At 47.1% G+C, this 576,716-nt stretch overlaps 4 protein-coding genes and 1 non-coding gene across 23 annotated transcripts; 2 read left to right on the top strand and 3 right to left on the bottom strand.

Annotated features, from left to right (window-relative positions):
- Positions 1–60,668: 60,668 nt before the first annotated feature.
- On the top strand, positions 60,669–141,515 carry A1CF (APOBEC1 complementation factor). Of its 5 annotated transcripts, none has more exons than XM_055322988.1 (12): positions 60,669–60,755; positions 86,419–86,562; positions 101,282–101,416; positions 104,085–104,215; positions 109,410–109,648; positions 114,968–115,132; positions 122,351–122,448; positions 126,624–126,897; positions 128,837–129,018; positions 131,705–131,841; positions 132,525–132,664; positions 135,922–141,515. In XM_055322988.1, the coding sequence occupies exons 2-12, from the start codon at positions 86,464–86,466 to the stop codon at positions 136,068–136,070; spliced, it is 1,749 nt and encodes a 582-aa protein (XP_055178963.1). In that variant the 5' UTR covers positions 60,669–60,755; positions 86,419–86,463; the 3' UTR covers positions 136,071–141,515. The 5 variants fall into 5 exon arrangements, with proteins under 5 accessions (XP_055178963.1, XP_055178960.1, XP_055178959.1 ...); XM_055322985.1 differs by having other exon boundaries at positions 128,813–129,018; XM_055322984.1 differs by lacking the exon at positions 135,922–141,515 and adding an exon at positions 133,526–134,668 and having other exon boundaries at positions 128,813–129,018.
- A 27,053-nt stretch (positions 141,516–168,568) lies between these two features.
- ASAH2 (N-acylsphingosine amidohydrolase 2) lies at positions 168,569–240,165 on the bottom strand. The gene is made up of 21 exons (XM_055322983.1): positions 240,054–240,165; positions 236,586–236,717; positions 233,495–233,700; positions 231,969–232,118; positions 221,546–221,722; positions 219,975–220,102; positions 218,744–218,821; positions 208,028–208,148; positions 205,528–205,653; positions 201,859–201,945; positions 200,103–200,207; positions 199,880–199,961; positions 191,119–191,234; positions 189,617–189,711; positions 187,956–187,995; positions 187,078–187,173; positions 184,220–184,315; positions 182,071–182,217; positions 176,802–176,861; positions 173,383–173,471; positions 168,569–171,174 (listed from the first exon to the last, which is right to left on the bottom strand). Exons 2-21 carry the CDS (start codon positions 236,710–236,712, stop codon positions 170,985–170,987), a joined length of 2,316 nt encoding a protein of 771 aa, XP_055178958.1. The 5' UTR covers positions 236,713–236,717; positions 240,054–240,165; the 3' UTR covers positions 168,569–170,984.
- A 31,989-nt stretch (positions 240,166–272,154) lies between these two features.
- On the bottom strand, positions 272,155–272,262 carry LOC129508453 (U6 spliceosomal RNA). The gene has a single exon (XR_008664189.1). It is a non-coding gene; the product is annotated as a U6 spliceosomal RNA (small nuclear RNA).
- A 7,524-nt stretch (positions 272,263–279,786) lies between these two features.
- On the bottom strand, positions 279,787–529,327 carry SGMS1 (sphingomyelin synthase 1). Of its 15 annotated transcripts, XM_055322696.1 has the most exons (13): positions 529,100–529,327; positions 506,785–506,876; positions 462,740–463,061; positions 462,043–462,137; positions 422,861–422,903; positions 415,802–415,949; positions 387,061–387,268; positions 385,532–385,612; positions 314,010–314,767; positions 298,873–298,990; positions 285,274–285,427; positions 282,186–282,352; positions 279,787–281,517 (listed from the first exon to the last, which is right to left on the bottom strand). In XM_055322696.1, the coding sequence occupies exons 9-13, from the start codon at positions 314,630–314,632 to the stop codon at positions 281,338–281,340; spliced, it is 1,242 nt and encodes a 413-aa protein (XP_055178671.1). In that variant the 5' UTR covers positions 314,633–314,767; positions 385,532–385,612; positions 387,061–387,268; positions 415,802–415,949; positions 422,861–422,903; positions 462,043–462,137; positions 462,740–463,061; positions 506,785–506,876; positions 529,100–529,327; the 3' UTR covers positions 279,787–281,337. The 15 variants fall into 15 exon arrangements, with proteins under 15 accessions (XP_055178671.1, XP_055178673.1, XP_055178670.1 ...); XM_055322698.1 differs by lacking the exon at positions 462,740–463,061 and having other exon boundaries at positions 415,802–415,980; XM_055322695.1 differs by lacking the exon at positions 462,740–463,061.
- LOC129508233 (proline-rich protein 2-like) lies at positions 442,846–449,543 on the top strand. The gene is made up of 4 exons (XM_055323248.1): positions 442,846–442,894; positions 443,564–443,702; positions 447,441–447,561; positions 448,722–449,543. The coding sequence occupies exons 1-4, from the start codon at positions 442,846–442,848 to the stop codon at positions 449,541–449,543; spliced, it is 1,131 nt and encodes a 376-aa protein (XP_055179223.1).
- Positions 529,328–576,716: the final 47,389 nt, after the last annotated feature.

Raw genomic sequence — 576,716 nt, 5'->3', positions numbered from 1 at the left:
TTATAATATCCAAGATATGGAAACAACCTAAATGTCCACTGATAAATGAACAGATAAAGAAGATGTTATACACACACACTGGAATATTATCCATCCATAAATAAGAATGAAATCTTGTTGCTTGCAATGACATGGATGGACCTTGAGGGCATTATGCTAAGTGAAATTTGGCTGACAGAAATAATACATGAGCTTACTTATATGTAGAATCTAAAAAAACAAATTAAAAAACAAGCTCACAGACACAGAGATGGTGGCCAGAGGTGGGGTTGAAGGTGGACAACATGAATGAAGCAGATCAAAAGGTACAAATCTGCAGTTACAAATAAGTCATAGGGATACAATGTTTGGCATGGAGACTATGGTCAATAATATTATATTGCATATTTGAAAGTTGCTAAGAGTAAATCTTAAAAGGGAAAAAATACTGTATGTATGGTGACAGATGTTAACTTACTTGATGTGGTTTTTGAACTTTTATAGGCAAGCTTCTTTCTGAAAGCCCCAATCTTCATTGTACCGAACATATTGAGACATACAACTCTTAATAAAACTAAATTTTGCATTTTGAAAGGAATTTTATCATTTTTATTAACATTTTTTGTTGGGCAGGTCCACGAAAAGGTCGTAAGCTGTGAGCATGAATAAAAAGCTGCTAAATGAATAAAATGCCCTGTCTACGTCGGGTGATTTGCCAATGTTGATCCTTAAAGTAGGGATTATTTTCTTCGAGGTACAGATAAAGAAACTACTGGAAGAGCCTAAGGAACATTCTCTGAATTATCAGAGCAATAAAAAACAGAGTTAGGGCCCAGTGTGGTCTGACCTCAAAGTCCCTGATCTTTATTCCCACCTTCTGCCTTTCAAGAAAATTTGGGTCTTCACAAGCCTGCTTGGAATCTGAACAGCTAACCAATATTTATTGCCCATAATTCAGTAGCAAATTAGTCACCTGCCTCGGAGCTGCCCTACATGCATATCTGACTTTGGGCCCAAGTGTCATATCTTCTCCTAACTACACTGCAAACAAGCTTTGGGAATGTGGAGCTAATTCAATCATCCCTATCCTCCCCTCTTCGACATCTGACCTGCACGCCTCGAAAAGAGAAGGCATGATAACACTGCCAAGGAACACACAATTTTCACTAACAAGGACAAAGTTTCTATGTGAGAGTCAAGGGGAGCCCGTTTTCTGTAAATATCATTCTATTGAGTTAAAAGTACAATTATTACATGACAGATCATTGGATAGACCATAAGGTAAACTGTACAAATATAAACACAGCTCTAGAAAAGCTACCAAGACAGATGACCCTTCATCCCCTTGAGGTTTAGGTTTAGGAAAAACAAAACCTCGGTAGCCTCCAAAAAGAGACGCATGTGAACAGAGGAATGAGACAAAGATGATCGTTTCTATGATGAAGAGGATCGTTCTCAGGCAGCTGGGAAAATATTAAAGAGATTATGTCTCTAAACACCTCTAAGATAATAAAATAGATCATGTCTATTTTTCCTTTAAAATGTTTATTCTGACATAGTTTCAGATTTAAAGTAAAATATTGCAAAAACCATACAAATTCCATAAATCCTTTTGCCCTTCACCCAGATTAGCCAAGTGTAAATGTTTGCCATATATACTTTTCCTCTCTCCCTATCCCTGACCCTAGATGTCCATAGAGGCACATACTTTCTTTCCCCCTCTAAGCTTGAGATTAAGTGTGGGCATGAGACCTCTTTGCCTTAAATACATTAGTATTTCCTAGAAGCAAGAACATCTCTTAGTTAAACACAATACAATTATCACAATTAATCTTCTAAGACTTTAAGTGATCTCTACACGCAACATGGGGCTGGAACTTATAACCCCGAGACCAAGAATTACATGCTCTACACACTGAGCCAGCCAAGCACCCGATGACAATTGATTTTTAAGAAAGTAGGTCCTTTATAGGAAAAGAAGATCCTAGATCACAAGTTGCCTTCAGTTACATCTTCTTAAAGGGCAATAATTTCTCAGTATTTATGTCTTAGGATACTGATGTTTTTTGAAGAGTGCACATCAGACCAGTTAGCCTTTGTCTGATTTCATGAGTTGGTTCGGGTTCGCACTTTTGGCAGAAATTGGTGATGCTGTGTTTGTCTCAAAGCACTGCATCAGGAGGCTCCTGATGCCAATTAGTGCCATTGATAATGAACGTTTAACTGTAGTCATGGGTTGAAGTGGCTATTGCCAGGTTTCTCCACTGTAGAGTTACCGTTTTACTCTTCGTAATTAATAAACATTATGGAGGAGGTATAAACACGTTTCTAAAATATTACTTTAAATCCTGGAAATTATAAATTAAATGTCTTCCTCCCTTTTTTGTTCTCATTAGTATAATGTAAGCTATCCACAATCCTGAATTATCAAGAGGTTTAAAAAAATCCATTATATCTGAAACACTCATGTGTTTTAAGTGATATTGGATGTATCTGTTCTACCTAAAATATAAACTTTCCTCATACATTTTAAAGGGAAAAAATACTCTCATGGTTGTAGGATAATAGCCACTTGATGAAGGATAAAACATTTCTGTTTTATATTCACTCTTATTATTCTTGAAACTAGAATCCTATTCACCCAAAAAATTTAGGTGGCAACGGATTGTAGTTCAAAGTAAGGCAAGGTCTGGTAATATTTCCTAATAAATGTTTATTTTGGGGAAGTGCCCTTTGCCACATCTTACCCTGCAGCATTACATAAAATCCAATTGCAAAAAAACCTCAGCATTGCGGATAGTCAGAATAATTGTGACTTTCTTCCAGATAAAGTAGCAAACCACTTGTTTATAGACATGTCTCATTATTTAATAAAGAATTCTATGAGTTTTGCAACAACACCTCTGACTGCTCCGTGCAGAACGGTTTGGAGTCAGGGAAGGAGTAAAAACAGATACCATATGGGAAGCTGCTGCAGTAATCCAGCAAAGAGACACTGATAAACCAATTCAAGATATAATTCAGACTGGGGGACCTGGGTGGCCCAGGGGGTGAAGCGTCTGCCTTCAGCTCGGGTCATATCTCAGGGTCCTGGCTCCCTGCTCAGTGGGGAGTCGGCTTCTCCCTCTCCCCCTGGTGCTCACCGGTGCTCACTCTCCCTCTCTCTCAAATAAATAAATAAAATCTTTTAAAAAGATAATTCTGAAGACAAATCAACAGGAGTTGATGATTATTTGGATAATAAAGTGTAAAAGAGACGTCAGGACAAAAACCCCTGGATTCGGTCTGAACGACTGTGTAGACAGGTTGTGACTTCCCAAGAGGGGGAGACTGGGGAGGTAGAAGGAGTTTTGCACCTGTTGCTTTGGAGACGCCACTGAGGCCTCCCAGTGGATATGTTGGGGAGGCAGTGAAATGTGTAAATGTGGAACACAGAAAAATAAAAAATAAAAAGGTCAGGGTGGGACCACTGTGCTAAGTGCTCTCATGTGTTGACATTAATCTGGCACTTTCTATTTTTTCAATTAGTTTCTACCAAACAGATGCCTTTTTAATACCCACAGCCTCCATATTGAACAGAGGAAGGGAGCAGGAACCAGTTTTAGAGCGCAATAAAATACGACTTAGCCATAAAAAGGAATTGCTACACTCCGGTGTGAGTCTCGTATCCATTATAATGAGTGAAAGAAGGGAAACTCCAAAGGTTATATCCTGTGTGGTCCCACTCATGGGATTCCCTGGAGAGGCCGACCCACGGAGGTGAAGACCGGATGAGTGGCTGTCAAGGGTTAAGGACTGGGACTGACCTCACAGAAGCAGCAGGGGAGAAGGTTCATCGACTTGCATCCTGATCATTGCGGGGGGGGGGGGGGCACTACAGAACTCCATGGGTTTATCAAAACTCACAGAGCCACACAAGTAAAAAAGTGATTTTAGTGTATGTATAATTGTTTTAAGATCTTATTTATTGATTCATGAGAGACACAGAAAGAGAGGCAGAGACACAGGCAGAGGGAGAAGCAGGCTCCCCGAAGGGAGCCTGATGAGGGAATCGATCCCAGGACCCTAGGGTCACGACCTGGGCCAGAGGCAGATGCTCAACCATTGACCTACCCAGGTGCCCCAATGTATGCACGATTTTTGAGTGTCCATTTAAAGTATTTTGAGCAAAGGAGGGTGTCTAGAAAGAGCCACCTGGCTCCCGTGTGAAGAGTGGGTCAGACACATCAAACACGAGAGACACGAGACGTGGCTGGAGGCTGCATTAATTCCGATAAGATCCGGCTCTGACACAAAGAAGGGTGGTAACAGTGAGGGTGGAAATGAGCAGATGGGTTCCAGAGGGAATATGTGGTAAAACAGGCAGGAAGGGAAGAGGAAGACATAGGCTCATGTTTTTCATGCAAGCAAGTGGATGGATCATGAGGTCATTCACTAGGAGGAAGCTGGATGCAGGAGGGATTTTAGGGGGAGGGCAGTAGCTGGGTTTAGGGTATGTTGAACCTGGTGGTGCAATCGTTCAGTTCTTAGGCTGATGTTTAAGTGGTGCCGTGGCTAAAGTAAAATACTTGTATTCTATCCAAGTAATGGTGAAGAATGATGTAATACACTCTATTTATACAGCTGACATTTCCAGGAATCCAAAGTAGTTCATAAAAAATGCAAAATGTGTGTGTGTGTGTGTGTTTTAATTCATTGAGTTCTTCTACCTGGAGACATTTCCAGTTTGAGACCCAGAGCCTTTTTGCATTAATTGTTGTCCACACGAAGGTACAAAACTGATGATGAGAGTTTGAACATCAAGGGCCAATGCTTGGTTCCCTGCGGCAGCCTCGGCCTCTCTCCAGCTCATGCTGGTCATCAACTCTGCTGAGAACAGGCTCTTAAAATTAAAAAGGTGAGTAGAACAGATGTTTTCAGAAGTCCCTGAAAGTCTTCCTTCAACTACGGAGGCTAAGCTAACCTTTAATTGTACGACTCAAGGGCAGTCAGGAGAAACATCTGCCCACATCACATACTATTTTTCAGTAGGTTTAATTATATTTATGGTGCTTAATACTTTTAAAAAAATTCTGTTTGGATTTTTGTTCTCGTGAGGGCTGGAAGAGTTGATACAAAGCCTGCCCGGCAGAGCCAGAAATAGTCATTTTCCTCACCATCCCCTCCAACAAAGCAACTATCAGCCAATAAAGCACAGGGGGCTCAAAGCCAAGCGTGACGATACCTCTCCCCTGTTTTGAGCGCTGTTTCAGTGCTACCCATGATCATATTACTTAATAGGCATCTATCTATTATTTCTGGTTCGTTCCTCCCCATCCTTGACACCATGCTGGACACGCATTCACAATTCAGAAGGTGTTGGGGTGGTTGGGACGCACAGCAACGCACCTTGAAAGGTGTTGGGGTCTGCTTTCCTTTGACTCAATATTTCAACACCTTTGTTTTCTCCATCTCCCAGTCTGCCCCATTCACCCTCAACCCACACACCAACTATTTTCTTGACTCCGTGTCTCTCTCCCTCTGTCCCCCTCAGGTTCCTAAAGGTGGGGAGGAAGCTGCTGTGCATGTGAGGGGATGAATCACACGCCTTCTGACGAATCGTTGCAGTACATCTGGGGGATCCCGCTGAGTCCCAGTGGGATTCGGAGTCGGCCTCAGAGTGAGGTAGTGCTGTTGCTGACCTCTCTGGAGAGTTGTCCTTTGTGGCGAAGCTGGGGCAGGGGAACGAGGCCCAGAGGAGAAGCCTGTGGGCAGAGAGGCTGAGGGCAGAGGGTCGAAGTGCCCCTGATGGAGAGAACCGGATGACATTAGTTGCCTAACCCAGACCCCAGGACGAGGCTTGATTCTCAAGAAGAAAGAAATACATAGTATATAGTCTATACTTGAGGACACAATGATCAAGTTTATTCTCTATTGATTAGTAATTAAGTAAATATTAATTAAATTAATAGTAATTAAATACTGATTTTATTATGTTCATGGGTTTTTAAAAAACATCACCAGAGTCTTTCAGAATATGACTCTGGGCCACTCCATCTTCATGAAGAAGAGACTATGGTTAACCAGGTGAAGAGCGGGTGGGAGGGGAGGACATGTCAGGCAAAGCAGATGGATTAAGCAAAAGCACAAGAAACAAGAATCTCATGTGTTGGTGGAGCTTGAAGCTACAAGGCAGGGAGTAGTAGCAAGGCATAAAAATGAAGAACAGGCACCTTATAAAGCAAGGATTGCCAACTCCAACCCAGTGCTGGTGGCTTCCTGACGAGCTGTGCACAGGTGGGGTCCGGGGTGCACTTAGAGTTATCAGCAACGTGAGGACCCAAGGGAAGGAGAGTGATGGCACCTATGCCAGGCTCTGAAGTTTCTGCTTTGGCAATGAGGAGCCATTGATGGTTCTTTGTCCCTGCAGACGTGGCCTTACACCGATGAATTTTATACCCCCAGCATATATTCATTAAATTTGGCCCATTTTCCTAGATCCTGAAAGATCACTGATCTATATTCAATGACTACATTCACAGCATTTGTTGTATCCTCGTTCTGTCGAGGCGTTCTAGAAAGGCTGAAACAAATGCTGACTTAGCCAATTACATAGGTCCCGCCTGACTCCTGAAGAGTTGGCTGGTATGGGGCTCAGCCAAGGTTTGAGTCTATACCTCTCATCTCAGCGCCACCTCTGGCTTAATGAGTCTCAGAAAGGCTGCCGTGACACTGACCGACCAAGCAGCAAGTCACATCATCCCCTTAGTAGCTGACTCTACATTGTTTTTCGAGCCTTTTTGATTTGACTTCTAATTTTTACAACTTTCTTTGGATTTTCCTGAGGTTTTTTTTTTTTAAGATTTTATTTATTCAGTCATGAGAGACAGAGAGAGAGAAAGGGGCAGAGACACAGGCAGAGGGAGAAGCAGGGAACCCAACGCAGGACTCGATCCCAGGACTCCAGGATCAGGCCCTGGACCGAAGGCAGGCACTAAACCACTGAGCCACCCAGGGATCCCTCCTGAGATTTTTAAGCCAAGGAAAGATCTCCATTTGAAGATAGTCTATTACCAACCAGCAAAATTTTAAAAAGAGAGAACTTTGTCTTCTAGAAAGAATTACCTTTAATACTATTATACAAGGTAGATGTTGGGGTAGGGAGAGAGCATGGCTTTGAGTTTTACAGTCTGGGTAGTGAGTTGAGCAACGGCATGGTGAATCTTAACAAAATCTAAGAAAGTAGGTAAGAGGAAACAGACAACTGATTTAAAGCAGACACATCTAGCTGTGAAATGTGAAGCCTTAGTTTGTATCGTGGCATTGATCAATAGCCTATATTCATAATCAACGTCTTTGTAACTATAATATAATTAAGTTACAATAAATGATTTGAGAGGGAGAGAGAGAGGGCACAGAAGCAGGAGGGACAAGCTGATTCCCCACTGAGCAAGGATCCTTATACAGGACTTGATCCCAGGACGCTGAAATCATGACCTGAGCTGAAGAATTGGACACTTAATCAACTGAGCCATCCAGGTGCCCTGTTAAGGTTTTAGGATTGTTTTATTTATGTATTTATTTAAAGACTGTATTATTTAATAAATAATTGCACATCTCTCAATGTTTTAGCAAGCATTCCTTTTCAGCCATTTTATATATATATATATATATATATATATATATATATATATATATCCACCAAGTTTTTGTTTCCCTTATACTTTGAAGAACAGATTGAAGGTCATATATCTATATATCTGCCAAGGCTAGAAAATGTTGGTATTTTAACTTTTTAATCTTTGTCGTTTATTTGGATACACTTATGCTTCCAGTAGCTTTCTAGGGTCCTCTGCTTGGACACTGTACAACCCACAAACACTGCGTCCTTCCTGTGTGCCACCATCCTTACCGTGCTTGCTTTCATCCTAGGGCTTTTCTCCAGCAGTAGTAAGATGGCTGCCAAGCCAGTCCAAGCATCACCTTCTCATCTCACAATATCTCAAGAAGGAAAAAGGGGACAAGGACATAGTGTACATTTCTCCAGTTTTATCAAGGAAAAAAATTTATTGAGACAACACCAAGATCATTTCCCATTATTTCTCATTGGCCAAAAGTGAATCACATGGCCACTCCTAGGTTCAGGAGAGGATGTGGAAATGAGAAGCTGGCAAAAATAAATGGGATTGCCAAGACTAAAGTAACTCATAACTTATCCCTTTGATCTAGACACATCTTCACCACCACCAAAAACATAAATGAATAATTTAATTTTTTTTAAAAGCCAGGGCTCTCTTACCAAAAAAGATAACAGTCAGGAATAACTTTTAAATAGGTAACCAACATTTTCTGACACATTTCCTCCTGAAGAATGAAGACTAGGGTTTTCTTGATGTAGAAATTTGGTGGGTCGTAGAGAATACTGGAAAATGAGAAAGTTGACGGAGTGGTGGGGAAGAGGTAATTTCCATTTGGGGCATATAAACTTTGAAATGCCTGTGGTGCGTTGAGATGGATATGTCCAGGCAGATGGGGCAAAATGTGAAGCTAGACCTTCGCAGGATGCTGTGTGCTGGAGATAGATGTGAGAGCCATCTAGAGAAAGCAGAGAGAGAGAGAGAGAGAGAGAAGAGGAGCCGGTGTGCAATGCCAATATTTAAAGAACGAGAGAGAACTTTAGACCTGAAAGGCAGCTCAGAAAGATGAGTCTCTCAGAGAAAAGAGAAAAACCTGGTCAAGGTTAATACTAGAAAAATCCAGAAAAGTTTTCAAGAAAGGACAGATAAAGGGAAGTCAAATAGAGTGAAAAAGGCCAATAAAATGAAGGTAGGACACGTCAATGATGCAACTTGGACAGTTAGAACGTTACTGCTTGGGAGCAGTATTCTTGATAAAATGACCCTCATTATCACATTATCATGGGTCAAAGAGTAAATGAGAAGGAAAAAGAAGAAAGTGTTCAAGTCACAACACAGAGACACAGAGAGATGCACACACGCAATGTGGTTATCCCTAAGGTTTCTAATGTCTTCATTTTAAAAAATGAAAGGGATAGACGCTTTGGGCACCGTGATTGTTTCTGAGTGTCTTTTCAGACACCCTTTAAATGATCTGTGGTGTCTACTGGTGGACCTTTGTGTGTGTTTGCTATGATTTCTTCAGTCTCATAAATGCCGTAATTCAACCTGGGATTTAATCTTAATTGCAATCCTAACTAGCTTTGTGACCCTGAGCTATGCGGTCTGTCCAAGGTAACACACCCTGTTTGTAAAGTAATTGGGTTTCTAATTCAGACCTGACTCCAAAGGCCACATTATTTGCCCTGAGTGCTCCGGTGAGCATCCTGATGTATGAGTCAGCTGCCACTTTTATCAACACCAGCATGACTTTAGTCTTTCCAAGGGAACCTGTTTGTCCCCCCTTTCACCACGCACAGACAAGATGAAGGCTATGAGAAGAGATGAGGGAGACGTCCTTGAGTCAGGAATCCTGTCAAGAGACAGGAGTAAAAGGGTTAGTCTCCATACTCCAAAGGATGAGAGGGAGGTCCACGCCTTGCTCTTTCCTGGAACTCGAAGCCAACTACAGCTGAGAAGCAGACAACCTGTTACACAGAGAAGATCTCCAGCAAAGGACTGTGTGCAAGAGGAGTGTCAGTAAGTGGCGCCTGTTGTATAAACCAATCATATGCCGTATGCACAGGCCATGCTATACTCATCGTGGAAGTCTTCCAAACAGCATCATCTATGATAATAACCAGTACGTTAATCGTGCCATCACCACGGTGAAAAAAAAATATGAGGACAAAAAAGCTCTATTCATTTGAAGTCAACCACTCATATTTTAAATGGCTTAGACAAAAAAAAATTAAAAATAAAAATAAATAAATAAATAAATAAATAAATAAACAAAAATTAAAAAAACAATAAATGGCTTAGACAATGATGTAGGGGGAGCTGCTTTTAATTAGAATAGAGCAAACAAATTATTACAAAGAGTTTCAAAGGAAAAATGATTGTTATCTTAAACTTCAGCTATTTTTTATGGGTTTTCCATGGTCATAGGCTTGTCTTTTTTGCACTCTACTTTCTCTCTTCCACTCGTGAAGAAAAAAAAAAATGATAGCAGCTGATGCCAGGTCCTCTGAGCAATTGGTCTATAACAAAGCAATTTAGGGAGGCAGATAGAGGATGGAGTCAACTTTTATGAGAGAATTGCTCATGTTTTCCTCTGATACAACTTTTCCATTCAGATGTTTTATGACAACTACAGTCTCTAAGGACCAACTATGCAAAGTTAAGACTGATATTTTGTAATAAGACTTCCCTGATTCCCTTAATCATTGCAGTGTGACAATAAAACTATCTGCCTGTAAGGGGCCAACTCCATAAACTGTTCAAGTCCAGAAAACCAACTGTCTACAAGGATTCATTGTTTTATCCTGGGATGCCAAGTTTTACTTTGAGGCAGACTTTGACTCTGAATTTTTTTATGCCATCAATGGGATGAGACATTTTGCTATTTTTCTCTCTACGATGGGAATATAAAATGTTAACAGTTGGAGTGTTTTCCATTAAATGCCGAAAGAATCACCATCAGAAGTACTTAGAATGATATAGGTTGTCACATTTGGTAACCTCTTTCTGCTCCACAAACACAAAAACAAGAATTCCTAAAATATATTCAATTGTTAGGTTGGGCAGTAGGTTCCACAGGCAATTTGTCATTCAATGCCCACAGAACCTCATGGGCTAAGAACTATTCTCTCCATTTTCCAGGGGAAAAGGCTAAGGTTTATAGCCTTCTAATAAGCTTCTGAAGTGACACAGTTATCATGACAGTGGGAAGACTCAAATTCCTGAGTCTGATTCTGGAGGTGTGGGGTGAGGGTCCAATTCTCCCAACCCATGTTACAAAGAAAACAGAAGGTATCCATTACTATAGTGAACACGAACCCTTACCCAGAAGACCATGTCAAATTAGCTAATTGGTTAATAAATTAATACAACAGCAAAAAGGGGGAACAATTAATATTTATTTAAACTATGTAACATTTAAGAGACCTATAAATATGAGTCATTTATTTTTGTTTCTAATTTTTGTTATACGAGAACATTTTGAAAAATAAACAGAACTAAATGGATGACTTTTGGTCAGAACTACTTTAAGAAGACTAAAGTCTGGTGGGGCTCCTGGGTGGCTCAGTTGGTTAAGCAACTGCCTTCAGCTCAGTTCATGATCCTGGAGTCCCGGGATCCAGCCCCACGTGAGGCTCCCTGCTCAGTGGGGAGCCTGCTTCTCCCTCTGCCCCTCACCTTGTTTGCGTGCTCTCTCTGTCTCAAAAATAAACAAATGAATAAATAAAGTTTTTTTAAGAAAAGACTAAAATTTGGGAACTACAGTATGGTACGACACTAAGCACTCAGGACCTTTTCTAATACTTTACAAAGGGAGAAGTTTTTGTGTCAGTTCGTTTGGCTTTTAAAGACTTTCCTTTTTAAAGGAAAGAAAGAAAAATACACATTTTGTTACTAGTGACCTACTTTCTAATTATAACATCTTTTCCTGAATCGATACCTCATAACCAGGTTAACAGGCTCCTCGTGTCCCATACTGTTATGAACTGATGAACTGAAGGCCCATCACTGACCCACTGACCCAGTCATTCCAGAATGGGACAACTGAATGAGATGAAAGTCATGGTCTTTGAGATGTCCGTGCTTATCAGCCCGATTCTGTGTAGTAGGAGGCACTTTTGAGAGTAGGAAGGGGCACTACTGATTATGAGGAGTCAACAGAAAGCTCTGGACCCTGCATCACTCTAGCTAATGCCCACTCTCTGGTAATCTCTTGGTGCTGCCACCATCTGCAGAGGCAAACTCCTTTCTGGAGTTTGAGGGTGCTAGAAAAAAAACAACAACAGGTTTTGATGAGAATGAGCGTGGACAAAGTGCTTGGGTGCCATTAAAGAGAGAAGATCAAAATCCCTGTTTGGGGCCATGTTTCTTTAAATGCACAACCACCCCAGAGGCTGGACTAATGGTCATGGTTTGTGAGTTTTACTAGAGTTCATACATTAAAGAATTAACAGAATACATGTGGACCTAATCAGAGCAAGCCAGGTAGAGACTGGAGGTATGAAATTCATGTGAAAAACAAGAATGAGAAAATGAAAGGATAGGAAAGGTCCTGGTGGGAAGGGAGAGAATAGGCAATTACATTTGTAGGAACAGACTAAGGTTTTCCCTGTAGTGAAGGGGCTTTTTTTGTTTGTTTGTTCCTTTATAGGATACATGTGGAAGTAAGAATGATGAGACCTATCACCAAGTGACCTGGGCTAACATAAACTCATAAATAGCCACACAGATTGGCTTCTCATAGAAGGAAATATAATTCAGAAATTAGAAACCTGTTTAGAATCCAACATAAAACTACAGACCAGGTTGCCTCCTCTCCCTGGGCAACAGAAGCTCCTTGTTTCCTGCTCTGCCATGATGGAAACTCCACAACCCTCGCTGCCTCTGCTTTTTTTCTGTAAGTCATTGGCCCTTCCTTCCTAGTCCTCCCTCCTTCTGTGGGTCTGGCATTCAGCATCTCCAAGGCAGAGGATCCAATTTGTTCATCAGCCCAGAGCTCCTCCTGGGAAGAGTATTTGTGTCAGAAAACCTAATATGCTTCTAGTTGGCTTGGAATCAGCTGTCTCTAGGTCAAATGCCTGCCTCTCATCCAACAGCTATGACAAGAGTAATGTGATTATTCATGACCCTGGGTACCACACTCTCCTAGATGTCCTACCACCACTCTGGCTATTCCTTGGGTTCTTCTTCAAGCTTATGCTCCTCTGTCTCAGCATTAAAGGTTGGATTTCCTTGAGGTTGAGCCTTAGGTCTCTTTCCCTTTCCCCACTATCATTCTCTCTATACAATCTCTACCATTCTCATGGCTTCAGTACCCATACACGTGCCTATGATTTCTAAATATTTATCTCTTGCCTAGATCTTTCCTTTCAGCTTCAGATTTGAGACCTAATTGCCAACTTGATATTTCCACTTTAACGTCTCAGAGGCATCTCAGTAAGTCCAGTGTTTTAGATTTATGTTTTTCTGTCTCAAACCTGTGTTTTCCAGTATACACCACTATCCATTCATTTGCGAAAGCCATAGACTTGAGTCATCCTTGACACATCCTTCTGCCTCAAATCTATTTTCAACCTATCCCCCTGTTCTATCAATCTCACTTCCTCAGCATCTCTTAAATCCATCCACTTTTCATGCTATTCACAGCCACCACCCTAGTTCATGCCACCAGCCCTGCCCTGCTAGGCCACTGCAGTTGTTCTCACATTGGTCCTTCTCATCATTTCAGCTATTTCTCAATCTATCCTTGATACCACAGTGAGCTTTTCAGAAGTCAGTTCTCACCACGTTACCTTCCTACTTTAAACCCGTCAGTGACTTGCTATTGCCCTTGGAATTGAGAGCAGCCTGTTTGATGTGGCCCTGCATATTTAGTCTATGCCCTGTATATCTCACCAAGTCCACTTAGCAATCTGTTACTTTGTTCTAGCCACAATCACCTCATTTCAGATCTGCTAATATGTGGAGATTCCTCCCTGTAATAAATCCTTTCAATGAGCTGATTCCTTACATGGAAAACACTGCCTGTTCATTTATGTAACTCCTACCCCATCTTCAGAACTTAACTTTTCCTGATCCCCATCGACATCAGGATTCTTTGCTATACATTCTCATAGGCCCATAACTCCGTCCTTACAAAGGATACACTAATGATGTATTTTTTAATGTTTGCTCCCCCCAGATTCTAATATTTATATTAGCTAACATCATGTTTATGTTTATTTGCCCTTAAATCCTTGGGGCACATGGTAAGTGCTGAAGAATATATTTTGAATGTATAGATGAATACACAAATGCTTGAGAAACAACCAACAGCCATTTCATTCAATAGGAGACTACAGGAATGATACAGTTACCCTTTGAAGAATTTCTCAGCATGTTAGTCACTCAAAGCATCACAGGTTTCTCTCAAGGTAAGTTAATAGACAAAAAGAAGAAAATATGTAAGAGCTACCCACTGGTACATTTACTGTAGGAGTGACAAAATTAAATTCCTACATTCGAAAATGTTATTAACCCAAGGAAGGAAAAGGGGGGCAGCCTAAACTTCAAATTTAACATGAATTGAGAAGCATGATATAAGAAATGCAGTTAAGATGATGTTAAAGCCTTTGTCTAGAGGAGGAATCTTAAGTTGTGCTTTTGTATAAGGAAGACAGTGGCAGAGAAAAGATTTTTAAAATTCTCAATCTTGGGACATCTGGTTGGCTCAGTTGGTTAAACATCCAACTCTGGACTACAGCTCAGGTCATGATCTCAGGGTTCTAAGACTGAGCCCTGTACTGGGTTTTGCATGGACAGAGTCTGCTTGAGATTCTCTCTCTACCTCTCCTTCTGCCCCACTTGCACTCTCTCTAAAATAAATAAATAAAATATTTTAAAAAATAAAAAATAAACTTCTCAATCTTAACTTGAGGTTGGAAGTACAGTATATATGTTGTGAATAACCCATTCTAATACCAAAGAATAAATAAAGTAGGCAGGTTCTATAGTGAAAAATATAAATGAATTTAGGAAGGGCCAAATATATTAATATAGCAAAAATCTATAATTGGCTGATAAAAATGAACATGGGGTATTTGTTATAGTTGTTTATTCTATGAAGAACACATATGTCTCTTACTCAGATACCAAATTCTTTTAGAATCTGTGATAAAGTAATCATGACACCAAAACAAAAAGCATAAGAGATTAATAGACTTTACAGTGTAAAAATGTCAAACATCTTTGTGCCACAAACACACCAGCAAAATAACAACAAATACTATTAGCAATTAAAAGAAAACAACAAACTGAACAAAAATTTGAAACACACAAAACATGAAGGATTAAAGTCTTAAATATAAAAGGATATAAATCTTAAAAATACATTGGATGGGATGCAGCAAAAACAGTACTTAGAGGGAAGTTTATAGCATTGAATGCACCTATTGGAACACATAAAAGTCCTAAAATCAATAATCAGAGTTACTCGAGAAACTAGAAATAAAAGAGCAAATTAATTCTAAAATAAGCAAAAGGAAAAAACAATAAGAATTAGAACAGTAGGGATCCCTGGGTGGCGCAGCGGTTTGGCGCCTGCCTTTGGCCCAGGGCGCGATCCTGGAGACCTGGGATCGAATCCCACATCAGGCTCCCGGTGCATGGAGCCTGCTTCTCCCTCTGCCTGTGTCTCTCTCTCTCTCATGCTCTGTGTCTTTCATAAATAAATAAATAATTTTTTTAAAAAAAGAATTAGAACAGTAATCAATGTAACTGAAAATAGGAAATCAATAGAGAAAAACCAAAGCAACCAAAAGCTGGTTATTTGAAAAGAATAAAATCGATAAGCTTCCTTCAGTCAAAGTTAGGGAAAGACACAGGATACAAATTACTAATACCAAAAATGAGAAAAAGACATCATTAGAGATCCCATAAACATTAAATGGATAATCTTAAAATACTATGAACAATTCTCTGCCCAAAAGTTGATAACCTACATGGAATTAACCAATTCCTTGAAAGCTATAACTGCCAAAATTAACACAAGAAGAAATAGATGTCTGAACAAGTCTACATCTATTAAAGGAATTGAAGCAATAATTAATCACCTTCCAAAACAGAAAGTACCAGGTCCAGACTGGCTCACTGGTAAATTCTATCAAACATTTAAGGAAGAAATACCAACTTTCTTCTGTCCATTTCAGAGGACAGAAGCAGATGGAATACTGCTTAACTCATTCTATAATGTCAGCTTATCTTAATACCAAAACCAAATGAAGACATTATAAGGAAATTACAGATCAATATCTTTCATAAACATAGATGCAAAAACCCTTAACAAAATATCAGGAAATCTAATCCAACAATGTAGAAAAATAATTACATACAATGACCTAGTAGAATTTACCCTAGGTGTACAAGACTGATTTGACATTTGAAAATCAATTAATATAACCCATAATAATATAACCAATTAATATAACCCATCACACCAATAGGGTAAAGAAGAAAATTCATATGATCACATCAATAGATACAGAAAAGCATTTAATAAAATCCAACACCAACTCATGATAAAAACTGTCAGTAAACTAAAAATAGAGGAAACTTCTACAACTTGATAAAGAATATCTACCAAAAAAAAACCTACAGCTAACATCATATTAATAATGAGAAGCTCAAATCTTTCCTAATGAGATTAGGAATGGGGCAAAAACATCCCCTCTTGCTACTGCTTTGCAACATTGTACTGAAAATCCTAGCCAGTGCAATAAGACAAGAAAAGGAAATCAAAGTTAGATAGGTTGAGAAAGGAGAAATAAAACTGTCTTTGTTTCTGACACGATTACCTATGTATAAAATCCAAAAGAAACAGCACAAAAACTCCTGGAACTAATAAGTGATTACAGCAAGGTTGCAGGATACAAAGTTAATATATAAAAGTCTATCACTTTCCTAAATACCAGCAGTAAATAAGTAGAATTTGAAATAAAAAACACGTAGCCATTTACATTAGCACCCCCAAAAATAAAATCCTTTGGCATAAATCAAACAAAACATGTACGAAATCTATATGACGAAAGCTATAAAACTCTAATGAATGAAATCAAAGAACTAAGTAATGGAGAGATATTCTGTGTTGATAGATGACTCAATATTGTCAAGACATCAGATCTTCCCAACTTGATCTATAGATTCAATGCAATTCCCATATCTTTTTTAAAAGATTTTATTTATTGATTTGAGAGAGACAGAGAGAGAGCATGAGCAGGGGGAGGGGCAGAGAGGTTGACTCCCCACTGAGCAGGGAGCCAGACATGGGGCTGGATCCAGGACCCCGGGATCTTGACCTGAGCCTAAGGCAGATGCTTAACTGCCTGAGCCACCCTGGCATGCAGATTCAATGCAATTCCTATCAAAATTCTAGCAAGTTATTCTGTGGATATTGGCAAGCTGATTCTAAAGTTTATATGGAGGCAAAAAAACTAGGTTAGCCAACCCAACACCACAGAAGAAAAACAAAGTCAAAGGACTGACACTGCTCAACTTCAAGACTTTCTCTGAAGCTATAGTAATCAAGACAGTATGGGATTGTTCAAAGAATAGACAGATTAAGGGAACAGAATAAAAATCCAAGAAATAGACCCACATAAATATAGTCAACTGGGGGCGCCTGGGTAGCTCAGCCAGTTGGGCTTCTGCCTTTGTCTCAGGTCATGGTCCAGGGTCCTGGGATCAAGTCCCACATTGGGCTTCCTGCTTGGTGGGAAGCCTGCTTCTCCCTCTCCCTCTACTCCTCCTCAACTCCACCTCTATGTGCTCTTTTTCTCTCTCAAATAAATAATTAAAATCTTTAAAATATATATATATGTGTGTGTATATATATATATATATATATATATATATATATATATATATAGTCAACTGATCTTTGACAAAAGAGCAAAGGCAATATTAATGGGGCAAAGATAATCTTTTTAACAAATGGTGCTGGAGCAACTGGACAGCCACATGAAAAAAAAAAGTGAATCTGGATAATTTACACCATTCACAAGAATTAACTTCCAACTGATTACGAACCCCAACATAAAATGTAAAACTTTAAAGCTGCTACAAGATAACTTAGAAAAAAATCTAGGTGAACTTGGGTATGGTGATGACTTCTTAGATACAACACCAAAAGCATGATTCATGAAAGAAATAATTGATAAGCTAGAAATGAGCTATCAGGGCATTAAAAGCCATGGGGGAAGCCTTAATGCATATTACTAAGTAAAAGAAGCCAATCTGAAAAGCCTATATTCCGTATGATTCCAAATGTGACATTCTGGAGCAAAATGTCTATGGCAAATTATGTATGCAGTAAGCAGACCAGTGATGGCCAGGAGTTAGGATGATGGGCAGTGATGATGAGGCAAAGCACAGATAATTTGAGGGGCAGAGAAAATACTCTATATGATGCTACAACAATTTAATGATGATACTACATATACATTTGTCCAAACCCAAAGAATGTACAGTACTAAGAGTAAACCCTAGCATAAACTATGGACGTTGGGTAATTATAAGGCATCAATATTGGGTAATTATAATGTGTCAATGTCAGTTCATCAACTGTAACAAATGTCCCAGCTCGCAGGAGGATACTGATAATGGAGGAGACTATGCATTGGAGGTAGGAGATCTCTACACCTTCCTCGCAGTTTTGCTGTGAACCTAAAACTGATCTAAAACAAAAACAGTCATTTTTTTAAAAAAATCTACTGAAAAAAGACAAATATCCCAAAGGAATAATCGACTAATCATACTAACATGACTCACAAAGGAAGAAATATAAATATAAAAAAATATATAATTTCAATGGTACTTTTTAAAAATCAAAATAAATAAATAAATAAATAAATAAATAAATAAATAGATAGATAGATAAATAAATAAAAATAAATAAAAATAAAAATAAAAATCTATAAGATTGGGCAGCCCCAATGGCTCAGTGGTTTAGCCCCGCCATCAGCCCAGGGTGGGATTCTGGAGTCCCGAGATCGAGTCCCACATCAGGCTTCCTGCATGGAGCCTGCTTTTCCCTCTGCCTGTGTCTCTGCCTCTCTCTCTCTCTAGGTCTCTCATGAATAAATAAATAAAATCTTTTAAAAATAATAATAAATAAATAAAAATCTATAAGACAATTAGATATAATTTTTCACCTCTTCTACAAAAACACTTAAAATAGAAAAATCCCCTCCCCCCAAAAATAAATAAGATATAAAAATACCCAGTTTGGGCATAAGTGTTGGGGAAATGAGCCTCTCAAGCACTCTTGGCAATAATGGTAATAAACTGGCCCAACAATTTTGGTGGACAATCTGACAAAAGATGTATCAAGTTTTTAAAGATGTATGCCATTTGACCTAGAAATTTAACCTGAGAAAACAATCAGAAAAGTACTTTTTAAATATTGAGAATAAGGATGCTAAGTTCAGCATGGTTTATAACAGTCAAAATTCAAAAAATAACCTGAAGTTATAATAAGATATTGGTTAAATGAATAATCATGATAAATCCACTCAATGGAAAACTCTGTAAGCATAACTTTTTTTTATGTTGATATATACTTAGTGACATAAAATGTCTGTGGTTTATTCAGTAACATTCATATTACAAAATAACATTTCCCATATACCTATATCCATCTCTAAATATTTATAGGTGCATTAAAAAAAGTCCCCAAATCTCAAAAATATTTACCAAAAGGTTAACAGAAGGTATTTAGGGATAATGAGGTTATAAGACTTTCTTACTTACCATACTATTTAAATCTTTAAGTAAGCATTATTACTTTTACAATAAAGCTGAAAAGGGGCATAGTATACACTCAGTTAACAGTTTTTAAAAGCATGGAGATAGGTCACACTTGCATCTATATCAAAGCTTTATCTTGCTACCTCAGATATCTACTTTTCTCAAGGCAGAAAATTTCTGTGCTTTGGAGTGTACTTCCCTAAGAATAGTATGATAACTCTATCGTGCCATCTAGTGTTAAGAACTTGTGATGTCTTGAGAAAGATTCACTACCCAAAAACTTTTTTAAGTATTCCAATTCACAATCCTATAAGCAATTTAGGCAAAACAAGTATATCTTTTAAAAGGACACTGAGATTTGTTGTATGTGTATAGTTAGGTCAAAGTCCAACTTGCATGTTTGCAGCCATGTCCTTTTAATTCAGTTGTAATTGAAGAAATGACCAAGGAATATCCAAAATCCGAGGTGTTTAATATTTACAGTGGAAAAGGAGAAGAGTGAACCTCCGCCCTCACTCTCACCCCCACCCCTGCTCCTCCGATACACCTGCCACTATATGTTACACCATCACCTAGAAAAATTGGGAATCAATCCATTTCTTTAAAAGGTCACGAAAACAGGGGCACCTGGATGGCTTAGTGGTTGGGCATCTACCTTTGGCTCAGGTCGTGATCCTGGGACCCTGGGGTCCTGGGATCCAGTCCCTCATGGGGCTCCCCACATGGAGCCTGCTTCTCCCTCTGCCTGTGTCTCTGCCTTTCTCTCTCTTTCTCTCTCATGAATAAATAAATAAAATCTTTTTAAAAAAAGGTACAAAAACAAAGATTTGGTTTGGAGATATATATATATATATCCTGAGTCGACTTACTTTTGCTCTACGGATAGAAAAACAAAAAAGGGGAATAACAGATTTATTTTCTTCTGTGCTAACCAATACAAATCAGTACTCAAAGGAAGTTGACGTTCTGTTGATAGCTTGGACCCAGGCTCATCTGGAAATAACCAATACAACTCTAAGTAGAACCATATGTCAGTCAGACAAAAATATTTATCGAGTACCTATATGCTGGGCGGTTTTAACTGTTAGAAGACAATAATACTAGGTATTAGGAAACCATTGTCTAAAAAAATATAACTGAGTCTCTACTATCAAGGAACTTACAGACCAGTGTGGTTTTCTTAATTCCACAAGACTTTTCTAATTTGAGATCATGAATCAAGCACCTTAAAAATTTTCCCATCCTATACCTGATCGTTGGACTCCTGAGAGTATATCCTAGAGAAAAGATATGAGAAGCTCATCTCAAAGTCTGTAATAGTGACAAGTTGGAGACCATCTAAATGACCAAAAATAGAGGGTTAGTTAAGAGCCCTTCGTGCAATAGAGTATTATTCAGCCATTTAAAACAGTATCCAGGGGATCCCTGGGTGGCGCAGCGGTTTAGCGCCTGCCTTTGGCCCAGGGCGCAATCCTGGAGACCCGGGATCGAATCCCACGTCGGGCACCCGGTGCATGGAGCCTGCTTCTCCCTCTGCCTATGTCTCTGCCTCTCTCTCTCTCTCTCTCTCTCTCTCTCTCTCTGTGTGTGTGTGTGTGTGTGACTATCATAAATAAATAAAAAAATTAAAAAAAACTAAAAAAAATAAAATAAAATAAAATAAATAAAACAGTATCCCAAAGGGTTTTTAACAGCTTTCGCAAATATACATAATATCAAACGGAAGAGGGAAGAAACAATAAAACTTGAAAGATCAGAAGCTCTTCTGCAAGTTGGGGGGGAGGGGTCAGTCCTGGGTAATTTGACCTGTCGGAGTTTCAGTGACCCTTAGGAGTAAGGGGCATGGCAAAGTCCTAGGGCAAGCTTAAATGGTGGAGCTGTCCACAGGAGCCCCTAAGAAAACCTCGAATACTGAGAGATACGCAGACAATCAGGTTCCTTCACAGTCACTGGGGTGATTGCAATGACTGGCTGTGGCTGTACCTCTTCAAACCCGCATCCCTGATTGAGGCAGAACTATTCCGAAGAATATGAGAGCACCCCCACGTTAACAGCTTTCTGAAAACCAAGTATTGGGGTCACCGTAGACTTTCTTTCCCACTCCAGTTTTCTGAATTTTTAATGTATTGAGTTGAAGGAAAGCAGAATATACCACGCTGAATTATGCCTCTTTGGGATAAGAATTACTTTGAGCTGGTTATTTTTAAGAAACAAGCAGACATAGCAGAAGCTCCGAGAACAGAGTAAAAACTACCCCTTTGTAACAATCAGATTTGTAAGGGAAATCTCCATTTGCAGGAGTGTCTCCCTCTCTGTGGAAGGAAAAAGTGAGTAAATCTCTAGAAACTCTTACCAGGCCAGAAGACAGCAACTTCAATCTGCATAACAACTACCCCTGTGCCTTTCCCGAAAACCTCCCACAGCTGGCTTTCCCTTTGCCCCAAACATTTTTGTCTTAAGCTTAACATGGTATTTAAGGTGGTAACTTGGGGCATTTAGAGGAGTTAGTTTTCTTGGGCATCTCCCAAGTATACAGAAGACATACATGTTATTAAACTTCTGTTTGTTTTTCTCCCGTCAATCTGGCTTTTATTACAGGGAAGTCTCAGCCAAGAACCTAGAAGGGTAAAGGGAAAATTATTTTCATCCTCCACAGAGTACGCAAACCAGGTTGGCTGGTGCACCTGGGCTTTGTAATGCCTTTCCCAGCTTCAATAGTCTATTGTATTGGCCCTCCTATGCCTACACTGGTTAGTGGCAAGTGTCCTTGCCAAAGCACTGGAAAGGGATCCCATGGGTGATGGAACCAGCTATCGCCAAGTCCAGCCTAGCAGTCGGCAGGGACCTTGAGTTAAAATAAGAAAGAGACAAAGCTGGTCTCCTAAGCAAACTCAGTAGAGAGTTCTCTGTCTGTTCTTCCTACATCTTCTTTGTAACTACAGCTTGATCCAGACTTCAACCACAGCAAACCTGCCTCAGTGAAAACTATACCTGTCCACACCAGTCAGTTATGCAACCACCCATGTTGGGAATGGTCTGTGCACCAAGCACTATGTTAGGAGTAGAATGGAGATGAAAAGTGTTCACAGGTCATGCCCTTCCTGAGCTACAGTCCTCACAGTAGAGGGGAAGGTCAGGGAGGATGATGGGCATGAATTGAATAAACAAATAAGAATGAGTAGCCTGAGAGCCAGAGTGCAGGGAAGGGAGCCTCCGGTTATGAGAAGCAGGGACATGAGGCCATGAGGCCAGATTTAAGGTTATAGTCTTTATTCTGTTACAGAGAAAACAACCGAATCAAAATGGAGTCACTTGTGCTGAGTCATGTCACCAAACGGGGGATTAATATATGACCTAATTGCAGGTTCAACCTTCCTGAAAAAGGTAATCTTAAAGGGTCACTCTGGAATTTCCTGGTCAGTCCCAGTGGGGTAATCTGCCTAAGACCCTTTGTATTCTAAAACTTTGCCCCAAATAATTCTTTTTGTTTGTTTGTTTAAGACTTCCTTGTTCTGCCTTTAAAAACGTGTCCCTTTTGGGGTGCTTGGATAGCCCAGTTAGTTAAGTGACCAACTCTTGGCTTTGACTCAGGCTATGATCTCAGGGTTGTGAGATTGAGCCCCTGTTGGGCTCCACTCTCCCTGCAGAGTCTGCTTGGGATTCTCTCTCCCCCTCTGCCTCTCCTGCTTGTGTGCTCACTCTTTGTGTGCTTGCTCTCGCTCTCTCTCTAAAATAAGATAAATAAAATAAAATAAAATAAAATAAAATAAAATAAAATAAAATAAAATAAAATAAATCTTTGAAATCCTGTCCCTTTCCATAGCCCTTTGGAGCTCCTTTCTATTGCGAGATGGAATGCTGCCCGATTCATCAATCACCAAACAAAGCCAAGTCAATCTTCAAATTTATTAGGCTAATTTTTGATATTTAACAATTCCAGGAGTCAGAGTCTATGGGGTCCACATAGAGATTGACTTCTGCCTTCTGCCTCACTTTACAACAAACATATTGTCTTGGCAGTCATAGTCGCAATTATCTTTTTCTCCTCTACAAATGCAGATTTTATTAAATGGGCACTAGGTTTACTCCAGCCATAAACATGTTCCTTTTACAAGCTCTGCAGTTAAGTTCTGTTTAAATCACTAGAATATTATGAACATTCCCAAGGACTTGTTGTGATCATGGAGCCATTAGCCTTTGTATATCCTTTCTTTTCAGGAGCTTGACATACTCCCCCCTTGTGGGAGTTTGTACTGAAAAGTAAGTATTCATGAGCATCCCACAAAGCCATCTCATCAAGGATAGTGAGAATAAATCATTGCATTACTGTTGGTTTCTTTGGTATGAAACACAATACAGTCAACTGCAAGAAAGGTTTCTGCAGCACAACCAATGCACTCTAATGCTTTGTATGCTAAAACAGATTTGGATTGATGCTGTCACTACTACACTCATCCATTCTCATCTAACCTTAATGCTCTACTTAGCAAAATGAGCTCAAATGAACGAAGAACATTCTTGAGAATTCTATGCCCCATGGTGTTATATTTCTGCAGTTTAGATGTTTAGTCTTGCTTTGGGTCTAACTCTTCTCTAATAACACTCTTTTTGCATATTTTTGAAGAGGTCTCAGTTTTGTTTCCCCTTCACAGTGTATTTCTAAATTCACATTCTAGTGTTACATTAGCTATGAAAGTCAAGAGCAGGGAGCTCAAAAGGAAGTAATTAAGCATTTTTACAAAAGCCAAGTGAGCATCGATACCCATAATTATTACCTGCCTTGTTTTAAGACATTCTTGCCACCAAATTCAACTGAATCCTCTCAGGATGTTGCAAGTAATGGAAATATATTATGTATGGATGGTGGATTGAATTCAGTAAGTTATACTAAATTTCTTTCTTCCTACACAGTGAGCTTATTTATCTCAAACAACAATTTGTGACTTGAGACTTGACTTTGAAGCAAAACAATTTCCCTGGATTTTTCGAGTTTGTCTGAGTGGTTGGTACAACTCTTACTACCTTTGTTGGATGGGAGAGAAGGGCAGTCTGGTCTGAGTAAAGAATCTGAAAGTTAAAGTTCAGAAAGCAGCGACTTTTTCAGATGTCATGAAAAGTAGATATATACTAAATGGAATGAATATATCATAAAAAGAAGCCAAAGTAATATTACAAATATGAGAAACAGATTTTAAACATGAGAGGAGACAGTAGAGCATTTTGGCTACTTAAGTCTAACTTTTATAGATTACTCCCCCTTAGATTAGTTGCATTTTGGGGGGTTTGATTTTTAGTTTTTTAATTTATAAAGGTACGCATTTGTGACCTTTCAGGGGAGGATTGGGGGAAGGCAGCAGGTGGCATGGTGATAAACCAATCGGTGGTGAAAACAAGCAGGCTGGAAGAAGGAGGTATGGTGTGGTGTAGGGTGTGAATTCTCAAGTGCATGAGCCAGCTCCACCCTCACCTTGTGTGCGATATTTAGTCCGTGGTAGCCCTCTGTAAGTCCCTCCGTACTTCAGATTCTTCTATGAAACAGGTCTAACAGTACCTATGCCATAGGATTTTGTGAGAGGGGAGAGTGAACCATGTAGCAATCTGGGAGACTTCTTGAAAATATGACAGGATGACCAAACAAAGTGAATGTGGACAAAGAGGAGCCTTTTTGGTCAAATAAAAAGAATATTCAAATAATATATTGCTAGGGAGATTTTTTTTTTCTGGATAGATACTCAAGAAGCTGTTTATAATTCTTAGCTCTGGAGATGGAAAAAGGAGGCCAGGAAAGGGGGTACAGAAATTTACTTACCATTCTGTACTTTTTATACTTGCTAAATTGTTTTTATCACGTGCATTTTTTAAAGAAACGGGGATTACCTAAGTATTGAGATAATTGGTCATTCTCATTTTCTTATTTACACTTGTCTGTGTTTAAAAAAGAAAAGCACTGGGCAGCCTGGGTGGCTCAGTGGTTTAGCGCCGCCTTCAGTCCACGGCCTGATCCTGGAGTGCCGGAATCGAGTCTCATGTCAGGCTTCCTGCATGGAGCCTGCTTCTCCCTCTACCTGTGTCTCTGCCTCTATCTCTCTCTATCTCTGTGTCTCTCATGAATAAACAAATAAAATCTTAAAAAAATAAAATAAAATAAAAAAATAAAAAATAAAAGCACAGTTGCTGAAGCTATTATTTTTAGAAAGTAATAAAGAAAAAATACCTAATGACAAATTATTTTTTTAATCTTCTGCAGAGTGAAGGAAATCATCAGCAAAACAGAAAGGCAACCTACCGAATGGGAAAAGATATTTGCAAATGCTATATCCAATAATGGATTAATATCCAAAATATATAAAGAATTTCCACAACTCGACACCAGAAAAAACTAAATAAATACTTTGATTAAAAATGGGCAGAGAGCCTGAACAGACATTTCTTCAAAGAAGGCATACAGATGGCCAACAGACACATGAAAAGATGCTCCACATCACTCTTGCAATTGACTGTATTGGATTTCATACTAAAGAAATAAACAGTAACGCAGGGATTGAGTCTCACTATCCTTGATCACTCAGCTTTGAGAGATGCTCATGTACGTTGCGGTACAAACTTCCATATGGGGAATACGTCAAGCTCCTAAAAAGAAAGGATATTCAAAGGCTAACGGCTCCATGATCAGAAAGAGAAGGCCACAGTTCTGTGTTGTGCGGAGAGTGGAAGCCAACAAGCATCATTAGATTGACTTCCTAGGCCCTGCTAGACACCCTGCCACCAGCTAAGGAGGAAGTCTAACGTAAACTTGTATAATTCTATGATTACTTGTCTTGTTATAATATGTTCCAGAAGCAAGAAGAGCAAACAATGCTGTCTTTAAGAGTCAAGGAAAGCTACTCAAGTTCAGTGATATTTGAGACGTGTATTGAAAAATGAGGTTTCTCAAGGAAAATGGACATGAAAGGCATTCCACACAGTGACGGAACATAACCAAAGGGATGGGATTAGGGCAAGCACATGATGTTATTCTGGAAAGAATATGCTGCCAGACAATGCCAATGAAGCCTGGACTCGAGATTTTAAAACCTTATAAATGAGAAATCAAATTAACTGTGGTACTAGATGGGAAACTGCATAACACTGTGCCCTAAAGTACATGCTCAACAAATGTTGGTTTATGTCACTTCATCTTGTAGACCAGGAGTGGGCAAGCTTTTCCTACAAAGGGACAGATAAAAATAATAGGTTTTGCAGGCCGTAAAGCTTCTGTTGCAACTAGTCGATGCTGCTACTATAGCATTAAAGCAGACATACGCAATAAACAGATGACTATGTTCTAATAAAATTTTATTTACAGACAGTATGGGGGCTGGATTTGGCCTGCACACTGCTATTTGCTGAGCTTTGCTATTGACCAGTGTTTCCCAATCTTTGTATCAAAAAACCAACCAAACAAGAAAACATAGTACATGACATCACGATGATGCCCAGAAAGGAGTTGCTTAATTTTTAATACTTATTGATAGAGAAAATAATACGTGACTCATAACGTTCACTCTCACTGTTCAATAACCTCCATGCATAGGAAAAATAGTAGTACTTTACATCTGTGTTTGAGCTGTAGCATTTACTCAGCCTAGAGATCATTGGAGTATGAATTTTAGGGCTTTTGCAATGATGTGCAGCTTGCCATGGCTGTGATCAAATGGAAGACGACACGGATTGCTTGATTTGTGCATTTAGAAGGGTAGGATAGAGGAGAGATTGAAGGAAGGGCATGATTGATATAAGGTTTTGCTGTCAGAAGATTTCCTGATGTAAAAGTGAATGCAGGAAATGAGCAAGAGAGTTAATACGTCAACAGTCCTAATGGCTGTGGGGTCATATAAAAGTAAATGATTTCTGGGTCTATGAGCTGAAAAAGCCCACAGAATTTGAATTTATAACACAAGGATTAAAAAGAGGAAGAGCCTGGGACGCCTGGGTGGCTCAGTGGTGGAGTGTGTGCCTTTGGTTCGCATAGTGACCCCGGGATCCTGGGATTGAGGTCCGCATCGGGCTCCCCCGGAGGGAGCCTGTGTCTCTGCCTCTATCTCTATGTCTCTCATGAATAAAATCTTAAAAAAAAAAAATGGAAGAGCCTGAGGTTGCCTAGGTGGTGGCTCAGTTGGTTAAGCACCTGACTCTTGATTTCAGTTCAGGTCATGACCTCAAGGTCATGAGATGGAGCCCTGCATGGGGCTCCATGCTCAGCCCAGAGTCTGTTTGAGATGCTCTCTCCTTCCTTCTGCCCTCCTCCTGCTTGCACGCTCTACATACATACATACCTAATCTTTTTTTTTTAATTTTTATTTATTTATGATAGTCACAGAGAGAGAGAGAGAGAGAGAGAGAGAGAGAGAGAGGCAGAGACACAAGCAGAGGGAGAAACAGGCTCCATGCACCGGGAGCCCAACGTGGGATTCGATCCCGGGTCTCCAGGATCGTGCCCTGGGCCAAAGGCAGGCGCCAAACCGCTGTGCCACCCAGGGATCCCCCTAATCTTTTTTTAAAAAGAGGAGGAGCCTTAAGATAGTAAGCGGGGGTTTCTGTGGCTTTAGGAAATCATACATCTAGGGAAGCAGAAACCAAGAGCCACCTATTTCCATCTTTCACATCCAAAGAAAGTAATAATCATCTTCCCCATTTGATAATCAAGTACCTGAGGCTACTAGCAGTTAGGTTAACTGGTCTGAGGTCAAGAAGGTGGAAAAAGGATAAGGAATCACTCAACACCACACAGGGTTTACTCTTTCTATTACATCTGAATAGAGAGAGAAACTGAGGCAAAATCAAGTAGTGTGATAGGGGTGGATATGCCATTGCTAACGTGAAAACAAAAAGCCGTAACTATTTAATTGCTTAAAATAAACGCTCTTCCCTTGTTGTTGTTTTTTGACACCATTAGCCTTGAGTTCGTTGAGGACACTGACACACGTGGAGGATAAGCAACTTACAAGATCACGTAGTCAATGTGTGGTGGCGCTAATCTGCCTCCGAAGCAGTCAGTACTGTTACCTAACAATCTCTGGAGGTGTCTGGGCTCCAAATGACTTTTGCTACTTTTTGTGTGTGCATGGGTGTGTTAGTTTAGTACTCGCAGGTGTCAGATTCTCATCCATGCGGCTCATGTGCTTTAAACATGCATCTGCATCTGCAAATATATTACTGAACCAACATGAGAAGAGAGGCGTCTGAATGTCAGAAGGCACCATAAGCACCATTCTTGCAAATCCAAGGACTGAAGGACCGTAGAGCTCTACACAGTTGGAAACAGTCTCAGCTCCCAACTGCCCCACTTCACCCAGGTTCCACTTCACGTCCAGACTCCACTTAAAAATGAACTCTTTCTTGTTTTGTGGGTTGCTATGTCTGTGACAGTGGAGAGGGCACAGTAATGGTGAAAATATACCCAAGATGTCGGTTGAGTCTACATGTTTCCAACACAACTGGCTAAATTACCTCTGAAAATCTAAGAGCTGGTTTAATTCAAACAAGAAAAGACTAAGAGACTAATTGTGATGTTTCTATTTAGACTCAATTTGGGTCTTTCCTGGTCCCAATGCCTTTGTACTTGAACCTGCACTCTCAACATCCCCTCTGTCCTGTGCCCATGTGCCATATGGTACCATGTGGGGTGACTAACCCTCCCAGTGACCCGGGACACAGCACTTTGAATATTAAAACCTGGATAATCCCAGGCAAATCAGGAGTGTTCATTACACTGTCTATTGTTTACAGAAGAAATGGCTGGTAGTAATATGGCCAGGAATGTGCCTTCCCAGGGAGCCCGATCCCCTCAATTTGGTCCCGCTGCTGAGAAGTGGGCAGAGTTAGAGTGAAATGATGGAATGAGAAAAGGAAAAAAGTACCTGGATTCCTGATGGTTTCCTAACTTCTGACTGCACTACAGGAGGACCAGCCCCATCTCTACCTTTTAGTTACATAAAACATGCTTGTTGGAGCAGATTGGCTGGATTTTATTTATTTATTATTTTGGTTTAAATTAGTGGAGGTAGGTTTCTCTTTTTTTTTTTAACATTTTATTTATTTATTTATGAGAGACACAGAGAGAGAGGCAGAGACACAGGCAGAGGGAGAAGCAGGCTCCCTTCGGGGAGCCTGATGAGGGACTTGATCCTGGAACCCCCGGATCATGCCCTGAGCCAAAGGCAGATGCTCATCCACTGAGCCACCCAGATACCCCTGGAGGTAGATTTCTGTTGTTCAGAACTAGAACAACTTTGGTTATTATAACATCCATCACCAACACTGTCCAAATGATTAAAAACATTTTTTTAAATCCCACTGATGGTGGGAGAGTAGTACCGTATTTGTGAACCAAAGGGAGAATTATTAATAGCTTCTGGAGCAGGAGCAAGGTCTCTCCATTAATGCTTCAGAAAGAAAAGCACTAATGGAAAAGTGCCACCTCGTTTCCAATTTTCTTTGTTAATGAGCACATTTCATTCTCAGGCCAGCAGTGACTAGTTCAGAGTCCCTGGTGCCAGGAAAGCTCTAATCTAAGGGCTATCTCGCTCTGTCATGAAATCACAGTGCAGATAAATACTTCGATGTCCAGGCTTCAAAACAGATCTGGAAATTACAACCATACAAAACGTGTTAAACAGTGTTATCTGCTAAAATCTCAAGTCAAGTGCAATGATATTTGATGTCGCGTAAGACGACAATCCTTTATGAAAACCTCAGGGTGTGTCTGAGCCCCGAGTCATCTCATACTCACAAGGGCTAAGGCCAGTTCTCCTCCTGGTGCTCGTTGCCTGCCTCAGTCTCCCCCATCCTTGACGATAGAGGAGCATGAGTCACAAAGAGATAAAGAGAAGGCCCGGAGTGGCTGAGCGAGCTCTCCCCTTCCTAGGATGAGGCGCTAGGGAAGGCTGCCCATTTTGAAATAAGAATCAATCATGAACCTCACCACTCTCCTGATACCAACCCAGTGCACACCGGGATCATCCTTCAGTTTTATAGCAATGACCTCCTGACTCATTCTCCTGCTCCCTGCATTTCCCCTGGCACCAAATCCTCACACAACAGGCAGACTGTGATCTTTTGAAACCCGACATCGACTATCCCTCTTGGCCTCAAACACTCTTGATTCCCCATCACTCTCAGAATAGAATTTGAACTCCTGACAATCGCTTCTAAAGCCCTGCCTACTATGGAGCCTCCTTCTTTCCCCAGCTGTGACTCCCACCACTTTGCCCCTCGCTAATACCACTTTATCACTCGGGCTTTGGATGTACTTGAACGTGCTGAGCTCGTTATTCTTTTAGGGTCTCTGCACGGACTGTGCCTTCTGCATGGAATGCCCTTACCTCAAATCTCTGCAGTGATCTTCAGTGAGGTCTCAAGTCAGTGGGCCCTTCCTCAGAGAGAACTTTGCTCCCACCCTACCTAAAATAACATCTCTGTCCCCAACCCACTCTCCTTCCCCTTATCCTGCTTATATTTTACAGACAACATGCATTGTCTGGCTTTTTATACATATATGTGTGTATATCATCCATGACACACATACACACCTGACAAAACAAGCCACTATTCTAGGTGGTGTGGAAAAAGCAGAGCATGAGAAGGATTTCCATTTGAATCTAAGCTGCCATTGATATTATCTGTCCCTCTGACTAGAACATAAAATCCTTGAGGGCCAAACCTTGCCTCCTCAAACGCTGCCATATCCCCAGTTGGTGGCACACGGTAGGTCTGTGGTGGAGGGAGGGAATGAATGAACAGATGGGTGAACAAAGAAACAAAACACATCTAAGTCCAATTTCCAGCTCTTCGATTTCCAAGCTATATCACCTTTAGCAAGTTACCCAACTTACCTGGGCCCTAATTTTCTTTACCTCTAAAGTGAGCATAATTACCGCCTCCGTCAAGAATTGTCATGAGGAGTAATTGAGATAATTCATATAAAACCACTAGACAGTGGGATAGAACTTAGTAGGTGCTCAACAAATGTTCCAGCCCCCTCACTCACTCCTCCACCTTTCCAGAGATATCAAATCAGGATAAGGCAATGCCTCACAAGTCGTCAGAGTAGCTACTGAGTGATGTGTCATGAATTACTGAATCCACACAAGTGCTGAAGTCCTTCCTTCCATTCAATTAGATTTTCCTGCCCCTGCATATTCCTATAAAAATACAGATATTCCTGGAAGAAAATATTCAAAAAGTTATCCTCATCTTGATAAACCCATTTTTTTCAAATGGTTTTTCTTTTTGACTAAAAGTCCTGCAGAAGAAATAGAAATCAGAAACCAAGATGCCAAAGAGCAGCTTCCCAGACGCCTACAGAGTGTAACATCTACCATCACGGCCTGAAGTCAGAGTCACAGCTAAGTCATCAGAGATGAAATAACTGGTTCTTGGACGGGAAGGGTGAAAGAGATTTGTCTTCAGCACAGACATCCCTCGACGTTGGCAGGTTTGTTGCTCCCTTGCCAGTGAGTACTCCCGGTGGAAATTCCTGAGTGGCTAAGCTAGAAACAAACTGAATTGTTTTATTGGCTAAAGAAGTGATCATATTAAATTAAACTAGTGATGGTATCATCCCAAAAGACTTTAAGATTTCTTTATAATTTAGCCAAGATAGCCTCAGTCCTGCTGTGATTCAGCTTTACGCTGATGTCTCCTGTTCTGCTTTTACTCCTAGAGGTAGAAGGGGGAAGAAGAGGCCACAGTCAGCTACTTTCTCTTTATTTCCACCATCCCTTCCACCAGGACACACTGAAACAAGCTCACCTAAGCCACTCATGACACCACCAGAGCTCTGAAGTAGTCCGAACCTCTGATGTTCTGAACCTCTCCCCTCACCTCCCTTCGGTGGCCCTGAAGTGCCTCACCACCCCTCTCTCTTCTGGCCTTCTAGAGTCAGTAGCCCAAAAATGGATTGCAGAGAATTCAGAATCCAGGAAAGTCCCCAGAAGCCTATCACCTTGGGGCTGGGTCTATAACACTGGGGGATATCAAAGACTTCCCTTTGACTCTTTTAATCTCCTTCAGTGATGTGCTTCCCCTCCCCAACTCTACCTGCCAAACCCCCATCCAGATAAGCTTTTGAGGTTGAAAGCTCTTTAAAACTAAATGAAAATTTAAATTTATTTAAAATCTATTGTTTGGATTATCAAGATATATTTTCAAGTCTATCACATCCAAGTATGTGTAGTCACAGGTAGATTGTTACTCACCAACCTGGTTTGGTGGAGATGTCATAGCTTTCTTTTGTTTCCCTACATATCCCCTTGCATAGTTTTAAGCTCACCTTCCTAAGATAAATGGCTCTTGATTTAGGAAATAGACATGAATAAGACCGATCTTTGGATACACACGAACTTTATTTTTATGGAAAGTGGTGTTCACTTTTTACACACCCATACCTGAAATCCAGCCAGAACGGTCTCCTCTCTTACAGAAATCTGTGCCGCCGATATTTCTTAGAGAAAGCACTCTAAATCAGGAAGCTCAGAGGAATGACCTAAAATCTCATCAGTGTCCTAAATTCTGTGCTAGTAAATTTGGAACCATAATTTTAGAACATGAGATTGCACAGAGAGCTAATAATATTACAAAAACTTGTTGCTATCTTTTCTAAGCCTAGATCAAAGGTATTATAAGCAAAGAACATTAAAGCTCTAAAAAAATTAATCATTACTATGTCATTTGCAGGATGACCCACATTAATCTTTTGTTTTGAGGGGCCACCTTGTCCTCTCTGTGTACCAAAGGTAGAAGCGTGGGTGAACAGCAAAGTCTTGTTTAATATCAGCTTACTTCAATGGTTAAAGAAAGATTTTTCAAGTAAAAATTTCCTGACCTGCGGCTTAAATATTTTAGAACCATCTGCCTTGCCGCTTAAACTTTGTTGATGAAGAGGAGAAGAAAGCATGAGACAGCTCCTGGGGTCATCGTTTACTTAAAGGTCTTCCCAGGAACAGTGACAACTATGCCCCATTGGTTGTTTTCTCTATTTTCAACTAATTTTGTAAGCTATTGAGGTTGGTTTGAGGCCAAGCAGTTTGTTGGGATCTGAGGGGAAAGTTGACCCCATTCCTATTCCCCAGACAAGAGCCCAGTCTTAGAGCATGCTTGTTGTGACCAGTGCCCCTATTTAGGATGACTAATCCATCATTATCTGCTTCTAGAGTCCTTCCACCCTCCTCTCAGTGCTCTACTATCTCCAAAGGCTCAGTTCTAAAACATTACTTGGAAAATAGCTCATATTTGGGGCACCTGGTTGGCTCAGTTAGTTAAGTGTCTGCCTTCGGCTCAGGTCATGATCTCAGGATCCTGGGGTCAAGCCCTGTGGTGCGCTTGTTGCTCAGTAGGTAGCCTGCTTCTCCCTCTGCCTCTCCCCTTAGCTCGTGTTCTCTATCTCTCAAGTAAGTAAATAAAATCTTGAAAGGGAAAACAGTTCATATTTATATGAGTAAATCCCTCACTAACTTCTCCCTTCTCTTTACCTGCAATCCATCTTCCCCAATAGACTAAGCATTTACCATTATGGAAGAAATATAGTAATATATGAGTATTGCATTTCAAGGATGACACTTTTTAAAGAAGATCCCCAGAGAGGATAGTTTAGCTCAAGATAGAAGCGTCCAGCAAAGAACACTCAGGCTGTGGGGCACCTAGCTACCTGGTGTCTTTCACCTTTTCCAGTTACAAGAAATATACTAATGTCAACACAAAGTACAGTTCATAAGTACAGGTATTCCATGAACCAAGAGCAGAAATTATAGAATAGATGGCTATTTGATGGCATTGTAACTGAAAACTGGAAGGATCAAAGGCAATTATCATTCTCCACCCCTCTTTTTCTCCCTCAGGGATGATAGGATTTCGAACTCCTGTTCCCCTGAGTTTGGTCCATCTTCTGTTCTCAACCAGCCTCTTCTTCCAATGCACCTTGCATGTGGCTCCATGCAGCTGGCAGGCCCAGCTCCGTACAGTTTCAGCTCCTCTACCCATCACCAACTATTGTCAGTCTTAGTTACTCAATCTAAATATGAAGGAGGAAAACAGGGAGGAAATATATGAGTCAGAATCTGACTGGGCCAAGCAGATCTGACTGGGCCAAGCAGATCTGATGCATCTCGTCAAGCCAAGCTATGGAGTTGCTGACTAATCAACATGCCCACAGACATCGGGTAAGGTATTCACTTCTAACCCAATTATCTGGACCCAGAAAGTATCAAGATCACGGAGTATGTAGGGCTGTCTACATGGGATCTGGATGGGGCACAATGTTCAAGAAGTCTGGATGGGAGCAGGGAATGAGACATCATTCAGAGGACCCAGCCTCTGTGCTCCTACCATGAAAAATCTGCAGGTTGTTACAAACTAGGCTCAGCCCCTCCTCTCTTTCCCCTTTCCAATTATTACAGACTTTCTGTTGTTATTCAACTCCATCTCATTTGCTTGCATCCCACATCTCTTTTGTTCTCCTTTACTAGAGGCCCTCAACCTTCAGAACGTACTTAGTATTGAAATGGAACAAAATCCACACGGATCACCCAGCGACTGTGATTGCCCACTTCTATAGCAATCATGATAGAGGGTGCTCAGACCATCCCCATCTGCCCTGGCACACTGCGGCCCTAACACTGAGTACCATCAAGACAAGTGGGCAAAGAGAACTGGATGTCCCTTCACAATGGATCCAGAGAGGAGCCCAGAGGTCTCTGCATTGCCCTCTTTTCAGCTCACAAGATTAGACTGACCCTGCCTCTCAAGAGGATAATTTGGTTTCTTTTTTATGCCTACAGGACCTCTTTAAGTCCCTCTCTCCCTTTGTCTTTCTCTCCCTCCTCCCAGTTTGTTAGCCCTAATCTCAGCTATTGAGGGGGGGAGAAAGAATTTGCAGCTGATGGTAAATTCTCCACTTGCACACAATACAGTGGCCAGAAAAACTATACCATGGAAGACAGAAAATAAAATCTTCCCCAAAATAAAATCTTCCCTGACATAAAACTCCATTCTAAAATGCTCCATTATTCTACAGATTCAACTATCCTTTGGTGACATCACAAACATCAGGTAATAGTGATGTATTTGATGGCGTGGAAAACTTACAATGTAAACATCATTTTTCTTTCCTTCAGACATGACTTTTTGATAAACGGGAGTACCCTGGATATTAGAAGAATACAAAACAGCAGATCATCGGGGAAGAGAGGAGAAAATAAAATAAGATGAAATCAGAGAAGAGACAAACCATAAGAGATTCTTAATCAACAAACTGAGGGTCACTAGAGGGGAGGGGAGTTGGGGTACGGGGTAACTGGGTGATGGACATTAAGGAGGGCACTTGATATAATGAACACTGGGTGTTACATAAGACTGATGAATCACTGACCTCTACCTCTGAAACCAATCATACGTTATATGTTAATTAATTGAATTTAAATTTAAAAAAGAAAGATAAAACCTTTTAACTTCTAGTAAGATTAATTTTGATGATGATTTCTAACAATGATGGAGATCTTTTTCTCCCCTATCGTAAAATACACAAAAATTAGTTTTGTTATTATGGGGTCATTTGATAGAAAATATGTATGTAAATATTAATAGTTGTTTAAATTATATCAAATGTAACTTGATGGGATGTGCACTGGGTGTTATACTATATGTTGGCAAATCGAACTTCAATTAAAACAAATTTTAAAAATTATATCAAAAAAATAAAAATAAATAAAAAATAATTATAGCAATCATATACCATATGGAGAAACCTAACACAGAATTTTTGCATAAAAATAATCTAAAAAAGGGATCCCTGGGTGATGCAGCGGTTTAGTGCCTGCCTTTGGCCCAGGGCGCGATCCTGGAGACCCGGGATCGAATCCCAGGTCGGGCTCCCGGTGCATGGAGCCTGCTTCTCCATCTGCCTGTGTCTCTGCCTCTCTCTCTGTCTCTCTGTGACTATCGTAAATAAATAAAAAAATAAAATAAAATAAATAAAAAAATAATCTAAAAAAAAAGAAAAAAGAAGAATGCTAAACAGAGTAGAAGGTACTCAACCAAGTTCCCTGGTTCTATTATTGGACCTATTTTTGGCTAATCTTGTGACTTTGGGCAAATTATCCAACTCCTGCTGTTGGTCAGTTTCCTTGAAAATCATGTGCTGAGTTGGATGCTAAGTCAAACACTGCTGGTTACCAGGAGTCATTCCCCCCCACACCCCATTCTTGCTGGTGGAGCTCATCTCCCACAATAGAGGCTAAAAATGACCATCTCACTTCTCCAGCTGACTCTGTAGCTGGGGCGTGTAGCAGTCCTGGCTAAAGGAAACTGATCCTTCTGCCTGGGGGTCTCTGGGAAAGAAGCTCCTTATTACTGAAAATATATTTCCCTTCTATATGCCTGTGAAAGCTCTCCTGCCCAGAGCCATGGTAGCCATCATGATGCGATAACAAGGCACATAAAAGGATTATATAGAAGCTGATCCAGAGCCCTGCCACTTATGAGCTACAGAATTACCAACCCTCGAAGTCATTAAATAATTTCTTCTCATTCTATTCTCAGCCATTTTCACTTGGGCATTCCATTACTTGCAGCTAAAAAAAATCCTTACTGAATAGATGGCCTTTGTCTCAAGAACCCTTCCAACTTTAACGACGTATGATCAGATAAGGGACAAGGAAAGTTGTGCTCCTAATAGATAAACTCCAAGTCTTGATTTTAAGGATCCATAGTGAAGAGACTTCAGAAAGCAATACCAGACTTACAGACGTTGAGAGCAAAGAGTTTCTGATACGCTGTGCCTGGAAAAACACAGACACAAGCTCACCCCAAACATCTCCCACCGCCTTCATACCTTGGTTGGGGGAAGGAGCATCTGTAAGTGAGTATCTGTAATATTTTGACTGCCCATCATTTGAACACCCCTCCTACTTCAGGAATATGCCTCCCACGATGGAAGTTCAAGGGAAATTCACTCTCTTCCTATCCCTGGCTGCCAGAGTAAGAGGAGATGGCCAAGGCCTACCCAGCTGAATGCTCCTACACAAAATTCTGAATCTCAGGAAGTGGGGATGACGGGTGCAAAAGGCAGTACTAAAGCTACTGACATCTGCATCCTTGGCCTTGACAGGGCAGTGAACCTATCACCAGTGGTGACTCCCCAACTGAACTACATCTGTGGTGTGAACTTGCATATGAATTCCCAACGTCCTTGGTTCTGCCTGCATTTTGAGCCCGGTCCTTCCAAAAGCTTCTAGGAGCTATCCCCAATATATCTCAAAAATATTGTTTTCTGGTTTTGGCAGCCATACCCTGCTTTGTTTTATCATAACCAAGACACCCAACTGACATAGAATCAAAATCTTGAATGTGAAGAAATGGGATTTCAAAAGTCTAGACTTCATACAAACTTGTGAAAATAGAATTTGAAAGAACAGCTGAAGCATTTAAAGGACATCTGGAACTTTACAATTCCTCTGGCCCTACCAAGAGAAGAATATCAGCCTTTGAGGACACTGAGGAAAGGAAGTCAGTCCTCCCAGAAGTAACCTGAGACCAGCCCCCCCATAGACTTTAGGATACCATTAGAAGTCATTTATGATTTCAGCAAACACTCGTTTCTCATTGCCTTCCTTCAGGGAGAATTGTGATTGTCCTCCAACAGTGTTTTTGGACATACGCCTAGTGAGGTGTGTGTGTGTGTGTGTGTGTGTGTGTGTGTGTGTGTGTGTGTGTTTGGGAACCAACAGTGAGTAGAATATGACTTATTAAGAGTGACACCTGCAGAATTGGCTGCAAACAAAGAGGCCTACACATTCTCCATTGACGGTGGAGTGGTTTCCCCAGTCCCCAAAGACCAGACTTCCAGCTGCAGTTATAAAAACAGGTTCCAAAATTAAATAAAACTAAAGGGAAACACAAATGGGAGCTATAGCAAAACAGAGATAGTAAGTTCAGTGTAGGCTAACATTGTTGATCAAAAAAAACAGTGAACAAAATAAGAGGGGAAAATATTATCATTACAGAGAAAACAGGGATCAGTACAGTTATCATCTAGTGAAAGAAAAATAAAAGATTCAAATTGATAAAAGAAATCAAGAGATTGGATTAAAATGAACAGCGGAAAGGAACGTAAGCTCCCAAATAGAGATCAAAGTGGTAACCTGAACCCAAAAGGAAGCACCATCTTTAAAAACTCTAATTCGAAATAGGAAAGTATAGGAATGGATGTGAAGCTCTACAAAGTGTCTGTGTGTGTGTGTGTATGTGTGTACGTGTGGGTGTGTTTTAAATAAAAGCAACTCCATTCTCAGTGGAGACAAGGAAACCACAAAAACCAGAGCAGTGCCTACAGAGGAAGGTGTAGTGTCTTGAGTGGTCTTCATGAACGGAGGCCACGGGGACAAAGAGCAAAGCAAGGTGACCCCACCTTGACCCCACCTTCCCGCCCCCGGGACAATCATCTGTTTCCTTCTTACCCAATGAAGCTAATGTTCTGTCCCAAACAGCCCGGCAGTCAGGCAAGCCTACATCCTAATGTTTGCTTTTACGGGCCACCCGTCAGCGAGCCCCTACTGTATACGCGTGAATATAAAGCCAGTCGCTTTCGCCTAAGCTCTCTTTAATTCCCTCAACCACCCCGATGGGGTTCAGTGCCACACACCCTGCGTTAGTTTCCTATCGCTGCTCTAATAAATTCCCACAAATTTAGTGGCATTAAACAATACAAGGGTTTTTTCCTTACGGTTCTGGAGGCCAGAAATCCAGAATGAGTCATAATAGGGCCAAAATCCAGGTGTTGAGGTCAGCTGGTTCTCTCCTCTTGCCTTTTCCAGCCTCGAAAGCCTGTCCTGATTCCTCGGTTCACGATCCTGCATCAACACACCAATTTTCCCTCTGCTCCCACCAGTGCGATATCTTCCCCAACGCTGAATTTTCTTTTGTCCCTTAGGATACTGTGATCGCATCGGGTCCACCCAGATAATCCAGGACACTCTCCATCCCACAGTCCCTAACTTAGTAGCTTTGCTTGGTCCACTTTTCCATATAAGGTGGCGTCCACGGGGTCTGGGGCTTACGTGTGGGCATCTTTGGGGCCGTTACTCCTACACAGATTGGTTGTGCCAGACTTGTTCAAGGAGTGGGTAGTTTAGGTAACAGTAGTGTAGCCACATTGATTTCCCCATTTTGGTGATTATTTTAAGATTAGGTGAACCGTCAGCCTCAGGAGAGGTTGGCTGAGGGGCATACAGGAGGTCCAGTTTGGGTGACATTTCTGTAAGTCCAAAATTAGTGAAAAACCGAACAGCATCATGGAGGCTAGAGACAATAACAGCAACAACAGGGATTTTCCTGGGAGTTTTATGAACAATAGAGATGCTCGGGGGCCTCCCAGGGTGATAGCATCCCATCTCTGAAGGCAGAGCCTGAGGATCCGTGCTTGAGACGAGCACACGATCCTGCTTCACAAGGAAGCCTGAGAACTGCTCACGTGTGACTTTGCCAGGAGGCCTCCACAGGTGGTTCGCTGTCAGCAATGCCACGTCTCACCTGTCAGACGTGTCCATTCTCAGGCCTGCCCGCCTGCCGGGTCAGAACCATGCCAGGGCATGCGGTCTGGGAATCTCATGTTTTAACACATTGTCCAGGCGATTGTCTCGTACAGCGAACTTCAATTAGCAGCTGATCACACACCTTTATTTTATTTTATTTTTTAAAATATTTTATTTATTCATGAGAGACACAGGCAGAGGGAGAAGCAGGCTCCATGCAGGGAGCCCGATGTGGGACTCGATCCCAGGACCCCGGGGTCATGCCCTGGGCTGAAGGCAGATGCTAAACCACTGAGCCACCCGGGCTGCCCTGATCACACACCTTTAAACAGTGGGACGTAACTACTATTATTAGCAGCCACCCCTAGCCTGGGATAGCTGAGCATCAGTAAATAAAATACTGAAAGTAAGGCGGCTACTAAATGCCAAAATTGGAACAAAATACCAGGTTCAGCTGAAATCCTCAACCAATTGTCATAAAATCCAATTTAACTCTGAGGGGCCCAGTGGTTGAGCATCTGCTTTCAGCTCAGGGTGTGACCCCGGGGTCCTGGGATCGAGTCCAGCACTGGGCTCCCTGCATGGAGCCTGCTTCTCCCTCTGCCTGTGTCTCTGCCTCTCTCTGTGTCTCTCATGAATAAATAAATAAAAATCTTTAAAAAAATAAAAGGGTATTTGGTAATGCAGCTCATAGCAAGGAAAGAACAGGCCACAAAAAGTTGCTCTGAGAGATGGAGCCATGTGGCAGGGTGCCAGGTCTGGGTGCCAGGCCCGCAGGCCCCGAGCACCACCGGAGCACTACCTGCCTCCTCTGTGCTCCCCGGGCAGGGCAGACGGGTCCACAGACTGGTGGCCACGGCCAGAAGGGACGCAGGGCCCCAGAAGAGCAGACGCAGACACTCAAAGCACCGATGGAAGGAAGGAGTTGCCTCCAGGACGGGCGGAGCCGCCAGCTGGGGCCTGAGAGGCAGGCAGGAAGCCGCTGCCACCCACCGCCCACAGACCCCTCGCGGGTCGGCTCGTGCAGGGAGGCCTCGCGGTGGCAGGGCCTGGGTGTCCCGCTGTCTGCAGGCCCGAGGCCCGGGGAGCCCACCCCGTCCTGCCCAGAGTGAGCCGGAACTCCGAGGGGCAGGAGGGGCAGGAGGGCAGCAGGGGCAGGAGGGGCAGGAGGGACAGTGGGGCAGGAGGGCAGGAGGGACAGGAGGGCAGGAGGGACAGTGGGGCAGGAGGGGCAACAGGGCAGGAGGGCAGGAGGGGAGGAGGGACAGTGGGGCAGGAGGGGCAGGAGGGGCAGGAGGGCAGGAGGGACAGTGGGACAGGAGGGCAGGAGGGGCAGGAGGGACAGTGGGGCAGGAGGGGCAGTGGGGCAGGAGGGGCAGTGGGGCAGGAGGGACAGGAGGGCAGGAGGGACAGGAGGGGCAGGAGGGGCAGGAGGGGCATGGGGCTGGGCCCGAGCGAGCCTCGGTGGGAGGACAAAGTCCACTTCCTGGAGCCCACGCAGGCCTCAGCACCGGGCCACCCTCTTCCTGCAAGTGCCAGGTGCCCCGCAGGGAAGCCGGCCCCCCTCCGAGCACCTGCCACGGCTAGGGCGCCCTCAAAACCCCGCCGACCTCAGACCCTCGTCTCCCAGCCCGTGGCACCTCGGCTTGTAGAGAGAATCGATCACTTTTTTGTTTTTTTTTGTTATTTTTTGTTTTTGCAGGAACAAAGGAGAGGGACATGAATTTGAGGAATCAGTCGGGGCCTGTGTCCCCGGTTTGAGGAGCAGCGGTGGCCGGGTGTGGAGTCCCCCCGGGTGCTTTGTCCCCGCTCCGGGCGCCAGCAGCTGGGGGGGGGGGGCTCCCAGGCTCCTGATTAAATCAAGACCCTATATTTGCCGCCGAACCGTCTTCCCATCCTGGGTGCAGGGGTCGTGGGAGCCCAGGGCGTTACTTTTGCGTGAAACTGGGGCTTCACGTCTTCTGTGTCCCGGCCCTGACCATGCAGAGAACCTTGCAGACCGCAGCCTATGCCCCGTTGTCATCAGGAGTGGGCAATGACCGGGTCCAGGAGGCCAAGCGCAGGACCCAGGACCCAGGACCCAGGACGCCCCTGAGGAGCAGCTGGTGCACCTGCCCAGGTTCCTGCTGAGGACACAAGAGGCAGAGGGGGGGCCAGAGCCCCACGAGCAGACCTGATTGCATTGGGCAGTTTTGAAAGCCGGGGCTCTGCGCTGGAGGACGCCCATGCCCTCGGTGAGGTGGCCGGTACCTCGAGTGCAGAGGGGCCTGGACGACAGCAAGCAGCACCCCCTGGCCCCTGAGCGTGCATGGCCCGCAGAGGAGGCGCAGGGAGCGCTTGCCAGGCTGCGGGCGGGAGATGGGGCCACGCGATGGGGGCCAGGCCCGGTCGGCTCGGGGACAGAAGGGTCCTCAGAGGAGCCGACAGCAGCACCCCGAGAGCCACCAGGGGCCTTTTGTCAAAATGCCGATTCCTAGGCCCTTCCTGACTTTGCAGCTGGCTGGTGCCGGGGGCTCCCGGGTGGGCCCTGCCTCGCCGTGCGGGTACAGAGCCGGCCCGGCCACCAGCACCTCGGGGCGGCCACCGGCCCACCAGGCCACAAAAGTCGTCATTTCCCACTGGGCCTGTTGTTTCCTGCTCTTTAACAGAATGTGAAAGGCGCGCAGGGAGGTGGGGAGGCCTGCAGGCATGGGGACCCGGTTCCCGGGGCGCACAGAGGCCCGCCTGGGGCTCAGCCCACGGGCCGGCCCGGGACCCCCGCCCTGCTCCCCCGGAGTGCCCAGTGAGCAAGGCCTCAGTCCTCCGTGCTCCCGCGACTTCATGCCCTCCTCCCCATCTGCACGAGGTGCCACGGCCTCCGGGAAGGCCCCCAGGATTCTCACCCCAGCCTCGAGGCCTGTACTTCCCCGAGGCATCGGGCAGAGAAGCTGCGAAGGGCTGATGGGGACAGGAGCCCCCCACCCGTGTGTCCCACCTTGCACGACAGCTGACACACACCCCAACCTTCTATGGAAAAGCCACTCAGGACACACCGCTGGGCGCCTGGGTTCCTAACCAGCTTGGCCTTATTGCTTCTGTGTCCTGGGGCCCTGTTCTGTATCACGTCCCTCCATACGGGGTGCAGGGGTGCACTCCCTGACTCGATGTGTCCACCTGCCCAGTGTCGCGCACACCCATCCTCTTGCACGACACCACTCGGCGCCTCCTTAAATGCCTCCCGGGGACCCCAGGAGCCACGGGCTCCCTGGAATATCCACACCCAAGGCCCCCAACACCTTGGGGAGGGAGATCCTCCCGCCTGGGCCCCACCTTCACCCTGTGCAACAGCCGGTTCCTCCAAGGCCTTGTTTGGGTTGTTGTGGCGTCTTTTAAACTGTATTTTCAGAAATGTTATCAGTGCACATGGGTGGTAAACATCCGAACAACGGCAAAGGGCAGGAGGCGGAAAGCATGTGTCCCCACGCCGAGGGCTCCCCTCTCCGCGCCCCTGCCGAGAGGCAACAGTGCCACCGGTTTCCAGGCTCGGAGCTATTCACCACATCTCTATCTCTGTGTAGACACGTCCCCACTTTTCAAATAAGTAATAGCTCACTACGGACACTGCTCTGCACTTGGCTTTTGTCACCTGAGAGTGTCTTAGAGATTGTTCTATGTCGACACATATGATCAGATCACCCTCATCCTATGCAGCCGCTGTGTAATGCTGTGCTCCAACGCCGAACGTAGCTCACACAACCAGTACTCGAGTAAAAAATGTGATGCGTTGGGATCCCTGGGTGGCCCAGCGGTTTGGCGCCTGCCTTTGGCCCAGGGCGCGATCCTGGAGACCCAGGATCGAATCCCACATCGGGCTCCCGGTGCATGGAGCCTGCTTCTCCCTCTGCCTGTGTCTCTGCCTCTCTCTCTCTGTGACTATCATAAATAAACAAAAATTAAAAAAAAAATGTGATGCGTTCAGCCTGTGGCACTAAAAATTCTGCTAACTCGGACGTCTAGCTCTAATCAGAGGCAGGTTAACAATGAAGCTAATGAAGCCCAAGCTTCAGGGTCCTTCTCTTGCAGGGCCCTGTTAGTATATTTTTTTCCCATAAAGAGGGAACCTCAAAATTATATATATTTATATATATTAAAAATCATATATAATTTTATAATTATATTATTTTATATTTATATAATATAATATAATATATAATATAATTATATTAAATATAAATAATATATAAATAAATAATATGATAAATATTATAAAATACAATAAATTATATAATATGATATATAATACTATATATTTTATAATTTATATTATATTTTATATATAATTTTATAATTATAATGAAATTATATATAATGAAATTATATATATAATGCATTATATATAATTTTATAATTATAATGAAACATACATATATATTTCAAGATCCACAAAATCTGGAGCAGCAACTGGATGTGGTGCAGATTATGACAGCAGAGCCCAAGTGCGTATTTTACATTTTGAGGCATGTTGCTTAGTTCCAAAATCACATCTGTATTCCCTGCTCTCACCACCTCCCACAATGCCCCTGGGCTGCTCTTGACACATGTGGTAGGATGCAAGCCTCCTACCTTGCTTCCCTTACCTGAGCCCTCACCCTTTCTTCTTCCTGGGGCGGCCAATAGCTTGAAGTTCATGCTCAGGCCCTTCTGTGCTCGCCCCACACCCAGCATAGGGCCTTCGCCCACCAGACACTGAAAAACCTGTTCCATCTGCTCAAAGTCCTTTTCAGATTTGACAGATATACAAACAGGCAGCGCAACACTTATTAGGTGAATATTAATATTCTGCATCACCTTAAACACAATTTAATTTTAGATTCTGCCCATGAGATACCAGCTCTGTCAAGGCTTTTTTAATGACTGTGCTCTCTTTCTCATCATTAAAGCCATGTAAAAAAAAAAATATATATAGCAATGGCCTGAGGCCAAACACCTGCAAAATATTACCTAGTATGTTCCCTTCCCCTCTTCATTATTAATATTAAGCCACTGATAGTGCAGCCTACATAGAACCTTGCAAAGAAATTTAATTTACAAATATGACAAAGAAAAGCTTATTGAAGCCAACATACGCTGGCTACTTCATTCTCATTATCTCCTATTACTTTGCCACGGAGGCAAATTTCATTTATTAGACAGAATTGGTTCTTTATAAACGGCACCAGGTATTAGAAAGCTCTTCAACTTGTTTGCAGCGTTTGCCAGTAAGTTTGGAGGCGTTCGAGTTAAGGAAACTAGAATTGAACTAGGCATTCAATTGAGAGGGCTATGTAAGTTCTCATTTTAAGTAATATAAAGCTTAGCAAGGTTGGAATCCGTGCTGAAGGCCTCATTTTTCTCAATCTAATGAAAACTTATATGAGAGGATTCCCCAAATCCCATTTAAGTAATTCTGTATGTTAATCTTAGTTTCTTTGACTGTCATTAGAGATTTACTTGATTCCAACCCAGCCAGTCCCTCCGTGCTTCCTAATGTCTCTTTCCTCCTTCACTAACCCCACCGTTCTCTAACTTTGATATGGCTCATAACCATCTGGGAAGTTTATTAAAAACACAGTCACCTAATCCCATCCCTTACAGTGTCTGACTCAATAATTTCTCTAGTGAAAGTCTAGTCCCTACAACATCGGCTTGACATCACCTGGGAGTTGTCAGAAATTCAGACCCTCAGGCATCACCTCAACCCCACTGAGTCAGAACCTGTCCTGTTAACTAGATCCCTATGAGACTCATGGGTGCACTGAATTTGGAGAAGTACTGAGCTATGCCCCTCTTCCTTCCACCCTTTCCAGTTTGTCTCCTTGATTCCGTTCCCTCTTGTCCAGTCAAGGATGTTATTCCTTAAGTCACATATTTATTTTCATCCGTCTTCACCATGTGAAGTACTGGAAGCACGGCAGTGAATGAGTCAAACAGAGGTTGAGCCCCAAACCATGGGGTTTATGTTATCTTCAGGGGGACAGGTAATAAGTAAAACCAACAGATGAGGGATGCCTGGGTGGCTCAGTGGTTGAGCACCTGTCTTCAGCTCAGGCTGTGATCCCGGGGTCCTGGGATTGAGTCCTGCATCAGGCTCCCCATGGGGAGCCTGCTTCTCCCTCTGCCTGTGTCTCTGCCTCTCTCTGTGTGTCTCTCATGAATAAATAAATAAAACCTTTTTTTTAAAAAAAAGGTAAAACCAACAAATGCAATAAAATAGGGAATGACTGGGATATGTTAAGAAAGAAACATGTCAAACGAGAATGAGAGAGGAACTATCGTTCCTACTTTACAGATGAGGAAACGAAGGTCAGAGGTGACAAAATCAGGAGAGAGTCACACAGCTAGTAAATGGCAGGTGTCTCTAAAACCAGAGTCTACTGTCGAGACAGCTCTTACCTAATATGGCTTCATGGAAAGCCGAGTGGAATTCATCCACTCCCCCTTTTTGGGCACCAATGAGATCTTTGACCTTATTTCCCTAGGATTTCTGACCCCCTTCTCCCAATTCGACGGTGCGGAGAAAAAAAAAACCTAACTTTTCACCCCAACACCAGAAGGTCCAACTGTCCTTCTCATGAATAAAGAAATTGACCATTTTGTCCATAATTTAAAAATCCCATCATCTTATCTCTAGGGGAAAAAGAAACAAACCTGCTTATCTGTATATACAAATCACCAAGAGCATCTCCTCGAACCTTTTCCCAGAAGCAAAGCAGGTTATAAGTTAAAACACACACCTAGCTTACAGAAGAGATCCCAACTCTTCTCTCTCCCAAGTTAGAAAGACGCTCAGCCGATACCAGTCCACTTTCGGCAAATACCTTACAAAGAGCAGTGTTTAGTTTTCACAGGTACTACACTCAAATATCCTCACCCAGTTACGATTCTCTGAAATGTTGACATCATTTGTGATGACAATAGAAATACTCGGGCTCTAGACTACTTTAACAAACAAACCGCATACACCATACGTGTTTGTTCCAAGACAGTGTTTTACAACTTTGCCCGTATTTATATGTGATGACTACAAATAGATTTCATTTTGCACAAATAAGAAAATTTGCTCCTTGGGGAATCTGGGTCGCTCAGTTGGTTGAGCATCTGCCTGGAATCCTGGGATTAAGCCCCATGTCCAGGCTCCCCGCTCAGCGAAGAGTCTGCTTCTCCCTCTCCCTCTGCTCCTCCCTGCCTCATCTGCAGCTTCAGAACCCGGCCATTCTCTCCCTCCATCTCTGTTTCTTTCAAATAAATAAATAAAATCTTAAATAGAAAATTCAATGCTTGTCGAATCAGGTAATGGGAAGAGATTTTGGTTTCAACAATAGTATTAAACTTTAAAGGTATGCCTTGCAAAAAAAAAAAAAAGTGCCTTGGCACTATTACTTTGACGCAAAGTAAAAGAAAAGCATTGTAGAGTTGCCTTTTGACTATTTTCCATTTTTTCCCCTTTGAGTATGATCACATGTGGTTTTCAAATTTGACCCTGATTACTCTTAATCATAGGTATTGCCAATAGTTGGCTTATAAAACCAGACGTAAGTAAGCCATGCAGTGGACAGCTTTTCCCTACAAACAAAGGCTAACTGAAGAGCAGGCCCATTAAGATCTCACTCTTCCTCTGGATTTCACTGTGTGGGGATGTGAGGCCCTGAGCCAACCTAATGATAATGAGGCTGACACAGTAAACCAAGGGTGTTGGCTGAAAAATGGAGCCAGAAGTTCTAAAACAAACCAAAAGCCTACACGAACTGAAGACATCCAGCTACCATATTTTGTCAAAACTAATATGCCATCCATTGGCATATTTTGGATACACCATTATTTCATGCACCACTAAGAAAAACCTCTATCCCCGTGACATAATGCTGTCTTACATTTAGATTTTTCTCAAAACTCTGTTACTAAAAAAGCTCTTTTAGACTTATTTGGGCATAGGTTTTTATTCTATCTCTTTCTCATACATAATAAGAGGGCATATGGAAAACAAGTTTAAGATCATCTCAAAACTTCACACTTAGTCTGACTCTCCTTAGATCTAGGTTTTTCCATATATCACCTTTTTCTGTGCCATTACGGCCACTGGCAATGGCTTTTTGTAAAGGAATAGTCCACTACTCTCTCCAGGACGTTCCTCCAACCCAGAGACACCCATTCTTCAAACGTTGATATGCATGTAGAGCAATGACAACATCCCATGGACTACCTGGCCAACGGTGATCGTAGGACACATTAAAATATTAAAATACAGAAAACGTGTGTCTTAAAGTCACTGAAATAGAGTATATGTGCCAATGCATGACCTAACTGTTGCAATGGACCCTAGCCATTGGGTGAACATGACCACAAGAGGCCACCCCATTTCCTGCTGTCATGGACTGCCAACTGCAGTTTCAGAACCAGGCCAAACAACTAGAGAGGTGGGGCCAAGAAGAGGGTGGGAGTTGTGGGGTTCTGTAAGGCAACAGTGATTTATTGCTTGAATGATGATTTGTTGGTGAAGCTTTACACTGTATCAGAAAGCAATTCTTTAAGGTCACGGTAACTGGCAGGCAGCAGAGATTATACCGAACTCATAACTCATTGTCCAACGCACTTAACCTGACTGAATAGTGTCTGCCATTATTTGCCGTAATACAAAGAGGAATTTGGCATATCCCTGGCTTAGAAGACAATATTCTTAAGTCAGTGTAGTGAGTGATGGGCTGTGTTCATAGTCACCAAAAAAAGATGTGTTTATCAGAGTATGAAGGGTGCCAGTTGAACAGAGCCTGGAAGTGATATTTATAAATTAGACTACAGGGACACCTGGGGGGACTCAGTAGTTGAGCACCTGCTTCTGGCTCAGGTTGTGACCCCGGGGTCCTGGGATCATGTCCCGCATCAGGCTCCCCACACACTCGGCCTGTGTCTCTGCCTCTCTCTGTGTGTCTCTCATGAATAAACAAAACTTTTAAAAACTTAGACTCCAATAAGAATAAATATATTTATATATTTGTAATATATTAAATATTTAAGAATAAATATATTCAAGTTAATAATATATTTGCAAGAAAAATAGAGACTCCTCTTGAAATCAAACGTCCTCTAAAATCAGTCACGTGCAGTGAATGAGTGCTCAGTCAGTCTCCTTACATTCCATATCAGGCCTCCATTAAAATAAAATAAAACACTCAAATATACTTTGATTTCCAGAGAAGAAAGGAAATAGTCATAATGACAATAAGAACAGAAACTGTTGGGTCCTGAGTTCTGTGTGACAAGCATTGTATTATGCCCTCAACGCACAATGCCCCCACTTAACCCTCACTTATGAGGGGGGTGCTTTGAGTATCATCATTTTATAAAGAACATTGAGGCTTGGAAGTGTTGGGGAACCTGCCTGAGGTCTCTAGCTGGGAAATGGCAGAGCCGTGATGAGTCAAACCCAGTCTTTCCATCCCCAAGCCTATTTGCTTACCTGTACACCCCACTGCCCATTGTCGCCAACTTATAAGGTGATAAAATAAAACCAAGGGTCCCAACTGGGCCTTTAATGAAGATCAGAAGGGTCCTTTATTCAACTCTCCCCAGTATAGTAGAGTCCCCTGCATCAATTGAAATCTTACTCAAATTTTGGAATTCCTCACGCAAACTGGGATATGTGCGAAATGATTGGAGGGTGCACAATTTACACCTTGAGGAAAGGATTGACAAAATTTAAATATTTTCTTGAGACTTCCACTGACTCTTTTGTTTCCATTGACAACAGTAGACAGCACCTGGTTGTATGGAAGTATAAAAGAAAAAGAAACAAGGAGAGAATGCATGATGGCAGTGATGACTGACACATGGGCATAACCTATAATTAGACTTTTTGGAGAGTCTTACCATCTTTCTCAGGAGCAGTGGTCAGGCAGCCTGTGTGTGTGAAGTGAGGAATGTTGGGTCCAAGCTCTTGCTTGCTGGCTGTGTGACCTTGGGCGTTTCTATAAAAGAGGGGATAAGGTCTTCCTTTCGGAAGTTTAGGACTAGCGCGTGTGGTGTGCCTTACGCAGTGCCTGACCCATCCTTTCACTCAGTCATTGATGCCTCTTCCCGCTGTATTCGCTGAGCACACCCTGTGTTTCAGGAATGTCTCGGGGTACTAAGGACACAGCGGTAAACAATAAGACGAAATAAGACACATACCCTGCCCTGATGGAGTTCACAGTTCTGTGAAGGAAACAATCTTAAATAAGGAACTAACTGTGACAACTACGCTCCAACAGAGCAACCAATCGAAGAGCTCCCAACAGCCGAAGCTGGAATGATAGGAGCGAGAAAACAGTACCTGATTATAACCCAAAGTATAAAGTGGATATTCATGAGTCCACACAGATATAAACGAATGAACGAGTGAATAAGGGAGAAGAGACAAATCTTCCATGCAGAAGATTTCCAAATCTGGGCACCTGGGTGGCTTAGCTGGTTAAGCGACCGACTCTTGATTTTGGCTCAGGTCGTGACCTCGGGGTTTTGGGATCGAGCCCCACATTGGGCTCAGCACAGAGTCTGCTTGTTCCTCTCCCTCTGCTCTCCTCCCCACCTTCCCCCTTACCGCCCTGTAACTCTCTCTCTCTCTCTCTCTCTCTCTCTCTCCCTCTAAAATAAATAAATAAAATGTTTTTTTGTAAATCCTTTCTTATAAAAAAAGATATCCAAATAAATTAAGTAGATACCCCACCCTGCAGGAGTTAGCCCCAGATCCTGGAGTACGGACTGCGCAAAGGCTTCCTTCCAAAGAGTGCAGCGTGCATGCAAAGGGGAAAATAAAGAGTGGCTTCACAGTAGACAAACCCGATCAACACATTTCAGCCGGGGGATCAGATTAACATCCACAGTCCCGAAGTGTGCTGACAGTATGCATCCCTGACATGACGTGCTTAAAACAGCACTTTACCTCCGTGACCTTCCTAAAAACCCATCACCCCAGTCAAATCATGAGAAACACTTCAGGTGAATTCTCACTGAGGGACATTCTACAAAATTCTGTATCAACCCCTCAAGATTGCCAGGGTCATCAAAAATGAGGAAAATTAGAGAAACCACCTCAGCCAAGAACCTGAGACATGATGAATAAACGCATTTGGTATCTGTGGGGGGAGACCCTGTGACAGAGAGACTATTAGGGAAAATTGAAGGAGGTAGGTCAGAATGAAGTATTGATTTTAATTAGAAATAATGTATCAATATTGGCTCATTAACTGTAACACACGTGCTATAGGAGATGTTAAGAATAATAAAACTGAAAAAGAATAATAAAAAAAAAAGAAGAAGAAAACTGGGGTCCAGATGTATGGGAAGGCACTGTCTTCACAACGTTTCTGTAAATGTAAAACTGTTCTAAAAATGACGTTTATTTTAAGGAAGTATTCATAAAAATTCTGGAATGCACTTGTTCCAAACTCCAATAATCATTCCTTTAAAAGCTTTTTAAAAAGCACTCCTAAAGAGAGGCACATGGAGCTAGCTAGCAGGGCAGGCAATCACTAGATTGGACTTCTGACTTCTGTTTTTGCACATTTATAAACGGTTTTCCCAAAGCAATATTGGAAAAGCTGAAGGTGGGCTCATTAAAGAGTAGCTAATGTTTTATTTTTTTATTATTATTATTTTAATGTTTTAATTCTAAGCTTTGCTTCTGGGTTGTTTTTTGGGTTTTGGGGTTTGGTTTGTTTTTGTTTTTGTTTTGTTTTTAAAGGCTCTCCTTCCTTAAATCTATACTGCTCACTACAGGAGTAGACTTCAGTGAGTCAGGCTTGCCACGCGCCACTGCCTGGGGGAGAGGACGGCCTCCCACCCATAGCATGACTGTTTTGCCCAAAATCCTTCATCAGCCTATGAAGGAAACTAAAGTGTATTAGATGCCGGTGCGCTCAGCGTGGTGGTAAGGTCCCCAAACAAAAAAAATCCTTACTCTTTTATAGCGCATCTGAAGATAAGCAATGAAGACCCCCATTTTACAGACAGGGAGACTAAGGTTCCAAAATTATGTGGCGGACCTGCCAGGGTTGGCTCCCTGCTTTTTCTATCTGACCTGGGATGATTGTTTATTTTACACGACACAGGATAGTCCTAATGAGATGAAATCATTTTTCAAGGCCTGTCCTAAGTTACAGTCATATGAGAATGTACAAGGTTCACAGGACGGTAAAAATGTCAATCTACTTTCCTGCTAAAAATGAAGAAGAAGAAGAAAGAAGAAGAAGAAGAAGAAGAAGAAGAAGAAGAAGAAGAAGAAGAAGAAGAAGAAGAAGGAAGAAGAAGAAGAAAGAAGAAGAAGAAGAAAGGAAGAAGAAGAAGAAGAAGAAGAAGAAGAAGAAGAAGAAGAAGAAGAAGAAGAAGAAAAAACAACTTCTCTGGCATCGTCAGCCAGTCAGATGTTTGAACTCGAAAGAACTCAGCAAAGTAGGTCTTGCTGAATTAAATGGGCCTTTAATTGGTGTTTTGGTTGAATGTCCCTTTTGCTGCAAACGACTCCAAAGTAACTGCCGTTTACATGGAGCTCGTTTTCCAACTGAGTGAACAGAATTGGGGGAGGTTGGAAGGTTTGGTTGTTCTGTGCTCAGTGGTGCTCTGTTGTGTGAAATTAATGGGTTAGAAGTAATTTGTGTGGACAGGCCAAAATATTTCCAGCAAAAAAATCCAAAAATATTCTAGTTGGCCAAAGCAAACACAACCTGTTCTGCATTTTACACCATGAGCTGCCTCCTCTCACCCCAGGCCTCGGGCACGATGACTGCCACCCTGAACACCAGGCTCACTCTGTGTGTTCCCACACAAGCTGCACAGGCTGTGAGCCCTGACACTGTCTCCTTTATATTTCTGTCAAATAACAGTATAAAGGAACTCTTCCCTTCCTGCTGCATTAGTAAATCTTTCTGGACAGTGAACTAAATCATTGGATCTCTTGTTTTGCTTCAATAATCTATAGCTAACACGCACTGAATACTTAAGAGTCTGCCAGACAATGGTTAAGCACTTTATATTGTTATTCGCAAAATACCCTATTTTAGAGAGAAGGAAATTGAGCATCAAGGACATATGGGCACCTGGGTGGCTCAGTGGTTGAGCATCTGCCTTTGGCTCAGGGTGTGATCTCAGGGTCCTGGGATCAAGTCCCGCATTGGGTTCCTTGCTCAGCAGGGAGTCTGCTTCTTCCTCTACCCCCTGAGTGTGTGCTTGCTCTCACTCTCTCTCTCAATTTAAAAAAAAAAAAAAAGGCAGCCTGGGTGGCTCAGCAGTTTAGTGCCACCTCCAGCCCAGGGCGTGATCCTAGAGACCCGGGATCGAGTCCCACCTCTGGCTCCCTGCATGGAGCCTGCTCCTCCCTCTGCCTGTGTCTCTGCCTCCCTCTCTCTCTCTCTCTCTCTCTCTCTCTGTGTGTGTCTCTCTGTGTTTCTAATGAATAAATAAAATTTTTAAGAAATACAAAAAAAAAAAAAAGAAATGAAGATCAAGAATGTTACAGAAATGAGGGAAGACTTGCATCCCCAGATTCAGGACACAGAAGGTTCTTGAGCAGTCCGTGTGCAAATCTGGCAGTGGAGGCCACGCAGCAAGCCAGGTCTGCCCAGGGTGGATGGACCACAGTGCGGAGACCTGGAGAAGAAAAGGACCTTACCAAGTGCCGGGCATGACACAAACACAAGGCTCAGTTAGTCCAGATAAAGTAGGGTAAGCTAGAGATCATCCGTCCCATCCCACAGAGAGAAAACTGATGCTTAAAGGCATGAAGGAAACTTCTTCCAAGGCTGCTCGAGTAAACAATAAAAACCCACTCCTTTTGCTCACCTCTGTGCTATTTCCCGGTGTGAGACCCCTTTGCACAAAACATTAAACCCTTTGTCACCTCATTGTCTCTCCCTCAGAACAAGAGGAAAGTGCCCTTCTCCCTAATTGCTTCCCAGAGTTGCTAGAAGGATTAAAAAAAAAACACAAATACATACAGACATCCTAATCTCTAGAGATCTGATTCTCAAAGCGCATTCGCATTGCTGACCCTCCAGTGTCAACCCCACTGGTGCCTGGTGTCGTTAACCACCCGAGTCAATGGTCTTGGAGCTCCTCACGGGAGGCACTAGTTTTCAGAGCAGTGCATTTTGAGGTCTCCTAAGAGCTCAGTTTTCTGTTTGCTGGGATAATGGAAGAAGGACTAACCTTCAAGACTCCTTATAAAACTGAGCAATATCAAAATAATACAGATGAAAACTTTCTATGAATCTGGCTCTGGGCGAAGCGCTTTTTACACCTTTTCTCCTGGGAGCCTCACCTGGAGAGGCTGTTCCTATTGTCCCCATTTCCAGACCTGAACACAGAGGCTCAGGGACGTTAGAAGACACACGCGAGGTTAGCTACTAGTGACCGGTTAGTTGGTATTTCTACCCAAGCGACTGGACGGCAAAGTCTGTGTCATTAAACATCACACTCTGCCCACTCCCGATACGGCCTGGTTCTTGTGAAGACCTGACAAAGTGCTTTGCAAATGGCAAAAGTACACTTGAGAGGTAAGGCCCCCTTTTGAATAAATCGCAATGAACAGAAGTTAGGAATTAGGCCCATTATAGCCCCAACCTCATTTTTGTTTGAAAAGTTAATGCTCCCTTTGCAATGATCTTGCCATTGAGTTCAGCCTTCTCATTTGAAAAGGTATTAATGCATACAATTAGCATTTTATTATTCTACTTCTGTTATCGACCCCCAAGTCCTTCCAGCATTTATCAAGAAAATTTTAAAGATCGTCCCTTTTTTAGTTCGTTGATAAATGATTTCTCACTTGGATGTGAAAAGCCTGGGGTTTCTGAGTTGACCGGATGTAGTTTTATTGCAAAAAAATTCAAGATGCCCTATAGATGGCCACACAGAACTTCCCAGGTTCTTTGTTAGTCTGAAGAATTCAAAATATCAGATGAGCATGAGGAGTAGTATATTTGTGTGACGGGGGGAAGATTACGGTTAGGCCCTGTCTCGCCTAGGGTATGTGTGTGTGTGGTGCACGCATGCACAGATATATATTTTTTAACATAAAATTAAAAAATAAACTCAAGGAAACCAATAATAAGAGGATCATTAAAGAAGAGATGTTGTGGGCGCGTGGGTGGCTCAATCAAGTGTCCAACTCTTGATCTCAGCTCAGGTCTTCATCTCAGGGTCATGAGTTTAAGCCCCACACTGGGCTCCATGGAAACTACTTAAAAAGAGAGAAGGCAAAAGAGAGAGAGAGGATGACGATGATGATGATGATGATGATGTGTTAACCCCTCTGAAAGCTAGCAGAGATTTTTCTGTGGGAAATTTTATTTTACTGTAAAGAAAATAGAGCACAGCAAATTATGCAGATTAAAGACCCAAAAATTAGTGTTTTCTAATGTTAATAAAGGAAGATAACGGATCGGTACTGATACAATTTTTTTCCTAAAATTGCTCTTTGACAAAAATCAGCATTTGCTTTTGTTTTGGGGTTGAACTAATAATATTCCTTTAAAAAAAATGCAACATTTGGAAACTCTAATTTCAAGATCATTCATTAAACCCAAGAATGACTATGAGAAGGAACAGGGACCAAGAAGAGGGAGATAGTCCATTCATGTTTAAAGGATAGAGTGTGGAGTGTCCCACTTGCTGCCATGGTTTTTAGGGGGAACCTGGACTGGATAAATCTTCAAGTCTTTTTATCCTACAATAGGGCATATTGAAAACAGTATTCAAAGGTGTCAGGAGAACCAAATACTATTTTCTAGAGCACAAAGCAAAGGGGGGGTGTGCGTGTATATGTGTGTGTGCAGACATGCGTGTGTGTATGTGCATACATGCACGCACGCGTGCCCATGTGCATGTTTTAATCAATTCAACACTAGATGGCTCTAGTTACAAAACCAATATGTCTCACAGGTCTAAAACCCTAAGATGTGACGACAGAGACCAGATGGATTCCAACCTTGTGAATCAGATTCTGCTCTCTTCCCCAGTCTCGTAGGCATTGAGAACAGCACCAAGCTTTCAAGTTCAAAATGCCGTGCACCCCTGAAAGAGCAGGCCTCAACCCTCCAAGTCCGTATTTCACAGATTAAAACGTTGCACCGACATAGCCTTGAGGATGTAGGTCTAATTTGCTCTGCAATTATTCCACTCGGTGCTCTGACAGTACTCTATTATTTTCAAATCACTCTCACATATGCCAATTCATTTGACCCTCTCCGTAATCACCAGGGTGACGTTGTCCTTGTCAAAGGCGAGACACTGAGACGCGCACAAGGGTCAGGAGCTTGCTCAAGGTTACATACTCACAAGTGATCATGTTGGCACTGGATTCTCCAAGTACCAGCTCCTGGCTCAGAGCTCTTTCTAGATCGCAGGCGAGGAGAGAGAATTAGACGTTTGCCCTATTGTAGTGTGTCTGGCGTGGCCCTTTCATTTTCTATAACACTACATTTCGGTTCATTAAATACCCCCCATCAAATACCCAAAATGTATTTTTGAATTCATAAGACATTGAAAACGGTGAAGAAACCTTTTGTTGAGGTAGGAGAGGAAGGACTTCGGCTGGAAGGAAAACCTCTTGCTCTTGGCAATCTTTGGCTTTGAATTAAAGTTCAAGTTTCTTAGAGCTTTAGGTTTTACCTAAACCATCAATAATCAATTTTTTTAAAAAAAAACTGTTTTTTGAAGATTTATTTATTTATTTATTTATTTATTGATGAGAGAGAGAGAGAGAGAGAGGCAGAGACACAGGAGGAGGAAGAAGCAGGCTCCATGCCAGGAGCCCGACGTGTGACTTGATCTGGGGACTCCAGGATCGCACCCTGGGCCAAAGGCAGGCACTAAACTGCTGAGCCACCCAGGGATCCCCAATAATCAATTATTTTTACCCAAATATGCCAGCTCTGATGGGTGGCAAAGTCAGTTTGATATTTAAGGCCAGATTAGTTAAAATCCATAAGTTAAATAATTCACATGCAAACTGGTGATAACTGGCATTTAGTGAGCACTTACGATGGACCACTCTGCATATTTTTCCCCCATCCATTCTTCCTTGCTCCAATGCCCCCATCCTAATCTTGACCACCATCACCTGCTACCTCTTCTCTAACTGGTCTGTCAAAGGCTTCGCCCGCCTCAAATCCAAATCACTAACTCTTATTTGAATGTCTATGTGAGTAAATAACTCTTAAGCATATATGATTTTTTTTTAAAAAAGGAGAGAGGCAGGTAATATCATTCCATGACAATTTATTCTTCAACTTGCACTCAAAATATATACACAGACCATGTGGCTCACTTTCTTAAAATCCTTCCAGTGACTTCCGATTGCTTGGCGATAGCACTGGAAATCTGTGGCGCCATGGCACAGAGCCCTCACCAGCTGGGGCCAGCCTCTTTCCCCCACTCGCCCCCCACACCTGGCCTTCTCCCAGTTGATTGAATGTGCCAAACTCTTCAGATTCAGGACACCCACTGTGCTATTTCCACCTGCTGTAATGCCCACCTTGACGCCCTCCCCCCTTCGGGTGTCAGATGTTCTGGGAGACTTTCTTCAACTCCCTCCCAGCTCCACACTAGCTTAGGTCCCTACATTGAATGCTTTGCTTAGCATCCTGTACTCCTCCTTCGTGATACTTACTCCAACCATACTTGAGTATTGTGAGGAGTATTTGCTTCACGTGTCTACTCTGTGTCTCTGTTGTCAACTGCTGAATCCCTAAAGACTAGCATATTATTCTGACGCTTTTCAAATTGTGCTTCACAATAAACTTTAGATCATAACCAGTTTGCCCGCACACGCACACACAAAGCTGAAAAGTTTTGGAGAACATGCCCCTTTTCCAAGCAATTCACTTCATAATTTCTACTCTGTTCTAAAGATGTTGGCCACAACCTACTTAATTCGTGTTATGCTAAGAGAGGCAACCTGCATTTGAAATAACTACCCGTCTGACACAGCGTCCAGCAGATAGTAGGTCGTTGGTAATTGTTTGTAGAATAGATGAGTGAAAAAATATTTACCGGCCACTATTTAAAATGATTTGTTTTTGTTTAAATAACAGTTGGCTGTTTATGGCTTTGTCCTTCCCAGGAGAATGGGGCCCTGGAAGGCAACCCCTGCCATTCTGGGTACGGTTACTTCCCTTGACTGGACTCATGGGATCAGGGCCATGGGGTGATTTTCCCCTTGTCCCAGTGCCACAGTATGTCCCCTTATGTATTCGCAAGAGAGAGTGTTCATTGTTTCCCTGTTTACTGTGAACTGTTATAACCCTATTATTGCAAAAATAAAGGATTTAGAAAATAAAGAAAAAAACTTCCAGCAATATCATTACACCAAATTCATTATTGCCTTTGCTCTTATGATTTATATGTCAATTGTCCCACTTAATGAGCAGACTTTAGGGCTATTTTAACTTATTTTCAAACACTTTGGTTTAAGTTGAGTAGAGCCCTATCCTGTTGAATGCCAGGACCCCTCATATAATAAACCAATTTTTTTTAATAACTAGTCAATAAATGCCTTCTTTTACCTGTTGCATTTTTTCTGTTTCTACCAGACACCTAAAATCCCAGCTTTTCTTTTCTCATCTCTACTTCTCCCCATCCAAGCACTTACCACACAAAACAACAAGGAAAACTCTCCCAGGACTGACAATCTTAAAATATCAACCATTCTCAGGGATGCCAGGAGGGCCCAGTGTTTGGGGGTCTGCCTTTGGCTCAGGGCATGACTCCGGGGTCCCGGGATCGAGTCCCACATTGGGATCCCTGCAGGGAGCCTCCTTCTCCCTCTGCCTGTGTCTCTGTCTCTTCTCTGTCTCTCAGGAATAAATAAATAAAATCTTTTATTTATATATATATATAGTATTCTTTTATATATATATATAATAAATATATTAAAGGAGACAATGAATCCATGCATTTCTATGTAATAATCTTCTTCATTTTTAACCTGTTTTCATTGTAATGATGCTACATAATTTTGTGGCTCCCTAATGCAATACTGTACAGAAGATAAAAAAGAATTTATAATTGAACAGTTTGTCTTTCTGTTCACCAGGTATGTTGCAGGTCACGCTCCCATGCCCCCCTTTCTAAACTGATATCAACAAGACTGGAATGTTTGTGGTATCAGGGGCAAGAGGTATCATAAAACAACAAAATAGAGTGAACTCTTTTAGAGCATCTATATCTGCAATCTGTAAATGGTAAAATCTGTATTTTTTAAATATATTTTTCAATAAAAATACAAAAAGTAAAAAAATATATATTTTTACAAAAATATTTTTATAAAAAGTAAAATATATTTATACATATAAATATTTTATACTTTTTTATACTTTATTTTATATACTTTTTTACAAAAAGTAAAATATATATATATATGTATATATATTTACCGTTCTCTGCAGGACCAGGCAAAGTCAAGGTCAGGATCACATGTGTGGAAACTATTTGAGCCCAGACTGAACTTTCTCCAGGGAAACCTCTCCATGGGAGTCCGGTTGTCCAGGATGTGGCCCTCACGCAACTGTGTAGTGAGTGCTCCCCCAGGGCTCACTCCCAGAGCACGTCTCAGGGCAAAATGAGTGCTGTGTCTCACCTGGCCGTGCATCACTTTGGGAGAAGCAGAGGCAAACAAGGCATCTGAGAACTAAAAAAACATAAGCAGAACTAACATCCCAGCAATATGCTTTGTGTCCTGCGCTTTAGATACCCAAGCACTTGGGTGACCCCCCTTCCCCTACGACCATATCATGGAAGGATTGCTCACTCCACGCTCTTCCACGGCCAACGTGCTTCTGCCAAGAGCTGGCTCCTAGAGAATTAGAGTCCTCTTACTTGAACTGAAGCCAAGCAAGGTAGCTTCTAATTCGAGTTTGGGGGGCTATGGCTTATAAATCCATAAGCCAAATTTACTCAAAATTGGGAGGGCTTTGGGTTGTTTTCAAGTGGGCTTACTACCTTGAAGAATTTCCTCTATGGACTAGAGCTCGTACCAAGGAACTTAGAATCTGGAGGTTATAGCTTTGAAGATGTCACTTTATTCTTCAAGAAACACAGTTACCACCAAGATTTCAAGCCTTGAACACTAGCTGCGGATCTCATATTAGCCAGTCCACAGCTGACGGTGATGCCCTCGCAGGAAGGACACGCTCTTGAAATCCAAATGAGTAGCTTGCATAAAAAGAAGACTGATTCCCCACCCTGATCTGACCCTATTTACTCGGTTATATAAATGCTTTGTGTATTTTATTTTTGTAAGTCAGCATCTATCTGAATACCTGACCTGAAACTCCACACTTCGCTCCCTGCAATACAATAATATAAAAAGGGAGCATTAAAAAGGGAGGAAAGAGAGACTCTCCCAAATTTACCTTAGACTCAATATCCTTTTGACGGCACAGAAAACAAGGGAGCTAACATAAATAAAACCGTAGTTACCCAGGCTGCAGTAAGTTCTACTTTTTGAATATGGAATTCACAAAAAGAGCTTCAAAATAATATTCGCATCCACAGGTTTTAATGCAAAACATATTTTAATGTTGTAAACAGACGCCCCTGGCAGTTATGTAGATTCTGCGGAGCTGTAGTGACCCAATTATCTGGTCAAAGGGCTGTATGGACGCAAGGGACAGGGTGAGTTAAAGTTTAACTCCCAGGAATTGTAAACCAAACCTAAAGCCACTGAACCTTTGGAGTTTGATATGTTGATTAGAGCATAACCGGAGTGACACGTTGAACTCGCCATAATCAAGGAACCCTTTTCCGGGTGGGGATCTCTGAAATCACTCAGGTACGGTCCATGTGTTTTGCTTTTTCTTGCTTCAACTCTGAAACTGTGCAGTGCGGCTCAGTGGGAATGCGGTGAGAACAGCTCTGTACACCATAGAACCTGACACAGGGCGCTTTCTGGCTGTTTTTATACTAAGGGAGCAATCTGAAAACAAAAGAATCTATTGGAATAATCATACACCCTCAGAATGCAAAGGCAGCCGTCTTCTGCTACTTGATTCAATCCATGTCTGGGGCTGACAAGTAGATTTGCCGCCTTGGGTTCAAGAGCAGGGCCAATGCTGCTGAGAAGTTTATTTAGCCGTGGCCAGCCAGCTGGGGGAGTGGTGGTTGACTGTGTCCTAGTCCTAAGACCTCTGGGAACATAAAAAAATGTACTTACAAGAGGAATAGCATGAACATCACTGGCATATTCTGATTTCTCCGTATAGGTCATAACTGCTAGCATTACTTGGGATTTCGTAGATTCAACTTTCTCCTTCCAGCTCCTTTGTCCTTCACAATCACCCAAAACCAAAATCTGAAACACAAAACCCCACAGAAAAGGCCCCATGCAAAATCACCCTGGCAAATTCTTGCTATTTCTTTTGCCAAGATCCTACTCACCAGAGAAATGCCTTAAGCTGTTCGCTTTACGAAAGAGAGAGAGAGAAAGAGAAAGAAAGAAAAGAAAGAAAGAAAGAAAGAAAGAAAGAAAGAAAGAAAGAAAGAAAGAAAGAAAGAAAGAAAAGGGAGGTGGGCGGGGGGTGGGGTGACTGGGTGACAGGCATTGAGGGGGGCACTTGATGAGATGAGCACTGGGTGTTATGCTATATGTTGGCAAATTGAACTCCAATAAAAAATTAAGAAAGAAAGAAAGAAAGAAAGAAAGAAAGAAAGAAAGAAAGAAAGAAAGAAAGAAAGGAGGGAGGGAGGGAGGGAGGGAGGGAGGGAGGGAGGGAGGAAGGAAGGAAGGAAGGAAGGAAGGAAGGAAGGAAGGGACAAAAACAGATGTGGAAAATGACTGGCTTTGAATGTGTTAAATCTCAACCTTGGGGCTAGCTAATAATTACATCTTTTTCTTGGGATGGTTTGGGCAACGGTGCCACAGTGGGTATATTGTCACATGGTCATTTTGTTCACTCCAGAAAGACAATTCATAACCAAAATATGATACGATTGTGTCTTAAGAAAGGTGTCAGAGCGCTTACCAGGAATATCCTTTCCTACCAGAAATCTCATAAACTCTGGTTGAAATACTTTCGTTCTATGAGCATTAAAATGAATTCCAAGGAGACCGGGCTCTGAGATAAGTGTCTTTACGGTAGGACTTCTCGGAGGTGTATAGCATGACTTCAAGAAGGTGAGGAACACAGCATTATTTGTGCCCTGTGCAGGATGAGGGTTTTGTCATAATTTAGAAGCTTCAAAGGTGTATTGGTCTGGTCCGAAGCATCCATCATTATCTTTGCCGAGGGATTACAGTAGGAGCATCGGTCTGGAGCTACCAGGGCTTACTGGAATAAGAGCACTCGCCTGTTGAAGTGCTAAGGCCTTCCTCTGCTAAATACAGAATAATAGACAAATGACTTACTGGTTCATATTTCCAGACCATATTTTCCAGGATTATATTGATACTGTCCACTTGAGAAGATTCTCACACTTTGCTGTTCCAGTTTATTGTTTATCCAGCATAAGGGAAGGGGAAAGAGAATTGGCAAAAAGAAAGGAAAAGAAAAAAAAAAAAAACTTGTGGGCAAATACGAAGCGACATGATGGATAGGAAAACACTGAATATAGAGTTATTATTATTATTTTTTTTAGAGTTATTATTTTTAACTGGGTTAAGACCAAGTTGTTTTGTGTCGTTTCAAATACAACATTCCCCACACTGTATTCAGTGGACGTTAATACGTGTGGCCCCCCAAAAGTGACCCTATTGGCAGGTTGAGGGAAGGAAGTCAGACGCTCTAGAGCAGGACCTATTACTACGTGGATGTTTGGAGTCATCCTTTAAAATGACAAACGTTTATTGTGCATTAAATGGCCAAGTCCACTCCGGAGCACCTTCCATGCGTTCATCTGTATTCTTCTTAGACCCGCCGCATAGGGTAGATACTAGTGTAACGTTTTACTAATGAGAAAATAGAGCAGGGATTAGTTGCCTAAGAGGCTCCCCATCACCCAGTTGGGAAACGAAGAGCCAGGTTCCTCAGCCAAGTGGTCCGACTCCAGAGCCCAAGCGTGAAACCATTGTAGTCGTGCTTGCAGGGCCTGGGATGTCCTGTGTGCGGCCGTGTATGTACTTCTTGTGAGCATCTCTGAGTGTGAGACGTGTTGTTCCCTAAGCTTCCTTTACAACCGAACATCCCTCAGGGACATCTATTAACATGTCTCAGAAATAGCATCCCTCAGAGCACAGATTAGGAAAGAACAAATCACTGTTAGGGTTCTCATCCAGGCTCCATAAAACCAGAACCTCCTGAAATCAGCCCAGTTGAAGATGTCGGAGGTACCCGATGGCCTAGCCCCCTTCTACCAAACCGGACCACGCCTGTCGTGGCAACTTCCAAAGCACTTAGAGAAAGAACACCAGACTCTCTGACCGAGCCCGGCTGCAAGGCCCCCTCCCGGACTCCGCGCTGTGTAGCCCGGGTGCTCTACTTAACTTCCCTGACTCTCAGTTCCTCAAGGGTGGCAGGGTGGCCTGCAGGATTTCGTGACGACCCAGTGAGATGACCTAGCAAAACGGCTCAAACACCATCCCTGGCACCTGCTAGGAGTCCAGCAGAGCTCGCTCCCCCTTCCCACTTCTCCACCTGTAACAATCTCCAGAAAAGTTTCCTGAGACCTTTTCCCAAACTTACCCACTAGCTGCTCTTTGCCAAAACCACGCTGAGACGGTTTAAATCAAAAACCACACACAAATTATAAAGTCCTGATTGGTCACCAAGAATAACCATTTATCCAGAAAAGACAAAAAAAAAAAAAAAACTCTCACTTTTCTTTTATTCTAACGACACAGAAGCGGCCCCAACAAAACACAGTATACTTTGATTTTAGAGAACGGTGCTCTAGGAAACTCTTGGTGAAAAACCCAACGCCCGGTCCTTCAAACCCGCGGGGTGGCCTGCGGTGGGGTGCGTTCATTTCATCACAGAGCCAGGCGACATTACTAATCTGTTTCAATAACTGTCTTTTAAAACACTGTCATCCCCGAGCAAGCGGGGAGGCACGCTGGGTACTGTTGCACAACTGTTGTCATTACCTTATGTGTCTCTAAATGACTCAATCAGTTCAAACAAGACGGTATTGATCGATGGAGGATAAACACCATTTGATCTTATTCATGGAAACAGTAACCAGGATCCTCTAAAGTGCAGTTTGAGCGGTCCCAACACCTCCCCCCACCCCCAGGGGAGCATCTGGAAGAGAGGAAACATCACTGCCGTGACATTACCTATGAGAAATTTAAATCCCATCTGCTCCTTGGCCTGATACTGTAGGATCCAGGCAGCTGCTAGCAAGTGTTTCCTGCCGATCAGATCAGGAGAGCTAATCTATCATTTTAGTCCGTGGAACTTCATCCAGTGAAAATCTCAGTCTTAGGAACTACTTAGAGTTTTTAATTTAATAAATTCGGATTTTGTGTTGAGTCTTTTTGATTCATCCAGACCAAAATTTTAAATATTTCCTTTTATAAGAATGGCTGCCCTTACCTAAATGTGCTGGTGCCTTGAGCTCCTTATTTTGATTTTTTTAAAGATATGCAAACTCAGCTTTTTTTTTTTTTTGTCCTTCTGTGGATACATATGTGGAATTTTGCATATGCAGGTATTAACGATCATGTGGAAGATAGTTCCAGGTTTGTTTATTCCACGAGGGCTCCATCCCTGGTAATAATAGTAAGAGGAAGGCCATGATGTGGACTAGGATAACCCACTCCCTCTGCAAGATTATGCACAGCATCCTGCCCCCTAGCAACAGTATGGCTATGAGAATTAGCACATGACAGCATGGCCAGAAGGAAGAACTAAGTGAGAGAACTGGTTTGCAATTCTACAAGGTTCTACCTTCAGTGATGTAGTAATGTCTCCTCTTCTTCTAGCAGCTAAAATGATCATCGTTTTGGGATGCCCAACTGATGCAAAGAGCACAACGCTCAACACAGCAGAATTGACTACTGCTAATACCTTATTGCTATAGAATATTCTCGTTTACAAAGCATTTTATACAAAAATATTTTTACTTTTTTTCTAAAGATTTTATTTACTTGAGAAAGACAGAGATAGTGAGAGACAGCACAAGTGGGGAGAAGAGGGAAAAGCAGGTTCCACGCTGAGCAGGGAGCCAGCCCTATGTGCGGCTCCATCCCAGGAGTCTGGGATCATGACCTGAGCCGAAGACAGATGCTTCACCAACTGAGCCACCCAGGTGACCCACATTTATACTTTTTTTAAAGAGATTTATTTATTTATGAGAGAGAGCGAGAGAGAGAGAGCATGAGTAGAAGGGGGCAGAGGAAGACCCTGAAGCAGACTCCAAGCTGAGCATGGGGCCCATGCAGGGCTCGGTCTCACCACCTTGACATCATGACCTGAGCCAAAATCAAAGTCAGAAGCTTAACGGACAGGGACCCCAGGTGCCCCCAGACCTCTTCAATGCCAAAGTTCTTCATAGTCAACTCAGCATGTATATTCTCTTCAAGGTAGTTCAGTCACGACACCTCATTCCAGTTGTGCCAAGCTGGTTAGCTGCAAGATGCTCACCCAGAGTTTAGAAGCCTAGTTGGGCTCACGTAGCAGAGGGCGGATTATGTAGGGAGGCTTCCCCTACTGTGCTGGACATAATGAACCCGGTGATGAGTTATCTAAGAGGTTCGATGAAACTGGGAAGAGAGGCTGAGAATCCCCAGGGAAGGTGGGAGGAACACTTGTCCCCTACGTGTCCCCGAAGGAAACAACCCTAGAGATTTCAAGCATTGCATGCAAAGAAGTGAGGGGAGGGGCACTGCCCCGCGTCCTAGAACACCGGCCGGGCACCTGCAGGGTTCTGTGTATCAAGGCCACTGCTTCTCCTTCCTCTCAGCTCACCTTCAGTGTTCTTCTCTCCAGGATTGTACTGAGTGCTTTCCCACTGGGGCCTCTTGCATGACGTAAATTGGCTTCTCAGATTTGTTTAAACCCTAACACCTCTGGTTACTTTGCATGGAAGTCAGAGATCAGACACTGATGTGTGCAGCAGGAGTCTGTGTTGGCCTGTGGACAGGACCGTGTCAGGAATCCTGTCTCCTAAAGATCCCCAGCAGTGCCCCATGATGCAGGCACTTACTGCCAACCGACCAGAACCGGCACCTAGGATGATGATGATGATGACAGTGGTACGTGTGATAGCTCCTCCGTCCTGATGGAGCTCCTGCCATGTGCTGGGCACGTAGATTCATTCAACCCTGTGGAATTCTCTGGAACAGGTGCTATTACTATGCCATTTTTCCAATAAAGGGGCCAAGTCTTAAGAACGTGCAGACACCTGCCCAGGATCACACGGCTAAAGAGTGGTGGAGAGGTGCTGAGGTCCAACAGTCTGAGCTCTGAGTCTTAGACCTGGAAACTCAATTTTGAGGTCCTTTATTGGACAGACAAAAGCTAAATGAGTTTCCCAAGGACCAAAGACATTTTGTTGTTGTTGTTGTTGTTAGGGTAAGAACCTCAGTGCAGACCCCCAGCCCTCGGGCAGGCCCTTTCCCTGGTACCACCCCCAGGGCACAGCACGTCTAATTCAGCCTGAGTCCCCGCACAGATACTGGTGCCAGGCCAGCAGGGCCCCTGTGGTTAGGGGCCACGGTCCCTTCTGTCCCAGAAGGAGGAGTCCCACCCACCGCGCTCTGCCCGGATGCATGCCTCCTGGCACAGCCAGAAACACAGTTGAAGGAGACCCGTTTCATGACTTTGAGAGAGTGCCAGGTGCAGATCACAGAAGAAATGTCCAGGCCCGGGGACCACAGCCACAGGGGCGTCTCCAAAATCACAAAGCAATGGTCCTGAGTGACTTCGCTTCCTTGCGCCCAAACCTGACTAGTGTCTGCAGGCACAGCCCCTCCCACTCGGAGGACACACCCCTCTCCCCCGGGAAAGAGTAATTGGGCTGCCAGGTCTATGAATGCTAAGGGAGCCCCATATTTAAACTGCCCTCGTTTGGAGCTTTAAATTGAGACCCAGGTGTTCCCAAATAGCAGCTCCACCAGCCTCAGTGGGATTATTCATTTAGGATAATAAGAGGATGTTTCCAGAAGTTCCTCGTTAAAATATGAGCTAGTTGGGATACAGGGTGTGAGTGATAGGGACACTCGGAGGTGTTAACATTCAAGAACACACTAGCCTAGAATCCCTTAGCACGTTAACTAGCCTGGCAAAGCCTTCCAAGAATGGCATGTAGGACAAGGGAATTGCGATGGTAGGGAAGAGAAGATGGAGAAGAGGCACAGCCAACAACGGGGGTGTCATAGGGAAGCAGGGGAAGGGTTAGGTATTTGAATGACAGCTATTTGTTTTTTTTTAATAATAAATTTAATTTTTATGGGTGTTCAATTTGCCAACACACAGAATAACACCCAGTGCTCATCCCGTCAAGTGCCCCCCTCAGTGCCCGTCACCCAGTCACCCCCACCCCCTGCCCTCCTCCCCTTCCACCACCACCCCTAGTTCGTTTCCCAGAGTTAGGAGTCTTCATGTTCAAATGACAGCTATTTGTTTGATCTTTGAGGAAGAATTCACTTATTGATTTTGAACAATTATTAAGGACATTAGGGCAACACGCTTCCCAGATCCCTCCAAGTCTCTCCCTCACTACAGAACAGACACCTAATCCAGGTGCCTGAACCAGAACTGGAACCGCCCAAGATGCTATCACATGGCCCCTTAGGGTATTTTAAGACAGGAGAAAAACCCATAATGTCTAGAGACCCTTGTTTTCACTTGCCTTTCAAAGCAAGCCATAAAGTCAAGTGCTTCCTATAATAAGAACTTAGTCTCTCACGAGTCCCAAGGATCCCCTAAAGCACGGCGGCCTAAAGGATGGATTCACAGCATGGCATGTGGCAGGGAGGCCCCAGACCCCGCATGGCTGGGCTTGAATCCCGGCCCCAGCACTTCCTAGCTGTGTGATCCTCAGCAGATTATCTAACTTCTCTGTGCCTGTTTCCTCTTCTGTAAAGTCAAAGTTATTTTGTGGATCAGAAATTACACACGAAGTGCTTAGAACAGCAGCAAGAGTGCGCGAACCTTAGCTGATACCTTCTCGTCATCTCGTTCCTTTGTTGCTTTCCTGTTAGGATATGGCTGGAGACAGAGAGCCTATGAGGTCAAGGCGTAGAAAATGAGAGGTCAGGTGGCTGAGAACCATCTCCAAGGCTGGCCTGTGGAGCAAATTAGGAACAGTTTCTCCCTGACACCGTTGCAGTTTTTCCGAGACAGAGACAGGCAGGGCAGGGGCTCCTAATTAAGTCAGTGTAAAATGATTTGAAGGAACCTGGGTCATCACAGCAAGGAAGCAGAATGGAAATCCGGGTCTTCACACAGGAGTGCCAGCCTCTCAGGCCCCTGTTATTTTCCCGGGTACAAAGAAGACCCCTCAGGACTCACAGCCACTTGCAAAGGTGCAGATAGAAGATAGCAGGGTTATTGGCAGGACAAAAGTGCAGCCAGGAGGTAATACAACCTGTCTCCAAATCAATCCCCTGCACAGGGCAGGCAACAGACCCCTGAAGAGAAAATTATGGGGGAGGAGCTAAGCAGAGGATCAGGACTGAGGAGGAAGGAGTTCGGGATCACCATTTCCTTTTTTGGGGGGTGAGGGGGCCGGACAGAAGGGCAGGAAGGGGATCTCTTGGGATTACTGTGTTGATCTGTCCAGGGGAACCGCTTGATGGATCCTGTGCTTGAGTTCAGCGTTATTCTAGACGTTGTGTTGGATACAAAGATGTATTGCACTTTTGTCCTCAACTTTAAGGGACCCGTTCCCCAGGGTTCCCATTGCGGTCTTAGGATATTCGATCTCTCTCTCCTCTGAAGTCTCTCACTTTGCTGGAAAATGAGTATTTTACTCTGCTACATTGGGGTTCCTGAAAGGCAAGACAGTTACCCCATTTCCTTTTCAATGCACAGACCTAACACCTTGCTATGCACAGAACAGATGCCCACTATTGCTTGTTGAATAACAGAGCCTCCCAACTGGGGAGAGCAGGACAGGAGGTGGAAGAGGCCTAGAAGAACATCATCGGGGGCCATGTACTCCACCCCATGCCATGCACTTGTCCTATCTTTTTGCATCACTCTGGCAATACTGTGAGGCAGGCATCACGCTCCCCAAATTCAAGATGAAGACACTGGGATCTGGCTAAACAGCTTGGCGCAAGTTTACAAGGTTCTTAAGGGCAGACCTCTAACACTGGATCCTGTGTGCCTGTCCGGCCACCCTCCCCAGCTGGGAATCCAGAATGGACACCAAAGGGCAAAAGTCTGTGTATTTTGTTATTATGTGATGGAACTACAAAATTAGGATGGAGAGAACAGAACTCTGGAGTAGACAGAGAGGCTGTATGAAATCTCCATTCAGCCCAGCAAATACGCATGACAAAGTGTCTACTAAGTGGCAGTGGAGGGGCTAGAGCTGAAAACAGGAGTGCCTGTCCTTGGGGAGGTGATGGCCCTGCCTCTCTACATGTCCCCATCTGTCCCTAAGCTAGTCCTTCTGCCTCTAATACATTCTTAGCCACACTCCTGGAGTTGCCTTCCTGAAGGGCACAGGGACCTGTTAGAGCTCTTCCATGCTGACTTCACAATAAAGCAGGAACACCCTATCATGCCAGGATTAATGTCATTCACCTGCCTCACTAGCCTTACCTGTTGTCGCTCTCGCTCCTGATCCCCTCAGCTCTGCTTGCATTCGGCCTTCCAACTTTACTCCACCTCCCCATCCACGCTGTTTGCACTTGTACCTCTGTACCCCCAGACTCCCTGCCTCCCTTCTTCTCCTGACTCCTAGGCCTCTGGACAGGTCTGGGTAGAGACAAGCTATCTGCTGGAAATTAATATAAAGTTGGGTGTGTTTGATAGGGGATGACATTGGTTGACAGAGTCATACAATATGGGGCCACGGAAAGTCTTTTAATAGAAAAGTAGCATAAGGAAATGGTTGAGAAAATTAACGAGCCTCACACAGAGGACGTTAGAGTTTGAAAAAAGGCTAAAGGTCTACGTAAGACAAAAATCCAGGTGTGAAATGATGGTTGCATACATAATAATTAATGGCCGTGGGAAGTCAGTGGCTGACTAAAAATGAGGAGGAATGACTTACAGAGGACAATTTATGCCAAGGCACGTAAATTAGCATAAAATTAGAACTTCCATCATCTGCTTTATTGAAAGGGAACACAGTGCTGTCTCTCATTCCAAGTGTTGAATGCCTCAGGGCTACTACGATATAGAGCTTCAGATAGTTGGATTTTTGTTAAGCTCCACTCAAGGATCAAACATATTTTATTAATCAGTGGTTGGCAGTCTTGGTGAGAACTGAGTGTTCAACCTAATTTTTCCAAGTTGGTCTGAGGAAACCAGATGCAGCAATAGGTTCAAAAGGATAGTCTCTATAGAAAAAAAAGAGAGACATCACAACATGAATCCAAGAATGAATGAAATACAGCACTCACAGCTCATCAGGTCCCTGTAACCTGCCACACAGATAATTGGTCCCAGAGCTATTGAATAAACATCTGCTTTTAGGCTGAAAACCATCTACGTCGCATGCTGTGACTAACACGCTCCCAATTTGTAAGTCAACTTAGAAATTAAACATACATGCAAAGGCATTCCGTTCTTCTCAAGCTATGCCATTCTAGAATTTCCAACCTCGGCCAATTCTCTTACCCGGATATCTTTAAGAGAGTGGGGCCTGGTGGGAAGAGTTGGGTAGCATTACTAAGTGAAGAGAACACAACAGCCATCTGTAGCCTGACCCTTCCAGTTACCGGGAACGTGACAGCACCGAAACCATGTACATATACGTACTCAACAGGGTTGTCCGGAAAAATGGTACTGGGATTCCCATCAGTACATATACAGAAATGGTTTTGCTGTTGTCCCTGTTCTAGTGTCTGCAAGGCACCAGTGCTAGCCACCAGCACCTCTCAAATATATCTGCTAAAGGGATGTATTGTAAGGGGTTGCCTCGCGTGATTACGGAGGCCAAGAAGCCCCAAAGCCTGAAGCTAGTGAGCAGGAGACCCAGGCCAGATGACATATGCTTCCAGTCTGAGGGGCAGCAGGTATGAGATGCAAGAGTCAATGTTTCAGTTCAAGTCCAGAAAAGATTGACGTTCCCGGGAAGACAGAGTTCTCCCTCACTTGACCTTTTTGTTCTACTCCAGTCTTCAACTGATTGGATGAGACCCACCAACGTTTGGGGACAACGATCTGCCCTACTCGGTCTATATTTAGAGTTAACCTCATCCAGAAAGACCTTTACAACCACACCCAGATTAATATTTGGCCAAAATTCCAGGCATCCTGTGGCCCTGTCCAGTTGACACATAAAATTAGCCATCATCGCAGAACCTTAATGGAATGTAGAGTCCCTATGAGGTCCGATCGTAAAGCTCTGCATTTCTCCCCCACCACCTATCCCCTCACCCAACACATGCAGTTTCCACCTGCTATTAAAGTTTCCCCATATCATTTTTGGATTAAAACACTTGTTCATCTCTCAATCTTCTGCGTTACCAACAATAGGTCACGTAAAAGGGCTTTCAGGGTTTCCGATAGTCGTATCTGAGCTGACCTGAGGCTGAAGGATTTGTAAAGGACTTGGTGGGGTCAGAGCCAGTTACAGAGGGAAAGGGGCGTGTGGAGCAGTCTCCCATGTGATCTCATGCCACCAACACTGGCCACCTGGAGTTGATTCACACCTGCGTGTAGCTACATATTCATGTCCACATGTGCTTGCATGGGCTTTCAGAGACCCATAAATCTCCACACACCCGGAGGGAGCAGCTTCAGTTTATCTCACCCAGGGAGCCTGGAAGGAAGTATGGGAACTGGGCACATGACAAATAGGAAAAAAGATCAAAGAGTCTCCAAAGTAACTGGTGTGTCTGGGAGAAACCTGGAATAAATACTTTACACTTGCAGGGACCGTGACCAGGCGAGTAGAGGCTGGGCCAGCTCACAGCAGGCACGGAATATCAGCCTAAGGAAATGGACTGTTCCTTGTAGTGACTGATGAGGCCAATGAAGGTGTTGGGGCAGGAGGATAGTGGAAGGGACATATGAGGGAGACTGAGCCAGCGGGTGTGTGCGGAGCCTCTTGCATTCTACGCTGTGAGCTCAGGTTAAGTTGAGTAACGGAACAAGGGGTGGGAGGTGAGGGTAGGATCTCAAGAGGAGCAACAAGTGAGAGTAGACGTGTACACAACGCAGGATAAAGGTCAAGATCAGACTTCATGAGGAAGCTATTCCCATACAGAGGCTTTAAGGGCTTCCGCAGTCCTAATTCCCGGACCCGGGGAGGTGCTTCATCGGCAACGTGAGCCGACCGCTCCCCACACCTGGGCCTGTCTCTCCTCCACGCTGGCCTTCCTCACTGCCCACCGTCCATCCTTCCTCTCACACCTGCTCCCTCTCGACGGGGCCGCAGCAAGTCACAGCAGGAATATAAACTGCTTATCGGTCGGTCCTCATGGAAACAGAGTTGAAAACAACTCACTTGAGCCAGACTCTAGTCAGAATGCGATTATTTTTTTATGGTATTTCTAGCCCCTAGCAATTAAGAAAAGATTTGCTCAATAGGAATGCTGAAAATGTAAATAATTATTAGAGAAAAAATGGAATCATCCTCCCTTTTGTCCTATCATCTCGTGTCTACCTTTTACAGGCCTTTTCTTCTCTTTAATACAACCTCCTTTACATGGTGTCTAGACCATCTATGTGACAGGTGGGGCAAATTCAGTCACTGTCCACTGTTTCAACACTCAACATGTAGAGACTAGAGCTTCGGTCAGCAGCTCTCAGCTCAGCGGCCAGCCAGGATCACTTTGGAGGCTGACACCGTAACCATCTCCCGGGGCCCCAGCCCAGACTAGGTCACTCTGAATCCGTCTGGGGGATGGGGGGGGGGAGTCGAGGATGCTGCCCCAGGACAGGTGACTCTAATGTAAAGCCAGGCAGGGAGTCTGCTCTTTCTCCTAGCTCCTGCAGGTCTTACCTGTCGTCAGCTCATGTCAACCAAAGCTATTCTTTTTTTTTTTTTTTTAAGATTTTATTTATTTATTCATGAGAGACACAGAGAGAGAGAGAGGCAGAGACACAGGCAGAGGGAGAAGCAGGCTCCATGCAGGGAGCCCGATGCGGGACTGAATCCCAGGTCTCCAGGATCAGGCCCTGGGCTGAGGGTGGCGCTAAACTGCTGAGCCACCCGGGCTGCCCTTAAATTATTTTTCCTTTTTTTTTTTTTTTTTTTTTTTGCTAGTTTGGAATATGCCATAGAGTGATACAATGTTTAGGATAGGGTCCTGCTTAGGAAGTCATGGTAAGTGACAATTAAGGAATTCGTTCAAACCGGACACATTCTCTGAGCAGAATATTACAGTGAAGTTGACTTCCAGAGCATACAAGGGGTGCCCAGGGGCTCAGTGGGTGAAGCATCTGCCTTTGACTCAGGTCGTAACCTTGGGTCCTGGGATCCAGGGGCTTCGGGTTCTGGCCTCAGGGAGGAGTCTGCTTCTTCCTTGGCCTCTCCCACCCAGCCCCACTTCCCGCTCATGCTCATTCTCTTTCAAATAAATAAATCCTTTAAAAAAAAATTGAGGAGGGGGAGATTTAACAGAGGGACTATGACTTGCTAAAATCCAAGAATGCGTGCAGTTAAATCTCAAAGTTCTCTTTTGACAAAGCACGTGTAGGTTAATACTTTCTCGCCTGCATTTCCTTGTGTAATTTACAGTTTCAAGCTAAATCCCAGGGATTTGATGGCTTCTCGTTGATATTTAAAGGGCATTTTAAGCAAATAAATGTGAAATGTCTTTTGAAGCAGATCAAATGTTCCTACCCTACTCTACCCACTTAAGAATATGCTAAAAAGCAGGAGGCATTCCCATTGGGCCACAGATTATGCGGTTTTGGATACACTTTTTAAATGAAAATATATGGTTCTACTTGAAATTAACTTTTCCCTCAAACAAAACAAAATGAATGTCTCCGTGTCAGGACTGTCTTGCAAGAATGATGACATGCTTAACTTGCCCAAGAGTTCAGATAGCTTTTTCTTTTCAGATGAGATTGTATCTGATTCCTGACTTTGAATCAGTACTTAAAAGAAAATAAAAAGGACAAAAATATCAGAAAGACACACCTTCTCACTTCTTGCATGTTTACAATGCTGAGATTTAGTCCAGGGGTGTGTGTGCATATCGATACGTATACATATACATGTCTGCACAGATAAGGACACACCCAAAAATCATAATACAGTCATTTGTCTATTATACATCTGCTTGTTCTTCTCTGATAATTTTAAGTCCATAGTTCCAATGGAATTTTTTTCTGGTATAGCTTTATTTTCTCCATAGATATTTTGATAACAGTGCAATCAATTTCCATCATGTCTTAGGTTTTGCTATCTTAAGTTATTCTATCTAGGACTTCAAACTACTCCCAATAAGACAGTGTATAGATTTAAACATCAGCACACAGTCATCAAACTATCAGCTGGCCCAAAGCATCTTTGCAAAATAACAGTTTCTTGACAAAATTTCATCCGTCAGCATTGCTTCTCTACAGCTGTTAACATCTTGCCTTAAGAGGAGGATATACCTTCCAGGTGGAATAGGCAACTTCGCTAGTCAGGGCTGTCACCAAGGGAGGAGAGAGAGCAAAGTAAAGGATTAGAGAGAGCAAGAAATAGAACACAGAAAAGAGGAACTCTGTGGACATTGGAAGGTAGAGACAGAGGGACAGAGAGGAGATCCCACTCCCAAAATAGTTGCATTTGGTGCCTATGGGGAGGACTTGTGTCCACTAGCCAGCAACGCACCACATCAGGTGTTTGACCCATAGCTGGCTCCCTCCTCTCTGGCTATCTCCAATCCAGAAGAGCTAACAGTCAATGGGAAGAAGGAACCAACACTTTAGATGTAAGAATAGAAATTTACGTGGAATCCAAGCCACATCCTGTCAAGTGATACATCCCCTGGTCATCTCTGAAGGCTCCACATTCTGCCATAAATGTATAGGGCATGAGGCTTCGGGGGTATAACCGGGTGCATAGCAGAGAGCTGGCAATGACCGTGTATCCATCCTGGACCGTGTCCAAAGGGGGCCAGATCTTGAATGTGTCCAGGTGAACCCATCAGAGTAGGGCCTGCCCACAGGCCTACTCAGATGATAATAGCTTGTTTTCTTTCCAGCAAAGAGTCTAAGTCATTGTAGTGCTTCCGATGACCCAAGCCACCTGGCACTATGGAAGAGGACATAGGCTCATAGTGTCAGCTTCTTCAGTTTCATTGTGGCATCACAGGGTTCCTCACAAAAATGCTTTAGGGAAAGCTGGATAGATATTACAACCTCTCTACTCCTTCGGCACCATTCAACTACATTTTTAAGGTGAATATAGTAATGAGGAACACAGACTCTGGCGCCACGGTACCTGCATTCAAATTATGGGTCTGCCACTTGTTACCTGGGTGACTTTGGACACGTTAACCAACCTCCCTAACTTGATTTATGACCTGCATCATAGGAATGATAATGCCAACCCCACTGAGTTTTTATGGAATTAAATGAATTGGGTTTACAGTTTCCAGCATATAGCATATAATAAGTGCTCAGGAATCGTTAGCTCTGTTTATTTTTTGAAATCTTTTCAAATTTTGCTACATAATAGGCAAAGCCAAGGCATCCTGGGTTTTGTTTTAATTTACCTTTTGTCATCTGATGACTGTATTTAAGTAAGTTTACAAACTCTTTTTTATATCCTTTTTCTGTGAATTGACTGCTCATGCCCTTTGCTCATTTGTCCACATCAGCAGATAAATCAATCTTATTATTCAATCAGTCTTCATTATTGATCAAAGTATTCTTTGTGTATTACAGATACTGATTCTTGGTCTAGCCTATAAAAGTAGCAATCATTTTCTTCCTGTCTGTGGCTTCTTTTTAACTTTATTGTACCATTACTGATATGTGTAATTCTTTTAAGATTTACTTATTTGAGAGAGAGAGAGAGAGAGCGCACACATGTCCATGTGATGGGCAGAGCGGCAGAGGGCCATGGAGAGAGGGAGAACCCTAAGCAAACTCCCTGCTGAGCACAGAGCTCCACATAGGGCTGGATCCCAGCACTCTGAGATTACAACCTGAGCTGAAACCAAGAGTCAGATGCTTAACTGACTGTGGCACCCTGGCACCCCAAATCTGTTAGCCTTTTTATTTTTAGTGGTTGATATGCCTGGTTAGGAAGCCCTTCTGCTTCACAAGATAACAAAAATGTTCCTCCATATTTTCTTTCAGTAGTTACACAGTGTTTTTAAAGGTTTTTTTTCATTAATCCACTTAAAATTTTGGTATATGCCATGAGAGGGTAAGCCAACTTCCTTCTCAAAGTGTCTATGATCTATCTTTTGAAATAACACCGATCAGCAAATTCCAGCATAAACAAAACTATAGTCTAGACCTCTTTTTTTCTTTCCATTAAAATCTGTTTGTCTATTCCTATGGCTGTATTAATTTGAACTTTTAATCAGGCTGGTCCCCGGGGAATGCTATACGTTCAGTACATGTTGTGGTATTTCCCGACTGTTTTTCCTACCAGATGAACTTTAGACCTAATTTGTCAAATTTAAAAATAATTTTATCGGGGTTTAAATTGGCATTTCGTTAGATTGATAATATGGGAAGAATGGATACTTTTCAATAAGAACATTTCCATGTATCCAGGCCTTCCTTAGATCCTTCAGCATAATTTTACCATTTTCTTCATAAAGAGTTTGGATACTTCACATTACATTTATTCTTACAAGTTTTGTTTATATTGTTTAGATCTCATTTCATTTGCCATTTCTTCTTCAAGGATGAACTTGTTTTTACTTTTCTTGTAGTATTCCTTTATTCAAATTGTTGCGCACAGTTGATTTACTTGTCTTGAATGAGAATGGATGATTGCAATGTTTCACTATTAAGTATGTTTGCTGTGTGTTTCTGATGACCTTCATCAATTTAAGGATGCTTTTTTCTATTACTAACAATCTATCTTTTTTCTAAACCAATAGTGGCTGCTGCATTAAGTGCTAATTTTAATTTATGGGGGTGATCATGTTTTTTCTTCTTCATCACTGAAATGAATTAAATGAATAGAATCCCTAAGGTGGCATAGTCTTTGTATTTTGGTGATAAATGCATTGTATGTTAGTATTTTGATAATTTGCTGTATGTAGCTCATAACTAGACTTATATGTGATATTGAGGTCTATAGTTTTCTATTTTGTGGTGTATTTGTCTGGCTTTGTATCAGAGATATGAAATTATTGGTGGATTTAGTATCAGTTTTCCATTATTCTGTACACTTCAAAAGGCTCTCTATAATGAAAGAATTGTTTTTTAAATGATTTGTAAGACTTGCCCAATAAAACCACCTGGACCTTGTGGTATTTAGGAGTAAAACAGTGAGTTTTTTCATTACAGTGTGTGGTTATTAGCTTATTCAAATTTTTACTTTACCCTTGAGTTTTCTAGATAACTTGTCACTGCATCTGTATTTGTCAACATATTGATAAAAAGATCAAGAGTCTCTCATCTGTGGCTACATCCATTTTCCCCACCTGTTTTTGGAATAGGTTTCTCCTTTTTACTTTGTCAAAGTGGCCAGAGGTGCTAGTTTGCCAAATTTTCAATTGGCTTCTGCCTTTGTCAAGTCTACAGATTTTTCTGTCTTACTAATTTATGTTTGATTCCTTCTGATTTCATTACGTCTACTTTGTTCTGTTCCTGGCCTGTTTAGCTGGACCCTTGTAGTGATTTTCAGTATTTTTTTCTAATTAATGATCCACAGTTTCCCCGGAATAGGATCTTGACCCCCATCTTAGTCTTTGATGACTTGTTCTCATTGGCATTCATTTGTCAGCATCATTTAACTTTTTAAAGTTTTAGAGTAAGGGCTATGTATTATAGAAAACTAAAAATAACCGAAGGAGAATGACAAACTGATTTGTTTACCTAGTTAGCCTTTTATAACGCCTTACGAAGATGAAAGTTAACATGAAGGAAATCAGACTACACCTGCTATTTTTAGCCTGCTTTCTTTTGACTTGATTCTATTCACAAATAGCTGTCTGAATTATATATCCTACTAGAACAGCAGTTTTATTAGCTGCACTGTACTGCAACTTATTCAAATATTCATTAATCACTGATATTTAGGTCGTGTCTAATTCTCATCACAACATTAACGTGCTCTTTGACACACACACATGTACACACACACACACACATACACTGAAGACCTTCTGGATTTTTCCTACTGAGAAGTGACAACAAACACATGAACAATCAGGTCAATTATTAAAGCAACATGAAAGAAGTCAACATAACACATTCAAAACTGTTTCTCTTTCCCTCGAAACAATTTCTAGAAAGAATAGCCTAGCAGATGACCATAGATGATGTTAAGAAGAGTCAGCCAAGGCAGCAGATAAAGAACAAGAAAGAAATATTTATTGAGCATCTTCTGTATGCCCAGCACTTTATTAGGTGCTTTCCTATCCATTATCTGATTTATTTGGTCCTTTGCTAAAAGACAAAAACAGAAAAAACAAACAAAACCTCCTTCGAGTTAGGTGTCAGTGCTCCTGTTTATTTTTTTTTAATACTTTATTTTTTATTTACTCATGAGAGACACAGAGAGAGAGAGAGGCAGAGACACAGGCAGAGGGAGAAGCAGGTTCCACGCAGGGAGCCCAATATGGGACTCGATCCCAAGACCCCGGGGTCACGCCCTGGGCCCAAGGCAGATGCTCAACCACTGAGCCACCCAGGGATCCCATCAGTGCTCCTGTTCTTAGAACCAGGGTCTTAGAAAAGTTAAAATCATGGTGGCAGGATGTAAATTTCAATGCAAGCTTGTCTTTCTCAGAGAAGTGCAACCTACTATAGAAGGATTTTTTTTCAATAATTATAAGTTAATGTATCTACTATGAACAACTTTAATTTTTCTTTATTTTAAGCCTTGTCTAGGTTCAAATTGACCAGGCCCAAATTAACATAGGATTCATTTCTAATGCCTTATGAATATAGAAGGGATTCTGACTAACTTAATTTTTTTGGCTAATAATATATTGGTTTTTAAAAATAAGACACTGCATATTGGGACTTGGTGGGATGTTTTTATGGCTACGTTTTGGAATTTTATTTTTTTAAGATTTTATTTATTTATTCATGAGAGACGCAGAGAGAGATGCAGAGACACAGGCAGAGGGAGAAGCAGGCTCCCTGCAGGGAGCCCTATGTGGGATTTGATCCCAGGACCCCAGGATCACACCTGGGCCAAAGGCAGACACTTAACCACTGAGCCACCCAGGTGCACCCGTGGAATTTTATGTGTGCATATCCTCTGTTAATTTTGCCATGGTTCATGACACACAGCCAACTATAGAGCTATCATATGGATTCACTTCCAAAATAAACTTAAGACCAATTGTAAACATTTCTAAGGAGACTGCTGGAGCTAGTTTATACTTCTTTATCAAGTAACGCATAGTTATATTGACTTAGCATCATTAGGCAAATGCATAAACTTTGGTAATCAATCCTTCACAGACCATGTCAATTCAACTGGAAGTCCTTCTGTGTAAAATTCCCAGGAGATACTAAATGCTTGGAACTAACAATAAAACCACTTGTACAACTTGCATGCTGTGTTAGAGTTACATCCAGCCTACGTCATGCAACATGGGCTCATGAATGCTGGAGAAGCCTGGGTTGGATCTGGAGGGATCCTGGTGGCACTGGATGCTACCACCAACCTTGCTCACATAGGCCCCAGTGTCCCCTGCTTGGTTACAAAGGAACACCTCCCCTCTGCTTAGCAAGTCAGAACCAATGTTTCCCTCCACTCAGTGCCCTTATTCCTCCTCTTTGGAAAAAGTCCATAAAATACATACAGAAACCCTAACATTAACAAAACTACTCTATCTCCTGGCTAAATCATCTAGCACTTTGCTGAGCATGTAGCAGATATTCCTTTAATACCTGTGGATCTTCTGTTAAAGTTGAGAATAATAGTTTTGTGTTTAAACCAAGGAGGCTGATCACTTGAATCTCTGTCTTCATCCTTCCTCTCCGTCTTGTTCTCCTCAGCCTCACACACACCACTGCGCCTGCTTTAACTTTTCCAAGCTACTTTTCCTGCACACATTTTGTGTGCCTTCCATCGTGCACCTCTTACTTTTGTCTGTCTTGCCTGGTTTACTATTTAAAAAACAAAAAAAACCAAAAACTTGTTTTCCCTCTTTCTCTGTTGCCATAGCTGCCAACTTATGCTCCACTAGGGTGCTAATCTGCCAACACTGCCTAACTTTAGGCAAATCCAAATAAATATCACTGAAAATCCTCTCTTTGTTTTCCTTCCACATCTGGTGAGCTCAATTTACATGTACAATTTTTCCATATGCTTTTCTTCTTTATGGACTTGGGCTATGAAGAAAGGACAGCATACAGTACCCCCCTCACGGCTGTAGAGGCAGGAAAGTCAGCAGGTGCTCCCCCACTTGCTTCTCTCTTGCCTCCTTCCTGTCTTTGTATCCCTGGCATCTTCCCTGAGCCAGGACCCACTGGTACCCGAGGCAATCAGGGTCAAGGGTCAGGAACAGCAGCTCTAACCTTACCCAACAGAGAACTCTGGAAATTTTTACTGAAAGGTCTCAACCAAGTGAGGAGGTGAGATGTTCACTCCAATCCACTGTGACTTTCAGAAAGGCAGAAATCTTGAACCCTCAATAACTTCTGGGTCCTTCTTTTTCCAAAGAAATAGGCACGATGTTGCAAATATAAAACCAGAAAGGCATTGAAAAGAAGAAAAGTGAATTCAAATGTCAATCCTATTTGTCGATCGCTTTGCATTCAAAATTTGACTCCTCTTGTCTCTCCCCGAAATACAAGAACATATTTGTAAATGCAGGGAAACCACTGACATCCATTTCTCACAAAATGTAAATTCACTCCAGGATTGAACTTTCTAGAAGTGGTTGGAGCAAAAAGAATAGTAAATAGTAGGAGATTAGATGCAGATTCCGTTTACTTCAGATCGGGCGTAAGTTACCATCATTTATAAAATGCTAGTCCAAGGTCTTTCATTTTTTTCTCCAAGTTATTTATCGAACACTTAGCATAATGTCAGGCTAAGCCTTCTGGGCAAAGAAAGAAGAGTCCAGCACAGTCCCCACACTCAAGGAGTTCACGGTGTAGTGAGAAAGACAGCCGTGTAAGCAGATAATTCCAATATTATATGCAATAGTACATGGGCTCTCAGGCTCTCTTGAGAGTGTTAAGGACGTGGCAACTAATATCACCCAGGGAGGGTATCAAAGGAAGGCTCATAGAGCAGACATTTTGATCCAATTTGGAAAGATAACAGGGCCAAGGTGGTGAAGGTTAGATGTGGGAAGGGAAGGGAGCAGCAGTCCAAGTAGAGCGTGGACAAGTGTAAGAAAACCTGGTGGCCCAAGGGGGCAGGGAAAGGAGTGAGAACACCGGAAGGGAATCTAGTCCTGGAGGGACAATGGATCATGCTAAGCGCGTGAGACTTCATCTTCCCAGAAAGTGATTTTGAAATGTTACCCCTCGGAATTAGAGATTACTTATAATAATAATTAATAATAATTAAAATAATAGGTAACCCTCAATGGGCAGTTATTAAATGCCAGAAACCACTTTAAATATTTTAAATCTCTTCATATTTAATCCTTGAAACAACTCTATGAAGTAGGAACTCTTACTGTCCTAACACTTTCTAAGTAAGGAAATGGAGACTCAGGGTCTCTGCTAGAGCAAAGGGAGGCAGAGCAGCAGGAGCGGGGAACATCTTCACCTAGCAGGTTTGCTGATGAGCGTCCATTTGAACAAAGCATCCCTTCCCTAAGAAAACGCACACTTTCTTCACTCAGCCATTCTCATCCAGGTAACAGTCCTTTTCCCGAAACCATGGAATGTCTTCCTGCAGAACCTGAGAAGGTGGGGTGCTCGGTGATTATGCTGTGTCTCCCTTTCTCCTTTTGTTTTAGTCATAGATACCTGGGTCTACCATCCACCTAGCACTCACTCTGTGCCAGGAATGCTCTCAAAGCTCTCTCAACATATTTACTCATATAATACAACGGCTCTAGGAGAAATACTCCTGCTTCCAGAGTTGAGGATGTACGGACATCAAAAGGTTCAGGAACTTTCCAGGGAGACAGTAAGAACCAGAAGGATTGGAATCCAGGTGTCTAGCTCCAAGGTCTGCATCCCTATTCAGGCTTCATCTTACTTAACATGATAGAACATGCTCATCTCATCACTCATTTGTTCTCAAAATCCCTTCTCCACTTGGCTTTTCATTCACCTCCTTCACCCGGCTCTCCTCCTGCCTTTCTGACTATTCCAGCTCATTCTCCATCGTCTCCCTGACTTCCGAGAGTTGGAGTGCGCCCCGCACCCCAAGCTCAGTCCTTGGACCTACTTTCTACACACAGCTCATAGATGATCTCACCCAATTTCATAGCTTAAATATCATCTCTCAGCAGATAGCTTCCCAACTAGTACCTCCGGCCTGGAACACTCCCAGGAAATCCCAGCTCGTGGACCTAACTGCGCACTCAGGCTCTCCATGTGGCTATTAATAGGCATCTCAAAACCAGCATGCCGACCGTGGAGCTCCGGCTCTTCCCCATCTGAGCTAACAGCAGTTCCACTCTTCTAGTTGCCTGGGCCAGAAAACTGATGTCATCCTTAACTCCTCACTTTTTATCTCATGATGCGTCCAATTCATCTGTAGAGTTTATCCACAATACCTGCTTTTCACCACCCCCAGTTCATCACTACTACTTCTTGTCCAGAAGGTGCAATGGTTTCTGACTGGTCTCCCTACTTCACCTCATGAGCTGTCTGCTGACTAGAGTGAGGTCAGAGGTGAGCGAGGCCCTGCCTCCAATGCAGCATGTAGAAGCATCAAGAAACTCAGGAATCAAGACAAGTGGTGTTTTCATGCAACATTTAAAAAAATCAGAATCCATGCCAAAAAAAAAAAAAAACAAAACATAAAAATGCACAAAACAGCAAAGTCGATAGTGAACACATGACTAGGGCATTTGCATGACTCACCTCAGTCCCAGCCCTGCCTGACTTCCTTCAGTGTCAGAGTGATCTTGTTAAACATCTTGTTGATCCTCTGGCTTGACATCTCAGAGCAAAAGCCAAAAGCCAAAGTCCTCACCATGACCTGCAAGATCCTTTATGGCCGGGGCCACCACTATCTCTCTGATAACTCCTACTTCTGACCTCACTAGCCCAGCTCGGGACCCTCCCCACAGGCCTGCTCCCTGTTCCATCACCAAGCTCCCACCTCAGGGCCCTTACGGCTACAGGCCCTCTGCCTAGAATGGTTTCCCCCAGACACATCCCTCGCGTCACCAGGCTTCCCAAACTTACCCCATCAGGATCACACCTGTCTAACATTTCACTCCCTCCTCCCCACACACACTTCACGTTCCTCTTTATTTTTTTTTCTCCTCAGAAATTATCATTAGCACCTATGTATTTTACTTGCTTATGGTCTCTCTCTCATCCTCTAGAAAACTCCATGGTTTTTACAGGGAGAGGGGTTTGTTTTGTTCTCTGCTACTCCCCCAATGTCTCAAAGAATTCTAGAATGGTAGTAGGTACTCAGTATATGTTCTTAAAGAATAACTGATACTCACTGAGAAGTATGTTCATATGCTTAACCACTCACGGGTGTTCTCCTGGGGCACCAATGTTCCTAATGGCTGCTTTGTATAGGTTTTAAATCCTGTTGCCTACATAAGTTACACTGGGAACCAGTCTTTCAAAATGCAGTGGTCTCAGATCTGAACAATTATGGGATGTTAAATTAGAAAATGTATTGCACAATCTCTCTCCCAAATTGACCAAATTTAACAGAAGTTTAACTTGCTTAAAAAAATATTTATCTGGGATCCAAGTTCATCCTTCAGGTTAGGTCAATGTTGGGAGAGGGGATTGTTCTTGAGAAACAAGCATCAAAGCTCAGGTATCTCTTGTAGCAAATTCTGAATCTTCCTGCTATACCTCCATTTCTAATGACCTGACATTACGTTGAGAGGTTCCAGAGATTTCCTCAACAATGGCAGGGTGAGTTTCTGCGATCAAAAGACCTTTCCTACGTAAAAGTGTTTTCAATTATCTTTACTAATCATTAACTAAAACCAAAGGTAGGTCTTGCAAATAAAACTTGTCGTTTCACCATGAACTGTTATTTTTTGCTGGAAAAGGTGAAGCTCAGCAAAGAATAAACCCACAACTCGGCCAAAAGACAATAGACTTTGCCTTCAAACATCTGTAAGACACATGATGACTGACAGAACTAACCACCAGACCCCAGTCCACCCTTGGCCTCCCTGTTTTGGCAGGTTAAATCCAGCCCCAGCCCTGGTGCGGGGAGGGGGTAATGGGCTAGACCGGGGGAGAGGGGGTATTTGAGAGGGTCCTGATGAAAAGACAATTTTAGCAACATTTGGGGAAAGTGCAAGAGTTACATTTTGTGCAAAAAGGCTAGTTTTCTTTGGAAATCTTCCAAATGCCTTTTCGTAGTTTTACTTTTTAAGAGGACTTCTATTGTTTCATAGAGATTTCTATAAGTCAGAAATTAGTTATAATTTCTATAAACACCAGTTAGCATTACAAGCTGAGTACAGGTCTCCTTTTACCCCCTACCCTGTAGCATCCCTAGAAAGATTGTTTACATTATAAAGGTATCAGTAAAGCCACATGTCCCAACCTGGATGCTACAGGTCTATCAAAACAGCACCATCAGGAAAATTTGTCTTAGGCAAGATACAAAGTTAGAAAATAAAAAATCACTGCCTTTTGCAAAGGGCAGCAACTGAACCTGGTACATTAACTTAATGGACTTAGCTGACTGTCTCCACCACACAATGCTTAGGGCGGGACAAGGAGAAGCTGGCATGAAGACAGCACTGACTAATACTACTTGAGAGAATGAATGCGTAAAAATGGAATTGTCCAGGCTTAGCAGCAGGCAAGAATTATTAGAACAGTCAAGGGCAGGAGTGGCCATGCTTGTATGTGAAGCATGAAATTGTTCTGTCCCTATAATAGCTGATGAATAGTCTCTCCGAAATCTTTGCTTGTTTCCTGTATTCTATTGAAAGTATTACTTTCTAGACAATGCTAGATGATGGTTTGTCATTATTTATTAGTTTGTCTATTATTTATTACCTTAATAGAACGCTTTGAATCTTCTATTGACATGATCACCTCAGCTTTACTGTTCACCCAATTTTTTACCCGTTTTCTATATTATTAATGCCCCATTCATTCAGAATCTTTAAATGGCCCCCAAAAGTTGTATAGGAAATCTCAGTGCATGGCATAGAAAGTTTTCAAAGGGCCTATGTTGAAAGGCACTCAATCTGCATGTGATTCAAATCACTGTAAAACACACTTCTGGCTTGGTTGACAGAGCACAGTAGGCAGAGTGAAAGCTCAGCGCGGAACCTTCCTGAGTCCTCACACTCAGGGAGCAGGTCAGCATACGCCCCTCTGCACTAGAAGCAATTATCCTATTTGCAGTAGGGTTCAAATTATGTTCCCAAATAAGAAGTACAGCCGATAAAATGCTGAAACTGCATCTTCTTATCTACACAAGCATGGAGATGTGCAAATCTAGAGTTCCTTAGATTTATTATTTTTTCTTTTTTGCAAAGGTCTTCCTGTCCTCTCCTGGGTGTTCTAAGTGATAGATGATCCTGGTATTAGTAGGCCCTTCTAGCACCACTTAAAAAAAAATCTATCGTTCTTGTTTTATTAAAGCCTATGTGACCTCTTTATTATACAGACTAGTTTGCATGAGGGCGCCTGTATCTCTCACGCCAGCACAGTCCGTTCTAGAAATTTTATCTTTGGAGAGTAAGTAGATAAATGTTTTAGGTGACACATTAAGTAGATAAATAAAGCTCAGTCTCTCGGGATTTTAATGCTTTATCCTAGTTGGTTTGATTTAGTAACCATGCTCTCTTCCCACATCTGCAAGGACCGTTCTGCATATTTTTAATTGACATGAGCTAATTTGTTTTTGAGCATTTGGTGACATTCTAAAATAATTGGATTGAGACTTACTGATCTGCATTCTAATTGGAGAAGGAGTATTGCTCGTTTTTTAGTTCTAAATTTCAACTAAAATTGAACATTTTTTTAAAAAAAACTCTTTTTTAATGAGGACATTTCACCAGCCGTGTTTGTGTGTGGCTGTTTGTTGCTCTAACCTTAACAATTTATTTATAGAGAATGTTTCCTGAAGGTGTCCTTCATGAGAAGGACAAGTTTGGATGTGGCAACAGTAATTTACTTAATTTATCTTAAATTTGGTTTCAGTGAGCAACCCTAATTAACCTGATTTTTTGCTGATAATCACTCTCAATGGAATCAAATCACAAATCCGGGGATGGATTGAGCGGCACGCAGAAGGAAGCAGCCCTCCGCGCACTGGTCCAGCGCACAGGATATAGCTTGGTCCAGGTAGGAACTTCTTGTGACATCTGCTGAGATCCACCACTGAATTCGCTGAATGGTGGGAATATTCATGGTCCCAAGATGCAAAATATGAATGGTCCGCTGTGTAACTCTCAATGGATGTTCTTTCCTGGGGGGGGGGGGGCGGTGGCGGGGAGGGAGGAAAAAGTCACATCATTTCTGTCTTGTAGGTGACCCTACAGGTGATGTTCTTTCTACTCTGGGTTATCAGCTTAACCTTAACTGGTCATTTGAAAACAGAATCCATGTTCACAGTCATAGAGACTATCTTAGCTTTAAAAGACTGCTTTGGTATATGAGAAGGCAATTGGAATTCACTACCCAAAGTGGTTCTATGGTGTAGAACCATGCTACTGTTTCAAGAATCAGCAGAGAACAAACTATCCTGGAACTAGCCTTAGTTTCCAGAGAGATTCCCTACTGCAGAAGCAGGAAGACTTCCAGATGTGGGATCCCAGGAATGACCATTTGGTCACCCTACCTATTCCCTGATGTTTTCTTGTAATACCTACCCAGCTAAGTTTAGTATCCATAAGAATTTTTCTCCATGTTCAGTATTTTTTAAAAGGAAAAAAGTCCTAAAACTGACTATTCATAGACATTGGTTGTTAAGAATTATACATATATTTTTGCTGTTTCTATGGAAGTCTCCTTTGGAGAGGTTATAACACATTAAAAATAAAGCTAGTATTAGGCATATTAATGATCTTACTTGAAGAAATATTGTTCCCCTTTTTACAGTTAAGACAAAGTATTTTCATTCCCAGCTGTAGTCTTTCACATATACTTTTTGAACTTAACCAAACCCATATGCTATTACAAATACAAATTTCATTTGGATAACTATAAAACATACAGCATCCTTTGTCAGATTGTTACAAAGTGTAACATTATGTTAGAAATTTTACCAAAAATAATTGAATTTTTCTTTTTACCTTCTTTTTATCTGAAACACTCAAGCAGAAACAGTGGTAGTAGAAAGCATTTAAACCCTTTGAAAAGCAATTTATTAATATTTATATACAAAGATGTTTGCCTTCTGGAAATAAATCTGGAATGGTCTGAAATATAATGATAGGGATACATATAAACCTATCTAGTGTGGCATTATTTATAGTAACTCAAGATCACCAACCTAAGTGTATAAAAGAACATTATTAAGTAAGCTATGAATATATAATCATTACATTCAACAAGCAGAACTTGATGAGAATTAACCACAAAACAATGTAAATTGTCTATTTAATTTTATTCTAAGCATGCTCTTCCTTTTCCCCCAAATGAAATTCAGGGGAAGTCTCATGACTTTTCTAGTAACATTCAGGTAAAAAAATAAATAAAAATTAAAAAAAATCTTCCACTAAATAATAATATGTCTAGTGCAGGATAATAGAAACTTCAAAGTTATAGCTATTTACTTTTCCAAATATGTGAGAGTAGAGGGGGATTTCTATTTTCGTCCTTTATGCTTTCAGAAGCACAATTTCCATGCCAGTCTGCTAACTATACTTTCTGACTCAGAGCTCAAGTAGAAGGAAGGGATCAAAGCGAAGGAGAGGAGGCAGGGTGTGCTTGACCTATACTCAGTACTGGACTCCCTGGGCCCAGCAGGTAGGCTCATCAGAGACATCCTTAATTCCATTGTTGGGCATCTCCCACCTGGTTCCGCTCTCCTCTGCCCGGCCACTTCCCTGGGCCTTCGACTCCTTCTACACAGCTCTTTTTGACACACCAAGCAGCCCTCTTGGGGAAGACAGAAGATACTCAGTGGCTCCTACATGTGGCCAAACTCTAGTTCCCTAGAAGTACTCATACATTCTCTGACCGGTAAAATCGGAAGTACAGTTGCCAAAAAGCAACCGCCTCTCCTTCTCACCAACATCAAAGCAGCAGAACCCATTGCTCTCACCATTGGGAATTTCAAGACTGAAACACCACACCAGCCTAATGTGTTCCCAAACACAAGGAATGCCTATCAAGCTCTCTGAGTGATTTCCTTATTTCTGCTGCCTCAGGTAAACCTAGATGCACCTCACAATTCCTCTCACTTGGTGGAAATTAGGATCCACAATTCACCACCATTCATCATTTAGATGAACTCCAAAAACTCCTCTCAAATTCCTCCATTGCTTTCCTAAACTCAAGGATAGGGAGCGGGGAGGAGGTGTTCAGTCAAGAATGTTAAGCAATTATAGCAGCTTCTTGCTACCTTCTCATCCTGCTTGGTGGTCCAGGGGTTTGGTTTCATATCCAAACCAGAAGCCAAAAAGAGTCCCATCCATCTTAAAGTCCCATTGCAAACAAAATAGTATTCGGCCATTAAGTGATCATTAAAAAAAAAAAAAACTCTGCAGGACAGAGAACTGTAATATATTATTATAGCTATGTACAAAGTTTACAAATAGTATATTTTTTAAAGACTCACGTAGCAGTGGAGATAATTTTACAAACCAAACACTAGGAGTTAAGAACATTTGCACTATAGAGGAAGAGAAACCAATAGGACTATTTTACTTTCATAATTAAAAATGTTTCCCAATAAAATAGCCCCAAAAATATATGATCAATCTGCATATTACTTTGAACTTATATATTCAATTACATTCAGAAAATGTTAATGATGAAACCACAAGTTAATAGCAACTAAGTAATAGTAAACATTTAGTGGGCACCTCTATTCTAACTAGTTTGTATAAATTCATTCATTTAATCCTTACAATACCACCAATCATCTCCAGTTTCCAGATAAGAAAAACAAGGCACAAGGAGGTTAGGTACCTTGCCCAGGATTTACAGGCTATAATTACACTGCTACTGGCCAGAACTTCCAGCAAGATTTACAAAACTAAGAGCTATTACAATACGATCTTTATGATTGAAATTTTAGAGATTAGCGTGACAGGACATGCAAAAAATATTTTGTGAGCCTAAACTTTTAACAGGATTCACTTTGAGTAGCACTATTTCTTTGCTACCAGAATGACTAATTGGGTCAGAAATTCTTCCATAATGTAAAACCTAGAATTCTAAAACCTAGCTATCCAGATCTAATGCCTCTAATCAAGATCTAAACACATAAACAACTCAATCATTTTGAATGAATTGAAAAAATCCTTCCTGATTTGGCTGCAGAGTACAGGAAATCACCCAAGACTTCAAATTGGAGACCTGTGGGTTAGCCTGCTTTTTGCCACAGGCAAATTGTGTGATCTTCAACATGTACCTTAACCCCTCTCACCCTTAATTTCCAGAATACTGGCAAGGTCCTACCCCCACTCTACTAGTCATGGTGTTGCAATCCTGGTATCTGCTCAATCTAGTCTCTGGTCAGCAGCCTGGATTAACTGGCTCCAAGAGAAGAGCATGTGGGAGGTACAGCCCCCAGTGTTTGGGGATTTAGGGGAGACTCTTCAGCCTTTTCCATACATACATCAGCCTTCAAAAGGAGGGCAGCATCAGGTTTCCTTTTTAAAAAATCTCTGCATAGTCCTCGCTTCGGCAGCACATATACTAAAAAATCTCTGCACAAAAAGTTAAAGAAACATCTTAAGACAATTCAGGGAGCATACCCATAAAAAGACCATTTAAAATCTTATGGTATTTGCTAAATTAGTTTTTGAATTATCTATTTTTGTTGGATCTTCACAGCCTCTGAGATTGAACATGAATACTTGCAAAACAAGAATTCGAAAACCAGAGAGTAACTCATTTGTGCTCTCTTATCACTAGCAGGACAAATACAGCCATCAAAAATAGAATTTTGCAGGTTACTTAATAACGTGAGCCAGTTTTATATGCCAACTGATGCAACACTTGGTGCCTGTGAGGGTTTGAATTATTTTAAATATATATATATATCACCAAGTACATCTTTGGATATTGATAGCTGGAAATTTTACCGAAGTACCTTGGAGAATAAAAGCAAGTTAATGCCATACCCTGTGTTTAGTCGACACTCAACAAATAATGATAAAAAGTGTGTAATGTTGACAAGTTAAACCTTCAGTTTCATACTTGCATCAGTGCCACATAGCCATATTTTAGAAGGAAGTATGCTGCGCTATTACTTTATCAACAGTCTTTGTCTCCAGACAATGGAGTGTGGTGCTTTTTTCCCCCTACTTTTTCATTCTTAACTGAACTTGCCAGGTTTCCTAAAACAAATATAGTTTTGAGAGTCAAAGAGAAAAAAATCAGATTATGCTAATCCTTTCTCCAAGAATGCGTTAATGATGTGGGTCATAGGCTCTGACCTATGATGATCATTCCATCTGGAATTTTCTCCTTAATGCCAGAAAAACACATTTTCATAGATGAGCATTTTCAAAAAACTTCCCACCCAAAGTGTGATGAGTTTACATCAATTTTAATTCTAGTAAAACTAAAACTAGAAATATATTTAATAAAGATCATCCTCAAGTAGTCCAAATATTTTTAAAAGTAGGATACTTTGTCACGTTATTTTAAAATATTTATCATATGTATCATGTATTTACCATACTTACATATTATTTCTAAATAATTTAAAATATGGTGTGTATTAGCACTGTTGTCCCAGTACCCTGATAATTTTCTAAAAATCACTATGACACAAAGTTTTATGAAGTATGACAGTCCCGTTGTCTTTAGTATGCATAAAGGATTTTTTATTTTTCTGTTTGTTTCTTTAGTCCCTCTTATTGAACACAATGTGTTAGTGGAAAGCCTTGGGATTATAGAAGTATAAGATGTAGCATCTGCCCTAAAATGCATACAAAGTAGTTGGGATGAAAGTGAGTTTATCCAAAATTAAAAATGGTGACATAAGACCCATTAAGTGAGCAATACAGCTGTGAGTGCCCCTTTTCTGTATGGAGCCATAAAACTGACCATGCCCTGACCAGTATTTGTGGAGACAAATATTTAGACATAAGGATGTCTATCAGAATGGAATTTTTAATGCCAAAAATTAGATATATCCTAAAGGTCCAATAAAATATTACTCGTCACATAAAATATGGTCACCTTTCTATTTCCCAATTATATAGACACGTAGAACTAGAATTTCAAAGAAAGACATAGAGAGACATCCAAACAAGAATGTTCACCTAAAAATGGGAATGTAAAACTGTATATAGCTTCTAGATAATATTCTGAGAAATTCTTTACACACAGTAAAACTACTGGAAAATAATAAAACATAATTACTGATTAGAGTGGTTTTACTTGCTTGATGCTCTTTTTCCCCAAACTTTCTGTAATGAGTATGGACTATTTTTATTATAAGGGAAAAAAACATCTCATGAAGTGGAAAGTGTTCTTAAGTGGCATTCAGTCGGCAGTCAAAAAATTGGGAAACTTTGATGGAGAAAACCTCATTGCTGAAGGTACAAGACAGGTCCCTGGTCTTTGAAAGGCTGGTCTTTCAAATCTTTGTAATGATTTGACATTTGCTTAATATTGATATCGTCCAAACTTTTCATTCTGCAGTCAGAAAACTAGTCCCAGGGTTATACAATTCTGTAGAGACACGAGCCGGAGGCCAACCAAGGGAGCCAGGACTCCAATTTGACCACTGCAGGTTTTTGTTGACTGCAGGCTACAAGTAATTTTTCACATTTTTAAAGAGTTGTCTTTTAACAAGCCAAAAATATCAACTACCTGGCCCTTTACAGAAAAAAGTTTGCTGACCTCAACTCTAGTGCTTACGCTAGTACTTTGAGAAGCTAATCCACAGTTTCTAATGCAAAGTCCCCACAGCATGAATGAGGGTTTAAACTCCCTTCTAGAAGCAGATAAGCCCTCTTGGTTCCAAGCCCTCCTTCATTCAGTCCTCCGCTGACTCCACAAAGAGGGACAACGGGTTCCTGCCTTCATGAAGATTATCCTCAAGGGGAGGCAGAAAATAATCTAGTAAAGGAACCCCAAAAATCCCAGCTCATGGTCAGTGCAATGAGTATCATAAATCGGGTGGTGTGACAGAGAAAGCAGGTGACCCTTTTCAAGCAAGAGGACACTGATGCTGGCACTTGGAGGATGAGCGCAAAAAATGAACCCTGTAAGGAGTCAGAGACAAAACAGTGTCCGTAGCAGAGGTGGCCACCTGGGCGGTACGCATAACAGAATTATTTCTAAGATGCACAGCATTTTTGAGTAGTAAAGACATTAGTATGTCTTAATTTTGAAGACCCAGTAAGATTCCACCAGATAAATAAGAGAATCCATCCTCCCCCTTCTTCTATTAATCAGCCTTGAGGCTGGGATCCCGGGAACGGTTCCCTCCAGCGAGAAACAAAATACAGCTTAATTCCCACCCCTCACACTCTGCTTGCTGTGCATGTGGAATTTCAATAGGACCACAGATTTTAATTAGAGTTTGCTTATCTCCTCAACAAATATGTGCAAGTCATAAGACAGAAAGGATGGTGCTAGATCCATATGCATGGAATTAGGATACCACCCTTCTCCTAGGGGTGCCCCAGATTAACTCCCTTCATCTCTCTGGTTTTGTACAAAGGACTTCAATCATTTTACTTGGGTAGTTCTCAAGCTGCAATTCGTTTCTTATGAATAATGCAATGAAAATACACCACTTAGCGTCCCGGTGTTTACAACCGGTTTCATCTAGATGAGCACAGTGAGAAGCAGATGAAAGAAGACTGTGGCATCGACATTCTTTTCCAACCACCGCACAAAAATCCTAGGAGCAGAAATAGGAGTTTGACTTCATGGTAAAATATAGCTTCCCAAGTCCTACTTTTACTTCCATTGCCTGATAGCACCTGCTCACGTCCCTGCTAGCCAAGGACTTCAGTCATTCACCAAGTGTGTTGACATTAATTCTTTAAATAAGTAGACTAAGCATGAGAACAGGATGGGGCCCTTAGGTCATCACAGACACGTGTTTCCCTCAGCTTATCAGCCCAGCCACCCACAGACCAGCTTTAAAACTCCTAAGAAGCCTTTGCTTCTACTAGCCAGGAATGCCAAAGCATGGCGTGGAAGACTCCAAATGAAGTAACAGCTCTGTGACCCTTTTTGTGGAAAATGTAGGCCTGTGGGCCTGACAGGTGATGGGAAATTCAAGATCCAAAGAAATAGAAATGTACTCCCGAAGCTATTTCTCCTCAAACAGCCTAGTAGAGAATTGGTTATAGATGAGCTCTTCCATGGAAGGTTCAAAATCTTTGCACACTCTGAGAGCATTTTCCCTTCAACGAGAAGCACGCAGGGTTTTCCATTTAAAAATAGGTGGGAGCTTCATGACTCAGGCATATAGAAGCAAGGACAGCTCTGGGGGCCTGTGGAGTTTGCTTGCAGGCAAAGTCAGCATTTCTGAAATTGCTATTTAATACTGATCAAAATAAGTATTAAGCATTATCCAAATAAGTCTTTTTAGTAATGAACCAAATATAAGTGACTCTTCCTCTTCAGAACCTAAAACCCTCCCATGGGATTCAAAGCTAGCTAGCTAACATAGGCGAGGACAAAAGCAGTCGGATCGCAATGCTATCCAATCATGAGATTTGCACAGGATTTCAGCAGTTGTGCTTCTTTTTAACATCGTGTCAGAGGTGCGAGAGAGAGAGAGAGAGAGAGAGAGAAGAGAGGATGCTGAACAGGACAATGGCATCGCATTAAATCACTTTGAATCTCAGAGTAAGAATTATTCTATGGCTGACCCTTGAACAGTGGGGATTGGGGTGCTGACCCAGCCCCCACAGTTCAAAACTCTGCCTATTAACTTTTGACCCCCCCCAAACCAGAATCACTATTAGCCCACTGCCGACCAGAAGCCTCACTGATAACAAGCACAGCTGATTAGCACACAGTTAGTATGTTGTATTATATATCCTGCCTTCCTACAATAAAGCCAGAGAGACGCTAAGAAAATCCTAAGAGAAAATATTTTTACAGCTCTGTTAAAAAAACAAAAACAAAAAAATGCACGTAAATGGGCCTATAGAGTTCAAATATGTGTTGTTCAAGGATCAACAGCATTTTGGATTCTCTTTCAAATTTTCTGATGAGAAAAGTTAGTTGTGGGAGGAAGGTCTTGAACACCTCCCCAGCCCCTGCCCAAATTCTTAAACACAGAGAACAGGACTCGGGCTTAAAGGTTTTAGAAGGCAACAAGCCTAGCTGGAATGCGGTCACGATTTCCCGCTTTGCAATTGTTTTTATAGTCACCTTCCAGGCGTGGGAAAGGATCCTGATATTGTGCTTATAAGAATGATTTATATTTTATATAGATATAGATGTCTTTAAGAAAGGAAATCAGTGCAAAGAAAGTCAATTAGTAATAGAACAGGTGTCAAACAGACATGCAACCGGAGACACACTGATTTTTAAAATCCCTACAACTTTCCCTTTTTAAGGGTCCTTTTTGACTAACTCATGAAACGGTCTCTGAACATCTTCCCTCCATCAACTGTGGGGGGAAGGGCAGCCTCCCTTTCACAAGCATCCGACCCCCTTACATTGAGACCTTTGCTATTATAACCCGGTCAGCCCCGTCCCTCTATAAACCAAGACTTTAAAGTCAGGAAAGGCTAAGCACCTTGCCAAATCCCTCAGCTTGTCAGAAGTTAAAACTCATGGGGGATTTCGTTAGGAGAATAATCACTGCATAAAATCCTCTCATGCTAAAAAAAAAAAAAAAGTGCATTAGGTAGAATTCTTTTGGGCCTATGTTGAGAACATAGGACAGTAGGACAGGACAGGAGGGCAATCACCCAAACCAACGTTCTTCTTCTGCACGGGGACAAATGTCTTCATTTGTATGTGGACAGCTTTATATAATTTAACCAGATTTCCATCTACTATTACATTACTCAACTCAAAAAGGCAAATTTTATCTATAATAAAAAGTTGGATGGGCCTCTTGAATAAATTACACGTGCTGAAAGGTAAAAGTCCCAAATGGATAAAGGAGTCACCAAAGCTTTCACCCAGTTATTTCTGGGATGGAATGGAGAGGCCCTGAACACTGCAGGAGTGTGTCAACACACACACGCAGAGCCAAAAGGGAGCGTGAACACGGCAAATCTGGTCTCATGCAAATAGGTGCTGTGCAGTTCCTCGTAAGGTGGACTTCATTGCAAAATGGGAATGCAGGGTCTTAGAAGTGAGTTGGCATTTCACTCTTCCTCTTTTGTAAAAACAAGCACACTCCAAAAAGTGTTTCTGATTTTGAATTTCGTGTCAGGATACCCTTGAATCTAATATTCCCATGCATTGGTCAAAAACGAGTATTATGAAAAGCTTTACAAAAGATAAGCTACACTTAAGGCTGTTTGCTTTTGAATACTTCAAATAGTGAGATACTGAATTCCGAAAGAGTAGTTTGCAGCACATAATGCTTTAAGGGAAAGGGCAGATTATTAAATGCATCATCTGATATCATAAATTAGTTCTGCCTCTGTAAGACAGTGAACAACCTGAGATGCTATTAGGAATATTTTGCTAGGGAATAGGGTTTCAGTTGTCAGCTTTCCAAAGTGAAATGAGAACATGATTCCTAATTTGCTGAAAGTCATTTTCATGGAAGAACCACACTGAACATTTTTTTCCTTAAGATCAAATGTAAGGGCTCTGTGTGGAGAGTGAAACAAATAATTGTCAAGAGCCAAATCTACATGCATTTTTTTTGTGATTTTTGCTATAAACACATGCCACCAATAATACTATTCAGAATCCATTAAATCAGCTATTTCTATTCAAGTTAATTCTAAAGGTAAACTTTTTCTCGCTTACAGAAGTGGAAAAGCCACAGGTTTTATATGGTAGTTACATGTTTTCTAATGTATAATAAAATGCATACCTATTAAGATAAACCAATGGCCTATAAACCACCTAATATCTCACACACTGTACTTTCAGAAACACTAAACTATATAAGGATAAACCTAAACTTATATTTACCTATTATGTTCATGCTTTAGCTTTTCCTTCCTAGTTTCCAGATGTAGTCTCACATCTCTATAAGTTTTAACATCTTATTTACTCAGCCTTTATATCACGATTATCATTGTTCCTCCTATTTTTAGAAAAATAATACCTAACATGCCTATCGGCTATGTTTTGTAAGTGCTGTAAAAAATAGAGCTAGTAAGGGTAAGGTCAAATTCCACAGCATATAAGTTAGAGAAACTCTATTTTTTAAAATTTCCCAGCCTAAAATAGAGGTGGCCAACCTGAAGTCACTGATCTTATGATAGTGAAGGTGAATAAATAATATGCAAGATAGATCATTATCTTCAGAATTAACAAAATGAGTGTTCCCCAGAGCACTGTCTGTTGGCCTCATGGGACAAAACGTTTCTTAGCAGACCAACGGTAAAATCACATCTAAGAGGACCCTTTTGGTTCATCTAAGTACTCTTAGATTTGCCCTGAAGTCTATGACACATGAGATCTATAGGTGGTATATAGGGGGAATATAAATAATGTCTAATAAAGAACTTTATCCAATCTCACAAATCAATAACTGGGAAAACATGGTATTAAGTCACAAACTTCAAAAGACACAGTCCTGACACACATTCTCAATACACAGACATTGGCTGTTGAAAACAGTCTCCAAGAGTCTGGCCACAGAACCAATGTCCTGGGCATGGCCCTGGTGCTCGCCATGCTTGCAAAGGCGACAGATGCCACCGAGCACAAGTGGATTGTCCAGCACCCGAGCTAAGAGGAACAGAAATAAATAGAAACATAGCTGGTTGGAAAATAGCAAGAGAGCATCTGAAAGCAGTTTAAGAAGGGAATGTACACAACTTCTTCCCCTTGGCAAGAAAAAACAAAGGACCAAAGAGAACCACAAAGTGGATTACAGATAATTTCCAAAGAGTCATTCAAGGAATAGAAATTACTGCTCAGGAATCTTAAGAGAAACAGACTGTATAGGGGTTTATTAATTAATCTCCTTCCAGGTTATAGATGGGCTCACTTAGAGGAGACAACAAACCATGTGGTCTCCATATTTGGCGAAAGTAAAAAGTAGGCATAGCACAACACAACACAAAGAATTATGAGACTCATAAGCCTGAGAAAAATGCCATCATGACTTTGGATGGCACGTGCACCAGAAAATTCACTGCACTGGGAATCAGAGGACCTTCAGTCTAGTTTCATGCAACAAATTAAACCAGTGTGACTGCAGGCAAGTCACATGATATCTCTGGTTTCAGTTTCCTTATCTGCAAAATGAGCATACTGGGTTAATATATGAACCAAAGAAAAGTATTAATACAAGTGTAGGCTTGGGATTCAGATTTTGTCTTTGTTACTTACAGTTTGAGTGACTTTGGACTAAGTCTATGCCTTGGATTCCTCATCTATAAAATGAATAGTATCATCCCCACAGCTTTGTTGAGGAAATTGAATGAGTTAATACATCAAAAGGCCCTGACTCAATTAGAATTAACTGTTGTGGATTTTGGGGGGTTGTTTTTTGTTTTTTGGTTTTTTGCTGCTGTTACGTGTAAGTAACAGAAGTCCACTCTGCCCGATTATGCAGAAAAGGAGTTCATTGAATGTTTGTGGAAACTTTGATTTGGAGAACTAGATTTAAGAGTAAGTGTTCAGGAAGGTTTTCAAGGTTTTTAGGAAACCACATTGCAAATCAGGAATGATAAGAAAATGTATCATGGGGTGCTCAACACTGAAGTTTGCACCGTTATGATTTCTGCACCAGAACTCAATTTTACTTTATTGCAACCATCACTATCCGAGCTGAAAAAGAAGCTGGAATAGCAAGTATTTGGCCTTTTTTAACTCTTGTAGAAAAATGCAATTTGGCTCAGATTCCCTGGATGTATAAAAAGGTCAGATGCCAGGTGGCCAAAATGAACTCAGTGCATTTGATCTCATGCTAAGATTTATTGCTTACAATCATTTATGGAAGTTTGGGTGGTTTTATTCATCATCAAGAAGATGGTGTACATCATTTCTTAAAGACTCTATGATCCCATAGTGAATGGCTTAAAATATCTGTGCCAGAGGGACTTTCAAATACTCTTGATATATAAACTGAGTTACTAGGTAGGCGTAGGATCCAGTATGTGAATTACACCCACTGGATTTATAGTTAGAATTACGTCCCCAATGTTTAATTTACATAGTTGAAAGTTTCTATCTATTTATGTGCTAGGAGAGGGAGTAAATGGTTTCCAAGTCTTTGATTAGAAAAATAAAAGTTCCCAAAGTTTAACGAACATTCTCTCAGGAGAAACAAAAACCTATATTCTTTCTCTCTGAGCTATTAATACATTTGTGCTACTAGGGGAATGCATCCCAGGAGAAGGACATCAGCCAGGAGGGGAAAGAGCCATTATAACTGGGCTTTATCTATTTAAAACTCCTCAACTATAAAAACAGGGCCAAAAATACTAGCACTCCAGCTCCCAACTGTCCTTTCTGAGTAATGGACAGCTATTCTAATTCCATGACTAACGCCCAGCACTGTCTTAAATTGGCCTGGGCTGCCACCACTGGTGCATTCCAAGCCCAGTGGGCGGTTCGTAGAGCAGATTTCCCCTGTGAGTGGACTTCAGGGTGTCTCTGAACCATCCAGACTCTGTAATCCCAAAAAAAATACCCTTGGGGAATTTTTGTCAAGTGTTTATAGAAACCACAGAAAGACAATTAATAAGCTTTCCTGCCCAATCTTCTTGGCTTCTATAGCAGATAATCCTCCTATTAACGGGATGTGCACAAAAGAGTTCGGTGATATTTTTAGCAATTTTAGCAAGAAAGAAAATTGAAGGGAAAATTCAAAAGGTCAGTCTGTTGGTTGCCTATTTACTTTGAAACTATCAGACAAAGCCTGTCAAATCAGAAATTCTGGAATAGCTGCTTTAGTATTATGGGATGAAAATTTGTTTTTTTTCAAACTGAAGAATAAAAATACTACCAAATTTATACACATTTATTCCAGTGATCCATTGAGTAGACTTCTAGACCTCTAGACATTTAGCATACAGAAATGGCCTCAAAGGGGTCGTCATCAACAAAATGGTCAGGGTCAGACAAAGCAGGTGGATTTTTAGTTCGGCAATAGAAATATCCCCCCTGATAAGCAACAGACATCAACTATGTCCTTCCAAAATGTGTGTAATAGAATGATTGGAAATTGGAAAGGATTTTAAATGCAGCAGAGAGTTTGCAATTTAATGGCATGATCTTTTTTTTTTCCTGAATGAGTATGTAAAGGTATGGATCTGTTATAAACAATTAGGCTTCCATATAACAAGGCAGATGTGGGGATTAAACTGATGGTCTCTGAAACCAGACTGCCTGGGTTCAAATCATGGCTTTACCTCTTCCCAACTACGTGACCTCAGCAAATTACTTAATCCCTTTGGGCTTCAGGATTTTCTGTGAAATGAGAACAGCAGTAGTCTTTAATCCATTGAACAGTGACAACAGTGTCTGGTGAGTGGTAAATGTCATACAGGTTTTGGTGAGAAAATAAGTAACTAGAACTTTTAATATATCTTTGAAAATATCAACTTCATGTTTTTCAGAAAACTCTTGGTTGAGATAGATCTCATTGAATCCTTAAGACATTTTTTCCCCTGGAAGAATAAAACATTTCATTTCTCAGTGGTACAAAAGTTATCGTTGCTGCTAGATGATTCCACAAGAATATAGGAGGAAGGAAAAACGCAAGAGCTCTTGAGGCAAATATTAAAATATTTAGTGAAATAAGTAAACACCCAGTTGTTTGGAGGCAAAAAAATAATTGAGGTAGAATACCTTTCTGACACCTTTTTTTAGTTTAAAGCAATATGATATAAATTAAGAATAAAAAAATGATCACAACTCTCCAGTTGTGACATAATTTACACTGTGAACCAAAAGCCTTTGTGCTAATACTTCTAAAATAATTGAAAAAGTCCCAAGTTGCTGTATATAAAGATTTAACAGTGAAACTGGAAGCTGCTCTACCTTTGATTTTAAACAAACTATCATATAAAACAATGTCTTTAAACAACTAACATATGACTTTTAAGAATACACATAGAAAAGCAAACAAATTTAATTTCGAGTACCTCACTGGCTACCCACAACAGGAGCCAGTCCACTTCTTCAGATGTTCATCTTCACAATGTTTCTATTTAGGGGCTCACATGGCCTTGCTTGGCACATGAGACAGCCCAAATCGAGGGGGCCAAGAAGAGAACTAGTAACTATTGACTGCATATCACATGTCTAGAACAGTGCCATGCATATTTGATGTATTATCTCCTTTAGTCAAAAAGCCAATACTATCCCCTCTTTGATTATGATAATACTGAGGGTCTAAGAAATTAAGTCATTTGCCCAAAGCCCCAAAGCTAGTGAGTCATGGAACCAGGCAGCCCAGCTCCAGAGCCCTTACTGACGCCCCGCAGAGACTCCATATTACAGCAGGGCCCTGGATTCACAGCACAGTCAGAGCCTCTGATAATCAGGCTTTGGTGAGTTTGAATGACAATAATTAATCTGTCCAGCACTTTATGTGTTTTCACAACACTTCTCACAAGCAAGTTGCTGAAGCACAGAGCATGGTATTAAAATCCCCATAAAGGAGAACTTGATTTTATCCTCTGACCAGTTCACTATTACCTGTCAATGATAAATAGGTTCCTTATCATGATCCTGAAAATAATTGAGGAACTTGAACTAAAGGTTTTATTGTTTTCTTCTCTGCCTCATACAATCCACCTGGAATTTGCAGGAAAATGGACAAAGAAAATATGGCGGCCCTCCACCGGGCTGGGATGCTGCACCCCCAGAAAGAGGCTGTGAAATTTTTATTGGAAAACTTCCCCGAGACCTTTTTGAGGATGAACTTATACCACTATGTGAAAAAGTGAGTCCAAAATTTAATATCTTTTCTTATCTTTCAAGGGAAAAATATTGCACACTTTGTTTAGCACTCATTCGTCTTGGTCGGTGGTGGCTTCTCTTCCAATTGCCATTCCTCAACATGGACAGAGTCAAAACCTTCCTGTTAGTGGCTGTCCCCTTATTGTCACTGTAACAGGAAGACGTAGCTCTTCCTGTTATTTGATTGCTTGAACTACTGCTGCTGCTAACTTTCAAATTCTGATCCTTGATCTGTAGAGATGCACTGAGTTTGAGGCAAGATCCCATTCTATAATAATACAACAACCTCTCCAGAATAAGACATTGCTCCAACTTGACCTCTTAATATGGCTTCCTAAAGCGTACCATGTTCCCATTCAAAGAGTGTGTGTGTGTGTTTGTCATGGCTCAAAGGTGTACCTAGACACTGACTCAGAATGAAATTTCCTTCCACAGGTTTGAATTTGTCTGCCCTAGTGCATCAATAAGATTAATAATGTGCTTTCTCAAAGTCATTATATAATTAAGGAACATGTCCTTAGTTGTAATTCCAAGTCACATATGGTTACTAAACCCAAAGTTACAGGGAGAACAGAAAATTAAAATTTATTTTCAATATTTTACCAAGCTGTGTTTCAACAACCACATTCCTGGAAAATTTAGAAAAAATCTAGTCTGGTTATTTCTTTCCCTAAATGCCAAAATCAGTTGTGCGTATGTGTATAACTCAGCCTCAGATTCAGAACTGCTCCTAATTTTATATGAATGACATCACTTGGCACATGCACAAATTATAAGGATTTAATCCTTTAAGAATTTTATGTACTGAACTTGAAAATGAGCACCACGAAACATCTGAAACAGATGAAGCATGCTTGAACTCTTTCTGAATGAGCCCGGGATAGATAAACGTCCACCACTGAGTACCCTGGGGTGGGGGAGGCTGGGTCAGGAGGTAACCAATCACTGAGGTAATAGCACACATTTAATAACACCTCTTCTGGGGATCCCTGGGTGGTGCAGCGGTTTAGCGCCTGCCTTTGGCTCAGGGCGCGATCCTGGAGACCTGGGATCGAATCCCACATCGGGCTCCCGGTGCATGAAGCTTGCTTCTCCCTCTGCCTATGTCTCTGCCTCTCTCTCTCTCTCTCTCTCTCTCTCTCTCTCTCTCTCTCTGTGTGTGTGTGTGACTATCATAAATTTAAAAAAAATTTAATAACACCTCTTCTTCCTGCATATGCCTCTCCTATCTATTAGGGCCACTCATCCTACGGTGGCCAGCAAGAATAAATTATTGAGTCTGGTTTATCACTCTGAGAATGATAACAGATCTCTATATTTATTTTTATTTAATTGGAGATAGATATCTGCGATTTTTAGATATTAGTGATGTGCGAGGAGCAGGAAAGGGCGGTAAAACGAAGAAGAGCTTTGGTGACCCAGGAGTGTTGTGAGGTAGGGAGAGGTGGAGTTGTACGGGCTCAGGTGCGGGTCACTGCGGTGGGAGGTCAGGGTAAGTGGGATGGTGTTGTTTTTTAATGATGTACTGATGATAAAGTTATAATAAATAGATTAAAGATTATTAAATGATAATTTTGTTTTAGTTGTTGTATTTTAATGTTATAACTTGATGAAAATCTTATTAAGTATTATATATGATAAATTGATGATGTGTGTAATGGTGGGTGTTAGGAATTGTTTTGATGAATTGAATTGGTTATTGAATGGGGGGATTGGGTGGTTGTTTATGGATGGAGTAATTTGAGTGTTTTAGTATGTTTAGGTGTGATTTGTATTTATTTGATGATTTTTGAGAGGAGGGGATGAAAAGTGAGAATAGTGGAGATAATAACGGTTTGAATGGAGGTGAAGGTGTAGAAGGGGGGTGAAATGGGAATAGAAATATGGTAAGGGGGGAGAGAGGAGAGAGAGAGAGATAGAAAGAGAGATGAGAGAGAGAGAGAGAAAATGTTGTTTGGGGAGAAGTTTTTTATTTTTTTTTTTTTTTTTTGGGATGATTGTGTTTATGGGTGAAACTTTAATATGTTTAATATTGTTGGGGGGGTTTTTAAGGGATAGGTATGTATAGGGGGGGGTGGGGGGGGGGGGGGGTTGGGGGGTTGGTTGGGTTTTTGATATTTTTTTTTTTTTTGGTATATATTTTTATAGGATGATAATTAAAAGGTGGAGTGAATGGAGAATTGAAAAAGAATTTATGAATTTAAGCTGCGCCACCCAGGGATCCCTTTTTTTTTTAGTTTTTTAAAATTTTTATTTACTTTGAGCACTGGGTGTTATTCTGTATGTTGGCAAATTGAACACCAATAAAAAATAAATTTATTATTTAAAAAAAAGGAAAGGCCATTTGCTCTGTTGAAAACATATTCTGCGAAGTCAAGCTGAAATGCATTTGTACGCGCTTTCTTTAACTTGACTTTGAAAAAAAAAAGAAAAAATAATAATAACTTGACTTTGCCCATGAGTCAGATAACAGATCTGAACCCAGCATGAAAATATGCAAACCATTCCCCACAGGATGCAAATGCCAAATATGGCAGAGATAAGACTTCAGAAAACAGTGTGTATGTGTGTGTGTGTGTGTGTGTGTGTGTGTGTTTTCATTTGGAAGTACAAATGGACAAACGTGGATTCTCTCTTTCTTTTACTTGTAGATTGGTAAAATTTATGAAATGAGAATGATGATGGATTTTAATGGCAACAATAGAGGGTATGCATTTGTAACTTTCTCAAATAGACAGGAAGCCAAGGATGCAATCAAGCAACTTAACAACTACGAAATTAGGTAAGATCTACCTCTTGTGGTTAAAAAGTGAAGCAGACAATGCACCTGTATCTGTTCTTCCATCAAACTTATCTAATACAGTCTATGCAAAAGACAGCCAGACTGGACATTTAAAAAAAAAAAGGCATCTTTTCCTTGGTGAAAATCAATTTGATAAAATGTTTATTTAATGTCAACATTACCTAAGGTACCAAGCTAAGTTTTGTGAAATGCTCAAAGAAACAAAAATCATTAATTCATCTGTTGCACAAATGTGGTTGTGATGGGCACTGTTCAAAATACTGGAAATTTCAAGATGCCTTTTCCTATCCTCGTCGTAAGCAAATGGAGATAGAAGATTTTTTAGGACTATGAAAATCATGAGGACTCTAAAAGAAGCAAATGAGACCAACAAAAAGCAGAACCAGACCTGTAAATACAGGGAATAACCTGATGGTTGCCAGAGGGGGAGGAGGGAGGCTGGACAAAATGGGTGAAGGGGAGAGGGGAGACACAGCCTCCAGTTATGGGGTAAGTCACCAGGACGAATGGCACAGCACATGGCATGGAATCAAGGGTATTGTAATAGTGCTGTATGGTGCTGAGCAGAGGAAAATAGAGAAGCGGAATCACTGTGAAATGAATGTCACGTTGTGTGTCAGCTACACTTAAAAAAAAATTAAGAAAAAAAAAAAACACCTGTGAGGAGGTGGCCACTCTAACTTGGTGCATTTAAGAAAACACTCTCCAGGGGCGCCTGGGTGGCTCGGGGTGGAGAATCTGCCTTCGGCCCAGGCCATGACCCCGAGGTCCTGGGATCGAGTCCCGCATCCAGCTCCCCGTAGGGAGCCTGCTTCTCCCTCGGCCTGTGTCTCTGCCTCTCTCGTGAATAAATAAATAAAATCTTTTTTGAAAAGAAAAAAAAAAATACTCTCCAGGAAAGTACAATTTTACCTGAGACTTGAAAGCAAAGAGCCAGCCAGGACGGCCAGGTCTGGAGGAGGATTATTCCGGAGAGTAAGAACAGCAAGTGCCAAGGCCCCCAAACGAGAACAAGTTCAATGTGTTGGAGAACAAAGCCGAGGAGGTAGAAACAGAGAGGAGACCTGAGGGCAGCGTCGTCTGAGAGCCTTATGCTCCATGATTCAAGATCTGCCTTCTGTTCTGATAAAAAGGGAAAACATTCCATTAGATTCATGTGTTTTTTGTTTTTGTTTTTTTTTTAGATTCATGCTTTTTAAAACAGAACTCTGGCTGTTGGATGCAGCATGGACTGTAGCAGGGAAGCCAGAGGGAAAGCGGGGAGTAGTCTAGGTCTAGACAAGGGATTGCAGCAGGTGCACAGGGGCTGGTGGTGCAGGTGCCGCAGGGGTCGGGCATGGGGTCCGGCCTGGAGGTTGAACAGACAAGACTGGCTAAACATTGGATTTAGAGAGTGTAAGCAGTGTTAGAACTCGGGGAGGAAGGCGAGGATGTTGGTCCCAGCATCTGTGGATGAGGTGGTGCCCTTGAGGTGGGAAGACCGGAGGAATAGCCGGGACGTGGGGAGCTCAGTTTGGGGGAAGTCACAGTTGAGATTCGCATGAGACTTCCCCGGGGGAGCTGTTGAAGAGGGGACGGCGTGTACGATATCGGAGCCAGGAGAGAGGTCGCAGGGCCAGCCAGACTTGGATGATATTGCAAATCATGGGACCAGTGGAAGCTTCCAGGGCATAATTGACCCTGTGCAGTCAATTAACTGGATTTTATCAACTGGAAATGGGACTAACGTATGAAATTGCCTGAGTCCTACAAGCTTCACCTACGGACAGAATTGTCCTAAATCATCTCTCAAAGGAAGCCCTGAGCCCCCTGGAAGAGAGACCTGTACTGCGGTTGAAAAGCAACAGCTTTGGGGTCGGACAGGCTTTACCCGAGTGCCAGCGAGTGGCTTTATCTCCCCGAGCCTCAGTGTCCTCATCCCGAAAGTGGGGCTACTACGTGAACGCACGTCAGAGCGGTGATGGCGGGGATACTATAGACTTTTAGACATTTACCCTGGCGTCTGGAACACAGTAATGGGTCGATGAATGATGGACCTCTTACATATTAGCACATTCAGCAATTCTAAGAAATAATTTTCATATGTTTCTGCGTCTCAAAACTGATGTCATCCTCAGCATGAATACAGAGGGCTTTCCTGCCATTTATTTCCTCTCACTCCCTCTAGGCCCTAAATAAGTCCTGCATTATTGTCCTTAGAATTCTGTAAACCAGTTACTGGGTCATGTTTCTTCAGTCCCTTAGTCACAAAAAGACAGAATGGACGGGCAACCAGCGTGGCCTGGCCACTCAGGCCGCGGGTCAGATCGTGGAGCAGAGTTTTGGAGGGAAGTCCTGGGAGTTCCCCTCCCACGCAGGCCTCCAGGGAGCCAGGAGAGCTGCATCTGGTATGCGGGGGGTTGTCTGGCGTGGGAACCAGGCGACCAGAGCAGATTAAATCCTGGGACCTCTTCCAGCAATGGTTTTACCGTCAGCACCTAACTACTCACACGCTCTGGGCGTCTGGCATGGAGACGACCTAGACACAAGCGTTTGGGGAAAGGGCCATGGAAAGCCCTAGGTCAACGTAGCCTTTTGGTATGACAGGTGCAGGGCGGCGGGGATCGGAAGAGGCCCCGCTCCTTGGTCCTGCGTGGAGCCCCAGCAGCCTAAGCCTGAGGGTCATTCTCAAAACGGATGTGGACCTGGCCACTCAGGTAGGCCGCGCAGATGGCCGCGTGTGCTGACGCCCCGTTCCTCGTGGGCCTGCCCCTGCTTCTGCAGGACGGACAGGGTGTGAGACGGGGACACCAGGGACGTGTGGCAGAGATGTGCGACGGCACACTGTGAATTAACTCCGGCGGCGGCGTCTACGAGACATGAATATGGGCCGCCCTCCTGGCCATTCCCAAAATATAGGTGATGCAGGCAAAGCTCACATGCGCCGTGGACGTTCGCTGAGGATTATGGTGGAGGGACCGGGGTTGGGGGGACACATCACAAAGCATCTGGGGAGCAAGCTGGGGGCCACATTCCAGTCAAAGTCCAGCTGGACGCCAGAAGCGAGGGGAGGCTGAGAGGCGCCCTACACATCGAGGTGCGGGGTACACAGGACCCGCCGGGGGAGCGGAGACCCCGCACACCAATCCCAGCCACGTCCACTCTGCCCCCACCAGTCCCGCCAGGGAGCATCTTCCCTGCAGAGACGGGGGGCGGACCTGGATTTGCTCTCAGCCGCTACGTCTCGGGGTAGATAAGGCCCGCACCCCGGAGAAGCCCCGGAGCCGTCCTATCATCGTCTTCATCATCATCAACTATGCACGGAGCTCTGTCTAAATGCCGGGCTTCTGGAGACGTCCACGCGTGCCCTCGGCCAGCGAGCGATGGCTGTTGGTCGCCAAGCTGTCCTGGGAATGCGCCCAACCGACCACACAAATTTAAAACCAGGACACGGAGATTCCAGGTTCCACCTGCTGGTCGCTGACACCTGGCGGGCCCTCCATCAAAAATAACAGGATTGCTAAAGAAATAATATTTTGGAATAGAGGGAGGTTTTTTTTTTTTTAAGTTAAAAAAAAACCTGAAATATTCCTTCAGCTCCCCCTTCCCTTCCTGCAAGGAAAAGCACATTCCTTGGACAATGTTCAGCGGACGGCAAGAGATGCGTCGCAGCTCTGACACGTGGTCCCCAGGTCCTCGGCGAGGCAGGGAGGGCGAGCAGGGCGGAGGCCCAACCCCACTGAGGCCGCCAGTGCCGGGAAAGCGGATTGCTTCTATTCATGACGTGCAAGTCCTTTCTGTGAAAGGAGCTCTCCCCATTTTAATGACTGTACTAACTTCCTGTTATTACAAAAGCCACACAACAGCCCAAAAAAAGGCAATAAAAGTTCACACCTTCCGTCCACAATCCCACTGCCCCCAAGATAATCACTACGTCAGCTTTCTACTTTGCACGGTCTTCCTAAGTTTTCGGTACAGTGTTCATCAACATGGTCTCATATGCATATCTTGATGTCTTTTTTTTTTTTAAGCCAGTAGCATCTCATGAGCTGATTTTTTGTGTGTGTGTGAGCTGCTGTTTTAACCAATAAATATTCTCCTACGCTACTGCGCTATCGAGCAGTCTACGGTGTAAACGCTCATCTTTACTTTAGCAGTGAGTCTCAGCCGGAGCAGTAGCATCCACCCCAGGGGACACGTACAAAGGGGAAGAGGCATTCTTAGATGACCCAATAGATGGCTGTTAGCTTGTGGTATATCGGGAACTGAGGCTACAGCCAGACTATGGGCATGAGGGGGCAAGGCCCCTCCGCAGGGTCAACGTAATCTCAGCCACCAGGCATCAGACCGGTTCCGGAGGGGGGCATATTTTGATTTCCAATCTGGGGACTATCTTAAATCATAGCAGCGAATGTCCTGATACAAGATTGTTGGTGTTCATCTCTTGGCTAGACACACTTTCCCAGAAGGGGCACTATATGCCCCAAAATCATACACAAAAGGTTTCTGATGCATTTTCCCTGAGCAACCCCGCTTCCCAAGAGCTTCCTCTGCACCTGCCGGTGGAGGAACGCATGCACGTGCCCTCGGCGGGCCCGCGTGGAAAGGATGGGAGGGACCCGAGAGTCTGCAGGTAAACCCCAGCCCTCCCGGTCTACAAAACCTTAAGCAGGTCGTTGAGTTCTCGGGGCCTCCAGCCTTCCTCCAGCACCTTCCCTGCCCACCTTCCTCGGCTAGGTCAAATGAGATAATACAGGGAAACCTGCCCAGCATAAGGGATCATTTCTTTTTTTAAAAAAAGATTTTACTTATTTATTTATCTGAAAGAGAGCGCACACCAGCCAGGAGGGAGGGGGAAAGGAAGAGGGAGACACAGCCGCCCCGCTGAGCCGGGAGCCTGACGTGGGGCCCCATCCCAGGACCCCGGGGTCATGGCCTGAGCTGAAGGCAGACCTTGGCCCACGGAGCCCCCCGGGTGCCCCATGAGGGACAATTCGTAGGGGCAGTCGTGTCGGAAGTCTTCCCTTCCCTACTTGGCTGGGAAAGAAGGGAGCCCTGGGCCAGGAAACGTGAGCACACCCCACGTCGGGTCCACGGTCACAGGCTTTGCCACCTCCGGCCGGAGCCCCACTCACGTGGGGGTCCCTGCCGAGCAGAAAGAGTGCCTGCCTCCGGTTTTGTTTTATTTTTGCAGAAACGGGCGCCTCCTCGGGGTGTGTGCCAGCGTGGACAACTGTCGACTGTTTGTGGGGGGCATCCCGAAGACCAAGAAGAGAGAAGAGATCTTAGCAGAGATGAAGAAGGTCACCGAAGGCGTCGTCGACGTCATCGTCTACCCGAGCGCCGCAGATAAGACCCGAAACCGGGGCTTCGCCTTCGTGGAGTATGAGAGTCATCGCACGGCTGCCATGGCCCGAAGGAAGCTGCTGCCAGGTAGGCACCCCGTCCCCAGGGAGCCCCACCTGCCGCCTGCGCCGGGCACCGGGCGGGGACACGGGCGCTGGCTGCCGCGTGGTCTCCCAAGGGGCTTCCGTGGGCTTCCAAGCCCTCCTGTCACCTAGGTCACGGTACACTCAGGCCCCCGTAGCTTTCACCCATGAGGTTTTGAAAACCATGTGTGGAGTGTAGCACATGTGTCCTGGGGTGATCCCGAGCCACGAGCCTGACCCTGTCGCGAAGCGTCACAGTGGAGGATGGCCTCAAAAGTGAGCATGTGCCTGGGTGGTCCGTGTGGCTGCTAGCAGGCCTGCTAGAACTGGAGCCCGGTGTCCCTCACCGTGGAGGATGAGCCTGACGGTGACACTGCCCCGGTGACTCCGCCGTGGCTAACAGTTAGGCCTGTGGCCCTCCAACGGCAGGCACCTGCTGGGTGCTACCACCACCGGGTGGGCCCTATCTGGGCAATGACTGTCAACCCTTGTGTGTAAAGGCCCCCACCCCAGGGCCCTGCCTCGGTCAGGCTGGCCTCGGGAAATTGTTGAAAATCCTCTGCTCGTTCTCAAACAGTCACTAAAACTCACCAAAGTAAGGTATTAAGTCGAATCAATATTAAAACAAGGGGATTTCGAGAATGATGGAATGGGAGACAGTGGAATCAACTCCTCTCCCGAGCACCATGGAAGAGCCGCCAGAATTAGAGACAAAACCAACACCACCTATAGTGTCCCCGTACATGTTCTTGTTTTTCTTTGAGGTTTTATGCATTTATTCATGAGAGAGGCAGAGGCACAGGCAGAGGGAGCAGCAGGCCCAATGCGCGACTCGATCCCGGGACCCGGGGGTCACGCCCTGAGCCAAGGCAGATGCTCAACAGCAGCCATCCAGGTGCCCCCCCCCCGCCCCATACACATTCTTAAAAACGAACCAGACTGAGCAAGTCACAGGGATGGAAGGCACAGCGTAGGGAACACGGTGGGATCGCAATAGTGCCCTATGGTCACAGGCGGTAGTGACTCTCGTGGGGAGCACAGCGTAACGCATACAGTTGTCCAGTCGCCACGTCGTGCGCCTGACACGAAGGTAACGTGTGCGTTGACTCTACTTTAAACCATAAAAAAAAATTTTATTTTAACTCATTCAGAGGCTAGAAGTTTTCAAAATTGGAAGATGGGAATGACTTTTTTTTTTAAGAGATTTATCTATTGATGGGGGGGAGGGGCAGAGGGGAAGGAAGAGGGAGAGAGTGTGGAGCAGACTCAGCCCTGAGCAGGGAGCCAGACCCGGGTCTTGAGCTCCCGCCCCTGAGATCATGACCTGAGCAGAAACCAACAGTCAGGGGTCACCTGACCGAGCCACCCAGGTGCCTCGGGAGAGATCTTATTAATATTTTAATGAAGGCAGCTAAAGTGAGAGGGCAGGAGACTGCCCCCCCCCCAGATTGCTGGATCCATTACCGAGATGGGTATTTTTAAGGACGATGCTTCCGCGGGCAGACCCTGAGCCGCACGGGTGCAGAGCACCCCTGATGCTTCTCAGCAGGCGTCCTGAGCCCCTCGGCGAGCCCCCCTTTGGTGCCCTCTTTTCTGCCATGAAGAAGTCCCCTGTGTCCATCCTGATGTCAGACTATGGTTGGAGTCTAAAAACATGTTTTGCTGAACGTAGACTCTTTTCAAAAATTCCAGGTTATTCTCCGAGCCCTGCTCTCTTTTGGAGGTACCCCACTGTTCACCTGCTCCGTCCCGACCGTCACCACCAGATTACTCATGTTCCCCCAAATCTCACGTCATCCTTTCCAGGGCAAGCAGTAGGAACCCGATCACTGTGTGCCGAGGGGCTGAATGGTGCTGCTCGCCCACTGCTCGCTGCGGAGGAGACTGGACTCTGCGGCCATTCCTCAAGGCTCCAGTCCCTCCCAGCCGTACCTGCCACCCACCACTTCCCAGCAAGCCCCTTCTTTGCAGCGGGACAGACCCCCCTGTGGTTTAGGCCACGCTGATTCTCATCTCGTTTGCTCCGAAAGCTGCGTCCCCGCTGGAGCGACCTGTGCCCTGCCCCCTGCACCGCCCCGGCCTTCAGGGCCCAGCCCGGGCCCGTGGCAGCCCACGCCAGCTGCCTCTCTCCGTCACCTGCGCCATCAGACATGTGCAAGCTTCTCGGAGGCCAGGAAGGGTCTCAGTGAGAGAGGCTCAGGAAGGGGAGAAAAAGAGTTTCCAGGGGCCAGACCCGAGTTCCCAGAGCACCTGCCCTCCGCCAAGGAAAGTGCACGTGGCCCGGCAGAGCCTGTGTCTCGGGGTGCGGCGGGCCTGGGCGGGCAGCGGCCCTCGCCTCCCCGGGCAGCCCTCCACGGAGCACGTGGCCGGGCCCCCAGCAGCCGCACCACAGACAGGCCCGAGCCAACTACTCCTTCTTGGCACCTGGGGCCAGGCCTCCACGTGCTTGGACGCGCCACCAGCTGCCTCACCGTAGGCCCCCCCAGGGCAGAGGCTTAGGGCCCCATCCCCGGAAAGCCTCGCGTGAGAGAAGGCGGTCTTCAGCACGCAAAACAGGCGAGGGCCACAAGCTCTCCCTTCCTAACTGACCCAGAGTTGGAGGCAGAGAGAAAATCGCGGCCTCTCGTGACCCTCCGCCCAGCCACCTCCCTCCCCATGGACGGCGGCTGCTCCCTCCCCAGGTGTGCATGGACACGGGCCGGCGCCCAGCTCCGAGGACGCTCTGGGGAGGCTCTCATGTGGCCCCAGCATCAGCCCATGCGGGGTCACCTGGAGGGCGTGGGAAAGTGGCACCGCGGGGGGGCCCCCAGAGTCCCTGAGTCCGTACACCTGCCGAGGCACCTGCTCCTTTGCATCTATAGCCAGTTCCTGGGCTGCTCCGCTACCCCAGACCCCAGTTTGAGAACCTGCGGCGTAAGTCAGCCGCCGCCCCTCAGGGGCCCCAGATCCGAATAACCCGAGGAGGTTTCTAACCAACGACACAGACCTAACCGACCCCCGATCAGCTGAGTCTGCTGCTCTGGGGCGCAGAGCTGGGCCCCGGTGTTTTAAGCTTCCCTGGTGATTTTGCTGTGCGGCCAATTCTGTGATCCACGGCATCGCCACCGGCTGAGGCTGGAGGCCGGCCCTGCCCCGTGGGAGAGGTCAGCAGGAACACCTGCCCGCCACGCAGTGTGGAAACATTTCCTCAGCACCTACGACGGGCTTAGGTCTCTTCCCAAGGAAATTCTTTTAAAAAACAGAACAAAAACAACAAATGTCTCTATTGCACCCAAAGAGTGCTCCGAAGAAACCACACACGCAGGAAAAGAGACCCCCCCCAAAACCCCAAAACACTCAAGGGGAGACTGCCTCAGTGGAACGTGATCATGTCCCTCACGTGTATCATCTTTCATTTCCACAGCAGCACCAGCTCGCAACTTTTATGATTCCAATTTTATAGATGAGGAGATTGAGGTTTAGGGGGGTCACTTCCCAGCCAGGCCTGTGATCTGACATGTGGACGTGTCTGGTTTCAAAGCCCATGTTCCCAAATCCACCTACCACCCTGACTGCCACGAGGATGCTTGGGGAGACCACTGCCCACCCTACCTCCTCCAATGCTGTCCCCTTCAGCCTTCCGCAGGCCTTCAGGCGGCCGGCGGCTTCCTGTGGTCCCAGGCCAGGAGGGCAAAGGCCAATGGATGGCATGTGTTCTCCATTTGGGCTGAATTAGCTGAAGTGCTTTTAAGAAGCCTCGGGAGGCCTGGACCACTCGTATCAAAATTGGGAAGGAGAGTCCTGGGGTCAGTGATGAGCTGGCCAATATTTCCTAGACAACTCCCAGGGGTAATCCAAGCCCCATGTAACACGGGCAGGTCCCCATGGTATTGATGCTACCATGGTGGTGGCCAATTTCAAGCTACCAAGATGACACCAACTGGCTCACATAATTCTGAAAATTTAACAGTCTGGTGTTGCGAGTGGAAAGGAATTGGGTGCAGCATACCAGTGAGGGGGGCTCAGGTTGGGTGCTTTTTTTTTTAATTTTATTTATTTATTTATTTGTTTATTTATTTATTTATTTATTTATTTATGAGAGATAGAAAGCAAGAGAGCATGAGCAGTGGAGGGGCAGAGGCAGAGGGAGAAGCAGACTCCCCACTGAGCAGGGAGCCCGACATGGGGCTCAATCCCAGGATCCTGGGATCATGCCCTGAGCCAAAAGCAGATGCTTGGCCGACCAGATGCCCCCTCAGGTTGGGTATTTCTTTAGGCTCTTCCAAAACAACTAATAAAAAGCACACAAGATTCCCAATCAAATGTAGGAATTGAGTTGATTCCCCCCCCCCCCCGCCACTATCCCTTCAGCTCAGCTCCGCACCAGGTAGAGGTACAGGACTGTGTAAGCAGAGAAGAAAACGGAGCCACGGAGAAGTGAGGTGGGTCTGGGCAAGTCACTCGTGCCTCTGAAGCTCATTTCCTCTTCCATGAAATCGAGAAAGTCCGTCTCCTCCCCATGGAGTGACTATGAGCAGAAACTGAGGTAGCGAATGGAAAACACGTTATGCCCTCAATAAATTGCCACTATAGAAATACACAAATACATGTCGTCATGGTCATGGGTGACAACTACCCCCTCCCCAAAGAGCTCAGTTTCTCATCACAGACCTTTCCATTGCTCTTTGTCTTCCTAATCGGGATACAAATTTTTTTTTCTGCAGATTCCCAAGTTGAGAAGAGAAGTAGGAAGGGACGTGGCTAATCGGAGGGGTCAGCTGATCAGGGGACATAGCTGACCAGGTGTAAGGGACGGAGAACAAACGAGGGGTGCCTGAGGCCTGCTCACTCTTGCCCGCATACCAGTTGTCAGACAGTTCGGTGGTGGCACCTGGTGACGCAGATCCCAGCAGCAGCAGATCTACCTCCCAATGATCTTTATGAGGCTTCATGAGGTCACTCTCTGTCCGAGCCTTCAATCCATATGTTCCTTTCTCCTCTTCTGCTGTTTCCCTTGTAATGACTACCTCCCCCTGTGACAGCTGCTCGAAGACCCAAACCTGCCCATTGCTGCCTCATTTCTGATCCATTTCCAACAACATCCTCGTTCCCTTTGTGCTCAGTCATTACAACAAGCCGTCTGTCATGAGAACGCCCTTCTAGCCAGCTCTTCCATTTATCTGGAAGGCTTCTTAAGATCAATAATCGCCTCCTGTAACAGCCGTCTTCTTGCTCGATCAAGACCTCAAAGCATCGGTTGAATTTAAGAGGCCATCTCAGCGAACTGAGATGATGTTGTCCTGATTTCTGCGTAACTAATCATACTTGTGATCCCTTTGGACAGGAAGGATTCAGTTATGGGGACATCCTATCGCCGTAGACTGGGCGGAACCGGAAGTAGAGGTTGATGAGGACACGATGTCGTCGGTGAAAATCTTGTACGTGAGAAATCTGATGCTGTCTACCTCGGAAGAGATGATTGAAAAAGAATTCAACAATATTAAACCAGGTAGGACATGCCAGGTAGATTCCGTTTTCCAGCTGTGCTTTAAAAACCCTTACGCCTGAGATGACTTACCATGGCTACAAACAGAATAGCTTTCATTCTGCGTTCTTAGAATTGCACGCGGACTACAACAACCATATTCCGAAATATGTTTTTTTATAATTTTTTTTATATTTTTATATATATTTTTTATAATTTTTTTATAAATAAAGCAAAGAAGGGACACATGGTCCTACAACATTTATCGGCAGTATGACTCTACCATTACCCATGTGGTTACTTCACTAATGCAGATTTTCTTCACTAAACTATAAATTTCATCAGGGGTTTTTGGTTTCGATCATCTCCTCAGCCCCTGTCTCTGTACCTGGCTCATGGTAGGTGCTCAATAAATATTTACTGTGTTGATGAATGCACGCCCAGAGCTATAATCTCAGGTAGGGCTTCTCAGCCTCAGGGATCTTAATATTTTCGGTCAGATAATTCTTGGTTGTGGCAGGGGGGTCTCTCCTGAGCAATATAGGAATTTTAACAGCATCCCACACCCCTACCGACTGGATGCCAGTAGCAACCCCCAAGACATAATACCCCAAAATATCCCCAGACATTTGCCCTGGAGGGCAAAATTGCCCTCCATTGAGAACCACTGATCAAATGGAATATGATTACAATATCAGGTACATACATAGGAAGGTGGGAATTAATCCTAGGAAACTCATTTGGGTAAAGTGGAAGGGAAAGGAACAGAGGGAGGTGGGGGGATAATTATTATTGCTCATCTTGTCAATATTTTGCAGTATCAGTTTTATACCATGAGATTCAGGCCTCACTGCTCTTTTCTCCTATAGGAACTACAACAGTGAGACAGGTAAAATATATCAGGGAAGAATGTCCAAACAAACATTTCCCGAAGCCAGTTATGCAGAACATTAATTCTGTGGATGGTTAGTAGAAGCTACTGATAGAAGGGGTCCTTGATCAAGTAAATCTATAAACACCAGATTCAGGAAAATTAAACAGATTTTTTTTATTGCAGGACTTCTCAGAGTCCTTAACCTTCTAATATGCTTTGAAAGTCTCCAAAAGGAGATGTAGGATGGCTTCCCAAATTTCTGGACCAGGGATCTCATTTTTTGGCCAGCCATCTTGTGGAATTAGCAGGTTTTGGAACACACTCTGGCCTAAATTTATCACTGTGGTAACATCTTTCCATAAACCAGGGTTTTTCTGACTCCAGGGAGTATCCCTCTACCTTGCTGATAAGCACGAGCCATGGTGCCATCATGTCAACTCGGCCTGAGAATAGTCCCCTCCATTGGTCACGTGGCCAGCTCCGGGTGCTGGGTCAGGTGTAACAGAATAAGCTGATGATTTGTTGCACCCGTGACTAGTAAGGATGCCACTTCCCCGTTTTTGGAGATGCACCAGCTTTGTCCTTCTCCAGGCTTTAGGAACCCCGCCTTCCTGACATTGTAGTGCAATGTGTGACCCCACAGCACCAGCTGTGAGCCCATCACTAACACAGAGGCTGCAAGTGACTGTGCCAGGCTTCCCTTCGGCACTTTCTCAGCAGGTGTCACCTCCTCAGCACCACAACCCTGGGATGCAGGTCACTGTATCACTTCCGTGATTGTAAAGGTGAGAACACCAGGACCTGGAGCAGATAAGTTGCTAGCTCAGGGTCATACAACTAACCAGTGGTAAATCACAGATTCAAATCCAGGTCTGGGCAAAACCACATGCTTAACAGTAATAATTATCCCCTTCCACCTCCAGCTCCCATCCTTATTCCACTCACTCACTCACTCACTCACTCACTCATTCAGCTGTCATTACTTCAGTAGCTCCCATGTGCTAGGCACTGTGGGAGGAGCAAACAGGTGTGATGTGTGTGTGGAAGGAGTTTAAGATGCTCCAGAAGAGGGACAGCTGGTGACTCAGCTGCTTAAGTGTCTGACTCTTGATTTCAACTCAGGACATGATCTCAGGGGCATGAGATGGAGCCCAGAATCCAGCTTCTTGCTTGGTGGGGAGCCTGCTTGAGATTCTCTCTCTCCCTCTCCCTCCACCCCTCCCCACCAAAAAAAGATGCTCCAGAAGAATCACAGCCATGACAGCCTACCCTTGGGGTGCAGACAAGACTCACGTTTAGGAGAAGTGACATGTGAGCTGAGATCTGAATGTCGATGCATCTGTGGGCAGAGGAATAACATGTGTGCATGTAGATGTTGCTCCACCACATTCCGCTTTGTGTTGACTTCCCACCTTATTTTTGATACTTCCTTTTTTTCAACCTTTTTGATAAACTATATTGAGAATGACATGCCCACATGCAAATAATAAAGTGGGGCTGGATTTATACAATTGGTAAAGTTAACTGAAAATGGATCAGGGACTAATAAAAAGAAAGCTAATATTTTTAAAAATCACTAGAGGAATATATAGGTAAAGCTTCATGACTTCGGATTTGGCAATAAACTCTTGGATGGTATTAAAAGTACAGGCGACGAATTAAAAATAGAGTAATTGAACTACATCCAAATTAAAAACTGCATCAGAGGACATTTGCGACACTGAAACAGCAACCCACAGAACAAGAGAAAATGTCTGCAAACAATACATCAACCAAAGATTAAGTAAAAACGGAAATGTGTATTTGTTCAACGATCGATATTGTCCACTTGCCACACACATGGTCAACACGCACATTAAGAGATGTTCAGCATCACTCGCTATTCACCAGGGAAATACAACCCCAAACCATTTCCACTTGCCAAGATATCAATAGTAGTAGTAGTAGTAGTAGTAGTAGTAGTAATCAAAGAAGACGACAGAGATGTTGGGGGAAGCTGTGGAGCAATTAGAACCATGTGCCATATAAACAGAAACACAAAATAATGTAGTCGCTGTGGGAAACTGTACACTGGGTCCCAAAAAACATATAATCACCATGTAATCCAACAATTCCACTTCAGGGCGTACACGCAAAATAAGGAAAAGCAGGGACCTGCACAGATACTTGCCTACCAGGCTCACAGCACACGGCATGGATGCACCTCGGAGACACGAGCGTGATGACACAAGACAGTCAGCAGGACGTAACAGGTGCCAGGTATCCGAGGTTCCTTAGGTAGGCTCAGTCATCGAGACAGAGCAGAGCGGTGGCTACCCAGGGCGGGGGAAAGGACTCAGAAATGCTTACTAGTTACAGGCCTTCAGTCTGAGTTCATGAAGAGGTTCTAGAAATGCACGGTGGTGCCAGATACACGATATAGTTCTTCCTTTTATCTAAGTAAGACCTTAACCTTCTTGTTTTGTTTTTGCTCTTTTGTTTTTTTTTTTAAGATTTTATTTATTTATTCATAGACACAGAGAGAGAGAGGCAGAGGCACAGGCAGAGGGAGAAGCAGGCTCCATGCAGGGAGCCCGATGTGGGACTCGATCCCGGGTCTCCAGGATCACACCCCAGGCTGCAGGCAGCGCCAAACCGCTGCGCCACCGGGGCTGCCCTGTTTTTGCTCTTTTGAAAGGGCTGGAATGGGAAACACCTAAAAGGCTGCTTCCTTTCCTGGTCACCGGTTATCAGCTTGTCGCATTAAAGAGAGACATGAGCTCGTGTCCTCCTGGTTATAATGAAAATAATAAATGCTGGCTTGCTCTCTCCGTCTCTCCTCTCTCCTTCTGGTGGCACAACTTGGAGGTCTACAGTGATGTGTGGCTGCCTCTTGGCACTCCACAAAAGAGGGTGGAGGACCAGCAGACATTTGCTGTATTAGGAAGAAAAAATCAGGGCTAACGAGTTTATTTTCCAGTGGAAAGGGTGTGTTTATACTTCTCTAGGAAAATTTACAGAGAGAAACAGGAAAATAACTCTTTAAAAATCCTACTGGAAGTTTAGATCCCTCAGAGGAGCCCGAATATTCCCAGCAAATCTTTCACCCTATAGTTTTAACACTGATTAACCTGAAAATATCCTACTGCCACTCAGAGAAATAAATGATAATCAGAATAGAAATGGGCTGAAAAATGTAGGTTCTTCCCCAGTATAGCTTCAGGCTATCTGCTGAAATTGCAATTACAATCGTGCTACAAAATCTAATCTCCCTAAAACAGTTTCCTGTCCATCTGAATCCCCGGGAAGGCTTAAAACAGCCTGTGGGCCGCACCCCAGGAGTTGGTGATTCAGTGCGTCGAGTGTGGGTCCCAGCACTGGCATTTCTCTGAAGTTCCTGGGGAAGCTGCTGCCGGCCTGAGGACCCCACTTGGAGAACCATGGCCCCCAGATGAGCTTCCTTGCGGCTTGCAGATGTGTTTCTCTTCGGGTCATGGATGCACTGCTAACAAGTTGATCATGAATAGAGCAGTATTTTCCCAATTCCCTGTATTATGACTTCGGAGTCCTTTGCATCAGCACGATGATCACCACTGACATCGCCTCCGCCCTCTGCCAAACAATGATCAATCAGTGAACAAACTCCTGGAAATTAAAGCAGCCACATAGGACAATAACCCACGTGGTGAATCCTATTGTACAGAAGACCAAACTCTCATTTTCTAACTTGTTTTATGAGGCTACATCTTCGTTCCTTAAGATTTCCAAAACCAGGTGCAGCTGAACAATGTTGCTTAAAAATGCAAGCCGGTGTATTTATCTGCGAGCGGCATTAAAGGACATTTAGACCCATCACCATCTGAAATGCCGCCTAATGAATGTGAGTGAGAGAAGCTGGAGTGTGAATTGACTGGTGGTGTTTGCTCGCTCCGTGTATATTTATAGAGCAGCCTAGATCTATGCACAACCTACTAGGCGGCCCTGGATGAAGACAATACCATGATGCCCCTGAAACAGGTCCTATTCATCTAGTCAAGTGGAGCCCAGAAGAAGGACGGGGCTGAAGAACAAATGGAGCCAAGACTGGAACAACAGAGACCCTCAATGGCACCCCTTTCACCTCTAAATCACCCGAACAAGCCGTGGGGCTATGTCACCGTAGGTGATCCACCTACACTGAAGGCACACGGAGACCATGCTGGAAGTTCAGTTAATTACTCGTTAACTCAATGAATTGGTTCCGTTAATGTCCATGCATCACAGTCTCAAACACCTCAGCCTCACCAGACGATTTTGCTCTGGACAACCGTTGCCATGAGAAGCCAAGGGTGGGAAGCTGAGAGAAGAGAGAGAAGTATGACAATGTCTTCAAACGATCCTCACATTTCAGCCCTGCCGTTATTCCAAAAGAAGACAACTTACAGCGCGTGGAACCACGTGGTAGAGTGAAAAGTCTAATTGCTTTTGTGACCTTGAATCTAAGAGGATCGATAACTGAATCTCGATAGGGAGAGGACAGAGAAGAACCCTCATCTTCCCTTCCGGTCCTCCCTGGGAAAGGGTCCCATCATAGGTTAGGTCGGGCAACTAGGATGGAAGAAACCCAGTCTCTCCAGGACACCCTAGTGAGTGTCACCGAAAGAGGACAGCTGGCAACGCTAACCTGTTAGCAAACTGCAAACAAGTTACACAGGTGTCCGTTTTACCTTCACTCCAGGAAAAGCTTCTCTTTCATGTTGAGTCATCAGCAATATTCTCTAGCAACATTTTAGTAATAAAACATAAAATACAAAGTTCAACTATTTTGCTAAACCTTTTTTTATTATTTTTCTATATTACCATCAACATACGCAGTTCCTCGATATAAAATTAGGTTCGGTTGATTTGTTATTTTTTAATTACACAATTGATATCAATGAGCATTGCAAATATTTGCAAAATACCAAAGAATGAAAATTAAAATATGAAATCTCCCTTTATTCTCTCCGAATTTTCTCCCCACTCCTAAAGTAACCTCTATTAACAGTTTGGTTGGTATCTTTCCATTTCTCTTTCTCTGTCTATATTCATATTTATGCATGCACAGATGTGGGTGGGATTTTGAAAACCTAAATGTGTAGGGATGCCTGGGTGGCTCAGCGGTTAAGCATCTACCTTCAGCCCAGGGCATGATCCTAGAGTCCCAGGATCAGGTCCCACATCGAGCTCCCCACAGGGAGCCTACTTCTCTCTCTTCCTGTGTCTCTGCCTCTCCCTCCCCTCTCTCTCTCTCTCTCTCTCTCTCTGTGTGTGTGTGTGTGTCTCTCATGAATAAATAAATAAAAATCTTAAAAAAAAACCTAAATGTGACAGTATTATCCTCATGATTTCACAGCTTTTTAAATTTGATAATAGGGTCTTAAATCTTTCCATGTAAGTCTATGTAGGTCTACTTGTTCTCTTTAAAGACATTTTATTGGGTATAAATGTACTAGGTCTCATCAATCTCATGGGAATGGACTTTCGCAGTGGTGGAGTTTTCAACAGTGGTAGAGTTAATGTCCTCATGCATGGTCCTTTTGCAAATAGGAGGGCTTCTGTAGGAGACATTCCACAAGGTAGACTTAGTGGATATCTACATTGTTTCCAACGTTTAGATATTACGAACACCTTGATAAGGAACTATCTTGGTTTTCCCACGTTCTTTCAGAAATTACTTTCTTCTTTTAAATCAAAAGAATCTCAGATAAGCAGTTTAAAGGTTTGCATTCTAGTTCCTAGCTGTGTCAACTCATGAATCTTACTTCCCTTGTCAGAACCCATATTCCTAATCTTTAAGTTAAAAATAAATACATTAAGGTCAAATGAATTTTTTAAGAACTTAAATCATTGCTAAAGTGTCTCCTAATCCTAAAGTTTTATTATATAAATCAAGAGACACAATATTTTTCTGGGGGGAAAAAGCCATTAAATTTTTTCTAAAAGCCTTAAAAATTTTAAAGCCAATCACCTAAGTATAGATTTATAGGATGGCCAATAGTTAAGTTCAAATCAATTCAACAAATATTTTACTGAATTATCAGTTACTATCTTTTATATTTTATGCTAGACCAAATAAGATACTGCCTCTATCCTTGAAGATCCTATAATCTAGGAAGTGGAAAACACAAATCCATAATTAACAATAAGGCAGACTACAGGGGATATAAAAAATTACAAACAAAAGCTTCTGTTGAATGTGTAGAATTGTAAACCTGGACACACCAAATATTCTCGATGAGATTTTGACCTAAATAATGAGTCTCCAAAAAGAAAAAAAAAAATCAAATACTCCTGGAAGCAAAATGCTAATGTGTATCATTCCCTGGGTTTTCTCCGGTTTGCTAATGGGGCCAACTTTCTGTTTCCAGGTGCTGTGGAAAGGGTAAAGAAGATCCGAGACTATGCTTTTGTGCACTTCAGTAATCGAGAAGATGCTGTTGAGGCTATGAAAGCTTTAAATGGGAAGGTAATGTAGGACAACACCCCCCCACACACACACACACACACACACTCACCCAAATGTGGTGCAGAAATTTTATTCAAAAGAACGATCCTGTAAGTGTGTCACTCAGGCTTTCTCCGCCTCTGACAAGGCTGCCCAGGTCCATTGAAGATGAACAGAAGTATCGAAAACACAGTGGAGATGTGGCACCTGTGTTTCGCTCTAGCTCTAATTTTGGGGTGATTTGAACAAGTCACAAGCCCTAAATTTCTTTACAAAGTGGGGGGCTGGAGGACATTATTTCAAGGATGTTCTTCTCAGGTCCAGCTTTCTCTCATTACTTTATGAGATTATCACCTCGTTAATGCAGTATTTCGGAGGCTGATGACCAGAAAACAGGTCAATTCTGTTGTCATTCTGTCCTTAGAGTTTGCTCTCCCTACTTTGGAAGGCTCTGGATCTTTTCCTCTTGCCAAGAGTGGGGTCTGGGAACTTCTAAAATCCTTTCTCCTGATGTGTACATAGAAACTAGTATCATATTTACTTATCAATGCAACCAACATGAAATCCCTTCTATAGACCACTTGTCTTATGAAATAATGTCTGGGATACAAAAAAAAAAAAAACAAAGATACTTGTCAACAGGCTAGAAGTCTGCAGAAAAATAAGATGAGAACACAAACATCTTTCATAGTTGAGTCAACTAAGTTTCATTAAAAATATATCCATACAGAAATAGTGGTGAGAAAGTCCAAAGGAAGGAGGAGCAAGCCATAAGGAATCAGAAAATCTTCATGGAGATCTGAAGATAGTATCCACGAGAAGCCATAAACACTGGGCAAAATTCCCAAAGGAAAAATCACAGAAACGGAGGGAGTCTCAGAGGCATGGAATTTGGAAAGAGCAAGAAGTGACTGAGGAAGAGTGAAAGCACAACAATTAGATGTTAGACCATCATGCACGTAGGACCATGTCGCCTGTTGGGTTTTGTAGTTAGTCCTAACAGCATACAGGTGGTGAGGGGACCAAGTGCCGAAGGGTGACTGTGGGGAAGGGAATCGAGACAGTGGAGAAGCCAAGGCTCACAACACTACCGGAATCAAGGCGACAAGGGACAGAAGCAACAGGAAACCTAGTGGGGAGAGGACTGTGTAGAGCATCTCTCCTTGTGAGAAGTGGGGATCTTTGGCCGAAGGACGCCCTGGGCTAAGGGAGCACCTCCCAGAGTAAGTCCTTCAGTCACGGTGTGGGGGCTGGGCTTAGGGGCCAATCTGAGGCCTGTAGACATGTTTGAGCCCTGGAGGGAAAAAAAAAAACACTGACTCCAGGACACAAAAAGAAAACTGTAAAGCAAAAATGAATGCAAATTTAAGTACGTGTCCGTGAAACAAAACATCAGTTCATCTTTATTGATGATTACGTTTAGTATTATAAAACTTTTATGACCTTGCAAACAATTTGTAGGTTAATTTCTGGATTTGAAAACAATCATACAGGGTGCCTGGGTGGCTCAGTAGATTAAGCATCTGCCTTCAGCTCAGGTCATGATCTCAGAGTCTTGGGATCAATCCCTGTGTCAGACTCCCTGCTCAATGGGGAGTCTGCTTCTCCCTCTGCCTCTCCCCTGACTCGTGTGCACTCTCTCTCTCAATAAATAAATAAAATCTTAAAAAAGAAAACATTCTTGAGGATGCATGATGATTGCTGAGAAGTAAGAGTTAGTCATAAATTAAATGCTAAATAAAAAAATAAATAAATAAATGCTAAAATAATTATCATAAATTAAATTGCTAACTAGTCACCTTGAAATAATCACAATGGAGAAAATACAAATTGCCCCCAATTTTTATAGCTAGTTTTATAGTGATGTATATACATTGTGAGGTTAAATATATATTTTAAAATATATACCAAATTATAATTATATTTAACTACAATGCGGTATGGGAAAATCAAAAGTAAGTTTGCCTAGGAACGAAGCAAGCTTTAAGTCTATATACATATGCATATAAATAGTTAACTTATGAGACAAGGTGAGACTCTGAAGCTTTTTGTGCAATAGAGTAATGATCACACTTAGAATTTAAGGAAATGAATTTAGAATTTAAGTAAATGAATGTCCTAAGAGATGCAATTTTATGGAGTTGGAAAGCAGTGATATTGGAACTATTTGAAAAACTATTACAGTCACCCAAATGGGAGGAAATAGGGTTTGAACAAGGAAATAGGAGAGGACTCTGGAGGAGTCTGAAAATGCCAGGAATTGATTGGATGTTGGAATGAGCAAGAGTCATCAGTTTTCAATATGGGAGACCAGGATGATAGGGGCAGGGAAGCCAGGATAGGAAACCTATTTAGAGAGAAAAGTGATGAACTGAGCTTTGCATTTGATTGTTTATCTATTCCAGAAATACTTGTGGATGTCTGTGATGTGCAAGGAATTTTGCTGGGCTTGGGAATATCCTGATTAATAAGATATTGTCCTAGCTCTTGAAATATCTAGACTGAATAACAAAAATCAAAACTGAGCTTTTAACACTATTACAGGGACACCTGGGTGGTTCAGTGGTTGAGCATCTTCCCTCAGCTCAGGTCGTGACCCCAGGGTCTTGGGATCAAGTCCCGTGTCAGGCTTCCCTCAAGGATCCTGCTTCTCCCTCTGCCTGTGTCTCTGCCTCTCTCTCTGTATCTCTCATGAATAAATAAGTAAAATCTTTTTAAAAATAAAATAAAACACTATTACAGAGGCAGATGAAGGCAAGACTAAATCTATTATATGGAATCTGACTTTGCAGTAAAGAATCACTCCATTAAAAATGTCTCTTGATACGGGAGTGCCTAGAAGCAGAGACCTGTTTGGGTCTCCGACCTTCTTTAAGACAGGACTGAAGGAAAAAAAATATTCTATCTAAGAGCACTCCATTCCTTTGGATACTTAGGTTTGTTTCTTCTGATTACATCAAGGCAAGTGTGACATGGTTGAATATCATCAGGATTCTCTTTCTCAGTGTACTCCATCCAACATCTTTGATATGGCTCCTGCTCCCAAAAAGAAAGGCAGATATGTAAACCTAGGAATATGATGCTCCAAGGCTAATCAAAATGGTCAGGACAACCAGCAGACTTCAATGATCACAGAACCACCAAAGCACTCACAAAATGGCGAGCTGTTGTGAAAGGAAATTCTTGAGGGGATGCTTCATGTTTTTTTCTTTATATTATTTTTTCCTTTATAAAAACAGAGGCTTATGATAGTGTTATTCATAAGATGCTACAAATGCTTCCTCACAATACTGTGTCCCATCGATAAGAATTACCTCAATCCATCAAGCACTTGTTGAGAGCCCGCTTGTCTCCAGTGTATGCAAGCAATACGGAAAAGTGGGTTGCGCGTGTAGCTCTACATACAGCCATTATCTTCAGTATCTGGATCTATTTGCAAAATGTCAAAAACTTGCATCAGAAAAAAACGTCTCTGATAATTCTTTAGGACAAGTTTTAAGACGTGCATGACCTGAGAAATTGCAGTACTGCCCCTACCATCCCTGACAGTTCCCAGCTGTTCAGATCGAAATGTCGGTTCACGGGTACCTGTGGGGAACAACACCGTAGCCTCCTTGATTCCACTTCTTAAATAGGGCCCCACTTTTAAGCCTTTCTTCTCTTCCAATAAAAACTTACCTATAAATATGGCTGCTTTAAGAAGTAAACCCTTTAGCGGGCTGGTGGCCAGAGAGACCTGATGCAGCTAGCCATGCCATGGTGTTCACAATCGGTAAGATTTTCGTAGTGTTCCCTTCTGCCTTCATTGTGCTATACTATGTAGTAGACATTATATTCCACCAATTATTAACCTAAAATTTCTTAGAATTTTATAATATGTAACTTAAAACATATATCGCATACAAATATCACATAATGTCCTGTCACAGTGACTATCACATAATTTATAACCTTGTACATCAGTGGAAAGTGGCCAATTTGTTACTCTCAAACCTGTTGCATATTATATGCAATTTCCCAACAAAACCACTCAGGAAAACTCAATTGGCACACAAATGTGAACCTATGAGGAGACAGGATACATATAAGTGACACAGTCAGTGAACAGAACAACAAATTGACTGACTCAAGAGACCAGCCACATTTGGTTGTCTTCATATCTTCTCATGTTGTTTCTTCTTTGTTCTCTATGACAGATGCTGGATGGTTCCCCCATTGAAGTGACCCTAGCCAAGCCAGTGGACAAAGACAGTTATGTTAGGTACACCCGAGGCACAGGCGGAAGAGGCAGCATGCTGCAAGGAGAGTACACCTACTCTTTGGGCCATGTTTATGATCCCACCACGACCTACCTTGGAGCTCCTGTCTTCTATGCTCCTCAGGCCTATACAGCAATTCCCAGCCTTCATTTCCCAGCCACCAAAGGACACCTTGGCAACAGGGCCATCATCCGAGCTCCTTCTGTGAGAGGTAACGCTCATCAGCTCTTGCCCTAGAATAACTCTACAATTTCAAATGATTTGTACTGCAATAGCCTTAGACAAATTAGATAGGCCCACCGGGAGAAAAGGACTGGGAAATTGTTTTAGAATAATCAAGTGTTATTTTATCAATAGTTGCTCTTCCGTAAAAAATCTTTTTTCACATTACAACTGGTTATTGAAAAAACTTGGTCAGAACCTAGCAGAACTGAGTCTAATGCGTACATTTGATCTTACACGGACCTGCAAAATTTGTGCAGACTAAGTAGTTAGCTTCTCCCTTGCATTGGAGCACCATACTGCAGTCATATGTGACTCATTAGAAAACTTCCAAGTGAGAGCAGGGTGGTCCAATGGAAACCAATTATCTCAAATCAAAAAACATGTCAAGGCATGTGTGTATTTGATGGTAACTCAGTGGCATTATATTCCTACATAAATCACAGATTATCGGAAACATATTCTAACAGATATTTGAGATACTCTCACCTGACCTCCCCTAGGAAATGCATGCTATGCCTTCTAAAAAGCCACACTATTGAGAAATCAACCTATTTCTCCAGGCTATGGGGAACTAGATAGTAACGTCCAAATGGAAAAAAGACCAACTACCTAGCAACACATCTTTCCTATGTAATCCTACAAAAATTCCTAATGTTCAAGAAGTTCCTCAGCTCAGTTCAATATAGACAAGGAGAGCATTTCTTTATTTCTAGTAAACTAGTTTGTCTCTGACTAATGGGATACTTCAGAATAGTTCTGCTAGGACAGAGTTAATGCCAAAAGAATCCCAGTTCTATCTTCAAGTTTGACACCATTCTGGGCAATTTGACAACAAACTGTGTATTTAACTCTATCCTTGAGTTTTACTTGGAAGCAAAGGGGCATGTCCAGATTACTGGGAAAACAATTATCTTACTGGGTTTTACTGTTTTTCAGGAAAACCGAATAGACCAATCTAGGATCTCTAGTCGTCAGGAGCCTTATAAGTTCCATAATCATAATAAAATCATTCCACCCAAAATTATAATGCAAAAGAAATCATCAGGTTTTCCTCTAGGATAACCTATGTTTGTCATGGCAAATTATATCATTAACTTATTCTGCATTTATATTCTGAAATCATATTATTAAATAATTCGTACGTTAAATATAAATTGTCAACCAGTTGTAATGTAGGAAAAAAACAAACTCCACTCCAAGGGAAAAAATACTTTATAACCAGAAAGGAATCAATGAATGATATTCATGGGTAATCAATTTAATTTTTTTATCACTTTACACCACTAATAGGAAATCAAAGTAGCAACATGGTAAAACAAAAAAATCAAAAGGAATCTATTAATGAAACTCAATGGAAATTTAAGCCTCACATTGTCTGAACGTGAAACAGAAAATAGCAAACCTATAAACACATTTTCTAAATGTTCAAATGTTTCCCAACTGATCACTGGGGATGGAATTATTGAGGAAGCCAGAACTCATTTCTGATTTACTGATCAATAATAAAAATGCAAGACTTATTTTAATACATGTGGCCATACCATCCTGGGATGTTTAAATACCTTCCCAACGTTCATGAGTCAGTAGAGAAATGTCAACAAAAGGTCAACCAAAGACAGAAATTGCAAAATTTTGTTCTGTGCCAAAGTTTTAAAGTTGCTCATGTACTTATTGATAGCTTTGAGGGGATGGCTTTCTTGCACAGACAGTTAAAAAAAAAATGCAAGACACCTATGGTGAGCCCTACATTATGTTGAGTTTCATTTCATTAAAACCCTAGAGTTTTCTATGCATCTTCAGGGCAATTATCAATGTGACTTGGGCTAACTTTTCCATTACAGTAAGATTCAGGGTGATTTTCTGGTGGTTTGATTCAGTTTAATGCCTTCTTACGTTCCTAGAAATTTACATGAATGTACCTGTAGGGGCCGCGGGAGTGAGAGGACTGGCCGGCCGTGGCTATTTGGCCTATACAGGCCTGGGTCGTGGATACCAGGTCAAGGGAGACAAGAGAGAAGACAAACTCTATGACCTTTTACCTGGGATGGAGCTCACCCCAATGAATCCTGTCACTTTAAAACCCCAAGGAATTAAGCTTGCTCCCCAGGTAGGTAATACTATTCTAGAGGTAGTTTCCTTAAGTTAAGCCAAAGACCAACATCATCCACCTTTCATCAAATGATTTGATTTGATCCAAACTTGGGCTATTGCCTTTGGTTTTGTTAAATAAAGTGGCCAATCAACATAACATACACTGAGAGAATGCTGGCTGTTAAGTGCCACTGTTCCATCATCCTCTTTCTTAAAAATGAAGTTTGACACCCTAAATAATCTGAACAACTGGAATGTGAAGATCCTGAGAGCAATTAGGAATTATCAACCAATACCTTAAATGAAAACAAAATGATGCAAAGACCCTAATTCAAAATAAATGCATACTGTGTATCATTTGGTTAATGAAGGATCTTCATGACAGGGAACATATAGACCCTTAGGATATCTTTTATTTGTGTTTAAAAAGAGAGGACACTTTACTATCCATGGTGATATTATTGCTTGTATTAACTGTGAAATGCCATCACTTATATCAAATCAGGTCTCCTACGGAGATTACAATTTAGGCAGGGGCATGATGGTGAAGTTTTAATGCTTTCATTCCCCAGCTCCAAGTTTCCATGTTTCTGCATGAAGCTGTGGTTTTTATTATTGGAAAATTAGGAGTTATAAAAGCTATTCCAGGGTGGAAAGTGAATAACAGGGTTAAAAATAAAATAAAACAGGATCTCTGTTAACGCTTAGCCTCTTCTCTATGGGTGTGCGGTACATGTCAGGCTCTCTGTAGAGATGCTGGCTGAAGAAATCTTACCCAGTCATTCTGAGGTACGGTTTAAGGACTCTCAAGGAAATGTCCCTATTCCAGGCGCAAAAGCACAAGCCCCAAATGTATGGAGGTAGCCTTATGATCGCAATCAAGTAGGAAACATGGCTTTCTAAAAGCTCATTGTGAGTATTATTTTTTAGGGTCAATGGCTCTCTTATGCATACAAATGAGTTCATCTAAGGTTTCTGCTCACCCTACCCAGGCAATCAAAAGTAAAGAAGCCTAGCAGAGTGGTAAACAGCAATCACTTGTTTGTTCAAAAGCCATTTCTTGGGCATCCATCAGGCACCAAGTATTGTGTTGGGTGCTGGGCATGGAAAAGGGAATATAATGGAATCTTTGCCAGGAAAAATCATATGGCGATCCAGGGAGAAGATAGAGACACATAAAAAGATCATCATTATAAACTCTAATAAGTGTCCTGGTGGCGCTTTGCTCAGAAAACACAAAAGCTTGTCATCTAGTCTATCTTGAGTTAAAATGCAAAATAAAGAACCTTGTTAAGGACCTAGAATACTTAGAAATCTTTTAAGAAAATAAAAAATAATTATTATTATATATTCCATATAATAGTTCAAAGAGCTGCCATAGTGTGAGGAATCATCTCTGCTTCTTCTATTAAACCCAGGTTAGAAATTGGTCATGGTTTATAGTGATAGGTAAGTAACCACCTCTCTCAACTGATGAAAAAGTTCTTCAATTAATTTGTCTCTGAATCTCTATAAGCACAGCTTAGAATTTAAAGGCTGTGCCAACAACCCCAACCAATGCATATGGAACCTTAACAATGCCATGGGGGAGTCATGAATGTCCAACTAGAGCAGCAAGACAAGGGTGCCCAGCAGAGTCAGGAGTTAAGAGTCTGTCTTCCTTGAGTCCTGCCCAACAGGCAGGTAGACTGTCTGCCAACTAAAGCAGTCTACTAGAGCCCAGGGACCTTAGGGAATGCTTTGTAGATGGCAAGAGATGCTACAAAATCAAGAGGATTAGCTGATAAAAGTCAGTAGAGGAGATAGGAGCAATCTACAAATTTAATAAGCTGGAAAATGCTCTGCCATTGCAGATTAGTGTCGTAACAGATGAGATAAGAAGCTCCATCAACTCAGCCCAGGAGTCACTGTCCTGCCCCAAAGTCTTCTTCCTTTCAGACTTATGCTCTGTTTTGCACAGTTTCCTGAATCTTCTGACTCATAGGAGTATCAGGGCTGGTGGGCCACCAAAAATGGCTTCAGGATGAAAAAAAAAAATGTGTGCCTTTAGATAAGATTCAGTTTGGAGTAGTAATAAAGGCAGAAAAAAAAAAAACACGCAGGAAGATTCTAAAATTCAGATCATTGTAAAATTAGCCAGAAGTGGTATTTTGCCAAACAAAGACATTGCAGTTGTCAACATCCATCTATTAATGCTCATCAGTAAGTAGTAACCATTAAACTTTTTAACTCGATCTTTTTTATGAAAATGTGAAGTTAAAATCCTATGGCAAATGACATGAAGTAAGAATATGTTCTTAGGTTATTTTCTCTAAACCATTATAAAACAGAAGGGTAGAGGGTAGTAATGAGGAAATCCAGCCACACGGTGCTGAAAATGTCCATTTTTTTAATGGGACAAATATATCAAACAAATCATAAATTTAAACTATTGGTTAAAAAAAAGTTGCAGCTAATGGACTAAACTAAAACATATTAGAATAAATGGTGTGAAAATGATTTTTACGAATTAATCTACATCACATTTTAAATGGAGTTCAAGTTGAGTTCATCTTAAATTTTATGAGTCATTAAAACGTGGCATTTTATATTTTTCTTACATTAGCTTAAATACTGAAGATTAGAGTTTAAGACCCTGAAAGCTGGAGAAATAATGCAAATGTGACATTTGAAAGGGAAATCACTTCTTTTTACTCTTGTAGATATTAGAAGAAATTTGTCAGAAAAACAACTGGGGACAGCCAGTGTATCAGCTGCACTCGGCCATTGGACAAGATCAGAGACAACTATTCTTATACAAGATAACCATTCCTGCCCTGGCCAACCAGAATCCTACAATGTGGGTAACATCTCCAAATTTCTAATCCTTCAAGCTTTTTAGAATAAGAGTTTCTTAGAAGTTAAGTGTATCTTATCACTATCCAAATAAGAGAGACATTTCCATGTACTACTTGCTCGTTTTTCATTAAACGCCAATGTTGAGATGTGTAGTTGGGGTGTCCATGCCAGCTGAGAAACTGGTATCTCTGGGGCCCCGGATTTCACACAATGAAGAGTGTGTAGTATTATCAACAAATAAAAAAACTGCCAACATAAAATGGAACAGGGATGAAAACTATAGCCTACTCTCTTATCTGTGTCGGTGTTTAGGTTGAACCTTGGGGAGTAGCCATTTTGTATAAACAACACCACGCCCGGCCACTTACATTTTTGGGTCAAAGATCTTCTCTGTTGGTGGGGATCACCACCCCCAGCCTGCATTCCTACACATTGTAGGAACCATCCTATTTCCCCTGTGCGTTGAGTTGCAGGTGTGTTCCAGGAACCTGCCATCCACTGCTAGTGTCCTGGGGCAGGTCACGAATGCTCCTCTGTGCACAGACATGTGGAAGTCTTAAATGCAAGGAGAATGCAACCCAGCCACATAAAAGTCCAACATCTGCTCATCTTAACACACGAGTAACGCCTTAGGTTTCCTCCCATCTCAGCACCTCAAATGTAATGCCTGCATGTGCCTTCCAGCCACCCCTTCACGCCTCCGAAGCTAAGTGCGTACGTGGATGAAGCAAAGACCTACGCGGCAGAGTACACCCTGCAGACCCTGGGCATTCCCACCGATGGGGCCGACGCCCCCACCGCGGCCGCCGCCACCACCTTCCCAGGTAGGGGAAGTGGGGCCCCGGATGGCACCCTGCCCACAGTGTTTGGGAAACCCTCCCTCGGTACCATGACCTCCAGGACCTGTTTCTGAGCTCTACCCACAATACAGATTTACACCATCTATGACCAAAAGCACTTGCCAGATGAGTGAAGCATCGAGATGGGAGATGAGAGGAGTGAGCAGGGAACAGAAGGGGGCCTAGTCTCAGCTCCACTCCAGCAGCTGCGTGACCTTGAAAGGGCCAGTCTCTGCATCTGGGTGGGTTGAGTTTTTAACTTCTAGTAAGGGAGTTTAGAACTACCTGTTAGCAGTTGTTTACCTAAATGCTTACTAAGGAATGTGGCCAAGGTCAATTGACTTTTAAGGAGTCCTTGGACTCCCTGCACAATTCTCATCTTTGACTCGACTTGACTTTTATTGCTTTGCTTTCTAAAAGAAATGTGTGCATCATATTTTTCTTATGTTGGTTTTTTTTAAAAGATTTTATTTATTTGTTCATGAGAGACACACAGAGAGAGGCAGAGACACAGGCAGCGGGAGAAGCAGGCTCCATGTGGGGAGCCCCAGGGTCACAGGGTCACGCCCTGAGCCAAAGGCGGACGCTCAACCACTGGGCCACCCAGGCGCCCTCTAAAATTGTTTTAAGTCAAAAACTGTGTGAGAGAGAGCAACACAGAGAGAGAGAGAGAGAGAGAGAGAGAGAGACAGAGCCTTTCAGTATGTGGATGATCAGCTCTCATCTATCTGTCCCATGATTTTGGCCTAGAGCGCAGGCTATTCGCACAAAGCCCATCTGTAGGTGGACATGCCTTCAGGGCCACTTTTTTTTTTTTTTAAGATTTTATTTATTTATTCACAATAGACAGAGAGAGAGAGAGAGAGGCAGAGACCCAGGCAGAGGGAGAAGCAGGCTCCATGCACCGGGAGCCCGACGTGGGACTCGATCCCGGGACTCCAGGATCGCGCCCTGGGCCAAAGGCAGGCGCTGAACCGCTGAGTCACCCAGGGATCCCCCAGGGCTGCTTTTAAAAGACTTTTTTCCCCGTTTGTTATGTACCTACAATAAATGCTAATAACTTTAAAAAAATGAACCCTCTAGAGATTAAAAGTGACCGGACAAGAGATTTGTTTTGGAAACTTTTCCTTAGCCTTTAGTTTGAATAACCCCATTCTTTTTTAGCAGGAAAAGCTCATTTCTTTGGGAGAAATCAGCCACTGCGGCCTGTCACTGTGTTGGCCTGCCTCCCTTTAGACCAATTCAGAGATCTGAGTGGACCCCGAAACGGGGCACTTCTATTGATCCACTGGTGCCCGTATTGGGCACGCACGGGTGTGACAGCCGCGGTGTCCCCCCCATCCGGAACACCTAGGCCCTTACTCTCGTTTTCTTGGGTTTCTCAAAAACTGCAAACACGTTTTCCATTCTGGCAAGTAACCACACGTCACACGCGGACACGACCTCAACTCCAGCTTTATCCGTAGAACGCGGAGAAGTTGGGCCCTGCACCCCCACGAGGTTACCAGGGCGACAGGTGCCACCGCCAAGGGCAGGGCCCCTGAGCCTTCCACAGAGCGGGGTGTTGACATGTCCGTCTAACGGGGACCCCGTGGCCGGGCTTCTTGGTTCTTGGAGAAGCCGGAGCCCCTGTCTCACGGGAAGCTGCACCCCAAAGACAGCTCACAAATGTGCTATAAAAACACATAAGCCGCTGTCACAATTTTACGGTTCGCTTGCACGTTGGAAAGGATTTGCTTTCACCTACGAATGTTTGGTCTTGTCCTCACTTCTGTTTGCTCCTCCAAGAAGTAAAAAAAAAAAATATCCGGGGCATGAGAGTGGTCTTGGGAAAGCCTAAGGAATTGAGAGCCTCTCGTAACGTTGCTGTGGAGTCGAGCAAAGAATAATAGTCTCCTGGGGAAGAATCTGTTGAGAATCCAAATACTCTTGCACTTAAGAAAGTAGCCAAACTGAAAGAAGACAATTCAGAACCCCCCACGATAAAATCTACACCACACAGGCACACACGCACCCCTCTTACAGATGTGTATTTCTTTCTCGCTTACTTAGAAACGCTATTTCCAAAATTATGAAAGTAATTGGTAGCACATTTTTCATATCCTTGGAAAACATACCAAACTTGAGTAGTGCATTAGTCAGCATTACTGGCCAAAGTGCACAAGCCAAGGAGTGGATTTAATTAAAAAAAAAAAATAGTCCAGCCAGCTTCCTGCCACCACTTCCTGAGAAGCCACCAGAAAGAAATCAATGTGTCTGGGGTTGGGATGACGGCCACAGCACATAAACCAAATGGACAAGGGTTTGTTTTTTTTTGTTTTTTTTGTATGGTTTTTGTTGTTGTTGTTGTTTTAATCAGGTCCCCCATTTGTTGCTTAAGTAAATTTCCCTCTTTTTCTTGCCATCTTCATATTTTTTGGATCATGTCAGAAATGGCTTAATTTTGACCTAAAACGTTAACAGGGAAACAGCTGCATTTATATAATAGCACTTATTATGCCCTTTTCTGTAAAAGTGAATGGCAATCAGACAGACGTGATCCTAGTGTGACCGCACATGATGCCCTCCTTACCACTCAGACCCTTGGCTGTCTGGTGGCGAAGACGAGCATCATCTGAAAACACCTCACACCTCACCAAGTTGGTGGTGAAGCAAAATGGTCTTGCCCTTCACAGTGGGGTCTACATGGAAACAGGCCAGGTATCTGCTTTCAGGGTGCTGTGTAGAAGCACACTGAAACTTGCCATATTTCTCCTACTGGTCTACCCAGGCCCTCTAGGTCCTTCTTGGGAAAGGGCAATGGTTTTCAACATTTCATTTAGGTGGGGGAGTGGGTACAGAAGCCGACCCCCAGAGCCCCACCCCTCAGCCCTGCCAACCCATTGATCGCCTCCCCTCCTTTATAAACTCTGAGAGCCTCTGAAAAAGTTCTAAAATCTCAAGCTTTGATCAACTTGGCATCCTGTTAGGTTTCTGTTTCTTGGACTCCGTCCCTAGTGTTTCCAATTTTCTAAGCATGCGGTGGTTCTGGCACACGTGGCTGACCTCACTTTGAGGAACGCTGCCTGTCCCCTAGTCAATGAGTCTAGCTTCTATGTCCCGAGTTCACTTTTTAAGATGTACATATTGACTTTTGGCCTGAAGTGGTGTTAAATTTTCAAATTCCAAAAAAGTAGACAATAAGCCAACAGGGAGCAAATGTGAATGGCTTTCGATGAAGTTTTCTCTGCCTCCTCCTCCAGGATACGCAGTTCCCAATGCAGCGGCGCCTGTGTCCGCAGCCCAGCTCAAGCAAGCAGTGACCCTTGGACAAGACTTAGCATATACGACATATGAGGTCTACCCCACTTTTGCAGTCACTGCCCGAGGGGACGGATATGGAGCCTTCTGAAGATATCTTTCTTTTAATTTAAGACACACAAAACTCTATCTAGAAGAAATAAACCTCTCACTGAGTTTCCTTATGATCAGAAGTCATACTTTTTCTAAAGGGATGCCCTTCCTGAGACCGTGCAGCTTATGCTAATTCTAGAGTCATGACATGAGGACATATTCCCTGTGAAATGTGATGTCAAGAAGCCTTTTGCTTGAAGAAATCTTAAGAGCCAGTGCCCCCCAAAAGTTATTTCTCCCAGGTTCCTGAGTGACGTGGGCATGCATCGACATGAAGAGAGATCTTTTAACCAGCAAATGTTCAGGGGGCTGAGCAGACCTGGCCCGGCAGGAGCAACAGAGGGAGGCAAGTAAACTCCAGAGTCTTAACCCCAGCTCACAGCTGCTTTTGTGATCCACGAAGTCACAGACAGGAAGGGGGAGGGTGGAGGATGCTGTCAGAAATGCCTACCCCGTTGCCCACCGCATGGGCATCTCCATCTCAGGTCAGAACCTATGAAAGACAGCCCAAGATTTGATGGGGCCAGCATCACTTCAGGTGTAAAATCCTACCTCCTCTATCTGTCCTAGGCCCTGTCACCCACATCCCCTGGGGACCTCCTGGAATTCAATGTGATGTGTTACAGATAAGGATAAAATGAATCCAAGCCTGTTTATTAAGCTCATCAGCCCACACCTCTTCTTCCCTGGAGCACCTACCCTTCCCAAGGATCCTCCAACACAATAATCATCCCAACTTAAAATGGCTTCTCATTTCAAACATTTTGACTCGTCCACATGGATTTGTTTTCCTACCAGTTTCATTTTGCTCGTATCTCGTGCCATAAAAAAAAATAGCACATCAAATATACAGACTATCACCTAGGATGCTTTTTCCTATTCAGCAAATGGGTTGTAAAGTCATTTCAAACAGAGACGTGAAGATCTACTCTCATTTTTTGGTCTTCTTGCAGCACCCAGACCAGCATCCAGCATTCAGAGACAGTTGGGGCTGGCCTTGGACTGTCTAACCCCTTATATGAAATCTGCCAAGAAATCCTCTGCCTTCCCTTCCTTCTGTTTTCAACAAGTGTCAGACAGCTTTACAATATCTGAGTCCTTTGGTCTTGAAGGCATCACAGAAAACCTTAAACTTGCCACTGCTGATTAGAAGCGGATTCTTAGACTCCCAGCAAGGATGTTAGTGACCAAAGTCCCATGGGCTTAGGGCCTCTCTGCAGAAACATCTCCTGGGGATGTAGGTGCTACAAAAACTGGGGTTGGAGGGAGCAGAGGCACTACTTTCTTGCCATTCTTGTAAATGACTCTTTTTGTTCAAAACAGAAACAATCGAGGTCTGAACTCCAAACACCTATCACTACTGCTTCTGTCTCATTCGTGGTTTAAGACATATGGTACCAGAATTTCCGGGGGGAAAAAAAAATCCCTTGGCCCTGGTAAAATTCTACAGGACTCAAAGGGAAACATAAACCCAAAGACAGAAAAATTTGTCAACTCTTGAATGGACTCCTGGGATTCAACATCAGCCCAGATTCTAGTCAAAATTGGCTCAATTCCAATAATCATTGCAAGTCCTTGTAACTGTTCAGTTCCATTAAGTCCATTCAGATAGCAAAGACCTCAAGGCCGCAGCTCACACTCTGAAAGGTTCGGTGCTTTTGGCTTTACATTTTGCAGCTCAAACTCCGGAGGCCAGTGGTTCCTGAGCTTGGCTGTGCATTAGAAACAGCTGGACTACCTTGCAGAGCGCATGACAAGATGACGCCTGGCACCCATTAGGTAGGGTACCATGGGGCAGGAGCCTGGCCTCAGTGTTTCAAGATCTTGGGTGATTTCAATGTGCAGCTCACTTTGGGAACGGCTCCGGTCTGTCCATTTCCAGCCAACCCTTAATGTTTTCTTTAATTTATTTCACTTTCATTAAACAGAAAAATGCAAGAAAAAAATCTGTCTAAGGCAAAACGGATAGCCAACTCATAGTTTTGCAAATATTCATCTCATAAGACGTACAAACTCGAATATAATTCACATTGGCTTCAAACTAACTCTTGGACCAAACGAATATTTTTAAATGAGAAAGTGAAAAATTCTCCCATCAGCAGTTCTGAGGTCCAAATCTACATTCCGGCACAGACCTGCTTTTATACTCAGAAAGAATAATGACCTTGGGGCAGGCAAGTTCCTACTTAGTCCAAAAAGGCATTCCAGATTCCAAGAGTGAAAGTTTTAATGTTCTTTAAAAATCTTCAAATATTGAAAACACTGCTCTGCATGTCCAGCCAGTGCCAAGTCGAAGGTCTGATCCAGAGGAGGTTTAAATTTAATCAGAACGGACAATTAGTTAATATGGGAATCTCTTACGAGAAAAAAGAAGCATTATTCCAGATTAAATCATCATAATTTTTTTTTAAGGTTAAGAACAGAAACCTAAATATACAAAAACGGCAAATTATCAAGAAAATTGCTATGGGAACACCCTTGCTTAAGGAAACACAAGTATTTGTACACTAACCTCCTAAGGACTGATTTTATTCAAGTGAGTAGAAGTGGTTTTAGTAAGATCTAGAAAATATTCTGAATTCCATTAGAACATACTCATAGGAAGTATCAATGTGTCTACTGTGCCATCCGTGTGTATTTACTTTGTCCAAATTAAGTAATGGAGAGCAACTACAGAGCTCCACAAACTCATTATACGGCTCTAACGAGTTTGAAACTTCAAAAAATAGGATTGTTAAAAATCATGTGTGGAACCAAAGGCTTATTTTGCGTGATGTTTATGTTTTTGGACTTTGGAAATTCTTGTGCATCGACATCTATTTTTTTGTTGTTATTTCTTACTTTATTGCTTCCTAGGGGGAAAAAAAGACTCTTTATAGAGGAAATTCAAATGAGTCAGCCAACCAAAAATAAAAATAAAAATAAAATGAGTCAACCAACCAAGTGATAACAGAATACCCAAACCAATAATTTAGAAGCATCTAGTAAGTTAGAATTGAGCTTCTAAATTTTGGTAATGAAAAGCTTAGTGAAAATTAAAAATCAACTGTGAGATGAGACATTTATTTTCTTACCTGTAAAAATGCTGCCTATTCTCAAATTGCTGTGCTTGCTTCCCACCCCATTCCTATCACTAAAAGACCATCTTTAAGTTCCACCCCTACCCAAACCTGGTATCATGCCAAACCACACCATGTTTGGGTAAAAGCACCCAAAATGCTGCTAGAAAGCTACCTCGTGTTAAGAAAACACTGACTTCGACAAATCCCTAAGAACCACAGTTCTTTGACTTTTTAATGATGGATGGAAATCACACTATAGCTATGTCTTGACAATAGTTACTCAGGAAATTAGTTTTAGTTTTACTTAAAAGTTTAAAAGAAAGAATACATACGTTCTTCCAATCACATAGACTTTTCTTAGTTTTCCATAAATATCACCTCCAATAACGTCTGACGTATATTCATTTTCACGCTATTTTTCAATAACTATTTTATAGTTCAGTCTTGGCTCACAGGGTCACAGTGTGAATCCATGGGGGACGGGGCGGTTCTCCGGGGTGCCTTTCTCAGGAATAAGGGTCAGTAAAGAAAGTATTGCAAGTAAATTGTCCTTGTTACGCAAAGCTACGAAGAAGTCTGATAAAATGAAAATGTATCACTGCTGCGTGACTCCAGGCCTACCCAAGATGTTCCAAAAGCAACCTACAACTAAACGTGAACAATGACCCCCAAGATAATATGAATTATCCCCTCCTCGCATCCATACAGAAATTCCCAGGAGATGAAAGGTAACTTGCAACTCAACCTGGAGACCTGGCACTTTTTCATATCTCTTCCAGATACATTTTTATGTATCAGAGATACAATCTGTTCGAGATGAAACTAAGCTTCAACTGTGACACTTTTAGTGAACTTTGTGATCCTGTTGAAAGAAAATATTCCTATTAACAGCATAATTTAGGAATTTGAATGTACCATGGAAAGACAGAGAAACATTCCTACCTGACGGGCAATAGTGATCTTCCTGTTTCTGTACTTCTTTTCTTACTCTTTCATTATTTTCTTCACTAATATTAAGAACTAAGCGAATCCTAATCTTCTATTGCTATAAACCCACAAGCTCTACCCCGTAGGGTGTATGATCATTCTGTATTCACTACGCACCTTCTCTAACGCCAGGAACTATGAATGTGTGAGCGGTGTGTGCGTATTTCCACAGCGGGGTACGCGGTCTGGTGATCCATTCTGCGTTTTTATAAACTGAATATGATTGCACTTAGGTTCACCAGTTGGCAGCTCATTTCACTTAGTCAGAATCCCCACCATGAAATCAAACTCTGTTCTAAATTTTAAGATTCAACTATTATTGCCAAATACTAGCTGGACACCGTAAGTCCTTTTAGAGATTCATTTTAACTCTTCACCTATTATTACTGCTGTTCAAGTAAAATGAGTCTTCAAGTATGTTCCCCAGGAGAAATACAAAAGACAGTGTAAAAAATAAAAAAAAGAAGGAACGATTTTTTTAGAGGTCCAGAAGCTTTAAAACATGCGACTGACAAGTTCGCATGCTGATTCGTGATGTTAAAGAGCAGGTACTCAAGCTTGGCTGTTCTCTTGAACACATTTTGGTTATTAACTATTTTTGTTTTTTTTTCTTTCTTTTTTCTTTTTTTGTTTTCGAAATATACTCGTGTTTATAAAATTCAAAAATCTTCTTAACAAGCCTCATGTATATGTTTTGCAATAAATGACCTGCAATGAAGTATACATGTTCTATTCAGATGTACATTTTATTTTGAAATTTGGCACTTTCCACTGTAATTCCTAAGAGATCTGGGGGATGGTAGGATAAGAGCCGCAGATAAGTGTATTGAAATCAATCTATCGTTATCAGGGGTTTAAATGTTTGATGTGATTATTGGTAATTTTGTTTCTATTCCTTCATGAGTTTTTTTTTTTTCCTACTTTTCTGCCTGCAGTAGAGCCAGGTATCATTATTCCCTGCCAACAAAAATAATACTGTCGGCAATATGCATTTCTCTTTTCCAGGTGTTTAACCATCTTTTGCTTCTTGTCCTTTTTTGTTATTAATGACTTTATTTATGTGACGTTAGTTAGCTGAGGTACCAAAAGAGAGAGAGAGATTAAAAACAGTATTAAAGAAGGTGCAAAAGGCACTTATTTTTGTACTCTGAGTACAGTATTTTATAGAACTCTGGTCGGTCTAAATATACTAAGTAAAATTACAACATCCGTTCATTGGGAAAATGATCATTGGTTTGGAAGATGTAAACATAATGGTACCACAGGATCATAAATCACATGAAATGAAAGGTAATGCAGTATTGTGATGACTCGTGTAATTTCAAGATGACAAAGTGGTTTCAGTTGAATTTTCAAGTAACATTATAAAGTTTTAAAAGTATCAACGTGAGTTGCTGATTTCTTTTTCTTCTTTCCTGAGTGCTACAGTTTTACTCCTTTGGAGTAAATAGTTAAATATTAATGACCTAACATTGCAGGTATTTTTTTGGCCATTTCTTTACATTTGCATCTTTTATGAAAGTGCCCTCTGTGCCTCTCCTGAGGGTAGAGGTAACGTTTAATAATCAAGCACATTATTTCCCAGTCAATAAAGAAAACAAGAGTAGTACTCAGAAAGTGCAGATAGTGAGAAAGCATGACTCCAGCAAGGTCTGTGGGCTCTGAGGCCAACATTGGCCCATCCCTAATGGACAAGAACCCAGATCAGAAACCAGCCCTCCAGGCCCTGAACCCACTGCTATGTGTTCTGTTGGTCCTTGAGCTAGGAATGGTTGTGATCTTTTCAAAGGACTGAGCCAAGACATATTTTACTTTTTTTTTTAAGATTTTATTTATTTATTCATGAGAGAGAGAGACAGAGAGAGAGGCAGAGACATAGGCAGAGGGAGAAGCAAGCTCCATGCAGTGAGCCTGATGTGGGATTTGATCCTGGGTCTCCAGGATCATGCCCTGGGCTGAAGGCAGGCACTTAACCCCTGAGCCACCCAGGAATCCCCATCTTTTACATTTTAAAAGGCCATTTAAACATAAAGGAAGACAAACCAGGAGAGACTCCTAACTCTGGGAAACAAAGGGTCCTGGAAGGGGAGGTGGGCGAGCGTAAGGGGTGACTGGGTGACGGGCACTCAGGAGGGCACTTGATGGGATGAGCACTGGGTGTTATACTATATGTTGACAAATCGAACTTCAATAAGAACAAATTAAAAAAAAAAAAAGCTTTAAACATAAAGGAAAAATCTGTGACAAGACCCTAGGTGGCCCGTGAGGTCTAAAATATTTACCACCTGGCCTTTTGCAACAAGTTCCCCCAAACCCTGCACCAGGCCAACCCCGCATATTTCTGCTTCTATCGCAGGTAGCCCCCCACTTCTAAGTACTAAATTCCGAGTTAGTTAGGACTGGGTCTGGCTGCCAGGGACAGCAGTGGCAGTGGCTTGCATAAGGTAACTATTCGCTGGCCCCCAAAAGTCCCAAAAGGTAGTAGGATGTGGGTATAATGCTTCAGGGCATTAGGAACAGAAGGTCTTCCTTCCCTGTAAGATCTGACCTCAGGGCTAAGATGATGGCCTGTGCATTCCAAATACAAGGACAGAGGAAGGGTAAGAGGGGAGAGGGAAGGAGCCCTAGCTAGCTCTCCCTTAAGGAGACCGACTGCCAGGTGCCACACTTCCCAGGGGCTTCCATCCCCTCCCCCCGGCAGAGCCCAGCAAGGGCCACACCCAGGGACAAGATGTGGAAGGTGGTCCTCATCTGGGTGACCATAAGGAACTCTTCTGCTGGGGAGGAATGGAATAATGGGTACTGCAGGGCAACAGCAGGGCCTGTCACAACCCCTGCCCCAGGAAAGACATGAGGGTGAGATGAACCAAAGCACCTGAGGTCAGCAGGCCCTGGGCGTGGCACCCCCTTCTTTCCCCAACTAGAAGGAAGCTGTCAGTTTGTCTCAGAATTTCTCGGAGTCTAGTCACCCATTGAAGGCACATTTGTGGTAGGGACAGTGCCCCGGGTCCCACCGCCTGGTCTTAACCCCACTGCATAACCTCCTCCCCTGAAGGCAGGCTGCATCTGGGGGCTGGCCTCTGATGGATAGAATCGGATAGCACGTCTGAGATGAGGTTATAACAGAGTATGCTTCCCAGCTCTCTGGCCTTGCTCCCTCACTGTGATGAAGCCAGCTGCTGGGGCGTGACCTGTGCTGTGCAAAGGCACGTAGGACAAGGACCCCAAGGTAGCCGACAGCCGACAGCGTGTGTGGAACCCAAGGCTGCCCCCAGCCAGGTGACCGAGCTCTGGAAGCAGGTTCAGTCTCAGTGGAGCCTTGATGGACCACAGCCTGGGTCCACACGGTGGCTGAGAGGAGGAGAGGGCCTGGAGCGCAAGACAGAGCTCTGGGACACTCGGACGTCCACCCTATGAAGCTGTGGCATCATAAGTGTTTTCTCCAATTACTGGGTTTGGGGATAATTTGCTGTGAACAATGGATAACGAACGGATACAAGAGTAAAAAGTTATAAAGTTACAGTGAACACAAGTGGGTTTAGCAGCAGAGTCACCAGAGCTATTCTGCAGAATCACAGAAACCAACCCAATTTTTTTTAAGTTTTTTTAAAAGATTCTATTTATTTATTCATATGAGACAGAGAGAAAGAGAGAGAGAGAGAGAGAGAGAGAGAGGCAGAGGGAAAAGCAGGCTCCATGCAGAGAGCCCAACATGGGACTCGATCCTGGGTCTCCAGGATCATGCCCTAGGCCAAAGGCAGTGCTAAACCACTGCGCCACCGGGGCTGCCCTAATTTAATTTTTTTTAAGTTTTTATTTTAATCCCACTTAGTTAACATCCTGTGTTACATTAGTGTCAGGTGCACAACGGAGTCATCCAACACTCAACACTTCTATACGTTACCCTGTGAAGCCAACCCAATTTCCGAATTTCTGAATGACCTGTTATTGTCAGGATCCAGGAGCATAGGCCCAGTACTAAGAAGAATAAAAGCTAGGGAAGTTGTAGATACCTCGTAGGAGGTGCTCAAAAATGCTGACTGAGGAGAAAGAAGAAAGGAAGGGAGGGATGAATGAGAAAGGAAGGGATGCAGGGGAGCAGAGAAGAGGGAGGGGAGGGAAGAGGCTAACTTAGTCCTCGCCGCATTCGCCCCGGTTCCCAGCAAGCCCATCTATCACTACTGCAGTGAAGGCATCTGGCCAAACATCAGACAGACTGTGTGCAGCCTTCCTGGCTCTGGTTTTCCAAACACTTTAGCAATTCAAAGAATTTACGGGGTTTCTGGAGGAGGTCAAAGAGCAGGAGAGAGTGATTGATGGTAGAGACTGAGTATCACGGAAAAGCAAGGGGAAGAATGCCTGCACCTCGTCCCCCAGACAGAACGGGGAGGGGAGAGAGGAGAAAGAGACCCAAAGATCCAAGAAGACAGGGGATCTGGATCCCCTCCCACTGCTGCCTAGGGTGCCAAAGACTGCAGCACCGCCTCAAGAAGGGGGCCACCAAGCTTGGCAAGTTTTTGCCCATCCCTGCCCCACTGGATGGGAGCTCAGTCAAAAATCAATTATGGAAAAAATTTTTTTAAAAAATCAATTATGGAAAAATGGCATCTAAGGTCCACCTCGACATGGTTCCAATGGTTCTCTGGAATCCCACGCAACCCCATGGAGGGGCCAGAGCACAGGCCTGCGAGCCGGCCAGAGGGCACCCAGTGGCCAATTACTAACTGCTGGAAGCCTGGGAGAAACCTGAACTATGTGATTCTGTTTCCTCATCTATTAAAGAGAAATTATAATATCTCTTCCAGAGGGCTGGGGTAAGAATGCGTGGAGATTGTGCACATTAGAGTGCTCTGCCCAGCGTCAGACGTGGCGAAAACCAAATAAAGAGATGTCGTTAGTGGTATCACAAAGTGCTATAGAGAGGATGTCGGGTTCTGATGGAAACTTCCAGGCTCACTTCTCTAAGAAACAAGGGGAAATCAGGCTCCAGGGCTCCCGGTGCTGTCCATACAAGTAACCCAACTGTCTCTTGCCCCCACGGATTACAGCGAGAAATTCTAGCAAGAGCTCGAGAACGAAAGGCAAAACTTGAAGACTGATCCATAATGGTAGTGACTTTTCTGTTATTGTTGTTATTTTCTCCTTTATTTACTTGGGATGTAACCTGAGGGTGACCTGAGTCACAAAATTTTACAAGTAGGAGCACTAAAACCTCCAAGAGAAGGCCCCCTTTGCAACCAGAGGCCCAGGAAAGGAAGAACCAAGTAGTGCAGGTGAGGGGGCAGCGTTGTCTTTGTGTTTTCTTTTCTTTTTTTTTCCTCCTCTCCCAGTCCTGCCCACCCCTGAGCTCCTTGCCAGGATGAAGCAGCACAGAGATGCCCCCACCCCACCCCAACCCAGAGAAGCCTCCTCCTTCCTGCAGAGGAGCAAGAGTCCGGAGTCAACCCTCATTTTAACCATGTTCTCTTGCCCCCATGCCCAGAGGGCAGAGCCTGTAGTGTAGAGCTTCAGGAGGACACACAGGAAGACAACACTCAGAAGCACGTCCTCTTAGCCAAAGGGAAGAGGCAAAGGAGTCCCTGGAGACAGAACATAAGAGAAATCCCAGAAAGGGATCCTGGGGAGGGGAAATTCCTCAATCTGTGTATTAATGCACATAATTCCAGGTTCACCCCACCAGGCTACACATACTCAGAAAAAAATTAAAAAGACACATTAAAGATTATGGCCAGGAATAAAGACGTCTATTCCAGAATGATAAAAGAGTTCGTTTAAAGAAGACAGAACAATCTTAAATGTTGACAACTTCACTAGTCAAGCCTCACAGCACGGGAAGCAAAGACTGAGGAGATTGAAAGGAGGACTAAAGAAATGCACGATTGTGTTGCAGATTGAAATATCACTCTCAGTGATCTATGGGACAAATAGGAAAATCCATGAAAACATGAAAGATTTGACAAATACCACCTGCTAATTTGATGTAACAGTCATAGACTGCTCCACCGGCCAACAGCAGAATATATATTCTTTTCAAATGCACAGAGAGTATTCACCTGGAGAGACCGTATGTGAGGCTGTAAAATAAATCTCAGTGAATTTCAAAGAATTCCAGTCATACAGATTCTGATCAATAGAATCAAAACTAAAAATCGGTGAAAGAAAGATATCTGGAAGGGGCACCTGGCTCGTTCACTCAGTAGAGCATGTGATCCTTGATCTCAAGGTTGGGAGTTCAAGCCCCACGTAGGGTGTGGAGCCTGGTTTAAAAAACAGAACAACAAAAAAAGCATCAAATCACTGCCCCCCCCCCCCGTCAAAAAAAGAAAGGTATCTAGAAAATACCCAAATATTTGAATACTAAGTAATATACTTTTCAAAAATAAAGGATCCAAAGAAAAAAATTAGAATATATGTTGAACTGAATGAAAATGAAAACGAAAACTCAACATACGAACGTATCTGAGATACCACCAAAGTACTTAGGGAGGAAGGTAGAGCCCTACACACATATATTAGAAAGAAGGTCTCCAATTATTTCTTAATGTAGAAAAAGGGCAAACTGAAGCATGCGGAAGAAAATAAATAATAAAGATGAGAATGGGAATCGATAAAATAAAACCAGGAAAACAATAAAGGAAATCAATGAAACCAAAAGGCAGTTCTTTGATAAGATCGATAATATTTGTAAGCCGGTAGCCAAACTGATCAAGAAAAAGAGAAGAAAAGACAGCAAATTAACTAAGACACCACAGATTCTGCAGATACTAAAAAGGTAATAGAGGAATGTGTTATAAACAAATGTGTTAAAAGAAATTCCACAGTTTATAAAATGTGCAAATTCCTTGAAAGACGCAGATTACAAAAGCCTAGTCAAGAAGAAATAGAGAACATGAGTAGTCCAACGGCTACTTTATTCTTTTAAGATTTTATTTATTTATTCATAAGAGACACAGAGAGAAGCAGAGACAGCAGAGGGAGAAGCAGGCTCCGTGCAGGGAGCCCGATGTGGGACTAGATCCCGGGTGCCCGGGGTCACACCCTGAGCCGAAGGCAGATGCTCAACCACTGAGCCACCCAGGAGCTCCTAGTCCAATGGCTATTAAAGAGATTAAGCTTGAAGATAAAAACATCCCCACAAAGAAAACTGCATGTCTACATGGCTTCGCTGGTGAAGTCTATCAGATATTTAAGTGAGAAATACCAATTCTATGCAAACTCTTCTGGAAAATTGAAAAGGAAGGAATATTTTCCTCCTTATTCTTTGAAGCCAGCTTTACCCCAATATCAAACAAGGAAACTTCAGACCCTTATGATTATAATACTGCATAACCCCATTGGAATTAAAGAGAACTTCCTCAAAATGATGAAGGGCAGCTACCAAAAAATCTACAGCTAACCATATTTATATATAACCATATATATGTGTGTGTGGTTATATATTTAATATTTCTATCAATATAAAATATAGTAATATTAAAATATATTGATATTAATTAAAATATTAATTATAATTAATTGTATGTTAATATAATTATAATTTATATTTAATTAAATTGTGTAATTCATATATTGTTTATAGATTTTATATGTAATTCTATGTTTATATAATTAATAATTAATTATAATTAATTAAAATAGTAATAAATTAATAATTTGAACATTAATATGAAATATATGCTTAGGATATATTAAAGATTTTATTTATTTATTTGACAGAGAGAGAGCACAAGCATAGGGAGCAGCAGGCAGAGGGAGAGGGAGAAGCAGGGACCCTGACATGGGACCGGATCCCAGGACCGTGAGATCACGACCAAAGGCACAGGTTTAACCAACTGAGCCACCCAGGCTCCCGACAGCTAACTCTCATGCTAATGGTGAAACTCTCTCGGCTTTCCTCATGAGGACAGATCCAGTCTCCACGTCACTTCAACGCTGTGCTGGGGTTTCCCGCCAGTACATTAAGACAGAAATACAAGACCTGAACGTGAATGTTCACAGCTGCTCTATTCGAAATAGCCAATAACTGGGAAAACCCCAAACATTTATCAACAGTTGAATAAACAAATAAATTGCAATACCTTTATCCAAGGAATGCTGCTCAGCAGCAGGTAAAATGAACTCTCGATGTGTGCTGGGATGTAGATGAATCTCAAAATAAGGACCCTACGTGAAGGAAGGCAGACAAGGAGAGTGCCCACTGTGTGATTCCCTTTATGTAAAATCCCAGAGTATGCAGAGCCTCCTCCAGGGAGGGAAAGCAGAGCAGGGGTGTGGGGCAGAGGGCAGAGGGAGGGGTCCCCCAGCAGCAGCAGCACCCTCTGGGGGGGGGGCTGCGCTCAGCATCTTAGCTGCAGGGGGACTTAGTGAGTAAAGACATATCAAAACATCAACACTTGTACGGTTTTACGATGTGTGGTTTAGGGTGTCGGCAAGACTCAATATAAAAATAAACAGGAAAAAAAACAAATGTGTATAAATAGTAAAAGAGTACAAGGGACAGAGAGGTTAAGGGATGACGACTCTGGTGATCTGGGTACAAGAAAGTATATTAGCAGAAAAAGAAAAAAAAAGGAAAAATATTGGTTCAGCGAATTGCAACCTATCACCTCTGGGCCCCGCATTTCTGGTTCTGCAACGTGAAGGGATGCAATGCTCTTTAATAACTGTTCTAGAGGCTCTGCTATCTTGACTCCCTGACCGCAGGATTCTCCAAAACAGGCTTTAAAGACGCGGCCTGTGTGCTTTCCCTCCAAACCTCCAAAATTCCCGTGGACTAACAAGCCAGGGGCGGCTCAACCCCGCATTTCTGATCTCCAGGGAAGGGACTCTAGCTCCCCACGCCGTGTGGGCCCAGGGCCCCCCACAGTAAAACCAGTAAAAACGTCCTCAAGGGAAGCCTGATTTGCTCTTATCTCGTAGCTCCTGCAGGCGATTCTGCTGCCATAAACCCAGAAATAACCTTCTGTGGCCCTACACAGCTGGGGAAACCTAACGCCGAGAGAGAATTACCCTCCCCGACCTGCTCTCTCCAAAGGCAGCGGGTGGCGTGTGCGCACCCTTGGCTTATCCTCCATCTGGCAGTTGGGGAAATGTAAACGTGCGTGTGTGGTTACACTGTAACTTATTAGTGCCCGCACTGAGCTCCGTCGGCTTGCTTTTTCTGATAAGAGCTGGGATAATTCATGACCCTTGCCTTGTCTTACTGGTTTCCTGTTAGAGGTTATGGACTTTATTGTTAGCCTAAAGTATTTCTGCTAAGCGCCTTGGGAAACACACTGCAACGGCCAAAACCTGCTGCAATGTCCCATCTCCCCCGTTGCCCCAACCAAATTCCTGAGATGAAGCATTCAATCCAAAGCCAACGTGACAGCCAAAATATTCTGAAGCTTGTCATGGGACAGAGCCTAGGACGGAGCTTCGGTCAGATAGTGATGCTTCGCGTCTGCTTCTGCACGACGGAAACATCCTAAGCATACCTAATCTCGATTTCTGTCTAAAGTGCCTGGCTCAATGCCAGGGGCCAACCTGGGAGTCCAGGGACAGGACTTCTAGTCCCACATTTACTCTGAACTTGGAGGCTGTGTCCTTGGTTAACCTGCGACAGTGTCAGGTAGTGAGTCTCCACCTCTGTAAAATGAGATTGGGTGCTCCTCACCTGATCGCCTCGGGGAACCCAGTGGGTAACCCACACGAGGGAAGGGCCCAAGGAGGACCGTGGGGAATAGGATGGAGCCTCGATGCATTCAAGGTTCATGGAAACTGAAAAGAATAAAATGCACGTGAGACATTGACTGTGGCCCTGCAGTCAAGCCTGGTTTCAAAGATCCCTATGGCTTACTCCACCTCTACAAGCTTGCGAGGGTCCAAGCCAAGGTGCGGGGGACAGTCGGTATGTGCTAACTTAGATCAAGTGTGACATCCAGTGGTCTGCTTGGCTAATGACACTCAGAGACTTTGGACCAGCCTAGGGAATTCTGACCTTGCAGGCACTGAATTCAAAGGAAGTGTTCTCTACTTGCTGGCCAGACCCTGTGAGCGAAGCCTCCCCTGTGAGTCCTACCCACACTCCACCGCAACTGTGACACCTATGTCGCCAGCCACCGAAACGAACAAGGAGACAGAAAGATGCAAAGGAGTTAAGTAACTTGCCCAGCTACCTTGCCAGTTCGCGACACGGAGATCATAAACACGGCCTGCTGCCCAAATCCATCCCGCTGCATCCATCACTCTGGGATGGTTTCCAAATGTCCAGTTTCCAAATGTCCAGTTTTGAAATGTGGCAGTTAGTCTGACAAAGGTGAAGTGATGCCAAGATACCATCTACTTGGGGAGAGGACTGAGCCTAGAAACCAAATCTTGCAGAAGATCCACGTATTAATTTTCCCATAATCAACTGTTCATATAGGAAACATCCTTTAGCTCCACCCAGGCTTCTGAAGCACAGACTGACCACAAAGACCCTTTACTTTACTTCAAAGACGAGCCCCCACCTGCCAGGTGGCCTGAGCAGCAAGCTTACCAACCACTTCATATCAAGAGCTGGCAGCAGAGAGGACACGAACGAGAATCAATAACAACCGTTTTAAGAAACTGGAATGGGTAGGTAATCCCCTTAGCGCAGGGGCAAAAGGTCTGACACACGTTAAAGTCCAGATGTTTCACTCTATGTAACCCGGCTTGATGATTAATGTCCGTAAAGATGACCCCGAGCCATTAAGAACAATTAAATTATTCTTATAGTCCTAGGCTTAATCAAATCGGGAAATGTGTCATCTAGTTTAGAAAGATTTAACATCCAAAACGATGAGAGTGAACATTTTCTGTGTAAATAGCTTGCGTTGAGGGCTGGCTTGGGTTTGCCTCATTCTCAACCCTGGAACTGAGTCTGGGAATAGAGCCATGCGAAGTCTCCCCCCTCCCCACCAGAGATTCTCCTTATATTTCAATTATTTGTCTTATAAGTGTATCTCCCAGTTAGAACCGGAGTTCCCTGAAACAAGGGGAATGAGACGAAAGCGACCCCACAGTAGCCATACATTTTGAGTTTATGAGGGTTTCAGAGAATTCACAGAACACCTCAGAGTGAACTTTGAGATGGCACCACAGGATCAGCAAAGTCCTGTGACCTGCACAGGGGACTCTGCAAAATTATCTGTCAAATACACAAAGAGGAATAGAGCGGACACCCTACTGAATTTCCGAGAGCGCTAGGTAGGTAGATGCAAAGCAAAAACACAGGTTCTCGAGCTACCGACCCTGTTTGTTTGACTGGTTCAGCCACAACTTACGATAGTTACTCTTAAGCTACCCTCTGTGTGCCCAGCTGCTTCTGCACCTTTTACACCTATGCATTCCTGCCAGCCTCACCACGTGCCTGAGAGACAGGTGCTCTGACCCTCGCGGTCCAGCGGGTGACGGTAGGGCCTACAGAAACCGATCCCGTGGCTCCTAAGTGGCACTGTCAAGTTTCAAGCCCTGCAGCTTCACTCCAGAATGGAGGGTGTTAAGCACAGGGGGCCACGGAGGGATGCCACTCAGACCTCCTGGAAGGGAGTGGCAGCCAGGCCGGATCTACCACGGGGCGCACGGCGGGGCCACACTCTCCCTGGGCTGCTCCCAGATGGCGATCGAGGGCCGCGGGCCTAGGAAAGTCACGGGAGTCACCCGTCAAGCAAGCTTCGCTCAGAGAGTCGCCATCAGCCCGAGGATGTCGGATGCCATCGTTCCTTCCCCGCCTCTCCTTCCACAAGTGCAGTCTGAAGCTTCTCTAACCCCAGCAGATGATCTCTTGCGCGTCTAATCTCCTCGGGCATCTGCTTCTTGGGTGACGCAGGTGATCCCAGAAGGAGTCCAAGAAAGATCACTGCTCTGTGGATGTGCTCGCCTGCCATTTGGGTGCCCCTTCCGCGTGCCAACACCGTGGGGTTTCAGCACTGGTGCGATCGTGACCCAACGGGCGGGGACGACTCCATCCTTGATGGAACGTAGGGCCTGGAGCACAGGCCGCTGGCACAGGTGGTGGCCTACTCGAGGGATATTTCCCTGGCTTTACCCCTCAGGGGAAATGCCGTGGTGGGAGGCAATGCCTTCAACAGTACAACGACTCGGGCATTTGAAGGATATTGGGGAACACGTCTTATGAAGACAGGGGAGTGGGTTGGTCATCACCGGGTTGTATTAACGCTGCACAGAAGGACGGTGTGCATCTGAGGGTGGTGGACAGACAGCCAGGGGCTGAGGGAACCCGAGGGCCTCATCAGTATCGTGTCTCTTGTGGGGGAAAAGCAAACCACGGAGGGGAGTATTCTGAACTCCATTCTTAGAGTTGCACAACTCCGGAGACATCTCAATAATAAAGCAGGATTGGTAGCTCCAGAATAATCTGCCCTCATCTTTTCTCTGAGAGTATCTATTGCTCACGGAATGTTGTAGGGTGTCCCCTCGTCCCCTTCACCTCAGATGCTTAGTGAGTCCACTACGCCCACTACACCATTTTGCTGGCTTGTGCAGTGCCGTCCTTGGAATCCTACAGTTACCCACATTCAAATCCTCACCCCAAATAGGTCAGTTGGGTAAAAGCCATGTCTCTGGATGGGAAAACATGGGAACCCGGAATATGGGATGAAGACATCTGGTGGATACCCCCAAGGTCGGCTCTACAGATCCCCTCGCCGCTGCCCAGCACCAAAAGCTTGCGGAAGTGCCCCCCACCTCCACAGAAGAATGAGCATTTCCCTCTCTGTGGGGAGATACTGGGAAGCTTCTCTTGCACAAGGCAATGGACGTCCCCCTAAGGCCACGCTCCCACCTCCTCTCCTGGCGTCCAGGCCAACAGAAAGCCTCAAATCCAGCAGAACTCAGCTTTGGCCACGCTGGGGCTGAAAGGGAAGGAAAGTTATACCCCCAGAAGGAATGGCAAAAATTACCCTGCACAGGGGCGCCCGGGGGGGATCAGGGGTTGATCACCTGCCTTCAGCCCAGGGCGTGACCCCAGGGTCCTGGGATCGAGTCCTGCGTCGGGCTCCCCCAGGGATCCTGCTTCTCCCTCTGCCTGGGCTCTGCCTCTCTCTGGGGCTCTCATGAATAAATAAAGAAAATATTAAAAAAAAAAAAACTACCAGTAAACAGGAGCAGAAGCGGGAGGAGAACCCCTGGGGTCGGACTGTGTGAGCACTGCTTCCAGGGGCCAGTGTGAGGATGGGGAGGGCAGAGGGCACCTCGGAGGCCTTGGCAGCCTGGCGCCCCGGCGCCCTGGCACAGGTCCCTAAGGAAGGGGCCAACTCACGGCGGTGGCTGCATGCTCTCCGCTGCTGTAGCACATCATGCAAAGGGTAGCGGCCCAAACACCCCAACTCTCAGGGGGTACGGCCGCGGAGAGCCGAAGCACAGAGGGGAGCTTGCAGGGAGGAACCAAGGCCTCGGCACCGCCGCCTTCCCTCTAGGGACCAGGGGGACACCGTTGCCTTGGCTTGGCCAGGTTCCAGAGGGCTTGCACCCCCTGCGTGGGCCTCCGAGCCTCGGGAGCCTCGCAGGACTTCCATCTAGCAGGGACCCCTGGGCCCACCCTGAGGACCCCCTCTCCCCAGCCTTGGCCTTAAACTCGGGCCCTCAGCCTCAGCTGGGACTCCCCTTTGCCAAGGAAGATAACTGTGGGCAGGTTCCAGGGACCAGGACACCGACGTCCTTGGGGGTGGGGAGGGCATCATCCAGATGACCTTTTTTTTTTTTTTGACCTATAAGGTGACATGAGTGCAAGGCGTACAATCTAATGACTTGGCGCAAGTGTATATTGTGAAATCATCACCGCGGTAGGTCTCGTTACCATCCATCACCTTGTGTCATTATAATCTTTTCTCGCGATGGGAACTTTTGCGATCCAATGTCTTAGCAACTTTCGAATACACAAAACAATATTACTAACCAGAGTCGCTCTGCTGTACTTGGGACCCCCTAGACCTCGTCCGTCTTATACCTGGAGTGAGGTCTGTCGTTCAAGCACATTCCCTCACGCCCACCACGCCCACCCTCCACCTCTGGCCACCGCCCATCTGTTCTCCGTGTCCGTGAGTTCCTTTTTAGATTCCATATGTGAATGAGATCCGACGGGATTTGTCTTTCTCTGTCTGGCTTATTTCACTTACGGGTAAAGCCTTCAAGGTCCATCTACATTGTTGCAAACAGCAGGGTTTCCTGCTTTTCTTTGTGTTTGGGTTGCATAATATGCCATCACATGTAATAGGTGACTTTTTAAAATATTTATTTATTTATTTATATTTATTTATTTATTTGAGATTAAGAGAGAGAGAGAGTCAGAGAGTGAGCCCAGTGGAAGGGGCAGAGGGAGGGGAAGAAAGAAATTCAGGACAGAACACAATACACATGCATCACTCATGGGATACAACTTCCTTTCCGTGATGTGCCATCATCGTATGTCTGACCCACGTGAAGTCTGGATTTCCTCCTGTCTCCTTGAACTTCTTAAATTCACCTCCTTTTTACTCCACCATTTAGAGAAGTGGCAGGGTCTTTTAAAAGGGGGGTGGATCCCTGGGTGGCTCAGTGGTTTGGCACCTGCCTTCAACCCAGGGCGTGATCCTTGGGTCCCGGGATCGAGTCCCATGTCGGGCTCCCTGCGTGGAGCCTGCTTCTCTCTCTGCCTCTCTCTCTCTCTCTGTGTGTGTGTCTCTCATGAATAAATAAGTAAAATCTTTTAAAAAATAAAAAATTAAAAAAATAAAGAAGTGGCAGGGGGATCTAGAATATTTCCTGCAACGTGGGTGAGACACACAGGTTTACCTGCCTGTAAACCCTGCTTTCCAGGCTAAGAAACCCAAGCCTCCTGCAGGCTCGGTGTGTGTTGCACAAATGCCGCATTCCCCGGAGGCACCGCCTCTCTCCAGACACCCTGCAAAACAAGGCCAGCTCTGGAAGGAGACCACTGAGTTCACGAAGAGGGCCACAGGGAATCTGTCGCAGGCGGGCCGCACCGTCTAACGTGCAGAAGCAGATCGCTTGCTCTTCTCCAAGAGGAGCCTTTGAAGCGTCTCTATCCCAGGGACAGGCCAACTGAAAAATGGGAGTTCTTGGGACCACCCCTCACCTGGCCTAGCAGTAGACCTGGCCTTCAGCCATGTGGAAAGTGCAGTGGCCTGTCAGGAAGCTGTGGTGCAGCTGGGGGCAGTCGAAGCTGAGTCAGGCAGGCCTGGCCTCCCATTGCAGCACTGCCGCTCATGATGTGCACTGCAAAAGTCCCCTCAGCCCTCCGCAACTTCCTCTGCAAAACAATCACAGGCTGTAATGAGGCTAAACCAGCTCACCTATGCCAGGCCCCTACCCCTGTGTCTAGCGCGTGAGAGCCCCATAGCTGAAATACTTTAAAATAAATCAGTCATTTTTCACTAAGTTTAGGGGACGTTGAATTAGAAATAGATTTCTTGCCATCAGGGAATCTAAAAACCTCTACTATGCTAGTGTGTTGTGAGTCAGTGAAAAGGGGACTAGTACATAGTAGTTCTCATCCCTGGGAATAGTGGTTTGGAGAAAAATATAGTAGACGCTTGGCAAACATCACTTGCCTTTTGCTTCTCCTTCCCAGGCTTATTTACCTCCTAAAACCAATGTCCTTAAGATTACAAGGACATCAGAAGTGTACAAAAGGAGTTTGGGGGGGGTTAAAGATGTTATTTATTTGTTGAGAGAGAGAGAGAGAGAGAGCACAAGCAGGGGGAGAGGGAGAAGGAGAAGCAAACTCCATGCAGAGCACAGAGCCCAACACGGGGCTCGACCCCAGGACCCTGAGATCATGACCTGAGCCAAAGGCAGATGCTTCACCGACTGAGACACCCAGCGCCCCCCCCCCCAAGGGATTGGAGTTTTTAATCTTCAATTAATCACTTAAAATCGTTTTTAAACATTGTTTTAAACAATCCCACCTGTATTGACAACCTACTGACAATCGATTGTACTGGATTCACAGTGCTCTAAGCTTCTCCGAAGGACTCCCCTAGTAAAATACTGCGACATCCGCGCAGCCCAGTCCTGAGACTAAACCATGTGGTCTCCAGTGAAAAAGCAAAGACTTCCTCTCAGGTGGCCCCTCGGCGCCCTGCAGGCCTGGCATGGTTTCCCGGCCGCTGCGACAGGTGGCGCTGCAGATTCAGCGTAGGGAAAATCCCCGCGTCCAGGTGGATTCATTCCAGCTGTGAAGGACCCGTCTGTTCCTTTCCCCCTGTCACCTCTGATGTCCCGTCAACCCAGAGCAACTTGTCTATTTTGCTGGAGGGACAAGACGGTGAAGCACCCAGAATGGTCTCTGTCCCCCCACCCCCCTCCCAGCCAAACTCTACCTGTGGATCTAATCCCCCTGCAAAGGGGGGATATGGGGCACCTGGTGGCTCAGTGGTTGAGCATCTGCCTTCGGCCCAGGGCATGACCCCGGGGTCCTGGGATCGAGTCCCTCATTGGGCTCCCTGCATGGAGCCTGCTTCTCCCTCTGCCTGGGTCTCTGCCTCCATCTGTGTGTCTCATGAATAAATAAGATCAAAAACGAAAGAAAGGAAGAAAGAGTAAGAAGAGGTGGGCCTGTAGAGCTCCAGAGGGCAGGAAGGGCAGAGGCAGGGCCGTCAGTCAGCCGTTGGCCCCCCGCGTTGGCCAGAGCCAGTGAACCAGAGCACAGCTCTCCATCTTCCCACATGCTCCTCCGGCCGCTCCCGTGTGGCTCCTAGTCGACGGCGATGCCCCCATGAAGTCCACACGGTTCTGAGACTTGGAAGGTCAAGCCCTTGACAAGAATCAGAGGTGGTGACAAACATATCCCAGACTCACTAGACGCTTTATGATGGTACCAGGCCAGGGACCCAGGCCTTCTGCCTCCCGAGGGATACCGAGCCTCTACTGCTGGGAGTCGGATTATCTAAGCAGAAGGCCTGAGGACAGGCCCAGACGAGGGAGCACTAAGGGTCCGGCTGCGGTCAGGGGCAGGGGAGGCACAAGTTCAGTCCAGAACTGCCCGTGAGGGGCTGTGCTGTTAGCACACGTCGCCCAGCAGGCCGGCCTTACCTTGGAGAAGCAAGGCCTGCTCTGTGGGCCCAGAACGGCCCAGGCCTCTGGATGCTCCTGCCCCGAGCCCACCACCTCCACCTGCCCAGGCACCTTACCCCTTGGCTTTGAAGGCAGTCGGGTTCCAATCTTGAGCTCAATGGCCAGTCCCTTCATTAATATTGTTTTCTTAGGAATCTTGTACGGGTTTTGTATGTTTTTTTTTTTTCCCTATGGTTTTTCAGCTTTGAATTTGTTGCTCTAAAGTGCTTGCAGAAGGGGTGACCAGGTGGCCCAGTTGGTGAAGCGTCTGCCATGGCCCAGGTCATGATCGCAGGGTCCTGGGATCAAGTCCTGCATCGGGCTCCCTGCTTCTCACTCTGCCCCTCCACCCACTTGTGCTTACTTTCTCTCTCTCTCTCTCTCTCTCTCTCTCTCTCTCAAATAAATAAATAGAATATTTGACAATTAAAAAAATAAAGTGCTTTGGGAAGTTGAGTATGAAGCACATAAACTACATCCTGCTACTTCTCAAAACCACTGACGATGCAGAATGAGCATCTCTAGTGGGCTCGGGGGCACTTGGAGATGAAATCCAGCCAGAGTTTTAAACTATCATGCACCCAAAGTGGTGCTATCAGCCTCCGGCTCATTCCTGGCTTCTACGTGGCAAGTGCAGCTCTTCAAGGCACTGCGATTCTCCCGTCACCCTGAAATCTCAGCCCTTCTCAACCTCCTCCTTCTCTCAGCCCATGCTCACAGTCCTGCTCACCCCCGTCTGTTCTGCATCCACTCCTTTTACAAATGTCGGTGCAGGATGTCAGACAAATGGGAGAGACCAAAAGTATAATAACATAAGGGACCACCATGTATCCACCATTGACCTCTAGCAAGTCGTTGTGTTTTCCCATTATTACTGCAGGTGTTTCTATTTTTTATTTTAAAATAAACTTTAATTTTTTAATTTTTATTTTAACTCCTGTGTAGTCAACATATAGTGTCATATTCACCTCAATAATGTTACATTAGTGTACAATAGTGATTCGGCAAGTCTGTGCATTACTCAGTGCTCAGTATGACAAGTGAACTCATAACCCCCTTCACTTACTTCCCCCATCTCTCCACCCACCTCCTCTCTGTACCCATCAGCTTGTTCTCTATAGATAAGAGCCTGGTTTTTGTCTCTTCTTCTCTTCATTTGTTTAAGTTCCACATTCAAGTGAAATAATATTTGTCTTTCTCTGACTGACTTATTTCACTTAGCATTATACCCTCTAGATATATCCATGTTGTTGCAAACGACAATCATATTCCTATGATTGAATAATATCCCATTGTATATGTACCCCACATCTTCTTTATCCATCCATCTATTTTTTTTTATCCATCCATCTATTAATGGACACTTGGGTTGCTTCCAGATCTTGGCTTTTGTAAATAATCCTGCTTATAAGCCTAAGGGTGCGTGTATCCCCTTGATTTAGTGTTCTTGTCTTCTTTGGATAAATAGTCAGTAGTGCGATTGTTGGATCCTAGTAGCTGATTGTAGCTCTATTTTTAACTTTCTGAGGACCCTCCATACTGTTCTCCAGAGTGGCTGCACCAGTTTGCAGTGCACAAACAGTGCACAAGGGTTCCTTTTCCTCTACATCCTTGCCAGTACCCGTTGTTTCTTGTGTCGTTGAATTTAGCCACTTTGACAGATGTGAGGTGATTGTGATTTTGATTTGCATTTCCCTGAAGGTAAGTGATGATGAACCTCTTTTCATGTGCCCACTGGCCATCTGTATGTCTTGTTTGGAGAAATGTCTATTCGTGTCTTCTGCCCATTTATAATTGGATTATTCATTTTCGGAATGTTGAGTATAAGTTCTTTATACTTAAGTTCTTTATAAGTTCTTTATATATTTTGGATACTAACTCTCTATCTCATACGTCATTTGCAGTATCTCTCTCATTCCATTGGTTGCCTTTCAGTTTTGTTGATCATTTTCTTCGTTGTGCAGAAGCTTTTTATTTTGATGAAGTCCCAATAGTTTATTTTTTTTATTACCCTTGCCCCAAGAGACATATGTAGGAAAAATCACTAAGGCCAATGTCAGAGAAGTCACTACCTGTGTCTCTTCTAGGATTTTTATGATTTTAGGTCTTTCATGCATTTCAAATTTATTTTGTGTGATGTAAAAAAAGTGGTTCTGTTTCATTCTTTTGCATGGTGCTGTCTAGTTTTCCTAACACCATTTGTTGAAAACACTATCCTCTCCCCGATGCATATTTTTTCCTGGTTTGTCAAAGATTAGATGACCATATAATTGTGGGTTAATTTCTGGGCTTTCTATTCAGTTCCATCCATTTATGTGTCCATTTTTGTGCCAGTATCATACTGTTTTGATTACTATAGATTTGTACTATACCTTGAAGTTTGGAAGCCTTCAGCCTAGCTTTTCTTTTTCAAGATTGCTTTGACATTCAGGGTCTTCTGTTGTTCATACAAATTTTAGGATTGTTTGTTCTTGTTCTGTGAAAGATGCTGTGGGTATTTTGATAGAGATTGCATTAAACGGGCAGGTTGCTTTGAGTAGTAGAGACATTTTAACAATATTTGTTCTTCCAATCCATGAGTATGGAATGTCTTTCCGTTTGTTTGTGTTGTCTTCAATGTCTTTCATCGGTGTTTTGTAGTTTTCAGAGTACAGGTCTTTCATCACCACTTTGGTTAGGTTTATTCTTAGGGATCTGATTATATATGGTGCGATTGTAAATGGGACTGTTTTCTTAACTTCTCTTTCTGCTGCTTTCATTATTGATGTACAGAAATGTAACACATTGACAATAAGCTCTTTGACATTAGTCTTGACAATGATTATTTAGTCCTGACACCAAAAGCATAAGGTACAAAAGTAAAAACAAATATATGGGACTAAATCAAACAGCTTCTAGACTGCAAAATAAGCCATCAAGAAAATGAAAAGGCAACCTCCAGAATGGGAGAAAATATTTACAAACCATGTATCCGATAAAGGGTTAATATCCAATATATATAGACACTCATATAACTCATCATCAACAACAAAAACAATTTAATTTAAAAATGGGTAGAGGAACTGAGTAGACATTTTTCCAAAGAAGACATACAGATGGCCAAGAGATACATGAAAAGATACTCACCATCACTAATTACCAAGGAAATGCAAATCAAAACCACAACAAAGGGGCATCTGGGTGGCTCAGTCATTTGGGCGTCTGCCTTTGGCTCAGGTCATGATCTTAGGATCCTGAGATTGAGTCCCATGTCAGGCTCCCAGCTCATCAGGAAGTCTGCTTCTTACTCTCCCTCTACCTCTCCTTCCCACATATACTCTCTCTCTCTCTCTCTCAAGTAAATAAATAAAATCTACACACACACATACACGCACAAGATATCATCTCACACCAGTCAGAATGGCTACCATCAAAAAAACAATAGATAATGTGGTAACAAAGATGTACAGAAGAGGGAACCTGTGTGCACTGTTGGTAGGAATACAAACCGGTACAGCCACTGTGGATACTAGTATGAGGGGATCCTCAAAAAATTAAAAATAGAACTACCATATGGTCCTGCAATCATACTTCTGAGTATATGTCCAAAAGAAATGAAAACATGATATCACAAAGATAAGTGCACTCTCATGTTCATTGTGACATTACTCACAATAACTAAGATATGGAAAAAAACCCAAATGTCCATCAATGGATGAAGGGATAAATAAGATGTGGTATAAATATACAATGAAATATTATTCAACCACGAAAAAGAAGGAAATCCTGCCATTGGCGACAAGGATGGACTTGGAGAGCATTGCTCCAAGTGAAATAAGTCAGACACAGAAAGATAAATACACATAGTATCACTTATACATGGAATCTTAAAAAGAAAAAAAACACAGAAACAGACTATAGGATGGTAGTTACAAGTTATAAACAAAGTCTGTGGATCTAATGAATAACATGGTGATGATAGTTGATAGTACTGTGTTGCAGGGTTGAAATCTGCTCAGAGTATAATGTAAGTATCTTCATGAAAAAAGAGAAAAAGATATACAAGTGTGAGGTGATGGGTGTGTAAATGTACTCAACAGTGGGAATTCTTTCAAAATATACAGACATTATAAAAGTATTTGTCAATTATACCTCAATAAAGCTGAAAAAAGAAAATCACTATTTTTTAATCCCTAAAGAAATGATGAGTCTAATTAACAGTCATTTTGGCTGTGAAAACCAAAGATCAAAGGTTGACAGGAACTTTTCTAATGAATGCATCAGGTTGATGACCCCTGAATGTCAGGTCAATCTTAACTGAAATGAGGCAACCAGTCATTATGTATTTCCTGTTTTATGAAATAGAAAACAAAGGACAGAGTATTCTTGCCAAAAGAAAAAAAACATTAACCTGAATCTAATCAAGTGTTTAGAGCTAATGTTTCCAAGAAACGGTAAGGGTAGAAGAATAAATAAAACCCCATCCTGAAGAAGCAAAGGTCGTAGGTAGGAAAATCTATCAGATACCATGGTTTCTTAAACAGATATCCATCCTGGAAAGGGGCGTGATTTAAGGAGAACTGTTACATATTAAGTGTAACTAAGAGGTTAATAAACCAGGGGCACGAGGGCAGCTCAGTCAGTTAAATGGCATGATCCCGGGGTCCTAGGATCCAGCACCACAGCTAGCGCCCTGCTCAGCGGGGGGTCCCTTCTCCTTCTCCCTCTTCCTTTGCCCCTCCTCTCCCACAGCTCTTTCTCTCTCATATGTAAATAAAATCTTTTTTTTAAAGAGGTTAATAAACCAAATGCTATGTACAGAATTTGTTTGGACCCTGATTCAGGATTCAACAAACTCATGGTGAAAAGGTACTTTTTAGACAATCAGGAACATGGATTGAGTATTAGATGAAATTAAGAGGTTATGGTCAATTTTGTTAGATATGAGAGTGAACTTCTGGTTACATAGAAGAAAAAACATTTCCATGTGTCAGAGAAATATGCTAAAAGTTTTATAAGAGAAATAGTCCAGCTCGACCCCACCTCCACCCCATAGAATGTAAAGGAAGAGATGACACACAATTGGCAAGCTGTTTATACTTTCTGAAGCTGAATGACAAAATATACAGCAATTATTGTACTATCCTGCATATTTGTAAGTTTCACATTTTTCATAATAATTTTCTAAGGTCTCAAGAAGTTCAATGACAGTCTAAGCTTGGAATCACAAAGGCATTTTCATGATATCCCTACCATGGTGGAGACACAGGATGGATGATACCTATAGGAGAAGATTATCAGACTCCTCTGGGTGGGCTTCACGGCACCCAACCAGGAGGAAACAGCATATTTCCCACAAGACCCCCATAAATTTTATGCAAAAAATAGACATTGAGATATACTTAGTTAATTCAAAGAAAATAACAACCCTCCCAAAATGAGAAGATTTCTCTTCGATAACCTTTAAAGCCTTCTCTTACTTGCAAAAGCATTTCTTGAACTAGAAAATATTCATTTACGTAAACATTAATTATTCATAGAGAGAAAAAACTCACTGCTACTACCTCTTGCAATACCTCTCTAATACACGGAAGCAAGCATCTCCAGTCTTGATTTAAAACTGGCACTGCCAAATTCCTAAAGTATATTAGGAATTCTATCTTTGCCTCCATGTAAGCAGCAAGATAGACTCCATACTGACATGTACTTCATTTGCTGCAGAGCTTATAAGACTTGCATAATACACTGGAGAGGGGGAAAAAACCAATTTAGTTCAATAAGAACAGAGAATAAACATGCATAATTACATTTGTTGTCCTGATTCTGTCATCTTATAGATATATATAATAGATATTCATAGTCTCACCCACAACCCATAAAAGATCAATTCCCAAAATTATGGAATGTTTATTCTCCATAAAATTTTAATTAGAGCTACATCATTGCTGATTCATTTGGCTTTTTATGATATGTAAATTAGTTTTAGGATTTACAATAGTCCTTAACAGTGATAGATGACACTCATAGGCAACCAAAGACAGATGAGACCACTTGCCATAAAATGACCATGTTGTCCAAAAGAGTAAAGAACAGACGTAATTACTGTGTCGTCTAAACTGGATGGCACCCAAGAATCTCTTTTGGTGGGTGTCTATGGGGATGGAAACTAATCCGTTGGCCAGTGTATTATTACCCAGGACTGCCATAACAAATGCCACACATTGGGTGGTTTAAACAACAGTAATCTGTTGGCTCTCTGTTCTGAAGGCTAGAAGCCCAAGACCAATGAATAAATAGGTTCGTTTGTTCTGAGGGCTGTGAGGGAGAATCTGCTCCGTGCCTCTTAACTTGATTCTGGTGGTTTACTTGCAGTCTTTGGGATTCCTTGGCTCGTAGGTCTCTGCTTTCCTGCTCACATTGCGTTATCCTTGTGTGCATCTCTTTACACAGCATTTTTTAAATAAAGATACAAGTCATATTGGGTTAGAGACCTACTCTATTCTACTATGACCTCACCTTAGCTAATTACATTTGCAGTGAATGACCTCGTCTCCAAATAAGGTCCCATTTGACATACTAGGGGTTAGGACTTCAACACACTGTTTTAGGGGACATGATTCATCCCATAATAGCCAGAGAGTCAAAAAATAGAAGGAGGTCACCATACTACTTTCCCCAGGTCAGTTAGTAAAGATCTGCTCTCTGATTTTACATGAATATGTTGATATTTGTCCTAGACACAGTAGAAGAAAGTGTCTCAACCACAGCTTTTGTTTGTAGAGACTACAATCAGTATAGTAGTTAGAATAAAGGCTTCTGCTGTTCTAACAATGACCGTGAATAGCAAAAGGTGAGATGGGTGTTTTATTTCCCCCTCACTTAATCATCTGAAATGAAGCAGTCAAGGAATGATTTGACTATCAGGGACTGGCAAGGACCCAGGCACCTTTTATAGGATGGCCATCCTTGACATGGAGCTTCCATCTCTGGGCTCGAGATGGCTGTTCCGGCTCTGGGGGCCATGTCTGTTACCCAGCTACTAGGAAGGGAGCTGGACAGGGGAGTGTATGGCTCTCCGTTCTGACGGCACAGGTGGGAAAATAGAATGTATCATGTATCTCATCCCCCTGAAGAGAACTTAATTAGTCAGATGGTTATTCCAGCTGCCAGATCCAGTGCTGGGGTACACTCAGGCTGAGAAATGGAGCCCCAGGGGGAAACTCTCACTAGGGAGGGGAGAGTAGATAAGGAATAGCCACTAACTCCCTCTGCCACATCCCACCAACCCCGCAGGGAACCACACTTTCTCTTGCATATGCCTTCTACATCCTTCAGAAATTGCTCACTCTTAAGTATTAAAGGTTTACCTCAATCCTTTAACCATTTTAATACTTCTACAACCTTTATAAACTGACCTTCTTAGAGTTCTCTCTTCCTATTCTCTGAATTCTCCTAATTGTTCTTCTTAGTGATAGTATTTTCTGGTCCTCCTTCTCCTCTCCTTTACTGAAAAATATGTGTTGCCCACAAGACTGCCATCCAGGCTCTTTCCACCTCTTTGTTCTCCTTCTTGCAAGTCATCAACTTCCTTGATTCCTGCTATTGGGTTGAAACAGATGCTTCTAATATCTGTTTTGCCCTACTTTCTCTGCAAAAGTTGAGCTCCCCATATCTCACTGTGCACTGGACTTTGCTGCCTGGACACTTTGTCAAGTCTCAGATGTCCAAACCTAGCTTTGCCTTTACCCTTCTGCAATCCTCTTTCTTTTACTCCAGTTCTTGTTGTAACTTAACAACAACTTAACATCACCCAAGTGACGTTTTAGGGTTTTAATTTTTTTTAAACTGTCTTTCTCCCCCTCCCCATCCTGTTAATGAGTAAGGCATGACCATTTTAACCATAGAGTTTCATACATTGAAAGAGTTGTGATCCATTCCTGAAGCTGCTTCTGGTTCTGGTTCGGACTTCCATTGTCTCTCAGTCTAGACAACCCTCAGAACCTCACTTGCCATGCATCCCAACTCTTCCTACACTAACATAAGAGATACCAAAAGATCAGGAAAAGTATAGTATCTTCAGGGCAAATGATGGATTTAGTTCACAATGGATAATTTTTTTATTTCCTACCCTTTTCCAGATATTTATATGCGTCATCTTACATAATACTCAGTGACAGCTAAGTTAATTAACAGCTAAATAAATAAATTAAGCATATTCCATACATCAGATACTCTGCCAACAACTCTACCTTATTCTAATCTCAGAAACTAAAAATTTAATTATGCTTGTATTGTTCTCATCGATACATTAAGAAATTAAGATGCATTACATGAAGAAACTGGGACTTTAAGAAACTGAGTACATTACTGAGATTTGAACCAACTTGTCTCCAGAATTTGCTTCCAATCAGTTTCCAGTGAGCTTTCTCTCTTAACCATTAAATTCTACAACCCCATATCAACCATAGAAGGGCATTATTGTTACACCATTTTATAAACCAGGGATGTTCAGTGACTCTCCCAAGGTCACAGATATAATCCAATCCAAGTTGACCAGACTTCAAAACCTAGGTTCTTTCTTTCACATTATACAACTTCTCACGTATGTCCCATGGTTAAAAGCTACCCCTTTGTCCCCTAAGACATTTTGTATCTGTGGACTTGAGGCTAAGAGAAACTGTGAAAGAGTGGCAATGGGTCAGCACAACACCATCCATAGTTTCAGAAACACATTCAAAGTACTTACTCTCCTCACTGTGGTGGCACCAACTTTATAAAATCATACATGCTAGTTTATTGAAATTCCACTTAGGAGTGTGTGGGCCCATGTTGGACTTTTTTCCAAAGTTATAATGGCTGGGAGGTTAAGTTCTTATGTTCATTTAGCTTACCCTGCTCTTGTATTGAATAAGGATGCTCCAATAGAACAGGGAATGTATCCATGTCAATCTTTCCTGGGAGTGGAGATCCAGAGAGTGGGGTGGTAGGTTTGTTTTCTTCTGCTAGTGTTAAGCCAATATCCCAGGTTTCTGGATTGCTCATTATCCTAAAACACAGCCAGAAAAAAAATCAATACGGGCTTGGTCTCTGATAACTTGAAATTATGTACACCAAAGTATTCTGAAGTTTATGTGGCTGGGTCAGTTTTTTAGTATTATTAATAAGCACTTACAAGATGTAGGCTGGAACACTGAACTCCATCTAAAGGGAGAGACTGGTCTTTATTGGCTATACTCACCCACTTAGTAGGCATAAAAAAGGTGAAAGAAAAATCAAGAATTGGAAACATGAGATGGACAGAAGCAAAAGAAGTATCAATAAATCCAATTCCAAGAAACGGTTACAGCCTATGAAGACAGAATGGTGATATCCAATGTCACTGGAGACTGGGAACCAAAATCCATTTCCTTAGTTATAAAATATGTGTCTTATTAGTTTAGCAAAGGGAAAATACATTCAAGCCCATTCATGCCATAATTGAAGGTTCTTAAGGGGGAAAATGCTACCATGACTATAACACCAAATTGCTATTTATGAAGATGAAGCTCAGTGCTACATCTCTGACCATACCTCCCTGTACTATAACTACAGCCTTGGTAAACTATTTGATATTCCCCTTACCTGAAAAAGGTAGTCATCCTGCACCAATGCATGTAAACACACACACACACACACACACACACACACACACACACCATTATCTTTCTTTTTTAAAAAAAAGATTTTATTTATTTATTCATGAGAGTCAAGAGAGAGGCAGAGACACAGGCACAGGGAGAAGCAGGCTCCATGCAGGGAGCCCGACGTGGGACTCGATCCCTGGTCTCCAGGGTCACGTCCTATGCTGAAGGCAGCACTAAACAACTGGGCCACCAGGGCTGCCCCACCATTACCTTTCTTCTACTTAATATCCTTTGGGTCTCAGCTTAGATGTTATTTTCTCCAGGAAACCTCCTGTAATATCCCCAAGACCATATAAGGTGCCATATCTAACCGCCTGGCAGCAGTATGGGTCACTCTGTCCAGAATCACCTGTGTACCTGTCTGCTTCTCCTAGTAAAACTCTAAGTTCCTTGATGGCAAGAACTTGCTCTGTCTTGATCATGACTGTGCCCTTAGGGGGTAGCACAATGCCCAGAGAAAATATAGGTGCTGCATATAAATTTGCTGAATGAATGCATAGGTTTTGCAGTGTAGAGAGCAAGCCCTGTCGCCATCAAGGTTCCAAGATGTGTTCTTTCCTAAAACAGATTTGGTAAGATGGAAAAAGTGCTAATTATTTCAAAAAGCTATTAAGTAGGATATGCATTTCATGTTGCTTGCCATCATGGTAACTGGGAGGGCTGCTCACAAAGAGTCTGCTGACACGCTCACAGAGCAGCTACCTGCACCATCTCTTTTTCCTTGCTGATCAGAACTTTCCTCCCCCTCTAGGGGCAGAAAATGCCAAATATTCTCTTTCTCAGATTCCCTTGAAGCTATGTGACCCAACTGTAGACATGATGCAAGGGGAAATTCTACTTGGGATCCTACTACATATCTTTTACCTTCCAAAAAAGGGATTCTGGGAACTCTCCTCTTCCTTCTTGCTGCTGGAAGACATGAGGCGGCTCTCTCTAGACTGAGGCAACAAGCTTGAGAATTAAAGTTAGTACGTTAAGAAAAAAAGCCAGTGACGTCGTGGAATGGTTGTAGGAAACCAGACTTGGTCACCTTAAGACTAATGGCTATGTGCGACTGTCAATGTCTCTAGTGTTTGGACCCCTGCTTATCAGGAATATTTTGTTACTTGCAGCTGAACACATTCCAACTAGTCATGTAAGGAACACGCAAACTTTCCTCTGTGGCATCATATAAGACATGATATTCCACAAGCCAGTGCAAACCAGCATGTGTGATAGGGATACCCAGGAGACAAAAATCATTATTTGAAGAATTAAAGACATGAGAGGGTCATCTAATGATGAAATCTTTTGGCTAAAGATGAAATCCATGTGCTCACATTAGAAGAGGACAGTGTGTTTGCCTACACTGGAGGAGAAGCATGAGAGGGTAAATCAGAGAAGGATACTCACAAGCACATTCATTCTTGGCATCTATAATCAGACCTGGCTCATGAAATAATTTTATGAATTATTACCTGCCTCGGAAACTCTCAGTTACCCTATTAATAAAAAATGTTCAAACATATGTATTTTTGCAGGAATAAATCTTCAGAGGGCAAGAAGGACCTGATGAAGTGGATCCCTTGTGTTCGGGTGGCCACTTACAGATGCCATTCATATCACTTTTCAGCCTGACCTACATGTAATCCAGTATCATTCATTCCATCTCTTCAAAAGCAAAACAAGCATTCATTCATCCATATCACTTCTCAGTAGAACATCCATTCCCGATTGTACTCACTAATTTATTAAATATTATATTTTGTATTAGCAATTTTACATAATACTCATTGAAAAAATACAGAGGGATCGTTCAGTACTTTCTGACGAAGTCACAGCATCCTTAAAACCAGAGTGGACAGAGGACAACAAACAGAACACCAGACACTTTGACATGAAACACAAGACCTTCTGCAGAAGTGTCCTCCCACCAACCAAACTCCTTGCCCCCATATCCTCCTGCAATTTCAGTAGCTTTCTCCACATGGTTTGGCTCCAATGAGCCACTCCCAGCAGCAGCCCCAAACACAGCTTGGATCTAGGTTTGTATATTAACAGGTCAGATCTGCCTCCCTCTGGTGTTCCTTAAAGCATGAGTGGCTAGCTATGGTTTCTATCATGCAGGATCTGGCCTTATTGTCATACAAACTGCAGATATGCAACTGCATGGGTTGGAAGAGATAGCAGCGAGGGGGCACACATGCTTCTGTGGGTGATTTGGGGCCAGGAGTACCGGTGGGTAGAGAGCTGGTGCAGAAGGATAGCACCAAGGCAATGCTTTGTCTGGCTTGGCACAGTTGCAAGTAAACAACAGGGAATCACAGGCCCACTGAAGAACATCAGTGGGGGGCATGGAGGTAGTGAAAAATAATTCAAAAACTCTTTTGAATCATGCAAAATACTTTTTAAAGTCTTATCATCAGTTCTAATAGAATTTAAGGCCAACTACTTTCAGAATTCTCTCCTCTTCTGAAGCCTCTGAATTGTTAGACTAAACACTGTGTCCTTAGGAAAAATGATCACTACTCTTTGGAATCCTGCTTAGCTAATTCTCCAGCAGTTAACGCCCCAGAACCAGAACCCTGGTCCATCAAAAAGTGTTCCAGGTCCGTTCCAATGTGATAAAGCATGTTCAGTCACACATAAATGAGTGCTGGTATTGTTGTGCTCAGTATCATTACCGTTTTCAAGACTTCAAGTTTGTTTTTGAAATAAAGGTTGATTTTTTTTCCCTCAAATGCTAATGCTTTTATATACATACAAGAAAAGCATGACTTGGTTTTTGGAAATTTACTTGGTAGCCTAGGAGCTAGCTCCTCATTAACTTGGATCATTTTAAATGGAATCGGTACTTCTGGGCAATCAATGTTCGACTGCCGTATCTCATTCTTCCAGACATTGGGCAGGGTAGGTCATAAGGCCCCCAAATAACTATGAAAACAACTTTTTCCAAAGTATCTGGAGCCTCTTTCCCCCCATATGGGAGCACCCGACACAGATTATATATGTGAGCTAGAACTTGAAGATTACTGCCTTTTAAATGCCTTCTAGAGTTTATATACTGAACTGAGTATACTGAATTTATATACTGAATTTTCTCCTTCAGAATAGTCCCCTTTTGATTCTTACACGTTCATCCCAAATATGATCACGGTAATTATCAAGGCCAGGTGCTAGCACGATGCTGGGTACACAGGTCTGGATAAATATTCTGTGATTGAACGAGTCCACAAGTAAGTGACCGATAAAAGAACAGATAAGTGAATTTAGAGTTTGCTCTTTGAGGATCCCCTTCCAATCCAGTAACATTTCATTTTAATATCTACACTAATGGCAAAGCTTGTGTTTTGGGAGTGAATGCAATCATTGAAAATAGTCAAAATCACTCAGAACCAGTCTTGGGAATAGGAAACACAATTCGGAGGGTTAAGGGCACTTAGGGAAACACAAGACTTGATCAAAATATTAAAAGTCTGACTTTCTTGTAATTGGCCTCCGAAGGCAATGTCAGCAGTAATTTACCAGCGTGAACGGCTCTGGATCACGCACGTAGCCTCCACGGTGGTTGCTTCTCAATACAGAGAAGCTGGCATATTAATTTCCACAGTCATTTTCTCTAATTGGGCTGATACGTTAATGGTCAATGTGTATATAATATATTTTTAAGTGATGCAGCAGGGGAAGGTCCCGTAGCCTTCATTAATCTTAAATCCATGAAACTTCATTGCTCCCATCGGCAAAATAAAGAAGCGAAGTACACAATCTCTAAACTTTCCCAGCACTAACATTCAATAACTCTATAAATAAATAGTTTTACCATTGTTCACACACCTTCAACCACTCTCACTCACTTTTCAGAGGCTTCATATTGAGGGGAAATGTTCCTTCAAACAACAGCAAGGCCTGGAGGGAACTCATGCATTAGGTTCTAGAAGCACCAGGTGTAAAGCTGCTAGTGCCAGATGAATGGGACACACACACACACACACACACACACACCTTTCTGTCCCATTTGCAGTCAACTATCTGTCCCCAAACAGGGACAATCATAGAGGTCACCGTCATCATTTACATTCATATGAAATCATTTTTATAAATTATAGAGTATAGCTGCTCTTTAAATGAATTATCAATTTGTCATTAAGTAGTTACTACTTCAAAGGCAGAGGAAGTGCTTTCAAATGGAAGTGTGACCGCTGGCTTGAGAAAGTCTTGCTTCCGATTGTGTCCGAAGTATCTTATTCTGTAGATTCCAGGCTGGGCAGTATCTGGAATATGCCATTGTATCGTTGCATTGCTGTGACCCAGCAATCCCTTGTACCAATAGAAACTGTTGGGAGGAAAGAGACAAACCAATCAGATTTTACTCTTAAATACGTGTGATTAGAAGAATGTATGATTATTCACCATATGAATATTCAGGGAGTCCCCACCATAAGCAAGGCGCTATCCTCGATAGCGAGAATACAGCAATGAACAAAACAGGGACAGGAACTTATTTTCTAGAAGAGACCCTTTAAGAAATAGCCATTTGAAAAAAGAAAGAAGAAGAAGAAGAAGAAGAAGAAGAAGAAGAAGAAGAAGAAGAAGAAGAAGAAGAAGAAATAGCCATTTGTAGAAATAGTTTCACTCGTTCTATCTTTCTAACTACCCAGACACTATCCATTCCGGGAAGCCTCCCTCACCTGATACTCAGAATACAGGATGTCCCCTGCTCTGCTAGAGCATTCCTTCCACCCTTATCATCCTCTGTGTCAACTGACAGCTCTATTCCCATCAAGATTCATTTGTTAAAAATATATACTTAATGAGTGCATGTGCCAGACTCTAATTCTAGAGGTGTGAGGATACAGTGCTGAGCAAGACAGACATGGCCCAAAGCTTATGCTCTCCCCCCCACCACCACAAGGACAGGGGGGAAAGAAAGGCAATAAACAGGTAAATCAGCAAGTGATCTTAAAAGTGCAAAGTGAAATGAACAAAGTAAGGCAGAGGTATCTCTAAGGAGGTGCTGTTCACCCTGAACCCACACATGCCCAGAGGAAAGACATTCCAGGAAAGAGGAACAGAGATGCAAAGTGGCTCCAGCAGGAAAACCCGTGGTGTAGCGGAGGAACAGAATGCAGGCTGGTAGGATCAGGGCCTAGTGCCCAGTGGCACAGTGGTTGAGCTTACAGAAACAGATGGAGTCAGGTCACGTGGGTCCTTGCAGACCGCCACCAAGGAGGTCAGATACTCTGCTGGGGAAGTAAGATACGACTGGCTAACTGACTGATGTCCCCACTTGTGTAGAGAGTGACTGCTCTGGGCAGAGACAGTGTTCTCAACATGCTGTGTTTTTCAATGATGGGCCCAGTGATCTCATGACAGAGGTGACAATGCTGCTGCTGGTGAACCAGACTGAGGTCTATCCATGTCCTCGGTGTTTACTGCTATTCTGATTTGGGGCTTAAAAAAAAAAATCATCCCTCTTTTTAAATTATCTGTAGAATCTTATTTTAATAATAAATATATATTTATTATTTGTTTAAAAATGACCTATGCCTATTTTAATAATAAATATATATTTATTATTTGTTTAAAAATGACCTATGCCTATTTTAATAATAAATATATATTTATTATTTGTTTAAAAATGACCTATGCCTATTTTAATAATAAATATATGTTTATTATTTGTTTAAAAATGACCTATGCCCTAGAGTCCTAAAGATTAGAGGAAAATGTACACCCTTATTTATGTGTGACTATCAAAGGGGCCACAGCATTGTCAAACTTTGATTTTCAGTTAACCACAGGAAGCAAACCAACACACAACCCATCACGTAGTTGAAGATGATCTGAATTAGAGACAAATTGCCAAAAATTTTGCCCATTTGTCATGGAGTGTGAAATATATAAACTTGGCAACAGAAAGTTTTTCTTATTTCGGACACATTTTCAAAACTTTAAAATCTGTATTCAGCTCAGGTACTTGGTAACAAAAGGCACAGAGATATGCCTCTCTGAGGGATCTCCATTGGTAAATTCCTGCCTTCCTTCCTTGAGTCAGGAAGAGATAGCGCTCCAGCCATCTTTCAGTGACTCCAGTGAAGAATCATTGACCCCCTATACACATTCAGTGCACTTTGCGTATAGACTCGTGTTTTTCCCAGAAAGAATGTCAGGCTCTGTAGAGTCATAGCAACACCTTCACCCCAGTGTGCCTTTCAGCCAGTTTGCAGGAAGACTGACTAGCCAGCCTTTAGAGGTAATGTCTGTGGCTGTGGAAAAAAAACAAACAACTAACAGATGTTTACAAAAATGGAGGCTTAACCTCATTAGCACCTAATCTTCCAGAAGCACACACCACACTGTTCTGCAGAAAAACAGAATCAAAATGAAGTCTAATAAATCAACCAAATATGGCCAGAAGGCTCTTGGGAATTTGATATCATTAATATCATGCATTGAGCCAGGCTTCCCATTTGTCTTCCCTGCATTACTAACCAACTGTTGTCAAGGCTTGAAAGACAAAACATCCAACAGACATGCTCACCGAGTCTCCCAGGAGGCGTCATTATGCACTATCTGCCATGTTGCTGATGTGGCCTCGTATTTCTCGACAGTGAGGAAGGTCCGATGGGTCTGAAATGCAATTAATATAACTGATGAGACCCCTTGCACAGTCCTAGAAGGAACTTGTCTGTAAATACATCCCTTGTGGACTGCAGGCTAACCTGCCAATGTCTTGTGTGACAATGTATTAGAATTTCATCCAAATTCCTAGGCACTTCTCTTTACATTCTGGCAATGTCTTCAGAATGTTAACTTATCTAGGCACACCATGACCTTTTTTTATTTTTATTTTTTTTTTAGAAAACTAATGATCATAATTTTAGAGCTGATAGCAAATTTTGCAAATGAGGGCAGAGAAGAGATAGAATAAAATTTGAGGTTTTTAAAAAGGCAGAAGTCAAACCTTTTAATGACATGTTTATTGATCTATATTCCAAGACTTTCTCTAGTCACCTCAAGACTTAGGAGAGAAAACGGGAGAGTTTCTTCATCTTTCCTTCCCTGGGTAAATGAATTATTAGTAAATATACCTCCCAAGTGAAAGAATTGACAAGGATGCGTAAATCTTCCCTGTCCTGGGGTGCTAAAAGCAATCCCTATATATTGTCATAATGGATTCCTAGAAAGCACATCAAAAACAGGTTTTATTTTTCCAATTGGAAAATTGCTATAATAATTCAGTTGAGACCAAGAATTACATGTCAAATAAACCACAGATTTGAATAATATAACAAATTAAAAGACACGGAGGTCATAAATCTCAATTTCCCTCAGAAATCTTTGGACTGTGGGCCCTTAAAGGCAAGATTTGTGTCTAATTCACTTTTATCCATTACAGCCCTTTATACCTGTCACTTAGAGGTGTTCAAATAAAACTTTGCTGTAGATCACTTACTTCCAGTGGGCCATGGGATTATTTAAAACTCTAACTACTCAACTGATAGGTTATATTCAATAAAGCTTTCATTATGATGGTGACTTGTAAAGAGAACAGTTTCTGGCCACTCAGGGTAGAATGACACTGGGGAGGTTATATATGGAGGAGGAGACTGAGTGAGCCCTTGCACACAGGTCTAAAGTGTAGACCAGATAACAAGTCTAGGCCAGTGCCTATGTGAATTATGTGACTATCCTTTCCCGCCTCTCAATCCTAATCTCTACGTGATACACAATTAATTAATACAAGTTACTTAGTCTTTCTAAACTTCAGTTTCCTCATCTGTAAAATGAAGACAATAATATATAAGCCAACGGATAGCAGTGAGGATTAAATGAGATTGATGTAATAATGTATGTAAAGCACTTCACCTGCTGCCTGCAAAGGGTAAACCTTCAATAAATAGTGCTGAGGATTACTAATAATAAGAGGTAGTGGAAATTTTTGTATGCCAAGTCCCAGGGCACTCTTAGAAATCAATTCTATTCTTGTTACAGTGCTTTAAGCATTTTGTTCTCCTGCTTTTCCAAGGCAGCAATGATGACGATATTTCTCCACCCAAAGGATATCAAAGGACATCTAATCCTGCAGTTTTGCTATAACACGTTGATACCTTCAGAAAACAATGCTACAAACATGCAAATATTATGGTATAGTTTGACTGCCTAGAGAAATTAAACAGGTGCATGTGGACTTTCCAAGGCAGTGGAACATTTTTCCCCAGTGACATGTCTGACAATGTCATATCGCCACCATCGTTATCACAGCAAGAATGATATTTCAACGAACAGAAATGGAAGGTTCATTTGGGAGAAAGGTATCTGGAGCTGTAAGTAACTATGGTCTCTGGGAAGAATGGCTGAGGGATAGAGTGAATACATCCTTGGCCATACTAAAAAATCTGATTTTGAAATCACTTTTGGGGATCCCTGGGTGGCGCAGCGATTTAGCGCCTGCCTTTGGCCCAGGGCGCGATCCTGGAGACCCGGGATCGAATCCCACATCGGGCTCCTGGTGCATGGAGCCTGCTTCTCCCTCTGCCTATGTCTCTGCCTCTCTCTCTCTCTCTCTCTCTCTCTCTCTCTTCTGTGTGTGTGTGTGTGTGACTATCATAAATAAATAAAAATTTAAAAAAAGAAAGAAAAAGAAAGAAATCACTTTTGTATACTTACTCTCTTTTGCTTCTACTCATTTCTTTATTATTTTAATTTTACAACTGGAATATGTCTACCTATTACTTGTGTAGTTATAAGGACATTCTCTCTCTCTCTCTCTCTTTTTTAGAGAGAGAGAGAGAGTGAGGGATTACAGAGAGGGAGGGACAGAGAATCTTAAGCAGGCTCCACATCAAGTGCAGAGCCCAATGTGGGGCTCAATCTCATGACCCTGAGATCATGACCTAAGAGAAATCAAGAGTCGAATGCCTAACTGACTGAGCCACCCAGATGCCCCAGTTATAAGAACATTCTAAAGGAGTTACAGAGGAGTAAAATTAATTCGTTTCATTAATAGCTCCATTACATATGTATACTTTATATATGATCAATACAATAACGTATGAAATGATATATAACAAACTGTGAACAATTATTACCTCTAGGAAGGTTTATGGAAAGAGAGGTACTTTCATGTTCTATTTTAAGCACTTCTATATTATCTGTTTACACATGAACATGTATTTCTTGTGATATTTCTCAAGATTAATAAATAAATACCCAATTAGTCGCAGCAATAAAGAGGAAATGGCAAGTGCAAGATAAAGCAAAGTACATGGGCCAGGGCTCTGAGCCAGGAGCATCCCCTAGGGGTCCATGATCAGTCTGCAACACTGGGGGCAGGACCAGATGCTATGGTGCTGGAGGAAGAGAGAAACCAAAATGGGAGTAGGAAGGAAACAAAGATATACTTCATTCATGGCCCTTTAATTATTTTACCAAATTTAGTCAAGTTTCTAAATTGGGATACATAAGTGGGATTATATTCAAATTTGTATCTTCTCAAGAGACTGTGTAGCTCTCTATGCTTTGTGCAATATGTGATCCTAAGCAGACCCGGTTAAAGGTTTCCTATGCCTTATTTCCCCTCAGACTGAATTCTTTTTTTTTTTTCATTTTTATTTATTTATTTATGATAGTCACAGAGAGAGAGAGAGGCAGAGACACAGGCAGAGGGAGAAGCAGGCTCCATGCACCGGGAGCCCGATGTGGGATTCGATCCCCAGTCTCCAGGATCGCGTCCCGGGCCAAAGGCAGGTGCCAAACTGCTGCGCCACCCAGGGATTCCCCCCCCCCCCAGACTGAATTCCACACTACTCTTCCTACTGAAAGTTTCCCCACACCTAAAAAATAAGATGAAAAGCAAGTTGGGACATTTTATCATCATGTTGTTAACCTCTATGAGGATATTCAAATAAAGACTAAAAGGTGGATTTAAAATCTATAAAAAGAATCATTGATTCTTACCTGGTTTTCTGCTGAATTCTTCGGGTTAGCGCCTACAAACGTCACTTCGGCAACTTCTCCCTTAAAATAGAAACTCATTTGATGAGTTTTAAGTAAAAGTAATCTTTGCTATGCTCATATTTGGGCCATGATTTATGAAATGTTCTAGGATTCTGGGCACCTGTATGGATTCTATCCCATCTAATCAAGTGAGTTATCTTCTGAGAATACTAGAGAACATATCCTTGCCACAATGGACAAAGGAATTTTTGGCTGAGAAGTTACTCAAGGATTTTTTTGCCAATGAGTTTGCTTTCAGTACATTCAGATATCAATGAAGACAGTGCATTAAAATGGCTTTTTTAGTCTTTGATACTGTCTCATACTTCCCTCCAACGCACAATCAGGAAATGGATGGATTCAAATAAAAACAGTCAAAGCTTTCCACGAATGACTTATACTGGCACTGACATTTGCACAAAGTGGAATGACAGGGTGTGTATCTACCTTCCCACCTGAAACAAATAAAAGAGCTGAACAAATATGCATTAAACCATGGTTTTATAGACAGCAGAGCAGTGAGAACAATCAATCAATGAAAACAATGATCCTAGACTGATAGAAAACAGCCAAAATGAGCCCTGCAATTGCCCCAGCCCAACGCCTGGAGAGGGTGTGGTTCACAGCACAAAGAGGCAGAGCTCAAGCAAAGCCAGGCAGTCAAGCTAAGTTAAGGAAGAGATGTGGAAGTCCATGACGGCCAAATAGTCTTATGTTCACAAGGTAGAGTAACAGAGAAGAACATACCAGAGAGAGGAGAGCTACACACACAGAAAGAGAACTCTGGAGATTGTAGGAGGTTCCTCTCAACTCTGCATGTGGGTAAGAGAACCACTTGAAGCCAGGAAAAGAACCTGTCGCAGAGAGTGAAACCCTTACTCCCTGAAGCATTTAAGCACATACTGGGATCAATATGTGGCTGAACATTCAGTTATGTAATCACAGGGCAACCCTTGAGAGCCAGATTTAAAAGTAAAATGAAGAATAAAAACACTGAGCAGATCCAGTAGCCACACACTGCAAGGGAGACAGACTTTACAATTTTGTCCAGTCTAGTTTTCAACAAGCAAACAAACAAACGGAAACAACAACTCCAGGGTGGGGAGATGAGGCTAGAATCAAGAACTGATACAGTGTCAAAACACATCCAGTATTCAACAACAACAAAATATTATGGGATGTCCATACCTGAAAATATCACTCATATTAAGGGGAAAAAGCCCAATCAAATCTGCCTTTCTGGGTCCCCAGATGTTGTATTTAACAGACACAGACTTCAAAGCAGCTGGTATAAAGATATTCTAAGAACTAGTACAAGTCATTTGTAAAGAATTGAAGAAAAGTCTGATGATAATGATTTAAAATCACTGAGAGAACCTCAGTGAAGAGAAGTAATTTTAAAAAACGGGTTGGGTATTCTAGAGCCAAACATCACAACTTATATGAGAAATTCACTAGAAGGGTTTAATAGCAAATATGAGAAGACAGAAGAAAGGGTAAGTGAACTAGAATTTTATCAATATGAATTATTATATCTGAAAAATGGACAGAAAAAAGGTGAAGAAAATCGCTAGAACCTCAGAAACAAACAGGGCATCAAATATACCAACATTCACAAACCAGAAGTCCCAGAAGTCCCAGAATTCAAGGAAAGAGAGAAATATATGAAAAATCTATTTGAAGAAAGAATGGATGAATATTTTCCAAACTTGATCAACGTTACCTTGCCAATGGAAGGAACTCCATAAATCCCAAGCAGGATAATCACAGAACACTTTGAATTTAGATACATTGTAGCAAACTGGGGACAGGCAGAGACAAATAGAAAATCTTGGAAGCCATAAGAGAAAAATGGTTCATTGCTTACAGGGAAACTCCAATAAGATTAGCAACTGGCTTCTCTTTAGAGAGTCAGAGAAGAACAGTGGCAACAGGATAACACACTCAAAGTGATAAAAGAAAAACATTTCTCAACCAAGAATGCAGCAAAACTATTCTTTAGAGAGAAAGGGAAAATAAAGCCGTTCCAGCTAAATAAAACCTGAGAGAATTTGTTAGCAGAGCTGTCCTACAAAAATACTAAAGGAAGTTCTTCGTGCTGAAAGGGAATGATGCTAGATGGTAAAAATAGTTCTAATTCCTAAGAAACAATAAAGAGCACCAGAAAGGTAAATATGTGGACTGAATTTAAAATATTCTATAAACATACTTTTCCGTATCTTCTCTTAATCTATTTTAAAGGTGTAAGCTAAAAAATAAATTTAAAGAAAATTTTTAAAAAGTATAAGCTTGTGTATAAGACAATAGTTATAACACTGTATTACTGCATTTATATATATTTATATCACAAAGTGTGGGAAAGGAAAAATAGATATATTGGAGCAATCTTTTTATATTTTTTGGAATTGTTAGTATTCTATTGAAGTAGGGTGCAATTAGTTGCGATGCATATTATATCCCTATGACATAATAAGATATTTATATGTAGTCTCGGTCCCCATATCCTGGCACAGAGCTCCTAAAACCCCTAGAATCCCCTAAGTGGTGTGTCTTTTTGTATGTTAATGAGATGACCAGTGGCTGAGGGTTTCTGAGTAACAGCAGGGTGAGGGCTAGTTGGGGAATTGACCTTGTGATTAGAGAGTTAGAATGATCAAGTCCCACTCCCTGATCTCCAGGGAGGGGAAAGGGACTGGGGGTTGAGTTAATCATCAACAGCCAATGATTTAATCAACCATGCCTATGTCATGAGGCCTCCATAAAAGTCCCTAAAGTCTGGGGTTCAGAGAGCTTCTAGATTGGTGAATACATGGCGATGCTGGGGCGGTGGCCTTCCCGGAGAGGTCATGGAGCCTTGGTTCCTTCCCCCATACCCTGCCCTCTCCTTCTCCTCATTGGGCTGTTCCTGAGCTATATTCATGTATAATAAACTGATAACCTAGTAAGTGAACTGTTTTCCTGAGTTCTGTGAGCCTGTTCCAGCAAGTTATTTAACCTGAGGAGGGGCTCATGGGAATCTCCAATTTGTAGCCAATCAGTCAGAAGCAGAGGTGACAACTTAGATTCACCATTGGTATCTGAAGTGTGTGACGAAGTGGAGGTGGAGGGGTACAGTCTTGTGGGAGTGAGCCCTTAACCTATGAGGTAGATGCCAACCCCAAGTAAATAGTGTCAGAATTGAATTGAATGATATAACACCAAGTTCTGCAGATGAATTCGCCAAGATGTCTGCAGAGAATTGCTTGGTGTGGGGAACATGTCCACACACCTGCGGTCAGAAGTCCTGAGAGTGGATGGTGTGGAGAGGAAAATCAGAATTCTTTTTCCTTTTCAAGGCCATAAAGCAGCTACTAGGAAAATAATCAAATATATATATAGTAAAAAAAATCAACAGAGAAATAAAAATCATACACTAAAACATAAAAAAAAAAAAACCTGAGCTTCCATCTTAAGAAATGAAAAGAGCAAAATAAAATCTAAACAGTCAGAAGGAAGAATATAATACACCAGGGCAAAAATCCATGAAATTGAAACAGAAAAACAATAGATAAAATCAGTGAAGCTAAAACCTAGCTCTCTGAAGACAAAGATGGTCAAGATCAGGAAGAAAGAAGGGCCATCATTATTGACTCCACAGAAATTAAAGGGATTGTAAGAACATATCATAAACTTTACCCAAATTAGACACCTTACATGGAAGAGGCAAATTCCCAGGAAGATGTCAATTTTTAGAAAGATGCAGATTCCTCAAGACAAACTAAGTGCTGAGAGAGACACATAATTGACTCAAAAAAAAATTTAACAGTCTTATAATAAGTAAAGAAACTGGGGATCCCTGGGTGGCGCAGCGGTTTGGCGCCTGCCTTTGGCCCAGGGCGCGATCCTGGAGACCCGGGATCGAATCCCACATCGGGCTCCCGGTGCATGGAGCCTGCTTCTCCCTCCGCCTGTGTCTCTGACTCTCTCTCTCTCTCTCTCTCTCTCTCTCTCTGTGACTATCATAAGTTAAAAAAAAAAAAAAGAAAAAAAAAGAAACTGGAGTAGTAAGTAAAGATTCTGTTATAAAGAGAAGCCAAGGTCCATGTGGCTTTTCTGATCAAACTGATTGAATATTTAAAGAAGAAATAGTATCAGTATTTTCCATGCACTTACAAAAAATACAGGAGGAAACACTTGCTAACCCATTCTCCCTGACATCAAAGGCAATGGAGACAACACGTGAAGAGAAGACTACAAATTTGCTTCATGGACTTGAGTATAAAATTTCAGGAAAATATTAACAAACCAAGTACAACAACAAATTAAAAAAAGATTCTATGCTATCACAAAAGGGTATTTATTTAACATCTGAAAATCAACTGATGCGATACACTATATTACCAGAATCAGAGACAAAATCCTACATAATCACCTCAGTAGACATGAAAGCATTTGAAGCAAATCCAACATCCATTCTTTATCAAAAAAAAAAAATAGTGGCATACAAGAGAACTCTCTCAACTTGATAAAAGGCATCTACAAAAATCCTAGAGAAAATACCATATTTAAGATTGATATTTAAGAAAGATATCAAGAAATTGATATTTAAGAAAATATCACATTTAAGATCTTCCTCCTAAGATTAGAAATGAGATAAGGACGCCCAGTCTTACAGTGGGTCTTCAACAGGGTATTGGAGATTCCAGCCAGCGCAATAAGGAAAAAAAAAAAAATCAAAGGCCTCCAGAAAAGAAATCCAAAAAGGAATAAGTGAGCTTGCTTTTATTCACAGATGACATGATACTTATATGTAGAAATCTCTAAGGAATACACATCCCCCACCTAAAATCTACTGGGACTAATAAATGATTTAGCAATGTTGCGGGACACGAGACCAATATAAAATAGCAATAGTATAAGTCCTACTTAATTTCTACGTGCTTTCCCTGTCCTTGGTTTAAGAGACTTTTTTGAGCTCTAGCAAAGGGTTCCATGACCATCCATTTAAGAAGAAAAGAAGAATTTGGATTTTAGAGATTTGATTTTACATCACAACCACCTGAAAAATAAATATTTCCCCATTCTGATGTTTGCAGAGGCTCTGCAGAGCTAAGAACAGTTGTCAAAATTATCGTTGCCAACAGCTGGTCTACAGCATTATTAGAAGCAGGTGTTGACATTAGACAGTATCTTTCCCTCAACCCCAGACACAGGCTTCTGGAGGATTCCAAGATCTCTTTGTGCACCTTACCACTCTGTATGTAGGTTTCGCAGGCTGCAGAACATCCCCAAAAGTTTTGCCTATTGGCGCTCTATCCACAATATTTGGAATTAGTGAGGCTATCAGTTGTTTGAAAAATGGAGGCTCTGGACCTCTGCTCAGGTTGGCTACTGTGTCCTAGAACAGAGAGCATTGGCTTAGGAAGCACAGAATGTAGAGTTAAAGCCCCTTTCCCCAAGCTCCCGCCTTCCAGAAATGCCTTCATTAAAGGACACATCCACACACACTCACATCCTCTCTCCAAGACCTAACAGCTTTAACAAAATGTGGGGGAACTTTGCTAAAATGTGAGTCTAGATGTACAATTTAAATTTTTGTCACTAGAGGAAAATTTGGGTCATAGACAACACTTTCACTCCCCCAGACCACGTAGTCCAGCAATCAGAGTGTAAACACTATACAAGTTTAGATTCTGGGACAGCCGTTTTTCAACTGTCTGACTTTGGATAGAAGCCTAAAACATGGTAAGCCTCTGTATCATGATGCTGTAATTACTCTTTTAATTTTTAAAAAATGTTGGGCCTCTCTTATCCAGAATTTTTTTTCTCCCTAAGTCCTTCTCTACGCTAATTAAAAAATATAATAATATAATAAATACACTTTTAACTTAAGATCGGCATGTGCCTTGACTGGTTTAATCTATGTTTTCCACATTTGTCACTTCTAATAGCATCATCACAATGGCTAATCTCAAATTTTAAATAGTCCTTCATAATGTACACTAACCCTCACTTAAATAATTTAATCTTTTTCAGCAGCCATAACATCTATTTGCTGGCATTCCCCCTTCACAAATGGGAACATACGCTGGGAGATACTCAGTAGTTTTTTTCAAGATCACATCGCTAATCTTAGATACAGACATAAAACTGACTATGACACAAATTTCCACAAAATGAATCACACTTTCTCCCTAAGTATCACTATAAAATTTGAAGGCTCTATTTCCATGGGAGGAACGGTAGATGTAGAGGCATAATGCTAGTAAAAACAGTTGCTATCTCTCGGGATGGGTTATAGGTTTACACTTTTCCATATAATCTGAATATACTATAACTAGTTACAGCTTTTAGGATGAAAATTAAAGAAGCTCTACTTTGAAAAAAAAAGGACCAGACCTAAAATTGAGAAGAATGCTATAAAACAATAAACAGGCAATTAAAATATGTCCTAAGTAGACATCTTGTAGTGAAACTTCATACGGTCAGCAATTAGGTAGAGACATATGGAATTGCCAATATTCAACTGTGTTGACCCACCGAAGCAGCTGTATTATTTGTTTCAACCCGATATAATCAAGCTTTTTCTCTGAAAGGGCTCTGTTGTCCTTGCCATAATTGTGTCCCAGCCTTTACTGGGGCCTCTATGGTGTTATATAAAGATTTGTTTATGATTTTAAGCCCTTTATCTTGCCTATTGGCTCATCATCTGATGCCAGAGTCAGCTTCATTAATAACTGCATGCCAAAAGGAAGAGGTCCACAGTGGAGTTCTTTTAAGACAACTTACTTAGCTGTATGTATTCTAAGTCGATGCAATGTGTACACATTCCAAGGTTGTACTTCATCACCTCTAAGCCTCTAGTGATTCTAACAACTGCTATTATTTTTGAGCCACCAAGAAAGTAAAAACCTGCTACTAATCATAATCATAAAATTATTCTGATTGAAAGATGCAATCATTTCAGAGATGCTACAATATGGGCAATGGGCACCTCAGAAGGAATGACCAGCTCAACTCATGAAGTGATTGCAGAGACTCTGGCCAGCACTGAAGAACACTGGTTTAACCCTCAGCTATAGTTATAGTAAGTGTGATGACTTACATCTCCAAACCAATTTTCTCATCTGAAAAATGGGGGGAAATGATACTTTCACATTTCACACGGGGATCATGAGGATAATATGAAATCATGTATGTGAACAAAGCTGTCCCTACCAAATGATGTTAACTGTATCTGAATTTACTATCAGTTTCGTTTCTTAGAAATACTTCATGACTACAAACTTTTTAAATATAAAGATTTTGAAAGAAACTGGACATTTGAAGCTACGGTTTTCTTTTGCATCCTTCTGCATCTCCCCACCCCTGAGACACACATGCATACGAGTTTTGATTACCGTAGCAATGGCCTTAGCAAGGGCTCTGAAGAGCTGGATGTAAGCAGACAGAGTGTGTGGTCCATAAATTGTAGACGCTGCCTCGTACCGCTGAACCTGCAGGAGAAACAGGGCTGAGTGTTACACTGTTCTGCATATCTCCATCCATTTGGCGCATCTTAGGGGAGGGGTGATGTTGGACATCTCACATAATTCAAACTGGCATAATTCAAGATTAACTATGACAAGAGGTGGTGGGCATTTCCATTTACCAGTGAACGTCAATGGCTACCATCAATTACTTGATAAAGGCAGTGGGTTTTCTCGGTTCATGCCATTTGGACTATCAGTCCATCTAATCTGAAAGAGGTAAATAGCTCCTAAGCATAAGTCTATTTTAAGCACTTGCAATTTAAATGTTTGCCTTCAAGGAGCATAGCAGGAGGGAAAAAATGAGGGAAAATGAGTCTCAGTAACTCCTGGAGAAATTGGGTGGTGATGATACTGCCTGGAGAAGGACATTTAACCACCATACAGCTATAAAATAGAACCAGATACATCTCCTGTAGCTGAACTACAAGCCTCTGGTTGTTCTACAGGAACCTCAGACTCATCAAAACTAAAGTGGAACTCATCACTCCAAATACACCCGCTCGCCCTGCAACATTCTTCATTCCAGTGGATACCACCCTTCTGCCATCTTGGACTCCTCCCTCTCTCCCATCCTATATCCTGGAAGTCTCTGAGCTACCATTACTTGGCATCTCTTGAATTCTTTCATTTTCCTCTGTCTCTCCTGATCTTACTGTGGCCAAACTCTTGGTTCTCACCCAGGTCATAACTACAACTTCCCAGTCAGTGCTCTGTCCCTACACTTGTCCCTCCAATGTGTTTTTCTACAATGTCATCCTAGTGACCTTTCTAAATCAAAACTTGATCATAACACTCCTTCTTTAGAATTCTACTGCAGTTTTCCAAAACCTTCCTTGTTGAGTTAAAGCTCTGTAGTATAGCATAAAAAGATGCTCCATCAACTAAAACCTCCCCATCAACTAGTCCCCTGTCTCACTACCTTCAACTAATTATGGCCCTTCAAAGGTACTAACTCAGCACCCCCCACCTTTGCATGTATATTTTCCTCAATATGGGACACGGCCTTCACTTTTTATTTCCCTGACTAGCTCTATTCATTCTCAAGAACTCAGACAGATGTTACATCTTCCAGAAAATCTGCCAGCCTCTAACCTCAAACACCCAATATAGACTACTACACTTTCTATTTGTTTTCATATCACCTTGTGCATCCCTTTTACAGAAATGTGATTACACGCTCTTCTCTGCCTTTCACTAGACCATAAATCCCAATAGTCTTGAAGGTAGGGGCAGATTTTTACTTATTGTTATGTGCAGATCATGGCTAGTACAGTATCTGTCTCAACACGTTTCTGTTGAATGAATTAGTGAATAAATTAATTAATATTAACCCTTGCAGGAGTATGTCCCTGAGAGAGGTTGTAGGGATTCCTAAACTTATTTGTGCCCTGGACTCTTTTTTTAAAGATTTTATTTATTTGCTTGTGAGAGAGAATGAGCAAGAGAGAGAGAATGAGAGAGAGTATGGTGAGGGGTGGAGCGGGCAGCGGGAAAGGGAGATGCAGACTCCCTGCTGAGCAGGGAGCCCCATGTGGGATTCAATCCCAGGACCCCGAGATCATGACCTGAGCCAAAGGCAGGTACTTAACCGACTAAACCACCCAGGTGCCCCTAGACTGAGATATATTTAATCAAACAATAATAAACCATTTTGTGATAGGATAATATTTGTTTTTCTTTATTAAACAAGAAATGCTTGTGCTTCTTTGTTGAGTAACAAGATCTGATAGCCGATCTAATAACTACTGTGATTTTAAAATAGCTATGAGAGTGAAGTCATTTCCAAATCTGCAATCCCTCTCTGTAATATAAAAAGTATCTGGGGTTCCTATTGTGACAAAGTCAGAGGTACTGCTAATATTATTGTCATTTGCTATCTGTACTCCTAATTGAAGGAAATTCTAAATCAACAGTTAAAGAGAAATGAAAAAATAGATTAATGAAAATTAGTCCCATCCAAGTTTACCCCAATTAAGAAACTTTATTCAATAGGATTTCCTGGAAAGCAGAGACTTTCAGGAAAGTCAACAGAGGGCAGCAGGGCAGCCTCCACTCCTGGCATCACTGGCCATTTGTCAAGAGGCAGGCTGAATGCCTCCGTGTGGACCGCCAAGATACACCAGCAGATAGGTTAGCAAATAGAAATGGTGGGAACCTAGATTGTTTCCATGGTTTTAACTACTACCATTAAAAAGTACTTGAGCTACTTTCTGTGCTATTTGCAAACAAAGAAACATTACCTCCCCTCAATTCTCTGAGACTGTGTTTCTTAATCTCTGTCATACATATAAAAAAAACCCTACTCCAGAGCTGTTGTGAAGATGACTTAAGATAACATTGTCAAGGTGCCCATCTAGTGCATTCAATTAATAGTAGCTATCAATGAGACAATATTCCCAGGTTCTACAAAAACTTCAGGCTCCAGAAGCACTATGGGCAGGATTACAGAGGTAGCATGCCACCACTCAGGCTTATTACCAGTATCCCTGACAAAATAATTTAGTTCAGAAAAAGTAGAAGTCACGGAGAACAGAATTTCTACTCAAATTTGGAAAGGGTAAACCTAGAACTCCCAAATGCGACCTCTGTCTTATTCTCTCCTCTGTCCCAAAACAAAGGCATCTCTCAAAAACACCGTTAAGGACGTCTAGAAGGAAAACCTGCATTTAATGAAACAGTCTTGAAAATGGTATAGTTAATTTAAATGACGAGAATTTTTATTTTACCTGGTATTCTTCAAAGGTGGTAATGTAATGTGTATACACGTTGCACAGACCCGAAATAACGACGGTCATATTCTGCATCCCATACGTTGCAAATTCCTAGTGGGGGAAAGATAGAGCTCAATAAAATTACTCTTCATCGTAATGGGTATTATCAGCCCAGTTATACTTAACACAGGATCATAGATGTGAATCAGTGGCATAGGATGTCTCTTTTAACGTCATTCCCAGTGATCAATGCTCCTGGGAACGCAGAAGTACGGACAAGTCCTTGAGGAAAAGTTAGAGCCATAACTGCACTACAGTTGGGCAAGTCAATGGATCGATGAACATCTTAGTGCTTACATTTGCAGATGTAGAATCTTATTACTAAAATACAGATATTTTATCCACTTCCTAAAAAGCATAATGGGAGGATAATAACTAACCATAATGGTTATTTCCAGCTCCAAGTAATAAGACCTCTGTTGATTATGTCATTCTAGAACCATTTGGAATGCTTCCTGAATATAAAGAAAATTGTAAATGTAGATAAAATCCAGAATTCCTAACATGTGTTAGGTCTTATTTAGACAGGACTCCATGATATTAAAGTACTTAAGGTTATTTGTTATTTAACCCATAAAACCATTATTAATTTTAAATTATTAGTATATAAATAGCAATAAATCATTTAAACCTGTTTATAGTTTCCTTATAATTTTTAAGCTTCTTCTTATACCACTAATATTTCATATTCACCTCTAGATATTACTTTCAAGAAGTGTAAAACTCTAGTCATCTCCACAAAGATTAACTTAAAAGATATCAAATCATAGGAATAGGGTATTCTTTTCTCTTCATGAAACATAAATAGGCATTTTCTTTCATTTTTAACTTACTGCTTGAACTGCCTCTCGAAGTCTTCGTCCAGACATGGTCCTGAGTCAAGAAAACAGAATTATCTAAGTGTTTCCCTATTCAGAATGTATGAAAAGGATACAGAAAAACTCATAGTGAAAGACAAATGTGATCCCAGCTCATAATACAATATGGACAAGTATGTAGGAGCTCTATGGCAACACAAAGCAAAAGTTGAGCTTTTTTGTCCCTAAGCATCCTATCTTGAAAATAAATCCTAAATTCAAAACAACTTGATGGAAGGAAAGAGAATCAATGAATATCACTGGCAAAGACTACAATCACTTTCCATTCATTGATTCAACAAGAATATACTGTCTGTGTTCAATGTTATTAAGAGCTGAGGCAAGTAGAGAGTGCACTGCTCCTGCCTATGAAGAATTTATCATTTCGTTCCTTCGTTAAATCCTTCAATAAAGCACAATATCGACTACAGATGAGGCCCACTTCTCAGTGCTAAGGGTTCAATAGTAGGAAGCTTACATTCCAGGGAGTGACAATGGTCAAGAAACAAATAAAAGAAGTAATGGTCAAGAAACGCATTGTGGGAGTGTGGGGTGCAGTGTACAGATGAAAGGTGATGGTGGTTGTCCTTGTGATGATGCGGGAATATGGCGGTGGTGGCGGCAGTGACACAGAGTCATATAGCATCAGCAGGAGGGGCATCTCTGTTAGACATCTGAGCGTAGAATTGAAGGAATAAGAGCCGGTCGGGGGATAAAAGGAGGGTAACCATTTCAGGCAGAAGGAACCATAAGTTGATAAGCTCTGAGACAGGCACATGCTTGCTGATCTCGGAAATGCAAAGAAGCCAAGGTGTCTAAAGCAGGGGCGAATAAGGGGGAGAGAGGTAGGAAATCAGATCAGAGAAGTTGCCAAGGAAAAGTCTCTCCCAGGGCCATGTAGGATGTTGTAACTGTTTAAGAATTTACCTGGAGTGAGATGGAAAGCCATTGGAGGGTTCTGAGCCCTGACGTGATTTAACGTAGGTTTTAAAGGGATTCCTCTGGCTGTTTGTGTTGAGAAAAGACTACAGAAGAGTAGGGAAAAAGCAAACAGGTGAGACAGGAGGTTACTGAGGTAATCTAGGGGACAAATTATGGAGGCTTAGACCGGGGAGGGAGTGATAGAAAGTGTTGGGTGTAATGTGTAGAATTTGTGAGAAGACTGAAAGTAGGGGAAATTGAAAAAAAAAGAAAGAATTCAGGGATGGCTCCAAGGTTTTCCAGCCTGAGCAACTGGAAAGATACTACTTACTCAGATAGGGAAGACTGCATAAGGAGATTCCAGACCATCATTCCTGCTTCTAACACTTCAACTGCTTCAAGTACCTGTATTTTGATACCACTTCAAGACTCTCTACTGACATAATAATGCCCAACATCATTTACATTTGGAATAACTTTTTCAAATGTTTATATTTGCTATAATTTCCTCACTGGCAATACACCTGGAAAGATGGACTCTTAGGAGGCCCACCCAAAGAGGGTTGGAATATTTGTCACTGTTGCCAGAATGGTGCGGTGAGATACCAAGGATTATTATCAGTTCAGAATTCTTGCCCATGATAAGAAGTGACTCCAGCAGAAACACATACACAATGAATACATATTTAATTACGAAATAACAGAGAAGAGCTTACGTAAACTCCCCAGGGATGGCAGTGATGGCCAAGGACCCAATCGTGATCATCTGAACATCAACAATATCGGGGTGCCAGGGGTGAGGTTTTGTCAACTAAGAACCCAAAACATGAAAACTGTGTTAGGGGTATTGTTCTTTCTACAGTCAAGAGACAGATGATGCTCACAGAAGTTCCTTTATTAAAGAATTTATAATGTTTCCAGCTGGTTTGGGTGCTCGATCCTACTAGACCAGATTTTCTTTCTAGAGTAGTAAATATTCTATCTGGTCATAACATAAGGATCTCAGATGCCAGTGCCCCCTTAACCCAGACTTATTTTCTCATCAGTGAAGTTTTTAATGGCTCTGGCATCATGGAATGATAACATGTAACAGGTAACCAAGGGTTCTCTTGGTGCACTGTGGTGACTATCCTTAGCAAGATGGACAAGTGAGTCTACATTTGGAACAGCTTAAGTGAATGATTTCTCTTTTCACTCTCATAGCACTTTAAATTTGCAGTTACTAAGTCGTGTCTTATTTTCCTAGTTTTCTCCAAGACAATCTATCCTTTGCATAGTTGGATTAGTATAGAGGCTTTCCTTTTACTCCTTCCTTTCCTCTCTTTCTTCTTCCTAAAGAATTTTAATTGAATATTAGGGGGAAAAAAACTCTACTGAAAAATTTTTTCTTCATCAATAATTCTGGTATGACCTTTTGACTTTTTATTTTATTTTTTTATTTATTTATGATAGTCACACACAGAGAGAGAGAGAGAGGCAGAGACATAGGCAGAGGGAGAAGCAGGCTCCATGCACCGGGAGCCTGACGTGGGATTCGATCCCGGGTCTCCAGAATCGCGCCCTGGGCCAAAGGCAGGTGCTAAACCGCTGCGCCACACAGGGATCCCGAACTTTTGACTTTAAGAACGTGAAAATCCATGGTCCAAAGGAGTATTAAAGGAATATTGCTTTAGTTAATCATGCTGTCTGAGTTGTGAGAAAATTAAGACATGAACATGTCCCTTTTTATATGACCCGAGGATGTTTTTCTCTGCAGAGAATTGTATGTGAACTCCTGTCCTGGAGTCAGCATAAGTGAATCCTGAATAGGACAGATGTTGATTGAATCCTTCCTTTTCTATTGTTTACATTGTTCCAGTTATTTATCACAAATTCTAAGTCACAACATTTAATAATCATACCCTTTATTCCTTAGAGTTAGATCCTTAACATACATATTTTTATTTATTTTTTTCATATTTTTATTTTTTTATAAATTTATTTTTTATTGGTGTTCAATTTGCCAACATGTAGAATAACATCCAGTGCTCATCCCATCAAGTGCCCCCCTCAGTGTCTGTCACCCAGTCACCCCATACATATTTTTAATATTAAAACTTTGGTGTGAGAATATTTGAATAAGAACTCCCATGTCAACAAAGATCTATCATTTGTCTCTGACAATTCGTAAGTTTTAAAATAAAATACTAATTTTACCATGATAGTCAAAATGCATTACCTCTCCAGTGTGAAGAAGGATTGGTTTTGGTTTCTGACACTGTTTGATTTCTTCAGATGGCTTGCCCAGGAGTTGATCCCGAAGAGTGTCCCAAAATGGATCCCCTACTGTTGTCCCTATTAGGAACATTAACACTAATTTGATTCCAACCCTCTGAAAAATGCCATCACTTTGACAAATGTACAATGATGCCTTTACTGCAAAGATTTTTTATTTTTTTTTATTTTTTTTATTTATTTATGATAGTCACAGAGAGAGAGAGAGAGAGAGAGAGAGAGAGAGAGAGAGAGAGAGAGGCAGAGACACAGGCAGAGGGAGAAGCAGGCTCCATGCACCGGGAGCCCGACGTGGGATTCAATGATTCGATCCCGGGTCTCCAGGATCGCGCCCTGGGCCAAAGGCAGGCGCCAAACCGCTGCGCCACCCAGGGATCCCCAAAGATTTTTTATTATGGCTGTTGCCAAATAATTCCAAATGGTTTGAATAATAGAAAAGGGAAAATTTCCTGTGCATTCTAAAATAGGAGTCATTATTTAACTAGATCCCCACAGTGGCTGATAGAATAAAATAATACATTTTGTTCAACATCCTTAAAGTTTTGTTTCCTTTGCAATTCCTCACCCATGTTGCAAATAAAAACAATATGACATAATTAATTATACAGATCTATGAACGGAATCACTTTTTTCCCATTTTAAAAACTAAAAATGACACCTCCAACTTGAAGAAATGATTTTGGCTTGTGGTCCACAGTAAGAGCCTCTCTTAATTCATCACTTAATCATCTACACACATGCATGCAGGCGTGCTCACAGCCACATGTGCGTGCATGCACACAGAATAGAATGCAAAAATCATGGGTCCATGCCACAATCTGGGGAAAGTTCCATTAATTCTGAAACCGATCTTTTGTATTAATTTAATTATTAATCAATTTAGGATCTATAATCCATTAGGGAAAGATAACAATTATAAGCACATATGGGGATCCCTGGGTGGCACAGTGGTTTAGTGCCTGCCTTTGGCCCAGGGCGCGATCCTGGAGACCCGGGATTGAATCCCGCGTCAGGCTCCTGGTGCATGGAGCCTGCTTCTCCCTCTGCCTGTGTCTCTGCCTCTCTCTCTTTCTCTCTGTGTGACTATCATAAATAAATAAAAATTAAAAAAAAATTAAAAGCACATATGGACCTAATAATAGAGCGCCAAAATACACAAACCAAAACTGGCAGAAATGGAAGGAGAAAGAGACACTCAAAGATAACAGTTGAAACATTAATAACCCACTTACAGTAATAGCTGGGATGACCAGTTGGAAGGTCAACAATAGAAAATGCAAGCAACACTAGAAGCCAAGTGGACCTAACAGGTACCTGCAGATACCACCCTCCATGCAGGTACAGACACTCTTCTCAACTGCATACAGAATACTGTCTGGGGCACCCAGATGGCTCGGTGGTTGAGCGTCTGCCTTCAGCTCAGGTCATGATCCCGGGGTCCTGGGATTGAGTCCCACATTGGGCTCCCCACAGGGAGCCTGCTTCTCCCTCTGCCTGTGTCTCTGCCTCTTTCTCTCTCTGCATCTCTTATGAATAAATAAATAAAATTTTTAAAAATTAAAAAAAAAACTGCAGGGGCACCTCGAGGTGCAAAAAAAAAAGAAAAAGAAATAGAACACTGTCTGGGATGGACTATATGCAGACCATGAAATAAACACCAATAAACTTGAAAGGGTATAAATAATACAAAGTATGTTTTCCAACCACGATTTAATGAAATTAGGAATAAATAGTAGAAGAAAATTTGGGAAACTCACAAATATGTGGAAATGAAGCAACATGATCATAAATAGATAATGGTCAAGGAAGAAATTAAAAGAAAATATGAAAATGCTTTCAGATAAATCCAAATGAAGACATCATATACCAAAACTCATGGGATGCAGTAAAGGAAGTGCTTAGAGGGAAATGTATTATTTTAACACCCATATTTAAAAAACAAAAGATTGGGATCCCTGGGTGGCACAGCGGTTTGGCGCCTGCCTTTGGCCCAGGGCGCGATCCTGGAGACCCGGGATCGAATCCCACATCGGGCTCCCGGTGCATGGAGCCTGCTTCTCCCTCTGCCTGTGTCTCTACCTCTCTCTCTCTCTCTCTGTGACTATCATAAATAAATAAAAATTAAAAAAAAAGGATTTAAAAAAAATAAATAAAAAATAAAAAACAAAAGATTAGTGGCATGGTAAAGAAGGGAAAGTAGAAAATATCTGCCTTTGTCACCTCCCAGAAAACAACAGTTAGCTACTTGCAAATAAAAATAGTCCTGGGAGGGCTCAGTTAAGTCCAATTAAGAACCTATGGAGGGAAAAATGGAATACTCACACAGAAAGGATCACTAGAAGGATTAACGTAGCAGAAACAGCGAGGAACACAGAAGTACAGGTCTTGGTGTCAGCCCATGGCAGGTGCCATCACAGTGCCCAAAGGCCTGCTCCATGGAGGACTCCAGCAGCCCCTGCCACTCAAGACCCCCTATGACAGACTTACTGTGGTTTTCACAGCAGAGGATCCTGTGGTCTTCACTGGCATAGACCCCAGCAGCCTGTTCCACAGAGGACACCAGCAACTTTTGTGACTAAGGTAACCAGTGGCCGTCACCACTGGTTATGATGGCCCACCCCCAGGGGATGAGATGCTGCTAGTCCTCACTTATAAGGAGCTGCTAGTGCATCATCCTGGGACCAGGTTTTTCAGCCCCCACCCTAAGTGTGCCCCTGACCCCAGAGCTCCATCTGCTCCATCCACACCCATGTTTCAGAATCTAATGTCGTGGAAGCACTGTGTGTGCCACTGCTCCAGACCCTGGATCTGCAGCTGTTCTGCATGTATCTGAGTCTCAGGCACTAGAGCCACCACCACTGCAGGCTATCCTGGACCCCGGAGACAATGTCCTCTGCCAGCACATGTGCTCCATTCCCCAGCTCCATGGCTGCTCCACATCTACCAAGAACTCAGGCACAGAATCACTACTGGGAAGCCAGTGCCCTGGACCTTGGTGCTGTCCTTACTCTAAAAGCACCTCTGCTCCAGATCTCAGATCTGTCACTGTTCCACAGGCATTCATGCATCAGCCACCAGTGCCACCACTATGGTGAGGGCACTCAAAAGCCAAACCTAGCACCAAGAGAGCCTCAGGCATGACATTCCCCCCACAACACACACACACAGTGGGGAAGGAGATGAGGATTTCAGCAGCAGCCTAGAGATCCCAAGAACATTGATCACAGTTACAGACACCCACAGCCTTGGTGTTTGTGGACCAACAGTCTTCATCAGTGCTGACCTAAACTGACAGAGCTACATGGAGACTGTGCCATTTGACCTGCTCTGGATCTGGAACTGCCACGGCTCACACATCCAATGTCCCTGCACACACCCTTGGGTAAAGGTCTCCCTCCACCTCACAACCAGTCTGCAAAGCCTGAAAGAGGTGACTGCTGTATTAAATACACAGCCAAAATTCAAGGCTCTAAAAAACAACAAAAATCAAGGCAACATGACACCACCAATGGAACACATAATTTCCAATAAATGATCCCAAAGAAATGGAGATCTATGAACAAATAATTCAAAATAATTTTTAAAAAGATTTTATTTATGTATTTGAGAGAGAGAGAGTGCATAAGTGGCAGGAAGGGGCAGAAAGAGAGGGAGAAGCAGACCCCTTGCTGAGCAGAGAGCCTGATGTGGGGCTTGATCCTGGCACCCCAAGATCATGACCTGAGCCAAAGGCAGACACTTAACCAACTGAGCCACCCAGGTGCCCCTTGAAATACTTTTTTTTTTTTTTTAAAGAAAGCTCAACAACTACAAGAGAACACAGACAACAAAATCAGGAAAATAACATATGAACAAAATGAGAAGTTCAACAGAGAGATAAAAATCATTGAAAAAATAGAAATTCTGGAGCTGAAGAACACAGGGAATGAAATGACAACACAGTAGAGCACACCAATAGTGGATTTGATCAAGAAGAAGAAATAATCTGTCAATTCAAAGGTAAGTCATTTGAAATTATCCAATCAGAGGATGAAAAAATAAAAGAGTGAAGAAAACCTACATGTATTATGGAACACATAATGCTAAAGGGGATTCTTCAGTAAAATACAAGGATACTAACATAAAAGATATGAAAGTATAAAACACACTAGGGAAGGTAAGTAGATAACCAAATTAAGAATATTCTAATACTAGGGATCCCTGGGTGGCGCAGCGGTTTGGCGCCTGCCTTTGGCCCAGGGCGCGATCCTGGAGACCCGGGATCGAATCCCACATCGGGCTCCCGGTGCATGGAGCCTGCTTCTCCCTCTGCCTGTGTCTCTGCCTCCCTCTCTCTCTCTCTGTGACTATCATAAATAAATAAAAATTAAAAAAAAGAATATTCTAATACTAAATGATACTATATAAAGCACTTCATACTCTAGTGTGAAGGTTAAAATACAAAAGTATTAAAAATAACTAAGGCTACAATACTCTGTTAACAGATACACAATATAAAAAGATACAAATTGTGACATCAAAAACATAAGGTATGGGAAGAGGAGATAAAAGGGTAGCTTTTGTATGCAATCAAAGTTACACGATCAGCTTAAAATAGACATAACTATAAATAGGATGTTTTATGTAAACCTCATAGTAACTAAAAAGCAAATACTTATAGTAGATATGCAAACCATAAAGGAATCAAAACATACTATCACTGAAAACCATCAAATCACAAAGGAAGGGGGAAGAAAGGAATGAGGGAACTACAAAATGGCCAGAAAACAATAAGATGGCATTAGTAAGTACTAACCTTTGAATAATTGCTTTAAATGGAAATGGATTAAATTCTCCATACGAAAGGTATAGAGTGATCAAATGGGGGAATAAAGGCCCAATGGATATATATTCCATGCAAATGGAAACCAAAAGCAAGCGGGAGCATATATATATCCAAAAGTGCAACAAGATATTTGTATATATATTTGTAAAGGGGTAAATTCATCAAGATTATATGGCAATTGTAAATATTTATGCACTCACTATGAGAGCACCTAAATACATAAAACAAAGATGAACAGATATGAAGGGAGAAATGAACAATACAATAATAGTAGGACACATTTTACCCCACTTTCAACAATAGACAGATCATCCTGACAGAAAAATCAATAATGAAGCATTGGACTTGAACCGCACCTTAGACCAAATGAACCCAACAGACATATACAGAACATTTAATCCAACAGCATCAGAATATATATTCTACTCAAGTGCACACAACACTCCCCAGGAGAGATCACATGTTAGGTAACAGGTCTTAGCAAATGTAGAAGACTGAAATTATACAGGCTATCTTTTCTGATGAAACTAGAAATCAATAACAGGAGGACCACTGGAAAATTCACCAATATGTGGAGACTAAACAACACACTACTGAGCAACTAGTGCATCAAAGAAGAAATCAAAAGGGAAATCACAAATATCACAAAACAAATAAAATTGGAAATACAACATACCTAAACTTATTGGGTGCAGCAAAAGAAGTCCTGAGAGGAAAATTTATAAGGATAAACCCTTATATTAAGAAAAACAGAGGGGCACCTGGGTGGCTCATTGGGTAAGAGTGTGATTCTTGGTTTTGGCTCAGGTTGTGATCTCAGGGTCATGAGATTGAGCCCTGTGTCTGAGTTTCTTTTGCTCCCTCTTCCTCTCCTCTTCCCCCCATGCTTGTGTTCTCTCTCTCTCTCATTCTCTCTCTCGCACTCTCTCTCTCAAATAAATAAAGACATCTTTTAAAAAAAAAAGAAAAGAAAGAAGAAAAATAGCAAATAAACAACCTAACTTTATACCCCAAGGAACTAGAAAAAGAAAAACAAACCCAAAGTTAACAGAAGGAAGGAAAGAACAAAAGTCAGGCAGAAATAAAAAAACAGAGACCAGAAAAACAATAGAAAAGATTAATAAAATGAAGTGCTGTTTTTTTAAAAAAGGATAAATAAAATTGGCAAACCTTTAGTTAGACTAAAGAAAAAAGAGAGAAGACTCAAAGAAAATGAGAAATGAAAGGCAAGACATTACAACTGCTAACACAGAAATGCAAAGAATCATAAGAGACTACCATGAGCAATTTTACAGCACAAAATTGGAAAACCTAGAAGAAACATACAAACTAAATCACAAAGGAAAGGAAAATTTTATGAGACTGATGAGTAAGGAGATTGAACCAATAATCAAAAGTCTCCTCACAAAGAAAGGCCCATGATCTGATGGTTTTACTGGTGAATTCAACCAAACATTAAAGGAAGAGTTAATGTCAATCCTTCTCAAACTTCCCCCAAAAATTGAATAAGAGGGATGATTCCACAACTCATTTTGCAAGGCCAGGGTTACCCTGATACCAAAGCCAGATAAGGACCCTACAAACAAAGAAAATTTTAGGATGATATGACCTGATGAATATGGAAGCAAAAATCCCAAACAAAAATACCAGCAAATTGAATTGAGCAGCAGATTAAAAGGATCGTACACCACAATCAGGTGAGAGTTATTCCTGGGTGGTTCAAACTATGCAAATAAATAAATATGACTCACCCCATTAATAGAGTGAAAGATAAAAATCGTATGATCAACTCTATAGATGCAGAAAAAGCATTGACAAAATTGAACATCCTTTCATGATAACTGGGCATACTGGGTATAGAAGGAATGTACATCAGATAAGGTCATAGATAGTATATGACTAACCTTCCACTTAGAACCTAAAAACCAACATTCTCCTTTCAGCTGTTAATGCTGAGATCCACATTTAGTTTTACCAGCTTGTGCTTGCTTTGGCAGCACATATACTAAAGTTTTATCAGCTTTTCCCTGTTTTTAGTTTTGCTTTGGATTTTTGGCTCATGAATTTTATTTCTGTTCGTCAATAAGAAATATAAGAGTAGGTGTTAATAAATTCCAGTTTTATAAGGTCAAGAATCTAAAATTTTAAAACGGACTGGTTACAAATGCTTCATATTTGAAAAAGCTACACTCAGACATCTCAAATTCTTCATTGGTGCTTCCTCCCCTTCTCCTTTTAGTATAAGGTTTTTGTAGGGTAAAGAGGGGCCCTGTTTCAGACCCTTTCCACCTTATTGGTAAGATTCTATTCCCTACTGAGGAACACAGAAGGCTGGGCCTGTTTGGGCATGTTCACAGAGATTGGGGGGCCTTCCCAGAGAGTAACATCTCCCCAGCCATGTTCTAGGGAGAGGCCTCTGCCCATTTCTCTGGCAGAAAACATAACAGTTTCTATAAGAAGAGAACAGATTCCCCATTCAGTAGGAACTCTGGTGGGTGGTGGAGTCTTCCTGTCTAACTAGTCACTCTTCAACCCCCAATTTAAGAAAAGTCACAGCAAGAGCAATTAGGCAAGAAAAAAAAAAGCATTGAAATTGGAAAGGAGCAGTAAAATTATCAGATGGAGGAAGACAAACTGCAGGTTCTCACTTAATATGTGGAACCTATAAAAGCCAAAATCATAGAAATGAGAGTAAAATGATGGTTGTCAGGGGTGACGGTTTAGGGAAGACAGGATTTGCACCCTGCTCAAAGGGTTTAGCCGTAGAAAGTAATGAAGTACTGATAAATAGTACGATGCAGACAAACCTTGAGAACATGATGTGAAGTGAAAGAAGTCAACATAAAATGCCACATATTTTATGATTCCATCTATAGAAAACATCCAGGATAGGAAAATAGAGACAGAAAGATCAGGGGTTGCTTAGGTCTGGAGGAGATGAGGCCTAGGGATTGTAATAAACTAAAGAGAGCAGGGTTTCTTTTCAAGGTGATGAAAATGCTCCAGAACAGACTGTGGCGATGGTTGCATTCATCTGTGAATGCACTAAAAACCACTGAATTATACATTTTAAATGGGTACATCATATGGTATGTGAATTATTTCTCAATAAAGCTGTTAAAAATTACTGTTCTGGGAAATTAGACCACTGAACGAAGTATTACCAGGAAGGATGAGCCAAATGTCTCAAATTGCAACTGCCTTCATTAATTTGTCAATCAATGTTTCCAAATACACATTTTTTTTTAAAAAAAAAAAGCAAGAATGAAAGAAGCCAAAACGTTTCCTACAAGTGAGTCTTGTCCATTTTTCTACTTTCTCTATTTTGCAGCCGCGTTGTTATTACAGAGATGATCGGGATAAAAGGATGCACGACCTACAGTAACCAGTTATAAATTTGTGGAAACGCACCCAGAAACAGGACCTGGGAGCTCATATTGGGGTTCCTGAAGCCTTCCGCCCTGAGGCCTCTGGGCTTCGGTAAAGGCACCAGAGAAAGAGGCATTCATTAGCAGAGAGCACAGCAAACTCACACTGTTAAAGGTACAATGACAATCCCGCTCTGTCCTCCTCTCACCTCTACCCTAACCCCAGGCCCGTTAAAGAGCATCCACCCATAGACCTAAATGCAAAGAGAAGTTGTGTCCAAAAAAAAAAGAGAGAGAGAGAGAGAGAGAGAAGTTGTGTCCTACTCTATTTGAATAAGTGGAAGCTAAGTTCCAGAAGACACGTACCCCAGGGAAATCTGGCTATCATGTTCACACCTCAAAAGCCTGTGCACTCCTGGGATCTAAAGATAATAGTAAAAAACAATAAATGTGCAGCTACAGTTAAACCTTCCAGAACCTGCAACCACAAATGTCGTCAGACTGCACCTCACCCTGCGTAAAATTGAAGCTCCCAAATCCATCAATCGTGCCGGCTGCAAAACTGTAGCCCAGGGCTGGTTTACACGTTTTTACCTAAAGGGAAGATTTTAAAAACAGCACAAAAATAAGAAGTAAACCGAAACAAGAAACAGAAGCTAAACCTCAAGTAAATAATGAGATCAGCCCAGAGCTTTAGCCCTGGTGGCATGATCCACATGGCTCGGTGACACTTACCGAGTGCGTGGAGTTGAGCCAGACGGTGACATCCGTCATATTCACCCACTGGTGAGCCGCAGCAAGTGGTCCGGTTAACTCCTGGGAGGCAGAGGCATACAGTTCCTGGAAAACCCACATGGGCTCACGTTAGAAGCACAGGGGCTGAAGTGAACGGCACCGAGCGTGCCCAATACCTGCCCCTTTGGAAAAGCACCCATTGGCCGAGTTTTGTTTTGCGGCCTGTGCACGAATGGTCACTACCCACGTAGTGGGTACAACTGCCAACCCCAGTTGCATCCCAGACGCCTGGAGGCCCTGAGCCACTGACCTGTGTCCATTGCCCCCCAAACAGCAAATTCTATGATACAGAATTTGAGAGACAGTCAAGTAAACTTAAGATTGGGACAAGGTAGGCCAAACAACTGTCATGCCAGAACAAGAGCGTGACCTCATGGACTCTCGTTTGGAAGCTGTGAGTCCTCCGGCAGGGCTGGCACCAAAGGGTGGCTGGAAGATGTGCCACTCTCCCACCCACCATCCACCCTTGGAGATTCTTTTTTGTTGTTGTTCCTGTAGGGTGAAGTAATGTTTTTCTCATCTCCTGGAAAATATGAGTCAGTGTGATGGGAAACGTGGGCTTGTATTGATCTGTGCCACACGTGGTAGGCCCGCCCTGCCTGACACCAATTGTCACCCCCATCCCTGATTGCACAGCCATGTGGGGGCTCTTGCAATGAGCTGTCAGTAACACCAGCTGCCTCCTGGGTAAGAGCAAAGTTGGGCCTTCCTGAAAAGAGAATCCAGAGTGGGGGACAAATCCCTACAATTCCCGGGCCCAGGACAGTAACAAAACTTCTGACAGCAAATGGCGTCATTGGTGCACCCCCTCACTAGAATCTGTTAATCCAGAACCATCCACTGATAATACCACACTCATTAAAAGGAATTGCAGCAATTGGGCTGACTGGTGGCTAATGTTTTTAAAGGTCTTTTCATTCTTCCCTGGTTGCTCCTGATGCACTTCAGAACCCTTGGAGCAAAATACGGACAGTCACGCGTGCACACATGCGACAGGCAGGAGCAAGCCAGGCAGACGAAGAGACTGAACTAAGGAAGAGAGGGCAGGCTGACATCATCATGTGTCTTTTCCATCAGAAATCTGTCCCCAGAGGAGTGGACACAAAACACGGGGGCAAATGGAAGATAATATTTCAGCAGAGGGATGCACGTAGAGAACTCGGAGCAACCTCACGGAAGACCAGATCCGCTCCACATCCAAACATGACTTAAGAAAGAAGAAAATATGAGATGGACGGTTGGGGCACATACTGAATTAGACTAGGAACTAGGTTGCATCCACACTGCAGGCCTGGGGGGCTTTACCGCTTGGGTTCACCTCGTCACCAGGGCCAGGCCACTGGTCGGCCCAGGCCTAAAGAGCTTGGGTCCCTCTCGTGTGACGCAGTGGTAGATCCTTACACCCCGCCTATTGCCCCACAGTCTGAAGCCAGCACTCAGACTGAAACAACGTTTTCTTGCTCCTCGGTTTACACAAATACCTCCTAGGAGGAGGCAGGTGGGTAGCGGGAGGGGTGCCTGTGTGCTCGTGGAAGCAGCCCTCCTAGCGGAGCCGCCAGGCAACCATCTTCCAGGCACCTCATGCAGCGTGGCCTTCGGCTGCCTCCCACCACTGCTGGCTGTGCAACGAGCGCTGTCAGTGGATTTTAAAGAACAACGTTAAAGGAGGTTGAAAGAAGCTGGGCCCGCGGCTGACCTTTGCTCTCTCATAGATGATCCGTCCTATAATCTGCGTGCTGTTGAACATATCCAGTCCGGGTCCCGTAGCCATGCACATGCTGGACTGTAACACAGGGAGACATGACCCACTGTTGGTGAATTAAGCAATTGTTTCCAGGAAGGCAAAATTACAAGGGGGTCAAAGCCAACACATCTTTTTCAGCCACATTCTAGAGTGTTTTGTCAGATAATCTCTCTTTTCTATATAAGGATACTGAGGCTCGGGTGGGTTGAATGATGTGTTGGACACTGTACAGGCAGCTAATAATCTGTGCTGAGAACTAAAGCTGAGTCTCCCCATCGGCTGCACATCTTCCTACCTGTCTGTTCTTGCCCATGGCTCATGATTGCCTTAAATTGAAACTCAGTTAAAATTACATTATAACAACTAGATGACCCTCTGGGAAAAATAAGTAAATAAATCTGGCTCTATACTGTCACTTATTATACCAGAAAAGTTTCAAATTGATCAGATACTTAAAGATCATTGAAAATTTTAAAGTATTACAAGAAAATATGGATGGCTGCCTTCTTACTTCTTTTTCATCCACCCATATTGAGCTGGGTTTTCTCTTATTTGCAGCAAAAAAGCATCCTGTGTATCAAAATGATCACCATTGTACACTTTAAAATTATATAATGTTATACATCAATTACATCTCAGTAGAGCTGGGAGGAATAAAGCAAAAAAAAAAAAACAAAAACAAAAACCTAATGGATACACAATGGAATACAGATGAGATAGGTAGTTTGCAAAAAAGAAGTGTAAATGCCCATTCAACATTAAAATATATTCAATCTCATGAATAATTAAATATAAATTTAAACTACAAAGAGCAGACTCTTTGCATGTTATGTTGGCAAAGACTGAAAGGTTAATGAACCAGATGTCAGTGAGGGTTTGAGGAAATTGTCACTCATGCTCTATGGGTGGGGATAGGACTGGTGTGCCCCCCATGGTAGCTGTGCTTCTTCTTTGACAACAAATTCACTTTTAAGAATTTGTCCTAGGGCACCTGGGTGGCTCAGTGGACTAAATGTCTGGCTCTTGGTTCCAGCTCAGGTCATGACCTCAGGGGTGTGAGATCGAGCCCCATGTCAGGCTCCATGTTTAGCAGAGGGTCTGCTTGAGATTCCCCCCACACCCTTTCCCAAATAAATCTTAAAAAAAAAAAAGAATTTGTCCTAACGTAAGACTCATACACACGTGAAAATACATGACCAGAGCATGTTTATAGGACAAAAGGAAGAGAGGAGGGAGGGAAAGAAAGAACTCATTAGTAGGGGATTGGTGAACTAATTTATGGTACTTAAAATTGAAAACGAAGGCATTTGTTTAAATGAGGTTTTCAGGTATATTTACTGGAAACAAGAAAGCAGGTTCTGGAACAGCATTCTAGTATGACCTCATTTATGTACAACTGTACATGCATATAGGTGTCTGGACACAGAAAAAGTTGTCTGGGAGGATGTTCATTCAATTTTTAACAGGTTAATTGTGGAGTTAGGGGCTGCTTATTTACCTGTTTTGTTTTCTGAACTTTTCAATAGTGTTTGAGGTTTTAACAAGCACATATCTCTTTTTTTTTAATCCAAGCTAGTTTCTAAAGTTAAAAAAAATCTGTTTAAAGAAGCCACCTTAAAGCAAATGACATGGCACCATTTGCCCGTTTCCCTCTTTCGTCTTAAGTGTATCACGCTTTTGTTCAGGAAGCCTTCTCTTCTGTAACAGTCAATGATTCCATTCCATTCCCAGTTCCAGGTGAGTCTGAGGTGATTGTGGCCATTGCCTAGGCCTTGGTCAGAAATCCCAGTTTAAGTCAACCAACACCTACCATTTCCCCAGCAACTGTTTTGGCCCAGGAATGGGTATGTACCTCAATTGACCCAATTGGACCAAAAAAATATTTTATTCTGTGGTTAGAAGAGAGGTTTTCTCTCTCCTACCGTACAAGGGAGGGCAAAAGGATATAGCTTCTTCAGTACTGACTGCCATCTTGTAAACATGAGGAAAGCCAATCTAACAGATGGAGCAAAGTAGAGTGAAACAGAATTCTGTTGTGGGAGAGGGTGTGATTTTGTTATAATTTTTTATGATTACAAGTATGCTCACTGTGGAAAAAATACAAAAGTGTATAAGTAGAAAAAAAACAATAAATAAAATAAACAGAATATAACCCCCTATAGTAATGCCAAACAGAGAACAGGGTTAATAATTCAGTGTGGGGATCCCTGGGTGGTGCAGCGGTTTGGCGCCTGCCTTTGGCCCAGGGCGCGATCCTGGAGACCCGGGATCAAATCCCACACCGGGCTCCCGGTGCATGGAGCCTGCTTCTCCCTCTGCCTGTGTCTCTGCCTCTCTCTCTTTCTCTCTCTGTGACTATCATAAATAAATAAAAATTTAAAAAAAATTCAGTGTGTTTCTCTTTGTCTTTTTACTGTGACACATTTATTTTTAAAACTGTAGTCATAATGAATATGCAATATTAAATCCCAATTTTCTTAATCAACGTTGTGTACTACAAGCGTTTTCCCACATTAAGTATTCCAATACAGCACACTGAGTCGATGCATAATATTATATTGCAAATAGGTATCATAACTTATTTAAGCATTTCATTGCTAAATTTTGGAATTTAACAAGTAATCTTTAAATCTAATGTACATTAATTAATAATGTATGAAAATTTTGCCAATGAAGGGTAATGAAGAAAGGCTTTCTATGTGAAAATGGTAATATAAAAATAGAAAAGTATAAATGTTAAAGTCATACTACTCATTGGGTGGAGTTGACTGGCATAGAAGAAATACCCTAGAAATGATAGAAATGATGTTTAAATGAAAGCAGTATGTTCTATAAACACAAAGAATAAGAGTCCAGAAACTAGCATCTGCTGCTCATGTCAAAGCTGGAAAAGACCTAACTGCATATAGCAGGGAAGCAGTTAAATAAATGATGGCACAGCCATTCTTGTTGTCTTTAAAACCTACCACACAGACCTATATACATTCATACATAGATTTTTAAGAACTAAAAATGGAAACTGGAAAACTTGAATCCCAGACCAAAAAAAAAAAAAAACAATAAATAAGTTACAAAATTTTGTTCATGAATGCTTAGACAGGTAGGTAAGAAGAGGTGTGGCAGTAGTAATTCCTGGGAAGGGACTCATTTTTTCCATATCCTGTGAGTTCTTATAGAAAGATTTTTGTTTGTTTGTGATTTTAAAGAAAAGAAGAAAAAAAATGTTGACCTTGTATTTTTAAAAAATCCCATAGGCAAAAAAAAAAAAAAAAATCCCGTAGGCTTTACAATCACTGAAAAACATCTCAGGCAGACAGTTTCTGGTACTAACTTGTGACATCAGAAATGCCAAGGCAAAATGTTTCAGACTGTCCAAGTTTGGGGAAGGGTATTTCATCTCTGACATTAACTAATTTTCTCACCCTTTGAAAAACTCAGTGGTCAATCCAATGGGAAACTAGAATTTTACCCAACTGAAATTTAAGGGATGCTTCTGAGAAGAGCAAAAGCTAGCAGTCAGTAGGCCTGTGTACACATGAGAAAAACATAATTATAAGTTAATGGTGAATATTTAAACATAAAATACACCTGAGAGGAAGAACAAAGATTTCATTTACCTACCCCACCAATGGGACAAGAGCTATTGGCATTATCACAAGACTCTCCAGTGTTGACGCAATGTGGGCCAAGAATATTGGGGGACACGTCTCCCAGGTTTGATGAAGCAAAGGCTGCCACATATGGTCCCTGCCAAAAGAAACATCCAAGTGTCTTTTATTCTTTCCTATTTCCCATAATGACTTCCATTAAAAGTGCAAACGTTCACTCCATTCTGGTGAACTATTCAAAATCATTTGCAGATAATAAAAGGAGGAGATCTAACATTCTGAGAAAATTTCTGGAAAAAAATTCACATTGCAGTCCGCATACACATTATTACTTGTGATATTCCAATGATCAATAAAACCATTCTGAGTAGGAGAGTTTCAAGCCTGTGCCACAAACAGAAACATTTTGACAAGAAACACAGCATACAGCAACAACAACAAACTATAAAATGCTGACTCATCAAGCTGTTCTGTGGGATTGTATCTGGAGCTCAGAGATTTTCCTTGAAAAATAAATATCCTACTGGCTTAAAAAGAATATAGTGAATACAGATTTTCCTGTGGCAGAAGTGAACCTAAATATAACATCCACTATCCAGGTCTGCCTCCATGTAGCTTTTCTCTTATCCCTTCCACCTGACGTAACAACACGTAACCTTTCTGGGTGGTGCAAGACTTCAACCTCAACCCAGTTGATCTACTATTCTACCTTCAATGTCTTCAGTTTTCTTAGGGAGAAGGAGAAGCAGGTATTGGAGATCATGTGTCTCTTTTCATACTAAAAGGATAACTTCCCTCCAAGTGCTTAGCACCCAGTGATCATTAAATGGGAACGTCCTATCTTTTCCCTAAAATGCTGGCTAAAATGAAAAAAAAAATAGTATTTGTCAACAAGAGCTAAGAGATCAGACCAAATGTTCATGGGGCTATTGACTTTTGCATCATTATTTACCTTTAGACATTTTTCTAGTCCAGGGCCTGGGGCTCTTATCCTCTTATATTCTTCTGCATTAAGGCCTTGGACACTAGGGTCAAACAGAGCAGGGTCCTCCCTCATCACTTAACTATCTGCAGTCGCTAATTTATACAAAACCGAGGAGCTTTCTCAAGTATGGGGACTGAGTTCCAACCCTCCGGCTCTAATTCCATCTCTCACCGTGTTTCAAAGTCAAAGTCAAAAAAAAAAAAAAAAACAGATCTAGTGGATTAAGATTGTCTCTGACTTTGGCCTTAGTGAAGGAGAGTAAAACAAATGCCTTGAAAGGAAATTTGCCGTTAACAGGGAAATCTGGACCATTAAACAAGACTCATCATCTTGTCCTCATTCAGTTTCTTAACACAATTTGCAAGGTGCTTCATACTTTCATAGCTCTGACAACAAAAGTAAACATCAACACAGTTTATCATATTTCCAAGCTGATCAAAAGCTATTACATTGCTGGGTCATAGGGATTTACCCCAAAGATTCAGATGCAATGAAACGCCGGGACACCTGCACCCCGATGTTTCTAGCAGCCATGTCCACAATAGCCAAACTGTGGAAGGAGCCTCGGTGTCCATCGAAAGATGAATGGATAAAGAAGATGTGGTCTATGTATACAATGGAATATTCCTCAGCAAATACCCATATATTCCCAATATATACCCAAATATTACACAACAAATACCCACCATTTGCTTCAACGTGGATGGAACTGGAGGGTATTATGCTGAGTGAAGTAAGTCAATCGGAGAAGGACAAACAGTGCATGTTCTCATTCATTTGGGGAATATGAATAATAGTGAAAGGGAATATAAGGGAAGGGAGAAGAAATGTGTGGGAAATATCAGAAAGGGAGACAGAACATAAAGACTCCTAACTCTGGGAAACGAACTAGGGGTGGTGGAAGGGGAGGAAGGAGGGGGGTGGGGGTGACCGGGTGATGGGCACTGAGGGGGGCGCTTGACGGGATGAGCACTGGGTGTTATTCTGTATGTTGGTAAATTGAACACCAATAAAAATAAATTTATTATTAAAAAAAGCTATTACATATTGCAGAACTCTTGAACTTGTCCCTCCTTATCCAACTAATTATAAATTTACGAAGCTATCAATAGAAGTAGTACTTGACACAGTTAGTCATTCTCAATTTTTCTTTCCCTATCAGGGAGGATGGAGAATTCTTTTTATCCAAGCCTATTAATATGTGACATACATGATGACACTTTACCCTGAAGATTCAAATCAGCTCTTCTGAACATTGCATGAATGATGATACTCAGTGAATTAAGAAGATACTTCTAAGGGTCCCTGGGTGATTCAGTTGGTTAGGCATCTACCTTTGGCTCAGGTCATGATCCCAGCATCCTGGGAGCGAGCCCCACATCTGCTTCTCCCTCTGTACCTCTCCTCACTCATACTCATGCACTGTCTCTCTCTCTCTCAAGTAAATAAATAAATAAATAAATAAATAAATAAATAAATAAATAAATAGATTCTAAAAGATGATGCTTTCAATGACACAAATTCTCACCTCTCCAGGTAGATATTCTTTGTTTTTCTCTTGCTCAAAAAGGTAAGCTGCATAGCCCATGTTGTCACTATTGACGAGGTGATTGCTGTTGTTCATGCTGACTGGGTGAATGGCAAACCAGCTGCAAAAGGACAAGAAGCCCTCGGTTAATGAAGAGAACCAGATAATGGGGCCAAAAACAGTGATAGAGAGCTTACTTTTTCTCCAGCAGGAAAAAAAATTCTTTTTAGTGATAGGCTTTCCACATTTAGTTTCTTTCATTGTTGATGAGCTTAAATGACTAATTAACATACTCAAAAAGTCTAATCACTGACTAAAATTAAAAATACAAAACTCTATTTTTATAAATGTTTCATCGTCCTCATCAATCATCATAAGATTTTAATAAGAGTCAACACTGGTCGGTGACCAGACGAGACAATCTAGCTAAAGCATCCACACAAGCACAGACTTGGTTTTTCTAAAGACAGACACACATAATAACATTAAAATCGATCCTAATTCAGTAGATACTTCTCGGGAATCTGCTGTGTGCTGAGCACTGAATAAACTGCAGCTGATGCTCAGAACCTTGCAGAAGACAAAGACACAGACAAACAGCTTTAATATAATGTGGCAAATGTTATAAGGAAATAGGCATAGTGTTTGGGGCCCACAGATGACTAGCAATTAATTCTTATGGGCGTCCCAGGGAAAAGACACAACAGAGTGAGTGCACAGAGGTGTGAACGAGGCTGTTATGCATAATTTGATGTAGCCTCGTGCATAGTAATACCCTGTTTAGTGTAGAGCTACACAGTTTACAAAGGAACGTCTCATCTGTTACCTTACTTGAACTTCACAACACCCCTGAGAGCCAGACAGTTATTCCCTCCAATCTGCAGAGTGTCTCAGAGAAGCAAAACGGAAGCCCGTTTGTCATCAAGGATGAAGACTCAAGTTCGGGGTCTCGCGACACCTTGTCCTGTAACCTTTGTAGGATCAAACCTCCATACAGGCGAGAAAGATGCTCACACAACAGTGGGCCATCAAGCAAATTCACTAGAATAAATGCTCAAGGAAAGAGAGATGCTAATTCATAAAGTTTCAGGCCAATTCAGGATTTGTAAAAAATAAATCAATAGGGCAGCCCAGGTGGTTCAGCGGTTTAGCGCCGCCTTCAGCCCAGGGCCTGATCCTGGAGACCCGGGATCGAGTCCCACATCAGGCTCCCCGCGTGGAGCCTGCTTCTCCCTCTGCCTCTCTCTTTCTGTGTCTCTCATGAATAAATAAATAAAATAATAAATAAATAAATAAATAAATAAATAAATAAATAAATAATAAAATCTTTTGTGGATTGATTCCTGGCTGAAAACCTTTTAAACCTTTCGGCTTACATTCCTACCTAAGCCACTGAGCACATGAAGCTGAACATTTACTTAATGACTAGGGATGCATCTAAATTTCAAGGTTATCATTTAGGATTCAGTTCTCATTGCCCAACAGGTGTATATGTAGGTCAGAGATCGCCAGCACAACACCCGTCGGGGCTGGGTAGGCTGCATAGGTGAATTAGGCTGATTGGTGGAATGGGGACTGGCATGGATTCTGGACACTCAGAGGCACGCGCACAGCCTCTACTACACTGCTTATGAGAGTGTAAGCCGGTGTGGCCAGATATTCCATAAATCTATGTTTTTTTGTGAAATATTTATCAAAATATATCAAATTTCAAAAGGAGTACTATAGGAGTACTATATAATTTTTCAAAATATATCAAAATATCAAAAACTCCCAAAGAAGTAAATGACATTGAGGGGGGGGGATAAACAAAATGGGCAAAGGGGAGGGAAAGATACAGGATTCTAGTTATGAAATGAATCAGTCATGGGAAGCTAACCAATGATATTGTGATAGTGTTGTGTGATGACAGCCAGTAGCCACGCTTCTGGTGAACACAGCACAACACACAGAAATGTTGCATCACTTCATTGTACACCTGTGACACCGTGTACCAACTATGTGTGCTGTTGTGTGTCAACTCAAATAAAAAAAAAATCTAAATTAGGGATCCCTGGGTGGCGCAGCGGTTTAGCGCCTGCCTTTGGCCCAGGGCGCGATCCTGGAGACCCGGGATCGAGTCCCACATCGGGCTCCCGTTGCATGGAGCCTGCTTCTCCCTCTGCCTGTGTCTCTGCCTCTCTCTCTCTCTGTGACTATCATAAATAAATAAAAAAAATTAAAAAAAAATCTAAATTAAAAAAAAGGGGGGAGAAGTAAATAGCATGGAACAAAAGGACGGGAATTGTTACCAATTAAAAGCCTTAGAAGCACATAGCCAACAAATGTGGTTTGTGGACTGTTCGGATTCCAATCCAAATAAAATAACTGTAAAAAGACTTTATGGGTACAAACAGGGAAAACTGAATATCGCCTGGGTTTTTAGATCATAGTAAGAAATTATTTTTAATTTTGTTGCTTATGATCACGGATTGCAGTTATACTCTTCTTATGTTTTTACCTGCTAGAGATACACAGTGAAATATTTATGAGCAAAATGATTTGACATCTGGTATTTGCTTTTAAAAGTCTAGCAAAACAAACCAAAGAAGAGGAGGGATGAAACAGTAGCAGAGCACTCTAATCACTGAAGCTGGATCAGAGTTGCATGGAGATTCATTAGACTAATCACTCTAAAGTGGCATATATTTGAATATTTCCATAAGAGGTTTTTTTTTTTTCATGTAGACATCCATTTCGAATGTTTTTTTAGACCGTGTTAGGCCAAACCACCAGTCTATAAGCAAAATTCAGTCCCCAAGATATGTATTTGCCACCATGTAAAAGGATAGAAGTTCAGGCTAAAGGTAGTTCTAAGGTCATCCCCTAGAAGTTACTTCCAGAGTTTCTATATTTAAAAAAAATTAAAATATCCTTACACTAGTTTATTTTTTGCATGTATAGTTTGTCAGTTTCTCCTAAAGTTCAAGTGCCAGGGAAAATTCTAGTCAACTAGTGTTTTCCAGGTAGTTGAGAGTATATGTTTTGCAGTTTTACTCCATCCAGTTTGGAAGTAAAAGGGGGTGGCGGCCAAGATAGTTGCATGGCTCCCCGACCCAAATACTTCTGTCTGACGCGATTGCACTGAGGTCAGCCAGTCCCGCCAGACTGCGATGTCTCCAGTGCAATCGAAGGAAACCCATAGAACAATTTTATCAACACTGACAATCACTTAGCACTGATTAGGTGAAGGATTTTATGCACAGGATCTCATTTCCTTCTAACAAGAACGCTTTGAGTCAGATGTTATCATTGTCCTTATTTTACAGCTAAGGAAATGACCTCTCAGAGTGATGCAGTAACCTGACCAAGGTCACACTGTTGAAAGTCAAGAAGCAGGTCTATGACCACAAAGCTCAAGTTCTTCTCTGCTGTAGGAGACTGGCTCTGTCCCTTCCTTTCTTTCACTGGCTCATTTGCTACACACTTGAGTAACTTTGATTCTGTGCCAACCACTGGAGACGTAGACATGAACATGGCATCGCCCTTGAGAAATGCTTCATGGCGGATGTGACATCCGAGCTGGGTCTTTAAAGATGAGGAGGAACTTGGCAAGAGGGTTCCTGGAGAAAACTCATTTGTAGCAAAAACACGAAGAAGGGAAGGGGTGTGGCCACAGGAGAATGGGTAAGGGCAAGGAGTCATGGCAGTTGTTCTATTCACTCAATCAACATGAATTTATTAGTAGCCAAGCCTGTGCTGGGTGTTGTGTTAGAGCCCAAGGAACATAGAGAGGAATCAGGTGTGTCCCCTACCATCGAGGAACAATATCTGTGGAGAAAGCAAATGCAAAGAGCTCTGGCCTGCTAATCAGACTACAGACTTGAATTCTTACTGATTTCATGTATTTATTGTCATTTATTTCAGGCCTTAGAAAACGAACAGAGTTTTTTTTCTCTACAGAACTGAAAAAATAAGTATTCGAAAAAGTTACTTTGAATTTCAGAATAAGAAGACGCTGTATATTTCCTCCTCTGGCCTTGGAAATATGTGCTATTAAAATATCAGGTTTGTCACAGCAACCAAAGTACGATGGCAATAGGTGAATATTTATAAAAAAATATATACAGAAGAGTGGTCATTTTATTTTTTTTAAGAGTTTATTTACTTATTCATGATAGACAGAGAGAGAGAGAGAGAGAGAGAGAGAGAGGCAGAGACAGAGGCAGAGGCAGAGGGAGAAGCAGGCTCCATGCAGGGAGCCTGACGCGGGACTCAATCCCGGGACTCCAGGATCGCACCCTGGGCCAAAGGCAGGCTGGTGCTAAACCGCTGAACCACCCAGGGATCCCAGAAGAGTGGTCATTTTAGTTTAAGAAAGATGCACTCACAATTTATTTTATCTGGTTAAAAGAAGCATTCTTCAAAGCAGAGTTCAAAAGAGAGAAAGAGAGGTTAAGGTGGGTTCGAAAGATGTTAGAATACAGACATAAAAAATAAATATGCCCCTGTTAATAAACACTTCTAAATAATGATTACAGCACAGCTAAAGCAGGGCTCTCCTTGGGTCAGCATGATGCTATCGAGGTACCAAGGAAGGTCCAGAGATTTGAGATTTTTATCCTAGTCTGTAGCAAAGGTAGTGAAAATTTCTGGGTCTCTGTTTCCTAAGGCTACATTTCATCTAGGCTTTGCAAATCAATGCACAGCAAATTAATATAGAACATCCTAATTATTCTTTCCTCCTGTAGGACAGGAGCATTTTCTAGGGCCTCTTTTAATTCAGAAACTCTGCACTTCCTACTCTGAAGCAGACAAGAAAAGCCAAATGCAAAATCAAGCTTCTTCCATCTTCTGAAACAGTAGCAAACCTGCCTGGAGTTCCATTCTCTCAAACCTGGGCCACCACGTCTAGTGTGCAGGTTGTGCCCTGTACAAAGAGGAGTTACCCAAATTAATGACAGACAATGAGCTGTAGCAAGGGTAACCCCTCTGAAGTCACAGGGAAGCTTGGCGGCCAGCATCCTGGAAAACTCTTTCTAGCATCTCTCTTTCAGAGAAGATGAACATTCCCAACTATTTTTATTATCTTCAAAAGTCTCAGATGATGAAGGCCCTCTCATTAAATAATGTTATTGGAGAGACATCTGGTTTAGATGGGTTCCATTAAGTCACCGCAATCAACACTCTATGGACTTTGGGTGGTAATGATTTATCAACGTACATTCATTGATTTTAGCATACATACCCCTCCGGGCCCAGATACTGTTTTGGGGGAGGGCAGGTACAGGGCCCATGGAAAATCTCTGCACTTTCTGCTTAATTTTGCTGGGGAATCTAAGCCTGCTCTAAAAAATAAAGTCCATTAAAAAACAAAAAGCTATGCTAACCCTTCTACAGTGCTATTATTGATCACTATGGTCGCAGGGCCAGCCAAGATTCAAGGGCTGGAGGAATCCTCTCCGTGTCTTAACAGGTCCCATAAAGTCACTCTGTATAGAGTACACATGATAAGAGTTCTTGTTGCTGCCATATTTGGATACTATAATTTTCCACTTAAAGACTTTTTAAAAATATCTCTTAATTCTAAAAGGATAAGAGGAGAAAAGGCCTTGAAAAAGAGAGACAAATAGCACAAAGTGAAAAGATACCCAAAAAGTGCAGATACATGATCATTGCAATTTCTGAAAATAGACAAAACTCACTTATGAGAAGATGAAGATTGTCAGAGCAAAATACATAAATAAATAAATACATAAATACAGCTATATGATAAGGGACACGTCTAAAACATAAGAGCAAATAAAAGTTGAAAGAAAATGATAGAAAAACATAACAAATATATTGCAAATTCTAACCTGCAGAAAGCTGAGTTAGTTATGCTAGCATGAGAATACAGAGATTTTAAGACCAAAAAAAAAAAAATCATTATTAGATGTAAAGAGAATCACTACAAAACATGCACACACACACACACTAGCATGTGGAGAAACACTGTTAGTATTTCTCAGAGTATTTTTTTTCTGAGTATTTTAAAGCTTCTAGTGCCCAGAGTGAGTGGAACCAAGTATCTACTTTTGCAGAATGACCTTTTGGACACACTTATTTTTTATTATCATATGTCCTACAGTGGGAATTGGGCAGCAGACAATGTACCTGAGTATTGACTTTGAGAAAAGTAAAGCTTGGAGTTAATTTTTCTATCTTTCTACTTGCTTATATTTTTTTTCATTTTTCCATGGTAAGTATGTATCATTTTTATACTAAAAACAAAAAAACAAAAAAAGTATACTTGGAGAGAAAAAACTAATAGCCTCTCAAATCTCTTCAGGTTAAGAACATTCCAGAAACCCAAGTCCAATGCCTTCTGCCAGTTAGGACAACTGGTTTTACGGCTTTGGTTTTTAAACCTTGTAAACTTTGTTTTTTAAGAGATCGACTTATTTATGAGAGAGAGAGAGAGAGAGAGAGGAGAAGGCAGAGCAGAGAGCCGCACCAGTGCTGGGCCTGACGCAGGACTCGATCCCACGGTCCCACATCAGGCACTGGGCCCAGATCCGAGGAGCAGCGGGACTTAGTGCAGGAGGAGGCAGCTCCCCGGGAGGGAGCAACTCGGGAGGACAATTAGGGAGCCCGGGACACGGAGGGGACGACGGAGGAGAAGGCCGGGAGGGGCGCCCGGGGACACTGAGGGAAGCACCCGAGGCCCGAGACAGTGTGGGGTACGGCTGGCGGGGAGGCCCACACGCCACGGCCCAGGCCGAGCCCCAGGTCGGCGCCACCTGCACCCATCTATCTGGGAAGCACCCCAGAGGACCCTTCGCACACCCCCCTCGGAGCAGGAGACTTGGCGTTGAACAAAGCAGAAGGCAGGCCCTCCTTCTACCTCAGGCCGGGGGGTCCGGGGCAGACGGGGGGGGGGGGGGACACGGGCCTGTGCAGCCCACAGGCTCGCCACCAACCAGAGCGCCCCCAGGGCACCTGCACCTGCCCTGAGGCCTGGCCCTCGGCCCGGACCTCTGGAGCCCTGCTGGCTCCCCCTCAGCGCTTCCTCTGGTCACCCCAGGATGGCTCTCTCAAGACCCGGTGTCATGGTCCCAGTTGGCAGACAGACTCCTGCTCTGAAGTGCTTTCCAGAGCCCCCCAGAGTGACTCGTGTGAATGCCACACAGCTTTCATTTGGGCTCAGAAGCCGGGAACCCCCCACACATGGTCTCCACAGCCAGTCTCCACAGTCCTTTACTGTTTCTGCATGAGACAGGGTCGGGCAACAAGGCCTAGAGCCCTTCCTGGCATAGATAGGTCAACACCAGCAGCCGTAGAGGACTTAGGGACCCGTGGACTAGTTTCACGCACATGAGTCTATTCCAGTCTTCAAGTCCTCACCCTTCTTGACCCATCAAGAGCCTCTAACCCCCGGTTTAAAACATGTGAATGATTTTCCACTCCCCATGGTCTAAAGACCAAAATCTTTATCAGAGACCTAATCTCCACTGCTCACTGCCACCCACACAGCCTCCTCTGTACCCCAGCCACACAGACCTTCTATCGGCCCCTCAGATGGGCCACCGGACCTTTGAACATGCTTCTCCATCCAGGTTAAACGTCTCTCAGCTGTATTAGATGTTCCAGCACCCACCCCTTTTCTGCCAGTTAATTTTCACCCTTCCTTTGGTTTTTAGCTCCATTGTCATTCCCTTAGGGAAGCTGTTCCCAGTCTCCCCGAGCAGGTCAAGTCCCTTTAAGGCAGCTACACATACCTTCCTTTCATAGCACTTAATCCCACTATAATCATACGATTATACAATTATAACCCAATTATAATTATTTGTATACTATTTGGATACCTTCTGTCTCTACCAGGAAATAATAAATCCTATAAAGGCAACAACTCCATCTATTTTTGCTCATCGGTGTATCTACAGTACTAGCTCAGCCCGGGACATATATACTCTACAATATTTAATAAATGAATGAATGAATAATAATCTGTGGAGAGATGATAGTAAATCCACACTTGAGAAATATGGAGATTGAGTTTCTGAGATAGTAAATCCACATTTGAGAAATATGGAGGTTGAGTCTCCGAGAGCTCAAGGGATTTGCTTGGGTGTTTGGTTCCAAGGTATTGGATTCCTGATTTCACGGCCAGGAACTGTACCATTCCAAGGACTGGGGAGCACTGCATGGCACATAGTAGGTATCCAGTGCAGATTTGCTGAATGAAGACATGAGAACAAAAATGAAAGTAGGCAAGGATCAGTTGTGGACTTCAATATGATTTTGGGGGGAAAGAGAACAGTCTTGGCCATGACATTGGACAGGTCATATCACCTTCCTAGGCTGTAGCTGAGCTTTGAACTAGGTGATATCCATGCTCCGCAAGTCTGAGACTTTGTGCTTTCAGACTCCTCCTACCTTGAGATTCTGTGTAATAGCAGACGCCTACATACGGGGGCTGAGTTACTTAGCAGCCCAGGTTTGACTTTATGTTTTGGATCATTTTTAATGCATTCAAGGAGCAATTACCACTATGCAACAAGAGGCGAGTGCAGGCGCAATTACATCAAGGCTAACATATGGCAGCTACAAAAACAATGGAAAGTTATTTCAGGGTGTTAAGCACAGCAGATGGAGGAGAGCTGTTACAACCTTGACAGTTGACCCTGGGACTTCTAGACCCATTATATAGTCATATGCCAGGAAGCAAAGAACATCTGGCAAAAGGACGGCATTTTTTCATTTGCCGTTGGCATTGCTAAATGGTTCGGAAACTAATAAAAGGGAATCGTGAATGGTCTCAGTCATCCAGTCAAGAGTTAAGTAGAAACTCTAAGGGGAAAGGCTCCTTCTTTGCCCAACCAATGTGGAATTTTCTAACTAGTCGTAGATACCTGCTTGTATCCTGACCGTTTCCAACCAAATTTCCCACCAAAGTGACCAGCAATCTGGAACTAGCTCACCTTTCAGATTCCTCCCTCACCTCCTCCCTGACAGTAGCCCATACTCTGGCCTCACTGCTTCACTGTATTTTCCTGGCTCCATGAGAAATCCCCCAGGCTCCTTCAGATCCAGTTCAAACATCATTTTCTCTATGAATCCTTCCACAACGCTCTCAAGCATCAGTGCCACCACCTCCAAATTCCCACAGCATTTATTTATGCCCAGGTGGTAGCCCTGTTGGCCATCAGATTTATGCTGTGATCACTTGTCTGTCTGTCTCCTTCCCCTGCCTCAGTCACCCCACGAGTCTGTAAGACCCTTCAAGATGGGGATCATGCCTTATTCATCACAACATATCCCCAGCACACAGCTGAGTGTCTGACATTGAGAAAGTCGCTTGAGTGAAACACCAGGTGGCAACTAATCAGTAGATGAATTAATCACTGATGAAAGAATGACTCTTATTTTGTCAACCCATATAATAAAGTTTATTTTATCAGGGAGTTTTTAGTGACCTTGCTTGGAACCCAAAGACGTAACTCCAATGTTAAGAATGTCAAGCACTCTGGGAAGCCAATAATGGTGGTTTTTCATCTTGAACTAATCCTATGAGGTATCATTATCCCCATTTTCAAATGGAATAGTTGAGGTATAAATAGGTAAGTTACTTTCCCCAGGCCGCAGGGTTACTGCATGGCAGGGCTTGAACTCAAGTCCTAAAACCTACGCCTAACACCAGAACACCTCACCACCGTGCTGTCCTCCATCTAGTTATAGGGCCAGCCCTAGTCAGAGTCCTTAATGTTTTCATTCACCTTTTATTACTTTTAATTAACGATAAATTTGACTTCCATAGAAACTTTCATATGAGGACTTCATCATTCTATCTCATAGGCCTTCCGCCTTTACTAATACTTATTATCGACTCGCCACATTTAAAGTAAGAAAATCGAGACATAGAGCAGTTAAGTAACTTGGCCAAAGTCGTGCAGCTCATCATGATGAGAACCTAGAGTGAACCCAAGCCACTCAACTGCAGTGCCCACACACCATCTTATGCTTCCTTTGGGCATCCTGCATCACCTGGAAGTCCACACATCAGGGCGTCTGGCCCTGTTCCCCATTCAGGCAACTCCTGAGTCAGTCTAATTGCAGGACAAATTTCACACATGAATACAAATGCCTTCTTTTTGAAGAAAACAAAATCCACACTTTCTTACATATAAAACTGAACTAAAATCCGTGCCAAGCTGTAATTTTACCTCATCTGCCTCCTTGAGGTGGCCTTGATTCTGCTTCCATCACTCATTAGCATTGTCCTACATTCGATTTAACTTATTTCTTTTAGGAAACACAGGCAAGTTGTCTTGAACCCATAATCACTTGCCTGGTTGGTCAGAGCATTTTCTAAATTTACCAAGAGATAGTGTTCCACCATCATGGAAGTTCCATATAGGACATCTTGATAGAATGATAAGCACTGGTATCAACTGAATCCTTACGTCATATGCCAGTTGCTATGTTACCCTTCTCCACCCAGATCCCTCATTTACATCATCCTTTAACTCGCCCTGTTTTCCAGGTGAGGGACTGAGCCCTGGGAAGCTGAGAACCTTGTCCCAGGGTTCATGGCCGGATCCCGGAAGGGCCTGATTCCCTGGACTTTCAACCACTCAATGTATCCTCAGCCTCTGCTATTACTATTCCAGTCTCTTCCTTCCATCACTCCTCCTCTGTGATTAAGGAAAATGACCCAGACAGAATAAAAAAAAAAATAATAAGGAAACAGAGTACCTTATAAGGCCCAGCTCAGCTCCATCCAAATCTTCCATTTTTAGGACGACCATTTCTTTGTCAGTATTTGAAGAATACCTGGTCAGCAAAACAAAGAAACTCAGTCACTTCTATGTGAGGGCTTAGCCCTGTTGTACGGCCAACAGCAGAAGTTGACACAAAAACCAAAACACCTTTCAGTAAGTGAAGCACTCTGGTCTGCTACGTAGTGTCTGACAAACCACATCCAAGACCTCGTTCCTCAGCTAAAGAAATGGTTTGCCAACGCTGTCAGAGTCAGGGGCATCCGGCCAGCTAACTGGGGATGGAATCTACATCTCTCCATAATATACACAATCTAGTTTTTCTTACAAAAAGGATTTGTCTTTGAAATTTCTACTCATATCAAAATTTAATGGAATCTCTTAAAAATAACAGGGAATAGACAAAATCAAAAAACACTTATGACCTGCAGCTATAAGTGGCTCTTTCATGTCCTTTCAGGGGAAATCGGACGATGTTATCTAAAAATCAACTCCTTTAAAATCTATTGGAAAATATGCAGATGAATGTAAAATGTCAAGTGGTCAAGTGGAAACAGAAATATTCTTTTACTTTGCCATAGCGGCCCCGTGCTTCTCTTCTGTCGCAAACCTGGTTCAGCCCTTTAAAAAAAAAAAAAAAGAAAAGAAAAAGAAAGAAAAACACAAAAGAACTATCTCCCTTAGTTGTTCCATTCAATTAAGCTAGTTTTATTTTTTGCTCTCCATTCCAGTTTCTTTACCCTTTAACGTCCTCTCTCTCTTGCCACATCCTCCTGGACAGAGACGATGTCCTCTGAATAACACAGTAAAAAGAGCTACTCGTTAATTTAACAACTACACCTTGTGCACGCTTGCATCTCTGCTGTACAGAAGAGGCTGAAAACCAATGAGTCACTATAAGCCAGTCACCAAAGGTCACACGACTAGGAAGTGACAAAGCTGAGCTGAGACCAGAGTCATCCCCGATTCCACAGCTGGGAGGCCTTCCACCATTCGCAGCCGGCAGCGGGCAGCCTTGTGTGCAGGGTGTGCGTGCCCGCGTGTGCACATCTTACTTCTTCTGCTCTTGGATAATGAGCGTGTTTGACATTTATGTTGGCTTTACCGCTCCGTCAGGATCCCGCCGTATTCCTCACCGAATGCGTTCTTCACTTTTGTGACTAATCGCTGACGGAAACACAGGAGCTTACTCTGACAATCGCCCTCACCTGGCTCGCTCTGACTCCGGATTCTGAAGGTAAGAATAGGGGCTTCGGTTGATCTGTGCACCTTCCACAGTTCCTTTGTTGATGAAGATCTTGCCTGGTTTCATGTTTTTGTGCGCCATCTCAATGCTCTGTGGGTCAGAGAGAGAGAGAGCGAGTTGTGAACTTAGCAACGCTGCTGGGGCGAGGACTTGGTCCACGCGAACAGAAGGGCGCTGTGGACGATTTCCTTTGTCGCCCAGCTGCCCTTGCTACGGGACGAGAGCCTGAGTCCCTGGATGAGCCAACGTCACCCTGGGGGTGTGCAGATGGCCTCGGGGCTGAGACACGGCATTGTCATGACCCGGGAAGCTCGCGCCCACAGGCTCCTGGATGTCTCCAGGCCACTGTGTCTGGCACCATCCGCCCCATCGGGTGACCTGGAAGCAACTCCCCAACACAGGACCAGAACTTGTTTACATGTAGGTGGTCCCTCCACCATACCCACTCCTTCCCCCCACCCTCTGAGGCAAAGGTTTTTGAACTTTTCTAACACAAAACCACAGCAGGCAATACACCTTTCATCACCACTTAATACGCATTGACGTAGGTGTGCTGAAACAAGAGGGCACAAGACAAACTACATACACCCTCGCTACGTGTGTTGTATCACGATAGTCCCTTATCTGTTTGACTTTGGTTCTGTTTTTTTCAATGCTTATTGCAACCCATGAAAATATTTCATGCAGCCAGTCATGAACTGCCAGCCAGATTCTGGAAAACATTGCTGGGAAGACATGTCTGCCTTGCCAACTAGATCACTGGGCTTGGGGTCTGGCTTCATGAGAAAAAGAAGAGAGAGACTACATCTAGAAGCAAAGACATGAAGGAACATTAGAAAGGACCCCATGTAGGGATGCCTGGGGGGCTCAGCGGTTGAGTATCTGCCTTTGGTAGGTCAGGGCATGACCCCAGGGTCCTGGGATCGAGTCCTGCATCAGGCTCCTTGCAGGGAGCCTGCTTCTCCCTCTGCCTGTGTCTCTGCCTTTCTCTGTGTGTCTCTCGTGAGTAAGTAAGTAAAATCTTTGCTAAAAAGAAAAAAAAAAAGACAGGATCCCATGTAAGGAAACAGTAAGCTGGGAGATGGGGATAGAGGAGTAAGAGGCACCAAAACCGGGAATGGGAGGGGGATGTGCATGTCCCAGGAGGGGGTACCGTGCTGTCTACCACTACCATTGAGGACATGAGCAATGAGGGTGGATTTATCAACAGGATCCCCTATCACGCCATTTGGAAAATAGGAGGCAATTATTTGTCATTTCTTTTGGTTCCCTGATGAGTTCCTTTTACTGGACTTTGCCCAGAGAACAACCAGATGGGGCCCTCTGAGTTATAAAGGTCGTAGGTGCCCCTTTAGACAATTGCATGAGGCTTCCTGCGGCGAGCTGTCCTCTCCTGCTGAGTCACTGCCTTAGGGCCCAAGGCAAGGATGCTCACCCCGCGATCCCATGAGGACTCCCTCCATATCACAGCCAGCCACTCCTAAGCACTTGCAGGTGGGGAAGGAGCAGCTCCACCAGGGGCTCTGGGCCTACCTTCACAATGCCAGTGACCATGTATTCAAAAGTTCGATTGCTGAATCCTTCACTGGCGATGACAAACACGGTATACTGGAAATAGCCCGCTGGCCCCGAGTGAGTGTGGGTGCCACTTAGGATGACATTGTCTTTTCCGTACAATGAGCCATACTTATTCTGTAGTCTGTTCAGGACCTTCAGGAGAAAAGAAAAGAAAAAAAAATTAGAACGAAGAGGGATGACACAGCAAGTCACCCTGGAAAAGGCTCCCGTGAGGCTAATCACCGATCCACATCAGCGACATCCCTGTCGAGTGGCCCTTCACTCTCTGCTTGACTGTGTTGTCCTGGTCACAGCATCAACACCGATGGTCCCCGCCGCAGCTAACGTCTCACGGACTCTCGCTGGGGGCCAGCGCAGTGTTAGGTACTACACACGTCATATTATTTTAAAATCTTTATAACAACCCCCAGAGGTAGGTGTTTTCAATCTCATCTTCCAGCTGAGGACATCGAAGCACACAGAAGGTAAATAACTTGCCCACGGATCTAACAAACAGCAGAGCCACAACCCCGATCCACGTCTCTCTAACGCTGTAGGACCAGTAGGCTTCCCTGTTCATCATCCCACACAGAGGGGTCGCGCCCAGGTGCTGGTCTAAGCACCAGAAGTGCGTGAAGTCCTCACCCTGATGAAGCTTTCACTCTAACAGGGGAGAAAAGCAAACAGATACGTGTGTGGTATGATGTCATATCACGCAGGGGCGGATGCTGTGAAGAAAGACGTTTCTGGGTGAGGAAGGAAGAAGAGATTGGGGGGTTGGGAGGAGAAGAATCTTTGCAGAGATGTTACCTTTCATCAGAGGCTTATCGTGAAGAGCCCAAGCTGGTGGTGCAACACCCGGGGGAAAGCATCCCAGGGGCAGTGGACAGAGCAGCGTAAAGGCCGTTGTGCTGCCTCCCTGCCCCGAACAGAGAAGTCAGCATTCCCTGACATGCATTGGGCTGGGGGACGTCAGCCACTGTGACCTCAAGACACCCCAGCAACTCTGCAGGGAGGCTGGTGTGGAAAGAAGCTATCTTGTTGGCACCAACCAACCTGTTAGCCACGTGGGTGAGCCCCCCGGGAAGAAAAGACCCCTGCCTTTAGGCAAGCCACCCCCAACACCTGCAGCCCCCCAGCACGTGAGTCCAACCTCTCGACACAGAAGTGGGTTGTGTGGCTGCCGTTCTGACCAGAGTCAGAATCAGCCAGCCCGGCCTCCCTGGGTGATTTTTCCTGACCCACAGAAATCCTGAGCAGTAGGATGGGCTGATTGTTGCTTTAAGCCCGTGGGTTTTCCAGGTGACTTGTGGAGCAAGAGACAACGAACCCAGAGAGCCTCGGTGAGTGTTCATGGAACTCATCAATCAGTAAATATCTCATTGCATGGAAAGTGTGGTTGTGTGGCACAGACACATCGAGAAAATGACAGAGAAACTCCTGATGTTGCCGAGTACCTGGTTCTGCTTATACTTTAATCATCAGCTTCGATCTAAAATTCAGTATTATTGTGGTTTCCTTGTGAAAGATGTTTTTGACTTTTTTAATGTCAGAAATCATTAAAATGATCTAGTGGGGGCCCTCGGTGGCTCAGTCAGTCAAGCATCCAACTCTTGGTTTCAGCTCAGGTCATGATCTCAGGGTTGTGAGATCCAGCCCTATGTTGGGCTCCACACTTGGCGGCATGTCTGCTTAGAGATTCTCTCCCTCTTCCCTGTTCTCTCTCTCTCTCTCAAATAAATAAATAAATAAATCTTTAAAAAAAAAAAACTGCCAAACCCAAAGCAACCTTCCTTGATGTAGGATGCTATCACCTAATACCAGGCACTATAATGAAAGCTCCTTTGTGGATGGGATGGTGATTACTGCTCAGCTCTTGTACCCAGTCCTATTTGTCAGTAGCTGCTCTCAGATGCAGTGTGTTGGGGATTCTGAATCCAAACCTGGGCTTAGCAAAAAAAAAAAAAAAAAAGAGGGTCTTTTTGGATTAGCAACACCATCTACCTCGAGCATGGCACAGGCAGCAGAGTGCTATAAACTGTCAGGAAGATGGAAACGAAAGCCCTCGTTTGTTTGCCCATGTCTGTGGTGTAAATATCCCCACCACAGTGGATTTCAAGCTACCAAAATTTACCAAAGCAGCTCACAAAGTTCCTGAACATTTAACAATCAGCCCTTATGGACACCTGGGTGTCTCTGTGGCTGAGCATCTGCCTTGGGCTCAGATCGTGACCCCGGGGTCCTGGGATCGAGTCCCACTTCAGGCTCCCTGCATGGAGCCTGCTTCTCCCTCTGCCTGTGTCTCTGCCTCTCTCTCTGTGTCTCTCATGAATAAATAAATAAGATCTTTTTAAAAAACAGCAATAATCAGCCCTTATGAGCTGGTCCCAGCCAGTCCCCACACCCCTCTGGTACATACGGGAGTAGCAGCAACTTAGATGCTATATACTCAACACACATAAATACATCCATCCGACCTCTTCTATTTCAGGTGAGGAGCGACACCACCCACATCTACTCATGTGGTCATTGAATGAGGAAGATCTTCCCAACCATCTTGCCTAATTAACCAATCCATGTCCCAAACACCGATCGCTAGGTTACCACATCCACATACACAATCCTGCGATACCAGGCAAATGTGGAGAGGAAATATGACATGACCAGACTAACACCCTCTGACCAAGTAACCCACATTCTCCATCCCAAGGAGTTTCCACGTTGCTTCCACCCAACTCCAGCCCACAAGCCTCATCCCGGTTACATCTTCCACACAGTGATGACTACACTCAGGAAGAAGAAGCATCTGTATGGAGCAGGTGTAACGATCCCGGAAGGGGTACCACCACAAGACTTGACTAAAAGCTGCTGTCCAAAGCTAATTTTCTCACCATTCTGTCACCAAGGCAAGAAGGAAGTGAAAAAAAGAACATTTGGTCAACTGCAAAGCTCCCCTGTCCCTACCCCATTTTTATTCCCAGAGAACGATAATGTTAGAATTTTAGAATTCAGCGTACTTCTTCGGGTTTACTCAAGAGCCCAGTTCTTAAATAGATAGAAATGATGGCTCTCAAATTTTAAAAGGGAAAGACTACAAGCAGCTCATAGACATTGCATCCTAAACGACACTCTCCATATAAAGTCCGACACGTGGGACTTGAAGGAAAAGGAAAGAAAAACTCAACCATCTGTGAATAGCCATTATAATTAGCATGTTCCCTCCCTCATGAGAGGAGGATGTTTGAACAGAGTGAAGAAATTACTTGAATGTCGACAGTTCACCCTTTTGCGTTCACTTTCCTATTACTGACACACCTGGGAACCTGCCATAGAAAGAGCTGGAAAGCCACTCTGTTCTCCTGCCCTGCCCCACTGCTCAGTGATCTTCCCAGACCTTCATGCCCTGCTGGAAATTTCATCAATCCGTAAAGCTGAGACTGAGAAGCTCATGCGTTCTAAAGAAGCAGAAGAGCCCCCGTTTAGCTACATTTATTTTCCACACCTTCCCTTGGGTTAACCTGGGATAAGGAAGTTGGTTCATTTAAAGGCCTACCCATGGCCTCTGGATTGCACGGGGAGGTAACAATAGGAAGAGATGGAGAAATGGTGGCCCGTTGACTTCACAGCCTTCCCTCCAGAGTCCCCAAAGTCCTCCTTTGACCCTCCCATTTCTTCTCATGATCCTACCATTTCCCCATCAGAAGCATAGCTGATGCTCTGAGGATGGAGTATTGTGGTAGTGAGTGTGGGTGCTGGCCCTGGGGTGCCTGTGTGTGCGCCCCAGCTCTGGCACTTCCTAGCTGGCTAGCTGTGCACAAGCTACTTGATCCCCTGCAACTCCCTTTCCCAATCAGTCAAATGACATACTAATACTACCTCCCTCATTCAGTTGTGGAGGATTAAATTCATTAATATATATGAAGCAATTAGTGCATACCTCATTGTGGGAACTATGCAAGCACTAGCTTTTATTTCTATTCATTCCCAAATCTTATAAGCAATTTTTGTGACCTCTTACTACCATATAGTATCGCTGCCACCCCATTGACGTAAGACCTTTGTGCCAGCCTCACATGGCATAAGAGAAATTTCCAGGTAAAGTTCAAATCCTTCCAGCAACCCTAGCTTCCCTTTCTAGTTCATTCAGCCTTCCAATGCATTGCAAAACCCCGCCGTGTTAAATCTCCCCCATTTGAAATACCTAATATGGTTACTATTTTCCCCATTGTCCCCTCACCAGTAGAGCCTTGACATGAATTTAACAAAGCTGCCAATTTGTGTCCTCACCCCCAACCTCAGTCTTTCATCTAAACATCACTGGTTAATTATCCTAAACCAAAGCTGGGTTTGCAGTACTCCACCACTCAAATGTTTTCGAAGAATCCCCATCACCTACAGAAGTAAAAATAAACTGGCATCCCACGGCCTCTTCAATTAAGACCAATGTACCTATTGGTCGTTGGCCTATTTCCAGTTACATGCTTACGTGTGTCCTAATAGCACAAATCCCTGTCTCTTCAAAGGGATGTGCCTTGTGCCTCCCTGTGGTCAAGCTGTCCCCTCCATTTGATAGCCCACCCTCCCCACATTAACCATTTAAAATTCTTCCCATTCAGGGCAGCCCCCGTAGCCAAGCGGTTTAGCGTTTTATTGATCCTGGAGACCCAGATCGAGTCCCACGTCGGGCTCCCTGCATGGAATCTGCTTCTCCCTCTGCCTGTGTCTCTGCCTCTCTCTTTCTCTCTCTGTGTTTCTATGAATAATTAAATATAAAAATAAAATTAAATAAAGAAAAAAAAAAAAGAAAAGAAAAGAAAGAAAAGAAAAGAAAAAAGAAAGAAAAGAAAAGAAAGAAAAGAAGAAAAGAAAAGAAAGAAAAGAAAAGAAAGAAGAAAAGAAAAGAAAAGAAAAGAAAAGAAAAGAAAAGAAAAGAAAAGAAAAGAAGATTCTTCCCATTCAGATAAAGCAGATGTGGTATATGTATATAGATAATGAATATTATTCGGCCATAAGAAAGAATGAAATCTTGCCGTCGGTAACAACATGGAAGGACCTTTAGAGTGTAATGCTTAGTGAAATAAGTCAGTCAGAGAAAGATGAATATCAGATGATTTTACTCATATGCTGAATTTGAGAAACAGAACAAATGAACAAAGAGAAGAAAAGCGACAAACCAAAAAAACCCAGATTTCTGACTATAGAGAACAAACACAGATAGTTATGGGTGAAGGGGATAAAAAGTCCACTTGCCATGATGAACACCGAGTATTGCATAGAGTTGTTGAATCAGTACATTTTACTCCTGGAGCTACTATAACTCTTAACTATGCTGGAGTTAAAATAAAAATCTGCCCATTCACATGTCAGATGCACTATGAAATTATCCCCTACTTTCCAGGCAGGCCCCTTGTGGTGGTTCTAAAACACCATGTGTCTACAAGTTCTTCGATACTCCTCCCTTTCATTTTTTTTTTATAAATTAATTTTTATTGGTGTTCAATTTACCAACATACAGAATAACACCCAGTGCTCATCCCATCAAGTGTCCCCCTCCGTGCCCGTCACCCATTCACCTCCACCCCCCGCCCTCCTCCCCTTCCACCACCCCTAGTTCATTTCCCAGAGTTAGAAGTCTTTATGTTCTGTGTCCCTTTCTGATATCTCCCACACATTTCTTCTCCCTTCCCTTATATTCCCCTTCACTATTATTCATATTCCCCAAATGAGTGAGAACATACACTGTTTGTCCTTCTCCGATTGACTTACTTCACTCAGGATAATACCCTCCAGTTCCATCCACGTTGAAGCAAATGGTGGGTATTTGTTGTTTCTAATGGCTGAGTAATATTCCATTGTATACATAAACCACATCTTCTTTATCCATTCATCTTTCGATGGGCACCGAGGCTCCTTCCACAGTTTGGCTATCGCGGACATGGCTGCTAGAAACATCGGGGTGCAGGTGCCCCGGCGTTTCATTGCATCTGAATCTTCGGGGTAAATCCCTAACAGTGCAATTGCTGGGTCGTAGGGCAGGTCTATTTTTAATTCTTTGAGGAACCTCCACACAGTTTTCCAGAGTGGCTGCACCAGTTCACATTCCCACCAACAGTGTAAGAGGGTTCCCTTTTCTCCACATCCTCTCCAACATTTGTTGTTTCCTGCCTTATTAATTTTCCCCATTCTCACTGGTGTGAGGTGGTATCTCATTGTGGTTTTGATTTGTATTTCCCTGATGGCAAGTGATGCAGAGCATTTTCTCATGTGCATGTTGGCCATGTCTATGTCTTCCTCTGTGAGATTTCTCTTCATGTCTTTTGCCCATTTCATGATTGGATTGTTTGTTTCTTTGGTGTTGAGTTTAATAAGTTCTTTATAGATTTTGGAAACTAGCCCTTTATCTGATATGTTATTTGCAAATATCTTCTCCCATTCTGTAGGTTGTCTTTGAGTTTTGTTGACTGTATCCTTTGCTGTGCAAAAGCTTCTTATCTTGATGAAGTCCCAATAGTTCATTTTTGCTTTTGTTTCTTTTGTTTTCGTGGATGTATCTTGCAAGAAGTTACTGTGACCAAGTTCAAAAAGGGTGTTGCCTGTGTTCTCCTCTAGGATTTTGATGGAGTCTTGTCTCACATTTAAATCTTTCATCCATTTTGAGTTTATCTTTGTGTATGGTGCAAGAGAGTGGTCTAGTTTCATTCTTCTGCATGTGGATGACCAATTTTCCCAGCACCATTTATTGAAGAGACTGTCTTTCTTCCAGTGGATCGTCTTTCCTCCTTTGTCGAATATTAGTTGACCATAAAGTTCAGGGTCCATTTCTGGATTCTCTATTCTGTTCCATTGGTCTATGTGTCTGTTTTTGTGCCAGTACCACACTGTCTTGATGACCACAGCTTTGTAGTACAACCTGAAATCTGGCATTGTGATGCCCCCAGCTATGGTTTTCTTTTTTAAAATTCCCCTGGCTATTCGGGGTCTTTTCTGATTCCACACAAATCTTAAAATAATTTGTTCTAACAATCCTCAATATATATGCCCCGAATGTGGGAGCTGCCAAATACTTAAACGAATTATTAACCAAAGTAAAGAAATACTTAGATAATAATACACTTATACTTGGTGACTTCAATCTAGCTCTCTCTACCCTTGATAGGTCTTCTAAACACAACATCTCCAAAGAAACGAGAGCTTTAAATGATACACTGGACCAGATAGATTTCACAGATATCTACAGAACTTTACATCCAAACTCAACTGAATACACATTCTTCTCAAGTGCACATGGAACTTTTTCCAGAATAGACCACATACTGGGTCACAAATCGGGTCTGAACCGATACCAAAAGATTGGGATCGTCCCCTGCATATTCTCAGACCATAACGCCTTGAAATTAGAACTCAATCACAAGAAGAAGTTTGGAAGGACCTCAATCACGTGGAGGTTAAGGACCATCCTGCTAAAAGATAAAAGGGTCAACCAGGAAATTAAGGAAGAATTAAAAAGATTCATGGAAACTAATGAGAATGAAGATACAACTGTTCAAAATCTTTGGGATGCAGCAAAAGCAGTCCTGAGGGGGAAATACATCGCAATACAAGCATCCATTCAAAAACTGGAAAGAACTCAAATACAAAAGCTAACCTTACACATAAAGGAGCTAGAGAAGAAGCAGCAAATCGACCCGACGCCCAGCAGAAGAAGAGAGTTAATTAAAATTCGAGCAGAACTCAACGAAATTGAGACCAGAAGAACTGTGGAACAGATCAATAGAACCAGGAGTTGGTTCTTTGAAAGAATTAATAAGATAGATAAACCATTAGCCAACCTTATTAAAAAGAAGAGAGAGAAGACTCAAATTAATAAAATCATGAATGAGAAAGGAGAGATCACTACCAACACCAAGGAAATACAAACGATTTTAAAAACATATTATGAACAGCTCTATGCCAATAAATTAGGCAATCTTGAAGAAATGGACGCATTCCTGGAAAGCCACAAACTACCAAAACTGGAGCAGGAAGAAATAGAAAACCTGAACAGGCCAATAACCAGGGAGGAAATTGAAGCAGTCATCAAAAACCTCCCAAGACACAAGAGTCCAGGGCCAGATGGCTTCCCAGGGGAATTCTATCAAACGTTTAAAGAAGAAATCATACCTATTCTACTAAAGCTGTTTGGAAAGATAGAAAGAGATGGAGTACTTCCAAACTCATTTTTTTAATAAATTAATTTTTATTGGTGTTCAATTTACCAACATACAGAATAACACCCAGTGCTCATCCCGTCAAGTGTCCCCCTCAGTGCCCGTCACCCATTCACCCCCACCCCCCGCCCTCCTCCCCCTCCACCACCCCTAGTTCATTTCCCAGAGTTAGGAGTCTTTATGTTCTGTGTCCCTTTCTGATATTTCCCACACATTTCTTCTCCCTTCCCTTATATTCCCTTTCACTATTATTCATATTCCCCAAATGAATGAGAACATGCACTGTTTGTCCTTCTCCGATTGACTTACTTTACTCAGATACTCCTCCCTTTCAGAGGGCACACTTTGCTTTCCCATCCCTGAGTGTGACCTGGACTTGGAGACTTGCTTCCAATGAACACAATAGGCTGGACGTGCAACTTCTGAGCTGGGTTAGGAGAGGTTAACCCGGGGTTTCTTCCCTGCTCGGTCTCTGGCATCACCCACTCCGAGGGAAGGGGCTGTTCTAGGCCACAAGGATATGGAAAGTAGGGAAAGGAGGCCTTTTGCCAGCAGCCACACAAGTGAATCATCTTGGAAGTGGATTAATTAAGCCTTCCAATGACTATGGCCTTTGCCAACACCTTGATTTCAAGATACCCTAAGCCAGAACCACCCAGCTAAGCCAGTCCTGATTTCCTGACCAACAGAATGAAAGATGTTTTCTGTTTTAAGCAGCTGATTTCTGGGGCTATTTGTTACTCAGTAATAGATAACTAACACATCACTGTACTGTACTCCAGTGAATTATAGTTACTATGTTTTTCGATTCACTCCTTCCTCTTCTCCTCAACTGGCTAGTGAGCTCATAGGGAATGTGGGTTCTGACTCACTCGGCTGTGTGCCCCTTGAAGTGACCAGAGTACTGTGCCAAAAAAAAAAAACCACAAAAGCAAACAAACAACAACAAAAATGGGTAGTCAGTACATTTGCCCCTCCAAGATAATAGAATAATGTCACTTGTAAGAATGTGGGCTCTGGTATCAGGCACATGTGCGTTCGGAACCCAGCTCTACCATTTGATAACTGTGTGAATTTGGGAAAGTTCCTTGCCTTCTCTAAGACTCTGTTGCCTTATCCATAAAGTGGGGATAACAACAAACCCACCTCATAGTTGTGTTGTAAGTGTAGGAGTGGACATCCAGAGATGCGGGTGGTTTCCGCTCCCCTCTTGGGGAGCTATGTAGGAGAAATGCCTCGAGGCCCCCTCATCATCGCTCTCGTGGACCATTTCACACAGCAGGAGGAACAGGGTTTAATAGATGAGACTGATAGAAGGTGACATTGAAGAGTAGACATTTAACAGTCACTCTCCTGGGTGCTCCAGCCTCTCTTCTTCCTCACCTTTGTCAATATGTGAGCAGACATTCAGAGAGCACACTCTCTTTCTGTGACCTGATCCCATGCAGAAACTACAACTGCCTCAGGGCCAAGAAACTGGCTTAGAAAGACAGACCTGGAAGTCCATGCCCATCTCCCTACTTCTCCCTCTCCCTCTGCACACCTTACTGCTGCCTGCCCAGGACCCATGGGCACCCTTCTACTAAGCTCAATCTTCCCCACAGAGGGGGCAACACGGGTCTCAGTTTGAGGAGAAATCACAGAAGAGCCTGCCATATTCTACAATAAAGAGGGAGAGAGCCAAAACTACTCTTTCTAAATTTTATTATGGAAACATTCAAACACATGCAAAAATAACGAGAATAGCATAATGAGGCCTCCATGTACCTCTCACCCAACTTCAGCCATTTATGGCCGACCTCATTTCAGTGTTGTGTTTCACTTCTCATCTGGCTCCTTGCACCTCTTCACAATTGTCTATACACTGGAGGGAAGGGTTAGTGAATAATTAGAGCCCTCAAGCTTCTATCAAGGAGGATTAAATAAGGGCACGTGTGTGAAGGTCGCCTAGAACATAATAAGCTTTCAAAACACTAACATTAATAATGACAAAGAGCTGTCAGCAGAATTGAAAGCAAGTTTGACCAAGATGACTTAGACTGCCATTGTTTGCTGGTTTGTCAAGAGCTTCTAAGGGTGGAGGGCAGTGGAACTCACTGGATGAGAAGCCAGGAGGGCTTAGTTACTGTCACACTCACTCACAGAGCTTTTCTTTTAAATCATGTCATTGCGTTGTCACCTCAGCCACTCACCTCCAGCCTGAGTCGCTGGGATACCATGCCTATGTCGATGCTGACAAACACCACTCGATTGGACCCATCGGGCTCCGCCATGACGAAAGCACGACTGTACAACCTGGTGAGGATGCCCCGGGCATTCTGGCCAGTTTTACTGTAGCCCATCTAGAAAGGAAGAGAGAGTCAGTGCCACTCTGCCTCACTCCCCTGCCACCAGAACCAGGCACACCCACACATGAAGAGACTACATAGGAAAGGTGAAGTAAAACACAGTCCACAGGACATCATGGCTCTGCGTGAGATAATACGATGTGTTTTCAATAATAAAGCCATCATCGTTTTCTGTGCAGAAAAACGTAAACACACAGTAGCCATCAGTTTGGCAGAAGCCATTCACAGGCCCACCTGTTAAGGAAGGGGCTGGCGTGGCTTGGGCATTCCATTATCATATCAGAGACCTTCCAGAGTTTTCTGTTCTTTCCTCCTGCCTAAGGTACTATGGAATGAAGTAGTTCCCCTACCACCGTCCCACATTCCCAGGAACATCCTAAAGACTGAAGTCTCCCTCTCTTTGTTTTATTGGTGTGGGATCTTCTTTCTTTCTCTGAAGAAAATGGTTTCTTTACAATTAAATAATATCTACTGAAGATGTCTCACTCTGGCTTTTACCCTGTTGACCGTCCCTCAACTGAGTCAGATCAAATCTACATATTGCAAACCCCCTCCTCACCATGTCATAAGGCCCACCCATAAAGTCTTCAGAATGCTCCCTCTACTGCTTGCTTTGCACCTCATAGGCATGTTCACTTAGGGTTTGTAGAGCTATTTCTTAGAACAGACAGTAGGGAATAATTCCTAGACTCTAAAGATGATTTATTAGGAGGAAGAAAATCTCATCAAAAAACCTCATGTCCTAGCTTCCTAGAGAAGGGTTGAGGTGAATGAATATATCCACCATCTCAACCAAGATATTGCATGTCAGCAGCCAGTAGGCCACACTCGACCCACAGACACGCTGTCCTTGGCTTACAATGTTGGCCTCCACTAGGCTTCCAGTTTTAACTAGACTTGCCTATATTTTCCAAGTGAGTGATTTAGATCCTCAGGTCTCTGATCCAGAGATTTTCCAGCTTCTCTTGAAAAGACTTTAAGATAGGGCAGCCCTACATGGCAATAATCGCTAAAGCCATGCACTTTACAGTTGTACCCCACAACTTCCCCGCTGCCCTCCAAACTGAGGATTCTTTAGACACTTATCGGCTTACACGGGCCAGCTTCAGTCCTTTATGGTACCAGCTCACCCCCCGTGGTATGTGAGTTTGCCAGCCCTGCCATTTCCATTAATGAAAAATGGCCAATTGGCTTTATAAAGGAGTTGCAGTTGAACACACAGTCCCTCTTTAGAGTACAATATTCATAGTGTTAGCAGTAAAGCAATGGAAAAGTGAGAAGAAGACGATGTGATCATCAGGAGTAAGTGTAGGATGCAAGCTATAACATTACTTGTCTCTTTCTCCTTGAGGAGCCCATGATTTACCTACCAAGTTGATATCTGCTACTTGTCCTGTGCAGTCAGCTCGCCCAACACCAATATGGTAGCCACTAAAGTTCTGAAAGAGAGGAGGCTCTGGGGTGGTGACCACTGGCGGTGTCTGGGTGGCTGTTGTGCCATGGGTGAGTGTTGAGCCTTGAGTGGCTGTGGAGCCCAGGGTGGTTGTAGAGCTCTGGATTGTGGGAACACCTGAATCTAAAAGCAAAATAAAATACTCAAGGAACAACATTCCAGTCCATGTATTTGTTGGCATCGATTAGAACACGTAGGCTCAGGTTCCTAAGGAGAAATCGTTATATATTCTCTTATATTTAAAATATATGGTAAGAAACATCTCAGGAACTTACAGTATATAATAATCCTAAAGAAGATCTTTCTCTTGAACTGGAGATACTTCACCCTAACAGTCAAGGCCTATGTCAAATGTCCTTCAACTTCCCATTCCTTGTCAAACTCATGGCCCTGCACCTACTCCCCTTGCACTTCTCCTCTAGACAAACAAACCAGGTGCCAAATTCCTGGCACGCAGCCTACTAGATCTAACCTCCAGGGATCTGTCTCCACCCTTCTCTGCATTCAGAGACCTTACTTCTCTCTTGTCCACCAACCAAGCTCCATGACTCCCTTCCGAGTTGGTTCATTTCCATCACACTCAGAGGCAGCTCCACTAGGTTGAGCTGGGAATGCCACGCCCCTCCCCATCTCTATGCTGCCCCCTTTTCCCCAACTCTCTTAAGCCTTTTATTCAGAATGCAGACTAGATCATATATGCTCAGCATAGCTCCACCTGGGCAGCCTGGTGGCTCAGCGGTTTAGCGCCACCGTCAGCCCAGGGCCTGATCCTGGAGACCCAGGATCGAGTCCCACGTCAGGCTCCCTGCATGGAGCCTATTTCTCCCTCTGCTTATGTCTCTGTCTCTCTCTCTCTCTCTCTCTCTCTCTCTCTCTCTCTCTCTGTCTCTCATGAATAAATAAATAAAACCTTTAAAAAAATTTAAAAACATAGCTCCACCTTATTTTACTCATATCACCATCAACATATATGCGTGTACATGTCCTATGTGACTATCACACACACACACACACACACACACACACACACACACACAGTATCAAGGGAGGCAGAATGGCACAGAGCCTACAAGAGCAGATTCCAGAAACACATACCCTGTGTTTGAAAATGGACTCTACCACTTACCAATGAACAAATCACTTACCCTTTTCTCCTCTGATTATTCTCATCTATAAAATAGGGCTAACAATACTCTACTTGCTAGGGCTGTTTTAAACAATCAATATGTTAATACATATTAAACATTTAGAATAATTGCCAGCATATAGCTTTGGTCCTATTTACATATTGAGATATCTTACATATGCTTGTTATTTGTTTGTTTGTTTCCACCCCAGACAATAGCCAAGGTGGCCAAGGCAACAGATGTCACTGTCACAAGCATCAGTGCTCAGAAAGTATTTAGGAGATTGACTGCTGACTCCCTGGGATCCTGAGGACTCAAGAAAAGCTAGAGGTCACCTAGTCTGATCTCCTCAATTTTATGTATAGGAAAACTGGACCCCAGAGAAGGAATGTAACGACAATTTCATGGACAGCACGAGATGAATCAGGTCCTATGACTCAGAATCTGATGCTATTTCATCTATATTCACTGTGTAGTTAGAATCCATATTTTCTCAACCACAAGCCTTTGAGAGATCAATTATTGCAAGGAAGGAGGCAGGCACCTTTGCCTTATTGATACCAAGTAGGAATGGAGTGCCAACCAAAGCAAACCAAGTCCAAAGGCCAAGGGTGATTTCTTTATGACCTCAGAATCTCAGGTTCTACATCTGGAAAATGGTACTAAGACTAGCACCTACCTTTATAGAAGTTTTATGAGAATTAAGTGAGAAAAGTATGTAGACTCTTGACCATAGTGCTCAACACACAGCAACTACTCAACAAACAGCAACTCCTACTATAAGAATAGTTACCGTAACTGTTGATCACCTCCCTGAGTCTCAGCCTCTGGATTCTCTAACTTTAAAAGCCAAAACTAAGGAAGTCTTATGGGTCCTTTCTTTCCTAGCAGTTCATGCCCCTGCTCTCCACACCACTGGCACAGAGAATCTCTGTCCCTCTTGTGTTTGCAGGGAATTGAAAGCTCAGGGTCATGGTAGAGAATGTGCTGGAAACAAGAGGCCACTAGAGGGAAAACTGAGATGAAAGCCTTTTCTGTTTGGCCTAAAGCCAGCCCTCCCTTTACTTGGGTCAAAGCATTCAACCCCCACCTGTCTTCTCTACTTATATAGTATAGGACCCGCCATTAAAGTAGGGCTCCATCAAAGATCCAAGGGCCCAATATTGCCTGTAAATGTAGCCTACATCATCTTCAAAAACTAAATTAATTCCCAATATTAAATATATATATATATATATATATATATATATATATATATATATATATCAAGAATTGCCTAAATCATCCATTCTAGCTTCTCTTGAAAACTCTGGGGATCTGAGTCCATGTGACCCCATGACAACTAACAGTTGGCACTCAGGAGGGGCTGAAGATCGTTGCCCTACCTTGTTCCACCTCCTCACTCCACTTCATTTATAAAACTTGATCGGCCTTCCTAAGAATTTGAGTTCAATGCTTTCCACAGACTAGTTGATATTCAATGGGTCTTTCATTCTCCTTTTGTCCCCAAGAGAAGATGATGCCCAAGAAAAGTCAAAGAGAAAGACAGGAACATGGGGCAAATGCTCACTTTACTGGGCCTTGAAGAATTCTGAATAGGGCTTCAGTCAGTGGAAAAGTGACAGATGAGTAAGCGCCATGTCAGAATGCCTGTCAACTGACTATTTGGGGGCAAAGGTAAACTTGATAAAAATTGCTATCAATGCAGAAAGGGCAATTAATGTAAAGGTTAGCTGGCCATCCTAGGCTGCTTAAGTACACACTGAACAGCCCTGTTATCGGCATTACCAGCAGACACTGTTCTTTGCCTTGGCGTCTCCAGTAATCAAGAAACTTCCCACAGGCTAGGAATAGCACCCAAGAGAGCCCATTACAACTTGCCTTTGTGATTTTCAATGGTCCCACTGGTGATAAACAGGAGGCTGAGAAGGGCTACCGTGACAGCAGTCATCATCACGAGCAGGAAAATCAGGAATGTCTCTAATGTGGAGAAGGTGCGTTTGGCCATCTCTCCTGAGGAAAAGCAGAAATGGATGAGGCAGGAAAAGACAGGATCACAAATTAAAATGCATGTGCTTTGAGCTGCCCCAGCCCATGATGTCTTAGTGCCACCGCACAAATAGACGATAGCGGCCATGGCAAGTACAGAGCATACCTGCCACTAGTTGCATATGCCAAGCCATGGCAGACAAGACCAGTCAATTACAGCACTCGTTGGTGAGCTCAGATGTGGTTTCCAGACTCTTCTCAGCACAGTGCTCATTCTAGAAGCCACCACTCACCATTTGGCATTAGCAACTAAGCTAAAATGTATGTGTATGTGTATCCCTTGGCTGCATCATACTATTTTCGTTGGTGGTGATGATGCTATCTGCACACGGGTGGATGTGGGAACACTTCCGTCGACAGGGGTGATCACCCTTGGTTAGGGCTGTCCCCTATGGTCATGGCCTAAGGAAAAGGACCTTGTCTATAAGGAGGTGTCTACACACAATTTTGGCCTTTAGGGATCCCTGGGTGGCGCAGCGGTTTAGCGCCTGCCTTTGGCCCAGGGTGCGATCCTGGAGACCCGGGATCGAATCCCACGTCGGGCTCCTGGTGCATGGAGCCTGCTTTTCCCTCTGCCTATGTCTCTGCCTCTCTCTCTCTCTCTCTCTCTCTCTCTCTCTCTCTGTGACTATCATAAAAAAAAATTGGCCTTTAAATTCCATTTGCTAACCTTCAGTTAATATCTAATGAGAAAAAAGTATGAAAGGGAAGGTGGCCTCTCTGGTCTCAAGCCAGGCATTAGGAAAATCTCCCTCTTCTATCATCAGAAAGATCCCATACATTTTACAAACCCTGTCAAAGGATGAAGACAAAGACAAAGATGCAAAGACAATGCCCCTGTGTTCTACAAAGGCAGAAAATGTCCTTACAGATCCATTAAGATACTTTAGGAGTCAGAGTCATCATCACTCAGAGAGACTATGGAAGCTAAAAATTCACATACTGTAGGAGAAGGTATAATATGGTGCTTAAAAATTGGATTTTAGGGGATCCCTGGGTGGCTCAGCGGTTTGGCGCCTGCCTTCGGCCCAGGGCGTGATCCTGGAGTCCCGGGATCGAGTCCCATGTCAGGCTCCCGGCATGGAGCCTGCTTCTCCCTCCTCCTGTGTCTCTGCCTCTCTCTCTCTATATATATATATGTCTATCATAAGTAAGTAAGTAAATAAATAAATCTTTAAAAAAAATGGATTTTACCTTCTGACTCCAGAATCCAAATCTCATTTCTGCCACTTACTCAGCAACCTTGGGAGATCCTCCCCAACCTCAGTTTTTCCATCTGTAAATGGTGGTGTGATTATGATGATAATCTTAGTCCCCACCTTATAGAGTTCTTATGAAAATGAGATGACAAGCAATAATTTGTTTGTCCCGTAGGTGTTCAAAATGTTTGCAGTTATCGTTAGGTTGCAAAACAGCAACTCTGCTCCTCACTGTCCTCGAAGGGAGTTTAAATGAAGCTGCATTAAAGAATTCTTGGAATCACAGGTAGGAACTTCAGAGCCCATTTTCTCAACCCATACTTCAGGGAACCATAGCAATGAGATGGGATTAGAGTCCTAGGACGTGCTGCCAAGATGGGTATTACGTGACTCAGATGCTACACCCCCCCCCACCCAAGTTACAAATTCCCTCCAAACAAGTGTGCTTAGCATGGCCCAACTTTCTGTTTCAATTTGATTTAGTTGACAAGATAGAGGAGCTTACAGTTCATCTGTAAAAAGAGAGTCTACATTTACAAATCTAAACCCTCAAGTTTCCTTTCAAAATAGTTCATAAACCCTGGCAACACTGAGTCAGCATTCCTGGGTGCCAAGAGCTTGTAGAACATAGTAGCTGCTGTTCCTTCAGAGAGGGCATGTGTCCTCCAACCCACCACAGACTCTTCCCAGTGGCCCTTTTCTATCTAAGTTACTACCTTATTTTGTACTTATTTTATTTTGCAATCCCTGGACTGGAGTTTATTTATTTCTTTAAAGATTTTATTTATTTATTTGAGATAGAGAGAGAGCACAAGAGGGGAGGAGGGCAGAGGGAGAGGGAGAAGCAGACTCTCCGCTGAGCAGGGAGCCCAACGTGGGGCTCGATCCCAGGAGCCTGAGATCATGACCTGAGCCAAAGGCAGATGCTTCACTGACTGAGTCCCCCCAGGTGCCCTTGGACTAGAGTTTAACAATCAGTCTAACAGCAAACATTTCACAGGTAAGGCTGAACTGGAAGTGAACAAAGAGACTGGCACATCTTCCTAAATTTCTTGGTCATTAGTACCCTTTCCTCATCCATTTATCACCACCATGGTCACTTTCACTGCTACCATCAGGGACAACTTCAAATTTAAGGCAAAACAAATTAGTTCTGATCTCGGTCCCAACATTCACTGTCAGCCCTCAGGAATCAGGAAACACATCTAACCTGTGCCTCTGAAACTTGGACGATCCAAGTACATTTACTAGTCCGTAGCTGCTATCTCAGTGGCAAACCTCAAACCCAGTGTACCTAGTTCTTTCTAAAAGCTTTGGTTTCACTCCTCTTCCTCCTGGCTGGGAGAGTTGCTGCTCCACCAGGACAATTCAACAAGGCCGAGCGGCAGCAGACCTCCCGACCCCAGAGCATCTACATGTACATGGCACATACGTGTGAATGTGGTCACATGGTAGGAGCCTACACAACACACAGACATGGCCCCATATCACTTTTTTTTTTTTTTTTGCTAGCTTTATTCTGCTGAACTGATTACCACCAGCAGCATTTTACACAAGTCAACAGTGGCACTTGATCTAACATTAGAGTTTCCGGCTCTAACTCAGATTTCCATCATGTACTTCATGGGTTTCACTGCCCTGTTGCCAGAATTACCGCCAACATTATCACCTTTCTTTTTTAACCGGTTCCACTATTTATTTTTCATTGATGACTACAATCTGGATTCAAATCTAAAGCAAATGCCTTGTCTGCCTTCGGAATACACCATGGAGAGCTGAGCTAATGGTTGGAACTCAAAAGATTTGACATTTCCCACTGGTTCTCACTTGATCTGGCACAGTTTGCAAGCCCAGTGATGAGGCTGGAACACAACAGCAAGCCACTTGCCACATCTCTACTATGCTGAGGTCTCTGTTTTTCAAGACCGTGAGAGTAAAAAGGTAATAATTTGGCAAAACTAAATTTTCCAAAGCTAAGAAAACGGAGTGAAGCTTTTTGCATTTCAGCGAAATGCAGAGATCTTTCAGAGAAAGATCTCTAAGACAAAGGGATGATTCAAGACCCCTCCCTCCCTCTCCAAGAAAATACAAGTACTCTTACCTGATTCAACCAATCAAAAGAAATCCTGCATCCAGTAAAGCAAATGACCATCCAGAATGTTGTTCCTTTCCCCCCTGCACGGTGCTCAGCCAAGATTTCTCAGCACGTTCTGAAACCTAGTGAGGAAAGATGTTCACAGTCATGCCCAGGAGAGTAGAGTTCTCATTAGCATACTGGTGTGGGCTTGGTGCAGGACGAGATTAAAGTGTATTGATAACAAGAGCCCGTCTGCAAACTCTCCCCTGGGACAGACTGATACTGAGGTAAAAGTTGCAGAAGATCTGCTGGGCTGAAGGTCATTGACTTCAGCGTTTACACACCTCCTCAGCACAGCAAGCTCTGTGTGAGGTCTGTAACCTAGAGCACCAAAAAAAGAGCACCTGCTTTATTTGCCTCTGGTCACTCCACCAGTGCTCAAGAGGCATTGATGACGCATGCTGGACATTAGTGTGGGCTACAGCTCACTTTGAGCTATGTGTACACCAATTTCAGGTGAGGAAAGTGATTTTAACTCTTAGGTTCTTGTGCATAAAAAGAATGTGAAGGTTTAGGTGACATGAGAATGTGAATAATGAATATACAACAGGGCAAGAATGCTGTGCAACCATTAAATAATTTAATGACCTGAAACTCCTTTAAGGTATTTTAAGTTTAAAAGACATTATAATCCTGTTTTTAAAAAGTATACATTATTTATATATGTGTGGTCATGAAGACTATAAGAAATCACAGCAAGATTTTAAGATGTAATCTGGTGATAGGATTATGTGTGAATTTTGTTTTCATTTTTTCATGAAAAATATTTTCTGTAAGAGCCGTGCGCGGTTTTGTAATGGAGAAGATAAAATGTGTTACCTCCTCCTGAAGGATGTATACTGTATAACAGCATGGAGTTAAACAGAGGCCCATAAAATGCAAAGAGAGGAAGATATAGGCCAACCCCCAGCCTTTGGTTCCTACAAAATCTAAGCTGTCCAGGAAGCAGTTGGAAGAACACATAGGCCTCTTCATGTCTTGCAGAGTTAAAAGAGACCAGCCCCCAAAGTCCAGTGGAAAAACCAGAGATAGAAGTGCCTTCCAATAGTGCATTTAGTAATGTGGCTTAGCTACTTCTCTGCTACACAGTGGGGGGCTGGAGGAGGCAGGTTAAATTATGTCATTAAACCAGTTTGGTTTTTTTTTTTTTTACATGCATTTATGCTAGAATTCTTGGTGTCAAGGAGCAGAAGTCAAATCCAGGTAACTTAAGCAGTGCAGGGAAGAGAGAGAAGTAAATTCACTGGAAGACAGCAAAAAGAAGTTGAAGACATAGGCTCTGGAAGGCCAGACATCAGGGCAGATCCAGGTGGCAGGAGCTACCGCCATTGAGATGGATCCACTCCAGCTGTGGTAGGTCTCTATGTTGCACCACTTGGGATTCAGTTCCTGAGAGACAGCATCTGACTGGCCTAGCTCAGAGCATAGACACATCCTTTCCCTTGAGGAGAGACAGAAATAGTCCTTTCAATAAGACCATCCCCACAGAGAATGGGTAATTCTCTAGAATGAAATCAAGGCAGGTAAAAACAACAGACATCCACTAGTGACTTGCCATGAGATTGTCTCCCAAACTTCACCCTAACAGTGGGCCTCCAAACTGTACTTTCCGTTCCCCCCACCCCAGACCTCGCCACTACTTTCCTCCCCAAGAAAAGGAGCCCTGCCATGCTCATTCACACCAAGACTTAGAAGGTGGTCACCCACAGTCTAGTCCGGTAGAATCATTGTAACCAGGGTTGTAGTAGATCACATATCATTTCTTCCAGACAATATATGAAGAACCATCCCAAAATACCAAGGGTGAGAACTGAGGAAATGCCGAGCACTGCAGCAGGGCCAGTGGAGAAGTGATGTTGGGTCAAGGGGATTTGCAGTGCCCATCAAAACAGCGGGCTCCTGAAGCCAGGATTAAAACTACCTGGGGGTGGGGGGAAGATAACATCACTGCAAATATTTTAACTTGTACATATATTTTATTTCTGTCTGAATGGCCCTCAGATAAAGCTTGTTTGCTAGGATACAGATAATTGTCCTACTCTACCCATTACACCAAGACATGCACACATACACTACCACCCCTTACAGATGAGGAAACACACACAGAAAGGTTACATGGCTTCTAGAACAGGAAAGGATGGTTAAAAGGGAGCACGGTTGAGCAATACTTATTGCAGGATGTGAGCCCAAGTCTCCAGATTCCTAGGCAAGATCTCTTGCCTCTCACCAAATTCTTACTGTGTCACTTTGATCGGGGCCCTGGCATCGCAGCCTCTGGGAATAAGCAATTCCAAGTGGTCACTCCTCGTTAGCAGGTGATGAAGCAACCCATGTCCTCTGTCTCCTCACACTATCACGGAGGGAGAACTACCCAGCAGAGGGTAGAGGCAGCTAGAGAGAAACACATGAACTGTATTCAACCCCCAAAATGCTTCTCCCAAAACCCCAACTCATAAACTATCAAACAACACCATCAGTTTTTTTACTTATACCTACGAAGTAGGGGCCTTCAAAGGCTTGATGCTGACTTTCTATGCTCCATGCTAATTGTCACATTCTTTTTCATTCTTTGCTCCTTGCAATAATTGAAGAATAAATAGATACTTTAAAAAGTATCTATTATTTCATGAAGCATCCAGATTGTGGTCTTTAAATACTTTTTCTTACTAAAGGGAACAAGAGATCCTTGAAGAAATGGCTGGTTCTGGGTCTGGGGCAAGAAATACACAAAAGAAACCTGCAACATGTTTTCATACAAGGAATTAATGAAGCCAAGATGATGATAAGATGATTAGAATTATGTAGAAAGATAGAGGTTCCCTCTCAAATGGGTCAATTTGGGCATCAGTTAAAAAAAATAACTGCAATAGATTGACACAAACCAAATTTGCTTAAATCCATGATGTCATAGTGACACTTAAAAAAAAAACTCATTGATTACCTGTAAAAGATGCTACCTTTAAAATAATAAATTCCAATTTGTTTTTCTGAAAACTGGTAAGAAATAAAGGTGGCAGGGGTGAGGGTGCAGATCAAGAATGTCCTCTGCTTTTCCTATATAAAGGCATCTTGAGATGCCTTGGGAAAGCCAATCATTGATGAGGGATAATATCTCACACTTGAAATATTCCAGCCAATTAATGAATAAAAAATGACACATCAAGAATCTAGATGTTTTGCAAACCCTTAGTGAAAAGGTGGACTCAGGCAGTGATCATCTACTGGATGCTTATGTCACCAAAAGAGAGACAAATGAATATTACAAACCTCTGAGTGATGTGCTCTTCTCAAGTACTCTTACCAAAAAAAAAAAAAAAGGAACCCTAAATCAGATCAGCCTCTATATCCAAGTGCTTGTTTATGGAAAATAAAAAAGACAACCAACTATAGTAGAAGATACTGTGAAGATGCATAGAGCAAGCACAATCCAGACTGGGAAAGGCTCTGTAGGACAAATGACCCAGTTTCTTTAACAAAGAGATTGTTAAAGTGGAGTGGGAAGGAGAGGTGAAGAAGTAAGAGGATAAGGAGGAGGAGGAGAAGGAAACAGGAGGAGGGGCAGAGTGGAGAGGAGAGAGAAAGGCAGGAGAGGAGAGGAGAATAAAGGAGAAGAAACTGCCGATTAAAAGAGGCTGAAGGGACGTGTCAATCAATTTATGCTGTATCACCCAAACCCTCATTATTTAGAACCTTATTCAAACAAACTGGTTTTGAAACTTATGAGACAATTGGGAAAATTGGAACATTGACTAGATATTTGATGATATTAAGGAATTATTATTAAGAATGTGTGTATGATAATGAAGTTGTAGTCAGATCTTTGAAATAGTCCTATCTTTTAGACATATTCTGAAACAGATTTTTTTAAATAAATAATATCCAAAGTGCAAAGATTGATGAATGGATGGATTGGCAGATGGATGGATGGATGGATGAATGGATGGATGGATGAGTGGGGGGATGGATGAGTGGAGGGATGGATGGATAGGTGGATACATAGATGGGTAAATGGATGAGTGATGGACGGGTCAGGGGCTAGAATGATGGGAAATAAGCTTTGCTCTTTAGTATGCCTGTGGAAGGAAGAGATGTGGTTTAAAGCCCTGTTGGTTCTATAGAGGGCTTCCCTCAACACTCTTTCTAAACCTGGGTGGATGCCAACACCAGACGCTCATTTGCCTAGAGTCCCAGATGCAGTTTCAGTTCTGTCTTTGAGATGCACTAGTGTGAGATTTTGATTCAGAACTGAGCCACATAGGAAGAGACACTCAATTGTACATCTGTTTTGTTGGTTTGGATCGTGGCAGCATGACTGAGACAGTAGTGTGGTGACTTCTTCTAGATACTACAGCCCCTTCTCTATTTCAGGACCATGACCAAAGCAGCCCATCCCTCAGCAGCTCAGGTCTGTATTTAAGTCGACAGGTTTTTCCTGGAAGTTCAATCCCAATTCTCTGTTTTGAGCCTTCACGATGATTCAGCAAGTTATCTCCATCCCCTAATAAATCCTGTTTCTCTTGAGATAGATGGAGTAGATTCTGTTATCTCCAACTAAGAACCTGCCCAAGTTAAAATCTCATAAAAGTGAGCACTGGACCTCCCTTTGGAGAATATATGCATTCCAATCACTGGACACTGTGTAGGCCAAGCTGCCTCTGGGAACATTTTTAAAGTTAAAAGTAATAAGCAGTCTAACACAATGAATTCTTCATTAGGTCAGAAAAGAAATTAGTTTTAAGCACAGGGCTGCCATACTGATACCTTACTACCTCATACATTTTTCAAAGGACTGAAAAATCCCTTTGAAACTCAAAGCAGTCCCATTATCTGACTATTTATAGATTCACCATCATACTTGTCTCCATTGAATCTTGACCTCAAACCTCAAGCAATAGAAAAGAGGTCCCTTCTGTTCCAAGCTGGAGAGATTGTTCCTTATTAAACCCCTTCTGCACCTGTCATATGTTGAGCTTGAGAATGAGGCTAATGGATGTACTTCACTGCAGTGGGGAGCCCAGTTTCCTTCTATAAGGGATGTCCCAGCTCTGACCACAGTGGCAGAGCAGAGGAGGAAGATAGTGTGCAACAGAGCAGTGCACTGTGGCTCTCCTTCCCAGGGAGGTTCACAACGCCCTTGTTCCCAGCAACTTTTAAAATCCTGCTTTTCTTACAGAAGAAGGTAGATAAACTTCTCTAGGGAAGCAGAGTTTCTCTCCCCAAATTTACCTCAGTCCTGATTTTGATTCAAAGGGCAAAAAATAAAGGCAAAGATTGAATATACAAGAAGGACTGGAATTTGGAATCTGAAGATTGAGGCTTTTTTTCTCAGTGACTCTAATCTCTCTGTTTCATTCTCCTTATTAGAAAAATGGAGACTAACAAAAACCTACCTTGCTGAAAGGTTCACACAGACAACATATATTTTTAAAGTTCTTTGCTAACTCTACAGCTTGCTGTGAATGAGTTATTAAATTAGGCTGACTGTAGATGCCCAAGAGTGGTAGTTCTGTGCATTTAGCCTTATAACACAGTTCTTTTCTGGGTGGTTCTAATGATCTTCCCAGTAGAGTCTAACAAACTCAGTGTCCGGAAGAAGGGGTGTCCTTTGCCATTTTGGAAACATCCAGAGAGTTTGAAATGTAGGTAAGACTGGAAATGAAATTTTTCCCTATTTTCCTACTTTTAGAAAACCAACGTGGGGCTATGTAACCTTTACAGAGTGTTTGGAAATTATTCTCTTGACGATTTATCTTTTTCCAAAACCACGGATAAAAATTTATTACATTTGGCAGTGACAAATTTGACCTGTTTGCCATAGATTATGAAGGCAGATTGGGGGAAAACAGGCTGCAGTTGCATTTATCTTCATTTTAGGGACAAGGTTGCAACATCTTTTGATGTAACTCATTCCCTCTATGTAAATCTCAGATGCTTAGCATCTTCCATCAGCACAGTGCGCTTGTGGAAAAAAATACCACATTGTTCTCATTATAGGGATCCCGGAAGAAGAAGATAGAGAAAGAGGGGCAGAAAATGAATTTGAAAAAAATAATTGCTAAAAACTATTCTAATCTGGGGAAGGAAATCAATATCTAGATCCAGGAAGCAGAGAGACCCTCCCCTCCAAAATCAGCCCAAGGAGGGCCACATCGAGACATGGAGTAGTCAAAATGGCAAAAGTGATAAAGAAAAGATCTTAAAAGCAGCAAGAAAAAAAAGACAGTTATATATTAGGGAAATCCTATAAGGTTATCAGCAGATGTTTCAGCACTTTGGAGGCCAAAGGGGAGTGGCATGATATATTCAGAGCACTGAAAAGAAAAAAATCTGCAAACAAGAATACTCTACTTAGCAGCACTGTCACTTAAATAGAAGGAGGGATAGAGTCTCAAAAAAAAAAAAAAGTTTTGCAGACAAATAAAAGCTAAAAGGAATTCATGACCACCAAACCAGCCCTATAAGAAATATTACAGGGGACTCTATGAGAGGAAAGGGAAGAATGTGAGAGTGTGAAAAGACAAGGGATTTGTAAAATAAAAGATGTAAAATAAGGCACCATAAGCCTAAAACATGGGGAGGACAGGAATAAAGAATGGGTTAAAACTTAAATGACCATCAACTTAATATAGACTGCTACATGCACATGTTTTATACAAATGTAGTGGTAACCACACGTCAAAATGCAAAATAATAAGTATGCAATATGAATAAAGAGAAAGTAACCAAAATATATCACTAAAGAAAGTCAACAAACCATGAAAGAAAGCAGGAGAGGAAAAGATCAGCAAAAAACTACATAAACACAAAACAAGTAGCAAAATGGTAATAAATACATATCTATCAATAATTACTTTGAATATAAATGAACTAAACTCTCCAATCAAAAGACATAGGGTGACAGAATGGATTAAAAAACAAAACAAAACAAAAACTACAAGACCCATCTATATGCTGCCTACAAGAGGTCATTTCAGACTTAAAGACACCTGCAGATTGAAAGTGAAGGGCTAGAGAAATATTTATCATGCAAATGGAAATCAAAAAAAAGCCAGAGTAGCATCACTTATAGAGGACAAAATAGACTTTAAAACAAAGACTGTAACAAGAGGTGAAGAAGGGCACTATATAATCGTAAATGGGACGTTCCAATAAGAAGATATAAGAAGGGATCCCTGGGTGGCGCAGCTTTTTGGCGCCTGCCTTTGGCCCAGGGCGTGATCCTGGAGACCCGGGATCGAATCCCACGTCTGGCTCCGGGTGCATGGAGCCTGCTTCTCCCTCTGCCTGTGTCTCTGCCTCTCTCTCTCTCTCTGTGACTATCATAAAATAAAAAAAAAGAAGATATAAGAATTATAAATATTTGTGCACCCAACTGGGAGCACCCAAATACATAAAACAGTTAATAACAAATATAAAGGAAACAATTGATAGTAATACAATAGTACTAGGGGAACTTAACACCTCACTTACATTGATGAACAGATCATCCAAAAAGCAAATCAACGAGGAAACAATGGCTTTGAATGACACATTGGACCAGATAGATTTAACAGATATATTCAGAACATTCCTTCCTAAAACAGAAGAATATACATTCTTTTCAAGTGCACATCGAACATTCTCTAAAAGAGATCACCTATTAGGCCACAAAACAAGTCTCAACAAATTGAAAAAGATCGGAGTCATACCATGCATCTTTTCTGACCACAATACTATGAAACTAGAAATCAATGACAAGGAAAAAATCAGGAAGAAACACAATTATGTGGAGGTTAAATAACATGCTACTAGACAATGAATGAGTCAACCAAAAAAAATCACAGAAGAAATAAAAAACTATATGGAAACCAGTGCAAATGAAAACACAGCAACCCAAAACCTGTGGAATGCAGCAAAAGCTATTCTCAGAGGGAAGTATATGGCAATACAGGCCTATGTCAAGAAGCAAGAAAAATCTCAAATAAACAACCTAAAGTTACACTTAAAGGAGCTAGAAGAAGAACAAACAAAACCCCAAACTAGCAGAAGAAAGGCAATAATAAAGACCAGAAGAGTAATAAATGACATAGAAACTAAAAAAATCAATAGAACAGATCAATGAAACCAGGAACTAGTTCTTTGAAAAGATCAACAAAATTGATAAACCTCTATCAACAAAATTGATAAACCTCTGATAAAAGAAGAGAGAGGGAGAGAGAGGACCCAAATAAACAAAATCACAAATGAAAGAGGAAAAATAAACAACTGACATCACAGAAGTACAAAGAATTATTAAAAGATTATGATAAATTATATGCTAACAAATTGGACAACCTAGAAGAAATGGATAAACTCCAAGAAACATATAACCAACCAAAACTAAAACAGGAAGAAATAGAAAATTTGAACAGACTGATTACCAGCAATGAAATTGAACCAGTAATCAGAAAACTCCCAACAAACAGAAGTGCAAGACCATATGGCTTCACATGCAAGTTTTGCCAAATATTTAAAGAAGGGTTAATACCCATTCTTCTCAAACTACTCCAAAAAATAGAAAAGGAAGTAAAACTTCCAAATTCATTCTATGAGGCCAGCATTACCCTGGTAACAAAACCAAATAAGGACATCACCAAAAAACAGAACTACAGGCCAATATCTCTGATAAACACAAATGCAAAAATCCTCAACAAAATACTAGCAATAACTGAATCCAACAATACATTTAAAAAAAATCATACAGCACAATCAAGTGGGATTTATTTCCAAGACACAACTGTGGTTCAACGCTCACAAAACAACCAACGTGATATGTCGTATCAATAAGAAAAAGGACAAAAAACATATTATTATTTCAGTAGATGTAGGAAAAAGCATCCATGCATGATGAAATTCTCAACAAAGTAGGTCTAGAGAAATATATTTCAATAAAATAAAGGCCATCTTTGAAAAATCCACAGGAAACATCACACTCAATGGGGAAAAACTGAATGCTTTCCCCCTAAGGTCAGGAACACGACAAGGATGCACACTCTCACTACTATTATTCAACATAGCACTGGAAGTCCTAGCCACAGCAATCAGACAGCAAAAAGAAATAAAGGCCTCCAAATTGGTAAGGAGGAAGTAAAACTTTCACTATTTGTAGATGACATGATACTATATATAGAAAACCCTAACAACTCCACTAAAAATCTACTAGAACTCTTGTTTATTGAGAGATTTTTGATACTGCCTTAATTTCCTTGCCGGTCATGGGTCTGTTGAGGTTCTCTATTTCTTCCTGTTTCAGTTTTTGGTAGTTTATAAGTTTCTAGGAATGCATCCATTTCTCCCAGATTGCCTAATTTGTTGGCATATAGTTGCTCATAATATGTTCTTACAAGAGTCCAGAGCCAGATGGCTTCCCAGGGGAATTCTATGAAACATTTAAAGAAGAATTAATATCTATTTTTCTGAAGCTGTTTAAAAAATTGAAATGGAAGGAAAACTTCCAAACTCGTTCTATGAGGCCAGCATCACCTTGATCCCCAAACCAGACAAAGATTCCACCAAAAAGGAGAATTAGAGATCAATATCTCTGAAGAACGTGAATGCAAAAATTCTCACCCAGCTATTAGCCAATAGGATCCAACAGTACATTAGAAGGATTATTCACTACGATCAAGTGGGATTTATTCTTGAGCTGCAAGTATGGTTCAATAATCCACCAATGAACAACGTGATATTCCACATTAATACAAGAAAGGACAAGAACCATATGATCTTCTCAATAGATGCAGAGAAAGCGTTTGACAAAGTACAGCTTATTTTCTTCATTAAAACTCTTCACAGAGTAGGGATAGAGGGAATGTACCTCAATATCATAAAGCCATCTATGAAAAGCCCACAGAGAATACCATTCTCAATGGGGAAAAACTGAGAGCTTTCCCCCCAGGGTCAGGAACACAGCAGGGATGTCCATGCTCACCACTGTTGGTCAACATAGTACTGGATGTCCTAGTTTCAGCAATCAGACAAAAAAGAAATAAAAGGCATCTGAATTGGCAGAGAAGTCAAACTCTCACTCCTCACAAATGACATGATGCTCCATGTGGAAAATCCAGAAGACTCCACCTCAAAATTGCTAGAACTCATATAGGAATTCGGCAAAGTGGCAGGATATAAAATCAATGCACAGAAATCAGTTGCATTTCTATACACTAACAATGAGACAGAAGAAAGAAATTAAGGAGTCAATCCAATTTACAATTGCACCCAAAAGCCATAGGATCCCTGGGAATAAAGCTATCCAAAGAAGTTAAGGATCTGTACTCTAAAAAGTATAGAACACTCATGAGAGAAATTAAGGAAGACACAAAGAAATGGAAAAACCTCCCATACTCATGGATTAGAAAAACAAATATTGTTAAAATGTCTATGCTACCCAGAGCAATCTATACATTCAATACAATCTCTATCAAAATACCATTGACTTTTTTCACAGAGCTGGAAAAAATAATCCTAAAATTTGTATGGAACCAGAAAAGACCCTGAGTAGTCAGAGGAATATTGAAAAAGAAAACCAAAGCTGGTGGCCTCACAATGCCTAACTTCAAGCTGTACTACAAAGCTGTGGTCATCAAGACAGTGTGGTACTGGCACAAAAACAGACACATAGGTCAATGGAACACAACAGAGAACCCAGAAATGGACCCTGAACTCTATGGTCAACTAACCTTCCACAAAGCAAGAAAGACTACCCACTGGAAAAAAGACAGTCTCTTCAACAAATAGCGCTGGGAAAATTGGACAGCCACATGCAGAAGAATGAAACTGGACTATCTTCTTACACCTTACACAAAATAGACTAAAAATGGATGAAAGATCTAAATGTGAGACAGGAATCCACAAAAATTCTAGAGGAGAACACAGGCAGCAACCTCTGTGACCTTGGCCATCGCAACTTCTTGCTAGACCTGTCTCCAAAGGCAAGGGAAACAAAGGCAAAGATGAACTATTGGGACTTCATCAAAATTGAAAGCTTTTGCACAGCAAAGGAAACAGTCAACAAAACTAAAAGACAACCAGCAGAATGGGAGAAGAGATTTGCAAATGACGTATCAGATAAAGGGCTAGTATCCAGAATCTATAGAGAACTTATCGGGCAGCCCAGGTGGCTCAGCGGTATAGCGCCGCCTTCAGCCCAGGGCATGATCCTGGGGTCCCGGAAACGAGTCCCACACCGGGCTCCCTGCATGGAGCCTGCTTCTCCCTCTGCCTGTGCCTCTGCCTCTCTCTTTCTGTGTCTCTCATGAACAAATAAATAAAATCTTAAAAAAAAAGAACTTATCAAATTCAACACCCAAAAAACAAATAATCCAATCAAGAAATGGGCAGAAGACATGAACAGACATTTCTCTAAAGACAAGCAAATGGCCACCTCATACCTGTCAGAATGGCTAAAATGAACAATTCAAGAAACAACAGATGTTGGAGAGGATGTGGAGAAAGGGGAACCTTCTTGCACTGTTGGCGTGAATGCAAACTGGTGCAGCCACTCTGGAAAACTGTGTGGAGGTTCCTCAAAGAGTTAAAAATAGGTCTATCCTCTGATCCAGCAATTGCACTACAGGACATTTATTCCAAAGATAAAAAATGCACCTGCACACCAAAGTTTATAGCAGCAATGTCCACAATAGTCAAACTATGGCAAGAGTCCAGATGTCCATTGGATGAATGGATAAAGCAGATGTGGTATATATATATATATATATATATATATATATATATATATATATATATTTAAAAGGAATGCCTCAGATTTCTGAACACTGTTTTTGTATCCTGTGACTTTACTGAATTTATCAGTACTAGTAGCTTTTTAAAAGGATTTTCCCAGGACCCCAGGATCATGCCGTGAGCCGAAGGGAGACGCTCCACTACTGAGCCACCCAGGGATCCCCTGCTGCATTCCTATACACTAATAATGAAGCAGCAGCAGAAAGAGAAATTAAGAAAACAATCCCATTTATAATGGCACCAAAAACAATAAAATATTTAGGAATAAACTTATCCAAAGAGCTAAAGGACCTGAACTCTGAAGACTCTAAGACACTGATAAAAGAAATTGAAGATGATACAGAAGAATGGAAAGACGTTCCATCTCATGGATCAGAAGAACAAATATTGTTAAAATGTCTATACTACCCAAAGCAATCTACAGATTTAATGCATTCACTATCAAAATATCAACAGCATTTCTCATAGAACTAGAAAAAAACATCCTCAAATTTGTACAGAACCACAAAAGACCTCCAATAGCCAAAGCAATTTAAAAAACAAACAAAACCTGGAAGTACCACAATTCCAGATTTCAAGTTATATTACAAAGCTGTGGTGATCAAAACAGTGTGGTGTTGGCACAAAACAGGCACACAGATCAATAGAACAGAATATAAAACCCAGAAATAAGTGCACAATTATATGGTCAATTAATCAACATAGGAGGAATAAATATCCAATGGGTAAAAGATGCTCCTTCAGTAAATGGTATTAGGAAAACTGGATAGAAACAGGTAAAAGAATGAAACTGGAACACATTCTTTTACCACACACACACAAAATAAACTCAAAATGGATCAAAGATCTCAATGTGAGACCCGAAACCACAACAATCCTAGAAGAGAGCACAGGCAGCAATTTCTCTGACATTGGCTGTAGCAACGTTTTTCTAGGTATGTCTCCTGAGGCAAGGGAAATAAAAGTAAAAATAAATTATCAGAACTACATCATAACAGAAAGCTTCTGCACACTGAAGGAAACAACCAACAAAGCTAAAGGGCAACCTAAGCAGTGGGCGAAGATATTCACCAATGACATGTCTGATGAAGGGTTAGTATCCAAAATATATAAAGAATGTATAAAACTTAACACCAAAAAAAAAATATTTCAATTAAAAGTGGGTAGGAGACATGAACAGACAATTCTTCAAAGCAGACACCCAGATGGCCAATACACACGAACAAAGATGCTCAACATCACTCGGCATCAGGGAAATACAAATCAAAACCACAATGAGCTATCACCTCACACCTGTCAGAATGGCTGAAATCCAACACAAGAAACCACAAATGTTGGTGAGGATGAGGAGAAAGGGGAAACCTCTTGCACCACAGGTGGGAATGCAAACTCGTGCAGCAAGCAGTAGGGAGGGTCCTCAGAAAGTTTAAAATAGAACTGCCCTTCAATTCAGGAATCACACTAACGGGTGTTTACCCCCAAAATGCAAAAAGACTAATTCAAAGGATACATGTGCCTCCATGTTTATTGCTGCATTATTTACAACAGCCAGATTACGGAAGCAGCCTGAGTGTCCATTGATGAATGAACGGATAAAGATGTGGTGTGTACACAGCAGAATACCGTTCGGCCATTCTACAGAATCTTGCCATTTGCAACAACAGGGTGGGCCTAGGGAGCACTATGCTAAGCAAAATCAGTCAGAGAAAGACAAATACCACATGATTCCACTCATATGTGAAATTTGAGAAACAAAACAAAGGGGAAAAGAGAGAGAGAAACCCAGGAAGGAACTTGTAAGTATAGGGATCAAACTGATGGTTACCCGAGGAGGGGAAGAGGAGATAGGGGAAAAAAGGGGGAAGCCTACCACCTTGTCCTTTGATAGAACTTGTGGGGGAAAGGACCAAGAGAAGCAGAAAGTTTGCTCATATCAAAGTCTAGCCTGACTCAATGCTCCTTCCCACCCATGGGGGTTAAGAACAACCTGAGTAGAGCTTGACATGAAAGCATATCGTCTTTCTTGTTTGGGGCCGAACCAAGCCTGAGGAGGAACACTGCCTGGCAAAAATTGCTTTTTTCCCTTCCCAGAGCACACACACTGGCCACCATTCTCAGGGGACCACCGCCCTGCACCCCCCACCCTCATTAGAGTAGCCAAAAAGCAAAGGGGAGGGGAACTGGACCATCCCCATGCTGGAGAGTGAACACACCCCATTTCTCACATTCTCTCTTGGCCGTGATTTGTCTAACTCCTTCCCAAGGGCAATCTTCTTAAGATCCAGGGGGAAATGGGGAACAATTCTTGCTCCTATGTATCCACCTGGAGGGGTAATGCCTGCAGGAGGACTTAACATCCTGGGCTTGTCATTGATCTGGGATGGTGATGAGGGTTAGGTGGCTCCAGGAATACCCCTGCTTAGAGGGTGTGGCTTCTGAGATGAGAGGAGGTGTCTAATGTGCCCTGTGCTGTGTGGGGGGCCAGGGCCAAGCCTGTGCCTGAACCAGAAGCTGAGGGACAGCTTGGGCTCTGAGGGGCTGGGGTGGGCAGTAGGGTGGGCAGCTCCCTCCTGAGGGAAGTCAGGACTCCAGAAATGCAAGAGGCCAGCGCAGACTTTGCTCATAACTCTAGGAGAGAAGCCAGAGCTCAATGACGGGGGAAGGCCAGACAGGAATCTCAAGCTTGTGGGAGCCAAAGGCAGGATCCAGCTGAGATATGGAGCCAGCATGGGGCCCGGCGGCACTGAGATCTAAGCTAACCAGATGTGGCCCAACTGCAAGGGGGCGGTGGTCTTGGGGAACGACCCAAATGGCCTATGGAGTTTGTGACTCCACTTTATGGGTCAGGAGATTAAGGAGACTGGCACGGGTTGGGCTGACTAATCACACCAGGACGCGAAGGACAACACTGACACTTATCAAGCCAGGCAAGGGGGACAGACATTTTTTAAGAAGTAAAAATAAAAATAAAATAACACGAATGTACTGAACTCATAGTATGTTCCAGACACTGCTCTAAAACATTACATGAGTTACCTCATTGAGTACCCACAACAATGTTTTGAGGATGGCATTATTCCTATCCTCATTCTACATTTGATTTAAAAAGAAAGAACAAGGGATCCCTGGGTGGCACAGTGGTTTGGCACCTGCTTTTGGCCCAGGGCGCGATCCTGTGCATGGAGCCTGCTTCTCCTTCTGCCTGTGTCTCTGCTTCTCTCTCTCTCTCTCTCTCTGTGTGTGTGTGACTATCATAAATAAGTAAAAATTAAAAATAAAATAAAAAGAAAGAAAAAAAGAGTCCTGGAGAAGTGAAACCAACAGCCAAAGCTCATACTTTCAGTAAAACACCAACCATCCGTCCTTTACGTGTAGTTGTCTGATATTCTTAGAGTAACGGGGACGCAGTACCTACAGAGCAGTCGAAATCACAAAGCGAAGAAGAAACCAGATATGGAGACTCCGGAGAGCGGGAAGAGACAAGGATTCCACGGCCGTCCCCTACGGGGTGAAGATACAGTACTTGCCTGAGGTCATGGTGATGGAGCCTTAAAGCACTCGTCCATGTCGGTCATCTGCTCCTTTGTGGGCATCCAGGGAGGTTATGCTGTCTGGGCCCCTGGCAGTCACTGGTCAATGGGCTGTGAGTGGCAATGACATGTGTCACTTGCAGACTGAAGTATTTAGCGCAGAGGCATTAAGAGGGGGTGTGGGTTCTCCATGATCTCTCTTCCTCTGCTCTGGTGACCCTGATAACTGCCTATTCCAGATGACAGGTTACACGATCCCTGAGTCACCACTTGGAAGACATCTACTCCAGAGACTCACCAGACCAGGAGTGCGCTTTGCATAAGCAAGAAATAAATGCTTATGTGTTAAGCAATGATTTTTTCCCCACAGCGAGCCCCCCACCCATTTTGATGAACATAGCCGCCTGGTTAACACCAGTGAACGAAGAAGACTCCTCACTTGGCAAAATCTTGGATCTTCTTTAACATTCCTTTCAGTCCAGCAAGTGTCACAAGGGGAATGGTTTTATTCCGGGGTGACCGCGTAAAGAGAAACGAAATTTGACCCATATCTTGTACCACCCCCAGAAATTAACTCAGAATGGATCGAAGACCTTAAACATAAGTGTAAAACTCCTACGAGAGTTGACAGGGGAGATCCTTAACGTTAGCCCTGGCCGTGATTTCTTGGACATGACACAGAAAGCGTAAGTAAGCAACGTGAGCAGAAATCAACACGTGGGATTCCATCAGACTGAAGCTTCTACATGGCACAGGAAACCACCACTAAAATGAAAAGGTAATCTACGGAATGGGAGAAAATATCTGCAAACCATATATCAGATAAGAAATTAACCCAAAGTATTTAAAGAACTCATATAACCCAATAACAAGAAACAATCCAATTAAAAAACCAGCAGAAGAACTAGATTTTTTTTCCCCAAAGAAGACCTCCAAATGATAAACAGAACATGAAAAGGACTCAACGTTCCCTTTCAAAAATACACTAAGATCCTGCCAGTTCAGAGGTCACATTTCAGGGAGTCTCAACTCCAAGCCGTAATTACAAATATAACATGTCTCCAGGTCACAGAAACTTCAGAAATAAAGTCTGCATTTTGTCTGCGCAGAACTTACTGACTTTTAATTTACAAGCAGTCCTAACCAACCATTCTTTTTCTTCCAATCACAGAAAATCATAACACTCCAGGTCTCTAGAAGGCAGTAAGCGTGGCCAGTCCAGGAGCTTCACGGGACAATGACTCAGCCATGACACTGGTCAGTGGCCAGAGTGACAACCTGAGTCATTTTTGCTTGACAATCGCTAAGACAGCAGGAGAATGTGTGCCAGATTTAAAAACATCCCCTCTGAGATTTTTTTTTAATTTATTTAACTTTGGGGTTTTCAAGAAAGCAGCCCCACGCTGTAAATCTGTCAGAAATATAAGGTGAGAGACAGAGACAAAACGATAACTGGACTAATCCATTTCGAAACGCTATTGTGAGTTGGGGAGACTTTTTATTTTCTGCATTTTGCTGAACCACATTAAAATGTTTTGCCATGATCGTGTATTACATCTGTGATACAATGGTAGATTTTTTCCCCCCAATGGAAGAACACAGGATGGGAAAAAGGCACGTAGAGTAACTTAATTTTCCAACGAGGCTGATAAAAGGAGGCGCCATAGTCCACTCTTACGTGTTCTTAAATGAAGACTAACCACTACAGAACATAAGTCCTTCTCTTGGCTTTATAAGGCAGACCATGTCCCCTGCAGAGTCCATCGTGGTGGAGCTCGTAAGTCGGGTGTCCCATCCCAAGGCACTTGCAGAAATAACGAAGCACCAGCTAATTCAGTCAGGACTAAGGGAAGAGAGCAAGTTCTACTGCTTATTCATTTCACTAATCAGAAAACAGGCTGAGCTGCCTTTGTGCCCTGATAAGCTGAACTTTGGATGCACCATGAGAGATAAAGGTTCTTCTGAACTGGATCATTAAGGGGGTGCTTACATAAGAGGACCGATACCACCAAGTGGCATGGCGCTGTGGCCAGGTTTGTGAGCCTGTTGCCTCACAGCTGAGTCCAAAGGTAAAGGCGTAATGGAAGGCTAGCATGTTTTCCATTCCAATGTGTTAAGTCCAGGGTTGATATGTTCAGAAGATCTGACTACTGGTTGGGCCTGGGCGCTGACCAATTAGCGCAGGTGCCCGGGTAAACAGCTGGCGTAGCTGGAACCAGTGCGCTCCTGCTGAACGTCAACGAGTCCAAGCCCCAAAAATACGGTCAGTCGTCATCAGAGGGAAGAAGAAAAGGCGCTGCAATCCATTAGGAAGGAGGCCGGCCATGAATCGATGGGTAGTGGGTCTTACACGGCCCCTGGTGAGCTCCACTGTAGGAGAGAAACATCAGGAAACTGGCGTGTTCCGGACAGGCTTGCCCGCATTGCTGAATGAGGAGGCTCCCTCCAGCCCAACCACAATTCCTGCCACAGAATTATGAGATGGAAGACACCTTGCTCCAATTTGGACAGGTGACAAGCCGAAGAGTCCTTGAAAACCCTTTGGAGGGAGAAAAAACAAACTCAACTTGTAGAAGAGGAAAATGAGATTAGGAGGAATGCTGAAAATCTTGCCCGGGGAAGAGAGAAGCTGACTCCATCCCACCCACACTGAGGCAGAGCGAGGCGAGCAGACACATTTATCAGCAGCTTCCCTAGGTGTTGAGTGCTTTCCAGCAGGTAGGCAGCTGAGTGAAACCTGCAGACGCAGCGCAACTGCCCAGATACGATGACAAATGACACAACAGGTAGGTAGGGATCAGTGAGGACTGCCACAGCCAGACGCGTGTGCTCACCTGAAGGGCACAGCCACCACTCGCCGGTGCCTCAAGGAAGTAAAGGCCTAATAGTGAAGGATCTTTCCTTTTTTTTTTTTTTAATAAGGTTGGAATCAATATCTTTCATGTCTACAATTTTATTTTATTTTATTTTTTTTAATTTTAATTTTTATTTATTTATGATAGTCACACACAGAGAGAGAGAGAGAGAGAGAGAGAAAGAGGCAGAGATAACATAAGCAGAGGGAGAAGCAGGCTCCCTGCACTGGGAGCCCGACGTGGGATTCGATCGCGGGTCTCCAGGATCACGCCCTAGGCCAAAGGCAGGCGCTAAATCGCTGCACCACCCAGGGATCCCCTACAATTTTATTTTTTTTAAGATTATTTATTCATGAGAGACACAGAGAGAGGCAGAGACACAGGCAGAGGGAGAAGCAGGCTCCATGCAGGGAGCCCGACGTGGGACTCGATTCCGGGTCTCCAGGATCACGCCCTGGGCCGAAGGCGGCGCTAAACCACTGAGCCACCAGGACCCCTCTTTTTTTTTTTTTTTTTTTTTTTTTGGTGAAAAGTTAGTAACATGGGGCTTATCTGAAATTTCTTGATTTTCAAATGTAGGCAAATGATTTTTTAAAAAATACATTATCATTCACACATTTTATCATGATCATAATATTTTAGCAAACATTGCTTCCTCCATTTAAATATATTCCAGAAATAAATAAATAAATAAATAAATAAATAAATAAATAAATAAATTCCAGTGCCCACCAAGTACCAGATACTGTGCAGGACCTAAAGAATAGAATTCATAAGACAAAATTCCTGCTTCTCAAAATCTTACAGCTCAGGTAAGCTAGAGATGATTACCAAGTAATTATAATCCTGGGCTATGTGTGCCTCGGGGGTACCTAACAGGGAACCCCAACTCAGACTCGGAGGGAGTCAGAAATGGTCTTGCCAAGGAAGTGATACCTAAGTGGAGTCCAGAAATGTGGCTGTTAACCTAATGCATCAGGTAGCTATGGGTGCGTAACAAACCACATCGAGCCAGATAGCTTAAAATAACAGTCTGTGCAGCTCCTGATTCTGTGGGCTAGCAATGCGGCTGGGCCCTCGGGGTGGTCCTGCTGATTCGGGGCTTGTGAAGGCATCAGCAGAGAGCTGCTGGGTTGGCTGGGGCTTGGCTGGGGCTGCTGGTTGGGGACGGCCTCCCCAGGACAGCCCATGTCTGGTCCACGTGGAGTCTCACCCTTCCACGGGCTAGCCCAGGGTTGTTCACATGACAGCGAGTGGAAACAGGTAAGCCTCCTCCAGGGCCAGGCTGGGAGCTGGCATGTCGTAACTTCTGCGGCATCGTACTGACCAAAGCAAGTTCTGGGGCCAGCCCAGATTCATGGGGAGAGGACCCGGTCTCCACCGCATGACGGGAAGTCACATTGCGCAGAAGGTGTGGATTCAGGGAGGGGTGGAGAACTGTTGCCGTTCTGGCAATCTAGAAGGCATGGCAGGTGCAAAGTGGTCTGCTAACACGAGAGCAGAGAAGGCAAAGGGGGTACCGCGAAAGGACATGATGAGCGTGGTCAGAAAAGGCAAGTTCATGAAGGTCCTACCGTGGATGTGGCCCAGTGAAATAGCAAGATTTTTTTTTTTATCCAAAAAATAAAATAAAAATTGGGTCAAATAAAAATCTTTGTCTCTGCTGATTAGATGGGGAATGCGGGACAGGTGCAGTATAAATAAAATGCAAGGTTTGAACATAAGCATCTTAAATGAAACGTTCTGGGGGCTGGCAAAAAGGGTGTATCATATCTAGTTTGAAAAATCAAGGAAGGCTTCAGGAAGGAGATGGAATTGAAGCCAAACTTTGGGAAAAAAAAACAAACAACAGATTTTGCCGCATAGAGACGAGGATGCTAACCTATCAGGGTAGGCTCCAGTGCAGGGGAAGGAAAGCCCCAAATATATATGGGGCAGGCAGTGGGGTTTGACTACACGGAGCGCAGCGGTTCTCAATCTTTCTCTACCCTAAACTTCCGAAAGACAATGTTCCTACGTGACACTCCCACATTCGTCTCCCGAGTGTGCCAGGCTTAGGATGGGATCCGGTGTTGGGAAGATAGCCAGCCCTGCGACCCCAGCCTCTTCTGCCCCTGGTCCGCTCTGACACTGAGCCTCAGCTCCACGCATGTAGGCTTCGGGGGGGAGCAAAAAAAGGGGCCGCTGAAGGGAGAGGCTATCGGATGTTCTAAGATGCCAGGTTGGGGGGCCCCTGGCAGGCTCAGAGGGTGAAGCGTCTGCCTTTGGCTCAGATCATGATCTCAGGGTCCTGGGATCGAGTGTCTCATTGGGCTCCCTGCTCAGCGGAGAGAGTCTGCTTCTCTCTCTTCCCCCTGCTCATGCTCTCTGCCACTCTCTCTTAAATAAAAAGTAAAAAATAAAAATAAATAAAAATAAATAAATAAATAAAATCTCTAAAAAAATAAATGTCAGGTTGGGGAATCTTCACTTTGTGAATACAGGAAAGGATCCCCGGATGTTTCTGATGAGATAAAGAACACAGATAGAGCTGCATTCTGCCAACATTCGCTGACAGAATGGAGTGAAATGGGCAGGGTGAGGCTCGCAGAGGATGCTCGCTTCTCACCCCCCGGCCCCGTCGTAGCCACCATGACTAGCAGACCAAAGGGCTTCTTCCTGAGACCCTCCAAATCTGTCTTCATTTAGTGCCCTAACGCTGTGGAGGAGGATGGAGCGGCAAACGAATCGGAACCTGCTGGGCACGGTGGGGCTGGCGACGGGCAGCGCTGTAAGAGGTGAGGCCCTGCTGGAGGCGGGGGGGAAGCAGAGCCACGGTGGTGTCTGGGGCTGGCAGTGGAGGTAGAGAAAGGAGTGTGGTCATCTCTCTGAGATCTGCCACTAGGATGGGTCAAGGTGGGAAAGGAAGAAGAGGGAAAACCAAACATCACTCCAAGTTTCTAAGGTTGGGAGGGACTCGTGGTGTCATGGACCAAAAGAAGAAAGTCGGGAAAGCCAACTGCACAGGGAAGAAAATGGATTCGGTTTGAGTCATGGGTAGAAACACCAGGTGCAAAAGCATCAGGGCAAGGGCCGAAGCCAACGCATGTAACTGCAACAGAAAGTCATGAACGCAGCATTTCTTCCAAGATTCCAGCAACATTGGAAGAGGACACATGGGAGTGAAACACACTTCTCGTTTTTTCTAAGAATATTGCAACATCGTCCAATATCCTAGTGGAACCCAGAGGAGGAGGAGCGGTGAAGAACTGGTTTGCAAAGGAAGCCTTCCCCTCGCAAAAGGAACAGTTAGAAAGAACTCCATTGCTGGCCCTGTTGGAACCTGGCTTCCTGGCTCCATATCCCATCCTCCAACCTCCAGCTTCCATCCTCTATCTTCCAACCTTTAGCCTCCAGCCTCCAACCTCCAGCTTCCAGCCTCTAATCTCCATCCTCCAACCTCCATCTTCCAGCCTCTAGCCTCCAACCTCCATCCTCCAACCTCCATCCTCCGTCTTCCAGCCTCCAGCCTGCAACCCCCAGCCTCCAGCCTCCAACCTCCAGCCTCCGGCCTCCAACCTCCATCCTCCATCTTCCAGCCTCCAGCCTCCAACCTCCAGCCTCCATCTTCCAACTTCCAGCCTCCAACCTCCAACCTCCATCGTCCAGCCTCCAGCCTCCCTTTTGTGTCTGAACGAAGTCCTGACTTAATGAAACACGGAAAACTTGATCAAATTATGAGGTCTATCGTTCTGCTGCCTCTAAATTGAAATCTTTGTTCATGTGACAAAAGTCAGGGCCCCTGTTCAGAGGAGAGGAGATGGATGTCTAGTCACCTGCCTTGTAGGGAGATAGTAAGGAACGGTGGTTTAAGAAGATGGGTTCTGGATTAAGATTTTTTGGGTTCAAATCCCAGCAGTGCCCTCACAGGACGCATCAGTGCATTGCTTTCTTTGTCTTTAAATTGGAGCTTATGCTCTTAACCATCTCTTCCTGGGCGTGTGAGGATTCCCTGAGAAATCCGTGTCAGGGGTCTGTAATGATTAAGTCCGATGGCTTCACAATGCCCCCCCCTCTTTTTAGTACAGACACTTACTAAGTGCTAATGAATAATCCCTTTTATACATTAGTATCATCCACGGGAGGTTCTCATTGTCTAAAAGGAAACTTCCTTTTGTTTAGCATGACCAGGTGAGGAACTTCAAGGACCTAAGAACGGATGCACGCCCCTATTAAGGAAGTTCGTGGCAGCTTCCTCCTGTCTGAGAAGATCGGAGGCCATCCTGTCACAGGGTTGATCAAGTGGAGCATCAGCCACCCCCAGGCTCCATGGAGATGAAGTTAGGGAGACGAACCTCCACAAATGATCTTCCGCGTTAGGGTTTGGACAATTTTCTGGTCTCTACTTGTATTGACCCCAAGAGATGGATGAGCTGGATGAGGATTCCAGCACTCTTACGCTCCAGCTGCAGAGATTCACTTCTAAATTCTTCCTCTTATTAACCTAGTGACATAAAGATGGTGCTTCGAGAGTCGGGTACCACAGTTCAGGGGGGCTGAGCGTTTCGGGAAGAAGCAGTAGCATTCCCTGAAAAGGCGGCCTGGCTAGAAAATCCCTCGTTCTCAAACGTGTAGGGCCTTCCTGCTAAGCCAGCCTGACCATGGCTCTATCACCCGCACGACAAGTCACAAAATAATTTCTTCCAAGGCAGTTTTTCTCTTCGAATGTCTTAAACCAGTAAATCGTTTCTTTATCAAAGAATTTTCTGCGACAAGTATCGGCAGCAGTGTGTCGCGAAATGTTGAACAACTGGCTCTCCAGGAATAAAAAGCCCCAGTGGTTGTGCCACCTGCCACCTTCTGTGACGTAAATGCTCTTAGCTGTGGCCCCTTTCAAGCTGCCAGGAAGGCACCGGAAGCTGAGCCGGGGCGGTCGGAGCACAGCTGGCTCCAGTGAACAGGAACTTTCCTTGTCACATCACCGTCACACCACCCAACACCTCTCAGGCCACCGACGAGACATTTCTTAAGTATCGTCCGAGATAACAGTGTTGTCCTTGGAGCCAGGGAGGCAGTTGGAGCGGAGCGGAGCCTGGCTATTCCGGGGGCTGGGAAAACCGCAGCCAGCTGCCACACTGCGCCTGGTTTGGTGTCCTAACTACGTTGGTCTCTAAGTCACCCTCTTCCCGCACCAGGTGTGTCCCAGGAGCCGTCAGGGAATGTGGCAACAACAAGCAGGCAAACCGTCCCAGGAGACTGTCCGAGGTCCTGAGGGACCTCTTTTCTGGGCAGGATCCTAAGAAGCTCATTAGGGTCAAGATTCCCCTGCATGGTCACTGGTGCCATTCTCCGCACCGCCCTCTCGGGGCTTCAGTGGCCATGGCCTGGGGGTGGCTGACTCACCCTGGGCCACCTTTGTCTTTTCTTTCCAGTCGCTTCAATGGCAGCGAAGCTATCCTCAGTAAGGACAAGCCCCATGACCGTGGTTAAGAGGGCTACTGGGTGGCTTTTCTGGAGAAGTCTAAGACCCAGGCCCGCACGCTGAATGGGAAAATAGGTGAGGGGGACACCGCGGAGTCTCAGCCAGCGACCCCTTGCTGCAGGAAGTCTGGGTGTCGGAGTTCTGTCCCTGGAGGGTGGTCCTTGACCTTCAAGTCTAGTGATTCGAGGTGGTTCTCCACCTGCTGTTTAAGAGTCTTGATCCTAAGGCTGGATAACTCAGCATCTCAAAGCTTTCATCACCATTTTTTCAAAAACACCCACGTACCCTGGTGCTAACAGGACTTCTGGTGCCTGCCCTGAGGCAAGGTCCCGAATAACTCGGTCCCCCCCCCCCGCCCCCCGACACTGCATTTGCACCCGAGGTGTGGTGAGCTCTCCGTTTTTCTCACCTACCCTTGACCTTGCAGATGCCTCGGCAGGGAAGTGGGAGGAGCTCCTTTCTCTGGGAGCAGAGGAAGAGCCTGGCAGAGTCTGCCTGCGGCAGAGCTTGGAGAGGTGCCAGCCCCAAGAACCCCGAGAGGCGGCTGCCTGCACCCCTGCTACGACCGGCCCGGCGAGGCCTCCAGGGGTCACCTCACAGCACAGAGGATCCCCCTGCCCTGGGGCGAAGGCCGTAGGGCCCGCGCTCCTTGTCCTCCCAAGCGAGCATCCAGGGGACAGGACTGTGAGGTCAAGAGAGGATGCTTGTCACATTGCCGGGCCAACTGGAGGACCAGAGGGACGCTCACTCTCAGGACAGGATCCCCCAGAGTTTCACCCCACTTTGGTGGGGGCTCCTACTCTGTGATGAGCGAGTATCTCTCCCCTGGATTTGGGGTCAGAGCCTCCTCTCGTCCCTCTGCACTAGCAGCGCCCTTCTGGACGCTGACACCAGGACCCCGACTTTACAGGTGAAGTGGATGGGGCCCGAGGAAGTGCCAAGAGCTCACATGCTGTACACAGGGGACTGGAACTCATACCTGTGGGCTCCGAGGGCAGGGGACAGTCGCCGTGATCATCCCCACCTGATGTCAGTTACTGGTGGATGTCGCTGCCAGAAGGTGGGGAATGAGGATTTAGTGCATCCTCCGCCTCTGTCATGCAGTCTCCGTAAAACCCCAAGGGCCGGGGGGGGGGGGGGGGGGGGGGGGGGGTGGTTCCCCAGGTGGCTCAGCGGTTTGGTGCCTGCCTTTGGCCCAGGGTGAGATCCTGGAGTCCTGGGATCCAGTCCTGCACTGGGCTCCCTGCAGGGAGCCTGCTTCTCCCTCTGCCTGTGTCTCTCTCTCTCTCTCTCTCTCTCTCTCTCTCTCTCTCTGTCTATCTTGAATAAATAAATAATAGAAAAATCTTTTTTAAAAAACCCCAAGGGCTGGGGTTTGCAGAGCTTCTGGGATGGGAAATACGCGGAGTACGGGAGTGGAGCACCTGGATGGGCAGGAGGGCCCCCGCCTGGGTGTGGCTGTCACCGACTGCATCCTTTAATAATAAAGTGGTGATGGAGTTAAAATAAACAAGAAGAGGGGGCCCGTGGGGGGGCAGGTGGCTGAGCCGGTTAAGCATCTAGCTCTTGACTGCTCCCAGGTCCTGGGGCTGAGCCCCGCGGCCCTCGCGCGGCCCAGGCTCTCCCTCCCTCTGCACCGCCCCCTCCTCTTAAAAAAGAGATCGGAATCACAATGAGATGCAATGTTTGCGGACGTCCCTACATCCTTGGGAATTCCACCCAAACCGAGAGCGGAGGCCGTGGCGTCTACTCCGGGTTCCAGACACTCCGTGGGCCGCAGCCCCGGGCGCGGGAGGGGGGGGGGACCGGGGCGCGGGGTCCTCAACGCACTTGGGGCCGCGCCATCTACACCGAGGGCGCTGGAGGCCGGGCGGGCGAGGCTCAGCAGGGCCCCGCCCCCCCCCGGGGGTCTCCCCCAACGCGTCGCTCTGATCCCCTTCGCGGGTGGAGACGCGTCCGCGGACGCCAAGGAGCGCGGAGCTGCCCCGGGCTGCGGGGCTGACGCTGGGGAGCACCTGCTGGGGTCTCCGGGGCGCCCGGGGTCTGCGCCCCGCCCCCACCCCGTCCCCGGACGCGGACCAGGGAGCCCGCTGCTCCTCCCGGCGCCCCCGTCCCTGGCCCGCCGCCTACCTGCCGCCGCCCCGCGCCCCGCGCCGCCGCCTCCGCCCCGGCCGGCCGGGCTCCCCCCCGCCCCCCCTGCCCTCAGCCCCGGCGGCCTGCTTCCCCGCCCCCCCCCCCCCCCCGCCCACAGCCCCGGCGGCCTGCTCCCCCGCCCCCCTCCGCCTGCTGCTGCTCCCCCCGCCCCCCCGCCTGCTGCTGCTCCCCCTGAACCCCCGTCAGCTGCTGCTGCTCCCCCTGCACACCCCCCCCCGCCTGCTGCTGCTCCTGCTCCCCCCCCCCGCCTGCTGCTGCTGCTCCTGCTCCCCCCCCCCGCCTGCTGCTGCTGCTCCTGCTCCCCCCCGCCTGCTGCTGCTGCTGCTCCTGCTCCCCCCCCCCGCCTGCTGCTGCTCCTGCTCCCCCCCCGCCTGCTGCTGCTGCTGCTCCTGCTCCCCCCCCGCCTGCTGCTGCTGCTGCTCCTGCTCCCCCCCCGCCTGCTGCTGCTGCTGCTCCTGCTCCCCCCCCCGCCTGCTGCTGCTGCTGCTCCTGCTCCCCCCCCGCCTGCTGCTGCTGCTGCTCCTGCTCCCCCCCCGCTGCTGCTGCTGCTCCTGCTCCCCCCCGCCTGCTCCTGCTCCCCCCCGCCTGCTGCTGCTGCTGCTCCTGCTCCCCCCCCCGCTGCTGCTGCTGCTCCTGCTCCCCCCCCCGCCTGCTGCTGCTGCTCCTGCTCCCCCCCGCCTGCTGCTGCTGCTCCTGCTCCCCCCCCGCTGCTGCTGCTGCTCCTGCTCCCCCCCCCGCCTGCTGCTGCTGCTGCTCCTGCTCCCCCCCCCGCCTGCTGCTGCTGCTGCTCCTGCTCCCCCCCCGCCTGCTGCTGCTGCTCCTGCCCCCCCCCCCGCCTGCTGCTGCTGCTGCTCCTGCTCCCCCCCCCGCCTGCTGCTGCTGCTGCTCCTGCTCCCCCCCCCCGCCTGCTGCTGCTTCTGCTCCTGCTCCCCCCCCCGCCTGCTCCTGCTGCTGCTCCTGCTCCCCCCCCTCCTGCTGCTCCTGCTCCCCCCCCCCGCCTGCTGCTGCTGCTCCCCCCCGCACCCCCTTCCGCCTGCTGCTGCTCCCCCTGCACATCCCCGCCTGCTGCTGCACACCCTGCACACACACACACACACACACACACACCCCGCCTGCTGCTCCGCCCCGCCCTGCACCCCCCCCCCCCCGGCCCTACTCCCCCCTCTCGGGAGGTCACACCGGGGATGAAGGGGTTAAGCCCTCTGGCCGGGACGCCCCCCCTCACCCCCCCTCACGCCCCGCCCCGACCTAGAAAGGCCGCCCCTAAGCAGAGAACCGGCCAGAAGGGGTTCGGCCCGCGCCCTCCCCAGACGCCCTGCGCTGCACCTGCTGCCTGGAGCCCCGGGCAGGTTCCTCCCCACCCTGCGGGCCCAGGGGCAGGACGGGGCGTCTTGGGGCGCGCGGAGCCCTGGGCGGGGGGGGCGGACAGAGCGCGTGCTGCCCGCGGGGGTGCCCCCTGCCCCAGCTCACCCTGCGTCTCTGTGGGCGCCCCCTCCCCCGGGGCCACGGAGCAGGGGAGGCGCGCGGGGTGGGGCGCGGGGCAGGGCCCGGGGCGGGGCGCGAGGCCCGGAGTCGGGGCGCAACGCCTGCGGGGGGGGGGTGTTGGGCGGCGCCTCAGAGCGCAGCTGGGGAGCCCCCCGCGGAGCCAGCCCGTACCCCAGGGCGCAGCCCCCCCACGGAGCCAGCCCGCAGCCCCCCTGCCCCCCGGAGCCAGCTCGCTACCTGGAGCGCCGGGCCGCCCATGATGCGGCTGCGCATGCGCTGTGGGACGGGACGCCGGGGCCTGCGGGGACCTGCACCCGCACCTGCACCTGCGCACCCCGGCTCCCGCAAGACCGCGGAAGGCCGGGAGGGCTCGGCCGGGCAAGGGGGCAGCTCCGCAGCCTCAGGGCCTCAGAGAGCCGCTGCGCTTTGCGACTCCTTTTTTGTGTTCTTTTTTTTTTTCTTTAATATTTTTTAAAATTTAAATTCAGTCTGCGGACATGTAGTGTGACATGCGCATCCCATGCGCATCCCAAGTGCCCCTCAGTGCCCGTCACCCAGTCACCCCGACCCCCCACCTCCCTTCCTCAGTCCCGTGTTCGTTTCCCAGAGTTGGAGTCTCCTGTTTGTCTCCCTGTTTTATTTCCCGTCGGTTCCCCTCCTTGGCCCTATAACCCGTCACCGTTACAGTCCCCGTGTGAGTCAGACCTTGTGGTGACTGTCCCTCTCAGACTGACCGACATTGCTCAGCATCATCCCCTCCAGTTCCGTCCACATCCATGTAAATGCTGGGTGCTGGTCCCTCCTGACGGCTGAGGAATGTTCCAGGTGCACATGGACCAGGTCTTCTCTATCCATCATCTGTCCACGGACACCGAGGCTCCTCCACAGTGTGGCTGCTGTGGACACTGCTGCTGTGAACATCGGGGTGCAGGGGTCCCGGCGTCTCACTGCATCTGTGTCTTTGGGGTCAGTCCCCAGCAGTGCAGTTGCTGGGTCGCAGGGCAGGTCTATTTTTAACTCTCTGAGGAACCTCCACACAGTTTTCCAGAGCGGCTGCACCAGTTCCCATTCCCACCCGCTGTGCAGAGGATCCCCCTTTCTCCACATCCTCCCCAACATTTGTGGTTTCCTGTCTTGTTCACCTTAGCCATATTCTCACTGGTTGCAATCACTTCTAAATTATGGGGGGAAAATGGATGTGAACCTAAAAATGTGTCTTTTAAACTTCCCTTAGGGACATGCAAGCATAGGGCCCGCTTGTCTACAGGTTAAAGACCAGCCCCCGTAACCAGGTGTTCAAACTCGCCTCGCCTAAGCCTTTGGCGTTGACATTTCACCGTGTCAGTCTCCCACGGGGACCACGGGTCTCAGGTTCCTAGATGCACCTGCCCCATCCCAGCGCTGCCCGAGCTTTTAACTCAAGACGCTCGCTCGCCCAACCACTCCCCTCTGAGTCACCCCCACCTAAGCTCAAAAACATAGCTGCCAATTCTGTGACACTCCGTTGGTGGATAAGTGGGGAGCTATGTCATCGCCCCTCAAGGCTGGGTGGGCCTGCGACTGCTCGGAATGACAGGAGGACACGGAAACCATGCCGGGTGACTCCTGAGTCCTGGTCACAAGGGCCATGTGTCGCTTCTGTGTTTCCTGGAGTTCTTACTCTTAGAACTGCGAAAAAAAAATTCAACTCAGTTGAATTTTTTTTTAAGATTTTATTTATTTATTCCTGAGATCCAGAGAGAGGCAGAGACCCAGGCAGGGGGGCAGCAGGCCCCCTGCGGGCTTGATCCTGGGACCCCTGCACCGTGACTTACAGGTCCTCAGGCTCTGTTCCATGCCGGGCAGCAGCCTCTGCGGCAGACACGGAGGAGCTGCAGGTGCTGCCAGAGTGACCTTCACAGGCACGAGTGGGGGGGGGCAACCGTCACCCGGACAGTGCGGCCGGCTGGCCCTCGAGGTCACGTCCCTTTAGGGGACGACAGGGGCTCCCAGACGAGGAGCCTGTAACCTGGTGACCCCTGCTCGGGGTGGGGGCCCTTCTGCAAGCGCCGCCAGGGCCCGTGGGCCGTGGGCTGCTGGCATGGGGCTTGGGCCCTGGTCACCGGATGCTGGGGCTGCGACGCCAGAGGGGCCACACGTGGAGGCTGCAAACAGGGGTGGGGGGCCGCGTGGGCCCGGCGCCGCGTGGGGTCGGGGGCCACCCAGCCACATCTTGCCCAAATTCCGGACCCAGCAGACCATCGGCCGTAATAAGACAGTTCGGTGGGAGGCACACCTCCCTGGGACACGGTCCTCAGAGGCCAGCGTGGGCTCTAGGTCTTCGAGGGCCTTTCCCCGGCCCGCCCACGCACTTGCATCTCTGAGCCCTTTGAGCCTTGATAATTCTGGCCTCGAGGGGGATTTTTGTTTTTTCACTTGTTTGGTTTTGCCCCTGAGAGCCGCCGAGTCCCGGGGTACGAGCACCTGCTACTTGCCCATGCGTCCTGTGACCTCTTGCCTCCTGCACGACAGTAAATCTGGTAAGGAGGGTGCGGCCGCAGGCGCAAGGCGGCGGAGCTGCAGGAGGCAGTGCTCCCCGTCGTGCTCTTTCTTGGACCTGGGGCCCCACAGTCAGTATTCAGTCCAGCCTGGTATTTAGTCGTGCACGATTCAGTGCCTACTGTTTGCCAGGCACGCTCTTAGGCCAAGACACAGTCCAGCTTCTTAGGACGCCTCCATCCTAAATGGAAGGAGACAAACGAAAATGAACAATCACAGGTCACCCGCTGGGCGCCACATGCTGCGAAGGACAGGAAGGCAAAGCGACAGGTGAGAGGACGCCGTTCACCACGACACCATCGGAGAAGTCCCCTCTGACAGACCCGAGGAAGGGGGTGCATCCAAGCCGCTGACGCCTGAGGGAAGCAGTCCCGGAGAAAGAGGGGCGCCCGTGGAGGTCCCCCGACAGGAAAGTGTGTGGAGGAGAGGGCGACCAGGCTGTGGCCCAGGCAGGGGCTGAGGGAGGAGCAGCTGACCGGGCGGCTGGTGAGTGGGGAGGCCGAGCAGGGCTGGCGCTCCGGGGGCCGTGGGGCGTGGTGCTCCCGGGGGCTGCAAGGCTCCCCATGTTGCTCTGATTTTGATGGGGACTCGCTGTCCCATGGGTGCTGGCACCAGCAGGCATCTGGGGCTTCCTGGTGCATGCATGAGCCCGGTTCCACGGGGAGCACCAGCGGCAGGGACAAGGTGTGAGGAGCCCTGGCCTGACATCGAGGCTTCCAGGCAGCCGGGCGAGAGCGAGGGGCTGCGGGGGTGCTGGTGGGGAGGGTGTCGGGGGGCTCAGCGGGAGGCGACAGACCCAGGAGGCTCCCGGCTGAAGCCCTGGACTGGCGCCCTCGGCGCTAGCGGGGATGGAGCCGACGGAGGGGCGTGGGCCCTGGGTGTCCATGCAAACCCTCTCGGGACACGTTCTGGGCTCGTGACCCTCTGGCCACGGCTGGGCCCACAGGGGCCGGGGCGACCCTCCCACCGCAGAGTCAGCAATGGCAGCGACCGGTTCCGAGGCGATGGGCTTTAGGGACTCCAGCAGCCGCTTCTCCTTTGGCACTTACGTGCGGCTGCGAGGGAGTCCGGGGTGGAGGCCGAGGGTCAGGCCGTTCGCTCGTTTTTGTAAGGAGGCCGCTGGAGGAAAAATGCTAATTAAAAATAGGGTAAGTGGGGATCCCTGGGTGGCGCAGCGGTTTAGCGCCTGCCTTTGGCTCAGCGTGCGATCCTGGAGTCCTGGGATCGAGTCCCACATCGGGCTCCCGGTGCATGGAGCCTGCTTCTCCCTCTGTCTATGTCTCTGCCTCTCTCTCTCTCTCTCTCTCTCTCTGTGTGTGTGACTATCATAAATAAATAAAATAAAATAAAAATTTAAAAAAATAGGGTAAGTGATGGATGGCTCTGGGGAGAGGCCGGGTGCACTGTGCACGAGCGGGTGTGCTCTGGGAGACCCACTGCTTGGGTGCGGCCAACGGCCCCTCCACTCCAGGGTCTCTAAGGTCAGTCTCTGCAAAGAGAAGCCTGGGCGGTCCAGTCCTCTGATTCGCCTGGAGTGTCCCCCGCAGGCAGCTGTCCTCCGGCTTCACTGCCACCTGTGGTCCCCGCGGTGGGGCGCGTCCTGCACCGAGACCCAGATGTGCGTAGGAGCCTCCCCGGCTCGGGGTTCACGCGGGGGTTCAGCGCGTTCCGACGGCAGCCCTTACAGTGAGAGGGATGTGGGGAGGGATGTGGAGACGGGACACCCTGACCTCCTACCCCCGAGACCCTTCTCCGCTTCGTGGCCCGGGACGGGGACTGGAAGGAGGCCGGGGCGCAGAGCCCAGGACGGCCCCGGGGGGGCACTGCTTGGCCCCCCGGTTCACAACCTCCGAGGCCCGCAGAGCCGCGGGTCCGAGGTCACACGGCAGGTCCCCTGGGCATTCCAGCCTGTCGGGTGGGGACCTGGGGGCCACGGGGGGCCGCAGTGTCCTGCACCTGCTCACCGCCCCAGGCCGGCTAACCTCGGCGGCATGTGGCGAGGGCGCGGGAAGCGCGGCCCGTGGGGACAGCGTGGCGGTGGGGCGAGCTGTGGGTCAGGCCTCGCTGCTCCCGCCCCTGGGGGCCAGGTCCCTGCGTGTTGGTTTGTGGGTTACTCCGGAGGCGCTTTGCTGCGTGGATGAGATACTCCAGGAGCGCCTCTAAAAATACTTTTACTGGATGCATTTTTAACTTGAATTTCGTGTGCTGACGTGGACTGCAATAGTGGTTTCTGGAGTAGAATCCGGTGATCCTCACTTCCACACACACCCGGCGCTCATCCCCAAATTAGCGAACTCCCCGGGAGTTTGCGTGTCCTCCCCGCTCAGGGGCCTGGCTCATCTTCTCAGTGTCATGTCAATTTTTAGGATTTGTGCTGCTGAGCGGAGCACAGCTCTATCGATTTCTTTTAAAAGAATCTCTGACTCCAACTGTCTTAAGGAATAAGGGGTGTCACTGGCTCGCATGTGTCCAAGGAAGGCAGCCCCAGAGCTGGTCCCTCCAGGGCTCCTGTGTCACTGAGAACCCCGTTCCTTTCCAGGTGTCAGCTCTGAGCTCAGGGCTGCGACATCCTGGGCGTCACGTCTATGCACAGCCTTGCCCCAAGGGAGGGTTTGGCTTGGTTTGTTCTGATCTGGGGGGTCCCTCTCTTTAAGAGCAAGAAAAATTTCCTACAAGGACGTCTGGTCATTTCTTGTAAAATCAAACATCTGTCAACCCTATAACCCAACAACCCCACACCTGGGTAGTATTTACCTGGGAGAGACAACAACCTATAGACCTAAATACATGCACAAGCGTGCACACACACGCACATGTGCACACACATGTACACACATGCAGACACAATTCACACAGATGCACACATATGTACGTGCATACATCGGTGCACACACAATTCACACACATGCACATGTGTATACACGTCCATGCATATCCATGCACATGCAACCATGTACACGCATGTACATGCACACACAACCCAGGCACCCATAAGTACATGCACACATCCATGCACATGTATCTACATGTACACACCCCATATGTACATGCAAGCATCCATGCACACACATGTACATGCACACACCCAGGCACCCATATGCACATGCACACACATGTACACACATACACACCACAATCCATATGTACATGCATCCATGCACATGCATGTACACACCAGGCACATATATGTACATGCACACATATGTACATGCACAGCATGTGCCCATATGTACACACATGCATCCATGCACACACCCAGGCACCCATATGTATGTGCACACATATGTACACGCATATACACCATGTGCCCACGCGTACATGCATGCATCCATGCACACACATGTACATGCACACACCCAGGCACCCATATGTATGTGCACATGCATGTACACACATACATGCCATGCACCCATATGTACATGCACGCATCCATGCACATGCATGTACACACACCCAGACACACATATGTACATGCACATGTATGCATGGCACACATATGTACATGCACACACATATGTGCACACGAATAGAAAACTCACAGCATATTGTAAGCTTTATTGATACTATCCTCAACGTGGAAGCTGCCCAGGTTTCCATCTGTGGAAGAGTGGGTAAACACACCGTGGCACACGTAGTCGATGGAATACTGGTCACTAGTAGAAAGCAATGCTTCGACACACACAGCAGCACGCAGGACTCTACACCTATTATGCAGGATGAAAGCAGCCGTCCCAATGAGAACATATGCAGTCCACGGTGGGGGAGCCGATCAATAGTAGCCAACAAGGTTTGCCTCCAGGATGGGGGGTAGGGGATGGGTGGCGGAGATCGATGGACGAGGGGCGGGGAGCAGGCGGTAAACTGCTCTGTGTCAGGACAGGGGCCTTAATTACATGCATTTGTCAAAACAGCAAATACACAATTCACGTTTCTGTGTTTCTTTGCCTATAGATTTTACTCAAAAAGCAAAAAACCACCTGGGAACAAATTTTGGGTGTTAGTGATACGAATGCTGACGTATTTCAAAAGAAGGGTCTGCAATTTACTTTGAAATGCATCACAACGATACGAATAATTGATAGACGCATAAAAACACAGACAAGTGGATGGATCCGTGATAAAGCAAGTGAATAAAGTAACAGTAGAAACGAGGCGGTGCCTACAGGGGTTCTCATGTGCAGTCCTTACCAAGTGAGCGTGGACTCAAAAGTTGTCTTGCAGGGGCGCCCGGGCCCAGTGGGTGAGGCGTCTGCCTTCAACTCAGCTCGTGATCTCGGGGTCCTGGGGTGGAGCCCCATGTCGGGCTCCCTGCTCGGGGGCGTCTGCTTCTCCTTCTGCCTCTGCCCCTGCTTGTGCTCGCTTGCTCACTCTGCCAAGTAAATAAATAAAACCTTAAAAAATTATTTTTCATGATGAAATATCAGAGGGGAAGAAAGGTTTGCGTGGACAGGGCTTCAAGGCCACAGGCCAGTTTAAGGAAATGTATGTTTCTCTAAGGGCAGATTGGTTTATGGCTCTAAAGGCGCTAATACAAACGCTCAAGGTATGTGTGTGTGCCTGTGCGTGCGTGTGGATAAGCCCAAGGCGCCCCCGCTGCCCCACAGCACGGCACACACCGCAGGGCAATGCGGGGGGCAGAAGCTTGTGCTCTGCACACCCGCAGGCTCCCCTGCCCGGGCCGCGTGTGCTTCCCGCGGTCCCGCCCAGGAGGCGACGCTGCCCTAAACCGGAGCAGAAACCGCAGGGTCTTTCCCGCTCTGGCCCCTTTTGGGGGGGGGTTCGGGGGTTGGGAGCACCGCCGGCAGCGCCTCCTCACTTGGGTGGGGGCCCTGCTCGCTCCCAGGAGGAAGATGAATTTCCCAGTGCCCGTGCACATTCGCTGTCTTGGCCGATTTTAATTGGTGATTAACCCTGAACACCTTGAGGGACGAGGCGGCTTTGCACACCCGGATCTGCAGGCGGCCCACGTGTCAGCGCTCAAGCTCCGCCTTGCTAAGGTGACATCTCGGATGCCTCGCTGTCCATCCCCGGGGACTCTGATGCCGCACTTGGTGGGTGTTGACAGTATGGGGATGCGAGTGCCGCACACGTCGACATTTCGGCTCCTGAAGGAAGTGACCCCCTTCCCCCCGCGTCTGCTGAGTGTTGGGTGTAGCTGGGACCACGTGTGACAAAACAGAACAGGCTCTTCTGCCGTCGGCCCCGCCTCGACCCGGCTGCCCTCCTGTACCTGCCCCCCAGGAGGGGGAGCCCGGGAGCACTCACCAGGCAGCAGCCCGTGAGCCACCAGGGTGGGGCTCCCTACCCCCTGCAACGCGCTCCGGGTGATGGGCCCAGCGGTGCCACCTGCACACGCCCCCCCCCCCACCATGCCGCACGAGCTGGGCCCTGGACACAGGCAGCGTCAGGCACGGCGTTGGCCTCCCTGCTCACCCGGGCCACGGCGAGGACCATGGCGGCAGGCACCACGGGCTTCCCGCAGGCCTGGCCACCACGCGTTGAGGAGCTCAGAGCCCAGGGTTCAGAGGCACCTCCCAAGCACGCTCGTGCCAGCAGATCACGCCTTCCCGCCCGCCCCACGGGACACCCTGAGCCGCGTGCACCTGCCCAGGCCCACCCAGCCCACCTGCTCGGCCGAGCCCCTTGGGGCTCCTGTGGCGCCGGCACCGACCGTGGTCAGGTGGTCACGGTAGCGCCAGGGCCTCGGTGGGGCCCACGGAGCCCACGGCCCGGAGCTGTGCAGCTTGTGGCTCGGCGGCCGCTGGCTGCTTCCCCTCTGGTCGGCGGCTCCGGCGATCAAGCCTGCACCCCACTGAATATGGGAGGCGGCCGTCGCTTGGGCCCAGGGACGCTGCGTCCGGGCAGATGCGGGCGACACTGGCGTGGAGCTCGCGGCCCAGCTCCCCGCTCTGCAGCGGGCGCCCTGCATGCGCTGGGACCTCTCCCGGGGCGCCCGGGGCCTTGTCTTCATGCCTCCCCCCATTTCCCTCGCGATCACGGGGTTTACTGAGCCCAGAGCTTGTTTGTGTGACCCCCCCCCCCGCCCGGTCCCCGTCACCGTTGCCCTGCGTCACACTTGTACTGATGGCCTCGCGGTTCCTGCTCTGCCGCGACCCGCCCTGGGCACTTGGATGTGACCAGTTACGCCTCCCCGAGCACCACTGTGTCATAGAGCAACTCTTGAGGGAGGAGTCGGACAAAAAACCGCTGGTGTCGAAAATGAGTGGGAAAAATCACAGAAGGACACAAACCATGAGCGGCCCTAACTCTGGGAAACGACCAAGGGCAGTGGAAGGGGAGGTGGGCGGGGGACGGGGGACTGGGTGACGGGCACTGACGGGGGCACCGGACGGATGAGCCCTGGGTGTTGTGCTCTGTGTCGGCAAAATCAAACTCCAATAAAAAAAATATACAAAAAAGGGTTACAATGGGCTGGAATATAGATAAATGTAATTCAAGGGAAAAAAAAAATAAAACAAGCCTGGATATTAAAAAAAAAAAAATGTCCTTGGTGTGAAATGAAGTAGGTACGACATCGGGAGGGGGTTCCTGGCAGGACCCGGCCCGGGACGGCGTCACAACACTTGCCACATTTCCTGCTCTCACTGAAAAACGCTTGGAGTCCCTAAAGTGCAACTCTTGGCAATGACCTCGAGCGAGGGGGCCCCAGGAGAGGGAGATCGTCGCACCCCACAGAACACACTCGGTGGAGAGAGACCCAGCCTCCGGGGCCGAAGTCACTGCCCAGGCCCTGCTGGCAGCCACTCCCCTCCCACGGGCCTGGCCTACACAGCCGCCGCCAAGAGCTCGGGTGGCCCGGGTCCCTGGGCGCGGGGCTGCACCCCAGGGCCTCGCGGGACAGCGCACGGCAGGCGCCGGCCAGTGGCACGTGGCTTGGCACCCGGATGTCCCCCCGCTCCCGGCCCGGCCTGTCCTGTCCTGTCCTCGCGTCCTCCGGGACACCCTATGAGCGGAGGCCCGAGGTTGCCGCGGCAGACGCCGACAGCCGCTCCCAGTCTCGGTTCTTGCGCTGTCATGAGGACACAGCCTGGTCGGTCCAGCCGGTGGGGTTCCCTCGGAGAGCAGCCCGTCCTGTTGGTCAGCCGCAGAAGCTCGGCCGCCCCGGGCTTCCTGCTGCATCTCCAGCCTCAGAGAGCTTTGGGGTCGTCACCACTGCCACCCTTATAGCTACAGAAGGTTGGGTGAACTTGTCAAGAAAGGACTGTTTTGGGGGGGGGGGTCCCTGGGGGCTCAGCGGTTTCGCGCCTGCCTTAGGCCCTGGGTGTGACCCTGGGTCCCGGGATTGAGTCCCACGTCGGGCTCCCTGCATGGGGCCTGCTCCTCCCTCCGCCTGTGTCTCTGCCTCTCTCTCTGGGTCTCTCATGAATAAATAAAATCTTAAACAAAAAAAGCAGAGTCCCCGCAAATGTATCTACTAATAGCCTACTGTTGGCCAGAAGCCTTCCCAATAACGACTAGCGCACAGTCGGTGTGCGTGTTCCATGCTGTGTTCCTAGTATAATAAAGCTGGAGGAAAAAACTAGGAAAATCGTAAAAGTGCCTCTCTAGTACTTGGTGCTGTATTTACTGAAAAAAATCCACATGTAGGTGGACCTGCTGGGTCCGAACGCATATTGTTCAAGGTCAGCTGTGCCATTGATTACACTTCACACGTGAAAAGTCTCAGCACAGCGGTGAAAAGACAGAGACGGTCAGGAGACCACACACACGAGGTGCCGTCTGTGCATGTGGTCTGTCCAGGGGCCAGGGGCACGCGCCTCAAGGACGGAGACCAGAGAGGGTCAAGGATAGGGGAGGACAGGGATGGCACCAGGCCCTGGCACCAGGAGGAAGCCGGCTCGTCGCCTAACCTCCCCGGAGCGGCCCCCCTACTCCCGGGGAAGTGCCAGCACGGGGGGCTCAGGGCTGCAGGCGGGGGCGCTGGGCTGGCCTCTGTCGGCCGCGGCCCTCCCTACCCCACCATCTGTGCCCCCAAAGCCACCCCGGACATGTCACCTGGCACCTGGGCGCCAGGGCCCCAGGACCGCCAACCCTGCTTCTGTGGCTCCTTGCTGTCGGGCTCTGCACCCCACGAACCCCCGGCCCGGGAATTCCTGGGGGACTCACCTGTGGGACGCCAGCTGCCCACGCTTGTGGCGACGGGGGACCCCCGGACACGCAGGGCACTCCAGGCCGGCGGCGCGCCTTTCCCAGCGGCCACGCACCGAGCCACAGCAGGGCCGCACCCTGGCACATGTGACACCCCCTCCCGTGTCCACCCAGGCAGCCCGGGCCAGCCTTGGGTCACCCTCCCCGCCCCCCCGTCCTGTGGGGCCCCCAGGAACCGGCCCCCCGCTGACCCTGGAGCATCCCTGACCCTGGAGCACCCCTGACCCCAGAGCACACCTGACCTCGGAGCACCCCTGACCTTGGAGCACCCCTGACCCCAGAGCACCCCTGACCCCGGAGTACCCCTGACCTTGGAGTACCCCTGACCTTGGAGCACCCCTGACCCCGGAGCACCCCTGACCCCGGAGCACCTCTGCCCCCGGAGCACCTCTGCCTCCGGAGCACCTCTGACCTCAGAGCACCTCTGCCTCAGGAACACCCCTGGCCCTGGAGCACCTAGCGGGGGGCGGACACTGCACTGGCAGACAGGTAAGGACGTCAGGGGCCCACAGCAGCGTATGCGGCCTGGATTTCCTGACCGAAGGGAGCGGAGGACACAGAGGCCCAGCATCTGCCCCTGGGCGCAGCCAGGCCCCCGGCTCTGGTTTGGCTCAGGCTGTGATCTCAGGGCCGGAGGGCAAGCCCCGCGTGGGCTCCCGGCCAGTGGGAACCCGCCTAGATTCGCTCTCCCTCTGCGCCCCCCGCCCCCAACTCTCTCTAAAATAAATACATCTGGGGAAAACCTGAGTAGGGACGTCAAGGGATCCGGGAGCACATCCTGTATCTAGTCACCTCAGGACCTGGCTCCGCCGGGTGGCCGTGGGCTCGGGCCACTGCCGCACCGGCCTCAGCTCTCTGCCCTCAGCTCTCTGCCCGGCTTGGCGCACTCAGCTCCACGCCCTGTGCGAACCGCTGGCCATCAGGAACCCGGCTGCAGTGAGGCCTCGGACCTCGCGAGGTGCACTCACCCGCTCGCTTCACGGGGAGGGGCCTCGTCCTGTGCCTTCCCGCCGGTGCCCCCCACACGGCCTCCCGGGAGCCCGCAGGGCCCGGGGCAGCGGGAGGCCGGGAACGGACCTCGAGGCGGCGCTCCTATGCCTGCCCGCAGCCCGGGAGCAGCCAAGGCCCCCGGTACACATCGGTGCCGTAGGGCATGAGTTTCTTAGGAAACCAAGAGGCAGCCTGCAGAGCCACAGTACCCCCCCCCCCCTTTTTTTAAAGAAACTAATTCGACTTAGGGGAAAAAAAAGGTTCGGTGTTCAGCGGATGCATTTGCATTACTCACGTTACTTTCCCTCAGGCCACGCAGCACCTGCTCCAGGGTCAAGGTCAGGGTGGGGCCGCAGCGAAGGGGGAGAAGGGGGAGCCATCCTAGAACCCGGTATGGCCTCCAGGGTCCGCCGCCTCCAGAGGCCACCGCCCGTGCCCGCGGCGACGCCCGGCCGAAGCCCCACGCGGGTCTCACCACTTTGACCTCTCCTCCGCTCCGGCAAAGGCCGACCGCAGTTTGGATCAAACCCATCTGTGATTCTTTTTATGTATTTAAAAAAACCAAAAAAACACTTGTACCTTTCCAGAAACCTCAAAGGGAAAACAATCAGGATCGCCACAGGCCGTGTCTCTAACCAACCCATGTTGGGGAAGCTCCAACACGCACGGTGATTTTTTTTTTTTTTATTACCTTGCTTTCACGACTTCGTCTCTGACTTCCGTGAAGGATGCGAACACATTAGAAATAACAGTCATTTATTTTAAGTATCAGGTTTTATTAAAAAGTGCATCTTGATTAATTTATGATCTAGGTAAGCTGTTAAGATATCAGTATACTCTCTGGAATAATAACTTTACAAATATTTAAAACAAACAATTTTAAAAGCCTTTTTATTTCCTTCACCATTATTGTTTTACAATACAAATATCACCTTGTGAATACACAAAAAAACCCTACGGAAGATAATTCTGCTGCGTAAAATACAGAATGGATAATATATACTTCTTCATTCTTAAAAAACTATTTTGTTCTCCACATTGGCAAGTATAGAATAGAATACTTCCCCAAACATACTCATGTTAGGAGTAAAACTCAGAGTTCCATGCAGTTTCTGCACAAATATATTTGAAAGAAATAGATCTCTGTTTTGTTGTTCACCAACAAAATTGTCATGAGAGTATGGATGACTAATTTAGAGCTTTCAAGTTTTAGTTAAGTGATCATTTTCAAAACTCTCTTTTTTTAAAAACAAAGTATTCATGGCTGTTTTCATTGTATAGTTAAAATCAAACTACCAAATAGATGATAAAATAATTTAAGTGGTACACGTCATTGCCACCTGCTCACAATATGGGAACAGGCCCGGACTTTCTAATTAGCTTCCCCCCTTCTTTAACTCGTAGCGATTTAAAAACCATAAGCAGTCTTCTGATTTAATTTAGCTATAAATGCAAAATTTAGTAGTGTATACATACATTTATATTTTCATGGAATATTTTATTTTAAATAAAAACATTTAAGATTGCCTACTGACCATACAATCAAGACAAGAAAGGCACTAGAAACATAGACAAATTTCTCTCCCAACAAGCATTTTTAAATTTTAACTCTCTTCTCTCCAACATGTAAAAATCTTTAAATTTGGTTTTCATAACATTATTTTGAAAAATAAAGTTAGGAAATACTTAGAAAATCACTTTGTAACAGAATCTTTTTTTTTTTTTTTGCACTTTTTGACACACTCTCTCTGCTGATTTTTACAAAATCCAAAGTTACCAAACCTTTCTGTGTCTGTCATTTTTATTTGAATATCGGTGCAACAGGTAGAAAGATTTCAGAATTGAACCCCATTCAGGTACTTAGAAACCTTCATAGAGACATTTGCTAGAAAATGGCTTACAGCCCAATCTTTGGGGCAAGAGATATGAAAAGTATGTTTTCCCAAGAAAATAATACGCTTTATTTCCAGATGTGACTGGAAAGACCAGAACTGATGATATAAAAGCTCACATTTATGCTGTTGCATCATATACAAAGGAACATGGTGGTCGCAGGTCATGTAAATCCCAAACTTATGAACAGGAAATGTGTACAGTGCATGATAGGTTAAATTTTCTTTATTGTTGTCCAACGCAGGTCCTTTGGAGAGAAAAAAAGATCACAGTGCTGACCAGGTAACTCAATAGGTTAAGTCAAGGTAACTGTTGAAAGAGAACAGGATTAGGGAGGTGTTTGTTTATGGCATCTTCTCTCATGAGTTCTTAGCACTTCGGACAGTTCCTCGCTTCCCCGCTGGGTCCGGCCGTTACGTATCATTCACCAAGCGGCTGTACTTGACTTGTCGACCGAGGTGGACAACTGGCCAGGGGAAGGGCCAGTGGTAAGACCGAGGTACGATTCCTTGCACATTCTTTTCAAAGTACTGAAATGGCCTGTACCACCACACCCTGGCCAGGAGGTTCATCTGGGAGGCTTCTTTTAGCACCTAGAACGACAAGGACAGGAAACCGCGTCAGGGAGCACAAGCCACGTCCCAGCCGCAGAAGGACGCTCTGCTGGTCATCCTCCACTTGCAGTTCAGGTATTTCCCTTATTGCAGTTTGCAGAGGACCCCAGACCCGCCCCGCATGTCCCTGTTTCACACACACACGTCTCCACTCTGCGCTCATCTGCTAACTGTGCCACACCCAACCCAGCAGGAAAAAATACTCTGATTCTGGGAGTGCATGGACAGCACGAGGCTTACTCAGCGTCTTGCCCATATACACAGGCCTCAGTCAGTGTGGCCGTCACTTCTCTGTGACGCCAGTTAAGCACTCAGCTGGTAAGGGCCCAGGGTGGGAGAAGGGTGGGGGGAGCCAATCAGGGTGCAGGTGGGCATAGCCTGGACGACGTTTGTCAGGGGCCGGGGGGAGGGACACTTGTTCTGCAAGGATGCAGCGTTGGTGTCACCGTGTTCACGCGTTTCTTGTTCATGTTCTACTCAGAGGTGGGTCAGCATCACCAGAGACAACACAGTCCTATCCACCGACCCCTCTGAGAGAAACCTGAGCCATCGGTGGGTTCTCTGCACGTCCCCTTCCCCCTGCTGTGCCACCCCCGCCCCCAGCCGGGGCGAAGGGAGCTGCAATCAGATGGGGGGGAAGGACTCACTTGCTGATTGGCCATAGTGTGGTACCACCAGAAGAGTCTCGTGGTGATGTAGTACGCCACCACCACATCCACAGTGTAGTGGTCATGCGCTAAGAGAATGCAGAAGATCCCAACCACGCTGAGAAGCCAGCAAATCCAGTGGTACCACCAGAGTCGTCGAGGAGAATCTGAAATGAGGAGAGAGGCACAACAGCCTGTCACTCAGGTAGCACAGAGGGCACCAACCACACTCGCCTCTGCAGCCACTTGGGTCCAGTGACTCCGAGCTTTCCTTCTGGAAACAGGTCACGCGGGAAGCAAGTCTGAGGGCGTTAGCTCACGTGGAAACAAGGTTAGAACGGCGGCAGCTTGGTTTTTGATTTACAACTGTATTTTGTATTTAGTTATTGCTAGATTCAGATAATCATAAATACAATTTAAAAGGTCAACTGATGGGGGTAATGCATCACGCTCGGTTAAAAAAAAAAAAGTCCACTGACATTTAAGTCCATTTACTTGTAAAAAATTTGGGTTTAATGCTCTAAGAAAAACCAATACCTTTTGGTCTGGAGAGAGCTTATATGGGGAGTGGGCGGTTGGGACCGCTACCACCGTCTTAGTTGCTTTCCAAGCTCTGTGACCATACACTGATCTGAAAGTCTCTGGGATTTCTGTTTCTCAAATGGAAATAAAGGATCCAGATGCCTGGGAATTCTGGTCCAAGCCCATTCAGAGGCCGGGCAGGGTCAGATAAACAATTGTCCACACCTCCACCTGGAAGCCCCCCCGAGGGAAGCATCAAGCCTTCCCGCCCTGTGTTCTCAAATAATGGGCTGAAGAGGGTCTGAAACTTTACAGAGGAATGTCGTCTAAATGTGATCCATCCTCCCCATCCTCTCCATGGGGAGGAAGTTCAGACTTTTACTGGATTCTCAAAGGGCCCAAGGACTAATCAGCCATTTGACTGAGATTTATCCAGCATCTATGATGTGTCCAGCACAGGAAATGCGCTAGCTACTGAGATCAATGAACAAACAGGCAAAGAACCTGCCTTTGTGGTTCTTCCTAAATACCTTCCTAGTACGGGGGAGAGACAATACAAAATAATTATAATAAGTAAATTTATAATACATTTACAATAATATAATAAATAAGTAAATTATACACTAAGTTAGAAGGTGTCAAATGCCAGGAAAAACTGCAACGCTGAACAAGATAAGCAGGACCAGAAAGAGAGAAGATGAAGGGGGCTGGGTCTTCACAGGCAGTGGTCGGGCGGGGGGCTCTCTTGCTCTCAGATCCAGCAAGATCCGATTGGACACCCAGCCAGACAACAGTAGTGGCCGCTGCTGCTGAACAGTAGGCCTGTGTGCCACCTGTTTCCATCGATATCACCTCTCCCCCGGCCAGGGGCAGCTCTCTGCGTCTCATCCAGGGCCGAGGGAGTGAAGCGTAGCGAGGTCAGAGGCTCGGGGCAGCACGGGGACCCTCCATCTGACTTGGCCCCCCGTCTCCCCACAGGGCACGCTGGGTTTCCTTCAAGGGGGAGGCTCACCTGCTGAAGTACAGTCAGCAGGGCCGGGAGCGCCCCAGTTACCCCAGGCCCGCGTGGCCAGGCGCGGGGCGGGAGGGTGCCTGGAGGTGGTACAGTTCCCTGGGCTCAGCCACAGGCCGGGGGCACCCACACTCCCTTCTCCCGGCGCCTGGGCACATCAGCCCTTTCCTGTCTTCCCTGAGACCACAAGAGGCCTCGAGCCGGGGGGCAGGGGGGCTCAGGGGGTGAAGCCTCTGCCGTGGGCTCTGGTACTGATCTCAGGGTCCTGGATGGAGTCCCATGTCGGCCCCTGCTCAGCGGGGAGCCTGCTTCTCCCTGTCCCCCTGTGCTCACACACTCTCTCAGTCAAACAAAATAAATTTTAAAAAGACCCGAGCTGGGGTTTCAAGCCTTCAGTCCCCAGCCGGCCGTGCTCCTGCCGTGCCTCGCCAGCGCCAGCCCATCAGGGTGGGTCAGGCCCCCATCTTCCCGGAGTCCAGCGGCAGCCAGCCCCCGGGTTTCTCCTGCTGATGGGGGACAGGACAGCACAGCCCCATCTCAGAGGACGGACTCAGACCCCTTCCTGTCGGTCACTTCTTGTTACCGTCACTGCTCTGCCTGCCAACTCGACGGCGCCGCACTCACTCCCAACACACGTCGACACGGCAATGTGTGCGTCCCTCCTCAGAGGTACTGGCAACCCGCCGCCACTCACTGTTCTGCATGGAACCTGCCTGGACTGGGCTCACGGAGACTGTTTTTAACAGCAGGATACTGAGGACTGAGGACAACTGAGTTTTCCACAAGAAGAAAAAGAAGTAACCTGTGGCTCATTACAGCGAACCAGAGCCTCACGTCTCACAAACATCATTTGAGAGAAATCAAGTGGCCGAAGACCAGAGACAGCATAATACCAGGTACGCAGATTTGACAAACCGTCCCACCATGATGCGCACGTATAAAAACACGCATGGAAAGGAGAGAGGACAGTGGTGGGGGAAGGAATGAAAGGCCTGTCACCTCCTAACACCTCATCTGATTTTTAAAGGGTTATCGGAAACAGACACGGCAAAAGCTAATACCTATTAAGTCTGAGTGGCGGACAGGGTATATTTAGTATTATTTTTTGTGTGTCTCAGAATAAAATATTTTAAGTACTTTCTTTTAAAAGGAAATTTCCCATTTAGTGGCCTCCTCATTCAGTGTCCCCAAGCCCACGGCTTCTGTGAGGGACATCACTGAGCACCTCTGTCCCCACGGCTCAGAGTAGAGGGCCAGGAACTTAGAAACACAGTCTACCATCACACCCACAGGCCTGACACTGCATTCCTGGTGTCTTAGGAGGTTTCCTTCTGGCCTCCTCCAGCAGCTGTCGTGCACCCCAAATGCTGTGCTGACCCTTGAGGGTGAACAAGTGACCCCATGAGGAAGAGCAGTCACCCCCCACCCACCCACCCACATGTGTCTCTCTGGGCGCGGTGGGGAGATGAGGTGCCGCCCTCCTGAGGCTTCCAGCCACACTTCACAGGGACCATGGGAAATGGCAGGCGTCGTGGAAGGCTGCTGGAGACTTACACTCTTTGATAAATAGGTAGGTGAGTGTGAGCATGACCGTGTGGCCACTGTACAGGTAATCCCCACACATGTTGTGAGAACCAGTGATGGACAGGCCACCGCCAGCGATGAGCTTCATTATTCTCCGCAGCTGGGCTTCCCAGTCTCCAAAAAGCTGGTGGGAAAAGAGAAAACAAGACTCATTATAAGGCCACATGAAAGTGTGCTATGATTACTAATATCCAGAATTGAGCTTTTTGACACTTTTTTTAAAGGTTTTATTTATTTATTCATGAGACGCGGAGAGAGAGGCAGAGGGAGAAGCAGGCTCCCTGTGGGGAGCCCGATGTGGGACTTGATCCCAGGACCCCGGGATCACGACGGGGACACGGACCACCCAGGCGTCCCTTGACACTGATTGCTAATAAGAGATATAAACCTGGCCTCTGACTTTGTTCTCCTGGCACAACCTTGGGGATTTCCTGAGATAAAGGTTCTCTGGTTATTCCTAAGAAGCCTCTTCCAATGACACCTGAGTGCATGTTCATGAGGTGACTCTTGGAAAGCCCCAAAGGATGGGGCTGGATGCCAGGAGAGCCAACCAGCGAGCACAGGGCTGAATTTCCAAGGAGGAAAGCGGCTGGAGGCTGAGCTAATCAGCCGCGGCCAAAGACCTAATCAATCCCACTTACATAATGAAGCCCCACAAAAAGCCAAAAGGATGAGGGTTCAGAGAGCTTCCAGGGTGGTGAAAGAGTAGAGACAGGAAGGTCCTGGGGGGGGCAGTGGTGCACCCGGACAGGGCACGGAAACTGTACCTCTCCCCACATACCTCAGCTGATGCTTCTCATCCACCTGGCTGCCCTGTTATATCCTCTTACAATAAACCGGAAATCTATTTCCTGCATTCCGTGTTCCGTGAGCAACAGCTAGCAAAGTAGCCAAGCCTGAGCAGCACTTATGGGCCCCTCCAATTTACAGCTGGGGGCCAGAAGTGCAGGTGCCGACAGTCGGCGGGACTGTGAGCCCTCAGCTTCCGGGATCTGATACTCTCTCCAGGAGGCGGCGTCAGAATGCGTCCTATTCTCTGACTTATCTGGTCAGAGAAGTGCTTGGTGTGGGTACTCAGAATAGAGACGCACGGGAGTGCTTTGCCTTCATGAGCTTATATTAAGATACATAAACTCCCACCATGAAGTCTGCCACTCAACGTTCACTGTTCTTTGGACAACCCTGGGAAGGGGTACGGTCCTAGAGGTGGAGCTCATGGCTTCAGAACATTCCTGAGACAGTAACACTTTCTATAGCACATTTCAGCAGACGCTTACCCAACTTCTAAAATTACACTGATAGGCAAAGAGTAATTGATTTGCTACCAAAACCATTTTGGAAAAAATATGTAGGAAAAATTCCAGAGCTTGGCTTAGAGGACAAAGGTTTTACTAACTTAGGTGAAACGTTGGACACTGGGGCAGTCAAATACAAGTATACATCGGTATGTGAGATGCAGTGACAAACCTGAAACAAGGAACTGAGGTGGGTATACTTTCAATCTTCTGAAATTATGTTGGTAGAATTGAATGTTTTTCCTTTCAATAAGAGTGAAAAAGGTTCGTAAATAAATCTACCCCTCTCTGATACAAGTCTGGGCTGCATATAGGAGTCGTAAGTGGCTTAAACAACTTGCTCATTTCAAGTTTTACTTGCTCTGTTGAACGAAATGTGTGCTTGTCTGTATTTTATGCTTGTCAGCACACTTTTAAATTCTGGTTAGCTAACCAATTTAATCACCGTGATCCATTTCAATATTTCACTGATAATAATCTGGGCTTTGGGAAATATGTGTTCTTATTATAATTTCCCTTAAAACATATATGTATCTGGATTTCTAGTTAAGGATGTCAGGTTGAACAAACCACAGAGGATATGGATTTCCAAGTTCAAAAGGTCAGTGGACATGCAGTTCAACAGAATAAAATAGACCTACATAGCAAGACTCAGCACCGTAAAATTTCAAGAATGAGGGTCAAGCAAGAGACCCTAACACCTCCAGAAATTAAAAACAAGCTTCACACAAAGCATTAAGAGTCGGGCTTTTTCAAAAATACTGGAAAACATAAGACTTTGGAAAAATGCCTCCAAAGTCTGTGGGAAAATGATTTCCAACTTAGAGTCCTATACCCAGCCATATGATAAATCGGCCCTACTGTATGAAAGCCATTTTCACAAGATTTCTCGGCATTTACCACCTACGTCCTCTTCTGTTCAGGGAATTATAAGGGTATGCTCTGTAAAGCAAAGGAGTAAATGCAGAAAAAAGAAGAGATGGGACCCACTAGGACATCTATGAAGGGAGAGCCAAGGGGCTGTGAGCCTGGACAGTGCACAGTGCACGGGGACAGTTAGGCCACAGGAGGGTAGTCCTTGGGGAGGTGATCCCAACAGCAGATCCCACTGTCTCTGACAGCACTGAATGAAGAGTCACCACATGGGGATGAATGTGCACACAGGAAACTAAGAAAGCAAAAACCAAGGCAACCACTAACTCTACAGAAAAAAAAAATATTGTGCAGAAAAGTAATTACAGGAAATGATGTGAGTTGGCTACAAAGAGCATTTACAAACTAGTAACGTAAGCACGGAGTATGGAGTTCAATCAGAACAGAAAACTAGGACTGGGAAGACGGGACAGAAGCATGACAGTCCATGGTGGGACAGGGTGGGGCAGAAAGGGCACAGGACTGGGGCCTGGGGCACGGAGGACCCTCAGTCCTGGCCTTCCCTGTAGGAGGTCAATAACATTTTCATCAGAACAGTAAGAAACAGAACGGCCACATCATTTAAAGACCAGAGGATAAACACATGCGTGTGCACACACTCCCGTAAAAAGTGAAAAGATACAAAGGTAAACACCACCAGATTCAGTTAAAGAGTTGAAAGTGAGTTAGGAACGTGGGCTGGAGTTGGGTCAGGGTTGGGGAGCTAATGTTTTTTGTAACAAGCTGTGTAGAACCATTTTATATTTTAAATGCATGCATATATAAACATGATAACATTTTTAAGTCTCAGTTTTTAAAATATTTTTAAAAAGATTTTATTTATTCATGAGAGACAGAGAGAGGCAGAGACACAGGCAGAGGGAGAAGCAGCAAGCTCCCTGCAGGGAGCCCGATGTGGGACTCGATCCCAGGACCTCGGGAGGTCTGAAGGGAGCTGAAGGGAGACACTCAACCACTGAGCCACCCAAGCGTCCCCTTTTTAAAAGTTTTAAATTGGAAGTTTGTTCTAATTCTGCCATAACAATGGATAAAAAAGAAAATTGTGGCAAAAAAGCTTAGGTAAGCTTTTCATGTTATATTATTTCAGATTGTCCTTTGAAAACTTTTTTTTTTTTTTTTTTTTACAGAAAACCCTATTCTCAGGCACCAGCACCCAATAATTTGCCCTCCCATTTTAGCACAAAATACCTGTGGGGAACCTGCATGTGTAGGGAGGAGAGAGAAATTACAAGGTAAACAGTGGGAGAGAAAACACCTATGCTTTCTGTTAAAAATATCTTTCCAAGTCCGTCAGATCTCTGCGAGGGGGCAGCCTCTAAGCTTAGGGGCAAACAGGAAAGGAGGACAGCCGGTTACAGCCAGGGAAAAATTGTAAAAAAGCAAACAAAGGAAAAGACAAATTACAGAACAACAGAAGTAGAAACAAGGTAATGTCTTTTTCCTACACACACACACCGAGATAAATCCAGTAAGAAAGACCAATGTAGGAAACAGAATCGACCAGAGGACAAAGGATACGGCCAGCTGCAGGCAGAGACTCTCAAACAAATAGAAACACAAACTGACATTGCCACCAGCTCATTGTCCCCGCGTCATGTCAGCCAAGCAGCAGGAGCGGGCGCTGGGGGGTGGGGGCCGGCCTGGGGTCTCCCATTTCCTCAACTGGCTCCAGCAGGAGGACGGGGTGTCCTGAATGCAGCTGCCAGGGGCGCCAGGGGTGGGGGGAAGCAGGCAGGCTGGGCTCCTCCACGCGGCTGTGCGACCCCGATGGCTGGCCAGGCTAACCTCACCCTCCTCACCTGCACCCCGGAAGGCGCAGCTTTATTACCATCAGCAGAATTCCCCCGCAGAACTCATCATCAGCGCGGACCAGCAACCTAAACAGCACGGCCCGGGACCCCTCCATGGGACCCCGCCACGCGGCTTCCAGGGGTCGACCTGAAGAAGGACCCCCGTATGAAAGAAAGCTTTATGTACAAACACCGCAATGTCCTGTGTAAAAGCAACAAACTGGAAACAACCCTCCAGGAGCAGTTATTAACTAACTGTGTTCCCTTGCTGTTCAAAGGGCAGGTGCGGCCCCTCCTCGTTCAGGGCAGGCTGTGTCCGTTCAGGGCAGGCCGCGTCCGTTCAGGCAACACCAGGAGTCCCTGTAAATAACTCCGGGCACACTGAACTGGAATCTGAGGTTAACTCATTTGACTCACTACAGTGATTCAAACGCACTGAACTACACTGTAACCGCCTTTTATTTTCTTCTTTCTTTTTCCTTCCTTCCTCCCTCCCTTCCTTCCTTTCTCTCTTTTTTTTTGATTTATTCATTTGAGAGCGAGCAAGCACAAGTCAGGGGAGAAGCACACTCCCCACTGAGCAGGGATCCTGACAGGCGGCTCCATCCCAGGACCCCGGGATCATGACCTGAGCCCAAGGCAGACAACTTCACTGATGGAGCCACCCTGGTGCCCCTATAACTGCTTAAGAAATTATGAAAAAATAAGTTTACGACGCCTGTGTGCTAAGTTTTTGTCGTAAATATTTCCTCCTATTGTGCGAAAAATTTAGTGTACTTAACCATGTTTTAAAAATATGCACAGAAAAAGTCCAGAATGTACATTCTACGCATTACTAGGATTTGCATGAAGCTGGCAGGGTGTCTCCCCGTCTCTGTCCCAGGGGGACTTCGTTCCTGCTCCTTGGGCTGGAAAGGGAGGGATTCTCTTGAAGTCGGTAGCTCTGGGATGCAGGCTGCCTCTGCGTGCAGCAGGACATATGTGAAGAAAAAAAGGAGACTCTTGGCTTATCCCTCGTACTTCTCACTCAGGCTTCCCTCCCCAATCTGCCTGCTGCCATCTTCGGGCGCCCCCACAACGCTGCTCCGCAGATTCTGCCTGGCGTATTTTACTTGCATTCAGGGGCACAGCACGGAGTGTCCCTACTACTCCACTAGAACTGGTATAAACCAACCCCAGGTGGGCTCTTGAATGTTAATTTTTGAAAGTAGAGGTATTTTGGGAGGACAGTCACATGGCCACTTTCTCGGGGGACAGTACGAAGCTGTGACGAGAGCGCTCCGATCTGCACCACTGTGTGAATTACGGAAGTCAGCTGTCAGTAAAAATAAAGCAACTTTCTTCAATACCTAATGAATGGCTCACAAAGTAAGTAACGTCGCCAAGTCTTAAGCAAGAATAAGGCATAGAGAGCAAGCCCAGGCAGGAGAGGCGTACGGAGCGGACCGCCTGCTGTCACGTCCCACTCCCACAGCCACGAACCACGAACGTGCCTCTCAAAGTACTCATTCATTCACTCATTCATTCATTCAATCAATCTACCTACTACCAACCAGAGCAAGTCACTTTTTGTCTTATTCCTGAGGGATCATCTCACTGCCAAACAGAAAATCCGCTGTCATCTCTCTGTGCCACACCCACAAGGCCGCTTTGCAACATCAGACCTCAGTCCACAGCTGTGAGGGCGCCCAGCACGGAGGAGCAGAAGATCCGTGGGATTGCTGCCAACCACGTCCCAGGCGGCCTGAAGCAAGCCGAGAAACATGCTCTGTGCACGTGGTTCCCCTCAGCTCAGCTCCCTCAGGACAGGGGCCCACCGCACAACGCTGCACTCCCTGACCGCACACCGCCCACCTGACCACCGACAGGCATGGAGGAACCGGTGTGAGGCACGAAACTGTCCTTCTGGGAGACGGAGTGTTTTTACAGGCTCAGCAGGTGCTCCAGGCATCGCCCGTCACCTCACTCCTCTCTCAGATTTCTTACTCCCCCCGGTGGGAAGAGCAGGGTGGTTTTTAACCTACGAAGACGTTAGCTTTGGTTTGGACAGAGGCTCCCAACTTTTCAGCAGCGCTTTCCCAGAAGTCATCTCGTCATGTCCTCCCAAGGCAGTCAGGTGGTTAGTGCAGAAGTCACGCCGCCCGTGTTACAGATAAGCACAGAAACAGAGAGGCTTTGTCCTGTCCCGCAGGGAGTCAGTGGGGTCAGGCCAAGTCCTTCCTCTCCCCCAAGCAGGCCTGCCTCTGCATCCCCAGGATGAAACAAAGAGCTCGCTGTTGTTGCCAACGCCTCCCCAGGTGACGTCGGACACCGCCTCCGGGCTGTGGTTGTTCCAACGAAATCCCACCCACCGTACACACGTCACTTAGTCGCAGGTGCACACCGCTCTTCACTAAAGGTCCTTCTCTTCCTAAGCGTTCTTCTCCTTGGAGACTAAGCTGCCCTACTTCCGAAGAAATTTTCGTGCAAGTCTTTTGCAAGCCGACTGCACGCTTTCTGGCTTCTCAAACCAGCTGTGCTCGACTGGACTCTAAGTTTCCGTGCTTTGTACTGTGCTGTGCTGCAGCAATGCTCCAAATGCCCCACACGTCCCCGAGTCTGCCTTCTCAGGGGCGCACATCCAACCCAAGCCCCAGGTCAGGGTCAAGGGTCTGGGGGGGGGGGGCTCTGGACAAATGCCGTGCCCGTTCCAGCTCCAGATTCCACTCACCTGCAGGGTGGCAAGGGCGACCGGCCCTCGCCCTCAGCCCTCCGCTCAAAATGAGATGATCTCTGGCAGGAGTGACCCCTGAAACTATAAAGTGTCATCCCGACGTGAGGCCACACCACGATCCCAAAGCCCTCAGGGAGCACCTAGCACCCAGCATCCAGCACCCAGCACGTGGAATCCAGGTCTGCTCCTCAAATACAACGTCTTCATGAATTCTCGGCTGTGGGCTCAAGAGACCTTTCTCTTCCTCCTACGGTCACTGCCTCAGTCCTGGGAAGACTCTGCTCCATCTCCAACATCGGATCCGCCTCAACTGATCGGAGTAGAGAGATTTCAGTACGCGCACCGATGGTCTAGCACTCACGGACAACTTCTAAAGACTTTTCCCTCCACTGAACTCGGAAGGGTCTGGCTCTCGGCACCTCCCCGTTATCACTTGTATCCATCCACTCCTCTACTGGGGTGGCTTTTTCATTTGGAGGGGAGGGAGGGTCTCTATAATTATCAGCAGCACAGCACGCATCCCTAACCAGCCTCCTTCCCCCCAGTAAAAACTTCAACATTCTTTTCACAGCCTCTCGTAAGGAGGCTTCTCAAAGCTTCATGAAATCTCAAAGTTGGCCACGGATTTCCACTCACCCATATTCTCACTTGTCACATGAAAGAAATCCAGCATTTCAGAAAGCCACGACTGCCTTCCAACAAAATTATCTTTTAAGTGTTGAGAGATTCTTCAGCCTTATCTGTTTATGAGGTAAACATTTAAAAAATTCCCTCCAATTTTTGTTAGGAAAATTTCTCGATCTACGGAGTACAGATCCTCCTCGACTTACAACGGTGTCACAGCCCAATAAACCTTCAGTGAGCTGAAAATATCCTGAGTCAAAGATGCGTTTGTTATAACCAACCCCCCCAAGCCTCATGGCTTAGTCTCGCTGACGTGACACATGCTCCGAACACTCCCGTGAGCCCGCGGGTGGGACAAGGCCCACCGTGGGACCAAGCGTGGGCCGTCTCGTGTATTGTCCCGATGTGAGAAGAGGGCTGCCTGGGGCTGCGGCTCCGGCCCCACCAGAGACCATCACGAGCCTAGGAAAAGATCCAAATCCACCAACTCTGAAGCACGGCTTCTACTGCACGCACATCGCTCTCCCATCGCTGTGGAGCCACCGTGGGTGGGGAGCGTCCATGTAACCAACACCCAGACCTCTCTGGGACCCGTCGAGGAGCAGTGTTTCACCACACTTGCCACTTCTTCTCCTCTCTTCTCCTGGACTGCGTGACGACACGTGGAGGCATCCCAGTGATGCTTCGCCCCAGGTGTGACAACAAGGACATTACCTTCCATCATCACGGTCCTACACATGTAACGACGAGGCAGTGTGGTCACGGACCTCAACACGCCCTCACAGCTCCCGAGCCCTGGTCCAGGGTCCAGCCAGGGCACACATCTCGCGGCTACCTGACACAGTCTTAATTTTTCTATTTCTTGGTCTCTGTTTTTAGGCACTGATGTTTTTTTTGAAGAGTCCAGTCTAGTTTCTTTACAGAATGTCCCTCAATTTGGTTTTATCGGATTGTGTGTGTTCAAAGTCATGTTGAAGGTTCCTGGCAGGAGGCTGTCACAGAAACAGTGTGTCCTCAGCATATCACGTCAGAAAGCCCCCGATACGGTTTGTCCCGTGACCGGTTTGGTCACCCGGCAGTGGGAGCATCTACCTGATTTCTCCATGGAGCACACACCCCTGCCCCTGGATAATTCATGAGCAATTTGTGTTTTTCTTAACTTATGTAAATACCGTGCCCCCCACGTTTCACCCAACAGCCTTGCCACCCATTCCTGGTTCCTGCTGGAAGGACTACTGCAGTCATTGCAAATGGGGATTTTCTCTAATATTTTTCCATCTATGAGCTGACCTTTTTTTCCCTCAATGCTCATTTTCTTTACTAACATATTCTCATCAGTCATGGTGGCTGTTTCATTGGGGTACTCTCAACGGGGCGCCGCCCAGCAGGAAATATGCCTGCGGAGTCGGGCAGCTCTGGCCCCTCCCTCAGCATGCAAGTCCCATCAACCACCTGAGTGTGCCGTGACACAGTGGATGACGCCTCACGGGACGCCCACACTGCACCTCCGACGTTCCTCCGACGACCGGTGGGAGGCTCTTTGACTCCAGTGACCTCTGCACGTGATGGCTGCTGCCTTGTTGAAAACCTCTGGCCCGTCCTCACATCCCCCAACACGGCTCGCGCTGCCCGGCCCACACCGGCACACCCATGGGGCCTCACTGACCTCCCACACGAACAGGACAGAGACGCAGCCCGCGTCCTCACGTCATCCTAAGTGGTGGGACCTGCAAGACAACAGGCAGGCCAAGCGTCCCTGAACCAATGGCGCTCTCCCCTGTTCCCCCGGGAGGACCGATTGACAACAGTGTGCTGGGCACCACACCTGGCGTCACTGGAGGTGCTCCCCTCTGTCCCTTCCTTCCAGGGGCCATGTGGCCACTTCATACCCCTCCTCCTCCTCCAACCATTCCTGGCTTCTGTGCTGAACTCCTTCAAAGGCTCAAGGACCCGCCTGGTGTGTCCACACAGTCTCTCTGGCCACTCGCCACAGGGTCCCACACCACGGTCCCCCCTCCCCTCCCAGGACGCCCCCTCCACACTCCGTGCTTTCCCCACCATTCTGCTCCCCCACTCCACCTGGCAAACTCCTACTTGTCTCTTTGAGACTCGGCTCAGACGGCATGTGTTTGCCACTTTCTGTGGGTGCCACTCAGGGTCACGGGGCCTCAGCCATCAGAGCCAGGGGTCGCGGCATCTGGGTGCCTGGCAGGCAGACACCTGTGGTATGGATTAGTGGATCCTCAAGCTCTCCCCGCGCAGGGCAGGCTCTGTAGAAATGCTTGCTTAGTTGACATCATCGACCTGCTTGCATATGAAAAGGAGGCTCATCTGCACTCTCCCTGCCTCAGGCTGCAGGAGAACAAGCCCCCCCCACCCCATGATGCCCCTTAACTAAAATCACTTAGGGGGCAGGTGCCTGAGTGGCTCCGGCCCCCCCGGAGGAGCATCTGACTCTTGATTTCAGCCCAGGCCACAAGTGTAAACTGTTAAGGAAGCACAATTAACTGCACAGAAAGCACGATCAGAAACATGTAAGACAATCTGCAAAAAGTACTAATAAATACACAGAAACGTCGGCAGTAAACAAGGCCACGAGTGACTAAACATTTTCCTCTTTCTGTATTTCTCAGTGTATCTATAATAGATGCATAGTTCCTCTGAAACAGAAAAAAAGTAATCTTTTTAAGAGAGAAAAAACTAATGATTTAGTGCATTTCTCTTTTTTTTTTTTTCGAGGTGTGCAAGCCCATGGTCGCTGTGGAGACCACAAAGCACCGCACTCCAAGCAGAGCCAGGATGTCCTCGCATGACTCCTAAGATGAGGGCTGCAAAGGGCCCAACTCGCCGCGTCCGCAGGCCTTGGGCTGTGTCTCAGGGCGCAGGGCGGGTGTTCGCACCAGGCCACAAACTCCTGGTCTAGGAGCTGAGCAGCCCAGGCAGCCAGGGCCCCTTCCCCGTCTCCCCACACCTTCCCCGTCTCCCCGCGGCCCCTCCTCCAAGCCCCTGCACCCTGCCCGGGAAGGGCTGGATGCCACAAAGCCAGTGAACGGTGGGAACAGCCCGCGTGATGTCATGGAAGCCACGCGCTGGGAGGACGGGCTGGGAGGACGGGCGCTCAGGGAGGAATTCAGCAGCTCCAGGGCGTGTTCACAGGATGGCAGAGCCAAGTTCACGGGCCACAGGAGGCAGAGAGCGTGTGCTCTGGCCTGCCCCTTCCCACAGGTTTGTGAAGTGAACGTCACCGGGCATGAGGGGTGCAGGGGTGAAGCCTGGTGACGACATCCACCTCTCTCCTCACCCCTGCGTGGCACTGCCCACCCACGGAGCCCCGACGTGTTGCCGCCACCCGTCTAGAGCCCCTCAGGACAGACCTAGAGCATGTCCTTGGCGCCATGCTGCCAGTCAAGGCTCCGTGGCCCTGGGAAGTAACCCCGGGTCCACAGGGAAGGGCTGCAGGGTGCAAGGCCGTGCGCCGCGACCCCGGTCCTTCCCACGACTCTGTCCGTATTCTTAGGGCCCGAGAGGCCGCCTCACCACATGATGGTTCAGGGGGGTTGCTCTGGGGAGACCCTGATGGAACTGCTGGCCCGCATGACTTCGGGCCTGACCCAGGAACTCGGGCTGGGCTGTGACGTTGGCCACGCGGGCCTCCGGGCCGCCCTCCCTCCAACTCGGCTCCCAGGACAGCGATCGAGCCTGAGTGGCTGCTGGATCCCGGAGGCCTGACCCACCAGGCCAGGGGCAGCACCGGCCTCCACGGGCCCTGACTCTTCTGTCCAGCTTCAGAAATCATGCCGTCTCACCTGCGGAGTGTTCTCACTCACAGAGCTGAAACCAAACCGAACTGGGTGTCCAGAGCCTGTTTTCTATTTACAGAAGAAATGGAGCAGAGAAAAAGGCACGACCAAGAATCAAATGGGAAAATCCAGAAGGTGGGCTCCTCCACAGAACCACGCATCTCCTCTTTAAGAGTCACGGGGGGGGGGGGGGGGGAACGAAAGGGCTGCCCTACAAGGGGGGAACGAAAGGGCTGCCCTACAATCAGAGGCTCGGGAGACACAGCAACTAAATGTAGACGCGTTGGCTCCTGATTACACAAACCAGTTTTTAAAAAACGCATTTTAAAGAAAATCAAGATATTCCATGAAAAATCGCTAATACCAAAAACTATTGATCATGTTCACTGTACCAAGAGCAGTAGTTATCAATAAAATGCCCCCAAATCTTCAGACACATACTCAAGCACACAGCCACCAGACGACACTGCCTGATGTTTGTTTTAAAATACTTCAAAAAGGAGAATAATTACTGAATCTAGGTGTTGGGTGTATGGAGATTCCATATACAAGCTTCTCTCCCCTGGGAGATATGACAAAAGTTTCAAAATAAAACTTGTTGTCTGAATTCCTTCTTCCAAGAGCCTATACTACCAAAGAAGTAGTTAATGAATTCTTAATTATTTTTGCTAAGCTGTGCTTACGTTTTGTCCCATTCTGTGTTCTTTTACTTAAAAAAAAAAAAAAAAATCCCAATTTCTAAATGACCATCACGGAAGGACGGCCGCAGTCAGGATTTCTGGCAACACCGTAAGCGAGTAGCACGTTTGGGCCGGGGACTTTTTTGCACAGTTCCTGTTGTGACCTCTGTCTTTACCAAGAAAAACTGCAACTATTTATAGCCACAGGACCTTGGCTGGACTTGCCGATGACTCAGGCTGGCTCTCTGAGCGCCAAGGCTAACCCAGCTTGGGCTTGCTGGCCAAGGGACCCAGTAACAGGGAGAGAGGTCCTGGGGTGGAGCCGGAGCACGGGGAATGACCAGAGGGCACATCGGACCTATGACCGCGGGCTTGGCCAGGCATGCTATGCTCCTCGGCAGAGAAATTTCCCGATGCACACACTCCTTCCAGAAGCTCAACTAGACGTAGGCACAAATCTAGAAGGTCAGCCTCCTACGGAGCACACCCGGCTTGTCAGGCCAGCCTCCCACCAGGAGTCCACTGGACCCTCACTGATAAGGAGGCATCTATCTCCTACAATCCAGGGCCCACAGGCAAGCGCTTGGGAGCTTTCACGGAGGCTGGAGAACATGTGAGGCCGGCTGCTTCAGAGGAAGAGGGAACAAGATGGAGAGTGTGGGGAGGGGGCCCTGCTGACGGAGACAAGAGCACTCATTCTGTATGACGGCTTCTCCAGAGTTAAGGAGTCTGAAAGCAAAGACAGAATGAAGCAGGGAGCCAGCTACCTTCCAGAGCACATGCCTCAGTCTAAAAAGGAGGGGACGCAGGAAGCACGTAACCTGGAAGGACCCAAAACGTCAAGTGATAAAGATGTCTGGTGACTCTTTCCCAGTTCTGGCAGAGACACGGTCTCTTCTGGAAAGAACTCCAGGGAAAGGAGACGGAACTGAAAGGACGTGGGTGTTTTACCAACGCAGATGAGACGCAAAGACAGGATTCTAAACGCACCGTGGCACTCCCTATACCCTCCAACCCAAGCGAGGCGGCCGGCCTCTTCTACTTCTCACTGCATTGGAGGTTTGTTGCAGGCAAATGTCTTCAAAACTAAACCTGCTAATTATCTCAAAAGTTCCAGGGATCGGCCCCATTGGAAGCATTGCAAGGCAAAGGTCAGGGGTAAGGGGTATTTTGTGAACCTGATGGAAAAACTGAGCCAGTGAGAGAGGAACAGAGTTTATTTTAAAGAAAGGTCACCAGAGAAGATCAACATCAACAGGGCAGGGTGTACCTCCAGGAAAGGGTGACCCCGTTTGGGTGGGCGGAGGGGGCAAGGGCACAGGCACAGTGTTTCTCGCTCTGCTGTTACACATTACTACCGCAGGAATTCGTGGAAAGAAGGGAAAAATACCACCGGAGGCCAAACTTTCCATCTAAGAGAGGGGAAAAAGCATATAGAAGCTCTTGGATCTGTGTCAAGGGAGCGAACGATATTTTAGAAGTCTGGCAGGAAACCAAGGAGCTACACTCACACGGAGCCCAGCTGCCCGCGGCACACTAACTGGACCACATACTCTCCCAGCTGGGGAGCGCCGGCGGGGGCCTTGCCTTACTGCTTAGTGACACTGCCTTTAAGGGTGCGGGGCTTTGACCACAGTCCCAGGAGACGGTCACCTCTGGCCTGGCTCAGAGGAGCCCTGGGCAGGACGACAGACAGACAGACAGAAGGGGCAATCACAGCGAGCAAAGGTTTACCTTCGGAGAGCAGTTGAAATGCATGCCGGGCACTGGGAGTGTGGTCACATACATTGTGATACAGCGATACAGGTACAGCGTGCCAACTATGCAGAAGAATCTTCTGCTAATAATAGACCTGGAAAAAGGGAAAAACAGGGCACTCAGTCATGAAATTCTGCAGGTTCATCCAAGTTTTCAGTGACCTGACAAAACACACCAACCCCAAAATTACTCGAGAACCTGGAATAAAAACGTTATAACCAAAGCAGACGTAGATTAAGGGGAGGCTCTGGAGAATGCTGTGGTTTTGATTCCTTTCATGTGAACTGCCCAGAGAGTCTAAATCGCCCTGTCGCTGCTCACGACGCTTCCTGAGGCCTTATGCCCAGGGGACGTCCACCTGAGGCACAAGTGGGGCTCACGTCCGTTCCTCCCAGCCCACTCAGTACTTGTGCTCAAACGGTCAGAGCGCAGTGTGTTTTCTGTCATGAAGAGGGGAGATGCTCAGAAAACTAAAATGGCATGAAATGGGAATTCCAAATTTTTCTGGCATTGCGTGATCAAGGCCATGCAGTGACCCGGCCTGCATGGGCGCTCTTAGCGGACTCCATCTGGCCAAGTACAATGTCAAGAAAAGAGCCTGCCCGCACAGCAGCACCGGACACCACCTCCCTGCGTGCGAACCACACGTCTGTGACTGGCCGCTGACACGCAACTGCCCGCTTCTGACTCCGGAAACCTGGGATGACAACGTCACAAACACTGGACAGCAGCCCCAGCCTCACAGGCACGACGGGGGCCGCTGGATGTCTTGGTTACGTGGGTAACAAAATACGCAAGGATGAGAAATCATCTCCGTTTCAAAGTGATGCGTCATTCTCATGAAAGTATCTGACGTCCACGCGTGAACAAGTACATTGACGTCGATACCTTCACCGGGCACCAAGTTCCACCCCGGCAGACTTGAGTGAGGTTGAGCCGTGCTCCCCTGCGTGCGTCCGCGGACACCAATGTTCCCTCCACTCTACTCCTGCTCTTTCCCCGTTCCTCCTCAGGCAGCGCCCCGGTCCTGTGGGCTCCTCCTCCCTCACCCGTTCCTTGGTCTGGGCAACTGGTGCTCAACATACTGAAGAATCTCAGAAATGGTGGGCAGGCAGGCTTTCCCCTCAGATCCTGAACATTTAATCACTGCGTACAGCGGGGCCCTGGTCCTGCTGCAGGAGGGACAGTCCTATGCAGCGTGTCTTTGGAAGACAACTGGCATCACCTGCATTTTTGTTTGTTTGTTTTAACAAGAGGAACAAAGTAATGTCCCAGTTATGTGAACAAACAGTTTTCAACAATGACCCATGTGACCCTGCACGTCATGCCTAAGTGCGCCAGTGCACGTAGGCTACTTAGATGTATGGATGAACGCCGGGTGTTGCCCCCTTACCCAGATTTCAGGAACTCTCCGCAGAGGCAGTAGCACCTTGTCTCACTGCAGCTGTGCACCCCACCTCCACGGACAAGAATTCACTCAGCATAAAGCTGTCTCGTAGAGGGATGTGCCTTCACGTATGATAAAAAGCACCATGTAGTTCAACACTATAATGGGGACAATGCTGGAGAATAACCCCAACCCTGTAAGTGTCTGACCAAGAATCCTTGAAATACCAGTGCATTTTCCATCACGAGACAGAAGGGTCATCTTTTTTCAGAAGGAAATGCCCTCTCTAGCCATCCTGCCCAAAAGGACAAATTATTTGCAATTTCACTTGAACTACCCAGGAAAGATCTAAGGCAGAAAGCTGTTCTGTTTATCTAGATCTGTTCATCTCTTTAAGGAAAAAAATAACAAAGTGACCGCTATCGCTCCACTTGGGTAAAGTTTATGGCTGAGATGACGGAGACTTGCAAAGTTACAAACACTGGAGATTCAGCCACAATTACTGTCTGACTTAAAGAAAAAGTCAAATGACTTTATCATGTGATTTCATCAGTATTAACCAGGTGGTAAGTTGAACGGGCTTATTTGTAAGAATCTTATCTGCAGCATTTACTTAATCTTCTAAAAACTCATCTTTTACGATCTTCAATCGATAGTATTAACTGGGTGGGGTCTCCTCCCACAAACTTAAACCAGCAGGTTATAAAAGTGTTTCAAAGAATTCTATGTGCTTGAGGCATTTATTTCCTTCATCAAAGAATTTCACACACTACAATTTTTACTTACTTAGAGGTTGAAAAGTTCAAGATGGGTGTGCTCACCCGGGGAACACAGACACTAAAACTGGGACGATACACGTTCAGGACGTGTTTGAAAAGAAAAGGTTTAAGGTGGTTAAAAACCTAACAAGGCGACAAAAAAGCCCCGGAAGAGGTATTAATGAGATATTAGGAGAGATCAAGCAACTGCAAAAAAAAAGAAGAAAAAAAAAGATCAAGCGACTGCCAAGAACCAAAGGCCGTGACTGTCCAAGCCACAGTGCTGCTCTTCTCATACGGGGCAATCTCCCCCGTCCTGCTGCACAGAAGCCTGCAGCCCGCCCCTCACTCGGGGCTGCCTACGAAGTCATCTGACCCTCGCAGCCCAGCCATCTACTCGTCTCTCAACTATCTGGGGAACAGGCTTTCACTACTTTTCCTGAGAGGAGGGGAAAAACCCTTATTCATTAAATGGGATTATAAGGAAACACAACTAAAAGTCTATTTTATAGATTAAATATCTTGTATTTAGAGGCTTGCTACAAGAGTGTGTTTTATTAAACTTTTCAACATCCCTATTTAAAAAGGAGAGGGTGCTGAGAGGCTGACTAAACACTACCAAAATTAGGCCTGGAGGAGCAGGGCTGTGTTGTTTTTGGCATTTGGCACAATAGTTCAAAATTCTGAAGAAAAAAATGGTGAAAGATGTGAACGTACTACAATGGAAAATTAAAATACTGGAAAGTTCTCTCGTTTCCCACAGCTTGCCTCCTTCCACTAAAGCACAGCCAGAAAACATACAGCAACTCTCTCAGCTCTGGTCTGCAGGCTCTTGATGGAAGCTCCTGGCTTCCGGCAACAACAGGCCATGACTCTGAGCAACGGAGCAATCCTAACCCAGTGGGGCAAGACGGGAACAGGGCCAGGGAGACCCCAGGTCTAGCGGGGTCACGGGAGCCGGGGCAGAGTCAGGTCCTGCACCAGCTCGGAGAGTTCTGCACACAGGTGCCAGCTCTACCGTCACCAGCCTCACCTGGTGACTCGAATGACTTCCTTGGAAATGAGTCTCCTCACCAGCAAAAGGATGCCTCGCCTCTGTCGTGAGTCTAAGGAACGCTACTGCCGCGTTTCTCCTCCATGACAAGCGCTGTTTAGTTCTTAAAGCAACTGCAATGCCTTGCGGTCCTCACGTCACAGACGGGGAAAGTGAAGCTACAGCCCATGACACAGACTCAGGAAGTGGCGTCGAACTGGGTAAGAAACCCGAATTTTACCTGAGACGAGCTGACATCCCAACACATTTAAGTTATGTTTAAAAATCCATTTAATTTAGGGGCACCTGGGTGGCTCTGTCAGGTAAGCGTCTAGCTCTTGGTCACAGCTCAGCTCGTGAGATCCAGCCCGTCAGGCTCCACGCTCAGCTTGAAGTCTGCTTCAGATTCTCTCTCCCTCTGTCCCCCCATCACACACGTGTGCTCTCTGTGTCTCATGTACATAAATTAAAAAAAAATCTACTTAACTCAGATTTTTTCACAGTGTTTTATGTCATATTTCATATGGGCCAGAATTCCCCCCAGTAAGAATCTGATAATGCCTTAGTGACTGTGTTAATTCTGAGAGTGCTGAAATGAATCCTTCTGGGTCTCCGACACAAAACGTGCCCACTTTCCATCACTGTTTACAGACTGCGCCCAGTGCTGCCTGCTTGCAGCTCCGATGTTCCCAGTTTGTCTGGAACGGCAGCCCCGTGTCTGCTTCTATCTCCCCTGGACTTCTACACTGACCTTCTCCGATCTCTTGTCCCTAATTCCACTCGTGCTTCCCAAGACCCTTTGCACACGGACCCACCAGAATCAGTCTGTGGAAACAGATAAAGAGAAGGTGTCCTTTGAAACCTTTCAATAGCTGCCAAATACATTTTATTTTTTATTTTCTTTTTAAAGATTATTTATCTATCTATCTATCTATCTGTCTGTTTGTTTGTTTGTTTATTTATTTATTTATGAAAGACACAGAGAGAGAGAGAGAGGCAGAGGGAGAGAAGCAGGCTCCTTGCAGGGAGCCCGACGTGGGACCCGATCCCAGGTCTCCAGGATCAGGCCCTGGGCTGAAGGCAGTGCTAAACCGCTGAGCCCCCTGGGCTGCTCATCAATAGCTGCCAAATACATTTTAAATGACATCCAAATCCTTGAGGAAGCCCAGGAGACCCCAACGCGCTGGCCCACTGCGCTCCAGCCTCCTCTCCCAGCACGCTGCCCAAACATCCTCCAGATGCAGCTCAGTCCAGCAGTCGGTGCTCCTGGAGTCCACGCGGCGCAGTCCCTCCCGCCCCGGGTAGGATGTGGATTCCCAGGATGCTGCCTGTCACTCAGGTCTCGGGGGTCGGACTCCGAAGAGGTTCCCCGGTGCGCTCGATCTCATCCACTCCTGCCCCATTCCCACATTCCACTGAAGCCCACTCCAGAGAGTTTTTAAATCTGCTCTCCTCCCTTTCCGCTCCCAGCCCTTGGATTCCCCGGATTATGACAACCGCTCACCATTACTCGCTGAATTCAAACTGCCCTCAACCTGGCCCCACACCTACCTTGCCCGTCTTCTCTGGCAGACATAAAGCCCCCTGTGCTGGGCAAGAGAGAACCCTAGTGTCCTGCTGTGGCCCTAAATCTCTCCGTGGCTCCTCCCTTTGTCCTGTCTGCTACAATCCTACCATCCACCCTGATGACCGCTTCTGCAGGAAAACCTCCCGACGTTCCCCAGGCGGACAGGACCGCTTCACCCTCCAAATCACTTCACAACTTTGTACTTTATGGTATTTTTAAGAGTGCTACTGGCACCAGAGGGTCTCATCCCTTCTACCAGAGGAAGCTCTTACACACAGCCGTGCCTCACTCGGCCTCACGATGGCACCTGTGATGCTGACCGTACCACGCGGTTCTGGGCTTCAGAGCGTCGCTCTGTACTCCAGCAGGCCCTTCCTGCTGCTCTCCATGGACGTTTCTCCTCTAAGCTCTTTCATCTACTGGCCAGAGTTGATCTGCGCTCACGCTCACTTGGCAGCCTTTCTGCACGCAGAGCAAAATTTACAAGGCTTGCTAAGATCACTGCATTCATCCCAGCGGGGCTGCAACCCCTGGGAGCCTGGGGACCAAGTCCTGCCCTCCCCCTCCTTCCCCATCTCCTCACCGCCCTCACACGGGTCTCAAGGGCTCTGGGGGGAGGACCATGGACACCCAGTGCTTAGTCCAGTCTTTCAAGAAAGGAAATACCAAGGAAAGGTTTGTGAAATAAAAGGGAAGGAATAAGTGCCATAGAACAAAGAGTAAAACATATGTGCTCCCCTGGGAGATCAAGAACACAGTGTGATAGTTCCCGGGTGCCTACACGGGGTGTTGGCACAGTCTGTGCATCAGGAACACGAGACAGGTGCCCAGACCCAGCCCAGACGTGTGTCTGTACATGCCGACTGCCCTGCTGCCTTTTAAAAAGCCAACTCAAGGGATCCCTGGGTGGCGCAGTGGTTTGGCGCCTGCCTTTGGCCTAGGGCGCGATCCTGGAGACCCGGGATCGAAGCCCACGTCGGGCTCCCGGTGCATGGAGCCTGCTTCTCCCTCTGCCTGTGTCTCTGCCTCTCTCTCTCTCTCTGTGACTATCATAAATATAATATAAATAAATAAATAAATTTGTTTAAAAAAATAAAATAAAATAAAAAGCCAACTCAAAGAGATTTTACATCTTCGGTACTAATTATTTTAATCACATACCTGCTTAGCATCTGTTACTGCCCCATTTTACAGACGGAAAAATGAGGGTGTAAAGAGTTGAAGGACTAGCCTGGGGCCAGAGTCATTCAATGAGAATCACCACAGGCCCTTGGTGTCTAGACTTTGAATCTGCTGCTCTTTTCACTAATGCAACTGTCATCGTAAAAGGGAAAAAAAGGTAATGGCTTAGATTTTTTTGCCCTAAGCTCCATGTAAAAGATCTGCAATATAATATAATCATCCCTTAAGCGCAGGAAATGACCCACAGTGGTTTAGGGAATCTGCAAAGAACAGATCACATTATAAAACTGGCCCCACTTGACCCACTTAAAAAAAATCATTTCCTGTATTAAATAGAGATGGTAACATAAAGAAAAACTTCTACTCTAAGATATAACACCGACATGATCTACATGAAGCAGTTATGAAGAACTAAATCCAGTGGCTTCCAAAAACTGCTACTACAAATGTTCAAAACAGGTGGAATCACATGTCTTGTAGCTATTTTGGGCTGTTAACAAAAACGATACACGTGTGAGTGTGTACGTGTGCATGTAAACACGCGTGTGCTACGACCACACACACACACACACACACACACAAACCCTTGCGTCTACTTGATGCTGGTACAGCCACGGTATCCCCCAGTCCATGTACGCAGGTAGCTGCGTGTACGTCTGTGACGCAGGTGTGCCCGGGGACTCCGGGTCCTTCCCTCGTCAGGACTCACCACCCTGAAGCTCCTCAGGGCCTGCTGGGTCACGGTTGGGGATTAACCTTAATGTAACCGAGGCTCGCTTCTGCAGAGATCAGCGTGGCCAGCACTTACTGAGTTTTGGGCACGGAAATCACATAGTGCGACACTCGGTAAACGTCAGCTGCTGTGACTGCTTGTTTATTCATTAAACAAGGGAAGGCGTGCCAGGCCCTACCTACCCTGGGCACGGGGCACACCGCAGCAGACCCCAGGGATGTGGCGCCTGCATTCTAGGGGATGAGGCAGGCAAGAAGCAAGATAAATACGTGAAACACAGAGCATGTCACATAAGCACTATGTGGTAAAACCGAGTGGGGGTCCCCGGGGGAGGGAAGATTACAATCTGAGGGGCTTGGCCCTGACGTCTGTGGGAGCAGAGTCCAGAGCGAGGCCGGCGCGGGTCTGCTGACCGGGCCCAGCAGCACCGTGGCCTCCAGCCTGTGGGTGCTGGGAGACAAGGCCACCCGCTGCCACGCTGGCTCCCAGGGACACTCGCCGGCTGCCGGGCTGCCAGGTGGCAGGGAGCTGTGGGACAGGCCCACCACAGCCTGGCTGGGAAGGCTGGAGGGCGACCTTGGGCAGTGACAAAGGTGGCGAGTGGGGCTGGAGCGGGGTTGGCAGTGAAAGCAGGAGGTCCGGCTGAGCACGGGGGGTGGGGGGTGTGTACAGGGGTGCCCCGCAGTAGGGCGCCACGGGGCCTCCACGCTACCCCCACTCGCACCACGGCGTGCAGACACCGCTTCCTGTGCTGCTCGGGCCTGCTGGGAAGAGACCATCCGGCCAGCAGCTTGGCAGCTGACTCGGGAGGGAGGCGCGGTGGGGGCGGCCAAGTGGACGCTACGGGGAGGCACTGCCCCATGGAGCCTGGCCGCGACCTCACGACCTCACGACCTCAGGAGGCTGACTGAGGCTGACGGGCCGGTGGGGGGCAGATGAGGGGCTTCGCTGGCGGGGCTCCCCTTTAAGGAAGGGGGGAAGAGACCACCCTGGCATGCTATAAAATATAAGGCGAACACAACACCATTTAAAAACACACACGTGGGGGGCCCCTGGGGGCTCAGTGCTTTAGCGCCGCCTTCAGCCTGGGGCCTGATCCTGGAGACCTGGGATCGAGTCCCATGTTGAGCTCCTGCATGGAGCTTGCTTCTCCCTCTGCCTGTGTCTCTGCCTCTCTCTATTTGTCATGAATAAATAAATAAAAATCTTAAAAAAAAAAAAGCACACATGTGGGGGTCCCTGGGGGCTCAGTGGTTTTTGCTCCTCCTGCAGGCAGCCTGGGGCAAGCTGCAGTGCCTCGTTTTCTCTGGAGTGCTCAATAAACAAGCACACGTATGGCACTGTCCCTATGTAACTCTGTCCCTTCATCTGAAGTCTTGGTTAAATAGCCTCTTACCATGTTTACGGTAACTTGGATTGCTGGGATTCCTGAACTGAGGCAGCTCTTCAGGGTGAACCCAGCTGTCCCACAATTCCTAGGACCTAGATGAGCGTTAAGGTCTTGAGATCTAACCTGGACATGAGAGGAGCCCACCTGTCGGCTACCGTGGGAATGAGGAGTGAGGTCGAGCCGGGGCCAAGTCCATCGCCAGCTCCTAGCGTGACAGGCGGGTCCTCCCTCTCCAGGTGATGCCCCCGTAAGAGGAGGCAGAGCAGGGCCCGCAGGAGCCTCGGGAGGTCGGGGTCACAGGGGAAGGTAACGGGACAGGGAAGGGCCCCAGCGAAGGAAAGGAAGCAGTATCTCTGCCCAGATAGCTGGCAGGTCAGAATCAGAGGGGGACAGATCTTGCTAGAAACGGAAGGAAATAAGCTCGGGCGCCTTGGTCAGCAGCCTTCAGTGGAAAAGCAAGACTGGGGTTGGCAGCCGAAGGGATTTCCCCGAGCAGTGGCGAGAGGGCCCACGCCGTCCCCCGGGGGTCATGGGACTGCAAACAGCCAGGGCAGAGCCAAGGCCACTCTACAAGCCATGGTGACCAGCATGTCTCCTATGTGCAGGGAGAGGACACCAGTCCTCATCAGGATCACGGAGCGGATCCGTTCTCACAGTGTCTGTCCTACGAATGCCAACTCTCACCACCATAGGGCCAAGGCGGCACGTCCCCAGAGGGCAGGGGCCGGGTATGCCGGGTGTGATACTGAGGAGCCTCCCATCCCCGGATGGGGCCTGTGGGGCCTGAGGCACACAGACAGCATCTCCACGTCTGCATCACCTGCACTGGGACAGGGGAGCCACCACTTATTTTAGGAACTGACCAGGTTAAAAACCCGGTTCTCATTACTCAGCTGGTCTGGCATCGGCCACTCCAACAGGGTGACGGTGACCACTGACAACATGGATGGAGAAGGACGGCATGGGCACAGGTGGGCACAGGTGGATGCAGCACGTGTGCAGAGGAGGGAGGGAGCGGGGTTCTGCTGCGAGCGACACGACAGTGGACCGGCCCCTTAACCAGGGAGCCAGGTGCCCCAGAGGCTGCACAACACAGGGAGTCTGTGCCCTCAGGAGCGTGCAGTGTGGACAACACATTTTCAAAAAGAGACACCCACCAAAGGTAACCTCCCCGCGGCTTTGCCGGGCTGACAGCCGCGTCGTGCGTGATAAACTCTAAAAGTCAAGGTGCCCTGATATCCCACGACAGATGCATCTCGCGGTCCACAGCACGGGGTCGGTTTATCAGAGAGGCTCTTCCTGAACTGGGCAAATGACTGGATTGCGCAGGGTCATGGGGAGAGCAGCGTCCCAGGGGTGGGAGTGTCCAGAGCTCTGGAGGACCTGACAGCAAGCGTGGAGACCTGAAATCACGGCAGGACACGGACAGGAACTGTGCCCTAAACTGCCTCGGGCATCAGAAGACGGAAAGCCAAGGACTCCGCCCCACGCAGCTGGGCGCAGAAGCGGCAGTGATGGAATTAGAGCGGGCAAAGGGAGAGAGTGGCTAGCGCGCGGCGTGGCCCGCCGAGCAGACACAGGCCAACGCTCATCACGCGAGCAGCCGACAGCGCCGCTGCCCGCAGCACAAGGACCGTTCTGGGAAATCGGAGCCAGCTTCCAGAAGACAGGCAAACGCTGCAGCCGCCGTCTGCTCTGGGCACGAGGCGCTCGAAGCCAGAGCGTCTAGCAACGATACAACACAGCAGTCATTTCCAAAGTGGTCTCGGAACGTGAATCACCGCGGCCCCACCCATCTAGACCCAGGCGGTGCCCTCAGACCATCGTCCCGGGAGAGCCACACGGGGAAGCCGCACCTGCTCCCCGGGATACGCGCACGGGCCCAGGCTCCTCTCCACGGGGACGTCCTGGCAGGTCTTACGTGGACTCTGCTAGCCCCGGTTCCCTTCTCCTGCTTCCCTACTGGCATGTCATTGACTTTCACAGAACCTACCTAGTAGCTGCGGTCTCTCTCTAACTCCTTGCCACCATTTATTCCAGAATGTTCTAGCCCATGCCCCAAGGGCTTCAACCCTCAGCACTTTCAACTCCACTCTGCATCCCAGCTATCCAGGGGCTCCTTTCATTCTCCCCATCTTTTCTCCACCAAAGGGCCAATATATGCTGTGATAGGTAATTCACCTTACACAGTCCCCACCCCTAACCCCAACCGACCCGCACTCCTCCTCTTCGGCAAGTGTGTGATCCCCAAGAAGCCGCGAGAGAAAACACCTACTGGGATATACGCATGACTGGACTTTGCTCCAAAATAAAACATATCCAAGCAAGGTTGTGAGAGCTCCCAACTTAGTAAATTCCTTCTCCTCATTAAATTCTAAATAAAATTCAGGGATTCACAGAAAAGACCCTAAAACCTTGTATGAGAAATCCTGCAATGGAAGCCGGCCCTGTGGCTACAAAACACAAGGAAACCCCAAATGCAGTAGAAGCCAGGGCTTCTACAAAGAGCCCTTCCCTCCCCACCAGCCACCACAAGATTTACTCTGCCATCCATCCGGGCCACCGCCACGGCCACCACTCCTGCTCTCCTGTGCTCTGTCTGGCAGCTGGAGCGGTTCTTTTGTAACACAAACCTATTCCTATCACTGTCCTCTGACGACCTACCACCAGCTTGGAACACTATCCCGGGTTCTTATCCGCTGCCCTTACCTGCATCTGCCAGCCACACCTTGCTGACCTCCCGTGTCACCCCTTCCTTTCAGCTCTGGGGCCACACATGCCCATGGCTGTTCCTCGGAGGGCCTCGGAGCCCCTGTGCTTGCCATGTCTCCTGTCTAGACTGCGCTCACCCCACACACCTGCGTGGAGGCCTCTCCTTGGACTCAGGTGTCTGCTCAATGTCCCCTCCCAGAGGACTTTTGTCATCACCCACGTTGTCCCCACGATCCCCCACACCGGCTGACCCTTCTCACTGCTTTAATTCTCTCCATTTCCCTGACCACCATGGGGCATTATGCATGCATCCACGCCTCCACGCCTCCACGCATCCACCATCCATCCATCCATCCATCCATCCGTCCGTCCGTCCATCCATCCACTGCCTGCTTTGCCTGCCCAGAATAGAAGCTCCATGAGAACATCGGGGGTCTCTGCTCCCTGCAGCACCCCTGGGGGTCAGTCACAGTGCCAGGCACCTGGAAGGTGGTTCAGTAGAGACAAGTTCAAGGAACAGATGACTTTTACATGAGCACCTTGTACGTGGCCGTGTCTGTGCCAGGCGGTGGGGCATATGGATGAATGACAAGTGGGATGGATCCTCTCCCCCGAGGGACTTAGAACCTAACAGTGAGGGAGACCATCCAGAACGAGTAGAAAGCTCCGTGACGTGAGCGGGGGAGTTAGAGACGAGGTGGGGCAATCCAGGGGCCAGATCACAAAGGAGCCTGAATGGCGCACGGAGGGACAGGGCCTCCATCAGGGCACCCACACTCAGCACAAAGTGTGAGTGGAAACTGCTAAAGAACGAGTCAGGACAGACAGGACACAGTGGCTGCCTGTGTGAAAGGAAAGGAGCCGGTGCAGGTTTCCAGGAAACGCCACTGCCCACCCAGAGGGGAGAAGATGGAAGACCAACACAGTAACTTGGTACAGGACAAGTTGGGCTCATGGCACCTGTGACTGCGGAGTGTCGCAGTGCCTTCTCCAGCAGCTCCCGGGGAAGCCCACAGTCCTGCGCCTCGGCCGCCTTCTCTGTCAGGGGCTCGCCACGTCCTGCCCGAGCTCAGGCTCCCGAGTCACGCACTGGTGCCGCCGTGTCGGCTAGATTCACCGTGCACGGAGGGCCCCTGCCAAACCCCTGAGGTCAATGTATTCTCTATCACAATTTCTGAAAACAAGGGATACCTGTTTCGCGGTGAAATCTGACCCAAATGCAGAGACTCCCCGGGGATTTTTCCTAGGCAGTGGCTTGAAAGTCCAACTGTAATGGGGAGACATTATTTACAATTTTAACAATCAGAAAGTTCCCGAGGACAGGTGTTCTTGTTCTTTCCGCTCTGCAGTGTCATGGAAACCCCACAGTGAATGTACATATACGTATAAACACACATATGTACTAACATGAGGGGATGCGTTAAGAAGGAAAGGAGGCAAAAAATAAATTTCTAAGTAAATGACCAAAACTTAACATTTAACAGTCAAGGACAACCTAGCACATGCACGGCAGGAGAATACAACGAGAATACAACGTATCTCAGTGGATACAATGCATCTCAAATTCAGCGTCAAGCTTTCCTACCACCTCCTCCAACTGGATGAAGGGCCTGCTGTTGGGGCATGTTGCCCACACTTTGGTGATCTCATTTCTCAATTAATAAATCATCCTCTACAGTTTGATTCTGGGGGGCTCCATCAGTGAAGCATCTGCCTTGGGCTCAGGTCGTGACCCCGGGGGCCCGGAATCGAGTCCCGGATGGGGCTCCCTGCTCCATGGGGCATCTGCTTCTCCCTCGCCCTCTGCCCTCTGCTCTGCCTACTTGTGTGCTTTCTCTCCCTCTCCATCTGTCTCTGTCCAATAAATAGATAAAATCTTAAAAAACAAAAAGTGGAAGACACAGAAGCAAGAACGGATGGGCTGATTGCTTTAAGAGATCTGAGACTCTTAAGGTCCGAGTAGAATGGCTCTTGGGAATTAGGGGCCAGCAGGCTTCACTCTGAGGAGCTGTATGAACGGGGCTCCTGAGCAGTAAAGCTCCCAGTGGAGGCTGGGGACCGGGGCCCAGTATCGGGAGGGACAGGCACGGGCAGAGCCAGCCATCAGCACTGTTCACCCAGAACAGCTTGAACCCAGAACGTTTCGTAGCTAGAAGGATCCACTTCCCTAACAGAACTGCCATATCTCGAGAGCAAACACCTGGAGGGGGGGTCTCTCTCTGACTCTACGCAACATTTTAGTCCCTACGAGGCCCAGGGAAGGGGAGTGAGTTCATTACACGTCAGTGGAGCTGCACACGCTGAAGAGGGGCCTCCAGAGGCCAGGGCGGGAGGCCAGGGACGCACCCAGGAGAAGGCCAGGGGTCAGATTCTCATGCAACAGCTGGCCGCCCCTTCCCACGCCCCCACCCTGCCAGCAGGGGACCTCAGAGAAGACTTCCAAGAATCCTCAGGGGGCATATCCTGCACAGAATGCTCTGCGGCATTTTATACAGTAGAGAAATCCTCCAGACTAGGAGGTCCTTATTTTACATGTTGAGAAAAATGAGCTCCAGAGACTCGGAGGTTCGGCCTCAGCACCCAGCACAGTGGAGCACGGCGGGGGCGGGGACCCGGGCGGCCCTGCACCCCGGCACCGGCTTAGGTCTGCCCCAGGTGTGATCAGCAGATTCACCGCTCACTGCAGGAGCTTAATTCCAAAACACAAATGACCACAGTACCAGTAAAACCTGACATCACAAAGCCTGAAGAGAAACGGTTTGAGAAGGCCCAGCTAAGAGAAACATAAATAGTAATATACCTAAAGAAGTAAGTCCTGTGGTGAGGACACTTCTTAGAACAATTTAAAATTTAAATTATTTAAATGTCACAGTTCTAAAAAAAAATAAAATGAATAAAAGTCACAGTTCTGTGAAACATCTGAACGTGTACATCGTGTGATTGATACACGAGGTCTTCCTCTGGGGCAGTATACTGCTTATGTGTGAATTTTTATGAAAAATCGGAAAACAAATTCGTAACACACAAAACAACAGAAATCAGGAAAAACTCAGGAAACATCACTTGAATTGACCTGGCCTTTGTAAAGCAAACGGTGCTGGCATTTTTTTCTAATGGGATTTTGGGGGGGGGGGGGGGGGATGGCTTGAAAGTCAAAGGCAGATATGAAATCTGGCAGCTGAAAGTAATTAGTAAATTCTGAGCATCTCCCATTTCAAGAGTCTACCCAGTAAGTCTGTTAAAACTCAGCAAGCAAACCACCACGAAGTCTCCCGTCAGATCACACGCAGCCCAGGCTGCGGTTTCTGCTTCAGACTCAGCCTGCTGTGGGACAGACCAACCCCACGGTGAACACGCCCACCTAAACGGCTCCTTCATAAAAGGGTGGGACGGTGCGTGCCAGCACCCGGGCGCTGCACTCCGTCCCACGGGGGAGACCTCACTGCAAGGTGAAAACACAGCAGGAAGAAGACCTGTCGGTCCGCGGATACAGTTTAGCAGGCTCTCCGTCTGTGTTTTGTTTTCCTATGATTTCCTTGACATTCAACCGTACTGTGGGTCGTGAACCACGGTCCACTGGACACAGTGCGCTTCCCTGAGACCACTGCCAGCTCCCACATGTGGAAGCCCTAACCATGTCCACGAACAGGAAATGCAGACTCCGACGAGGAGGGCCCGCCCGAGGGGTCTGTACTGGGTGCAGAGCTGGGGCGGGAAAGCCACCTTGGCTCCCTGTTACCCTAACAGGAGGCATCCACATAGAATCCCGAGAAACCCATGTGGAACTGCCACATGGTACTTCAAGCACCACACGTTCCAGAGGGTGGACAGCCCAGCAGGCTCACCCACGTCCCGAGCACCCACAGCACTCTGGGATCGCTGCTCTGCGCTGTGTGTGCGTGGAACGTCTTCACATACCGACTGCTGAGGGGCCCACTGTCTGACCGCCTGTGGGATGGCGCACAGGCCCACCCTCAGCAGTTTATCTGGTGGGCCAAAGACCCCGAGTTTGGGGAGTTTATCTGAGACTCCACAGCCCATGCTCTCTGGCAGTTTCCTTCCTCGTGAAAACAGAACAACACTGTCTCAATAAGCCCATTCATCACTCTATGAACCTTGTGCAAAACAGCCAATGAACACCAGTATTTCCCTACAGCTGCCGGGGCTTTGGTGAGCTTCCCGGGGCAAGCAGTTTAAAAAATTAACAATGAAATTTTAAAAAGGAGCTAGTGGGCTTCGATCCCTGCTGCTTGATCACGCTCACCTCCAAACAGTGTGTCTCAGGTGTCCGCGTCCGCCAGGAAGACCTCCTGCCCACTGCCCCCAGTCCCAGCGCTCCCGCTTTACTTACTTGTATTTTAAGAGCAGCCACTGAATTAACCAGAGTCCTACGAGGATCATGCCATTAATTTCACAGATAGAAAAGGCCCACTGCACCCGGTTAAAATGGTCAAAGAACGTGTCCGGCAGCGGGGGCTGCACCTCCTTGGGAGGCACTCGCTCGTGGACCACCGAGATCATCACCGTGGTGAGGACGAAGCAGGACAGCGCGTACAGGAAGGCCAGGCACGTCTTGCCCCACTCCATGGGGTACTGGGAGCGCTCGGGCTCGGGCATGGGGATCTTGATCATCTCCTTCCTGTAGCCGTTGGGCACCCCATTGGGCTTGGCCTGCAGGCCGAAGCCGCCCGTGGGGCCGGGGCCGGCCGCCCCTGCACCCAGGTGCCCGTTGGCATGGCCGTTCTTGTGCGCCTCCATGTGCTGCTCCACCTTCAGTGTCTCGATCAGGTCCAGGAGCCGCTGCCCGCTGTCGGCCGACACGCGGCACAGGGGCGGCCGCGCGAAGTCCTCCCGGGTCAGGCCGATCAGGTCCCGGCCCGTGAAGTGCTCCAGGGGCTCACAGTACTCGGGCATGGCGTGCTCCAGCAGCCAGTCTGCCACCTTCTTGGGGGACCAGTACTCCACCTCCTTCATGGTCCTCGCGGGCGGGGGTCAGCGGTCCCGCGGCGGCGCACCCATGCTGGCTGGCCTCATGCCAGGGGGACGTGCGTGGCAGGGGCGCGGGGTGGCTCCGGGCACTCACCTCATGGCGCCCCTGCCGTCTTCCTTCTGCAGAGGCAAGACACACAGTCAGGAGGGGGCTCCGTGGCAGTCCCTGCAGGGTGCGGCGCCCCAGCCTGTCCCCCACCCCCCGGCCGGCTCGTGACCTGAGCGGGCAGGAGGCGACACACCCAGAACGGGTCAGTGGGTCATCGCAAAGGGGCCTGCCGCACAGCCGGACCAAGGCACTTCCTGGCGAAGGGTGCCAGGGTGCTGTGGGGCCGCAATTCCCTCCGTGCTTACCTGCGGCCTGAGACAGCCTGAGACTGTGGCAAGTGTGCCCCACCTGCCCTGGTCCCGGTGGAGAAAGGCTTTCAGGTGGACGGACCACACGGCATTCAGATACATGGGATAGTCACAGAAAGGCTGAGTTTGAGACCGTCTGGTCCGACGACTTACAGTCTCACGTGCAAAAATACCGATTCCCTTTTTCTCTACTTCTCTCCCACCTGTTTTTCTCTACTAAGCACGTATTACTTTTCTAACAATCCCTTATAATTTAAAACAACAAGAAGAGTCAGGAACAAAGACCTGGGTCTGTACCAATCATTGTGCTGAGTCGAGTAGGCCGTCAGCAGAAGACCCTAATCTGACTCAGCATCTCCCGTGGGTAACCCGCTGGGCAAGCCTCTGCCTTCTCATCTGGAAAGGCAGCAACAGTCAGTATCCTCCGTGTGGGGCTGCTGTCGGTACTCTAAAAACCGTATATAAATCTAGCACCAAAAGGAGTCTGCTGATCCATATCCTTTGTTCTTTCTCAAGTTTTCTACCCTATCCAATAGTTACTATTTTATCTCACGATGAAAACACCCTAAGAGTGGGCTAACTTTTTTTTTTTCCTTGAAAGATGAATGCTGTGCTAACTATAAAAAAACCTGCACAGATTTGTAGGCTTAGTGGCTAGAAACCAGTGATGGTCGTGTTTCCAAGTGTGCCTTATAGAAAAATAAACTGATAAAATGCTCAGTGCTTAAAAAAAGAAAAATCCAAATTGTCTAGGAACCGTAAACTATAACCTCTCCTAGAGATAGCAGCACGTATTAGCATGTTAGAAGCCCCAGAAAATCCTCCAGTGACAAAACTGGTTAGCAGGATTTCTCAAATGGACTTCACAGGAGTCTGTCCTCCTGGCCACCACTTCTCCTCCCCAGTGACTCCTGTCAACTCCCGATGGAGCTCAACTGGGAGCTAACGACACAAACAAGACCCAGGTCTTCAATTTCAAAGCCCAAACTCAGCTCCACAGAACCCCAAATCAGACACCAGAATGAGGGTGGATGAATGTCCACTCCCCATTTCCCCATCCAAATATCAATCAATGAAATGGCCGTGAAGCTCAAGATATTCCAAGCCTTGACCAAAGGTTGGGTGTTTTCTTCTGTTCCACTGCCTTGTGTTACGTGTCCGTCTGCACCCGCCCAGGAGACCCTGAGCAACTGCGGATAAGCTACTGTCTTGAGCATCCACAACGCAAGGGCTCAGAGGTGCTCCCTCTACATGTACTCACATCTCAGGAAATGTCCCTGACATCTGTCAACATGAGACGCTTCAAAAGAAAAATCCTACCGGAAATGCTACTGACATTGAAAACTGCTTCAAAATAATTTGGAGTTGAGGAAGATAATAAGGTAGATGGTCTTCAGAGAGAATATGAAACCCAAGTGGGCCACTGGCCAACTGAAAAGCCCTACAGAGAAGCCTGGGTCGTCACTAGTACCGCCCAGGGACAAGAAGACACAAGCTGAGTGGAAGTCCCGCCCAATGGTCCTGCAAGAAAGGTGATCGATCTCCTGGTGTCACAGCCCAGGCCTTGCCCCAAATAGTCCTCAGCAGAGGGACAGGACCGGCAAGGAAACCTGCCCATCTTGCAGTGGCTAGGAGAACTCCAGAGAAAACTCCTGGTGGAATGTCCGGGCCCAAGGGCACGAAAGGGCTCCTCCCGTGGGCTCCTCACTTCCCCCTGCCCGATGTGGAAGTCTGCCAGGAGGGGCTACCCCTCAAAACCACAGAAACCAGACCGATGCCAACGTGTCATTTCACTCCTCTCTGATGAGCAAACTGTCAGATACTCCCCTCTGAAGACTTAATCACTTTTACAACAGAAAAACAGCTAATGGAGATGAGATGGGGCCAGACTCCCACGTGGAGGAAGGAACACAGCCCTACAGAATGAGCCCATCGGGCAGCCTCTGACAGCTGGAGGGACTCCAAAGAGACAGGGAGGTCAGTCAGTGGCCTCCTCTGATAACAAGGCCAATGAAATGATTCGCTCCTTAAACCATCCCAGTGCTTCTCCCCAGGTTGGCCTTCTCCATCCAGCGCTCTCCAACAAATTCCCAATTTGCCCTCAGTCCTTGGGTCCTTCCCAGTCCTGTCCCCTCCCTGAATCCTGACACCACCGGGGTCGGCGACCGTGTACTATAATTGATGTGAGTGCCCGGGGCCGCAGAGCACGCCAGCCGTGGGGTCGAGGAGCCTGCAACGGACACCCAACCCGGCCACCCCCCTTCCTGGCAGAGGGCTTTAACCCCACGCCCCTTCCCATGGGCTGCTCCTGCCCCAAGGATCTGATCAGGGAAAAGGAATGAAAGCTATTAACGACTCCAAGAAGTAGGTCTTGTTCTTGTTATTCCTGTTTCCTCTTGACCCCCACCCGGGCCCACGGTGACATCTCCTGAATATGGACTGAAGCTGCCCCTTCCAAATGGCACTTTTAAAAGCCCAATCATTCCGACACACGAGTTCAAACAGCCTTCCAAATTTCATGAGAAAATAAACCTTTGTTTTTCAAGCAAGCTTTGAAGCTTGAATATAAAGGCCTAGATGCTATTTTCGTGCAGACGATTCCAAAATCATGTAAAAGGGGAAAAGGCCATTTCTCTGGAAGTAATTGCCTGGCAGCTGCTCAGCACCTCAAAGGCCACTGCTCAAAGGCAGGACCCTAGGGCCCAGCCCTGGGAGGGGTAGTGGGAGGGTGACTTCCTCCTGGCCTCACACTCTCCCTCTACAATAGAAAGGAATGGAATATACTGCAGCATTTCTACTACCACCCCCACCCTCATCCAGAAAAGCCACCCTCAATCCCTTACTGGGAGAATGTTAATAAATACCGCAGAGCTCAAGTACTCGGACTTGGTCCTCAGAACTCAGAATCCGTAAGAGAATAAAATCTTTACACTCCCCAATACCCAATTATGAGCACTGGAAGAGGGGCTGGAGGGCTCGCTTGTTCATCCCCAAGTTTCGGATGTAAGTAAAGTGAAGTCCAGTGAGGTTGTGAAGCACCTAAACTCTCCTATGTAGCAGAGCTGTCCTGGAGGGAGACAAACCCAGCGTGCTTTCCAGGGCCGCCCGCTGCAAATACCCAACAAACTCACAGATGTGAACATAGGTGAGGGGGAGTCTAAGAGTCTTAAAAAAAAAAAATTTAGAGTCCTGTAGGATTAAGGGCAGAAATGACATCACATACTCATTATAGATTCCAAACCCAGCAGGGTTTTCTATCAGACCCCAACTAAGTGAAAAATAAATCTGCTAAAACAATTTGGGTCCAATTATTAGTACAGATATTTTAAGCTTTAAGATTATAAAAGCCATCAGATAATATGCCACAACACACTATAAACTATTTATGGTTGATTATCAAAGCCAGCTCTCTAGAACCAGAAATATAAGTTAAAGGAATTATCCTGGTAATGAAAACAAAACATTAACCAAACAAAATAACTAAATCATTTATGAATATGCGTTTATCCCTACTTGAAAAGCACATACTATATTATCTTATCGTCTGGCATTGTCTAGAAATAAGCATTGTTGTGTTAACAAAAAAAATACCATACAATTTAACAATGAACACAAGTTTTCAAGAAGTAAAACACCACAGAATGCATAGCACAACTATGGAGCAATTGCTCAGAAAATCTGAGTTCTACTAATTGCTCTGGACCTTATTCTAATCCTACTGCCTCAGTCTCCCATAATGGAACAATTTATTCCATTTGCTTACTGCATTAATTTAGGGAATTTATGCACAACCGACAGTGCTTTGGATAACAGAGAGTGATACATAAAAATATAAGAAATTAGTATACTGAATGTAATTTATTCTTTGAAGATTTGTGGAACTTTTATTTTATTTTATTCTTGTCATGTGAACCTACTTTTGTTTATTTATTTTTATTCTTTTTAATTTATTTTTTTATTGGAGTTTAATTTGCCAATATATAGCATATCACCCAGTGCTCATCCCGCCAAGTGCCCCCCTCAGTGCCCATCACCCCGTCATCCCCACTTCCCCACCCACCTCCCTTCCACTACCCCTTGTTCATTTCTCAGAGTTAGGTGTCTCTCATGTTCTGTCACCCTCACTGATATTTTCACTCATTTTCTCTCCTTTCCCCTTTTTTTCCTTTCACTATTTTTTATATTCCCCAAATGAATGAGACCATATAATGTTTGTCCTTCTCCGATTGACTTATTTCACTCAGCATAATACCCTCCAGTTCCATCCTTCGTCAACCTTTTAAAATATATGCCATGAAATTAAGAATCGAGTCTTGACTATTTTTTTAAGGCACATCCAGATGTTTCTACATGCTGACAGTGGCGAATGAGAGGAGAAAATAGTCCGGGCAAAATTAGTCTTAGAAGCATTCTGTGAGCTGAACTTTCTGCATCTTGCACCAAATTAGAAACAAAAGCAGAAGTAACGTGGAGATTCTGGTCTTCTAGCTCAAATCATCAACTTAGCGCAAGATCAGAATTTGATGAATGTGTAGGAGTTCAGACCTTTAACCGGAAACTACCTGTGGTGCCTTGTTAAAGAGTGACACGAATAAGAAATCAACATTGTTGTTTTGAAACACACGAACTGCCTCTTTGTAAACACTGCAAGTCTAGATGAAGGTCTTTACATCCCAGAACTTTCCATAAAAAGCCGCAGTAACCTAATGGACCTTCTAGGGAAGGCAGCCCGCTGCAACACTCAGGAGACAGGTACTCGATTCTTCTGCAGCCCAATGTGGAGAATACACTTGAATTCTTCCCTCCAATCTAATTAGTTATAGTTTTTTGTTGTTGTTGTCTTGTTTTTTTTGCAACTTAACACACAAAGAGTTAACCTAAATAGGCACAGTTCACAAAACTGTATTTATCTGAAGAGAAAAGAATGGCTGGAACAACTGCACAGTTTCAGCTGAAGGACCTGCATATTAACATCGATCTACAGTGGAAGAAACTGTACGTAGCTTTGATACCTGAACCTTTCCATGGTCCTTTTATTTCACATTGCTCTGACACGCAGTGTTCACAAATCCAGAGTCAGACTGACTGGCAAACAAAATCGTCCCTTAGAACGAGGTCTACGCTGGCTGATTTTGCTGAGACAGGAGGAGGGCAGGGCTAGGGATCCATGCAGGCCTCTAGGAGAGCCTCAGGCGGTGGCACCTTCTCGCCCCCCACCGCCGAGACCTAGGTTGCACAGTGTCTGGAGTGTATTCTCTCTCAGCAGTTGCCCTAGAACTTAACAAACCGACAGCCTCCCTTTATGCGGCCCCTGCAAAATGTCCCATTCCAATTTGGTAGACCCCAATGTTCCAAAGGGAAAGAGAGGAGTCTTGGCTGACAAAAGTAGCACACAGGACATAACGACAAGAAACCAGCCATGCCGACTGAAACAGGTATCATGGTTCTGGTCCTGCTCGGGTGGTATCGAACACAAAACTGTGCCAATCCATTTCAAGCAGAGTCCTACACCACCAGCGAGACTCGCTAATTCCATTTCCCACACCCTGAGCTTCCAATATGAGTCATCCTGGGATGGAATATAAACATTTAGTAACTAGAAAATTCAAAGAATCATTTATTACAGCAAAAATTTAAAAGACCACCTGAAAGACAAACAATAGGGAAAATTAAATACGGCATCATACCACAGAACACAAGCCTCCCCCTCTAGGACCGGACTAGATTTGTAGAGCTGTAGTGAGACATAGCTACACTTTTGCCAAACAGGTTACAAAAGACAATACCATTTCTGTAAACACACTGTGTCACAACTATTCACTAGAAAGAAGGCTGGAAGGCACGTATCAACTTCTGTCCTTTGGGCAATGAAATTGTAAACTAACTTTCTGCTCACTTTTTTTCAGCGTTCTAATTTCTCTAGTAAACACATATTGCTTGTGTTTAGAGAAGGGTTGTTTTCCCTTCGAGCATATTCTATGTTTTTAAACACAGAGGCCGCACCGTAGAGCACAGACACGTCCTGTTAGCTTTCTTTCCAAATAACAAGTGGGCTTGCGGATTCCCCACGTATTGAAACCTTTGCCTCCCGTGTGTAACTAGCCCCCGAGTCCTTCCTATTTCCCACATGTCTGAAAAACGGGCCAGGAGAGGAGCCAAATCATCCACAAGGATAAGGCTGAAATCTCAACCCCAGCGCACCAAGAGATTCCAGTCCAGATACTTCCCGTCTTGCCAGAGAGAAGACAACAACAAACCACCACAACTACACTATTCTACCCTCTCCTGGGTTTCTGATGCCCGCTCACCCAGGTATCTACGGCCAAATGTAAAAGACCGTTTGGAAACTCTGCCCTGCTGCCGTTACAGTAAGGAAGACCGCGCAGACTGACCGTGACAGCTGTCACCAGGGCTTTCCCCGGGGGTTTCATTCTTAGAACCCAATTACCGAAACTCTGAAGATGATCTATTTCCACTCAACTGATTAATAGCTGCCAACGTCTGAAACCAGCAGGACTATTTTAATATTCATCTGGTTACTCCGTGGTCTTTGAACACAGACTCACTGCAGCAGCACTTGGCAATGTTGGGGTATGATCAGTGTGTGCAAGTTCCACGGGCTCTCGCGTCCAGCCCGGGTATGCAGCGGTGATCTCACCTGCCCCCAGGAGCTGGGAAAGGCCCCCCATCGGCTTCTGGTTTAGTTTCTGCCTCCAGTATTCCCTTACTTTATGGCCTTTCCCTGCAAACAGTGGACCTGAGCTATACTCATACCCAAGTGGGTAGGACTTCCCTTCACATTCACTGTGTACCTCCCATATTGTGTCTTCTGCCCAGAGGGCCCTTCACATCACCCCCCCCCCCCAATTTTCATCCTTGTAGGATTACCACCTTCAGGAAGCCTAGGTTCATCTGCCTTTGAATCTTTTGAGCCTAACAAACAGTACATATGTAATAGATGTTTGTTGAACACATGAATAAAAAACAATGCAAAGCGATGGACCCAGTGATGTGTACCTCCTTTGTATATCAAGCATCTAAAAACCTACATAAATATAACTGCTGGAATTTTAATACCATATGGGCTTTGAAATACAGAAAGGGGACTTCCCATGCACGAAAAAAGGAGGCATCTCAAAGCCTGAGTGGGAAAGACACAAGCCAATACACTGAGCCCAGAGGGAGGTCAGCCTTGGATCCTAGCAGCCAGGGGCTGGGGTTTTAAGATCCAAGGGCAAAGGACGTGGCCTGAGGCCAGATCAGGCAGGCAACAGGAACCAAGACCCTTGAGTTAAAAAAGAATCCCTCTAAGACTGGAAAAGTTGGGCCCGTGAAATCAGCACACAACAATGCAAACTCCAAACTCACATGACTTGTGTGGTGTGGGTCTCAAGCCAAGAAATCAATGCAAACACAAAAGAGAAATAAATACAAAACAGCCCCTTAGAGACCTTTCAACCAGCAAGAGTTCACAGTATTCCCAAGGAAAAAGTAATGTCAGCTAAGATGAACAAGTACTGAAAATCATAAATCACATGAGGAAATAATCCACCACGAGGGAGACCCCTGCCAGGTGCGACAAACAGGAAGTTTGCCAGACCATGAACTTGAAAAAGTCAAGCAGGTTGGGAGACGCTGGGGCGGGGGAGGGGGGTGTTTTACAAAAGAGGCAAAGGGAAGTTGAAACATTAATGAAAGAATAAGACACACTCAAAAAAAAGACAGGTGTGTTTGAAGAAGGTGCAGGAAAAGCCCGGGCCTGTGACTGGCTGAGGCCCCGGGAGGAAAGGGGAGAGAACAAGCATTCAGCAGGGCTCGTGAGGGGATGAGAAATGGGCCGATGGAGAAGGTGTGTGTGTTTAAAGGCAACAGACAGGTTTTTCCAAACCCCCAAGCCCAAGTCATCCAGGCCCCGGCGGAGTTTTGCTCTAGGGAAGGTGGGGGACATGGAACGGACATGCAGCCAATCAAAAGATGAAGCCAAGGGAATCCCTGGGTGGCTCAGTGGTTTAGTGCCTGCCTTCGGCCCAGGGGCATGATCCTGGAGTCCCAGGATCGAGTCCCACATTGGGCTCCCTGCATGGAGCCTGCTTCTCCCTCTGCCTGTGTCTCTGCCTCTCTTTCTATTTGTTTCTCGAATAAATAAATAAAATCTTACAAAAAAAAAAAAAGGAAGAAGAAGAAGTTCCCTCCAGCTTCTCCCCACATGGCATAGCCGCCATCTCTCTGCCTGCGAGAACCTGCACCTGTCTTCTGTGGATGGGGGAGATGAACAGCCGCCAGGGCGGGTGACACCAACACAGGTAGAAGCAGGGGTGTCAGGGGCCCTGGACCCGGGGCGTGCTGTCAGGTGAGCGGCCAGCTGGCTCTTGATTTCAGCGCAGGTCATGGTCTCGGGGTCCTGGAATCGAGCCCTGCGTCCGGCTCCACGATGAGAGTGGAGTCTGCTTGGAGGTTCTCTTTCTCTGCCCCCCCCCCGACTGCTCTCTAAAATAAGCAAATCTTAAAAAAAAAAATAAGGGGGAAGGAGAGAGAGAGATAGCAAGTAGGAGCCTTGCACTAAAACAGAGACTAAATAAAACAGATGCCAACAGATGCTAAGTCAGACCTGCCCCAACCCTTTATCTCCCTGGACCCCACAATACTGGCTGCCAGGATGAAAACTTCCAGGCAGGTGAACAGGTACATGTTTCCTCAACACCAGACATTTTATGAGAGAAGAAACATGGATTGTCTTGTATCGAAATCCACAGAAACAAGATTCATGAAAAGTACTTCCGGACAGCATTTTTAGTGCTTCCTCTAAAATACGAATGCTTACAATGAGCACTGGGTGTTATACTATATGCTGGCAAGTCGAATTTAACTTAAAATATATAAAAAAATAAAAATAAAATATGAATGCATAAATAAAAATTAACAGACGTTTGAAGAAATGCTCTAATAAATCTGAAAGCTGGAGATCAAAACAAAATAGAACGTGGAAGACACAGACCAAGTAGGGAAGCACAATGGTAAGAAAAACTAGTATTCACATCCCCAGATGCTATGAACAAAATGGCACACGCACAAAAAGGCATTCAGAGAATTTTAAAGAGAAAGCTCTTTGTGAATTCATGGTAAATGTGAAAACCTCACTATATATGAAATTGGAAAAAAAATCATTAAAAAAAAAAACAAAGATGGAAAACAGAAAGAAAAGGTGGAAACATTAAACACGCAATCTAGGGAGTTCCACGTGTGAGTAGTAGGAGCTCCTGAGGGCGCAGGAGAAAGCAGATCTCTCAGACCTTGGGCTACGAATGCCAGATGGAAGCGTTAGTCAAGTGTCCAAGAAACATGGCTGAAAATACAAGTTCCTGCTATTATTATTTGTGTATTAATTATCTCAGCGGCGGTGCCTGGGGGGCTCAGTCAGTTGAGCATCTGACTCAATCTGATCTGAGCTCAGGTCTTGATCTCAGGGTCGTGAGTTCAAGCCCCACGCTGGGCTCTGCGCTGATGCCGAGCCTACTTAAATTAAAAAAAAAAATTAAAAAAAATTGTTTTAAAGGAAAAAAAGAAGCAAGATCTGGAAGGATGCTGTGCCCTCGGCTTGTCACCCCCTGGTCGTGTTTCCCTCCATCTCTCCCCACCGGCACCTGCTTCCAGTCCACATCCCCAGCCTCCCCCTCCCTTACTGGCATTTCCATCCCCAGCCATAGGAGCCACTGCAGACTTCAAGCTCGAGGACCAAAGACCAAGTCCTTGGAATGAAGGACCACAGGACACGAACCCCAAGACAGGCCGCCTTGGCGGAAGGTTTATTTTCAGGTGAAGACGATCGATGGAGAGGAAGCAGAGACAAGAACTGCTCTCTGCCCCGCCCCCCCCCAGCTGCCCTAAAGCTGGACCCAAATGTGTAAGGGTCGCCCCCACCCCTCCACCAGGAACCGCCGAAGGGAGTCCAGGGAGAGGAGTGAGACTCAGCCTGCACTCCCTTTCCCGTGTAGTGATTCGCTGGCTCGCGTTGCTGCCCTAGATAAGCAAAACGTCTCTCAGCCTTTGTCTTGCCTCCACTGCGAAAATGTACTGTTTCTGTTAGGAGGCGGTATTCACCCAAGCTCTTCCCCTTCCTTCCTCCTTGGGGTTCCTCCTCCCTAAGTGCTCCCTGCCTACACGCCAGGCTCCTTAATGAAGTCCTTTGCATTTCTCTCCGGAATCTGCCTTTTGTCAGTCTAATTCACAGGGCCACAGCCAGAGAACCTGAGATGGCTTCAAGGAAAGAGATGCTCTCCCTCCCAGACAGTGGGGTCACACCGCTGCACTGGGCAGTACTATAGAAACACCCAGAATAAAAGTACCATGAGATTTACATGCATTTTGGAGTCAGTCTCCATCTTCCCAAGATTTCCTAAATTCAGATTTCCAGTCTATTTCCCCCTTGTCTCACACAACCATCAAAACGTGCTAGAGGTTTAAGATTTCAGTTTCTAAAATGCTTCTCTCCCAGAATGCTTCTGTCACCCAGAAGTAGTTAGAAACTCTCATTTAGATGTGTGCTGATAATTCTGCTCAGAAGTATGGCCATTTTTAACCATCTATCGGCTTGGGAAGATCAGGGGGGCGGGGGGGCGGCAAATCACCACACACAATAGGACGCAGTAGGATGACGCAGGCAGCTACTTTATAGTACGGTGTTGAAGTGGTAGCAGAGTTGGTAGCAGACTGACAGCAGGCTGAAAGGACAGAACACAGTTTCCTGATTAATCTAAAATAAAAAAATCTTATCTATGGGGAAGTGGGTTTTTTTTTACAGTCCCCTGAGGATCAGAAATACCACAATACCACGTAACTCAAAACTCTTTCATTTCAGTGAGAAAAAGTCTACGCCATCTCTTCTAAACTTATACTTACAGAAATAAATGTAACTCACTGAGGTAAAAGGAAAGCTAATTTAGGGAACATGACCCTGGGGAGTAACACCATGTTCCAAAATTAGCAACAACTCACAGGCTCAGATAGGAGAAATCAAGTTCAAGTCTCTCTCCCAAAATAAATTTCTAATACTTCTGTGGACAGCCAGATGAGTGCAAACTATTTTCAGACCAGAGACATCCAAAGAGGTAAATTCGAAATTGATGGCGCTTACATGTGTATCCCCTGGACAGCCCTTGCTGCGAGGGCGCTGCCCGCGATCCCCCGCCTGCCTCCTGCCCTGGACCCCTTCTCCTGGTCTCCTGGAGGGAAACAGAATCAAGGATCCCGAGAAAGCAAGTGTGGGTCTCCTGTATCTCCACACTCAAAAATGCTGCTTGAAGTAACCCCCTTACCCCCCCAAACAGCAGTTACACCAACTCTTAGGAAATGAGTATCCATCTATCCATCATTCATGAACGTCTCTCTATGCACCACTGGCCATGACTTCTTGATTCTAACTACCTGATAATTTCTCAAACTTCCAGGGCCCACCTTCACTGAGCTTTTTATTTTTTAAATTAAAAATGTTTTCATTTGAGTAGAGTTGACATACAATGTTACTGTAGTTTGAGGCTTACAACACAGTGATTTAACTTCTCTATACATTTCGCTACCCACCAAGCTGTGCTGCTTCTTCAATTGACCGGAGGTCCACGGGACCAAGTGCGGCTGCACAGAAGGGGTGATCCTTACCCACTAATAGCAGGCACTGGAACAGACTCTGCTGGCAAGGGGCTGCAGCTCTGGCTTCGGGCCAAGGGAGAGTGCCACCAGGGGCAGCACGGAGCCCACCAATGCACTGCCCTGAGCCTGGAATGAGCCAGAAAGGCTGTGGGAGACATCCTCCAACAGAGATCCTGCGCCCAAGCAATACAAGGAGGCCTCGTAATTGCAAGAACCAGGACCTCTCTGAGTTCACAACCCCAGGATGATACTCCTTCCACCTTATCTGTTGGATTCTCAGGTGCATCTAGTGACCCCACAATCAGTGACCTGGCCAGGGCTGGTTCTGGGGAATCACACTCCACAAATCAGAGCTACCCTGCGATCTCACCTAAACAAGGCAACCACTTCAACATGGATTCTTGCTTCACACAACAATTTAATAAGCTTTATTCTCTGGCTACTTTAACTCAATGCAACAAAATCAGAGCCTTGCAAATGATGAACCCAAATCAGTGATGACAGTTGAACTGTAAAAATATTGCGTAACATCAACCTACGTTGTAAAATTAGCAAGCAAAAGGCATGATGAAAAAAAATAGAAGCCCTGAACAAGCACCGTTAAGGCTGTTGTTCATATGTGGTGAAATACATTCTTTTCAAAAAAACACTTCTGGGTACAGCTGACACACAAGGTGACACAAGTTTCAGGGGTGGGACACAGCAGTTCGACATCTCTACACATTATGCTGCGCTCACAAGTGTGGCTCCCACGTGGCACCACGTGGCACAATTACAGTACTAGAGACCCCACGCCCTATGCTGAGCCTTCCCTGCCCATGACGGGTTCGCTCCGTAACTAGAGGTCTGCACCTCCCACCCCCCTCACCCATTTCATCCATCCCTCCCCCACCCACAACCACCAGTTTTCTCTCTGATGAAAGACATTCTTGACTCGCAAAAAGCTTCAAACATACATTACCGTGCTGTGTTACAGAGAAGTAAATTCACACGGGTCATATGTAAAGTGTTCCCTCAAGTTCACGTGCATTTATGAAGTCTCTAACACGAACCCAAACAGGACGTGGGTGTATGAACCACAGCAGTAGGCAAACAACCATAAAAACACCAGCTCAAATACTTCGTAAGTCAGGACACCGGGCAAAACGTTTTTCATCTGTCACAGAGGGCAAGTACAAAGAACTCTTAAATCAGTTAAAGAAAAGACTTTAAACACAGATCACAAGTATGCCCATCACACACACACACACACACACAGAGCCAACCAACAAATGCAGAGGAAGAAAGAAGTCAACCTCACCAATTAAAAACAACTGAGCTACTCAGTCGCCAAAAATAAAGAAGAACCATAATTTTTAAAACCCCAGCAACTCCACATTGTCAATCGCACCTCCGAAGTGTATCCCACATCCGCTCACGTCTCCTTCCTCCCGTGGGACCACACTTCCAGTGAGTTTCTGCCTTGACCTCCTGCGCTTACCACCCACTCAAACTCCAGCTGCATTCTCCACAAGGCAGACGAGAACTTCTTAAGGTATGCGACACCCGTCTCTGAGGTCCTGCAGTGCTTCCCACCACTCTGAGAATAAAACCCACGCTTCGTCATCATGTGGCTTACGAGACCCTTCTTGCCTGTGTGTGGCCACGTGTCACCCCTGCACACTTCAGTGAGGCGAGTCTGCTTCTCGCTCCTGACTGCCTCAGGGCCTTTGAACATGCCTCACTGCTACCCGGGACACTTCTTCACTCAACTTCCAGGCCTCCACTCCTACGTCATCTCTTCAGGCGAGCCTCCTGTGACCATTCGCTCATCTACACCGTCCCACTTAGTGAGTGCCTTTCTGTCCTAGCCAGAATGGAGGCTCCAGGAAGAAAGGCCCTTTGTTGTGTCTTTCCACTCCTGTGTCCCCAGGAGCCAGCACAGTGCTCAGTACGCAGTAGACACTCAGTATAAATCTCTGTTCCACGAATGAAAAAACAAATCCTGGATGAGGAAGGCAGTTGGAAGTATCCAAACTCTAAGAGTGTAGGTCTCAAATGCAAATTCCTCACAGTGTGACAATAAACAGATTATGCTCTTTAAAACTCATTTTTCCCACCAAAAAAAGAGAATAAATCCATAAAATACATCATAGAAACTCATTAAAAATAAGTAATCTCTTAAAAAGAAATATAGCTGGGATTTTCAAATGGGAAAACACTTACCCTTTAACCACACCACTCCTTCCTTACAGACTCAGTTCCAGTAGGAGAAGAAAACGACGTTGAGCCCTGCTGGCTTCAGAACTGCCATTCTTTTTTTTTTTTTCTTTAGATTTTATTAATCCACAAGAGATACACACACAGAAAGAGAGGGGGGAGGGCAGAGGGAGAAGCAGGCTCCTGCAGGGAGCCCGACGTGGCACTCGATCCCGGGACTCCAGGATCACACCCTGGGCTGAAGGTAGATGCTTAACCACTGAGCCACCCGGGCTGCCCCAGAACTGCCGTTCTTAAACATGCAAAAGGAACTGGCCATCCCTAGTGATGTGTGAAAAGGAGGTTTGGAGAGGTTTCTTCTTTGCCATAGAGAAAGTAGAGGGAAAATCCAGAGTCAAGGCCACAATACAGAAACCAAAAGTATTCAAAGAAAATTTACAATTTCTTACTCATACAGTGAATTTAAAAAAAAACGAACTTTTTTCCTCAAGTTATAAACACAGTCATTTTCCACCTAAAATTAAGCTGTTATATTTTTCAAAGTTACCAGAATCCTCCTCGGCAGCACATGATCAGGTCTGTAAGAGTATCGCGGTAGGAGATACGATATCGTTGTGAGAAACAGGAGACCTTACAGACGTTTCCCAACAACTTCAGAAAGTACGAGAACTTCTAGATCCTTTACAGATGGATCTGCAGCCCGGCGGAGACCCTGGCTGGAGTATCACCAGAGAATACAGGCATCCCCCTGAGCAAAACGGGGTCAGGCCGGCATGTCCCTAAGTATTCCGCTCCTGAGAGAGCTTGGCCACTAGAACAGACGTGCGGGTGTTGGCCCTGGAGTTGGGAGTTTTTTTTAATGCCCAGATTACGGAATGCTCTTTTTTCTCTTCCCAAGACTCTGTATGCTTAACACATAATCCGTTTGAGGAAATGTCAGCTTCACATACAATGAGAACATGTTATCATAACCTGAAAAGGTGGCCGGGCTCATTAAAAGCATTTCACCATCTCGTCAAATGGTCTAAAGATGTAAACTGTGAGAGCAAACAATTTAACTTCCAAATGTCACAGGTTATTTCAGTACAGAAGAGAAACAAGGAGCAAGGCAAAATACGGATTTAATTTGTAAAAGAACAAAACACCAGTCATGAAGATCAAACCTGGAAACTGACCAAGAACTGCAATTATATACTTCATTTTGGGGAAAAGACTCTCTCAATTAGGAGGGTATTCAGCAACTGAGAATGCCAAAAATGGCTTTCCAAATGATTTCTGAGAACCGGAAGCATACCGTAAAATGACAGCGGCAGTCCCCATTATCTGGATCGTGCTCTACGCCTACATTAGAGGAGTCAAGCTACACACATAATGAAAAGATCCTCGTTCTAAAATAAGTGTGGCTTGCATAGATCTCTGGTACATCCTAGAGACACCCTGTTCATTACAGGAACTTGTTGATCAGCATTCAGAGAGCAGATTACCAACGCGCTCTGGCAAGGCAACAGGCACATCACAGTCTTCGCTGAAGACACAAGCTCAAATTCATCTTCTATTTATAATCCTAATGAGCTTTTCTTTTTGGTATAAACAGAGCCAGTGCTAAAGAGCTAAGAGTGGAAATCATACATATCTATAAAAGCCAAATCGCTTCATCAAAATAAAAACAAATCTTTATTAAAGCACATACCAAACATTTAACATCATCCTGGGCATTTGTTAAGCCACAAGGACATTCACCATGGCTCCTGCCTAACTGGGTTATTTAGTATGTCCAAAATCCAAATTCCCATTTCTCTCCAAACCTGCTTCTCTTGCGTGCCTTCTTCCATTTCGTGCATTGCAATTCCAGTTTGCCATTTGCCCGGGCAGTCTCTCCCCTCCCATGCAAACCATTAGAGCCAATCAATCCCATCAGGCATAAGACCCATAATACTCAAAGACATACCTGTGTACTAACCAGAAACTTTTATTCGGAAGCCCCCCATACAGACTTGCATGAAAATATGCAGTTTGACTGAAAATGTTCGGTGGACTAACAGAACATCTAGCATAACAGTGTCCGAGTAAATGCTTGTTGAAGGAGTATGTGGAGCTGGCCATCACCAGCATCTAGCATGTCAGCACTTACTCGTAGTCCTGAGGTTCCCGCCTGATGGCTACTATTCACCACTAAGGAACATCAATCAAACCAGGACCCACAAGAATAGCAGGATCATGCAGTGAACTTGGAGTTACCTTATTATTCCCAAAGTGGTAAAGATTTTTGTTTCTAAAGCTCATCACTGTACTGAGCAGCCATTCTCGGGGCACGGTGTATCCCCAACAGTGAAAACTGATGATGTGGGTAGGGTAGCCCGGGGAACGTGACAGGCTAAAAGGAACCAAACGTACCAAAGGCGTGGAACAGGAGATAAATAAGAGGAATGTATGTAAGATTCAACACAACCAAAAATAATTGGATAGAAACTTGTTAAGGCCATCATAATCTTTATGTAAGGCAATGGGACATGATTTACCAAAATCTACAACTTACTTTATGGGCCAGAAATTCCATTTCTAAGAATCTGGCTTACAGGCATATTAATGAGTCGAGATGTTGATTCAAGAACATTCACTGCAGCCCTGTTTACAGAGCAGAACTGCCTAAATATCCTTCATTGGGTCTGGATAAATAAATGTGGTATTTCTTCACAACCCAATACCATGCAGTCGTCTGAAGGAATGGGGCGGATCTGTAGAAACCAAGATGTCTGTGATGCAGAAATATGTATTATTTTCATTGTAAGATGCCTGTATTTGGGGGGCATCTGGGGGACTCAGTTGGTTGAACATCCAACTCCTGATCTCAGCTCAGGTCTTGATCTTAGGGTCATGAGTTCAAGCCTCACTCTGGGCTCCACGCTGGGCACGGAGCCTACTTGAAATTAAATAAAGTAAGTAAGTAAACAAATAAATAAATAAATAAATTGAAATGCATGCATTTTGCTGCATGTATGTACTTATGTGTGTATAGGCATAAAAAGTCTACAGGTAGGGCAGTCCGGGTGGCTCAGCGTTTTAGCGCTGCCTTCAGCCCAGGACGTGATCCTGGAGTCCTGGGATTGAGTCCCACGTCGGGCTCCCTGTGTGGAGCCTGCTTCTCCCTCTGCCTGTGTCTGTGCCCCCTCCCCCCTCTCTCTCTGTCTCTACCTCTCTGTGTCTCTCATGAATGAATGAATGACTAAAAAAAAAAAAAGTCTACAGGTATGCACCATACAGAGGCTATGGGACAAAAGGAATGGAGATTGGAGTGGGGAAGGGAACATCACTTGCTCATACATGATTTATGCAATAATCTGTGCTTTAAAAAAAATGATGATTATGGAGAGTACAAGAGATAAACGAGAAAGAGAAGAGGGAAGGGAAGAAAGGTTACTGACGAATCCTCAAGTCCAGCATTAACACTGTTTTTTAAAATATCAATGCCCAGGGCACCTGGGTGGCTCAGGGGTTGAGCGGCTGCCTCTGGCTCAGGGCAGGACCCTGGGGTCCTGGGATCCAGTCCCGTATCTGCCCCCCGCCCCCCGCAAGGAGCCTGCTTCTCCCTCTGCCTGTGTCTCTGCCTCTCTAAGAATAAATAAATAAATAATCTTTAAAAAAATATATTATCAATGCCTATCTGGAAACACTGGCCCAAGTCAGGTAGGCCTGGGCTTCGCCTTCCCTGACAGCCACCTCTCCCTGGGGCTTTGGGCCGCCTACATCTTTGGAAATCCATCCAGCCAGGCTGGCAGCAGTAGCTATGGTCAGAATGAAAGATAAACAGAGCAGCCCTCAGCCCCAGCCACCTGCAGGCTCTGCTAACCCATCCCAGAGCTGAGCCGCACGACAGCAGAAGACAGACTTTCTTCTCTTTTTAAATTCTCACATACCCCTGAGGTTAAAACTACTAGATTATTAGATTTTTTAAATTAATTAATTAATTAATTTATTTATTTATTATAGTCACAGAGAGAGAGAGAGAGAGAGAGGCAGAGACACAGGCAGAGGGAGAAGAAGGCTCCATGCACCGGGAGCCCGATGTGAGATTCGATTCTGGGTCTCCAGGATCGCACCCTGGGCCAAAGGCAGGCGCCAAACCGCTGCGCCACCCAGGGATCCCAGATTATTAGATTATATTAGATGTACATGTATATAGCTTTTATATTACGTAACATCTACATGGTAGTAAGCTTGGGGATTAAAAGCTGAGATTATATTTAATTGATGTTTGACCTGTGGGCCTCAGGTGACACCTGTCCATCTCTGGGAAGAGTCACCATGTACAACAAGAAACTGACCAGCTGAACCAGCACCATTAACGAGCGATGCTACACTGTGATAAATCATCTTGGAAAGCGTTCAAACATATGGAAAAATACAAGTGATATTCTATATCGCCAATTTTAAGCAAGCTTCTATGCAGTCTATATGTGGCTTAATCATGGTTTTGTGATATTTGTATCACAGATAGATATACATGGCCAGAAAATGAGAGTTTAGGTCTACACACCAAATGGATGTCGCTTACCCCTGGTGACTTAACGCTTCTACTTTCCTTCTTACAGCTCAACATTTACTATCATGGATATTTAATACTTTTCTAATAAACAAGAGGCTATAAACATAAGTAGCTGTTTTAAAGGTGGGTGCCCTCCTCCAGTACACACACACACACACACACACACACACACACACACTCCATCTCCCACCTGACCCTCACCAAAAGTCCCCCAACACACCCCCTTGTCTCCTATTATCAAGAGCACCTGAGAGGAGACCCAGCGAGCATACAGATCTAACTTACAGCTCCTCTCAAAACCAGCTTCGTTCTGGTCTCACCAAACTCCCTAGGGTTGTCACTCTGGGCTTCATCCTTAGGAGCTGCCGGTTTTATCACATGGCCATGGGCATCACATGCCAGTGAGAAGCGCACCACCGTATACTAGCTGATGCGGTATCAGCACATAGCAACTGTTTTCTGTACTTCTGTGGAACCCCTAACACATGTAAGTCCAAATAACAAAGGTCAAGGTCTTTAGAAGCAGGTTATGGAATTCAGCAGGAGTTACACACAACGTACAATGGATTCCTACCAAGGAAGGAAGGACCTGTTTTTATTTAAACAAACAAACAAACAAAACGCTTAAATCTTTTATTTGCAGGTACTTTGTAGACCATAAAATTAGCTGGTCCTCTCGGCAAAAATTCTGGTAAGTCTGTTGTACCCCTATTTTACTTATAAGGACATGGAGGCTCAGAAAATGATTTTCAGGTTAGATCTTTGTACTACAGTTTTAATTCTATTATATCAAGGGGATTATTCAGAATTTCTCATTGAATTATCTGAGATAAAAAGGTAAATGATCCACTTCTTCCTTTTGTTAAAAAGACTTCTGTTACAATTCTATTTTATCAAGATTTTAAAAATTTATACAGGATTTTCTTTCAAACTTGTATTCTCCACTTTGGCCTCAAGTTTTAAAACAATCCTGTTATTTCAAAACACGTTTTTTACAAACCATCAATCTTTTCATAAAATAAGACTAAAGGATGGTTTTCTTCTTGTATCATTTGAATTAAATGGTACAAACACCATGTGTGGAACTGTGCCAACTATACGGAGAAAAGTCTGAGAGCACCGAGAGAGAGAGAGAGAGAGAAACACAGTATTTGTCACTTGGAGACAAAGGATATAGAAATTACTTGGAAAAAAAAAACCCACGGTGTCTTTATAATGAATAGTTTCCACTTTCCTTTTTTTTTTTTTTAAATTTCATTTGTTTATTCATGAGAGAGAGAGAGAGAGAGGCAGAGACACAGGCAGAGGGAGAAGCAGGCTCCACGCAGGGAGCCTGACGTGGGACTCGAGCCAGGGTCTCCAGGATCAGGCCCTGGGTTGAAAGCAGGTGCTAAACCGCTGAGCCACCGGGGCTGCCCTGTTTTCCACTTTCCTACATAAAAATGTACATAAGTTTGACTTGAACATGAAGGATGTTATTTTAAAATTGCCTTAAATATAAAATTCTCCTATTACTGCTTCATATGCACACACGAAACAAAAATACATATAATTTTATATTATTAACATGCATTGCTTTTTTTCTCAACAGGCACAGACACTCTTCTGTTACTACAGAGACTGTGCAACATTTGGTCAGGGCTGCTCTCCCGCACACACACTTGAACACGAGGCAGCCCCTGGCCTGGTGCTTCCAGTGGGCTCTGGAACATCCAGGAATGGGTTCAAATTCTCCCTCCTTCCGTTACTAATGATGCCTTCCATCTGGTGTGAACATTCAAGCTTGTTTTTTCATCTCTAAAATGCGAATAAAATCTCAGGTGGCTACAAAGAAACTGTTTTTGCTTTTTTGCTTTGAAACAATTTCAAATTTAGGGAAAAGCTTCAGTAAGGCTGAGGCATACCCTTTGCCTAGCTTCCTCTCCGTTAATAATTTAGATGGCCACAGGCCGGTCCTAACACCCGGGGACTAACACTGCTATTATCATTAACCAAGAAACAGACTCATTTGCATTTCCCCCGTGTCCCGCCAGTGTCCGCTCTCTGTCCCCACCACCACCTGGCTGGCCCATCTCCTCGATCTCCCCTTGTGCTTCCAGGCCTTGACACCACGGTCAGCAGGAGTTACTCTGCAGAGCATCTCTCAGTCTGGGTTTCTCAGGTGTTCTCTCAAGATCAGCTAGAGGCTCTGCATTTTTGCAAGAGCCCCTCAGAAGTGATGTTGGATCCTACTCAGGGCATCATCGTATGACCGGGCATGCGATGCCCCCGTCTTTTTACTAGTGATGCTAAGGGCTGGTGACCTCGGAGAAGTCCTCCACAGATGGCACCTACTACTATGGCAAAGTTTGGGCCAAGAACACGAGTTCTGGAACCAGGCAGATGTGCGTTCTCATACCTATTCCACCCACTCCTGCCATGTGACCGTGGGCAAGTGTGTTCACTCCCCTACCTTCCTTGGGTGTGCAACAAAGACAAAACCTCCTGGGACATTGTCAGGAGGCCACCACAACATTGTGAAGATGACAAAAGGACAAGATTTAGGGAAAGCACTCAGTGCCTGGAGGTCTTGAATGTTCCATCAATCAAACACTATTATTACTTTGTAAGGAAGTTACTATTTTTCTGCAAAAGCAGCGCTGTGACCTAAGGAAGTCTGAGATCCGAGGGAAAAGATGCATTTGGGGCACTGTGGAGGGAGGCTGGAGGGCTGTGAGGAGGCAGGTGCAGAGCCAGCCACTCCCCTGACCTCAGAGAACCCGCATCATTGGTGGTCCCTGCTGTGGATGGCACGGGCGGGGGGGGGGGGCTGGCCCACATTGTGCCCCTGGTAAGATCACCACGCCCCTGCTGGGATCCCCTGCAGGAGTTGCTGGCTGAGGCCCAGGATGGCTAGGTTGTTTCCTTGTCCAGCTGCCTCTGCTGACCCACACCTGTCCCTCAGTGAAGGGGGATGCTCAGGACGTCTACAGGTGGGAGTTAAAACATATGAGAAAACGATCGCTCCTCTCAAAAGACAAATCTAACCCGAAAGGAATCAGAAAATCAAGGAAACTTAGAACTAACCCTGAGTGGTCTGGATACACGAGCCAGAGCTTTATAAACACTTCTGCATCAGAGTGTACGAAGGATCGTAAAACCAATCACTGCACCACGGCCTCTGGATTTGACCTCAGCTCTGGAAAGCCTCATACAACCTACAGACACAACAGGACCAAGAGATACACTCGTGCTGTGGGGCAGACTCGACTCTGTCCCGCGGCTTAGCTGCTAATTCCCAAAGTACTAGAGCAGTACCTGTGTTCTCTGAACAAGCCCGTCTCACCGACACTAGTGCTCTGGCGCCCAGGCCAGGACACGGACCAGAGGCCCTGCTGACCCTTACGTGACTTTTCAGAGCACCGCATGTTCAGAGGGCAGCTTAAGTCACAAACGGCGCAGGAACAGGAATCCAAGGCCACAGGCGCCTGGGTGGCTCAGTCGGTTGAGTGCCTGACTCTTGCTGTCAGCTCAGGCCACGATCTCCAGCCCCCATCGGGCTCCACACCAGGCAAGGAGCCTGCTCTGCCCACCACCCCCACTGCCTGCACACGCTCTCAAAAACAAATGAAAATTAAAAAAATTCCAAGGCCCCTTCTTAGCACCTTTCTGCTCCGCGTGTGAGAGGGAAGGTCTGTGACTTGCCTTCTCACGTCCTGTTCCTGCCTCCCGGCAAGGAGGGAGGTAAGGATGGCCAACACTACTCAGCGTGTACTAGGACCTTGGCTTTTCACAGACAGGCTCACTGAAAGCAAAGCAATCCCATGAAAATGAGTAAGAATCCCTACGGAGAGGTGAGAACCAAGGCCCCAGGAGCGGGCTGAGCACACGAGGCCACACGCTGGGGTGGGCTTCCAACAGCTCCAAGCCTGTGCGCCCCACACTACACGCAGGGGTGTGCACCTCCCAGCGAGGATGCCTCCCCTTCACATCATGGAGTGAGGCCAACAGAAGATTCCAAGATGCGTTTTCTGCTCCTTGAAGTGTGGGGCACTGTTGCCATGAGCCTTGTTATCAACGACAGATTCTTCTCCCCTCTTTCCCCACCACCTCAGGGGCATACTCAAGGGTCAGCAGCACTGGGGTCAGCAGCCCCAACCTGGGGTACCCTTGCCTCGTCTGCTCCTCGCCCAGGCTGGTGCGGCCACCACCCTCCCACCCTCGCTGCGTGGCTGGGAGTCAAGAGCAGACTTCCCATCCGGAGCCCAAGACGTGCACAGTCTTACCTCTGGCCCCAAGCACTTGAGCTCCACCTGCCACGCAGACCACTCCTGGGCCTGTGTCCCATGTGCCACAGTGGGTGGCGTCACATCAGGGCACAAACCACGCAGGGCGTCCCACACACCCGCGTTCCTCAGCCCCGGGGGCAAAGGCACACAAAGGTGACGGCTTCTTCCAGAGAGCCCTCCCACCCCCCACCCCCCGCTCCCCCAAGCCCGGGTTCCCAGCTCCAAGGAGCTGCTGCAGGAAGCAGAGACACGAGGTATGTGTGTCTGTGTGAACGTCTCCACCTCACACCACGTCCTCCTTCATCAGGGCTTTCCCTGCTCGTCCCAGAAGAACGTGTCCTCCTTGGGAGCGACTCAGACACAGAACGCATCAGGGCGGGTGGGCGAGTGGACAAGCCTCTCCAGCCCCGTCCTTCAGGTAGGCTGTGTCAACCGTTTGAGGAGCCTCCTTTAGGACTTAGGGGGAAGAAAGCAAATCTAACTGTCACAGGGAAAAAGCGAGGGGGGAGACCCATACGTATCGCATCACGCCGTGTATGTAAAGGACACGGAAGGAGACACACATAAAACATTGTTGGACGCTTCAAGACGGGCAAGGCACTGAGCCCAGGGAGCAGATCAGCGGTGACAGGGACCCACACCTGTCCCTTGGCATCCCCTCTTCCACTTCAAGGTGGACCCACGTCAGTGTGTCATCTACTCGACACATTGAGTATTCAAGTTAAATAGTAAAACAGAGACAATGTGCTTCTCACAAGCCCAGACCCCAGCACAGCGCAGGGACTCACGCTGAGACAGAACCAATGAAACTCTAACTAGTGTAACGGAACAGGAGTTGGTGCCTCAGTGGCACCGGCTGCGTGAAATCACCCACGGACATGACAGCAGCAGCACCGAGAAAGGGGACCGCGATCCCCTCTTACGGAGGATGCTATCAACCCAGAGGGAAGAGTTTAGACTCATCTGGCAACTGGCAGAGACGGCCACTACCATCCCCAACAGCTGCTCCCAAGACGCCCGTGGGTGGAGGGTAGACACAGCCCTCCACGGGCTGGCGCGCCGGCCTGACAGACTCCACACCAAGGCGGGCGATGCTCTAGCTCATGATTTCCTTACAACTTCATGTAAACTGCGTTTTGCACCAGACTACAGTCATGGCTACCTTCACACAAGACCATCCCCTTGCCCGAATCTTCAAGAAATGATGCATTGACAGGGTCACTTCATGCCCCTTGACCCGCCCACTGCTGTCTGGGTGGATTCAATTACCTTAACTTGAGAATCACACTCTGAGTCTCTAAAAGTCTACAAACGGGTCACACGGCAATGGAGGCCAGGCTGTGGGCGCTGAGACCTCACTGACGGGCCCTGCGGGTGCCTCCCGCCCCCTTACCTACCCCCCACACACGGCCACTACCAGGCTCCCCAAATAAAAGCCCTCCGGAGCCCCCGCTGGCTCATTTAAAGAGTGGCTCGGGTGCAGCCCTTCCCCGCGCACGCCTGCTGAACTCAGTCCAGGGGAGCCGAAAACACAAAATCTCCAACAAGCCCTGTATCTCATCAGACTTTGAATGAACCTTTTTGTTTCACGAACAAAACTGCTTCTAAGCACTTTCTCAATTATTAGGCCGTGCCAAGTGCATACTGGCCAATGTACTAATTGCAGATCTGTTTATTTATGTGTTAAAACCAGAACCTCGGTTTGCTGACATTTGGCTAACCAACCATTTTGACTAATTTAATGTTTGAACTAGCGCGGCCTATCAAGTAACATGTGCCATAGTCCACGTTCCCCTGGATTTTAGCTGGCTCTCTCTCAATTTTTTCAAAGCAACTTCATATTGAAAAATTAGGTTAACCTATTTTCTGTAACAAATTCCTTGACTCATAAATCACTGTTAAAATTCCTGCACTGAAATTATGTTCGATTCTTCCTGAAATAGTTGGTACTTAGTAAGTGTAATGCCCCTAAAGCAAATGCATACACCATGTTTTATGAAACACGTGTTGCAGGAAAGACACTCCATCCGGAAACTAGTTTTAACTGATGAGATAAAAGAAAAAGTGTCTTTGCGAGAAACAAAATACACAAATTATGAGATTATTACCATAAAAGTTTCTTGAATAAAGCACAGACTCTGAGGAATCATTTTACTCCCTTAGGGAATTTCGGCCAATAGAACATTCATGTCTAGACATTTTAAAAGGAACTGGGAAATCTGATGTTTGCACCAAGTTCCTATGGGGGTAGTAGGATGCCCAAACAATTTCCCTACCAGATCAAAGATCTCCAGCTCCCAGGAAACATTTCAGACACTTTAGGCTCAAAAGAATTCCACTGTCACGAACGAAAGTGTGCAACGGTAAGAGTAGCAGTGGTCACAGTCAGGATTTGGTCTAGCAGTGGAGACAGCTCCTGGAGGTGGCGCCTAGGTCACTCAGTCCGTGAAGTGTCCGCCTTCGGCTCAGGTCAGGATCTCAGGGTCCTGGGATGCTAGGATTGAGCCCTATGTCAGGCTCCTTGCTCAGCTCCTGTTCCCTCTGCCCCTCCCCACTGCTCATACTCTCTCAAATAAATAAAATCTTTAACACCCCCTCCCCCCCCAAAAAAAAAACAACAAAAAGGGAGAGGTCAGAAGGGAAACCAATGTCATGGGGGCAAGATATTGATGTCAGGAATCAGCTCCGGAAAGGGTGTGCGGGCTGCCCTGCCCCTGCTGTGGAACAGAAGGATGTCAGTGAGGACACAGTCTTCCCCAAACATCTCCAGGGTCTTGCCCACAGTGCTGTGAATTTCCCAAACATCTGTCACAGCAGCATTCAAGTATAAAGAAGGTACGCTCCAGCTTCACAACAGATTCCAAAGCAACTCAAAACCCATCGAAACAGGAAGGCTTCCAGGCTAGGAGACGCAAGAACTAAAGTCAAGTCACTGAGGACCCCTCCCCATCCTTCGGTTTCTCTTTGAACTGAACCAGGCAGAGTTCAACACCTCTCCTCACTCTGTGCTGCCCTGGGGCCTGATAAGACAAACCATATGGGAACGTTTCAAAACCAGGAAACACTGCACAAAAGAGATTGTCAGAGTGCTCAAAGCATGGCAAATCTAGAAACGACTCAGCTGTCATGTCAACAGCTTTCCGTCCGGGGAACTACAGAAATAAAACAAGATCTAGCCACACGCCCCGGGAGTAGCTTGTTACTCTAGGCCACGGCTTCTCTAGGAGTTTGATAAATTACGCAAATCACTGTGACTTCGATTTGGATCTACTTCTCATAAACACAACATCATAAGGAAAGGCCTAGCCTTCCACCTAACCCCACAAACCAGGGAGGCCACAGGCATACCTCCAGTTTCTCCTAGTAACCGGACTGTGACCTTCACACCACCAAGACTGTCCGCCTCAGGGTCCCAGACGACCAGCCTATTGAGCACTGCGCAAAGGGCAAGGCTGCCAGAAGGTGCACCTTTAAAACACCAGCAGGGCACAGTCCAAGAGTTATTTCGGGAACAAGAGAAAGAAAAGTCAACAGACAAAAAGTAAATAATTGAGTAACAAACAGGAGAACAAAGTGTTGGAGCAACATGATATGCTGCCTGCGATTCCTTTAAAATACCACCCACCCCGCCCCGGAACCACAATCACAGAGAGTTGACAGTCATTAAGGCTGGGTGGTAAGGATATGGAGTTCATTTCACTTGTCAGTCTATGTTCTTAAAAACGGTTTTTAAAAACTGCTTCAATAAAATGTTTTTAAGCTTTGACTTAGTAGGAACCCGATCTGTTCTGAAAATAATACACAGACATATACAAAAACAGAAAGCAGCCAGAAAAAAGAAGAAAAACAAATGCACCCACAAATTTATGTGGGCTGGTGGGATGAAACCAAAGGGTAAGTAAGTGGATGCCACGTGCCACCAGCACAGCACCACCGCGCATAGCTCATAGATCTGTCCGGCAAGCCTCACACATTCCTCACGGTTACTAGAGCCGCCATTCCTTGATTTCACTTACCCTTCTAGGGTGAGGAATATGATGATTTAACACACTGAGACATAGCGAAACCAGCAGCTCTTTAATAACCTGTCCCTACGCACATTCCCTGAACAAAGTGCAACCTGCCCCTGGCTGTGCACCCAAGTGTCACCCACCTGTCACTCCACCACTGGGTGGGGGCCTCTATCCACTAGCTCTTTGCTCAGAAAATGAGGACATAAACCCGGTTTCTTTTCCCAAAGAGGTCAGGTCTAGTCCACAATGGAAGAGCAAGGCAAAGGGTCAGACACTAACAGGCAAGACTGCCTCACACCAGGGTGATTACAGGAACCAGAGGAAGCCCAAACTACCGCTTGCCGTTGACCGGGAAGACACACACACACGCTAAAGCTTCACTCCATGTGCTCTACTTCTTCCCTTGCCCCATCTTTCCTTTCCAGCACTGCAAGAAGAGGACAGTCAGGAACATCCGAGAAACTCCACAGCGGCAGGTAGGGAGGCAGGTTAAGCAAGGAGACTCTGTTCTTGAAACTCCATTTGACAGAGGTACTGAGTTCTGAGGCCAGCTACTTGTGTGGGCCAACTACATACCGGCAACCTTTCGCGACAGCCGTCCCTCAACAATAAAACAACATTCTCTTGGCAAAATGTTGTGTCAGTATGCACAGCCAAGACGCAGCTAACAGGAATGTTGGCTGGGAAGTACAGCTTCAGAAGATCTTACAGGTGAGGGCAGCCCGGTGGCTCAGTGGTTTAGTGCTCCCTTTGGCTCAGGGTGTGATCCTGGAGACCCAGGATCGAGTCCCACGTCGGGCTCCCTGCATGGAGCCTGCTTCTCCCTCTGCCTCTACTTCTCTGTCTCTCATGAATAAATAAAATCTTAAAAAAAAAAAGGGTCTCACAGATGAGTTGATAAAGGTCCAACCCCCAAACTAGGGGGATTCTTTTGATCTAACGTACTCAGAACACTGTTTACTTCATCCTCCAGGAGCAAGAAACCGAGGATCTGAGAGTTCAGACTCGACCTTTGTCACCTGAGTCATACATCCTATCTCTCTATATGAACACTGGGAAAGCAGGGGAAAACGGCCACATCAGCCAATTCTCAGGCTGAAGAGGAAAATCAGCTACATTCCCTTCTCATTATCTTTCCTCTCTGAGCTTTTAAGAGAAGCTTTTCCTTTTAAAAAAAAATTACATTCAATTAGCCAACATATAGAATATCATTAGTTTCAGATGTGGAGTGCAGTAATTCATCAGCCTCATATAACCCCCCCCCCCGTGCTCACAACAGGTGCCCTCCTTCATGGTCATCACCTCGTTAGCCCAGACCCCCACCCACCTCCCCTCCAGTGACCCTGTTTGTTTCCTAGAATGAAGAGTGTCTCATGGTTTCTCTCCAACTCTGATGTCTTCCTATTCAGTTTTCCCTCCTTCCCCTATAAGCCTCTGTGCTGTTTATGTTCCACATATAAGTGATAATTGTCTTTCTGACTTATTTCACTTGACATGATACCCTCTACTTCCATCCATGTCGATGGAAACAGAAAAGTTCCATCCTTTTTGATGGCTGAGTAATATTTCATTGTATATACATAGCACAGAAGAGAAGCTTTTCTTAAAAACTGGCCAGTCCCTACCTTATGGATGATGCGAATCTTACCATGTTTCCCATTTGGCTTTGGCCACCTGTAGCGCCTGAGCTAAACGTGTAAACCACATCTGCAACCGGACTGAGCCTAGACATCCAGTGCTGGTACCTGAAGAGTCTGAGTGCTCGTCTCGTGAATCCTACGATAAAACGTCCGTCACAGGCCACCTGAATTCCTACTTCCAGGAAGATGAGTCAGGAGCAGCAAACAGGTGACAGCACAGTGCCAGTTCTCCCAACACTTCAGATGATGGTCTGTACCACAGTTTATGACTCATGACAGGGCAGAAATTGTCCAGACCTGATCAAGAATCACATCTGCCAGCAAACTCCTGTTGCCGTTGGGTTATCCATTAACTTTCAAATTGTGGGTTTTCTCAGAAGGTGTGGTCTTTAAAAAGGTCTGAGCAAATTCTGGTGCCAGGAATTATGAAACAGACATCAAAGTAAATCCGAGGTTATATGAAATAAATACACAATAGGAAAAAACCTCAATTCTCTAGCGCTGCCTGTGTATCTTGCCTTACGTCGAGTCTAATGTATCTCAAGGGCAGGAAAGCCAATCAAGCTTGACCCCAACGTTGAGGCTCTCAGAGCCAGCACTGTCTTGTTCTAGGCTTTTGCTTCTCCTTCAACACTGAAGAGGTTAAAGTAATAACCGGTATGAAGCTTTCCTAACTAAAAAGAACAATAACTGAACTTAACAACTAGCTCTTAAAGTCACGTGAGGAGCCAAATGAACAAATCCCTGTACTAGCTAATGACCCTTTATGAACTAATGATCATATGCACAGCAGCGTTGTCATCTGTGTGGGCTCCCTTCAGGTTTTACGAACAGGGAGCGCTCTGCTGAAGCACCTGCACAAGGGCTGGTTCATGCCTGGCCATGGAGCTTCTTCCTCTGGTAGAGAGACACGGGAGGCATCAGGCCCCACGGGGGCTGCTGCATCTGCACCCTGCTCCCCCCAGCCACCTTTTTGTGATCACATCCTAAATGACACCTTTGTGAGGGACAGCTAGGTCCAGTACGTGGAGTGTTGGCAATTTCAGGATGGGATTCACAGTAAAAACCATGTTGAACAAGTTGCTGGGGTTGGCCCCCGGAGACTCACCATTGCTGGTTCCCTTCGGAGCAGCAGGTGTAGTGTGCCGCCTCCCCACCCCCCACCCCCGGGCTCCAGGCAGTGTGTGGTGGCTGAGCGCCACTCCCTGCCAGCGGCAGCGGCTACCACAGGGCCAGATGATGCTGCTCCTGCCAGTCAACCCGCAATGCTTACCAAGACTCAGTGATACCTGCCTCCAAACCTGTTCACGAAGGTCGTGCTGGTTTCTGTTATCACCTAATCCAACTCAATACTGATAACAGAATTTGAGTCTGGAAACAAAGTGTGTTGTTTCTATAAAAAAATAAACATAGCTAGAACAGACTGCTGCCCAATGAGGTGTGATCCAGACCACACTTAAGATTCTGAGGGAAATGGGTGGCTTAAAATGCAGATGGGTTCAGTACTGGGCAGCCTGGGACAGTCTGCTGTGCTGGCACTATGAGTGTGCTTCTCCGGGGGGGACCCAACAAAGAGCACCAGTCAGAGGACCTGCGTCCAGAGAAATGGTCCCGATGCCACGTGAAAGACTGGCCACTTCTGAACACTGATGTTTTCAAGTTTAACAAAATGTTTATGGTGGGCATCTGTCATTTTTTACCACTTCCACTCTCCACTGATTAATCATGCAACTCCAGGTGCCACCTGTACTCGACAAGACTCTCTAAGAAACCACACCGGGGTCCAGATCCTTGTATTTTCCTCTTTCATTGATGAAGATCTGGAACAAAAATGAGAGGCGGACAGTTTGCCCTGATGAAATCTCAGCCCCCTTTCAGTGGCCGGTGACCTCTGGAGTCTGTCTCCCTTCTGAAGCTGCACAGAGCAGGGACCCAGTGCCCCGCGTCTGGTGGCCAAGGTTAAACACCGCCTCTTCTCTTTTCTCTGCATTTACAACCCAAACTGACTCATACAAGTATGCCGAGCTCGGAGTGGAGCAAAGTGAGGCAGAGGTCAATTCGCACTACAAGGTGTGTTTCCCTTCCCCAGGACACTGTGCGTCAGAAGATCCATCTCCACTCACCCACCTGTAAGCAGTGGCAGCTCAAGAGTAGACAGGGAGTAAAAAAACTTCAGTACCATGGAAGGGGTAATATGGGAACCAGACACTAAAGGGAAAGGTTAGTCTTATGGCAAGCTGGTTACAAAGAACTGGATTCATTTTTTAAAGATTTTATTTATTTATTCACAAGAGACACACAGAGAGAGGCAGAGACACAGGCAGAGGGAGAAGCAGGCTCCATGCAGGAAGCTCAATGCGGGACTTGATCCTGGGACCCCAGGATCAGGACCTGAGCCAAAGGCAGACATTCAACCATTGAGCCACCCAGGTGTCCTGAAAGAGCTGGATTTAAACTCTATGATTTTGGGAAAGTTGACCTTTCTAAGCCAGTCTCCTTATATATAAAACCTAAGGATACCACCTGGTACTTCTTAGGATTGAACGAGATAAAGGGTTGCAAAGCACTTAATACGGTGCAGGCACATAGCAGGTGCTCAATAAATCATGGCTGCCCCCACACCCAAGATAACAGTGAACCCAAAATGGCATTTTTTTTTTTTACACTTTCCCTCTCGATTTGAGAACTCCTCAAATAACGGAGCCTCAACACGTGAACATCAGCTGCCTGATTCATGTTATCACATTTTCTCAAGATTAATGTGCAAGAAGATCAAGGGCAACGTACAGCCCGTGGGTTTATTCTGCGTGTGGCCATGCTCCAGCGCGTCCTGCAGTGCATGTTGCCACCTGAGATCTCGGGGTGGCTGCAGGGCTGAGAGCTGAGTGGTCCCGTGCAAAAGAAGGCACTTGCCCCGCTGCACGGGCGGCATATGAGCCGCAGCCCCCGGGAGCCCCGCGCGGTGTCTGCTTCCACGGCCCCGGCGGTGTGCGAGAAGGCTCTTGAACCCTGGATTGTGCGCGTGCCCAGAAAAGCAAGGTGGACGTGCCAGAGGGAGCTGGAGGTGGGTCAGGCTGGCCGGTCTGGCTGCACACCGCGGACCCCGGCTCCGTCCCCTCCCAAGAGACAGAAAACTCCGGTTCGCAAGCGGGGAGAGGCGCCGCGAGGCCAGCCATGTGGGTGGGCCTCTCTGCGCGGGCGCCGGAGTTACATTTTCTGGATAAACACCAATGCTGGCTCGTGGCCCTGAGGACACCGCCATCCCTGCTTGCCACGCGTGAGACGCCACGCAGCCATCCCTGTAGCACCCTTCAGGTTCCAGAGGCATTTTCTCCCACAAGGAGATGCTTTCTCCTCCTCAGGTGTTAAGTCCTGATGCACAGAGACGCCGTCCCCAACAGAGGGGGCGTGGGGCCTGCGGAGGGGCGGAGGGGCGGTGGTGGCAGGCGGTGACCTGGCTCCCTCTGCTCGCTGCCAGCCCTGACTGGGGAGTGCCATCTGGGACACACATTTCCAGGCCCTACGCACCAAAGCGTCCCGCCCAGGACTGGGGCTCTGATGTGCTGGCATGCACCTGACCAGGCAACAGCACACGGCGTGCAGCTTTCTCATTAATAAAAGCCACAGTTACTCTCCCTCAGCTTCTTAACAGATCTTTGGAAACAGTTATTTACCTGCAATGACAATCACACATAAACACACACGTACTTCAAATGGAAACCCCAAACACAGATCCTGTACAGTCGGGTCCCTAACAGTTCCACAGGCGCCAGGAGCACGCATCTCAAATACTAGAAGGAACTGGCAGGCATGAGATATTGAATTAGACACGGACATGGAATTATCCTAGATTTTTAAGTTATCAGCTTTTAGGTCAAAAGAGTTTATAAAAGCTAAAAAAATTGTAATATTAAGTTTTAGAATTTTTAAATCACTTCAACACTACAGAGTTGCTCGGCCCAGGTGCACGCCTTCCCTACGTGATATGAAGCTGCCGCTCACCGCCCAGAACAGGTTTGGGGTGTCCTGACTCAGAAGAGTCTGGTATCACTTCTTAAAGCTGAGGTTCTGGTAAGCTCTTGCTACACTTTGGCAGTGTCTCCTGTGCAACCGGCACGTATTCAGCTCTCAACTGAACTGAGCCAAGAATCTCCATTACCATCAAGTCACCACATGAAGAAATTAATCAAGCTGAAGATCATCCAACAGATCTCTTACGATACGTTGAGTATTACTGAGGAGCTTGGCCTCATGACCAAATACACATGCATGTGTGTGTGTGTGCATGTGCACGCATGTGTGTTCCTGCATATGTATAAGTAAACGTGTGCACATATATCCACACTACACGCGTGCACACATGTAGATGTGTACGGGCACACACGGCTGCACATATGTACTGTGCATATATATACATGCAGGTGTGTACACGCACCCATTTTCCCTCCTCCTCCGCCGCAGAGACTAACGACTTCTGGGGTAATACACGTTATCATCATTCAAGACAGTAATGAGCCTCAACATAATGAACAATTCCAGCCAGGAGTTTTACATGGGCCAAACTGTTCAAAAGAGTAAGAAGAGATATATAACCCGAGGACATCAAATTCGTCGTGACGGGCTAGACGAAATGTCCAGACAGGCAAACCTGTAGAGAGAAAGTATCCGTGGCGGCCCAGGGCTGCACACAGGAATGGGAAGTAGCTGTGAAGGGCACGGGAGAGCTCGGACTGAAGCCAACGTTCTAAAACTGGGTGATGGTGCTGGCCGCACAACCCCATAAATTTATTAACAATCTCTGAAGGGCACGCTTAGAAGAGGTGAATTTGTGGTATGTAGGGTGCATCCTAGTAAAATATTTAAGTAACGAGCTGACCACTTGGACTTAGCATTTTGACTGGGACAGGAAAGCAACTAAAAAGGAGGTCTTCCAATCCTGAGTTTGGAGAAGGTTCATCCCGGGATCTTCTAATGGCCCAAATTTCGAAAGAGGTCACTAAATCACAGCACTTTCCTCTAGTACAACATACACAGTGATGCTAAGTGATGGAGGGAGAACGGGGCCACAACAGAAACGTCTGTCACCGCAGGCCGTACAATGACAGATCATGGCACTGTCATCCCGACAGTCCTGTAGTCCATGCTCAACAGTCCATTGAAAATGTTAGATTATGTATGACAACATGCAGAAATTTGCATAGGACGCACAGAGCAGAAAGTGCCAAGTGGAAGAGCGCACGTAGCGGGCCGTGTAAGAACACGTGTGAATTACCCGTGTATGTGGGACGGGCCTGCGTGCATACTTGGAAAGATAAATACCAGACTGCTCACCGTGTTTTCCCTCTGGAAGGGGACCTGGCAGGGGAGAGGGGGGTTTTCCCAACAACGTTAAATTAGGGATTTGGAAGAATGGGCACCAAAGTGCTCAGAACAGTTGCCATGCTAGATGGAATTTTTATGGTCATGTTTTTCCTGTTTTTTTCTTATTGGAGAGGAAGGTCAGTATGGGCCTAGATTCAAATCCGGGCTCTGCTGCTTACCTGCCGTGAGGACTTGGGCAAATTTCTCAGCGTCTGAGAACAGGAGGCCAACAGCACCTACACAAACCACAGCTGGTGAGGACGAGAGAAGTGTCACAGCAGGCAGCGGGGATGGAGTCCCGCACCCAGCAAGTGCTCCCCGCCGGTGCTCAGCGGCAGGCACACCAATGCCTCATCCCCAGGAAGCAGCTTTATTTTTGTGCGCAAAAAAGAAAGTTATGAAACCAGAGTCAGGGACGTTCTGTTCCATTACCTCCAGTAGGTTCAGTATCAGGAAGCGAGGTATCGGCACCCACTGGAGTCTGGACAGCGGTCAGAGCCCATCTCACAACCAATGCTGACATAACCAAGCTCCCCATGGGACCTGAGGGTACCTGGCCAGGAGGCTCCCCAGCGCCTTGGCTCAAGATGTTGTGACCGCCACCTACAGCGGCCGCCACCACGGCAACCGTGTGCGATGGCAGTAATTAGCTCGTGTGACCAGGCCGCAGCAAGGGAGGCCCGAATCGCAGCTGCTTTGTATAAACACTTAGGCCGAATAATTGACCTCAGTGGGACTCGGGGCCTCGTTGTGAGGCAGACAACAGAAACCAGGGTCAATTACACGCCTCTGGAGCCGGCAGCGGGGAAGACCGTGACGGGTCACACTCTAGAAACACAGCAAACCTTCGCCTGCCTGCAAATCACAGGGCCCTACATGAGCCCCGTTTCCCGAACCTCTTGCGTAGGACGTGCTTTTGAGGTCGGCACCTTCACGCCCTTTCCGAGGCACCCTGTCGACCTGCACCGGGCCGGCAGTGCTGCTATTAAGGGAAGGACCCCTCCACTTGCTGAGCGAGCACAATGGACCCCAATTCTTGCCTTTCTCTCACCCCTGAGGTAGGTATTTAATCTCCTCCTTTACAAAGGAAGAACAGGGGGCCTGGAGAGACTACCTTCCTTTCTCGGGGACACCTGGGAGTGGCAGTGCGGAAAATCAAAGACAGAGACGTCTGTCTGTCTGCAAAGCTGTGGCCTCCCCACCCAGCTGCTGTGGCAAGGGCTTCACACCGACTCCAGCTGCAGAGCATCCCTCAAAAAAGCCTGTATGCCCCCCCCAATTTTATACCACCCAACCAAAGGCACCACACAAGCTCCCAAGACCTCCCTGAAGTATATGCTTTCTGCAACAGCCGCGGCTGATTTTAGCAGCAGCTTTTTCACTGGCTTTGTTTCTCCAAGGCTGACCAGTTCCCAACTGGGCACCATGGTCTCGCCTACAGACCCATCCGCGTCCCCACCGGACAAAGTGCAGACACACCTGCTTTCAGAAACTCAGTTTTCCACGTAGATTCCAGTCAGTCATCTGTCCTCCAGTTTGAAATGTCAGAGGTGGATGCACAAATGATTTGTCAGCCTTTATTTGGTCAACCTGATTTGTAAGCTACAGTCAAGGATGGAAGGTGGATGGGGACACAACAGAACTAACACACCCAAGAAATCGTTCGTGAGCTCCCACTGACAAAGCTAGACAGACCTTTTCATTTTTTCTTAAATTTTATTTATTTCTTTGAGAGTGAGAAAGCACAGTGGCAGGGGAGGGGAAGGGCAGAGGGAGAGGGAGAGAAGCAGGCTGCCCCCACTGGGCAGGGAGCCCAACACTGGACTCGATCCCAGGACCCTGGGATCAAGCCCCAGCAGAAGGCAAACGTATCACCCACTGAGCCCCCGGGGCGCCCCATACAGACCTTTTTTAAACATCTGCTTAATCGTTCATGTTCATTTTCATACATTGTTTAGAGAAGAAAACTGACATCAGGAGATGAACCACCAGGGATCTGTCAGAGCAAAGCTAACTAATGACCTCATTCATCAATACCTTCATGATCCTGTACTGAAATGGGTGCTTCATAAAGCACTGGGATCATTCAAACCAATAGTTGGTTTGCTCACGTTCTGACGGCCAACTATTTTTGTGTTGAATGCCACTGAACAGGGCTCCCAGACGTCAGAGCTTAGCATTAGCTTTCTCAAAAATTAACCTGTTTTACCAGTGCAGGCTTTTGTTTCAGCAAATTCAAATGAACTGAATCAACTGCATTCATAAAACTATGGAGAATAAATGAAGCCATAAGACATCTCAGCTCAAGTCAAATGGCTTAAGTAAGAGGCCATGAGCCTACTAGAAATGAAGATGCCACTGGTATTTTCAAGGAGCCACACCATGTGTCAACCAAGAAAGTATCGTACCATCATACTGACCCTCACTGGACTCCGTGAGAAAGCTTTTCATGTGTCTGAATAAGGTAAGTATACAAATACAGATTACTTGAATTGTCAGGAAATCCTTAAACTCTTCCCTGGAGATATTTAATTAAATGAAGAACTAGCAAAATATCTAGCTTGGACTTAGGCTGAGTCACAGTTTACAGAGTATGTGACAAGCTTTCATACAGTCCATTTCTCTTAACCGGAATCTTACATTTTAAATGTTCAAAGGAGAAGCTTGTTACCTGAAGAAATCTGGAGAGAAATCCGTCTTTCACGCATTCATTATTCTGAAATTAGATTTTTTACAATACTGTCTTCCCAACAGTCTCATCACAAGGGAACAGACCCGGTGGTAACACAAAGAGAGTCACCCAAACACCACAGGGCCCCAGCGCATGGTCTTCTCCCTCAGTATCCTACACAGTGTTATCACGAGATGAACAGGACATGGAAGTCTCCGGACTCCAGGGCTGTAGCATGAGGCAGGTGCACGTCATGCTGATGAAAGCACTCTAACGTGAACCTTTCTGTGAGTTCTCTATTCCTGCTCATCCTCCCTGCACTGCGTCCTGCCCTTGTCTCCATCCATTCACTCCACATCGTATTTCACTTAGGTATCGCTGTAGGTGCTGTGGACTCAGACGTGAAGAGGGCCTGCCACTTCCGGCTACCAGGAATGATGTCCGCAAGTGGCAACATTTGGATGTTTGTAGACATGGCTGTTCACAAGCTCGCTTGTGCTTCAGAGGCCCCCCATAAGTTGCTGAGGGTCAAGGCAAGTACAGAGTGGGAGGGACACCAGCTCCATCACTCCTTCAGGGTCGTCTTGTTGTTAAGTAAGATGCTACAGGGTCTCAGGGCTGTGGGACATACTGAGATCTATGGGAATAATCATTTGTCCCAAACTACAACTACTCAGCCTTAAAAACAGTAGAAAGCCTGGCAAAGTTTTCTCAACCCACATCCTTTTTTAAATTTCTTTTTAAAAAAACATGTTTAAAAATCTTTACACCAAAACAAAAATAATGTTGGGCACCCGGGTGACTCAGTGTTTGAGTGCCTTTGGATCAGGTCATGATCCTGAGGTCCTGGGATCCAGTCCTGCATCAGGCTCCTCGCTTAGCGGGGAATCTGCTTCTTCCTCTGCCTCTCCACCCTGCTCGTGTTTTCTCCCTCAAATAAACAGAATTTTTACAAAATAAAATAAACTAAAAACAATATTTTTAATGAATGCTTTCAGAAGAGAGTGGGAAAATACATTTGCAATACATGAAATACAACTAAGTTTTCTAATTTAAAATGAGCTCATATAAGTAGATATGAGAAAGACAAGAATCCTACAGGAAAGAAAAGGAGGGAAACGAAGCCAAAGGGGGAAGAGAACACAAAGCCACATGCAGGAGCATGCAACTGATCGAAAGAAACTCAACAGGCTAAGGAACCTATGAGAAGATCCTAAACCTGTAGTTAAAGATAAACAAGTAAAAACAAAGAGATAACATTTCTAACTTACCAGATTGGCAAAAATGCCAAAGCCTGGTGATGGGATGGTGCTGGCAGGGGCGTGGGAAAGAGACAACCGTGGTAAAAGAAAATCAATGCGTGTGACCTCTGTGGAGTGCAATTTGGTAATGTCTGTTAAAGTTTATAATGCATTTATCAGCTGAACCAGCAATCTCACCGTTAGGGATTTAACCTACAGATACACTGGCGAGATGATTATTTGCGAAAAGGCCGACTGTAGCAACTCCCAACAGTAACCACAACTCCTCCCTGCAAACACCTGGCAATTACTAAAACAGCCTGAGATAAGGCACAGGTGAAATTAATTACCATCCGTTACCACACATCCGTATCATGGAACTGTGTATGCATCATATTAAAGAATAAGGAAGATCTGTGTGTAGGGACAAGGAAGAGTACAAAAAAAAAAGCCAGAAAAATATGTATATTTAATTCCTTTATTAAAGAATGTAAAAAGCAGAGAGCCACAGATGCAGGTATGTGCCAAAATCATTTTTTTTTTCCTGGAAGAAATCACAAGAAATGTTAATAATAGTTATATTTGAAGGGAGGCTTTTTTCCTGTCCCTTTCCATACTATGTGTATATTAACCACATACATGCACTACTTTTATTTATTTTCAACATTATCAGGTGTCACCTAAATGTAAGAGCATGGGCAGTTATCCTCTCAGTACTATTTTTCAACAAAATCTAACTGAAAAAAAAAAAAACAAAAAAACAGAAAATTTAAGTTTATAGGCCTTAACACCTGAACCTCCCAAAAAGTATTTAGGGAGTGAAAGCCTTTTTAGGAGAGTTCTGAGGGAGAAAAATAGAACAAAATACAAAACAAAACGGACAAGGCATCACAGCTCAACAGCAACAAGGACAAGGCTGAGTATTTCTCCCTTTCTAATGTTTTCAACAAAATGAGAAATTACGCATTGCATGGAGTTAGGGGGCAAGGAGTCACAAACCAATCCAGCAGTTCAAAGCCATTACGAAGGAAACAGTCGTGATGGGAAAGGTTTAAAGAGCTCTTCTGGAAGAATGATTCTTCTAGATTCACAAGGAGGCAGGAATGAAATGCAGTAGCAACTAAATAAAAACCCATCATGGACAAATAAAGCTCTAGCCCTACGGTGTATCAGAAAAACCTCCAGCAAATATTTATAAAGCCTAAGAGATAAAAATCTCAAATTGCATTACTTCACATGCCATTACCATCCTGGGTTGTATCAAACACCTTCATGGGCTCCCTCGACAAGCCCGGGATATCATCTGCTGGATGGCACTTCACACATGTGGCACTGATTCCCGATTACCCATGTACTTACCCAAGGTTTAAGAGGCAAACAATAGAAAAGAAAATTAAAGCAGCTTAATCCTCAATAGGCCCCTTGTGGGAAGTCACGGAGATAACAAGGTAATGAAACCACACATGGTGCAGGAGAAGACAGGAAACCACCCACACGTGTGTACATGTGTCCCGCTGCCTGGCTGAATGAAAGAAACATAAAGACTCTGAGAAAAAAGGTGGGCTCCCCCCACCCTGTGCCCTTCTCAGCCACAAACTCACACTTTATAGCCTGATAGGCAAAAACTGGATCTGGGTCTCTCAAACACGTGTTCTATCTGCTGGCTAGTTTTGCCAGTAGAAGGAAGTTTCTGGAAAGACTGCCATGCAGAAGGAAGGAGCAGAACTTCCTGGGTCTGGGGTGCCCCCTCAGCAGCCTCCTCCTGCAGCGCCTGCCTCTGATAGCTTTGTGGTCAGTGGGCTGTCTCCAGTTGGACGTTGCTCCGAGGACAGCTCTCCCAGGCACCCAGCAACTTCTGTGCCAGATGGCCAGTCACAGGCCGTCCCCTTCCACACGGTCTGGGTCTGGGTCTGGTCCAGCTCTCGGAGGTGCGTGAGGTGTGGCCTCTTCCTTGCTCCCTAGGGTCCATTATTCCTATACCCTATTTAAAGTTCAATTTACTTTCTATTAGCTAATCCATTATCATTCCAACCCCTTGCCATAACTAAATATTCTTTATTTTTTTAAAATAATGTGTGTGTGTGTTTATGTCATTGGCCCTTTTCCATTTGGTGGTTACTTCGAGGTTTTTAATTTTTCGGTTTAATTGCTATGGCAATTATTATGGTTAACCTCCCATAGTTCTTATTGTGTCAATATTTTTATTTTCTCCTATGTTTCCTTTTCTCAATTTTACTTTTTTACTGAAGTATAATTAACCTACGATGTTTTATTAGTTGTAGGTGTATAATACAGTGAATCAATGATTCTATACATTACTCAGTGCTCATCACAGTAAGTGTACTCTTAATCCCCTTCATCTAATCCATCTATTTTATTATTATAGCTATTAATTCTTAAAGCATTCCCTGCTCAAACCTCGTTCCTGTTCGAATGACTATCTGGCTTTTGCTCCCAGATGGCCCTGACTTTGGGGGCACTGACCCACCCCCTCAACCTACCAGCACTCCTGCTGGAGGTTCTGTGGCAAACTACACACGTGAAAGAAAGAGCAAGAATTGTTCCCGTTCTCTGCCTACCTCCATGGCCTTGTATCACCTCACCTCTCTTACCCTGAGTCCGCTCACATCTCAGAAATGATGATGATGATGGGTCTCAGTGCTACCGACAGTGTAAAGTTGTGAGGATTTAGTGAGGCTAGCACAGACACGGCATGAACCCAGTACCCAGCACATCTTATCTGACTTTAAACATGCCGCGGCTTCCCCTACCTAGCACCCTGATGCATGGAGCGCCAGCGCCCAGACCTGCTGACTCCTCCATGCTCCAGGGATCAAGAAAGATTAAGAGATCAGAAAACAAACACAGCAAAAAAGAAAGAAACAAAACCCCATGAACCTCTCCCTTACTTTTCATGAAAAGTAATTTTCACAATAAAATTCTAAAGAACAGTCCTATCCAAAAAAAAGTAAGAAGGGCCATGATTTTTCAGCTGTAGTCAAATTGTTCTCATACTAAAGTCATGTCGGCATTCTGGGGAACCCAGAATGTCAGCTGTCTAGCCACTAAATGGAATCAACAGCAAATTTATTCATGACTGAGAATAGTAACCTCCCTCCAAAGAGCAGAGATGAGGTCTGCCCACACTGAACACAGCTCTCAAATGGATTACAGGACAGGAGAGAGAGAGAACAAAACACACACGTTTAAATTAGAGATCTCTGCAAGGATTTCATGCTATGAAAAACAGCTAAATGCCTTAAAGTGTGACTGCTCACCGTTTGCTCATTTACTTGGTGAACATGTTTGTACTGAATGCCTACTCCCTGCTAGGTACAAGTTTACTATTACCATAGCCATCATATGAGTCAGGACAGTGGTGGGCTTAGGGTAGAAAACATAAAAATGAAACTGAACTTTAAAATCTCTAGGAGATTTCAGTAAACTTAAATACTAGGAGCAAAACGTCCATGATCCAAAGCTGATGGCATACCAGAACTCGATTTATTTTCAATTTCTGTACAGTCAAGACAGTATTTTCAGTTGGATGTTCTTTTCAGAGCCTTCTCCTCCCTCATTTTGGCCAAATGACAAACTGCAGGGATCCCGAGAAGACAGAGCTCATGAGAACTGGACTAGTGCAGACAGTTATGTGTTGAATCCTAGCAAACTCCCCCAGAAGATCCCTTCGCTGATCCCCCAGCTGCCAGCTACCTCCCACTCATCCATCCTTCTTGCTCTGGTACAGGGACTTCCAAGATTCTTCACCCTCCCTGCCCACTTGGAGAGGACTGGCTTCTATCTTTGTAATTTGGTGGCCACAAACATTCTTTTAAAAAACACCAAAAGTCTGACATTGAGGTCCGGGAAGATGGTGGCAGAGTGGGAGGTCCCTAGGCTCCACTTGTCCTATGAACACAACTAGGTTAACTATCAAATCTCCTACAAACCCCAGAAATTGACCTGAAGATGGGCAGAAGAAAACTCCATGACTAAACCTGGAGAAGAGACCATATCAAAGAAGGTTTAAGAGAGACACGGATTCCAGGTGCTGTGGAGGGGAGGGAGCCATGGTTGGGGAGGACAGTGAGACAGCACACAGGGGAATGTTTCCTCATAGCCACTGGCTTGGAAAGTGAGACGGCCTGTATTTCATGATTTTTAGCAACAAGCAGGGCTTAAAACCTGGTGTTGTAAAGGTCAGCAGGCTTGGCTGGGATAGAACCTGGAGGGCACTGCACTGCTCTTCGAGACAAAGCAGCCAAACAACCTGGGGGCAGATGACATGGAAACGCCTGGGGCAGACAGGGGCAGATGCTTCGATCTTCTCAGAGCATCTGCCCAGAGCATCTGCCCCAGAGGCAGCCTTCAGGGAGACGCTTCTCTGGGAACATGGCAGTTCACTTGTGCCATGTCCTCCCCATCCCACAGCATAAACACAGAGAACCTGCAGGAAGCAGTACAGCACCTACACTGGCTGCCTCACCTGCTTACACCGAGTCCCCCTGCCTTTGTGGGACTGTACTTCTCAGTCAAGCCTGCCTCACTCCCAGCGCAGTGGGCCCGTCCCCCAAGAAGACCAGCACAAACTGCTGCCCACACCAAGCCGCCCCACCAGAGAGTTCTGCAGGGCCTCAGATCTGCTGGAGGTGGTGTCAGGGCTCATTTCACAAGCAACTACAGCACATCTAGTTAAAGCTCGCCACATACAGGCCAGGGACCAAACACTGCTCACAAACGCAAGGAGAGCCTCTGCAGATGACTGGCCTGAAGGATAGAGCAGCCACAACACAACACCAGAGCTCATGCAGTACACACCTGGGACACTCCCTGAAGCACCAGGCTCTGGGCACTACATGACCGCTTCTTTTTAAGACCATTACTTTGAGGAACAGGAGATACAACAGGCTTTTCTAACATACAGAAGGCAGGGACTTAGACAACCATGACAGAGGAATTTATCCCAAATGAAAGGACATGAGACCATAGCCAGATATCTAAGTGAAACAGATGTAGTAATATGCCTGATGGAGAATTTAAAGCAATGATCATAAGCATACTCACTGGGCTTGAGAAAAGAAGGCATCACTGAGACTACTACCACAGAGATAAAAAGAGTTGAAAAAGAATCAATTAGAGATGAAGGATAAATACCATAACGAGATGGGAAATAGGCTTGATGGAATGAACAGCAGGCTGAAAAAAGGAAAGGAACAAATTAATGACATAGAAAACAAAATAATGGAAAAAACCAAAACTGAATAAAAGAGAGAATTATAGGACAATGAGAATAGACTTGAGGAACTCAGTGACTCCATCAAACATACTAACATTTGTATTATAGGAGTCCTGGAAGAAGAGCGAGAAAGGGGGCTGAAAATTTATTTGAGAAAATCATAACTGAAAACCTCTCTAATCTGGAGAAGGAAACAGACATCCAGATCCAGGAGGAACAGAAACGCTCATCAAATTCAACAATAGCAAGCCAACACCAAGACATACTGTAATTACATTTGCAAAACAGAGTGATAAAAAAATCGTAAAAGCATCAAGACAAACCTCCTTAACTGACAAGAGAACACACATAAGGTTAGCAGGAGATCTCTCTACAGATACTTGGCAGGCCAGGAGAGAATGGCAGGATATATTCAAAGTGCTGAATGGGAAAAGTCTGCAGCCAAAAATACAATATCCAGCAAGGCTATTGTTCAGGAGAGAGAGAGAGAGAGAGAGAGAGAGAGAGAGAGAGAGAGAGAGAGAGAGAGAGATGGAGATGGAGATGGAGTTTCCCAAACACACAAAAATTAAAGGAGTTCATGAGCACAAACCAGCCCTTCAAGAAATACTACAGGAGTCTCTGGGTGGAAAGGAAAGAACATAAGTTAGATTATGAAGGTAGGAAACAGAAAAGCAGTAAAAATTAATATTTCTATTAAGAAATCAGCCAAGGAACTCACAAAATAAAAGAGGATGTAAAATATGAGAATACCTAAAACGTGGGGGAGGAGAGGAGTAAAGAATGGGTTCAAAAGTAAATGACCAACAATTTTACATAGACTGGTCCATGCAGAAGCTATCATATACAAAGTTAATGATAACCACAAATCAAAAACTAATAAATATGGAAAGAATAAAGAGAAGGAAGTAAAAATATATCACTAAACAAAACCAGTAAACTATGAGACAGAAAAAAATAAGAAAGAATCAGAGGAAATCTCCAGAAACACTCACAAAACAAGTAATAAAATGGCAATAAATACATAGCGCTCAATAATCACTCTGAATGGACTAAACACTCTAATCAAATGATATAGGGTTGTCAGAATAGATAAGAAACCCAAGATTCATCTATATACTATTGGCAAGAGACTTTTACCTAAAGACACCTGCAGATCAAAAGTGAGGGGAAGGAGAAACATTTATCATAAAAATCAATGTTGTAACAAAGCCAGAATAATAACACTTATACCGAGCAGACTAAACTTTAATGCAAAGAATGTAACAGAAAACAAAGAAGGGCATTATATAATAATAAAGGGGACAATCCAACAAGAAGATCTAATAGTTGTAAATATTTATGCACTAAACTTGGGAGCACCCAAATATATAAAACAATTAATGACAAACATAAAGGGAATAATCAATAGTATAATAGTAGGGGAACTTAACCCCCTACTTACAGCAAGGAAAGATCATCTAAACAGAAAATCAATACAGAAACAATGGCTTTGAATGACACTGGACCAGATGGACTTCACAGATATATTCAGAACATTCCATCCTAAAACACCACAATGCACATTCTTTCTAAGTGTACATGGAACGTTCTCCAGAACAGATCACATATTAGGCCACAAGACAGGTCTCAACAAATTCAAGACTATCAAAGTCATATCCTGTATCTTTTCTGACCACAGTGTTATGAAACTTAAAGTCAACCATAAGAAAAAATTTGGAAGCACCACAAATACATGGAGGATGAATATCATGCTACTAAACAATGAATGAGTCAAGCAGAAAATTAAAGAAGAAATTTTAAAAAATACATGGAAACAAATTAAAATACATGGTCCAAAACCTTTGGGATGTAGCAAAAGCGGTCCTAAGAGAGAAGTATACAGCAACATAGGCCCATCCCAAGAAGAAAGAAAAATCTCAAATAAACAAGCTGACCTTATAATGAAAAGAGCTAGAAAAATAACAAAGTCTAAAGCTAGCAGAAGGAAATAATAATGATTAGAGCATAAATAAATGATATAAAAACTAAAAAAGAGAACAGATGAAACCAAAACTAGTTCTTTGAAAAAATTAATATAGCAGATAAGCCTCCAGCAAGACTTATCAAAAAGAAAAAGACCCAGATAAATGAAATCACAAATGAGAAAGGAGAAAGACCAACATCACAGAAATCAAACATTTATAAGAGATTATTATGAAACACTATATGCCAGCAAATTGAACAACCTGGAAGACATAGATAAATTCCTGGAAACATATAAATCCCCAAAACTAGAAAAAGGAGAAAATAGAAAGTTTCAAAAGACTGATTACCAGCAATGAAATTCAATCACTAACCAAAAGACTCCCAACAATGAAAGTCCAGGCCCAGGTGGCTTCACATGCAAATTTAAAGAGTTAATATTTATTCTTCTCAAACTACTCCAAAAATAGAAAAGAAGGAAAACTTCCAAATTCATTCTACAAGGCCAGCATTACCCTGATTTTGAAACCAGATAAAGACATCACCAAAAACCAGAACTACAGGCCAACATCCCTGCTGAACACAGATGCAAAAATCCTCAAAATACTAGCAAACAAAAGCCAACAATGCATTAAAAAATCATTTACCACAATCACATGGGATTTATTCCTGGGACGCAAGGGTGGTTCAATATTCACAAATCAATGTAATTAATGTACCATATTACAAAGAGAAAGGGTAAGAATCACTATGATCTTTTCAATAGACACAGAAAAAGCATCTGATGAAGTACAACATCCATTCATGATAAAAACTCTCAACAAAGTAGGTTTAGAGGGAACATACCTATGAAAAACCCACAGCTAATATCAACTGAAATGGGATAAAATCTGAAAGCTTTTCCTTTATAGTCAAGAAGACAGGCATGTCCACTCTCACCACTTTTATTCAACATTGCACTGGAAGTCCTAGCCACAGCAAGCAGGCAACAAAAAGAGATAAAAGGCATCCAAATCATTGAAGAAAAAGTATAACTTTCACTACTTGCAGAGGAAATGATACTATATTTAGAAAACCCAAAAGACTCCACTAAAACAAATTCAGTTGAGTCACAGGATACACAATCAACATTCAGAAATCTGTTGCATTCCTACACACCAATAATGAGGTAGCAGAAAGAGAAATTAAGAAAACAACCCCATCTACAATTACACCAGAAATTATAACATACCTAGGAATCAACCTAACCAAAGAGGTGAAAGACCTGTACTCTGAAACTATAAGACACTGATGGAAGAAATTGAAGATGACACAACAAAATGAAAAAACATTCCATGTTCATGAATTGGGAAAACACTGTTAAAATATCTCTACTACCCAAAGCAATCTGCACATTTAATGCAATCTCTATCAAAATACCTACTGCACCTTTCACAGAACGAGAACAAACAATCCTAAAATCTGTATGGAACCACAAAAAACTCTGAGTAGTCAAAACAATCTTGGGGAAAAAAAAAAAGTCAAGCTGGAGACATCACAATTCCAGACTTCAAGCTGTTATTACAGAGCTGTCATCATCAAAAACAGTATAGTACTGGCACAAAGACAGACACATAGTTGAATGGAACAGAACAGAAAACCCAGAAATGAACCCACAGTTATATGGTCAACTCATCTTTGACAAAGCAGCAAAGAATATCCAATGGGAAAAGGACAGTCTCTGCAACAAATGGTGTCGGAAAAACTGGACGGACACGTGCAGAAGAATGAAAGTGGACCCTTCTCTTTCACCACACACAAAAATGGTTTCACCATAAACTCAAAATGGATTAAAGACCTAAATGTGAGACAGGAAACTATAAAAGTCCTTGGAAGAGAGCACAGGCAGTAATTTCTCTGACATCGGCCACAGCAACTGTTTTCTAAATATGTCTCTTAAGGCAAGGGATACAAAAGCAAGAATAAACTATTGGGACTTCATCAAAATAAAGTTTCTACACTATGAAGTAAGCAATCAATACAACTAAAAAGGCTACATACCGAGTGGGAGAAGATGTTTATGAATGACATCCAATAAAGGATTAGTATCCAAAATACATATAGAACTTATAAAACTCCACACTCAAAAAACGAATAATCCAATTTAAAAATGGGCACAAGACATGAACAGACATTCTCCAAAGATGACACCCAGATGGCCAACAGACATGTGCAAAGATGCTCAACATCACTCACCATCAGGGAAATACAAATCAAAACCACAATGAGATATCACCTCACACTTGTCAGAATGGCTGAAATCAAAAACGCAATAAACAACAGGTGTGGTGAGAATGAGGCGCAAGGGGAAACCTCTTACACTGTTGGTGGGAATGCAAACGGGTGCAACCACTGTGGAAAACAGTATGGAGGGTCCTCAAAAAGTTCAAAATAGAACTAGCCTGTGATCCATCAACTGCACTAGTAGGTATCTACCCAAAGAGAAAGAAAGAAAGAAAGAAAAGAAAAGAAAGAAAGAAAGAAAGAAAGAAAGAAAGAAAGAAAGAAAGAAAGGAAAGAAAGAAAGAAAGAAAGAGAAAGAAAGAAAGAAAGAAAGAGAAAGAAAGAAAGAAAGAAAGAAAGAAAGAAAGAAAGAGAAAAGAAAGAAAAAACTAATTCAAAGGGATACATGTGCCCCGATGTTTACAGCAGCACTAGCTACAATAGCCAAATTATGAAAATAGCCTGGTGTCCACAGACTGATGAATGGATAAAGAAGATGTGTTGTATATACATGGTGAAATATTACTCAGCCATAAAAAAGAATGAAACCTTGCCATTTGCAATGACATAGATGGATCTAAAGAGTATAATGCTAAATCAGTCAGAGAAAGACAAATACCATATGATTTCACTCATACATGGTTTTTAACAAAATAAATGGGCAAAGGTTAAAAAAAGAATAGAGGCAAACCAGGAAACAGACTCTTACTGTAGACAACACACTGATGGTCGGGGCAGAGGTGTAAACAGGTGATGGGGAGGAAGGAGGGCACCTGTTGTGATGAGCACGGGGTGATGTATGGAAGTGCTGCCTCACTATATTGTATACCTGAAACTAACATCACACCATATGTTAACTAAGTGAAATTTAAATAGGAACTTAAAAAAATGAAGAAATATCTGTTAAGAAACCTTCCAAACAACACACTTCAGTGAGTTTTCAACCAATTTGTTAGATTCCTAAAAATGCACTCACTATGTGCTGGGGGCTTGGAATACCAAGTCGCATGCGACACAGTCCCTGCCCCCAAGGAGTTCATAGTTCATCTCTGGAGAAACAACAGTTAATGCCATTTAATCACGGACATACAAAGAAGTGCTTCACTGTGCATGCCCGAAGCAGGGCGGCACAGGAGCTGACCCTACACGTAAGAGGAGATCAGCTCACAGACCAGGTGGTGTCCGTCCTGAGCCTGTTGGCCCGAAGACCCAGCCCTTCCTGTCCCCGACTGCTGGCTTTACACCCCCCCCCCGCCCCGCCCCGGGAAGGGCCAGTGGGAGGCACAGCGGAAGACCTACAAAGAAAGCAGAAGCTGCCAGAAGCACGTCTCACCTCCCTCTGCTGACCTCTCAGAATGTCCTCTGTGGCTTCATCCCCTGCCTGCCCATCACAGGCTCCCCCGTCGGTTCGTCCAGCCCAAGGCCACAAGGACCTGTGGTTTTGGGCTTTCTCCATGCCCCTGCTCACCTCACCCGTGAAAGCCACATCACTCCACGAGGATAGGGTACCGAACACCTGAATGCAGTGAGTACAACTAAGAGACAGAACTCTTCATTTTCATGTATTTAATGTAAATGTCTGCACGTGGCCAGTGGCTTAGGGTTCTAGACAGCAAAGCATGGCCCACAGTCATCCCCACTGCAGGGAAGGCGTGCTGCTGGCATTTTATGTGCTTGGTGGGCAACGGGCAGGTGTAGACAGTCGCAGAGTAGAAGCATCAGCCTCTCTGACTCTATTCACTGTGTAAGAATACAGCGACTCCCAGCACCCCCCCCGACCCCCACCCCCACAGACACACAATTTGTTCAGATAATTTAGCTACCATATTTTCAGACACTAAAGCTCCCTGGAACACAGTGGCGGCTGATGAAGGAAGTCGGAGGGCATGGTGGCAGCTGAGGAGAGGCCTGAGTGTGGAATCCAGGGCTGGGAAGGGGAGGAGCTCTCTGTGGAGCGTGGAGCTCGAGGACAGGATTCCGTAGTCTTCCACCCGGTGGGCATAATGCCCACCCGTTCCCTGCCCACCCCCTGCTCTCCTCCCGGGAGGATTTCTCTGCAGTCTTCCTGGGACTCCCTGGTTTCCCTAAGACATACTTCTGGCCACCCTGGCACTGCGGACACTGTGAGAGGCAGTCCCTCTGTCTGGGCTGGACACTTTGAACTTCCGTATCTCCACCCTTGACCAGGACATGATCAGTAAATGACATCGGGCTCCTGACTCTCTGGAGAATTCTGCTCCTGGAAGCAAAGGCTAAGGATTTAAGAGGATGCGCCCGGGCCACTAGACTGGTATTTCTCCAGCAACTACTCAGCACTACAAACATCAGGGTCACAACTGCAGAAGTCTCAGTACACCAGAGTGAACAGAGGAATGTTAAAAGGACAGCCTTATGTGAGTACATTTTTAAAGTACCATGGCTTCCGGAACCCCAATGCCCAAAAGACTGGGGCATATTATCTCAACAGCCAAATAAAAGTAGCCTTCTTTTATTTAAAACTCTACTTTTGTCTATTTAAAATCTGTAAGAATCTTAGTGACACAAAACCATGAAAAACTTCAGTGAAATTCTGGCCAGGAGCTGCTCTGACTGGGGACTTCTACAGAGGGTTGGTAATCTGTGCAATTTAAATGAGAATCACAGGATATGCTAACCAGCAGGGTAGGAGTTGGTGAGTTTACACTGTAACTATAACAATGGACTCCGGTTTGCTTTACTCATGCTCACATGAGTCACTCACACAGAACACATTTCCAGCATGAATAAGCACTCAGTTACACTCATTTTTCTTCTCAACATTGTCTAGAAGGCAAAGGAAAGTACCAGCTTTCTGACGGTCATCACTCTTGCGTTAGCCATCAGAGTAAAGGGCACTCGGGCTGGTGCTTCCGGCGCTCTGGCCCCTTAACCTTGCGATCCATGGATCCATCAACAGGGTGATCAGGAGATGGTATGTGCTCATGGGGATGTTCAAAGAAGCACAATTCACACGGAGCCCAGAGAGCAATCAGGGAACGCATAGGGGGCAGGGGACAGTGTGATTCTGCAAGGTCGGGGCGGGCTCTGCCATGCTGATTTGAAAAGTTGAAAAGTGCACGGACAGCCTCAGCCCAGGGCCAGGCCCCCCCCCCCCCCCCCCCCCCCCCCCCGCAGACCTCGGGCTGCAGGAGAGACAGGGCAGCTCCCCCCGCCCCCACCCGGCCACAGGCTCCATGTCTACACACTCCCCTCCAAAGGCCATTTCAGAAGACCACCTGGAACCAAGTGCTAACTCTGCTGGAGGAGCCGAGTGGCTCTGCACTCACTCTACCTTCGCTGAGCTCCAGGCCCTACAGGTGTTTTACTTGTCCAGTCGTCTTTTCCAAGTCAGAAAGGGCAAGGGGTCTATGTTCTCGTAGGGTACCCACAGCCCAGCCACACTCACAGTGGAAGCCAGCAATTCCCAGGAAGTGAGGGCTTTCCACACGCACTTGTCTGGGAGGGGAGCAACCTCTCTTCAAAGGGCAAACTACACCCACTGAAGAGACTTAGCAGATCAAAGAATTCCTAAAGCACCAAGTTTAGAGGAGGCAAGCGCACAGGCAGGGGTAAAGGGCAACATCCTCACACTCTACTGTGACATCTTCAATCTCCTCTTCCTTCTGTGTCTAAAACGCACCTGGGCCTTTTGGATGGACTCTAGTTTCAAAACGCAAAGAAATCTGTCTTAACGTATGCTGACCCAGCACCAGTCTACAACCGGGGATCTTGGCAGCAAACAGTGCAGAGCTCCACCGGGTGGATGACGTCTTCGAGGATGTTCGACACTCGGACAGCAGCTCATGGACTTGCTAGTCTCACCCACATCCGCGAAGGCAAAGCCACAGGATGAACCCGCAGCAGAGAAATCATCTCATCTGCTTTCAAGAACCATGCTCACTGGGACCACCTAAAATTGTCATTGGTCTGTCCTCTCTTTGTCTACTAGTAACCGGACGTTTGGCCTGGCTCGACGGTCAAACTCTTGCCTTCTGACCCCACTGAGGCATACAACCGTGTCCCTGGTTCAGGACTCCGGCAGAACCACTGAGGTATTTCGTCAACTTGCTTTAAACCCAGTGGCACTGGGACAGCCGGAGACCATGAGTCTAGAGCCTCGCCTTGCGTCTGTGCGGCCTGGAGCTTAGCTCAGCAAAGGCCTCCAAGGGCTGCGGGCTTAGTCTGGGTTACACATTTCTCAGAAGTGGCTTCTGATCCCCCCATTCCTATTCCACGAGCCACTCAGGCTATGGCCGTCGCACTGCCCCCTGGGGCTGCCACTGCTGGAGTGGTGTGTCGTCGGTCCTTGGCTCCAAGGGCAAAGCCTTCCGGACACCCAGCCAGAGGCGGGCTGCTGGTGGAGGCACGCAGACACGTGCCCCATGTGAGGCTCACCTCCTGCGTTCGTAAGATGGCAACGACTCCATCCACTGCAGCAGGGACTCTGAGTAAGAAAATAACATTTCTTCAAAACTTCACAAACTTCATTCCTCCGACCTGCATAAGAGCCTCTCTCTCTAAGCCAGGGAACTTTTTTTTTCACTGCTGCGGGTCTCACTGTCGCCTCCTGGACACCAACAGAGCTGCAACATTTCCTCCCTCTACAGAGGAGACAGCAGGTGGGCGTACACACAGTGGACCAGTGGACGGCGTGGCCAGCTTTCCACCCCGGGCTCATCTCAAAGAAAAAAACAAAACAAAACAAAATTACCCTGAAGTCAAATGCGTCAACTTTCAGCTGACCTCAGGGATGCCACAGGCAGCCAGGACGGCTGGAGAGCAGAGGGGCTCGTGGATGGCTCCAGACTCTACCTCCCTGGCTGGGGCACCAGTGAAGAGTCATCGCAGGAAAGCTTTGCTGTCTTTTGTGGGGAGGCTGAGTGGGTCCAGGAAGCCGCTAAGCCTGCAAAGTTGACACTTGTGAACAGACGGCTGGGTGTGTGGCTTATGTCTCAAGGCACTAGAAAATACATGAAGAAACCCTAACATTGAGGAGGAGGATGAAGAAACAGAGTTAATCACCCTGCTTAAGAACAACAAAGGTGGCAAGTTTTTCCAGTGAAGCAATGCACAAACACAAAGATGCTACTCTTGGCTGCTTCCAGCCCCATGAGGAGCAGGACTGTGTTGTGCTTCTGCCCTCAGGGCATGTCCCATCCTTCCCTGCAGGGCCACTGTTTAACATGTCCAAAGACAGAACCTTTCCTGAGTTCTGACAACCAGACCCTTTTCAGGTTTTTTTTAAAGATTTTAGTTATGAGAGAGAGAGAGAGAGAGAAAGAGAGAGAGAGAGAGAGAGAGATGCGCGCAGAGACACAGGCAGAGGGAGAAGCAGGCTCCATACAGGGAGCCCGACGTGGGACTCAAGCCTGGGTCTTCAGGATCATGCCCTGGGCTGAAGGCAGACACTCAACCGCTGAGCCCCCCAGGCATCCCTCCTTTTCAGCTTTATCTTGCAACTATCACAAGTGCACTTTCTTTATGCATCCGCTCTCCAAGGCTTACATTTTCACAACCATCAGTTAATCCCATGACCAAAAAAGGAAAAGTTAATTTGAAAAACAATGGCTAACGATGGTGCCTGAGTGGCACTGCAAGATTTACACAGGAGTCCCGTCACTCTTATGAAACAGAGACTGGCTTTTCACAGATGAAGAAACCTGTCTCGATCACAGAGCAGGTTAAATCAGTACAGCTGGGATGCAAGCACGGGCTTATCTGACTCTCCCAGCACGGTAATGTCTTCCTCTAGAGAACAGAGCAAACGCTGCTGCTGATAAAGATATATGCTGCCCGCATCTGCAGATTCCAGCACGCATTAGCTCACAAAGTCCCTTCATAAACATCCCCTTAAAGCTACTCTGTGATGCTGCTAAAGCAAAGACTCGCAAAGTTCACAGAGACACATACACTGGAGTGAAGTGGAGGTTTCTCCCCATTGGCACTACTGAGTTGGGACGGGACAGTTCCTCGCTGGGGAGACTGTCCTGTGCACTGTGGCCTGCTGGCCTGCCGGAACATACTGGCCTCCGCCCACCCGATGCCGAAGCCGGCAGCACACCTTCCCGTCACCCCAGAGCACCGCGGAGAGCTTAGCTGAGTGCCTGAGCCCACACCACGGGGTCGCCATCATACTGGTACCAAGAAAGAGCTCTTCCAGAGCCTAGCTCGATGGAGACTGAAGGGTACCAAGCTACGGCTCCTTAAGAGAAAGCACCTCTGAGACGGGCTGCAAGGTGCAGGGCTGAGAACAGGACCAGCTGTGCCTCACTGGCAGGATGCAAGCGCCATCCCTCAGCTTCTACACGGGGGTATGCGCAGCCCCCGTGTCTTCAACCTCTGTTCAAGCTTCCTAGACCCTCGCCCAAACGTGATTGCCCCGTTCTGGGCCCACATTTGCACGCAGACCAAGAAACGGACACGACGCTGCCCAAAGCAGTAAAAGGAGGAACCACCACAGAAGACTAGCACCAACACTTCAGGTTTGTAAAGCCCTTGACCTGGATTACCTATGTCATCCTTCAACATCTCTGAGGACCATAAGGAGGCAGTGTTATCTGCCACTTTATGAACGGGCTGCGGAAGGGAGCACTCAAATAACCTACCGGAGGTCAAGCCAGAGTCCTTGTTTTTTTTTGTTTTGTTTTTAATATTTTATTTATTGATTGGAGAGGGACAGGAGGAGAGGGAGGGACTGGGGGGGGGGCTGAGCATCCAGACCATGACCTGAGCCATGCAGAAGCCCCCCAGTCCCTGTTCTTAACCACTGCCTACAGTGCCTCAGAGAACCCTGGGCTGTCCCCCGCCTGGTTCTAAATTCTCTATGTCTACTCCTGGAGGAGTTTTCACCTCCAGCCACGTCAACTGCCCCACGGTGCTGGTACCTAGCAAGCCTGACCATCCCTCTGTGGAACGGCAAACACAAACCCACTAATCTATACTGCTGTCCAACCTACACTCGTCCACCTTGAGTAAAGAACCTGCAGCACTCTGTTAAACGTCTGGCTGAAGCAGACCTGTCATCACGTGTGGCAATGCTGATGTACCTGTCCAGTAACTACCAAAAAAGAAATAAGGTCAGATGGAGACGAGTGATGCTGCACACCGGTCATCACCCCTCTTTCTAAATCGATCCCCAACCACCTTTCCAAAAATGTCATTTACAATTCTGCTAGATACTAACATAAGTCCTGAATATCGAATTTCCAGGATTTACCATGTCCCCAGTTTTGAAAATCAAGCTGCCTGGCACACTTCCTCCTCTCCATGGTTTTCATAAGATTACCCCCAAGTGGTTTGATCATCACACCGGCATGTGCTTTCAACATCCTCAAGAACTCAAGTCACGTAACGCAGCTAGGATGTAGAGAGGTTTAGGGAGGAGGCCTCAGCATTCTTATTTTGCTTTAGGAAGTAGGTGGGTGTTCTGTGTCAAATAGATGGTGCCAGTCATGAGGTGGGGTGTGGGCAACACCTAGTTTTTGGCAGAGATGTTGGAGCTCATGGCAGTCTCTACGACGATGACACTGTTCTCTTTCATTATGACCTCCCAAAAGCTGGCCCAGCAGATGGACCCTCGTGGTATCGGCTGCCCCTGGCGAGACACACGGAGACTTTCTCACCTCCATCCAGCAAGAAAAGTTCCAGCACTCACAGAGTGTGCCGTCTATAACCTCACAGTTCTTAACAAAGAGGTTCAACACTAACTTAAGTGCCAATAAACAATTTAAAAGCATTTCGATATACGTAGCACAGAAGATCCCGCCGGTATGCACTCACAGTGCAACGCTGAACATCCGCGGCCCCAGCTGCTTGGTTCAATGATCAGGGAATGCCTGGGTTGTACTTTGTGAGTGAGGAGCAGGAATGAGATGCAAGTCTAGAACTAAAAGGGCTTCAGGGGAAAAAAAAGAAGGAGGTCACCCCCAAGTCGACAACCGTTAGGCCGCCATTTGTGTTAATAGGCTCATCAAGAACAGGGCTCGCTTAGGTAATATTTGAAAACCACAGGCTCCCAGAGTAAATGCACTATTCCTTGAACTTTGATATCCTGGCATGAGGGCAACAAGGAGCTTTTAAAATTACCAAAATAATAATAATAATAATAATAATAATAATAATAATAATAAAGAATCTGCTTTAAATGAAGAAACTTCTCTGGATCACTTCATGCAGAAAAATTAATGCTATGTTAGGAGTAATTGAAGCCACATGGGAAAAATAAAATCTCAAACGCTGTCTTCCAGTTTAATTATATAACCTTGCCAAAGCTGCTGCTTCTACTATAAAATGAAGATAATAATACCCCCCTCTCTCAGTATTATTGTAGGAATTAAATGAGGTAGCGGGTGCAAAGCATCTGACTGCCTGATAAAAGTGCATCCTTAAATGTTCGGCTCTGTCACAAGGATTAGGTAAAACTTGAATCAAAATCTAATCATCAGTTTAGATCTTAGACATCCTAGAGATTTAACAGAGTATTTTCCCATTCTCACAGCCCGATGGGGGGATTTTCCCACTACCCCAGTGGATTTCAACACCACAGGCTGTTTCTCAAAAGAACGGGTGTCCCCAGTCCCTCCCATGCACACCGAGGCACTTGATGAGTTAAACTCAAAGCAGCAGAGCTGAACAAGCCTTCCAGTCTGGAAACAGCGCTCCTAGGAGTTCACAGAGTAACTCATTAAAAATTCTATCCGGTTATTTACTTAGTGCCTTTAGAAGGGATTTCTTTCTAGGCACGTTTCCTTCATAGACCTGAAAAGTCAGCTGCACAGAAGTTCACGGTCTCTATTAGAGTCTTGCCTACTGCATTAGGCTCTCTGTAAAGGAGGGGTAAGACCGTTCACAGCGTGGTTCTCTTCGTGACTCCATAAGGCAGCTGCAATATTCCTCTTCCAGCCTGATGCTGCTGGCGGCACAGCGTTGCTGGCAGTGGTGACGCTGGTTGCCCTGTGCGGGTCCTTTTACCCAAACAGAACAATCCCAAGATTCCGCTTCTCCTGGCCCTACATCTCCCCCCTCCTGCAGAACCCTCCAAAACAGACCCCACCATACAAATCTCTATGCCTCTGCAGACTAGTTTCCTACATGGAAAGGTTCTCGAGGAAGAGGCACGACTTCACATCTACGGAAATGGGTAGGAACATGGAAGACTCCTCTAACTCTGGGAAACGAACTAGGGGTGGTGGAAGGGGAGGTGGGCGGGGGGTGGGGGTGACTGGGTGGCGGGCACTGAGGGGGACACTTGACGGGATGAGCACTGGGTGTAATTCTGTATGTCGGCAAATTGAACACCATTAAAAAATAAATTTATTATTTTTTAAAAAAGACTCATACCTGATCTACTTAAAAAAAAAAAAAAGGAAAGGAAAGGAAAGGAAAGGTTACGGTGGTAAGAATGGACGCACCTGGGGCTCAGGTGTCCCGGATTCTTACTCCGCTCCCTCCGGTGTAACTTCCGAGCCCGCGCATTCCCGTCGGGCGGTCACTTCCACGAAGCCCACGAGAGCCGTCAGAGGCCGGCACACGCAGGAGGCAGGGCCGTGGAGCGAGCACGCGGAGCACGTGCGCCCTTGTGGCCCAGCACCGGCTCCCGGCGGCAGCTCCCGGCGGAGGGCGCCCTGCGGGGAGCCGGCCTGCGGGGGGGGGGGCCCCCCTCCGGCTGGACAGGCCTGCGGGGAGCGGGCGCCGCCCCCGGCTGGACACCCCGCGGTACGTGCGATGCCACCCTTCCCTCCCTCCCTCCCTCCCTGGGTCTCGGGCGCCCTCCGCGTGGAGAGCCTGTGCGGGCGCGGCCCCCGCCCCGACACGGCCCGCCGTCCCAGGAGGGCCCCGAGCGGCGGGCGCACCCCCGGCCCCGAGCGCGCAGCGCGCACACTTACGTCTCCGCTCCCCGCGGGCAGGTCGGCGCGGCTCGGGCGGGCGGGGAGGAGGAGGGCGGAGGGCGGAGGGCGGCGGGCGGCGGGGACACCCGCTCCCGCTCCCGGCCCCGCGCTCCGGCTCCGGCCCCGCGCTCTCCGCTCCGGGCTCCGGGCTCCGCGCTCCCGCACCCGCTCCCGCGCTCGGGGCCGCGGGCGGCAGGCGCGCCGGCTCGTACCCGGAGGCTCCGGCCGGCGGCCGCGGGTGTGGCCGGGCAGCCGAGGTTTTTGGAATGCAGGGTGTGGCCCTCTAACACAGCAAAAAAGAAATGAGTCAGCCCGTGCGATCCTAACCAATAAGCGTGTTCACTGTCGGCTAAGGCGGAACTTGCCTGTCTTGATTTATGTCAGGCTTAGGAGCCCGGTACAGCCTTTAAAAGAGTTTTTTTTTCCCCCCCGAACTTCAGCCTTTAACAACTTCCAAGAACGCAGCAGAGGCTCTTTAAAAACTCTTTCAAAGCCAGAGTCAGTGGTCAGGACATGCTTGACCGCGGGTGCAGGTGAGTGCTACTGCTGTAAGAAAGTCCGTGAGCGAGGCTGCGATTCTGGGTGCAAGAGCGCGGGCCTGGCACCGCCACACACGCGGGTCAGAGCTCCGACACCGCGGCCGACACCCGGCAAGGCAACTCCGCAGCGAGGGCGTCCGATGAAACGCCCACCTGACACTTGCACTTCGTGGAACAGCTTCTACCGAGTAAGACACGCAAGGCATTTGGCACAGTGCCTGACATTCAGTGGGGCGCTCACACCATGCTGGGTTTGGCCCCTGTAAGTTCTGAACCCATCTCCAAAACTATGGACAAACCAGCTATCACTTTTTAAGAATTATTTTCAATGTTAAAATATGCAAATAATTTTACAGCTGAAATAGTACTTTAGTGTCCTGTAGACTTTAAGTGGTTAAAGGAACTTTTGGTTTAGGATTCTTGGATTTAATGTTATTATACAACAGGAACTTTACTATGAAAAAAAAAGGTTTAAAATTGAAGCAATTTCATTTATGCCACAGTAAACCAACTATTATTTTTTAATTTTTAAAAAGATTTTTATTTATTTATTCATGAGAGAAAGGCAGAGACACAGGCAGAGGGAAACTACGCTCCCTGATACAGGACTTGATTCTAGGACCTCCAGATCACGACCTGAGCCAAAGGCAGATGCTCAACCACTGAGCCACCCTGGCATCCCTAAACCAACTTTTAAAAAAGTAAGATTCTGCAAATCACTCTATCTGGGTTACTATAGAATAAAAACTATTTAAATTGTAGTATGTAAAGGAAACTATATGAGCGGGTGCAGGAGCGCGGAGCCCGGAGCAGAGAGCGCAGGGCTAGGGAGCTGGGAAACTTTATATGATAGAATAAATATTTTTATTGTAGAAAAAATATTTAAGGGAGTTTTAGGTAACTGGGAATTGGCAAATCACAGAAGACTCCAGAACTACTGTGTCCTATGGACCAGTTAAGAAACGAATTGATGGGGCAGGGCAGCCTTGGAGGCTCAGCAGTTTAGCACCACCTTCAGCCCAGGACATGATCCTGGAGTCCCGGGATCGAGTCCCATGTCGGGCTCCCTGCATGGAGCCTGCTTCTCCCTCTGCCTCTGCCTCTGCCTCTGCCTCTGCCTCTGCCTCTGCCTCTCTCTCTCTCACTCTCTGTGTGTGTGTGTGTGTGTGTGTCTCATGAATAAATAAATAAAAAATCTTAAAAAAAAAGTTGATGGCTAATAAGAGTAGAGTGCTTTAACAGAGGAAGAATTTTTTTTTTTTTAAGTAACAAATTAAACCTTCTAACTTTGGAGAAAATCTCCTGAGTTTAACTTCCCCGTATTTTTTTTAGAACCGATCATTCATTCCATAAGCCAAAATTTCTCCAAAATACTCACTGGCCAAAGATAAAATCTAAAGTAAGAACAAAGGCCCTTCCTAAAATGGGGTTTTCTCCAAACCAGCATGGAAAGAACAGAGCACCAGGACTCAGGAGCTCCAGCCCTCATCTCAGCTGTGCCCATAAGAGACCAGGAGCACGGTGCGAGGTAAACCGGTTCATCTCGCTCAAGAGTTCCAAAAGTTCTTCCACCTGAAGGACCAACTTGTGGTCCAAACAGGCAGGCACAAGATAAGCCTAATACCTCAAAATTTTCCTAGCAACAGGCATCAGTGGGCCCATAGTCTAGATGATAAGGTTGAAAATCTCTCTTGACTCTCACATAAAGGTAATCTCATTGTCCTAGATGCTTTGAGTTAAATTCTGGAGTCATCTGAGCACACACGCTCTCTCTTTCATTCACTATCAACAGGTATGATGACAGCCTCCTAGTCATCTCCCGTTATCTGTACCATTCTTCCCATTCCAGGTTCAGGTATACATCCCCCGGTGCCAGGTCACCGAGGCACATGATACATGCGAAAGTCCAGCGTGCCACCATGTCAGAAACCTTCCCTCTATCAGTTGAACAGCTATGGTTTTATAGTAGAGATCCAAAGGAAAACATCTGCTTTTCGGGCAACTTTCCTCAAACATTCATGCAAATTAATATGTATTTTTAAGAACGGCGATTTTCTGTTTACAAAAATACTATAAGCAGTTAACACTGGCCAAACTGATGATATGTTGGCTGTTACACCAAGAATAGCAGCTCTTTTATATGGGAAGGTTGTATATATATAAAACTGTTGTGTATTTGAGCAACTGAGTAAACTTCTTATCACCTGCAATCTGAAAAATGCAATTTTATGTGTGTAGATATATACAGATACACGGAGATACACGAAAGAGGAAGGGAAAGGCAGCTGTCCAGAAAAGAGAGAGAGAATTTAGTTTGTTTCTAATGCCTAGGATCCAGGCAGGCTTAAAATTCACAGAGTGGGTGCTCTGTCCAGGAAGAAGAGCTTCATAAATATGTCTGCCTGCAATCCTAACACTCAAAGCACTTGAAAGTTGTTTACAATAATCCTTATGCTCCCAAAGCAAGGACAGAGTTGCCAATGTTGCCAAAACGTCCTTACAGATGTCTTTTTTGCCTAAAGTACAAAACTATCGGTAGTACAGGCTATCGTTGTACGGTTCAAAAAAGTGACGATCAGCCCACCGGCCCAATGCCATGTTGCTCAGTCATTCAAAAGCTGGCCTTCACCTTTCCAACCCCCATCTTCCATCTTAGGAACCCTCCATCAAATAACCCAACTGATCTACCTGCTGTCCCCCTAAGGAAGTGGGCACAGCACTACCTTCCTGTGGAGGCCCACACCACACCCCCTGGCAGTAGGCAGACCTTCTCTCACTTTTCATACTAGTCATGACCTTCCAGACCCTTCCTTTTCCTAGAACCCTCCCCACTGGCTCAAGCCTTGGAGAACTTTCCTTTCCTCAAATGCCTACAGACATTTTTTATACCTCCGTCTCAAAACTGATTTACAGAACCTTAGCGTTGCTCTTTGATTCAAGATCTCTCCCTGACCTTTCTCTCTGGCCAGATGATATAAGTCCATCTGAGGATGAGGTTGTGTCTCAAAGGCTTTGTATCCCCAGCACACGGCAGATTCTGAATACACAGTCATGTTGATGTGACTGATGCTCCAGTTCTACAACAGCCATGAAGGAGAAGGGAAAACGTTCCTCCTAACTGCTGACACATCAGGAATAAGCGGATATTATAGCTGTCCAAGCCAGTTGGCAGGCAGAACTCAAGCGGCAGATGCGTTTCTTTGCTCTCTCTGACATGTTCCAACAATACCGAATGCTACAACTGAGAGCACAAATTGGTACTTCCTACAAGGAAGTAGGGTTTACAAAAGAGTGTCATCACATAAAATCTCAGTTTCTCCAACACGAACCCACTGAAGAAAACAAAAGCATTCAGTCATATTATCTTCCCTTTCTAGTAAGGAACACACACACACACACACACACACACACGCACATTGGGTCATCTTGCCAAAGTGCCAATCTGTCCGTAAAGATAAACGTCTCTCTCAACGTACAAGGTATAGCCACGAGCATCTACCTGCTTACCTACTAATGCTCCTAATTATAAACAGTAGCAAAAGGCAGTCTTCAACGCAACTTATAACTACTAGAACCATCATATGTATATGTTTGTTTATATGGTTTAAAATCAAACATTATAGATGCCTGTATTAGCACAAAGTCCTATCAAGAATCATTATCTCGGGATCCCTGGGTGGCGCAGCGGTTTGGCGCCTGCCTTTGGCCCAGGGCGCAATCCTGGAGACCCGGGATCGAATCCCACGTCGGGCTCCCGGTGAATGGAGCCTGCTTCTCCCTCTGCCTGTGTCTCTGCCTCTCTCTCTCTCTGTATGACTATCGTAAATAAAAAAAAAAAAATTATAAAAAAAGAAAAAAAAAGAATCATTATCTCTCTTACTTTTTAAAAAAGGTTTTATTTTAATCACCCGGTGCTCATCACAACAGGTGCCCATCACCTGTTTCATGTCCCCACCCCTCCCCTCCAGTGACCATCAGTGTGTTTTAAGAGTCATTATTTCTCTCTCTCTCTCTCTCTCTCTCTCTCTCTCACACACACACACACACGCACACACACAGTCACTGGTATCCTTTGATTAGTGCTAATTAATATATTTCTGCTTTTATGAGATAGGCATAAACACTACCATTGTTCTCAAAAAGCTATGTCATAAATCAGCTGTCCTACTATGTAATTATATTTATGATAATTGTCATGACAAAGACACAACTTCTTAAACATTCCAAGTCTAAACAAATGAATTAGTCACCTTTTTCTAACTTGCCGGTAACAGAAATGGCACTTGAAGCATCGCCAGTAAAAGCAAGGAGGGCACATGATGTAATGAGCACTGGGTGTTATATAAGGCTGATGAATCACTGACCTCTACCTCTGAAACTAATAATACACTATATGTTAATTGAATTTAAATTAGAAAATAAATTATAAATAAATAATTAAAAATTAAAAATTAAAACAATAAAAGGTGGAATGTGTTGACTTAAGTAACCCAGCAACAGGAGAGTCATAAGGGTAGCTGGGCTTTAGGATCAACTCAAAACAAACTCCACCAGGACCAGATGGTTTCATTCTTCCTTTCTGAAATCTGTCTTCTTCTGCTTAAATCCCAGCTCTGCCAGTAAAAGGGACTATACTATAGTTATAATTTTAAAGATTCTCGGAAAAAACTCACACAGGTCCCACTTGGGGCCATGTGCCCACCTGGTGGGTCAAGGTCCTCTGTTTGGCAGGTCTACAATAAAACCACCTGGTTAGATTTGCAAGAAGAGCAGTAATTTCTCCAGAAGGTGAGTGGACTTCCTAGAAGTAGAAAAAAGGACTCATGTGCCCCCCAAAAACCTATCGCCTATCAAGCAATTCCATTTTATGTCCAAGCAAAAGGTTATCTAAATAGTCAGCCCTCAACCTGGTAATAAATTACATTCTAAAAGTTCACTCCTAAGTATGAAGTCAATGAACTTATGTGGCATTTGAAATGCATTTCACTACAGACAAAACGTAGACAGTGGCTTCTCTAGCCAGTTTTTAGAAGCCTATTTAACTTATGATTGATCTCAAGTATAATGTTAATAATATTTCTAATATTGTACTCAAACCTCATTCTTAACACTGTCCCTATAGGAAAATACATTTGAAATTGCACCTAAAACAAGAAAAAAAATTGCTCAATGTAATTCATTTACTGAGGATCTAGTCACGATAGTGCCTTCCGCTGTACACACATTATTTCCTGTTTAATATGTACACAACACAGCAAGGCAGGTGTTCGCAGCAGTACTGAGCCCACTGTTAACCAGGAGTCATGAAGGTTCTGAGCTCAAGGTCAACTGTCAAGGCGAGTCAGAGCCAGCTTCAAAACTATGGATGTTTAACCCCAAACCTGGGGTTTTAATGTCTGATCCCCACAGCTGCCAAACAGGCCTGGGCTTACAGATCAGAGTACGGATGGCTAATGTTTCAGACTCTGTGTAAACACTGAGGTTTTCCTGCAAAAAAGAGAAGGGACAAGTGGCCAGTCACTGTCAATAACCAGACATTAACTTTCTATATTCTCCCCAACAGAGGATACTTCTCTGTGGTAGAACAAAAGAAAATATTTCTCTGGGTGAGGCCTAAACTATATCGATGCCTATGTTGATAGGAAGACCCTCTGGAAATCAAAGGTCAATAAATAGTGTCTTCAAAATAAAATTATTTTGCTCCGTTGAAGAAAGAGGGCACTATTTATTAAAACACCCATCTAAGGTGTTTTACAAGAAAATTAAAATCGTAAAACTAACTGACATGACTCAGTTTTTTTTTTTTTTTTTTAAGATTTTGTTTATTTGTTTATTCATCAGAGACACAGAGAGAGGCAGAGGGAGAAGCAGACTCCCTGCGGGGACCCTGATGCAGGACTCAATCCCAGGACCCTGGGATCTTGACCTGAGCCCAAGGGCCTATGCTCAACCACTGAGCCACCCAGGTGCCCCTGACAGGACTCAATGCTGCCAATATAAACACAGTGGATGCATTTAACAGCATGTACTGTTTTACACTTAAAAAAAAAAAAACTTTTTGGTTATATAGTATTTCATACGTAAAGAGAATTTATTTAACGTATCTGTCAGGAAAAATAATATTAAAATCAACAATCATGAACCCACCACCCAACCTTAAGACCAGACCACTATGGACACACAGTGGCAGTTCTCTGAGTATTCCTTCCTCTGTCTGGGGCTGTAACCCTTTTTTTCTGTGCATATTGGACAAAAAAGTTTGAAGGCTCTTGGTTCAAGATGGGACTTGAATAATAAATTAGTCATGTGCCTTTTGAAATGCAAGTGGAGAAGGGATCAGAAGCGGTGAGAAAGGAAATAGCTGAATGACTGGGAAACTACATCGTGCATTGTCTTAGCCCAGAAACTACTAGTCAGACTATTTAATTCTTGGAGCTTTTGGTGTCATGCCATGGTCCAAAGCCAGGGTGAGTCACTGGGAGCATGAAATCAAGTTAGATCCCCTGAACACCTGTCCGATTATTAGACACAGGATCTGAAATATGACAGGACAACTCCAAGTTATTCCAAATTGAGGTAAGGTATTACAAAGCCCATGCAGAGCCTTCTCTGATCAGACACCACAAAGAGAAAATGCGAAGGAGTGCTCTAACAACAGCAACCTCCACTTCATACAGCACAGAGAAAAGAACCAATAACTTCGGTGGCACAGTGGGGAGAGAATCAACAAAAATGGTCAATAATTTACTGAATGTTTAATTTTGTTGTAATAACATGTTAAGCAACTTATACTCCAAGGAAAAAATTTAAGATATGTCATCTGTGAAGTTAAATGGTTTATGATACATATCAAGAGAAAAGACATACACCAATGTAGTGGATGAGTTGCTACAAAACGTTTCACTAAAAATGCAAGTTGGGAATAAGGAAGTCTAGTTTGTGCTCTGGCTGCGGGGGAGGGAAGGGGGGGAGATGAGCCTGAGTGATGGAAGAGGAATGCCACTGCAAGGGCATCATAAGGATGGCACCCATCAGGGGGCTCACCTCCCTGAGCACAGCCCACCAGTGACCGTGTGACACTGAGCTCTGGACCCAACCACGTGCCCTGTTCACAGCCACTGAATACATGGCACCCAGTCACACCACGCGCCCAGGGTCCTGAGGCTGGGTGGGGGCTTGGATTATTTAAAACCTCTAGACGTCCAGACCTTGACCTGGAACATGTTCTGCAAGTGTTTGAGGAAACAAAATAAAGGGGGGTGTCTGGGTGGCTCAGCCACTGAAGCATCTGCCTTCAGCTCAGGTCATGATGACAGGGTCCTGGGATGGAGTCCCGTATTGGGCTCCCTGCTCAGCGGGGTGTCTGCATCTCCCTCTGCCCCTGCCCTTCCCCACTGTGTGCTCTCTCACTCTGTCTCGTTCTTTCAAATAAATAAATAAACAAACAAACAAATGAAGGGGCAACTCAGTCAACCCTACACACCTAGTTAAATGCCTTATTTGAAGTGACAACGTATGAAGAAGGTTCACCTCTCCAATGCAGGAGAAGGACAGCAGGACAGTGGGCCTCTATGGGTTTAGGCTAAGTCACACTGCAGTATCAAAGAGTGCCAACATTCTGGAGGCCAACATGAGAGAAAGGTCTTACTATTCCTGGCTCCTGTTTGGTTCCGTGGAGGTGAGCTGTGTCCTCTTCACAGGGACCAAAGGAGAAGGAACACCCCAAGTGGGACACACCGGTCCCATGGCAGGGGCAAGAGAGACATGGTGGACCCAGGCCACGCCTCGTTAAAGCTTCTACCGGGAAATGGCAGGTGTCATCGCTATTCACATTGTTTTGGCCAAAACAGGTCCTATGGCCAAGAAAGCCATGGGGGCCAACCCTCAGTGGGGTGGGAAAGTGTAATCTATGGGACACCTGGGTGGCTTAGTGGTTAAGCACATCTGCCTTCAGCTCAGGGCGTGATCCTGGAGTCCCAGGATCGAGTCCCACATCGGGCTCCCTGCATGGAGCCTGCTTCTCCCTTTGCCTGTGTCTCTGCCTCTCTCATGATACATAAATAAAATCTAAAAAAAAGGAAAGTGTAATCCTCCCACAGGGTGGGCAGGGACAAGTGATTTGACAACAATGTCACCTACCACAAAGGGAACAGAAAATGGCTGAGGAAGTGTTTTCTTCTCTTCAGTGATGATGAAAGAGACCATTGTGGGCTAGAAAGCAGTCCCTCCCTGTCACCTTCCAAGTCTAACTGTGGCCTCACAACCTCCCAGGGAAGTCCCCAGATCTACCCAAGGCCCTACCAGCCCCTCCCTCCAACTGCAAGCCTGGTGTCACTTCCTCAAAGCCAGCCTTGGAGGCCTCTGTTTCACCTACAGAGTGGAGACAATCCTGCACTCTTCTGAGAAAGTTTAGGGGAAATTAGGGAAGGCGATGCATTTTAAACACACAAGCACATGAAAGCAAGTAAGTATAAGGTAGTATTATTTTAAATTATGATACTTGTCTCCTAATCCATATTTTTCCCAAATTGTCTTTAAATTTTGTTCAGTTTGTTAAGAAGTGTATAAAATACATGAATTAATGTCATTTCCTTTACTTTTCAAAACCACAGGCCCCTCTAATCTTACAATTTTTTCTATACATACATACTCTTCCCGACTTCCATTAATTGTTCACTCCCTAATTTGTTGGTTTCTTGAGGCTCTAAGGAAGTTTTAGAAGGTAGAACCATTAATTATCTATTACCCATAATGAATAATTACTACCTATAACAATTAATTAATCACTTCTCCTCAGATAAGGTAAGTTAAGGAAAACGGAAGATTCTCAGAATCTTTGTATGAGGCAGGCTATGGACTACCACATGGCTCCCAACTGAGAATGAATAAGGGCTGGGCCCGGCAGGCCCCATCTCCCACCGACAGCCCCAGCTAGCGGGCCTTCCCTCGTGGCCTGCTGCTCAACTGCCTTTCCCCAGAGTGAGAGCTTCCCTCCCTGCCTCTACCTCTTTGCTCACTCACAGTCTGTCTTCCTGCTGGAATGTTCCCGAAGGCACCGCCCCGACTCTGTTCAGAGATCTGTCCACGGAGCCGGGCAGGTGTGCCACAATGCATGCCCAGAGATGTTCACCACAGTGAGCTTTACGAAGAGGAGGAGGAGCGGAGAACCACCAAAATGCCCGCTCCTGGGGATCCGGTTAAACAATATGGGCCGTGTAACACAGGAACCACTGCCAAACAGGATGTATTTATCAACATGGTATGGTTTCAGTACACGGTCAACCAAATTAGGTGTCAAATGATATTTAACACAAAAGATCCATTTTAGAAGAAAAAAGAAATGCGTGTCAAACCCAGGCTTAGGAAGAGGATGGTAGAAAACCAGAAAGAAACCAGAAAAAATGAAAAACTAAAAAAAAATAAAGTCAATAATGGTATCTGTAGGTAGATGATATTGATGAATTTTCAATTCTTAATAACTTTCACATTTTTAAAGTTCTTTCCAATTGCTAACCTTTATGATTTTTAAAATAGGTATTTGAATTAAAAAGCACAGTCACTAAATACCCACCACACCTGTCATGTGCTGCTGTAAGTCTCCTTGACCTCGTCACTCCCGCCACACAAGGCACTTCTCTCTCCGACTGATTTCCAAAACACTCACTGTATCTCCTATGACATCGACCACATCACGACCTGTGACTCCCAAGTACAGAGCACACTTCGGAGTGCGCTGATCGACCACCGTGCCAGGCTGCAACCTCCCCACACCCAAGGCCTACACACCTGCCAGCTCTCCAGTCAAACTCACATCCATACTGGGGATGCCCAGAAATAGCATCAGGTCCCTCCTGGGAGAGAAATCATAAATCAGAATATTTTATGTGTGGTGAGGCTCCTCGGCTGGTTATTTCTCCCAAGTCTGCTTTCACAGTGACCCAAGACACCCTTATTCATCTTGATTGAAACACAGGTCAATATTTCTTAATCCAGGGGCAAACGTCTCAGGTTTCCATCCATCAGCTTCAGCATGAAAGGGGCAAGAATTGCTTTTGCAATAATCCAAGTCCGTTCTTGACTCAGAAGGAGCTATACATATCTATTGTTTCAGGAGGAAATAAGGGAAATAAATGTTTTAAGATTATGTAAGTCCGTTTCAGGGAACTGACACAAACGAATGTTTTGAAATACCCAAGACATTTTTTTTAAGGTTCAGTAAAGAATGTGTTCTGAGAGCGAGGTGGGTGAGATTTAAAATAAAAACCACCACCACAATCTTAGCTGTTACTGAGCAATTTCAGGCTCCCATTGTCCCCTGGAAAGGGCAAGCTAGCGGGCTGGGGGAGCACGGGCTACCTGCTCCAGGGTCCCTGGTGTCCTCCATCCCCCTCCTGAAGACCTGCATCAAGCCAGTGTGAACCTGACACTGGCCACATACCGTCCTGTTTCGTTTCTCTCTCTCTGGAGACAATGTACTTTCATGAAAACTTCATTTCTGAACAAAAGCAAAGCTATAAGCCATCGGTGGTGAGGAGGAAGCCTGGCTGCTGGTCCCTGCAGTGTCACTACCTGACGAGGTGTAGGTTCCAGGGAGCACAGAAAAGGCACAGAACAAACTGGAAAGGGAGTGGACAGCCTGCCTATGTGCAGCCACTGTCACTGCACAGCCCGGAGAGGCGAGGGTGCCGGGGCAGTGACACCGCGAGGTCAACAAGCCTCAGGCAATGGGTTTCTATTCTAAATTGGTCTCAGGACTTATCTTCAGCTCCAGAAGCCATGTGAGCTTGGCAACTTGAGGGTTCGAGCACAGATTCAAGAGCAAACCTTGCTTTCACCAGTCAAGCCAAACTCTTACCACCAGGGCTAGGACAGGTAATTGAAGAATTGTGGCCTCCAGCTGTCTTCCCATGGGGAAACCTACAGCCTGGCCGTCCTACCAGTCCACTGGGGCAGACTGTGAGCAGTGGTTCAGCACAGCCATCGTTCAAAGTTATACTATATAAACACACAATTAAAATAAATTAGACTAACACAAAGATAAGAAATACTCAAAACTCACCACTTCCAATTTTATTAGTTTATGCCCTTGGTGTGGCTTGTACTGCGGTGTGTGGCTGGTATTAAACTATGCAGAGGTGAGCGCCTGCCCATCCCCCCCCACTCTGCTTACAGTGACCGTGTCGTGGTGGGAAACCAGCCACGCTGGAGTATTGACATCACAGAACTCAGCAAACGCTGAAACCCTGTCCTCCCTTAGCCCTCCTCCTCATCCTCCCTCCATCTTCCCTCTGTCCTTCTTCTCCTCCTCCCATCCTCCCTCCATCCTCCTTCCCATCCTTCCATTCTCCCTCTGGTCCTCCTTCTCATCTTCCCTCCATCCTCCCTCCCATCCTCCTTCTCTTCCTCCCATCCTCCCTCCAGTCTTTCTTCTCATCCTCCCATCTTCCTCTCATCCTCCCTCCAGTACTCCCCTCCCATCCTCCTTCTCTTCCTCCCTCCAGTCCTTCTCATCCTCCCATCCTTCCTCCCATCCTCCTCCCATCCTCCTTCCAGTCCTCCCCTTCCGTGCTCCTTCTCTTCCTCCCTCCAGTCCTTCTTCTCATCCTCCCATCCTCCCTCCCATCCTCCTCTCATCCTCCCTCCAGTCCTCCCTTCCGTCTTCCTACTCTTCCTCCCTCCTGTCCTTCCTCTCATCCTCCCATCCTCCTCTCATCCTCCCTCCAGTCCCCCCTCCTGTCCTTCCTCTCACCTTCCCATCCTCCCTCCCATCCTCCTTCTCCTCTTCCCTCCCCTCTGTCCTCCCTCCACGCCTCCCTCCGTACCCTCTCCTGGCTGGTCAGGTCTCAGCATTCCTCTGTACATCAATGCTTGCGATGCTGACCCACCACGGCCTGACAGTAGTTAAGGAAGTCCAGCTGGCCAGGCTGTGTCAAATATAGGCTTGTACACTGACCATCACGATACAAACATGAGGAAGGGGAGTAGCCACAGGTGACCCGTGAACAACACTGGGTTGGGGGCACCAACTTCCAACACAGTCAAAAATCTGTGTGGAACTTTTGACTGTCCAGAAACTGAACTTCTGACTGCCTACTGTTGACTGAAGCCTTACTGACATCGACGGTCGACACCACGCACCTCGTATGCTGTACGTGTTGCATATTATATTTTTACAACAAGGTGAGCTGGAGAAAATATCACAGAGAAAATCCCAAGGAAGGGAAAATACATTTAAAGAACCGTACTATAAAACCTCTGTGCACAGGTGGACCTGCATGGTTCAGACCCGTGCTGCTCGAGGGTCAGCTGTACTTTTACAGCAGCCCTATAATGTACCAGTCAGAGCACAAAGCACTACCCACCGTATTTCCTCCCATGAGAGGACTATCAAGCCCAGGATTCAGAGGCTGAGAGGCTGAGTAACTGCCCAAAAGCACAAAGGTAAGAGTCAGGCCTGTGACCGTCTGACCCAGACGTATGTACCTTTTGACTAGGCAAGCCCTCATACTGACACCATCATCGTCATAACGAAACCAGAAGTAACCGCATCTAACTGTCAGATCACTGGCAACCAGTAATAGCCTCTGATGCGTAGAAAATGAGATACTCAAAGGGGGACGTGGGGAGGGGAGCAGGCAAAGAGCTCAACTCTATTCACATTCCCCAAGTTTATTCACACTGATTTCCAAAATGTCCATACCAACCGTTGCTGAGAAATGGAGCTCACTGAACCAGTTAAAGCTGTATTTGAGCACGGCTTCTCCAAAGTTAATATGAAAGAAATCCTCCTTTAATCCTTTAAATATTTAGGCTCTATCTGCCCAACTGCTACACCCAACATAAAAGAACACACAGATCAGGATAGAATAATTATACAAAAGATGGCAACAACTTTTTGAAGGGTTTGAATGTTTATTTTTTAAGCATTTTCTCTTTCATACTTTTATGCTATTTGATTGTGCTATGCTTTTCTGTGGTTTCTCAGGGAACGTTCACCCAGTAATTGAAAGACTTCCAAAGGGCCAACAAAATTTTACTTACTGATTATTTAAAAGAATTCTTGTCATGTTGGCTTCCTATAAGTTACCAGCTTCTCCCATCGTTCCAGCACATTTCCATCACCTGTCATGAGGAGAAAGGGTCTGATTGGTAACACGTCTCAGGAAGACCAGTTCTGGATTTCTACATTCATCTTTTCCTCCCCTTATAACCAAAACAGACAAATAGTCATCTGTTCCTTTCTCTTCAAAATCAAAAAAGGACACAGCTATGCTCTGTTCAAAGAATAACAACACAGAGCACCCCAAGAAAAACAAAGATATAAAGAGCAGTATTTCTACTGCTGGGGCTTGGGGTGGAGAGCCCCTACAATGCCCTACCGTATGTTTTTGGGAAGAGATGTGCGCCTGTTTCCTGGGAGGAGGCCAGCTACCTCTCCCTCGCCCCTGCCCCTCCTTGCACTCTTCTGGAAGGTGAGTGACAAATGTGCCTGGGGGTTTGCGAGGAAGCTCTGGCTTAGTGCTCAGCCCCTGCACTGAGTGGGGCAGTGAGGGGCTCCCTCCAGCTCCCCACAAGCCCGGGTCAAATGCACATCGTAGTTTCAGAGATGCTTGTGAAGTCTCCAATCCTGCTTTACCAGTAATTAAACGACCAGCTCTGCTGATTCCCATAAGATCCTTGCTCTATTTCCCACACTGTTTATGACTCACAAGCTAGGAAAGATCATTAGGAAACTCAAACCACCAACATCAGGGCACCACACAAACAAAACCGTGGTTCAAAGTCCTACCACTTATTAGCCACGCGACCTTCGCAAAGTTCATTATCTCTTCCCAGCCTCAACTTCTATTTTTCTGAAAGAGGATCAAATGCTCCCCACTCTACTGTGTGGTTCAGAGGATTAAATAAGATGAGCGAGAAAATCTGCAAGTCAGGCATGCTTAGATCCAAAAGGGCATTATCCCGGAACCAGGGGCACCCATGCTCCATGCTCAGACTCACTAACGTATCTGTGTCCAGCTCAAATACTGGAGAGTCAGTCATATAATTCAGGGAGTCATGTTAGATGCCCAGCAAAGTGCCTGCCTTCTTCCAAGAGCCAAGCATTCAGAATACGCTTTACTTTTGTTCTTTAATTTCATAATATTTTAGGGTCCACGGCCTAGGGACAAGAAGTTCTGCTTTCTTTCCCCTCACAGAAGAGTCCCAAGTGAAAACACCCAGCCTGTACTGGTAAAATGCAACTACTACTCATTTTCTATGAAGAACATATGGCTCCAAGTAGACAAGACTCTTACAAGATAGGAAACTGTTGCTCTTCCTCATCTGAAGCATCAGTGTTGTCATTCAGAGAGAAGAGACTCATGTTAATTATAAAAAAAGACACTGTCATCTCAGAAAATAGGGAGAAGCTTTAAGTTTTCCAAACTGGAAGGGGTTGTGTGCGAGTGAGGGGAGCAATACAACAAATGTCACGTAAGTCCAGAGAGCCTCCTAGTAACGAGGAAAGAACTTGCCGACATCCAAAACAGTAGCAGGGACTCAAAAGTTAGGGACTTAAGAGATCATACCCAACACTGAGAGGAAAGAGCCCTGTGCTCCCTGGCTGGCGAGAGCTTTCTGTGCTGGTCACTCAGCGCCGAAGACTTTCAAAACCGTAGACAGTGGAGAAGGGCTTGACTCTGGGCAGACAGGCTTGGCGGACACCTCTGCCGTGTACCCGCAGTGTGGTGGTTGCTTGTCGGGTTTCTGAATCCTTCCAAAACTCAGTTTCCAGGCCTGTAAGAGAAGGACAAGGACACGTACTGTGGAGAGAAGTTATGTGTGTTAGAGAGGATGCACTAACTGTGCCCATCGTGGAACATGTTCCCAAGACATATTGGCAATGACCGTGTTTGCTAATGCGAGCATCAAAGACTAGTAAATTCATGGCCACAGTTGCAATTACAGTTTACAGCCCAGTAAATTCAGACTCTTGCCCTATGTGAACATTTTGGAGACAGGTCAATCAGACTTCTGACAAGAATATCAAACTTTCCTAAGCTGTTCTGAACAGAATGTCCGATAAAAATGCCCATCTTAGCAGACAGCCTTGACTAACATGCACGCAGAAAGCTCTAGCTGTGGATGTGTGAGCATTCTTCAGAGCAGCACTGCGTTTCCTTTTTTGAAGATAAATTCTTAAATGAATGAATCATTTCCATCAGTGCATTCTTCTGGTGTGCAATGCCAAGTACTCAGCGGGCACCTGTGGGAATGAATGGCCACACTGAGAATAGCAGGCGGCCTATTGCCACGGCCAGCTTCCCATTACAGCCTCATCATCAACAGCATGGGTTTGTCAGCTATGCTTTCAAGAGGGGGGAAAAAAGAAGACCCACAAGAAAGGTAACAGCAGCTTTTAAACAGAACTTTTTAAAAAAGATTTTATTTATTTGAGAGAGAGCTAGAGAGCACATGCAGGGGGAGGGAGAGAGGCAGAGGGAAAAGCAGGCTCCCTGCTGAGCAGGAAGCCCATGCAGGGACCCTGAGACCCTGACCTGAGCTGAAGGCAAATGTTTTCCCGACTGAGCCACCCAGGTGGGTGCCCCTAAACAGAACTTTCTCTCCGAAAAAAAGTGCTCCTTGATCCCTTCTACATCATCGTCTTTGGAACTCACTTCAATGATGCTGACTGTTCAGAACAGGTTGGCCACTCTTCTCTTACCTTCAAAACCAGCCTATAATGCCCAGAAGAAAATCTGTCTCATTACAATGTAGTCCTGATTTTTTAAACAAGTCCTACTTTCTTTCCTTTCACAGAAAATATTTTAATAGGTTCACGGAATCCAATTCCTCCTCCAAGTTGGTAATTTGCCACCACTATGACTATTCAAAAGAATAAGCAACTTCAACAAGTGATGTTAATGAACCATCCTTTTGGCAGCAGACCCTGTGCTAAGTACTGGGGGTGGGGAAGGGGTTAGAAGGTGGTGGAGGCAAAGTGCATGTAAAAGAATGCAGTGCAAGGGTAGTATCACCAGAACATAAGCAATTAACTTATCTGATGCACCTAAAGAGAATAATCTGGATATGTAACTCCTGGCTGAGACTGTTAACAACCCAGTGACTTCTCAATCATGCTGCTTATGCACTGTTAAGATTCCCCATCAGTCATGTCAAAAACCTGGCTGAAAGGAACACACTCCTGTTTTGTTTTGTTTTGAAAATTCATTTATTTTAGAGAGAGAGGGAGACTATGGGGAGGGGTGGAGGGGAGGGGAGGGAGTCCCAAGCAGACCCTTCACTGAGCACAGAATCTGGCGTGGGGCTCAATTGCATGACCTAAGCCCAAACCAAGAGTCAGTCACTTAACTGACTGAGCCACCAGGCGCCCCCACACTCCCGCTTTGAATGTACACCATGTCCTCTACAGCAAGGCCACACCGGCTCCCCGAGGAGGGAGGCACACGTAGGTGTCAAGATGTTCACGGACAGCAAGTGGAGTGAAGGCAGCAGAAGAGGCTAAAAGTTCTCATGCTCATAAGATGTGCTGTTTCCGACTCTTGGCCTCTCGTTTCCCTCCCAAGGAGCTGGTTCACTAAGGCAGGTTGGGGCTTCCTCTACAGGAGACGGTGTCCCACAGTCGTTAAGAGTAGGTGCTCTACGGTCACACAGAACAAGGCTCCCCAATGGACTCTGAAGACCTGGAGCATGGTGTTTAATTCTTCATCCGGAGAAGGGCAGCAACAGCACTACCACAGCTCAGTGTGGTGACACGGGCCGAAAGACACCCTGTCTGCAAACAGTCCCATCAAGCTCACGGCAAAAAAAAAAGATGCTATCCTCATCCTGAGGAGGCAAAGCAGGTACCAGGGCAATGTCACCAAAACAGAGGTGTCCTCGCAAGCTCACGCATGTTGTGGCCACTTGACCAGGCCAGAAAAAGGCTTGAAGGGACATTTGATTAGTAATAAGGCACAAACCGCTCCTATTAGCAGCATGTATATAACTTGGGAGCAAAGTGAGAGTGGCCGCCACAGTCAGAGGTCAGCCGGCCAGTGGAAAAATCAGAAGTGGTAAAACCTGCCACAAAGAAACAAAATGGAACCACACGCTTGAGAATGCTCAGCTAAGAGAGAGCAGAGCCAGAACTCGAACCCAGGCAGCCTGGCTTTGCCCTCAGTTCTTAACCACACCACACCGGCTCCTTGGCGAGGAAGACAGACCAAGACAGACCACCCTAAAGAGGACTAAAGAGATAATGATACCAAGGATCAGGTAATAGGGCCAGAAAGTGAAAGGACCCAAACCACTAATGATTCTTTTTTTTTTTTTTTAAGGATTTTATTGATTTGACAGGGAGAGAACAAGAGAGAATACAAGCAGGGGGAGCCAGGGCCAGGCCCAATCCCAGGATCCCGTGATCATGACCTGAGCCAAAGGCAGACGCCGAACCAGCTGGGCCCCCCAGGCACCCCCAGTTTTGACTTTTATATGAACAGATCACACGGAATGTTCTCTTTTGCTCACCAACTTGCTTGTGAGACCGGTGTACGCTGCTGTGTGAGTTACTGTTGCTTATTTACTCTCGCCCTGCACAGAAATCCACCGTACAAATTCACCCCAAGTTTCTTTATTCAGGCTCCTGATGAAGCAAACTTGGGTTGGAGCCAGTTTGGGGCTAACCACTAATGATTCTAAATTAAAATCTAAGGCACAGTCACAGTGAGAGCCCCTAAGTGGTCGACACTGGGAATCTGAACTCATTTTGGAAATCAGCACTTGCTTTAAGACAGCAGTGACCACAAAACACAAAAGCTGAAAAGACCCCACTTGGGTCGTTTCTATAGAGCACGTTATGACGTAGAAATGCCGGCTAGGGATGTGTCACACACCCAAAATACCAGCCATTCAGGCAGGGCCTTGACAGTCTGGGCGCCGCTCAGCTTCCTGCCACCTTTCCCTTTAATTTCTATAGCAGGAGAGAGGAGGAAAAGCCACTCTCAGGTGTTCAGCTCTCTGCAGGTCAGAGGAAGAAAAGTAGGCAGGAGGGACCAGAAGCATGCTCTGGGTGAAGAGGGAAAATGCAGACAGAGGAGTAGGGACACACGGAATCCACACTCCCGGTCAGCCTCATTGTGGCCGACTCTACAATGGCCCCAAGGTCCCTGTCCCTGTGTCACTTCCCCCGACCCTCAGCAGGCTGGGGCCTGAGATTCTCTTATACACGGAATAAGCAAAAATGATGGTCTACATTTGGTTACCTCACACAAGACTGTAACATCCATTCTGCTACAAGATTCCCTCCTGCTGGCTCTGAAGAAGCAGCAGTGAGGGCAGCCTCCAGCTCCCAGTGAACACGAAGCCAAAACCGAGGCCCTCAGTCTGAGACCCCACAAGAAACTGCCAACGATCACATGAGCTTAGGAGGAAACCTTTCCCCAGTCAAGCTTCAGATAACACAGAAGCCCAGGCTGATGTCTTGACCACAGCCTTAAACTTGTGCCCAGCTGAATCACAACCAGACCCCTGGCCCACAGAAACCTGGAGATGGTGTTTACACTGCTGAAGCCACTGTGTTTGGGGCACCAGTGTTCTGTGACTACAGCTAACTCGTGCAGAAGGGAAGTGCAGACGGAGTCCCTGACACAACTAGGCTGGGGGCCAGGACTCAGGACAGGGAGCTGCCTGTCTACTGGCATGCATCCTGCCATACAGCTGTCTCTGGCTCAGACCCTGCATCTCCTCTCTTACCACACATGTCCTCACACCCCATTCTTGCCATTTACAGGACATACTGGAACACGTTTACCCAGGAAATAATAAACAAATGGTCATCGGCTGCCCTACAAAGGGGATTCAGCATGCCAAACAGTGACATATTAAAACAGCAAGAGGATCTCGATCATCATAGGAACTATGTCAGGATCCTACCCCTCATAAAACAATTTTAATAGTATTTTTTTAAAGATTTTATTTATTTATTCATGAGAGACACAGAGAGAGAGAGAGAGAGAGAGAGACAGAGACAGAGACAGAGAGAGACAGAGAGAGAAAGAGAGAGAGAGAGAGAGAGAGAGAGAGAGGCAGAGGGAGAAGCTGGCTCTATGCAGGGAACCTGACGTGGGACTCGATTCTAGGACCCAGGGATCACGCCCTAGACTGAAGGCAGGGGCTAAACCGCTGACCCACCCAGGTGTTCCAACAAAACAGTATTTTTAAGGTGATGTAACAGACTTAAAACACTTCATAAAACTCATGTTTAGAGAAACAAGCTGGAGACTTTCTGTATTAGTGGTTTTGAGAACAGAACAGAAATGAAAACATCCAAAGTTCCATCTAAACTATGCTAATACGAGCTCTTTAAAATCCAAATACAAATATTCTTTGTGTTGTTGGGTGGAGTTTAATTTGCTTTTGTTTTTTTAAAAGATTTATTTATCTGAGACAGGATGAGACAGCAGGGGGAGAGGCAGAGGGAGAAGCAGACCCCTCACTGAAGGGAGCCCGTTGGAGGCTCAATCCCTGGACCCCAAGATCATGACCTAAGAAAGGCAGATAGATGCTTAACCTATTGCTACCCAGGGCACCTGCCCCCCCAATATAAATATACTTATGTCTTCTGAACAAGAACCAATAGCTTTTACAAATAAACCCAAGTAACAGTTCTCAAGCAGAGCAAGCAGCTAAGACTATCGTGGTGAGCCAGAGACCTCGTCTCAATAGGCCATCTTCCCTCCAGCAGACATGGGTGGGGAGATCTATAATTGCATCATTTGAAAATTGGGAAATCCTCATTAATCTTCTAGTCCCAAACTCTCAGCGACGGATGCTGACACGACCCACAGATGTTAAGTGACCTACCCGTTCAGGATCACTCAGAAGCACAACCTAGACCTTCTGTTTCTCAGGCTTCTTTCTACCCATGTCGACCAAACTTTAGCTTCAAGCCAGAAATAAGTGGTATCATATCTTCTGTAAGTAACAAAATTGGAATGAACTTTCCACAACACTATAAAGCTCTTACTTATAAAGAACAGGCTCTGTGACAAGTGAAATTAAAAGTTCAATTCATTTTCAAAAACGATGTATAGTATTTTCTGAGTAAATGGAGATGCCCCTAAAATAGGCTGCCTTTTCTTAAGAATGATCCACTTTTTCTTTTTCTTTTTTTTTAAATAGGCGTTAACCAGGGAAGCAAATCAAGAGGCTCAGAACAAACACTTGTGCAAGCATGTCCATGCCACTGCTTCACACACCTGTGCTCCTAAGCCCACTGAGCCATTCCAGACACTGTGGGGCTACCTCCTCTGCCAAGGCACCGCACTAGTACCTGTACACATGCGGCCTGGCTGGACACACACAGTCATGCTTCCCAGTACCTCTGGCAGAAGTAACCCCATGTGAAGAAGCAAAGAACCACAGACAGCAGATCCCGAATGCAGGATCTGTGTGTGCGCAGGCTGTTAAGAACGCAGATCGCAGTTCTCTTTCTCCTGGAAACTTCTGTGTTTAAGATAAATAGCACCTTGCTTTTGTGAGTGATGATCCCACCCCTACAACAGCAGCGGGAGTTGCCAAAACAAAGAGGTTAGCCCTCCATCCCCAGGTCATGCTCCTTCAGAACTCATCATGGGACCCTTTCCACAGCCTGAGACCAATTAAAAAAAAGAAGCAGTCATCGACTCAATATTCTCCTTCCTAATCTTTTCCTCATTACCAAGAATAAACATATATTTAAGACGAAGCAAGAAGGGGACACCCGGGGGGCTCAGCAGTGGAGTGTCTGCCTTCAGCCCAGGTCGTGACCCCGGGGCCCTGGGATCGAGTCCTGCATTGGGCTCCGCGCAGGGAGCCTGCTTCTCCCTCTGCCTGTATCTCTGCCTCTCTCTCTGTCATTCATGAATAAATAAATTAATTAATTAATTAATTAATAAAAAAAAAGACAAGGTAAGAAGAAGTAAAGGCTTATGTTCTCCCTTATAGCAGCAGGCTTCTCTCCTCCATGTGAACTTGCGCCTCGACAGGAACAACCAGGACAGGACCTCACTTAACCAGTCCGTGTTCTGCATGGGTGTGAGCGCTCCGACACAGTCCTACTAACCTGCAGAAGGTACACGAGGCACAGTCCCCCCACACGTGGGGCTCTCCTAAATTTGCACACGCACAAACTCACCGAAGCGGACAACAGCACAATGAGGGCTGGGGATCCTGTTCCCTAGTGTGACACAAGAGCAACGTGAGGTGGAGTTACCGAGAACGCACAGCATTCACACGCCCACCTGTCCTACAGAGCGCTGGCGGGAGGCCCCCAGTCCCCGTGGCCTCAGGTGGCCGTCTGGAATCTTCCTTGGGTGAGGGGAGTTAGGAGAACGGTGGGTTTGGGAGCAGGGCCTGGGCAACACGGCCCAGACTCTCCTGACTCCCCCTCTTCTCAGGGCCATGGGGACTCCTCACAGGATGGGGGCAGTGCAGGCTCCTCCCTGCCCCACGATGGGGGGAGACCGGTCTCACTCACACATGGAAGTCCAGAAAAGCTGTGGGGCCCCACTCCCCTCAACCTCTGCAGGGCTAACTGCCACTGGTCCATCCACTGGCCCAAGGCCGGTAAGAAACAAAGGCGTCAGTCCACTATGCATCCTCTCAACACCTGACACAAGCTTTAGAGCCCAAACAGGTGGCAAGACCTTTGTGGAAAAGGTAAATATTTTGGAAGGAAGGAAGGAAGGAAGGAAGGAAGGAAGGAAGGAAGGAAGGAAGGAAGGAAGGAAGGAAGGAAGAAAGGAAAAGACAAAGGAAATGAAACCCAAACCCAAAGGGACACAAGAACAGAAATGACAGTCTACCAGAGTCTGCAGGGTGAGTCCAGGAGAGAACGCTCTTCTCACTCACTGTCCAGCGGCATCTAAAAGACAAGGCCAACCCTCTACTTTCTTCTCCGTGTTGGCTCTAAGAACACCATCTCCTCTCCAAATATGTAAAATGGGCACAGGAAGCCTCTGCCACTGCAGCACCCTAATGTAGGGAATGGGATCTCCCTTGGCATCAGTAGCTGCATCACTTTTGCACAAGGCGCGTCAGAGGTGTGTGAGCCTGGCTGGCAGGGCCCGTACGGTGAGCCACTGCGTGACATTCCTACCACAGAGGGTATAGGGACAAAAATCACAGCCCCAACTCAGGCATCCGAAAATAAAAAGGCCTCTAACTTCCTGACTTCTCACTTGAACTTCCATGGACTCTCAAAACGCAGTGTTTCTGGTTTTAAAAATGCACCGAAAAGGCTTTCATTCAGTAATATTGATTTTTGGTTTTGCTATGGGGATAGTTTTATGCAGATCATTTGAGCTTCATCCTATTCAAACTGTATTTAATGAGGATAGGTTCCTTGGTGTTATTTGAGCAACATTTTTTAAAAAAGATTTTAAAAATTTATTTATTTATGAGAGACACAAAGAGAAAAGAGGGAGAGGGAGAAGCAGGCTCCATGCAGGAAGCCCAATGTGGGACTCGATCCAGGGACCCTGGGGTCATGCGCTGGGTCGAAGGCAGATGCTCCTCCGCTGAGCCACCCAGGCATCCTCTAAGCAAAAATTTCAAATAAAAACACACCACCTTCGTTCCACAATACATTTAAAAACACAATTAACTTCACAAATACAGTTATGGGAGTGAAGGAAGTCAGTCATCTAGCATTGCCACCTTCACAAAAAAAGAACACATCTCAGATTTGACAGCACTCACATGCCCCCATCATGCCACACCCCTGATGTGGTAGGTAAGGCAGCTAGGGTATGACCCCCATCTTCAGAAGAAGAGCCTGAGGTTCAGAGGAGTACAGGACATGCCTAGGGTAACTACTTTGTAGTGGCAGGGCTCAACTTTAAGGAGTTTTCTTGGAGAAGAGGCGCCTGGATGGTTCTGTCGGTAGAGCATCTGACTCTTGATCTCGGGGTTGTGAGTTCAAGCCCCACACTGGGGGTAGAGCCTACTTAAAATAAACAAATAAATAAACCATTTTCTTAGAGCCAAAATTTGTGCTTTTTCCCCTGTAGGCCTCTATGAAGCAATGGAAAGGATGAGAAAAGCTTCTGAGAATGAGCAGTGAGCAAAACTGAAGTGGAGAGGATCCCTGGGTGGCTCAGTTGGTTGAGCATCCAATTCTTCATTCTGGCTCAGGTCACGGTCTCAGGGTCATGGGATCGAGCCCCCTGTTGGGCTCCAAGCTCAGCAGAGTGTGCCCTTCCCTCTCCATCTGCTCCTATCTCCACTCACTCTCTCTTGCTCTCAAACAAATATTTAAAAATTTAAGTGGAAAAGAGCCAAAAACAAAGGCTGACAGTGGTGGTGATGTAGTACACTATGAGGCCATGTGACGTCAGCCCCATTTGTTCACCAGCTCACCAGGGAGTAACTGGTCAGAAGAGAGAGAAGAAAGAAAAAAATCGTATGAAAAGGACCCAACAGATGGGCTGTGGAGAATAGGGGAAGAAATACATACCAACCAAAAAAAAAAGAAATTATGTGGGGCATTTGGTTGTGGATCATGCCTAGACAGTCAGTAGATGTTTTCTGGAAATGCCCAAAGAGTCGGTATTCGGGTTTTGCAGGGCACATGGCATCTCCTGCAACCACTCAGCTGTGCAGTCACAGTGCAAAAGCACGGTGGGTGATGCACAAACAACAGGGCATGGCTGTGAGCCCACAGAACCGTATTGTAAAAACAGGCCTGGCGCCAGCCTTGGCCCTCCTGCTATCGTCAGCTACCCCTGGCCTGGATGGTCACCAGACCTCCATAAGAAACCCATGAGGTACTAATAAAAGCAAGGAGAAAGATGCTACAGCCCACTTAAAAAATCCAGGGCAACAGCCCTGTCCAGCAGGCAGCAAGAACTCCGGGGGCCACTCCCACAGCACCTAGACCGTGGGGCCCAGCCTCACCCTTGGAGGAAGAGATGGAAGGGATACGTCTGTCCACTGCCAGTTCATCCCAAGTCACTACCATTCAAAGAACTGGTCTGTAAGACACCACGCACGCCTATGACCCTAAACTCCTTCACTACCATTGGCATGCTGGTAACTCCTTCTGAGCTCAAGGTCTGCTGCCCTTCTTGACCACAAGCTCCAGAGAGATGCCTTGCTCAACGCCTACGTACAAGACTGGCAATGAGACCCCGACTACATAGAAGGTTCTGGCATTTCAAGGTGACCCTGCACTGAGATATAGCTGGTCACCACCAAATCACCAAGCGTGATTTTGCAGAGCAGCTCTGGAGCTTTTCCAGCCTGTACCGCGTGCAGTGTGAATAAAGGCAGAGAGAAGATTGTACTGTGTCCACGTGCCAGGAAGCAGTGGGCACCTGCATTTCAACAGAGTAAGGGCGGGAAACCCATTCTCACTTGGCCAAAGTAGAAGCTATGAAGACATTTTCTCTCATGCTTCTCAGTTACAAGAACAAATGTGGTTTCAGTTCATGATAAAATGCTCCCTAACCTAGGCCCTAGCAAATTCAAAGCTATTTAGCTGGATGGATTTTAAACAACTATCTGAACAATTTCTTGTTTAAATATACACAGACAGCTTATATAAAAGCACAAACACTGACATACATACAAAACTGCTGGAACTAAGAAGGAAAAAAGGCAAATCATAAAATATGTATACTATGATCCATTTTTGTAAATTAAAACAAAACTAACTAAATGATGCATGCCCCCTCCTCCCCAATGTGGTTATACCTGGCAGAGGGATCTGGAAAATTTTATTTTCTCCTTTTTTATCTATTGGTACAGTTGACCCTTGAACAACAGCTGACCCTGTGAACTGTGCAGGTCCACTTATACATCATTTTATCAGTAAATACAACAATCCAGTACAGTAAGTGCATTTTCTCTTACGATTTTCTCAAGAACATTTTCCATTCTGGACCACTTTATCATAATACGGTATGTAATATATACAACATACAAAATACGTGTTAATCGACTGTTTCTGTTATAGGGTGGCTTCCAGTCAACAGTAGTTATGTTTTGGAAAGACAAAAGTTATATACGGATTTCTTTTAACCATGGTTAAAAGGGGGTGGGGGGATTAGTGTCCCTAAACCCCACATTGTTCAAGGGTCAACAGGGCTTTCTTTTCTTTTTTTATACAATGACCACATATTTTTGTAAAGAATCTTTTATAAAGTTGTTTCAAACAAAAAAATCTGCTGATTGGACAGTTCTTCAGAGCCTTTTCAAAGAAACAGAGAGAGAAAACGTGAAACAGGGCAATGCTGTTATTTAACATAGTGTTGCTGACATAGTTAAAAAAAAGTTTCTGAACTGCTTAAATGTTCACCCACTCCCACCAGTATCGCAGTGAGGATGCATCTCACCTGGGTGAGCACTGGCACACAAGCAAAACAGCACCAATGCTGATGGTATTAATTTCAGCTTCCAACTGCACTGTTACTTTTCCTGGAGCATGATATATTTCAAGTTGGCCTAATTTCTCTCTGGTCTTGGACTCTGTTAACTGCATAAAACACACCTAGCCAATTTCAGTGACCAAAAGGAATTCCTGGTGGTAAGAAACTTCAAAAGCTAAGTCTCCTCTCTTACAGCTTATTGGTATAGGTCAGAAATTGCCAGGCAGACATTAGGAATATCTCGGTACTTACCTGAAGCTTAATTCCATGTTTACACTGGAATCTCCAAGAACATGCACCAAGTTAGTTTCATTGCAACTAACGTGGTTCTCTAACATCACCCTCTGTGTAAATCAGAGAGATTACCAAATTCCCCTTCTTAGAGTATGTTTTAATATCTTCTATTTCTATCCATAACTATCCATAAATACTACTATCTCATAAACACCATCTTGTGTTGAAACAATGTTGTTCTACTGACCAATAACAAGTTTCATCCATTATACATGACTTGAGGACATTTTCAAGCTCCAAAGTAAAGAGGTTGTGGTTTATTTAAATGACTGAAATAAACCACACAGAACAAATTCCTTCAGAGATTGGTTATCCAGTGGCAGAGTTGACCTCCATCCAGTAACAATTATAAATGGTGGATGAAAATAAAAATCAGCTTTGAAGGCAGGGGGAAACAACCAGGCAGAAATGAAACTCTAGAACCCCTGAGAGGAAGGGAATCACACTCAATGATAATTTATGTTATGGCAGGAGAGTGAAAGAAACCTGTGCCACAGCACATGGAACTCAGTGCAAACCACACAGCCTTTAGTCAGAACACAGGCCTGCCACAGTGGCTGAAAATTGAAGAAGAAAGTCTCCAAAATGAGGAAGCCATCCAGGGTGAAGTCCTAAATTTGCAAATAAATACATTTGCTGGCTAAACTGAGAACTACAAGTCTAAGGATCCTGAGGAAAACAACCAGAACCTGACCAGTTCCAACAGCTAAAGAGAGTCAGAAGAGTCAGAATGAGTCTGGCGCTCCATGGGCCTGATAAAGGCCTCAGACGTTCCTTTGAAACCACAGAAGCACTGTGACTAAAGGCACAAGCCCACTTCCCCAGACAAGTGGACATTTCCTGGGAAATACAGGCAAAACAGAAACAGCAAAGCCTAGGAATGAGTCTCTGTACTATTCAAGCTGATTTGCCACTAATTCACCTGCCTGTTTGAGCAAAACTCAACCTTTCTCAGGGGAACAGAACAGAATGTTTGCATTGCAGCATCTGCAATGCCTGGCATAAGATCAAAAATTAATATGTAAGTGAGACAAATGGGAGCAGTAACTCCACAGTCAAAGCAGTCCACAGAAATGGACCTATATAGAACCCAAGAACATGGAACTAGAAGACAAGGATTTTCAAGTAACAATGCTAAATATAGTGAAGGATTTAAAGAATGATAGAAGGGGTAAAGAAAGAGGTAGTTTCAGAAGAAACTGAAGGGAAAAAAACAAATGGAAATTCGACATCTAAAAACTACAATATCTGAAATGAACAAGATTCAATTGGATGAAGAGAGTATCAAGCAGACACAATAATGAAAAAGAACTAGTGAACTTCAAGTCGTGTCAATATAAAGAACATAGGCAGAAGCACAGAGAAAAAGAAACAATGGTTTAAAACAAGCCTCCAAGACCAGAGAGCAGTATCAAGTAGTCTGATTTACGTCTTAGAGGATAGTAGAGAGAATGGGGCAGAAACTTTCAAAACTGAGCAAAAAAACAGCAATATGCCAGAGCAGGGTATTCAGTTAGCCACATGAAAACCAAAGATACAGCAACAAAAATGTACAGACGTAACCAGATAAGAAACAACAGAGAATAATAGTAAGAATACAGCAAGCAGCTCATGAGAAATAGGAGGCCAAAAAAGAGAAAACATCTTTAAAGAACTGAAAGGGGGGTGAAGGGGATAAAGGAAAAAACTGTCAACCTAGAATTCTATGCACAACAAAAACCCTTCAAAAATAAAGAATCTTCATATAAATGAAAACTGAGATAATCTGTTGCCAGCAGCCCTACACTGCAAGAAGTGCCAAAGGAAGCTCTCCAGGAAGAACAGAAGTGATACCAGATGTAAAACTCAATCTACAAAAAGGAACGAAGAGCCTTGGAAGAGGTAAACGCATATGTAAACATGAAAGACCATTTCTCTTCATTCTCTTAGGACATATTTGTTACAGATACTGTATTAACTGTGTGGATATACACACTTAATAGGAACTGTATTAACCTATGGAAGCGTATTAGTTTGTAACATATACGGATTAAAATATATGAGGACAGTAAAATAAACCAGAAGGGACAAATGAAACCATATTGTAGATTTATTACATTTTTTATGCAAAGTAGTAAAATATTAATTCAAAAAAAGAATTATAGATGAATATTGTAATCTGTACAGAAACTATATGAAGAAGGCCAAGAGTAATAGCTGAACACCCAAGAGAGAAATTTAACATATCTAATTAAACAAAGAAACATTAGAAAAGGGTATATAGGATTTTTAAGAATGTCTACAGGATGAGGCAAAGAATAACAAAATGGTAGATTTAAAACTAACCACATCAATAATAACAGTAAATAGACCAAACATTCCAATTAAAAGGCAGAGATTGTCAGAAAACACACAAAAAAACCAATCCCCAACTATATACACCTATGGCTGATGCATTTTAAATGCAAAGACACAGATAAACAGGTGGAAAAGTATATTCCAACACGATCTCAATACAACAAGACGAAGACAATAAAAGAAAACGACAGAATGGGATCACTCAAAAAACATGTGCAAAAATCCTCAACAAAATATAGTATAGGTGTAAGGACAGATGAATAAATCGTGAAGCAGAACACAGGCCAAAAACAGATGTACACACTTATGGTCAACTGATTTTTTTGATCAAGGTACCCAAAAAATTCATGGGTATAAGGAAAGTCTCTTCAACAAATTGAGCAGGAACAAACTGATGTCCACATGGGAAGAAGAATGAATCCTTACCTCTACACTTCACATAGAAATAAGCATAAAAGCTAAAACTATAAACCAGGAAAACATGGGAGACCATAAACTAGGCAAAGCACTATGGATAAAAGAAAAAAAAGCTTGATAAATTGGACTTCATCAAAATTAAAACTTCTGCTTTTTGAAAGACACAGTTAAGAAAATAAAAGGACAACCACCAACTGGAAAATATTCACAATACACATACCTGACAATGGACATATCCAAAATACATAAAGAACAGCTATAATTCAAGAACTAAAAAGCATAGAAAGTTAAAAATTAAAGTCACACAACCCAGTTTTTTAAAAAGCAAAAGACCTGACTAGATCACTTCATAAAAGAAGACACAGGTATGGTCAATAAGTACGTGACAAAATTTCAACATCATTATGCTCCAAGAAATCATAGGAAACCACACAGTACTACGTTATACCCACTAGAATGCTGATATTGAAAAGACTAACAGCAGCAAGTGTTGACAAAGGCTCAGAGCATATTGGAGCATCAAATACATTGCTGATGGGCATGTTTAACTATAGAAGCCTTTTAGGAAAATGTCTGACAATTTTTTTAAAAAAATTAAATATATACTTATCCAGTGATGTACTTTTAAGTATATGCAAAAGAAATGAAAACATTAAGTCCACCAAGAGACTTGTACATTAATGTTCACAGCAGTTATACGCAGAAGAGTCAAAAATTGTAACTCACCCAAACAGATGAATAGGTAAATTTGCACAACAGAATATGACTTATCAACATTAAGAAACAATCTACTGATATGTAAACAACAAATATGAATCTCGAAAAACACCTGTAATTGAAGAGCAAAAGCTACATACATGCATATTGTATGTGTAACTCCATGTGTATGAAGTACTGGAAGAGACAAAACTAAGCTCTGTTGATAGACATCACATTACCATTGACTTCTGTGGTGGGACAAATGACCGGAAGTGGCACAAGAGAATTTTCCAGGTGATGGAAATGTCCTACATCTTGAGAGACATGTTGGTACACTGAACTGTTCATTTGAAACTTAATACATTGTATGGCATATAAACTATATCCAAATTTTAAAATAATCTACAAGAAATTTTCTTTGAATTAGTTCTAAAGAAGATACAGTCTCTCACAGGTCAAACTTACTTCTCTTCTTACTTTGAGGACACGTAAGGCCTCAAAAACAGTGTGTGGAGTCTGTCCAGTTATTCCATTTTTGAAATATACACCCAACCAAAGCAAAGGAAAAAGTATTGTTATCTGTTTCCTGTCAAAACAGCCTCTGAACGTTTGTTTCAACCTAGAATTAAAAGCAATCTGTCCTTTAGGTTTTACCTGATTTTACTAACCCCACTTAAAGGTCACTTTTAACATCATGGAGAAATTACTCAAAAAATAAACTATAAAACATAATACCTGAATGTTCTAGTATCTTACTCCCTCTAAAATATTTATTAAATTCCTATTGTAGTCCATGTAGAATGATAGTCTATAAGGAAATAAAATGGGAAAACTCCTACTCTACTGATGAAAAGTTCTCCGTCTGATGGACGTGATATATATACATAAACAATTACCTTAAAGTGCAAATAAATATTCTTGAGCATAAATTGGTTAAGACCTCACTTGAGGAAACTGTATCTCCTCTTTTCCCTCTAAAACCGTAACATTTAATATTGACCAATAATATACAAGGAGTGAATATAAAAAATTTTCCTTTTGAACTAACTTTAAAAAAGAAAAACTTATTTTTTAACTAATCCCATATAATCATGTTTCTTAGCTCCAGGAAAAAGAACCCATGTACCTTTTTAAAAAAGTTTTCATGTAAACTCCAAGAATACGGAGAAAGGGGACCCTCCTACGCTGCTGGTAGGAATGCAAACTGGCGCGGCCCATATATACCTTCTTAAAGAGAATTATCCCACGCACAGCAAAAGGGATGAGGCACCTCTGTCTGGTACTACGTGCTCACATCCTGTGTTCCAGCCTCAGAGTTGGTCGGCCTGGGGTGGCTCCCCATGCAAATCTGAAGGCCAGTGTCAAAGTGAAGCGATGAGCTAGGTCAGTTCCCACTCTCAGGAATCTAATTGTGATACACATCACTTCCCTTCTCCTGGGCCTACTCTCGTCCCCTCCACTGAAATTATCATTTGAAAATCAATGAGCTCCAACACTGCTAAGGCCAATGGGCAGTTCTCAGTTCTCATTTAATCTGACCTATTAGCAGCCCACGACACAAGTGACCTCTTGCTTCTGTTCGAAACGCTGGCTCTACTTGGCCCCCAGAACTCCACACGCTCTCTCATGGGCCTTCCCTCTGGCAGATCCTTCTCACTGTCCTTTGTGGGCTCTTCCTCAGCTCTGCAAGGGCCCAAAGGGTCAATCAATTCTCCAATGTTTTCTCTGTTGTTGTCATTCCCTCTCTAGGTCAGCAGTCCTCAAGTGTTTTGCTCTCACGACCCCTTGACACTTTTAAAAAATGGCTAAGGAGCTCAAAAGTCTCTTGTTTATGAGGGTTACATCCATACACAGTTATTATGACTGAAAACTGAGAAAATTCTTAAGTATCTATTCATCTATAAGCAACGATAAGCCCATTACACATCAACAAAAGTACCACAGGTATGCACTTGAACTCATAAAGACCTGACTCCCCACAGCCCCAACATTTTCTTTCTGCATGTTTCCATGCCTCAGGAAATAACAACTCATCAGTAGCTCAGGATAAAATCTTTGGAGAAACCCTGCATGCCTCTCCCTCCCAAATCCACACCTGACCACACTCAAGTTCGCTTAGCCCTCTTTGGGAGTATATCCAGAACCCGACCACTTCCTCCTCAGCCCTCACTACTCCCCCCGAGCTATCCAAGCTTACCCGGCTGGCCTAGACTGCCAAGAACCTCCTAACCGGTCTCCGTGCATCCTCCTATTTCGCTTACAGCCCACCCTTCACACAGCAACAGGAAGATTTAAGGCATACGTCAGATGGCTCCACTTCTCTGCTTACGGCCCCGGGTACCTTCCCGCCTCCTTGACTGCAAGAGCTGGAGTCCTCATCACACCCCACAGAGGCACTGATGACCTCCCTGAAGCCGCATCCTGCACCACCCCCTCAACCACTCCTCTCCAGCCATGCCAGCCCCGCGGCTGGTGCTCATACAGTGTGTTCTGTATGAGGGTCTCTGCAACTGTAGATTCTTCGGCCTGAGACAGCCTTCCCTCAGAGAGCCTGGGTCTGAGGCTTGCCCCCATCAGCACTCACACACCACCAGATCAAAGATGATATTTTCACCATCACTCCACACCCTTGCTCTGCTTTTTCTTCCCAAACTCCCCATTACCTGGCATATATATCTCTCCTCCCTCTCCCAATACAATGAGAGCTGGGACCTTCTCTGGCTTCATGCTATACCCCAGTACCTAGAATAGTGCCTATGGAGTTAGCGCTCAAGGCCGGTAGTTGAGTGGATGAACAGAGACATGGGTCCAGGTGGCATCAGAGACTGAGGGCCAGGGACGCCTGGCTTAGCTGATAAAGTGTCTGCCTTCGGCTCACTCAGGTCATGATCCTGGGGTCAAGTCCCATGTCAGGCTCCCTGCTCAGTGGGAAGCCTGTTTCTCCCTCTCCCTCTGCCTACTACTCCTTAGGCTTGTGCTCTCTCTCAGTCAAATAAATAAATAAAATCTTAAAAAAAAAGAAAAGAGAAAAGAAATGAAACAAAACTGAGGCCCAAAGTGACAATGAAGTAGAGAGAGGCCAGGAGAGCCACACACAAACCAGCCTTGTGTAGGAGCAGAAGCTATAAATGTGGGAGAAGCAGCCTTCCCAAGACAAAGAAGACAAGAGCTGGGGTGGCTTGTACCTCTGTGAAGGCCAGGGAAGTAAATGATCATTTAAGCTTCACTCAAAATACACAAACATCTTAAACAAAAAAGAATGACTGGCCAGTGCAAAGGAAAATGACCAGTCTGCTAGTCTACTTTGAAAACCCTCAGCCTACACACATGGACTTTTCAGCCATTCTCATGAAGGTTCCCAGAGTGGGGGCAACACTATAATGTTAATGGTTACACGACATGAAATCCTTGTTGCCACTGAAATTCAGTGGGTCTGCCTAGAAAAGCCCACAGCAAATCACTTTGGTCAGGTGTCTAAGAGCAAGCGTCAGAGTTACTTAAGAGTATTTAACAGAGTCACAAAATCATTAACAGCACATTGGTCGACAAAGATTTTATTCGAAAAGAATAAAGACGTTTCTTTATCCTGAGCAAGAAGGAAAAGTAGCACATACGGACTCAGATGATGACGAGGACCCCCAGATCCCGCTGGGCGATGCGGGGCACCAGCAGTGGGGTCACCCGCCATCCTTCCTGGCGGGCCGTGGGGAAGAGGAGCTCAGGACCAGGCATCTCCTCCTCAGGCCCATGGCGGGGCCTTGCTTTAATCCGCCCCCTATTCAGTGTTTCATTATTCAGACTTCAACAAGACACCGCACCCAATGATCCAAGCCAACTGCCTTTTCCCAGCTCCAAAATACACAACAGTAAAGGAGACATCCTGGAGGGGATGGAGGAGACGCGGCCTGACTCTGGTCTCTGGCTCTGCTGGACTCTCTCCCTGGAAGCTACGACTTCTATGGGCTTCTACACAATTACAAGCATGCTCTTTTGAAACATCCCGAATAATATGAGAACAGAAATATTTTTAAAGTCAAGTCACTTTTAAACATCTTTAAATAGAGAAAAGGAAAAACAGAAAGGGCGGTTCCCCTAAAAGTTCTTTCTTAACCTTCTTAAGAGACCCGAGGAAGGAAGACATAAATCTGGGGCTCTGCAAGCTGAGCAGATAAAACTAATCCACCTCCCTCCCTGTCTAGGATGTTCGCTTGTTTGCGAACAGACATGGCCTGATCCTCGGGCTCATGATGTAGAACACCTTTTGCTGGGAGCTGGGAAGTTTCAGACAATGAACAGGAAGTCCCCTTTGAAGGCACCCAGGAGGTGGAGAGAGTGGGTGTGGCTGTGACAACCTGGCTTTGAACCAGCAATCTGTGCCTGTGCAAGGTGGGGCCTGGCTCCTGGATCTGAAATAAAGAGAACATCTGGGCCTCGGTCTCCCTGCCCCAAAGAGAGCAGGCTCATCCCCTCCTCCTTCATGTCCTACTGGGAGGTCACCCTCACATGAAGGCCTCCCCTGCCTTCCCGACATCGTGCTACGGGGTGCATCTCACACACATGCACACAAGTGCCCACTCACACTGACACTCCCATCCAATTCTCAGCTAGTTTGGCGAGAACCCTGATCATCATCCAGCACACGAGCATTTTACTTGTTCATCTCGTTTATTCAAAGTCCTTCCCCCAGTAGGCTGCAAGCTCCAAGGTGTAGGCTTGGGCTTTTTGGTTTTCTGTTTGAAGTGGTTCACTACCTAAGTACATAAAGAGGGCCTAGAATGTAAAGTGATACCAAAAATTTGGTGAATGAAGGAAGCTTTGAAAGTCCCTGCAAGGTCCCAGGGTTTTCGTTAGTGGCAGAGTCCTGAGGATCTAGAAGGCACTCGCAGGTATTACTACCTTCAGAGAAGAGGCGATCTGAAACTTAATATTTTTTAAATAAAGCAAACAGCAATGTTAGAGATGACACAGAACTGCTCACGGAGTAGCAAAGGAGTGCAGAAGAAGCAACTATTATAAACCCACAGGGTGGGGTGGCAGGTGTGAGATGGCTCCGGGCTATCCTACCTGATGAAACCAGGAACTTTATAGAGTCTTCATGGTAAACAAGGATTCCAAGAGGAGTGGGTTTCAAAGAGACTCTGGATTGCAAGTGGATGGGTGCCCACTGCGTGTTCTTCACCATGGAGCTACTCACCCCTCAACAGCTGGGCCCCATCACTGAGAAAGACCACTCGGTGGGTTTTATTTTATTTTGATTCACTCATTTTGACAGAAGGGAAAACCAATAGGATGTGAGAATGTCAGGACAATAATCATGCCTCCAAATATTTTTCTTAGTAGTGGCTTTTCTGACCATGTGGTGGTTTGTAAGTGATTCTGTTAATAATTAACATTTTTCCACCCACTATGCTGGAAGAAAAAGATTCTGTAAGTGAGCTATTACTTATATAATCTTTGCTTCTATTTCAGTTTCTTTATCAAATTAATATAGGTGGAAATAAATACATACAGTCAAAACAAAAATACCCAACACATCTTTGAGTGTGCTATAAATAAATCATCAAAGGAGTGACCCAAGATTAAAACCCCCTGCACAAAAAGCAAAAGACTGATCTACATCAAAAAGGCTTTTCTTCATTATACTGAAGGATTTCTTAAGAAGTCCTCTTTAAATCAGTGAACTTTCCTTGGCACCTAAATTAATTCAATTTATTAAAAATATCATTAATATAATTTTCAGAAATGCATTCACTACATGAAAAAATACAACTGAGGACAGGAAAACCCTGGGAAAAGTCCATGCTATCAAATTTTGAGCAAAAAAACAATAAATAGTGAATGCTTTGGATTAAATTATTTAAAAGCCTAAAGATATTCATAATGTGGGCTGCAAACCATTTTCCTCGTTAGAAACCATTTGCACCAATGCCAACTCAAAGTAAACATTACAATATCTTAAGAACAGCCACTTCTTCATGACTAAATGTGAAGATCCATTATGCTAACATTTTATAAAATTAAAATTCTAAATCAGAAAAAAAACTCAGGATATTAATTCTCTAAGCCCCTGGAATACTAATTTTGATACTACTCATCATAATGTGGTCTTATGTAAAAGTCTATGGCTGACAAATCATGCTCGTAATCCAGCTGGCATGTTTACCATGGAATGCTCCCACTTCTTTTCCCGGCAAATATGTAAAGTACACTACTTATTTTCATGATTGATTGGTTTGTTTGTTTGTTTATTTATTTATTTCAGAGAGAGAGAGAGCAGGACAGAGGGAGAAGCAGACTTCCTGCTGAGCAGGGAGCTCCACATGGGACTCCATCCTGGGACCCTGAGATCACGACCTGAGCTGAAGGCAGACGCTTCACCAACTGAGCCACCCAGGTGACCTCATTTTCAAGAGTTCAGAATATTTATCTGTACCAGGCAATTTTTATCCCTACTCTGGTCAGTATAACTTGTGCTTTCTACCAATTTAAATAAACTTTAAACCAAATGAAACCCTATTTCATTTAACATTTGCTTGGTACCATAATATATGTTTGAACAATTAATTGTTAGCTCAAGTCATGCTGTTTCCAGGACCCTGTGGTCTAATGTGGCAGTGCTGACGCGTGACTCAGATGGCAGGTCCTTTTCTGCAAAATTAATCCAGGATGGGATTCTCAAAGAGCGAAGGCTGAGGCTCACAACAGAGTGTGTAATTCATTCAGGCTCACGAGTGGCACACAGACACGTTACACAATCCTATCAGATGGCAGAGCTTCTCACTATCTAGAGCTCTGCTTGGGTTTTACTCAAAGAGTACAGAGCCAACTGAAGTTTCAAATCATAAAACTGATTCCTCAGGTCTGCGCACTGTGCAGGTAAACCACAACATCAAGGATTTCTTCTTAAGAGTGATTCCTTGTTTACATCACTGCACAGTCTACCACTTGCAGCTATTTTCACTTGCAGAAAATATTCTACTCATTCAGAATCAAACAAAGTAACACAGAATAAAAGGACTGACTTCCATCAGAGCCTCTCAGGACATCACCATGAGGACCCATGGCAGATATCATATGGGGGGAATCAAAAATTTACTTAGAAGGGTAAAATTATATGATAGAATAAAACATGAGACAGCTAATTAAAATCGATGAACAAAACTAAATCTCATTTCAATAAATATTATCTTCTTACTTCCTCTATTAGAAGCGCCTACTAAAAACAAAGCAACAAAACAGGTCTTTCCTTCCGACAGAATGACACAGCTACCCTCTCTCAAAAAAAAAAAAAAAAAAAAACAACCAACAACTAAGGAAAATACATCTTTTTTAAATACGCCAGTTTGGGTGACAATCAAGAAACATTAGAAGAAGGACCAAAACCAGAACCCCAGTACCCCTGACCTTCCATTACAATTCTTACATGGACACAAGAGGAGATAAACCAGGCCTACTCAGCTCTGAGTTGAACAGATCCTGGCATTACACGGGACCCCACAGAACTATGCCCTCGGGATAGGGGCAATTTCTTCTTAAAGTGAGCACATTCGGAGTGCGAGGGTAGTTGTGTCACTCTGCAGGAAGGAAAGACCTGTTTTTGTTGCTTAAATTTTATTTTAAAAATATTACCATGCTGACTCTAGAAGGGACCAAAAATAATGGTTTAAAATTTTAAAAGTAAAAAAACATATTTATTGAGTACCTATGTACTCAGTATTGTACCTTTGTGTAGGCTCTGCAGATAAAGCAGTATAATAAAAATTAATTAATTAATTAATTAAATCTGAGAGTATAAAATCCCTATTTCATCAAGGACAGTCTAAACAGCAGATTAAAAACAAACTGAACAAACTGAAAAGAAATTGGTGAACCGAAGGACAAATGCAAAGAAACAGTCCAGAATTGTACACCTAAGGACAAAGACAACAAAAATAAAAAAGGGGACACCCAGTGGAAGGTGAGAAAGTATAACATATGTCTTGTGGAGTTTCCTTTTGAAGAAAATAATAAAGAAATGAGGAACGGGCATTATTCTAATAAATAACGGAAAAATTCTCCTAATATCAATCTTCAGATTCAGAAAACCCCAAAATCATAATCAGGAGAAAGGAAAGGAAGGACACATACGCAAATCACGACTACCAAAGACAAAGCAGAATCTTTAAAGCAGCCAGAAAGAGAGCCGAGCTATGTGAGCTGGACTTGGAGCATCACACGAGAGCTAAGCAGGCACAGGGCAGGGGTGGAAGGTCAGGGCGGAACCCGAGGTCTGCGTTGGAGGCCAGCAGGAACGAGGTGGGAGACAGAGAGGGCCTCAAATGCCAAGCTAGAGAGTCCAGCTTATATCACAAAATGAGGGGCCAGTCATCCCTCAAGGCTCTGATGAAGGAACAGAACCCGGAGTAGCATGAGAAAAACTAACCGCTCAGCTGGACCAGAGGCAGAGCCAGGGGGACGGCCACTAGAGACCAGCCTACGGTAACACGGACCTTCCTAGGGCAGTGATCAACTAGTGGAAAGAGACAAAATAAGGCAGGCAAAGGGGACATGGTAAAGGAAACCCAGCAGTGAGAGTCTGTGACAGTTTGTGACACTTAAATAGAATCAGTCCAATTTCTCCATCTTCTACCCTTACAAATAGATCACACTTTTTTTCTGGGATGGATCTGAAATTTCCCTTTATGTGTTATGGGTCGGCAACGAATTATTTTAAATTCTACTTCCACAAACTACTTTAACAAGCAAGTTACCTCAGTTTCCCCCAATGAATGCTAGTACCTTGAGAAACATTTCATTCCTTAGTTCCTACAGAACACACAAAGGAGTCTCATCTCTTCTCAGGATTACTGAAGACAGTAAATGTAAAAGTACAGGTAGTACAAGAGGTAAATAGCCAACCATACACAGCTGTACATTTTGGATTCAATCCAAAGTAGTCTTTCCTACGCCAGAACTCTGTCACCCTCTTTTAGTTTCCTCACAGCACTTATCCACAGTCTTGTTTATCTACCTTTGTATCACTTGTCTCCCTAAACCACCCTGACCCACTCCCACCGGACTAAACAATCAATGAGGAAAGAGATCTTGTTTGCATTGCTCGCCACTTGACTCATAACTAGATCGTGTGCAGCATAAAGCAGAGATAATCAATAGCTACTGGATGGGTGGGTTGATGGATGCATAGGTGGGCACATGGATGGGTGGGTGGATGTATGGAAGGATATACTCAGGACTGCAGTACGGCACAATTCCAGGAGTACCATTAATTCACATGGAGTGGCTTGTACATTACACAGAAAAGTAGAGCCCTATACTATGGCAGGAAGTAGGCCAAGAGCTGGTGTTAGCCAAAAGGTAGACAGCTCAGACCCTATTTGACTTCAATGGGTCCTGTTACATTTGCAAATTGGGCAAATTTACTCCTTTCCTGTTAGAGATAAACAAGAATTTTCTCTCATTTTCACAAGACTAATCTCGTTCTTTGAATAATCGAATATACATTCATGCTAAGCTCTTCCCATGTGGACACTCCTGCATCAACTAACCTGTCAATAAGCCGTTAATATTTTTAACTATTGACTAAGGATTCTGAGCTCCAGCTGTGAACTAGACATTGTAAATTCTGTAGTCAGTTCCTTATTCTCCCCTGGTCACAAATGTCTTTAGGGAAATTGTTTACATAGTCGACTGAGCTGTGGTACAAATACACCTAAAGTTCCTGATTCAGACAGAAGTGGTCAGTTCTGCAACTCATCACTATCAACCTTCAATTTAAGACTGCCTACCAAAAATGTTTTAAAAGAATGTAGAAATAGGTAATGAAGATTTCACAAACTGTCAGGCTCAATTTCCTGCACCACATCACTCTGACATCAAGAACGCCTTCCCAGTATCCACATCAACCCCAACACAGAAACCAGTCTCCTGGGGCCCCTCCCTGACAAGTTATAACTACCACCCTTTGCTGACCCCATTCACTAAAGTTATGTTCCACCGCCCATGCTTGTAAGGTTTTCCCACCATCTCTCTTAACCTTACAACTTTTGAGGCACATCTATGGAAACTACGATCTTAAAAGCATGTCAGTCTATGGGAATCCCAACTGGAGGGATTATGTTAAGTACCAAGCCCAAGAAGCACAGTGTCATGTCCCTGCAGGGGAAATATGGGCATGAGGGAAATGTAAAGCAACCCTGTGTGACCATGTGTCTTCCTTCTCTTGTCAATCTCCCGTAAGGTCTCCATGCCACAGAGACTCTGTCTTTACCTCCCTAAACAGCAGAGTCCTTTCTCAAAACAAAACTTTGTGGACATTCAATACACAAAACATAGAAAAGCAGAGCTGCTGGCTGATGGGACAATAAGCAGGTCACAGACATTGTCCTCCTCCCTTGGCCCTGACCTAGCCCCAGGCACACTGGAATCCCAAAGGCAACAAGGAACCAGGTCTAGAGAGCAGTGACCTGGTGGGGATGGTGATGGCAATGATGGTGGTGACAGTGATAATTTAACTTAGTAACGATGCCTCTAAGAGAAGAAGAAGGAACAATACAGTCCCCACCCCATGCCAGCCTGTTGGAACACTTCTACTAAATGTTTACCCGCGGCACTTGTAAGCCCCTCAGTCGAGGAACTCCAATGGCTAGGTGCACAGAGCTCTTGGATTCATAGCCATGCTGGGGCTGCACCAGGAATGTACCCCCCCAGCAACCTGCAAAAGCAGCATCAATTAGGGGACCTACAGCCTCCTGTCTGACCTAGGGCTTAACCCACATGAAAGAGCCAAAGAAAGCAGGAGGAGGGGAAATGCTCAATGAGATAGCACATGAATTATCATATACCTTAAGCAACTACCAGGGTGAAAACCTGCAGATCAGAGTTTGAGAAGTTTCACTTTAGTTTGGAGAAATTGGTTGTCAAAGGTTGTGTCACCTCCACAGCGCTGGGGTGGTTCAGTCGGTTAAGCGCCTGACTCTCGATCTCAGCTCAGGTCATGATCTCAGGATCGTGAGATGGAGCCCCACACCAGGCTCCGCACCGAGTATGGAGCCTGCTTGAGATTCTCTCCCCATACCCCTCCCCCTACTCATGCACTTGTGCTTGTTCACTCTCCCTTTCTCTCAGAAAAACCAAAAACCAAAAAAGCCCAAAGGTGAGTCACCTCAATAAAAGGAAAAGCAGGTTTCAAAGTGTCCTGGTCAAGAGAGAATTTCCCGTGCTCCCTTCATGCATGGCATTTGTCCCGGGGAATTTACAAGTCACTGTCACTGCATAATGTGACAGAAATTACCTGGGTTTTCTCATCACTGAGTCTTGACCATCATTAGTCATTTTACAGGACGTATGAACACCTTTGGCAATTATGTTTATTTTAATACTCCTGTCCTAGCGCCATGGCCTACTTTGGAGTACTAGCTGAACGGGTAAGGATCAGGTCTTTCAGATAACCAGATGGAACCACTTACGCAGTTGCCCACAGAGAACATCTTATAGTCACTTTTCAGTATGTCATAAAAGAAAATTTTAAAAGATGGGGGAAACATGGAAGTTATAGCAAGTAAAAGTGGATCCAGAACACTATCATTCCAACTCTGTACTTTTTCAGAGATATACTCACTCATAAGAATAAAAACTGGAAGCATCCACACCAAAATGTTATCAGGGGCTACCTGAGTGGTAGTGGGCATTTTGTTGTTTGAAATCATCAGTGCTTACCACGTCTTTGGTGTAATGTCAGGGAAAAGATACATTTAAAAACAAAAAGAAATTTTACAGTGACACTGATTCAATACATCTGAAATTTTGAGGTTTGCATATCTTGTAAATTTTGGGATTCCTGTAGAATGGCCAGGGCTGCCCCAACCTGTGTGCATGTGTGGCCAAACTCCAGACAGCATTCCTTCGAAAGGAGCAGAAAGCCGCTCATGCCATAGCTCAGGTGAGCCAAGCCTCGCTGCCCCAGCAGCACAGCAGGCACACAGGGAAGGACATGTGGCCGGAGCAGACGCTCCTCCTAGCCACTCAAAGGTGGCTCAGTCCACTATCAGCCACACAGCACAGCCTCACTAGTGACAGCACCAGGCCGGTCTAGAAGCCTTCACTTGTGAAGACAAGGCTCATTTAACTGTTGGTGGTAAGGCTGCCTTTGTATTAATGCAAAGCACAAAAAAAAACTCTTGGACATGTCTGCCATCGAAGTGTCATGGCTGTGAGCAATCAGTGAGGCAGAGTTAATTGTCCAAAGCACAGTGAATGAAATCAAGCCAAGCTGGGTTCAAGCACTGGCTCTACCAGTCTCTGACTGCTTGAGGCGGGCAGGCTTCATAATGTCACTGCCTCAGCTGACTCATGCTTCAGAGAAGGTAGACACACCTACCTCCCAGGCTTTAGTGAAGATTTAAAATATTTACAGGTACATACAACATCTGCCAACTAAATAAAAATATTTCAGAAGCCTAAATACACAGATTCTCAAATCATGTAGCCCACTACTGAAAAAAAAAAAGTGGATTTCACTTATTCTCAAACTGCCTCAAACTTAAAACTCACATCGTGCAGGGCAACTTCCCAGCTGCACACACTGACGTGACCACCCAGCCAACACTATGAACTTGAACAGATGGTCTACGTTTCAAAGGCTATGGGCTCTGAAACAACTCTGTGAACTCCATGAGAAGATCGCTTGGCAAAACAGCAGGGCTGTGCTACGTCATCCTCATGGACCCTGTTCGGGAAGGATCTGGGTAATGCTGCTGCGTCAGAAACATGCAAGCCCACTCCTACTGCCTCTCCTGGCCTCATCAGCTCAGAACGTATCAATGGAGATATGAAAGCCTACATCAGACAAAGCGCACTCTTCATCATGTCTCAGATGCCAGTAAAATTATGAAACAATAACTGCTAGAAATATTAAACTTTAAGATGCTTATTAAAGGGATCCCTGGGTGGCTCAGTGGTTTAGCACCTGCCTTTGGCCCAGGGCGCAATCCTGGAGTCCCGGGATCGAGTCCCACGTCGGGCTCCCGGCATGGAGCCTGCTTCTCCCTCCTCCTGTGTCTCTGCCTCTCTGCCTCTCTCTCTCTCTCTCTCTCTCTCTCTCTCTCTCTGTGTCTATCATGAATAAATAAATAAATAAATCTTTAAAAAAAAAGATGCTTATTAAATGTTGTAAGTGTAGTCATAAACCAAACAAGAATCCATGAAATTGGAACAAGTAGGAAAAATGGTGGAGAAAGCAGAGTGGAAGATTTAAATTCCACAAGTATTAGGGTATTTTTCAAATCTCGCTTCAAAAAGGGGAGACAGCACAGGACACGGTCTCCATGGCACAGACTGAGAGACAGACCTGCCGTACGCCCACTGTGTCGGCCAGGCGCACTGTGGGAAACAGCAGGCCAGCCACGTAACCACTTGGAACCTTAGTACCCTCGTCTAGGAAAGGGGGCTTGACGTTCCCATGATAATGTGATGACCACAGACATAAAATACTTGGCCTCAGACCCATCCACAGTGTTCTAAGTCTGCAGATTAAAAGGAAAACAAAAAAACCTAAAGGATCAAGGTGACACATACATGATGTGGCCTGTTCCATAAGGAGCCAGCATATCAAAAGACATCCACTGGAGGTCACAGGATATGAAATGACCGACGACCCTGACCTTGACAACAAACATTATTGAGGAGATAAGAACTGCAGGCTATCGAGGAGGAAATAAAGTAACCACTACCCACTGTACCTGTAGGGGGAGGGGCCGTCGGGGCAGGTCACAGTTCAGGGCCAACAGGGCATCCATCAGGGTAAGAGTGAAACCAAGAAGGGACAGCTGATTCAGAGGCCACGTGCTCACTGAGCTTTGCTACTGGCTTCCCTGTTCCAGAATCAGAGGCAGGGAGGTATCTGGCTGCAAATGTGTTATCCCTTTCACCTGCCAGAGCTTCAAGGTGCCCATTATGGTCTTTCTTGTCCTTGGGGCATCAGGAAGGGGTCCGCGGGGCTGCATCAGGGATGCTCTAGGAGGAGTTAAGAGCAGCATCCCTCTGTTTGGTAAGTTGCTTCGGGGGCCAGAAGCTGAGTGACTGTGCTGCCCTAAGAACCACCTCCATTCCAGAGATGGGCCCGAGGACAGCAGAAGGAGCCACGCCAGGTCCAGCCGCAGCTCTGGCTGCTACCTACCTCCTCAGCTGCTCTTCTGTATTTATCCCCAGACTCCTTTTCTGTTATTCTCGTATGTGCCTCCTCAGGCAGGGTCTTGTCTCTTCCTTCATAACGATGTTCCCGACCAGATGCTTTTGTGCAATCCTCCAAAATCTCAATGATGATCCTGCAATGGATGAACAACCGAAGCTTGGCCACTGTGAAAATGGAACCATAAAGCCCTAAAGCTGAGACACTCCTTCTAAATCCAGTCCATGTCACTGTGAGCAAAAACATTAAAGTACTGGATGGGAAACAAAAAATTCACAACTGACCTTCCCCAACCTCCCATTCTCCTCCTTCCTTTCTCCATTTTAAAAGCTTTCTCTTTCTCTTTCTCTCTCTCTCTCACTCTTTTGTGCCATAAATATACATAATGCTAAACCCCATCTTTTAAGAGAAAACTAAAGTCTGTAAATTCTCTGTCACAGAGGCATTTCTCCTTTTATAAATTATCTCCATTCTTTCTCAATAAATAACTGATTCTGACAAATGAACTGCATCAACTTCAGTATGAAAACAAAGGTAAGTACTGTTACCCTCTTTACAAGTTAATGAAAAGGTGCTCATTCCTCGGAGGCCAAACCATTACCCTCATGAACGATATCTCATCTGGTGACATATGTGGAAATGGGCTTCTGAATAACCAGGAAGCTAGAGATGTTTTGCATCTGACAAAGAACAAAGAGGGTTCTTCATGCAGTCCCTCATTTGTACAGCCGTTTGTATTTCCACACCAAAGAATGTGCAATCTAATGGCAGCTGGTGACAGGGCATCTTATTGTAATCATGTTTAATCAATAGCATTCTATTTTCCTCTCTCTAGAACTATCTATGAGAACTAGGTTCTCAACTCTTTGGGCTCACATAAGCCCTACATCACTGACTGGCTGATGAAAGCAAAGGCTATTCTAATATCACTCAAATTTCAGAAAGACCATCAAGTCTTTGAAGCCCATCCTTGGACCCCAGGATAAAAATCCTCAGGCCATGTACCAAACAGGGTGGCTGACATCTTGAGCCTACCAACAGAATTAACTATGTGAGGAAACAAATCTTGGAACAAAAGACATCACTCCTTTAATAGCTCTCAGGACCTAGTCATACAGCCTGAGGCAGTCCCCCAATTACTGTCACTCTATCCTGTCTCTGAGAAAGAGCCACACCTGTAAATAATCAAATGCAGGTGTTCTCTGGGTTACAACGGTTTAAGTTACGATTCCTTGACTTTTGGTGTTGCAAAAGCAATACACATTCAGTGGAGACCCTATGTGAATTCTGATCTATGCCCAGGTTACCGATATGCGGTAGAAAACTCTCCCCAGGATGCTCTCGGCTCCCAGGCAGCCATGAGACATGAGGCTGACTTAGAGCCACTCTGTACCCACACAACCATTCTGTTTCTTATTTTCAGTACAGTACTGAGTAAATCACATGACTGATTTTACACTTCATTATAAAATAGACGTGTTAGTTGATTTTGCCCAACTATGAGCTGATATAAGTGTTCTGAGCAGGATGAAGGGAGGCTGGGTTGATCTATGATGTTCAGTATGTTAGGCATATTAAATGCATTTTCAACTTACAATACTTTCAACTTAGATGGGTTTATCATGATATAAACCCACAGTAAGTTGAAGAAGATGTGTACGGTCGCAAAGAAAGCTACTGTCACTGACAAAAAATACTAACAAAAATTAGCTATTACATTGGCTTAAGAGTGAGTGCTCGATTAAAACTTCAGAGTAAAATGTATTTACACAAACGAACATCATCTCCTGATGATACGAACACAGAGTATATACACCTAAAGATAAATCAGGACTTTTCCCCCTACGAGAAAATATACCTCAGGAAACAGCTATCATCTCATATTTAAGATCTCATATTCTGAACAAAATCTGTTTATTTTGAATTATAAAATAATGTTTGGGAAAGGAACTTCAATCAGTGCTAGCCTTGGATGTTTTAACAAAAAAAAAGGAAGCAAAAGAATAGAGGTACAACCTAACAATGGCGTTTATGAGCTAATGTTTTTTAAAAGCCCAAAATCCGGGGATCCCTGGGTGGCGCAGCGGTTTGGCGCCTGCCTTTGGCCCAGGGCGCGATCCTGGAGACCCGGGATCGAATCCCACGTCGGGCTCCCGGTGCCTGGAGCCTGCTTCTCCCTCTGCCTATGTCTCTGCGCCTCTCTCTCTCTCTCTCTCTGTGACTATCATAAATAAATAAAAAAAATTTAAAAAAAAATAATAAAAGCCCAAAATCCGGATTGCTTTTTTCAATCATATTTAATATCATGATAAAAACTAAATGATATTTCACATCATTTTAAAAAGCAATCTGGATTTTGGGGTAACGAGGTGGTTTATCTCGGTTTCCCTCAAAATCCTCATTAAGACTATAGTAGAAGGGAGGAAAAGACAAAAATTCCTGAGGACAAAGAGAACAGAAAAGTAGATGAGAGCAGACAACAGACATCGGTGGCATTTTGGAAGCCAAGAGCAGAGAGGATTGCCGAGCCCAGCAGAGCCAGCTGGAACCTTAATACCCGGGAAGCAAACAAGAGCCAGCTGACTGCTCCTGAAAGGCTCAACACACAGGGCTGTGGTTCCTCCAAAGGACAGGGAAAGGGGCTGGGAGGAGGCAGACTGGTTAAAGGTCTACATAAAAGCAGTTAGACCCTTCCCTGACACCATGCACAAAAATTAACTCAAAACAGATTCAAGACCTACACGTCAGACCTGACAATGTATAACTGCTGGAAGAAAACATGGAAGGAAAGCTTCATGACACTGGATTTGGCAACGATTTCTCGTATAGGACACCAAAAGTTCAGGCAACAAAAGCAAAAATAGACAAATGGGACTATGTCAAACAGAAAAACTTCTGCACAGCAAATGAAACAGTAACAAGGCACCCTATGAAGTGGGAGAAAATATTTGCAAACTACATACACAATAATGGGATTAATAAACAATATATAAGGAATTCTAAAAAAAAAAAAAAAAGGAATTCTTACAACTCAACCCAAAAGACAAAGAACCCAATTTAAAAAACTGGCAAAGGACTTGAAGAGACATTTCTCCAAAGAAGATATAGAGCTGGTCAACGAGGATACAAAACGGTCCTCAGCATCACTGATGAGGGAAATGAAAATCAATACCGCATGACGTATCATCTCACACGTGTTAGAGTGGGAAGGAAGGAGGGAAAGAGGGAAGGATGGGGGAGGAAACAAGTGTGGGGAAGGATGCGGAGAAAGGGGAACCCTCTTACACTATTGGTGGGAATACAAACTGGTGCAGCCACTTTGGAAAAAGGATGGAATATCTTCAAAAAGTGAAAAGTAGAACTACCCTACAATCCAGTAATTGCATCACTGAGTATTTACCCAAGGAATATGAAAACACTAACTCAAAAAGATTCATGCACCCCTGTGTTTATAGCAGCATTTTTCATGATAGCCAAATCATGGAAGCAGCCCAAGTGTCCATGGACTGATGAAAGAATAAAGACGATGTGGTGTACATATACACAACAGAGTATCACTCAACCATCAAAAAGCATGCAATCTTGCCTTTGCCATGACAGGGATGGAGCTAGAGAGGATTATGCTGATGAGATAAGTCAGCCAGAGAAAGAAAAATACTGTATGATTTCACTCATATGCAGAATTTAAGAAATAAGTGAACAAACAAACAAAATGTTAACTACAGAGAACACACTGATGGTCCCCAGAGGAGAGGTGAGTTGGGGATGGGGGACACAGGTGATGCGGATGAAGGAGTACACCTGTCATGATGAGCACCAAGTGATGTATAGAATGCTGAGTCAGTAGACAGTACACAGGAAACTAATATTAACGCTGTATGTTATAGTTGAACAATGGAAAAACTTTGGAGAACTTATGGAAAAACTTTAAAATAAAAAATAAACTTTTAAAAGAGGTATTTGCACACTGATGTTCACTGCAGCACTATTCACAATAGCCAAGAGGTGAAAGGAACCTAAATGTCCAACAGCGAGCGAATGGATAAAGAAAAACTGGTTCAGACATAAAATGGATTATTTAGTCTTTAAGAAATGAGGAAATCCTGTCATATGCTACTACAAGGATGAACTTTGAGGACATTATGCTGAGTAAGAGAAGCCTGGCACCCAAAGACAAATACTGTAAGAATCCTCATACATAAAGTACCGGAAGCAGTCAGACTCTTAGAAATCGGGAGTAGAAGAGTGGTTCCAAAGGCTAGGGCAGGGAGGAAGGGAGAGCTGGATCAATGGGTACAGAGATGCAAAAGTTCTAGAGGTCTTTGCATAACAATGTTGATATAGTCAACACTACTGTAATATACACTTAAAAATGGTTCATATAGTAAATTGCATATTTTAAGATTTTATTTATTCATGAGAGACACAGAGAGAGGGGCAGAGACACACAAAGGCAGAGGGAGAAGCAGGCTCCCTGTGGGGGGCCCGATGTGGGACCCGATCCCAGGACCCCGGGGTCATGACCTGAACCAAAGGCAGATGCTCAACTGCTGGGCCACTCAGGTGCCCCTAAATCTTATATTTTTTATGTTTTTTTTAACCACAATAAAAAAAAAGTGGGAGATTATCCTGGATTATCTAGGTAGGTCCAATGTAGTCACAAGGGTCCAAAAAAAGTGAAAGAAGAAGGGAGAAGAGGACAGAGGAATGTAACAGGAGATGTATTTGACCTGCTCACTTAAAGAGGCCCCTACCTGGAAGGAGGCCAACAGCCAACAAATGCAGCCTCAAGAAGCTAGAAAAAGATAGGGAACAGATTTTCCTCTAGAGCCACCAGAAACTGTGGCATGCAACTGTGTAGACACCTTGACTATGGCCCAGTGAGAACCATCAGACTTTTTTTTTTAAAAAAACAGATTTTATTTACTTATTCCTGAGAGACACAGAGAGAGGCAGAGACACAGGCAGAGGGAGAAGCAGGATCCCTGCAGGGAGCCTGATGTGGGACTCAATCCCAGGACCTCAGGGTCGCACCCTGAGTAGAAAACAGACGGTCACATGCTGACCCACCCAGGCATCTTGAGAACCATCAGACTTCTAACCTACAGAACTGTAAGGTTAAAAAATGCTATTTGTTTTAAGCCAAAAAAAGAGGGGGCAATTAGAACCCCAGATCTTTCTCCCAGCTAATGGAGCCAGACAAACCATCCTTATTTCCATGAAACAAGAACAGGATCTTATTTAAAAAAATAAAATATTCAAATATTCAGTGACCAGTAAAAACTAAAACATGCTAGCAGAAAATAAAATATCAACAATACTAAGAAAATCCCCCAGAAAGTAGAACAAAAACACAGAGACAAAAAAATTGTTCAGGAAAAAAAAAAACATAAGAAAATGAGATAATCAAACCAGTGAGTTCAAATATCCAACTAACATTCTTGCAGGAAAGAGAGAAAAGAGTGGAAAGGAAATTATCTGAGAGTAGTACAAGAAAATTTCCCAAATTGAAAGGACCACTGACATCAAGAGATCCTAAGACCTATGTCCCAACTGGAAATTTCAAAATTCTGGGGATAAAGAGTCAAACATTTTCCAGAGAAAGAAAGCAGTTTCACATACAACCAACGAACTGGAAAGCAGAATGGCCGGAGACATTTCAAAGTAAGTATCACAAAGCTCAGCCACAATCAAAACACAGTCTTTATAATAAAGCAAACATTAAATATTAATGTATCCACACACTGTAACAGGACTACAGATACAAAATAGAGACGGGGTGAGGAGGCGCTTACCTAGGGTAAAGGTTATGTGTGAGGGCCCAATCTTTAGCAGGAAATCAATACAGAAGTCTAAAATTTTAAAAGAGATCAATAAATGGCATTTACAGCATATGGTGTGCTGTTTAGAAATAGGCAAATATAAGTGAATGTAAGGAAAAGAGCTGAAAGGGCTACCTCTGGGCAAAGGAGTAAGGGCAGCATAAGAACAGGGGATGGCTGTTATACTATGATTTTTTTTTCTTAAAGATTTATATATTTATTTTAGAGAGAGAAAGAGAAAGCATGAGCAGGAGAGAAACAGAGGGAGAGGAAGAATATCAAGCAGACCTCCCCCACCCTTGCTGAGCATGGAGTCCGATGCAGGGCTTGATCCCAGGACCCTGAGGTCATAACCTGAGCTGAAATCAAGATTGGACGCCTAACTGGCTGAGCCACCCAAGCACCCCAATATAGTATTATTTTAATTATAAATAATGTGCTTGTAATCACCTCAAAATAAACAGAATATACGGATGAATAGATGGAATGAAGGAGGAAAGAATATTTAACAAGGCAAACCTACAAACCATCCCCTGGTGGAGATCTCTGAAATAACAGCTTTCCTAAGCTGGGGCACATAGTTATTTAAGAGCTCAGAGTAAAACTTCTGATCATAGCATCACATGCGGATTCCGAATGCACTGCACTGGAAACAACTAACACAGTGACATGCTCTGGAAAACACTACTGGATGCTTCAGAAATGTGACCAATAATAGAGATGCTGACATCAGATATGTATGTAAAAACAGAAGAAAGGACATCTGGGTGGCTCAGTGGTAGAGTCTCTGCCTTCAGCTCAGGGCATGATCTCAGGGTCCTGGAATCGAGTCCCTCATCGGGCTCCCTGCAGGGGGCCTGCTTCTCCCTCTGCCTGGGTCTCTGCCTCTCTCTGTGTCTCTCATGAATGAATAAATAAAATCTTAAGAAAAAAAAGACTGGGAAGAAAATACTCTTGAGGTAGGAAACGGCATTAGCTACAATACCCAGTTTGATAAAAATACATGATTATTAAATATACTCTATTTGACTAAATTAATTAAATGTTACAAATAGGCATTTGACTCTTACCTCGAAGTGCCCAAAACATTCTTCATATTCAAAAATTCTTTAAAAATTCAAAAATTGGAGGGTTTTTTTTTTTTTTTTTAGTTCTTTTCAGGGGAAAACATGGGAAATATAAACCGAGCGTAAGAGGTACAGGAAGAAATTAAAAACCCATTTACCTGAATTGTGTTGTTATTTCTCTGCATCAGCCTTCCTTCCAACCTAGGAGGAAACAATAAGTAAAATAAAATATAATGAGCTACATATAAAAAAAAAAACTAAACCAAAATCCAGGGTAACCACTGTTTACTTCTTATTCTCGTCCCATAGCAATACCTGTGCTTTCCCACTTCCCAGCTGGTTTCTGGCTACCACGGTATACAGAGAAGATGTTATTAGGCAAAGCCATGTGAAAGCAAGCTTTTAAATCTCCTGTGAATAAAAAACTGTACCCAAGCGCATTTAATGGTATAGCATGAGTTCCAGAATCACCTGCTTTTATAAATTATCTCTCCTCTACTAAGGCAGATAATTTGCTAATTGATAATACAGAGAAAGATTTAAAAAAAAAAAAGCAAGAGGGAATCATTTCTCAAACTCTAAGAATTATAATGACAAGGGCAGCACCATGTTTAAATCTTCACTTTTGTACCAAATGCAATCCCTGGCAAGGCAAGTGGAACATCTACAGACTACATATATATGAATGTAGATGATTGAAAAGCTTGGAAATCATCTTCGACCCGCATCCCCTTAAAGGCTTGGACTTGCTTCCTCATTTAATTTCATTAAAGACTTTCCCAACTAAGAATGACATAGCACCCTTCCAATACAGGTGTGAATTATGATACCTCCAGGAAGAGGACAAAGTTCACTTTCTAAAAAAAATCCATCGGCATCCATGTTAATATATGGCATGCATACAGCAAAGCACAGCAATCTTGAGTTGGCTCACTTAGTTGAGCTAAAGCAAATACACATGTGGAGCCACCACTCTCCCCAAAGATCACCACTGCCCTGACTTCAAATACAACGCATTCGTGTTGCCTGTTGGGCAAGGTGCCGTTACCCTGGCACGTGCCTGGGAGTCCACAAATCCCCGTATCTGGACCAAAATAAAATGCTCTGGGAAGAGAAATGCAAGTAGTCACTGACTACAAGGACTTAACTCAGAAAGATGTTGACACGTCTGGGGAAGGTGTTTTGGCTGATTGGATGGTTGTTTGAGGTCAACCTGCAGGATCTCTAGAGACTGTAGGACAGATGTTTTGATATAAATAGATGAATGTTCCACTGGCAGTTAGATTCTCCTTTCTGTAGGCACAGAAACACCTATGAAAATACAGGTAATAATCAAATGACTTTGTGCTAAAAACTAGGCTAAGGTACTGATAGTCATTTGATCTTCTAATTGCTGTGAAGCCTGCAGACAGAAAATTGTGCTGTGTCTCAGAACAGGTAAGGGTGCTACTCCAAGCTAAACAGTAGGTGAGGCAAAACTGTTCCTCTTTTTTTCCTGAAGAGTTTATTTGAGAGTGCGCATGAGAAAGAGAGAGCGCCCAAGAGTTGGGGGAGGAGCAGAGGGAGAGAGAAAGAGAACCGGACCCCCACTGGGCAGGGACCCTGATGTGGGGCTCCAATCCCAGGACCTGAGATCATGACCTGAGCAAAGGCAGATGCTTAACCCACTGAGCCACCCAAGCACCCCCAATTTCGCTCGTCTTTACAGCTTCTATGCAGGTGTAGAGACACCAAAAAACCAAAAGGAAAATGTTCACAGAAAAGAGGCCAGGCTAATTAGATACAGAATATGCTGTATGGTTCCAACTCATGAATCATTTAAAGGAAAAGAACCAAGTAATTCAGCGTCCACAGAAGTCTTCTGAGTTATGGGAAAGCTGACTAGTTCTGTCACTTGTAAGGTAGGCCCACTTATCTGCCTGGGCCTCAAAGGAGCAGTTTCAAAAGAAATCCGTACCCTTCACGAGATGTAATTTTCTGCCGTGTTAATTTGTTTTTTGCTCTAGATGCTTCTCCCACTGCAGCAGGGAAATTTAGAGAACATGATGTCCGTCAGAAAAAAGTCACAGGGATCCCTGGGTGGCGCAGCGGTTTGGTGCCTGTCTTTGGCCCAGGGCGCGATCCTGGAGATCCGGGATCGAATCCCACATTGGGCTCCCGGTGCATGGAGCCTGCTTCTCCCTCTGCCTGCGTCTCTGCCTCTCTCTCTCTCTCTCTCTCTCTCTGTGTGACTATCATAAGTAAATAAAAAAAAAGAAAAAGAAAAAAGTCACAGATGCAGAGACAACGTGCCACCAGAAAGTTACCGAGGAACCTACTGACAATTCCACCTTCAAACGACATGCCATACCTGCATGAATATTTAATTGTAAGTACTTTCAAGAAGCGGGAAACAGTTCAAAAAAGAGAACTTTCTATTCTCCTTGAGGAAGGAGAGGAAAGAAAATACCCAAAGAGAGTGGATATAAGACTCTGTGATGCACTCGCCGAAGGGCAAGTAGCTCATAGGGCCTTCCTGCATCCTCACTGCCGGGTACAAGACGATGGTGAGGACATGAGCTAGGACCACCGGACACCATCGGTAAATTAAGTAAATGCTGTCGCATTTAATCCTAGGAGAACCCTGGCGGGGAGGCGTTGGGATCCCCAGCTAATGGGAGCAGACACCAGGCCACAGTGCCAAGTAGGAAGGAGATCCCATCAAGCCTGCAGGGGACCAAAGACACAGGACAGTTCCGGCTCCCAGGTGAAAGCCACCAAACCTGCTATTCAATTCCAATTCACTTAAGGATTTTCACTATTTCCTGGTTTCAAATTGGTTTTGATTTGTCCTGAGTAAAGGCTACCGGGCGGGCCTTCCTCCTGCAAGAGGGGTAAGGTCTTGACAGTGAGTGGCTTGAGAACAGAAACAAAAATAGGCCTGGATGGACTCTTTTTATCAAGGAGCTAACGGTTAAAGCGGCTGAGAGCCCCCACGGGACCTAGCACAGGGACAGCACAGCAAAGCTGCAGGTTTTTCTACCCCCGACACACGCCGCGGAGAAATAACGGGGATTCTTTCTGAGGCTTGGGAGTAAGCCCAGTGAACTGTGCTCACCTTGGCACAGCTAAAGCACCTGGGGGCTGGGCAGGGTACTTATCCAAATCACACCGGTAGGGCTATGGCTCTAACTTTCAGTAAGGTAGGAATCTTCACGGACGTTAACCCAGGCACAGGCACAATGCTGGGGGGCAGAGCACCCAGCAAGGTAGCCTGCCCTTGTTCACTAATTGTGGACAGTGGCACTCACCCTGCTGTGCTACTGCTGCTGACTCCCCGTCAAGAAAACCACACCTGGAGCACAGAGCTCAGAGAGAGAGAGGAGTGAGCTCAAGCAGCAAGGCTGAGGAGAGGAAAGATTCAAGGTCATGACACTCTGCAAGGCGGGCAAGCCCTCACTTCTCTTCCTCCTGGATCAGGGAGGGCAGTGGCCTCCTCTGGGGGGGCCGGGTCAGTCTGACAGGTTGGGAGGGAGAGGCTGCCCACAGGACGACGGGGCGACAGTGCTGAAACCAACTGCCATTGTCCACCCCGGACACGTGACACGGAAAGGGCAGCGGGCACGCTTCACTGTTGGCAGCCCTGGCCCAAACTGTGCAATTATAATTCAGTTGTTTCTTCTCGGGGGGTGGGTAACGGTGTGAAATTAGACAGGAACGATACGGAGCCCAGTCACAGCACAAGATCAATTTAATTACACTTTTATATTTTTATTACTTTTTTCATTAAAATTACGCTTTATTAGAATAGTAAAAAACCAGTACAAGTTTCCTCATTCTCACTCATAAACAGCAAATGCAAATTAACTCTTAATTTGAAACTTCAAAATCCAAAGGACAAAGTTAGTGCTTTCCTCCTAATCGATAAGACTCAACAAACACAGTTTAACGAATCCAGTTTTTTTCCTTTGCTCTGCTTGGAGAAGCAGCTCCGTGGTCTCTTGGCAGCTGGGGGCTTCAGGGCCAGCTGGCGGGCCCCAGGCACACGGCTGACCGGAAGGGGCACGTGCACTTGCACACCTGCAGACACCTGCCTTCTGCTGGCGGCAGCCTCGGCCTCTGGGCCAGGGAAGCCTTGAGCTGCCCCTCACTGCACGGCCTTCCTCCTTCCACCAGAAGCCTAGCACCGAGAGGGAACAGGGTCTCCTGCCCCCCTCCCCAGCCCCTGCTTCTTCCAGGAAGCCCCAGCTCCTTCTCCAAACTGCTCACCAGGGCGCAAAAGAAAACGCAAACTACAAGTTCATGGAAATCATCCATGAACTCCCCTGGCGACTTCTCAACTTGCCTCTCAACGGGCTTTCTTTTTCCTTCTCTTCTGTAAAGTGCATCTGAATAGAGGAGTTTGGAGGAACGGGTTCATCTGAAAGAAAAGGACACGTTTGCAAACTGCAGCCCACTAACATGTGGGAGCTGAGGGAGAGCATCTGGGGGAGGGGGTGACATTTTCAGAGAAATACAAAGCACTTAGTCATTCCCAAAGACAATAAAGAGAAAGCAACTGTACTCCAGGAAGCGACAGAGAAATCGATGGGAACAGAGCGAACTGGTAACTGCCCAGAGGCGAATCCTCGGAGGCCTGAGGGTGACCTCTGGCAAAAATCACCCTTCGCGCCCCTTCCCCAGAGAGAAGGCAAGGGCCTTCCCTAGAAGGAAAAAGGAAAGAACCCTCCTCCTTCTGCTGGGCAGACCTTGGCTGGGTGGGGGCGCGGGGATGTGGGAGCAGCTCCTCTGAAGGAGCCTGCAGTTCAGCAGCGGAACATTCAAAGCAGTATTCCCACTTCTGGGTGCCACACGGTACAGGGAGGGAAGAGCAGGCGTCCGGGCACTTCCCTGCCAGGAGCCCCGCACGGTTCCTGGACATCGTTCCTGGACATTGCAGGGATCTCATTTTAACCCCTGAAAACAGCCTGAGAGACCCACCAATGTCATCTCCTTCTTCCTGGTGGAACTGAGGACGTCTGGGACACAGAAAGAGCTTTCAGACAAACGCAGTAGTTTTACTCTAGTTAAATTCTTCAGATATCTCTGCCTCCACCCCAAGTATAAGACGCATCCCTATTGTCCCTGCCGAAGGCTGCCCAGAGAAGGGTCAGGTGCCCAGAAGCTCACGGACTTTCTGACAACTCAAGGGCCCCCCTGCCTCCTTGGAGGAGGGTCTGGCGGTCACAAAACCACTACCGTGGATGTGGATATGCCCATACAACCTTCCTCAACATCAATCACAGCTCCTCGGGGGCCAGGGCTGTGCTCTGTCCCTGCTCATCACGCTCCCGGCACCTGCGGCAGCTAGAGATCATCAGCCACAAAATCCTGTATTTTTCTCTACCAATTCTATCAAATCAAACTTCTCAGGTCAGTTCACCCACCTTACTTTGCACATTTAGTCATCATTTTCTTTTCTTTCTTTTTTAAAAGATTTTAATTATTTATTCCTGAGAGACACAGAAAGAGAGACACAGAGACACAGGCAGAGGGAGAAGCAGGCTCCATGCAGGGAGCCCGACGTGGGACTCAATTCCGGGACTCCGGGGTCACGCCCTGAGCCCAAGGCAGACGCTCACCCCCAGAGCCCCCAGCTGCCCCACTTTGTCATCATTTTCAAAGCTAGGGGACTCTCCACCTTCAAACGGTCTGTTCATTGTTACATGTGTGACTGCACTTCTCCCTACCGGCCTTCCCCTGTCAATCATGCCTGGCCTCAGGCTTACAAAAAGCGGAAGTCAACATACTTATAATAATACGGGAATTTTCCACGTGATCTGACTTTTCCTTAACAGGAACACTGTTCTCAAAATGTCACAAGTGCACCCAGTAAGGCCTGGATGGGTAATGACTCCCACCCACCATCAGCGTAATTTACTTTCCATTAGACCATCCTTGGGCCATTGGGCACCATCCAGAAAAGTCTTAATTACAGATGATCAAAAGCTATAATCCTTAAAAAACCACCTCACCGAGGTCTCCCCCAGCGAGGTCCCAGCAGCCTCCCTCTTACACACCGTCTCCCCAACTGGTCAGGAAGTCTCACAGGCAGAGGTCACGTCACACTGACACAGGAGCTGAAGCACCTGCTCCCTCCCCTGCTCCCTTCCTGCTGGGCCTGCACCCTCACCCCCACCCACCCCCAGGGCTCCCTGCTACGAGCCTGGGTCCTGCTACAGAGGAACCTGAAGTCTGAAACTTCTGCGGAGGGACCCGAGGGGGTGAAGGGATCCTGGGCACCCCAGACCCCCACAGCTGGGCGTCTCCAGGCCAAGAACCCCTGGGCCAGGACCAACTGGAGCCCTCGGCTTTGCTCTGACCCCTCCTGGAGGCCTCGGGGTCGCGCCCCCCCCGCCCCTCCCCCACGGGCTCCGGGGCCTCGGGGTCGCTCCCTCGCCCCCCGCCGCAGCGAGTCCCTCCTGCTCTCCGCGCCGCCTCGTCCCGAGCCCTGACCCCGGGCTCCTCCCTGCCCCGCGGCCTCCGCGGCCTCCGCGTCCCGGCTGGAGCAGGCGCAGGCCCGCGGCCCAGGGAGCGACCCCAGAAGCGCATCCTCGGCGTCGCCGTCAGTGCTGCCGCCCTTTACATACTGAGGGAGTGTTCGACGCCGCCGGGCGCCGACGGGAGCCTCCCAGTTTCCTCCTCCGACACCTCCGACACCTGGAAGCGGCCGCAGACCCTGCGAGGAAACGGGCGTCGGCCGGCGCCGCGGAAGCCGCTCTCCCGCCGTGTCCCACTCAGGGGCCGTCGTCGCCTCAGCTCCGAGGACCACGCGGATCACGTGACTCCAACGGCAGGAGCACTCAGGCCCCAGGGCGCCGGCGCGGCCCCGCCCACTTCGGGGACACGGAGCGCGGCAGCCGCAGCCACACAGCCACCGCGGATTGGACCTGCGGGAGCACCTGACCCCAGCGCAGCCGCTCATAGGCTGGCCGGGAACGCAGGGCGCCGGCGCCGGCCAATCACACGTCGGCCTGAAACCCTGGCCTCCGGGTCCCTGAAGGGGGGGGCCGCCGACGCCAGCCCCTCCCGGTGCGTGGTTCCTGGCGCAGCGGGTCCGGCCACGGGGTCGCCTGCACAGTCCCCCCTGCCAGGGCACGAAGGACCCCGTTCCACGGAGACGCCCCCCTGCGCCCCTCCGGGCTGCCCGAGCCGGCTACGGGCACGAGGAACGCTGCGGTCTCCTCTTCTCAGCGGCTGTAGTTCATTTAAAATATCCGAGGGGGGGGGGGGGGAATCCCCGGGTGGCGCAGCCGTTTAGCGCCTGCCTTTGGCCCGGGGCGTGATCCTGGAGACCCGGGATCGAGTCCCACGTCGGGCTCCCCGCATGGAGCCTGCTTCTCCCTCTGCCTGTCTCTCTCTCTCTCTCTCTCTCTCTCTCTCTCTCTCTCTCAAATAAGTCTTTAAAAAAAAATATCCGAGGGAGCGCCCGGGCCCAGCGGAGGAGCGGCTGCCCGAGGCCCAGGCCGTGACCACGGGTCCCGGGATCGAGTCCCCGCCGGGCTCCCCGCACGGAGCCGGCTTCGCCCCCTGCCCCTCTCTGTGTGTCTCTCATGAATCAGTAAGGTAAGGTCTTTAAGAAAAATTAAATATCCGATGATGCCCGGCCCCCGCCTGCCTCTTAAACGCCGCAGAGCGCTGGCCGCTCGGTGGTCACGGGACGGCTGCCTCAGGGACTGCAACAGGGCAGCGCTGGGTGGGGGGTTGGGGGCGCGGGCGCCGGGGTGGGGGGGAGGGCAGCGGGGTGGGGGGACCGGGGCGAGGGAGCCGGGGTGGGGGGGAGGGCAGCGGGGTGGGGGCCGGGCCACAAAGCCAGACTGCGGACACCCGGGCGCGTGCCTGGTGGGGGCCGACGGCGGGAGGATCACCCCGCGAGGGCTGAAGCTCCGCGCTCAGCCAACCAGGCTGGAGAAGAATTTCTAGAAGGAGTCCGGGAAAGACGCCCAGGACCTCGCGGTGCGGCGGGCGGGGGCGCCCGGGTCAGGGGCCTGCGGGGCTCCCCCCGCAGAAGGCAGGCAGGACTCGTTCTCCACCTGAAACACAAGCTACCCCACCACAGCACTTTGTCCTGCTCTGTTCTATATTAATCAAGTCATCCGCTTTTTTCCCAATTCCTCCAGTCTTCCTTTGAGTCTCTCATGGAGTCAAATAAAACCTATGATAACACGTTCATTTTACATCTACAGGAAACACTAACTTTTTGAAGATCGTTCCTTAGCAGTGCTGATCCGTTTTAAACACTGCTCCATCACAAACATGTAGAAACGCATCCACAGTCCTAGGAACGGGATGACCACCATGTTATCAGCAATGAAGTAACTGGCCCGTGCTATCTGGGAGCCGGATCCCTAGGATTTGGACCAAGCGACCCAGGGGTAACACACACATGTCCATGCCGTTGCAGTCCCTTATTTCCCCAGTAAAGCCAGTTACGTTGCTGGTCCTTCCTGTACACCGGTACGTGACAACTGATAGAAAGCCTTGAATTCCAGCTGCATAGACGTACATGAGGGATCCACTTCCTAATGGATATCATATAAACAAAATCAAAGTTGATGCATGGAGCAGATGGTGTGTGTGCACACATGCCTGTGTGTAAAAGCAGCTAAAAATACAGCCAGACCCATGCAGTGAAGACAGGTGGAACACACAAGCTAGAAAGTGAAGCAACTCTATTTATTCAGAAAAAATAATAATAATCTTGGTTCTAATCTGTTGCCCTTATGCTTAAGTTTTCCAAGCTAAAGAGCTAGCCAGCAAAATTCGCAAAGCGAGGCACATGCACATAGGCACAATTCTTTAATTCTCAGAGCCTTTAAACTCCCCCCCCCCCCAAAAAACAGGGGCCTTGGGTTCTCTACCCATCACTTGACAGGACTTCTTTAAACAAAGAGCTACAGACATCAAGCAGATAACAGGGCCAAATGATTCCACTTTATAGAAACAGTGAGTAGGAGGTTAATTGTGTCATTCATTTTTCTAAACGTTACAAGAAAACCCATGAACTAAAAGCCAATGATTTCTCGATATAAATAATCGCAATGCATGAAAATACATTGCACTAAGGATTTACACAGTAGAAATCACAAAGATTCCTGCAAGTAACAAGTCTCTTACTAAGACTTAAAATAGGAATTTATTTATGTAATTTACAAAATGTATTTAAGCACAGTTTTCAAGGCTATCACAACGCATTCAGGAAAGCATTTAAAGCTTCGTGCACATGTAAGACTACCGCTGAAACCACATCCTTAGGTTTGGAGAACTCAAAAGTTTCAGGTCACTCCCAGATCTGTACAGGCACCCCCTTGACCAGAAAGATGATCTCCTCCTCGTCGTCTCCAGTGCCTACTCCTCCCTTCAGGGCCCATCCCCCTGGCTCTCCACTCCCTGGAAGGCTGTGGAATTCCACTAAGACCTCTTCTCTGGCCGCTATCAGCTGTTGCTTTTGCTCCAGAATTGCTCAGAGCCTTGAAAATGCTGATGCACACGGAGACTCTCCAAAAAATACTGCGGTGAATCACCACCATCTCTTGCTTCTCAGAATGCCAAAGGCTACATCTTAGAAATCCATATCCTGGTGAAAATGATTCACTTAGCTTGGCTCTTGAGTTTCTTCCACCGAGTGATTCCTCAGCCAGGAGCTAAGTGTCCATGGGTGGGGTGGGGGTTGACTCTCACCCCCCAAGGTGACCTGAGCACTTGAACAACCACTCACTGCCCTGGTATCTCAGGTTTACATCACTAGGTAGTAAGGACCACAGGCTACAAAGCAGCACCTCCCTTAGGAGGCCCAAGTTAAAAGAACATCCTCAAATGGCTCAGTTATCAAACAATATAAATGAGACTCAGCTGCCCAGATAAAAGAAAAGGGACTTTTTGGGGTGAATTTCTCCTCTCTTGGTAAGTGAAAATCTCCCTGTAATGTATTGGTTTTCTCACTTTTCCCCTGGTTGAAAAAATACTAGATAATGTTTTCTTTTTTTTTTTTAATAAAAACATTATTTATTATTTGAGAGGGAGGGAGGGAGGGAGGGAGAGCATGAGAACAAGCTTGGGGGAAGGGCAGAGGGAGAGGGAAACCCAAGAGGAGCCCCACTCGGGGCTCAATCTCATGGTGCTGAGATCAGACCTGAGCTGGGAAGGAGTCAGATGCCTAACCTCCTGCACCCCCCAGGTGCCTCAGGTGTTCTTTGAATGGTATTAGAAAATAAAAACACACAGACAAGAGAAACGACCAATAAACGTTTACCAGGCCCTGATCAGCAGCACTCACCACTGTGAAATACTTCTTTCCAGTCCTTTTTCAGGAGGACAGGAATCTTTGATCCACCAATGTATACACACGTTAAAAAAAATTTTTTTACCTTTCTGTATAATTTTTCTGTATTTCTTGCATATTTTTATATACTGTATACTTCTTATATATATAGTTTTTATGTCTTTGTTTTATGAATTCATTTGTTGTTTACATTCAGGATTATATATGCAGTTTCATAATCATTTTTTCTTATCACATACTGATGTTTTCAGGCTACTAAACTATTAAGATATTCTTCAACATCTTTGCCCTGTCCCCTCCTCTTACGAGAGATGGTTAATTCACTGCTTATGGAGAATTAGGTTTTCCTTCAATTTCTTTTTTTCCCCCTCAATTTCTAATAACATTTATTTCCTTATAAGAGTTACTGAGGTTTGCCATAAAGTTTGGAAAGTCGATTGGTTTTACCACATGAAGGACATACATGTGTACTATTTTATAACTAGTTTTTATCCACGTTGTATCCTAAACACCTTCTTTAAATATACTTCTTGGTTATTTCCTAATTTTTTTAAACAACAACCCTGGGAACCAAATTTCACATGATCTTCATGAGTCAAGGTCATCATTGAGAACATCGGTAACCTTACTACACCATTGCTATCGGGGCAAATAATAGGTACGCAAATCAGGATAAACAACTCCAGGAGTTGCCCTAAGTCTGTCGTTTTGTCGTTTTTTTTTAAGAATTCTCCACTGTCGAGCTTTTTAATCAGTGGCCTTTCCTTTGTGAAAGTAAAAAAGGCATAAAATAGCTCTCAATCCAAGTGTCTGCAAAGGGAGTTACTGATTCGAACGGACTTTTCCCAAGTAACACTCCCAGTCGCCATATAAGGAAGAGCAGGAGAATTATTTTCCTGTTACGACTTGGATGATTTCAAAACAACCTCTCCGCTTTATGAATTAGTAATGAAAGATCTGTATCAACAGTTTCAATGAACTTCTTTCCCACAGTCCGTAACAAATGCATATCCCTCAGCACCTCCAAATTTGTGTAAGGGCATCTGGAGAAGGTTTACTCCAACACCTGCAAATTCTTTCCCATCATTCATCAGAAGACTTTTCTGCATTTATCAGTTTCCCCAAGTTCTATGGCTTAACTGATTAACCGCAATCCAACTTTTGCTGTTTTTTTTTTTAATTGACGTATAAGTGACATCCTATTATTAGTTTCAGGTATACATCATAGTGATTTGATATTTTTATACATTATGAAATAATCTCCATGGTAAATCTAGTTTCCATCTGTCACCAAAGTTATTACAATATTATTAACTATATTCTCTATGCTGTACGTTATATCCCATGACTTATTTGTAACTGGCAGTTGAATCCCCTTCACCTATTTCTCCCATCCCCCAGCCCCTGCCCTGCTGGTCATCAACATTTGTTTCTTTTATTTAAGAATCTGTTTCTGTTTTGTTTGTTCAGTTGTTTTATATTTTAGATTCCACATCTGAGTGAAATCCTATAGTGTATGTCTTTGTCTGACTTACTCCACTTAGCATAATACTCCCTACGTCTATCTACATTGTAAGCAATGGCAAGATTCCATTTTTTATATCATGGCTGAGTAATAGATTCCTGTATGCTCGTGCGTGTGCACATACACATAAACACCCCAACTTCTTTAACCATTCGTTTACTGTTGGGCACTTAGGCTGCTTCCATATCTCAGCTATTGCAGATAAAGATGCAGTAATCAGGGCAGCCTGGGTGGCTCAGCGGTTTAGCGCCGCCTTCAGCCCAGGGCGTGACCCCGGGGTCCCGAGATCGAGTCCCACGTCGGGCTCCCTGCACGGAGCCTGCTTCTCCATCTGCCTGTGTCTCTGCCTCTCTCTCTCTCTCTCTCTCTCTCTCTCTCTAATAAATAAATAAAATCTTAAAAAAAAAGATCCAGTAATCATAAGGGTAAAGGTATCTCTTCAAATTGGTGTTTTAATTTTCTTCAGATAAATACTCAGAAATGGAATCGGGGATCCTATGATAGTTCTATTATTAATTTTTTAAAGAACTTCCAGTGGCTGCACCAAATTACATCCCCATCAACAGCACAACCAGGGTTCCCTTCTCTCCACATCCTCAGTAACACTTGTTATTCTGGTCTTTTTGATGCTATTCTGACAGGTGATATATCTCATTGTGGTTTTGATTTGCATTTCCCTGATGATGAGTGACTTTAAGCATCTTTTCATGTGCCTGTTGGCCATCTGTATGTCTTCCAGGAAAAAAAAAATAACTATTCAAGGTCCTCTGCTCATTTTTAAAATCAAGTTACTTGTTTTTGATATCAAGTCATGTAAATTCTTTATATATTTTGGATACTAACCCCTTGTCAGATATATGATTTGCAAATACCTTCTCCCATTCAGTAGGTTTTTAGTTTTGTTGATGGTTTCAACACCATCTAAATTTGAGGCCAAATCAACTCCATGAGATTAAAGATTTTTTAAAAAAGATATAATTATCTGATGACCTTCCTTGCATAATGAATCAACTTCTTCATTAAATGTGTTCTCAAAAAACACGTTTCATATTCAATAGCCATACTATGGAATGAATGAGAGCAATACCATCAGATGAAGAGAGGGTATGTTTACCAGAACTGATTTCTAGCCCTGTTCCTATACAATGAGCACAGCAGTTGTCGAGTGACTTCAGGGGAGGTAAGCAAGTGATCCTTTAAAATTATATTTTACTGAGGGTACAGAAAGGGCATGAAAATTACCAGTACCATAAACAACAGCCAAAATCTATACCCAATTCATCCACAGAGCTTAAAACTCCTATCTGCCACACGACAAGGATACAATAAATTTTCTAAACAAGTGCAGGTCTTCAAACAATACCATTTTTCATTCCCCCAAAACCCTGATGGGAATCATCAGGATTAGTATATATGAGATTATTTACTCTGCCTTTAATTCTACTTCAATTCTGGGGCAGCCTACACAACACCTTCTGCGGTGAAAGTGATGAGTCTCCTCACAAGTCCCCAGTGCTGTCAGCATTATTAATTTGTTTAAAGGAAAGACCACATTCAAAGTAACTTTTCCAAAATAGCCACAAACCTGTCCCGCAGTTCCATAATGCGCTGTTTCAACTCAATCACATCAACTCTCCAAATGTCTCCCTTGGAAAGGTCAAAAATCACTCATTAGAAAATAAACACAGCTCACTCCAATACATTTGCCCAAAGCAAACTGCTAATGAGAAGAAAATGTCTTCACCTCCACAGAGGGTGAGTCCAGTCAGTGGCCAATTTATTCTTTGCCATCTCCATGCTTCTGGGTGTGTGTGTGTGTGTGTGTGTGTGTGTGTGTGTGTGTGAGAGAGAGAGAGAGAGAGAGATGTGTGAAACAGGAAGCCAGGTGAGATGCGATGTCTCATCTCCAATTCTGTGTTGAAATGATTTGCATTTAGAATTATTCCAATTATTCTAACTATTCCAAATTATGAGCAAGAGTCGAGTTTGAATACTGTTGATTAAAAAATTGCCGTGGGAGGCAATGTAGTATCATGGTACAAATTTAAAATTAAGAAATGTAAATATGACATCTAGTAGAAGGCATTAGAAACACGTGGGGACATTCTTGGGTGGCACGATCATCAGGATGCCCACTGGCAGCCAGTGAGTGGGGTCCAGAGAAGCCCAATGGCCTAGCACATGTGACAGGCCCACACAGGCAGTCCCGCCTTAAATAACAACTGTGAGCAACCCTGAGGAATCCTGGTTTCAGACCGCACGGTTTCTCAGGAGCTGCCCTTTAATGACCTATGGTTACATGATTTCATTCTGAGCCTCAAGCTGGTGGCAGGTGAACTGGAAAAATTACCATCCACGTCCCACAAAGGGTTCTTTGTGGGATACCGTGATGGGGGCTTGGAGTAACTGCCCACGCTCAGGGTCTGGACCTACACATACAAACTATGAGACGCTATGTGTTCAGCTTAACCTCTTTGGTCTCCTCAGCCATAAAAACTCAGGCCAAAGACTGGCAGGGTTCCGTGGAGTAGCGGCTCAGTGCACGTCAGCTGTGCTACCGCCAGTGCAGGGCTAGTGACTAACGGGTGCTGGTGGCACTCCCACTCCGGGGCCGCTCAGGACCATGCTGGAACCCACATACACACATTCAAAAGCTCAGTAACTGCACCCATCTCCCATCACCAGGGACAAGAACAATTAGAAAAAATATATAAAAATAAAAAATAAAAGTAGGGCCTATTCATTAGTGCATTAGTAACATTTTAGGAAATGGCCTTTCAAAACAAACCTGCAAACTAGTGTTTTGTCTTGTCTTTAAAAAAAAAAAAAAAGACATACTGATGGCATTGACTAGTGAGGTTTCCAGGGGCATCCCACAATATAATTAATAGTCTAGAGGATCAAATGCGAAGCCCAGCTTCCAAACTCCAGGCTAAATGCTGGGACATGTAACCAAGCAACTAAACCCAATACCAGTTTCTTTGAACATCCTCACACCCTCATAAGACCGCACTTCGGAAAGATGGTGAAAAGGAGCCAACAAAATTGCAGAAATGCCTAGGTATCAATAAGTTTAAGCTCTCCACACCCACAATGGGTCAACATGCAGGAAGCTGGCAGAAAAATGTCCCCACAGGACTGGTAACACCTACGTGCAAATGAAAAGAGCAACAAGATAGTTCCGTGGCTACAGCGAGTTGCAAACCCCTCAGGAGCTGCACACTCTCCACTGAGACACACTCAGAGCATCCCCATGTCTCCATACCCGAAGTCCCTCATCCAAGGAGCAAGCGAATGCCATCCCGTGCCCATCACAGCAGCCTGAGGTCCCGGGATTTTAATGGGGTGCTGGGTGCTGAGAGTCAGGATGGGCCTGTATCTGGTCAAGGGAGACACTTGATGATGAGGCTGTACCTGCGTGAAGTGATAGTTGGCTGAAATACTTTCGAGGAGACAAGGTTTAAAGAGACCTGTTGTGGGATCCCTGGGTGGCGCAGCGGTTTAGCGCCTGCCTTTGGCCCAGGGCGCGATCCTGGAGACCCGGGATCGAATCCCACGTCAGGCTCCCGGTGCATGGAGCCTGCTTCTCCCTCTGCCTATGTCTCTGCCTGCCTCTCTCTCTCTCTCTCTCTCTCTCTCTCTCTCTCTCTCTCTCTATCATAAATAAAAAAAAAATTAAAGAGACCTGTTGTACTTAATCAGCACCTTTTCACAGCTGCTGGCAGGATGGACACCATGTTACTCAGGCTAAATTCTAAAGGACAGGTGGTCATTCACCCAACAGATGTTCAAAATTCTGGCTCCCCCAAACCTAAGCCCTCCCAAGATTTTAAATGGACGTGTACTTAGACGGAGAAGTTTATTTTACAGATGTACTCAGCTGTGTGTGAAAAAATGAAGGATATACCTCTGATATTGTTGATAAGAGCATTACAGTCTGGGGGTTGGGGGTGTAAATAAACACCAGTCACTGCAAACACTGGACCTGTGTGGCCGTTACAGCACATGGCATAGACTTGTATGTGCCGATACGTGACCATCTCAGGAAGTACTACAGGATGCAAAGCACAAAGCGCAGACTAGCGTGCACACTGCAGGCGGTGCATGTTTGCACTTGCACAGAACACCACACAAGACAACCAAAACTACCTCGGAGGAAGCAACGGGAGGTTCTCCACTTTCTATATCCTTCTGTGCTGCTTAAGAAATGTTTGTAAACCACATGCATGTGTTTCATTTTCCAATAGAAAAAAAAAATGGAACCATTTTACTTTTTTTTTTTAAAGATTTTTATTTATTTATCCATAGAGACAGAGAGAGAGAGAGGCAGAGACACAGGCAGAGGGAGAAGCAGGCTTCATACAGGGAGCCTGACGTGGGACTCGATCCAGGGTCTCCAGGATCACACCCGGGGCTGCAGGCGGCACTAAACCGCTGCGCCACCGGGGCTGCCCCCGTTTTTTAAAGTAAGAATAGAGAAATGCTCCCTACCTATCAGTCTGCCTTCAACCCTGAATCCAACATATTAAATGACAAGCGTGACCAAGGCAGATTTTTTAAAAACGTGGAAATTATAGTTCCATGCTTCTGTACAAATCCGCTACCTACCTTTCCTCAACTTTACTATATGAGGCACACATTTCCCACGGATCCCTGCAGAAAACGGGCCCATAAAACATTTGAGAAGTTTGCTTTTGTATTCCAGTATAAATAACTCTTTAATAGCCCTAAGTTTCTTGCGCCCTTACTGTAGTGCCAAGCACACAGTCTTGCATAAAGTAAACATCACAAAAAGCACCCTGTTTGTTGGCTGTTCCTCATCCCCCAGCCCAATGCCCGGGGGCTGGCACGACCCGCTCACGTCAGGGCCTATCAACAGAGGGTTTTCGTCCCCCCCGGGATCACGCTGGGCGTTCCGGAACCACCCCACCCAGAAGAGCAGCTGGGCACCTGGGAGCGCACAGCCCTAACAAACGCCCCCACAGGCCCATTGCTCAACTACCTCAGGCCAGCCCAGGGGATACGGGACAACAGGTGTCACCTGTCCCAAGACGGAAGAGATGTGGCCAGAGAGACCGCGGGGCTCCTGGACCCCAGATGAAAGGCCATCGACCACCCCTGGACCTTCTCACACCACATTCCTGCCAACACAGGGCTTTGGGACAATAAAAACAGCTCCCTCCTACCAGCACCTGGGCCTGCCTGCCCTTCTGGACCCAGGTGGTGTACGTGTGTGATCACGAGCGAACGGCTTAGCCCCTCTGCTCTGGGATTTCGGCATCTGCAAAGCCGTAGAGGCGATGCCATCTACCCACGGCTCACGGAGCTGCAATGACGATGAGGCATGTAAGGCTGACACACAGGCACTCCCCCACGCGTGTCAGCTGGGAACATTAATTACCATCCTCGTCACAGACGACCCTGCAGCAGCCCCCCGCTGTGCTCTCTAACTCCACGCTAGCTTCCTCTCAGCAGCCTAAGTGACCTTAACAGTGGGAAGGGGAGGTCATCCTGGTTACCGTCCCCCACGGCCCCCCCCGGAAGCCTCCATGCCAACCTCTCCGGACTGGCCGACCATCATTGACTGGGGGAATTCTGGCTCCACCCCCACCTCCCTGCCCAACCCCAAAATAAGGTGGAAGCCCCTGCCACATGCTCCCGAAACTCCTGAAACTCCTGCGTTGACCTTTTCACACTTACAGATAGGAAGGGGCCTACTCGGGGCCACTCTGCCCCCGAGACTGTGCTCACGCGGCACACACAGTACGCTGCTAGTAGCTGCAGGGTGACAACTACACGGCTGGCAACCAACTGGAGACTCTGGGCCCTCCTCTCCCAGCATCACAGCCCATGCAGCCTCTACTCGGGGGCACGACGCTGCGAGACAGGACTTCCAGGGCCCCGCACGCACTTCCCCGGCGTCAAGACCACTCACGCTGCTGTACCACCACCACCGCTGCCATCCGTCATCCCAGACTGATACTCTGTACCGACTGGACAAGTGCCACCCATGCCCCTCCCCACAGCCCCCGGGAGCCACGGTCCTGCCCTGTCTCTGACTCGTCTGCTCCGGGGACTTCATGTACGTGGAGGTGTAGCATATCTGTCCTTCGGTGGCTGCCGTATGTCACCGAGCATTATGTCTTCAAGTGCATCCACGCTGTGGCAAGTGTCAGCACTTCCTTCCTCTTTAGGGCTGTGTCTGTCTAGGTCACATTTTGTTGACCCGCTCATCCACCAGGGGACAGCTGGGTTGCGTCTTCTGCTTGGTGGTATGAAAAATGCTACTGAAACTTAGGGGTGCAAACATCTCTGGAAGACTCTGCTTTCAATTCTAGGGGGGCACATGCCTAGAACTGAGATTTCTAGATCATGTGGCAATTCTGTTTTTAATTTTTGGAGGAACCACTGTATCTTTCTATAGTGACTGTAGCCACCTCACATTTCCAGCAGGGCTTCAGCATTGACACGTTCTGCGTTTGTCTGTGTGTTTCCAGTGGCCATCCTGACGGCAACCCTTCATTTTTTAAGCTTTAAAACTGGTTAACTGAACTAAGTTTTTGTCTCACCTGTGCAGCTGACTAAGAATGTTATTAGCAAATCTGTTTCTCATGAGTATGCTGAGAAATAATTCTGAGAGGTTAATTTTCACAGAGCAGCTAAGATTTAAAAAACAAAAAAAGCCCAAACCAGAAAACTTTGGACACAGAATCACCCTGTATTCAAATCTGAAAGTGCCACTTCTGAGACTAATAAAGTGCCTTTTCTGAACTTCAGTTTACTCATTAATGGAACCAAGCTCCTAAGTTACTCATCTACGAAACACTCATTTCTACAAGCTGTTGGGAGAATTACATTACAGAACTGGATCATGCACTTGGCCTGTGCCTGGAACCTCACAGACGGGACAGATGTCCTGTCACGGATGGGACAGGTGATGAGGATGAGGGAATGAGTCGTGACTACCAGAATGCCACCAACACGTGGATCAAAAAAGATCTCATATTTAGCATTTTATACATGTAGGTCCTTTCCCCGTTGACGCAGGTAAGCTTGTTCTATACAATTTACACATTTTTCTCCTCAAACCTACAAAGCTGTCGCTGAAGTGGCAATGAGCACTTGTCACATATTTTAAATTATCTCAAATCTAGTTAGAGCAGAAAGGTGGAGCACATTGTGAGAGGAGATTGTTTTTCTCTGCTCTGGGAGGTAATGAAGAGTCCATGTCAGACGCCCTTTCAAACATGTGGCTTTGGCTAAATCAAGTCCTGTATGAAAGAGGCCTACCTGGGATCTCTTGCACCTTCACCTGGCATCTCCTGTGAACTCTCAGGGCTTGAGGAGAAGACAGAAATCATTTAACCCAAACTCCCACCAAATACCTGCTGTTAGTTCTGTTTCTTTGGATTTACTAATAACTCACTGTGAAACAGAAAATATTTGGGAACCCTTAAGCCAACCAATAAATAGAAATGGATTTTAAAATAAAAGTTCAATTGAAAGGGTGCTAATTCACCATGGAAAACACCTCCAGGCCCCTTATATGTACGTGTGCACCGGGCGTTTTTCTAAACACTTTACAGTTATTAACAATTTTAATCTCATGGGGACTCTGATTCAGATCCTATTAATATTACAATGCATTTAAGTTTTTCTTAAAATTTTGATAGAGAAACGTTTGTGTAAAATAACACTCCAATACTTTAGTTATGTTACTGGCTTCAGGTTTCTAGACTGTCTGCATTTTCCATCTTGGTAAGCTCATGCAAACCTCTTTCTTTCTCCCAAAGCAGTGGCTGGAAACATAGACATGCCCTAGCAATGGAATCTGTTTAGGCTGATTATTCTGGGTTTAACCAGAAACTGGGGATGCCTGGGTAGCTCAGCGGTTGGGCACCTGTCTTTGGTCCAGGTCACGATCCCAGAAACCGGGATCGAGTGTCCACATCAGGCTCCCTGCATGGAGCCTGCTTCTCCCTCTGCCTGTGTCTCTGCCTCTCTCAGACTGTGTCTCTCATAAATAAATAAATCGTAACCAGAAACTATTTCAACCATTGTTGCATTAAGATGCTTTAAACTGTTTTTGATTTCAGTAACTATGATCTATGGGTGTGTGACTTTTAATCTTCCACTGGTAGTTCAAGATTTAGCAAGGGAAGTCAGTCTGTTTTTGGAAGAACTCCTTAACCAAGCCTAAGACAGCTCGTGGTGAAACTGACCCACAGTGACACAGACCCACAGTGACGCTGACCAGTCCAGGACAGTCTATGGTGACGCTGACCCATGGTGATGCTGACACATGGTGACACGGGCCCATGGTGACGCTGACCAGTCCAAGACAGCCCACGGTGACACTGACCCATGGTAACACAGACCTGTGGTGACACTGACCGGTCCAGGACAGCCCACGGTGACGCTGACCCACTGTGACACTGACCCACCGTGACGCTGACCCACGGTGACACTGACCCACGGTGACGCTGACCCACTGTGATGCTGACCCACCGTGATGCTGACCCACGGTGACAATGACACGGTGACAATGACCCACAGTGACACTGACCCATGGTGACGCTGACTGGTCCAGGACAGCCCGCGGTGACGCTGACCAGCCATTTCAGGGACTGTCTTGATCTGGGGTGTGTGTGGGGTTTCCTCAGGGTCACATTCCGATGCCACATTCTAGGCTGGGGGACGACACAGAGCATTGTCCCAGGCCAGTGGTACCTGCCGTCCCTTGCTGGTGATGCTAACCTGGACCAACTGCGAGGTCCTATCCCGCGTCCACACTGAACTGACGCTTCCCCCCAACCAATTATTCAGCTAGCAGGGAGAACGAGGGCCTGCCTGATTTCAGAAACTGACTCCTGCGTCTGTTTGCTGAGCACCTGCTAGACCTCCCTGTCCCCGAGGCTGGCCCAGGAAGGCCGAGGGAGGAGCGGGGCTGCAGCCCCTGCGGGGCCCCCACCCGACACCCCGCACCCCGCACAGGGCGACAGCCCTTTGCGCCCTCACCTCCTGCCCCCTCTGCAGACACCCACACCCTCAGCGCCTGGCCCCGCCACCCGCAGCCTGTCTCCCTGTCTTGTGACCTGTGCCCTGGCTTCCGCAGCCATGCCCGCCACGGCCCCCACACAGGGGTCCTCCCCCCGTCCACCACAGCACCTCTGAGGTGGCCCTTCCCCACTGAGGACGGGACAGAGGCAAGGAACCAGCCTACAGATTCTACCATCCTGTTGTTTGGTTGGCTTCTTAGAGATCTTTTATTTATTTATTTGGGGGGAGGGTCAGAGGGGGAAGCAGACCCCCCCCGCTGAGCAGGGAGCCCGACCCGGGGCTCGATCCCGGGGCCCTGAGATCCTGACCTGAGCGAGGCAGGGGCTTCTTCGGCTGAGCCCCCAGGCGCCGCTACAAATTCCACCATCGGAACACAAATGCAAACAGGGTCCTACTTACCTGAAAATTAAGTGGCACCATTTACCAGTCATGGTTTATACAACATTTTTATAGAAAACTGTGCGTTACGTATAAAGGTACTTTGTTACACTTTTAATTATCCTAAGCAAGGCACTTAATGAAACATGTCTGAGTTTTCCTTCTTCTGTGGGTTAATTAAGGAAATTAATTTGCAGAGATAATTCTATGATTCACACACAGACTGAGAAAAATTAGCCGGCATTTCTAGAGCTAAAACAGCTTGTAAATACACTTCATGAATTCACGGACGCCCGCCGCAAGTGGTGCCTAATTCCACCCACACGGACAAACTGACTCACGCTTCAGGAAGTTCAACAAATCCTTTCTAACACCCTACAGGGTGCCCCGGCCTATGTTTGGGGCTGCAGGAGTTTCTAAAGAGGCTGACGTAGGAACCCCACTTTCAAAGAGGTCAGACAACGTGGTGGGATCTTGAAATGCACGGCATCATTAAAACCTTAACAAAAAAAAAAAAAAAGTCCTAGGACTAAGATCTTAGGTCGTCAGATATAACTGCATGCAGGACCACAATTTTAAGTATGGGCATTTAATGAAATTAAAATTGCACGTCTTGCTTCATTGTCACTTTTGTTGTATGTGTGTTTGCTCAGGGAGGGGAGGAACTAGGTTTGGGGTTTTTCTCCAATTCGTTTCTTCAGGCAGAGGGCTTGCCTGTGGACAGAGACCAGGTGTTTATTTTGAAGACCTGGAGGCGGGACTGAGAAATGCCTGGTGTGGGCCTTGCCTCCTCCCTGTCCTTGCACACCCACCTCCTTGTGCAGCTGGGGCTGAGCAGAACCACTCACCTGTCATCACACCCACTGCCTGTAACAGGTGACAGTTTCCACCTCCGGCTTCTCCCCACAGCAAGGCGATGTACGGATCAGGAAAGCAGGAGAGAGCCAGACCAGCAAGGGAGGCCGGGAAGGCAGGCTGCAGCCCAGGCTCACCCATGATCCCCTGGGGGGGGGTCCAGCGGCGAGGTCCCCCTGAGGACCTGCTTCCTGCTCTCTGCCCACAACAGACACGCACGCAAACACCACGCACAGACCACCTCCGGGCCTTTCCACCGGGAAGCCTTGGTCTTTCACGCTTGTCCACAGAGCAACAAATGTCTGCCACGTTTCACATTTTCCTGATGTGTTGTTTTTAAATTCACTAGTTTTAGGGTTCTGCTACTTACCACCATGCAGGTACAAGATGTTGTCACCTGAGAACACAGGGCAGGAGGAAGACGACGACACCCTCGTCTTTCAATCTCCAGATCCTTAACTCTCAATGTGTTTAGACAGATGCCCTCAAGAACTCACAAGCTCTAAGGAAGTAAAACTGCAAATCTATAAATATGCATCAACTTTTCGATCTTAACAAGAGCTCCAAAAAAGTGGGTTGATTTGTCACAGGTGTGAAAGCGAACTTATCATCCAAATAAGATGCTCAGGGCAAATCCTTTCTCCCATGATGATGCAAATAAATGGATACAGCGGAGGCCAGCCTGAGCGCTAAGGAACTGAAAAACGGGCCGGAAGCCGTGGCCCACGCCAACTGCGCTGCCGGGGAGATTCTCCAGGTCTCCTGGAGCCTGTGAGAGCCCCCAGCCGCCCCGCCCCTTGCCGGAGGCTGGGAGGCCTGCAGTCCTCTCAGAGGCCTAACCTCCCTCCTAGGGCTGCAGAGAGCTAGGCCTCCGTGGACGTCCCACGCTCGGGCCTGCGTCGGTGAGGGGAAGCCACCGGCTATGCCCGGGCACAGACAGGGACAAACTTGCGGGCTTGTGTGGCTTGTGTGAGGACAACAAAGGCTGTTTTCCCAGAACAGCTGAGTAAGAACATGCTGTCCTGAGTGCAGTCGAGTGAAACGTTCCTTACTGGTTCGCAGCCCTCACAGGAGGAAAGAACAAAGCTGCTGGCCTGGCTGCCAACGATCACAGCCCAGGGGTCACCTCCGTGTGCATTTACTGCTCCTGTCGCCGTCACTCTGACAGCCCGGAGACCCGTGGGGACTGAGAGCTGTCAGGATAACCGAGTTTGCTCTATGTGTTTAACACGGCAGGTTATTAAGATCGTACGGGTTTTACCAAGAGAAAGAACGTAGGCAGGCAGGAGAGCCGAGCTCGTCACACCAGCGCCATGCCGTGGGCAACTGTGCACCGCCTCGCGGTCCTGGGGACCTAGAAGCTCGCTCCGTCCGCCTGGATCACGGACACCCTGAATGAGGCGGCCTCCATCAACAGCGACTGGACTTCCTGCCTCGAAGCTGGGACTCAGTCCAACAGGCACACGCACTTATCTGGAATCCACCAGGCAGGATTTTGCAACCCAGGATGGGCTCACAAAATCCCGGTGTGTCACCACCCTGCCCCCTAACCAGATTCCCAGGCCCCTCCCGTGGAGATCTGACCCCGTGGCCTGGGTGTGCCTGGGCAGCCCTCCTTCTTAACAAGCACTTGAGGAGATTCTTCAGCTCGGGCAAGTCTGGGGAGCACGGGACGGGCCCAGCAACACACCGTAACGCTCAGCTCTCTTGAAGGCCATTCCACCTTTAAATCCCACTCAGCAAGAGCGCCGATTGTGTCAGCATATAAACGGTAACAATGATGCGTATCCCCAAACCCCTCAAATCATAATACAACTTTGGTGATGCCCGTTTCAGAGAAAGGGTTTACATGGCCTGTGCAGGGTGATGCACCCAGTGGGCAACGGGGACGGGAGCATGTTCAGGCTCCAAAAGCAACACCGACCCATTCCTACCCTGCCTCCTCTTCCACGGCACGGATCCTGCTCCTGTTTCACAAGGGACAGCACTGGACTGAGTCCCAAAAAGTCATAACGGCCTAGGAAAACATTTCCAGACTATCGGTCCTTTCAGACTTCTGGCTCTGTGAAGACGCAGAGATCCACCGAGATCTCTAACAGGAGGTCTTCATTCCATGCTGCTCTCAGGGTCTTCCAGGAAGTTTGGATCTTGGCCTCCACACCTCTCCCCAGAAAGAATAAAAGAGGCATCAGAGGCCAACGGACCGTCCAAGAAAAACTAGCAATTAGCTCAGAGAGAGTGCAAGGGGCTGTGGTTTAGCCCCCAAATCTGAACCACACATCAGATGGAGAGCTAGGGGTCTACACTCGGTAGTAAAGAACCACCACCAAAAACAATGTGGTATTGAGACATTTCCACGGTTGCTTTCCTCTATCACATCTAACCTAACACTGAATTTAAAAAGAAAAATCTAATGTTTCTACTTATCCTGCCTAAAAATAAGTCTAGCCAAGTCAGACGAACAGTGCAGCACGGAAACATCCCCGGCGCCCGGATGAGATGAGACTTCTCTCCAGCCTCAGGTTAATTACAAGTCCGTCAAGTTTGAAAAGGATACGAAGACCAGAACCCAAATCAAAGTCACGACTCCGTCAATGAGCACCTGTGGACATCCTTCTAGATGCCAGGTACGGTTCTCGGTACTGCGGATACAACCGGACTCACGCGGGTTAAAACCCCTGCCCAAAGGAGCACCCGTCCTCCCGGAGGATCGGCACCTGAGCAAGGAGCACAAGCAGATGGTCGGCCCGCACGGCCTGCGCTGGCGCGGGGCAGGGCAGGGGCAGGGCGGCTGCGGGGGTCCCGGGTCTCCTGGTAAGGGGCACCCCCTGCGCGGCACAGCCCCCCTATATCCAGGGGAGCGTGTACCCAGTGGGGAGGATGGTGTCCAGCAGACACCCCCCCAACCAAACCGCAGATGCCCGTTTCCTCTCTGCCCAGACTGGGCCACCCCTCTCCCGGCCACTCCGCGCCTCCCCCTGCATCCTGTAGACGGGACCTTCCGGAGTCACCTCTGTCCCCACCTGAGCAACAAAAGGCCTTGTTATCACAAGCTCGGATGGCCGCAGAAGCTCCACACCCATCTCCCCACGTCCTTTACGTTCCCAGCCCCACTGGGGAGCTGAGGTCGTCTTTGAAAAACACACGTGGATCGTATGGTGGCCTCCCACTGCTCTCTGGAATGAAATCCGGACGGTCCATGTCCAGGCCCCGTGGGCCCAGCCCAGGCCACCTCTGAGCGTTCCCCACCCCGTCCCAGAGCTCACCATCCCCATCAGCTTCTCTAACCAGCCCAGGTGCTTTCTGCCTCAGGGCCTCTGCCAGCGGGCCCCTCAGCCTGCGGACACCTTCCCCTCCTGCGTCACACCTGCAGCTCAGTCACCGCCAGGGGCCTTGCCTGACTGTCCCTGCAGCCCGTGCAGGCTCACTTGCTAACGCCTGCCCTCCCCTGGGTTAAAGCCCCACTCCCGCCATCCAGGGAGCAGGGAGCTCTGACCATGTCTGCGGCGTCCCCGACCACAGGGCCTCAAGGCGCTTGGGCACTTAACTGCCTTCGGAACAGTGGGGTTCGCAGCCGACTTGGGACCAGCCAGCCCTGCCCTCGGCTCCCCTGCGCTCCCCGCCCAGGACACAGTCCCAAGGGGCCCCGGCACCACGGGTTCTCAGTGTCGCCATACGGACACAGTCACCTGTAACCCGCGGCCCCCAGACTCTCCTCGGGAGCGGGGCAGTGAGCCGGAGGCGCAGCAAGCCCTGGGGCAGGGCGGCCCGGGAGCAGGATCCCTTAGGAGAATCCAGGATCCTGGAGCCACTGGTCTGGCGGGAAATACACGCCCCCCACAGGGCCCCCCTGGGAGCTGCTCCCCACTGCGGCTCTCACCTGCCCCCCCCCCCGACCCAGCTGCCCCCCCCGCCCCCTGGACCCCCGCCAGCGGAGTGGAAGGGCAGTCGCCGGCTCGGCCAGCGGAGCCTGCCGCCGCTGCAACGCACGAACCACGGCGCCGCCGGGTCTCCAGGGCCCGGGGCCCAAGGCGGATCACCGAGCTGGGGGCCCACAGGCCCAGAGCGCCGAGCCCAGCATGAGGCAACGCGGCCACCGACCTTCCCAAGGGCGCTGGGCCACGACGAAAACCCTAAGCAGCTTCCCGAGAGGAGCCAAAGCCCAACCGAAGGGCCTGCGGCATCCCCTCCCACAGCCGCGCCGAGCCCGAGCCCTGAGCCCGCAGGGACCAGCCAGGTATGCCACCGGGCCAAGTGGCGGCCGCCCGCTCCGTTCCCAACCGGGACTGGGCTCGGGCCACGGACCCCGGGACCGGAGCAGCTCTGCTGCGGACCCGACCCTTGGGCTCCCCAGCGGCTGGGCGGGCGCAGCGCTCCTCGAGAAACAGCCCTAAGGGGCCCCACGCCGCCCGCGGGGCTTCAACCCCGGAATGCAGGCCGCCCAGAGCCACCTGGGGGGGAGCGGGAGGGGGGAGCTGGGGGGCCGCGGTTCCTGCCAGGCGCTCAGACCCCCCGGCTCGGCCGCAGGCTGGATGGGGCAGCGCAGGGCCAGCAGGGCCCACGGTGGGTGACCCCCCCACCCCGTGCGAGCCCCCAGCCCGGCCACTCAGCCAAGTGCCCCTGGCCACCAAGGGCGGCAGCCACGCACATCCCCGAGGGTGTCGTGCGGCCACACTGCTCCACTAAAACCATAATCGGGTGTACCCGGGGGCTCAGCAGTTGAGCAGCTGCCTTCAGCTCAGGGCGTGACCCCAGGGTCCCGAGATCGAGTCCCACATCGGGCTCCCCACAGGAGCCTGCTTCTCCCTCTGCCTGGATCTCTGCCTCTCTCCCTGTGTCTCTCGTGAATAAGTAAATAAAATCTTAAAAAAAAAAAAAACACATAATCTGGGGGCGCCTGGGTGGCTCAGTCAGTGGAGCATGGAGCTCTTGATCTCGGGGTTCTGAGTCCCAGCTCCATGCTGGGTGTAAAGAGTCCTTAAATAAATAAACTTTAAAAAAAAAGTCATTCATTCTGAGAGATTTTTTAAGTAAAAAAATCACATAAGAATGTACATAAGAGCAGCTCAAATGTTTAAGGAGCTCAACAGTCTAAGAGAATCAGCCATTCTGCTGCCCACACTTGAGGACAGAGATGTAGGGGACCCAAGGGGTCCCCAGCGCCCCTGACAGGGATGGTGTCCCAGCGTCGGCACAGGGGACGCAGCCCGGGGGCTGGATCCCAGGGCTGTGACCGAGCCTGCATGCCGCACCGGCCTCCCCGACGGGCTGGGGTCAGCAACCCCTCGCCTGAATTGCAGCAAAACAGCAAATGAGACACAGGAAGTCACCCCTCTAGCACGGGAATGGCAGCAAGTAGACCCTAAGTTAACGCTTGCTCCCTTCCGTCGCGCTCTTGAAGAACCTCCTCTCTCTACCAACATCCCTCTTCCCTGTGATCAACCCTTCAAATTCTTCCTCCCCCGTTAACCACCCACCCTCTACTCTTAGTCCAGCAATTCGGTAGATCTCGCCTGTGGACACCTGCGGAAAAATACGTCCGAGGATGGCCACTGCGGCACCGCCTGTCACTTTCACAAGAAAGTACGGCCAGCCAACTAGGATGCTCGGGCTGAGCTTTAAAAGCAGGTGCTAAAAAAGGAAAGAAGGTATAAAACTTTACATACGACCACCAAATGGATAAAATTCTCTAGGAATCACATCTACTAGCTTCAGTGTCCAAATAGTTTACCAGCCAGGAAGGGCGGGGGAGGAAGGGGGGTGGGCAGGGTAATGGCCCAGGTCCACACCCTCACCCCCCCCCCGGGGCAGGCAGTGTATTAGCTCACGGGTCAAAAGAAGCTTCACAGACTGGATCCAGGGTCAGCCAAGGACCTACCTCATCTGCGGGGCTCTGGTGTCGGGGACCCCTCCCTGGGCTTGCTGGCCGAGGAATGACGGCTCCCAGGCATGACGGAGGAGGAGGCCACGAACCCAGGAAAGCGGCAGAAGGTGGGCAGAGCCCAGAGCCTCGTGTGTCAATCTTAACGCAATGAGGCCCAGCCGGCTTCGGGTCCACGGGAGGGTAGGTAATAAGTATGCAGCCGCAGCAGGAACACACAGGAGGGAAAAATGGGGTAAATGACTTAGCATTTTGTATCCTTTCAGATACTCTGAACATTTACTGTAAATGTGAGGCTTTCATTTTAACTCTTGTGTCAGCACGGAAAGAGAAAAGACAGTCTCTGCCCGGAGTCTGGGGCATGATTCCCTGTCCACAGAAGCTGTCGTGTTTCTCAATAAAATTGGAGAAAAGGGCAGCCCGGGTGGCTCAGCCGTTTAGCCCCTGTCTTCAGCTCAGGGCATGATCCCGGGGTCCTGGGATCGAGTCCCGCATCGGGGTCCCCACAGGGAGCCTGTTTCTCCCTCTGCCTGTATCTCTGCCTCTGTGTCTCTCATGAATAAATAAAATCTTTAAAAAAAATTTGGAGAAAAAAGTTAATTAAAGATAAAAAAAATAGCTTCCCACAGCACCCAGCTCCTCCTGCCTCAAGGCCTCAGCTTTCTCGTTTCTGTACCAGACTCAATTCTACCCGTAAATCAAGGCTCCCGTCCGGTGTTGTCCGGGGGCCCAGGCCTGGTCCCGAGGGCTCTCCAGGGTGGGGCTGGCGGGGCCACACAGGGCCTGGTGCAGCCTGTGGGATGGGGCACCGCCTGCTAACAGGCAGGACACCTGGGTGATGACCAGGAAGGGCGTGATGTCTGGAGGGCACTAATCCCAAAGCAAGCTGGGAAGCTCCGGTGCGGGAAAGCCCGCCGTCATCCGACAGGCATCGCCGGCTCCGTCTGCACAGCCAGCAGGCCTTGTACCTGCCAACCCCCCAAATCATAGCCAAGAGTTCGGTGCCTAGGTCTCCCTCCAAAATCAGCTTTTGACCTTGATCTACAAAGGCTGCTGATCAAGAGACGCTGCTTCGGAGCCGCAGTTTCCCATTTCCCATTGCAATCTTCCAGCTCTGGCTGCCGACATTCGTGACTTGTGTTGAGGTTGGACAACAGGCTGCTGCGCAGAGATGAGCCCCCTCCTCCCACACTGAACGTGATGGGGCCTCCCTCCTGCAGCCCACAGGAGGCAGGCGGGGTTCACGGGGCAGCTGTCTCAGCGAGACGGAGCACGATGCAAAACCTCGTCTGCTCTGCTCAGGACATTTGTCATGGTGAACGAGCCAAGAGAGGACACAGGGTGACACCTGATTAAATAATCAGGGAGTGAGGAGAGCCTCCGACTGCCCCCAACTGCCCAGCAGAAGCTCTTGTTTTAACCTCCATGGTTAACAAATTTTTAGGCATTTTTAACAGGGATGGGGTGGTATTAACTGTTTTTAACTTTTGATTCTGAAATAATTTTAGACTCAAGTAGAGGCTGCAGAGAGAGTGGGGCTCCCGAGGCTCCCGGGGCTCCTCAAGGCACCCCGACCTTCCGTAACCTCAGCAGGGTCATCGACAGCAGCAACCTGACGCCAGTACAGGCCCGCTACCCGAGTTGCAGCCCTCCTCCAGATTTCATTAGCTTTTACGTGTTCCTGGTCATTGTCCTCTGTTTCTTTTTGCAGCAGCTCTAGGATATCTTATCACGTGTACAGATTCAGAGCCACTACCACTGTCTGTTCCCTCCAAGCGCATATTTTGAAAAGACCTTTCCGGGTTTTTACAACCCTTATCTGCTGGGAAGCCTCGGAAAATGAGGACGCCTCTCTGTACTCTTTCTCTTGACCAAATAAGAAGTCAATTCTCTAGTCTCAGGCTGCCACATGCAAACCATTGTTGGCAGAGAAGTGCAGGTTTCAGGATGGGGGTGTCCTGTCACTTCGGGGTCACATACCGAGTCCGGGGACAGCAGTACTCCCTGCCTTTCAAACAACACATGCAGACGACGACAAACTGACCGGCACCATCTGTGAAGGACAAGTAAACCGTACGCGGAAAGCTCAGACACAAGCTGGTCTGGGCTGGCAGGTCCCTGGACCTCGGCCCGTCCAGACTCAGTATCTGAGGCCTCACTGCAGGAGCAAGGAATCTAAGTATCTGAGACTTGATCTGCAACCAACAAATTCTCTTTTTAAATTTTTACTTATTCTAGAGAAAGTGAGACCGTAAGTGGGGGAGGGCAGAGGAGAGGAGGAGAGAGAAAGAACCCTAAGCTGACTCTCTGCTGAGTGCAAAGCCCGACGCAGGGCCGGATCCAGGACCCTGAGATCATGACCTGCGCCAAATCAAGAGTCGGCCGCTACACCAACTGTGCACCCAGGCGGCCCCTAACCAACAAATTCTCACGGCGGAACACAAACACGCCTCTGGGCGGGCCTTCCCAGGTCAAGGTGGGGGCCTGGCCTAGAACTGAAGTCTGGCCGCGGGCGTGGCCTGAGGCACACCCACAGCCTCGGGAACTCCCTCCCCACCACCTCCAGCGGGTCTAACTCCACCACCTGAGGCCCTGCTGCGCGGAGAGTGCAGCTGTCACCGAGGCTCCGTGCCACCCAGGGGGAGCGGGGCCGTGGGCACCCACCTCAGCTGCCGGTGGCTGGCAGGACGCTCTCCTCGAGCGTGAGGGCTCACGGCCACCCAGCCCGCCGTGTCCTCACGGGGCTGCCACGTCCCCAGTGTGTGTTCCCGTGTCTCCCCAGCCCCACGGTCACCCGAGCAGCCCCGGATCCGCAGCCAGCTCCCGGCCCCAAGCAGGCGGTCAGGAGCCATCAAGTGGACGCAAGGGCACGGCCGTCGGGCCACAGAGCGCACGGGGAGGGGGGGGCTTGGGCAGGGCCCGCAGGAAGGGTGCTTGGACCCTGCGCTGGCCAGCTCCCCGCAGCAGGGCGCCCCGCCAGCACCCACACGAGGGGGGGCCGGGCAGCTCCAGGCCCGAGGACCTTCAACAACGACAAGGACACCGGGAAGAAGGGGCGCAAAGGGCCTGCTCGCCGCCCGCGCCTCTGCTCCCTCCGGGGCTCTCCCGTCAACCAGCCCCAGAGCCCTGTGCGCAGGCGGCCTCGGGGGCCAGAGACAGGGGCAGCCCTGGGGCCGCGAACAGCTGGGGACGCCCATGAGCCCCTGCTCTTGGCCCTGGACAGCCGGGCCTCTTCCACAGGAATGGGTGGGCGTTTAGTGATTAATGGACGAACCCCCCCAATCAAAACGCTAATTCTCTGCGATCTTCATTGTACTGCAATGACCTGAAAGTATCAGAAAATTACCCCAGCCCCTACTTTCAAAACCACCGGCTGTTGCAGTGAATCAGTACACGGCTCGTGACCCCAGCCAGCACCTGCACGCCTGCTGCCCGCTGGCAGGCCGGGGGCACAGCGGTCACGGCCGTGAAGCCCCTAAAGAGGGGAGGGCCCGGCAGCCAGACCCACATCTCCCCTTCTGGAAGGCCCGGTGAACCCCCGGAGCAGCTGGCGTGGGGTGGACAAGCACCAGGTAATAATGGTCCGAAAAATATTCAAAACCTAACAGGAACACCCTTCCACCAGCCACCCTCTGCCCCCCAAAGCACCCGCCCTGGTGTGGCTCCCAGACAAGTGCACCAGGCTCCAGAATTATCTCCCTTGCTTTTCCTCTATCCCCCCACCCCCCATCCCAAACCCACACTCCCCGTCCCGGGCAGTTCACTTGGCCAACGGACAATCTGGGGCATCAGAGCCACAACACTGCACCCGCCCCGGAGGCCTGGGGAACAGTTCAAGATCAATCACACAGTCAGATGTAAACGTATCTCCCAAGTACTCACTCACCCAAAAGGTTATTACGACAATTGACTTAAAGACGAGGACCGTGCGACGGATGCATTAGACGCGGTCGTCAGTTAGTGAGATCGATACTGAGCCTTGCATGAAGCTCAACATTAAGCCATGTAAACCCCAACTGTTTTACTCTATTTATTCGCATCTTTTACAAATATCAGCTCTTTAGCACAAATGTTCCTAATTGCCCTTTCACATCAGAAACTGGAACCGGGTTATTCTCAGACCACGGAACGCCGCCAGTTCGCAGGATGACCCAGAGGAAACGTCACGCCCCCCTATATTGTCAAACCCGTAAAGAATAACTATGAATCAAAGCTGGTCTGGATCTCATTTCAATTCCAAATTTCCTCCTACCCAAGGAAAGGAAGCATATTGTTAAGTTCAAAAGACCCAAACAAGATATCAAAAAGCTGCCTGTGAGCAGCAAACAAAAGATAGTTTCTATAATTTATCTACAAATGCAAAAATGCAAGTCGCTGCAGCTATGCCTCTGCCTACACACCGCTGTGTGCTGTCGTAGGTATTTCTAATGGATTCCGTCTAAGCGAAATGCCCACCTCCCTGGCAAGGAGCAGGGAACCAACGCTTTGGTGATGACCTACTATGTGCATTGAACTTTGCTAGAATAAGAACCTGAGCGCGCTAAACACCCCTTGGTATCCATTCTCCCTTTCTTTCTTAGTAACGGGACCCCATAGTTCCCAGTGTCTTCTGGGGCTAGGAGTGGCCATGGGGTGACGGTGCCAGCCCTGAAGGTCCCCAAGTGGGGAGACCCGCAGCCCTCTTAGGTCATCCATGAGGCCGAAACTATTTTAATTATAGCTCCAAGATATGATTTCCTCTTCCCCGCTCCCTGCGCCCTGAGCACACGGGCACGTCTTCCGAGGCTATGTGACATCTGATGCCACAACAGCCTGTAGGCAGAGGCTCACGTGAGGATCCAGCTGTCTCCTATTAAGGCAGAATTTGAGAGATTCACAGAATGTAAAGCAGTGCCAGTCTTCTCACTGCTAGTTAAAAATTTTATTTTCCCCCCCAAAAGTAATTCATGCTAACCTATAATGGTTATTTGTAACTGAATTGTTTTTTTAATTTAAATATAAATCTAACTTAATTAAGTGGGGCTTAAAGATTTTATTTTTTAATTTTTTTATTTATTTATGATAGTCACAGAGAGAGAGAGAGAGAGAGAGGCAGAGACACAGGCAGAGGGAGAAGCAGGCTCCATGCACCGGGAGCCTGATGTGGGATTCGATCCCGGGTCTCCAGGATCGCGCCCTGGGCCAAAGGCAGGCGCCAAACCGCTGCGCCACCCAGGGATCCCCTTAAGTGGGACTTAAAATAACACAAATCATTTTATAGTTCTGGAGGTCAGAAGCCTAAAAACGAGTCTCATGGGGCCGGAATGAAGGTGTTGGCAGGGCTGAGTTCCTCCTGAAGCTCCAGGAGAAAAGCAGGCCCCCTTTTCGAGAGACAGCCCTGCTCCTTGGCTCAAGCTCCCTCCCTTCCAGCGGTGGCATGACTTCCGTCTCTGCTTCCGTCCTCCTAACTCCGTCTCTGGCTCTGACCTTCCTGCCTCTCCGGAGAAGGGCCCCTGTGATGACCTGGTGACCCGAGATGGTTCAGGATCCTCTCCCCATCTCAAGAGCTTCAGCTCACGCACAGGAGTCGTCTCTTTCACCTCGTAACGTGATCTGTCCACGTGTTCTGGGTTCTGGGCATTAGCGTGGGGACATCTCTGGGGGCCGTTTTCCCGTCTACCATAAAATGCAAGATACAAGCCACAGAAGCAAAGCACTTTGGGGTACTCAACAATTTTTAACAGTAGAAAGGGTTTCTTAAGAGCAAAACATCTGAGAACGACTGCTCCAGCACATGAACCGATGAAGGCAGTTATTAGGCGGGCAAATAAAACCCAGAAGAGCCAAGTAATTACCCAAGGTCACACAGACCACGAACAGAACTTCAGGGTGACCACAGGCTGTCTGGGGACCAATGAACCCAGTGTGACTCCCTCTACACCACGCTGCCAACCCTGACTGGGCATTTCCACAGGCAGCAAGTAAAAGGTATGACGACGAGAGTTCCGTGTGAATCTGCCGAGCAGGGTGGAGTCAAGTTGGACAAGAAGGTGCTAAAAATAAGCCTGCTTCTCAAAACCTTCTTTAGAAATAGACAAGTTCCTTACCTCATGCAGGAAAGGAGGAACATGAATGGCCAAGCATCCCCGTGCTGAGTCAGCGGAGAAGCCCATCATTCTTGGTCTACACAAGCCCAATTACAACCCAGGTTGCGAGACGCAGAGCACATGCCACCACGCACTGCTCTGGGTCACACAACGGGGCCTGGTGAGCACTCAGATTTACGGTCACTCACCTTGACAGCGACTGTGAAGCCCCAGCTCACACGCTCACTGGGGAGGACATGAGAGACCCGTACTTGGGCTGTCTCTCTGCATCACTCTGATGGGGCCAGAGTCAGGACATCCCTGCAAGAAACTTCATTCTGGTGAACTGGGTTAAAATCATGCTAGTGATCCGAATCTCAGGCTTCAACAGGACACACATTCACAGTTAATGAAGAGAATGGGGACGTCCAAAGGGCCTGTGGCCGCTCTCCCCAATCACTGTCCTGACCCCAGAGCAACGGAACGGGGGATTGGACTACTCTGCCCACGCTCAGGCAGTGGGCATTCGTGCACAGTGGCCCGTGGCCCCAGAGGCTGAGCAGGGCTTCCTCGGGATGCACTGGCCACCCTTGGCAAGCTTCTCTAGCTCTTCATCTCCCGCCCAGCTCCCCCAGAGAAGCTTCCGGAGAGCCCAGCGAACCAAACCACTTGGAAAGCGAAAGCCTTCCATAGTGCCTGAACTGACAGCCAACAATAATCCAAAACATGAGGACAAAGACTAAGCAACTGCTGTCCAAGGGATGAAAAGCCGCAGAACCATGATGCCGCTAGTTTCCAAGGCAAGGTACTGAGCCAGTAGTAACAGGCGATCCTCCAGACGAGGGCTAGCCGCAGAGCTCGGCATTTCCCGGGGATGTTTTCAGGGCCTGCCATTTTTATGATTACCTGCGATTACAAAAATCCTCCCTGTAACCCACAAAGCACAAAGACCGTGCAGTGTGGACACACTTCCCACTGTGCTTCCGCCGCCAAGCCGTAACCCACACACACCGGTCAGTGCACTTGCCCACAGGTGGCTACTCTGCTGCAGAATGAATAAAAAACTATTAAATCAGCAACCTTGGCTGGCATCCACTTCGAAACAAAACGTGTTTTCATGTGCCAACGCCCAAGGCAACTTGACATTTTACAGATCAAAGACTTCACGCTGTTTTCTATGCCTGTGAAGGGGACACACAGGGTGGACAGCGGGTTTGTGCAGGCTACCGCCCCTAGTTCACAAAGTAAACACCCATCCTCTGCACCCCACGTGAGGAGGGCACCCACAGGCAAGATCCACCACTGAATATTTATACCTGGGATTCTGGATAAAAAGAAAAATGACACTCGAACAGCAAATAGATTGGGAAGCAGAAGAAAGGAGGAGTGAAAAGAGCTGTGTGCCTACGGGTTATTCCAAAAGTAGAGATTTGAATTTCCAAGGAAAGAAGTACTAGTTGATTAACTAGAACTAGTACATTAGATTAACTAGGAAAAAAAGAAAAAACCTGGCAAAAGCATAAGGCCACAGTACGTGACACAAGTACTCGATATGGCTTAGCGAGCTCTCAGGGAGATCACTACGGTTATTCCCCAGCCATGGGTAAAACACAGTCGTGTTCCAGGTAAAGTTTTAAGAGCCAAAGAAAACTGATAAAGGGCACGTGCAGAAAACTGGCTTTGAAGTATTGCTTGGGTATTACTAATTTAGAAATTACGGTGGACTAGGTATTGGTAGGGCCCGTCTGCTGTGCTGCAGTTAGTTAGATTCTGGGTAAATTACTTTTAGGAATACATTTTCATACGTTGGCTTGCCTCAGGTAGAGAAACAAACACCAGGAAGGTACAACAGGACAGCACGCCGGAACCTGAGCAAAGACAAGAGCGGGAGTCGTCCTGGAGGCCACGTCAATACCAGGATGGGATGAGGCACCCAGGCTCTCCGCTTCCTACAAGGAGGGAAAACCCAAACTGAAACCAGGACTCCCAAAGGAAACAAACGGTCCTGGCTCTGAGGACAAACACACACAAATCTCAACAAGAGCTCAGCATTCTGACATATAATTATCACACACATATAAGCACATAATCAAAACTCACCATGGACACTAGGAAACAAGCCACAAACACAGATTTACACCACAAAAGATTCCAGATGCCAGCATCATCTAGTGCAGAGCGTGAAAGAACTCCATTTGATGTTCCTTACAAGTATGAACAATGGAGTAAAAAACAAAACCAAAATGAGCCAGCAAAAAAGAGACCATTAAATACTCAGGCAGACTTGAAGCAGAAACTGAGCTTTTAAAAATGAAGAAATAGAGCAGCCCGGGTGGCCCAGTGGTTTCGCGCCACCTTCAGCCCAGGGCAGGACCCTGGAGTCCCGGGGTCGATTCCCACCTTGGGCTCCCTGCGTGGAGCCTGCTTCTCCCTCTGCCTGTCTGTCTGTCTGTCTCTCTCTCTCTGTGTCTCTTATGAATAGATAAAATCTTTAAAAAAAATAAAAATAAAAATGTAGAAATAGGGATGCCTGGGTGGCACAGTTGGTTAAGCATCTGCCTTCTGCTCAGATCACAACTCAGGGTCCCGGGATCAAGTCCGATGCTGGGGCTCCCTGCTCATGGGAGAGTCTGCTTCTCCCTCTCCTTCTGCCGCTGTGCACTCTCTCTCTCAAATAAATAAATCAAATATTTTTTTAAAAAGTAAGAAATATAATCACTGAAATTAAAAACTCCAAGGATGGGTTAAATAACAAAGTCAATACAGCTGAAAAGAAAATTATTGAACTGGAAGCTAAATCTTAAGAAATTACCAAAATCAAACGGAAAAAAGGACAGGAAGGAAAGTATCAATTACAAATTAAAAGACGCCGAGAAGACAAAGAGGAGCTCGAAGACCTGCTTATCAAAACCAAAAGGAGCAAAGAGAATGAGCAGGACAGAGACAGTGGTCAGAGCATTAATAGCAGGGGAATTTTCAGAGCCAACGAATGGCATGAATCCACAGACACAGAGCACACAACAAATAGAAAAAGGATAAAAACCAGAAAGTCACACACAGATGCAGGGCAGGAAAAGTGCAGGGCCCCAGTGACAAATAAGTGATCTCAAAACAGGCCAAGTCATTTACCGAAGAATGAAGGACAGAAGACCTAACAGCGGGTTCCCAAAGAGCAGCAGCGAAGCCGTGGGGTGACGAGCCGTATGATCGCAATGCTGCTGCCAGACAGCCACTGTCCGCGAAGACCCAGGAGAGCAAAATGAACACGCTTTCACGTAAACCAAGGTCGGGAGACGCTACCACCCAGTGCTTCCAAGGGATGACAATTCTGAAGGAGCCACATCCCAGCACCGCAAAGGTACATACGAAGGTAAACGTACCATCTGGACGCTACCCATGGTCTGACGGGTACAGCGAAACAGAACCGACGTACAGAGCGGAACGCACAACAGAAGGGGACGCTCCTCCGCGGTGCCCGTGAGCTCTGCGCTGCTCTGAGAGGGGATGAACATCCTGACTGCCGACTGCCATCCAAACTGTGAAGCACGCGCAGTGTACTTTCAGAGTAACCACAGCAGAACAGAACGAGAGTGTGTTCCAACCCACGGAGGGAAAAGTACTGAATGGGAACACAACTCGACAAAAGCTTCAATGTAAAAAAAAAAAAAAAAGCAATGAAAATGAATCAAACACACACAGTTAAGAGAATATTAGACTAGGGATCCCTGGGTGGCGCAGCGGTTTGGCGCCTGCCTTTGGCTCAGGGCGCGATCCTGGAGACCCGGGATCGAATCCCATATCGGGCTCCCGATGCATGGAGCCTGCTTCTCCCTCTGCCTGTGTCTCTGCCTCTCTCTCTCTCTGTGTGTGACTATCATAAATAAATAAATTTTTTAAAAAAATTTTTTTAAAAAGAGAATATTAGACTATACTTAAAAAAAAAACCCAAAAATCTCAAAATGAAGAAAAGTACATTAGCTATACAATAAAAGACTGAAAATTCTGTCCACATTAAAATCACGAACTGTTCTCCAAGGGATACTAAAAAGAAAGATGCTCACCATCAATCAGGAAAAGGTAAATTACATCCAGAGTGATATACTATCTTACACCCACTAGACTCGCAACAGAATGCCCAACTTGGGAAGGAAGTAGAGCAACAGATAAAATGTGATAGATTTTTACAATAAGAATTTTATTTAATCATAAAAAATAATTCACTACAATCACATGCAAACACTGAATCTGAACAACACAACTGAGTCCATGCATCCTGCAGAACGCTACATACAACGTAATGTTTCTTTAAATATATATATGTATATATCTATATTTGTGTTTTATTTATTTATCCATGAGAGACACAGAGAGAGGCAGAGACACAGGGAGAGGGAGAAGCAGCTCCCTGCGGGGAGCCGGTGCGGGACTCGATCCCAGGACCCTGGGGTCACGCTCTGAGCCGAAGGCAGGCGCTCCACCCCTGAGCCCCCCAGGCGCCCCACAACACACCATTCTTAACCAGCCTACAAACAAGCAACACTGAGCAATACACAGAGCCTCTCTACACAGAGGCAGTAATTATGCGCCAGAATGGAAACAAGCAGCACCACGCAGTCTCACGCGGGGGTTTTCACTCTCGGTAAAGACTCCCTCAACACAAGACATGGTTTGCGGGTCCAGGTCTGCACATGCCCTCCCTGTCCCGCCAGGCTGGCACCCCGAGTGGCACGGCCCGAGGCTGTCCAACTGCACAGCAACCACAATCTTCCCGGATAAGAGCCTCGATCAGAACCAATTCCAGGATAACAGGAAAGGCCTGGGCCCAAAGGACGCCCTAGGAACCCCACGCCTGGAGCCTCCCCTGATAACTTCTTCTACAATCACATCACTATTTATAGTTTTGGTTCAAGGTGAAAAGTGACTTGGGCTCAAGCAGAGATTTTCCTTAATGCAGGTGGCCCTTAATCCTTTCAACGTCCTTGTTTATCATGTGACGTGAGATCTCGTAGATGCCCTCACTGTCGTCACCTCTGGCGACTCAGGCAGATGCTCTCTCATGCGCCCTCAGCTTCCCACGTTTCGACCACGCTGGCCCAAGCGGCCTTCCTAGACCTGGCCTTCCCCAGGCTGGCTCTGAGCTGGGCTCACCCGAAGGCCTGGACGGTGGCTCCATGCATCAGAGCCTCGCACACGACCGCAGAACAGCAGGAGCAACCCTGGGGACCGTGAGATCCATGACCCGCCCGCAAACAGCTAGAAGGCCGAGCATGACTTACGTGTCGTCGTGCACACACACACCCTCTGCTCCACTCGTGCTCTGCTGCTCTCAGAAGTCTGAAGATCCACGGCTCCTGGGTCGCTGGAGCTTGGCCTGGAATAGTAAGTGCAGGAAATGAGAAAGGAGGCAACCGGGAAGAGCCAAAGGGGCTGCCGGGGAAAGAAACTCGCCTGTACCGTCAACCTCCGCACTTAAAAGGAGAGCTGGGGCCCTGGAGGTAAGGAGACTCGTCACCAGCCTCCTGCCTAAGCCACATGTCACCTCTTGCCAAAACTATTAATAGTGATTTGAGGTTTTTAAGAAATTGTTCTCTACCAAGACCTCTTGTAGGCATTTTCTCATTTGAGCCGTAAGATCTTGAAAGTGGGCAAGTGTTATTTTAAAGGCAGCAGCTGGCGTTCCCAAAGCTTAGGGGCCTTCCCCTGACCGTCATCCAGCGCCTGGGAGATGAAGGAACCACCTCTGTGGCCCCTCATCCCAACCCTCTGCCATCGCAACATATCGTAACAGGATGCTTTCAGCCCAAGAGTCTCCGTGCACCACATCCGCTTCCCCGGCCCACAGACACAGCAATGGCTCTGCCTGGCGAGGGACCCGGCGACGGCCGTGGGACTACATGTCTATACCGCACACACCTCCAAAGGTAGACGATCCACCCCGGGGGGTTAAGAAACGCGCGTATCCTGCTCACACACCTTCCTTTACACTTGAAATCACAGTGACCGCTGCTGGGCCGCCTCATGTGTTCACGCAACGTTTCTGAGCCCCGTGGAGATATATTCCAGACGTCACGTTCCAGATGTCACGACGCTTCACCTCTAAGTACTTCAGAACTGACTTCTTGAGAGTGGGGGTGTCTGTACGTGAGGGTAACGCTGTCATCACTCAGGGAACGTCGCACGGACGCAGTACTTTACCACCATATCCAGTCGACCCCACAGTGCGTTTCACGGCGCTTCTTTCCTCCAAGCTCAGGGTCCTCCAGGGGCAGGTGCACTGCTTCCGGCTGCCAGGATGCTGAAACACACAGCACCCACAGTTCAGAAGAACAGTCCTCCACCCCTGCGGAATTAACAGAGCATTTCCACTTCGGCCGGTCTGACTTCTCATGATTCAACTCAGGCCGTGTGTTAGGGGCCAGGAACCTCGGAGGTGACGCCTTCTTCTCTGAGGGTCCATCTGAAGGCACAGACGTCCATTGGCCCCTCTTGGCAATATCTACTCTAATCACCCAGGCAAAGTGCTGTCCAATTTCTCCGGTAAAAAATTATTTTTCTGGGCAGCCCCGGTGGCGCAGCGGTTTAGCGCCGCCTGCAGCCCAGGGTGTGATCCTGGAGACCGGGGATCGAGTCCCACATCAGGCTCCCTGCATGGTGCCTGCTTCTCCCTCTGCCCGTGTCTCTGCCTCTCTCTAGCGGTGTCTCTATGAATAAATAAATAAAATCTTTAAAAAGATTATTTTTCTCTTAAAACTAGTAAGTCATTGGTGAGGAGACACTCTGAGGCTATGAAAATATCTTGTCCCTCGGCAAAAGGATCCATGGGTTTCGCATCCATCGCTGACCTGTACCTGGCACAGACTTCACTGCAACGGCAGCAATGTGCCCAACGTTCCAACTCCAGCCCCGTCCACGTCCCCCTTCGTGACGCGGCACCATGTCGGTCACTCATCTATTTATCCACTTGTCGTCACACCTGAAGGTCTAGTTGATAATCTTTACCACGTGGTGAATAATTTATCGCTGGACTAAACTGTCCTGGTGCTCGGCTCAACTCACATCTCCTTTATCTCTGCAACGCACCCCCCATCGTTGTTTCATTTTCTTGACTTTTATTTCCTTACTTTTTGACATTAAAAACAGAAAGTGCTGGGCTCCTCTTGCACCTGGTTCCTCCAGCGTCCTGGCTCCTCGGGCGGCAGAGGGTGCAGGGCCTCTCTGCTTCCACCAACTGCTTTTCGTGTTGGCATAAACCACATTTCCCGCTTCTCTGCGTTCTCCCCTCTCCTAAGGCCGACAGTGGGGGGCGGGGGCGGGCTCCGTGTGCTCCAGAGGGCAGCTGGGTCACCGGCAGGCCCCCTTGCCCCGGGAGGCCTGGCTGGGGCGAGTCTCTGAGCTGTGTCCCCAGTCCTTGCACGGGGCCCCTGCTCCCGGTGGTCCTCCTGCTGTCCCCCACCTGGCGAGGCCAGAGCCCTCTGCGTCCCCCAGAAGTGCAGAACTCGGCTGGGCCCAGGTACTCAGTACTCCCCCGGTGGCCCCCGGTCCCCACCTGGCATCCGGTCCCCACCTGGCATCCGGGGCTCCTGCTAGGTGCATCCCTGCGCACACACACCGCAGCCCTCCAGGACCGGGCCCTACCAACTGAGCAGCTCCGACGCCGCGCGACCAGCACGCCGCCCCACCGCTCGGGCAGGGACCAGGCCCAACGGGCGTCTTCCCTGCCCCCGGGGACCACAGGGCTGGCTGCAGCTCCCAGTCACCACGGGAGGGCAGGCCCAGCACCGTCGCTCATCTTTCCCTCGTCCCTCGTCGGTGATGCTTCAGGAGCAGGAGCTGCATCCTGGGGGGCCGCGCATCCGGACGCGGAGCAGAAGTGCACGCCCTTTACTGACACAGAAACTCTTCTTACAACAAGGCCTCTCGGAGGCGCATGCGTTTGCTTCCACCACAACACCAGGGCCGACCGGCACCTTCCACAGGAAGCGCAAGGGGCCGCCTGTGGTCCTCCTGGAAGGCTGACGGTCCCTTCAGACGCCAGCTGCCTACCCTCCGACACGCATTTCCACAATTCTTCCTGCAGCGGACGACAAAACTCCACAGACTCCAAAGAAAGAAAAAGCAGTTGCTGCTCTTCATTTTTCTTGTCTGTGGGCCCGTACATGGGCTGGGGAGGAGTCCGCGCAATAGAAACCATCTTCTGGTGTGTCTACGTCCCTACTTCTAACCACTGATGAGAAAATGAGGAAAAATGGTCCAAAAAACAAAAGGGGGCACCCGGGTGGCTCCGTCGGTGGAGCGTCTGCCTCAGGCTCACGTCATGATCCCGGGTCCTGGGATCGAGCCCCGCGTCAGGCCCTCGCTCAGCGGGGCTGCTTCTCCCTCTGCCCCTCCCCTGCTCATGCGCTCTCTCCTTCTGTCTCTCTCTGTCCCTCTCTGTCAAATAAATAAAACTTTTTAAAAATAGGCAAAAAAGAAACAAAACTCTGAAACCCCAGACACAGTTAATCGGAAGAAAATTGTCAAATAAGAGTAGTATTTTCATCACCACATTCTGGAGAAGACAGGACTGTGCCATCACAGGAAGACGGCACACAGGCCTTCCCCACCCAAGCCAGGAGCTCTGTGCCCGCGGCACATGCGCACATGCACACACACAGGCACCTGTACGCACACCCGCACGCCCACACACGCTGTGGCAGGCAGGCACGAGGGCCGCCCGCGTTCCCGCTGCCGAGCACACCTCCCCGCTGGCACAGACGCTCAGGCCGGCGCACAGGGACCCGGGGCCCCAGGCCGCGCCCCGCCTGCCCTCGCGCCCCCCACCTCGCTCGCAGGCTCCACCACAGGTCCACCTGCAGCGCCGCCCCTGCACGGACACCTGCCTCCCTTCTCTGGATCCTGCGTGTCGCCCATCAGGGCCCACCCAGGGCCCACCTGCCTGCTCACACATGCGCTCACTTGTAAATAAGCGAGCAACGCGTCCAGAGCTCCCGACGAGCCAGGCCGCGTGCAGGTGACCCGCGCAAGCACCCCGGGGACCCACACTAGGTCCGCAAGCGAGGTGTGGAAGGGGGGCTCCCGAGGGACAAAAGTGTGCTGCTGCTTCTCAGAGTAAAGGGGCGTCCGGAGGGAAGAATCTGGAACTGTGTGTAAGCAAAGCAAGTCCCTTCTTGGGAAGCTCCTGCGGCGTGTGACACGTCAGCCCCACACCACAGGCAGAAACCCCGTGGTGTGCGTGGGGGGGGGCGCCCGGCGCCGATCCCGGGTCCGTGTGGCCGCGGGCTGCGGGCGGGTGGGGCTCCAGGCCGACTGGGGCTCCACCGCCGGGGGAGATTCCAGCGCAAAGGCAGAGAGCCCAAAGGGAGAGGCGTGAGGCTCCCTGAAACCCGATTGAGTGTGAAACCCGCGGGGGAAGGGGGATCCCGGGAGAGGAGGCGAGGCAGGCAGACTGCTTTAACCTGAAGTAGGACCCTTTTGGCGTCAACATGAAGATTTTCCCCAAAACAAGAATTTTTGCAAAGATTTTGTTTATTTGAGAGAGCACAAGGTGGGGTGGTGAGCAGAGCAGGGGGCCTGAAGCGGGACTCGATCCCAGGCCCCCGGGCTTTAGCCCCCTGGTGCCCCCCTCAAAGCAAGGCCCTCACTGAGGAACATGGAGTCCGCGTGCTCACCACATGCCCGCCGCCACCTCCACGCCGAGCCCGCCTGCTGCTGCCCGAGCGGCCCCGGCCTCAGCCCCGGCCTCGTGGAAGCTGCACTAGTGCACACAAGTGCTCGCGGTGCCCCGTGTGAGCCCTGCCCGGGGGCCCGGCTCTGCTTGGGCTCGCGGCAGCACCTCGTCGCTGCCCGGAGTCCGACATCTGCACCGCCGGCCTTCAAGGCCCGAGAACCTCCTGTGTGTAAGCGGGGGGGCCTGCCTCGCCAGGCTCCGGGGAGGCCTCGGCCCCCGCGTGTCCAGCCCCCACTATCACCGGGCACCCTCTGACGCGGTCACGGCCCAGACGGCGAGTCGACGGGGCAGATTCAACTGCAGGGTGAAGCAGTCACGTGTCCAGGCACCCGGCCCAGGACCCGGTGCCCACCCACACCCATCCAGTCCCTCCAGACCATGACACAGTGCCCGCCACGTGTGCAGCGCCGGTCAGGCCCGTGAGCCACAGCCACAGCTGTGCTCGGAGAACACCCTGTCGTCACCGCCAGACACTCGCCGAATACTCATGACGCGCCAGGCACCGTCTAGGTACCAGGGGCGCATGTCTGTGTGGTCCCAAGCCGCACAATGAGCCTCTGAAGTACTACGTACTGTCCCCAACTTGCAGGTGAGAGACTGAGGCACCCAGAGGACAAGTCACTTGCTCTAGGTCACGCAGCTTACAACGGGCAGAGCTGGGGGTCATCTCCCGGCAGTGTGACGTCAGAGTCCCGTGCTCTTACCACTCGGCACTGCCTCCCCCGAGACCCGACCACTAGGAGCCAGGCCGGGACAGGCCAGGAGAGGGTCCAGCAGGAATACCGAGCGCAGCGTCCTTACACCTGACAGACAGCACGTGCCCTTGAACCAGAGATACCGTGTTTAAGTACTCGGTACCAGCCCAGACTGAACGTGTCCGCAAATCCCTTGTGCGAGCACGATGGGGGAAAGGAGGCCCAGGCGCCTGGGCGTCCATCACAGGTCCTCAGCGTGGCCATCAACAAGCGGCCTGAGCGCTCTGTGCTGCGGTGTCCTCCTTGTAGGGATTCGTTCAACAAGATGACTTATGGAAAGAGCTTAGTTCCTGGACCTGCCACTAAATACTGTACAAGCCAATCAAGCAATCAATCAATCAATCAATCAATCAAACTGCACCTGCTGTTTTGCATCAAGACCCAGGCCTCAGCCAGAGGGGAAAAGCCCAGCCAGCAGACCCATCAGTCCACAGACCGAGAAGCATGCGATCTGTAGGATCTGAGATACTCTGTGGATTCATGAAAACACCAGTAAGCACGAACTGGTACAAGGAATTACAGAAATCTGTGTTTCAAACCCCTAGGGCAGGCAAGTCTCCTGTCCTAAAAGGCAGGGGTAGCTTCCGTACGCTGCTGGCCCATCTGCTCCGGGGGCCGTGACAGGCACCTCACAGAGGTTATTCGATCTTTTTTTTTTTTTTTTTTTTTTTTTTTTTAATTTCTATTTATTTATGATAGTCACAGAGAGAGAGAGAGAGAGAGAGGCAGAGACACAGGCAGAGGGAGAAGCAGGCTCCATGCACCGGGAGCCCGACGTGGGATTCGATCCCGGGTCTCCAGGATCGTGCCCTGGGCCAAAGGCAGGCGCCAAACCGCTGCGCCACCCAGGGATCCCGAGGTTATTCGATCTTAAAACCACTCCGAGGTTCCTCAAGTGACCCCGACGGTACAGATGAGGATTCTGAGCCACGAAGAAGTCAAGTAATGGGCTCCATGTCACACCACACACAGAAAGCAGAAACTGTTGCTCAAAACTGAAAGACTCTCCGGTGAGGTGAGCGGGGAATCGTCTCAGTCAGACACCAGCACTCCGCAAGGTGCTGCCTGACACCAACCGGTATTCTGCACAGCAACGCTCAGCGCAATCCAGGTCTCATCCTCATGGTGTGTTTGTTCTGTGCCTCCAAGAAACCCAGATCACTGAAAGGTCATGACATGTCACCCACTGAAGCAACATATTCTGGCCTCCTATGACCACCCAGTAGGAATGCAGCTGGAGAGGGATTATTTACAACGGGCTGTGGTGACCCCAAAGTGACGGGCATCTGCACCGTGGGTCCCAGGGCTGGGACACAGGTGACGTCAGTGGCACACCACAAAGGACATGTCTGGGGTGAGACTGGGTACAGGAGGAGAAGGTACATCAGAAGACCTTTGTCTGGTTTTGTTTACAGCAGAGCATCCTTATCACAAACAGCGCAACCCATGCCTGTCACGCTATCTGCTTACAGGATCCTCTGTGTCACCCGCCCTCAAGGAAAACAGAAGGCAACCACAAAGTTCACTGTATAAATTCTAAGACCTGAGTCTGCCTCTAAAACTCCCAAAGTAGGAAGCCTGTCGCTTGGGGAGAGTCTGCACTGGTCACCACTGCGTCCTCAGCACAACACATGGCAGGCGTACTACAGGCCCTCAAAACCCATGGTGACTGTCCAGCCTGATGCCACACAGACCTGCACAGGGGACAAGGCCGGCCTTTGCCTGACAAAGACTTACCCACCCCATTCCAGCCAGGGTCAGCACCAAACTGCTCTTAGAAACTGCATAGTTCGAGAAATGTGGGGCTGCAGGATATGGGATCTTCTGAGTTTGGGGCTGGGGGCGGGGGAACACACACCTATTATACTTTGAGTACAAAAAAAAATGCCTCCCCACCCTTTTAGACTATCCAAAATATTTGTCCATATACTGCAAAACGTACTAGCCTAAAATGTGCCTTGTGATCTGCTATTTCAGGAACACGAATCACGTATGTCAAGAACACGCTGCTGGCCTTGTGCTGGGTGCAGCCAACAAAAGACGCAGGCCGGACCACCCGCAGCTCTAATCGAGACACGGGCCGCAAACAAACAACCAGGGTATCGCACAATGAGCGCTTTCAGCAGAGCAGAACCAAGGCCGGGAACGACCAACGCGGCCGCACACTTCAGCCCCGCGTGCTGAGCAATTTCCTCATCCAGTCTTTATTTGGTTCAGCGTGAACAGCAGCCCCGGCCGTCTATGCACGGCATACTTTAAGCCCTCAGCATGCTCCTCAGTCCTCACCCCATCGCCGTGACAAACCACACAGCATCTGAGCTGTCACAGGGCTTTCGGCCCTGCTGTTTCCATCGAGATTCCTGGCCTATGCACAGCCAATTATGTCATTTTCTGTCCAAAAGTCTTAAAGATAATAAGCCAAATGAATGGATGACACTATCGTAACAAGTTCATTTTATTAAATTATTTCAATATTACCCACATCCAAGAAAGTTTCACGTGCACTTGGAAGGAACAGGCACAAATATGAAGTCACTGGTGTCCTTGAATATTAAAATAACTTTTAGATTTCTGATAGCCGGAGCAAAGGGGGAAATGGGGCAGACCACATAATTCTGATCAAAGGAAAAATATAAAGAGGTTTTTTATCTCTAAAGACCGAAAACTCGAATCATTGTTTCTTTAAAGATTTTATTTAAGATTTTATTTATTTGAGAGAGAGATTGTGCACACACACGCAAGAGTAGGGGGAGGGGCAGAGGGAGAAGCAGACCCCCGCTGAGCAGAGAGCCCAAGGTGGGACTCGACCCCAGAACCCTGGGGTCATGACCTGAGCCAAAGGCAGACGTTTTGCCGACTGAGCCACCCCTGTGCTCCCCTGAATCATCTTTTACCAACAGCTTGCACAATACACATAGTACTGTCACAGGGTTTCTTACATTTCTACTAAATAAAAGCTGTGAACAGAATAGTAAAGTGTAATCAGAGCAAGTACTCACAGAGTTACTGATAATACAGGGGGGAAAAAACACCTTTTCCCTGTGTCAGGTTTAAAAAACCCTAAATAAGATGACTGACGACACACTGCTATCACAGAGAGGTTAGTCCTCAAATCAAGGCCTTCCAGGAAAAAAAACCATTTGAATGTGATCCCTTATACAAAATCCCAGAAATAACTGAAATAAAAAAGGTTTTCAGAAATTTCAACAACTATTTCACAACCCAGAAAGTGATGGCCTCATTTGGCGGGAGGAGGCATCCTGTATACATCACCCCCACCCCCTGTGGATTCATCTGTCACTTACCAATGATGACCCCCGTATTGGCCACCTAACCAGAAGGGGGGGCGGCGTTCCTGACATGTGTGCTGACGTGTGTGCATGACTTTATTTTCTACCTTAAAAGGAATATACACAGGCTAACTGTTTGTATCTTTTCTTAGTTTTTTTTCCCCCCTCAGTTTTCACTTTTCTTAATAGTAAAACTATTGTAACTGTTTGGGGACAGTGCCACCCTTTGACTAGCTGTTTGCCTTACAGACTCCCTTTATCCTTATATTCCAAGCGAATCCCAGTTGCTGCGAACTCAGAAGCCTGCTGCAAGAAACACCACCTAGCTGTCCTGAGGCACCCAGCGTGGGACGCTCAGTTAAGATGGCACAAGCGTTTGGTGGACAAGCGCCCCCACGCTGCTCCTTCCGTGGGTCTATCAGCATGATTACTACTGAAGCAGGGACAAGAGCCACTACCCCACACATGGAAAAAAGTCTTCCCAAATCCCCCCGGCAGCATTCAAACTATGGTCTGCAAACTGCAAAGCTCCCGGTCTGCCCGTTCCACCAAGCGCCCCACCAAGGGGGCCAGTGGAACCCACTCATCCTACCCGGTGATCTGCCTTCTTCTTCTTGTCTGCTGCCGCCAGGACCCTCCCTACTGCAGGAGACCAGAATATGTCACCCAAATGTGCCTCTTTGGCACAAGGGTCATTGTGAGCTAATTATTAGACACAGAAGCAGCTCAGAAAACAGAGTACGGGGAATGTACATGCACAAAGGAAGTCTCCTGCACGAGGGTGCTCCTCCGTGTGTCCCAGGAAGAGAAGGAAGAACAGGGGACTCACTAAAGGACCCACGGAGAAGCAACCTTCCTTGTTTGCCGTGCTCTCCTGACCACCTCGCCGCCACCTGCTCTCCACACCTGGCTTTCTTTGTTTTAACCGAAGAGGGTAGGTGAGCCCAAATGCTGGCCACCCCGAGCTCCTCGTGTACACAGGAGACACACACGCTAACAAATACACTGCTTCTCTCCTGCTGCTCTGTCTTTTGCTACAGGAGCCGCAGCTGAGAACCTAAAATGGGAACCTAGAATGGAAAAGGAAAACACTTTCGGCTCCCCTGACTCGTCACCCACAGCTTGAGTGAGAATTCTGGGGGTGTCCCCGTGTAACAATCCCACCATCTCCACTGACCGAGCGCTTGGGATGCGCCCGCCCTCAGCCTCATCCGAGCAACGGCGAGAGAAGGCAGGCACCGCTTCCCCTCTTACAGGTACGACAACAAAGGTCGGAGAGAAAGGGTAAGAAATCGGCTTGCAGGTGGCAGAGCCAGGATTCCAACCCAGATTCTGTGGCCAAATGCAGGCGTGGATTACTCACGTTCACAGGTGTAGTCAAACTTTGCATCAACTCAATTATTTCATGAAGCCCTAAATATGCTCGAGCTTTGGCTTACACATACCTCTGCAATCCTCCCCAAAACTGCTCACCTGGAAGATGGCCTGTGTGTAACCTTAGATGGGCCCAGCCACCTTTCCTCGTGCTACGTGGTTCAGGTTGGGATTTTCTCACTTGCTAGGACTGTGGGAAACACCGATAGCTGATCTCTTTCGGTGGGTGGGCCACCGAGTGTGCCAGGGCAGGAGGGGACCTACTGAGTGCAACCACCAGGCCTGGGGCTGGGTTAGTCCCCAGGGATGGTCCGCTCCAGGTCACTGGGGACACACGATGTGTCCACCAATACATGAGACAGGTGCCACAGACACACACCCAGAGGAGGGGGTACGCATCCTCACGAGAAGACATACGGAGGCTGAGTGCAGTGACAATAGGGTATTTTTACAGAAACTAATGTCTCTGTGTCACATTCTAAGAACAGAAACCATAGGCAAATGTTAAAATCTCTCTGGAATCTGCGACAAAGATGGTGAAAAATAAGTGGAGAGAATTCCCTCCAAGGAATTCTTTTATTTTACTTTAGGCTTACATCCTTCTTGAAATTTGACAGAACTGGCACAGGTCAGGATCTTAGGGAGTATTTTTTATTTTCATTCAGGATTTTGTAAAGGTGAATTCCTTTTTTTTGTTTTTAGACTTTATATACTAGAGCTTCCTTCCTTTGCTGTGGTTTCCAGTGTAGTGTGAGGTTGAAGTATTCGTGAATACCAGCAAGTGTGGATGGCACGAGGCCCTTGGCTCCTAAATCCATCGGCTTTAACTTTTGAATGAAAAATGAGTGACAGGAAGATTCACTGTCAGCTCATCTGAATCATCATTTGTCAACAGACAGTATTTTACCTCCTCAGAACCTTTTGAAAGCTCATTATTTGTAAATGTGTTTACCCACATACAGAAGCACATTCACGCAATTTTTGACTTATTTTCATTGTACAGAATAATAAATAGCAGTTTGTTATTATTATTATGAATATATTTCATTTGTCATTATTATTATTAATAATTCATTCGTTATTATCTTATTATGTTAAGAGAACATACATAAACCCGTAAAACACTTAGTCTTAAATAAAAAACTTGATATGCACATTTACACGAATTTAATAGGAAAAAGGGGAAAACAGAAAAGCTTTAATAAATACATGACTACGTGAACCACAGTACATTTAACATAGAATCCTATATACCTGTTAAAAAACATTCTCTGTATCTTAGGATTTCCCTGAAGAATTAAAAACTTTTACAACCACAACTGCACCCCTACATATTTAAAATATTAGTTTTTAAAGCTCTCCCATAGTATGTGCCCAGCTACCTGCACAGGCGCACACACACACGCACACACATACAGTAAAAGGTCTCCAAAGACACCAAACAGTAAGTGGTTACCGCCAGAGCCAGAAAGGAGCTGGGGGAGAAGATGGTCAATGGGGATTTTGTGGGTAATATTTAAATCTCTTATGTGATGTACTCAGGTCACCTGCACAACTGAGAAAAACGTTAAAGCATCTGGCACCCTAACGATGGCCTGTCACATGGCCCTGGGCTCACTGTCACCTGCTCAGCAGGTCTCTCCCCTCTCGCGGCCCCTCGGTCGGGTTCGTGCCAGCAGCGGGATTCCGGGAGGCTGTGTTCTCAGTGTTCCCATCATCACAGCACCTTCTACCCTACCTCATGCACCCCCATCTATGACAGGCCCAGGTCAGTGTAGGACTGCAGAAGGAACGAAGACGTGTTTCCACGCATCCCTCACCTGGAACTGCCTGGTGGGTGACATGGGTCCCTCTGGTTTACTGGGAAGGGGGACGTTTTAATTAAGACTTTATTTTTCAAGAAGAGTCTTCTTTTCGTTGCTTTCCCAGGTGGGTCTCACTGGGAAAACAGGATGAAAACAGGACAATGTCTTTGTTCCTGCTGAATCCAGAAAAGTGTGACTTTTTATTCCCTGGATAATCGCACGTATGCTGGTGTCCGTCCTCCCACCAGGGCCAAAGGAGGGCTTGGCTGAATCCAGGCCTCAGGGGCAGGAGGAAGGGGGCCTGCGCTGTGTGATGCCCCTGGAGGAGGCTGGCCCGCCAGCTGGCGCCCTGGAGCCCGGCTGTGGCTGAGGTGCATCGCCAAGGCCCCTGCTCATGGCAACGAAACTCACATCGTCCGAGTCATCCTGACGTCGTACCTCTGTGGGTTTTCCGCATTCATCACGGGCACGTCTGACTAGATGAGCGTTCTCCTGCTGCAGGCTCGAGACTCCCTCACCCGCAGCCTCAACTGCTTTTACTGGAAACGTCTCCTCTGTATTATCTTCCTACATTCCCGGTCTCCTGAGAGTGGGGTCTAAGAGTAGCCGAGGGAGACGCGAGTCTTTAACTCCCCAGACTTGGACAGAGTCTCAGCCCCGACAGGATGACAGCAGCCACAGGGTGGGCCCGGCCCCGCCAGCGTCAGCTCCAGGCCTGAGCACAGGCCCTCTGACTTTGCAACAGACCCGGACACACGGATGCGCTGGCACCTCAGGCCCTGGGGGCCTCAGGAACCACCGCTGGCCCCCAAGCCCCCTGCCCTCCAAATTGGCTGAAAAACAAGACCTAAATCCTGGACAGGCCAATTCACTGCGACGGCTCTGCAGCCGCACCTCTGCAAACCAGAAACCCCCCCGCCAGGCCGAGGCAGGTGGCCGGAACGCTGGCTCATCTAGAGCACTGTCCCCTGAGCCTCGCTTGCCTCTGACCCGGCTGCTCTGGGCCGGGTGGGTGTCCTCCAGCCACGGAGAGACAGGAGGGTGCAGCGTTGCTGTGGGGAATGGGGAATTCCCTGAGGGTTTCGAGCGAGGCAGGCCAAGGGCGCCTCGTGGTACTAACCTGTTAGACCCGACTGCACTGATGCCAACGGAGCCTCCCCACCCACATTCGCTCCTGCCATCAGAGCCCTCAGTTCCTTGGGCCCAAATCAACAAATTCCAAGTAGAACAGCTCCTTAGAATCCCAATACCAGGAATATCTGGATTGAAAAATGATTAGGTATTGAAACACTCGGATGCAAGTTTGTACCCGAGATCAGGTTTTTATTCAGCGTATGAAACGGTTTGTTTTAATCACAAAAATAATCAGACGTGTTCAGGTTAACCACTCCCCACAGCACACCCGAGACAATTCCAGGTACGCGAGTTGATGCAGGTGAACGTTCCCACTGACGCCTTTCCGGCACCTCCCCAGGTCTGCACGGTTCCTTTACTAAAACGCGGCTGTGTTCCTACATGCTCCAGGACAGGCTCACGCGCTTCATTCCACATCAACATCGCTGTTGTGGCGACACCTCGTCCCTGTGGGCGGTAGACGGCCTTGCCCTCGGGCTATCTGGCTCCAACCCAGGTGCACACAGCGCTCACTCGCTAAGCCTTCTGAGCGGAATCTCTGGACACCACCAGCTTCCCCAGGAGCCACTGTGCGGGGCAGGCTGTGAGCCACAGGAAGGCCGCGCCGCTCACCGGGCCGTGGGGATGCAGCCGGGCCCTGTCGCCACCGCTCAGTGCTGTGGTTCCCCCCAGGGTCTCTGCCACCCTTCCTGCCGATCCACTGCTTACCCAGTTTTCAAGGTGCCCCAATCCCCGAGTCCACTGGACATCCTCGGCACGACACACCATCTGGCTCAGCAGAACCCAAGTCCTTCCCCAAATCAAGACCTGACATCACCCCGTGGGCTCATCCCTTTATATCCCTAAACCTTATCCACCTGTCCTTGCCCTGACCTCTCGCTCCAAGACCGACGGGATCACCAAGTATTCCAGAACGTCTCGACCCCGTCCGGTCCTCGGTGTAAGCCTCGCTTCCTCCCCGTGGGAGCTTTATGGCCCCCGAGGAACTCCACGACGCTCGGGAGCCCTGATGCCGAAGCCAGTCACAGCCGTGCCGCTGCTGCTAAATCCCGGGGTCTCTGTCCCCAGCCCCAAGTACTCAGCATCGCCGCTTATCTGCCGGGACCACGTGTCAGCGGGACAAAGTGTAGCAGTACTCGTCAGCGTCCCTGCGGGGCACGGAGCAGCCCCCTGGGGTCCCCGAGGTCAGAACCCGTCTACACCACGGGAGAACAGGAGCTGCCCCACCTGAGCACAACCATCACCTAGGAAGGTGGCCTCAGCCATCTCCCTTCTCCCAGCAGGTGCTTAGCCTCGGGCTGCGTGGGAAGCCCACGGCTCACTGTGGGGTCACGTTCTCAAGCGCCCCAGGGCTTGCCCACGGGGACGCCCTTCAGCGGGGGGGGGGGGCGTCCCCAGGATGGAGGGCATTTAGCCTCCCACGGGCTCCAGCATCACCCCACCCTGTGGTCGCCGTGACCAGCACCAATGTCCTCGCTGGTCTCTAGACACCGTTCCCCACTGGGACCCCTTTACCTGCTGGGTGACGTGGAACTGAGTCCCAGGAGGCAACAGGAAACGGAGGACAGAGATGCAGGGGTATGGGAGGGACCCGGAGGGGTGGGGTGCAGGGCACCCGGGGAGGGGAGGGGAGGTGCGGGGGTGGGAGATGTGGGGTTCAGGGCGGGATCCCGAGGAGGGGAGGTTCTCTGGACGGGACCCAGGACACCGGCACCCTGGCCCCTACCCCCGGAGCTGTGATCTAAGGGCCGCTGTTCTGGCCCCGGAACAATGCCCGCTGCTGACCTCCAGCCCAGCAAGGCCACTGGCTTTCGTCTCGGCCACAGTGTCCCCGCCTCTCACTGCACCGCGGTGGCAGGGGCATGCTTCCTGACGTCACCTGTACGTGCAGGTGAGACCACAGAGCTCAGCGGATGAGCCACCTTTTTTAGATCCTGTCAAAAACTCACGACACCTCCAATTGGCGGCGGTTCTCAAACTTCTAGAACTTATTTAAGATGCAAAGAGCTCAGTGGAATGCAGATTTCCAGGCCCTGGTGCTGCTAGATGTGGGGGAGGAGCTGCAAATGTGAACCACGGGAAGGCTCCCTGAGGCCCACCCGCCACCGAGCCACAGCTCAGGAAATAAAACTTGGCAACTTCCCCATGTCTTCTGTTCTCTCCCCCTGAGGTGTTTTACTCTCCACCTGCAAAAGGAAAACTAAACATCTAGTAAACAGAAGAGAAATAAGAGATCAACTTAATTCAGAAAGAAAATCAGTCAAGTCCCTACTGGAAGGCTCTCCCGTAGACACAGCAGCCAGTTCGCACTGGTTTCCATTGAAGGGCAGCTGACCAGAAGACGATTTTTTTTTAAGATTTTATTTATTTCTGAGACACAGAGAGAGGCAGGGACACAGGCAGAGGGAGAAGCAGGCTCCTGCGGGGAGCCCGATGCAGGACTCGATCCCAGGACTCCAGGATGACGCCCTGGGCCAAAGGCAGGCACTAAACCACTGAGTCACCCAGGGATCCCCTAAATAAAATTTTTAAATAAACAAAAAAAAAAAAAGAAAGAAAGAAAAGAAAAGCACCTTTACTCCTAGAGCTGACATTCTTTTGCAAGTGGACATGTCCCAGGAGAAGGCACTCCCCGGGCAGCTGCTCCCCGCAGGCGGTGGGGGTCTTCCTGCCGACAGGGTGCAAGGGGACCACCTCGAGCGCTGCATCCAGAGGTGGATGAGGGCCCACGGGCCATGGCAGGAATGCTGCAGGCAGCCCGACCCCGCTTCCACGTGTCCCTCCCCAGCTACATGGTTGGGGGTGGGGAGGCACATGACACAGGGGTGTGTAAACAAGCTTTGCCAGGGTTGGCCAGAAACACGTTCATTATGCTTTAAAATCACTTACGATTACTTAAAAAATTTCAGAAAGACCCGACGCACACACACGTGTGTACCCAGCCCTGTTTTGAGGCGCTGCCCCTGGCTTATTCTTAGATACCTGTTGGCGGGATGGAGTACGGGAGGCCTACAGGATTGAGATAAAGAAGAAAAACTAAAATTTCTGACGTCACCGATCTGGGTGGAGAGCAGGAAATGTACCCATTTGCCCACAAAAAATTAAATGTCAAGAATGAGAATTTATGAATAACATGAGTCAAAGTGCCATGAAGAAAAGTCTGAGAGAAAAACCGTACAGAGAATATGTACGTCGCATAAGACTGCATACAGCTGACCGTGTGAGCCTGGGTCCACTTACATGGGGACTATTTTCCATCAACGCAGGACAGTAATGCAAATTACCTTCTGTCCCTTAGGATTTTCCTGACAGTTTCTCCAGCTCACTTTATTGCATGAATACAGTACACGTATATAACAAAAAACATGTGTTAATCACCCGTGTTGGCTTCTGGTCAACAGTAAGCTGTTAGCAGGTAAGCTTTACGAAGTCAAAAGTCATATGCAGATTCTAAACCGTGTTGGGGATCGGTGCCCATAATCCTCGTCCCGTTCAAAGGTGCATGTATTTTATATTTAAATAAAATAAGAATGATATGGGCAGCCCGGGTGGCTCAGCGGTTTAGCGCCCCCTTCGGCCCAGGGTGTGACCCTGGAGTCCTGGGATCAAGTCCCACGTCGGGCTCCGGCATGGAGCCTGCTTCTCCCTCTGCCTGTGTCTCTGCCTCTCTCTCTCTCTCTCTCTCTCTCTCTCTCTCTCTCTCTGTGTGTGTGTGTGTGTGTGTGTGTATCTCATGAATAAATAAATAGCATCTTAAAAAAATAAGAATGATATACACAGATGTGATGTGTTACATGTCTGTTAAACACGTGTAACATGTTGACATATACAATACGTAACACATAATTATATATATTACTTACTACATAAAGCATAGAAAGCTGTGTATTACCTACAACTTACAAGCTAAATACATCGCAATGACATATATTATTCAGAAAGTCCCAATTTTTGTTTGCTCGTTGGTTGTGATTTTTCAGCAGCCATTCACGCAGACGTTTTGGAGATTATAACGTAATGCTGAGTGCAAACCAAGGGAAGGGCAGTGTTCTCTGATCTCCCAGCCTACATTGCTTTTAGCCTGCAACTTGCCTGCTGGTCAGAGCAAAGGCAGGCTGTCACGCTTCAGACTTCAGCCCTCCTCCCTCGTCCAGCCGTGGCTACTCACTCCACTCTCAAGCCGATTTTAACAAGTGGTGTGAGGCACCCATGTGACGCGCAGCTGCCCAGGGCCACACCGTGAGCACCCGCTCCACCCTGACACCAACTGCCGGCTGCACAGAGCCATGAACATTTCAAGACAGACTTAGATCCTCTCATCCCAGGGCGCTCGTCGGGAAAAGGCTAGCAACACGGTTCAAGAATGACCCTCAAGTCTGGGGCTGGTTCTCACGTCCCTGGGGACTCAGGGGAGGGGAAGAGAACAGAGGGATGGGACGCGGTGAGCCTCTGCACGTCCGCACAGCAGGCCCAAAGCTGGCCTGCGATCAAGTTATTATAAGAAGCCAAGGCGAGTCAACATACATGTTTTCTGTCTGGTTGTAGAAGATTATTCACTGTTAGAAAAAAGGGTTTGGGGTAAAAAACCTGTAAGTAAAGCAGAACAGAGTCCCAGGGATTGTCAGGAAGAGTCTCCTTAGGGACTGTGACCTGCATGTGAGCAAACCTGTGTGTCTCTCATGAATGAATAAATAAAATCTTTAAAAAACAAGAACAACAACTCAGCTTCTTGGACCTAATGACCATACCATGCTTGTGAGTAAACTCTTCAAGTAAATCATTAAACCAGAACATTTTTTTATTTTATGTATTTTGAGAGAGAGAGAGAGAGAGATGCAGAGACCCAGGCAGAGGGAGAAGCAGGCTCCCTGCGGGGAGCCCGACGTGGGACTCCATCCCAGGACCCCGGGGTCACGCCCTGGGCTGAAGGCAGACGCTAACCCCTGGGCCACCCAGGCTGCCCAAAACCATAACATTTTTTCCACTTGATTGGATTCCAAATGCCTTTTAAGTTCAAAAAAGAAAAAAAGTTAAACTCAACATTCACTCAAGTGACAGAAAAGTGGCCGCTGCGGGCAACAGGCAAGCACGCAGGTCCACGGCTTCCAGAGCAGCCAGGCAGGCCCCCCGACGCCCTGCACACGCCGCCCGCCGCGTCGGGCCCATCCTGCACGGAGACGGCGCCGGGGAAGGAAACGCCGCCTCGGGCGCGCGCGGCACACTGGGACGTGACCACACACAACAGCAGGTGAACCCGAAGCCTGTGAAGGGACCTGCCGGTCCTCGCGGGAACTCGGGAGAACCTTCCTCGCCCGCATTTCACGGGAGGCGGCTGCAGCCCAGAGCAGGTGCACGGGGAGCAGCCTCCCGGGCACCTGCTCCCGCAGACGGCGTCACAGAGCAGGGGGCCGGACCCCCGTGGCATCTCTGAACCAGCCACCGCCCGCTCCAGCTCCAGGGGGGCCGGCCTGCGAGCCTGTGTGCGCCAACGCGGCCTCCCACCTCTAAGTCACGGTGCCCGCAGCTGCCGGGAGCCCCCTTCTGCTCACGTGCAGTTTTTGTCCTGAATAGCGAATTTAGATCAAAAGCATCGCTGCACAGCTCAGACAGTAGATGGGGGTGAGTCACTGCGAAGGCCAGGGAGCAAGGGTGGACCGGATCCTTGGAGTGACGACAAACCACGATGCCACTTGGCAGTGCTGGAGCAGGGGCTGCTTAGGAACATGAAGGAAGCCGGGGCGAATGGGGGGCGGGGGGTGCACAGCAGCACTCTGGGAGGCCGGGCCAGGCACGAGAGCCCCACGGCCTGGGCCAGGGCGCCTGCCCTCTGCCCCAGACGAACAGCGACACGCACGCTACTCACTTCCCTGAGCCCCCTCCACTCAAACCCCTTCACCTCCCACTGGTGCCCGCTAAATACTTCGGCTGAAGGATTCAGCTTCTGTCGGGAAGAAGGAAGTGAGAAGCGAAACGCTCCCAGCCCGGGGGCCTCTGTCCCTCAAGGGCGAAAACGGTGCATGTGTGCGGTACCAACAAGATCAAAAACGGGGACGTGACCAGCTCTGCGAGGGCGCAGCAGCATCACCAAGCTCCCCCCAGGCAGCCCGGCACAGCCCGGGGTCAGGGCGCTACAGCTGCACAGAGAAAGCGCCCATCCCCACGTGCTGCAACGGTGTCCTCTCAGGGCGCCCGGGGGCTCAGCGGTGGAGCGGCTGCCCTCGGTGCAGGCTGTGACCCGGGGTCCCGCGTCGGGCTCCCCGCAGGGAGCCTGCTTCTCCCTCTGCCTGTGTCTCTGCCTCTCTCTGTGTCTCATGAATAAATAAAATCTTGAAAAAAGAGTAAAACAAACTCCCACCTCGAGGCACCAGTGAGCACCCCACGGAGGCCGCCGTGGCTGTGACTCAGGGAACTCATGCCCGCTGCCAGGGATGCGTGTGGACATGAGGCTCCACGGAGTCCCTCGCTGTTTCCAGGGAAGCACATGCACGACCCAACACCGGGGGCCGAAGTAAACGCCTCCAGGCTCCACCTCCGAGGCCCAACAGGTGCAGGGTGAACGGCGTGACGTGAAGAGGTCGGGTGCGAGCACCAGCTGGGTGACCCCGCCGCCTGGCCTCCCACCTCGTTCCCAGGACAGGGATGGCGATCGGGAGGGCGGCAGCCAGTGGGAAAGCAGCCGGGGTGCCACCGCGGCTCACAGCAAGCCACCCGCCGGGCCCCGCAGCCAGTGCGGTGTCCTCAGACACGGACGGAGGCCGCCTGTGGCGAGCAAACAATCACAAGCACAAGCACATGTGTCCATGATCACACAGGCCCGCTGCCCCATCTGTCAGCCAGGGAAGAGCACCCTGGGTCACAGCAAACCTCACTAGAGACCGCCGATCCAGAAGAGCGGCCTTCAACTAGCGAAGAATTTAACGGTAGGGGCTTTTAGGAAGCACGTTCTTTATTCTTAAATTTTAAAATAGCCGCGGCACACCCAACGCCAGGGACACCAGGCATGGAGAGGGGACGGCTGCAGCTGGTGGGCATGCACGGCTGGAGGCTGCACCCCGACCCAGCCCCTGGGCCGACCCCAGCTGACCGCAGGGCCGCCCGGCACAGCCCAGTTACAGTCACAAACCACTCCGCGCCCGCCTGCCCTTCTCTGGGATGAGAAGTCACAGGACTCCATAAAATGCACTTCTGAGGAACATAACGGAAGTGAAGCGCTTCCCTTCTACTTCCCTATTCGCACCAGATAAGATCACCATGCATCCTTTTTCTAGAAACACAAAATGTTCTAGGAGCTGCTTTTCTCAACAACGTGTCAGAAACATCGCGTGAATACATTCAGATCTGCTGCTTGAGGGTTTGGGTTGTTTGGTAGTTGTTTCCTGTTTTTTTGTGTGGTTTTGTTTTGTTTTCGTTTTTGCCAGATGCAGAGTCAGACTACAGAATTAATGCTGGGAGATGATGGGAGAGCCTCCTAGCCAATCTGTTCACTTGACAGATGGGGTCCCCAGGGGTCCTGGACACCTGGAGCCCCCCCAGGAGCCACGCCAGCAGGTGTCACCAGCAACCTGCCATCATCTTCACTTTCCAAGAGAGCAGAGCCAAAAGGCCCAGCGTCCCCCGTGGCCGGTGACAAGGGAGACAGCATCAGCTCAGGGCAAACTGAAGGGCTGTCATCAGTGAAGAACCTCACATCCAGCAACTTTGCGTTTTTTCTTAATCAGCAAATATCTAGGATCGCTCTGAATCCCTCCAGGTTACTGAATCAGAATTCATTGCCAGTCATACTCTACGTATTTCCAAAACACATCTGAAGGGGCATTAACTCAGGTGTTTGTGAGGTTCACCGTCATCCTGACTCAAGGCCTAAAAGAAACGGGGCCAGCCTGGCTCACAAAGGAGCCTCACCCCAGCGGGCCAGACGCCGCCAGCCTCGGGGCCGCTTGGGCCCGTCCAGGGCCGTGCCAGGGAACGAGCCGTGTGGCTGAGCCTCCGCCGCAGAGCCCACCCCAGGAAAGGGCACGTTTATTAAAAGAAAGAATTGCAAACTTCATATTTAAAATATGAACTCTGTTAGTGAGTCAAGGCACTGGAAAGCTAATTAAGCTCTCAGACCTTCAGAAACTCCAGTTAGCTCCCAGAGAAAGATCTCTCTGTCTAAAGATATAAGCTCCCTGGAGGCCAAAGCCTCCCTGCGGCTGGCTTTCGAGACATTTTAGGAAACTTGACCTCAAATTAAAAACGGCATTTCAGCAAAGGTTACTTAGAGGCTTTGAGAAGCTGTATTTCAGATAAACACACATTGCAGAGGGAAGTTATTCTTTTATCCTATTAATATAATTGCTTTATAAAAGAGACGTTTTGGTGTCCGGTTTTTTCTGGTATTCTTTATCTCAGCTACACAGGAAGACCATCTAGGTCTTGCCAAGCCAGAAACAGAATGTTCCAGATCGCATCCGTTTCCCCTTTCCTTCCATCGTGAAAGAGGTTCCATCGGGAGTCTGCCCCCGCCTCCCTGTCTCTTGACCCCCTTGTGCTCCCCAGCCCTTGAGGTGGTTCTCAGCAAACCTCGGGAGACCAAGGCGCTCACCTCTTACTCATTCCCTGTCACCAATCTTCCCTCTCCCACCTGTTCCCCGCAAAATCACCCAAGTAATCTCACCTACTCATTCAACAAATATTTGCAGAGCCCTTGCTGGGCAGGCAACGGGCACTGAGTCCCCACCCTCAGGGCCACCCCAGCATGGTGGCAGGTAAGTGGTGGGCGCCACAGGGGAACAGGGAGCACTTGGGGCTTAAGTGGTCAGCCGAGGTCTCATTCCCAAGGGGACTTGGGAGCGTGTTCCCAGGGAGGGGAGGAGTATTGCAGGCGGGGCGGACAACAGGTGCCTCCCAAGGGAACGTGCCTGTGTGCCTGACAGCGAGGGGCCACGGCAGCCCCGCACGGTGGGCAGAGGACAGGTGAGCAGTACAACCAGACGGCAGACACACAGGGCTGTGCGGGCAGCACCCAGGGGCCTCGGGAGAGCGGCGGGACAGAAATGGGGACAGGCTGTCCGGGTGTTAACTCCTTCCCAGAATTTCTTGGGAAACTCACAGATCTTCAGAACCCCGAGAAAAATCAGTCAAGAAACAGGGGGAAAGGATTCCAATTCTCCTACTTGCTCAGCCATCCAGAGAATCCACTCAACATCAAGAGCAAAGCAGGAGCAGGAAATGCTGGTGAGCAGAGCTCGGAAAGGGTCAGGCCACCCATCTGGTGAGTGAGCTGGACGGGAGCGTGAGAGGAGAGGCCACCCGACCCGACCCCTCAGCCTTGCCCGCGCCAATGCTGTGTGCTGAGTATGTGTCCAGAGTCCCGTCTGCTGCCAATGCGGAGTCCCTCTTGCAGACACAGGTCCTATTAACAAACTATGCTCAGCATGCTTAACGCGCCCCTGGCTCTGCATACTGCGTGCATCTTGCCAGAAGATCCAAGTGCTGACCAGGTGATGTTCACAAGCATTTTCCAGTGTTTGAATAGTCCACATAAACAGTTCTTTGTAAATAGCACTAAGGTTACTATTTTTCATCAAACATGTCTTTAGATACCCGTGATGATGAGGTCAGGATAATTTTAATACAGAGAAAATCAATTAGCTTTTACACTAAGTAGGTTTTAAATGTTGTAAAAATGTCTAATAAAAGAGGAAAAATTGGGATCCCTGGGTGGCGCAGTGGTTTGGGGCCTGCCTTTGGCCCAGGGTGCGATCCTGGAGACCTGGGATCGAATCCCACGTTGGGCTCCCAGTGCATGGAGCCTGCTTCTCCCTCTGCCTGTGTCTCTGCCTCTCTCTCTCTCTCTCTCTGTGTGTGTGTGTGTGTGTGTGTGTGTGACTATCATAAATAATAAATAAATTAATTAATAAAAAAAAATAAAAGAGGAAAAATTGAAGCAGGAAACATGCCTTAACAGGAGAAATGTGAAGAAAAGACGTAAATGTCGTTGAAATCACACCCTGAACCAAATGATGGCAACCAGAAAAATAATTTTGCTGTTAAAAAAGGAAATGAGCTCCTATTTGGGCTGAGGGAGCCCAGATCATCTCTGACAAGCACTAAGCAAGCCCGCCTGTGCTCCTGAGAGCTTTATCCTCCGAGGCTGTGCTCTGTTCACACAACAGAAACCAGTGCCTCCTCCGCTCACCCCAGACAGGCCTCGGGGAACTGCCTCCCGCCGCAGCCAGCCGACACGGGCCCGCGGGAGGGACAGCGGGGGACATGGTGGCTCTCAAGCTTCCGGGGCCTCAGCACAGCCTTACTCAGCCAGTCGGCTCACACCGCCTTATACGATCCTCACAGCCACGTTGAGACACGTCCTATCACTACTCCTCCCATCCTACAAACGAAGAAACTGAGGCACAGAGAAACCAAACTACTCATCACACGACTACTAAGTGGCAGAGGCAGATCCAAACCCGGACTCTGGCTCTAGATCCATGGGAGTCGCCACCAGACTCTCCTGCCTTGGTGCTTCTTCAACTGGACCCTATGGCTTCAGAGTACAACTGGCGATTTCCATGTGGTAATGGTCCAGCCAACTCCCAACATCATCATCATCATCATTACTGTTTATCGGCTTATTTTTTTTTTTTAATTACAAGGAAGGACGTTGTATTCAAGGCACCACATAAGCTTTCACCCGTGTGCTAAATCTAATTCCTGGGCTGGAACCTTCCGCATCAATTCCACAAACATAACCACGTTATCCCAGGCTGCTTACATTTCGTACCTGAAATATCCCAGAGAAGCAACGTGGGATGAGCCAAACACTGTGATGAAAAATAGCAGCTGGCACCTTTCCATGGTAACTAGAGGACTGGACTCCGTCAGTGTTCCAGGGCATGAAATTTTAAGGCCTTGGACCTAAGGATATTGACCATCAAAGACTGTCCCAACACCGACCCGTTCAGAAAACACCTGGAAATGGGAATTCTGACCAGACAGAGACCAAGATGTAAGGGAACGTGAAACACGTGCCGCAGGGCAAACATCACTCATCAGAGACCTGTTCCTGAAGCTCTACGGGTTGGACAAGAAAGACCCTAGACCTTGTTTTACTTGCCAGACATAATCTTTTACTTCAACTTGCCTGTAATTTTTTTTTAAGATTTTCTTTATCTACTTGGCAGAGAGAGCAAGTAAGTGCGTGCGCACAAGCACAGGGAGCAGGAAAGGGAGAGGGCTCAGACGCCCCGCTGAGCAGGGAGCCCAATGCGGGACTCAATCCCAGGACCCCGGGATCATGACCTGAGCTGAAAACAGATGCTGAACCGACTGAGGCCCCAGGTGCCCCTTGCCTTTGCTTCCTGAAGCAACACCAGACCCAAGCCACCAACTGTACACCCACGGGGCGCAAACCCACTGCGCTGTCAGAGGCACCCCAGCCCTGCCAGTCCCACTCACTCGCAGTCCCTCACTGTCTGTGCGCACAGCCTCATCTGCAATCCTACCCACACTGCACACCCAGGCTGCTCTGGGGGCGAGGGAGAAAGAGAGCCCGTCTCTGATACGGGAGACCCATGAGACCTGAACTAGAAATAATCCCACTTTACTGGTGAGGACGCTGAACCCAAAGCTAAGTAACCCATCCATGGCAATACAGGGACCGCTGAGGGTAAGCGGGTGCCCTGCGCTCACAGTCTACGGGCACCAGGTTTTAGCAGGACTTCTCTGAGCCTGCTCAGAGCACGGAGGTTCTCGCCAGCGGGCAGCATCGGGCTTCCCGCCTAGTGAGCTCCGGGTGGAGACCGTAGCCCGGAGCAGGTGCTCACGGGCATGCAGGAACTGCAATGCACGCTGTGATGGTCCCATCACTCAGACGTGATGAAAACCAAAATCCACCCTCTCCTACGTAAAGCTGTAAGAAATCACAAGTCACCCATGTAAACAGGGAGAAGCACCTGACACCCCTCCTTAATAAGGAAAGTCGTGGAAGCAAAAAAGAGGAGCTAAAGCCGGGGAAGAGCCCAGCAAGAACGCGGCTTCCTGGTGGACCTTCAGGCCATCCCGCAAGCTGATGTGGGCACATACACACACGTGTGCATTGTTTTCTCTTACGGGCTCTGGCAACACAAGCAGCAGGTCCTCGCGCCAGACACTGAGGAAAGCAGGTCCGTCAGGGCAGCGGGGAGAGGGCAGCCCTGTGCAGGCTCCTGGCAGCCCGGCCCTTCCAGCAGGGGCGCCGACAGCAACGACCCTCAGAGCATCGCACCTGGTGACCGAGCTGTCCCTCTCCCCTAACACGGCGCCATCGTCCTGGGGCATTTCCCTCCTTCAAGAAGACTCTCGGCACTGAGGCTAAGCAGAGGTTGGGAACCCTAGTGCTTACGCCGGGTGGACGTAAAGTTTCAACTCCACAGTCTAAGAGCAAGTTAACTGGCACGGTCAACAGGGATAAAATAAAATGAGGAGTTAAATGAGCCACTTTCTGAACCTTGAACCAGTTACATGACCTCAGGCAAATCAAAATTTCCCTGGGTCTGCTCCCCCCTGTGCTACGGCCCGCGAGTGTTTACTGTGCAGTGAACACCAGCCGAGCATTCTGCAGATGCCAGCCCCGCGATGCCCCCCAGCACGAGCCAGTGGGATCACCACCCCCGCCTCGCAGCTGCGAAGCGGGTGCAAAGTTCTACATCTGGCCTCCGACGGCCGAGTGAGGGCACACTGCAGGATCGGAGGGCTTCTGGAATTCCTCCCAGCCTGACCCTCGGCCATCCCCGGATTCTAGGAATGAGCGCGGCGCCACGGGCCCTGTTCATGCCAGGTGTCCTCTGTACCCTTCATAAGTAACAAAGCCTGAATCTTCAAGCACGGCAAGATTTAAAGCAGCCACCCAAAATACTGACTCTGATAAAAGGTCAATGTAAAGTGAGCTAAAAATACATTCGGGTCCCGAACGCTCCTTGACCATTCCGCTCTCAGCTGACGGAAGACGAACTTGGCTATTAGCTAAATTGAAGGTGGACGGATGCAAGACAAAGACAGGTTTGCTTGTGGAATAACGGAACCCCTGCCCACCCAGGGCCCCGGGAAGCTGACCTTCCACTCCACTCCCACACGGAACAGGAGGCACGTCTCCCTCGGGGCTCAGAACACCCCACAGAAAGGCCGAGCTAAAGTACGAGGCTCTTGCACAGACTATGAACCCCCGACTCCCCGTTCACATGCATTTCCTCTCCAGATCATGTCTGAAGCCCTCTCTTTCTCCTTCCCAAGTTTCTCCTCGCTCCAACTCAACTCTCACCCAAATGCATGGCTCGAACAACCACTTTCTAGATCAGAGATTCTAGGACCCTGCTCTGCACAAAGTGGAGCCGTCTCATTAAAATGCAGATTCCTGGGATCCCTGGGTGGCGTAGCGGTTTGGCGCCTGCCTTTGGCCCAGGGCGCGATCCTGGAGACCCGGGATCGAGTCCCGCGTCGGGCTCCCAGTGCATGGAGCCTGCTTCTCCCTCTGCCTGTGTCTCTGCCTCTCTCTCTCTGTGTGTGACTATCATAAATAAATAAAAATTTAAATAAAATAAATAAAATAAAATGCAGATTCCTGGCCCTGACACCCAAAGGACACGGTTCAGGGACCAGTGTACGGCTCAGGAAGCTCCAGGTCTGATGGACCCTCCCGCCCGTTCACACAGGGGCTGGCAGACCGAGCTGGACCCTGCCGCAGAGGCCACCTCCACCCTGTGTCTTCTCTGCCCCTTCCTCGTGCATCTGCCCGCGACCCCCAGCGCTGCACCCTCAAAGCACACCCCCCTGCTCTGATCCGGTCTCTGCCCTGGCCCTCATCAGGGGACCTCCAGCTCCTCCCGAGCCCAGGAAACCTCAGCAGCTGCGTGCGTCCCAGCGGCTCCAGCAAGCCCTCCCGGCGTCAGGGTGACAACCCACAGGGCAGGCGGGGGCCCTGACAAGCGCGGGCCTGAACCCCTCGCTCCCCATCACTCTCCGGCCACACCCCCACATGGCACCTGCAGGACGGCCTTCCATCCCAGGCCAGGCAGCCCCAGTGAGATTCAAGTGAGAACAAAGGGCTACAAAACAGACTCCTATAAACCCAACTCAAATCGTCTTGCATAAGAGACTTTCCTCATGGAGCTGGTCTCCTATGCAATCATCCTATAATGACTGGGGTTTCAGTTACCAGGATCCGCAGGTGCAGGGTTTCTGATTACACTCGTGTAGCTTCGGAGCCACAGTAGTGACAGCCCACCTCCACATGACAGCTGACAGCTCCAGGGCTTGTCAGGGCCCTGACACCCAACCTGCCAGGGAGAGGGCCGAGGGGCCAGCCTGAAAGACAAGCAGGTACCACCCAGGGCCTGGCCAGACTCCAGGCCTCAGGCCAAGTGCACTAACCTGTGGTCCAACCAGACATCGAGATGCAGAACACGGGACCCTCACTTCCACACACATTCCTGCTCTTGTCACTTGAGGGTGAACTTGAACATTCACAACAGCCTGAGACAGTGATGTCAGAGCATGGGCTTTCCTGGATCAGGGAATAGGATGCAGGCAGGGAGCCGTGCAGGCAGTACCAGGTGGAACGGGACATGCCCACTTCCCAGGGAGTGAGAGGTCAGGGCTGGGAAAGCTCTGCCTCTTAACCTGGGTGGTGGGAACATGTGCTTACGGGGTGAAGCTGAATTTCTGTCCTGTGCTTTTTTTTTTTTTTAGGCTTTTTTAAAAAAGATTTTATTTACTTACTTGAGAGAGAGAGAGAGAACACGAGCAGGGGAGGGGCAGGGGGAGAGGGAGAAGCAGACGCCCCACCTTGCACGGAGCCCAATGTGGGGCTCAATCTCAGGACCTGAGCTCATAACCTGAGCCAAAGGCAGACGCTTCACCACGGAGCCCCCCAGGCGCCCTGTTCTATGTATTTTAATGGAAGTGTACTATTTTCTCAAAGCCTGGAGCCCGGCGCTCTGCTTGCGCTGTCGGGGCCACACATCCCTGACAGTGCTGGGCCGAGCAAACAGCCACAGTCAGAACTGAGCAACGCGCTCACTGGCGGCCACGCACCCAGGAGCGCCGGTGGTCCACAGAGCTCTCCAAGGTCCAGCCCTCAGACGCAGCACAAGCCAGCGTGACACTAAGTGATCAAGAGAGAACATCTGAGAACGAGAACCACACACAGTTAATGGATTCCAGGAAAAGTAGTTTCACCCAGGATAAAAATGCCATAAGGCCACAGCGAGCGAGGGCAGGTGACAGCGGATCAGAACAGGCCCCCCCTCCCCCGTGCGCACCCCGTCCCTAGTGCCCACCCCACTGGCTGCCCCCTGCGCGTTCCCTGGCACCCCACTCTGTCCCCACACGGTGTCTACCCTGTAATTCACAGTTTTCTTTTTTGCCAGATTTCCAGTAAAGAAGCAAGGTGCTTGCACCCTGTTGCCCTTCCCTTCCCTGCTCTCCAAAACAAGGCCAAGGTCAGAAGCTGTCCCATCAGTAACCCCGGGCCTTGTACCGTGTTGGCACCCAGCAGACCCACAGAGGTGCCTGTTGAATTCACAAAAACAAAGATCACTTTCTCAAATCTCTGCCATCGAAGATGCTTGTGTCCAACTGTGTGTCCCACACCATCTACAGGGATCTGGGGAATCCTGCCACGGTGGATGGCAGTGCCCTTGCCGCAGGGTGACACGGCCTTCCACCAGGTAGCTTGTGCTGCACACCCAGGCCCATGTCAGGCCTGACATTGAGAAAGGCCTCCTGACGCTGCCAGGTGTGTTACATCAAAGATGCACCTGGACGAGAAGCAGTTTGGGAGTCGGACACAAGCAGATTAATACCTCGACTCCACTGTCAGCCAAGCACGCAACTTCGTGTCTGCCCCAAGGCGCCACACTCTGGGAATGGCGTGGCACCTGACTCCCGAGCCCCGGGCTGGAGGCTTCTCCTGCCCCGGTGTCCAGGACCTCGTCTCCACGAGGTGAGCGCTGGTGGCTGGCGGCCCCGAACACAGCTGCTGAGAGAGAAGGCATCCCGGTCCCAGCACCCGGTGTGGCACACGCCCCGGGGGGGGGTGCACAATCAGATGCTCCCACCCAGGACTCTGCACCTGAAGCAGGTGGTACAAAGGGACAGGGACGGAGAAGAATGCGCTGAGTGAACAGCGGTGCCTGCCCACGTGGGGCCTGGCTGGCGCCAGCAGGTGCACCCCCCGAGCACCTGCAGCACAGCGGTGCCTCCCTCTCCTGTGGGGTGGTTCTTGCAACAGCTCTGACCCCCCAGCTCTGACTCCTTGGGTGACTGCTGGACATTCTTCCAATAACTGCTTTCTCCGCTCAAGCTCTTCTTTGCAACCAAGACCACACGGGCCGAGGTCGAACACATCTGACAACCCCTGGCTTTCAGAAGCGTTAAGAGGACAGAAATAAAACATCAAAGCAGCTAAACCACAGAGGTGATCGCTCAGAAAAGGAGACTTACAGAGACTCCCACTGCAAAGTGGTAGTGCACGCGTCTGCCCCTTCTCTCACCCTGACCTTCAGGACGGAGCCGCGGTCCTGGACACACAGCTTTGTCTACTTGCTGGACACACAGAAGGACACTACCCCAGAACACTATCGGTATTCCCTGTTTTGTTCTGTTGACAGCTTCTTCTGCTCTTGAATTTCTCTCAGCTTCTTGGAAACCCGAAGAGCGTGGATTCTCACGAGTCCTCAGCCTCCAGTACAGGCTAACAAACCTTTATCACGGGTCCACCATGCACAAGGCACCCGGCTCTGCGTTTGTAGCATGAAGACACAGCAGACAGAGTAGGATTCAAATCCAACGGACACATTTCTAATTTGAGCTTGAAAATTGTATTTTTTAATGTAAAACACCCCAGTGATTATTTTGTGAGTGTTCTGGGCTCTAGACAACCTATTCTAGTAGTACAAAACCAGCAGGCTCAAGGAGGCCGGCCATAGCCAGAAGCAGACCCCAGACAGGCTCTGTGAGGCCCTCAGAGTGCAGCATGAAGGCTTTCAACTGGTTCCTCAAAACTGGATTTCTATCAGGATTGGAGGATCTGCCCCCCACCCCGTCCCCCTGCGTGGCCACCACACGGTGACGAGACGTGGGTTCCCGCAGCACCTGCTCCTGCGGTCAGGCCCCGGCTCGGCGAGGATGTAGCTTCTGACCTACTTCGCTCATCTGCCACCTGCCCGGGCCCTGGGGCACTCAACTTTGGGATTCTGGTTTCAGATGCAACACAGAGGGGGCTTCGAGGAAACAGGCGCACACACTTCAGATGCTCCCCAGCTTCCCTCCTCAATGGGGGAAGACATCCTCTCCCACTTCAAACATTCCCTGAATTGTAGACTTTGCAGAAACACCACATTTTTAAACTGCAGCATCGCTCAGGTCATCCTCACATCAAGTATTTAAATCTTTGCCTGGTGGAGATGGAGCGATGCCTCCCCATCCCCCTCCACCCATCAGGCACGGGGAGGGTGTGGAGACATGTGTCTAAGTCACTCAGGAACAAGCAGCAATGTCCTTCAAATGCTCCTGCCTGGTCCCCTGGGGGCTCCGAGGGTGAGCGTCTGCCTTCAGCTCAGGGCATGACCCCGGGGTCCCAGGATCAAGTCCTGCATGGGGTTCCCCACAGGGAGCCTGCTTCTCCCTCTGCCTGTGTTTCTGCCTCTCTCTGTGTGGGTCTCTCAGGAATAAATTAATAAAATCTTAAAAAAAAAAACAGAAACCAAGAAAACGCTGTTGCTTAGTAGCTCCTAGTGAAGGCTCGAAAGAAGGCATGAGCGAGGCACCAGCACGGTGGAGGACGGAGGGGTGGTGAGGCCCACGCCCGTCTACACCATGTCCAGCCCCCAGGCTCTTCTCCTGCACAGCTTGGCCAGCCCAGTCCAGCCCAGCTCACCCCCGTCCTCTCCACGTCCTCCCTGCGCCCGACAGGAGGCTGGACCGACTGTGTCCCGGGCGCAGGCACTGCAGGGCCGCGAGGCGGAAGTTTACACATCTGGGAGCCAGGCCATGGGAGGGTCGCGGGAGGGATGCAGGAGGGATGTGGGATGGCCACGGGAGGGAGGGGGGAGGGCTGCGGGAGGGATGCAGGACAGCGGCAGGAGGGCCATGGGAGGGATGGGGAAGGGCCGCGGGAGGGATGCGGCCACAGAGGCAGCAGGGGCTCTGGAGTGGACCCTGCGCATGCCGGGGACAGCAATATGTGGGTAACGGGCAGGCCCGGCTGCCTCTGCCACCATCACGCGGCCTGGACAGCTGGGCCTCTCAGGTCTCCTGGCCCCTCAGAGAGCGCAGCAGAGACGACAGCGGCTGCACGGCGCCGGGCCGGAGGGACAGCGGCCAGGAAGGCTGCGGGGACCTTGGCAGCCAGCCTGGCTCTCCTCCAGCAGGAAGCCCGAGCACAGGGCAGTGGCTTCGAGACCCCACTGTCTCACCCCGTCCCCTCTGGACGTGGAGCAGCAGCATAGGGTCCCCACCATCCCACCCCGTCCCCCCGGCAGGAACAGCCCCTTGGGAGGCCGCTCGTGGTCTCCGTCCCTCCAAAGCAAGGCAGGTAAGAGCCGCAGGTCAGTGACGGGAAGCCGGGCAGCCAGTGCGGAGCGGAGCGCGGGGGAAGGGCCGTCCTTGGGCCCAGCTCCCCTGAACTTCCTCTGTGAATAAACCCAGAAACCGTGCAACGTGAACCCTCGTGAGCACAGCTAATGCCACCTCACATGTCAACTTCCCTTTAAAAGTGAAAACGGGGCACCGGGTGGCCTCGTGGACGGAGCACCCGACTCTCGATTTGGGCTCAGGCCGTGATCCGGGTCCTGGGAGCGAGTCCCGCCTCAGCCTGCCCCGCCCCCACTGCATTCACACTCGCTCTTGCTCTCCCTCTCTCGCTCTCCCCCAAATAAATAAATAAATAAATCTTTCTTTAAAAAGTGCCACTAGAGACCCAGTGGGAGTGCTACGGCCCTCCGCCCACACCCATGGAGGGGCATACTGAGGGCGCCGGGCCTGCAGGGGTCTCCGCCACTGCTCCAGGCCCAGCAGGCACTGCCGCCCACGATCCCTCTGGACAAGTGCACGCCCTAAGCAGCCTGCCCCTGGCAGGAATGCCTCGGGTCCGACTGCACACATCAGTCATCTCTTGCTGACCCAGCCTTGGATCAAATTACTGACAAAAAGTAGGAAAACGAACAGCTGCCGCATGGATGCGGTTTGGTTCATGACAAATCCTTTCTCCCTCAGTGTCCACGGACATACAGAAAACCCCAAAATGTAAAAAGATAAACACGTGTTGATGAGGCCGTCTTCCCAGGGCCCAGGTTCTCTGCCCCCGAGAAACATCACGTCCGCCTCACCCGTCGAGACTTTAAGGGAATGCACCAAACATGAAGAAAAGACAGAGGCTACGAGTCAGAAGAATACAAACCAATAGAAGCAAACAAGAACCTGGACGTAATTCAAAACAAAGCCCAGCAGCGTCTCCATTTCTCTACAGCCAGTGCTGTTGTGTGTGGGAAGGTTGCACACAGGCGAGCACTGAACAAGCCCAGCGCCCCCGAGTGCTGGCGAGTTACTGTAGCAAACGACAGGTAACAGGGTCACATCCCTGTGCACTGGGCCCCTACTGTGTGCCAGGCTGAGCACCAGACGTACCCAGTACACAGGGACGTGCACACGCACAGCAGAGATGTGAAAACCCACCTGTTAGCACAGACGTGAACTCATGTATACACGTAGGTATTAGTTGTGTGTAAAACCTCATTTAACCCCTAAAATAACTCCAAGCCAAACAACAGCCCCAATTTACAGATGAGAAAACCAAGGCTTAGAAGGTGAAGTAACCTCCCCAAGGTCCCCACCAGGGCTCTCACATGCCACTCGCCAAAGAAGGAGCAATGACAACCCAACAGCCACACAGGAAAACCAGAGGGGGACGACCCCTGCCGTATGTTCCACAGAAGTTCTGACCACGGGTCGTCTCTTTCCCTAGAGACAGGAGCATGTGAGCCCCCCCCCCCCCACCGGCAGGAAGGCCACCGCCTCCAAGGCTCACGTCCCTCCTTCTAGTCAGAAGGAAGCAACTCCTGAAACTGCTGCCCCAGGGTTGGACTCGTACCCAGGGACGCGGGTACTGCGTTAGACGGGGCGGCCCAAGCACCCAGCAGCCCCCTCCGCTGAGGCCCGTCGGCCGCCTGGACCCCAACATCCTCACTTCCCACAACACGAAGGTCAAAATGCACAGCTCCCTGCCCATAAATGACAGACTTCACCCGACTCAAGCGTCGTGGGCAGTACACTAAAGGTGTCAGCGGGCGGTGGGCGCAGCAGGTGACCGGTGGGCCTCAACCAGACCACCACAGGCATTTGCTCCGCACATACGTGTGTGCGTGTCCACATACACATACATTACTTTTTCTTTCCAAACCCACACATGTGCACACACACGCACAGAGCAGCTACCATTGCTGAAACCAAGACGGCGAGCTCGCCGAAATCAGTGGGAAACACGGTACCAGAGGGAACGGCACCTGTTAATCTTTTAAGTGAAGCATAAACAAGTTGTGGAAGTCTGCGGGTTGGAAAGAGATCCTTTTGTTCTGCTCTCCTCCGTGTTCTGTAGGGGCTACTGTCCTCTGCCCTCTTCATCCCCCTTGTCCGCAGCGTGCAGTAGGGAGTAAGCCGCAGGACTGCCTCCACCACGAAAAGCTTGGAAGGCTAACAGAGAAACTTCCAGAAAGCTTTCCTGAGGGCCCCTCCCCCATGAGCAGGGCTCCAGGGCCCACACCGACCTGCAGAGCCGCAGCCCAAGCATGGGCAGAAAAGCATCGCTGGTGCCCTCCGAGGCTTTTGTAAGTTCTGCAGGAAATCTAGAGGAAACTGAGGCAACGCGGTGTGACCGCTCACACAGACCTCTTCCCAGGCTGTGCGGCTCCCAGCACCCCAGCTCCGCTCCCCCCAAGCCTGAGCACCACCCAGGGGCATCACACACCCCGTCAGACTCAGGGTCCCCCAGAGCCACGGGGCAGCCGGTGAGCCCACCCTCAGGCCAGCACCCACCGGCCCCCAGCTGCTGATCCAAGGGCGCCCACAGCAAGGGGGTGCACATGCCAACGCGGCCCCCCGCAGCAGGGGAGACCCCACCTCCCTTGACAGGAGCGAGGCCGGGCCAGCCCTTACGGACTCCAGAGAGACTGGCTCAGCGTCACGGCCGCGGCCTCCACCGGGGCCCTGCGTGAGGAGCCAGCAGCTGTGAACCCCTGGGGCGCACGGCTCCCGGAGCCTGTACTCAGCCTGCCCCCCGCACTGCCAGCAGCACCCACAGCTGCAGCGGGAGGGACGCACGCCTCCCCGCGGGGTGGCCCAACACACAAATGCCACCCTCTCCTCTCCCCGTCTGGCAAGGGCCGGCCCACAGTGGGCAAGGCAGTTCAGTCACGTCCACCCGAAGGGCAGTTCCTTCCCAGAGGAGAAACGCAGTAGTTCCCAATCTCTACCCGATGAGCGCCTGTTCATGACACTCTGGGGTCACAAAGGGCAAGGCTGTGGTCTGTCTCGTGCAGGTTGTGAATCACAGAATCATCCAGCCCGTAAGCATAAGGCTTCGCTTCCCGACGTCACTGCTGGGGGCATCCCCCACGACGACGCCCCCCCCCCCCCCCCCCCCCCCCCCGCACCGTCAGCAGAGGACAGGCTGCAGCTGACCCCGCCCAGTGCAACCTCGGGGCGGCCCTGGGGCCACCGAGCTCAATCCCTCAGAACCGAGAAACAAGAAACGGCTGGGCTCCAGCAAGCTAGGGCTCCAGCTAGGGCTCCGCGCCCCGGGAGCACGCACGCTCCGGCCAAGACCCGACCCTGTAGTCTCTGCAAAGAACAGCTGCAGTTCTGCTCTTAATGACAGGATGAAAGAATAAATATGTATACACACACACATCTCTTCCTCTGCTGACCCTCAGAATTTAGAAAGCCTTCGGGAAGCCTTGGGGTGGTTCAGTGGCGCGGAGGGTAACTAAGGAAACCTCTCACTCTGACTGGGGCCAGAGCCTCGAAAGCAGACGTGTCACTGCAGCACCAGCTCGATAATCGGCGGGGAGGACAGAACCCAGGAGACCTCGCCCGGACGCCGATCGGCGCACTTGTCATTGTCTGGTCCCTGCTCACGAGTCACAGACACAGCTCAGAGAGCCCGCTCACTGCCAGACACGTCAAGAGACCAGGAGATGCCTGGGAAGGCATGAGGAAGAGAAAGAAGAACACAGAGGAAGGCAGGGCTGCTGATTAAATGGTGAGGGTCCCTCCCTAACCTGCAAGAATCTCCAGTGTAGGGACGCGTGGGAGCTCAGCGGTGGAGCATCTGCCATCAGCCCAGGGTGTGACCCCAGGGTCCTGGGATCAAGTCCCATGTCGGGCTCCCTGCGTGGAGCCTGCTTCTCCCTCTGCCTGTGTCTCTGCCTCTCTCTGTCTCATGAATAAATACATAAAATCTCTTAAAAAAAAAAAAAGAATCCCCAACATATTTGTATTTGCTGTTTTTAAAAACGCAACAAACAGGCGTCTCCACAGGGCTGGGCTTCCTATTCTCCATCTCAAGACAAAATGAGAAGTAGCCCTCGGTGGTCTGGGGCTCGAGCAGGAAGAGTGAGTTAAGTGACTTTCTAGGCTTTGGAGACCCAGGGCTCTCACTTCCTCAACGGCTCACAGAGCAACAGAAAGCCCAGGCTCTCAAGCAGAAAGCGAGCTCTGGGTTTTGCCCGGCCCTTCCTGCAGGGGAGAGGTGCGGGGCCAGCCTGCAGGGCAGCAGGCCGCATGGAGGCAGAGGCTTCCTGCCCCTGCGGTGCCGCCCAGAGCTGCAGGTCCTCCAACGCTGCTACCTCGTTGTCACCAGGCCAGGAGCCACCCCGCGGGCCCTCTGGGGGCCGCACCCCCTCCTCGGGGGCTATGCTCCAGGGAGCAGGAGGGCAGCACATGGGCTGGACAGAGGACGTGTCACCGCAAGGGCCACACCAGGAAATCATCACCCAAGGTCGTCAGCCTCTATCAAAAGAACTACACTCACCCCTAAAAACTGCCCAATTTCGGCACAGACCTGCTCTCACAATTAAGGTTACTTTTTTTTACCAGAGTTTCTCACCCACTCTGGAGCATTTACCAGGGATCAAATCACAAATAGGCCCAGTGTCCAGGCCCACGGGTATGCCCTCTGTGGGGGGCCAAGGACAGCGGCATTAAAGCCTATTATTACACTTTCCATGTAAGAAGGCTTAATGTGTCAGCTGCATTTTAATCTAAGGATTATGCGCTCACGCTCGGAAAAATTCCTTTTAGAAAGATCAATAAAAACTGTTTTTAAGGCTCCTTATTTTTTTGTCTCAAAGCCCAATTATTTATAAATTTTTGGCATTTTATATCCAAAATGAGATGAAAGCCTTTAACTAAATAAGAAGAGGCAGCTGCTACGCAGTTAACAAGAAAGCCGAGGTCTCGGCTGAGACCACCTACGTACACGTCACGTCTTAAGAAGGAGGGGATGCCAGGGCCGGCCCGGGGGCAGCAGCAATGCCAGCAGCCCTGCCCTGCAGGGTACGACTTCCACGTCCACTTCCTGTTAAAGACGGGGAAATGACACACAGGCCGTCTCTCTCCTAAACCCCCAAACAAGAACAAGGAATGCTTTTCAAAGCATAAAGCCACAGGGACAGACAACAGAAGAGGTTAAGAGTTGAGCCTGTTTGGAGCTGCAGGTCAGAGAGAGTCTCGCAACCCACCTGGCAGGCCCAAGAGCCCAGGTGTGCGCATCCGTGACGCCTCACGCCCCAGCATGCACAGTCAGAGCAAGCGTCCGACGCCAAAGGAGGAAACAGGAGGGAGAGAAAGCAACGTAGCAGAAATTACATAATGCAGGGAGGGGAGGGGCTTCAAAGAGAAGGAAGAAACGTGATTAACCCCCTCGGAGAACTCCGAGAAAATACCCCGTCCTGAAATCACAAGATTCTGCAACCCGGAGATCCTGAGATCGCCACCTGGAAACACAGAGCTGTCAGAAAATGCAACCAGATAATGTGACAACGGCAACAGAAGACGAGAAAGTGAGGTGGGAAGACGTCGGCGTGGCGTCCAGGGCAGGATGGCCACAGGGCAGGTAAGCCGCGTTAACGGGAACATCAGAGAAGATGGAGAGGAGGTCCGTAACGACTTCGAGAAAATTTCTGAAAACGAAGGACATGAGTTTCCAGCCTTGGGGTGCCCAGTGGATCGCAGCTCAGTAAATGAAAGGAGCCCCCACCCCGCCCGCCAAGGAATATTACCACAAAATTTCAGAACACTAAGAACTGAGAGTCGGGGAGAGGAGGGAAAGCGAGGACCACGTGGGCCGGGCAGCCGAAGGCCGGGCTCCACCGCGCTGGAAGCCAGGGGACAAGGCCCAGGCCTTCCCCGCCCTGAGGCTCGGAGGCCTCCATGCGTGACGTCACGGCCAGCCAGGCTGGAAACCAGTGTGACCCTCTCAGACGCCTAAGGACTCCTACGTCGACCTTCCCCCTGACTTGTTGGGAAGGTTCCAGAAGATGTGGTCCGCCAGACAAGGGAGAGAGGAGAGAGAAGGTCATGAGGGAAGCAGGGAGCCGGTCCCGGAGCGGGACAAGGCAGCCCAGAGCGGCGTGGAGATGCGGGCCGGGCAGGAGCCCGCAGCAGAGGCTCCGTCCACACGTGAAACTCATGAAATAGGGGATCCCTGGGTGGCACAGCAGTTTGGCGCCTGCCTTTGGCCCAGGGCGCGATCCTGAGGACCCAGGATCGAATCCCACGTCAGGCTCCCGGTGCATGGAGCCTGCTTCTCCCTCTGCCTGTGTCTCTGCCTCTCTCTCTCTCTCTCTGTGTGACTATCATAAATAAATAAAAATTAAAAAAAAAGAAACTCATGAAATACCTCATGTCTTCAGATACCAGGAGAAGAGTCTCAAGGAACGTAAATTAGCGATTTGCACACACTTTTAAAACCAGACAATGACTGGGGCAGCGGGTGGCTCAGCCCGTTAAGCCTCCCCCTCTTGGTTCTAGCCCAGGTCGTGACCTCAGGGTTCTGGATTGAGCCCCACATCGGGCCCCACGCTCAGCGACGAGTCTGCTTGAGACCCTCTCCTCTGCACACCTCACCGCTGCTCTCTCTCCCTGTCTCTAAAATAAGTTAAAAAAAAAAAGTAATTATTAAATCCAAGAAAAGCAAAATCTGTGTGCCTGAAATCTGTGGTCACACTCACTCTCTGTCTCTCAAAATACCTGGCTGTGCTGCACCCACCCTTCTCATGATAAGACACTCGTGGGAAGAGATCAAGCAGGGGATGGCACAGGTGCTGGCACGAGTACGGTCAGTGGAACGAGCAGGCCTGTGGCCCCTCGGCCGCGCTGCCTCTGCCTCCACGCCGTCACCCACAGGACGAGCTCACGGTGCCGTGGAGAACATGGAGTAGGATCAAGAGAGGAACTCTCCGTTGCTGACACGCAGGAAACAGGGCCGACCAGGGTCTCCCACCTTTAAAATGCAGTCAAGTGAAGACGATGGAGGAACCACTAATATTTAATCCCAGACAGCTCAGCAAGGCAGGGAGCTCCTGCGGAACTGAGAACACAGCAAGCAGGGTTCAACCTCCAGACCTCCCATGATCCCCACGAGGACGCAGCAAGCCGGGGGTCGTTTCTAGAGAATCCGCAGCTGAGCCCTCCATTCTCGGGACAGGGCTGTTCTGTGGAGTAGAAGTGGTGCTGGAATCGGTACTCAGAACAGCACCACCTCCATCCAGGGACCACCGAACACAGCGCGTTCACACACAGGAGGTGACGGAGGACTCCAAGCTTTGATTCCCGAAGACATCCACACGGCACAGTTTCTCAGCAGAAGGAACCCGAACTGAAGACAGAGGCGCCGCTGAGACAGATGTGTTCATTCAAGAAACCTCAGCGCCTCCCACACACCAGGCAGCAGCGGCGGGGGACCAGGGCCAAGGTCGCCGCAGGGCAAACACGTGGGTCTGGCCACGAAGCCAGCTTTGGGAGTTTCGAGAGCACCAGATCTCTCCCAAAGCCCTGCATGCAGGCCCAGCCCCGCGGAACCCCCCACGCTGCCCCCTGCGTGCGCAGCCGCAGATCCGACATGTGCCATCGCCCACGGGGAGACATGAGGTTTCCAGGGTGTGGAGCCCACAGCGAGGACAAAGACATCACTGTCCCTGTCCTCAGGGAGCAGGGGGCCTCCTCCGACGTCTGGGTCGCTCTGAAGTCTGCGGGCCGGGGCAAGCCTCCCTCGGGAAGCCAGTGTGAGCAGTTTCTCCATAAAACACTCTCACACCGTGGGGGGATACTCTTAAGGACGAAGCTAATGTCTCGTCCCGACGGGGCAGCCGAGGCCTTGGCGGCACCAACCCACGCCAACCCAAGCCTGTCTCCGACAGAAGGCGCATCCTCACCCAGCACACCTGCAGCCTCAGCCCCTCCAGCCCACGCAAGGATCTGCTTCCTCTGAGGTCCAAACCCTGGATCTGATGGAAAATCAGCCAACGTTCCCAGGCGAGTGCCAACCCCGCACCAGGCTGACCTTCCCAAGCGGACACTCACCACCGCAGCACAGTTTTCCTCACAGAAACACACCTTTGGAGCCCAAGACACGCCTGCAGACACTGGGTTTAGGGGAAGCAAAGACCCTCCTGCAAGCAGACACAGAAGCGATGCGTCCCCCCACCCCCCCCTGCCCTCCCAGGGGCCCCCAGCAGACTACTCTGCTCCCTGGACCTCCTGTGACTCCACACGCCCCATCATTACAAATACCAGCGGGGGAACAAGGAGCAAGTCGGGAGACCTGGCCGCGGCAGGTGTCACCCGAGGAGGACACCCTGCGGGCAGGGCTGCTGTGAGTTACCGACCTAATGAGGGACATGGACCAGCCACCAGGCCCCGCTCTCAGCGTCCTGCAACCACCAAGCAACGCAGCCCCTCCCAGAGCCCAGCAGGTGGATGCCTTTCTCTCCAAGGCTAAGCTGAGGAGCCGGGGGGGGGGGGGGGTAGGCCAGAGGGGAGGGGAGTCGTCAAAACTGCACGTGGCCAACGACGCGCAAGCTGGCCACTTCCTTACCCCTCCCCCTGATGCCACCCTCAGGCCACGCAGGAGAACACAGCTAAGAAGGCTTTGCAAACCGTAATAAGGTGCAAGTATTATTATTAATATCGTGCCAGCACTCCGTGGCCCGCGGGACCCCAGCCCCATTTCTGGAGGGAAGCACTGCCATGAACCAGCGCTTCATCCCCGGCTGAACATGCGTGGACCGTGGGTTCCCGGCATGAAGGACGCGACCCAGGCAGGACAGGCCCCTGGCCCGGTCCCAGGGGCAGACCCGCACTAGACACAGGGTCAGGAACGCGGCCTGCGTCCCGGGGGACCCCTCATCAGTGTGGACTCGAAGCTTCCCGGAGCCCCCGTTCGGAGCCCAAGAAGTGCAGCCAGCAGGGTCCTCGTGACACGAGCCCCTCCTGAGGTCAGGTCCACGCCTGGACCGCCAGCTGAGCCAACACGCCCCCCCGCCCCCCTGCAGACACCTGGGCTGCGGTTCCACACGGAGGGGGTCCTGGTTGTAAGGACGGAAGGTCCAGTTCTCCCGACGCCACAGACCAGGTGAGGCGGCCCACCCTCGCGGCGTCTCTGGCAGCTTCCCCATAACCACAGCAGTGAGGCCTGCGGTTCCCGCCACAGACAACGTGCGGACAACGTGGGTCTTCTCGGTTTTCCTTTCACTGACCCCTAAACCTGCAGCACCATAAAAAATTACTCGTGAAGCCTGGGATCGAATCTGCACACACATTTTAAACACAGAAGCAGAAAGCGCGGTGGCCACGTACCCTTCCCTCCTCAGAGAGATGAGCGACACCTTCACTTTAACTACGGCAACCGGACAGGCCGGTGCAGAGCGACAGGCCTGGGAGCCGCCAGGCAGGGACAGCACCGCCACCCACGTAGCTGCCCGGGAGGCGGGGGGCATCCCAGCATGCCGGGGGCTCCTAGGGCAAGGAGTGAACACAGTACACCAGGACGTCATGCACTCCCTCATCTTTAAATCGTTATTATCGATCGTTACACGCAGCTAGGCAACTGTAACTACAACATCCGAATGCGTGTTCAGGCGCAGGCTGGGGCAGGCCACGCAGCCAGGACGGCTTACAAGGGTCTGTGCAGACGGGTCACGGGCACCGCCTGTCTGTGGATGGCAGCGGGGGTGACGACGGGGCACGGACTCACCCCTAACACACCTACGCGCACGCGTGGAAACGCTAACGGGGCAAAGCAACAGAGAAACCGTTCCACCCGCCTGCCCATGCCCTCTACAGCCTCCGTTAATTTTTACAGTCTCACGAAGGCAAACAGGTCAGCCTGTGACAGATGGATACACCTGTCACACATTCCAAGCTCTATCACCTCGTAGGCTGTTCTGCTGAGTTTAGTGTTTACTACTCAGGTAGCCTGCGACGGGAGGTCCGCCTGGCTTGCCGGGACAGGCATGTCGAAGCCCGTGGCCCTCGCCGAACATGCTACCTTAGAGAGTCTGTGGTCACCGCAGGGAGACAGACACACGGCCATTTCCCCGTAGCCCGTACGACACTCACCTTACAGCAAAAGCAACCCTTACGTTATGGACAGCGCTTACCAAATTTATAAAACTAATAAGTGTAACCAACACGCTCACTTAAAATCGAGGACTTGGGTGATTCCATCTTCATTTTATGGTTTTGTTATGATGCATAAAAAGCACAACCCTCGAATGGAGCGTCCAGTTCACAGGAGCCTCCTGTAAGTCCCACAAGGGCGAGAGCCACATCCGACTGCCGCCGTGCGGTGGCTTCCCCGTAAATAAAGGGATTAGAATTAAACAGGCTCAGAGGATTGAAGACTACAGAGGTGACCACCACCACGGCCCTGCTCTATGACGTAGCGGAGGAGCTGTCAAACGCCTGGGAAAGGGCCCAATGGTGAACCTGTGAGGCCTCGTGGGCCCCGCGACCACTGCTGAAGCTCCTCAACCCTGAAGCCTCACACCCCTCCACTCTGCAGCTGCGGCACAAAAGCAGTCCTGGGCGAGCCATAAACAAGTGAGCACGACCGCGCTTGAATAAAACTTTATTTACAAAAACCGGATATGGCCATAAACACATCCAAATCCCATGGGAACCACTTCCTTACAAGGAACATTCTAGTCCCTAAAGGTTCGAAGCCGGAGCCTTGCAGAATTCAGGCGGATGTGGGCCAGGCCTCTGTGCTGGGACTCTCGGGTGCCCGGCCCCCTTCCTGTCCTGGGGCAGGCCCCACCCACACAGCCTCTGAGCCTACCTGCCGACCCCCCAGCACAGCCGGCTTCCAGGGAGGTGCCCCCCCGCCCACCCAGCACAGGTGCTCAGGAGCATTCTCCTCCACCAACACCTAACAGCAGTGCCTACCGACTAAACATCCCCTGACTGCCCACAGGCTGACACAGCACACACCCGTCTGCGGGGCTGCAGAAAACCCGTGCCAGCAGGGAGCAAAGTGCAAAGGCACATGCGGAGTCCCGGGAGGAGTGCAGCACTCACTACAGGACTTGAAAAACCACAGGCTTCTCCCGCCCAAGCCTGCGCCTTGCGTCTGTCACCTGGATTCCTCACTCATGACCTCAGAAGCTGAGCACGGGCTGCGCGACCAGCACTGCCCTGCTGTCGGCACGAGGACAAAACCCTGTGTGGCCCTCATTCTGCTGGGGAGGCTCCGGGGAGGGGAACCCCCCACAAAATTACCTGTATGTAATGGACTGAAGAAACCGTTTAATGCTCAAACAGGATGCTCCACGGCAATGAGCAGGAACAGTCTGCAACTATACGCAACGATACGATACGGGACAACGTAATACACGGTAGGCAGGAAAAGCCAGACACAAAACACCACCATCTGCACTGAAGGCCACACACGCACACATGCGCACTTGGAAGTCAGGAGAGTGGTTCCCGCGGGGCGAGGTGGTGACCAGGCTCCGGAGGGGGGCACATCCTGCCCCCTGATCAGGGCTGGCCACACGGAGCGCTCGGGCTGAGAGAGTACCCTCAGCCGGAGGCTTAACAAGGTGTGTCCTTTCTGTTCACATCCCCTGTTTCAACGGAGAAAAACCACTAGCCCAGGAACAGAGGGCTAACTGAACCCCACACAGGGCCCCGGCACCTTCCTCTTCTCTGTCCACCCCACACGGAGCCCATGTCCTCATCATCATCTTCTCAAGGTCCAACCAGAGGCCAAAAAGCAAAAACCACACTGGATCATGCTGACAACGACAACTCCTGTCACGGCTCCTTCACGATGTTGGAGTCTTTCTTGCAAAGAAACCTCACCCGTCACTAACTCTGTGTTCCACATAAGACATGAGGATGTAAGAGGCCTCCACGGCCCTATCCGGCTCACTTCAATACACTTCTTTTAAAATAATGCTCCAGGGATCCCTGGGTGGTGCAGCGGTTTGGCGCTTGCCTTTGGCCCAGGGCGCGATCCTGGAGACCCGGGATCAAATCCCATGTCAGGCTCCCAGTGCATGGAACCTGCTTCTCCCTCTGCCTATGTCTCTGCCTCTCTCTCTCTATCTCTCTGTGACTATGATAAATAAATAAAAATTTTAAAAAATTAATAAAAAATAAATAAATAAAATAAAATAAAATAATGCTCCAGGGATGCCCGGGTGGCTCGGCGGTTGAGCGTTTGCCTTAGGCTCAGGCCGTGACCCCAGGGTCCTGGGATCGAGTCCCACAACGGGCTCCCCGCAGGGAGCCTGCTTCTCCCTCTGCCTGGGTCTCTGCCTCTCTCTTCGTGTCTCTCATGGATAAATAAATACAATCTTAAATTAAATAAATAAATAAAATGAAATACTGCTCTAAATGGGCAAGTGTAGTTCGTACACTCCCAACAAAGTGCCCGGGTTCCCAGGGCCCACCTGAGGGAGACACCACAAACACGCAGCTGAGAGAGCATGGAACAGCACGCAGCCGCCCGCCATGCAGAACCACCAAGCGGTGGCAAGTGATGGCGTGGCTGGCCATGATGTGTAACAACCTACAGCTCTAATCACAGTGAACACATCTTTAGGGTTTTATGGAAAGTTTCAATTCAAGTAGTCCAGTCACGGCGTTGGAAGCCCCTGCGAATGTCTCAAACGCTGGTTTCAACACAGTAACCTCGACGTGACATTATCAGCTGGCCGTCTCATGCTCTCCTGGGAGTTCAGGTGAAAAACCCTGGGAAGACCTTCGATCACATGCAAGCCCAGAGACCGGTCTACTCATGAATGCTGACAGGGAAGAGCAGTGGTCAGACCCACGGACCTAATGCCAGACGCCACCGCATGGGCGCAGGCAGGCAGAGACCACGGGAGGGTAACGCAGCCGTCCTCTTAGGCGGGGCACATGTGCAAGTGCACATCCCAGTCCTAATATGCAAACGTCCCTCATATCAAGCAAATTCATACTTCCTATCCGCCCTTTAAATAAATCACTGCCTAAACATTTTTGGAAACACGACTTTATTTACATCAGCTGTGAAAGGATAATAATTCAAAATCACACCTTTTAATAGGAAATTATAACCATTTAATTAAATGATTCCACACCACATAGTTTATGAATGTTCTAAAATGCCTCTCAGGGGCAAATGTCCCCCCTTTTAGGAGCTACAGCCCTAAGAACGTAGGATGAAATGTCATTGCCTGCAGCTTAGTTTTACCTTCCATGCTTCAGCAGAAAAACGTTCGAGCCCACACACATGCACACGCACGTCTGTGGCAAGATGCTGCCTGCTAGCTGTTGGTGGTGGATGCCCCCAATCTCCTGCACGGCCTTTTAGCGCTTACGTAGGTCTCATGTCTCTATGATAAAAAGGTGCACAGAAATGCATACTCACCCTTCAAGCGGATGGCCGACGTCTTTCTCATCAAGAGCAAAAGGCTAACTACTCCCAAAGGCACATTCGAGGCCGCTCATGCTGCCCTCATCCTGCAAGCATAAGTGAAACAACACGTTACCACCAAGGATTTTTATTAAATTAGAGCTATTTCGGTTGACATATGTGATGAGCCTCTGGATTAAAATGGGTCTGTAAATATTTGTCTTTAAGCAAAGAGATAAGTGAAGAGAAAAAAACTGATCCATCACATCCTGAACGTGGGAAACAACCGTCAGCCTCACCCTCTCTCGGCACTTTTAACGAAGAAACTCCTGATTAAGTTTAACTCACACCCATTTGAAGCCAGACGCATGTGATGCAGCCCAAACCTGCCCTGGGAAGAGAAGCGGAGCCTCCAGGGCCGGAGCCGGACCGTGGATCCCACAGACGCCACGGGGGCCCCACCCCGTGCACACTCAGGACCGACCCCCACGAGCTCCAGCCACACCACGGCCTGTGCATGCCTCCGTACACACCCACCACGGCGCACGTCCTCCCGCGGCCTGTGACACAGGCAGAGCTTACAGGTTCCGCTTTCTGAGGACGCAGCCAAGTGTCGCAGACGACGCAGGACAAGGACGCTGGACAAGAAAACACCGGAGGAGGAACCTCTGCTTAGATCTTCTGACCCCAGGCTCAAGGCTGCCTCAGCCTACAGGTGCCCCCACCCCACCCGACACTCTCTGAAAGCCAACCTCAAGGCCAAGAGGGCAAACACATCCACATGCCCCTTTGGGGGGGGGGGGTGTACTGCATTTTGTTCTCTGAGGAATAAACATTGTTGGGGTGCCCGGGTGGCTCAGGTGGTGGTGCAGTGTCTGCCTTCAGCTCAGGTCATGACCTCAGGGTCCCGAGATCGAGTCCCACATTGGGCTCCCTGCAGGAAGCCTGCTTCTCCCTCGGCCTGTGTGTCTCTGCCTTTCTCATGAATAAATAAAATCTTAAAAAAAAAATTCACAAACGGTTTTCCCTCTGAGTGGACGCACGTCTAGGGTCCCATCTTCCTGAGCTCACTTCTAACGGGATTAACTCCCCTGCACTCCAGGCAAATTCAAGGCTAAAGCAGGAGAGTCCAATCACCTCAACACAATAGTGCTGGGTTGTGTTAGCAGAGCGCTGATCACGTGTCTAATATTTTCACCTATGAGACTGTCACTTACAGTAACCAACTTTAGGTGCAGTAACCCTACAAAAAATACTCAGGTTTCCTTTATACGAGATGTCCCTTTTATAGTTTAGCTAATTCAATTTCTTAGATGGCAACAGCCATTTTCACAATAATGATTTATAAGTCTAGTAAAAACATGCAATCAAACTTTTCCATTAGCAGGAAATACAAAAACTGAGAAATTCTTTCCATGCGGGCAGGAAGGAGAGGAAATGTCACTGGATCTCAAGGAGGTTCGCGTCAGGTCACCGAAAACAGTGGGGCCGGTGACCAGAATCGGGTCATTCCAGCTCAGCCTCTTGACAGTTCTGGTTTCCTTACAATCGTTGACCCCCGTGGGGTGGGAACCATCATCACACCCATGTTACAGGTGAAGGAGAGTGAGGTGCAGAAGCGGTTACCCTGTGCACAGCGGCGCCGCTGGTGAGCGGAGGCTGTCTCCCCCAGAGTGCAGCCTCCTACGCTCCTCGGGCAGTGCCTTCAGTCCAAGGCCACCAGAAGGCCCGCCACAGTCACGACCACAGCGGTGGCTACACTGAGCCGAGCACTAGCCGTGGGCCACACCTTCTTTGGCTCCAGAGTCTCAGCGATTCTGCCAAAACCGCACAGGCCACCAAGTAAGATGGGGGAGATGCCACGTGAACCCCGTGTTGGACCTCCGAGTTCCGCTCTCGGTGGGCCTCCTGGACCTACTCAAGGTGCCTGGTCTGGGCCTGTGGTGGCACATGCTGGGAGGAGGTGTGCCGGCCTCCCTGGTGACTGGTGGGCAGACGCCGCCAGGCCCCCGGCTGGGGATACTGAGGCAGGCCACAGTCAGAGCCCCGGGGCTCAGATCGCCTCCACACGGGTCACGCAGGGCGCGGTAGCCAGCCTCCCACACAACGTCCCCACCTGTGAAGTGGGGCCCCTGCTGTGTGGCTGTGGGTTCCAGATGCCAGCCGGAGGAACGGGCCCGCGCAGGGTGGGCATCACACCCACGCCTGAGCAGGGGAGCATGACGCCAGCGACGGGCCAGGCAAGTCCGGGAGCCCACGGCAGCCCAGCCTCGATCTCACATAAAAAGCCTCACGCGGCGCACGGCGGGTGGGCTGACAACCCGCACAAGGTCACTGCTGCATCACACAGCTCTGGCTCAGTTTCCTCTCCTGTCCTGCCCTCAACAGAAGAACCCTGCCAGCTGATCACCCGGCGATACTCCTAACGGTCAGACACTCGTCACGTAGCACTGGAGCCGTGACAGACTCTAAGGAATAAACATTTGGCTCATTCGCCGATTCTATTACCGGCTTTAGAAAATCTTGGGCACTCATCTCAAAAAGCAACATCTCTTCAAAGTACTTCCGGTTTCCTGGAAATCATCCCAAATGAGCTCGCCAATAAAGAGAACATCTGACTAAATGGCTAGCAAATGACAGATTAAAAAATTTCCAGCAACAGGGGCCCCTGGGTGGCTCAGGGCATGATCCCGGGGCTCTGGGATCGAGTCCTGCGTCGGGCTCCCTGCTCAGCGGGGAGCCTGCTTCTCCCTCTGCCTCTGCCCCCCTCCTCTCTCCAGCTCATGCTTGCTCACATGCTCTCAAATATTTTTTTTAAAAAGTTAAAGAATTAATTGGCTGATTAGTTATGCTACCAGATAAATATAAAGATTGCAAAACTGGGGGGGGGGGGATAATGACGTGTGGCTTCTGGAACAGAGCGTCCAGTCAGCCAGCAGCAAGCTCCATGCCCCAGCCCTGCTGCATCTGCAGGGAAGGGAGTGGCCCTGACGGGCCCTGGTGTGCGGCCTCCGGGTGGGGGAGGAGGAGCAGCGGGGAGGAGGAGCAGCGGGGTGGTCTCCAGGTCTGCAGCCTCCCTCCCCACAAGCAGAGCCCACAGCTGCAAGGACATGCGGAGGCCCCGGCCCGCTCCCACACACACATCCCCCCCGCCAGCCCGGCCTCGCCAATCACGCTGCGGCGGCTCCACGCAGAGGTTTCAGGAAGGTCAGACTGCTCCCTGCCCCCGTACGGCCTCCTCGCTGGCCTGAGCGCCTCCCACGTGGCACACAGCACGCCTGGCCGCAAGAAGAAGGCAGTTTTTGCCGTGATCAGAGCGTGTCCCTCGGGAAGCGCGGAGGAGCCGGGGAGCCGGGGGGACAAGCGCGGCAGGTGCAGCACCTGCGGAGTGGTGCTGGCCAGGCTGCAGGAGTGGGCAGCAGGGGGCTCTCCCACGGCCGGGAGCTGGGAAGGATGGACCGCCGGGGAAGGGACAGACCACAGAGACTCACACCTGCTGCGCTCGGGCTCTCTCCCAGGGGCACGTCCCGGCAGGACCTGCGCATGAGCACCGCTGCAGCCTGGAAGGGACGTGACGACAGCCAAGAGGATGGAAGGAAGGAGGTCAGCGCAGAGAGCAGGCAGGAGGGTGCAGGCTGTGGACCGGATAAATGCGAGAGAGAATCCAGACAGCAAAGGACCTTCCCTGGTGCCTGGAAGGGCACGGCGGCACCCAAGAAGCCACCTCATTCGGCCCCCGGGCTGCCCCGACGACCCACAGAGGACGGGCGCTTTCACGAGGTACCGGAGGGGGGCCAGAGCCGCTGGCAAGGCGACCTCGCCTGCGGAGCTCAGTCCGCACACCTGTGACCGGCCGGTGCCTCGGGTGCCCCAGCACGCAGCTGCTCCCTTCAAGTCCATGGCAGCGGGACTGCAGAGAGCGGAAGGTGGAGGCCAAATCTCAGTGCCACGCTCCTACCTCCTGGGCAGTGAGAATGGAGCTCACCTCAGAGGGCGAGGCTGCCCCCAGGCCCACAGCCCCGGAGAGGAACCTCAGGGCCCTGCTCCCCAGCCCGCGTCTTCCCCCCAGCGCTCCCTTCTGGCCACAGGCTGCAGGCGCCCTGCACCCCCAGGAACACGGCTCCCAGTGCGGAGCTCTGCTCCTGGCCAGCGGCCTCCAGTCTGTTCCACCTCCCACCCCCGAGGCTGCACGGACAGGGAGACTGTCCTGGTTTCCACAGGAGCATTCCCGAATCATGGCCCCACTGCCCACACTTCCTAGGGGCCCTCGAGGTTCCCGGAGGACAGGCCTCACTGGCCTCACAACTGTATCCCTGGCGGAGAGACTAGCAAGATACTCTCCCCTCCTGGAAGGTGCTCTCCTGTGATGACATCATGTCGGGGAGGACGGAGGGACAGAGAAGGACGCACGGTGTCCGTGTGGAGCCCGCCCCGCCCCGAGCACCACCGGGAACCAGAGAGCAGACAGGTGGACCGCACGGATCCTCAACCTACGGCCACGAACACGAGATATTAAAAAAAAAAAAAACTGTATACACACACTCCCCAAAACACATCAAATATGCAAAATATCTGATAAGACTATGGGCGTGGGTATATATATATGTTCGTTGTACTATTCTCTGTATTTTTCTACATGTTTAAAATAGTTCATAATAAAAAACATTTAAAACTATGAAAAACAAAACATAAAGCCACTACTCCCTGCACAAAGAGCTGGCCAGTCGGACTGATTCATTTGCAAACCTTCTGGAAAGAGAGAAAATCTTATCGTGATCTATTTTGTTTTTAACACCATGCTCCACAGCTGAAAAAGCCACCAGAACAAAAGATGGAAATGAACAAATTTAAAAGACAGGAATCCAAGCGAAAAAAAATCGAGGTTTTCATTCAGTCGAGGCTTCCCTCATGCTCCACCAAACCCTCTGCAATGGAAAATAATAAAAGAATAACAGGAAGACATAACCACTTCTTTTTTAAAAGAAGGAAAGAGGTTTTGTTGGGTTTTTTTGTTTGGTTGCTTGTTTTTAAGAAAACTCTAACCCCAACGTGGAGCTCAAACTCACAACCACAAGCTCCACCGACCAAGCCAGCCAGGTACCTCATAACCACCGTCTACTAGGCTCTGGCCTCAAGAGGGAAGCCCTGCGCCCTGCGCCCCCGCAGCTGGGCCCCTATGGACCCAATCCCCTAACACCTCATGACGGGGACGCTGTCCCCCCGTTGCTGCTGCAGGCCGGCAGGCACCCAAACCTGCGTCAGGCAAGAATCCATCCATCACACTGTATACCGCCCCTACGTCTGGCGTTCTCGCACTCGTTCTCCACAAACTTCTGCACCACACAAACGAGCCCATCTGACAACATCTCCACCAGGCAGTTCAGTAAATTAAAAAAATAAAAAAGTCCAAGAAATCAGTCTTTTAAGATACGCAGTCTCAGAATCAGTACCTCCGAATGTTACAGCAATAAAGAAAATTCAGGGTAAAGAAAATCGTGCAATCCTCTCTAGTCATAAAATAAGTACTGCATATTTTAAACTGTGCAGCCATAGAATTTGAAGGGACCTTAACAATGCGCTGGCAACAAACCCCTGAGACACAAAGACTGAATTCTTGAGCTCAATTTCTAATACTCTTTCTCTCTAAACATTTGTTACTGCGAAGAGTGTGCAAAATTTGTGCTGTACACCGCGTCGGAGGAAGGGGCAGGCTAGAGCACGTGGGAGCAGGTTGAGATTTTAGCATTTACTGAATTTTTAAACATTAAGAAGAGTATGAAGCTTGAAATCCATGCCATCTGTCCCAGCTGGGGGCTCAGCCATCCTGGAAGTGATGTACAGGTCAGAGGCCAACGACTGGCCCTAACCTACACCCATCAACGCCCTGCACTTCCCGTCCCTGCCCACACGGCTGGCATTCCGGGGCTCACGCCCTGACTGTGCCTCCCAGGCAGCGAGGAGCCCTCAGTCAAGCCCAGCAATGGGAGCCCTCTCCCAGCCAGGCCCCCAGCCCCACAAGACCCAAGCTCGAAGGGAGGGCACGGGACCCCGGGCAGGGGCCTGCACACCGCAAGGCTGAGGGGTGGGCCTCGGGGAACCATCACAGGTACGAGTCGGGCGGACGTGCCGGGGAAGGACTCACAGGACAGGCCCTCAGGACCCGGTGAGGACGAAGGAAATGACAGCAGTGAAGTCCAGGACTGGCGACAAGGGGAAGGAGAGGGATCAGCAATCTCGGCGGCGTGGTCAGGAGGCTCAGATGGAGGGGGCTCCGTGGAGGGTGGAAGACACAGACACGGGGGCACACGCTGGGGGCACGTGACACTTCCCTCTTCAGATCTCAACCTCCTCGGGAGGGGGGCCCACTCTCCCCAGCAGGGGTGAAGGCACCGATCACTTGCCCCCACCCCCCTCCCCCAGGGACACGCAGGCAGGAGCCCTGTGTCTCTGCCACGTTCTCGCCACCAAACGGCACCACGACCATGATTTATGGGGCGGGGGCAACGCAGCGGGTGCCCCACTGCCTCCAGCTGTCAGGTGCACAACGTAAGCCGAGTGCACCTGCTGCCCAGCGGCTGCGCGTCCGGGATCAGAGGCTATGCGCTCACCTGCGGCCTCGAAGGGCTCAGGGCACCGAGGCCCATCATCGCTCGGCCCAGACCTGGCGCTGCGGATACCCAGCAAGCTGAGCCGAGACATTAGGTCAGCCGAGCCCGCGCTTCCGCTTCCCCTCTGAAGGGCACTAGCTGACTGCCTGCCAAAGCGTCTATGTGAACCCCAAGACGGAGGCTCACTCATGCTGTGGCTCGGTGCATGCCCCGCACTGGAGGCAAGGCCTGGAGCACAGAGCCAGCCCCAACCCTGCAGCCACACGCACCGGAGCGAGGAGGCCGGGCCCCAGGCCACCGCGATGACACGCAAGGGCCCACGGCTGTAAACACGCGTCCAGTGCGCCTGCCCTCCTGGACGGCCCAAGCCCTGGGCAAACGCGGGTGGCGGCAACACAGTGGCCCGACGCTGCCCCAACCACGGCAAATGTCGCTAGGCTCTCACCGGCCCCTAAGAGCACAAAATGTTTCAGGTCTCCTCCACAAACAGGAAGCCAGCCTCCCACATCTGCACACATGCCGCCCCAGCCAGCAGGATGACCTGCACCCCCGCACCCCCGCCGGCCTCCGGCCCCACAGGTGCAGGAAACGTGTGCATGCAAACCCAGAGGGTCCCCGCCGGGGGGGGGGGGGGGGGGGACGGGGCAGCCCCTCCCAGCCACACCGCTGTCCCTATCGAGAGTGCCCGAGGCCAGCGATGAGAGCCCTGCGCAGCACTGCGACAGCCACTCACCCCGGGGCCCCAGCAGGTGCCCGCGACATGCTCAGTGGCCCAGGCTGAGCCGAGGGGCCAACAGCTGGGCCCCAAGGAGCAAATGCCTGGCAGTTTTCCCAGAACACGGACAGGCCTCGGTGAAGGCCGCCACCGAGCTCACGGGCCAGCCCGCACTCACGCACACTCTTCCTCGGCATCCCGTAAGCCTACCTTGCCGGGGAGACCCAAGGGTGAGGATGCCCGAGTGCGTCCCGGCCAGCGAGTCTCACCGCTCAGCCCCGCCAGCCCCGCCGTGAGCCCGCAGGGGGGCAAGCGTGTCTAACAGTCACGCGGTCACGGTGTCGCCCCTCACTTCACAATCGACAGAGGACTAAGAGCAGGGGCAAGAGGGACGTAGAGCCGGTGCGTAACAGGCGCAGGATGTCCGCTCGGCGACGAAGTCCTGGAGGGGGACGGGTTAGGGCTGCACAACACGGGAGTCCACTTAATGCCACGAACTGTACACTTAAAACTGGTTAAATGGTCAATTTTATGTCACGTCTACTTTACTATAATTAAAACAAGATTAAAGATATTTATAGTCTTTGGCAGCAAATCACAGATTTGGAACATTCTCAGTCACATCCTAGAAATAGTGTGTTTTAAGCCCATAGAAATAAAACGTACATTGCTACGTATCTAAGGACCCACCAGAGCTGTCCGGCTCCCGTGCTTCCACACCCAGATCTGGTCCTGGGCTTCGATCTGGAAGGCTAAAGACCTGAACGCCTCTTCGAACGTTTCTGGCGCCCCTGACCTGGCGTCTGACCGAGGCGTCGCCGCTCGGCACAGCAACAGCAGCATGCCAACGAGCCACATCATCTGAATATTTCCTATTAGCGTCAGAAGAGTCGATCCCAAATGTCTGTGAGTGTTCCAGGTGAACCTTACAAGACCTCTTCACCAAAGGGACCCCTGGGTGGCTCAGCAGTTCACCACCTTCAGCTCAGGTCACGACCCCGGGTTCCTGGGATAGAGTCCCACATGGGGCTCCCTGCATGGAGCCTGCTTCTCCCTCCCTCTGCCTGGGTCTCTGACCACCCCCCCGCCGTGTCTCATAAATAAATGAATTAAAAAAAAAAAAAAAACGATCTCTTCTGCCAAACACGAGCCACATGACGCCCCAGGGAGTGCCGCGTACTTGTGACTTACACAAGCACGTATGTACCTACGACACGACAGATGTGCTGGGTGTTCAAACAGGATGGACCGGCCGGTTATCAACCATTTTAAAACGCTGCTTGAATAAAATTCGAACAGTACCTTGCAGGGCGCCGAGGGCACACAGCCTGCTTACGAACAGCATCGCAGAGCACGCTGACCTGACAGCACCAGCTGCTAGAAGGTGGGGCGCCTGGGGGGCGAGCTACCTCTCCAGACCCGTCAGTCACCTCCTCCAGGGAGGACGCTGAAACTGGTGCGCGGCCAAGTCCAGATGCAGAGGGAGCCTAGGAAAACAGCTGTTACCTCGAAAGCCAGTGACATGGCCCCGCGGTCCCAGGGCCAGGGCTCGGGGGTGCGCTCTCCTCTCAGGGGCTGTGCGAGGCAGGAGCCACCCACAAACACGCTGGGAAGAAAGCCCTACGAAGGCAACAACCTCGCCTGTGCCTCTGAGGTCCCCCACATACTCTCTTTCGCAAGCACCGCGCCAAGGAGGTGAGGGGCCACCTCCACAAACCACACCCTCACCGCCCAGGACGAGGGGAGGACCCGCGGACAGGCAAGTCTGCGACTTGACAGGGTCAGCAAGTGGGAGGCGGGCGCCCATCCAGTGCATTACGCTGACCGCTGGCCCACACGTCTCCACGTGCGCTTCCTCTTGCCGCCCCATCACCCCTGCAGAGCCAGCCCCGACCCGGCCCCCACTGGGACTAGGGCATCCTGTGCCACGGCCCCGTTATCATCTCGTAATGATTCCCATGAAATCTCAGACTCCTGCTTGCATCCCAGAAGCTCATTCTAGAGTCATGAGATTTCCTTCTGGCAAAACAGGTCCTTTGAACATTCCCTCTTTTAGCATTTGGCCTGTTCACCGAGCGCACACCCAGTGATCGGATAAAACTGACGGGCGGGACGCAGGCCAAGACGCCAACCGCGGTTATCAAGCGGAGCTGGGATTCTGAATGACGTTCTGTTTGCTTACGTGTTTTCTAAATGGGGGAGAAAGACAAAAAGGAGGAGGGGGGGGAGAAGGCGGGAGGGGGTTTTCTAAAGGGAAACCAAACCCAGGCTAGAAGGCAAAGGTGGAGCAGCCTTCGACAGCCTCCCGGCCCGGACGCGCACCCACCTGCCCTTGCACAGCCCGCGCCCCTGAGCGCTCGGCAGGCCACCACCCGCGGCGTCCTGAAGTCCGTCCTGAGGTCCCCCACGGGCTGCCTTCCCCGGGGGACCACCCCCGGGAGCAGGCCCCGCGCCTTCCCAGCCTCCATGGTCTACACTGCCAGCAATGGGAAGTGCACGCTGGTTTTTAGCCCCCCTCTGCGTGGAAGAGCCATCCTACAGCGACCGGAGGGGCCGCGCTGTCACCCCTTGAAAAAAGTGTCAACTGGACCAGGATCCAGACCCCGCCAGGCTTCGAGAAGGGATCCAGACCAGTGTCTTCCAAGGGGGTGTCGTGCTCCCCGTGGCTGCAAACACCGCAGACGAGAGGACATCAGGGGTGGGGGCTCGACGGACGCCGGCCCGAGAGAGGTGCCGGGGACAGGAGCCAGGAGGCGGGGCGGGGGCGCCCCACCCCAGAACCATGCACCGCCAGCCCTTCCCCCCACGGAGCCTTGCACTGTGCAGGGAGACGAGAAGGCTGCGGGGAAGACACCTCCGGGACGCCCTCCCGACCTCCAGGAAACCGGCGTCAGGTCAGGGACTCACGGGTAAAGGGAGACGGGGACGGGGCTTCCCAGGGCCAAGCTGCCTGCCGGGAGCCCTTCTGTGCACAGTCCCCCCACGAGAACGTGGGCACTCTGAGAAAGTGAGTGGGACTTAGCTTCGTCCCCAGCACACTACGGAGCCAGGGGCACCTGGGGGCACCGGCCAGAGGAGCCGCCAGCCTGGACTCTCAGCCTGGACAGAAGCGCCACGTACCTTCCTGCACTTGACAACTTTATAGGACGACTTTCTATAGGATCATCCTTCTAGGTAACATTTTCACGGGCTGCCTGGATTCCCGGCGTGGACGTTCGTCGGCTGTGGCACCACTCTGGGGCAAACCCGAACAGCTCCATCTACTCGCGGGTGCGTACCTGTGCCAGCCCTCCCAAAGGTCACCCTCCCCGGGGCCTTCAGTCCAGGGCCAGACGCCGGGCTTCCGGGCTTGAGTCCTGCATCGGGCTCCCTGCTCAGCGGGGCATCTGCGTCTCCTCCTGCCCCTCCCCGCTTGTGCCCACACGCTCTCTCCCCCAGATAAATCTTTGAAAAAAAAAAAAAAAAAGCTACCCTCCACACACTCACCTTGAAGGACAGCCGTCGTGAACCCTATCACTGGCGTAAACTACTGGCCCTCCTAGCTAGTGCAGGGGACTCTCAAGCGGAGCTCTGACACCAATAGCCCGAGGCCTAAGCGTGCCCTGCACACCTAACTTCTGCACCGTCCGGCCCAGGGTTCACCGTCCCCGTGGCCCCACGCGACGAGCCACACTGGGCATCCCACCCGCCCCTTCTCCCTGGCGGCGACAGGCCCTCCAGGACGCCGCCGTCACTCTGCCCCTGCGTCCTCGGGGGAGCAACGGGCACTGTCGAGTCCCCTGTACCCACCAGACCCTGGCGTGCACCGCCTCCCCCAAGGGGCCCTCCATCAGTCCCTAACAGGGGACAAGCAGGAACAAACACCCTCCAGCAGACACTTTAACTTTCTTTAAAAAGGACCTTTCAGAGATCTTCGCGGTGAATTTAGCGGACACGTCAGACACGCCACGAGAACGCACACACCCCAAGGTGCGGCTGCTCCCAGTGGCTTCGTGAAACCCGCGCCGACAGCAACAGGGCTCGAGCCGGGGGCTCTAAACACAGAGGCAAAGCGGCTGTCGCCGAGGGCACCGTGGAAGCCCCTAACCCCGCGGCCTCTCCAGTCACTCGGCTATTGCGACACAGGCAGCGGCCATAGGCCAACGTCACACGCCCACCGCGAAGGGCAGCGCAGCCACGAGGCAGCCTGGGCGCAGAGGGGTTACCGGGTGCCACCCCCTCCCTGGAGGGCCCGAGTGGGCAGATGCCGGGTCACCACCTGCCCTCAGCCTCGCCCAACGTCAGGCGGCCGCAAGGATTCTCAAGGCTTCGGCCCAAGACGGAGCTACCCGACAACGACACGGACCTTAGGGCGGAGAAAGCGAATGAGCGGGGCCGGGACAGGCTCTGGGACAGGCTCTGAGACGAGCGCCATAGACACGAGCAGGACAACAGGCCCCGTGGTCAGAGCAGTGGCCACCAGGCTGGGCGCGGATGCCAGTCCCGGCGCAGCGGCTCTGAGCGCTGCTCGGCCCCCACCGTCCAGGGAATGGTCCACACCACCCACTCCTCACAGGGGCTCCCTCCATCACAGGGGACTCTCCGGGTCGCCCGCCGCCACCGCGTACCAGGACAGCTGCCTGCACTGCCGCAGCCACACACAGGGGACCCACCTGACCACCCCGCGATGCAGGCGCCTCGATTCCCGTCGCATGTGGGACAGCCAGTGCCCCCCAGATCCACTGCCCCGTCGGGCACTCCCACCCACAGACTAACTCCAGGCTGGCTCTGGGTCCTCGCCCTCCCGCTTCTGGTTACGGAGAGGACCCCCGTCTGGCACCAGCTCACGGTGGCTCAGGGGGTTCGCACACTCATGGTGTGTGCGCAGCCAGGGACACCTGCCCCCACAGGTGCCGTCCCCGGTGACCTCACCGAGGAAGGGACTCGAGCTCAGCCCAACGAAGGCTGCGGGTTCTCGCACAGGCCAGGTTCTCTCCACAGCCTTCGGGTCCCAGGGCCTGGGCTCCAGCACAGCAGGCCGCCGGCTCCCCCCCCACCTCCACCCCCCCAGCTCCCCCCTCCCTCCTCAGGGTACCAGCTGCCCCGCTCCACCACCACCCCGTCCCCCACCACCTCCACCCCCCAGGCCACCGACTGCCCTCACCACTTCACCACCCCCCCCGCTCCCCCCATCCACCCCAGGCCACTGGCTCCCCCACCACCACCACCAGCCCGAGCTCCGCAGAAGGAACCCACTCGGCTTCTTCTGCTGCTGCGCACACCCGCCCCCCGTGCCCCCCACACACACACACACAGCACACACCTCCCCCCCCTGCACCCTCTCCCCCGCCGAGGGTCATGAGAGTGGAAAGCTCTCTGCCCAGCACCCCTTCCCGTTGCACCCCTGCGCTCCCCTCAGCCACTTCCCTGGCCTCCGCTGCCGCCCCCACTGCTGGGAGGGGGGACCCCGGCCAGCCCTCCCCCCTCCTCCAGGAGCAGTCTAGGGAACCCCATCCTCCACCTTGCCCGCAGGGTGCTTGTGCTCCTTCCTCACCATCCCCGACCTTGTGACCCCAGAGAGCTTGGTCCCCAGCACCCCCACCCGGCCTGGGGGGAGTCCCCACCCCACCCACCGTCTGAGACAGGTCACGGACTCTCAACGACCAGACAGCCCCCACCCTGTACCTTTAACAACCTAGAAACTACAAGTACAAGCACAAGCACTCGTGGCCGTGGCCACTCAGGAGCGTGGTCCAGACACACAGCTCTTATTTCGGGGGAAAACACCCTGACATAAGATTCTTTTCTACAAACAAGATAATAACAACAGGTGACCCGGGGCTCGTGCAATCCAGGACCAGCTGACCAGCTCCGAAACCGCACACAGAGGAGCGAGCTGCCCAAGCTCAAGGCCCGGGCTCTGGGACAGGTGCCGGGCGTGCAGGGGTCTGTACAGCTATGCAGCAGGGCCTGGGCTGCCGGGGGACAGGGAGGGGAAGAGGCGAGGGGAGGACAGCCTAAGTGAGAAATGCAAACCAATGCAAACAAACTGAATTTGGAATTTAGAACTTTGCCAAAGATTGTGGGCAAATAAAATCTTGTTTCAGATAAAGAATCTTTCTTTAAAACACTGATTTACCTTAAAGATAGAAAGCCATTCATCTCCTCCGGGTTTTACATTCCAGGAGGTACTAAACCTTAGCCACCTTTTTTAAAGACAAACCGTGGAGTGCCCGCTCGGACTTCCCACGCGGTTTCCGGGCACAGTGCGATTCCGTTTCCCCTTCGCCGGCTGACCACACACGGCAGGCGCCCCCGACAGTCCCCTCTGCTGTCCACCTGGAAGCCCCGGGAGCAAGGGAGGAAAGACCAGACCAAACAGCACCATTCCGGTACCATCTCAGTGACCTTCCCCCATGTGCTGGCACCCCCAGCGCAGCCTCCCACCCCTGGCCCCAGGGGGCTGCACATGCAGGCACCAGGCTGCAGGCACCACCTGGCCAGGCACTCACCTGTGCCCGTCTGTCCCCCTGCCAGCCTCCCCTCCAAGAGCCCAGAACCCATCTGTCTCACCTCCGTGCCTCTCGAGGCTAAACGAGGTTCCTGCCCACTGCGGCCCCTCGACGCCCATTTACTGCCACCGTGAACCCCAGGCTGCGAGAAGGCCAGACCCGGGCATCCGGCCACCTCTCGTAGGGGCTCCCGGCACTCCCCTGGCCATCCCCACCCTGCCAGTCACGTCCCCTCCCCAAGCAACACCCCAGCTGCAGGGTCAGGGGTGGCCCAACTAGCACAGGGAAGAGTCCCCTTTCTAAATACCATTAACTGGTGTGTTTTCCTCTGAGTTAGAATCTAAGTTCCAATGTCCTAAAAAGTCTTTCAAATCTAAAAATTTCTCACTTCAGGGATCCCTGGGTGGCGCAGCGGTTTGGCGCCTGCCTTTGGCCCAGGGCACGATCCTGGAGACCCAGGATTGAATCCCACGTCGGGCTCCCGATGCATGGGGCCTGCTTCTCCCTCTGCCTGTGTCTCTGCCACTCTCTCTCTCTCTCTCTGTGTGTGACTATCATAAATAAATAAATAAATAAATAAAATTAAATAAATAATAAATAAATAAATAAATAAAAATTTCTCACTTCATAGTCTTAAGCATAACGCTGCTCCCAAGGAGGAAAATGCAGACTCGGTTGCAAACCGGAAAACTTTTGCCATAAAAACGCTGTTGCACCTCCCGGAGGGCTTCCGCGTGTGGACCCTGCACAACGCGGATGGGACACAGCCCCTTCTTTCTCCTCCTTTTCTTAAAGGGCCTTCGTACCACAGCTTCCTACTACAGTGAGGCCGGAGGAGAGGCTGCTCAGGCTCGCCACCGCCACGATGTGTCCTCAGCCACGATGTGTCCTCACGCATGGCTCTCTTCCCTGCACCCCAACCTTTCCTTGGGGAGAAAGGACGGGACAAAGCCTCCCCGTGCTGACGGCAGAGCGAGGCAGACCCTACACGCAGGGCACCTCCCCGGATGGGACGGGCACTTCATGCTGCTACAGGGTCTTGAACTGCCCTCCCCAGTTCTCCCTCCGCCCTGGAAATCCCCAAGTTCGGAACCTGGGCCCAGACACGACCGCCGGCTCCGCGCTGGTCCGCCCCTCCCCCTCGCCAGCCTAGAGAGCAGGACCGTGCGCTCAGAGCGTGGTGTGGCCAGTACCTGCGGTGTCTGAACCTGGTCCCACCAACCGACAGGGGCCCCAAACAGGACGATCCTTCGGGGCTTCTTCCTACACTGTTGGGCAAATGACCTGTGCCCCACTGTCCCCAGGTCCGAAAAGGGAATGCTAATACTCTCCACCTCGCACGACTGTCCCAAGGGTCAGGGGCTCAGGCGGTCTCTGGCCACGTGAATCCCTACGATGAATACGCATTGGCCAGGAGGTCTGCTGAGCTTCCTGCCTGAGCCCCGACATCCATGCGCTCATTCCACAGCCCTGATGGAGGATGCGTGGGCCCCAGCGGGGCGGCACCGGGCCCCACGACCCCTCGAGGGCTATTCATGCAGTCTACAACCCGCGCGCCCTGTGCAAGCCTGGCAACAAGCAGAGGAAGTCCACCCTACAGAACTGTGGCTCCCACAGGTCTTTCTGGACAAAAGCCACCCAGCTCTGGGCATAAGGCCTGGTACGCGTCAAGGAGATACAGGAGGAACACGACAAATAGTAACAGAAGGAGTCACAAGAGTGACATTTATATTGTGATTAACTTGTGCCGGGCACTAAGCACCTGACGGACGTTACATATGTGGTCCTCACGAGGACACCATGAGATTAGCTGCGGTTACCACACCTGACGGTGAGGGTCAGGGAAACTGAGGCACGGCAGGTTTCCATAACATGCCTAAGGTCCCACGGGTCCTGAACAGTAAGGCCAAGCCCTGAACCCACACACTCGGGCTCTGCCCAGGGCTCTGAGCCACCGCGCCACACAACACACGGCTGCTGGTCAGCCGAGCATCTGTCCGCCACTTGTTACCATGTTTCCCAAAGCAATGACTGTGACACATTTAGGCACAAAACTCACTGCCGTGGGGTTGAACCCACTAGGCCCTCCCAGCCCGGGCAGAAATGCTAATGCACGTGGGGTCTCCCTCCTCCTGTCTCTGCTCTGGTTCTACCCAAGCCAGGCCGCGACTCACAGAGCAGCACACCTCCCTTCTCCCAACTCCCGGGACACACCACATGACCCGCTATATACCGTCTATACCACGGAGTTCTCTAACGGCTCTCCCCCACGGGACTGCCGGAGTCTTGGAAGGTACCACACTCTCCGTGAAACCCCACAAAACTGGGTGGAAGCCCGGCCTTGCCCGCGTAGACATAGATGAACCGGGGGTCCCACGGTTCAACGGTCGGCTGATTCACTTTGCTCTCCTGACACTCCTTTGTTACCAATCGCTAGGAAGCAGGACTGGAGTGCACAGCTATTTAAAGCCAGCATCAGGGGAGCTCTAACCCAACAGCCGCTGAACTGCAGCTGTTTCACAATCTGCAGGTCCTTCGCCCGGACCTGATTCCCCCAGGGCCCGGGGAGGCTGCTAGGCTCCAGACAGTAACCACGGGGCAGTCACTCAAGGCTGCTGAATGGAGGAGGACCTGCCCCCAAAGCCTGGACTCTGCCCACCTGAAAGGTTAAGACGAAGGAACTACCCTCAGAGCAACACCTTCTACCTTTGCAAACAACAAAAACCACCATCACCATGAGAGAAAACCTTGAATTCTGTTAATAAGTCATTTGTAAGAGATGAGATAACCACATTCATGGATAGAATGACCAGGTGCCCCTACTTTCTCACAATTTAAACAAAGATTCAGGGGCACCAGGAATCCCTGGGTGGCTCAGGGGTTGAGCGTCTGCCTTCAGCCCAGAGTGTGATCCTGGGGTCCCAGGATCGAATCCCGCATCGGGCTCCCCGCACAGAGACTGCTTCTCCCTCTGCCTGTGTCTCTGCCTCTCTCTGTGTCTCTCTCATGAATAAATACATAAAATCTTAAAAAAAAAAAAAGCAAAGATTTAAAAAGTCAGTTATCCCAAGTGAAAGGAGCCAGAGACAAAACAGTACCATACCCTGTGGTTTCACTTACATAAAGTTCTAAAAATGCAACCACGACTGCACAGTGGCAGAGAGCACACTGGGGGCTGCCCAGGTCTGGGGACACAGCGGGGACAGAAGGTCCGGGCGCTGGAAAGGCTCAGTATCTTCACTGTGCTGGCTCCCAAGTGTACATCTGTCAGAGTCCATCAACTTGTACACTCAGAACGGATGTAGTTACCAAACACAAATTAGGATTCTATCGAGTTTTAAAAAGAGGCTCGTGTGTGCACGTGGGAACCCCAAGTATGAGAGATGTGGCTCATAGTCGCCTCCAAAACATTACGGAAAAAGTACACGACTTAGTGATGTGGGAAAAACTGGCTCACAAAACGGAAAGGAAGAAACGGCACCGGATCCCCTCTTGACACCACGTGTGAAGATAAACCCCACACGGGTAAAGCCCTCACTGTGAAAAACAGGAGCATGGAGCTGATGGAGGAAAACAGGTGCATCCCCGTGAGCCCCGGGTAATAAGGAAGATCATCGCCAGATCCCTGAAGCGCAACATAAGGCAAAATGTAATGGGTTCTGTCAAAACACACACTTCGGAAAGTGACCATGGACAAAAGGTGACTGACAGACGGCAGGACGGATTAACACGTAGAAAATGCAAGAATCATGTGCAAGTCAGCCCCGCAAAAAAACGGCCCACAGCGGGGTCAGAGGCTCTGGGGGCTAGGAGATGCTCACACGCACTGAGAAATCACACACCCTCGCAGGATGCGGGGCATCAGCCCTCCACGCACCCCCGTGGAGGCCGGGCCGGCAGCCTCTAGTGAAAACAGGCGTGTTGCTTCCTTCCGCCCAGGTATTCCACTTCTGGGCACACGCCCTCACGGGAGGGTGTCCAAGTATCCCCACTGTCACAATCCCCAGACGATCGGGGTCTGCCCCCAGGGTTTCTGAGCCAGGTGGAGGTCGGGCCCGAGAATCGGCATTTCCTAGCAGGTGCCAGGTGATGTGGCTGCCGCTGGGCTGCACACCGCTGCACTAGAGACGGTCCCGCATCCACCTGGAGAAGAAGGCACACAGGACGCTCATCCCAGCTCTGCGCGGCCGAGGCAAGCCAAGTGTCCCTCGCCAGAGAAAGGGGTGATCGAGTTCGTGCACGCACGGCAGCCCAGCACAGGAACCAGAGCAACAGACGAGATCGCGCCTACGTGGACACAGAGCTCCCCAAGTCCTGAACGAAGTTCTCCCCGCTTTTATGCATGGCTGCAGACTCCCGGGATGAACACTGGGATGCTGGATGAAATGGAAACCCGGTGCGACCTGCAGCACAGCACCACTTGCGTAAGCTGAAGACACACACGCAGGAACACCATCTTTAACGGGGACGCAGACGCACCCAAGGACACCTACAACCCGGGAGAGGCGGCGCCTCTGGCGGCGGGGAGAGGAAACGGAGTAGAAACGAAGCGGAAAAAATCAAACCAGAAAGGGGCTTTGCACAGGGGGGATCCTGCACCAACAACGGAGGCCGACTCTCAGCACCTCGTGTCTAAGAGGTAAAAGGCGCCCAAGCGGCTCGAGGGTCCACTGGCCTGCATTTGCACGCAGGGGCTGCTTCAGGGGAAGCCCCCAGGACTTTCCAGGTCCCTTCAGCACTCGGAGACTGAGGGGGACCGTTCTGACACACAAGCTCTGTGAATTCAGCCCCAGAACACAACCTGCTACTGAGCACTGCATTTTCCCACCTTGACATATTAGCATTTAAACAGAGCTGAGACTCCGGCTCCTTCTCCGTGCACCTGTCTGTGCCTGTGTCTACAGGTGCCTGTGGGTCTCTCTGTATCTGTGCCTGTCGGGGGGTGGGGGGGCAGGGGGGAAAGCCTCGGGAAGGGAGCAGAGCTCTCCCACAGGGACTCAGCCATACTCGCTGGCCAGCATTCTAGTCTGCTTCATTGAAACCAGAAGTCCCGGGATCCCTGGGTGGCGCAGCGGTTTGGCGCCTGCCTTTGGCCCAGGGCGCGATCCTGGAGACCCGGGATCGAATCCCACGTCGGGCTCCCGGTGCATGGAGCCTGCTTCTCCCTCTGTGTCTCTGCCCCTCTCTCTCTCTCTCTCTCTCTCTCTCTCTCTCTCTCTCTGTGACTATCATAAATAAATAAAAAAAATTAAAAAAAAAATGAAACCAGAAGTCCCTTACGAAACCAAGCCCTTCCTGGCTCTTAACCTTCTCTTCCCCTTTCCTCACCCTCCCCACCCCTGTATCCCACTCTGCTGCCCAGCTCCCACATGCAGATGGGCGCATCATCTGGGGTCAGACTAGCTTACCAAGTGACAAACTTTACAGCCACAATGCCCAGAATGTGGGCAGAGACAACAAACGACCATTTGTACTCCTGACCAAGGCCCTCTAACACAAAGGCCAAAGCCTTTAGCGCCAGGCATGCCCTAACAGTTCTTCCAAAAGACTGGTTATTGCCACCATTAAAAAAAAAAAAAAAGGCAAAGAAAAAGCCATCCATGACCTGTCACACCCCCTCAGGGGCACACAGCTTTTTCCAAGGACCATGGAACAGTTCACCACACAGAGTGGTTTCCACAGCGTAGGGGACAGTCAAAAATAAAAAATCACCGCTGATTGAATTTATGTGAGAAAATGCAAAAGATCCTTCTGGCAGCAGCTCTAAGCAAGCAAGCCCATGCCAGGAAAGTATGTCTTTAGGGAAAGAAGAAACAGATGAACAACTGGAGGAAGGAGAAGAACAAAGTTAAAATGATGCATAGGCATGAGCTGGCCCGACACTCACGCCTCCCCCAGACAGGGGAGCTTATCCCCCCGTGCAAACTATCCAGGGTTTTTGTTCCCCAAACATGGTTTTGTCTTTTCCACTGCAGCACTTTTCACGGGATGGCAAAGGTCTAGGAGTGTTAGAGTCTTCCTGAAATGCTCTGTATAGAGACCGAGCACATTTGATGTGCAACAGGAGTATGTTTCAACTTTTTAAAGAAATGTAGGATCGCTGTATGTAGGAATCCTTTTAGATTTTCATGACATGTGTGAGCAAAGCATGTGGTTTTCTTTTCCAGCTGAATACAGGACCTGCCACCATATGAAAATTAAGGGACTTAACCAGGAAAACAAAAAGGTAAAAAGATTCAGTTTTTGAGCTAAAACTGAATGCCTGTGGTCAACACAGGCAATTCCAAGTTAGAAAAACAAAGTTCCTAATGTGCCAAAACTTAACGACGAGATTCTGTTAGGATTTTTTTTTTTTTTAAAGGACAGCTGAATAAGCACGCACGGAGCATCACGAGGCGGGCGCTGTGCAAGATGCTTGGGATTCTCCAAGGAACAAGATATTGTCTTAATAACTGCGTCCCTTCATTTTAGTTTAATCCAACCCTTGAATTAATTTCTTTAAAAAAAAAATGCCGTCAGATGTCTTAAATAGCTTACCACCAGTCCTGCAGAGTTACAGAAATACATCCTACTATTGTATTAAAAATGTTAATTTCTAGTCTCTGAAGCAGAACAGAAGGAAAAGCCTATTTCTCCACTTTGCACACTGCCATCGCTTCCTACAGAGTAACTTGCCCTGCTTTCCACCGTGCAGGGTGGCAGCTGGCCACCTCCTGCCATCCAGCAGGTCACAGGGCTGGAGAGACTCAAGCACACGCCACCTAGTTGAGGAGACACAGCCAGGAAGACCAAAAGCGCTGAGCCTCCAGACACAGAGCAGCAGCAAGGTAAGGCCACAGGCCGCTCCAGGCGGGAGGCAGCGCCCGGAGGTTCCCCCGAAGCTGGAGCCTCCAACAGGCGGGCAGGCTCGGCCGGGCTTCAGAGCTGGAAGGCTGCCACCTGCTGAATCACCAAGCCGCCCCGGCTTCCCTGGGAGCCCTGACCTGACGACAGGGACCTGAGGCCCCGGCTCCTCTGCGCATCCTACAGCCCCACTGCGGGACGCCTGGTGTGGCCCCTTCTGCACGGGCCCAGGCAGCTGCCAACCCCTGGCCCAGGCACCTGCCGAGCCCCAGCCTGGGGCAGCCCCTTCTGCACGGGCCCTGGCAGCTGCTGAGCCGGCTCGGGGCGGCCCCTTCTGCAGGGCCCAGGCACCTGCCGACCCCCTGGCCCTGGGGCAGCCCCTTCTGCATGGGCCCAAGCACCTGCTGACCCCTGGCCCGTCCAGCCCCTCCTGCATGGGCCCAGGCACCTGCCGACCCCTGGCCTGGGCAGCCCCTTCTGCATGAGCCCAGGCAACTGCCCACCCCCAGCCCGTCCAGCCCCTCCTGCACGGGCCCAGGCACCTGCCGACGCCCAGCCCATCCAGCCCCCCCTGCACGGGCCCAGGCACCTGCTGACCTTGGCCCGTCCAGCTCCTGCTGCACGGGCCCAGGCACCTGCCAACCCCCCGCCTGGGGCAGCCCCTCCTGCACGGGCCCAGGCACCTGTTGACCCCCAGCCTGTCCAGCTCCTCCTGCACGGGCCCAGGCACCTGCCGACCCTGGCTCAGGGCGGCCCGGGCACCTCGCCGAGCCCGCGGGCAGCAGTCCGCTCCTCCGCTGCCCTCCCCGACACCCCGCCGGGCGCCTTCCCCGAGCCCGAGCGCCGCAGACGGGGCAGGACGGGCAGGACGGCGGGCCTCCGGTCCACCGGGACAAATTTCCCTGCCGGAGCCGCCTCCCGCCGCTGCGCCGCGCCCCCGCGCACCTGCCCCCCCCCCCGCGCCGACCCCTGCCCCGGGGGCGGGCGCCACGGCCCCGACGCTGCCCCGGACGCCCCGCTCGCCCCGCCCGCCCCGCCCGGGGCCCACACCCCACCCCGAGGCCGCCGCCCTGCCCCCGAGCCGAGGCCGCGGGACCGCGGAGCCCCCTGCGTAGGCCGCCCCCCCCGCCCCCGTCGCCCGGGCGCCTGCAGGCCTCGACCACCCCGCCGCCCCCTGGGCCGCCCCGACCCGCAGGCGCTCCGCGGGGCCCCCCTGTCTTGTGGGCGCTGGGCGCTGGGCGCTGGGGGCGCGGGGAGCCGGGGAGCCGGGGAGCCCGGGACCGGGGCGGCCGGCTGCGACCCCGCGACCCCGCCGCGACCCCGCCCCGGGCCAACTGTCACGCCGCCGCCGGGCCGTGGGGTGGGGGCGGGGGTGGGGTGGCGGTGGGGTGGGCGGGGGTGGGGGTGGGACCCCGCCGGCCGCCCTCCGCCCGCCCCCGCCCCGCCCCCGCCGCCCCCGGCGGCCTCGCAGCCCCCGCCCCCGCCCCCGCCCCCGCCCCCGCCCCCGCCCCCCGAGTGCCCGCCAGGTGAGCGCGCGGCCCGGCTCCGGCTGCGGCCCCGCCCGCGCTCCCGCCCCCGCCCCGGGGCCGCCCCCGCCCCCGCCCCCGCCCGCGGCCCCGGGTCCCGCTCCCCGCCCGCCCCCGCCCCCGCCCCCGCCCCCGCCCCCGGCTCACTTGCCCCGGAGCCGCCGCCGCCGCCGCCGGGATTGCGCTCGCCGAGCCGCCGCCGCGCACCGAGGCCCGGGGCCGGGCGGCGTCGGGGCCCCGCCGCGGGATGCGCTCCCCGGGGACGGCTGCCTGTCCCGGCCCGGCCCGCTCCGTCCCGCCGCCGCCGCCGCGCTGCTGCGAACGCTTCCGACTCGCCAGCGCGAGCCTCCGGCCTCCGAGCATGCCCAGTCCGCGGCCCGCGTCGGCCCGGCTCCGCGGGGGTCCGCTCGTCCTGGTGTTGGCGGCGCCCGGGAAGGGGGCGGGGCCGGAGGGGGCGGGGCCGCAAGCTCGGCCTCCAGGGGGCGGCCGCCGGGGCCCCAGCTCGGGGCGGGGAGAGGAGCGGAGGGGAGGGCGGGAAGGGAAGGAGGGAGGGAGGGGGGAGGGGGGAGGGGGGAGGGGGGCGGGGACAGGGCCGCCCCGCCCCCCGGGCCCCGCCTCCCGCCGCCGCTCCGAGTGCCGAGGAAAACCCGGAGCCTGGCGGCGCCCGGACGGGAGCCCTGCGCATGCCCAGTAGCGCGGCCCGCCGCAGGTCGCCCCCACGGAGGTGCCCCGGCTCCGGGAGCCAGACCCCGCGGCCGGCTTGGGGTCCGGACGGGCACACCGGCCTCGGGCCCGGGAGCCTCCGCGCGGGGCCGGGCGGCCGGGGAGCGCGGGGCCGGGGGCTGGGCGAGCGCGGGAGGGGGCGCGGCGGGGCGGGCACGTGACTGTCCGCGGCGCTGGGGGCAGCCATCTTCCGCGGCCCGCGACCAGGGGCGCGACCCGGGCTCCGCCGCGCACCTGCCGCCGCCCGGGAGGGCCTCGCCGAAGGCCCGCAGGCGCTGTCCGTGCGGAGCGTCCTCGGAGCGCCGGCCTCCAGCGACGTGATCGGTCACGGAAGCACGCGGTGTAGACGCTGCCGAGGCGTCCACACCGCCGCCCGACCCCCCCCCCCCAAAGAAAGCATAAACTTGAATTTTGCAAAACACTCAGTGCTCCACTGCAAGCGGTCTTTCCAGAGTTGCTCATTTGTGACTTTTTCCCCTAATATCCTGCAGCTTTAAGTTGTTCCGAGACGGGCGGCCCAGGGTCCAGGGTCGGCGGATCCGGATCGGGCAGGGGTCACTGCAGGGCGCCCGCTCCCCCTCTGCCTGCGCCTCTGCGTCTCCCATGAATAAAGAACGAACGTCTTTTTAAAAAAAAAAGAGGACATGCTCCCTGATAAAGACCTTCCTAAACCGTTTTCCATGAGGGATGTTAAGACTGTATGTAAGACGTGGGGGGAAAGCAAAATATAAAGCTGTTTCCACTTGATTCCACTTTCATAAGATAATTCAGAGAGAGAATTATAATTTAGAAATCCAAAAAGAAGTTGCAAAGGCAATACAAGCAAATCCTGGGTAAAACACCAAAAAAAAAAAAAAAAAACGAGTCTGGCTCGGCCTGAAATTAAATTTAGCCGATGGTCCTGAAGTCACTACCGTTAGTGACCAAAAAAGAAAAAGCTTTACGGAAAGCAATTCTTTCCTTTAGTCCGCCAACTCTAAAGAATTTTTGCCAGTGCGTTTTATGAGAATTTTAATAAGCAACACATTGATTGTAAGATTCTAGGATTCTCAAGACCCTGAAATGTCATAAATTACATTGTTGTCAAGACAACTATGAAATGAAAATGAATCACTTCCAAATCACAATCTGTCATTAAAATAAGTTTTAAAAAAAAAAATCCTCAAAGCAAATCCTGGGGGGAAACAGTTCACTTGCCAGAACAACGCTTCCACCCGCCGAGCTGGTGGTTTAGCTGCACACGGAGGCCTCTCCCACCAGCTGCTGAAGAAGGCGGCGGTTCTGTCCCGTGGAGCCGCCACAAGCAGCCGCGGCCCACCCACCTGCAGCCAAAGTCAGAGCTCAAGAAGCAAGGCGGCTTCTGCGTCTGGGGCGATTTGTCTCCGTGGGAAGAGTCTGGAGCCACAGGGCCTGAGGAGCAGCCCCGGGACCTCGGGAGCCCCCCAGCCTTTGAAGCTCGTCTGGCCAACCCACAACTTGGCGTCTGAACCAAGGCTGCCCAGAACTGGTTCCAGGGTTTCGCCCTGGGCTTCGGTTCGGGCCGCCTCAACCCTCCGTGCTCCTTCCTTTGTGCACAGTGAGGACTCCCAGACTCCGAAAGCCTTAGGTTCTGCTACGGTCCACAAAACACTGGAATTCACTGGAAGACACCGGGGTTCGTCGGAGCTGCATCTGCGGCTGGGGCAGAGCTGGAACCGGGAGTTGAGGTCTTCACGGGAGCTCGGGAATGCTTCCTCTGTCTTCTGAGCCCTTGTTTCTTCTGTACCCTCATCCTGTGGCTTTTTTTTTTTTTTGCCTTCCACTCATTCACAGATCAGGAAATGACCCCTTGGGGGCCCCTAAGTATGTGTCTCTTCCAGAGAGTAGCAAGAATGACCCCACCTCTATTCACTAACCCCTTTGTCTCATGGAATCCTATTTCTGCAGATGCCCTGTGACCACTTGAACCAGTCCTACTAATACCTCAAGTTTCCTCTTCAATTCCTCCCTTTACATAAAAGCTTCTCGGCCTCCCAGGACACTGCGGCCTCCCATACACACATCTTGGCGCACGTGTGTGTTATAGGACTTTACAGCTCTCTGTAGGCTTCTCTCTGTGAAGTCTTGAGTCTCCAGCTTACAAATGAGATGACATATCAAGGACATCTATTTATATCTCATCTTCCGTGGTATCTAGCACAGGATTTGGCACCACGGAGCCCACAGCAAATATTTATTGAACTCCAATTCCTACTCCTTCCCCTTTATACTTTTGCTGCATTTTTGTTTCAAAAGGGCAAAAGTACTAGAAATGGAGATGTCCTTGCTGTGTTGTCCTCTGATTAACAACCACCCTTCACAATCTGCTGTGTACATTTCAAAAGGATTTTGAGGGGATCCCTGGGTGGCTCAGCGGTTTGGTGCCTGCCTTTGGCCCAGGGCGCGATCCTGGAGTCCCGGGATCGAGTCCCACGTCGGGCTCCCTGCATGGAGCCTGCTTCTCCCTCCTCCTGTGTCTCTGCCTCCTCTCTCTCTCTCTCTCTGTCTATCAGAAATAAATAAATAAATCTTAAGAAAAAAAGGATTTTGAGGGCCTCCTGGGTGGCTCAGTCCATTAAGAATCTGACTCTTGATTTCAGCTCAAGGTCATGAGATCCAGCCCCATGTCAGGCTCTGCGCCTGGGGAGGAGTCTGCTGGAGACTCTCCCTCTGCATATCCCCGCTCCCCACCCCACCCCCGTCTCTCTCCCTCTCTCAAATCTTTTTTTTTTTTTAAAGGATTTTGAAATTAGACATTTATGACTGGACTCTCAGCAGGGTCTGATGAGTCAACGCCATCATCAGAATAATGCTCTACTGGCTGACAGCCCCAGCCCCAGTGTCAAGAGTCGCAATGTACTCGTAGCTCTTCACATAGTGTGTGACTCCAGGCTTAATTATCACCTCTTAAAGTGGGAAGAATATGACCCACCTCCTCTTGCTTCCCATGAGCACCACTAGGTCTTTAATAAGAATGTCTATGAAATGCTTTGCAGTTTATCAGAGGTAAGCATGATGCAAACACGAGGTATTGTTAAGATATCATGAATGTTCATTGTTGCTGGATTTAGCAATCAGCTTCCTTCTGAATGCGAGGGTTATAGCAACAGCTGTCGTACACAACATGACGAATACATGTTTGGTCAGTGCCTCCCCCAAATACTTACACCAAAGGAGTCCTGAATGGCCAGAGCTATGTGGAAGGTCGAGACCAAATGGTGTTCCCTACTCTGAGAAAGGGGACAGCTATGGGATTCCATCACCTAGATTTCACAGGTCCTGCCTGAACTCTTCAAAGGTACCAAATCTAGGCCATGCCAGGGAAGACGGCCACAAGTGAGGACTGGCACTTTTTATGGAACCTCTACAGCACTTCCCTTGTTTTGTAAGATCTGAAAGGAGCCTATCAAAATCCTTCTACCTGTTGCTTTACCGTACAGGTAGGAGGCATCTCTCTGCCAAACTGACACCCAGGAACAGTATACACTGTGACACTCAGGACAGAGCTGGAGTGGTCTGACACAGTCGCTACCCTGCACGGTCGGATCTAGCCCGGGGTTTCTCAGCCTCTGCTCTGTGAGGGCCAATTCTTGATTGCAGGAGGCTGTCCGCTGGAGCAGGATGTGTAGCTGCATCCTTGGCTCCAAACAACTAGCCGCCAGTGGCACCAACCTCCCCAGGCGTGACAGCCAAACGTGTCTCTGGACACTGCCAAATGCCCACGGCACACAGCAGACAATCACCCTCTGTCTAAACCACCGATGTAGACAACTGGAGTAACTGAACCAAAAGAGACAGGGATCGGAGTTATCAGCAGCCCCCTGGGAAGGCACTCAGCAATCCCATAGACTGCCTTTCTACCCTAGGTGTCCGTGATGCATCAGTTCAGCCGATGTCGTTAAGCTCTCCGTGGACAAGGCTCAAGATCAAGTATTTCTGTGTATCCATGAGCAGAAATGGATGGGCACGTTCTGTTCCTCCCCAGCAGGCGCATAGGTCATTCCCATCCTCATACTTGTCCCATCATCAGGATTGTCAAGTATCAAAGGGGACATTTTTCTGCTTAAAATGTTTTCATTATAGGGATGCCTGGGTGGCTCAGGGGTTGATCATCTGCCTTCAGCTCATTGCATGACCCCGGGGTCTTGGGATCGAGTTCTGCATCTGGGTACCTGCAGGGAGCCTGCTTCTGCCTCTGCCTGTGTCTCTGTCTCTCTCTGTGTCTCTCATGAGTAAATAAATATAAAATAAAATAAAACTTTTTCATTACCTCAAATTCAAATTTAACTGAGTGTCCTGGGGTTTTGTTTGTTTTTGTTTTTTTTGCTAAATCTGGCAACGCTACCCTGATACATCTGAAAATGTATCCCTGTCTCTTGAGTTCTGGCTCCATAAACTTTATAACTTGACTTCAATAAAACTTAACAAAGGGGGGTGCCTGAGTGGCTCAGTCAGTTAAGTGCCTGCCTCTGGCTCAGGTCATGATTCAGGGTCCTGGGATCGAGTCTGCTCAGCGAGAAGCCTGCTTCTCTCTCTCCCTCTGCTGCCGCTCCCCCTGCTTGTGCGCTCTCTCTCTCTCTCTCTCTCTCTGTCAAACGAGTAAAATCTTAAAAAATAAAACTAATAAAGAGGAGTTATTGCAAAGATTTCGAAAAGATAAGAAAAAGAATGCTAATAGGAGCGGCACAACTAAATTTCAATATGGTAAATTTCCTTTGAAAGATGCTTATTTTCCTACTGAAAATTGTGATAAGCTCCTTAAAATCCATTCAAAGCCTGATGGAATTCATTGCCTGATTTATTTCAAAATACTTCTGATGCTCATAGACTATTTAGCATTCACACAGCAAACGGTGTTCTAGTACTTGAGCAAGTCAGCATGCGGGAAGTCAAGTCGTGGAATAGGAGACACAAACCCCTTGTGACCTGACAGGCGTAAGGAAGAGACCAGGAGCTCACACCAGCTTCACTTCTGCTCAATCACCAATCCCCTGGGAACTTAGAAATGCATAATCTTGGCCCTCACCCAGACCTGCTGAATCAGAAATTATACAAGTGGGTCCCAGCAGTCAGGGTTTTAACAAGCCTTCCAGGTGATTCTGACGCTTGCACAGGTTTGGGAACAGCTGCTTAGAGCCCTGGTTCTCGACTGTGGCCGCAGAGGAGAAACTCCTAGAGGATTTTTTAAATACTGGTATCTGGGTCCTACCCCCCGCCCCCCTGAGATTCTGATTTAAGTGGCCTGGGACGCAGTCAGACATGAAGATTCTTTTAAGCTCTCCAGTGAGCATCACTGCTCTACAGATTTATTCTCAAATGCCAAAGGGAAGATAACTCCTGATGTCACATCCAGTGCTTCCACCCTGGCCCCGGGTCACCCTCACACAGAGGCAGAATGGCCAGGCCTTCCATGCTTTAATCTGAAGAACATCAAAAGGCCAAGCAATCCAGGTATGTGGTCTCATCCTCAAACTCCGGATCCACTCTCTAAAGGCCTGCCAGAGTTGATATGATACAATAGAAAGAGAGAAAAGTGATTCCCTGACCCGTGGGCCCTGTCCTTAAATACTCACTAACCTCCTGGGGTCATGGTTTCTCATGTCTACCCCAGGAATGATATGAACTCTCTATAGGGTTTGGAGAATGATATAAGGAAACCATATAGGTAAAGAAGGCAGGAAATAAATAATCGATAATCATGTCTGGACCTGAGGAGGCTTTGTCGGAGGGGGAGATTCAAAGACAAATCTCAATAAATGCACAAATTTCAATGTGTCTTTGTATAATTACTATTTAAATTATTTTCTCTTTTCATATTCTCTCACCTCTTGATGTATCTTGAGTTGTGGCCCATCATTTCTCCTGTTTCCAAGGCAGGTAGTCTGGTGGCCCACTTCTGTTTTTTGGCTCAGCCACCTCAATGACATTTTCACCCCCAACTACAAAGACATTTTGTTTGGATGGAGCGAGGAGACAAGAGAATGAAAAGGGTGCTGGGTCATCTTTCAAGCACACAGCTGCCAGGGAACCAGCAACACCAGGAAGGGGAGGGCCACTGAGACATCTGGGCAGATATGAAGATAAGCAGCCTAGTGAAGATCCCCAAGCCTAAAGCAGGAGTCTGAACAGTGTCACCGTCACACATAAAGGGCCTTGATTCAAGGCCAATAAACTCCCAATCCTCACAAACCTTTACCACCCTAAAGCTTGGCACTTTCAGGGAGCACTTGAAAAACACTCCACCCGCCAAAAATAAGGATAAAAAGGTAAGTTTCCCACCAACTAGGTAGAACAGGTAGTAGTGGTTGTGGTGGTCATGATGGTGGTCATGGTAATTGGTAGTGGTGGTGGTCTTGGTGGTGGTGGTGGTGGTGGTGGGCATGGTGGACATGATGGTCATGGTGGTGGTGGTGGTGGTCATGGTGGACATGGTGGTCATGGTGGACATGGTGGTGGTGGTGGTGGTATAGACATGAAAATTGAATGGAGTTACTGAAAATAAAGTCACATTTCCCCCACACTGATGTTTGTGAATTTGTGGACTGAAATTTGTATAAAATTCCGGAACTTGCAATTGTCTCAAGGTAATTGTTTAAAACATTGATTATCATGCTCACATTGTAAATGTTCATATACATACTGAGGGACAATAGGAAAAAATCAGTATAAGTCCTTGCCAGACTCTTTCATTTTCATTACATTTGCCGGTTGCATGGAGAGGAGGCACTGTCGTCATTTCCAGATCTTATACTTCGGAGATGGATCTGTCTTGGAGCAAACCTGTGATCCCTACTGCGATTCTGAAATGATGCTGGGGAGAGATGGAGAGGACACCAGGGAAGGCACCTTGTCTCCTCCTCTTCTTTCATGGTTCGGGGAGGCAGCAAAACAGGGGAGGAGAATCCTTCTGTTTCCCCTGTATCCATTCATTCATTCCTTCACATCGCACACATTCACAGAGCACCTCACAGGGGACAAGCACTGATTTAGGAGCTGGGAAGCAAAAACAGGCTTCATGGAGCCTATGGTCTGGCCGTGACCAGTAATCAAAGAAAACGCTAATTACTATCTAGTTACCCCCAGAGATTAGATCCTGATCTAACTGAGCTGGAGTGATGCTTGGGCATCAGCGTTTTTTATAAGCTCCATTGTAATTCTCAGAGGCTGCAGGGCTGGGAATCATGGGGGCCAGACTAGACAAGTTCTCATCAAGCACAAGGAAGCATTTTGATTTTATCTCACAACAATGGTGAGGAGGGTGAGTTGGTAAGATTTGGGTTTTTTAATTATTAATATTAAACTCTTTAATTTGGAAATAAGTGTAGATTCACATGAATGTGTAAGAAATCGTACAGAGAGATCCCACATACCTTGGCCCAGTTTCCCAGGACAACAACTGGCAAGACTAGAATGGAGCATCACAAGCAGGATATTGACTTCGATACAGTCAGAACAGGGAATATGGCTTAACATCATCAGGATCCCTCCGGCTGCCCTCTTATCCCCATGACCATGCCCTCCATATCCCCCTGCTGACCTCTGTTCTCAATAGTCCATTTCTAGAATCTTGCCACTTCAATAATGTTATTTAAATGGAAGGATATAGTATCTAACCCTTTGGGATTACATATTTTTCCCTCTCAGATAATCGTCTGGAGATTTATACAGGTGGTTGTATGTATCAATAATCTCCCTTTTGTGTGGAGTGGTGGTATTCCATGGTGTGAATGAGCCACGGTTTGTTTCACCATCCATACACTGAACGATGTCTGGGTTGTTTCCAGGGTTTGCACATTATGCACAGAGCCGCTGTAAACATTTGTGTGCGGGCTCTGGTGGGATAAATGCCTGGTGGCGTAATTGCTGGGGCGTGTGGTAGTAACCTGTAGAAATTATCATATGTAAAGGAGCTAAAGAAGGTGTGCAGTAAATATCTTGTTGTGGTTTTCACTTGTATTTCCCTAATGGCCAAATATCTTTTTGTCTGCCTATTTCCCATTTGTATATCCCCGTTGGTGAAGTGCTCATTCATGTCTTTTGCCTACTTTCTAATTAGATCATTAGATTTTAATGAGTTTTGAGGTTCTTTTGTATATCCTGGATATCAGTCCTCTTTGTTGGGTATGTGGTTTGCAAACACGTTTTCCCTACTTGCTAACTTGTTTTCTCATCCTTTTAGCAGAATGTTTTGCAGAGCAAAAGTTTTTAATAATGATGAAGTCCACATTATCAATTTTTCCTTTTATAAAACATGCTTTTGAAAAAAAAAAAAAAAACATGCTTTTGGGGTCAAGTCTAAGAACTGTTTGCCCAGTCGTAGATCATTGAGATCTCCTCCTATGTGTTTTACTAAAGGTTTTATAGTTTTGTGTTTTACATTGAAATCCATGAATCATTCTGAGTTAATTTTTGTAGAGAGTATGAGTTTCAGGTCAGGTTTCACTTTTTTAGCTATGGATTGCTCAACACCATATGTTGAAAAGCTATCTTTTCTCCATTGAATTTCTTTTACACCTGTGTTAAAATACCAGTTGTGTGTTTCTGTGTGAGCCAAACTCTGGATTTTCTGTCCTGTTCCATTTTTCTACATTCCTATTCCTCTGCCAATATTATACATTCTTGACTACAGTAGCTATATAATAAGACTTAAAACTGGGTAGATGGGTTCCTTTTACTTTATTCTTCCTTTTCAAATTGTTTTAGCTATTCTATTTTCTTTGCTCTTCCATCTAAATGTTAGAATAATGTTGTTCATACATATCTATAAAAAATCTCACTGGGATTTTGATAGGAATTGCTTTAAAACTGTATATTAGGGCAGCCCGGGTGGCTCAGTGGTTTAGTGCCACCTTCAGCCCAGGGCATGATGCTGGAGACCCAGGATCGAGTCCCACATCGGTCTCCCTGCATGGAGCCTGCTTCTCCCTCTGCCTGTGTCTCTGCCTCTCTCTCTCTCTCTCTCTCTCATGAATAAATAAATAAGATCTTAAAAAAACTATATATTAATTTGAGAGAATTGACATCTTTACTATATTGGATCTTCCAATCTGTGAACTCGCTCCATTTATTTAGATCTTCTTTCATCAGCATATTTTCAGCTTACAAGTCCAGGAAATGTTTTATATAGAGATTTTTACATCTAAGTATTCTCCTTTTTTTGAATGATTACAAAGAATATTACATGTTTAATTTCAGTGGCCATATGCTCATTGCTAATACATAGAAATACAACTGATATTTGTATGTCCATCTGGTATGCTGCTTTTTTTTTGAAGTCTCTTATTAGCAATAGGAGTTTTTTAGTAGATTCTTTGGGATTTTCTATGTAGACAATCATGTAATCTATAAATAGGGTTCATTTTATTTCTTCCTTTCTCATCTATATGCTTTTCTTTTTCTTGTCTTATTGCATTGGCTAGAACTTCAAGTAAATATGGTGAGAGTGGACACCATTACCCAGATTCTGATCTCACCATCAAGCATAATGTGAACTGTAGGATTTTGGTGGTTGCACTTTATCAAATTGTGGAAATTCCCTTCTATTCCTATCTTTCTGATAGTCTTTTTCTTAAATCATAACATGGTTGTTGAATTTCGTCAAAATTTTCCTGTATCCATTGATTAATGTGATTGCTTTGTTTTTCTCTTTATCCTATTAATATGGTAAATTACATAGTCTAATTTTCAAATTTTTAAACCAGCCTTGTATCACTGGAATAAACCCCACTTGGTCATGGTATGTAATTATCATATATGTTGCTGAATTCTATTTGTCCCTTTTCTGTTTGTTTGTTTGTTTGTTTGGCTAAAGATAGTAAGGGCTTTATTTCATGGGGTCTTTGTCTTGGCTCACTGGCATTTCTAGGATGTTAGCTCCTTCATCTCCAGGTCTGGAATATATGGGGCAAACAGATAAGCCAGGTAACCCAGGACCTTGTCATGTCTTGGGTCCTGATGTCCTTAGGGTCTACCTTCTTCTTCCATCCTTCAGAAGCTAATGTTTATTTTATATGTAATTTCCCGGATTTTTAGCTGTACATGACAGGAATAGGAAAAAGTAAGTCTATTCCATCTTTCCCCAAACAGAAGTTCAGTTTTATTTATTTATTTATTTATTTATTTATTTAATTTATTTATTTATTTTTTTTTAGAAGTTCAGTTTTTAAGAAGTCTCTCTGAGCATTGATATCCCCCAACCTGGAGGTGGTCATTTTTCACCATTTCATGTCCTTGCTTTGCTGTTTATCATCTCTCATTCATAAACATCCATTGATCCTCTACACGCTGGACATAATCCAAGACATGATCCTGGTTGCCAAGTTAGACCGCATCTTGGGGCGCCTGGGTGGTTCAGTCATTTAGGCATCTGCCTTTGGCTCAGGTGATGATCCTGGAGTTCCGGGATTGGGCCCCTTGCTCAGCGGGGAGTGTGCTTCTCCCTCGGCCCCTCACCCCTCTCTCGCCCTCTCTCTCAAATAAATAAATAAAATCTTAAAAAAAGTTAGACTACATTTTACCCACCTCTGACTCCCAAGATCTAGATCTGTTACACACTGTCCAAGCTCCTACAAAATATCTAATGAAAGAAAGAAAGACTACTGAACAACTAGGTAATATAATGTAGAATCATGTGTGTAGAAGTTTTATTATCTTGGAAAAAAAAATATTGGCCTTAAATATTTGCTTTCCTGCATTAAAACAGTACATTCAATGCACAATGTTCATTGCTCCAAACTTGCCAAAACCAAAAACGATCCTTATCTTTAGCCACGAGTGACCCTATGAGCAATCAGTGTTTTGCAAAGCATGGTCTGTATGAGAAGCCTCTGGAAACTGATTCAGGAATAAGGATATTTAGTCTGAAATCCTTAGGTAATGAATAACTGTTTTAACCAAGGGCAGGCTGTGAGTGAAATTGAGCCACGGGTCAAAAGGGCGCTAACTGAGAGAGAGGCCCTGATGCGGATGGGGGCAGGGAAGACTACTGGGGGCCCCTGCCCCACCTCAGAAGGAGTGCTCAGGACCGGAGGCACAGAAGGGGGGGCAAGGTACAGCCTCCCTGGAGAAAACAAGGGAAATTTCCAGTCGGGGAGGCCCTAGGGAGGAACACCTCCAACAAGGGCGGGTTTTAACAACGGAAAGAACAGGGATCCCTGGGTGGCGCTGCGGTTTGGCGCCTGCCTTTGGCCCAGGGCGCGATCCTGGAGACCCTGGATCGAATCCCACGTCGGGCTCCCGGTGCATGGAGCCTGCTTCTCCCTCTGCCTGTTGTCTCTGCCTCTCTCTCTCTCTCTCTCTCTCTCTCTCTCTCTCTCTCTCTCTCTCTCTCTCTGACTATCATAAATAAATAAAAAATCAAAAAAAAAAAAAAAAAACGGAAAGAACAGCTTCCTCACACGAGCAGCCTGAAGGAGCCTGCGATAGATGTGCCTACGGCCACCACCACACGGCAGAATCCTGGTGTTGGCGTCTGCGTGACAGACCCTGGGTGTTCAGGCGAAGACACCTGTTCACCTCCAACCCATCCCCGATGGCCCGTGTCCTGCGGGGAGGCGCAGCGGCCGCTCCCGGGCTGCCCACCCCACCCCCGGCAGGCCGCGGACCCCCGGAGCGCAGCATGAGGACGAGCCCGTGGTGTTAAGCAAAGCTCCTCCTCGCGCGGAACGGGGGGGGGGGGGGGGACGCGCCCCGGCGTATCCCCGGCGTATCCCCGGCGTAACCCCCGGCGGCCTCCGCAGCGCCCGCGGGACCCTGGCACGGGACTGGTCGGGAGGCGGACAGCATCGCGGCAGCTGCGGCTGCGGCTGCACCGGGAGGCCCGGGCCCGAGGAGGCCCCCCGGGGACCAGGGCTCCAGGGGACGTCGTCGGCCGTCACCCTGAGGGGGCAAAGAATCCGAGGCCCGGGCTAGTCCAGGCCCAGGAAACCACACCCGGGGCGGACCCAGGCATCGGCTTCCAGGCCCCCGCGGCCCAGGCCCCGGCAGCCTTGACCCGGGGGCCGCCGGGGGTCCCCACGTCCCGGAGCAGCGCGGGGCCCTGTCCCTGGACACTCGACCATCCATCGGGACCCTGAGGGAGCCTCGGGGGAGCCTCTCGGCTGCCGGCGTCCTGGTCAGCGGTCACCGGGGTTGTGAGGAGACACTGCGGCCCCGGCCCCTCCTCCGAGGCGCCGTCCTGAGGTGAGGGCCCGTCCTCCGAGGCGCCGTCCTGAGGTGAGGGCCCGTCCTCCGAGGCGCCGTCCTGAGGTGAGGGCCCGTCCTCCGAGGCGCCGTCCCGAGGTGAGGGGCCGTCCCGTGTGAGGTGCGCGTCCCCCTGAGGCGCCGCCGGGAGGCGAGGAGCGCGGCCCACCAACAGGACGGCGCCGGGGGAGGAGGTGAAGCGCGGTGGTCGGCGTTGCCCGGGGAGCCCTCGGGCTCGGAGGAAGCGCCCTCGCCCGCGCAGAGCCGGCCAAAGCCTGCAGCCTGCGGCGTGTGGGGAGCCGCGAGGCGCGCTGCCCGGCTCCCGGGTCGAGGCCCCACCGCGGAGTCCAACAGCCCTTTGTAAATGAGCCGCGGCTGGCGCGGGCGGTTTTGCTCTCCACGCCCCGGGCTGCTCCGGGCTGCTCGGAACACGCTTTGTCCCGCGGGGCTTTTGTTCTTTGCCGAGCCGCGAACACTCTTTCTACTATCCCTGAAAATCATTTTATTTTATTATTTTATTATTTTTATTTTATTTTATCTTTTTTTTGATTCATGAGAGACCCAGAGAGGCAGAGACCCAGGCAGAGGGAGAAGCGGGCTCCACGCAGGGAGCCCGACGGGGGACTCGATCCTGAGGCTCCAGGGTCACGCCCCGGGCCGAAGGCGGCGCTAAACCGCCGAGCCCCCCGGGCTGCCCTGAAAACCATCTTAAGGCCCGTTCCTTCCAGTTCCCTGGCCCACCCGTGGGCGCCCCCAGGGGAGCGCTCCCGGACCGCGGAGGCGGCGGAGGCCGAAGCCGAGAGCCAGCAGGCGGCGGGCGCCGCTCCCCCGTGGAGCCCTCACAGCGAAGCTGCGCCGTGACCCCCTCCCCCCACCCAGTCTCACACCCCCCTGTGCTCCGCCCCCACATCTCCCCGCCCCGGTCCCCGCCCCCTGCGTCTCCCCGCCCCTCCGCCCGCGCGCCGCCGGCCCCGTCCGCAGCCGCACCCCGGGCGGGGGCGCGTTGGCCTGGTGGTCGCTCTCCAAGGCCGCGCTCCTCCTGGGAGGAGCCCCCGCCCAGGACACCTCCCAAGGCTTAGCTTGATTCCTCCAGAAGCCTGTGAGGCGGCGGTGGTGGTGGTCAAGGAGGAGGAGCCAGACCCCAAGGGAAGTGAGGCTGCACCCACGGCCGGGCGGGTGCCCCCGGAGTTCCTGGGGGACAGAAAGCACCCGTCACAAGCACGCAGGTCTTGAAGAGAAATAAGGAAGCTACGAGAAATCATAATACACCTTATTATACAAATGCCCTGTTGTGCCCAAGGGAAGAGCAACGAACTTGGAAAATTAAAGTAACTCGTAAACAAGAACAGACGGGTGTAGACGGCAAAGGAAAAGGGAAGACGCTACTCCGGCTCCCGCCCGCTTGCAGGCCCAGGAGCCCGGCTCTGGGAGCTCAGAGGGCGGCGGCCCTGCCGGGTTGACCCAGACAGGATTCCACGGGGCTGAGGCCCAGAGGACAGCTCACGGGAGGCAGATCCACCTGACGTCCGGTTCCTGCCCACCTTTGATGTCACGCAGACCCAACGGCTCGGTGACTGCGTTCTTAAACCCAGGACAAAGTGGACTGCAGGGTTGTATTGTTTTCACTTGCAGAGAATGCCATCTTGGGGGCGCCTGGGGGCCCAGCGGGTGAGCGTCTGCCTTGGGTGCAGGCCGTGACCCCGGGGGTCCCGGGATCGAATCCTGCACCAGGCTCTCAGCAGGCAGCCTGCTTCTCTCTAGGCCTGGGTCTCCGCCTCTCTGTGTCTCTCAGGAATAAATACATGAAATCTTAAAAAAAAAAAAAAAAAAAAAAAGAGGGAAGAAAAGAAAGAAAAAGAAAGAAAGAAAAGAAAAAAAGAAAAGAAAAGAAAAGAGAGAGAGAAAGCCATGTGGGAGGAACTGGAGCTGTGCCCCCGAAGCAGAGGTGTCTGCCCACGTCTCAGGGCCTGGATTCTGAGCGGCCTGGGCTGTCTGGGGAAGCCTGCCACCCGAGGGTCTAACACCTCCCGAAGCCCACCGCCCCGTCCCTAAAACTCTGTGACGTCCTCCTAGCGCCCGGGTTGGGGTGCAGCCCGGGCTCTCCCCTCCCTTACCCCCAGCAAGGGCCACCAGCTGCTTCGAGGCCCCCGCTGGCTGCCCTCCCTCCTTCGGACCGGCCGGGCCCCTCCCGGGTCTGCTTGCTGCCCACCGGGTGGGGGGTGGGTGGCAGGAGCCGCCCCGAAGCCCTGGACGGCCCCCTCCCAGTCACGTGCCCCAATGCCCGCGCAGACCCGTGCACACTTGGGCCACCCCCAGTTGGGTCCCCAGCCTGTGGCCTCCCCGGCCCTGGCACCTGGGGCGGTACCAGGGCCCAGCCTCAGGCTGCCCACCTGCCTGAGCCCCCCGGGGTGCTCTCAACCCCTCCCCCCTCCCTCTCCCCTAGATCTCCCGCCTTTCCTGTGGCGGCTGCTTTAGGTAAAGTGATCCCGTGGGGCCTCAGCGGCTGCTCGCAATCAGGCTCATTACCAGCTCCCCTGAGAGCCGCGAGGCAGGTGCAGTCCCGGGGGCGACTCCCGCGGGCATCCCACGGGCGCGGCTTGGGTGCTCGCCAGCCCCACTGCAGGCTGCAAAGGGCACCCGACAGCTCCCTCACCCGGGACCCTCGGCAGTTGGCAACGCGGTGGGTGCCGCTGGCCCGAGGTCGGGCTGTACGGGGCCTCGCGCGGGGCCTCGGCCTCAGGAGGGACCAGAGGCGGGGAGGCCCCGGGGGAGGCAGGGGGGGAGCTGGGTGGTTAGGGCAGCATCGCAGCCCTCATGCGACCCGTTCGAAGCTCAAAGGCTTTAGGCAAAGTACTTCTCCAAGCCTCAGTTTTCTCATCAGTGAAGTGGGGGTAACGAGCAGGCGTTGGGGAGAATGAAATGAAGTTGGCACAGTACTGGGCGCTTGGCGCTGAAATGCCCGGAGGCATCCTCATTCCTACGGAGACCCCGTCCACCTGCAACACCCCAGCCTGGCAGTGGCCACACCAGGAGCTCTCGGCCGGAAGATGGGAGAGGACGGGCAGCCGCTCGCAGGGGGCTCTGGGCCTCCACAGCTGCCAAACGCGTCCCACGAGTGCCACAGCGACGGTGTTTTGAAACTATCCTTCTCTCTTCTGGTGACAAATCGAGTTCCCTGCAGCGCCTGAGTGGGAGAGCCCAGGAAACCCTTCCCTGGGGTCGACGGGATCGGACGCACACCTTCCCACTCAGCAGCGCAGGGAACGGTGATGAGTCTAACTGGAAGCCACTTCTGGCCCAGCGGGCTGCACGCTAACTCACGGAGGGCCAAGGTCAAGCCCGGGGCCTCTGCTCTCCCGGCCACACACTGGAAGAGGGGAGAAGGACAGAGATAAAGGGGACACGTGCCCAGGCCTTCCCAGGACTCTGGCAGCAGCTGCTGTGTGGGGGGCCGACAGCACCCCGGACCCCCACCCCGGCAGGATGGGGGGCAGGGTGACGCAGAGGGAGGCCACGGCAGGGCTCAGGAGGCTCCCGCGGGAGACCAGGCAGGTAACAGGACCCCCGGCCCCAGGGCCGGCCCAGCAGGGCCTCTGTGGGTAGGATGAGGACCCCAACGTCGAGGCGGAAGGGCAGGTCCCTATGCCAAGGGCCACAGGGAGGGCCTGGCTCCTCGGTGGGCCTGCAGCCCCAGCAGGTGTAAGTGGGGGGATTCGGGGGGAACCAAGGAGCCACAGGGTGCTCAGGGAAGTGTATTGCAGGGCGTAGGGCACTTGGCTGCAGCAGCCGCACTGAGGCAGGACCCCAGGGAGGTCAAGGCTACAGCAGCTGCCCTGAGGCAGGGGCAGGACCTCCGGAGGTCAAGGCCCCACTCTCCGGTCACCGTGGGGTCCACCTGCCCAGATGCCACGCTGGCAGAGGAGGGCAGACATGGGCTGGGAGGGAGCGGGAAGGATGGCTCATGGACCCTGGTGGGAGATCATTGGTTGCCCTGAAGAGAAGTCTGGGCTTTTGCCTGAGAGGTACCGTGTGGAAAGTCCTGGAAGGTCCTGTCCGGTAAGCGTGTCCCTGCGCATCTGGGAGCCCTAGCATTGTCTCCTCTCACAACGGGCCTCGGCCTCTGGAGTCGCTGGAAGCCGAGCGATCGCCCGGGTCAGGCCCATCTCCAGGGCAGAGGGAGCTCCGCCTGCCTGCAGGCTGTCCTGCGCGGTTGCTGGCAGGAGGGAGCACGGTCAGATCCTCAACCCAGAGAAGGTGCTGGAATCCCGGGGCTCGGGTCGCGGGGGACCTGCCCGGGTTGCTTGCTGCCCCTGGCCACCTTGATCTGCAGCCTTTTGCTGTAACAAACCGTCATTGTGAGTAAAGGAGCGTTCAGTGAGTTCTGTGCCTCTTGCGGTGAATGATGGAAACTGGTGCCGGAAACTGGCTTGGGGACCCCCAACCTCTGCAAACCCCACGAGATAGAGTACCTGGCAGGGCCAACGTGGGAGACTTTATCCGTCAGAGAAGACGAAGAAGCCTCACGGCCTTCTCACCTTTGAGGCACAGTCTGTGAAGATGTGTACCTACTGCCCAGCCGGTAAGGGCTCCTCAGGACTCCAAGTGAGGCGTGGGTGCCGAGCCTTCCCTTGGGATCGGGAGGAGGGCACGGCACTGCCTTCAAACACTGTGCAGCTGTCATGGGAGGAAGGAGCTAGAATCGGGTTGTGTGACTGGAGTGCCCTTCAGGGTCGGCTCCCTCCCGCCGGGAGGACGGCCGAGTGGTGAGCCTGTATACGGAAGCGTGACTCTCTCACCTCATCTGCACATGTGAACTTTTTTGAAATTTAGAAAACAAAAACAGAGAAAAAAAACCTGGAAACTACTTGGTGACAAAAATCTTCCATCATTGTAGAAAGAAACACAAGGTTTTTGGGTTTTGTTTTCTTAACACATCGAGATTAGACTAAAGGGCCACGGACACTCCACCCGGTGAATACCTGTGGCTGGGCTCGCATTTCGCCATTCCCCGAGCATCCAGGTACTTAGCCCTTTTGTCTTTAGTAATTGCTGTGGATTGGACTGTGTCTCCCCCAAACTGGCATGTGGAAGCCCTAATGCCCAAGGGGACTATATTTGAAGATAGGGCATTTAGGGGGGTAGTAAGATTAAATGAGGTTGTAATTGGAGAGGATTAGAAACTCATAAGGGGAGGATGAGAGAGAAATTTCTTTTCTTTTCTTTCTTTTTTTTTCTTTTCTTTTTAAAAGAGAGCAAGAACTGAGAGGGAGGGTCAGAGAAGGAGAGAGAGAGAGAACCCCAAGCAGCCTCCACATGGAGGCCCAGGTAGGGCTCCATCTCACGACCCTGTGATTGTGACCTGAGCGGGAATCAAGAATTGGATGCTTAACCAACTGCGCCACCCAGGCCCTGAGAGGGGAGGATTCTGCGTGCCTCCCCCGGTGAGGACGCGGTGAGAAAGCAGCCGGTCAGAAGCCAGGAAGGGGCTCCTGCCTGCAGCCAAACCCCGGCTCCGCTCGGCTGGAATTCTACCTAAAGCCCCCCAGGCTATGGTAGTTGGCTGCGGCCTCATGGCCTAAGACACCGACCTTTTAGTGATTATTTCCTGACTTATTTCCTGCCTGTGTAGTGTTATCCCTTTTATTATATATGGCACACATAGGTATACATATAAAATAAGGCATAGAAAATATCGACACTTTATTACATAATGCATAGCACATGTATGTAATAGAGGTAGACAAAACAGATACTGTTTGGTGTGCCATCTTGTCAGCACACAGGCCAGAGCAGGTGACAGTGACAGCGAGTGCTACGGGGCTGACTCCAAAGCCTCTTCTAGGAGGAAACAGTGAGAGAAAATCAAGTTCCTTGTAGGTAACAAGGCACCTGCGAAGTAAGAATGACCCAGGCGGGCTTCCCCCATGGATGAAACCAAGACAGGGGTCTGCTGCGCACACCAGGTTCTTTTTGTGTATTAATATCTGAGGACGCAGCGTTGGGATTTTACTATGACAGAAACTCCATCAGCTCAGAACTGTAAACAGCAGAGACTGCATCCCAGGAAATGAACGACTTCTCCGCTCTCTACCAGAGCAGCACCATCTGCTGGACTGGCTCAAAATACAAATTTTCCAGCCTTAAAGGTACTGAGGAAAGCCAAGGACTCCTCCCCTCTAGCTGCCCCTGCTCTGGACCCTAACATCCCTTTTCTTGTTTCCTGACATTGGCTGACACTTCCTTCCTGTGCTCATAAATATAGGCATCCTATTTATATTTTGTGATTGCGCGGGGTTTCCTGGAGATCTGTTGCCCCCTATGCAATGGACGTCATAGAGAATGAATGTGGGGAAGGTTTCCTGCTAGCGGGGAAGGTTTAATGAGAAAGTTAGTCTGTAATTTTGCAAAGTGATGCCTTGGAAAGGGGAACGAATTCAAATGTATGGTGCTCCCTAAGCTCAGTCGTTTCCCCAAAAGTATCAGGTGGTGTGTGTGTGTGTGTCAATGCCATCTAACTTGACTGAATTCCTGTCTCTACATCTAACCACTGACCAGACCTGGAGACTCCAGGTCTTTCTCCTCCTCCTAGCTCAGCCTATCCCCTCTGTCTCTCCAGACTGGGAGATGGACCCGACCCCAGCCGGAGGACTTGAGCGAGCCCCACACTCCATACTAAATCCACTCTACTTCCACTGCACCTTGGCTGGGGTCTAGCCCATGGCCTTCTGCCTGTGGCTGGGAGCACCCCCCAGAACCCTCTCCAGTCCCCATACTGATTTGAGCCTGGTCCCCCTCGGCCTGCACGTCTCTCTGGATTATCCACCCAGATCCTCTGTTTCTCTGTCCTCGTGGGGACAAGGATCTGAAGGAAGCCACGTGGGGCTCGTGGACAGATGGCTGAGAATCGGTCAGGGAGGATGGAGACCAGCACACGCAGTGCTGAGGTCCCCGGGGAGCCAGCTCTGAGACCCCGGTTAGGGGCTGGGAGGGCAGAGAGATCCGAGGGCGCCTGAAGGCTCCGTGGGTGAAGCGTCTGCCTTCAGCTCGGGTCATGATCTCAGGGTCCTGTGAGATCAAGCCCCGTGTGGGACTCCCTGCTCAGGGGGGAGCCTGCTTCTCCATCTACCCCCTCCCCCTGCACGGGCGCTCTCTCTCTCAAATAAATAAAATCTTATGAGAGTCTGAGTGCCATTCAGTCCCAAATAAAGCCTCAGCTGGTCTTGCGGGTGCGGTGGGGGTTGAGGATGGGATGCGCCCTCAGTAGTGACCTGACAGTGGGACGGGGCAGGGACGGGGAAGGGACGGGGCGGGAGGGCCGCCACTTCACGCCCCTGGTCCCTCCGGCCACTGAATGCGGGCCCAGCGGGCGTGGCCTCGGGCGGGGGCGTGGCCTCGGGCGGGGGCGTGGCCTCGGGCGGGGGCGGGGCCCAGGACGGGGGCGGGGCCCTCCGGCTCCGGTGAGCTCCCACAGCGCTCCCTGCTGCGGGGACTGGAGTCCTGCACACGCCGAGTGTTCTGCGGGGGAGGTGTGCGCAGGGCACGCCCGCGTCCCCCACTCCTACCTCCTCCTCCCCCATTTCTGTCCGGCAGACGACACTTGGTCTCACCGCCCGCGGAAGTCGCTCTGAGCCCCTGGTCCAAACCCATTCTGTGCGGAGAAGCTGGAGCGTGCTGGGCCGCAGAGGGGGTCGTGGGGAGGAGGAAGTGCAGGCCCGGGAGGGGTGAAGGGGACTCAGAGCACCCGCCCCGCAGGAGAAGCCGGGCGGGGATGGGGCAGGGACGGGGCAGGGACGGGGCAGGGACGGGCCGGGACAGTCCAGGGACAGAGCTGGGACGGGGCAGAGACGGGGCAGGGACGGAGAGCACCCCCCCCCCAGAAGCCACTGTCCCAGGGGACGGGGCCGCAGAGGGCAGCAGCGGCATTGTGGGCGAACAGCAGACCGTGAAATAATGACAGAACCCCGTGGTCCTGGCCGCCGGGCTGCGGGTTTCCCCAGTTGACTCACACAGAAAGGGGGGGAATTCATCAGTGTTCTCGCTCCACAAGTGATTTCCTGTGGCCGGGGCACCTGCGGGGCTCAGCTGGTGCCGATCCGCCTTCAGCGCCAGTCGTGATCCCGGGCCCCCTGCCCCGCTGGGAGCCTGCCTTTCCCCCTCCCACTGCTCCCCTTCTCTGCTTACACACTCTAATAAATAAATAAAATCTTAAAAAACAAAACAAAACAAAACCCCAAGGCTTCCTGTGGCAGATCCTAGTGAGCAGAAAGAGAAAGTTTACACCAGAATTTCCTGCTTGCTTTAGGTCGTTTCCACCAGCTGCACCCTCTCCCTGCAGCATGGACAGAGGGGAGCACTGGTAAATCCTTTAGTACCGTGGGGACCAAGCATATCCTCCCCCTTGAGGTTGGAGGGGCCTTTGGGAGATGGCCAGGTCCTGACAGAGGGGCTCCCAGGAAAGGGGATCCCAACCTTATAAACAAAAGGGACTCTAGAGAGCTCTCTTACCAGCTTCGCCATGGAGGGCGCAGAGCAGAGACAGGCGCATGGGACACGGTCCCCACCAGCCCCTGCACAGCTGGCGTCTCCAGGAGCCAGGAGTGTCTGCTGTTGAGCCCGCCTGGTGGCCCGTGTTCCCGTTAGCGCAGCCCCGGGAATCTTGTAAGGCCTGCAGTCAGAGCCCAGCCCGGAGAGCCTGCCCTACCCGGCCAGCCGCTGGCTGTGGACAACCAGACGCACCCATTCCTCCCGGAGGGCACCACGCCGTCCAATAGCAGAGACAGAGGCTCCATGCGCAAAGGTGCTGGATAGGATCGCTTAAAAATTAATAAGGGATCCCAAGGCCCGGCGCTGGCCATCATGCGGCCAGAAGCAAGCTCCGGCCACATACACCGGGGAGACAACCACCCAAATGTTTGGCCTCTGGGGGTCTGGCCTGCAGGAGAGCAGAAGCCACGAGCTGAGAAGTAATTCAGTTCTTGAAGAAATCTGTGTTCTGTGTCAGAGAGGATGTGCGAGGCGCTGGGAGGGCCGGGACAAGGCCTCCCCTCCTGGAATCACTCACTGTGTGTGTCGCCTCTGCCTCCGTGTCCTGCTTGTTGCGCTCCACCAAGGAAGTAGAGTCTGAAAGAGACCTTCCCTCTACTTACAGGGGAGGCCACAAAGGTCCAGGGAGAGAGAGCACTTAACAGAAGTGTGGCCCCAAGTGCGAGGCCAGCCTGGGCCCCGACAGCAGCCACCAACACGTCCTAGCAGGGTGGCTTCAAAGCCCTGGCACCGCAGCTCTAGAGAATGCGCCCGGGATGTGTTGCCACCCGCAAGCAAGCTGAAGTTCCACAACACAACCGAGGTTACTCAGTGTGACACAATCTGACCTTTTTAAGATTCTATGTATTTATTTGAGAGAAAGTGTGAGCGAGAGAGAGAGAGAGAGAGAGAGAGAGAGCCCACACTCAGGGGGAGGTGCAGAGGGAGCAGCAGATGCCCCGCTGAGCAGGGAGCCCAACGTGGGACTCAATCCCCAGACCCCGGGTCACGCCCTGAGCGGAAGGCAGGCGCTCAACCTCCGAGCCCCCCAGGCGCCCATACCTGTAATCCTTAACCTTACATCAACCCTATGAGGCAGCTGCAGTCAGTGTTCCCATTTCACAGTGAAGAAGTGAGTACACAGTATCATGTACAGGCGAAGGAAAATGTCACGGATGTTCCCAGTTCGTTCCAGTAGCACCAAGGGAAAGTGCCTGGCATTCCTGCAGACCTCTCATTAAGCTGGGGCAGAGGCACCTGGCAAGTGTCCCTGGCACCTCTGGTCCCTGAACCCTCCCCACCCCCAACTCTGGAAAAAGCTGCCTCCAGAGCAAACACAGCGTGGCTGCCCCCAGGAGGGGGGGGGGATTGCTGTTTCCTTCACGGGACTGGTCCCCGGGAGATGACAATCAGGGCAGTTGGACACCCCATCCTTGCCCTACATCTTGTCAGCTCCCCATTCCTCTGGCCCCACACCCTCCACTACAGGTTTTAACTCTTTGTTTCCCCACAAATCTCTTTTTCCACACTTGACTGTGAGTCCCTCCGGGGACATACACATTGCTCGATGGGTCTTCTGTGCCCAGGACAAAGTCCAAGGCTGACCCGCTCCGAAGGGCCCGGGCATCCGTGTGTAGCCTGCCCGCTACCCGTAGGCCCCGGGAGATCGTCCTTCCCATCGGCAGCAGGTGACTCCACTATTTATTTATAAGATCTCTTCTCCAAGTCCGGCGTGGGGGGAGAATGGGGCGGGGCATGCAATTTTCCCATAAGGAATCTGACCCCATCGTAAGGTTGCATCAGGACCAAATGATAAGACAAAATCCAAGTATGTGCCCTCGGTCTCCAGGGAGAGAGGGGATGCGGGAGAAAAGATCTTTTATGTCCCCTCCTGCTGCATGGCTGAACCTAATAGGCCATCGCACAGTGCTCTTGGTTGGTTGTTTTTACATCAGTTCTCGCCTGCCAGAAGGCAAAATAAATAACTTTCTGAAAGTTCAGTGTTCAGTCCCGGGAGTTTTTACGAATAAAATGAAACAAATTACATGCTTAAAAATCTGTCACTAACATCAGTTTTGCATAAAAAAGTACTCGGCGACTGTTCCAGTGGCATTTCTTTGTTGGGGCTGGAAATACTGTGTGAATATAGCTATGCTAATTTAGGGGCAATTTTCAAGTTTCATGAGTCCTAGAAAAGCTAAGAGTTGTTCAATAGGGAATGTTTTGGGGCGGAGCTGTTGGTAGACCACTTTGTCGATTTATTACAGCTTGACAGACTGATATGATGGAAATGAATGAAACATTAGACGCGCTTAATATTTTACATACGATATGTCATCATAATGGCAAAGTACCTAGGTCGCATTATTAACCACCTTTGGATTTTAAAAATCTAGATTGTTATCCAGATGAATAGCTTTTCACCACTGCCTGCCTTGCTCTGTCAGTTTAAAGAAAAGATGATAATGGGCCTTCTTCCCGTTTTACAGCACGGCTGTCATCAAAACCTGGAAGCTGTTTCTGAAGGCAGTTCTAGAGCGCAGCAAGGACAAAGGCAAAGTCAAGGCTTTCACGGACATCTCCGAGCCCCAGTGACACACCTTGGCACCAAGTCCTGAACATGTCCCAACTCCCCGTTTGTTGCCAGATGCTCCGCAGGCCAAACTCCCCCAGGTTTCAAGAATTTGGGAAGGGAGGGGCTACTAAATGTATCTCTTTGGGGGCTCCTGGGTGGCTCAGTCAGTTAAGCACCTTCCTTTGGCTCAGGTCATGACCTCAGGGTTCTGGGATCGAGTCCCACGTCGGGCTCCCTGGTCAGCAGAGAGTCTGCTCCTCGCTCTCCCTCTGCCCCGATCCCCACTGGCCCCCTCCCCGCTGCTCATGCTCGCTCTCTCACTCTCTCAAATAAATAAAATCTTTTTTTTTTTAAAGTATCTCTGTCTTCAACAGGGTATTTCACCTTGGAAGCAGCCAACATCTACTTAAACAAGAAAAAAAAATCATCACAAAGATATAGGATGGCTCAAAAGAAATGGCCACCAAGCCCTGAGAAGACAAGGAGAGACCTTAACTGCTACCACTGAGTGAAAGGAACCAATCTGAAGAGGACACGGACCACAGGATTCCAACCGTGTGACCTCTGGAGAAGGCAAAACTGGAGACAGTGAGAAGACTGGTGGTCGGTGGGAGAGATGAGCGCGTGGAGCACAGATCTGGGGGGACGTGAGGCTTTTCTGCACAATATCCTAATGGTGGCACCTGTCAGTGTACACTTGCCCGAATCTATTGGGTGTTCGTCGCCAAGGGTGAGCTCTGGGCGGTGAGGATGTGTCCGAGTCGGTTCTGCGTTTTCCCCTCCCTCCCCCAGCCCGGGCACCCGTCCTAGCAAATCCCTCAATGCCAGTCTCCAGCTTAGATTCTGGAGAAAGCGCCGATATTCCCCGGTCACAGCTGTTGCCAATATCCTGAAATAGTGTACCTGCTCGTCCCTATTTCGATGTTACAGTCGTTATTAGCCTGCCGGGTCTTGTTACCCAGTACATGACTATAAATACATATTACTATGTTAAAACCCGCTTTTAATATTCTCCTACCTGTTTTTCAGTATCACTGGGGCTTTTTGGCATCTCATAGATTTTATTTCATGGGTGCAGAGGATGGCAAAATGGGTCACCCCAGAATATGCCGCTTCGATATAAGGATGATTTTGAGCTAAAGGCTCTTGAGAAACGGCAGGTGCAAGAAGTCTCTGGCTTCCCCTCCTTCCCTTCCCGCAACGCAAGGGATAAAACTCCCAAATGGAAGATGTCCTCCCTGTACCAGGAGAAAAGGAAGGCTTTTGTCACCAGGGATGGCAAGTCGGGGTCTAGAGAAATCCACACCAACAAGCCCTGTGAGCGAACCCCAACCTCCCGCCACTTCCCCACTACGAACTCCCCCAGCCCAGCCCCGTCCTGGTCCCAGTGTCACAACTTCCTCCCTTCGCCAGCTTCAGCATGGAGGGGTTTGGCTCGAACTGCTTCCCCGGGGGCTTCACTTCCTTAGGGGGCCCCACAACGTCCCCGTCTCCTGCCCGATGTCCACACACGCTGGGTGAGTGTTTGGAAGGTAAGAGAACACGTCCAGAGTGAGACCTACGGAAACGAAGCATTTGGCAGGTGCCGCCTGGGAACCAGGCCCAGCCACCACTGCACTCAGCCTGCGTGTCGCCAGCGCGGGGACAGCAAGGCTCCCGGGGAAGGAGCGCCTGGGGTCCCACAGCCCCCAGGACAGGGCAGACGCAGAGCTCGGCGTCAGAGCCAACGCGCCTGCTTTTTCTCTTTTGGAAAGGATGCTTTTAATCAGAAAAATTCTCAAACACGCCCCCAGTACAGAGAAGTGTGTGATACACTCCCCCGCCCCGGGCCCACCACCCGGATGCAACAATTTGCACTTTCGTAACAATTTTATTTTGTCTTTCTCCCCCATACCCTCATATTTTTTTTCTTTCTTTCTTATATCTGGAGTATTTTTTAAATAAGTATGTATGTATGTGTTTGAGAGACAGAGAGTGAGCAGGTTGGGGGCGGAGGGGGAGGGAGGGAGAGACTCCAAGCAGACTCCACACTGAGTGCAGAGCCCGAGTCGGCTCAATCTCCTATCCCTGAGATCATGACCTGAGCCAAAATCAAGAGTTAGAAACTTGGGGCACCCGGGGGGCTCAGCGGTGGAGCATCTGCCTCTGGCTCAGGCCATGACCCCGGGGTCCTGGGATCGAGTCCCGCATCGGTCTCCCCGCAGGGAGCCTGCTTCTCCCTCTGCCTGTGTCTCTGCCTCTCTCTGTGTCTCTCATGGATAAATAAGTAACATCTTAAAAAAAAAAAAGTTGGAAGCTAAACCGACTGCCCCCCAGGCGCCCCTGTATCTGGAGTATCTTTAAGGCAAACCCCAGACGTCCCAGAATTTTACGCAGTAGAGCTGTGGAACCCAATAGAATCCAGTAGAACACTTTGCTGGAATGACGTTTTAACTATGCCAGTGAAGTCATACCATTCGGTCGGCTTCCAGCTCGCCAGCGGATTCCCCTTCTACTTTGGATACGACCTTAGCATGGCCGGTACCCTCCTGGGTCGCGCGGCCCAGACTCACCTGCCAACACCGCTGAGGACGGTCGGCCTTGCTAGAGAAGAGTCTAGGCCGCCTCGCCTCCCTCAGCACCTCTAGCCCCTCGCCACTGGGGCAGGGCCCTCCTGCATCTCCCTCCCCACGGCAAGGCCCCTTCCTCAGAGAGGCCCCCAGCTGGCGCAGGGTCCCCACTCCCCGGCCTGCATCTTCCTCACAGCGCCCCGTCCTTCGCTTTTGTCTCGCTTCTCACAAGGGAGAATTTTGCCTGTACTTGCAGGTGCATCCGTCTCTGGCAGCAGAGCTGTGGGACGCCCGCCGGCCCGTTCGCTGGGCCATACCTCGTCCTGGCGTGGGGCCTGGTGCTGGGCACGCTCCGGAGGGTGCACACGTGATGTATGCGCACAGCTAACATGCTATAAAAGGAGAAGTTATGATGTATTTTGAAAGGATGGCCTCTTTTACTTAAACCTTTTATCTTCCAGTGTTCGGTTACATGAATGGATGTGCGTGGTTAGTGGCGCCAACTGATGAGGACGGGAAAGTGACCAGCTAATCTCCCCAAAACAACACCCTCTCCACCGTATACAACTTGTCCTTGTTGTCCTCAAGAGCTGGAACTTTATGACACACCTTCCTTTTGGTTCTAAATACAGACTTGAAAAAAAAGACTTTATTCATTTATTTGAGAGAGAGAGCATGAGCTGGGGCAGACAGAGAGGCAGACGCCCCACTGAGCCGGGAGCCTGGTGCGGGACTCGATCCCAAGACCCTGAGATCATGACCTGGGCTGAAGGCAGACACTTCACAGACTGAGCCCCCCAGGCGCCCCCATATTTCTAATGCTTGGGAGGTCTCTATGTCATAAGCAAAAAATTCAAGTGGCTTCCTTGGAGATGTCAGGAGTCAGGGCCTAGGAACCTGCCTCCCGGGCAGCAAGCATAAAACAGTCGTTTCCCATGAGGCTCAGAGAGTTGGCGTGTGTTTTACCTGAGTCAGATCCCTGCTTCCTCCTGCGACCCTGAATTATGGTGTTGGGCCCAGTCTCTATCCCAGTCCACACCCCGTAAATAAGATGGAATTAATAAGACACGAGGGGTTCCAGGTGGGGAGCCAGAGTGCGACTGGCATTACGAGTCAGCCAATTGGCCAAAAGGGAAACATTTGTTCTCTTTTCGTTCTACAACCATGTTTTTATTGGAAAAGTCATCTGTGTATACTGTGAAAATGGAAAAATGCTGAGAACCCTAAGGAACGGCATGAACGTTGCTGATGATCCCACCACCAGGAAATCATCACAGGTAATATTTTGGCTTATTTGCTGCCAGATGTTTTTTCCTTTGTGAAACTGCTGATATTTCATCCTTTCCACCTACAAACGTGTTCATTTCCTATGGTCTATGCTAATTTACCTAGATCACGTCCTATACATATTCTTTCACACATGTAAGAGCATACTAAACAGACTGTTTTCCAGTTTGCTTTGCTCATTGAACATTATATTTGTTCATAAAATAGAAACATTTTGAGAACTGTCATGAAGGACTATTATATCCAGCGTGTGGTTGTGCCACAATCTACCCAATGATTTCCCAACTATGGGCTACAACAGCTGTTTCCATTTGTCCCCATTATGAACCACGCTCTGATAAACAGCTCTCCGTATAAGTATTTGTACCTATTTTAGATTATTTTCACATTTAGAAATGAGATTCTTGGTTACAGTTCACACATACAGGTTTGCTTTATGCCACTTCACTTAAAAAAAAAAAAAAAAAAAAACACTGACAGGAGCGCCCAGGTGGCTCAGTCGGTGAAGTGTCTGACTCCTGATTGCAGCTCAGGTCATGATCTCAGAGTCATGGGATTGAGCCCCGCGTTGGGCTCCGCGCTGGGTGTGGAGTCTGCTTAGGATTCTCTCTCTCCCTCTCCTTGTGTTCCTCCCACACCTCTTCCTCTCCCTCTCCAAAAAATAAAATTAAATAAAATTAAAAATAAAACAAAATAAAATAAGAAAACATCAACACTAGGTACATGTTTTTTGCTACCATGAAGAGGATTTACCACAAAAGCTTTTCTAGGAATGCTCTTCTTTTGGATAGAAGAGGAAACTTGTATTAAGGTCTTTTTTTTTTTTTTTTAGATTTTATTTGTCTATTCAGGAGAGACCCAGAGAGAGGCAGAGACCCAGGCAGAGGGAGAAGCAGGCTCCATGCGGGGAGCCCCATGGGAGACTCGATCCTGGACTCTGGGGTCACGCCCTGGGCTGAAGGCAGATGCTCCACCCCAGAGCCACCCGGGTGCCCCTTAAGGTCTCTTGGTATATGTTGCCAGGAACTTGATTTTAAGAAGAAACACATGTCTTGTGAATGCAGGGGCCATGTGTGCTCACCCCTGTTTCCCCGGTGACTAGACCATTACCCACCCTGAAGGTACTTAGTCAAATATTTGTTTAATGGGTTAACATATGGCACCAGCCACTGAAAATAAAGGTTTCCAAAGGCAGCACCTACCTGTCAGCCCCTCTCCTGCATCCGAGACATCTTATGGTTGCTGATAACTAGACAGTGACGCTTACTGTGTCACCGTGGGAATGATGGAACTTCTCTGTGCCTGGTCCGTCCCTCTGCAAAACCAGAGCAAGAGTATCTGCCTCACTGAGTGTTGTGAGCATTCCCTCTGGGGGTCACTGTGATGCCCTGGGGGGCACTGGGCTGCCACTGGCCCTCCCTGTGCCCGTGCTCAGCCTCTCTCTCAGAGACATAAGCAAAATCTTAAAAAAACAAAACAAAAAACCTACATACACCAAAAGTCAACTTTACTGCATGCTACTTCTTAAAAATAGGCCAAAATGCCTATAACTCAAAATAATTTTTAATAAAAATCCCAGCCAGCGGCTGGGTTATTATCCACCTCTTTCCTTGCTGCAGACCTCTCGGATTGTTCCTGTTTCCACACAAATAAAACTGTACCGAGCACTTCAGGGGCACACATCTTTGTCCAGATTTAGGATTTTTTTCAATAAAACAGAGTTTCAGAAGTGGAATTACTGCTACGATGGGCATGAATATCTTTAGGACTCTTGCAATCTGCTGCCAGGTTGCTTTCCGTTCAGGGTTGTGCCAGTTGACCCTCCCACTGGTTGTGTCTGAGATTCACTGGGTTGGACACTGTTAAGCATGTGAACCTAGACTCCCTGTACAGGGTTGTTTGGAGAACCCTTGTAGGGAAGAAGGAGTAAGAGGCAAAGGCAAGTGAACACCTAGCCCAGAAGACCAACCAGACCTTCAGACCTGAAGATCTTTGTGCTCTTCTGATAAGGCCAACCTTTCTCCTTGTCCCAGTAGCTTTCTGGATTGGCTTCTGTGTCCTTATTCCTTCTCCCCCCTCTCTTTTAGCCCTAATACCAGAGCAAAGTTAGGTTACCGAAGGGGGAAGGCTATTTTATATAATTGACTAAGCAACCCTTTTATAAAAATTTTATTTTATTTACGATGTGGGGCTCGATCCCAGGACTCTGAGATTGTGACCTGAGCCCAAGGCAGAGCCTTGACCGACGGAGCCAACCAGGTGCCCCAAAGCAGTCCTTCCGAAACATGAGTCGTGTGCAAGGCACTGTCCTAGGCGCTGTGAGACGTTGCAGGGCGAGAACGGTGTGTGCCGGCCGGAGCGCACGTTACGAGGGGAGACACGAAGGCAGCCACTGCCCTGGCCAGAACCGCCTTTCTCTCTCCTGTGCTGCTAACTGTGGCATCAAAAAGTGGTAACACCGACAGATCCCCTCAGCCCTTTGAAGACAGAGGGCCCCATCGCTCCCAGTGGCGGTCATCAGCGTCACACGCTTCGGGAATTAAGCTGTGCCTGGCAAGACGGGTGCGTCCACATCTACGTACTCCAGGTAGGGAAAGCGGAAGCAGGAGTGTGGAAGTGTGACTCCTTCCCTCTGATGGGCTTGTATGAAAACAGCAATTGAAAACCTCCTCTCCCGGGGTAAAGAGAAGCCGACTCAACAGCCCACTTGGGCGCATCGGCTTGCGGGGCAAGGGAAGGCCCACCCCCCAAAGCGGCGCTCCGCTCCCACAGGCAGAGAGAGCATGTATAATAAATGGGGAAAACGTGTGAAATGAGACATCTGCTCTGCATGCTTAAGCACCAAGGCTCCTGCAAGTTATAAACTTCCACTCTGTACTCTGGGGGCTTGCGATGATGAGCTGGGAAGGAGTCTGGAAGGTTCATCTCTCTCCAATAAAAAAGGTTCATCAACTCTCTCCAATTTTTATAATAATTATTTTGGAACACTGTTGATAGGAAATTGAAAGAGATCCAAGGAAAGAAATGATGACAGAACTGAGGAGGAACCGATGAAAGAGTCAATAAAGCTAAAGAATGTTGGGAAATGAATTTTAACGATGAGCTGAACAAGGCCTTCAGCTAATTTAACCAACTCGACAAAGCCATTATATTGTAAGCATGGTGCTTATTTTGCCACAAATCTATGTAGACTGAAGGGTACATTATGAAATGCGAAAACCTCATGTATTCAGGATCTGAACAAATGCCTAGATGTTTGAGAAAATAAAATGTAAATATTCTGTTACTGGTATGTTTTTAGGACAGGATGCCTTTTCCCCTGTATTTAACATTTTATTCTTTCTGGATGCCATTCATTTCTCCTATAAGGCAGCAGCTGTGTACTGTTTTTCTAACGTGGTGTTTGTTTTCAGGTTCTCTCCTGACCTTGTAATACACTATAATTACTCCTAAATCCTACCAGATGGCCAAGTGTGACACTTGCTGAGGCCAATTTTGGGCACAGATCACCTTTTCTCTTGCCATGATGCTGGATATTATTTATATACTGCTACATCTTACATGTTTCAAAGCCCTTTCCAAATACTAACTCATTGAACTTAATCAGAACTTGGAGATTCAAATCTACAAATATTTTTACCCTCATTTTATGAAAGGCAAAATTGAAAGTCTGAGAGTAACTTTCCCAAGGTCATACAGGGAACTAGGACAAGACACTGTTTTCTGACTTCTATTACTATGCTTTTCTATTCTACTATACACTCTAAGCTTGCATGTAACCGGGATGGGCCATTTCCTATGAAACTCTCAGGGGAGGGATCTCTGCTCCCACACCCTTCTGCCTTTGTCCAATGTCTGCTTAAGTCCTCTCCCAGCTGCCCTTCTAGGCAGACATGTGGTGTCTGTAATGTGGATACGACAGGTGATGCCAGCCTGGAGGACAGAAAGTCCAAAGGTTCTTCTAGTAGTGGCCAGAGCTTTGCACTGAACTACCTAAGGACACCAGCAATTAGGTGGGCAGAGGCACTTGACTTAAGAATCACGATGTAGGGGGCACCTGGGTGGCTCAGAAATGCTTGATTTCTGCTCAGGTCATGATCTCAGGGTCATGGGATCGAGCGCCCTGTCTGGCTCTGTGCTCAGCAGGGAGTCGGCTTACCCTTCTCCCTCTGCTCCCCACCTCAACTCACACTCCCTCAAATAAATAATTAAAAATCTTTTAAAAAATAGAAAAAAAAGAACCACGATATGGGTAGTGACCTAGGAGAGCCCCACAGAGCAATCTACAATAGTGAGAGTCATAGCCAAGATCCAGGGTAGACTGGTCTAACCATAAGGGTAGTGGTCAGTGGACCAGGGGGTGAGCCACATCAGCAAGGTTGGACGTGTAGCAAGATGGTCACTGGGACAATGGTCAAGAGGGATAGTGATGTCCACATCCCATGGTGAGGAGGTAGGAGAGCATGCGTGTGGCTTTCTGGGGTGGTATCTATCATTACACACGAGGGCACAATCATTTCTCCTAACTCTGGAATGTTGGGTCTCCTCCTTCCCTCTTCTCAGGATTCTTAGGTAAGAGAGGAGGCATGTGAAGGATAGGAAGATGCACAAAGGAAAACAAATAGGCAGAAATTACACTAAAATCCTATTCAACGAGAAATTGCGAAGGTAAGAAGATACATTCCTCCCCACTTTCTTTGACATAATTTAAAAATAATCATTATCAAAGACCATTTCGGGCGGATGCTGAGTTAGAAGTAAAGCTAACACCCCAGTGCCTGAATCTACACTTGTGGATACCCCTGTGGAGACATCGGGTTTGTGTTCAGAGGAGGGCTATGGTCTTGTGTTAGGTGGGTAGATGCCAATGACCTAGTAAACTTTGGTTCAAATTGTTAAGATGGCCTGATGTTGTTCCCCAAGTTAATAAGACCTGGACCATGATTCTAAGACTCTGAAATGCCTAAGAATCACTTGAAGATTCTGACTCGATGGCTTTGAAGTGGAGTCCACAAGTCTGATTTTCTAATTAGCTCTGGGTCATGTCTATGATACTAGTTCACAGCTCAAAATAACAAGGAGTGAGGGGACATTCAGACTGCACTGTATATATGATGTTTTTCTACTTTATAAACTTTTTTTACTTAACATTTTAAGTAAGCATATTGCTTATGATATTACTTTTTAGATTCATGGTTTTAATACCTGTGTAGTATTTAGTTGCTTGAATATATAGTGATTTGCTTGTTCACCTTTTGTTTGAAATCTAAAATGCTTCCTATTTTTAGCTATCATAAATTATGTTGCATCCCTACTCATAAGTCTTTGCTACTTTGCACCACAACTTGCAACTGCGTTGGAGAATTCCATTAGGGTCCAAGAACTTCAAAAGAGATGTATTTCAAAACTTGAAAATACAAAAACAAATACTGACTGAGCTTATATTGTCCATATCCAAGGCACTTGCTGATAGGAATTTTGAATTATTCAGAAAAGTATAGAGAGCTTTCCTTTCACCTTGCTACAAAGAATACTTGTCAATGATGCCATAAAGTACAAAACTTGGAAGTAGCTAGAATTTTCCCCATAGAATAGTACTGTAATTAGGGATTATGCTCCAAGATGAAGGGAAAAAGACCAGATGTAATAAAATTAAACAGTAAAGTCATAGGCAACGACCTACGCAATGGGAATATGCCATGTACATTAAATTTTAAAAACCTACTACAGCATAACTTAGCACAAAAACTAACAAAAATTATATTCAATGACAAGTATTTATTTAATAAGTTGGCATCTCTGATTTGCTGCTGTGTCCTCAGGTCCTTGCTCTCACTTAAAGGACATCTAGCCCACAGGGCACACTTGAATAGAAAAATGGTACCCCTTCCTCAAGGTACTTTACTTCCATCTGGCTGAACTTTGTTATACATATTGCATTTGTTAGAACAAGACACTGTACTGCCATCTGCTAGAAAATTGTAGCAATAAAAATATAAATGTACAACGTGAATGGCATTTCTTAGATGTGACAGTCTTTGCGGTACATGGTATGCACAACCATAGATGATATTCCCACATCTCAAAAGATATTTGTAGAATGAATGTGTGACTATATTCCATTGATTCTGGTTGAAGTTGTAATCTGCCTATACCCTCAGCTGCCACTAGCTAGGAAGCTTAGGAATATGCAAAGTGGTCAGACAGAGGTAATGGGAAGCTCTAAATTAGTACTTCTCAAACTTTAATGGGAAGTGACATGAGCAAGATGGCAGATTAGGAGGTCCCAACCCTGGCCACCCCACAAAAACAGGGATTTAAGAACTATCCACCAACGACTAAAGCTCCAGGAGAGTTCTGGAGTACAATTAAGAAGCAGTAGCAACTCAATGGAGCACAAAAACTAAGGATGGCCACATAGAAACATGTAGGAGGCATTTTACCTCTGTCACCCCATTGCCCCAGCCCAGCACCTCCAGCATCAAGAATATCCTTGGTCACAACTCCTGTAGGGGAAAAGTGGAGCTGGAGGATCCCTAAAGCCAATGCATACCATTGCTGTGGACACTTACAGCCTTTGCCACTGAGGACCCCACACTCTGTGCTGATGTTGACTTCCACTGACACAGCATCTCAGAGTCTCTGCCACTGTGCCCCCTGAAGCAAGCTGCCACACCCTACCTAGCTGGCATCCCCACACCCATGCAAAGGTAAAGAAGTTTTTCCCCACTGAAATTAGTCCAGAAAATCTAGAAGATGTGACTGTTCCCTCAAATGTCAGACATCAATGCAAGGCTACAAAGAACATGAAAAATCAAGGAAATAAAAAAACAAAAGGAACACAATACAGTTCTAGTAACCAACCCCAAAGAAATGGATACCCACAAATACTCCAGAGCAATTGTTGTAAAGAAGTTAAGCAAGCCACAGGAAAATACAGACTACTCAAAAAGATCAGAAAAACCATACATGAACAAAATGAGTAGTTCCAAAAAGAGATAGAAAACGTAAAATAGAACCAAATGGGAATTCTGGATATGAAGAATATAGTGAATAAAATGAAAAATGCAATATAAAACTTCAATAACAGACTTGGTCAAGGAGAAGAATCTACAAATTCAGAGACAGATCATTTGAGGTTTTTTTTTAAAGATTTTATTTATTTATTCATGAGAGACAAAGAGAGAGAGAGAGAGAGAGAGAGGCAGAGACACAGGCAGAGGGAGAAGCAGGCTCCCTGTAAAGAGCCCAACATGGGACTCGATCCCAGGACCCTGGGTTCATGCCCTGAGCCATGCTCAACCACAGAGCCACCCAGATGCTCCAAAGACAGATCATTTGAAGTTATCCAGTAAAAGGAGGATAGAGAAAAAATAATGAGAGGAGAAAAGCTTATCAGATTTATGAGACACCATCAAATGAATAGACATATTTTTTTTATGGCAGTCCCAGCAGTTGAAGAGAGACAGAGAAAGGAGAAAAAAGTTATTTAAAGAAATAATGGATGCATTTTTTTCAAAGTTTGGGAGGGAAATGAATCCAAGATCAAGAGTCACATGCTCTACTGACTGAAGGGAATTCTTACTATATTACTGTCAACTTCCTTTCAGATCTGTCAATGTTTGCTTTATACATTTAGATGCTTTGATGTTGGGTGTGTATATATTTATAATTGGATCAATTATAAATTGGATAAAATCAAAGAGGGGATCAAAAGTAATTTAAAAGATGTCTTGGGATCCCTGAGTGGCACAGCGGTTTGGCGCCTGCCTTTGGCCCAGGGCGCGATCCTGGAGACCCGGGATCGAATCCCACATCGGGCTTCCGGTGCATGGAGCCTGCTTCTCCCTCTGCCTGTGTCTCTGCCTCTCTGTCTTTCTGTGACTATCATAAATAAATAAATAAATAAAAGATGTCTTGAGATGAAAATGAAAACACAACATATCAAAATTAATAAGTTGCAGCACAGGCAGTACAAAGAGGGACATACATAGGGATAAGCACCTACATTTAAAAATAGAAAGTTGGGACACCTGGGTGACTCAGTGGTTGAGCATCTGCCTTTGGCTCAGGACATGATCCTGGAGTCCCAAGATTGAGTCCCACATCGGACTTCCTGCATGGAGCCTGCTTCTCCCTCTGCCTATGTCTCCTCCTCTCTCTATCTCTGTGTCTCTCATGAATAAATACAATAAAATCTTTTTAAAAAAAGAAAGTTTACAAATGAATAACCTAACTTTATAACTCAACGAATCAGAAAGAGAAAAACAAAGTCCAAACTTAGCAGAAAGAAGGAAATAATATATATTAGACAGAAATAAATTAGAGAATTGAAAAACAATAGAAAAAATCCACATAAACTAAGAGTTGGTTTTTTGAAAAGATAAACAAAATTGACAAACCCTTAACTAGACTAAGTAAAGAAAGGAGACTCAAAATCACAAATGAAAGGTGAGACATTACAACAGATGTCTCAGAAATAAAAAGGATCATAAAGAATTATTATGAATAATTACATGCCCACAGATTGGATGACATGAAAGAAATGGATAAATTCCTAGAAACATGCAACCTACTGAAACTGCATCAAGAAGAAATAGAAAGCCTGAGTAGACCAATAACAAATAAGGACATTAAAAATAAAAAAACCTCCCAATAAAGACTAGGCCTAAATCAGATGGGGCTTCACATGTGAATTCTATCAAACATTCAAAGAAGAATTAATATCAATCCTTCCAAAAATTTTCCAAAAACTGGAAAAAGAGGGAACATTTCCAAACTCATTTTATGAGCCCAGCATCATCCAAATACCCAAATGAAACAAAGCCAACCCAAGCAAAGAAAATGATAGGTAAATATCCCTGATGAGCATAAATGTGAAATCTTCCACAAAATTCTAGCAAATCAAACTCAACAGCATAATAAAAAGGTCATATGTCATGACCAAATGGGATTTATCCCTGGGATGCAAGGGATGGTTCAACATATGGAAATTAATCAACACGATACAGCACATTAACAAAATGAAAGTAAAAACTCATATGATCATCACAATAGATGCAGAAAAAGCATTTGACAAAGTTCAACATCAATTCATGAGTAAGAGTTTTACCAAAATGGGTGCAAAATAGGTACCTCAACACTATAAAGAACATCTATGGAAAGCCCACAGCTGGGGCACCTGGTTGCTCAGTAGGTTAAATGTCAGACTCTTGATTTCTGCTCAGGTCATAATGTCAGTGTGAGATCGAGCTCTGCATGCTCAGGTCATAATGTCAGGGTTGTGAGATCAAGCTCTGCATCAACTCTGCTGGGCATGGAGCTTTCTCATATACTTATTGATCATTTGTATATCTTCTTTGAAAAAAAAGTCTATTTAGCCACTTATTTTATCAATTAAAAAACGGGCAAAGGACCTAAATAGACATTTTTTTTCAAAGAAGATATACAAATGACCTATAAGTATATGAGAAGGTGCTCGACAACACTCATCATCAGGGAAATGCAAATCTAAACCACAATGAGATACCACCTTACACCTGTTAGAATGTCTGTCATCAAAAAAGTAAACGTAAGTGTTGGCAAGGGTGTGGAGAAAAGGGAGCCCTCATGCAGTTTTTAAATTGATACAGATATTATGGAAATCAGTACGGAGTTTCCTCAAAAAACTTAAAAATAGAACTGCCATTTCACTGAGCAATCTCACTTTTGGGTATATATATCTAAAGGAAATTAAATTTGTATCTGAAAGGCATGTCTGCACTCCTGTGTTTACTGCAGTATTCCCGATAGCCAAAAAATGGAACAACAGGAATGTCCATCAACAGATGAATGGATGAAGAGACTGGTATGTATTGACACTGGAACATTACTCAGCCCTCAAAAAGGAGATCTTGCCATTCAGGACAACATGGGTGAAACTGGAGGACATAATGTGAAGTGAAATAAGCCAGACACAGAAAGACAAATACTGCGTGATTCACTTATATGTGGAATCAAAAATACTCAAACGCTCAGAAGCAGAAAGTGGAATGCTGGTTGCCAGGGAGTGGGTGGAGGGGGAAATGGGAAGATTTGGTCAAGGAGCACAAAGTTTTAGTTCTGCAAGATGAATAAATTCTGGAGTTTTAAAAAAAGATTTTATTTATTTATTCATGAGAGACACAGAGAGAGAGAGAGGCAGAGACACAGGCAGAGGGAGAAGCAGGCTCCATGCAGGGAGCCGGATGTGAGACTCGATCCCAGGACCCTGGGGTCATACCCTGAGCCAAAGGCAGATGCTCAACCACTGAGTCCCCCAGGTGCCGCAAATTCTGGAGTTCTAATGCACAGCAATATGAATACAGTTAACAACAGTGTTGTACACTTGAATTTTCTTAGCACACACACACACACACACAGAAATAAAATATATGATGCAATGTATATGTTCATTAGCTTGAGGATGGTGATTATTTCACAATGGGTATGTATATCATACATCAAGTTCTGTACCTTAAGGAAAATAAGTCTTAAAAAATATTAGACATTCTTTTTAAAAATATATTTTAAGTAAACTCTTTGCCTAATGTGGGGCTTGAACTCACAACCCCGAAACCAAGAGTTACATGCTCCACTGACTGAACCAGCCAGGCGTCCTTATTAGACATTCTTTTAAACTGCATAGAAATGAAGACACAACATATTAAAACTTGTAGAATACAGACAAATCACTGCTTAGATGAAAATTTTTTTTAGCTTTAAAATACTTATATGCTAAAAAATGGACACGGAATTTATTTGGCAGAAAAGCAAAACTAAAGGACCACTAAACCAATAAATGGTTATCAATCTTACTTACAGTCAGGGAATTGTGAATGAATATGTCACTTATTTTAGATCAGAAAAAAAAATGTGGGGGGGATGACACCTGGTGGCTCAGGGTTGAGCGTCTGCCTTCGGCTCAGGGTGTGATCCCCGGGTCCTGGGATCGAGTCCCACATCGGGCTCCCCACATGGAGCCTACTTCTCCCTCTGCCTGTGTCTCTGCCTCTCTCTCTGTGTGTCTCTCATGAATAAATAAATAAATAAATAAATAAATAAATAAATAAACAAACAAATAAATAGAAAAAAATGCGGGCAATCTTAAGTATTGGTTAGGATGTTGGGATTTGGTGGCTTTATTTGCACAATAGTTTTGGGGTAGAGTTTACCAAAATTGCTCAAGCTGAAATCTACTTGTGGGTACATGCCCTGTATAGACACTTTCACAAGTCCACCGGGAAGCCAGGATAAAATGTTTGTTTCAGAAAAACATGTTTATTTCAATACAGTAATGGTGAAAATGGAAAACTATTGGGTTTGGGGATTATTAATTTTAAACACCTGACAAATTATATAACGTGTGGTATATTCACAAATGGAATATGATGGTACAGCTGAATAAATGAGTTTGAACTACATCTGTCAGAACAGATAGTCCCAACACAGAATGTTCAAGAACACACAAATTAGTAATTATAGAGAATGCAGATGTAACGTTCAGAAGCACAGAGCCACTGGAAAAGAGACAATGAAGATATAAAAACCTGGATGGGGGGTTTCAGAACAGTCCCCCCCACTTACGGGAAGGAAAGCAGATGAAGAGACACCAGAAAGACCACACAGGAGCGCGGGTCTCGATTGTTTCTTCATCTCTTTTCATTATAGTCTTCACCTAAAGACACGGGGCAAAATGTCAGGCACCTGGAGGTTTATTTATAAGCTTTTCTATACGTATGAATATTTCATAATAAAACCAATGGACACAAAACAAAACCAAACCTTTAGTGGGCATGTGAATCACTGGTTGGAACCTTGTTAAAATGCAGATTCTGATGCAGGGGCCTGAAATTCTGCATTTCTAACAAGCTCACAGGTTATAAGGATGCCCTTGGTATACAGGACATGCTTGGAGTTAAAAGATTCTCAAGTGATGGTTCTCCATCTAGGCTTCCCGCCAAGGAAATTTTATTTAGCAAAAGTTAGTAATTCTTAGTCGTTCAGTATTCTCTTTTAATTCCTGTGTCGAATCCTGGAATGGGAAGACATTTCTAGGTGATGCTAATGGGTAGCCAAGGTTGGGAAGCACTGGTCTAGCGTAAAGTGAAGGATTCAAAGCATCTAAACCCAGGGAACTGCCTGTAAATGGCATTTCCACACAAAAAACTAATCGTTGTGATCTTTAAAACTGTTGAAAAATAGAATTATTAATTGGAACATATTTGATTAAGCACCCAATGCGTGATGCACATAAATACTGCTTAAGGAATGCAGAGGAGAGCTCTATCAGTTTGGGATAAAGAATGGAGGACCCGGATGAAGATGGGACAAGACTCTGCCCACCCAGAGTCCGAGGGGTGCTGTGAGCATAGGTGACCAAGGGAGTGGGCAGCTGAGCTGAGGTTAGCTCTTCCAATCCTCTGGAACTGTGCTTTTTCTGGAATTGAAAGTCCCCGAACCTTCTTGTTTATACCACTGGCCTGATGAGTTTGGTTTGAAACTCAAGCAATCCACATGTTTGTGTGTTTTCCCACCTACTATAATCTCATGGCTGAGCTTGAATTCTGACCTGCTGAACTGTATTCCCAGGAGCTGCCTGATTCCCATTTGAAAAAGTTAGGGTTCGTGGCCACTTTCGTATCTGAAACTGTTAGAGATAGCTCTAGGCAGGTAGTGGCACAGGAGCCTGATGGGGTGCTTCTCCTTTGCCTGGAATACCTTCCCCCCTACTCTTCCTGCCTTCCCTCACGTACCCTCCTTCCCATCCTAGGATTGTCAGGCTAGCCTTTGGCACAGGATCACGGTACTTTCGAAAGAACTCAGATTCCCTGGGGAAGTCAGACATGCCAACAGCCATGGGAACAAGCTTCGGAAGGAAATCCTTCTCTGGAGTGAAGCCTGCAGATGACGACAGTCGTGGTTGACACCGTGACTGCAGCCTCGTGAGTCTGAGGCAGAACCACCCGGCTAGGGGGCTCCTGGACTCCTGACCATGGAAACTAGGAGATGATGTTTGTTTTCTCAAACTTTTAGGTTTGGGGCAATGCCTGTATTGACCACCAGAACGGAAAGGAATGTTCAGTGTTGGGGTGAACCCGTGGATCAGTGGGCCCAATGGAAATGATATGTGTGTGTGTGTGCATGTGTGTTTAAAATATATTCCACATCCTTGGAAGTGAAAAATGAGTTTTTGGAAAAAAATAAAAACAAAAAAACACAACCCACCAGGTTCTCTGTTGTTATGGAAGCCATTTGATAACCCTTAAGCACCTCCCCCCACACACATACACACAGTCACACACACACACACACACACACACACACACACAGAGTCACACGCCCAAGAGAGTAGAGGACAGTAGCTCAGAAGATAAGAGGAAGACTGGTTGAACAACTCAGGTCCATGGGAGCTGCCCTGCAAGCAAGAAGTACCATAAGTTAGGGCTGTTTGATTTTAAAGGACAGAAACCCAACTCAAGCTAATTAGCAACATATGTAACTTACTGGCTCACATATATGGGAAGGGTAGGGGTAGGATGGCTTCAGGACTCTTGTTTACATGTGCTCATCTGATGCCACCTCTTCTCTGTCTCCTGTATCACCTTCAGCTCTCTTTTATGCTTTATCTTCTCCTGGGGCAAATGGCTTTCTTTGGCCACCAGCAGCTAACTTCTCATCCCAAGTTAACCTCCTTTACGGGGAAGAGCACGTCTCCCCTGACATCTATTAATCCAACCTTAGGAACACTGTGATGGATCAGCCTGGGTCACAACCCCTTGTGGAAAGTAGGGCTGGGGTTGGGGGGTCAGGAAACATGCTGTGACTGACAGGCCTGCCTGGACCACAGAGAGAAAGGGTGGTTGCCCAAGGGATCCAAGAGGAGGAGGAAGAGAGGGCTGGGCAAACAAAAATATAACCACCACACCGCCCTACCACCTGGAGGCTTGACAAACAAGCCATTCTAGACATGCAGTTGCTATTCTTAAGGTGCTCCGGAGACATGCAACTGGAGGCTTAGCCAGGAATGGGATTTTCTTCTAGAAATTTCCAGAAATGGAAGTCCCTGGAGGCCATGGCAGGCTCTCAGGTCATTTCTACTTAAGAGCTTTTTGACTTGTGAGTGTGAGAAGTTAACTCTCCTCCATTCAGCAGGAAAGAAGTATTAGGTCAATTTGCCCTTATATTTTGAAGAAAGCTCATTTGAATTTTCAAAACACAGGGAGACTGAGGATGTAGGAATGTGTGGAGGTGGTAGACATCTGCTGATTTTTTTTTTCTTAAGCAAGTTTGAGTTGGGATTCCAGCTTATGCAACCAAAAGATCCTAATAAAGTTGGTTTTTTAAAGATCCAGATTTTTTTTTATCAGCGATATGATAAATGAGATATAAGTGACTTTGTATTAGAGATTACAATGTTTTGTGCTGGAAGGTGAATTCAAGGGCAAATATATGCAAAAATGTGCCAACTGAATCTTGTATATTCAGAATCATAGTGTGTTAGAACTGATGAGGCTTTAGGGATCCTATTTAACTGGTTTTTCTTTTAAATGAAAACAAGCATCTTTTCATATGTTTAATGGCTGTATTTCTCCTGTGGATTGCCTTTCAAAATTCTGTTGTCTCAAACCATGAGAGGCTCTTAACTCTAGGAACCAAACTGAGGGGTGCTGGAGGGGAGGTTGGTGGTGGGGTGGGGTAACTGAGTGATGGGCATGAAGGAGGGCACCTGTTGTGAGGAGCACTGGGTGTTATATACAAGTGATGAATCACTAAATTCTATTTCTGAAATTAATATTACACTAAATGTTAAATTTAAACAAAATCTTGAAATAAAATTCTGCTGTCTTTTCTATTGAAGAATGAATTTATTAGCAATTTGTTTTTATATGAAAAATATAAACATCTGTTATATACAGTACACACCTTTTTTCCTCATGTTGTTATTCTTTTTATGTATGTATATATATATACAAATAAGTTTTAGATTTTATGTATTTAAATTGACTCATATCTCTTTTTATAGATTATATCTTTTGCAATTGTAATTAGTATAACTTCCCAATCCCAAAATACAGTCAATATCCACTTATATTTTCTCAAATAAACTGAATACTAAAAAAAAAAAATGTGAAGAAAAAGGGAGTTTCTGAAATCAAATCCTCCAAACCAAATTAGTTCTAATTTTCTCATTTTATTCAAGTGCATCTGAGCAATGAAAAATGAAAAGTAATAAAAAAATAAATGCTAAGGGATATTTTGATAAAACCAATCTCAGAATGCCTGAAATATGATGAAGTAAATTTCTCTCTTTGGCTCATTTTAAGTATAATTGTAAGTTTTTTTAAAAATTTTATTTATTTATTCATGAGACACACAGAGGGAGAGAGAGGGAAGCAGAGACACAGGCAGAGGGAGAAGCAGGCTCCATGCAGGGAGCCCGACGTGGGACTTGCTCCCAGGTCTCCAGGATCATACCCTGGGCTGAAGGCAGGCACTAAACCGCTGAGCCACCCAGGTTGCCTATAATTGTAAGTTATAAACGTAATCTTAAAATTTACAAAGATATCTACAAATACATTTATGTTGAAAATTGGACTTGTGATGTATGAACACGCGCATTTCCTGGTTTGATTAGACCAGCTCTGTGGTGCCTGGGTGGCTCAGTCAGTTGGGTGTCTGCCTTCGGCTCAGGTCATGATCTCAGAGCCCCATGGTGGATTCCCTGCTCAGTGGGGCGTCTGCCTCTCCCCCTGCTTGTGCTCTCTCTCTCTCTTTCTCTCTTTCTCAAATAAATAAATAAATAAATAAATAAATAAATAAATAAATAAATAAAATCTTTTAAAATATATGAATAGACCAGCTCTAAAGGACTTGTTTGGGATAACTGAGGAAAGTTGAATATTATTTGAAAATGAAACATTATTAAGGAATAACTGTTAGTTTTGTAAAGTGTGATCATTAAGTTGTGAATTTTAGGAAATATTTTGATTTTTCAGGGATGGCCACTGAAGTATTTAGGGGTAAAATGTCATGATGTCCATAATGTGTTTTAAAATACTCTAAATTTACAAACTAAATATGCCAAAGTGGTTACAGTTATTTTTTAAAGGTGATCGTGAAGTGTTTATGATGCTAGCCTACTTGTCTCTATATTTTTTGTAACAAATGTGAAAAAAATAAAAATATTCACTTATATTTTCTCATAGTTATTTTATGATTGATTTTATCTAATTTTAAAAATTGATCTGTAATTCAATTATATGTAAGTTTAATTTATGAAGTAGGCCTCTATTTTGTCTCAAATAGTTAGCCAAATATCCCTCTTCATTTATTAAGTAATCCATCTTTTCTGTGTTCATTTGAAATGCCACTTAAGTTAATATTGCCTTTGCATTTATATGAGGTCACAAAACTGCTCACAAAACAGAGATTAATTTATTTATTAACAGAGAATAATGTTTTATGTAATTAGTATTTGATTTTATAGCTCAACTTCCAGAATGGAAAAAAAAAGGGAAACAGATTCCAACACTTTGAACAGTGTTTGTTGACATTTTTGAAATTACAGAGCTTGAAAAAAATTCTGACGTTGCCTTATTTTGGAGTAGAAGCTAGCTGCACTTGAGAACTGTGTTCTCTCTGCATTCTTCCTCTGCCATTTGCAGATTCTCTAGAGGACTTAACATCTGGTATTGAGAAAGCCTGAGGAAGGAACTTTGCTATCAGGAAATTTTTCTTGGAATGTTAGGATTGAAAAAAGTGGGGGCTGTGCATTAAAGATTTGAAGAGGGATACTTATTTTTAAGATTTTATACTCTATCTGCACAGCCCCTATTTGGGTTGAATTATGTACCTTCCACCAAAGGAAAAAAAGAGAGAGAGAGAGAGAGAGATGTTCAAGTCCTAACCCCTGATATTTCAGGATGTGATCTTATTTGGAAACAGGGTCGTTAAAAATTAATTAGTAATTAGTTAAATTTAACTTGATGGGATGAGCACTGGGTGTTATTCTATATGTTGGCAAATTGAACACCAATAAAAAAAAAGTAACTAGTTAAATTTAAAAGTTATATCACACAAATAAACGTAAGACAGTCTATGCTCATGGATTGGAAGAATTAGTTTTGTTACAATGTCTATATCTGTACATTGAACGCAATCCCTATCAAAATTTCCATGGCATGTTTCACAGAGATAGAACAAACAGTCCCAACATTTGTCTGGAACCACAAAAGGCCCCCAGTAGCCATGGCAATCTTGGGAAAGAAGGAAAGCTGGACAAATCACACTTCCTGATTTCAAACTATATCTCCAAGCTCTAGTCACCAGAACAGCGTGGTGTGGCATAAAACCAGACACAGAGACCGATGGAACAGAATAGAGAGCCCGGAAATAAAGCCACGCTCATATGGTCGATTAATTTACAACCAAGCAGTCAAGCACAAACGATGGGGAGCCGACAGTCTCTTCAAGAAATGGTGTTGGGGGGGAATCCCTGGGTGGCGCAGCGGTTTGGCGCCTGCCTTTGGCCCAGGGCGCGATCCCGGAGACCCGGGATCGAGTCCCACGTCGGGCTCCCGGTGCATGGAGCCTGCTTCTCCCTCTGCCTGTCTCTGCCTCTCTCTCTCTCTCTCTCTCTCTCTCTCTCTCAGTGACTATCATAAATTAAAAAAAAAAAAATCTCTTAAAAAAAAAAAAAAGAAATGGTGTTGGGAAAACTGGGCAGCCACACGCAGAAGGGTGAAACTGAGCCTGTGTCTTACACCACCCACGAGGTACACTCAGACTGGATTAAAGATTCGAGCCTGAGGCCTGAAACCCGGAAACTCCGAGAGGAAAACATGGGCGGTGACACCAACTGTGGGACCCAGGAAATCTAACAAAAATCCCCTACCCCTGGACAAGCAGAGCAGGACTAACTCCATTTTGTGCTACACCCATCTCATGTAAAACCCCCCACACGAGCTTCCTATTGTTTAAGGCACTCCCTCACCCTAGTTTAGCTATTAAGCACACCCTTATCAGAAACCAGCACACACAGGAATGCGGGACCTCTGACCTTTAACCGTCAAGGAATGAAAACCCCTCTTTTGCCTGCCAACCTTGCGGGCCAATTCTTAATAAGATTTCTTTTTTTAAATTTTTTTTTATTTATGATAGTCACAGAGAGAGAGAGAGGCAGAGACACAGGCAGAGGGAGAAGCAGGCTCCATGCACCGGGAGCCAGACGTGGGATTCGATCCCGGGTCTCCAGGATCGCGCCCTGGGCCAAAGGCAGGCGCCAAACCGCTGCGCCACCCAGGGATCCCTTTGCGGGCCAATTCTAACCAGAATAATAGGCTGGTTCAAATGGTCACTATAGGGTGAATCGTAATTCAATTGGCCACCTGCGTGTGGACCAACATGACTGTGCAACTCTCTGCGTATGTTACGATCTCCTTGGCCACTGGCCCCTATAACACTGCTGTGCTTCTTAGCCTCAGGGTCCAAGTCCCTGCTCTGCTGCGTCGGGTACACTTGGACCCAAGCTCGAGCTTGTAAATAAACCCTCATGTACTCGCATCGGTGTCGGCTCCTCGGTGGCTTCTTGGATTCGCAATCTTGGGCACAACACAACCTCAATCTTGGAAACGACTTTTTGAATCTGACACCAAAAGCCAAGGCAACAGAAGCAGAAGATGAGAAGGCAACCTACCAAATGGGAGAAAAATATTTGCAGGCTGTGTGTCCGATAAGGGGCGGGGGGTTCATTTATAAAATATATAAAGACCTCATACAACTCGATGGCAAAGAAAGAAAGAAAGAAAGAAAGAAAGAAAGAAAGAAAGAAAGAAAGAAAGAAAGAAAGAAAGAAAGAAAGAAAGAAAGAAAGAAAGAAAAGAAAGAAAGAAAGAAAAGAAAAGAAAGAAAAGAAAAACAGAAAAAAGCAAACAAGCAATCAAATTTAAAAATAGGCAGAGGAGGGATCCCTGGGTGGCGCAGCGGTTTGGCGCCTGCCTTTGGCCCAGGGCGCGATCCTGGAGACCCGGGATCGAATCCCATATCGGGCTCCCGGTGCATGGAGCCTGCTTCTCCCTCTGCCTGTGTCTCTGCCTCTCTCTCTCTCTCTCTCTCTCTCTCTCTCTCTCTCTCTCTCTCTCTCTCTGTGACTATCATAAATAAAAATAAAATAAAATAAAAAAATAAAAATAGGCAGAGGAGGGCAGCCCGGGTGGTTCAGTGGTTAGCGCCGCCTTCCGCCCAGGGCGTGACCCCGGGGTCCCGGAATAGAGTCCCACATCAGGCTCCCTGCATGGAGCCTGCTCCTCTCTCTGCCTCTCTGTGTGTCTCTCATGAATAAATAAATAAAATCTTTGAAAAAATATTTTTATTCAAATTTCAGTGAGTTAACATACAATGGAATATTAGCGTCAGGTGTAGGGCCTAGTAAAATTCCGCACATCCGTACACCAGCGGTGCTCATCAAAGCAGACCAACCCCCACCCCCTCCCTCTGGTGACCATCAATTTGCTCTCCTAGGTGAGTGTGTGTCTTGCTTTGCCTCTCTTTTTTGCTCCCTAGGTTCATTTGCTTTGTTTCTTAAACTCCACGTATGAGTGAAATCATATGGTATCTGTCTCTTTCTGGCTGGCTTATCTCCCTTGGCATAATCCTTTCCAGCTGCGTCCACGTCACTACCAATGGCAAGGTTTCACAGCTATTTACTACTATTTGATAAATACCCCACAGAGATGGTTAATCCTGAATGTCCCAAGCTGCTCTCCTTACTTCCCCTACGCATCAGGTACTGCTCTGGCTCAGGGCACTCCCCCTGGTTTCCGATGTGCAGAGCACCGAAGGCCTTACGCAGCACTCTCATTTCCATTCAAGGAAGCCGACTGTTTTTTTT

This window comes from Nyctereutes procyonoides, unplaced genomic scaffold (genome assembly GCF_905146905.1).
Source record: "Nyctereutes procyonoides isolate TBG_1078 unplaced genomic scaffold, NYPRO_anot_genome, whole genome shotgun sequence".
Lineage (NCBI taxonomy): Eukaryota > Metazoa > Chordata > Mammalia > Carnivora > Canidae > Nyctereutes > Nyctereutes procyonoides.
The sequence above is the reverse complement of the archived record's forward strand: the minus strand, read 5'-3'. Positions and strand labels throughout refer to the sequence as shown.

Coding starts and splice junctions, on each gene's coding strand:
- A1CF (XM_055322984.1), top strand. CDS start 86,464: ATGGAATCAAATCACAAATCCGGGGATGGATTGAGCGGCACGCAGAAG. Junction 101,417..104,084: donor TTATACCACTATGTGAAAAA/GTGAGTCCAAAA, acceptor TTTTACTTGTAG/ATTGGTAAAATTTATGAAAT. Junction 126,898..128,812: donor CCGAGCTCCTTCTGTGAGAG/GTAACGCTCATC, acceptor TTACGTTCCTAG/AAATTTACATGAATGTACCT.
- ASAH2 (XM_055322983.1), bottom strand. CDS start 236,712: ATGGCCAAACGCACCTTCTCCACATTAGAGACATTCCTGATTTTCCTG. Junction 184,316..187,077: donor CCACCTTTGAAGAATACCAG/GTAAAATAAAAA, acceptor TTTCTCCTGCAG/GTTCAGCGGTACGAGGCAGC. Junction 173,472..176,801: donor AGAATTCAGCAGAAAACCAG/GTAAGAATCAAT, acceptor ATTGCATTTCAG/ACCCATCGGACCTTCCTCAC.
- SGMS1 (XM_055322696.1), bottom strand. CDS start 314,632: ATGAAGGAGGTGGAGTACTGGTCCCCCAAGAAGGTGGCAGACTGGCTG. Junction 282,353..285,273: donor CTACCTATTTATCAAAGAGT/GTAAGTCTCCAG, acceptor TCCTCATTTCAG/ATTCTCCTCGACGACTCTGG. Junction 281,518..282,185: donor ACACTATGGCCAATCAGCAA/GTGAGTCCTTCC, acceptor TTGTCGTTCTAG/GTGCTAAAAGAAGCCTCCCA.
- LOC129508233 (XM_055323248.1), top strand. CDS start 442,846: ATGGTGACGCTGACCAGTCCAAGACAGCCCACGGTGACACTGACCCAT. Junction 443,703..447,440: donor TCCACCACAGCACCTCTGAG/GTGGCCCTTCCC, acceptor ACATCCTTCTAG/ATGCCAGGTACGGTTCTCGG. Junction 447,562..448,721: donor GCAAGGAGCACAAGCAGATG/GTCGGCCCGCAC, acceptor CCCCCGACCCAG/CTGCCCCCCCCGCCCCCTGG.